This window comes from Anser brachyrhynchus (assembly GCF_964034855.1).
Source record: "Anser brachyrhynchus genome assembly, chromosome: 1".
Classification (NCBI taxonomy): domain Eukaryota; kingdom Metazoa; phylum Chordata; class Aves; order Anseriformes; family Anatidae; genus Anser; species Anser brachyrhynchus.
This window is the reverse complement of record NC_137694.1, coordinates 91584109-92156555: the sequence shown is the minus strand read 5'-3', so window position 1 is coordinate 92156555 and position 572447 is coordinate 91584109. Positions and strand designations below refer to the sequence as shown.

The 572447-nt window shown below is 41.6% G+C and overlaps 14 protein-coding genes and 4 long non-coding RNA genes across 55 annotated transcripts; 13 read left to right on the top strand and 5 right to left on the bottom strand.

Annotated features, from left to right (window-relative positions):
• The first annotated feature begins 8249 nt into the window (after positions 1-8249).
• Positions 8250-23204, top strand: LOC308187460. The gene is made up of 3 exons (XR_013944704.1): positions 8250-9815; positions 21820-21939; positions 23027-23204. It is a non-coding gene; the product is annotated as an uncharacterized lncRNA (long non-coding RNA).
• Positions 23205-36470: 13266 nt separating this feature from the next.
• NECTIN3 (nectin cell adhesion molecule 3) lies at positions 36471-102879 on the top strand. Of its 2 annotated transcripts, XM_080579544.1 has the most exons (9): positions 36547-36855; positions 62767-63105; positions 68791-69087; positions 71062-71179; positions 73941-74092; positions 88053-88191; positions 89491-89572; positions 99464-99526; positions 100065-102879. In XM_080579544.1, exons 1-9 carry the CDS (start codon positions 36693-36695, stop codon positions 100239-100241), a joined length of 1530 nt encoding a protein of 509 aa, XP_080435670.1. In that variant the 5' UTR covers positions 36547-36692; the 3' UTR covers positions 100242-102879. The 2 variants fall into 2 exon arrangements, with proteins under 2 accessions (XP_080435669.1, XP_080435670.1); XM_080579543.1 differs by lacking the exons at positions 88053-88191; positions 89491-89572; positions 99464-99526; positions 100065-102879 and adding an exon at positions 82905-85800 and having other exon boundaries at positions 36471-36855.
• A 70553-nt stretch (positions 102880-173432) lies between these two features.
• CD96 (CD96 molecule) lies at positions 173433-220635 on the top strand. 3 transcript variants are annotated; one of them, XM_080579516.1, is made up of 17 exons: positions 173433-182444; positions 190320-190437; positions 192296-194860; positions 197560-197985; positions 200426-200535; positions 201943-202165; positions 205505-205560; positions 208797-208887; positions 209161-209337; positions 210349-210402; positions 211611-211655; positions 212572-212646; positions 214555-214629; positions 216615-216695; positions 217372-217461; positions 217848-217971; positions 219044-220635. In XM_080579516.1, exons 3-17 carry the CDS (start codon positions 194806-194808, stop codon positions 219150-219152), a joined length of 1791 nt encoding a protein of 596 aa, XP_080435642.1. In that variant the 5' UTR covers positions 173433-182444; positions 190320-190437; positions 192296-194805; the 3' UTR covers positions 219153-220635. The 3 variants fall into 3 exon arrangements, with proteins under 3 accessions (XP_080435642.1, XP_080435643.1, XP_080435641.1); XM_080579517.1 differs by lacking the exon at positions 173433-182444 and adding an exon at positions 186126-187007; XM_080579515.1 differs by lacking the exon at positions 173433-182444 and adding an exon at positions 190055-190194.
• Positions 220636-228367: 7732 nt separating this feature from the next.
• PLCXD2 (phosphatidylinositol specific phospholipase C X domain containing 2) lies at positions 228368-295990 on the top strand. Its single transcript, XM_080575749.1, has 6 exons — positions 228368-229194; positions 242911-243371; positions 244507-244748; positions 247474-254761; positions 291869-292016; positions 293131-295990. The coding sequence occupies exons 1-4, from the start codon at positions 228624-228626 to the stop codon at positions 247634-247636; spliced, it is 1437 nt and encodes a 478-aa protein (XP_080431875.1). The 5' UTR covers positions 228368-228623; the 3' UTR covers positions 247637-254761; positions 291869-292016; positions 293131-295990.
• LOC308187614 lies at positions 283040-287616 on the bottom strand. The gene is made up of 3 exons (XR_013944823.1): positions 287471-287616; positions 286880-286944; positions 283040-285982 (listed from the first exon to the last, which is right to left on the bottom strand). It is a non-coding gene; the product is annotated as an uncharacterized lncRNA (long non-coding RNA).
• PHLDB2 (pleckstrin homology like domain family B member 2) lies at positions 291879-372170 on the top strand. Of its 7 annotated transcripts, none has more exons than XM_080575743.1 (19): positions 291879-292016; positions 315983-316092; positions 319372-320720; positions 328428-328811; positions 331087-331230; positions 332090-332227; positions 342402-342530; positions 346351-346506; positions 347262-347372; positions 348110-348199; positions 350666-350809; positions 352459-352599; positions 353224-353323; positions 359159-359366; positions 362627-362717; positions 363162-363308; positions 365851-366070; positions 369397-369482; positions 370201-372170. In XM_080575743.1, exons 2-19 carry the CDS (start codon positions 316044-316046, stop codon positions 370339-370341), a joined length of 3828 nt encoding a protein of 1275 aa, XP_080431869.1. In that variant the 5' UTR covers positions 291879-292016; positions 315983-316043; the 3' UTR covers positions 370342-372170. The 7 variants fall into 7 exon arrangements, with proteins under 7 accessions (XP_080431869.1, XP_080431872.1, XP_080431871.1 ...); XM_080575742.1 differs by lacking the exon at positions 291879-292016 and adding an exon at positions 307515-308288; XM_080575744.1 differs by lacking the exon at positions 291879-292016 and adding an exon at positions 308543-309110.
• LOC308187615 lies at positions 322847-328421 on the bottom strand. Its single transcript, XR_013944824.1, has 2 exons — positions 324767-328421; positions 322847-323881 (listed from the first exon to the last, which is right to left on the bottom strand). It is a non-coding gene; the product is annotated as an uncharacterized lncRNA (long non-coding RNA).
• Positions 372171-372565: 395 nt separating the features above from the next.
• ABHD10 (abhydrolase domain containing 10, depalmitoylase) lies at positions 372566-380143 on the top strand. Its single transcript, XM_080575751.1, has 5 exons — positions 372566-372878; positions 375796-375979; positions 376805-376916; positions 377851-377988; positions 378429-380143. The coding sequence occupies exons 1-5, from the start codon at positions 372797-372799 to the stop codon at positions 378768-378770; spliced, it is 858 nt and encodes a 285-aa protein (XP_080431877.1). The 5' UTR covers positions 372566-372796; the 3' UTR covers positions 378771-380143.
• A 137-nt stretch (positions 380144-380280) lies between these two features.
• Positions 380281-399466, top strand: TAGLN3 (transgelin 3). The gene is made up of 6 exons (XM_080575750.1): positions 380281-383024; positions 388137-388252; positions 388702-388883; positions 389762-389936; positions 394640-394742; positions 398901-399466. The coding sequence occupies exons 3-6, from the start codon at positions 388704-388706 to the stop codon at positions 399040-399042; spliced, it is 600 nt and encodes a 199-aa protein (XP_080431876.1). The 5' UTR covers positions 380281-383024; positions 388137-388252; positions 388702-388703; the 3' UTR covers positions 399043-399466.
• Positions 399467-405874: 6408 nt separating this feature from the next.
• TMPRSS7 (transmembrane serine protease 7) lies at positions 405875-451939 on the top strand. Of its 19 annotated transcripts, none has more exons than XM_080598940.1 (24): positions 405970-406036; positions 407716-407788; positions 408655-408885; positions 414082-414133; positions 416095-416215; positions 419024-419086; positions 420028-420100; positions 424103-424138; positions 424892-425022; positions 428862-428929; positions 429856-430049; positions 430968-431006; positions 433400-433628; positions 434613-434743; positions 436156-436268; positions 438290-438396; positions 442212-442348; positions 443324-443431; positions 444054-444164; positions 445282-445398; positions 446978-447155; positions 447334-447602; positions 449592-449728; positions 451698-451939. In XM_080598940.1, the coding sequence occupies exons 10-24, from the start codon at positions 428862-428864 to the stop codon at positions 451866-451868; spliced, it is 2109 nt and encodes a 702-aa protein (XP_080455066.1). In that variant the 5' UTR covers positions 405970-406036; positions 407716-407788; positions 408655-408885; positions 414082-414133; positions 416095-416215; positions 419024-419086; positions 420028-420100; positions 424103-424138; positions 424892-425022; the 3' UTR covers positions 451869-451939. The 19 variants fall into 19 exon arrangements, with proteins under 19 accessions (XP_080455071.1, XP_080455070.1, XP_080455066.1 ...); XM_080598939.1 differs by lacking the exon at positions 420028-420100 and adding an exon at positions 417378-417447; XM_080598953.1 differs by lacking the exon at positions 420028-420100 and adding an exon at positions 417378-417447 and having other exon boundaries at positions 423946-424138.
• Positions 420248-428703, bottom strand: LOC308199261. Its single transcript, XR_013954556.1, has 4 exons — positions 428457-428703; positions 426419-426525; positions 423936-424002; positions 420248-422908 (listed from the first exon to the last, which is right to left on the bottom strand). It is a non-coding gene; the product is annotated as an uncharacterized lncRNA (long non-coding RNA).
• A 153-nt stretch (positions 451940-452092) lies between the features above and the next one.
• LOC308198327 (suppressor of tumorigenicity 14 protein homolog) lies at positions 452093-480588 on the top strand. Its single transcript, XM_080600559.1, has 20 exons — positions 452093-452681; positions 453752-453809; positions 454147-454312; positions 455003-455139; positions 456044-456111; positions 457119-457300; positions 457397-457435; positions 458196-458415; positions 460331-460470; positions 462917-463014; positions 463717-463829; positions 464726-464859; positions 467615-467722; positions 469694-469813; positions 470452-470635; positions 472765-473036; positions 474620-474756; positions 477093-478286; positions 479730-480394; positions 480490-480588. Exons 1-18 carry the CDS (start codon positions 452602-452604, stop codon positions 477249-477251), a joined length of 2415 nt encoding a protein of 804 aa, XP_080456685.1. The 5' UTR covers positions 452093-452601; the 3' UTR covers positions 477252-478286; positions 479730-480394; positions 480490-480588.
• Positions 480589-480590: 2 nt separating this feature from the next.
• LOC308198789 (TPA-induced transmembrane protein) lies at positions 480591-490731 on the top strand. Of its 2 annotated transcripts, XM_080601816.1 has the most exons (7): positions 480591-480824; positions 481667-481894; positions 484979-485102; positions 485674-485807; positions 486718-486788; positions 488583-488782; positions 489876-490731. In XM_080601816.1, coding segments are annotated over exons 2-7 (708 nt in total). In that variant the 5' UTR covers positions 480591-480824; positions 481667-481717; the 3' UTR covers positions 489878-490731. The 2 variants fall into 2 exon arrangements, with proteins under 2 accessions (XP_080457942.1, XP_080457943.1); XM_080601817.1 differs by lacking the exon at positions 480591-480824 and having other exon boundaries at positions 480833-481894.
• Positions 490732-490876: 145 nt separating this feature from the next.
• On the bottom strand, positions 490877-503181 carry LOC308198948 (uncharacterized protein). Of its 2 annotated transcripts, XM_080602240.1 has the most exons (5): positions 503015-503151; positions 501408-501527; positions 498386-498435; positions 497181-497215; positions 490877-493304 (listed from the first exon to the last, which is right to left on the bottom strand). In XM_080602240.1, the coding sequence occupies exons 1-5, from the start codon at positions 503038-503040 to the stop codon at positions 493092-493094; spliced, it is 444 nt and encodes a 147-aa protein (XP_080458366.1). In that variant the 5' UTR covers positions 503041-503151; the 3' UTR covers positions 490877-493091. The 2 variants fall into 2 exon arrangements, with proteins under 2 accessions (XP_080458366.1, XP_080458367.1); XM_080602241.1 differs by lacking the exon at positions 501408-501527 and having other exon boundaries at positions 503015-503181.
• Positions 503182-503240: 59 nt separating this feature from the next.
• LOC308198451 (OX-2 membrane glycoprotein-like) lies at positions 503241-517676 on the top strand. Of its 4 annotated transcripts, none has more exons than XM_080600831.1 (7): positions 503241-503474; positions 504134-504171; positions 505988-506135; positions 506727-506785; positions 507117-507452; positions 511929-512240; positions 512589-517676. In XM_080600831.1, exons 4-7 carry the CDS (start codon positions 506776-506778, stop codon positions 512813-512815), a joined length of 885 nt encoding a protein of 294 aa, XP_080456957.1. In that variant the 5' UTR covers positions 503241-503474; positions 504134-504171; positions 505988-506135; positions 506727-506775; the 3' UTR covers positions 512816-517676. The 4 variants fall into 4 exon arrangements, with proteins under 4 accessions (XP_080456957.1, XP_080456954.1, XP_080456956.1 ...); XM_080600830.1 differs by lacking the exon at positions 506727-506785 and having other exon boundaries at positions 503244-503474; positions 512589-512734; positions 513354-517675; XM_080600828.1 differs by lacking the exon at positions 506727-506785 and having other exon boundaries at positions 503243-503474; positions 512589-517675.
• A 30-nt stretch (positions 517677-517706) lies between these two features.
• Positions 517707-524796, top strand: LOC308198379 (uncharacterized protein). Of its 2 annotated transcripts, XR_013953866.1 has the most exons (7): positions 517707-518428; positions 519347-519685; positions 519970-520245; positions 520980-521079; positions 521294-521414; positions 521982-523063; positions 523330-524796. XR_013953866.1 is itself a non-coding variant. In XM_080600680.1 (6 exons), the coding sequence occupies exons 1-6, from the start codon at positions 518347-518349 to the stop codon at positions 522276-522278; spliced, it is 1215 nt and encodes a 404-aa protein (XP_080456806.1). In that variant the 5' UTR covers positions 517707-518346; the 3' UTR covers positions 522279-524796. The 2 variants fall into 2 exon arrangements, 1 of the variants encoding a protein (XP_080456806.1); XM_080600680.1 differs by having other exon boundaries at positions 521982-524796.
• Positions 524797-528856: 4060 nt separating this feature from the next.
• On the top strand, positions 528857-562503 carry LOC308198688 (OX-2 membrane glycoprotein-like). Of its 3 annotated transcripts, none has more exons than XM_080601544.1 (6): positions 528857-529098; positions 531010-531091; positions 531852-532178; positions 532836-533102; positions 534991-535107; positions 543660-546121. In XM_080601544.1, exons 2-6 carry the CDS (start codon positions 531019-531021, stop codon positions 543665-543667), a joined length of 792 nt encoding a protein of 263 aa, XP_080457670.1. In that variant the 5' UTR covers positions 528857-529098; positions 531010-531018; the 3' UTR covers positions 543668-546121. The 3 variants fall into 3 exon arrangements, with proteins under 3 accessions (XP_080457670.1, XP_080457668.1, XP_080457669.1); XM_080601542.1 differs by lacking the exons at positions 528857-529098; positions 543660-546121 and adding exons at positions 529140-529426; positions 562417-562503; XM_080601543.1 differs by lacking the exon at positions 528857-529098 and adding an exon at positions 529150-529426.
• On the bottom strand, positions 552851-572014 carry LOC308199091 (uncharacterized protein). Of its 3 annotated transcripts, none has more exons than XM_080602641.1 (5): positions 568010-572014; positions 565321-565418; positions 564579-564687; positions 560505-560589; positions 552851-558882 (listed from the first exon to the last, which is right to left on the bottom strand). In XM_080602641.1, the coding sequence occupies exons 1-4, from the start codon at positions 568035-568037 to the stop codon at positions 560522-560524; spliced, it is 303 nt and encodes a 100-aa protein (XP_080458767.1). In that variant the 5' UTR covers positions 568038-572014; the 3' UTR covers positions 552851-558882; positions 560505-560521. The 3 variants fall into 3 exon arrangements, with proteins under 3 accessions (XP_080458767.1, XP_080458768.1, XP_080458766.1); XM_080602642.1 differs by having other exon boundaries at positions 552851-553985; XM_080602640.1 differs by having other exon boundaries at positions 552851-560589.
• Between the last annotated feature and the right edge of the window lie 433 nt (positions 572015-572447).

The following is a 572447-nucleotide window of genomic DNA, read 5'->3' as shown; positions in this document are numbered from 1 at the left end:
TTCTGGATGAAGTATACACATATGCTTTTGCTTTCTGATTCCAGTGGAGGATAATTCTTTTTCTTTTTCATTTTTTTTTTTTTTTAATTTCTGTATTTGGGCAAACAGCTATCTCACCAGAAGCCTTGTTGTTCTTATAGGCAAGTTTACACAGCATAAGAAAATGTTTTAAACATATTAGAAGGAAATCATTTATAATGTTTTATGACAGTTTTTGAAATATACACACACATCCCCCCAAACACATGGCTAACTTGGGGCAAAAAAATACATATGTTTCTGATTCTGGTTAAGTTATTGTCTGTTTGAAGGATATATTTCCCAACCTAGCACATACCTCCCAAACAAACACGAACATAGGTTCTCACCACAAAATTTCAAAATATTAACATCTTGGAAGCCAAACTATGGAGCCAGCAAATTCACCTCCAGTTTATGTTATACGACTGAGTAACTAATAAGTTAAGATGAAAAAATGAGCTCCATTCCTGATTAACAAAGCAGCTGAGAATAATTCTGCAAAAGTAGCATCACCAAATTTATCCATTGCTTGTTTAAGTTGGTTTTCCTAGGGAAAGAAGCAATTTCCAGTCTGCTGTTTCCATCAGCTACCTCAGATGTCACCCGCTTGGGCTGGCCCTGCCAGGTACCCTGCTGCAGTGCCCCGGGGAGCATCCCAGCCATGGCAGTGTGTGCTTGGCACCGCTGCTGGCACATCCAGCTACCCACTCTGGCCCCAGGCCCCAGGGGTCTCCCTGCTGCACAAGTACTTTGTGTTGCTGATATTCTGAAATTTCTGTTTACTTGCAAACCTGAAATGCTGACTTAGACCTTAACAGAAATATAAGGGTGTGGTGTTTTGTTTTGTTTTCTGAAGAAAACAGAAATTAATTGAAAATATCTTTATGTCAACACCATAATTATATTTTGTTAACATGTAGCATACTTTGCACAAATAACTGAAAGTGATTCCCAGGAGAAGAAAACTTTCTTTAGCCCCAGTTACTGCTGAGAAAATTGTACATCAAAAACAACACAGGATTCTACATTTCCTGTAGTAAGCCAGTAGCACTATGCCAGTGATCCTACATTGTGGAAGAAGGGGTCATATATAGTTACCGCTCAAAGGCTTCATATATCAAATATTGACTAGTAAAATGCTTTATCTGTCAAGTGTGCAGTCCTTTTAATATTGCTGGACTTACATTTGCAGCTTGAGGAGAAAGTCATCTGAGCACAAGTATAAGAGACAGCATGTCTTTAAACAGAGATGCAAAGAAAGAGAGAAAAACAGGTCCTTCCAAGTAGCACACAAACTACATTCTTTGACAGGAGAGTAGAAAGAAATAAAAAATTAAAATTGAAAGAGGAACATTTGATCACAAAATAAATTGGAATGGGAGGAGGATACCTCATTCAAACAAAAAGGATAATTTTCTTGGAGAGCAAGGTTCAGGGTCAGTTTAAATCAAAATCCAGAATAGTGGGCAAAACCTTGGTATCTAAACATTGGCCTGGTACGTGGGGCATTATTCTTAAGAGGAGTCTTTTGGCACTTGTTTGTTACACCTGGGAATAAAACAACGTTGTGTTTTGCTGGCAGAAAGGTCCTTGCCCTACCCTTATGCAAAGGACATGCAAGTGTGCTTGCCTGAGCAGTGGGACAGGGTGGGTCACACAGCCACACTGAACCCAGTCATATACTGCCTTTTAGTGGGGTTTAGCTCAGACCACTGGAAGGATTAAGAGAGGGTTCATGCCTGGCTGCCCAGATTATGAGGTTCAATCTGTGTGCATGGTTCTGCGTGGAAATATTCACAGATACTCTAGAGATCTACCCAAATCCCCTGTATTAAGTCTGTGGAATATCTTTGACTCTACAGTGAATTATTCAACAAATCTCAAAAGTTTCCTTTGCCAAAATATTCCCTTTACTTTTATGCTGTTTTTCACCCCTGCAATCCACAATTACTTTTGTCCCAAATGCTTACATCACCTAGTCTTTTCATTTAAATGCCCAGGAGAAACATTTTAAATGTTATTTACAAATTTCTACCGGCTGTTACCTGAACCTAAAAGTGTTTCCAGCATGTCCAGGTGAAAACCCCCCTTCTCTCTGGGCCCAGCAGCCAGCATCCCCCTGGGGCTGTTATTCATGGTGCTTATTTCCGCATGTTTGTGCACAGCAATGTTCCTGTGGTGCTACACGGCAATCCTTGGGAAGGAGAAGCTGAACTGTGCTGGGGCAGACGGGCAGAGTTGAATGAGGGGGAATATTGTTCATCTCCACCCTGAAAGAGGCAGCAATTTTTATCCATGCACAGATCACATTGTGTTCCTCATCCAAATACATGCTATGTAGAAATCTCCCAAGCAGATTAACAATTATGTTTTAACGTCTCGGATTAACAACCTGAAAAACAAGTGTTATACAAATACATTTCTGAAATTAGCAGATGTGTAACTCTGAAAATTTACAAGACTTATATAGACCAAGTAAACAACACAAATCAGAAAAATATTTTGATGTCATTCATGCTGTCAGTAATGTCCAATCCCATTTTGTAAAGATATCGGCATATAAAATGGATCTGTCAGAGTGTATCGACAAAAGAAAATCTCATGTAATTGAATATCTCTGTTTGGACTGGTGTTCTGTTTGCTCGTATCAGGACTAATTTATCAGTTCATATCAAAGATGTCTTCAGCACATTTGGAATAATGTCCTGTCTTTTGTTATCTGCATAAGAACGTATGTCGTCTTGCAAAACTCCAAGATGAGAGAAGTGTTTTACTACTGTACGTCACCAATAATCCATCTGTTTGCAGCAAGAGTGTGGCAAGTAAATTACTCATCCAAAACAACTCGTCTAAGTATACTTCATTGGAGATTTTGTATGGTGAAAAGCAAAATCAATAACTTACAGAACAGGAAAATGCTTAACAGTGGTCAGCACCATCTCTTGCCATTCAGTGATAAAGTGTACGCCAGGACATAATAGTTTCATAATAGTTTTCTCTAAAGGGGTAAAGTTAAGGACTGCTTCTGGGTGTACTCACAAGCTCCAAAAATAGGTTTTTGTTTTTATTTATTTATTTATTTTAGGGGGGAATGTGGAGAGGAAATCTCAGTGCTGGCATAACTTGCATTACTGTTTGCTTCCTTCTTTAGATCTCCTCAAGGTTATCCCTAGAGCCAGTGTGACTCTTTAGGACCTTTTGGACTTTCCCTGTCTTTACACTTATGAATCATAGAATCATAGAACCACAGAATAGTTTGGGTTGGAAGGGACTTTAAAGCCCACCCAGTTCCAACCCCCTACCATGGGCAGGGACACCTCCCACCAGACCAGGTTGCCCAGAGCCCCATCCAGCCTGGCCTTGAACACCTCCAGGGATGGGGCATCCACAGCTTCTCTGGGCAACCTGTGCCAGTGCCTCATCACCCTCATTGGAAAGAATTTCTTCCTTAGAACCGATTGAAACCTACCTTCTTTTAGTTTAAAGCCAGAACCCCTTGTCCTCTCCCTACATGCTGTGACAAAGAGTCCCTCCCCAGCTTTCCTGTAGACCCCATTTAGGTACTGGCAGGCCACTGTAAGGTCTCCCCAGAGACTTCTCTTCTCCAGGCTGAACAACCCCAGCTCCCTCAGCCTGTCTTCATAGGAGAGGTGCTCCAGCCCTCTGGTCGTCCCATTGCCCTCCTCTGGACTCTCTTCAATGGTCCATGTCCTTCTTGTGCTGGGGGCCCCAGAACTGAACACAATATTCTAGATGGGGTCTCACGAGACCAGAGTCAGGGAGGAGAATCAATTCCTTTGACCTGCTGGTCATTCTTCTTTTTATGCAGAATATTTCAAACCTATTTAACTTGAGAGACCTTCAAGTATTCACAGGCTGAAACCAAGGAGACCAAGGAACTGCTGAAGGATGGAAAGAAGAAGAAAAATTAAGCTAAGAAATCAGGAACAACTTCCTGCTCCTTCAATCAAGTAAAGCTGTGAGATAGATAGCTAAGGAAAACAGTGGAAACTCCACTGACTAGAAAAACATAAAAGCAAGACAAAGAATGTATAAGTAAATTAAATCCAATCTAGGCTTTGGTTAATCCTCTACATCCACATTCCCTACTGTACTTTAGGTTAGGCTAGGTCTACATGCAGAAAGTTCAGTTACACTCAAGACCTTGGAGAAAAAGGGCATCTTCTGCTTGATATCACGATGCCAGCAAAAAAAAAACATTATTTTGGACAGTTGTTCCAAAAGAAAAGATCTTCATATAATTTGGGGAGCTGCCAGAGAAATTAGGCCAACAGTTAGCATCTCCTAACTTCCTGATCTAGGTAGTGAGGCTTTGCCAGCATAGCTACATGAGTATCTAAAGAAAATGTTTTGAATATAAGTTTCACTTTCTAGTTCTCAGCCCTAAGGGATAGCTGACCCATGAATAAGACCCACAACACTATAAATGGACTTACCAGACATAGGTGTACAGTGGCATACGGTATGTTAGTTAACACAGTGAAAAATATGCTTTGTCTTATACAGTCCTGTAATCCTTCTTCAGCAGAGCTAAAGCTCAGTTTTTGCACCTGAATGAATGTCAAGTCCTGGCATTTTAACATAATCATTTCTATCCAGTGGTGATTCTAGCAAGCCTGGTAAATGTATGCATATTTTACACATAAGCAATGAAACACTAGCAGAAGTTTATGAACACAGTGATGAATTTATAATCTAAATCCAAGCTACGGTGTATTAGTGTAACAAGAGTTCATAATTCTTTCTGCAGGCTAAGGAATGTCAATAGGCTGCTTCATAAAATAATGAATGTTTGTAGTCATAATTTCATGGGTTGACTGCAATTTAATGGCCTTTATTTCCAATATAAGTTCATGAAGGATATCAGTAGTAAAGAGGTTCGTATGAAATATGGTCTGTCAAAATTACTATTGAGCTGTAGTTGGTGTGTTTGTTGCAGTTTTTTCCATACTATTACTGTTTATGTGATGATCCAGTTTCATAAAACTTTATGTGCCAATTAAAAGTCAGACATTTGCAATGGTTTTACTACATATTCTTATCAATCAATTAGAAGGTGGCATGACTCTGGGTTGCGCCAGTTTTATGCCTGTCCGATACAAATTGCTTCTGAGGGGCTTTTGATTTATTCAACGTGAATCTATACACATGCACTTTGTATTCTTTCCCTCCATCTGCCTCTGAGAATTTGTGGTGTTGGAAGGTGTCACATTCACTACCGAAGGGATTAATTTCCTAGTTATTCAGCAGGGACAAAGCGAGCAACAGCATCCTACACAGAGACCTGCTAATGTGCTCAGTCTTGACCCGCCTCCAGGGCAGAGCGGATAATGCATTCCTTGTGCTGCTGCCTCCTTAGTAAGTGCACAGAGGAGAGTGAAAATCAGTGCTATTAGCACTCTTCCACTAAGAAACGGACCTCAGATCTTGTGATTTGAACCGGTGACCTAAAGATAAAGACTTTGTATGCTTTTATCAAACCTTTGAGATAGCCAGGTTCAGCATTTAAAATGTATGCTTGTTTTATGTTCACTAAGTCTAGGACACGCCAAATTCGCTGATATATTCATGGATTTCTTTTTCAGCAACAAAGCTGGCCAGGGCAGTTCTTGTTGCCCACTGCTACACCCTCTCTCCATCCCACTCCCTCCATTGTGTGTCAACAACTGTGCAGTGAACCAGATTAAAAAATAGAGTGCCATGAAAGAATTAAAGGACGGAAGAAAAGTGAGAGTTACGTATACCAGTGCTGATGTTGAAAGAAAAATATGTGTAACCATGTTCTTGGTTCATCATGTGCCAGTTCTGATGAAGCTGGTCCTAAGTATTTATATATCAAATACATCGGATAGTACAGAAATTATTTTTACATTCTGAAGCTTGCAGGATAAATCCATACAATGAAATAACAATTTATTCTGAAACTGCTCTAAACTTATCCTCTATATGAAAACAATGAAAATGAACAATAAACTATTAAAGTGGTAGCGAGGAGGATAAAGCAACGTACTAGAAGGAGAGCAGGAGACTGACCTGAGTCCTGACTCAACTCTTTGTGCAAATCAATAACAAGTGCTTCAGTTTTTCCTTTAAAATATAAGTAAAGAAAAAAGTAATAATAACCTTTCATTGTTAAGAAGCTCTGAGCCTTGGAGGAGATGAAAAGTTACATAAGTGAAAATTACTGTGCTTACTCATTTATATTAAGAAAACGTCAGTTTTTCATTAAATAGTTTGCTTTGTTCAGAAGAATGAGATCCATATCTTCATGTAACAGAACTTTTTCAGCCCGCTCAGATGACCAAAGTGTGTGATTCATTTGCTGTGTGCAGCAGCATTAAGCTTTGCCATAGTTTTGTCTGTGCCTCGTGGTGAGATGGGCTATGATCTCAAAGACTGGCAGCCTAGGGCAGGATTCAAGCTTGGATGGGAGATCTATATGAATGCATGTTATAGAGTCTTTTTGCTTCAGCAGGTGTCACATTTCCCTGAGTCAGTATTGAACTGAGACCTTAATTTGGCAGTAGAAAGCAGTGTGCTTTTGGAGGTGTCCTTTACCCAATAATAAAGTAATACCAGGAACCCAGCCGCACAGGCATACTTCGTTTTCGGTGGTGGTGTTTTATCAGAGATACCTGTAGGGTTCATAACCCTTATTAGCTGCAAAGCAACATCTCATGGGTGTTTTCTTTCAGGAAAACTTCAAATATTACGAGGTCTTATCTTAACTATGTTATTTTACCTTAATCCCCTTGGAAAAATATACAGTTTCTACACATCCTGGCTGTAACACTGGCATGCCTGCTAATTCTTGCACAATGTGCCTGGCCAGCTTGTTGCTCAGTGTTTCAGAGCTTTGCATCCATTTTCTCTTGGTCTATTCCATCTTTATTGCTGTTGCTCAACTCCATTCCTAGCAGCAAACCTTAGATTTTCTCCTCTTTAATCCACTTTGATGTAGCAGCACCCACTAACTGACTAAGCGTTCAGCAACAACTATCAGATAAGGTCCTGCTTTCAGGGCAGCAGTTGCCAGCTGACGGAAGTAGAATTATCTGTCGGGCCAGTCCAGAAGCATGTATGGACTGTCCATTTCAGGCAGTCATGCATTGTTTATATATACATATTTTAGTTTACTATTCAGCATCCTCTAACATGATGAATAATAACAGAGCCAACAGTAAAAATGAGCTGTACTTATTATTTTGGGGACAAGAGGTAGGCAAATTGAGCAGATAACTCCTCCATACCAGTTACAAAGTACTGAAGATAGAATAACAGGAAGGGGAAAATGGTTTGAACCTACCAACTTTTTGACCTGCCCCATCCAGAAACTGGTCGGTCAAGACCAGTGCATTGGAATGGTCCCTGACCTGCGGATATCAGCCCCTCACACCTGAAAGGAGTGCATCTAGCCTTGCTGGTGACATCCCATTCAGAAGTGCCCAAAAATCTGGTGACAGAAAAACAGTCTTGCAAAAGGGTGGTAGCTCTGGGCCACCTGGAAATCCAGCAGTGGAGGGAGATGCTCTGAGTGGTTAAACGGGACATACAGGAGTCATGAGCAGAGGGTTGTAAAGCAGTGTATGTTTGACCTATAAATCTCTAATGCAATGTGTGTTCAGGGAAAAAAAAAATGTTATGTAAATGTAATGGATTATCAGGTTCCATCTAGTGTTACTTAATTTCTCATTTTTCTGTTGTTTGTGTTGTAAAAGGTATTAGATGTGCTCAGTATGCTAACAAGAGTAATTAATGCCGACTTGTCATTTCCAGTGACTTGCTTTTGGCATCCAAATGCACATCCCGTTCCATGAGCTCTAGTAAGCGTATATGTTACTATTTCCTTATATAAAGCTTGTTTATCAGAGGAAATAATGCTTAGCTATTTAACACTTGCTGTGCCTGTTGTTCATTTTGCTGGTTTTTTCATAGCAAGCCCAAAAGAGATCTAAAATCCAGCTTAGCAAAGGCTAAACAGCCACAAAATGTTTAGTTTCTATTAAACCAGTGGTACTGACAAAGTCTGTTTTGGTTGTGAGGCCAGAGAGGCTTTTGCAGAGACATCTGAAAAACAGCACTCCTCACTTTTCCTTCCATAAGCTCGGGAAGTATTTATATGCTTATAAATACAGACACTGACCAGGAGCCAAGGTTCTTGCTGGCTTCATTGAGATGCTTAGATGAATATTAACAAAACCAGCCATTACAGGGTTTTCTAAATTTTGTGAGACTTTACCTCTCACTTCTGAAGTTGGAGAGGGGATTTATACTTGAGCTTTGAACCCAGGGAAATTCCTTTTGGCTGTGTCAATATCACAGCGGATTTTGAACACAAATTACATCAGTGGGGAATGTAAACAAACCTTTCAAAAGAATAAATGAATATAAATATATACAAAGGGATATTACTGGGCACCTTAGTTTCATGGAGAGCCAAAGTTCTCTATCATTTGCCATCCGAAGTGGATTCTGAACTGAATCCAAATCTGAGAGGTTTCATCTTGTCCTTCCCCACATCTGCTTTCCCATCTGAAATTTTGTGAAGTCACTAAGTCTCAGCATCATCGAACCCAAGGCCATGTCCTGAACAGGCTTCAGACTCAGACTCCTTGCCCCAGAACAGCAGAGCTGTAAATGCTGAATCCGAGTGTCAAAATCACCACCAAAGCTGGGAGCAAAGCAGGATTTCTTTTATCAGCTGCAGGGTTCATGTATGGCAGCTTAAGCTGATCACAGAACTATGTTTTTTTTTTCTGAAATTTAGACTTCAGTAGCTTTAAGGTGAAAGAATTATATTTCACAACTCAAGTAAACAGTCTGGTAATGATCCACATAGCTGAGTTTTGGATCAAGATTACGAGTTTTGTTAAGAAATCGAGGTAACAAGTTTCGATTCAGCAAGGAAAAACAGGTATGAGTGAAAACCCCTAAATGAACCCTAGGAACCGGAACTGTAAGTCTTCACAGGCCAAGTGACCCATTGAGCAAGGAGGCCGAGGCCCTTCTGTCCATGACTGAAATTGCTGGATATGTTTAGCAGTTGTTAAGTGCAGTTGCAAGTAGTGAAGCTATTAAGTTGATCCCTTCTGCCAAAGCTTTTGGACTTGTTTTGGGCTAAAAACGTTGCTGTCCTTAGAACAGAAGCCTGAGGCAATCTAACGGGGTTTTAAAAAAATTGTTTGTAAGCACATACACATGCCACTTGGCGGACTTCTCTTTCATTCTTGCTGACAGCAGGAACTTGTCGAATCAATATGATTCCAACATATCAGCCCACAGACTTGTGGGGTTTATATTTTCATTAGAAGTACATATGTGTGCTCCTTTGTCCTCTCCTCAGCCCATTTTTTTTTTCACAGTAGGAATTCTCTCCGCATATTTGGCGTGGAGGCACATCAGCACTGTACCACCTCTGGCGAGCATCGAGAGGCTTTCCAACATAAAGCTAATGAATCTGCATGACTCGGAAAAATAACTGTGAGAGGGGAAGCGTGGTTCTGTTTCATTGTGTGGCTCGCTTTGGAGACCATTTCCCAGGCAGCTGTTTCCAAGAGGAAAGATCTTGCCCCATCTCTCCCGCTGCTGGAGGGCCTGTGCCAGGCTGCAGCCTCCTGCGGGGGCCTCCCCCACCAGGGCAAAGGGGTGGAAAGGGGTAATTACTCATTAGCACTTAGGGAAATGATGGAGGAATGCTTTGTAGCAGTTCTTTGCCTGGGGGATGTCCTGTAGCAGTCCCTGCACTGGACACCTAATTTATTGCTGCCCTCAGGGTAAGTATTTCTGCCACCAGAAAGATATTTGCTCCCTGCAGCTCTCAGGAGAAAATGGAGAAGACAGGCACCAGCTTGGTCTTTAGCCAGTTTCTTCATGTGTCACCGTACTCAACGTGTGTTTCTCTGCTGAAACAATCCTTGGGTACTTCTGAGAGTTTCACTCAGTCATTTCCCCATGCTTTGCTGGGTTTTTTTGTTTGCTCTGGTGTTGCTGCTTCATTCCTTGTATTGTTTTCTGTGGGGAGTGGAAAAGGCATGTTGTCTTGCAAGCTAAAGGTGGCACAGGCTGTTTCCATCATCACATTAATGTAAACACAGACAGATAGAGGTTTTGTTATTCTGTTTCGAGCTGCAGGGAACTTTCCTAGTTTTGCTGCTGCCACGAAGCGTGCAGCCCTCTGAAATGGCTGTCTGCCTGTTCCAAGCTTGCTTTCAGAAGGAAACTGGCATTTAGCATTCATGACAGGATGAGACTTTAAAGGAAAAGGTGCTTTTTATTCTCATTTTCACACACAGCTTTCTGTTTGTCTTCCCTACCTAAAGCAAATGTTAAAATCAGGCACCTGCAAGGCAAACATACCACTTCAACTGCATGAATGTTGCAATATGATTCCAACACTTAATACAGACATTTTTCTGTTGACCACTTCACATGATGACTTAATAGAAAATAAATGATGGTCTTATTTGATTGAAATTTTCTCTCTCTCTCTGTCTCTCTGTCTCTCTGTCTCACTGTTTCTTTTTCTTTTTCTTTTTCTCTTTTTTTTTCTTGCTTTTTTCTCTTAATGGGGAAAGAAGGATAAAAAAAGGGAAATAAAAATGGGTCAGAAAGTGATGAATGACATCTAATGAGTTGCATGGGAAAGTCAGGAAGTTCCAAAAATAAGGGTACTGAATTAGGATCACATGTGTTAAGAAGTAAGTGTAATAGAATTAAAGCAAGATGTAGTTTAGAGGTTCATGTTCCTGGGATATAACACAAAGGAAATGCTAAGTGAAGCAAAAAATTGAGGAAGTATCATCATAAGTTAATAGTGGTTAAAGAGAGAGAAAAGGAAAAGCTAGGGTGAGTTTTTCTGGACTGAGGTAAAGAAGGAAGGAAAGTGGTTTCTGATTGTAGTATGCTGTCCACAGGAATGCAGGCAAATGGGGGTATGAAAAAGCTGCTACACTGATGCCAAGGCAGGAGGATTGAAAAAATAAAATATAAAAATAAAAAAATGCAGTATTCTACTTGCCTGTCTTTGCCACTGAGTGCATAAGCCCTCACTCATCTCTTGACGGCACAGCTTCACCACCACTTTGAAAAGTGAAGGAGGAAAACAAGCCCAGGCTCTGAAAACACATGAACTGCTTAGGGGGCACATTCAAAACAAGGAATCGGATCTTTTGTAAGTGAGAAAAAGCCACATTAGTCAGGGAAGGGGATGACTTTGGTTTATTTTGTTGCTAGCTGATAGTTCTGTTTAATCTATGGTTAATGTAAAACCTTTAGACAATGTTTTCAATCCTAGGTGCTTAAACAAAGGCTCTTAAATCAATTTTCAGCACAGAAATAAAGGAGGACTGGTTTTCAAAGGCAATGGCTTCAGTGAGGTTTATTGGTGCTGTGTCAGCTCCCAGTCAGCTGCCAAAATATGGATTTGGGAGCCCAGATGCCAAGTCGTCAGCCAAGTATGAAAAGTTTGGCCACAAAATCTGCTGTTGTAGCCTTGGTGCCTGAAGAGTTTAGAAAAAATGTTCTGGAGAAAAACACAGTCCAACAACATTTCATTCGTTGTTTTCACCTGTTCAGAGTTTGTGGTGTTTGTGACCCTGGGAGGAAAATCCATGACAATTCCTAGGACTGCCCACTTTGCTTCTCTTCTGTATATTCCTTTAAATACTCTTTTGTTTGTCTATCTACAAGCAAGGTACAAACAGCTCAGAGAGTAAATGAAATGGTTATTTTGTTTCCTGAACTTCATTTTATTTTTGCTACTCTGGAAAACTAACAGTCTTGTAGGTTTCCCTTCGAATCAGAAGGCAAAAGTCTTTTATAATATTGAATCATTTACAAATTTAGTGAAAAGATTAAAAACACACCAAGCAGAGGATATATAATTTAATTCGCCTGAGACAACTGCTATTAATTTATTCTATCCATTAAACTTTCACTTGTTAAAAACCTAGGATGCATCTATTTGTGAGAAAAATTAGATTATAACTCCTTCTTGACTCATGCAATTTTTCACATCAATGGCAAAACCCCAAGTTGCAGAAGTTTATGAAGCTCTTTTTATAGGTGCTTCTAAGTTTCATCTGAGAGCAGTGTCCACTTCAACACATTTTAATAGTGACCAAAGAGCCTGAAAGTCACCCAGGAGTATTCAACCAGTTGAAGTCAACAGCAGGCATGCTGGGGACGTAAGCAACCTTACTTACAGGTTCCTAGAAACATCATAAAGGACCTCACGGGAGTTATGAAGCCAGCTGCAGAGCTGCCTTATTGCTCTTGACGGATTTAATCATTGCAAAGCTGGCAGCCTTCGGCTCACACTGGAGTCGCTGCATCTAGGCACATCTTCTGTGAGCCCTTAAAGGTCCAGATTAACATATTGCTTTTGCGTATCAGCATTTGAACATCTCTTGGAGAAAGGGCCTGACAAAAGTGCCGAGCACTCGGAGAACAAAGAGGTCTGGAGAGCAGAGAGGACTGTCATGTAAATAGCTGATAGAGGCTTTTGATAGAGACATTGTCCACAGTAGTGCATCCGCAGCCAAGCTGAGCATCCTTCAGCTTTAGGAGCTGCAGGAAGAGTTTAAGTAGCAGCTGAAGAGGCCGTGAGCCAGGACATGATACCCACGGACCAGCCCCTGGGTTAGTCCTACGATTTACACAAGGCAATCCCTGAGGTCCGCTCTGAAACTGTTTCTCATCATCCAAGGATTTCCGTTGGATTAATTAAAACATTAGTGCCTGGAAAACCTTTGAATTTCCTTTCAGCAGCGTAAGGCAGCACTGAAGTTCTTTGTCCAATTAAAAATCTCCATTTGACCTTCCACCCTTATTTTAAAAGTGGTGATTTGGCAAAACAAACGCATGAATACTAATGACAATTGTCATCCCTTCCCTGGTTTATCTGCGCTGCATCCTCAGTTGCTGCTGTTATGACGATTTGGGATTTTATTTGTATTTAAGCTCAAGTAAATGCAGGTGCAAATTGGACACAGAGTTGCAGTTCCTGTCATGAAGCCTAAAAACCCCTCATTCCAGAGATGATTCTTGTTAAATACACAAATGGGAACAACTTGCCTTTCACTAAGTCCTCCCTAGACAGTGAACTACTGCTCTCCTTCACAGATTTCTATCAGAGGATCTTTCAGACTGCTGACCGCTATAAAATCCTGCTATTGTCCCTACCTGCTACAAATAGCTTAGCCAACTCTGAACTAAAACCAGAGTCTTTTCACTGGATTATGCATTGCAAAAGGCTTTGGATTATTTTGTATGACTAGACCCCTTATATATAACAAAGAAGATTATGGTATTAAACAATAAAGAATTTTTGGACTCGTGGGGGTTCAAATCTTTAATTATTTTGCTAAAAACTTCAGGATAGAAGACTCTTGATAATCTTCTAGTGCAATTGATACCATAGCAATTGGTACATTTCTGAACACTTTAAAAAAATATATTATGCACAGCCCCTCTGATACTCTAGGTGGCAAAACAAGTCCCACTCACTCACACCACATCAGTACTGACTGCAGCACTGAGACATATTAACAGGAGTCTGCCCAGGCCTTGGCAACTGGTTTACTAAAACACTTGAGAACTGATACATTTCAGCAGTAGTTATTGTTCTGTTGTTATCAGCATTTACATAGGGCTGGCTGTCTCGCAGCCTTTACGTTTATTCACTGTTATTTACATCAGACGCAACTCACAGAGGTAGAAGAGAGCCCCCAGTGAGCAATTCCTCACATGGGATATCCCACAAGCACCAGCCTCATGAACCTTCGTTCTCTGTGAAGAGTTTACTTGTGGTTGATTGTCTCTGGCTTTTTCATTCTGAGCTCAAGGTGAAATTTCTGCCATGGGCATGCATTTATCACATTCTCTGATATGTGCATTCTCAGGTACATAAAAAGATGGGAGCTTTAATGGTAACATTTACCATAAAAAGACACAAAAAGGCTCTTGTTCACCTCTCTGACCACTTATTTTCTTTAAATTTGTAGGAACTGAACTATCTTTTAAACCTGTATCTCTCTATCAAAGGTTATTTTTATTGGCTGGCTAGTTCAAATCTACTCAATGGAGGGAAAAATGTGGTGAAATTACATTATCTGGTTTCCATAGGAAACAGATCTAAAAATTAAGTGGCCTACTTTACACCACTGGCACAGATGAAGTATGTTCCAGGAACATGACCCTGATGAGGTGAGAAACAGAAAGTGCTGGAGTCGGACCCGATGTGAACAGGGGGAGAGGAAATCTGCAGGCACTGATGGTGGCCTGTACAGACAGGCTGGTGTCCATCCACGTGGCTGGGAGGAAGCATACAGATCCCTGAGGCTCAGGAGATCTTTGCGAGCCAAAATTTCTCTCTGACTTTTGTGCAGCACAGATTGTCAGGAGAGATGTTAGAGGAAGAATTGACGGTGATCAGACAAATGAGGAGATGTTTGGGAGTCAATGCAGTCAAGGACTTCTTTTACAAAATATGATTACATCGGTACCCAAGAATAGATAAGTACTTGAGTAGTGGTAGGAAAGGATTTTTTCAACAGGGCTGAGATGGAATAAATGCAGATGTCCTCCAAGAAAACATGCTACTTTATTTATACCGCTACTGAATTCAGCTCATGACCCCTTGCCCATAGGAATTTTGGTCCAGCATTCGCTTTAATGAGTCTGTCCCACACAGGACAGCAACGTGGAGAAATTTCTATTTACTTGTAAAAACGTGCAGCCAAGCCATGTAATCTGCATTGCCTGACAATGTGTTCTCCTACTGTAATAACCAGCGACCTTGGAATGATTTAAACTGTAAATAACTTCTGGGGCTTATCAGAAGAGGAACAGTGAAGAGAATAATAAAACAGTTAACTGTACTTGATACTCTGAGAACTCACCATTATTCTCACCTATGGTGAGGCAACTACCTTCCCATGAAAAACAACAGCAGCTCCCTTCTCTGCGACAAGGATCCATGCTTTGAGAACAGATGGTGTTACTTTGCATGCCAAGAATTCTGTAGTTCACTATTTATTAAATTGGCCAGAGAAGACCATATGACCAACTCTCAGATATTTCACATGAGCTGTGATGCATGCATTGTTCACTCTGAACTCTTGTTTGCTCTGAGGACCTTTTACACTGTAAAGGAATGGAGTTTGCACGTGACTGGAAATCAGGTCCACAGGTCCTCTGATTTTTCCTCCAGCTTTTTATTTTTTTTTAACTCTGTTTCTATTTTATTCCTCAGTTCCTTTTTATTTAAATCACTGTTGGAAGATGATGTCAATTACTTTACTATGTCCCCAGTACAGATGGTGTCGGTGTCTAAAGCTGGTCAAGAGGAAGCACTACTGCTTTCACTTCATGTCTGTCCGGCGTCTCCTTTGAGTTCCTCCTGTGACCTAGGTCCACAGTTCATGATTGCTCTACTTCCTCTTACAATAAGTGCCAGAACTCCTATGTCTTCAAAAGCAGCATGCCCACAGATTCCAGCAGACCAAAGAGCAAGCCTTCTAGCTTTCTGTTGACTCCTCTCCCCATAGCGACACAATGCACTGAAGTCCAGGACAAACCACAGGGGCTACAGATATTTCTAGAGGGAGTAACTGAGATGTTTAGATGCATGGTATTTCTCAGGATTCAGCCTGGATGCTGACGTTTTAATCTTCTCAGTTTCAGTCACCTTTTCAGCACTGTAATATACTGCAGTATTACGATACCCAGAGGAAAAAAAAAAAAAGAAGAAAAAAAAGAGGCCAAACTGAGCTAATCTCTGCGAAGCTGCAGTTTCTGTAAAGAACAATTCCTGTTATTGATTTTGGCTATTTGATATTTCTGTGTTTTGGAGATTGCTCTGAAAGGAAAGTATGGCCCTCAAGTAGACGTTTACAGCACTTCATAAGGTCCCAAATTACTTGACAAATACAGCTTTGCATAACCTGTAATCACCATCTACAAGGGGGGCCTACTCTGCCCCTGGTTGTGAAAAAGCACACACAGTGCTTCTTTACAAATGCCTGCAATTGCAGTAGCAAGGCTCCTGAGAGAGGCAGCACGTGCCACAGGCATTACAACTCGGACTTGTGTGTGCTCAGCGCCAAAAGATCAGGCTTGTTTGAGAGCATCTATGCCCTAGGATCTCTTTTCTGTGTTCACTGCCTAAGCTTCTCAACTTTTTACTTTTTCTTTCCTTTAATGAAAAAACTCTGCTTTGTGTTGCATTAAACAGCACATTTGTGTCTTCATTCTGAAGACTGAGAACGGATTTCGTTACAGATATACATCTCTAGACAACTTAGCTCCTTAAGTAAAAGGATCCCAAGCCTTCAGAGATCAGAGTAGCTAAGGAAATGTTAAGATGGGGAAGTTGTTCAGTGACCAAAGTCTGAGATTTACAAGCCAGTGGATCCTGTGTAATCAAATCACGTTTTTTTATGGTTGGTTCCAAAGTCACCTCAGCAGGCAGGGCTGAGGGCCCACAGGATGGGTTTGTTGGAATTGCACTCTGGAAATGGGACATGGTGGTGGGAGGGGAGGGAGAAGGGAAGCAGCCAAGCAGGCAGAGAAGCAACAAAGAAGCTCTGATTTAAGATCGCTCATGCTGCTTTCTGTGCTGCTGCAAGCCATGCTTGTTTCAGATTTCTTAGCCTTCCCTGGCTAGAAGACTTCAGAAAATCATCTCTTTTCTTCTTTATTCAGACCTGGACTAATGTATAGACAGAGCATAAGACAGAGCATTGGATAAAGTGTTTAGTAAGAGGAAAAAAAGAAAAAAAAGTACTGGAATCTCGGCAGGGCCAGGCTTGCAGGAAGAACCAAATCTTCCAAGCAGGGCACTCAGTCACTGTCTAGTGGTAATGGAGGTGTCTGTTGCAAGAGTCTTTGGAACTGCATCTACAACAGGATAAGGGGAGACCCCTCAAACCACTGTTTTGCTCAGGTCTTGCAATCCAGCAGGCCATAGTCCTATTTGACCAGCCCAGTAGTGATGAATAATTCACCCCTACTCATACACCTTAAGTACATTAAAAAAAAATCTCTTAAATATCCTAGCCACAGACTTCAGGCTGTCCTACATGGCCATTTCTGGAGAAATGATTTCTATTGACTATTTACAAATGCCTTATCTATGTACAATCTGATTACTTCTCTAGCAGGGATGCTTTGGGACACTCCATCCAAAATGTTAATAAACACAACTGGGCATATAAATTAGACTAGACACAGCAGGAGTTGCTCTGGGGGCAATTTCTAGAAGAAATATTCCCATCCAATGGGCTCTTGTAACAATTAATCTGCCAGTCGATCACCTTGTTTCAAGTTGCTTCATTGTCTCGAGCCAATCCGTTATCTCACCTACAATGAGATGGTTGGGATACTCCTTAACACCCAAGGAATTCATGATGTGAGAGCACTCAGTATACATACAGGCACAGCCCTGCAACCCAACTATGCCACAATTATAACTAAAGAACAAACTTGATTTACCTATTTATAACTCACAACTTCAGTCTTATAGTTGCTACACCTAGCTGTCTCGGATGTGGGATGATGAAGACATGAAGAAGTTTTTCTGCTTCTGATGATAAATCCTTTTCTGAATTAGAATATCTTTTTTTGCAAATAATTTTTTCAGCAATAGCTGAGAGGGATCACTCAGATAGGTCTGCCTTCCTTCTAGATACAGGTGGGGACTGAGCTCTGAGCTGCAAGCTGGAATTTAATTTCTGACTTCTGCTGTACTTTAAAGGTAAAAATCCCGTTCTAGCATACCTGTTATCACAGTTCTATCATACCTGTTATCTCCTCCAATTTGAGGCAAGAGAGAATTGCAAGCATGATCTGGACTTCCATTTGTCTGCTTTTAATTGAAAATATATTGAATCTTTCAATTCTCAGCAAGATTGGAAGAAAAATCCAGTCTGATCATTATTCTGCTAGATATATGATTTATTAGGATGAAGTTAGCCTCTTCATATTTGAGAGTTACAGTATCCTATAAAGTCTGTTACTTTTGATGCTCGTTTTTCTTAATGAGTGCATTTCTAAAAAGAGCCACCCAGAAAATGGTCTGAACAGAGGAGAGTGGGGACTGAAGCAGAGGAAGAGGGAGAGAAGAAGGCATTTGCTGTATATTTCAATGTAGTATCACTTATTCCAGAAAAACTACACTGTTTCACACTGAAGAGGGATCTAAGTTGAAGTGACTATAACTGGGAATCTAAGCCTGTATCTACCACCTGAATCAATATGTAAAAGCTCAGATAGCTGAGCACCCGCTGATCCTGGCACTTTCTCTTTTTATATGCACATAAAACAATCTTTAAAGGTTTTCTTGGTAGTACATTTAATTCTTCCTCTTCAAATAATGACATTTACATGGTAATCTTTCTTATCTTCAAAGCTTTTATCCTAGCTTTACAGGATTTCTACTGTACAACAGCAGTGTTTACTGAAAGCGATCAGCAATCATATAACTCTTCTGTAGATATTCCAGTGAATGTTGTTTGGGACAGTTCCTGCTAACATAGCAGGAAACATGCAGCGAATGGGAAATGACGTGAATATCTTAATTTGGATCCGGATTCTGTCAGTTCCCTGGTGGAAAGGGCGTGCAATTCACAGAATCAGGTCCCTTGTTTTAATGTTGAAGTATTTTAATGATCTACTTTAATAATGCAGGTAAAGACAAGGAGCATTGCCTGTTTTCAAATTATATAATAGTTTTGCATCAAAGCAAAATGAAATGTTTGCTTACAAATTCTTAACCATAGGTATTCAGACAGCTTTGTCTTTTTACATGAAGATTCAAAATATGACAGAATGTCCTGTAGCTTTCCTGGAAGATCGGTGATATTTTCCTCTATGCATAGCTAATAAAGTATTAAATTGCTGGACTCAAAATAAAAGCAATAAGAATTATCTAGGGGAGGAGCATGTCTTTTGAAGGGGTGAAAAAATTTCTGAAACTGTTCTTAGGGAATAAGCCCGCTCTATTCCTTCTTCCTGCAGCAATCTGTACAGTACAACAGTCTGGGTATGCTATTCTGTGCAATTTCACAGATCATCGCATCAGCTTCTTGTTTTAACTTATTGCCAGCACCATATGATAAAATCCAAGAAATCACTGAAAATGCAAATCATATTAATTACTGGCAACATAGTGATTTATGGAGAAATCAGTTAGAGCTATACACCTCGTGTTCTAATCACATCTAGGTTTGTCCTGCTATGAAGAAAGTATATTCACTGATTTATTAAATCACTTCAGACACGATGAAGTTTACTGGAATGAAAAACTATGGTGTCAGTAAAACAGAGCAGACTGTGTATCTGAAAAAACTTTTTTTATTACTATTATTACTGTAATTTTTGTGTTCTATCTTTATTATTCTATGATTTACACTGAAGACTGGTAAACGTGAAGGAGATCTGTCTCCTAACTAGCTAGTTGTCTTAACTAACATTCCTTTACTAAGTTTTTAGCTTGTGCTTTTCTGTCCTTGTTATAACAAACATCTTCCCATTTGAAGTAAAAAAATGCCATGCATTCCCGTGGACAAAACCAGAGCTTAAAAAAAAAGCTCAGAAAAGATTTTGCACAGTTCACATGTCAGACAAACTTGTACAGGCTCAAACTGCAACAGAACACAAAGATCAGAAATTCCTAGATGTCTGTACATATGCATCCACAAAAGATGTCTGTAATACTTGAGTAATATTGGTACAATGTTGTGTGGGCACAGAGGATACAATGGGCATTTTATAGAAATCTACTTTACTAGGAGTTTGAGGACACAAAAGCAAGCAGAGAATGAGAAGTCTGCGTGCAGATTTCAAAGCAATTTCAGTCATGGGAATGAAAACATGGGTCAGTCTTGTTTTTCAGTAGGACGTAATGAAGTGACTCATAATACAGAGACCAAGTATGAATTAGCATGGTATTACAATGACATGGATACTAAAAAATGGGAGAATTATATACAAATGTTGCTAGGTGAAAGAGAAATCTCGAATTAAATCAACATTTTCTGTGTAAATAAATGTGCATATGGGTATACATGCATCAAGTGTAGCACCCTTCCCCTCAACCTCTAGGAGACAAAAATTTACACGTTATTTTTTTCTTATACCGTTTAGTTATATTTTTTCTTATTCTGTGTCACCCTGTGCCCCACCCCATGGGAAGATGGAAAAGAAAGTTTAATCATGAAAACCTATTCTCACTACACCTAATGGCAAAAACAGAACTGGTTTCCTTCTCTCAAATAATTTGCGTAAGAGGTTTGCTTTCGCAGGCACCAGTTCTGCAACATACATCATTGGAATGATAACTGGTGGCATGGGGTGAACCACTGTCTTCTCTGTGCCCATAGCAAGTTGTAGGAGTGCTTCAAATATATGGTCTGTTGTAGGGATGAGGTTATAGATCTCTCCACTTTGCTTGGTTCCAAAAATTGCAGCTTGTAAGGATTTCAACGCATGGAGTTTTGAGCTTTACCTTTCTTTGGGCCCTTGGGTGTTGGGCATCTGCACCTCCCCACCAGCACCACTGTGATGGGACCTGCCACCAACTCCCATGCTTCCATGTCACAGGAAATATTGCAAATACAATTGCAGCTGCGCACCGCACACTGTTTTGTACCCCTCCCGGGGCTCAGCGAACGGCAAGATAATAAATTATTTTTCTACAGAGTGCTAGAGTGTGCACTTATATTTCCTGCACTTATACTGAAGTCCTAGACAGAACTGTGATATAATTGATGGTGATGGCAATGTAAATTACATTTTGGATATAACTCAAAATATCTGAGATAGCTATTATGCTTATTACTGATGTAGGTTTGAAATTATATCAACATATCTCAGAAGTATGATAAATATCTGAGACTCTAATACCTGCAATTTCTTTTTAGGTCTGGCTTTTCAGCACAAGGATTCTGAAGGGAGCAAAAACTGAGTTCTCTCAAACATATGGCCGTTAAGCAGTACTAGACACTGAATTTCATTTTCAAATTCATAATTTTGCAATTTGGCCACATACTACTTCATCATGAGGAACATAAATCAGACTCAGAGTTCATACACAAGTATTCATCTTAGTATTTATGGTTAAATACTTTCTTATTTTTGCTTACCATCTTTGTGTGGAATTTTGTAATTCTATAGGTCAGTACTTTGAACAGTAAGAAATCATTAAAAAATTGTTTTGAAAAATAATGTCCTTAAAATAATAAAGATTTTAGCTGCTATACATGACATATAATGACCCAAACTGCAATAACAAAAATAAGCATCTTGGGTGGTACATGTAACAGAATGATTTTAACGTACCTCATCAAGATACTGATTTAGCCGAGGTGATTTATTCTGAGGGAAATATGGCATCTATTTAAATATATATATATATATATTTTGGCTAGGTCTACCTGTTAGTCTCATGAGTAAGCAGTGACCAGAATTAGTAATGGGATAAAAGATTTCAGAGCATACTTAAGCAGCTATAAAAGTCCAACCAAGACATTTTCTGAGCCAATATTTAATTAATTATTAATCATGGCAACAGGAGATCTTTTACATTCAAATAGCCACACTTTCCAAAGAAGCTTGCTCAGAGAACTCAAGCCTCTGGTCACCAATGACCACAACAGTACTTAATAAATTAATTGCAAGTATAGATCTCAATATTCAGGTCAAATACTATTTCAGAAATTGAAGTCCTTCCAAATTTTACCTTTGGGTTTTTACATTTTACTTCCTCTTTTAAAACAGCGCAGCCATGCCACCCCTTCTAAATGCCATGGTTTTAACACTGCAAAGTTGATCTCATCTCAGGAAGACTGATGAGGACTTGAACACCTGTGAAACCTCAACAGGCTTGATTTTAGTTTGGTGAGGCTTTTTATTATTACTGTTTTACTTTCTATTATTTTCTTTGGTAGTCAGCTTTTGTTCAATAGAACATGGTTGCACTCTATCAAAATGTCAAGACATTTCACTGTTCATCTCAACATAAATCTTAATTGTGGTACAATGGGTGAAATGTTCTCTTCTGGCAAATCTAGAAAAGATTTTAAAACAGTCAGTGAAGTCGGTTGATACTGAATCAGTACTGTTTGATATTGATATGAAGTTTTCATGATAACCAGACAAGTGTTACATGGCTCAGGTTCAGGAACTACAACCCAGTGTCATGCCAGCAGTCTTTATGTACAGCACTAAGCTGGAAAATAAATTAGTAGGAGATCAGTAAAAATGACTGTGATTGTATGTCAGTGTGTGTAGGTCTCCAAAATGTTAATCTTTCCCGAGCTTCACACTCCACTGGAACTAAAGGGTTTGTCACATGAATTAAAAATGTAGGGGTATGTTTTGTAAGTTACTTCCCTAGTGGGGTGCCAGAGAACAGGAAAAAAAATTAAAAGGCATGAGATTTCAAATTTGAGATGGATGCCTCAGAAGGGAGAATTATTAGAGTGGAGAATGGGTTTGTAGTGCCACTTTTGTAATCAGTTAAGGGCAAATGTCAGGAAGGAGTGATTTCAGACCTTAAGTCACCCATGTGTATGCTTATGTCTTTATAAATGTGGAGAGAATAGAACCAGCAGATAGCATCCCTTACATCAACATCCAAACAAACTCGTGTGTGCTTTAGAGCCCAACCCCCTGAAGGTGTGTCGTTTTAAAAGATGCATATACAAATGCTGCATAGACACAGTTATGTTTGGGATTCATGTCAGAGCATGGAAAGAAGACTGATTGCTATTAGAGCCTCCGAGGTTTCAACATCAGGCTGTTAGTCACTTCTTGTGTAGTCCGTGAAATTGTCGGTCTCAACAGCTTCCCTTGGCACTGATGATATGCTCTCAGGGGACAGAAAAGAAAGAAAAATCTGCCAGGAGTCTAACTGTAGTTAAGTGGAAATAAGTAAGCAAGATCAGAGCTTACAAAAGGTAGACTTACTGCATTTCTTTTACAGCTGAGAAAACAGAAATCGCTTTTGGCAATGTTAGCGGAGTTAGTGCTCCGGTGCGGAGTAGCGCTGGGAACAATACTGAACAAAATCATGCATTGTTCTTTCCAGAGCAGTCCTGAGCTCAGGTTGGGTAACACGCATGGTACCTGCAACTGGCCTTGTAATGCAGTCAACATCACAGGTATGTACTAGTGACCAAATAGAGTAGTAACAAAGTTCAGTCAGAGTGTTCAATGCCTCTTCCTTTTGTCTTGTAAGTCATTGTGCCAGCTTTTACTTGAAGTACGCTCAAACACTTTTCACTCTCCTTTTCACACTTGTACAGAAGGCACTTGTCTGCCTCCAGTTACATAATGTCTGCTCAGAGGCATATTTGTTCTTAAAAAAAAGGATACAAACTTCATATGTAAACAACTTGCATAAATTATGATGTCTTAGTCCAAAATATATTCACAAGGGCAAGCCTTCCCTTTCCCTAATTTGTATGCCTATAATGCAAATGCCTACAACTAAGATAGTTAGTTCAGGCTTTCTAATTTTCCAAGTAAGAAGCAGACACTATTAAGGGTGTGTTCATCCACCCTACTTCAGATGTCCACATCATGATGAGATGAACTCCACCACAGAAATGCTTTTTCCTGTCCAGCATCTATGGAGAAAATAGAGGATGGGGAAAATATATTTATTTTTCATTAGATGAATCCCTTTATTATTTTAAAGTCCACGAATACCTCATATATGATACAAGACACTTCCTCTAGGTGTCCATAGTTGTAATACCTTTGGGGTCTTTATGTAGAGTCCATGTGATAATATAGTGGCCTTAGTTTTTTTTGGTTTTGTTTTTGTTGTTTGTTGTTGTTGTTGTTGTTGTTTTTATTTTTTTTCCTGGAGAGATAGGGGGGAGGGAGGGGGAATGACACTGCTTTGTTAAATTACTGAATTTTTTTTTAGAAGTTACCACCTGGTACATGACATTGATAAAGCCGTATCCTCCTAAAGAAGGTTATCCATAAACTACGACGGCATTGACAAGCACCTTAGCAAGGCTTCCTAGTGGCAGCTGGATGTGCTGTAGGGAAATAGTCCCATAGGTGGGAGAACACAGTTTCTCTAGCTCAGTGCCCCGCTTCACCCCCAGAGGAAGTAGCTGTCCCAGCTATTCAAAGGCTGAAATGGGATCTGCTGTGTAGCTGGCGTTTGATCCATTAATTACCCCGAGGATTACATCTAAGGCCTGCAGCTGACTTTTGAAATAGTTTGGAGCCAAAGGAAGCAAAGAGGCACGAATCTCTTTTATTTGCAAAAGTCTGACACTGGTCAATGTAAGGTGCTACATTTTACAACACAGGAATTTTATTTGTCATCCTCACGTAAAGGTCCAGATTACAGTAATCCTGCATGGAGGTGAACAATAAAAAATCATTGTTCCCTGTACTTCAATAAGTTTGTGAATTTTGCTCATATGAGATATCAGAAAATTACACATTTATGTAGACTTAGATGTTTTAATACCATTAGGATCTACTCTGAATGGTTCTGGCTATCAGTTGAACCCTCTATGGAGAACACCAAAGTTGTTCTTTTTGCTAGCAGGAGAGCTGGTTTTGAATGTTCATATTCTTGTTTGGAGTGATCTGTGCTTAGTTTGGAGCTCTAGAACTGGAACAGTTTTGCAGAAAATAGCTGGCTGCCTGACACACTCAGAAAGTAGCTGCTGCAGCAATAAATTTCTACTGTATTTTTATATAAAGGCAATCTAAATGGCAAAACTGAGCGTTATATTTCAGAAACATATATGGGAAATGACAACATCACAAGTGACCAAAAAATGGCTATTTCACCTGGAAAGGGAGAAATACAAAATCAAAGTATGCCATGAAAGTGGATTCTATGGTACATTTGAAAATTAGCAGTTTTTACATTTTCATCAGTCCCGCAGTCACCTTGTACTTAGCGTTGGCCATGAAATGATGGCAGAATCAAACTTGGTAAATATTTATTTAGCTCTGAGGGATTAGGACTAGTCCCCTCGGTTTTCCTTTCACACAAATGTGAAAAAGTTGGCACATGCAAAGTTCAATTCACTACCAATAACCCAGGGGGATACAGAGGCATTTCAACTCATAAAGGAGCTTGCATAAGCAGTTACAAAACTGTTATATTTCAGTTGTAATATAGCAGAGAGAGTTTGAACTTTGCAGTGTGGTGTCCCTTGGCTGAAAGGGGGAACGCAGGCATTCTGCACCAGGGCTTGATGCAAGGTCCCTGAACACCACCACTTCATGGGGAGAATTCTGTAGAGAGGATTTCCGTGCTCCTCCAGAAGCCAACAGATGCTTGGTGGAGTTCCACTAGATCCGCTTTACATGACTTCAGAAAAAAAAAAAAAGAAAAAAAAAAGTGAAAGAACATGCTCCAACCCCTTTTTCTTTTTTTTTTCTTCTGCATCAGCACAGCTTCTTTAATACTTAACACTTGTATACCCTGGAATTGTGCCATGCATCTTAACTCTTCTTTGCCCAATTTATGAGATCTGCGTGTTATGCTTCCATGCCAAAGCTCTAAAGTGGGCTCTGGTGTGTTTCAAACACGTCTTTCAGAGATTCACTTCTGAGCACATCAGGCTTTCTGCTCCTGTATCTATTCCATTCTGCTTCTTCAGCAGATCTCCAAGACTTGAGGAAATAAATAAGCCCACGCCTTCCCTTATAACCATATATACCGTATGAGTTTAAGCCAGTTTTGCAACGAACCCTGTGGACTTTTGATGAGGTCTTTACTATGACAGTTGTTCCTGCAAAGCTGCCACATCCCCTGCACATCTTACAAAGGATGGAGTGAATTAAGGCAGGCCTCTTCAGAGCTCTTGTGCTAACATACTTGAGCTCTCAGGAACTCGTTAGGCTTGTCATGCATTTACACACAGTGTAGCACCTTTACTTCTTTGCGTTGCCTATGAGCACTGAAAAAAACGTACAGTGGCATTGACACACAGTTCTCTTTGTTTGTTTGTTTGTTTTCTTTCCAAAATGCAACTAGATCTAAATTGAGGTGCATACATTGAGTTACTGACACCTACAGTCATTAATAATGCAGAAGAGCAAATTACGTATTTTTATAACACTAAAAAATAAGGGAAAAAAACTCCCATTCCATTGAAATTAAAATGGAATTTTTGTGTGTTTTTCATGTAAATGTTGCATTTTGTTCTCAGAGTATGTACCTCTTATTCTTTCTTCTTTAAAAGATATATACAACTCACTAATGAGAAATGTTGTTTGCAATGGAAAAGAAAAGCCAAAATGATTCATTAAAAAATGTCAAAATAAGCAGTTGGTGTTTCTGAAATGACACATCTCAGGTCTTTTTATACTGCTTCCATATTTTTTCAGTCGTAAGTATTTGCCAAATTACACTCAATGGTGTGAGCAATTTCGGTCACTTTACAACTACTTTCAGTGACTTTTCCAGTAATTGGAAAAAAAAAAAAGTTATCTATCCCTGCTGTTATAACAATAAAGGATGTAAAAATATTCACTTTAAAATGGAGCAGGAACAATAGACATAGTCATAACAGATGAATAAGAAACAGTATTCCTCTTTCATGGAAGTAACCCAGTAGGTATTTTTCAAGCTCTCTACTACATGTCTACACTTAACAGCGGTGAGTGGTAGACAGCTGCCTCTAAAAGCCAGCCTTCCAGCCCCTTGTTTTCCACATTCCTTCACCACCCAGGCTCAAGTGCCTTTTTTGCCATAGCTAGAGTCTGCATGTGGGTCTCAAGTAGCAAACCCTCATGTGAATCCTCACATGAATACTCCAGTGACTTCAGTGGTTTTACATCTAGCTAACTTTTCTTACAGATCTCTCTCGTTGGAAATTTCAGCCTTTTTCAAGCTAGCACATATACTCACATTGGGAGATTTGATTTAAACTCACGTTTTCTGATTTAAAAAAAAATATAGATTTTATTTTTTTTTAATTTTCCAACTCACTCTAACTAACACAGATCAGTGCTTCTCCATTACTATGATTAACACATGGACCAAACTCTACATGTGTGAGTGACGCTGTCCTGGTCTCACTAACCTTATGAAATAAAGAGTATGCATAAGTCTTTGCAGAATCACAAGAAAACTTGCAACTTACAGACCTATTTAGATAAATGTGTCCGTACATAGGTAAATAAATGCCACATACTAGAATGATGACTGGGTTTCAGTCATAATTCTATTTTGCTTAGAACACAAAAAATGTTCCTCTAGTAATACATAACAAGAAAAGCATAAATTACCTAGTGTTCTAACTCTGTGCCCTTAACTCTCAAAAGATATACTTATGTATTACTGGACAGGGACATGGAAATAAATATTTATTATTATAAATTAAGGGCATATGTCTCTGCTTATAACACACCAACATTAAGTACTAGAGCATTTTTTCTTATGGGAAGGAGTTGCACAGTCTATAATTTATACTGCTTTCCACACATGAGAGAGAGCAATATCTTCTGCTTATCTACAGAACGGGCAGAGACAGCACCAAAGCCACCTTCACTTCTCATACAACCCACCCAAATGACAATATCCCAGTTCTTAGACAGGATGTATACCCTTACAAGTGAAACGGTTCCTCGGTTAAGTCACTTTTCATAGGCATTTCTAGGATTATTAAGGTGAGCGTTATCAATAAGAATATAAGTCATTCTGATTTTAGAGACTCTTTTTCTTCTGTCTGAGAGCTTACAGCCTTAATGAGGGGTAATCATGGGAAATTGAAGTGCTAGAACCAATAAATGATGCAGGCTAAAAATGGCTATCAGATTCGGGACTGAGTATTTTAGATTAGTCTCAGCCAAGGATCCATGGAAAATTTGATTACTATTGGTTAAACATTTTGTGCTATCAAAGTGTGAACATTTTCTGTCCAAGTAAAACTGTCTCTGCTTGCATAATGCAAACTGTTTTCTAATCTCATTGAAATTATATATGTTTATTTGGGCTAATTTTTAAGTTGGCATTTATTCTTGAACACCCCCATTCTCGCAGTATCTGTTAGAATCACGACATTACTCATGTAATCACAACTATTTATTTAAAACTTAGCTTATTTAAAACCCATGCTTGTAAAAACTTTCTAAAGCATTGTACCATTATTCACCTCATGGAAAACTGTCAATTTCTGAAATATTCAAAAGAGTCAGACTCAGAGGTGGGGGTTAAGTGTGATTGGAACAATCTAATACTTCTCTGTATCTATCTTATTTACCATGAGTTCCATTCTATGGATTTGCAAGCAGAGGAAAATCATAGCTATTAAATGAAAGTATCTCTAAAACTCGTATAAAATGGTCATTTCAGCTTGAAACAATGAAGTGAAAAACCCAGCCCACTCAAGGCTAAAGGCAAATGGCACAGTCTTTGGTGGGAACATGGAGACTTCACTGAAAACACAACTCATGGACTGGATGCTGTCCTTCCTCAACCACAGGCAGTCATTTACACAACCAAGACATAAATACTAGCACATTTGTGTCATTCATCTAACTATAAAGAGCTAACATATGAAGAGACTAACAGAAAATCATACAATTCCACACACTTGTTTCTAGCCTTGGAAAAGCACAAGATTATGAGACTTAAAGCTCTTGCTGAGGCCGTAGTGAACACAGCCTCTGTTGTGGTGCTGCACGACTGGGCAACTCTGGAAGAAAAATCTGAAAAACAGGATTTGTCAGTTACAAGTTGGCATCGTTCTTTGTGTTCATCAAAATGTTTAAAGAGCTAATCTGAAGCAAAAAGTGAAACAGGATAGCAGCTGGTGCAAAAAGATCCTCCAAGAACATTTGATAGACTACATACGTGAGAGAAAGCATGGCTCTTTAGCCAACGGAGGGAGAATTTCAATAAAGACCTAAATTTATTATCACTATCCTACCTGTTATATCTAGAATTACATTGAAAAACAAAGAAATATTGGTATTTTTCCTTTCAAGTGCAAAGCATAGCTGTGTTTCGTTACATTGTATTCCTTCCACAGATTAAAGCCCAAGAGTTAAGAGTGTTTTCACACCAAAATATAGATACATGAATAAATCAGTAAATAAAAGTGATCATCTGCTGCAGGGCAGATGTTAACAAAGCACTTGTGGTACAGAAGTGAAAATATCAAAAACATTTGCAAACAACTCTAGGATTGGCAGCCATCAAAAGCCAAGAGATTCACATTTAATGCTGATGCTTTTCTCTAATTCAGCTGCATAAAAAAGAGACACCATATGCTCAAGGGTGGGAACAGGGTGGATATACTAAACTAAGATTATATAGAAACTATAATAAAATCACTGTTGAAGAATTGATCCCAGCTGACATGCTGTTGAATGTAGTTGGATGTAAATGAGCTGACAGAAAATATATAATTAAACATATAATTAGATCTCAGAACTCACTGCTGAAGGTTATTATTGAAGATGCAGCTCATTTTAAGAGGTGTATTAGCAGGTGTGAGGTTGTGGGAAGGAGAAATATGTTTTATAGCCCTTGTTTAGCAAGATATTTACAGGCACATACAATGAAGAGCAAGTTTCCTTTCTTTTAATTAGATTCTTCTCCTACCTAAAGTTACACATCTGCAGTTTACCAGTTAAGCCTGTATTGTTCCTCAGTTGTGGCTCTTAAAGAATCAAATCCTAAGAAAGTCAGGTCTCTATATGTTGTACACCTCACATAAAATATTCCTGCAAACTGATTTTTTAGTGTAAGCTTAAAATAGCACTTCTTAATTTCCATTGCAGGGTGGCCTGTTTTGGGTTACTTAATCCTCTCTGAATGGATTACAATAAATTCAAGGAAAAAAAATCCAAGGCCTTGTGAACTCTTTAGTACAGTGTAGTGTAGAGGTACCCTTGCCCCCTCCCATCCCACTCCTGACAAAATAATATTACTCCAAACCTCATTTTTGCAGAATCTGAAAACATTTGTGAATTTGGGATAGTTTCCAGCAAATGGCAGAATGTCTAGTTCTGGAGAACTGAAACAATGAGACAGTAAATATTTCCAAAATGAAACATCGATACTTCACATTTAAAGGGTGCTTTTGTTTAGAAATGGGCCTACTTTGAAGGGGTCAGAAATGCTTATAAAAGCCAAAAAAATTGAGCAATTTTTTTTTGGCACAAATTAAATTTCTTTCTTTCTTTTTCTCTTTCTTTTTTTCTTTTTCTTTTTCTTTTTCTTTTTCTTTTTCTTTTTCTTTTTCTTTTTCTTTTTCTTTTTCTTTTTCTTTTTCTTTTTCTTTTTCTTTTTCTTTTTCTTTTTCTTTTTCTTTTTCTTTTTTCTTTTTCTTTTTCTTTTTCTTTTTCTTTTTCTTTTTTTTTTCTTTTTCTTTTTCTTTCTTTTCCTTTTCCTTTTCCTTTTCCTTTTCTTTCTCTTTCTCTTTCTCTTTCTCTTTCTCTTTCTCTTTCTCTTTCTCTTTCTCTTTCTCTTTCTCTTTCTCTTTCCTCTTTCTCTTTCTCTTTCTCTTTCTCTTTCTCTTTCTCTTTTTCTTTTTCTTTTTCTTTTCTTTTTCTTTTTTTTTCTTTTTCTTTTTCTTTTTTCCCTGATATTTTGGCTGGACCAACAAAGAAAAAATCCACTGCTTATGAGCCCTTAATCTACATAGATTTTTTGTTGTTATATAACAGTTTTGATCATGAGATTTCTAGGTAAAAGTGTTACATAAACACAATTTAGATGTTATCATCAATAAAGACACTCTTTCCTTACAGGAAAAAGGGTATTCATACCCCTATAAATGCATCTTTCTTTTCTACATGGCAATAATTTAAGTGGTGCAAGATATTTATGTAGACAAAGACTTCAGTAGCATTTTCTATATGGACCAGTGCACTTCTCTTGGTTCAAAGGCACACCTTGAGACAGACCAATGACTGCTCATGTTAAGCAGACCTTATACTATATTATTATATATTACATATGTTATGTTATGTTAATATTGTTATGTTTATATTATATTATATTATATTATATTATATTATATTATATTATATTATATTATATTATATTATATTATATTATATTGAGATTAGTATGCTTACAAGGGCATTTATTACAAAGCTGTATAGAAATGAAGCACTCAGTGCACAGGGGCTAGTTTTTAAAGTTTAATAAGGTTTCTTCAGTTTACAAATCTTTTTCAAAGGATTAAAAGCATGTAGGCACATTCTAGGCTACTCTTTTCAGGTTGAAGGCAGACGGGCAAATTCTGAATTCAATTATGCATGTACAAGTGCAAAAATAGCTGTCTAAAATTAATACACATTTCTCTTTCCCACTCAAAGTTTTAAAAGGCTTGATCTGCAAAGGATTTAAAATGTGCTTAAAAATCATTCAGAGACTGAAGCCTTCATTTAGTTTCAGGTCAACACTAATTTGGACAGACATTCAAAAGTATCACAGAAACCACAAGGTACACTGGCTTAAGACAGCAGAAACCTGCAGGTATGATACGGTGATTTTTTCTCATTGAACCATGGCATATTTCAGTCTTTCACAGGTCTTTGAATTCACAGAAGTTAATACGGTTTCAAGTACAAAATGTGGATGTAAACAGCAGGAATATGGTGTGTTACTGCAGTTGCCTTGTGACTTTACCTTGATTCGTCTTTCATATATTACATATCCAAGCTGTGTTCCTAGGACACATGCAGGCACAATCTTTGGGTTTGCATACTCCACTCCTCATCCTGAGGAATACCTGCAGCATTTAACAATCAATGCACAGAGGAAAAGACAATGGAAAAGAAGAAAAATAAAGTAATAAGACTACACCACTTATAGCAGTTAAAATCTCCCCCAAAATGTGCTTACTTCTAAGACTAAGTATAAGCACTCTCAAGCAAAATTAAAAGACTAAGGGAGGAGCAGCTGAGAAGACAAAGACTGTAAGTCTAAGAAGAAAAACCAGCAAGTTTCTCTGGGGAATTGTAAGCCTGCTTCTTCTCTCATAATTAAGTAAAGCTGGTGTAACAATAATGATACTAAAAATGAATAAAGGATCCCCTTAAAATGAATGTTAAAACCGCCTTTTCCTTGAATCGAGAAATAAGCTCTTGCCAGAGCTGGGATCACGTCAGTGAACAGAGACAATGAAAAGATTGCCGTGACAGGTAGGCAGGCACTATGAAGTTGTGACTTCACTTGGCTATCATTATTTTTTCAGGAGCTTATCTTTGTTCTTTTTGACTCTGTAGAAGAGGAGATTCCTTTAGCCATGAGTGAAACATCTAGAGGGATGGGAAGAACAGCACAGCATCAGGACTGCCTTGGGCCACAGCCCCGGGCTCTTCCTCCAACACCTCACACCAGGCAGGGCTGGAAGGAGCTCGGCCCCGTGGAGGCAGGCCAGCAGCTCTCTTCTGCATGGGGAAAGTGATCAGACCACAGAGCTGCGGCTGGGGCATCGCTGTGGCCACAACAGAGACCTTTTTGATCATCTTAAATATCTTTTGCCTGTGCCTAGAGAGAAATGCAGTTGTTTTCACAATAAAATGCAAAAACTGCATTTGTTCATGCAGATACATACAAACCAAGGGTGTTTTTGTATTTATTAGTGTAAAATACCACAACTCTCTGTAAGTATACCTAAATAGTTAAAGACGAAGCGAGGAAGCACAGAAAACAAGCATACAGAAAGAGGGCACAAGACTACTGTAAAGGGAAGCAGAGCAGAGAGAAAACAGAGGAAGCATTGTCTGGCTTGCAAATGTCCTTCCAAGAGGAATCCTTGAGTTTTCTGTCCTCTTTTTCAGAGAGGTAAGTAGTAATCACAGAGATCCTACTGCAAACCATGCCATTTCCTTGCCTACTATTTTTTGCCTGTCAGAAATGCATAAGGAATTTACTTGCTTGGCTGGGAGTCCTAAGACTCTTGGCTGAGACGATAGGGCTCTCCATTTAATTGAAGAGGGGATGATACATACTTCTGACCACAGGTATGAAACGTAAGGTTGGGGATGACTATTGTCGGTGACTGCACTACTGCTTTGTGAAAAAAAGCATGAGCTCTGGGACTTTGCTGAGACACATCAAGGATCTTGCACAAACACATGAGAGCGGGGCTGCTCTGTGTGCAAGAGAACCAAAGTTTTCTTAATCACGCTTTGCAATAAAGAGGCAGTGAGCCACTCAAATTTCTCATTAAAGGGACAGTCTTTGATTGAAACAAGATTTAAATGTCATCTTTAATAAATAAAATATTTGGCAAATGGATTTTAAAAAATATCATATACCATGCAACTGTATGCACGTTATTCTTGGCTAGGCTAGCTTATGATTTAAATCAAAATATTGTGATAAATTTTTCTAAGAGATGACAAGCCAGATCATTTTGCATCATATTGTATGCAAAAAGCTTGGAAAAAAATAAGAACAATCCAACTTAATGACATACTTCTAATCTTAGTCGTTTCTTAGTAAGAGTCATGGTGGTAAAGCATCCTTTACCCAAAGATTCCTAAGTGTATCCAACTCTGTTAAAAACATACTTTGCCAGCAATAAGGCAAACTTTGTGCATGGCGAGGAGTTGTCTGAACCCTTCCCATACAAGTTCACAGACGATCAGAGCACTGAGCCCACCGCAGGGACAGGAGGTGCATGCAGATAAATATGCAGCCCACGTTTCTTTGCATCCTTGGCCCTGCTGGAATCGGTGTCAATCACGCCTGCACAGCCCGCAGAGATGCTTTTCCATGGCTTCCTCAAGAAGGAATCGGACAGGCACCTTTCTCCATACAGCAATATTAACTCTGGTTGCAGTTTTGCTGGAGCGTGGACAGAGACATGACGACTCCGACTTCAGCTGAAGGAAAGATGCAGCGAGGATTTCACTCACTGCAGAAATGTAAGCACCTGTCAGCAAGTCACAGAAACTCTACCTAACAGCGGTATGATCGTCTAGTCTGGCTGAGAGGGTATGGAAAAAGGCAGCTTTTCTTTCGTGCTGTTTCACTGTATTTTTATTTTAAAAGGTCATAATGGGTGGTGGTGCAGAAACATTGCTAGGGAGGCCGGTCCCATCCATGCGAATGGAAGTGAGTTTTCAGAAAAGCACATTGTTCTGTTACAAATCTATTTACAAATTCCCACTGCAGTGAATGGCCCTTCATTCCAGTGGGAATTTGTGCCGTCACTTCAAATGTTATGCATATAAGTTAATTTCACACTGCTTCAGAACTTTGTTTTCAAATGACCAAAAGGGTTAAGAACTGCAAAGTGAAGGATTGCCAAAGACCCCAAGCTGAAATTAAGGGGAAGAGCTTTTTTTCACGGGGGGGGAAGGGCAGGTGGGCAGACAATGGCCAGAGAGGGAGGAAAATGCGGGCGGGAAGGAGAGCACAGGCTTTTGTAGCTCTGCAGCTCAAAGATGCGTTCAAACAGGACTGCTGCCAACTCTGGGAAAAAAAACATCTTTTTATGGAAAAATACGCCTGTAACAATGGAATTACAAAAACTGAGCCAGTGTGTCCTACATACGCTTCCTCAATATTATGTGGGATTCATTGTTTGGAGCATCATACCTTCAGGAGTGTTGTAAGCATCGGAGAGCCAAATTTAGCTTTGATACCATGAAGTCAAATTTCCTTTTCTATCACATAGTCTCCAGGATGCCTGCCTGCAACAGCGCTGAACTTGGCACTAGAAGTTGTTACCTACAGACTGGGCACAGCTTTAAATATGACAAACCGCATTTGCTTCCTTAGCCCGGGTGAATAGGTGCACATATTTTGGTGCCAGACCTTCAAAACATTTCATTTTAATGCAATTAATGCCTTTTGTTATTTGGGAATGAGAAGAACTGAAAATAATATAGCATATGACAATTTGATTATAGTTGTCACAAATAGGATTTTAAGGGTTGCACTCTCAATTACGCTATGGCCCCATTACATTTCCTGTCCAGCTAAAGACTGCCTTGAACTTGGTGTAAACGTAATTATGAGATTTAATTTGCTTCAACTCTTAAGTAGAAGGGGGACTTATCTATATAGGACTTGTCTATATGGGGAAATGGAATAATTACACACAATTAATACATCTGCCTGGAATGTTACAACAGCAAAGCCATATTAAAACATTCTCTTACCGCTACGCTCATCAATTTTCCCATTTTAAAGGCTCTAAGTATAAATAAATTTGGACTCTCATGATTAATTCAGTCTTACATTTACCCAGATTTATTGGCATGGTGGGATATATGGATTTCCATGGAATCAAAATGGCAAAAATTGCACCACAGAGTAAAGGGTCAGGCTTTGAGAGTATCAACAGAGTGGGAAGACCATGCCACTGCATAGCCCTTTTTCCTCTGAACAATCTGTCCCCAAAAGTTGTTTATGCAGTTTGGGACAAGATCCTATGCACCACCTGAGCAACACTGAATCCCCATCCCAGAGCAAACTGGGAAGGGAAGAGTTTTGTATCATCTGAGGGTTAGATTTATGGAATGGAAGAGATTTGACAAAACTTTGAGAGTCCTCTCAGTTATGTTTGATGGCCCTCCAAAATGGCGACAAATGTAAAACACCCATCATGGCTAAGTTTGCCCGTAGGAACTCTTTGCCTGAATTTGGTTTAGTTCCACAGCTAAAAACTAATGAAGGCAGCTAATTGGAAAACATTTGGAGTAGCTGAAGACTGGATGAACAGTGCGAGCCTCTGATAAGCTTAGCCGTGCACGGCTGGGAGAGAGCTGCTTTTGGTGCCCAGCATGGAGGGAAGTTAGTGAGCATTGCACTGCCGTGTGGAGAACGTGGGCTGATCGGGGAACCCCTAACCCGCGGGTATCCCAGCACGGTATCACAACCATGATACCAACATACCAATATACATGGTATATTCATGGTGGTATATGGTATATTGGTGGTATATTCATGGTATGTTCATGGCACATGGTACAATGGTGTTATACACATGGTATATACATGGTATATTGGTGGTATGTGGTATATTCGTGGTATATTCATGGTATATCCATGCTATATTGAGTATTTTTCAGTCACTCTTCTAAGCACAGAACACCCGAGATGGATACGCGTTCCCTGCGGCCCGCGGAGCCCCAGCCCCTGCTCTGGGCCCCTCAGGGGGTCCCGGCCTCCCCTGGGGCGGGAGGGGTCGGGGAGGGGGGGGGCGCGGCGCCCCCGGCCCGGGCCGGGCGGGCGGGGCTGGGGAGAGTGGGCGGGGCGGCGCGTACCAACAGCCCCACACTGGGGGGGGGGGGGCGAGGATGCCGCGGCGCCCCCCCCTCCCGCTCCCCCTCAGCTTCACTCTCCGCGTTGCCACGGGGAACCCCCCGTTGGGTTTGGATTTACCCGGAGCGGGGACGGGGGGCGAGACGATTTGCCCGAGGGGGGGGGAGGCGCGGGGAGGGAGGGGTACGGCGGGGGCGGGGACTGAGGGGCGCGGCGCACGCCTCCCTCCCTCTCCCCCCCCCCCCCCCCAGCGGGTGGTGCGGCCCGCTCGGCGGAGGGCGGGGAGTCGGGCGCGGCGCCTCCCTGCTCGCTGCTAAACGCGGCCGGAGCCGGGAGCGGGGCGGTGGCGGCGGGACGGAGCCGGAGCCGGGCAGCGAGCCGGGCACGGAGCGTAGTGCCTGGGAGCCGAGCCCGGAGCATGGCCGGGGCCGCGGCCGCCGCTGCTGCTCCCGCAGCCCGCGGGGAACTTTTCCCCGCGGCCGGTGCCTCCTGGCGGCGGCGGTGGCGGCGCTTGGGCTCCGCGGCGCCCGGCGGGCCGGGGCTGGGGCTGCTGGGGCTGCTGGTGTCCCGCCTGTGCTGCGGTAAGGCCGGGGGGAGCGGCGGGGAAACTTCGCGGGAAGGGGGGAGAGGAGAGAGGGGGCGCGGCGCTCGCAGCCGTTGGGCTGCGGTGCGGACCGTTAGCGCCGTTAGTACCGTTAGTGGGGGGGGCGGCCGCGGGCCGGGGAAGTTGGGCTGGGGCTGCGGGAATGTCCCGGGCCTGCCCGGGGCTTCCCTCGCCTCCTTCCGCCCCTTCTGGGGGCGTGCTGGCAGCCCCCGTCCCGCCGCCGCGTGCCGGGTGTGAGGGAGCGCCGAGCCCTTCCTGCTCCTCGCGGGGCCGCGGCTCGGGGGCTCCGGGGGTGGGCAGGCTGCGGGGGGCGGCGGTAGGGGAGCGGGGAAGCGCTCCCGCACGGAGCGAGCCGCTCGCTGCGAGGCTGCGCTCCCGCATGTGATAGTCTCCCCCCTCTGGCAACGATGCGGCTCTCAGGAAGATGGTTACTGCCCGCTGGAGCCGCGCGACGTGCGCCTGCCGAAACGGAGCCGCCTCGGGACGGCCGGCGTGCCCCCTGCCCCTGCGGGGGGGCGGCTGCGCTGGTGGCGTTCCGATGGCTTTTAACGGTTTGTCAGCCGCTAAGCTGAGCCGCTGGTAACGTAACTGAAACAAGGTCGGTTGCCTTACTGCGCGTTCTCTGCGGCTCCTTGGCTGAGCGCTGCAGGAAGTGTTGAAGACCTAGTTTCGTCCCCTCGTAAATTCATCCGGCAGTTAGTTTCCACGCATAAGGCTTTGGAGCTCTTAGGCAATAACAAACACTTATTAGGCAGGGTTTGGCTGTATTTGTTATGAATCCTTCACTATTAAGGAGGTGCTACAGTTGAAAACAAGGTCTGAAGACTTAGTTTACATAGGGTTGGCAGACTTACTGTGGTAGCACGCTTCTCACTCAGGATCAAACAAAGGGTTCAGATTGCTTCTCTTTTGAGGTGAATAAGTTGTAGTTCAAGACTTGACATAGCCTTGCTAAGCTATTTTTACATCTAAATATAAAGATAATAGTAACAACGAAGTTCAGAGCATCCGTGTGCTGTGTCATGTGGTGGCTTTCTATTTCGGTCTTGATGAGTGTAAATCAGTTGTCAGTCTTCCCAGATTGCTTTTGGCGTATGTGAACTTGACCGATAACACTTGAGAACATCTGCCAGAAGTTTTGAAGTGTGATCTAAGCACAAAATGGGGAAATCTTAAAGTACAAATGACTCCTGGACTGTGAGGTCAGGAGCAGGGGAAAAGAGTTCTTGGTCAGTATCTTAGTGCTCAGTTAACTCTCTTCCTGCTTTCCTGCTCCTGAAATTTCCCACAGTTGTTTTCCTTATCTCTGGAACTGTCAAAGATAAGTGGGGGGGGGGAACACATGTATATATACAACGGCTGTAGCTTTTAATAATGCTAGTGTCATCTCACATAAATAAGTTCTGAGCGTGATTAGATGTTGACAGTACCCAAGACTGCTGATTACTTTTCATCACCGTTTTTCCTGCTGGCTGGTCAGTGCTGATAATGCTAGCAAAAGGAAGAATTGAAAACAGCGCCACCAGAAAACCCTAGCAGAAAACCTTCAATATAAAATCAAACCTTTACTCAATCATTTTTGACTGACAGCTAGAAATGATGATTTATTTGATCTGTAATTCCTCAGAGAAATATTACCCCAAAAAAGCTGAAGTGGGAAGGAAGAGAAAACATGTGAAATCTGAAGTAACAGCAACCCCTGGATTTTTTTGAATCAAGACAGAGCTACGTTAATAAATACTGCTTTTTTCAGTAAAACGGGGCTATCAAGTTCAGATTATGTGTACAATTAATTCTACCAGTTACTTCTCCATCAAACACCATTCGATGCAATGAAGTATGTACTAAGCTTATACAATCAAAATTAGCGTAGTTTTGAAGTAAGGGAAACATATGACATGCGTAGCAAGCATTACCCTAACTCTTGATCCATGAAATAGTGTATGTATTGTCAAGTAATTTTCAGCTATGCTGAGTAGGTGGACTTGTCAGCTACGGAATAATGAATTGGTCATAATTTCAGTACACAATTAGTTTTCATAATGATGTTGTTTTTGGAGTGTAAGCATGAATTAAAGAGAAACCAGGCAGAATTTTAAGGTGACTAGAAAGGAACAATGTACACTGTGTTTTTCAGTGACTTTGTTGAGGGGAACTCATATTTTGCAATTTGAGTTGTTGGTTATGCTTAGCTTCTTTATAAAACAAGGAAAAAAAGAAGCATTTGTGGGACATACCCTTCTAAATTCAGAGGGGTAGAAACAGTCTACTAAAACAACCTGCAGTACAGAACACCACAGTGTAGTGGAGCTGGAAGGACAGCTACATGGGTTGGGTTATAAAGGTGTGAAAACTATACAAATACAGGTATGCAGTGTACCATATACAGAAGTGATACTGTGAATAAAGCTAAGGAAATTCCTGTGTAACTATTGATCAGAACAGTCTAGTTGACTGGGAATTTTATTATGACTTTCGGGCTAAGTCATGACAAAAATATGAGGTCAAACAAACAAGATTACTACGTGGGGGAAGAGGAAGTACAGCCGGGCGCTGAAAAGACAATACAAGCCTTTTGTGTACAGGGAGAAAAAAGGACAGTGATAATGGCTTAGGAATTCCTGTCTGAATATGCGTTTTCAGAAGATGGTAGGGAGAGAAATGCACTTAGAAAAGGCTTTAGGAGACCCAATAAGATGATAGTAAGAGGAGGAGTAGAAGGGATTTCGGTACTTGAGGAGAGTGAAATACTGGTACGTTATGTGGCTGGTACAGCAGTGTGTGCAGCATCTGTGTGGGGAAACAGAGCAACTGCACTGGAAGACGTAACAGTAACCTCTGACAGATGAAGAGTTAAACATGGATTGTTTGTTAATCAGCAAAAAATGAAACCAGAGGCTTGTCCAGCTCATACTTCAATTTAACTCAAAATAATAAATAGTCTACAGTTTTGGAACAGTTCTTCGTTCTGTTTCGTTGCGGTAGGTCTGTTGTGTTTAAGATCACTGTTAAACTGTGGTGCTCATGTAAAATAAATACAGGCTAACTACAATGTTAGCATCTACATTTAATAAAATATATTGTATAGGCTTGTTCTTGACTGCTATTTAAATATTAGACAAGACTTTTTTTAACATGCAATGTAACATGTAAATAAAAATAGTGGCTGAGTTGTTCTAGCTGATGGAAGTGGTTATAAAACTTTCATGGAGAGGGTGAAAGCAGGTGGTAGGTTTTATATTCATCAGTGTTAATTGGCATCCTTAGGTTTCATTCATACTAAACTTCATGATTGCTGTAACATTTTGGCTTCTGTTGTGCAAGAACACCTGTATACGTATGGAAATGAAATATAATGTTACCTTGAGGTGCTGAGATCTGAATACTTCAGGTATTATAAAAAATTGTGATGACTTGTTAGCCACTTACGCTATGTAAAGATGGAGCTGTTTCTTGATCTAAACAATGTGTTCCTCTCTTTATTGCTGTCTTAAATAACATAGCCTTATGTCATGGAATGTGAATGTTTTATCTTGAGCAAAAGAGGACTCAGGCAGGATTTATTTCTTGTAAGACTGCAGTGCCATGTGTCTCTTTCAGATATATGATCAGTGTAGATTTTTCTTTTTCCACCCCCTTTATGTAGTATGGCTCCCAGGATGATACTGGAAAGCAGGAGTGTTCTACAGCAGGAGAAGCAAAAGTGTGCTGTCTCTGCAGAGCATCTAAATCAGCTGATTACCTCTTAGATGCTGGTAGTCGAAGCTTTCAAGGTATGCAACATCACGGATGTAAATGCATCTGCTGGGAAAAGGAGCCGGGGATACGCTGTATCAGCCAGCCATGTGTGGGACTGGTGAGGAACATTTCTAGGGCCTGTTGAAAAGCTCAGTTAGGAGCCCTACAATCTCAAGTTTAAGTCTCAGTGCTTTGAAACAAAGTCAGTAGTGAATGAAAGGAGGGCAGTATACCTGCTGTACAAACTGGTGCGGATTAATCTCGCTGATTGCCAACAGCCTGCTGTCCCATTTTAGACTGTGTTGTTGCTGTGGAAGTAGCCCTCACCTCTGTCTTGGGACTGAGGGCAACCTTGGGTTTCTCCTGTGTGCAGACCTGGTTTGGACCACAATCCATGGCTACTGACCGACTAGGCAAGTTGGCAGTGAAGTGAGGGAGCTCATGTCAGTTGCATTGCGTGCAGGTGTTGTAGTCCTGGTACATTACTCCTCAAAGATGAGCTGTGTGGTAACCCATCGCTTTATCTTAACTCTGTATTTGTTATGTGACATCTTGTTTACAGCTTTGAATGGCCATATTGTGTGGAATCAGGGCTGCTTGTATGCTTTCTTCTGATGACCGTTAAACTTGGTAGCATACAGATACTAATTCAGAAGGTCTTGTGAGGAGTTTTGTTAGGAACTTTTCAAAGGATACTCACTGGCCAGATTTTCCTAAATACACTTGAAAAATAGCTGTAGATGCAATTACTTAACTACTGTTACTTATTTCATTATGTCATGTGTTTTGTTTTTCTTGCTTGAGGGGGAAGAGGGGTTGTTTTATTTTTAGGATTAGCTTATCTAAACATGTATTTTTTTTTTCAAGGTGCTAATTTGGAGGACAATGGCGTTCAGTGCTTCAGAGACCATAACCATTGGAAGTGAAATAATATATATTTTTATTGAGAGAATGATGAATTATTGGATTAGGCATGGAATGCATCGATCAAACTTTAACAATCCATTTACTGCTTAACAGTCATGCTCTTGACTCCTTCTTAGAAAGCAGAAAAGTTGTGTAGGAAAGAGTACCAGGAAGTCTGGGAAGAAATCCCAGAAATAGTTAAAAAGGAGAAGGTGGGAAAAGCTGAACATAAGTAAAATGGAAGGGAATAGTTAAAGTATTTAAAAAGCAAAATAAGCAGTAAAAGATAACGGGGAAAGTGATTGTTTCCAGTCTACAAATGAAGGAGAGATGAAAAAGCTCTTGGTTAAGAGCTCGTCTTGCTCCCGTGGATGTGTGTGGGGGGCAATACAAGTGTGAAAGAGCTGGTTAAAATGTGGTATAGATAAGTGCAAGTAAGACTCCAGAGGGGACTCATGGCCAGTATTTACCTTGACTTTGGGAAAGCAAGGCCAGGGGTTGCTATATGACTTAATACTCAGTCTTGTGTTAAAGAGCTTCAAGGCATGGCACAATAAATTCCAAGTCATAGTTTAAAAACAAAACTTTCTTGTGCTATCAAACAGATGAGTACTTCAAGTTGTTGATCTCCATCTAATTCCTTTCAGCTAATTAACTTTTAGACTTGGGACTACTTCAAATGTCAACTGATAAATAAGTCTCTGTCAATGAATTACTAGCAGAACAAAAATATCGGAAAGAATAAAGTACTTCTGAAGAGCCGAAACCTGGGTTTCTGTCTTCTGTCCTTCTACCTGTGTCTTCCTGAGTGTGGGAAACTGATCTGATCAAGTTGTACATCTGCAAGATAGCAAAAAGGTCACTATGAGTTCAGGTGACTTCAGGTATGAGTTCAGGTAATAAGCTTCCAGACTCACCTCTTCAATCACTTCTGTGTTCTTCTGTTCAATATTCTTGTGTTTTTTTCTTGAGTTTTCTCATTTACAGTATGGAAGTAAAAGCAATTTTAATATTGCAATACATAAAATTAAATAGCATGACTTCACCTTGGCCACATGAAACCCAGTCAAGTCTAGTTTGTCTAGAGCTGCGTGGAGTATTAGAATTACTTGCAGCAGTAGATGGTTCTTGCTGTTTATTGTTGTTCTTCCTATATCAGATTATCTTTTAAGATACAGGAGATCATCATTTCCCTCTTTTCAATGAGTCTGTTACTGAAAATGACAGTTTTTAAGCTTGTCCTCAGTATCTTCCTGTGGTTAGTTTGAACTGACAGGGTATTTTCCTTAAGTGACTGTTCTAAATGCTTAGCATGTTAGCAGTATCACTGTAATGTAGTAGCAAGTGCAGAATTTAAAGTTATCCCAGTTGCAATCTCTGACCAAGAAAGGTAAATAAAGGCTAGTCAAATAGGTTTCCATGTTGGATGTGCATAAAGATGAGTGGAGGCAATGAGCTGAACTAGCTTGATGAACTTCTTGCTTTCTGACCTGTTGTCTTCCTTACTCTTGAGTCAGAGGATTACAAACTAGAGTTTGGCTTAATTTCTTAATCTAGTTCTATGTGGGCTGTCTTTGTCTACTTCTGTTGCTGCTTTAATTGTAATACAATGTTGCATGTGATTAAGCTGGAAAATAATTATTGCTGAGACAAGCATGCTTCTGAACATCCTATTGGATGAATGGCTGCTGGAGGTAGAACTGGGAAAAACCGAGGTTATTTTTCAAAGTAACTGGCTTTGCTTGATTTCTCTTCAGTGTACTTGATTTGGTGGAACAGTACTTGCCTTAATCAAGTATAAGGTAAATAGCATCAAAAGCAAGAAACTTCTTCATGCTAACAGATGAACTGACTTTTGACTTACGTTAATCTGTTTCTTTTTTTTCAGTTACTTAAATGAGACTTCCTCATATGACCCTTTGATTTCTCCTACTTTCCTATTGGCCTTTGCAACAATAACAATATGATTTATCAGCTCTGCTAAAAATGATTACTAGAGGTCAGTGAAGCCAGGAAAGACCTGGGAAGCTTAATTCTGTGTCTGAATGTGCTTCTCATGGTTGATGTTTGTACTATAAAAACCGACCAAACAGCCCTTCTCCAGTGGTGCCACTTCTGTGCTTTAAACACTTCAGTGCACTTGTGACTTCCTAAGGTAGATTTTCTTAAAACAGGAGCAATATTGTTATGACTTCATTAAGGTGCTGTAGCATTTATCTCTATAGCTAAAGAAAACAAACATGGGAATTGGATAGCTGTAAACATACCATTAATCACTTCCTACAAGATTGGAGCACATACTGTTGCAATGTGTTGTTGATAGCTGAGGTAGCATAAAACAGCCTGCTTCTGGTAGCTAGGAAGTGCTATATACCAAATTGTTCAGGATATCCTGTACAGGAAGGAGCATACTAAGTTTAGGTGGCATTCTGCATAGCTGCATTTTGGCATTTGATGGTATTGGAGATAGCTCAAGCTTCTGGACATGGCTTATGTGTCTAAGACAACTTCAGTTCAATGGCTGTAAAACAGGCTTTTGACTATAGTGAAGTGTCTTGATTATTGAAGTTGACATGTCAGTGGTTTCGCATAAACATCTAATAGTGTACATTACCTCCTGACAAATGTGAGTGTACTCAGGTGTAGAAGAAATTTTATGTAAGTTTCATATAAGATCATATAAGAATACTACTGAGAGTATTCTCTTTTAAAGAGGTGAAAACTGTGGGACTCTATGGAAATATTAACAAAAGTTCTCTTGGTTGATAAATTTTGAGAGCTAGTCTGGTGCTGTGTTTCCTGAGACTCGGGAGGCACAGTTCAGGTGTGTTAAACTGATGTGGCTGCAAATATGTAAGTAATGTAGAGTGAGAAAAGTGAGTTGTGTTGTCTCCACAACTTGAGGCTGATCTGAAAAGAGATCCTGAATTGATTTCTGTGAATTCATAGGATGTGGCTATGGGCAAAGGAACAACAGTGTTACTTAGTATGACAGTAGTAAGGCTTCAACAATCTTTCAACAAGATTCCTGAAAATGTCCTTGTGGCCAAACTGATGAGATATGGTTTAAGTAAGTGGACTAAAGTGAGTGGGGGGGAAAAAGAAAGCTTTGTGCACAGCTGGCCTCAGGAGGTTTGGATCAGCTGTCCAAAGTCCAGCTGGAGGCTTGTTACTGGTAGGTTTCCGCAGGGATCTGTACTGGGACGGTCTGTATTCACACCAATCATTCATGCAAATCAGTAATGAACTGCCATTAAGCTTGTGGATGGTATTGTATTGGGAGGGGTAGTGGATATTCGGGAGGCTAGGGCTAATTGAGTCAGAGGTCTGCAGGCTTAAACATCATGAAATTCAACAAAGGCAAATGTCAGATCTTCCTTGGGCAGAATGACCCCATGCAGCAGCAGGGATGTGGTGTGAACTGGAGAAAACAAAAACTTTTACAGGAGAGAAGCTAAGGGTCCTTGTGGGTCAGCAGCGCACCTTTGTGGGGTAAAAGGTGAAGGCATGGCCACACAGTTCTGGGGAATCCAGGTTCCTGGCTACAGTGACTTAAAGGGTGAGAGAAAACGAAGACTGGATCTCCTTAGAGGTTCCCAGAGAAAGGGGAAGAGGAACAGACACAAGCTACATCAAGGGAAATTCCAGTAACATGTTAAGAATGCTTCTTCCTACAAGGCAAATGGAGCACTGAAACATGTTGTAGAGTTCCTGTCCTTGAAGATATTCAGAACTAGATGATGGTAGGACCCTGAGCAACATGATCTGACTCCAGAGTTGGTCCTGCTTTAGGTTGGGGATTGGATTGGATACCCTACGGAAGTTCCTTCCAGTCAAAATGAGCCTCATCTTTTGTGCATGGGTAGGCAAGAGCTAGCATAGCTAGTAGTTGCTAGCTGTGGAAGAAATGTAGAACTACTTGGATGTTTCAAGCTTAAACAGAAGTGAAGGTTGTCCTATAAAGTGGTTTGTCTTGTAGATTAAGAATGATTAAAAGCTTGCTTGAAAATTGGTTCTTGTTGTTAACCCCTACAATAAGTAATAACTTAAGAAGAATTTCTGTTAGTTCAGTATGTAGCCAGTGAGACCAGTCTTACAGCACACAGCTGAGAGTAGTGCTGGTAGTGTGACAAATATGGAAAGTGGATTTTGGCAGTAAAAATAGCAGCTATTATAAAGCTTTCTTGTGCATGGCTATCAGTAACAGACTTACTGTCCTGATGCAGACCCTTGACAAAAAAGGGTTAACTTGCTGAAATGATTTGCAATGCTGCCCTCCACTGCAGTGTCAGCAATGCAGGGAGCAGCACACATCCCTGTAACTCTGTAATGTAACTTAAAATTCATGAGATCTTGCAATGGACAGCCGAGATTTAGTCATCGTATTTCATGATTTGCTGCTGACAAAATGTGGTCACTCTGTATTGCGTGGTATGGCTGCAGTTGTTAATTATTGACAGATAGCATTCCAATTGTACAAGTAAATGGAAATGCGAAGCTAGTGCTTAGCCACCTTCCTGGACTTGTGACTTTGTTGCTATCCATAGTGCAGATTACAACATAACTGAGGTTTACAGCAGGAGAAGTCCCTGAAATAGGTGTTACATGCCTAATGTCTGAGAAAGGACAAGACCCTGTGTAGAAAGGGAAGGACTGGAGGAGTAGCCTCCTGCTTGAGGGAATCGGAGCTTTCCTGGGGATTGCGAGTTTCATCCCTTCATTTAGAAAAACATTGCACACTAGTGTTCCTCAGAAGTTTTTTAGCAGTTCTGTAATCTGTGTGGGAGGTATACTTGTGGGGACAGGGAATGCTGAATGCTTAAAGCTGTTGCTGTATGCTTACAAGGACACAGTTTCTTCCTTAAAATCAGTTTAACAGAAAAAAAAAAAGCTTGGGTGCTTATCTTAAACTCAGATTTCTTGTCTGTAGAAACTTTTCTGCTAGTTTATGCTTAAGCTTTCTGTAAGGACTGTGCACTCCATCAACACCAAATGCTGCCAACGGTCTCTGGGTGTCCCATGTTACCATCTCCATTAGTACTGGCTAGGCCTGTCAGTGTAGTGGGACCTTGACTGACCTTCACAGAAACGTCAACTGAAAGGTGTTGTGACAGCTTTTCTCATGTTTAAGGAAGCTTATTAACTTGCTAGCTGGGGTTTGTCCTGATGGAGTTGTCACTGAAACTGTGGTCTTAGCAGTTCTAATCATCAGATGGAAGACATGAAAATTGCTTAGTGGTTTCATTGTGTGCTTGCACTTTGTTCTGTGCATCTTAATAGTCTCCTGTTGTGTGCAAAAGACCTAGTGTCATTGGAAAGAAAAAGGAGGTAATAGTTACCAGAGAGTTTACTCTGGGTCTTTGAGGCACCCCATCTGCTGACCTGATGTAAAGTCTTCAGAGGTTTCCCCTTTGGATCCAGGTTGTAGTGGGGAGAGAAACTTATCTTTAAGTGGCTACTCTTTGCAGATATCATTGTAGCCACCAAGGATGGTAACCCTAAGCATTTTTAAGAGTGACTAAAGAACTCTGAGGGCAAGGGTGAAGGATGCAAGTGCAGAGACCACAAACTAGTTGCCTTTCTGAATGAAGGAAAAAGACTTGGGTTGAATGCATCTAGCAGGTCAGCACCTGGCTGCATGGCTGGTGTTGTAGATCGGGCTTTGACTTCTCCGACCACTGTTTTCCATGAGGAACGAGGACTGCTGAGGCAGAGATTAGGTCTATCTGGGAGACTAAGGTGGAAGTTTCTTTTCCAATGGATTTGTTAATTTCTGAGCAGGGCTTCAAGTATGTTAGAATACTCCCACACTTCTCTGTAAGCCGAAGTGAAAACATGAGGAATGATGAACAAGTGTCTAAAGGGGACATGATGGGAGATGCTTTTTGACTCCTGTTGTCAAGGCAGCACAAATGGGAATCCAATCTGTACTGCCTATGTGCAAGTGCATCCAGCATGGCAAACAAACAGGCTGAATTGCACATCTGTGCTGAAAGAGTATTGTGGTGTCACACAAACCATCCAGGAGGTGCTTGGGATATACTCAAGTCAGTTTGTTGTTGGAGGTGAACATGGACTGACTACGCAAGATTCTGTACTTAGATATATGAAGAACTGGCTGTAACAGTCAATGGCAGCCCTGACTTCCGTGATTTTGAGATTTAAGCTTGAAATCCTGGTAAGACTAAACAGCCTTGATAGTCATAATCCTGGACTGTGGGAGAGATGACTTCACTTTATTCAGAAATGTGCTTGTCATGCTCTTGTGGGGAAACTGCTCTAGTGAGCAAATGATCTGAGGACAGCTGACTGTCTTCAAGGGGAAAAAAGCTGCAAACTACAAGAAATGGCTGCTGTGATGTGATGGAAATCCATGCTGATAGTCTGTCAGACCTGTTGGAAGAAAGGAGAACTCACGGCTGAGGCTCAGCAAAACAAGCCAAGTCCATGGAAGGTTGAAGCAGAAGGAACATGGAGGCAGTACCTGAGAGCACAGGTGCAGAACAAGGAGAGCTCAAGCTTGGTGTAGCTGGAATGACTAAAGGGTGCTAAAGGCTGACAGGAAGGGCTGCTATGACTATACTGGTAACAAAAGAAAAATTAAAGGGTATGTGTTCCTGCTGGTCGGTGGGGTTGGGGACTTAGTGAGGAAGGATATGGGGGGAAAAAGCAAGATGTACAATATGTCTTGTTTCAGTTTTCACTGGTGAGTCCTGCCCTCTGGTCTCCTAGTTCCTTGAGTCTACTAGTGGAGTTGTTGACATGTAGCATTACCCACTGTAGAGAAAGATAATATTCAAGAGTACTTAAGTCATTGCATGTATTTGAGACCATGGACCAAAAAGTCTGCTTCTGAGTGTGCTGAGTGAGCTGGTTTACATCACTGTTTGCTGTTGCCTTTGAAAACTCTTCGTGAGTTGAGGAGGTTCCTGGCAAGTGGAAAAAACAATATCACATCCATCTTGAGGTAAGGAAGACTGAAAACTACAGTCTGATCAGTCTTGTCTCAGTCCCTGGAAAGACTGTAGACCAAATCCTCCTCCAGGCCTTTTTAGGCACATGATGGCCAAGAAGGTGGTTGGGAGTGGCTTGAAGGGTGGTATTCAGTTAAGCCGTGTCCAGCTGGTGGCTTAATTGGTATTGGGGCAAATGTAATTTCCTGTCTTTGAAGACAGGATAGTGTTTACTGCAGGTTTGCAGAAGATGCCAACCCAGGGTACCATTTACAGGAGCAGGCAGGAGTGCTACTTTGGACCTCAGTGTGCTGGAGAAATGGGCTGGCTGCAACCTCACAGAGCTCAGCAATGGCAAGTGCCAAGTCCCACATCTGGACTGGAAAAAATATGCAATAGCATGGGCTGTGGTCCAGTGCTCTCAAAGGTAGCCTGGCAGGCACAGATGTGGGGTCCCGGGGAACAATAAATACAGCATGCGTAAGCAGTCTGCCCCCACGGCAAAGCAAGACAACCACGTCCTGGGCTGTTGAGCGTGACTGCAAGTCAAGGAAAGTGATTCTTTGCCTCTGGCACTGGAGCACAGTGCTTAGTTCAGGACTTGTGAGTACAGTGAAGGTGCTGAGGTACCAGAGTGAGCCCTGTGGCAGGCTGCGGTGCTCGCTGGCTGGAGCAAGAGTGTAGGAGAGACTGACAGAGTTGGGCTTGTTCAGCCTGGAGGAGGGGAGGGAGCCCTTCTGCCTGCAGCTGCCTGAGGGGAATGTGTCAGGAAGACTGAGCCAGGAGCCTCAGAGGTGCAGCACAAGAAATATGAGATATATGTAAGCTGGAGTGTGGGAAATTCCAGGTCAATGTAAGGAGGGAAAAATGCCTCTCTGAGGGAAATGAGACACTGGAGAGGGTTCCCAAATTGGCTGAGGACTGCAATACGGTTATGAGGACTGCAATACGGTATGGCAATATGCAAAACTTGATTGGATGAGGCTCCATGCAGGAGGATATAACCAGACCTACTTTGAGCAGGACTAGGTGGCTTCCTGCAGTCCTTTGTACCTACATGATATCATTATTCTCTTATATCAATATTATGGCTTATTTGACTTTGCCAGTGAAATATGTATTACGAAGAAACCTGTACCTAGGAATTCTGTTGTGTCTGTGGTAACTGGTAGGTATCTTGTCTGGAAATGAAGACTACAACTCATCTCTGTCAGTGATGATTTGTTGGAGACCCTCGAGATGCCATGGACTTGGTGCATGCATTTCCTCTAGGAGATGATACCGATAAGTAGTGCTTCCTGGGACCTGGACATTCTGCATGCCTTGGTTCTGACAGATTAAGTCTGCAACAGGTGAAGAACATGTTGGTGCAATTTATACTCGGGAATAGACACTAGTTTCTCTATTTATCTAGCAAGATGGGCGTTGCAGTTACCATTGCAATTACTATGGCAGTGCGTTAGTTATAACTGTGTAGCAGGATAGTGTCATCTTAGCTTACAGTCAAAGGCAGCGAATAGCAATGATAAAACCTTAGTGATGACTGTGTATTTCATTTTGGGTTCTGATTGCAGTTGCCTTGTATTTCTGTGTAGGTAATGGCAAGTTTATTATATAGTAGCGCTGAGACAACAGCCATGTAACTTGGAAGGGAGGTTGTTTGTCAGATTTAAGTGTAAGCGTGTGTCCTGGAATAACATCCCCCATTTTAGCAAGTTCGTGGCTAGGTGGAGTAGGTTACACTGCAAAGTCATTGATAACTTCCTGATTTTGCAATGAAGGAGGAGTGATGGGCTATAACTCTTCAGACATGTGTGATACTTATTGCTACAGCCACTTTCCTCTTCCCATAAAAAAAAAAAGTTGGCAGGTATTGTAATAACATTAAATATCTTCTAAGGAGGAGAGAGGTTTGACCTCTCAAAGGAAGTGTGGGGAGGGTATTTACCTGACCAAACCTTCAGTTAGTAGTTACTGTGGTCTTGCTAAACCTTGTTCTGGGGAGAATTCATGTGGTGAAAGCTACAGTTCTGGGTGGTGCTGGTGGAGAGCAGAATCTTGTGTTTAGTGTTTTTTCTGGAGTAAGAAACCTTGTTCAACATGCTATCGGCAACAACAAGTTACATGTGAATAAAGGTAGCTTGCAGTTCCATATGAATAAAGGTAGCTTGCGGTTACATGTGAATAAAGGTAGATTACCTTACAAAACAGTGGTTGATTATTAAAACAATCTGACTAGTGTAGATAAATGTTTGTATATGAGGCCTTCTTTGTGGAGGAGAGGACTAACTTAGATATCTTATGTCTTCTGAACTATGTGTACTTAGAGACCAAATCTTGAGTACATAATGGTCCGTTCCTTTTTCAAGGAGCCGACCTATTAAAAGAGTACATGGGGCAAGTCAAGTTTCCCAGTTGGGGAGGGGGGAACTTAGCATGTTATGTGCTTATATATAAATAGGTTGTCTGTCCATACTTCAGATACCGTGTTCAGCTCTGCTCCCTTGATTTTAAAACCAAACTGAAGCAACAACAACAAAAAAAACTTGGGTTGAGTAAATCAGAGGAGGGCGACAAGGATCAATGGTATGGAAGTAGGCTTGTATATGTGGCCTGCAAAGAATTCTCAGTTGAGGAAAAGAGTTGATTTGTTAGGAGGAGGGAGAGGAGAGGAAGCGTATGGTGGCATCAATGTAATCATGAGCTATGTCTAAAATGTGTGCACACAATGTGTAGACTCTTAGAGTGCAAAAAGTAGGGGCTCCTCAAATGAAGCTAAAACGGGTGGAGGTGCAAGCACAGATGTTTTTAGAACTGATGGCAAGACTGTTGGTACTTGTTGCCAGAGGATGCTGTGGTTGCAGAAAGCTTGTGATGCCAATGGGAGATGGGCCAGTACTGAAAAAACAGTGGTGAGTTAAACTGACAGGTCAGGTTAGGGTTGGGCCACCTGAAAGTATTAGGAGTAAATGATTGTCCTGAGTCTTTTCTCTTGCTGTTTCCTATGCTTCCACAGTAAACTGCTCTTGTTAATCGTTTCCCTTGTGGGAGCACAAATGCAGTTTCCCTATTATGACAAATTAAGCTATTAGGTTGCCATGTCATGGGGAGTGGAGGGAAAATATCTCAGTATGGAACTGCCTTCTTCATCAAAGGTCCTTCGTGTTTGCAGCATCTTATTCAACAATTTTTGAAAGGTGAGGCTACAGAGATGGTCTTGGTGATTTACTGCTTAACATTTACAGGCATACTCAGTAGTAGAAGGGTTCTTGGTTGTACTTGGTAGTATATGTAAATCAGGACCTTTACTGGGGTGTCATATCTGAGAACAAAGATGACTTCTTCCAGTCTTTCCTTGTGGACCATATTTAAAGCCTTTGAGCATGCTTTTTCTTTCAAACCTAGATTCCCTAGGTGGCTAGTATGTGAAGTACAGTATTGCAGTTGGACAACTCCAGATGCAACCTTACTGATGTTGGCTTAGAACCAAGCTTCTCTCTTTGCTGGTGTATTCTAGACTGCGACCTTGAATTGTTGAAATATAATCAACATCTACTTAAACTTCTTGTGACTTTGAGAACCTTCTTTGTTCTCTAACCAGTTTGGTGGCATCCTATATCTGGTACTGGTTCATACTGACTACTGTTCTAATTTGGTCCCATTAGAACTTGAAGTTTTCTCTTGTTTTTCAGGCTGACTGGGAAAGACTTATGTATAACTTCTTTTTCTGTCTCTAATGCAGTTAGCAGCTCAACAAAGATGCAGAACAGAAGCACAGCGCTCCTTTTGACCTCCTGCTGTATCTGTTAGCTAGCTATTTTTGTTAAGTATTTAAACTGGATGCCACATAGGAGGACTAGCCTTTTCTTCCAGCTCGGTGTGTCAGGACTATTTACTCATGTTGTGTTTCAAAAGACTTTGAAGAACATTTGGAACTTTTAAACAAACCTTCCCTTCAGAAGGTTTGAGTGGTAACTTGAGCAACTGCCTGTTGATCTCTCTTGCTTTTCTTTAAGTATATCAATACCTATTCATTTGATATTTGGGGATAAATACATTTAAAGAGGAATAGGAAGCATTTTGTGCTTCTGGGTGGAAGTGGTATATGTATCTGTAGCTATCTTGTATGCTACTACTAGTGTTGGATGGAGTAGGACTGAAGATACGTTCTCCTCTAGTCCTGCTTCTAAGCCTGACCCAATTCCTGGAAAAAGAGCACCTTATTGTCTTGCTTGCTCTTCTTTAAAGGGGATGGGATTGAGAGGTTTGTTTAAACTGAGGATTGGAATGTTTGCAGAACAACTTCCAGCTGCCTTATAGATCACTTCACTCATTAGTTCAACATGTCTTGTAAACATATGAATGCTTAGTATTGGGGTAAACACAAGTATTTTAATTTGCAGTGTGTTAACATGTGTAGAAGATTATAATTCAAGAGCATGTAAAACACAGTGATGCTAACATGGTTTAAGTTGAAATTCCAGAGGAAGTTTTTAAGTTGCTAAGGCTTTGTCAACATTCTCTCTGAGTAGTTGGATTTAAAGCTTTAACCTTATAAAACTGGCTTTCTGAGACTGTCCTTGACAACTCAATTTGAATCATGAGCCTAACCTTTTTTAAAAAAATTTTTCCTCTTGTCTTAGATTGCATTTGATTTTCTACTGCCTGTTGCTAAAGGTCTTTGGAGCATGGTAAGAAGCAGAGTATGTCCTGTCTTTGCTGTATGTGGAGGTAGTGTTAGCTTGTGCTTCGGCTCTAGTTACATGTGGAGAAAACAGGATTGTGAAATAAGCATAAGGGCTCAGACATACGGACCTTGGAAGTTTTAGTGCAGGAGTTGGGATCAAGCTATGTTAATGCTGAACTGAGTTGAATATATATTTTTACTTAGTGTTGCACTGGAGTAAAAGAGCACTTGCTAATACTTTTTCTTGCTTCCCATGAGCAAAGTTTGCATTTAATGGACAGAAGGGTTACATTTGCTTTTGTAAATGTAATTGCTGTTTCTCTTTTGGAATTAAGACTGGAGCTTAGTTTTGGTCTGGTTACAGATGGAACAAGTGAACGTTCAGAAGTTAATAGCTATATTTCAAAGAGAGGAAAGTTTGTGAGCAGCCACAGTGGGGCTAATATATCAGTGCTGTGGGAGAAATCTAGGAACATGTCATTACAGAATTGTTTTTGTAACGTTCCTGGTTTTCTTCTGGAATCTGGTCGAGTTGACCTCTTGATTCAAAGGGTTGGGTCCTTGGAACACTAGTAAAATTTGAGGGGGGGAGGAGATTAAAAAAAAAAAAGACTGATAGCTAGCTAATATCATACAAGGAGAGGCTAAGAGGGCTGGCCCTGTTTAGCTTAGAGAACAGAAGACTGAAAAGACATCTAATGGATGTGTATAAATATCTGAAGGGACGGTACCAAGATGATGGGGCCAGACTTTTTCAGTGGTGCGCAGTGATAAAAGGCAAGGGGCACAAACAGCCACACAGGAAGTTCCAGATTAATATGAGAAAACACTTCTTTACTGTGAAGGTGATGGAGCACTGGAACAGGTGGCCTGGAGAGGCTGTGGAGTCTCCTTCTCTGGAGATGTTCCTCAGCTGCCTGGATGTGAGGCTGTACAATGTGTTACAGGTGACCCTGCTTGGTCAGGGAGATGGGCTAGATGATCTCCAGAGGTCTCTTCCCACCTCAACCACTCTGTGATTCTGTTACTCTGTAAAGCAGAATAAGGCCAACAGGATTTCTCTTGCTTTAGCCAAAGACTGTTCAATTGTTATTCCTAATTTTCAAGACTGTCTTCCGATAGACTTTTCCATGCCTGTGATACTGTTGCAATAAAAACTGAACAAGGTTTTAAGAATTGCTCTTCAAAGATAGAAGTGTTATACTTAGTTTCCTTGCCTTCTTTCCTTTATTTAAAAAAAAAAGGAAATACTTTACCTAAAAGGGAAAGTTGAGCTGAGTTAGTAAACCTAAAGGTTATAGAAGGTAACATCTGTTTCTGTTTCTCATTACCTACCTCCCCCCAAAAATTTGATTTACAAACTAGAATTCTGCTTGAGCTGGGGATTGTGACCAGGCAGGTGATCGTGAAGGAGGAATATGCTATAATACTTGCTCTCTGATTTAAGAGCAGTTTTCTCCCAAGGACTTGGCTAACAATTCCAATTGGAAGCTGATGTTGAAGCATTTTGAGCTACGTGAGTCTGTTCTGTTCCTTGGTTGTGATCTTTTCTTGACACAGTAATTTGATTGTGCTCTCTGCTGAAGACGCACACTGACTGCTTCCTAGTAATTTAAGAATATATTTTTATAAAGCCTCAAGTGGTGGTTTGAGGGCTGCTTTCTGTTGTGTCCTTAAGTGATTTTATTCTCTAGCTAAACAAATCTGAAAATGCTACCAGACTGGGTGGCTGTGCTATTGCTGTCTCTGTTGCATTACCACTTGTAACTGACTAACAGGGGAGAACCCAACTCAGAAGGATAATTCAGGAAGAAATCAAGTGATTATTTCGTAGGGTGAGCTCTCAAAGGCACCTGATAAGTACTGATGCAGGAGGAAGAAGGGCTAGAAGAATGATACTTATCTTTCTGATGCCAGCTGAAATTAAACTGAGGTAATGATGTTTAGCCTGACCTTAAAACTCTTCTGTGGGAAGTTGTGCTGACATAGCAACTTGCTGCTACCAAAATGGGATGTTCTTGTTCTGCCCCACTCTTGATTGGAACTCTTCTCCTTAGCTGCTCCATGTGTTAGCACTGAAGCAGGATACACCCAGAAGCTGAGTAACTTGCTGATGTGGGAGAAGACTTGGTTTTTTTCTGCTTTTGTGCTGTTTGGCTCTATTGTCTTGTGGAAACAGTTGACAGCTAGTGCAGAATAAGTGGGTAGGAAGTGACCATGTGGTCCCTCTTCCTTACTAGTTAGTGGTGGACTGTTAAGTAGGCACAGTTCTATAATGGATAACGAAAATGGATTGCTATTGTAATTAGACATGTATGACCATTCCCTATAGAAAGATTTCTAAATCTTCTGTTTATTGCAGTGAATAACCAAGTTGGTCATATGGAGACTAAACTCTTGTTTTCATAGCATGAGTGCTTTGCTGCAATAAGGTCACTGTTTTTGTCACCCTATCTCTTTTCACCTAATGAGAATTTTGATTAAGAATTACCAGTGAACCGCTTCTGTTATCATGGCAACATTTGATAGTCCCGTGTTTTCTTTTTTTAAAAAAAGATAGCAAGTTTTAGGGATTTTTCTCTTATTTCATCTTTAAAGTGCTTTTTGACGAGTGAAATGACAATGCTAAGTGCCTTGCTGTTTTAAATCAGATTCTTGGAACAGTCTAAAACTGGGGAGTTAGTGAACCCAATGTAAATGTTATTTTAAAAAGAAAATGTTGATTGTTTAAACCAAGGTGAAACTTTAGTCTTTACCTCAAAATAAACAAATGCAACTAGCTTGGACTGACAGGCATTTGCAATACTGGGCCTCGAAATCTGGTGTCAATTTAAACTGTGGTAATGCGAAAGATGATTGGAAGGATGAAGAGAGATACAGTTCATTCGAAGAAAGAGATGTGTAACTCACAGGGCCAAAAAACATGTTCCCCTGGAAGGTATTTCAATGGAGGTATTGGAACAAGCTGCTTATGCTTTCCATCTCTGCATCCACAAAGGAGTCGAGTCCGTAGCTCTAACTGTGATGCTATTTTATCTTGAGACATCTTGGATTAAGTGCAGAGCCAAGAGTACTAAATGACTGCATTTTATAAGTTCTCTATGCTGGTAAAATTGGAAATAGAGGGACTGTACCAATTTGAGAAACTGTTGGTGTCTACATGCAACTAACATAGTTGTCTATGAAACAGGCTCAGAAGTGTAGTAGCTGACTGCTATAGGCAAGGAGTTCTAAAACATCTGTCCAAACTGAATGATATAGTTAGGTTCAAAGCTTTAAAAAGAATAGGATTGGGTGCGACTTCGCAATGTGTTAACTCAGTAATTATTGTAGTTCACAAGTAGAAGATGCCTGGTAGCGTCAACTACCTTCAGACAACTTTTAAGTGAGCAAGCAGAAAAGATGGATCTGCAACAGCTTTGTTAAATATAAATGAAAATATATGAAAAGTTCTTGATGGTGTTTTGATCTGAGAGTTTACAAGTAAATTTACACACTTAATAAGTGAATACTGTTTATTTCACAGAAGTTGAAAGTGATGGTAAACAAGGATTCCAATATTGTGTGCAAAGAAGGTCTCCTATTTCAAGAGGAGGATAGTTGAGCTTTATTAAAACAATGTATCCAAAGTGGATATCTTCCATCAATTAAGGAGATGAATAACGTGGTCGTAAAGTGTCTTGTGCATTATAAACTTTTAAAAGCAGATTTTGAAGTAGATTTATGACTTAGTTATTATTCCACTATAGTCTTCAAGCAAAACAAGCTCTTGAATGGAAATATTTGTGTCCAAGGAAATAGTCTTCATGACTCCAGGTTCCTTTAATAGAGAGCTCTGAGTATCAGCTTAGTAATCAACTTCATAGTTTGAACAGTTAGTTCAGCAACCATAAGTAGTTAAATAATGGCAACTAGCTAAAGGTTAAAACCAGAGAGAGTTCTGCAAATGGGAGATGTGTTTTTCACTTGACTGTAGGAGGGACAGAGTAGTAGGCACATACCTGTGAAGGTTACAGGATGGAGCTAAGAGCTATCCAAGTGGTTTTCTAAAAAGTCTTCTCTGGGTGTAGAAGGAACTGAAACAGAGCAGATGAGTCAATTCTGATAAGCTTTGCTAAGTCGTGGCTTACATTACCTGTAACACTTTAAACATGAGGATCTTTCAGATGGCTTCAATAAACTGTTTTCATTATGTGTGCTTTGTTTTAATTCCTTCTGGAAACATTTAAGGGGAACAGTAAGAGCCCCTGAGAGCTTGAATTGTTCTCTTTGGCAATAATGTGTGTAAAACTGTCCTCCTTGAAATGAATTAGAATTGAGGAACAGGTGACTTCAATGGGAGTCAGAAGTGTGCAGAAATCCTTGAGGCAGCAACAAGCCTGAGCTCTTGTAGTTAACACAAGTTGCTTGTTAGTAGGCAATAGAACCTCATTAACTAAAAGCTCATGACTTTACTACCTTTGGTTAATCAAACTGTAAGTAGTAGTTTCATTTAGTATGTATGTCCAGATAAGTAGTGCTCAACATACAAAAAGCCTTGTATCAGAACAATAACTTTTAAGAGATCTTTCAGGGTACAGCTTAAATTTTATTTCAACAAAACATAAACATTTTTACAACAAATTTAATTTCTGGCAGTATTCAGGCTAATGCCCTGAATGGTACTAGGATAAAGGTGGCATTACAATCAGAACTTAATGCAAAAGCAAGAAATGTATTTGAAGGTGGTTTTGGTTTCTAACACCAAACTGAAATAGGACCAAACTGCAGGAGCTGCAGAACAAAGAGCTTCAGAAAAGGCTCCTATAGACTACTTCAGCTGTGTTGTGAAAATAATGTGAGCTTTTTTGTTTGGGGGTGGGGAGGAAGTAGTGGGAAGGAGAGTACTGTTGGCAGGAGAGTGTAGACCTGCCATCAGTCATAAAAACACTGGCAAGTGGAGGTGAGGTGGACCAGAACTTTTAAGTTACTGAATAACAAGGAGAGAATCTATGGTTTTTAATTTTTTTACCCATTACTACTTGTCTTTCAGTGCTAAGCATTAAATTTGTGTCCACAGTATCATAAATGGATCATAACTGCTTTATGGAACAAAGTAGGAAATGAAGAAAGGTGTTTGATGTATGGACTTGCAGTTAAGTCATCCACAGTCACTGCCTTTGGAAGAGTTCTGCATGATATAACTTAATGTTTCCAAACATCAGTGCCTTCTAAAAGCTACTGTAAGAATTTAAATCTTGGCAATTAAATGAATAGAAGTGTACCATTGTTTGATGAAACTATCAGTGGTTGAAGTACAGAATTGCCTGTATGTAACATCCTCCTCCCCATGAAGTAACTCAAGTCTTGCTTTCCCGTGTGAGTTATTTAGTTTGGAGCAACAAATTTCACACAGTCATAGCTTGTCTGTCTTGCTCTGCTCTGACCTAGCACTTGAAAAAGTATTTAATAATCTTGTTAGGCTTCATGTTGTAACAGTTCTCCAGTAAGAGAGGTTCAAGACATTCAGTGCAACTATATGGTTGGTTCGTGCAGTAGTAGTTACTAGATATGTTCCTAAAATCATGCAAAATTGAGTCTTAAGTTGCTGGTTTGTAATGAATGAAACCTTGTGTTATAAGAGAAGAAAGCCTGTTGGCCTACTCAGTATTCTCAGTTGTGAAAACATGGAGTGTGGCAAAAATGATTTTGTGTTGATATTTGATTGTAAGATGCGTGGTTGCAGTTGAAGTGAGAATGAGCATTTGCAGTGATAGTAGAATACTGTGGTGTTTGCTAGTATACATGGAAATAGGCAGAAAAGACTTGGTGTTAGATGACCCTTGAGCCTTGTGTTAAGGAGAATCTGGAAAAAGAAAATCTCAGGTGTCTCGTGAAATCTCTCTCAGTGGAAACACAGAAAATGACCAGACAGGTGCAAGCAAGCTGTTTGAAATTGCTCTTGCTTTTATTGACTAAATGACTTTCAGAGGTCCCATCAAGCCTAAATTATTCTTTATAGAATAACAATGCTCAGCAACAACTAAAAGAACTATCAACTTTGTTTTTATCCTAAATCCAAAATATAGCACCATATCAGCAACTCTGAAGAACATTATCCCAGCCCAAACCAGGACAACTTGTCTTCCATGATTGCCTGGTACTGGTATTTTGATCTTCTAAAGTTCTGTCTAGTATATTCTCTTTGTGTGCTTGTTTTGGGTTGCTTTGGGAGATGAATTATGGCTTAAGCCTCATGCTGATGCTGAAAAATTTGTAATGAATACAAAGAATGAGTGAGTAACCTTTCAATAAGGTTAATAGCCCCTGTATAATGGAAGCTGTATCTGCAGCAAGCGGTTTACATTTTTGGAAGAGCTACTAGTGTGAGAAAGCTGTTTTGTGGACTGACTGAATCCTGAAATTTTCTGGTTGCTACTCAAAGGTTGTTTCGAAGGATACTGAAGGATAGTAGTGCTTCTGAAGTGATATTGGTCATGTAGTTGACAGACTTCTATACACTTTGACAAAATGAAGCTTCACAAATTCCCCAAATTTTATAGCTGTGTAGATAGAACAACCATTTCTGAGTTTGAGATTGAAAGGTGAGGTGCACAGGAAACTCCTGAGTGGTGAGGAGAAAATACTGAACTGATGAGAGTCAGGAAAGAATAGTTGATATTTACAGGAGTTTGTAGCTTTTGTTTTTAATGTGCCTGGATAAGAATCTGTATACTTACGTGTAAGGTGTACAAGCATTTGGAACTGCAATTTTTTCTCATTTTGTGTGACAGTATAGAAAAGTAGGGCAGGTGTTTGCTCCTACTCTTGGTGTAAGTTAGTGGTTGCAGTTGACAAGTGATTTCTTAGACATTGCTGCTTTTACTTGTTCTAGGTGCTGGCAGCTTCTTCAGGAGCTTTTTTCCCCGTGTTTTTGCTTTTCTAAATACTAAAAGTGCAGCTACTAGTTTTACCTAACTTTTCACAAGCCTTGCTATATACTTGAGGGAGGCTCCTCAGTCTGTATTAAACACAGCCAATACCATCCATTTACTTTACCATCCCTGAAATTACTATGGATAATTCTGCTAATCCTTTGCTAACAGTAGATTAACTTCCTTTATGCATCTCCTGCCCCCCGTATTTACTTTTATGCAAACGATGTGTAACTGCAAGTTAAATGACACACACAGGTGAGTTGATCTTGTCTCCTGATACATTCAAATTCCAAAGAAAAGAGAAATTTGTAAAACTTGGTTTAATGTTCTGTTGGCTCAGTTTCCTGTAATGGAAAAGGTAAATTAAGAACAAAATGTTTCTGATGAATATTATATAGCTGCAGCAGGTCATTTGCAGCAGGTGTATTTGAGGCCTGTTCACTCCAGCCTGTAAATCTTTAAAAGTAGCAACAACAAAGTTGGACTGCTGAAAATATCCATGCAGTCCACGTAAGAAATAACACAATGGTCTCACGGCACAAATGAGCTGTTAAACGTATTCCATAGTGAAAAAGATTTGATTTTCACAACAGAAGAAAACAGGAATAATTGTTAGTTGAGTATTGAAATTTTTTAATGTGCTTTGGTTATCTTCATGTAGCTGATGCCTGTAACTATTGGAATTGGACTTGTCAAAAAGAAAAGCCCTAATTTAAAAGGAAACAAATTACTTGCTGTGCTACTAAGTAGACTGACTTTCCTATTCAGTTTGTTGCCTTCCCAGAAGTCAAAGCTGCTGTTGTGTGATGTTGTAAGGCTTTTCTGTACGTAGTAGTAGTTGGTTGCAGTTCATACAGCTGATCATTCTATCAATGTTTGGTACAGATGAAGACTTTGTATAGGCCTAACATTCTGAATTGGTGATTTCTGAACAAAAATCATTCTGTTGCATCTATGACATCATAGAATATGTACATTGTGAACATTGTGAAACACAGTACATGGTATAATTGAAGATGTGTCACAGAAATAAAACTTGTGAGTCTTGTTTATATGTGAAGCAGAAAGCAATAGTTAGCTTTTCTAAGGAACACTCCACCTTATGCTTAAATGTAGCAATGGCAAGTGGAGACTAAATTTGGGCTGAACTTTGCTTGTTCCAATCAAGTGTTTAGATAGCTGCCTGATTTTGAGTGTCTGTCTCAATGCATATTAGTTGCAGAAGTGTGAAGAGGCTAGCAAGTGTTCTTTGACTACACCTATTTTTGTTTTCTGGCCTTTTTCCCCGTACCAGCCCCTACTGGCCTATCAGCTGTATTGGTATGAAGTTCTCCTTAGTTGGATTTATTTGTGCTACTTCGTGTTTTCGTACTACTGGTATTAGTCAGGAGTTCTGTACAGACTAAATCTTTATCTAAATCTTTAAATTACTCGTTTAAGTGACTTAGTTATGGTTTGAGCACTGAAAAATCAATTGATGGGAAATGTAAAGCTTTCAACAAGGGACTCATGTAAAGGTGTATAGAGAATTTTTCCTGAAAACATTTTTTCTTTCTCTGGAGACTTTCTGACCAAAAATATGGTTCATGTCTCCAGTTGAATGACCTCTTCATGTATGTGAAAGCTGTGCTACTAAAATTTGGACCTAAATCTTGTTCCCAGGTGAAGTTTATAAGTAACAGCTCAAGTACCAATTGGACAACTGAAGAAAAAATCAGAGCAGTTGAAATAGTACCTTGAAAACTTAAGCACAGTAAAAATAAATGCAGTGTGGATTAAGACCTTGATTTTTTTATTGTTAGTTTAATTGGAGAATGAATGATTGAAGTTATTGGAACGTCTGTTTCACAGAAGAAGCTGTGAACTTGTGGTTTAATGAACAGGTATAAACTTCTTGGTCTAGTGGATTTCCTGTCTTGGAAGGAGGTAGTGCAAAATGCTGACCTCAGAATAAGACTTCTACTGTGGAAAATATTTTAGGTCTTGAATAGAAGTAAATTGAATCTTAAGTGAAGAGTAAACATCCCTACTCTTGCAGTTTTACTGTGTTAATACAGAGGAAAGATATAGTATGAAGAGACAGCACTATAGCAGGAAGCTTATCTGATGATATGTCTTCACTGGAAACAAGGGGGTGTTGAAGCTAAATCTGAGTTCTGAAGTTGATGGTCAGTGTTGGAGATGAAGTAGTTTAAGAGGCAGGTTTTGCTGTGACCTGTAGACACTTAAAAAAAAATAATAATAATTTATGACTGGTAGAAGGCTTAACTTATATATTTCTCATTAAATGGTCTCTATTAGGAGTCTTTTGAAGTTTAGAAATAACCAGTTCTTTATTTTTTTGCCTGTTGCGCTGGATCTAGATATCGTCTGATACCTAGTTCACGTGCCAAAAGGATGGATGCACCAGTTATATGATTATCAGGTTGTCATTATAGAATGTTGCATATTGATCCTAATGTTCTTTGAAGAATGATAGATCTACATCTAGTTTGGTTGCTACTTGAAGCATGCCTTTTGTAAGAGCAATATGTGTTTGTACATTGCTGTGAATCAGCTAGACTATGGTTCCTCAGAAGAAGTAGGACTTCTTCGTAAAAGGCAAGCTAACTGATGAAGAAGGCTTAATGTGATGACTTGGAGGCATAACCTTCTTGTGTACAAACTAATGATTGTTTTGTTTTTAGGTACCTTAGCTGGACCAGTTGTTGATCCACATGTGACAGCAGTTTGGGGGAAGAAGGTTGCACTGAAATGCATAATTGATGTAAATGAAACAATAACACAAGTTTCCTGGGAGAAGATGCACGGTAAAATTTCAGAGACGATTGCTGTTCATCACCCTGAATATGGAATTTCTATTCAAGGAAAATACCAAGGAAGAGTGTCATTTAAAAATTACTCGCTCACCGATGCAACAATCATCCTGAAAAATGTAAGCTTTTCTGATGCAGGAGAATATATTTGCAAGGCAGTTACATTCCCACTTGGAAATGCACAGTCATCAATAACTGTAACAGTACTAGGTAAGTAACATTCATGAAAGGAAGTGGAATTAATAGCACTAACTTGTTAGCAAAACTCTGCAGACTTCGATGTTGCATTTTACTCTTTAACCCCCTGGCAACACAAAAATATACTCGCTACTCTTTCAGAACAGGTATCTTGATATTAACAGCTTCATTGATAAGTCTTCTTTAGAGCCTTGCTTTTTTAGAACTTACACTTGGATTGTCCTGATCCTTCTCAGAAATCCTTTGAAGACATCTTGGACAGGTCTTCAGAATTTTAACCTGGCAGTGCTGATACTAGGGACTTGCATGTGTGCTGTGAAGCTGTTGAAGGCAGTGTTAGCCACCACTTGGCCTACATTCCCTTGCAAGTTTGCTGCTAATATGGGAAGCTAATGTAGTTGCTTGGGGTTGGTGATGTTACCTATGCAGTATAAAAGCAGAGCTGTCTAGACTACTATTGGGAACTGTGGGAAGAGAGGGATTTAAAACCCTTGTCTAGTTATGGGTAGCTATAATGTGAAGTGTAAATAAAATTCCTTATTTAATTTAAACTACTTTTTGTCCCTCTTGATGGTTTTGTATTGGAATGCTGTCAGAAGGACTAGTACTGAATTCTAGGCTGACTTGGGTAGTTGTACAGTATGAAATAAAATGATCACTTTATGATAAAACTTTAAAACCTAATTACTTAACTGTTCTTTATAATATTTGATTTTAAACTAAGTTGTTTCGGCATCTGCTGCAAGTTAGCTATTTTGTTCAGCAGAGCTGCCCTTCTATTTTTGTAAGTAAATGTGTGTTTTAGGATATTCTTGGTCTCTGATCTCTTCCACAGTAGTAGAATTCCATACAACATAAGTCAGATGGCTTTAGTGTGGTATGTGAACTGTATTTTTCACCACAAGGTGGGGCAAAATAAATGCATCAAAGCAAGTGACTTGATCCAATTTGAAACAGCTAAATTCAAAGAAGTTCTGTGTGATACAAAGCACGTGGCCTTGTGGTTCTCTCTTCCACCCCTATACAGTCTGTAATACAAGCAGTAATGACCATGACTACTTAAAAATCTCTGGGCTTCAGGGTTCAATTTCATTGGTATACAGTGGGAGGTTCTTACTGGTATCCATCATCTCTTCTGGTCAGTCCTTCTTTCTGGGATGTTTTCAGACCTTCCTAATAGTTGGCCATTTTGTCCTTCAAATCTTAGGTTTGTGAAAAATGTAAGGAGACCCTGGAACTTGGAAAGCAAATATATGTCCTGTGTGTTCATTGTTTAGCATTTGAAAAGATAGCACTGCAATGTGTTTGAGCTATCTATTACTGAAAATTAGTTAGAATAGATCAAGTAAGATGTCAGGTGTACAGTCATCTTGTTAATAGCTTTTTTCATGGTTGATGTAGATGGTTGCTGATAGCTGTAAGCCTGTCAGTGACATGGTACCTACCTCTGAATTTTAAAACTTGTCCAATTCTCGGCAAGGATGCATCTCATACTAAAAATAGTGACAAATATGCATGTTTGAGTAGTACATCTACCACAAAAGACTAAGTACAGCTCTCTAAGCAGATAGGAGTGGGGGAGGGGAGGGGGGAAGAGAGTGTGCTAGTGTCTCCTGTCACAAGACAGTCTTTCTAGGCATCTTTCTTTTCTTCAAATTGTCGTTCTTAAAACAACTTGCCTTTCCATCCTGGTTAGCAGGTGCTTGGCTTGCATGTAGAGCTGGATAACTGTTGGGCTTGCTCTGTCTCGGTGTTCTTCTGTCCTTCTGGGAACTCTTTCCTGCACTGACATCTAGAGTTAAGTAGTAAAAGTAATAGGGGAGTAATACTACTCAGCCTGGTCTTCAGAATATGCATGTAACAGAGTAATTCTTGAGCTGTAGTAGCCTGAGCTCAGCAACCACAGGCTTAGTCTTAAGGCATGGAATAGCTCCAATCAAAACCCAAAAACCTGGTGTGACTTACTCAGCTTCATCTGGACTGTGGTTTTCCCTTATTCTAAAAATCTCTCCCATAAGTGAGGGAAGTTCATGTCCTGGGGCTGAAACTGATTATTTCCCATCCAATCAGTGTCTCCTTTTTCTACGCTTGGATCTTATTTAGCAAGGAAGCATTTGCCCTAATATGCGTAGTGGGTACATTTAACTCTATGGTGTAGTAGGTGCTTGTATGCTGTATAGCAGAGACACTGAAAACAAATGGAGGGGAAAAAAAAACTACAGGATAAAGTATTGTGTGTTTTACCACAGTATATCGATGGCACTTCAGGACATATCTTACACTCTTTAAATTGAGTTACCACATGTGCTGACTTTCTTATTCCCAGTTAGCTTAGCTTAGTATTTTGTGCCTTCTTAAGAGGAAGTGCAGTGTAATAGCAGAGGCTATGATGATGAAGACATGCACATGCTTTTTGGGTCAAACAGGTAAATTAATCTTTTCTAAGATCTTGGTTCTTCAAAGTTACTTTTTTTGCCCTAGTTTAAAAAGTTATGTTGAACTGCCTGTTTCTTTACCAAGATACTGACTAAATGAGCCAAAATGGTCTTTGTATACCATATTTTCTTTCTTCAACAGGGTAGCTTATAGGGGATAACATACCTCTATGTTGTTATTCCATTGAATGCTGTATATGACTATTTAAGTACTTGGTTTGGTTTTACTCCTACTGTCTTGCTAAGCGAGATTTCTAAGCCTGGGTAATGGTAAAGTAGATCTTGTTCTTCAAGAGGCTAGCACTTAACGATGCAAGACAGGATTTAAAATTTGTGAAGCAAATGAGCTGGTGATAGTGAATTTAGGTCTGTTCCCCTGAACTATCCCAGACACTATTGTGCAGATTTTTACAGTGAGAATTTAAAGAAAGATGCGTGTTGGTACACAGAATGGATCCTTGTCAGACAGTTTTAACTGTGTTTTTTGAAACACAAGATACAGGTGTAAAGAAAAAAAATCGATAAAAAATGAGTAAACTAACTGATATAGAAAAATCAATGCCAAAGGGTTCATTAGTAGGCCAGATTCCTTATTATACAGAAGGATAAGGTTACTAGTTTCGAGAGGGAGAGGTAATGAAGAGTAGAAATACTGTTTTTGGAAAAAGTTGAAGTACATGTCACCTGTGATGAAAAAGGGACTAATAATTCCCAGTGTCACAGTAAATTTAATGTTAAAGGAAAATAATACTGTTGGCATTGTAATCTTGCCATTTCCATCCAGACCTCTGGTGCACAGTGGTAGAAGAAAAAATCACTTTAAAACTATCCTCATTTCTGGCACCTGATATTTGAAGACAAATTCTTGTAACAAGCATGGTAAGTGAAACAGCATACTGAGTAGTCTGTTTTGGATCTGGAGATCTCAATTATGCTTGTTAAGACTTGTAATTGAGCCTTGTATTCCTTCATAAATGGGTAGAGGGGAAAACTCTGGAGCTGTATATTTGTATCTTTGAGGAAAGTTCAAAGAAATAGATTATATGAAGGTTTTACTTCTAGCTCAAAATATGTTGAAGTTCTGATGTGAAAAGCTAATGCTAGCTGCTAAGCTGTTTGATTTTTTTGTAGTGATGGAGATCTTGGAGGTTGGGGGGAGGTTAGTGGGTGGTACATCAAAAGTAAGTATCCTTACGCTTGTGAGACATAAGTGTAACTTCAGGTGTTTACTTCTGTGTTTTAGTAATGCTACTGATAAAGCCTCTACAAAAGCTGTTGAAGAGGTTACTACTGGTGGTTTGGGGAGAGTGAGGGAGTAATGCTTATGTAAAATCAGGGAAACTAAATTGTTTGCCAAACGGTAAAACTTTAAAAATGTTGAAATATCTATGCTAGGTTTTGAAAGCTATTTCAGACAATGGAATGCTTCATATGTACATCAGTTTGAATATCCAAGCTTATTACAGAACACTTAAGTTGTTGGTAGTGTTGGAGTATGCAGTATCAAACTCTGAAAGATGCTCTGTGGTAGATGGTTCAAACTGAAAACAGTAAATGTAGTACTTGATGGAATAACCCTGCTGTTGGCTTATTTATGGTAGGGTCACTAACAAATCACAAAGGGGTAGGCATTCAGAAAAACAGTAGAAAGCAGTTCATTCTAAATGTTTCCTCCCCAAGACAAGTAACTTTCAATTTACGAGGTATATTCTTCAAGCACTAGATATATCCTAGGCATAGGAGAGAACAGATTTTTTTATAAGGTTTTCCATTCAGTAGTTGCCTTTCTTTTTAATGTAATTGAACAAATAAACCAACTTCAGTGACTGAAGAGTGGTATAGAGTGAGCAGAAGGCAGACAAACTGATTCTAAAACGGAACTCACTCAAGCTGAAATAGCATATTAGTTAGTTGTCTCTTGCAGGTATTGTTGCTTGGAGAAGTATATTGGCAGCTCTTGTGAACTCTGCTCTGTGTTTTAAAACATGCAGGCTAGCTTTTTTTGTAAGAAGCAGAGGTCTAATTCACAGCCTTTCTTAAAGGATATTGAAATATGCAAGTGGCAAGAGTTGCCAGTGGCCTGTAATTATTGAGGGCTGGTCCACTGAGGTAGATTGTGAAGCATTGTAGTACATACTCATGGCTTCACTTCAGAGGGCTCAGATTGCTTATTTGCATCACAAGACAAGGGTTTTGTAATAGGCTAGTATGCTACTGGGAAACCCATATGTGCCAGTATTGGATATTGAAACAGACCGTCTGAAACACCAAAATCTTAGTTTGCGTCAGAAACAGCAGATGGTCTGGCTGACTTAGGCAGTAACTGGTGGATGAGTCTTATGGGGCTGGAAGAGACTGCTGGAACAGAAAGGAGTCCTTTTTAAAGGCTTTTCAGAATGCAGTGGTCTGTGCATAAGGAACCTAACCTTGAGAACAAGCATGCTCTAAACTTGGGGGTAAGCAACAGGCTTACAAGGAAGTCAGGTTCTTTGAGTAGAGTTTTTTTTCTTGAGTGTTGCCCAACGTATTGGGGTCAAGTTTTTTACATCTATATCTAATGACAGTCTATATGTCTATTTTATGCCTCTATATATCTTATATAGATTTAAGTTTTGCATTAAACTTAAATGTGTAAGTAAGTTTCTGTACAGGTATATTTTTGCACATTTGTGCATATAATCAGCATCATGATTGTGTATGTACATATGTTAAAATGCATTTTTAAAGGTAATTCCTGGCTTCATTTCTTTTTAGCTTGGAATCCATTTGTTTTGTTGCAATGACCAACTGAATGAAGCTTAAACTCTTAAGTCAGTTTTCTAACCCCAGACCACTAACTTTAAAATGATAAAAAATGACTGTATAGATAAATAGTTTAAATATAAAACTTCAAAGTGCAGCAGAACCCAAGCGTCTTATAAATTAACAGCACATTTTCAATCTAATATGCTAATCTGTCAGACACTGGAAATGAAGCACTGTAGGTGGTGGTGTGAACCTAACCACTCTGGAATTCCCTGTCAGCACATTAAACATAATGAGTGAACAACCTTACCCTTCAGTGGGTGGGTGGAGGTGAGTTTGTATCAGTGGGCCAAACTATTGTACAGCTTTCACCCTTGATAACTGATGTTATTTGTTTCCAGGACACCTGATTAGCATGGGCTTTTCAAATGGTTTAGATGTCTGCTTAATTCTTGTACATACAGACACTTTTGGAAATTCTGTTGTTGCTTAAACTCACTTTTTATCCCTTCCCTAGTTGAACCTGTTGTGAGCTTAACAAAAGGACCAAACCCTCTAATAGATGGTGCAAATCAAACAACAGCAGCAATTTGTACAGCAGCCACTGGAAAACCTGCTGCAGAGATTGACTGGGAAGGAGGTCTTGGTGAAATGGAATCCAGCTCTACTTTGTTTCCAAATGAAACAGTGACAGTTGTAAGTCAGTATAATATTGTCCCTACACGATTTGCAAGAGGAAGACGTATAACTTGTATTGTGAAGCACCCAGCTTTGGAAAAGGAGATAAGATACTCTCATGTGTTGGATATACAGTGTAAGTATACTTCAGAATAGTTGCTACTTGATTTATGTATTATAACCACATTCTTTATCAGTGCGTACCTTCCACAGGGAGATGAGCACTTACAGCTTCAGGAAAAAGAAAACTGAAGAAAACGACGTGACAATAAGTAGATCAGCGAGGAGTAGGAATCTGGGGTCTCTGTTTTAATTTTAAATAAGTCTAGTCAGAAAACTAGAATACTGTTGTTTCCACTATTTGTTTTGGATACTGACTCATGGGTGAACTTACCATTCATGTTTGTATTTAATATAACAAAGATTACAGACAAAATAACTAAGTTGATATGTAAACTATTTAGTGTCCTATGATTTTAGTAGTATTAAAAAGAGTTCTAATGAGGATTTGTGGTTATGAAGACAAATGGAAAGTATGGCTTATGGGGATTAAGTTACTTTCAAATTAGATGTTAAGCTTTTTCCAGTCTAATTTGCATAAGGAAACATGAATGTAATATACAGTGTTAACAGTTAGTGCTCATATAATTCAAGCCTATACCAGGCTTGTTTAACAAATTTGCATCTTTAAAACACCTGAATATGAAGTAAGATGGCTTATAACTCTTCTTTGATAAAACATGTTAAGGCAAGTAAGCTTTAGGCATGTGATCAGTATTCTATTAAGCAATGAATGGGTGACCAAAATGAGTTATGTTCAGTTTCTTTGTTTGATAATCTTTTGTTTCAGCTTTGTGCTGCTTTAAAGCTCCTAAATCACATAAGTTTGTCAATTCAATTAGAAGAAATGGAATGTCTAGAAAAAAACAAACCTGGCTGTTTCAGTGTGATGAAAACCTATTGTGGGTTTGTTACTCTCTGTTTAGTGAAGCTTAGTTCATTTAAGCATACTGGTTTGAACTGAGATGGCCTTTGGAGCTGTACTTCATTTCTCTCCTTTTGGAAGTTACGATGCTGGTTAGGACTTGACAACTTTCCTGCATGTGAACATTAATACTTGAAAGATTAATACTTTTGAACTTCTAAAGGATCAACATTTGGTTATTGCCAAATACGTACAAACATATCTTCTCTTAGCACAATTGAGAAATCAGTCATGTGGGTACTAAGCAGTGATTAGTACTGGTTTTTATTTTCAGTATTGAATTGAAGTTCTAGATTGAAGTGATGTTGAGGAAACAGAAATGCAGGTAAAGATGTCTGGTTCCCTCTGCTTCTAACAGTGAATGAGACTGAAGTTATATATTTGAAAATGGGCCAGGTTGATACTAAAATGTGAAATGTAGTGCTAGGCCATGTTTCAGAACTTGTAATGCTACCATATACTAAGCAACACAGCAGCAAGTGAGCAGAGCAGATACTTTTTTTCCTCTAGTCTTGATTCTTCCCTTCTACTCACAGCTTTTGGGAATATTCCTGTGCTTTGGCTGTAGGAGCTTATACCAACTATATGTAGTCGTAGTGGTGGTTCTTCACGTGGTTTTCTAAATATTTCAGCTAGGTCTCTCAGGCTTATCTGAAGTGACCTTCTTGCTTTTTCGGAGCCATAACAATATCCTGCCACATTACAGTGCCAGTGGATGACTGCTAACCTTTTCAATTGGCATCTGTGACCTTTTTTATTTCTTAATTACTTTACTTTGCTTCTCAAAACACTGTTCTGATCTCTTACCTATATCTTGTTAGTGAGAAGTAGCTCTAAATTACCGAAGAACATTGAACTGATTCTTCTCTTCTGAAGTTCTTTCATTGCACTCAAATGCTGTTTATGGAAAATGCAGTGGGACAGTTGCACCAGTTCTAACAACTCTACTGTTCCCCACTTTATCTACTGCTGTATATCATGCTATAGCTTGGAACTGTTTGTTTCCTCTGTTTTTTATTTAGAAATTAACACCACTACCTTCTGTTCCACCAAACCGATTGTTACACAGAGCTTGTTTAAAGAAAATACTGTGGTTATTGATGGGTTATATCTCTTTTTTGGCAGATGCCCCAGAAGTTTCAGTAACTGGCTATGATGGTAACTGGTTCATCGGAAGAGAGAATGTTCAGCTCAGGTGTAATGCTGATGCAAATCCATTACCTATGGAATTGATGTGGACCAGGTAAATATTTATAAAAAGGGGCATGCCACATGATACTGGTGGTATAAACTCCTAGTTTAAAAAAAAAAAACTGAAGAAAATGATTGTGACTTGTATTGAGATGTAATTGTCTTACCAAGTCTCATTTAAAAATGGGGCACAAGAGGTTTATGTATGAATATGGGTGGGTGGATATCCTGTAAGTTTACCAGCCTGGAACAGTTCGTCATTAACTTTGAAGGATCTTATCTTAAGAGTGCTTTAGAATAAACTGTATGTTGCAGTATAATACACAAAGCATGATACATCTAGTAGGGATCCAATTACTTCATTAGTTCTGTTTTATTATTACTTGAAGATTATAGACACTTCTCAGAATCTGCATTTTAAAATCTGTAAACTGCAGTTGAGATGGCAACTCCTACTTACTGAATTATGGAACTTGTCATGTTTTTCAAGCAGTGTTCATCTTAATGTAAACTAGGCTTTGAATGTCTCTAGAATGAATAAATAAAATTGCGTAGAGATTTTTAAATAACAGCTTCATTACGTGAATGTAAGGATTGGATGGCTCTACTCTGAAACTTTCTGTGTAGCTTTTTGAAGTCACGTATGTATGTGGGGCAAGAGACACGAGACGACAAAAAAGCAAACAAATCAAAATCTGTACTATGAAAAAAATGAAATAAAGCCAGCTACTTTAAGTTGATTTGGTACCAGTGTTGGCACTAAAGGAATAATTCCATGAGGATGGTATGAATTTGTAAGTCACAATATTACAGTGCTCTTGTTGGTAAGATCACAGGAATATTTACTGGTCTAAAGTTGTAATCCATTTCCCTGCTTTCCCAATGGTAGTTATAATAGCCTACAGAAGCAGTCATAGCGTGATTGGAAAATGTGGTATTGATAAGATCTGATGGATGGCAGTCTGACAGGAAACCAAAACATTGCTATAACTGACTCTATCCTAGATGCAGGCATAGGAATTTTAAGTCAGTATTGCAGCTAACACTAGTTGTAATGTAATGGTATGGTTACACCTAAAATAGGTAGACTAAAATGTATGCTTTACCTATATGCTACAGTAGTCTGCCATCCCATTCCTTAATTTGGAACTTAGTGTGATGGAAATAATGACAAAGAAATTTGTGTTCAAAGAAGCATGCAAGGCTATCAAAAGCAATACAGCTTGTTTCTTCGGATGAACTATAGCCTCTCACTTCTTTTATTTGAACTTAGAGATGCATATAGGAACTAATCAATACAATTCTAATTTCAGTAAAAATACACTCAATGCTTAAACACTTGAAGCTTTGGAAGTCACTATTAAACTTCCTAAGGCTAATGTGAACCAAATTTTACAAGAGAAGCTTAACTTCCTGGAGTCAAGTGGGTGTACCTCTTTGCTTAAATAAAATCCACCCAAGCAGTTGTAATACTGATGAATGAGGAACTTTGGGGGGGAGGAAGGGAAATCCATGTAAAAGAAGGGAAGCTTGAATGTTTAAGGAAATGGAAACCAGATATATTGAAACTGTACTATCTTACTGACTTGCAAATGATAACAGTTCTTTCACTGTTCTAGTAGTTCCAGAAGCTTGGTCTGTTGGAAGCAAAGATGACTACTTGCTAGGATTGTAAAATGCTCATGGTAAACAAGATTTAAAAATGCTGTTTATATGGAAATTTAAACATTACGATATAACTTTCAAACAGACTATTTAATAATCTTCTTTGAAATACGTAAGTGATATTATGAAGTACAAGGTTAATCAAGCTTCAAGGTTAATCACAGCTTCATATGGCAGCTGTTGTCCAGCAGTTCTGAGCAGTAACCAAGAAAGTTACAGAAGGCTCTAAAGGCTGATGGAATATCTAATATAGTGTTGGAGTGGCTCTTGTGTTTTGATACAACTTAACATTTAGCAAATATCTGCTTCCATGGTATGGAGACCTGGTGATCACCTGTTTGAATATTGAGTTAGTCCTTGTTAGCTTTTAACAGATCACTAGATGAAAGCAAAATAAAATGCAGTGGTGGTATGGGCATTAAACTATACAGGTGTTTCAGTAGGTAGTTGGCAGCTGTGTTAAGAAAAGTTCCAGTCCTTCTGCCCTTTCCCCTTCTATTGTCATTACACAGTTGTTACTGTTACCGTGTGCAGAATGTTTCAGGTAAGTAGTAGGTTTACAAAAGGTTAGGAACAATTTTTTTCTAACCAGTTGTTTTCCTAAATGCATTGCTAAGCATCAAATCCAGTTGCAGTGCTGTAATTTAGAAGGGAAAGTGATGGGGTGGGGGTAAGAAAAGACAGGTTGAGAGGAAAAACTGCTTGAATTCCTGCTGACAAATGCTAGTGAAATTATCCTGTAACTTCGTCTTGCACTGCCAGAAATATTCTTTGTGACTGCTGAACTGTCTGGAAAATAGGTAATCCTGACAGTAATTTGAGTTCACCTTGGTGATCTAATGGTCTTTACAGCTTGATCTAGATAAAAAAAAAAATCTCAAAAAGAACTTGAAGGAACTTAATTCAAGTAATGTTAATAGGTAGATGATTTACTATTGCCAGCAGATTTGATGCTTAAAGGACTTGATACAGAACTTAAAATGCTAAATATTCAGTTGGAGACTGAGAACATCCAGTGAAGGCCTATTGAGAATATCAGTGTTCAGTGCAAGTTCACTTTAGCCTACTTCAAATAGCATTTAACCCAGTTAAATTAATAATTCAGTCGAAGATTTGCAGCTGAAGTATGGCCAACTGTTTCATTTTAGGTTGGATGGACAATGGCCTGAAGGACTGCTGTCTGTCAACAACACTCTGCAGTTCACCAGCCCATTGACTTACAACTACACTGGGACTTATATCTGTAAGGTGACTAACGCCCTTGGTCAGAGAAGTGATCAGAAGACTATCTACATATCAGGTAAGTCTTACATCTTGGCAACAACAGTATGTTAACTTTGACTTCTGTCAGTAGTTGAAATAGCAAACTGAAGAGCCAGTTGATGCGTAGAGTGAGCCTTTCCATTATATGAAAGTGAAGTAGAAATAGAGTTAAGACCTACAGCAAAACTTGGGAATAAACTGACTCTTCATAACGGCAGCATACAGCGCAAGTTATTGCGGTTGAGGTTGTCTCCATAGAGCTCTTGAGAGTGTTACCTACTTCTTGGTAGGTGAACTTTGTTTTTCCAATCTTAACCTGTTTTGGCAAGACATACTACAATAAACAGTACCTTGTCTATAATAATCAAAACAGCAGTTATTAGTGGGAGAGGAATGACCAGCTTTAGCGAAGTCAGATTTCCTTCAAGGAAACTTAAGTTATGTGTGCATTGCAGTCCCTTAACTGGTCGTTTGTTTTTCTCAGGATGCAGGTATCCAATAATCATAAAGCTAAGTATCTCATACAGAACATCTATTTGATGAGCTTTGTATAATATGGCAAACTTGTGCATTTGTTTAGCACCTGTGCTGTTGGAAAACATCTGTGCATCTATATAATGTTTTACTATGATAGTTTTGTTGAGAAAGAAAACTAACTTAGCAAGGTATATGTGAATAGTGTTGTACAAATGTCTAAAGAAAACAACACTCCAAATTTCCATGACAGACTGTCTAAATTAACTACTACCTAGCTAAATCATCAAGTGCTAATACACTACTACTTCTCAAGGAAATAAGACACAAATTACTGTTTCATTCTTTTGTGTGGTCTTGCAAGCTGTTCAGTAAGTTGATGTTACTTCTACAATATAAAATAGCATCAGAGTGCAAGTTGACCAGTTACATGATACATGAAAGCAATCACGTGATCTTACTCTGAAGACAACTAAAACTAAGTATGAAAACTCAGATGGATATGAGAATGAAAACTTAAGACTAAAACTGGAGATACGGAATGCTTGAAGCCATGTCAATCACAATTCTTATTTGGTAGATGCTTGCATGCATAGAAGAAGGGACAGTGTCAGTTACTCATACTGACATAACTATGCTGAGAGCCATTGCAGAAAACTAGTATGTTCCAATTAAGTAGCTAATGAGCTAGTTTACTGGAAATTTCTAAATACTATGAGGCAGTAGATTTAGTTGTAAACAGAACTTAAGTTACATAAATTTTAACTCATGGATGTGTAATGGTCTAAAAGCAATTAAAGACTGTTGTACTATAAGAAGTACTGAGTCAGACAAAAACTAGAAAAGCATCATTAAATATGGTGAAATATCCTTCTGGAGTGTAACATTCAAATACTTAGTGTATTTTTGAAGTTTAGCTATGTCCTCAGCCCTGTTCTAACCTTAAAGAAGGGCGAACTTATTTCAAATCCATCATTCTTCAAGTTGTCAGTTCCATGAATATGATCTGCTGTCAGTCTTTTCATGATGGTTATGCATGAAAATGTAAAGCTATCATTCAAATTACATTTGCAGCCTTTGCTAACAGACAAAAATGGGCTAAGTCTGAATTGTCAAGGTTTCATAAAATGATCAAGTTTTTGAAAAAGTAGAAATGCATTACAGTTGAAAGCTTATGTTCTAGCTTATGGTAAATACAATATAACTTAGACTAGTTTACAGCTAAGATAATTAAGCTGTGGTAATTTCTTTACTGATGTGGATTTATGGGTGCTCTTGATATGCATGCTCTTCAGCTTTGTTCAATAACTTTATTTTGTTGGAGTAACTTTATTGCAAATACTTAGCTGTTTTTAGGGAGATCCAAAACTGAACAGTTGCTAGATAGTTCATAAAGGGCTATGGCTCTACATGTTCTAGGAATTGGTAATAACAGGTAATCAGTTGAAATCAACTTTGTTTTGAAAGCTTCATCATGTTAATCTTTGTGTGTATATCATCATGAACATCTAAGAAAATATGGGTGACTTCCAGACAAAGACAATCTGGCACCACACCAGTGCAACTAGTGCTCACGCGAGTCATACGCATTTGTTTAATCCTGAGACAAGTATCTAGCACTTGGCAGTCTTCCCTAAGCTACGTAGAGTAACAAACTGATTAAAAGCATTGTTAAATGCCAGTATATGGGAGGTGTGATTAAAATGAGTTGAGGCATTCACAAAGTATAGCACCTGTATTGTTTTCAGAAATTAATGTTAATCCCATTTAACTGTGACTCTGAGACTAGCTGTTCAGTGTTGACTGTCTCATTAAATGAGATGCACTTAAAATGGTGTAGAACAGGTAAATGAATATAAAATATCCATTGTTACGTAATTATCACTTTAGCTACTCTGTGGAAGGAACAGACTGATGCAAAAAGTATAAGAAAGTAAGGCAAATAGTAAACTTAAACTGCTTACCAACTTTATACTCAACTTAACTGATCAGGTATTGTCTAGTAATGGTGAACATGGCACTCCTATGAGTGTTATCCGTGTCACTCAAACTGTGTAAGACTGCAACAATCATTTCATTAGCTTATTTTTGTATCTTAGCTGTCTCCCACTGTAGAAAACCGTATTAAAAATATTATGCAAAAATATTAAACGAAATTTGGAAACTAGCAGGCAAGTTATATGATCACACCATCTTTTAAATCTTAATTACAAACCTGTCTAAGAAAACTTACGAAGTTAGAGTTACTGAACAGTCATGGTGTTGGTAGCTGTAAAGCTATTTAAATGCTTTGGAAAATAAATAACTATTAATTAGAAATGTGTCAGGATTGGAATAAAACCTGAGCAAAAATATATTATAATGCTAATGCGCGTTGAGACCAAAAAGGTATTATAATTAAGATAAAGGAAAACAGTATTTTATCTTAATACTCTAAGTCAAATGGGTAGCTATAACAGTAGTTGACAGGGATTAAATGATTGACCAGGTTTTAGTTCAAGTTAGTAGTAAGTCTTTGGATAGGGGAAATAGTGAAATCTTACTTAAAGCTACAGGTGTTTTAATAACTGTTTAGAGGCACAGGTATCTTAATATCTTGTTTTGGTGATGTGAAGTTACTCTTTCTGAACAAGTACATGAAGTAATAATGCCTCTCGGGATTCAGAGGTGATCAAGTATTGAAGTTCCCGATTTATTCCAAAAGTTAAAGTTTTCCAAAACTAGCTGTCAGCTGGATTTGCCAAGCAGACAAACCTTGTAATACAGATTTGCTCAGTGGTTTACACAAGGAATCAAATTTTATATCTTCCTGGCTCTCTGCTGCCTCACTTTTGCTGCTGTGGCCTCGTTTTTCTCCACCTGGGAGAGAGAGAAGTGACCTGTGAGACTTGCATTGATATAGGAGCATATTTGCTTCCTTTGTCATCTTCTCTGCCTTCAGAAAAGATTGTTTTTGTTGAAAGTCAAGTCAGACTTTGTTAGCCAGCAATCCTAGCAGTTGTAAGATGATCTGACTTGTAAATTCAGAGCTGCCTTCTTGTAAGATGGATATATTGTAAGGATTAACATAAAAGAGCTTGTTCATTGTTTTTGCTTTTCTCTTCCTATATAGACCTCTTCTTTGAGGGAGTGTTGTGAATACAAATATTCTTGTATTCTGTAAAAATATATTTCAAATTAAAGTGGGAAGAATTTACCAACTCATTTAGAGCTATGTGCTCACAACAGCAGGCAGATGACCAACACCACCAGAGCAGGTAGAGACAAAGGCAGTCACTGGCCCTGCCTGAAGATGTGGGACTGATCCTGCCTGGTCCTACTAAAGTGGGATGAAGGCTAGTGAATTCGTTGCTCCTAATTCGTCAGGCAGAAATGAAGTGCATTGTTAACTGGAAATCATGAGCTTTTTCGTTCTCTTACATAGAATATCTCAAGAACCTCTCTTCTAACTGAGCTTTTATGCTGATATAACAGACTTTGGACTTAGAACATTGTTTCTGAATATCACAGATGCACAGAGATCATTGGGTACAACCCCTCTGCCAAAGGGCAGGTTGCACAGGTAGGCGTCCAGACAGGTCTTAACCTCCAACCTGAAAGGGGTATTCAGGTAACGTTCATGATGGCAGGCTTTTCCTGTGTACCATAAAAAAGGCAAAATGTTCCATTTTCTGTGGAAACCCGAGGTTGAAACTGCCAAAGTATGTTCAACCTTGAAGAATGAATGATCGAGTCTGATTAAAGAAATGGTCAGTTGTTTTGAGGCCTGTCTCACATCATCTTTGTATCTATCCTTTCCAAATTGGGAAGGGGAAACAAACTGAAGATAATCCAAGGGAAATCTTGTATCCTTAATCCGATGTAAAGCTGTGTATTACAGGACTAGGGAGAGGGTTACACATTGTCATTACCTACTACCTGATTTCTGGAGTCACAATGGTTGGAGAAACAGTACTAACTTTGAAAAACATTCTCAGACATTCAGAAAATAGTCATAGAAATATTTCATAGAAAGGCTACTTCCCCTGCTGTAGTAAGGCTGTTGAATGGTAAGCTTTTCGGCAGTTCAGAGAAGGGGCACTTTTCTATAATGCCCAGCTACACAGAGCTGTCAGGTACTCCAATGTTTAGGTACTTAGCATGTAAGGGAAATTTAGCAATAACAGTGGGTGAAGGAACAGCTAAGGATAATTCTCTTCAAACATGCATGTAATACATGTACAGGCGCAGTCTCACTTCTAGAATTAGAACTGCAAAGCAGTAGGTACGTGCAAGACAACTGACTTGCAATTATAGTTGAGACCAAGCCTTCCTCTTGTGCAAGGCTAAGGAAGGGATGTGTGAGTGGAAGTGTGGGGTCTTGAATTGTGTAGGGTCTCTTTCTAACGAGGAGAGCTAGACTTTATTGTGCTATTTGAAACCATGCAGCCTATGACTGTTACTGTTAATACACAATTAGGCCAAATTACATTCCACTTGAAAACATGTTTTCAGTGATGCCTAAGTGACAACTTCTAGCTGAAAGATATGTCTGCCAGTATTGAATTTAATTTTTACCTTATCCTTATTATACAGTTGGTCACTGTACTCCTGAAGGACTTCAGATAGGACAACACATGAAATGGTTTGCAGTTGAAAAATACTGTGTTCTGTAGCTGATTTTTACAGTGGTATGCTTGTTGATACTGAGATAGGGCTTAACTGAAATTGTTGAAGATGGTTTTCCGTCTCTTTCTAAAGACAGCCCATCCATTTACTTACTCATATGTCTTTGAGGCTTAACTTATACTGGCTTTGAACTTCTGGGGAAGAGAAGATAGGTCCTGAACATTTGAACAAGGAAATATTGCAGGGAGATTGAGAAGGGCAGATGTCAATGGGGATACGAGATGAATCATGCAGTTGGATATTTCTACTAAATTTAATTGTGGATTTAATCTGCCTAGGGTAAGTTGCTTGTACTTCAAGAGTTGGGAAAACTGTATCAGGAACCTTCACTGAAGGGAGGAGTGAAATTATGTGACTGAAGTAGAGTAAAACTACTGTTGAAAGCTAGTACTGATTGTCATAGGAAATATCTGGGGGAAAGAAGTAATAGAGTAGAAACTAAGTATACTGTACCAGTATATGTTTTTGCAAAGCTACCAGAGCTTCACTTGATGTAAAGAACAAATCTCAAAATCTCACTTTCCATAGTAGAAAATGAACAAAGGCTTTGAAATGAAAAGACAAACAGCTCTGGTTTATGTGCCAAGGGAATGGGTGGATTTATTCTACCATAGCAGAAAAGCTTTTGTGTTCTTCTAGTTTAATCAGTTATGACTCCTATTTTATTTTAATGAGGATAGTAGCTATATAATCATAGAAGAATATTTCTGTGCTTCTTCACTTATCCTTGTTAGTACAGCATGCTTATCTTAGGGATACGAACAGGGCCCCACAGTGAGAGACAATCAGAAATCAAGACATGCTTAACCTAAAGATAACTTATTTCAGAATTTCTGCTTTCAGCTGCCTGGCCTGCATGTTTAATTTGGTATGTTATGGTTTGCACAATAACAGAAGCTTACATCAGTGAAAGAGATAAGATAATATTAAACATTATGTCATAAGTTAAGAGGTTAAGGGGAAAAAACGGGTAGGGAATGATGCTTTTAAACAAATTGCTGTCTAAAACAATTAACTTCAAGTCAAAATGGTGCATTCTGATTTCTTGTAGAAAACATTAAGAAAGCTAAGAAACAAATACTGGTGATGACCTGAAATGTTACTATAATGAAAACAGCTGATTGGCTGCTTTCAGAGGACATTGTCTGTTTTGGCTATTTTTTAACACAGGGAAATTGTCTTCATTTGGAGATAGCATTTCAGACATGTTTTGCTAATGTTATGGAGTAGATTTAGGGAAAAGGAATAGCAAGGTTCATTGCATTTTCTATTTGGGAAACTTCCCTGGTGCAGGAAGTGAGGGGGGAGTCAGGGGGCGGGAGGGAAATCTAATTTTCCCTCAAAGCTCTGGTTGAAATAAGCAGGTAACTTCACCTGTTCTTACTTCTGATTAGCTTTATAAACAAGGAGAGCTGGTTTTAATATTGTCATTCTCCAACAATAAAAGATATCGACACAAGTGACAGAAGTATTTATATGCATTCCTAAAGTATATAATCATTAATAAATACTGAATTTATTGTATATATGTAGTGAGTTGAACATCAATATGCTAATTAGCGTTTGTAGATGATACAGTTGGCCAACCTGACAACTAGTAGATGAACTATATTTTAAAGGAAAGGCTTTCTTAAACTGATATTTGTAATAATAAATGTAATTGCTGCTGTTGTTTCACATGTGGCAATTGAACTTTGCAAGGTGATATTGCTACCTAATTGTGAATGTGTATCTTATGCTGAGAATGTGGAAGGTAAGACACAAAACCTTGTTGCCAAAGAGAGGTAGATGAAGAAATACAAAGCCAGTTAAAAGCAAGTGTGTATATATATCTGTGTGTACATCTATATCCTGGAAATAAATATCAGTGGTGCTGCCTGAAATTGTATGCTAAGCTAACAAATCTTGTATCTAAAGCAAGTACATTTTCAAGGAAGAGAGGCTTGAATAACTTCTTGACCTTTGGATTTATAGGACATGGGAACCCTGGTAAATTTGGATTTCTTAATCTCTACTTCTTTGTTTAAATTATGAAATACACTTTAAATCCATTTTTACTAAAATCATAATCTGAATTCCTCTTGTTCATTTTGGTAGTGCATCTTCCTTGTTCAGTTTCCTGTCTTCTGTCAAATTAATTTCATTTATGTATACCTCCCTAACAAATCACCACTTCTTTTACATAATCAGGTAATAAAATTTTGTGCTTTGAAAACCTGTATAAAACTTCTGTCAAGCTTAAAATGTTAAATTCAAATGAGTTTTGCAGTCTGAAGTATGATTTGCAGTGATGATGACAAATGTGGCAATTCTGTCTAGTTTGAGAGAAATGTACGACCATCTCTGAATAGTAAGATTACAAATAATATCTAAGGATTTTTTCAGCTTAAGATTTGTCACATAACTGGAAGCTTAACAAATCTCCAGTTTGACCTGTTTTGTTCTGTGGTGGTAAATTCAGGGTGCCTCTCTACTCTCTAATATGATAGTAGTACTTCAATGAATCTTGCTTATAGGCATTTAAATAATAACACAACTTAGTGATCTACCTGGCTGTCTGTAATATTCTCTCTAAAAGATTCAAACTATAATAACATGTTTAAAGTATGTTGATTCACTGATTTAATTTAACAACTACCTTGCATTGGGCGAAGCAAAGATCTTTGTAGTCAGTGCAGCACTGAGGTAGAAACTGGTGTTGCATATCACACTGAAGTTGATTGGGATAATCTCAGGAAGCATCTGTCATCAGCCCATCACTTGCAACCTTGTCTTCAATGCAGATGCATGCATCTTCTACAGTAGATCTAAAGAACAAAGGAGAAAGCTGAGTAGTGAAGAAGCTCGGTATCTGGCAATCTCTTGCTTACTTGCAAAATCTGACATGAAATCAATTGATATTCTGTTTTATGGAAGTAATATGTAATCTTCTTTGTGCATGAGGGATCAAATTGCCTTTAGGGGAATGCAAGATACCATTTTTACTCAAATGTTCCGTTTTTAATTTTAAACCCTGAAAGCTCCTTGCTTAGTGATAGTGTTATTTTGAAACTAATACATTGTATTTTTAATTATGCTTCATTCACTAAAACTAAGGCGAGGCTGAATAAGATGTATTAATGCAACATGGTTTTTGGAGAGAATAGCTTAAAATCAGTCGTTCATGTCCTGCTGACTGAGCACACAACATAGTTTTTCATTCTTATAATACTCAGTGTCCTAAACAATTTCTGAAGGGGGAGTTTGTGGAGTAATTTACTCTATGGCATAATCAATCAATTTGATCCGGTATTCCAAATTGCTGTCTGGAAAGGTAGGAGACTGCTTGGGTTTTATTTAATAGACAGCATTTCTCCATGATGGAGCTAAACATGAACTATGGACGGTGAACATACACGATCAGAAAAGTGGCATCTGCTTACTTTGAGGAGGGCCAGATGACTACTTATACATGACCTTTTTTGAAATTCATCAAGGAATTTTCCTATGCTGTTGCAACATAACTAAAAACAATATACTGAAGCTGGTCCAAAGCCTGTACGAAGTGTAAGACATTTTTTGTAGTAATGTGAACTTGAGAATGAAAAACTATTCTTGTAGGACGTACCCATCAACTTTGCTTTCTTATAAACCCTTAACTGATTTAGCTTGCATTGACATTCTGTGCCTTTTCTGTGTCTTGTCTACCTCTTTGCTCTTTTCATTAGATCCTCCTACTACTACCACTCGACTGCCCACGGTTCCCTGGCATCCTTCGACTGATGGCATCACAGGTTTAGCAACAGAACCTAGAATAATAGATTTTCCAACATCATCCTTGCCAGCAATGCAGGAAGACACTTGGGGTACCGTCATCGGTAGTGCGGTGGGTGGGGCCCTCTTCCTCATACTTGTCAGTGTTCTGGTTGGAATTATCTGCTATAGGAGAAGACGGACGTTCCGTGGTGACTACTTTGCTAAGAACTACATTCCACCATCAGATATGCAGAAAGAGTCTCAAATAGATGTTCTTCAGTCAGATGATGTGGATTCTTACCCTGACAGTATAAAAAAGGAAATAAAGCATCCAATGAACAGCTTAATATCTAAAGATTATTTAGAAGACCCTGAAAAACCAGAGTGGAACAATTTAGACAATATTAACAGGTACCAGGAACGTTATGAAAGACCAATGGATTACTATGAAGGTGGAACATTGGGGATGAAATATATGGGTGGTGAATGTTATGATGACAATGAAGAAGACTTTGTTTCTCACATAGATGGCTCGGTAATATCCCGGAGGGAGTGGTATGTGTAGTAACCACTGAAAACTAAACTTGTATCTACAATTCATTTCATTGGCTGATCACTTTCAGATTGTTTATACTTAAACATGAGGAGGAATAAACTTTTTGAAACTGATTTTTTTGAAGGTTTTTATATTGTGACTTGACATGCAAATATTCAATCTGGGGAAAATGTATTTGAGCTGCTTATTTTCCCAATGCTGTACTACTGTTTAAGATTGATTTTTAATGCAGAGTGCTTATATTGGTTTATGTCAGAGGTTAAAGAAAAAGCTAAATTAAACTTACCACTCAAAATTGTTTAAGAATAAAAATTGACTGCCTTGGGTCTCTGATTCAAAAAAAAAAGTTCACATAAGATAGTGATCGGGTATTTTGGGACATGTACTTTTCAGATCTAGTAAATCAAATAGCCACATCTAGATACTAGCTATGGTAAACTTAATGCTTCTATATAGCAAATCCTGTACCAGTTAAAATGAGTTACAGTGGAATCAAAGCTTTATTCTTAGTTTTTCTGCACAAAAATGAATACCTCTTAGCATTTTAATGAGCCTTCTTGTATCTATGTATTTAAGAAGTCATTGCACTGAAAGTAACTTATCTATGAGCAAGATTTTGAGGAGTAAGTATAAACCAGTAAAAGGCTTGTCTTTGAATAAGAAATTTATTTTTTTAGTCATTGATTTCTAAAAGCTTGTGTGTACATATACAGTATGGTATTTTGTTAGGCCTGTGCTTGTCAGGATGTCAAGTCATTAGTGAACTTGAGACTCCTTCTTGCAAGTACAGAGTAAAATTTAAGACTGCTTTCTGAGGTGTTATAGGGATCGCAACATTGAATTTGAAAGCTGGAGAACTGGACATAACTAGTAAGAAAACTCCAATGAATTTCTAAGCTGAAGGCAAAAGCCAACTTAAACATTTTCCAGGATGCCATTAAACATGAAGTGTGCTAAAAAGTGTCAAAACACTTGCTTGAGTTTTTACGACCAGAAGTCAAAACAGACGTTCTACCCTACTTCTGCATAAGTTACATGGCTTGCTTTGAAGAGGGTAACTAGAACTTGAGCTTATTAATAGGGAAGTGGATGTGTGCATTGCTACTTCATGTACTGAAAACCTACTATGCAATGATGCAACTACAGAATTTAAGAAACAGCAGTTTAGGTAAACTGTGCAGTCTCTGTACAGCAGTGGATTTGTTTTGCCTGCAAATAATTCAGTGTTTTAACAATGTGCTTGTTCTTTAAAATTACATTGTATGTAGGACATCTCATTTGACATCTGAAGTAGTTCTACTTTGTCTTGAGTGGTTGCACCAAACTAAGTCTGACTACAAAGAGAAATTGGGCTGAAATAGGATTAGATGAATTTTAGAAAAATGATAAACTCAGAATTAAAAAGAATGGTGTTCAAGTGTTATCTTCAAATGCTTAGCATGAAGAAAAGAAACTGATCTGGTGATAGAGATTTAGAACCTGAGAAGGGCAAAACCTTTACTACATTCAAAATGAAATGGGCTGCATATTTATGACTGCTTCATGAGTGGAATTTCTTGCTGGATCTTGCTGAAGTTTCTTCTATCCTTGTGATTTTCAGTAGCTTACAGCATTTAGAGCTTGACAAAAGTAGTTGTATTAAGTGTTGTAGACAATACACTGTGATTGCATATGACTGCATGTCTTCAAAAAAGATTAAAACAACAGCTTCATTTGAAATTCAAATGGAAAGTAACTTCCCTAAAGAACTTAAGTTCACATTTTGATTAATGGATTACTGATACATAATTAACCGAAGTCTCAAAAACAATAGTAAATGACAGTGTGTATCAGTAGCTTGAGAGCAAACTTGAGGAAAGGAGTGAAGTTTCTAGCTGAAGGTTCTGATCCAAATTCTTTCTGGAATAAAGAGATTATACCTCTCTTCAAATAAAAATACTTGATATATCATCTTTAAAAGATGGTGTTACTTGGAAACAAACAAAACCATAAACCTGTTATCCACATGGGATATCTTGCTTGTCTCTGTGGAGTTTGTTTTTGTTTTTTGTTTTTGTTTAAGAAATACATATATTTAATTCCAATGGGTTAAGAAGTTGAAATGTTTGAGTTGAAGCTGATAATAGATATAGGGCTTACAAGTGTTGCAATTTTTTGTACATTGTTATGTCTGCTGTAAAAAAAAAAAAAAGAATTGATTGTAAGTACAAATGGCTCTTGTGTGAATAAAAATTTTTGTTACATTCTCAAATGTAGGCAGTGTTAAAAACTGAAGTTTGACAGACATTAAAAGTGAAGGTAAACAAGTATAAGAATGGCTAGAAGGAGCTGCAGTAATGAAGCTGTTAAAAGGGTCTTCTGAACATCTCTTCCTGAAGATTCTTATCTTATAAAATGAGTGGCTTTGGAAATGATTTAAGTGTATGAACTTCAGGAATCGTGAACAGTGGTAGTTGCTATCCAAACAAATGCAGTTTAAGCATGAAGGATACACTATCTAGAATTCAAAATATTAAAAAAAAAAAAAATCCCTGTTCTCAGCTGCTGTAGTTCTGCTTGAACTTTATATATTTAATGAATCAATTTTCATCTACTTACGACCAATTGGTCATTAAATAGCTGTGTTGCTTGCACCATACAGCTTAGGTACTCTTTAGCTTGGTACAGTACTCTGGGTTTATGATTCTTCATCTGGTTAGAGTGAAAATCTTTGTGCCTACTTCTTTGCCAGAGCAATTCAAAAAGCAATTTAAGTGAGCACCCTGATAATTGCACTTCAGTTCCTGTAAACAGGCAGGTACCTCTGCTGGCAACTTCAATTGAAAGACGAAAGCGGCATATTTATGAATTCTGGACCTAGTGCTGTGTATTAGTTACCAGCAGCTTTCTTACCTAAGCAAGATGGAACCCAATGTAAACTAAACCTAAGCCAGTTAAAATACAGTAGTTAAGTGCCCTGTTAACTATTTGACATGCCCATTCCTCATGACTCATGAGAAGAGTGGAATTAGGGTTCTTCTGTGTATAGACTGGTAGCTGATGGGCAAGTTAACAAGTCAAGTTCATATCAGGAAAGATGTATGGTAAAAACAAAATAGTTGTCACCTAAAATGGTATGTGACACTGACCTTCTGGATCAAGTTGGTTAAAACTAAGGGGTCAAGTCATAAATTAATGAAGCTATTAAAAAAAACAAGCTGTTCAATACAGATTTTTCGTGCTATTTGAACATGTGAGTGATTTCAGGGGAGTATTGCTACAGGGTCTTTCATATACTAGAAGAGGACAGGAATCCCTTTTTCAGATTGGGGATGAGGTACTCTTTAAAAAGTGAGGGGTGGAAAAAAAATTAGTCCAGTTTACAGTCAGAACAGGTATTTGAAGTAAGAGTAATTAATAAAACAGCTTGGATAGTTGCTTTGTTTCTGGACACTAGAGTAGGATATATAGCTGAAAGGCTCCTAAAACTTCTTGTGGTAAGAGACTAAATGGGGGAGGGGTATGCAGTGTTCAGAGAAACAGTATTATTTCTGAGGGGACATAACTAAAGTATGCTGTGTTTAAAATATTACAAGCATAGAGCTGTGTTAACTTCAAACTCTAGTGCTGTTAGCTTTCTGACACAATAATGAATATACACCAGAACGCTTACTTTAGTTTGTTACCTGCATTTCACAGGTAACAGTCTTGGTGAAGCTGACGTGAATTACCCCTGTTGTGCAACTTCTTGATAAGCCTGTTGCAAGTTTGAAACAGAAACAAATACTGAATTCAAGTATGCTAGCAGGTTTCATGCTTAGCCTTATAAAAGATTTAAAACTTACTAGGTTCCTAGCATAATGAAATGGGTGATCTTTGAAGACTGACAAGTGTGTTAATCCAATATGGGAGTTGTTAAATGTAGGACTTGACACCAGTGAGCTCAAATGAAAAGTGCATCTTTCACAAAACAGTTTTTCTTCTTTGTTAAAGTTTACTTCAAAAGGAATGTTTCTCAATAGCTTTAAGTGCTAAGTGCTAGAGATGATAGGTAGTCTTAAGAGTTGCTTTAAGCGAGCCACATATTAGTAAGTTCTGTGTTCATTGCTCCTCATAGCATGTTTTTCCTTGATTCATTTTTTTCCTTTGTGCAGACTTAAGTGACTTTAAAGACAGATTGCAGGTAAAGCCATGGTTTTCCAGCTCTTTTGAAAAAGCCATGGTTTTCTAGCTTTTTTGAACTAACACTTTGTTCATTCACATAAGTGCAAAGTATGTGTTCTGTAACTTCATTTTGCCTTGAAAATGAAAATTAGTGCATGCAGTTAAAAAAAATCATTAAATGTAGCCAATGGAATCCAATGAAACGTTTGAATTGATGTTAATGATTTATGAACTCCATTAATTTAACCAATTTTTTAAATGGATGGCTGGAGCCAAGATTACGAATGCTAGTGCAAGAAGAGGCTTTGTTGTTCAGTGATGGAAGGAAGAGACACATCTCAGAGCGACAGTGAAATAGCTTACTTGAGTATAGAAAGAGCATGAACTTCATAAAGGTGTAATCTGTGCTATCACATTGCAGATGTGCCATATAAGCAGACATCTTCTGTTGCTGTAGCAGGGGCTGTGATTGGAGCAGTCCTTGCTCTTTTTATCATTACCATCTTTGTGACAGTGCTGCTGACCCCAAGGAAAAAAAGGCCATCTTATCTTGACAAAGTGTAAGTATGCATTGGATTTTTTTAAATTTGAAAACAATTTACAGAATATAGTTGTTTTATTGGAATTTACATGACTGAGTTGCCTTAAAAACTGTATAGCTGTCATAATTTCAGGGCTGCATTTTCAAGGTAGTCAAATGTGATATCACTTGCATTTCTGAAAAATAAATGAAGGAGCTAAGAGCGGGTTCATATATTCTTAATATGTTGATTTTAGCTTTATGCTTTTCGTTGTAATTGCTTGTAGTTGAAACAGGAGGATGGGGAGAGGCCCATCTTAACTTTGCTAGTACTAGTTTATCATAACCATAGGTTTAATATCAAAGTAAACTAGCCATGCTTTGCAGAAGTAAAGGTCCAGTAGGGTTTATCCTGCGATGTGTGTGAAATGAAGCAAGCACTCTGACTTGCATGGTTAGAGACAGGTGACTTAACGTGCTTTCTGGCATGTTGGTTGGCTGTTCAAGTTTCTGATGCTGACATGCACTTGAGTTTTAAGCTTCTGATATGGTCAAACACAAACAAGCAAACAGATTTTGTCAGTTAATGTAGCTGATGTCTAGACCCTGTTTGGAGTGTGCATAAAGCACGCATAAAAAGTGACAGTGGCTTAGAATATTTGTAAATACAAGTCCCTTCACATATGCTATATACAATTAACACTTAAACGGAATAAGAAATGAAAATGTCTGTCATCTCCCTGAATGCTTAATGAAGAGTTGAATAAAATAAAGCATTCAGCATAAAGTAACTTACAGCACTTGAATCTGTTGAGTTAGGAAAATAAGTCAGGTGTTTTTCTTAGAACTAAGTAATTTATAACATTATTAGAAGTAATACTGTTTTCATATTGGCTTCTCAAATTCTGTAGCTGAAGCATATTTATATGAAGAGATTTACACATTTGTATTCTATAGCCATTTGCTTTCATTGAGCTCATAATAAAAGTCTTGGATGTAATTGTTGGTAAGGCTTTTTGAAGAAAACTTGTATGGGTAAACGTTGCTCAAGCTCTATTTCATAACATAAAAATGATGATAGTTACCTATCGCTTACAGCAGTCCCTGTTCTACTTAGATGGAGGGTGGGAGGGCAGTTCTGTCCTCCAAAAAGTGCTTGGTTGAATTATTTCCGGTGGTGGATAGGTTATTACAATGTTCCACAGTTGGGTTACTGTTGATTGAAATGTGTGTTCTTGAAAGTAAGCATTGGATGACTTTGCAGCTGGAGAAACATATATGACCCGTCAACTGGACTTCACAAACATGGTATGTCATACTTTGTTCTATTTTAATATAGGATTGATCTTCCACCCACTCAAAAACCATCTTCCTGTGAGGAGAGAGCATTCTCTGTACCACAGAAAGAAGCTATGCTTCAGGTGAGTAAGGGGTTACATATAAGTAGAGGTAGGAGAAGTGATAAGTATTGAATTACTTCAGTCTCATTTTGCCTTCCTGGTAAAGTACCAAGGCTTTCGTTCGTTAACTCACAACCAAAAGGTTTCTCTACCTATGCAATATCTGGATCTTATGTTCTTGGTGTTAATGGGATCCTTAAAGGTTGGACAACTGGTGAATAGATCTCTTTTGTATCTTTAATAGTGTTTGACAGTCAGCTGTTCTTGATGTTGAAGTGGTATTTGAAATTGTGGTGATTAAGAGAATATACATAGCTTTATAAAAGGCTTTTCATTTGGGGAACAGATAGATTTGGTAGACTTAACAAGACACTTCAGCGTAGTGATCTTTGCTGGTAACAATTGCCATTCTTTTAAGTTATTGTTGTTGGACTGGTTGGAATACATTGGAATTCTGGCTCCATGGTTTACTTAATATGCTTTTTTGATTCTTAGTGAGGGTTGCTAAATAATTGTCTGCAATTATCTAGATTCTAACTTTTTAAATTTTTTTTATATAATATACCTTCATCAGCACCAAAAGATTCTATACTAGCTCTGTGACAATTACGTGACTTTTTAGTGCATTTGCATGGGTAGCTTAATGTGATCTAAAATAATGCTGTTCAGACAAGATTGGCATGTGTTTTCTGCTGGGCGTTTAGTGGTTGTTTGGTTGTAACCTGATGTGGAGATCTTAGTTACAGATTTTCTTAAAAGCACTGAAGATACTTCTGTAGATTTTCTTCAGGAGGTTGTTGGCTATTAAAGCTTACCAAATATAAGCTGACAATAAAACCTTTTATCTTCTTAAAGCAATTAGTGCATGAAAATATTATTGTGTTACAGGTATTATGTTGAGTAACAGTTGCTGATTTTGTTCCTGAGTGAAGTAGGAAACTAAGACCCACTGCTATTATTAGTAGAAGCTGGATGATTCTAATATTATGAATGTACAAAAAATGTAATTGACAAAAAGTGTAATAGATTGTTGTCTTCTGCTTCTGAAGGCAGTGTAACACCTAAGATGACACAAAGGAAACAATGCTTTTTGTTCTTCGGGTTTGACACTTGTGCTAACTATGGAATAACTCTTCTGGCATTACCATAGTTAGTGAATGCAATAGTGATGGAGCGTACTTCTGCTAATATAGTCCTATGCTTGAAATATTATGGTAAAATATTATCTTGCTTACTGAATCAGAAGGTATGTACTGTTGTAAGGTAGTTGTACATCTACAGTGCTGTCAAATGTTAAAAAGACAACAGATAGAAATGCAATTTGCTGTCCTTTACAGGGTACTCGGAAGCATCTCAGAGTCACAGAATATCCTAAGTTGGAAGGGACCTGCAAGGATCAAGTCCAACTCTTGGCTTCACACAGGACCACCCAAAAATCAGACCATATGTCTGAGAGCGTTGTCCAAACGCTTCTTGAACTCCCTTAGGCTCGGTGCTGTGACCACTGCCCTGAGGAGCCTGTCCAGTGCCCAGCCACCCTCTGGGTGCAGAACCTCTTCCAATCACCTGATCCTCCCCTGTCCCAGCCCCATGCCACTCAAGTTCCCTCGGGTCTTGTTGCTGTCCCCAGAGAGCAGAGCTCAGCGCCTGCCCCTCCGCTCCCCTCGTGAGGGAGCTGCAGGCCACCATGAGGCCTCCCCTCAGCCTGCTCTGCTCTGGGCTGAACAAACCAAGGGACCTCAGCCACTCCTCTAGACCCTTCCCATCTCTGTAGCCCTCTTTTGGACACTCTAATAGTTTTATGTTTTCTTTATACTGTGGTGTTCAAAACCACCCACAGTGCTCAAAGTAATGCCACACCAGTGCAGAGTTGAGTGTAACAATGACTCCCTTGAGCAGCTAGCAAAAATGCTGTGCTTGATGCACCCCAGGATAAGGTTGGTCCTCCTGGCTGCCAGGGCACACTGCTGGCTTGTGTTTACCTTGCTGTTGACCAAAATCCTCCGATTCCTTTCTATTGGGATTGTTCTCCAGCCTCTCATCCCTTAGTCTGTACATATACAGTCTGAACAGAGTTCCCCTTTTCCAGGTGCAGAATCTGGCACTTACTCTTGAACTTAATATTGTTGTAGATTGCCCATCCCACTAATTTGTCAAGATGTCTTTGCAAGGCATCTTGAATGTCAGCAGCTCCTCCCAATATAGTATCATCTGCAAACTTGGTTAAAGCACCTTCTAGTCCTACATCCAAGTCATTTGTGAAAACGTTAGAGAACTGATCCTAAAATGGAGCCCTGCGGAACAACACTAGTGACTGGCCATCAGCCGCATGCAACCCCACTTTCTATAACTTATTGATCCTGACCCCTCAGACAACTGTTCATCCTTCGTGTTACGTTTTTATCTAGCTGTATGCTGGACATTTTCTCCAGAAAGATACCATGATAAACAATATTGAAAGTTTCACCAAAATCCAAAGTTACATCAACTGGCTTCCCTTGGTCAGCTAGATGGGTGACCTTGTCTTAAAAGGAAAGTAAGTTTGTTAGGACCTTCCCTGTCATGAACTCATTTTGGTTAAGATCAGTGACTGCATTGTCCTTCAGGTGTTTTTTCAGTAGCTCCCAAAATAATCTTCTCTGTAATTTTACCAGGCACTGAAGTGAGACTGAGAGGCCTGTAATTACCAGGGTCGTCTTTCTTGTCCTTGAAAATTGAAACGATATTTGTCAGCTTCTAGTCAACTGGGACCTCTCCAGATTCCCAAGACCACGAAAGAAGAATTAAGAGGTCTCATGATGACATCAGACAGCTCTGAGTACCCTAGGCTGAATCCCAAGGGGCCCCCCAGACTTGTATGCATCCAGGTGGAACAGCAAATCCCACACAACATTGAGGTTGGCTGGGAATTTATTGTTCTGCAGTCAGTCCTCAAACTCAGGGCACCTGGAGTCCCAGAGCCCATGGCTAGTGTTGAAGACGGAGGAAAAGAAGGCATGAAATGTCTCTGCTTTGTTTATGTTCCTGTTTGTGAGGTGACTGTCCACATGAAGTAACGGGCCTGTGTTTTCTTCATCCTTTTGCTTTTCTTTTGCTCTTAAGATATTTTTAACAAGCCCTTTTTATTGTCCATCACGGAACTGTCCAGCTTCTACTCTAATTGAACTTTGGCCACACAAAATTTCTCCCTACAAAGGCAAACAGCATCCCTGCAGTTCTTCCCATGTCACCTGACCTCGCTTCCAGCAGCCATATGCGTTTTTCTGCCTAAGCTCTAGAAGAAGATCCCTGCTCAGCCAAGCCACCCTTCTGCCATGCCTGCTTGACTTCTCATGTTTTAGAATTGCCATTGCCTGTCCTCTTAGGAGGTGGTACTTAAAAAATGACCAGCACTGCTGTACACCATTATTTTCAAAAGCAGTTTTGCAGGGGCTCTTACTAACTATTCACTGAGCAGCCTGAAATCTGCTCTCCACATATCCAGTGTTGAAGTTCATGGTTTCTTTTTCTGAACTGTCTTTGAATTCTCTCTGGTTTTGCTTGCTGTGGCTTCTGTTAGTGACTACTTAAGAACTAAGAAAAGCTGAAGTTGGCTGTAATCTTTGTTGAACAAAGAAGAAAATGTTTTATCTAAATGCATTTTACAAACTGAATACCAAAACCAGATTCGATTGAATACTCATTTCCCTCAAGCTGGATAAATACTTCCTAAGTTGTTTTGGGAAAGGGAGAAGACATCAAATTCTCTTTCAAGCTACATGTTAACTATTCTTTATTTAGAACTAATGGATGTTGGCATAACATTGTTAGTATACCTGTTTTGTTTTTCTTCTGTGGAATTTTGTAAAACTGAAAAGAACTGGAGCTGGAGGCTGTCTTCCTATCTGCTAATGATACTATCCATACACATGTACTGTCTGTTATGCTTGAGGCAAGTGCTTCAGCTTAATCTAATAGACATAAGTGTCAAAATACTACCTTTAGTCAAGAAGTGATTGGTTGTATTTTTTTGTCATAATAAGCCAACACTTGAATAGCTATAAAGAGGGAGAAGAAGCGACTTAGTGTGTCTGCCTTGTCCTGTTTGGCTAAGTGTCTGTAGTGGCCATGTAAATTATGTTCTAAATGCCGTTTGAACTGCAGTGTCTAGACAGAAGTGAGAAGCATGTTGGTAGGCTTCTTTCCAAATAGTTCAGATACAAGCTTATAGCTATGCTGAAAAGAAAAGCAGGTGAAGCGTTGCTGTATTGACAACAGCAACAGATGATCACATTAAATCTGAGCAGAAATAAGCTGCACAAAAGCGCAAAGTAAAGCTAAAGGAGAATGAACTTAAATGGTACCTTCTACATGTTTACAGTAGCCGAGGAGCGATGCAATTTAAGCTGATTCTGTTGATACATGTAGTGTGCAATATTTTTAATCGTTGATACAGTTAGTGCTCAAGTAGAGCACAGTAGTTTTTATGGTCATGTGAATTATTTCAGATGTAACTGAATAAGCTGAAATGCTCCTGTTTGTGTGCAGTAGTCAATTTTTAAGTAGATCTTAATGCATATGTGAGCATATGAGTGCTGGTATTAAAAGGAAGGGGAGTGTTATACACATTTGATAATAGTGGAAAACAAGTGTTTTCATAGTAACTCTTTCAGACTTGGAAGCTTTAAGTGCAGTTGGTGTTTGTAGTAATGTTGAACATTCAACACATAAGTAGAAGTACGTTGTAACTGAACACTCCTAATTTTTTATACTGATATTTGTGGATACCAACTTATATTTTCCTGTGACTCATGTAAAAATTGAGAGGAAAAAAGGCCCTAAAAGAGTGAGGGTGTAGGCTAAATCAAAGAGCCAGTAAACGGAACAAATATAAAAATGACCATGTAAATAGACAGTTTTCACAGTAAAGGCTATCTGAGCTCTTGCTTTCGTGCTTTTTTTTCCTAATCATTGTCATGGAAATACTATTTGTTTACTCAGAACTGCTTTTTACATGCAATATGAAAGAGCAGTGAGCAGCCTGAGGGTTATATTCTTGGTGAGGGCACAATCTTTGCTTGGCAACTGAGTTTTGAGGCAAGTCAAGAAGTTGAGCAATGGAAGAATTCCAGTAGCTTGAAGAGGAATTTCTCTGTTGCATAATATTAATAAAAGGAGTGGGAGGGGGGGCACTAATCCAGGCAAACAATTTGATTATTCAAGTTACTTAACTATTTCATACAATATATTGCAAAGGAATATATTTCTAAGAAGCCAAGTTGACTTGTTTAGAAACATGACTGAGACAGGAGCTCTTCGATATTATGGGAAAAAATTGAATTATGTCATGCTTGACAAGCCTTTCCAAAGGAAATGGAAAAAATAATAATACTTCAACTGTGATTTTATATAATGTAATGCGTGAATATTCAGGATTCTTGAAACACTCAGAAATTATTTGGACTTTTTTTTGTAGCAGCAGAAAGAAAAGCAGAGAAAGGAAATACAGTCAAGTAGGTAATTCTAGCCCTGAAAAGACTGACTTGAGTCTTGAAACTTCAAACACCTAACATCTATAAGCAAACTATCCTGTCAAATGGTAAAGCTCTTCAATGGTAATACAAGTATTCCTTTCCAAAACAGGAAAAAAGTGAACTTGTAGTAGCTTAGTTAAAAACATAAGGCTATGCAACACCCCTTTATTGAATGATATTTCTGGACCATATGCAAAAAGTAGTCTTGAATAGAGGAAAATACTGATTCATTTATGGCACTTGATATTGATTCATTCATGGCGCTCCTGCACTCTTCTACTTGTTTTCATAATGATCTTAATACAGGTAGGAATTTCTCTTCCTTGATGGAAAAGGAAGCGTTATTATAAACTGCTTTAGACTGCAAAGTTGTTTAGGCAAACAGGATCGAGTAGAAGGAAGCATAAAATGTGTGCAGATTAACTCATCCATATTGATGAAGGATCTTAAAACAGGAAGGAAACATTAACCTGATAGGGACTAGAATGAGGCACGGCTTTTTATTAATGGACCTTGAATGTATGAAGACAATGATATACTCTGTGGGATGGATTCCTATAAATAAGATCTCTTAGACATGGGGAGTAGATAGGACATATTTATAATGGGATTTGTGAATTGGAAAGGATGAGAAAATATAAGATGAAGATGTTGTTGAGATAATTGGTTGAGCCTTTTAAAGGACTGTTTGAGAAGAAGCACGTTGAAAGTAAAATTCAGTGCTCTGGGGAAACACTGAAATGCATAAAGTAAAGCATTAGGAAGGAGATAGGAGAAGAAAAGCAACACTTAGAAATATCAAGTTTGCAGCAAAAAACAATGAAACGACATTAGATTCATGAAGATTTATGGCATTGGAATAAGCTGACATTCAAATTACAAAGTTTTAATTGGAAGAATAACACTCCTCACTTTTGTTTGTCAGTTTGAAGACGGTTGTTCTTTAGGAAACGTTGGTTTCCTGAGATCCTTCACTTGGCTCCAGTTCAAGATGTAAATGTCCAGTTAGTGTAGAGGTCATCTTGAATGATTACAAGCTGTTACTTTGCTATATGGTTCTGTGCTTGAACCGCATGTTCTTATATTCTTACTCATTCATAATGTGTTAGAGTAGAACAAGATTTTGACTTGTCTTTTTACAGGAGTGGAATGTTCTCATGCTTGACTCTGTCCTCTGTGTTGTTTAAAGCAAGTCTTTAAATGTAGAACTGGCAACTTTTACCTTAGCTTCCTTTTTAACATAGAGACGCAGTGATTATTAGTATTGTACTTTGAGACAGTAGTTTCTGAATTGGAAAACAAAATGAAAAAAAAAAGACCTGTTTAAAGATTTAACCAATACAATTTTTAGACATTGCACTTGGTATTGAGGAAAAATATTTATTTCTATTGAACATATTGAACAGGGCTTTAAACTATTACTTGATCAAACTTTTTTCACTACTGACAAAGAAAGGGGAGAAGAATTACTCTCTCATATGCTTGAAGGTCTGGAGTGGACAGATAGTTACTGTTCTGTATTCTTCCTACAGTGCTATCAGGAACTAGTACAACAAAACAACAACAAAACAAAAACCACTAAGTTTACATTATTTTTAGTGAATTGATTCTTTGTTTAGATAGAAAATGACAGAGTAGAATGGATCGGAGATCTTGAGCTTGGCTGAGTAAGGTTTAAATTTGGGGATGAAGGTTTGGTGAACTAACTACTTGAAATGCTGATATTAAATCATGATTTGAGTAGTACAAGTCCTAAGATCCTGCTTAGGTGAGACCCAAGCAAAACACAGATGCCTCTTTTCTCCTGTTGGATTGGTGTGTTAAATTGCTCAGATAAAATCTGTTCTTGTTTTTTAGCAGCTGCTGAATTTATCTGTAGTTTGTCTTCTGAGATTGGAGCAAACTTACACTTTAAACACTGAGAATATCAGAAGTTATGTAGGGTGCTTTAGCCATGTTTAAAATTGATACTTGGAGCAACATAAGTCATGACTGAAGGAAACAGTTGGCCATTCTGAAAGAAATATTGAAGAACAAGTGTTCACCTACCAAGTGAAGAACCGTTCTGAAGAATAGAAAAAATCTGTTCTCTCCCCTTGCATTAAGACAAAAATCTACAGAAATGAGATTTTTCTGTGAGGTATTAGAAAAGCTTGCTAATAGAAGAGAAGAGAAATAATTTTCCCAGGCAGCTTATCATCTTGCTTGTTGTCCAGCATATCTTTGCATAGCATTTACAACCACTGTTCAGGCTGGAAAGGTGATTATACTTAAACCAAACGTCTGGATGAACTCTGGAAGTGCCTTCCTGCCATACTTTTCTAGCTTACTTTCAAGATCACAGTATGTGTGCTGTTCTATATGTCAGTAATGCTGATTTTCTAACAACAGAATATAACAATAAATACTGGTTTCTCTCTATGTCTATGTTAACAATACATTAATCATAGATAAGTTGGCTGTAGTTAGCTCATTTTTCTTCAAGTGTTTGCAGTGAGGGGGATTTCCATTTGGTATTACTTCATTGAAGTTGGATTATTTCAGTGTAGTTGGTTATGGAGTATTTGTGTACTTCAGTATGGGTTCTGGTTGCCATCAATATGTAATGCATACCCTAAATAAGCCACAATGTCTTTCTTACAGTATCAGTAGTACTAATAGTCATAGATGTTCCAAAAGCAATAGAGTTGACAAGGTACAGAAACTTTCTAAAATACTGTTTTCTATCACTACGTTTTTTCTTCAGTCCTGAACTTAATCCATTGTTACTTCAATCCATTATTACTTGTTCCTTACTGAATATTCTGATGGACAGGGATAACATCTGTGTTTTAGCTTTTTATGTACTTGTAATTTTATTGATATGCTTTTGTTCTCTGAGGGTTAGCACAAGCACTTAGATCAGAGCAAGGCAGCATCAGTCACGCTCTTGGGAACGTCGGTGTTTTTTCTTTATGTTTGGGCTAAATCTATTGGCGCATAAAGCTGACACAGAGCCCAAGTACATAGTTTCAGTTCGGTTATGAAATGTAGATGCAAATAGTCTTTGTTCTCTGCTCTGTCTGCTATCAGAGAACCTCTGTGTTCATTACTGAGTTTCTTGAAGACATGAAATAGACTACAGATACACTGTTGGGGTAGGATAGTATCACTTAATCAGTATCTACTATTTGATTGGAGTGCTGCTTGATCAGTAGATTGGAGTCAGCTTTAAGACTTCTTTGTTACTATAATAGCCATGTAGTGCTAATAAGTTCAGAAAAGTAAGAGATCTGTAAAAACTACATTGATTCTGCTCATGGAACTGTTCTTTGGAATCCAGTCAAAGGCAAATAACCAAATAAGTGAATTGACTTACTTTTGTAAGTAGAAAGCATCAAATAACAAGACCCAGCCAGATGGATTAATTACAGCTTTTCTTCTGTTACAACATAGCCAATATTCCAAAGGATTGCTAGGCTTAATAAACAGAGCAGTGGACTCCTGTTTGGGTTATGCAAGTTTTACTGCTGTATATGGCTATATTTTTATTAGCAAGCCACACTGAACAATAGGAGCAGACATATTGTTACCACTGAGATTGTAAGCTGTTTGTGCTATCTGCATTTTGGGAAATTCTGATGGCTGTTAGTTATTGTCCTGTTCTGTGAATAGAACATCCATCAGCTCCTAATGTACATATAGCTATTGGGCCTTGCTAGGAGTCTGAAGTAATATTTTGGAGACATGCTTTGAGGAACAAGTTTTAGGCTCCACAGAAGAAGTTGACAGCAGAAGATCTAGGCAGCATGGAAAACCAATAGGAAAACTAGTCAGCAAAACAAACTTCAGTAGATGAGTTATGAATGTATCTGCTTTAATTAACAAGGAAAAAAAGCACTTTTGCTTTGGATATTGCCTTTAGAAATTAGTATTTTTTTCAGAAGGAACAGCTTTATTTAATTTTATCAAATTAAGAAATATTTAATTTCATCAAATGGAGAAACCAACATGTTATCCCCTTTTACTGTTTGTAGTATCCAATTAAATTCCTTCTCAGTTAAATACTTCTGTGCAATATCAAACTGTATTTATCCGTATGAAGACTTGTACTATATTTTGGATTTGACTTGGTTTTAAGTGTGACTTGTCTAAAGTCAATGTCATAAATTTAAAAAGCTTCTTAATCTCACTCAAATATGCTTATATTTAAAGTCAAAGTAAAATTCATGAAAATAACACTGGTATGTTGACAACAGCATTTTTCTTCACACCAGAGATTAGCTTGTAAGGGGTGTTCTAAAAGGCGGTCAGTTAAGACACTTGAAAATGCCCAATACGTTTTTGTGATGAGTAGTGTATTTGTGTAAAATAAACCTGTTCTGTAGTTTTGACTTGCTTCCACTAACTTTTCTTTCAGAAAGAACATTTTGCTTTGCAAAGCCAGTGTGGAGAGAGAGATACTGGGAACTTGCAGCACATGGTAAATAAGATGGCTTGAATTCCTAAAAAAAACTGATTTACTCCACTTTCTTAAAATAAGTGTGAGGTTGTTTTATAGTACGAAGAACAAAATACTTGTCTGTCCAAGTGAATAACTGTTGGATGTGTGGGTTTGCTGTCCATTAAGTTGAATGAGTCAATAGGACTTGAAAATACTGTATTTCCTAAATAGTTTTGCTGACTAATTTAATCATATAATCACTAGAACTTTAAAGTTCTTGTTGAATAAAATAACAAAGCACAGAAGTGCTGACAGACATTTTGATAGTTTGTTTTGCTTTTTAGATTTGAGTTAAATTCTAACTTTGAAACAGAAGTTACGAGGTCAACTTTGAGCAGTTATTAACATTTGCCATATAATAGTCTTAGGGATTGGAATTTTCAAGTTCATGTTTCTTTATACCTAGGATTATTTTGGAGATTATAGACCTTTCATTTTCATCAAAGGTTTAACAAGAATGGGAATTGTGGGTTCTATACATGAAATATGAAACTGTTTATTTCTTGTATGTGCTTAGAAAGTCATGAATGGAAAGCAACTTACCTGCGAAGCTGAAGAACTACAGGAACAACAGAGTCTTCAGCATATATATCCTGTTTATCAGCACACATATTACAAAAATTGGAGCAGCAGACACCCTCAAAGCTTGGGACCTGGGAGAGTCTACATCAATCCGAGGGAGCATTATGTATGATTCCACATGCAGATGCTAATTTTAAGATATGAGTTTTTTCATACTCGTTGACCATACAACCAATATGGTTTGTTGGCTTTGATCTCTAAAAGATTTTTTTTTTTTTCTCGTGGAAGGAAATTGCATAGCAATTTTGTGTAAGTAAACCCTATGGAATTTGTGACTTAACTTGATTCTAGCATTGGTATGTATTTCTTTTAGTAGTTACAGTACAACATCAGCCTGCCGAACGAGGAGTGCGACCTAGCTTTTTTAACCTTCATAGCCTTAAGATGTATATGCTACAGTTTGTTAGGTTGACCCATGACTGAGTGTGGTTAGGCTGTTGCCCCAGTTATCAGTGAGTATTCTCTCCCTAAACAGATGTTATAAAATTGCCTATGTAATAATGAGTAAAAGGCCAGCAAGAGAACTGAATTCCAGGTGATCTAAGTAGTCATAGGCTATCAGTCAGTTTTTTTGCATCTTGGAAAGCCTGGGATAATTACCATTTTGACTGGCCTTAGCAATTGATTTCTCCACTACCTCTACCTCTCCCAGTCAAATGAGCAACTAGACTACCTCTCAAGTTACTGATTTACTGTTTCATAACATGTTGGGTGTCTTCCCACCTTGCAAAAACAGACATAATTTTGTTATATCAGGAATTTTGTGTTCCATGTTATTTTCATCCTGGCTGTCAGTTGATGTACTTTCTGGTTATAGTTTCAGAGTAGGTCTACATGAAATTTAGTTGCAGGAAGTAGGTTTAGACTGATAAAACTCACGACTATTTAGCCATTTTCTCAGTTAAGTTTTTCAGAGTTTGCTCTTGCTTGTCAATAAACGTATTTCATGTTCTTTGGTTTCTTCTCAATTTGTGATAAAACTATTGCTGTGACACATTCTTATGTCTTGACAAGAAAAGGAAAGCTTCAGTAGTCTTCAAGTAGTTTTCAGTGCTGTACTTTCCTCTTAAACAGCACTGTGAAATAACTGGTGAATGTACTCATGTTATCAGTGCTAGGTGTTCCAGATCAAGTCTTATGAGTGTGAGTAATGGTTGAAAAACATGCTCAGGATCTTAAAGTAAATTTTCTTTCAGAGTAAAATACTCGGCAAGTAAAAAGAAAAATATATATATATATATATATATATTTACCAATGCCAAAATGAGCTCATGGGACAATCTTGAAGTTTAAGGCAGCAAGAAATAAGATGCTGACTGAAATTGTTTTGGAGAAACTTATACATACGTACAGAGTAAGGATTGGGCAGATCACTTTAAGACAAAACGTGAAGTATGGTTACTTCACACTGAACTAACTTGTTACAGATTGAACATAACGTCTGTAATATCGGTGTTTTTTCCTGCAGACTTGATTTGATTTTTGAGACAGAAGACTCCCCATTGCAGAAGCAATAGAATTGGAACCTTGTACAGTTAAATGTGCTGCAGGCAGAATGCTTTTAGAAAAATATGTATTCATCTCAATTGTAGTAATGTTAATGACATCACTATGATAGGGTTAGGTAAATGCTTGTAGTTTGGTACAGGCAGTAGCTAGAAGCTGATGGTTTAGATGCCCTTTTTCTGGGCACTAATGAGGCATTAACTGTTATCTTGCTAAGCAACTTGCTTTTATATGTGGATGAAGCTGACAGCTGAAGGTATGACAAAGCAAAATTTTGGGAAGAACCTGTTTCTTGGGAGCTTTCTTTGGCTGTTCTCTTGTGGACTGATGAGCATGTTCATTTAAATTCTGAGCAGCTCTTTTCAACTTTGAGGCCTGCTGCTGTATTTGAGACCTGAAGAAGGGCTTGTATACCCCAAAACTGTTTCCAATGTAAGCTTGCTTCTGGTAATTAGACCAATATTATTGAGCAAGACTTAATGCAAAAGATGTTGAAAGTGCATTACAGGGAGGTTCAAAACTGCTGTTGTAGTAATGCTTACGGTAAATTCATTAGTTGAATATGATACTGAAAAGCTAGTAACTTCCTATTATGATGACATAAAAAAAACTTGCGAGTTTAGACATCATTATTCTACTTCCTTTTTCTTAATTGCAGATGCGTTTTGTTTCGAAGAGTTGAGGTGGGGATGAAGGAGGAAGGGAGGGAGAATGTTGGCAAAAAAGTCCATTTTCTAGTTATTTCTAAAAATTATTTCTAAAAATGTAAGATTAGCTTAAAAAAAATGTAGTCTGCCTATGTTGCTCAAAACAACAAAATGTTTGTCAAAAAAAAAGTTTGAATTGTAAGCTCTCCATCAGCATGTACTTTGCCCTAAAGTAATTAAGGCAATGTATTACTGTAATCATTACCTGTGAGAGGATTTTTTTTGTAATATATTCAGGGACATTTAGAGTATTAAGTCTTCTGAAATGTTGCCTACAGTCTTAAGTGTGGCTAGATGTTGGGGGGAGGGTATTTTTGCATAGAATTCTCTGAAGATAACAGGAGAATGCTAATTAGGATTGCACAGAAGATTGCACACGTAGAAGTGAGTTTGATCCGCTTTTTTAAGGTGTAGAAAATGTCTTTTTATTTTTGTATATCTTTAAATGTATTTGGATTTTGATTTGAATAAACATATGAGGTGTAAGTTTATATGTTTAGATTTAAGATTAAATGTACCCATTTTCTTGGCATGATATATTTCTTCATGTTTCTTTCTCTGGTTCTATATGTGCAGCATGTGACTTTTTCCAGCAGTACTACTTTTGAATACCTGTGGTGTTGGATGCTGAAGCGAGATGTCCTGCCAACGGTTGTTTTTTTTAACAGGAGGGTTATGGTATTTGATGAGAACTAAACTTTGCGCCTGCAGTCCATTTACTGAGCTCTGAATTATCTATATATCTGTGCATTTTACAATTGCATTTGTTGTATGCATTTAAGTGGGATAATGTGTTAGCGTGTAAATCACTTGTTGATTCTTGATTGGGCCCATGGTAACCATTGACTTTGGGATGACAGTTGATTTGCACTTATTGGTGTACCTGATTTTTTTTTTTGGTGAAGATACTGCCATGTTTTGTGCCAAAGGACAAGAAAAGGGGTAGAGGAGAAAAGCAAAATTGACCAAATAGGAAGCTGATGCATATGTCCACACAACAGTCAAAAACCCAATTTGAGGCTCTCTTTGAAGTGCCACTACCCTTCACTGGAGTAGTGAAGTGATGCTAAAGAGGGTAGTGATTGTTGGGAATTACTGTACATCTGGATAGCACTTCTTCTCTCAGGATTGCTTCAGTTCTACTAGAGCTTGTATCTCAGTATCTCATCCTGATTAGTATCAGTAAATAATTAAAATATAATTGGACACACTTCATTAGAGGTATTCTTGAAACCTTTCAAATAACTTTAAAATAATTGTCTTAATTACTGAGTGTTCCTATCAATCCTGTAAATTAACAGACTAAGACAGCCTTGAGTTTTTTTCAAGCATGTTGACCTCTAATACTAACAAGTGTGTGCTTGTTTTCTAAGTGCAGATGAGGGGAAACTTCTGGATGTCTATACAGACCCACAAAACAAGGCCAGCTCTTCTGTAAGGCTGGAGATTGGGAAAGTCACTATTTGAAATAAACTGGTCAAAAGATAAGAGATGAAATTCAGCTTAAATGTAATATGAAATGTAATATGTTTAACTCTGAGTTCTTGGTGCATTAGTAATTAATAGTTGTTTGCCCTGTCTTCTGGATTTTCCCTACCAACAATTTTATCTTGTGCCTAGTCCCCAAACTGAAATCTGTGGTACAGACAAGAAGTTACCAAAGGTAGCTTTTTTCCCATCTGTGACTTGCTTCGCTGTTACTAAAATGCTTTTTGTTTGTAAAACATTAAGTGAACATATGGAGCTAGTTGCTCTACCTGTTTTTTCTCATCTTTAGTTGAAACAATAAATATCGGGACAAAATTGTGGTGTCTTTCCGGTAGGCCTGTGCAGTTGCAAAAAGCTGACAGTTACTGCCAGGTACGTGGTCAGTGCTACCTCATTAGGTTTGTTGATTGTCTGGCATAACTACGGAGGGGTTTTCTATTTGTGTGTTCAGTTACAAGATACACTGAGTAACAGAAAGTGTTAGGACTATTAAGTCTTGACAGCCGTTCACAACTTGAAGTTAATGACTTTGGTCTCTGAGAAGAGCTTTTCCCTGCTTTTTGCTTATGAGCTATTTAAGAGAACAGTGCATGTACTGTGAAGCTGCTTGGGACCAAAGAACCTAAAACACTTTATATCCCAGACTGTCAACCTTTAGAAGAAAAAACACAGGTGAAATTCTAATGTGCCTTGAAGTAATCTGTTGTTAAACTTGTACAAGAGAGCCTAAACTTTCTTCTAGCCTTTGTGAAATCTAAAGGTGTACAGTTTAATTGGCAAGTGAAGTATTGGTGCATCTCAGTCAGGATCTTGCTCAAATTCTGCATATCAGACTACAAGACAATGTCCTGGAACCAGCAACAAGTTTGTTTTATTTCTGTTCAGTCTCAGATTTGTTCTTCGTCAGGATTGTCACTCATTCATTTTTGCCTTTAATAGCTGTGTCTCAGAAATGTATTCAGCTGTGACATTTCGTAATAAGTCAGATATGTCTCTGAATTTCGTTTCAGTGGACTTTTGATGATAAATGAAAGTAATAGTCTAGACAGAGAATAGATGTCTCCGTAATTATATGTCTGTTCATGATGCCCCTTCTCGCCACTTGATTGTGTGATGTGCACCTTAGGATGCAAGGGCGAACTGAGGAAAGAGAACGAGTCTTGTTGCATCAGAATGGGGTGCCTTTGGTAGCTGAAGATGGTATTGCAACAGACTTTGTGCATTGAAATATGCTCAGCAGTTTCTGTCTGTCGCAGGTATAGTAGCTGTGAGTCAGTCTAGTTTCCACACAAAATTGATAGGGCAGCAGGTATTTTCGGTTATTATGTTACTAGAGTGTTTTCAGAGGGGTGGGTGGGACGGAAGTGTGCTACTTCAGCTTGAACAGTGTACTTGCTTCATCTCACAAGTCAGAAATGTCACAGAGATCCATGCATGATGTCTTCGTGGCCTGTGTTACTGATGACCCAGCTAAATGTGTTTATGATACTGAGTCCAGCCATTTCACCATGCACTGATTTCACCATGCACTGGATCCATATGAAGTGAAGTTGTGGACATGTTAGATATAAGGGTCACATCCAGCTTTACTTGCTTGGTTTCTGTTCTAGGCCCTGGTGTTGGAATAGCAGAGGGGGAACCTTGCAGCCACTGCAGTAGGGTGGCCTTCCCTCTGCAGTCTTTCTGAATGGAGTTATCTGATGTTACAGCTGCGATTTTTGATAAGGGACTGTGTGTGGGTTTGCCAGGGGCAACCTAATTTCTACTCAAAGAAGCTGTTTGAAGTTGACAGGCATGTTGTCATGCTAAGCAGAGAGAAGAAAAACATTTTCTCCAGAGGGCCTCCATTTCTCTGCAACTGCTTAATAGATTTCATGACCCTCTTCTCTCTGTCAAGTAACTAATTTTTATCTATATTTTCCAGATACAAGAAAACAAACAGGAGATGGTGGTAGTCTGCAGTTTTAGTCTCTTGGACCTCTGTAAGTGCAATGGAAGCTTCAGAGATTTTGTTACTTCAAAATGTTGCTAAAAAAAAAAAAATGATGGTTTAAAGCTGGAAGACCTAGGAAAAAAAAAGAACAGAGCAGTGGAATCTGTTTTCAAGTTGTACATTTTAATTCTTAATATTGTAATTAATATTGTAAAGGCATTTATAAAATCTGCAATGATTTAAATGGAGGGAGAAACCCTCCTGATTACCAGGTTCCCAGGTTTGAAAACTATGTGAATAATTTAAATTGGGAGGGATGTCTGGAGATTATCTAGTCCAATTCACCACTTGCCTCAGAGTTGTATCTGATTACCCAGAGCCTTGTCCAGATGAACTTTGAGCATCTTCAAGGATGGAGATTTTCCAAGCTCTGTACAACCTTTCCTGGTATGACTACCATCATAGGGAAAAACTTACTTGAACAACACTTGCTCTAACTTCTCTGTTGCCTCCTGCACAGTGAAGACACCTCTGAGAAGAGCTTGGCTCAGTCTTTGCTGTAACACCCACCCCTGTTAGGTAGCTGAAGACAGCAGGTAGCTTCCCACACCCCTCAGACTCCCATCTGAACAGTCCCAGGGCCCTCAGCTGTTCACTGTGCATGATGTGCTACAGCCCCTGATCTCTCCATGGCTCTCCCTGGGAATTGTTCCAGTTCAGCAACATCTGTCTTGTACCGGGAGGGTTAAGGCTGGACAGTACACCGTGAGGCCTCACAAACACTAAAAGTAGGGAAGCAATCATCTCCCTTGACCTGCTGGCTACAGCTACACTCGTAGTTACAAAGCCCCATAGGCAGTTAGCTTTCATTGCTGCAAGGGCATGCTGCTGACTCAAGCTGTTATTCACCAGGACTCCCAGATCCTCTTCTGCAGAGGCCAGCTCTTGCTCTCTGCTTTGTCTCTGTTCCTGCATTTTCTGAAGATAACAATTGAGTTAAGTTTCTGTAGCTGAGGAATTGAATCCTACTATATACTTGGTTTAACATGTGTACCATGCCAATAGTTAAAATATGTAGTTGTCATAAACTTTGACCTTGACTTTAAACAAAATAAGTTGGTTCTCATAAAGGGGAAAAGTTGCTTTGTGTGTTGGTTTACACTGGATTTGTAGTTTTCTTGCTGTCACATTGCAGGCGACACACTTTGCTGCCATGGTAATGAATCAAAGGTTACCTGCAAGCCAGACAACTGTGGTAGGTGCAGCTGGAGATGAGCTTATTTTCTTTGTGCCTTTAAAACTACCTAATTAACTCCAGAGACCTCTCTAGCTAAGACATTTAATTTTCAAAAAAATAAATAGGAGATAAAGGAGCAAAGATGCAGTCACACTATATTGTTCCTGTTTGTTCACAAATTCTTTGTAAAGACAAAATCACTTTAGTGCGTCATCATATAGTATGGGTCTTTGTCACATCTATAACAGGATAACTTCTTGTAATGATACTGATTTATGAATCCAACTATTCATTTCCCTTTATCATAGGTTTGTATTGGATAATTGATTTGTAGCTAGCACTTTTTACAGGACTGGTGTCTCCAGTTTTCAGGAAGGTGTCTGTAACTTGTTAGGTATGTACAGCTCCTTGTATGATAAAATCATTTTGCTCACGGAATCCTGGGATCTGCCCAACTGCTGTGTTCAGAGGTGGAAGGGGAAGGTATCTGAAAGACACGGCAGCCTGGCACAGTGAGTTCTGCTGTCCTGCAAGTGTCCTTGTCTGCTGGAAGAATTTCATGCAATCTGTACTGGATTAAACCACAGGTGGATTTTGCCCTCTGAATCAGTGGAGCACTCAGATTAAGGCCTTGTGGAAAAGGGAAGCCATGTGAAGGGCCAAGGGTTATGACTGGAAAGAAGACAGTTTGCTATTTGTCAGAATAAAGACTGATCTACCTCTTCATATCTGACAAGTGTAATTTATTTAAGAAGAAAAGAAACAATGTGTTAAACACACACCACCTCACCTTCTCCTCATCCACCCCTCAAAGAAAACAGCCCCAGGTAGCAGCATAGTGGGATTTGGTAACAAATTATGAATTATTAGCTTCAGAAACACTTCAGTGGGGAAAACATGATCTACTTCAGAACTATATCACTTTAAATTGTGCTTCTCGTATTTTTTCGTAGCTGTTGATTCACTCTGCAGTTTCTGGAAACAGAAGACTGTTTTGATTTGACATATGAGGAAAGTTCCTAAATGCTGTTTGCTGTTTAGGGTTAGCATCTCAGTACAATCTGCAGTAGAAACTTCCATCATATTTGCAATGCTCACACTTGGAAGACTGCAGCTGCCAAACTTCACTAAGGCTGCCTAAAACTGACAATGCAAAGAAGCTTGTAAATAATAATGGTAAGTGGTGGAAAATGACAATTAGTTCTATATTGGTGGTTAAATATCCTAATGTACAAACAGACCTATATTGGAAGATCAGGTAATTTTTATGAACCTGGGGAAAATCCTGTCTGAATGGACAGCAGAAAAATCAAGGATGTCTGCTGAATTACCCAAGGTATAAATGCAGAGAGGCTACTTTTTTGCTTTAGGATTGTTATACTATGTGCCTCTCAAGCTTTACAAAATGTTTATTACAACTTTGATATTTTTTTGTACTCATAGCTTTATCTGTAGAAAATATAAGTAGTGGCCACACTTACCAGAGAGTTCAAATGCTTTTGTCTTTCTATTTTAAGTTATATGTTGATTAAAAGCCACTTCCCTGTTTTAACAAATGCTTGAACTATGAGACATTTGACTGGGGGAGGTGGGCTTGTAAACAATGCCCCAGTGAAATCTTCTGGGACATATTACTCTAAGAGTAACAGGATATACCAGGCTGTGAAAATAACTTTCCCTGCTGTCACATCTAGTTGCTCTTAGATTCACAGACTGACATTGTTTCATCTGTAAAGCTGTTTTGTGCCCATAGCTTTAATTGAAAGACTAAGCACCTGATAACTATTGGCTAGGGACCTCCCGATTTCCAGGCTACAGGTGTATTTGGTAAAACTATACTAGTTACTCTTATGACGATGTTGCTGTCAGTTTGCAGTTTTCCTTTCTGGTGTCTGTTATCCTCTGAGTGCATCTATACGCAATGCCTGTAGTTCTCCCTTGTGCTTCAGTGTACTGGATTAAAAATTGTGCTCTTTGCTGGTAATGCTTATCTATTGGATGTAACCACTGTAAGAGAAAAATAGCTTCTGAGCCACCTTCTCTCCTACTTTGTCCTGAATGCTTAGGCTTTTAAATTACTTACCAAATAGCCCCCATCAAATCTCACACCCAATATCTATATCTAAGGTAGTAGTGTTAAACTGTAGAAGAGTTGCTTTTTTCCTACATTCAGACACATGGGAAACAGCATGTGGTTCCTTAGCTGCATGTTGTTCCTTGGTCACATGCGGTGGCATTGTACATGTTCCCAGGGGCTGGCAGGATAATTAACCTGGCTTCAACTACTTGAAATGCTATTTTTGTTGAAGGAGGATACATAATATGAACACTGAGGCATTAGGATGAAATTAATTCCATCAGAGTGGCCCGGAAGTCCTGAAGAAAGGACTGCTATTGCACTTGAAATCCTACCAATTAGTGCTCTAAACTCCTTGGGCATTGCTTGTGTTGCTGGTTGGTAAGCTGCTAGTTGAACAGAGCACCTCAAATTTAAGGCAGGTGTTGCTGGGAATGTAATTGCTTGTTTGCTCCCACCTGCTACTTGTCACTCTTTTGTGGTCTTCACGAGGGTGCTGCTGTGTGGTGAGTAGTGACCTGTGATTTAAAAAAATAATAATTATATGTGTCTGATATAAATACTTGGTGTTCGCTAACAACAGGGATGTGAAGCTAATGGTTTTAACAACAATGGTGTCTTTGGATGAGATGTTATTTAAGTAGCATATAACAAAAAATGAAACCCTATATTACTGTAACTCACTCACACAGCTCTGCTGTTAACAGTGCATGGAGGGGAATCAAATGAGCTTTCCTTCCCACTGTTGCTAGCATTTTCTGCAGTAGATGTAGGTATGTTGAAGAACAGGGATTATCCAGCATTGCACAGGTCTGCAGGTTTCTGTGACTCACACTGTCAGGGATGGGAGCTGGATATGGGTGCTGTCAGTGCTCTGCTGTGGTTTAAGTTGCTCTGATGTGATGGTGGGAAGAGTCAAAGGCTGCCAAATTCTGCTTGTGTCTGCTAAATGGTCACCTGTTCTTTCTCCCATCTACTGTGCGAGGCTCATGGGGTCTATGGTAGAAGGTGCAGTGTCAGAGAGGAGTCCCAAGGCCAAGGACTGCTCTGAAATCATTATTCTCCTGATGGAGATATGTTGCTTCATATAAAGATTAAGGTGTTTGCTAGATAAGAGAGAGAACTCAGTACCCTCATTAAACTGCGCTGGGGGGAGAAAGCAAGGTTTCTGTCCCTGCACCAGCTAACTTCACAGAGCAGAAAAACTTCATTAGGGGATGTTGACAGCTAGGCTGGAACAAGACTGAGTAAGCATTATTAGTTCCAGTGTTGAAGCATCCCTGTACAATGAGGGTGAAATAGGGTTTGAAATTGGTATTTGGGGTTGTTCTGGTATTTTGGATTTCCTTATTTTTCAGGTATTTGCTTTGGAATCCCCATTAAGTACTCTCGTCTTACTAGTTGACTGTGTTGAGGCCTTGCCAACTTATGCAATATGTTCCTGATCCACTGAAGAGTGAGAAGGTACTTACAACTTAAAACTTCTTGAACATCAAAAAATCTTTCCAGCCCAAGTGTAGTCATGGTAGTTCTTCTTTATTTTGTTGTTACTTGGTGGCTGTTTTGGCATCTGCTTATAACCACATATCGCTCTGCAGCTCTGAAGTGTCAGTGTTTCACTGCTGGGTGAGTTATTAGATATCTTGAATGTGCTTCACAAAATGTACAGAATGTCTTAGACTGTTTTCTATGCTGGAAGATCCTAAGGCTTAGGTGCTACTGTTTCTTATTACTACAAAGCAGGAGGTATCAGAAGCATGATTAAACCAGGCATAGGGGAAAACTTAAAAACAAACACGGCATGTTGTAGCATGATGAGGAATAACTGGCACCTCCACAGCAGCCCAGCTCTGTTTAAGTGAGGCCGGAACCTGGATTGTTATCAAGCCCATGCCATTCATTTCAGAGGCTTTTCTAGCAAGCTTGAAATGAGTCACCATGTGACTAATCAGCTACAAGCCCACTAGCAGAAGGCCAGCTAAGCACTGGTCAATACAAAATCTGCCAATTGCTCAAGCACAGCAGAAGTTAGGCAAACAGCTACTGTCTTCTAAAAATTGCAGCCTGAGCACTCTCACTGCTGTTGCTGACAGATAATTTGAAATCTGAGGGTTTGTGGGTTTCTTTTTATGAAACTAAGCTCCACAAATCAATGTTGCTATGGAGAAGTGCCATATAATCATCAAGGGCAGACGATGAACTAATTAATTGTAGAAATCCAACTGTAGCACTGATGATACCCCTGGGACACAGGACAGTTACCATTAAATTCAAACGGGCATTTTCAGGGAACCAGTATTTCCTTGAATATGCTATAGCACTGGCCGATCAACTGTGGCAAATGGAAGTTTAGGTCATGAAATGTGTGTAACCAATGATGCAGATGCCCAGCTAGTTATGCCTGAACTGACACATCTGACTTCTGCCTTTTTTACAGGTGTGGGGAAAGGTTCAGTTTTGCCCAGAAACATGCATGCATGGGTTTGGGTCACACACTGTTTAGCTGAAGGTGTGTAAAAACTGTTCTTTCATTGATACTTTATCATTGGTCTAGATGTAATATTTCAATGAAAGGAACTTTCTGATTGCAATGTTTTTCTTTGTTTTTGTTTTTTTATATGTCTCTCTCTCCTTTCTTGTTTACCATATTCAGTTTTGGCTAGGAAATCCATAGTCCTGTCTTCCTGTTCTGAGCTGCTTGAAAAAGAGTAATATTAAGCAGCAGCCTTTAAGATGTTTAAATAGAGGCTTTACTTCACAAGAAAGGAAGAAAAACAGTTCTGAAAATGCATAAAGAAATTCAACTAGTATGGGGAACTGCTTATGAAGTGTGACTTCTAAAGTTTTAAATCTTGTTAGCACGAAGTCACTGATCAGTCTCATATCAAGGGCATGGTGGAAATCTCAAAAGGCTGGAGAGAGGTAAGAGATCAAGTTGTTTTCAATTTGAAAAAGTTATAGTTGCTAAGGATAGCAATTCAGCATGGGAGGTGTCATTCCTGGCTCTGATGGCTGAGAGAAGAGGAAGGTGGGAGGTGCCATAAACTGCACATTAGTATTGTATCTATCAGAAAGGAATTGGATGCCCTTTCAGTGTACTGTGTGCATCTCAATGTGTAACCTCATCAGTCAGGGCCAAAAAGGGCAGAGAGCCTGTGTTACCTCGTGTTCAGAGACTCCTTTGAAAGGAAGACACGAGCTTTCTTAAAAGGATCCAGGAATGTTTTCTTTCTTGGATATAAATCTAAAAAGGCACTTGTCGTGCTTGGCTGGGCCTAGTCAAATCCCCTGCACCTCAGTAAAAAATGCTAATCAGTAGCTTTGCAATGTGGAAGAATTGGGAAATTAGCATTTCTGAATAATTGAGAGTTCCCACTAATCAGACCTGTGAGAAGTCTTTCACAGTGCCATGGCATGTCAAGAGGGACACAAGTAAGGCTCTTCCAGGTGCAGGATAAACTAAGAGTTTACCCACACTTGTCAAAGGTACATTTTAGCAGCTGCTCTAAGTGTTTGAAGCTTCATTTCCAATTCAGAAGGTGGATTTGTAAATGCCTGATGAGATCTGTCTGCTTTCCAGCTGCGTGTGCTGCTACAAGTACAGCTGACCTGTCTCAGCTCTCTGGCTCTGAGGAGGAAAGCAGGGCACTAATGAGGGGGCTTGGCTGTGTTCCCCCTCTCCTTGGGTGGGTGGGAGGCAACAGGGTGGGTGAGGAAGGGAAACTATGTGCAGTGGGATGCTGGAGGCTGCTGTGGACCTGCAGATAAGGCTGCTATGGACAGCCCTTGGACCTTAAGGAGGAGGACAGCCTTCTGAGGAGCATCTTGAGCAGGTGCCTTGGCTGGACTGTGGTAACTGGGAGGGGGAGGGGGCGGGGAGGGAAGTGTATTTAACAGGAGGGGTAGGCCTGCTATGTGTGGTACTGCTAGGCCACAGCTGGGAGCCCTGGATGCTGTGTGTGCAGAGTGACGGGCCTCAGGTGGCAAACCTGTTGTGCTCCTGCCCTTTTCTGCAAGGGGAAGGCCTGGCTGTCATTATAATAAGGTTGCTGGAGTGGATTAACCAGCAGTTTGAACCAGGGGTGGAAAATGCTGCTCTCGAGACTGTTCATCATATTAGTGCTTGAAAAATAGTGCATTTGTAGTGAAGCACAGCTACGGGGCGCATGAGGAGAGATGGCATCTGTGGAGCAGCAGATCCTCCAAATTGTAGGTCATCCTGCTTCTAATAAATTGCTTTGACATTGAAATAAGGAACAGCAAATGCCTATTTCTACTAGTTGTCTTTTTTTTACCCAGTTGAAATAGTGCTGAAGGGAGCCCTGCCAAGGAAAGCTCATTTGCTCAGGATTGCTGTCACTTATCATCTGTAGCAATGAGCTCAAATATTAGAGCAGCGATTTCTGGTACACCACAAGGAAGGATGGTGCTCGGGATTGAGGGAAAAACCAGTGGAGAGTGGAGTCATAGAAAGACTTTGGGGTAGTTCAGTCATAGCCACTACATGTGAATGCAGATAAGTAAATAACCAAAGAGGAAATCTGCAAAAGGCAGCTGCTTATGGATAAAGAAAGAACAGTAACAGAAGTCAAACCAGCATGTTATGAAAATGGATATAAGAAAATGGGGAAACTGCAGTGCACCTGTGCTGAACAGTGGGCTGGAAGGGTTGAATGTTTCTATTGACCATCAAATAAATCTGAGGGTTCCAACCAAGGTGGAAGTGCTGGGAAGCATATCCCCAGTTGCTGATACCACATTGGCGCTGTCAGAAGAGCTCTGAGTTGAAAATGAGAAATTAGCTGTTCTAGGTGAGGTAATGGAAACGTTGAACACAACCTCATCCAAAAGAAGTCCTACAGCCTCATGTGATAATGATAACGGGAAGATGCTGTCACTGCTGTTGTGTTGTCTGAGATGCTTGTACCACTGTGACTTCTTGAGGATAAAACAATTGCATTAACACACCAGAGAGATCCTGGAGTTCCTCCATCTCTTACCCTGATGCTACACCTTGTCTCAAAGCAGTTCAGGCAGCTAGAAGGCTCACAAAAATGTGAACTGAAAGTTCTCAGGAATCCCTTAGATTTGGCCTTGCATCTTAAGTTCCTAAAAGATTGTTCTCAAAACCAAGTAGAGTTGTACTAGCAAGCAGGAAAACCAGGACTGGGCTAGTCTGTATTAGCAGAAAGAAGTTGCTCACAGAAACAAGTGGAGTCATAAATACTGTCAGGTAAAGATGATTTTTCCCTCCTGTTAACGGATAATTACTTCTTGTTCTTGGCGTAATTATAGTCATTTTATATCTTAATTTGACTATAATCAGTGTTTCCTTACCCCTTTTTCTTGAAAAATAAAACTTCTTAGAAGAAAGCTACTCAGGTGGTCTGTTAATAAGCTTGAATCTGAAGCACTGAGGTCTTTGTCTCTATAATGAAGTGGATGTTTGAGTTCTGATGCTCACCCATTAGTATCCTGTTTACAGATGCTGCATTTTTGACAAAATATCTCCATTTATTTTGACTGAGGAGAAAAAAGGTGCTATTTTATCCATTTTTAAAAGATGCCATTTTTGTAATACAGAATTCATCACATGTATTTCTTGATTACAGTTGTGATCACCTCCATGGGACTACTAAGGATTTAAGTCTTTTCTCCAATGCTTCTACTTGATGTCAACTGCTTAGATGGAAATTAACTCTTACTTCTCCCTATAGCTAACCAGCTTGTTATAGATTCTTTCATCCTCCTGCTTTACTCAGCTTTTTTCATATCTCCTCCTGCTCTCACCACCATCCCTATCCCTGCAAAAAAAAAAAAAAAGGCAAACAAACTTAATCAGGTTATAGTCTTGCCAATCCAACTTCTTCGTTTATCACTGTCATGTTTTGTTGCTTTTTCATGCAAGGCATCGTTGGTTTTATTTCACTGACCAGACCTCAAGCCTTTGCTACAAGAAAACTTCCTCTCCATTTGGTGACTTGGCACCATAAGAAGTTAAAGTTTTAAGTTCTTGTATAAGATTAAGTTCTTGGTATAATTAAGTTCTTGGTATAGATGCTGGTTTTTGAAAGAGGCTGTACTAGTCTCCCAGTTGCTACTTCCACCACACAGCAAATCCAACTGTTCATCTTACTTGCCGTTAGGAGTCTGACCAATGAATCAACTCCGGTCTGATTATGCTTGCTTTGGGGGACTGTTATCTTTCAGCTGGGTTAAAGACTTGCACTGCAGCCACCTGACTGCTCAGTCCATTCACTGGGCATCAATGAGGGTGTTTAGGTAGGAATGGGCATAGTGGGCAAGATGGATCACCTGTCTGGCATCAGTCTCCTGTTTGGCTGTATTAGGTATGTTCAGTGTGAAATCTCTAGCCATTAAAACTTAGGCCTGATATTCATATTCACCCAAGAATTAAAAGATACACTTACTAAAATCATCTCAATAGGATAAATGCAGAGAGTTCACTGCTGCTGTCGTGACAAAGAGCAGACCCAACTGTCAGTGGAATGTCTGGTCCACAAAATCTTTCTTCCAGGGAGACCAGTAATTACTCAAAGGAGGAAATAGAACATGGGCATGAGCAATAAATATCTACAGAGTTAAATTCAGCTAGTTAAACTGGCAGGAATTAATCTGTTAGAATCAGAGAATATTCCATATGTCTGTAATTCTTTATAGCTAAAAACCGGTCTGCCTCTCAAAGTACAGAAACATCATTGATGTGGTAGTTTGTCAGGTTCTATGTTGCTGTACGCAAGACAGAATCTGGCCAAGAAATGCCAGGCCTTGTACTAAGTGCAATCAGAAGAGGGTTGGAAAAAAAAAAATGAAACGGAGAAATATCAAGTTTCTGTGGGCAGTTCTGAACCCTTTCAGAAGTTTTCATTCCTTTCCTCTCAGAGGGTGGGCGGCAGAAAAGCTAAGCATGTGTTGGTGGATCAGATTTATTCTCCATGAAGAAGCTGTTAAAAGCTCACTGGAAATTACAGAAAAGTGCTTTGGAGGACAATAGTGTCACCAGATAATGCATTGTCTGTGTAGATGTTGAGTTCGAACATGAGCCTGCTACCTCGAAGCTTGATTTAAAATCTCCTTCCCTACCAAAGAAACAAATCTATTATTTTGATTTGTGTAGGCTTGAATCTGTAACAGTCATTATCTCTCCTAAAGCTTAGCAGAAGTCTGCTAAATCAAGGGAACCCAGTATGTGATTGCTAGCGTGTAGGATATGATGGACCCCATGGGTGATACCCATGGCAACCGTGCAATATTTTAGAAGTGTGAATTAGCTGTCCTTCAAAAAGTTTCCCTATAATCTCCAGTGAGCCTTTTTATTTTTTTAATTTAAATAAATCTTAGGTGAACGGCACACTTGTCATCTCTCCCACTGAATTATTTATTCACTTCCAGCACCTACTTGCTCATTTGAAATCCTGTGCTGTCACGTATTCATCAAGGAAAGCTGTCTTTGTTCAGTCTGAGAAAATGCTCAGACTCTCCATAGCCAGCAGCATCCTCTTCCTGGGAAAGAGGATGTTATGGAAGAGAAAGTTCTCCTTCCTCTGACACCCCCCCCTCCCCCCTTTGGTCTCTTAATTAGATTTGGAAGCTGAGTAAAACAAGCAGAAAATTTGGCACAGAAGAGCGATGGACTTGGGGTCAGAATGGAAATAGCAGTTGGGCAAGCGTGGGAGGCCAAGGCACTGATAAATTCATGTGCATCAATATTCTTGTAGAGTGATTACAGTAATTACGTAGAAATGCCAGGAAAGGAATGGCCATGAAAGAACAAGCCTGACATATGAAAATACCCTGTGGCTGGTTCTGGGGATAACTGGGTAACAGGAAAGCCTTTGGGGATAAAATTGCTGATGTTGGGAATCCTGCTCTCTGGTGCTTTTGTACTAAGTGGTTTCCCCAGAGGTTTTTGGTCTAAACTCTGAAACTGCTTTCTAATTTTCTGCAAGTTTGTCTAGATATAGATGCATTTACTGTATTTCTGGCTTTATTGTTCTTTCTTTTTGTCATTTAAGCATTATTTAAACAGCCTAAATGTCTGTTCCAGATCCTGCTATTTTCTAATGTTAATGTGATGTGTTGTCCTTGTGAGCCAGCCATGTCCATTCTGTTTCCATTTCCAAGGAAGGAGAATTTTTTTTAAATGCGTTAAGTCCCTAAGGATAGTGATTCTCCCAAAACAGCCAAGTGTTCATCCTCTCACAGAAGTGACACCACTGCATGAAACCATCAGGAAGAGGTCCTGGTGGATGATTTAATGAGTAGTGTTTTGTGGCCTGTTCCTGAATTTTATAGTAAGGTAGGTCCAAGAATGAGCCGTGCCTTCTTTTCATTTCCCTCATGCTGAGCTCTGTAGTACCATCCAAGGCAAGAGGAAGATGAGAGCTTCAGTGGTGTAGTTTGGAGGGGATCAGGGGAGAGAAATCAAGAGGAGTAACACCAGGCTCAATGTTCTCATTGCTTTCATGTTGTCATTTGAGCGTGGCTGACCGTTGCATGTGTTTGAAACTCCAGTGATCTCAGGACATAGGTTTGAGGCAGGCCGGTCTGCAGGCTGACCGCCCACAGTGGTGGGCTGGGGATAGCCCAGGGTTGCTGTGCTGTCAGAGTGCCTGGCGCGCTTGTGGATGAAGCTACAGCGTGTAAGCAGGCTTGTGGCACGTTCTGTTACATGAGTAGGAGTTGAAATGAGGGCATTAATAGTCATCCTTGTCAAGTGGCAACTGTCAAAAGACAGGTTACTTCATATCTCCTGCAGTTTTTTCCAAAGGATTCCTGCCTTGTTGGGAAAGGTGATACCATCAGTTAAGTTCCATTGACACTCTGAAGGTACTGCTTATATGCTGGGCTGGCAAATAGAGGGTTCTTCATATGATTATGGTTTAAGTCCATTTGAATAATCTTGATCTAAAAAGATAAGTTGATATACTTTCCATTTGAGCTAAAAAATCATTCCCTGGTAGAACTGGAAATCAGAAAAAAAAATACAGTGGCATAACAGCATCCGAATACAGTTTCTACCTGTAGTTAGTGGCCTTTTTGGTGTGCCAGGTATCTTTGCCTTGCCAAATTACAAGTGAAGCATGCCTGTAGGCAGCACTGGAAATTGGAAAATCCTGTCTCAGAGGCAAAATGCCACTCAGCAGGTGACCAGCAGTGCCTTGCTTCTGAACGAAGCCAGGGCTCCTGGCTAACCTGTGCTCAGAGCATGCTCAAAGCTGGCGGCTGCTGCCTCTCCCAAAATGCCACAGCTTCCATTGGTGTCGTGTGTCGCTTCAATCTTGTCACAGTCTGTCAGGCACATGCGATATGGCAGCGAAGCCCAGAAGCTGCTTTGACAGATCCCTATCCTGAAGCTATATCAGGAACAAATGGCAGTGTAGGGAAACTTGCCAAAACTGTAGATCTGATTGCTCATACGTGTGGTTGCCTATGTCTTTGTGAAGTCAAACAGAACTGGACATGGAGAAACCATTCAGTGAACTGTTGCTCAGGCTGGGATGAGTTTTCCTGTAAAACCTTTGAATTAATTTCTGGGGAAGGAAGATAAGTTTCAGTTACTGTAAATAATGATAGAGAAATAATAACAAGTCATTCCAAAGTCCAGGCACATCTTGAAAGGGATGAGTCTTTGTGTCTGGCTTCTTCAAAATGATTGTATTAATACCCAGTGCGTATTGACATAATCTCCAGGAAGTTTTCCAGCGGTGCTTTATCTCTTGCATTTTCAGATCAATAACACAAAATTAGACACTGTAAAGCTTTTCTTTTTTTTCTAATGGCTATTGCTGACTGGCTCAAAAAGGATTCCAGTAAACTGGTCTTATTCAGAGGTTATTGTCTCTAATTGGGAGATGCTGATTAGTTATAATATGTTAATGACAATTGACGAGTCAGACCAGTAGTCAGATCAAGAGATGTAAACAAATCTAAATACAGGAGGTAAAAAGAAAGTGGACAATTTGAAGCCCGTTACCAAGGGCATTGCTAGCATAGCCATTGGAATACATGGGGAATGGTAATAGAAATCATGTGCAGTACAAAAATGTCAGTAAAATCCTATTGTTGCCCCTTACAGTGATGAATCTAACAAGTATGTTCTTACCAAGCACATTTTACCTGTGAAATATACATTAGTGCCAGGGTTTGTCCACTTGCTGTATGTGATTTTTTTTTTTATGCTGAAGGTCAGATTGGCTTCTTAAAAATCTTCACTTTCTCTTTGCTCTTTTCCTTCTGTTTCATTTTTACCATTAGTAGAAGGGGTCACAAAGGCTTATTTGAGATGTTGCAACCTCAGAGCATGTATCCAGTTATCTTGTTGTACAGCCATGAGCAAAGGCAATGTATAGGAGGCATCACTGGCTTTGGCATGGCTTAGAAGTTCAGAAGTAGTGCTACATCTGGATATCTCTCCGTAGTGTCACAGTGATAAGGTCCAGGTATAGACAGATGTCTTAGTTGTTGTAGGTCACAAATGACCGAGGCTGCTGATAGTTCTTTCACAAAACACACAATAGCCTCTTACTAAGAGGGAAGTAAGAAGTGCTAGCTACAAAAATTGAAGTCAAAAGCCCGGAAGAAACAAAAATCCAAATGTAAGTTGGTTTAGAGAGAAGGAACAGCTGAACTGCTGTGCCAGCTGGTAAAAATAGTGGTGGAAGGACTGTAACTACTATGTCCCTGTGCAAGCAATAAGGAGCCAGAGGCTATAACATGAGAAATGCACAGCTTTAACAAAACCACTATTTGTCAACCTGACCCAACATTAAAGAAATCAATACATGTAAAAAATGCTATATCTATTAACTGTGCTTTCACTTTTTATTTAAGTGAGGGGGTTGTCTGGATCCAGATGCTGCCTTTGGTTCTTTAATGTCTTGGAGAAAAGTGGAGGACCTGATATGGAAACCTTTTTCTTGAAACTGCATGAATAAATGGCTTTTAAAGTTAATTGCACAGTTCCTTTGGATATTGTTACTGTCTGTCAACCTCTGGCATCATTGGAATAGAGACAGCTTGCTAGGTGCTATATAAATAGCACAGAGAAACCTTGTTTTCAGGAATAATTTCAAGAGGAGTTCTGCTTCTAATTTGTTTGGTGATTTAACAACTCCCAGTGTATGTGTGTTTTCCTGAGGTTTGTGTGCCCCCACTTAAAAATGTGAGCTGTTGTGATTTTTTTAAGGTATTCTCTACTGCATGTTCTCTGCTGCATTCACCTGAGTATGCACTTATACAACTTCTTGTATCTTGTTGGCTTAATATATTAGGAATCCCCTCTACATCACTATACATAAAAGATATAAGATTGTTTCCAACTCTCTTCTGGAGTCATGCCTTGAGCTCTTAAGTTCTGTCCTTTATTCCTTGTGCAAGCTACTCTGCTGATAGTTCTGCGTTATAATGGAGGGAAAAAAAAAATGGAGTATGTCCTGAGTGCCTTGCAGTTGCAGTAGAGTTCACACAACATACAGCCAATACTTCTGTCAATACTTTGGCTTTAAGTTCTTAAAGGGGTGCATATATGCTACAACTTTGTAAAGGACAAGAAAGTAATGTGGAAGATGAGTTTCCATGTAAATTTAGGATTTACTTTAAAAAAAAAGTATGAGAAGTCCACATCAGAAAGTAATCAAAACTTTAATGCACTATAAAAGTGTACATCTGAAACGTTCTTGGCAAGTAAAAATGTTACCAGACAGTACCTTAACCGTTTTGCTTGTATGGCTCTGCAAGAGAAATGTGGCTGTTGAAAAACTTGACTGTGAGTGTGTGTTAGCTCAGGTTGCCTCGCATGGGCCCAAAGTTTGTGCAGCCTCACTCAGAGATAGCTCAAAGCAGTCACCCTGCTTCAAGAAAATACTCTAAGGTAAGCATTTGACAAAACAATGGTTCTTTGAGTGCTGGAAGAAAGATGCGTTCCTCTAAGCTTCACCTGGAGAATGGAGCTTTCCTGAACTTGTGCTTCCATTTCTACTGCTTGAGAGTGCTATTTCCAAGCTGTCTCCAAGCCTTTCCTCCCTCAGACATAGCATCTGAAAAAAAATAAAAAAAAAAAATGAGCAGGATCCTAGATGAATCAGTCTAAAGTAAACCTGTTTCCAGAAAGAGGGTGTTTCTCTGTAACAACTGGTGAATAGGAGCATGATCTAAGTACATCAGTGTGGGTGCTGTGGAGGATACCACAGAGTACAATTAGCTGGCTGGTGCTCAGAGGTTGCCACTTCTAAAAGGTAGAGCAGATTGTCTGAAAAACTTGTGGCACCAGTGTAGATGATGACTTGATTAAGAAAGTGCTGTGTGTGACTATAAACAGCAGATGAAGCGGGGCCCTGGACGCTAAAGCAATGGGAGGTTTCCTCACTCAGCCCACGGGTTGTATTCCAAGTGGGTTGATGTTTTATTGTAGCTATTTCACGGCATGTTATGCAAACCAGTGGGCTGTATGAGGGAGTTGAGGAATGGTGATAACTCTTGCCAAGCTGTTCTAGACCATGGAAAAAATGCTACGGGTATAATACGAAGTTAAAGGATCAAAGGACTTGTGGGTAGAAAGGGAGTAATTTTGACAACAGAGCTCCACTGAAGGGAGACAGAAGGTACTCATTGGATAGCCATGTGCCCCTGTAAGTCAGAAACATTTGTTCAATGTAGGTGATGTTTAGCATTGTAGATACAGAAGACTTAATACAAAATTTTCGAGTGTTACTTTCAGCACACGCAGTCTTGTAAAGGAAAAAGGAAGATGTTAAGGCAATAAGACAAACGTTAATCATAATTTTCTTTCTTGGATCACTGTTAAGCAGCTGTCTTATTCATTGCTTCATTTCCACCAGGGGCCGATGATGTGGAATTACAGTACTTTTATAGCAGCATCTGTCTGAGCCCACTTTGGAAATGTTGGCTCATTAGCAGGAAGCCACTCAAAAATGTTCCACCTTGCTTTTCTGTGGCTCAACATAACCAGGATGTAGAGAGTGCTTTTTTTTTTTCCTCTGGAACTGCTAAAATAAGGACTACTGTTGAGCTTTGTGCATGTTGGTCATGCACCATGGGATCGGGACCACAGCATGTGACGGATTGCAGCTTGATTGCAAGAGGTCTTGGGGAGTGCATAGTGTCTGTGTGTGGGAGGGCCCACACAGCTTGACTGGAAACTTAAGATCAAGCTGTCTCATACAGTTGCTGTAGTTAGCTTTTTCCAGCTGGGTTGTTCACACTAAGGTCTCTTTTTGTATTACAGCATGTGTGTTTCTCCCATTACTTGTTGCCTCCACCCTTGTGAATCAGCAAAGACTCCATAAAAATTGGAAAAAAAAGTTACTAAGGAAGTATTTGGAGGCTTTTAGGGTGAGGAAGGGATGGAAGTGCATGTTAAAATGAATAACTGTTCTTTTTTTTTGTTCTTTGTCAGCAATGGGTGTTGACAGCCTGCTGTTGTGTCTGAGCCTGAAGCACTAAGCATAGTGTAGACATAAGGCCATACCAGGCAGGGAGGTGTCTGGCTGAAATGTGGGCCCTCACAGGTTCCCAGGTTGAGGCTGAAGGTAGTGCAGCTGGAAATTTCAAGACATGCTCTCACTTTCTGAAGCAAGAAGTTATATTCTACGTTCTGCAGCAAGAGGGTTCCTGCTATATTTAGCACTGAATACTGTGTGCAGTTCTGGTTTCCACAGTATAAAAAGGATGTTAAGGTCCTTGAAAGTGGCCAGAGGGCAACAGAGCTGGTAAGAGAGCTGGAAGGCATGCCCTCTGAGGAGAGGCTGGGGGCACTTGGGTTGTCTGGTCTGGAGAGAAGGAAGCTGAGAGGTGACCCCACTGCTCTCTGCTACGTCCTGAGGAGGGGGAAGCGGGGAGGGAGGTGCTGCTCTCTGCTCCTGGTCACAGATGACAGGATGTGTAGGAAGGGCACAAAGCCATGCTGGGGTAGGGGGGGGTGTTGTGTTCAGAGTGGACATTAGAAAAAAAATTACTGCAAGGGTGGTCAAACTCTGGAGCGAGCTTCCTAGAGAGATAGTTGATGCCCCTTGCCTGTCAGTATTCAAGAGGCAGTTGGATAACATCCTCAATAATATGTTTTAACTTGTATTAACTCTGAAGAGGTCAGGCAATTGGACTACAGGATCTTTGAAGGTCCCTTCCAGCTGAACTATAATATTCTATTATTGTATGTAATCCAGACATGCAAACAGCTGAGTGTTCTTGGACTTGTTGAAAGGAGGATTTCAGCTGCTCCTTATGCCATCCTTTTTAGGAAAGGAAATCATACAGAATGTCTGAAGGACAATCAACATGTGTCAGTTATAGCACAGCATAACTGCTGATCCACTCATGGTAGACGTGACACTTGCACATCTTCTGGGCATGCGTGATCACTGAAAGTGCTTACAGTAATGACCATGTCTCTATGCTAATGCGTGTGCATAGGTTTAAATCACAGACTGCTGGAAGGCAGGTTGTAGACAAGGTTGAGGTAGGTGAGCCTTCTCTGCTTAGCACTACTGTGCCTGTGTCTGGAGTCATGTCTAGTGCTAGGGTGCCTAGGAGAAGAGGAACGTGAACGTATTGGAGCAAACTCAGGATAGGGTGACAAAGATGTCTAAAGGATTGGAGCATCTTTCAGATGAGAAGAGGCTGAGAGAGCTGGGACTGTTCAGCCAGAAGAGAAAGCTCTGGGAGGATCTCATCAATTTGTATAAATACCTGACGGGGAGTAAAAGAGAGCCAGACTCTTCTCAATGATGCCTGGTGGCAGGACAAAAGGCAGAAGACATGAAAATTCCACCCAGTTTCATAAGAAAACCCTTTTTTCTTTTACTGTGAATGCAGTTGAATACTGAAACAGGTTGACCAAAGAGGCTGTAGAGTCTCCATTCTTGGAGATGTTCAAAACCTGGCTGGACACAGTCCTGTGCAATCTGCTGTAACTGACCATGCTTGAGTAGAGGGGTTGACTAGATGATTTTTAGTGACTTTTTACCATCTCAACAGTTCTGTGAAAAGAGCTGGGTTGCCTCTAATAGAGAAAATTGAATGAGGAAAACTTCATTTGAGTAGAATTTGGATTGAGGGTAATAGGCTTAGCTCAAAAGAGTTCTGGCTTTGTAAATGTATACAACAGTAGAGGTTTTTGTTGGTTTTTTTTCCTTACAATCTTCATTATTCTACAAGTTGTGCTCAGTGGTGATTGACATGAGGTTATAGCAGTGCAGACCCTGATGGGCATAGGATTTGTTCTTCAATGGCTTTCTTCTTTCTTCGAAGATCTCAAAAGATAGCTGTAGGCAAGTATGTGCTTTCTCAAGTTAGACTTCTGTGGGTTGCACCAAGTGCTCTACTGTGCATATTCAATATGTATGAAGGGTTGGTTTTGCCTGAACATGCATATTTTTCTCTGCCAGGAGGTGGTAACATCAGATTCTCTAAACTACATGATAATAAAAAAAATCCACTATTTTATTTGGCTTGTGCTGTCGGGACTTGACTTTTTTTTCACAGCCTAGTAGATTAAGATTCACTATATTTAGTCTGTGACAGCCAGTTAGTTTAGGCAAAAGAGAAAAATCTGCAAGTATTTTCCAGACTTCAACTATTGCCCAGGAAGCACCTGGGTATTCAGGAGAGCAAACAAGACCATCTGCTTCCCCTCCCACTCATACTTGGAGATGGACATTGAGGAGATGCTTGAAAAGAGGCGCTAACTTTTGTTTTATAGTCTACTAAAGTTGCAATTCAATTTTTCCTGGTACATTTCAACACAAATGATGGCAATTTTGACTGAAATTTGGCTGAAAAGTTGTGCAAAGTGTGGCCTCAACAAGGTGATAAAATTTCAGTAGATAAAACCTTGTCGTAATGAACACACATGATAAATACTTAGACACTTCCAGCATTATGAATCCAGCCAACAGCAGAGAAAACGAGTAATTGGCTGACTAACAAGGCTAATAGGTGTACATTCAGGAATAACATATGTCTGACTGTCCTGTGTTTGGTGTTTCCAGAACACCTACTTCTAAGGGGGACTATTTCCCCATTTCCAGCTGCTAAATGCAAGATCTCCATCACTTTGAATCTGACCTATGTTTGTAGAAACAAACCCAGTGATTCTCTGGAGCAAGTGTTGCTAATTGAAGCACTCAGTGCATTCACATCCATTTATAGCTGAATCTGTATTTTTTTTTCCAAATCATCTTTTAATTAGCTCTCAAACATTTGCTTTGCCTGTGATGTGATGTAATTGGTCTTGTGGGACTGGAAGCAACACAGAAGCGCATGCTATTTTTCAGCAGCTGCAACTGCACAAAACTTGATGGCGCTGAGACTTGAGTTAGTCTTCTGCAAGACTGGGTTCTCTTGACCATTATAGCCCACTTGCTTTGCAAGGCTGCTCACTTCATAGGAGCTCAGTACTGATTTTTATTGGGCTTCACGTGAATTTCTTTGCCAGTGTAGAGCTTTAATTTAGTTTGAAAGAAGAATTTCTTTAACAGTGGGGAGGCTATTGCATAACTTGCTCTTGCTTAGTTTTGTATAAGCATGTGGGAATACCATTATTTTATATTGACACATATAACAAATAGTTATTAATGAAATTTTTATGGCTATGGCATAATGTAGCATGGAGGAATGTAGTAGTGGTGTAATAGGAGATGCCACCAAAGAGAATGCAGGATGTGGTCTAGGGAAGCAGAGGCACAGGGAGATGACAGGTCAGAGGATGGTTCTGGAGGCCTCAGAGCTATCAGCAACTCAGATGTACTTGGTTAAAGAACTGCAGAGCTTAACAAAGCCAGTTTTAGTGGTAACAAGGAAGAAGAACAGGTATCAAACATCTAAGAAGCTCCATATCCAAGTCGGGATATAATATTGAGTTCTACCTCAGCAAAGAAAGATTAAGGAGTAAAACTGTTAAAAAGCGTATAAGAATACTTGAGTATAGGTTCTGGAGATAGAAAGAAGAAACTAACAACAATATAAAAGGGAGGAAAATGAAAACAACACAACAGTCAGAAACATTGTGCTCCTCCTGGCAAAGGACTCAGGATGCTGGCAAGTTGTGTTCCCCACAGCTGACTCTTGAGGATGACTTACTGCCATACTTTGGAGCTGGAGGAGCAGGGGAAGGGAGAACATAACACCAGAAAATGCTTTTGTATAGCAGTCCTTAACTGTATTACTGAGATGTGCATTGAATTATTTAGGTAATTTGGACTCTGAAGGTTAGTGTCGTTGTAACTGAACTGTAATAACAGTTTATTGTATTTTAGTTAGGCTGTTAAGATTTTAATTAGTCTAACAATAAATTCTTGGCTTCCTAAATGAAGTATTTCCCCTTTTGCCCATAATAAGGTTTTGAGTGCAATAACTTGTCACATAGGTATTACAAGAATTGAAGAATGATTGTGTTCACAGAAAAACAAAGGACTGTGCTGATGCACTGAAAGAAAACACGGAGAAAAATAGACAAAGCCAGAATGATCTTAATCCTGATGACTAATGATAGAATGCTTGCACTGTATTACTTAGGTTATTTTAGCAATCTCCTGAGAAACCCAGTGGGAGGTGTTTCTGGTGATGTATGAAAGATGCCAAAAGAAATAACAGCTGTCTGAAAGAATTTTCCTTCATTAGGTAAAGCAGGGATATGATGAGGGGAAAAAATATTCAGTTGAGATAGCTTGTATAATCTATGCCAATTTCTGCTCCTAGTTTAGTTCACAGTTGATTTGCTTCATACCATTTGCAAGGAGGGGAAGTGCTAAAGACCTGATTCTTTAATGTTCCCAGTACTTTCTTGGTAAGTTTTTTCCAGCTGGGTAGTTTCAGCAATGTTATGGAATTGGGAAGGTGCTGCGAAGCTGGCATAAAATAGTGCTAACCACAAATTTAATCAAAGCCAACTGAGATTAGGTGCAACAGTGCAATAAGATTGTAAGGAATTGCGAAGGAGACTCAACCAATGCAGTCTCCACTGTTTCTGACCTTCTTGAGTACTGTAACTCCAGACCATGTCTTTCTCCTGAAAGCACTACAGTAAACAAATTAAAATAGCTGCAATGTTTTAGGATGATTTAGGCCCTGCATACCTGGTGCTGGCACCTGAGTAATCAGTCAACTGTATCAAAAAATTTTTAGCTACATATTGTGGTGATTCCTAAACAGCAATAAAAGCTTACCTGTTGTGTTAATTGGATGCAAAATAAAGCGTTAAGCTTTTTGGAGAAGCTTAGTTTTATGCTTTATAGCTTTTCTGGTTTTCACTGAGACACTTAACTGAAACTGATGATCCCTACTGAAGGCCGTAGGGGGTGAAAGGTGGTTGCTTGTTTACCTTGCAAGTATTTAGAAACTAATGGTCTTTATATTCTCAATATCTGATCTTGGATTTGGGGGTTTCTTTATCCATAGGGTGTAAACAAAACAATAACAACAATAAAACCTCAAACCAAAAAGGAACAAGTAGAAATGTATAACCTAAAGACATGATAATGTATTGGCTGACAAGCAAAAAACTAAATTTGGGACTGTATTTTTATACATATGGATATTTTCTTTGTGCTTGCAGTTAAATATATTTCATGTTGACTCCTAAAATCTTAATATAAAAGAATTTTTTTCTTCATAGTACATTGAAGAAGAAAGATTCTTGAAATTTTAGGAAAAGAAAAATTTGTTAAATGTTTATAAGTGCTCAGATTTGTGTTTTCTGTCCACTCCCCAGAAAAATATTGCTCATGTTATCAGTGAGTGGAACCACTCAGTGTGACAGGGCTCACAGCTTTGAGTTTCAGTAAAGACTAGCAGCACTGGAGGCATAACAGCAAGCTATCACCTAGCCACCAGACAGAAAGAGAAAAGAGGTTGGAAATAGTACAGAAAGCTCCCATGGCTCTTCAATGGCATACCAGTATGGGGGGGGGAGCAGGTTTAGATTGTGTTCTTCATGACCGTTGCTTCAGGCCTCACTTTGGAGTTGACCTGGGGAGCTCATACTTAAGATGTAGATGTTGTTACTTCTTGGCCTGCATGGCTGATGCCTGGTTCATGTCTTTGTTCCGCCTTAGCTCTGGTAGGCTTTGGGGTATCCAGGGGCCTGACTGCTACTCCTGGATAAGCAGCATATGAAGCTGGTGAGGATCTGGAGAGAAGCACTTGGCTGTCCTGTGGTGAGAAGCAGCTTTCTTTCAGAGATGTGTAGCAGGCTGAGGTGGGATAAATCCCATACCATGCTGTCCAGTGTCATTGGCTTTTTGGGGAGCCAATGGGAGCAGGACCAAGTGTCACTCCTCTCCATGGTGGCAGTCTCTAAGCTTGAGGTAGGCCCCAGGAGCATCACTCTTCAGTGTCACCAGCATCCCCCCAGGAGGGATGTGAGCATCTTAGTTGGCTTTTGAACGCTGATTCTGCAAAAGGCAACAGCTGTTGCCAAAATATAATAATTACACTGCTAGGGCAAATGGTGCTTCACACAGAAACCCAGCCAAGACCCTTGTTCTGTAGATCATGGATTAAATCTCCATGGGTAGAGTATGGAGCTTGAGGCTCCATAGTTGGAGGGGCCAACTAGGATATAAAACTCTCTTCTTGGTCTACAAAGCAGGTGTTTACCTAAGGCACAAAGGAATTGTCCTCCCACCAACTCCCCAATGCAGAGGTGGACTTGTGTGCCAAAGCTGTGAGGTAAGCGTGTGCTCCTCTGCTATGAAATGAGATGCTGACCTCAGTCTGGGGTGAGGTGATCTAGGGTGGCATTCTTGTTCATTTTCTTTAATCTATATAAGAATTCTACCTTCCAGTGATACATCTGTTTCACTTGACAAAGTTGACAGCCACATTGATCGAGCGTGTTATTTGGTGCTACAGGAATGCAGTATAAGAGAAAAGGGACTTTATAACTGATTATTAATCCCTTGGCATTCACAGGTGCAGGTAGGTGGTAATTTGGTCTCCTCCGTGGCATGAATTATTCACAGATTTGTTAGAATTTATAAGTAGACATTGAATAATTCTTCTGTAGCCAGATGAGATGAATGACTGAATCAAACATAAAAAACAAGAAACCAAAAAAAAAAAGCCTCTGTTCCAAAGTGAAAAGTCAGTACATATTCTCACAATGATTTTGGAGTTTTTCTTAAAGCTTTGGCTCACAGTAATCTGTCTAGTGAATTTGAGCAAGAGGAAGGGTCTTAACATGCTGGAGGAACCCTGATGAAAAATATACCTGAAAACATGACAGGAATAAATGAACTTGGTGTTCACCAGCACTTGGAGGATGGAGTGGCATAGGTATCTATTCCCCCTGCAGACAATTTCTTGGAGGAAGAAAGTCTACTTTACAGGGAGATTCTTAGTCCATAAAGTATAACTTTGTCTTCAGCTTGAGGGGTAGCACTGATGTATTTGGAAGTTAGGATTATGTTTTGATGATTTTGGAAGTTAAGAGATGAAGTGCAGTCCAATACATGGATGACCCTCGGCTTTAAATTCCAGCAGATGATAGTTACTGGGCGTATTTGTGAGGGAACAGTGGGAATCTGGCACGATCTACAGTCACTGCAAAACGGTGTCCTGTTTGAGTACAGTAGCAAATTCTAAAAGAAGCCGGAGGATGCTGTGCCTGAGAGGTAGGCATAGGTCAATGGAAATGCCTTCATTCTTTATAGTAATAACTTTGATATTTTTAAATTTCTTGGTCTTTTTCTAATTTTCTAAGAAGCTGGGACATATGAGGTCTGTTCTGCTCTTTGTCTTTGTTCTGTTCTTTTGGTTTTTGAGATTCATTCCTTCTGGATATACAGGTAGTTCAGTTATCCACAGTTTTATTGCTGCCCCTCGTATTATTACTACCATTTTTTAATAGAATCTGCTTTGCTTAGAAGTGCTGTGGCTGCTTGTCTTTGCCACTTCATCTTCTGGAGACAAAAATGCCAAATAAGCAATAGTCATGCTTCTTTGAGGCCTACAGGGATATGTTAAATCAGAGATGTTGTGGATTTCCTTTTAAAATAGGTGCAAGAAAAAGCATTCAAAAAATAGACATACGTATTATAACTCCTTCCCAATGGTGTGACAACTAATGGGAATAAAATTTGGGAAGTTTTCATTGCTGGATGTCATGTCTCCTATCAAGTAGACAGCATTAATAAATCAGCTTTTTGAAATACTGAGAGTACTTTTAAAGTGTGAGGATAAGTTTTTTTTTAATCTGGTTTTTCATAGCATGAGATCCAATCTCAGATTAGGTAGCTCTGCATCTTCACTTGTGTTAATTGCAGCAAAGATGGTGTACTCCACAGTGTAACTAGAAGTATTACCTGTAAAGATGCTTGATGTTAGTCTGCCTCTCTACTTAGTACTGTTTACTATTCAAGCAGCATAACATATTTGGATTTCAGCATCACACATCAGAAAGGGAAGGATCAATTGGAAGAAGCCTTGAGGGGGAAAATGAGAAGACAAGGTCTGGATAACTTGTGGCCATTCACAAGCTCCTTGAAGAATTCACTGAGAGGGAATGCAATAGCAACCTTCAAATATGTAAAAGGATACTGCCTTGTAAATGAATATACATACGTTTTTATTCCATGTCATTAGTGGGTAGGTGAGAACATGTACTGCAACAGAGAAGAATCTATGATTCTGTGATTCAGAATGGGCTCTAGTAAAGTTAGCTGATGATGAAGATAGAAAATCCGCAGTGGAAGTGGCATACAGAGGCACAGCTTTTGGAGTCTATGTTGATGAAAGTTAAAAACAAGCCAATCAAGAGTATGTCTGGACTATCTATAATTAATAGATGTCATTAACTCTGCCTTGCTGACTTCATTCCCTCCTTTAAAATTTGATATGGTATTTCTGCGTTATATAGAACGTATTTTTCTGTTAGAACATGGTTGGTAGATTGTGTGTTCAATTACAGTCATTTGTCAGTAAATTACCCTTCATGTTCTGTTAGTAATATTATGCAGCTCTAATACGTGAAGGCCATAATGCATAGTGGGAGTTTTAGCAGGTTATGAAAGCCTGTAGGAAGTCCTTATGCTAATGAGCCTACGGCCTGAATGTGCAGGTGAAAAGTGTGAGACAGAATCTAATAATTTTTGTAGGGGGCCACATTTTCATTAAAAAGATCTCATCTGAAAGGTATCTTATGAGTCCTGATATCAATTTGCTGTTTGAGTGGAATGAGATTCTAGTAAGGATGGAGATGACAGGCCTTTACAGGGTTTCTTTCTGGTTAGTGATAGATTATAGCTGAAAAGCTTACAAAAAATGGAACTCAAATTTCTGAGGGAGATGAGAGGAAGGTGGTTTTATTTGTATTGAGTGAGAAAGAGCTATGCAATTTGGCCATGTGGGCTCTGTGCTTACATGCGGTGTGGCTCTGTGGGGGACATAATTCTTCAACCTGCCAAAGCTCAGGATACAGCAAAAAGTGCTGAAGTAACTGTTATTCTTTTTATGGACAATCAATTTGTATGGAGCCGGAGCCTTTAAATCTGGCTAATTGTGGGTTGACTTGCTGACAAACACCACTGGAGCTTTAGGTATTTCTGATCTCCCTGAAGGATTTGGGTTTCCTATATAACATCCTAATTATTAAAAGCTATGCTTTTGAAGATTGCTTTTAATTAAATATACTTACTTAGTTGCTTCCTGGCATATGGATTTCCCAACTCCAGCCAGTAATGGCTAGCCAGAGGAGTCCATGCAGACTGAAGACAATCCTGAAAATCATTTAAAACGTTTCAAACTGATCATCTGATAAATGCATTGGTGTACGAAGTGTTAAGCACATAGGGTTTTTTCTATATTCCATATAGAAAAGTCAATAACAATGATGATACTTGAAAACTAGGCTGGCAGCCCCTCTTTTTATGTGATTTCACTGCTCATGATTCTAGCTCAGAAAGATGGTGCTCAAAATTAAGGTTATCTATCACATGAATTATTTGCCTAATTTGCAGGCCATTAGGATGCTACCAAAACTGCACTTTGTAGCAGGGTAAAGAAACACAGCCCATACTTGAGACAAACTGCAGGTAGAATCCAGTGTTCACAGTATCTTCATTTGGCACAACTTCCTCTGTGCTGGCACAAGCATCTGATGGACAAATGTTTCCAATCCCAGGGGGGATTTTCCATCCCCTTCACAGCCTTAATTGTGAAACAGGAGTAAAGACTGCCAGTGAAGCTTTCTTGTGATTCAATTTATTTGTCTGGCTGCACCTTAAGCAAAGACTAACCTCTGAGCCACACTTGTACCAAGTCCTCTATGCAGGAGAAAAAATGTGGTTTTGAATAAAGGTTTTGTCACTGGGGATTATGTGTTCATTGTAAGATGGAGAGTTCTCTCTGCTGCTACTTTGGATCCCACTTCCTGGACAGTTTAGAGGTTATATACAGTCATGAAAATGTCGCTTTAAGTTCATCTTAGTAGGGGAAATATTAAAAAAACAGTTTTATCTACTCATTGGTACATCTCTGAAAAGTATGTAATTCGTGGTTGGGCATGTATGTCAAAGCCTTGGCTAAAGGCCTTTTGCTCTTGCTTTAAATGTGGGGAAGGGAACAGAAGATTGGGGAAAAATAAATTGAGCTTGATTTTTGGCAGAATTGTATGTTATTGTTTTGAGTTTTTCTGCAAGGTGACTAAAATGGAAATAAAAACTGCCTGTTTTCTAATGCACTCAGTAAATCTGCAAGAAAATTTTTGAATCTTCAGATTTCAGGTAATGAGTGCACCCAGAAGCTTTGTCAGTCATTCTTGTGTGATGTTTCCTCTCCCCTATTCCCCAATAATAAAACTCTAGAATTCAGTGCTGCTTTTCAGGCTTTTCTTTTAGCACTGAATATGGTACTAATTACAGGGATTTGACAGCTCTTATGCATTCATCACTTGTACTTGCTCTTACTTTAGATATTTAACTTAGTTGAAAAATAATTCTTCTGGAATTTGTTGTTATAATGATTGCCATTGACAACGTGGCAAGGTAGTTCTCATGACATTACATTAGGGGAAAGTGATAGTAATATAGCTCTTGTCTGAAAATGTAGTCATCCAGAGAACATTGTAGGGGTGTTGATGAGGAAGACACATATCAGAAAGAAGGTCATAACAGATGCTTTGGGGTGTTGACTGTTGTCTTATGTAATGGGCTTATGCCATTTGGCTCTATTTCTTTAGAGAAGGAAAGGAATGAAAGGTGTCATGCAGAAGAAATTATAGGGAGGATGGATGAAAGCAGAGGAGTGTGAAATGATGTCTTTGGGAATATTTGGAAGCAGAACAAAACCACATGCTGAAGCATGACATCAATGGCTTTTATGTGACAGAAGAGCAAGAAAATTCTTTCCATGGGTAGGCTGCCCATTTCAGCTGGATGAATGTTTTCTTCATGAAAGTGTGATGCTTTAGACAGTGAAGCGGGATTCCTGAAAGATTGTGTAACTATAGCTATCTGCTTCTCCACTGATGATCTGATCCTGATTCAGTGACCTGATGAAAGGCCCAGAGAGCAGCAGTGACCCATCTCTGAAGTTGAAACAGGAGCAAGGCTGCTCTTGATGTGAGGACAACCCCAAGCTGTGGGAAAAATGGTAGAGTTCTTCAGTGGCCCTAAGGTGATGCCCAAGGAGCCTTGCGCCAGGCACAAGCACAGCCATTGCACCACTGGGGGCAGAACTAGGGTCCTGACCAAGGCAAAATGGTGTATTGACTGTTCACAGCCTTTGAATCAGCAGACTGTTTCTGTCTTGGGATATTTGTGTGGTGTTTTTCATTTTGTTTGCAGGGGAGATTTCTTTTTTTTAAAAACAAGGATCAAGATTGTCTCCCCACCTGCCCTTCCTGCTCATCTTGTGTGATGGTTAACAAAGCATAGAATCATAGAATATCCTGAGTTGGAAGGGACCTGCAAGGATCATTGAGTCCAACTCCTGTGTCCATAAAGGACCACCCAAAAATCAGACCACATGTCCAAACACTTCTTGAACTCCAGCAGGTTCGGTGCCATGACCACAAGCAGACAATATGGAAAAGTGGGATAGAATAATGCATTGCATGACTAATTTTGTTGCAAGAACCAGCAGAATAAGTGTTTGTATGTTGTGTACAGAGGATGAACAGAGGGTATTCTTGGCAGGTTAGTACTGCAGTGCAGAGGAATGCTCTCTCTGCAAGACTATTGTGTGTGGGGAGGGAGGGCAGTTGATGATGTTAATTTTAGGACTGTCCGACTCCTGGGCTTCCTTCTCTGTCTGCAGTTGAACCCTTTGTTGCCTGTGCCCACTGGTGCTGTATGGCTCCTGCGGCTGGGGAGCACTGGGCAGAACCTCGGACAGCGCCCGCCTTCCCCGTGCCCTTCCTCTGGCCTCTAAAAGTTATTTCTAAGCCCATAAAGGCAGTGATGCATCTCGACAGAGAGATCCCTGTCCTAGCTGCTGGACCATTGAAAGTAGTTTTTCCTCTCTTAATTAGAACTGAAAATCATTGTTTCTTACTCTTTGGTGGAATCAGATGTATTTCCAGGAATCACCCAACTGTTCTTCTGGAGACAAGCATTTTATATCTATTCTTTAAAATGAGAGTTTGCACCTCCTTCACAGCAATTAAAACCTTCCATATTTACTTGGTGGTGGTGGTGGAAATCATCTCTGCATATCCTAAGTTGTCAAAGCATGCAAGAGCACTATATAGAGATTTCCCTGGTGTCTAAGTGCTTTCATGTGGGCCACAAGGGAAGATGTAAGTGACTTATTCTTTGTGCTGCCACTGTTTCATCTGATGATAAGAAACTCATCCTTTGACCCTCATGCTGGCTGTGATGGTGTAGGAGTGATCAATAAATGGGTTATCCTTTGCAGACAGCTGCAGAAAGGTGGAGTATTAGAGTAGCAAATTCTTACTGGAGAATCTCAAATCTTTTCATACTGATGTAAGTGGAATAACCGTGTATTTCTATACTCCTCAGTAGCTGGGCTGCTGAAGCCTGTGTATGTATGTCCTCATTTGTAACACAATTTGAATGTGTGTCTTCCAAGATCTATAGAGAAGTTGTAGCTTAAAAGTAGCTAGTGATCCAATGAAATAGAAAGGTTACTGAAACATGTACATAGCAAGTTGGTGGAAATGGTTCACTGGCTTTTGAATTCAGACTGATGGCCATTAGTGCCTTCATCTAGTCATTGTTTGTGAGCAATGCCAAGAGACTGGTTTTGATATAAAAAGGATTCAATCTTTGAATAAAACATTGTAATGAAAATATTGGAATGAGTACTTCCTTAATGCATAGGAACGCATCCTATCTGCTAAACACTGTATTTAGCATGATTTTCTTCCACTTGAACAAACAGTGCCAGTTGCTGTTGGACATCTCTAGTTTGTTTCTTCTTCATTTCTATTTCTCCCCTTCTACTCCACTCTACTACAGGTCAAGCATCCTGCAATGAAAAGAGGTATTTGGGGGGGGGGGGGGAAGATAGGGAACATAACTCTTCAAAGAGTAAGACTTTATGGGATAAAGTTGCCAATCACACAGGCCATTGCTTTAATCTGCTGCAAAGTCAATCAAGCCATGAAACAGAAAGCAAAGGCTTTGGAGGGCTGTGTGTGTTTGTTTTTAGTTTCTACTGCTCTTGTTCATGAGTACACAGTGAGTTGGCATTACCTCTGAAGTTTCAGCTTCTTTCCCTAAAATCTCTTGGGGTGCCTTTCTCCTGGTGATTCAAGCCCTGAGATATAAACTTGCAGTAAGAGTGCTGATACGTATTTTGAAATCATGCTCGTAAAATCGTTGTTTAGATTCAAGGCTTCAAGGGAGTAAGACTTCTGTCCTGAACATTTGGCAAGAGATACCTAGTGTGTCTTTCCAGGCTTTGATATTTCATCTTTAATAATAATAATAATAAAGTACCTCCTAATTTTTACCCATTCAGACAGTCTTTTCAGTTGACTTCTGTAGGTTATCAGGGATGTTCAGACAGAAGGCCATTTCTGAATGAAATCTAGATGTAAAGTGTGCTGCTAGTGGCTGAGCTTTGTCATTCTGATAAATATAGCTTACAAGAACTATCTACACCCCCTAGTGTGATTCCTTTTACTCTGTTTTTCTTAAATTCTTGTGAAATGAAAACGTCAAGTTGATCAGTGATCCAAAACTGACTCAAGTCAGCAGAAAGAGACAGTATTTACTGCTTGACTTCTGGGATGTGCATTAGGCCCAGCTGTTTTTAAAGGGTGATGTAACAAGTGTTTAGTATTATGTTTTGTATTAATAAATCTGCTCATGAGCAATCTCACAGAGTAGCCAAAGATTTTTTTTGAGTGATTGGTGAAATAAAATGTCACATGGATGACTTGAAAACTTTACCCCTTTCCAAGTCTGGCACAATGAATTACAGATATATTTTATTCACTCTGAAAATAAATGGATGTTTTTGGCTGTGTGAGATTTTACTAAACTGAAAGGAAAAACTTACTTTTTTTTTTGCTCTTTTTCAAGGAACAAGGTGGGAGCCACAGTTCAAATAAGCTTTAAAAGATGTGGATTTCTATTGTTTGTACCAGAGTCAGTGGACTAAGGCAAGCAGACTAAAATGGTACTGCCCTGTGCATATGATTTTGCCTATTATGCAGAATCATACAGAGAAAAATTGAGGTTGGAAAGAGCATCTGGAGATCATAGAATCATAGATCATTTAGTTAACTAGAGCAGGTTGTCCAGGATGGTGTTCAATCAGGTTTTTAATATCTCCCAAGGTGGACACTCCACAGTTTTTTCAGGCCACCCTCACAGTAAGACAAGTTTTTCTTCTGTTTAAGTGTAACTTTCTGTATTTCAGTTTGCCTTCATTGCATCTTGTTGACAGATCTTGAGAAAGTTCTTAAAAGTTCTGATATGTCGGAGATTAGCTTGAAGGATCCTAATTTTTGGAAAAAATAAAAAATAAAAATGTTTATTGCTACTTGTAAACTTTTCCATGTTTGCTGGGATTCCTGATTCCACTCGTTCTTTGAGGCTATAAATTTGCAGCTATAAATTTCCTTTGCTTTACCATGAATTTCTTGCCCTGTGTGGTCAAGGCCATTAGGGCAACAGAACTTGTAAAACACTTTTTTTCCATGTATGAACAGCAGACATTGAAGGCCTTGAGGCTGCAAATTATATGGTAGAATGTAAGAAAATCATATGCACAGGGCAGTGCTGTTTCAGGCTGCCTGCCCTAGTCCAGTCCACAGTACGAAAAGGATGTGAAGGTATTTGAAGGTATCCGGAGGAGGGCAACAAAGCTGGTAATAGGGCTTGAGGCCATGTTGTGTGAGGAGAGGTTGAGGGCACTTGGGTTGTCCAGCTGGGAGAGAAGGAGGCTGAGAGGTGAAACCGCTGCTCTCTGCTATGTCCTGAGGTGGGGAAGTGCAGAGGAAGGTGCTGGGCTCTGCTCCCTGGTCACCACTGGCAGGATTCCTGGGAAGGGCACAAAGCTGTGCCAGGGCAGGTTCACACTGGGCATTAGGAAATATTTCTTTACTGTGAGGGTGGTCAAACACTGGAACAGGCTTCCTAGGGAGATGGTTGATGCCCCATGCCTGTCAGTGTTCAAGAGACATTTGGACAGTGCCCTCAATAATGTGTTAACTTTTGGTTAGCCCTGAAAAGGTGAGTCAGTTGGACTCAATGATCTTCATTGGTTCTTTCCAACTGAATTAATTTGTAATACATACTTTGAGAAGATTTTTAGCAGTGCATATATAAATTCAAAGACTGAGCATACCAGGGAATTTAAATCTCTTATTAAAAAAAAAAACAAGAAAAAAATAAAATTTTTAAGTATGTTGAAAATCCTCCTTTTAGTCTTGAAAACATTTGGAACATGGTTCATTCCTCTCTTGGAACAGAGTAAAAATAATAGTTGCTGCTTAGATGTCATCAGAGTGATTCTGCAGAGTGCTAGATATGTCCAGAAAAGTGGGAATAGGTTCAGTTTTCATTCTAGGAATCAACTCATATTTAATAATGTAAAAGTATATTTTGATTAGAAAAAAAAAAGGCATTACAGAAGCCACATGGTCTACATGGCCTTCTTGACTTTACATCCTTGAAAATCTTAATTACAAATTTCCTCTATTTGAATTATTAAAAATACTTATCAGTTAATTTTGAGCCACATTTGTGTTTTTCCAAAATGCTTTTTTTTTGGGGGGGGGGGGGGGGTGGGGGGAGGGAATGCAGTGACTTTTTTGGTAGCTCAACTAATATTTTCCCATCTGTGCTTTGCTTATGCATTCCCTTTGTGGGAAAACTGAAGTCACAATCCAAATGCCTGGCAACAGAAGCAATGGGCTTGATATTTATATTAGAACTGTAACACAAGGACATCTGTTGCCTCTACCCTTTAGAAGATATTACTTCCAAAGACTAATATTTGGCTTCTTTGGCTGTGGGCTGCTGCTGTTAGATGAGATTGGTGGCAGCCTGGGAAAAGACTCTGTTGATAACCAAGAAAGCAACGTCTTTATCCCTCAGGATGGCCTCTACCTTACAGATGCCCCGGTGTGGGTGGGCAGAGGGGTCTCTGGCACTGGGGCCAAGGTGTCTCTGGGTTGACCTCGTGGTTGGTGCTGGGGTAGAACTGAGAGATCTAGTGCCCTCTTTCAAAACCCCCATATATAGATCACTTGATAAGATTTAAAAAAAACCAGGCTGTGCCCAAACACATCCCTCTGTTTCTGCCCTGCAACAAGTTGCAGATTGTTGTTTGATTTTTTTTTTTGGCTTTTGAAGTTTCTTTATAGTACTTCTGTTTAGGTGAGGGCATTTTTCGAGTAGACTGAGAGACAAGAAGCAGCATGGGGCAGGTGGAAAGTACACTTCACTCTGTTTTCAACCCCAATTATTTTCTGTTGTTTTCAAATGCCATCCAAGACAACATTAAGGATTATGATGCCAGAATTTTTGTGGCAGGGTTTAGCTCATACTGCCTCTATTCCTTTCCACATAACTACAGCACTGTACATCTCTCACTTCTGCATTACTCCCTACCTAGAAAGGGGAAGCTGTCAATCCTGAACAAGGCTTATGTTAATGCACAAAATGTGGGTGAGGGGAGAGAATTATTTCTGTGCACTGAGGGGTGGCAAAGTTAAACTGTTCCTGTATTGTAAGGCTTACTTGCAATGCTGTGCAGCATTTTTCTTTGCTACTGCTGTATATATTGTTGCCTAACAAGTTAAGGCATTTTGCAGTGGTTATGATTCAGTGATAATCTGTAATGTCTGGGCATTTGGGGAACTTCTGCATGGATCTAAGACACTTAAGTCACTGAACAAACAAAGTTAGAGGTCCAGGCTGTGCTGTCACTTGTGTGTGCTGCTTTTCACCTCTGCCCCTCTGCATGTCTATGCTAGCTGGTAGTAATTGCCTGAGCTGGAGATGTGCTATAGCCTGTCACCTTGCAGTCCGTCACCCAGTTCAGAGGTTAATAATTCCTAACAGACTGTCTTAGAAATTAGAGCAGACAAGGCAATGAAGCTCTGGGGGGGTGAAACAGTCCCTTCCCAGCTCAGAGACGTGGGGAAAAAGGAGGCAGTGCTGATGAAGAAGAGTGTTGTAATCATCTGTGGGCATTGAGTGACAGCTCTAGCCACTGCTTTCTTGTCAAGGGGAGACTTCAGTTTGTATCCTCTTGAGCATGCAGCAAAAGGGCTCCCACATTTCTCAGTAAGTCCTCTAAAATCTGACTAGAGCAGGGAGAGGGCATCAGCCCATTTGCTTTCCTTTCTTTGGTGAATAATGCTCCACATCATTTTTATTGCATTGTTTTAGGTTAAAATTGCCATTATGGAGACATAATATCTTATTTCAGTGCAAACAAAACCCACTTGTCTTTTCTTTTTTAAAGAAAGACAAAAAACCATTCTAATTAGGACAAAAATTGTTTTTCTTAGGTTAACAACCAAGCTGAGAATCATTGGTTTGTATATCCTTACTTCATATCATCACTATAGCTGGTGCCAAGCTGTTTTAGTTCAATTTCATTAGCACAAAGTGTAATCTTTAGCCATGTTAGTCTCGAATTTGATTGCTGATTTTAAGCCTCTTCTGTAATTGGCAAAAGCCTGAGGAAAGACTGTGAGAGAAGCTTGCAATGAATTTAATTGTCTGTTTGCAAACAGCTACATAAATCTCTGCCTGTAACAGGTAAAGCTTGTAATAGTAAATGAATGAAGTAAATAAAATGGTTATTGGAAACTGTAATTGGCTAGTTTGGCAGCTGAGCAGTTTAATGAAACAGTGAATTTGGTACAGAAACTTGGACTAAAACTATCATAGAAAATCATACTTTGATGGCCTCAGTGAAATTCATTTTGTCTCTTTGTAGGAATGCATATCTGATGAACAAAGGAAATTGAATTGGTAAGGTTTGCTTGGGTTTCTCCAAGATACCTGGAGATATACAGACATATACATATGACATCTGATTTTTCTCTCAACAACAATTCCAAAGCAAAAATAACATATCTAGATCAGACAAGGTGTTACCAGAAAACGAATTCAGAACTGGTATACCTCCATGTACCTCCCTCAACCTGCAGGTCATTCAGATCAGTGTTTCAGTTGTAGTGGCCAGCCCAACAGTGCTATGGATAATTTAGGGTGGCATTACAAGCTTGCCAACTTGGTAAGTCATTCATTGTCACGGTTGGAAAAGAAGAGAGAGGTTTCATGTTAGAGTGCAGCAAAACCCAATGGTTGAAGATCATTCAATTGTTTCATGTTTCAAAGTGGAGCAAGCTTGTATGTATTGCACTTCAGTATGATTTACTTATTGAAGAACTTCATTAAGGTAATGGTCGTGTTCCCCAGGCTTAGAGCTTCAAATGCTTGCCTTCAGGAGCAAATTAGCTACTGCATATACAGCTAGGCTGTGCAGATCTTCCTCACAAGGACTAGGCAATGGCTGTGGCTGGAAATGGGATGCTGTAGAGAGATACGGTAGCTTCAAGTAGCAGGTTATCCCTTCCCTCCAGTTCTGCAGTGGTATGTCTGCTCAGAGACCCTGCATCGGGCTGAGAGCCAAGGGCTGTGAAGGGGTTTTCTGCTAGCAAACCCTGGCAGTGAGCTTTAGAGCTACTTTTTTTTCTGCAGCGTGGTGTGGATCCTGCATTATGATCAGGCAGATGTATTAGATCTACTCGGCTTATGGCCTTTGCTAGCCCCATGTCCTGCCTTTGCCTCTGACCTCCACCAAGTCAGTCTTAGGACTGACTGAAGATTTTGTTCCTCTCTTCCCCTTCTTACAGGGAAAAATGCTGTGGAAAGCTTACAGATGTTTGTTCATCTAAATATCACTTCTGTGCAGATGTCTGTTAGGGGATATAGAGGACAGGTAAGTTAGAGATTTCAGTACAAGGCAACTTTACTACTGGGAAAGGGTGTTTTGGCATTGTTATTCTGCACTTGCTTGGTTTATGATGAATGTATGCGCTTTGTGGGATAAATTGTATCTTGCTTTTGACATCCAAAATCAGTTCTCTCTTCATCTCCAAAGCCGCTGTACATGTCTAAGCTGAAGGATTTTTTTTTCATTTTCTGCAAGTAGCAGACTTTGTCGGTAGTTTAGAGACACAAGTAAAGATGATGCAGTTTTGTTTTAAAAAAGTGTGATAAGTTTGAGGACTTCTCATTACTCTTGTCTCCTTCCCTTAGAGCAATCAGAAACAGATGTTTGAAGAAATAGGTTGATGACTGATGGTTGAAAGGAAACCAGGCAAATCTAAAGCGATTTCCTCCAAGCAGCAGATTTCCAGTCACTAGAATATTTAAGTTTGACCTGCACACCTTTCTCCCTCTTTCCTTCAGCAGCTGGTGTAGTTATTTTAGTGAATCACTTGCTCATTTTCTACAGTAAAATTGTGATTTGTTTGGTAGAACATGTTGTTTAGGAGGGATACGACCTCTCTGAACTTAATGATGGTAGCTTAGGACCAGTCTGTTGCTGTGAGGCATGAAATGCATCCTAGTCTATTAAGATCAAATGAATTGGGTACTTGCTTGCAGGGGATATGTCTGCAGTCAAAATTATTTATACTGATTAACTGCTTTTTTAGAACCCTTTGCTTGAATTGCTAACCTTCAAATAAGCCACTTCTTGGCAAATCATTGACACAGCCACTTGTGTCAAAACTCAGCCGCTTGATATTTATTGAACTTGATGAGCAAACATTTAAATGATAATTGAGACACTAATTAAATGCTGTGCCTGGGCTCCTGGTTCAGAATTGCAAGGGAAGACTAAATTAGTTAATGACAATTTAGAGAATTACAAGTCCAGATCTTTAGCAGACTTGTAAGAAAAGAGGGTTTGGTTCAGACTTTTGAACTCTAGATGCTGCTCTTATTTCTCTGGTTGTCTTGGTCCATCCCCTGGTTTTACCAGGACATAACTAGGGTCTTAGTCACCAGAGTTTTAGTCAGTGTCAGGACATTGTGTGTACACCCATAAGCAAAAAGGAAGTGGCACCTTAGTTTTTGTTCTGCATTTTCTCATCATTCTCACCATGCTGTCTTGACCCTACTAATCTGCATATGCATTTGTAAGTTCTCTTAACTTTGAAAAACGTGATCCGGCTCCTGACTGCGATCACATTGTTTAATTTTGTTTAAAATTCTCTTCCATTTCCTTCATTTCCATTCCTAATAAATTAGTTGCTTCTTCCTACATATTCCAGCCTGTCTTTATCACTGTTCATGTACATCCATGAATTTCCGTTCTTTTTCCCTACAGACTTACTTAAGACATCTGCTAAGGAAGTCAGGGCATTAAACCTTATCAAACTGTCTCAAGATCCTTAGTAAGACACATATAACTCTATTTTCAAATGACAGTAAATGACTTCCTCCCAACTTAGTCATGTATCATTGCAACTCTACCCAGGAACCAGAGAAGTGAGACTCATGCTTGGCGCTTCCATGGAGATCTTGGAGGCAGGCAAAAATTTCATCATTACCAGTGATTTGTGCCCTGTGCAAAACGGATTTGTTCAACGGGGCCTGAGGAATGCGTATGCGTTTGGTATAGTGCCAACTTTGCCTCTTCCTTTCCCATCCCTTGAGCAACAATAGCATGCAGCAGACCAATTTCCTTCACTGGGGGGAGTCAGGAAATGCTCCGGGAACAGATGCTAGGGAAGCAGATGGGGCAAGAGTTGTTTTGGAGCAGTGACAACTCCATAACCTTTCAGCATGAGCCTGAGATTGCAACTTCCATGAGTATTCCTTAGTGGAAGGCAAGTCCAGGCACCCACAAAAGTACATGTACATTGCTGTGTTCGGGCAGCGGTAGCTGGGAGCTGGGTTTCTACAAAACAATTTGTTGGCCCTGAAAAGGCACTTGATGATGGAAGGGGGCTTCTTCTGTTTTAACGTTATGTTGTAGCAGCAGTTAGTACAATAAGTATCTCAGAACCTTTAAGGAGTTAAGTCTGACAGGACTCACCAGCCCGGCAGGGACATGAGCTCTATCTCACATGGACTCTTTTGAGGACTGAAAAAATGTCAGTTCTGAGGTAAGGGACATGAACTTCTACACTGCTTTGAAAAACCAGAATGTGAGGGGTAGGCCTGAGGTCAGCCAGAAAGCTGGGGGCAGAGCCGGCAGTGGAGTGGAGGTGGAAGGCCTCCATCTTGTTGTGGAACCCCACTGGACCGGCCTCCATGTCCAAAGGGGCAAAAGCAGTTGGGTTTTTGGTTCCTCTATACATGGTTTAGAGGAATCATGAAACAGCCGAAACAAGTAAGTCTTCAGTAGTCAATTTAAATTTACTCATTCAACTGAGTAAAATCACACTGAAATTTAGTCAATTGAAAATGGATTTTTAAAACATTTAATAAGGTTAAAGGAAGTTTCTTTTTTCAAAGCATGTATTACACAGTTCCTGCATAGACTCTTCAGGATGTTGTGCAAAATCTTAATTATGGTAAACTACAGGGTTAAGGCTGTATAAATGCTTTTTGGATTGCATAATTATTCTTTTAGTGATTTATTCATATATATTTATATATATATAAAATAAAAGATTGTGAAGACTGAGAGGTCCCTTGTCTTTTATTTAAACATGTACTACAGACCAAGGCCAAAATAATTTATTTTTTTCAACCTGAGCTTTACCTTGAAATATGTTTTAGATAATAGAATTTCCTGTTTTGAACTTGAAGGATTCGTAACATGGAATATGACTCAAAAGCTGTTTCCTATTCAAGATTTATTTAAGAGAGAGCCAATGTTAACATATTAACACATGTCTGAAGATGTTTGATTCCATTGTAAGAAGCCTTGAGAACAATGCCACAGGTGTGATGGGACTGGAAATAAAATGAAGCATAATTGTACATCTAGTGTACTTGCTGACAGATCCCAGAGATTTTCTTAATTGAGTGTCACTTAAGCAGCAGCAGGCAAATGAAAATAGATGACTTTGTACATCAGATCTTGGTTTGCTGTATTACTTTTCAGTGTAAGATTTTAGCTTACCCTGATCTTGGAACTGTATAAATGGTAGTGAAAGGAAGCTGATAGCTGTTCCTCTCACATAAGTTTTCTAATGCTCTCTTTACATCACTCCATTCATCAAAAAACAACCATAGCTAAACTAAACAAGAATTAAATCAGATATTTGGCATAAATGTTTTCCTCTATAAAGGTATAAATCAAAGACTTATTATAGGGTGCTGTGTGTTGGCATAAAAAAGCTGTCAAGCTATTGCTTGTGCTGGTGCTATCTGTAGTCTACATTGAACTTCAGTGTTGTTTCCTTTTTAATGGTGCTAAATGGAAGACCAAGGCAAAATATGCCAGCATGTGTTACCAGCTGTCAAGCTGAACTGGAAAAGGGTGATTTAGGTAGTTCACCAAAGGAACCTGTCCTGCCAGGTGGACCACAGGGTGAGAATGCTATATTCTCTAGTGGGGGGCAGAGACCAGAGTCCTCTCAGGTGACAAGGCCAGAGCAGAGCACTCACTGAGAGCTTGGCAGTCTGCTGCAGTGGCAAGGTCCCTAACATGGCATTTGTCACCAGCCCACTCAAAAACAGCCTCCAAGGTGGGAAAGCTGTTTGGAGAAGCACAGGGGAGAAGTATTACAATATTAGAATATGTGGTACGATCATGTGTCATGCGTTGTTGATTTACAGCTTAATATAAAAATGTTAATCTATTGCACAAGAGGAAGGCTGGTGTCAGCTGACAGAGCTGATCTGTGTTGTTCTGAGAAGCCCATTCTTATCTAAAAAGGCTGCAGAAGGGTAGGGACGGGTGGAAAAGAACCATCCCAACCTGAGAGTATGTTTACTTTTATCAGAAGTGCTAAGAGATGAAGATGATAGGTTAGAGGCAACCTTTACAGAGGAAATGGGGGTCATCAGAACAGGAGAGGGAAGCAAAGCAGAAAGGTCTTGAATGCTTTTGAGTGAAGTCCCTGCCACACCTGAAACCATTGCCCTTTGCTCATGTTCTTTTCAACAAGTGACTAAAATTAAAGCACTTTATAATTGCTTTTGATTTCAAAGAAATGAATCACTGTCTGCAAGGTTGCTGGGAATTTACTCTTCCCTGATTGCTTCACTCCTTCTCAAAGATTCGGGATGAGCAGTTTAACACGACGGGTAGGCTGGATCAGCTCCAAGTGCCCCCTGCTCTGCTATGGTCCTTGCCTCACTGAACCTACCAGCATCTTGATTTGTAGGATGGTTTCCTCGTGTTAAACTTGGCTCTTCTCTTAAAAGAGTAACAGTTTGCTGAGCCACTTGGCTAAGTAGCACTTGGCAGTGTTAGGGAAACCAAGGCCCGCAGTTGGAGAGTGGACAGACATACGTTCAAGTGGCACCTATCGTGCAGCATTATTCTGTACCTTGCGTGTGCCTCTGGGGCCTGTGCTGTGCAGCTGACACAGCCCTCAGGTATTTAGTAGTGGGAGCAATTGCTGCAGAAGGTTTAGCAGGGAAACAGGTACTAGCCCAAGTCCTAGGCTGAATTGAGATATTGTGGGGGGAGCTGACTGTTATGGTCCAGCTCTTTAAAAACCATTCTGCCACCTGCAAGGTATTGTGTCGTGCTTCTTCAATTTAAGACTGCTGACTGCCAGGCAGCAGTGAAGGTCACTTTGTGCCTTTCTCTTTAAAGCAAATTGCTGCTGTTTCTATTAACAAGGGAGCAACAGTGCTGGCTAACTCCTGGCATGCTAACCCGCCTCTCATGGGGACCGGGTCTCCAATGGATTCCCCTAGGACATGTCTGCAAGTTGGAGTGCTGTATATCATGTAGATGTCAAGTACAATCGGAGCTTCCTTGTCAGGATGTGTTAGGGCAGCTGTCTCCTATTTGTGTGACAGTGCACATCTTTGCCAATAAACTACTTTTGCTCTCGGTTGTGCTGTGTCTGCTGTCTGCAGTGCCACTGGGAAAGCTGCCAGGGAGAGAGAGCATGTGCTTGCGTGAAGGTGGCTGGGCGGCACCTCTTGTGATGTGCGCTGTGCACCGGGTATTGATTGGCTCTGTAGCTGGATCCCAGGGGATGAGCGAGAACACCAAGTACCAGAACATGACATTTTAATCAGTGACAGGTTTAAAGGCTGGGAGCAGCTGGGGTAATGTCTACTTAGGAAAAAAACAATAGCACCAAACAAAACAACAAAAATACATTGGGTGGTTATTGCTTAGGAGCTGTGTGTAATTCGACACAGGATACAAATAAGGAGCCTAGGGCAGGACTGAGAGTGCTTTGAAGTAAATCTGTAGTAAGTGCGAACCATTGATACAAGGTAGGCACCGAGTATTTTCTCACTCACCATTGCTAAACAGAGGAGCCCGCCTGGTACAGCAGTATTCCCATGTGGAGCATCCCTCCTGCCAGCTGTAAAGTCACTCTATTCACAGGGTAGAAGGGAACCTGTGCTGCAGGAGATATGGCTGGCAAGGACCAAGAGAGATTTAGGAGAAAGTGGCTGGAGTTTTCTCTGAGTTTCCAATGATCAGGAGTTGTGAGAGAGATGGAGCGTTTATGGGGTGAAGGAAGAGCAAGGGTTGAATAAACAGCTACCCTAGAAACACCAGACAAGGTTATCCTCCTTCCTGGCCTTTAACGAGCCACACAAGTTAGCTTTCCTGTGGTAAAATCGCAGTGTCCCAGTACAGCTCTGTTAACCTTGAAAGTCATTGTGGTAGGTTACTTTCTACCTGCAAAGTAGAAAGCACCACTTACAGGCATGAATGATGCTGAGGCTGATCCAGAGGCAGACTTGAAAAGATATTCATCTGCTGTTTGTGGGAATTTAACTGAGAAGCAGCGAAGCTAAAACAGAAAATTGCAAAAGTTATTCCCAAAGTGCTGTCTGCTTTCTAATTGCTGGCCAACTCCTTTTGTGAAAAGAGGAAAGAGAATCAGTTTGCGCAAATGCGAGTGCTTGCAGAGTTCTCTTCTGGGGAAAATGGTCTTTCTTCTATTGCTTTCAGATGCTTAAAATGACAAAAGCAACACATCAGAGTTGAGAGAGGAAAATCAGTCAATGTCACCTTGGTATTTGCTGATCAAAGGCATGCTCCCTTTTTCCTGTGCCCTGAGAAGGCAGCAAGTGTTTCTCCAGTGAGCAGCACTGAGCTCAGAGCTGGAAAGACCCCTTGCTCCCCGTGTTGCCACACAGACCAGGACCTGGTCCTGGGCAGCCTGCCCTAGGTGGCTCTGCTTGAACAGAGGGTTGGACCAGATGACCACAAAGATCCCTTTCAACCTCAGCCATGCTGTGATTTTGTGACTGCCTGCTTTTGAAGAGCTGGTGAGTTAGCTTTTCTCAGCAGAAAGAAGGCAGCTTAGGCAGTTACCCTCTGCCCACAAAAGGAAGTAAGAAGATGTGTCTCTGATTATTCCCTGGGTAGTGACATGACTGACATGCATTTTCTTGTCGAGAACCACAGTGGGCTGCAGCTATTAAGTAGCAATCATTTACAAAACTCATGGCCAACTTCACCATTCAGTTTCTTTCCTTAATTTAAAGTCTATGATTTTGTTCTGACTACTATACTTTAAATGCAGAAAATAATAGAATCTAAGAGAAAAGCTCTTTGTTCTTTATGTTCATTTACCATTTTACTGTTTCCATTTTAACACTCAAAATGTACTGGCTGCTGACAGGCTTTTGCATCACGTTGGAGTGCCTGTATTCCTCTCATGTTTCTAATGAGGCACAAAGTATAGAGAACATAAATGACAGAAAAAGGCTACAGTTTTTTTTAATGACCAAAATCATATATATTTTAAAGCTGTTGCCTAAGGTTATAGCAAAACAAAGCAGACAAAGTCTCTTTCATCTGCAGTTTACTTGGAAACTAGGACCAAATTACCTCTTCTCCCTGGGTGACAGAAAACAACAGACCCTTTCCAGTACAAAAGCAAAGACCCAGCCATGCACTGTCCTGCACTGCAGAGTCCATGTGAGTTATTTTTCAAGAATCCAGAAATACCTTGCCCCACTCTGAAGGAGTAAAACACGTAAGGGCATGACCATCAGAGAGCCAATGAGACAAAAGAAAATGAAGAAATGAAATTGAAATGAGGCAATACTGCAAAGCTATCAGAAATAGGTGTTAGAATAGTCAATATGAGGGAACCAAGTCAGGACATACGTAGCATTTTTCCCCACCTTGCTAGACAAATGCTTGCACTGGTGTTATGATTAGAAATCATGAACAACATCTGTTCTTATAAGTTCATTAAAAAAAAATATAGTGGGATGCATATTAAGATTTCTTGTCACAATACTAGGGTGATTTTCTGATATGAGAATTATTTTTCCCCACCTGCAAATTGTACTTTTGTGAGGTATCGTGCTTAGCAGAAGATAGGCAAAATGTTAATGGGGTTAGCTGGCTCACCAAGGCTGTATGTCTGATAAAAGTGATTTTTGTCAAGGAGAGGTGTAGAAGAAAAATAAAAAGAACAAAGTTCAATTCCTGGTGATTTGAACAGACTAGTGAAACTGCACCTATTGTCAGGAAAATGCTGTTTTTCAGATACAAATCTACAGGGAACAAAGAACACTGGCATGAAAATGCCAACTAGAGTCAGTCTCCAAATGATGTTGTTAGGTGTAAAATGGCTTTGCTTGAGTCATGGCAAAGTGTTGGGAAGGGGGTTTTTAGCAAGCTTGCAGTTACCGCTTGTATTACATCAGCATCGAGAGCCAAGTCATGTCCATGACCCAATTTTACCAAGTGCAGGTTACTCAAGTAGTGTACATCACGTATTTTGTGTGTATATATGTATGTTTGTGGCAAGACCCTCTCTGAGAACCATCAAGTCAGTTTAGAGGCATGAATGGTTGGAAAGAAAATCAAAATAAATGTCTCATTTTCTATCTGGGGAGCTGAGATGGAGAAAAATGAAACACTTCTTTAAAACTCCAGAGAAAACATGAAAAAAATTAGTAAATGTGTCTCATCCATTGCCTCCTTGTCAACTGTTTTAACAGAAGATGTTGGAAAACTTCAGTGGCAAAAGGTTTCTGCCGTTTTCAGGGTTTCTTTCAGGCTTTCCCGTGTGCAGCAGAGTTTTGGTATGATGATGGAACTGAGGCAGCCTGAAGGGTTTTCGTATTATCTGGGCACACAGAGTCAGTGCATTTGTTCCTCGGGCTCAGACTTCCAGTAAGTCGAGTCACGCTGAAATACTAAGAACATAGTAAAAGTGAACTGGGAGGAGATTAAACTGGTAAGATGTCTTCTGCCACTCGGAGTGTGCATCAGGCCTTTTCTTAAGCGAAGTTGCCAATGTTATCCTAACCCTATGTGTACCAAAGGCATTAATTGCAGAGATAATGAGCTCCTTGGTTTTGTTGCAGCTCTGATATTGGGGAATCCCTCTTTGTTTCAGTACTTCAGCAACTGTCTGCGAACAATAAAGTGAACTAGATAAGAGGCTTTTGATAACTTTCAGGCAGGGCAGTGTAATGAGCATAGCAGCTATAGATGTATGTTCTGATATCAAGCAGGGCCATTTGAGACAGTCTGGTGGGTTTAGATTATATTTAAAAGTAATGTCTTGGACTATCATTTATTAGATATTTTGATGTCTACCTTTGATCTGAAATGTGTTAATCTAATGAGTGGGTAGAGGAATATGGGTTACTATGGGAACAACATCTTTCTCTGACTTACTGCCCCAATTGGCTGCTCCAGCAATCGAAGCACAACACAGAATGGAGTGAGGCCACCAGAGACCAAATTGCATTTCAGTCTGAGAGGGAGCTATTGAGGTCGGGTGTGGGGTATAGATCTGTGGGAGCTGCACTGTGTTTGAAGCAAAACTGGAGGAGGAGGGAGCTGCAATCCAACCAGGACTAGGAAAAGCTCCGACAAAGCAAGAGTTGTCTTGTGCAAATGGGACAAAGGTTCTGCTTGTTGTGCTTCTTGGGCTGTAGCTGATAAATGATTAAGGACAATAGATAAAACTTTTAAATCTGTTCTGGTGATTACTAATAAGCTACTTCAGTATTAAATACCAATCTGACCTTCATTTGCTTCCTTTTTTCTGCTGGAAACTCCCAGAAGAAGTTGTCAGTGTCAACATGAGTCTTCCTCTGAACTGAAGAGCAGAAATGCCTGCAGTGATAGCTTGTGATCTCTGGGATTGTGCTGTTGGCTGGGAAGCAGCATCCCTGCTTTACCAATAGTATTATGTGTTATCTGTCTGCGTCTCCTTGAAAACCACTGCACTAAATAGCACATGTGGAGAAGTAAAAGCTAAATTCTTGACTATTGCTTGTCTAATTAAGGGGATCACTTTTATCTGCACAGAAACATTTTAAACATCTTTTATTTGAATCCTTTCTGGCCTATTGCTTGGGCAAGCAAAAGGAAAAACACATGGTCATCCTCTCTGCCTTCAGCTCAGTAGCTCTCAGCAACACATGAACATCATGTGGGTGCTCACCCCAACTTTAACCCCCCCTCCAGGTGAGCAGGAAAGCAGTCTGCTGGGCAGTTTGTTTTTGTGACACCTTCATTCCTTGCTATGTACTGTGTGCCATCTGGTTTGCCTACAGTGTCAGGAAAAAAGCTACATGATTTATGCAGTTATATCAAATCAAGATCAAAGTCTTTTTTTTTTTTTTAATGAAAAGAAGTAAAGAACAATCAGTGAAATATATATTCAAGATCAATACCAACAATATAAACCACAATATTAGACATTAACAAAACCTTAAGGAATGTGTATGAATTCCTGAGTTTCAAATTGGATTTCGATTGGCACCACTTTCCCCCTTCAAAATCTCCCTCCACAGTCATAAATTTTTCACCTTATTATTTTTTTTCAGACTGACTTCTGCTCTCAAATTTCTCTTGGTAGTCTCTCGCTCCCTGTGTAGTCCAGCTGATGGTCAACTTAAGGAAGGTTCATCATTGGTAACTTCCTCCCAGAGCTGTTGTTTTTGGGCAGATGTCCTCCTGAAGAGCTGCAGGTCTTCCCCTGACCCCGCTCTCTTCCCAGCTGCTGTTTACCAGGCAGCATCACTGGGGGGCTGTGTGGATCCCCCACCCCTGCACTCAGTGTCTGCCCCAGCTTTTGCCATCAAGGCCATGCTACTTGGGCTGCTGCCTGCAGCCATGGTGCACTGATTTATTGGACTTCTGGGTCTTTGTTCAGTGCAGCTACAACTTGACCTACATCTCTCTGATGCCGTCTGAAATGTAATGTTCTGCTTACCACTTGACTCCTCTGTTTTCTACCCTTGCGTGAATGTTTCTCTTTCCATTGGAAACCCCAGGAACTTGCTTAACTCTCAGCTCACCTGCCCATGAGCCCCTGTTTGAGGTGGGCTAAATGGCTTTTTGACATGTGCATACAAGGTGGCGATGTTCTCTGTATGACTGTCTCATGCACCATAGTTGCATCCAAAAGCTGGGTAGGGTCACACTGTGCCTAAATGTTTGGAAGCAAGGATTTGAAACAACCAAGGCTCTCTTTTTCCCATTTTTGAGACCTACGAATGAAACAAACAACAATGACTAAATCCCCCTGCTTTCCCAGTCTGCACACGTGTAACAACAGTATCTCCCTACCTGCCTTCAGCAACTGTTCCTCTCCACCTTTGGCATATTCCCAAGCTCTTCTCCAGAGAGCTTTCCATGGTGCAAAGATGTCAATACTACAAATAATTAATGTCAAGTGGCTGTCAATAACTTCTAGGTCTAAAACCATAACAAATATAAACCTTTGTTAATTAATCGCATCTCGCTCTGAAATTTGAACAGTGAGCAAACGGGGATGGATGGTATGGTAGTAATTTTTTTCAGGGAAACACTGAGAAGCATAACAGCCTTGGCACAAGTAGGTCCCTATTAGAGTTTCTTTATCTCCCACCATCTTCTGAAAATTAACCTTTTAGTTGTTGTTTTTTGTTTGTTTGTTTGTTTGTTTTTTGATAGTTATGGTTATAACATTTAGTCTACAGAAAAGGGGTAGATAATCATGATATATATATAATCTTTTGAAGTATTTATTTTAAATGTAAAAAGAGGAACTGCATAGAAAAACATCAAATAAGAAATTATATTTTGTCTCAACACACAGGTTTTTCCGTGACCAGATCCATATTCTTCTTCATTCATACTAGTCCTTGCATCCGGCATGCTTTCTCCAGCCCAACCCTTTGTCCTCAGAAACATTTCTGCACCTTCTGCATGAGGTGGAAAGGCAAGCACTGCATCCTGGCACACACAGATCTTGAAGTGTGTTATAGCAAACAAAATACATCAGACAAAGTTTCTAACGCCACCATGCCAAAAAGAGCCTGTATCATTTTTCATTATAGATATACCAATATTTGTGGGAGCTAGTGTTTTTTTGTTGTTGTTTTGTTTTGTTTTCCCTGACATTTGTAAGGTAGATATCTGATAGCATCAAGGTTTCTGTGTTTCAAAATATTTTTTTGCAAATGTGAGGGTAGAGAAGAGAGATACAAGAATAAATATAAAAGCCTTAGAAAGGGTTTGGGTTCTGATATCTAAAATAATCTCACTAGAATGGGCAAGGAAAAGACAAAGAGGAGTTCTGACTAATTTATTATTACCTTTGGAATTACACGAGCCTGTCTAATTTGGTGTAACAATCCTTGTCTGTACGTCAAGAATTGGGTAAGAGTGCAGTGAAAACAAGCTCCTTTTTGAGGGCTGTTTTTCAGAGCATAGGTGACAATGAAGGTCAATATTATGTTGTTACAAATAGGGCCCCGTGCAAGAAGAGTCTGGGAATCACCTCAGGTTTTCCCATACACCACCCTAGTGTTCTTCCATTGAAGTTTCTGGCTTCTGCAGGCAAAGGGGGATGCGGCAGACCTCCAAGAATGACCTTGTCTGGGCTAGTGCCACTGTGGGAAATTGATATCTGCAATTCTTTTATCTGGGAGGGGAAAACATATACAAAGAATGGGAAGAGGAAACAAAATATCTGAGTGGTTAAGAGTTAACGAGACTGTTAAGTACCTCTGAACTGAACTGAAATTAGCTCTGTTGCTATAAAAATAAGAAAAGGTCTCCAAAGGAAGCTTCTTAGTTTTGGTAGTGCTGGATATTCTTCCAGCCAGACAGCACGATTTGTCCTGCACAACAATTTCTCAGATTACTCTGTGGAGTCTCTTTGGATGCTGAGAAACTGAACAGGATTTCAGTCCCTGGTGGAGTAGCCAGTGTTATCAAAACATGGTGAGCTGCAGTGATTTCTACAATTACTCATGACTGATTTATCACTTGATTGTAGGAACGCAGTTTAAATAGATTTTTTTTCCATCTCCCTTGCTCCCTAATTGATTTTTTTTTTGAATGTTGAAGATGTGACTTCCTCTCATAAAATAGATTAGAGTCATTAAGGCTGTGAGCTGTTTAATCATTTTGCTGCATAATTACTGTTGCTACTGTTGTCTTCTGGTTTACACTGTTTCTTTATTAGCAGCTCTTATTGCCAGAAGGTTTAAACACTTTGTAATCTGTCAAGGTGGTAATTTTTTTTTTAACTTGAAGACATTTTCAGCAATATCTTTGAGCACCTGGCCAGGTCAGGTGCTTTAATATTCACTTATCTCTGTCTGGTTAGCTTCATATTTTGTTTTTAATTACCCTTCTTCTGGATAACCACAGTTACCCATTCATCATATAGAAAATGCAAGCAGGTCACACATAACTATGTGAAGCAGTAGGAAATTCGACCCTCCAGACATAGTAATGAGGATGATGGCCAAAAAGGACACATCAGGCAAGCCTTCGTTAGCTGGCATGAGCAAAAGAACCTGACCCAGCATGCACAGTAAATGCAAGCTGTAGGGGTTTCCATGACACTAAGGAATTATACCACCCGTTCTTCTTTTTAATGCCTTTTGGTGTTCTCAATTTAGGATCCCTGCAGAAATACAGCCACCCTTCTCCCTCATCTTTTGTAGGCATTTCCAGTGCAGCATGCCAGCTCCAGAGCAGCTTGCCTTTCCCAAATGCCAGATAAAGCCATCCATCCCGTAGGTGGTATTTTAGCACTGTAAAAGGCTTTTGGATCTCAGTTCTCGCTGACTTGAGCTGCCACTTGCTGAGGAGTCGTGAGGCTGTGCCACAGCAGCTCATGTGTCCCTCAGCCTCTGGCCACCACAGATGGGTAGGACTGCTGTCTGATGGTGTTTTGCTGCGCTGATGGACATCAGTCTCGTCTGGGGTCAGAGCTGTGAGCTGCAGCACTGCCCAGCCTGAGAGGAGCACTGAGCCGGGAAGCCCTGTCTCCCACCAGGACAAGGCTCTGATCGTCACCTAAAATGCCTGCTGAAGCCAGCAGGTTGTCTTCTGCGCATCCCAGAGGTGAAATTAACTTTTCTGGTGTCCTCAAGATGACCAGAGTCTGGAGAGCATTAGCAAGGTTTATAGTTCAGCACAGATTACTGAAACTGGGGATGTGGCAGCTGGTCAGTAGGTAAAGAGTTGTGGTGGTGAGCAAACGATCAATTCTCCCTGTCCTTGGGGGAGAAAACAAAATGTAATGGGATTCCCTAGACTGCAAGTAAGAAGAAATTTCTCAGTGCTAAAAGACAGGGAGAGCTGGGAACAGACCAGCTGGGGAACTGGTGGCATTTCAGCGGCTGGCAGGCACTGCAGAGCGAGAGAGACAAGTCTGTCAGAAATGACATAGATATAACGGAGCCTCCCTGCTGGCAAGGCAGCGGGTCAGGCTGCCTCTTAATTCTCTTCCCTGGCTGGATTTCTGTATGGGGAAGTGCAAGCCAGAGAGAAGAAATGCTGTGATTTGCACGCACTGGTCTCCCCTGAAGCTGAAAACAAAAACGCAGAGTAAAAGTTGACTTGTGGTTTTGAGATACACAGAAAGAATGAAATCGTAATGAGGGTAGCAAAGAATTATGACTGGAAAGAATGAGGAGTCAATGACAATATGTGGAAAAGAATATACTTAATTTTAAATAAAATCTTACAGACTTGTATCATATTTATAATTTTGTGTTGGAGAAGTGCTTGCAATTATTTCAGAATTCCTTCAGCCTTTTGGGGGTAAGCCTTTACATTGCTGGGAGTGACTGTCTGAGTTTCTTCGAGTACCTTGTCAGTGCCTTATTTTATCTTGCCCAAGGTAACTTGCAGAAATTAATTCTAAGGGTTTTTTCTTGTCTACGTGATTATCCAGGAACGATTCTGACAATTTCAGTACAATAGCCTCCTCTCAAGAAAGCTTTGATTGCACTAAAACATACTCCAAAGTGCTAATCTCTTAACCTTCTAGAGTTCATTATTTGGACAGATGAAAATTGAGTTTAAAGTGACCCATAAGGTGTTCTTGACAAAATATAATCTAGTTAAATTTTTCTCAAATTGAATTACGTGGGCTGCATACCATGTATTGATTAAAAAAATCATCTTAATAGAGTCATTTAATAAGACTCTTGACACGATTTTTTTCTCTTTTGATGGACTCGGTTTTTAACAGACACTTTTGTTTTTTAATGCTGTCACCAGCTTGACAGCTTCTCAGTCATATAAAGCTTTGACCTCTGTGCTACTTCCTTGATCGAAGGAAAAACAACTACAAAGTTAACCAGTCCTATGCCATTTCTGAATACATTACACTGACAAGAAGAAATTAAAGGCTACTTGGAATTATATCCTGAAGGACTGGTGCTGTGGCCTTTCAAGATGCATCATTTGTGTTTCTGAAGTAGGATTCTTGGTAAACGTTGCTTTCAAATTTCCTTTTTGTCATAATTTATAATCCTTAATTTGGTCTTTTTTTTTTTTTTTTCAGACAGAAACAAAGCCAAAAAAAGAAGTAGATAAGTACATGAAGGAGACACCTTCAGCTATGACCCATGGTTTCTGGAAGGTGGGCAGGGAGGTAGGCAAGTTAAAGTCAAGAACCATTCTGTGGTGTTGGATAAGGAGGAGGGTCCCAAGTTTATCATTTCTTTCTCTGGTCCTATCTATGGCTTTACTCTGATAAATCTTTGTTTCGTGGATTTGGGACCTCTACAGCCATAGCCTCCTGTAGGCCTTTTCATCCCTGTGCTGTTCAGTCACCTCTACTGGAAGCATCAGGAAAAAGTCTGATGCTTCATCAGTTAACTGCTAAAATACATGGAAAAAGAGGAACAAAGAGGGAGTCTGGAGGCCTCTTCAGGGACAGTGTTTTAAGTCTTACTCTGGACCTTAAAGGGAAATTTGAACCTGTCCAAGAATGATGAGTCTTTGAACTCTTGGCTTTTAAAGAAGGTTGTTTCAATAGTGATATAGTTTTTTGAATGCTCTGTAGCACATCTACAAAAACCACTCATCTGAGTTGATTGACAAGTTCAAATACATTGCAAATACTTTGTGTTTAAAAAAAAAAAAATCAGCTTGGAATTATTTTTTTCAAGGTTGAAATTCTCACACAAAAACTTTCCTGGTAGGCAGATCCTAGTCATTTAAGTGAAAAAATAACTTGGTTTCAGTTATATATACATATATAATTAGTTGTCCTTTTTTGAAGATAGTCTTGTAGTGAGCCTGAGGTTGACAGTATTTGTTCGATTCATCATAATTACTAGAAATGCTTCATCCATTCAGAAGCCTTCACAATAACCCCAGGGACTGCTAAGCTTTAATATTAGCTCTTTTATCTTTGAGTTTTCTCTCACATGATTTCCCCTTTTCTTTGCTGTAGGTGTCTAGTTTTTGTTGCTGTAATGTTGATTTTTTTTTCACTTGAAAAGGTAACAGCAGAGCAATGATATTTCACATCTTTTATCTGAATTTCCAGGGTCCAGTTCTTACATAGGACTAAGCTACTTCTTGATAAAATTATGTTGCAAGTTTGCTACTGAACAAGCTCAATCAATCAATAGTTCCTGTTTGATAGAGTAAATAAATGATGTTGTGGTATGTGGCAATCTTTGGGTTTTCCCACCACCTAACAGAATGCTGGTACCAAGGTGGGAATGTGGAAATAGAAAAACTGACAGGCCCAAACAAATGAACAATTAAGTTGGTGTACTGAGGTCTGTGGCAAGGCAGTAGAATAAGGTAGAACACGTGCCTGGAATATCAACATTTTAAATGCTAGTTTAAAGTGTCCCAGGAGAGCTGCTGGCTAGATAGCACACAGAAAATGAGCAATATGCTCATTACAGCAGATTAGGTTACTTATCAGTGGCCTAAATCTTGGGAATATGGGAAAATGAGCCCGGAACTGTTTGAAAATAGAAAAATATGCATATATTTATAAACCAAAGTCCTGTTTATTTTCAGGATGTGTATTTTGAAGCAACTGCTGGTCAAAGAGGAAGAGTATTGATGTGTTGCAAGGAGCAAAGTGTGGGAGTTTTTGGGAGGAGGAAGCTTGATGCCAGGTCACAGCCTGGCTGGTGATGCCAATAAGTCATATACCTCGTACAAGTCACAGGTTCAAAATGTCACCATTATCCAGCCATGTCTGTAGGGTTACAAATGGTGAAATGCAATGAGAAGTGGATATATTTGCTTCCATTGGTTATTTAAGTAATTTCCCACTTGAGAAAACACAGACAGATGTAGTTCACATAGTACATGGTCCTGCACCTCTGCTTTGGACAGATGAATTTTGTTAGCACATGCTCAACCAGAGGTAAAAGCATTGCTAAAGAAATGGACTCCAATGAGGATCCAATTTTCACTTTTGTGGTAAGTTAATTTGTTTGCTTCAGGATTTTTTTTCTGCTTCAGGATGTTCTTTCCTCCCTTTCAAGCCAATCAACTACAAACCGGATGATAGAAAGGAAACTGGATTTCCAGTCGTAAATAGGATTATTGACTAAATACCAGTTGCAGGATCTATACCGCTGATGTGTGAGCCAGAAAGAACATCTTGGCTGTGCAACTTTATTTCTATTTTCATAGAAGCAGCAGTTAAAAAAAAAATCATTATCACTTGCGTCTGAGCTGATCGTGTTTGATTTGGAAGTCACTGGGATGCAATAAACAGGAAACCCCAGGGTGCCATTTTACTAAGACAGTTTTCAGAGAGGAACCACTGTTTCTGCTGCAAAGCACTGCTGATTTACATGGATTTTCTTGACACGTTTTGGCAAAATGTATCAGCTTGTGCTTCTTAGCATCAACAAATAATACTTGACTTGCAAACGAGCTCCTTGGCGAGTACCCAGCCACAGGAGGCTTGGAGATTTTACTGAATAAAAAAAGACTTTCATTTCATCGATTTGTGAGCTGGCACTGTCCCTGCCGTAATCGTCTGCAGCCATTCTCATTCTTGCTTCTCAGGCTCTTGATTCTTGGGTATTGAAGCTATTCAGCCTGTTAGCTGTTACCAAATTCCACGCAATGAAAATTAAACATTTATTTTTTCAGTTTCCATATAAATGTCTTAAAGGGCTCTCAAGCTCTTTTGTGCCCTCATGTTTGAGTCACCTTTTCTACAGTGTGATGTTGGCATCTTTTCCCTCACTTTATAAGCCCTACATAATGTTCACCTTAAAAGAAAAAAAAAAGGGGGAAAAGAAAAAAAACAACCTTGCTTTGTATTTTCCCAGTGCAGCTTTCTTGTTCATAATGAGCTTAAATATAAGGAACATAAACCCATCTGGAAATAAAGTTATTCACTAGGTTCACTAAAAAAAGGTAATTACATTATAATCAAACTGTCACTTTATGAGATAGTGGGAGATGAAATACACCATAAGCTGACAAAAGAAGAGGACGGCTTTCTCTTCTAAATATCAGCCATGGCACAAAGCAGTGCAGAAACTCTGAATGACATACAGCGTAACAAGGGAAGCTGTTGGAGTTTGGGAGGGGCCCACGGCACTAGGACCAAAAAGACAGATTCATGTAGTGGAAGGAACCCATAAGATATATACAGAGCAATGTATATGCAGGCTACTATTGCCATTTGAGAGATAGCCCACCAGTACTGGGACAAAGGATGAGAAGCACTCATCCTGATTAGGAAATAAATTGAATGTGTGCATCATGTTTTGCACAGATGCCCCATCTCTACAGCTGTGGTGATTCGTAAGGTAGAGTTATCTCCTTGTTTGTGTCACCTGAAGCTCTTGTCCTTTACCAAACTGTCAGCCTGTATTCAGCAGCTAAATAGGCAAGCAAATCAAGAAAATCTGAATGTGTGAGGGTAGTTTTGTTCTTTGTTCCTGTCCTGCCTGTTCTTGTTGCCCCTGCAGCACTCTTTGCCCTAGTATGAATGGAAATGCCTTGGTGTGAGGGGAATTCCTAGTCCTGAATAGTGAGAAGTAAGGGTAGCCACTGGTTAGGTGGCAGCATTCAGGTGGGAGAGATTTTCTTTATTGCTCCTGGTTCTTGACCTGTGAGATTCTTTCTTGTTGTGAAGTCTTTTGGCTCCCCTGAGGCAGTTCCTTTGAGATGGGAGTCTGTTCCCTGCTTTCCTTGCTCTGCCAGCAGTACATCCCTTATACAGGCAGCCCTGTTGGTGATCCTCGATCCAAAGTTTAAGAGCAAGCTGGTGGCAAACAAAGGGCATGCGTGTGTGGGGAGAGGGAGAGAAGCTGGTGACGTGGTTTTGGATCCCTGCCTTGCCTCCCCGGCAGGGGCCAGGGATGGGTGGTCATAAGTCTGTTTTTCATGGGTGGACCAAAGATGGTGGCAGAGTGGCCCTCAGGACAGCCTCTCTTCTGCTGGCAGCACACATAGTGAAGGAGAATTTGTTTGCATATAGGGTCTTTCATCACATAACTGACAAAAGCTTCAGGAATATGAATGAGGTTGAGCTTCTTGTTCTTGTAGTCTGACTTTGTTTCTGTTCTAGAGAAAAATGGTGACACATACTGGGAGGTCTGTGCTGTGGAAGTGGCATAGCCGATACCTTTATTCAGTGTCTTGCTTTCTCTTTTCATGCTATGAATACAGTGACAGAACAACACAGCGTGCTGTGCCGACTGTGCACAGCGTTATTCACTCCGTGCAGTGGGTAAGGTACACTTTGTGTATTCCTGCCACATATCTGTCAGGGTACTGCCAGCTTCAGAAAAACAGGAGCTGAAGGAGCTCACTGGAGACTCCCCAGTACTACAGCTTGCTTTTTCATATTTGACTCTGTAATTAGTTTAAGTATAATTAATTTTATTTTTCTGAGAAAAGTGGAAAGATTTCAGTTCCAAGAACACAAACATGAAACGAAGCTCCATAAACAGATAAATAAATAAACAGATCCTCGTCCAAATGCCTGCGTAACCATATAGTCTCTGCTTTGACAGAAATAACAGCTTTTGTCAGAAACAGCCTTTGACAGTACATTTCTCCCCAGATAAAAGTAACTGTTTTAAAGCTACTGTTTTTTGTTTTCTGCCCCCAGACCTCAGTACAAGCAACCCTGCTCGTTAACTGCCAACAGTGGACTTCTGATGTGCTGTACATGGTAAAATGAAGATCTTAAGAGGCTTAAAGCATCATCATCATTTCATATTGTGCAACTGTTGCTGGCAAGATTTCATTAAAATGCCACCGTTTTCTCTTTATGAAATTCATGCTCACATGGACACCTTGGACAGTCTCAAATAACATCTTTTACACTTTTCGTGCAAGATGTGTTGGATTTAAAACAAAACAGAACAAAATTCAAAAACAAAACAAGCAAAAAAAACCAACCAAACAAACCAAACAACAATCAAAAATAAATGCCCAAGCTTCCATTCTGATGACATAAGATGCAAGGAGACTTTTCTTGGCTTTGATTGTGGCCAGGTGGACATAACAAGGCTTTCTGAAACAGAAGATGCACCTGTCCCAGTATCGCAGGCAGTCCACATCCCACATTGTTTTTCTGCAAGGATGACGGTGGGGATGCTGGGTCACCTCCCTGCCCATCTCCCTGGGCACAGAAGGAATCACCATCAGAGACCTGACATCACAGCAGAGCCTTGGGTGGTTGGCGGTGCCTGGAATCGGTGCTCCCTGGTGGTGGATTTCAGTCCTTTAAGAAAGTGGAGGATTAGTGTGTGCTGCTTGAATTCACTCCCTTTGGGACACACTGCCTTTCTGGCTTTTTCTGGCCATCCTCAAACTGACCTCGAGTTGTAACAGATGCTGCAAAAAAGGCTTCTAAATGTATCAGATGGTGCTCTCTCTTTTAAAAATCTGTTTAAACAGCTGGGATGAGTTAAGTTGTAAAGGTCTGTTTGTGATGTAGGTTCCACAGGGAGAGCTGAATTGAAGAAGGTATATAGTAACCTTTTAGAAAATAAACAAAACCCTTGAATGTAGTATTGCTTAACCCTAGCACAGAAAGATGCAGGGCTTTTGCTTCTCCTTTTGTTAACCAAAATGTATTTACAGATTATGTGTATTTTTAAAGATAGCAAACATCTTTGGAGATGGTGTCAAAAAAATGGTAATAAAGAATACTCTCTGGCTTTTGGCTTAGCCTGAACTAATCACTGTTAGAGTCACACAAACAACTACATCCTTCTGCTATCGAATGCTCTTTGCCCTCTGAAGATCATAGCAATGAAATAATTTAACTCAGATATGTGACATTGTGAGACTAAAAACTACCTTTTACCTGCCTGCAGCAGCTGCTGCTTAGAGACATAAATAGCTGTACATGATATAGCTGTACATGATAAAGAGGAAAACATTGTCCTTCCTTTGAAGTGTTTTTTTGCAAGTGGAGTCATGGAGGTGCACAAAGACTCAATGCCCCAGCTGGACCCACAGCACTGTTCTGCCACGGTTATGGACAGTAGTAGGTGATGGAGCAGATTCATCTTAGACAGAAAATCAGGCTGCAAGAGGACACTAGTACCTTCATGACATTGTGTGTATGTAGGGAATCTACACATGAGTTATAAATTCTGGCCTGACTCAATGAACCTGGCTTGAGTTCTTGAGAATGTTTTAAGTTTCTTTTCTCTCCCTCTCTTCTCTCTCTCTCTTTTTTTTTTTTCCTTCCCTCCCTCTCTTGTAATGTTTCCTTCAGTTTCTGTGCTGAGTAGAAGACAAACATTTTTTTGTGAGATGGTCTTTTGAGGTCTATCCAGGGCCGGATGATTTTGCCTGGTCCTGAAAGAGGCTTATTACAGGTAAAAATTGCTTTTTATTGTTTCTCTGCAGGAGCCAGGGCACAAAGTCTCTGGCACAGTATGAGACTAAAAGTATAAGAGCTAGACTTGCCCAAAATGTACTAACAGAGCAAGTTTATTTTCTGGTCAGTGGATTCTTCTGCTCAGTACTTTTGCTGAGGTTGCCATTGGTCCCTAAACTGTTAAAGAAGGTCTAAGCTTTCATAGTAACCAGGCCTGAATACACTTGTTTTGTTTTGTTTTGTTTTGTTTGTTTGAAAGCTGAAACTTGCATTCTAATTTCTGAAATGTCTGACCATCTCTGTCTGATTCTTTGGATCATGTTGCTCTCAACCACAATGTCAAGATGCATTGTATGGTTAGTATGACCCTAAAACTGTTTCACCTTACAGGAACCTATATGAAGAGTGGTGATGCTAATAACTCACTCCTTTTTCTGCCTTTTCTTTTTTGGTTCTTCAAGTATGCTGAGACTGAGGAAAATTAATATCACACTTCTTATAAAGCTGTCCTTGCAGCTGATGCAAAACCTCCTAAAAGCATGTCAAAATAACTTGTTTAAGCATGGCAATTTGTTAAAAAGTAATGGTGTTGGAAAACAGGACACACTCATATAAGGACTTACAGGAAAAGAGCACTGGTTATTTGTAATCACGGTTTTTTAAATAGAGTATCAGCTCAGAGATGTGTGGTGAATTTTGATTGCAATGAAAGAAAAGATAGAGGTTAAGGAATCAACCTCTGATGTATTTAAAAAAAAAAGTGAAATGTTTTTTCTCTTCTTAGAAGAAAGAAGCCTTCCATGTGATCCCTGGTCTTCAAGTGAAGGCAGCAAGTCTTGTTGACCTGGTGAAATAAATCACTTCTCTTAATAAAATATTAAAATGAAATAAGATCTAAAATCTAACTTCTGTAGGCCTGAGACAGTCAGTACCTTTCAGAGGTACAGCTGAGAAGGTGCTGATCTGCTTGCTTATTTTTCTGCCATAACTATCCTCATCTTTGTAAAACATGTTATTCCATTCTGTATTCCGTAGATTAAAGCCACAATTGCTAATAAACAAGATTTTTGCTGCCTCATTGTAAAATGCTTGTGGCATCATTAGAAGCAATCTGAGCTCTTTACACTCCTGACCTATGACACAAAATGGATGTGTAATTCAAAGCAAGCACAATAGGAAGGATTCTCCTATTCTCACTTAGTGTCTTTGATGAAAAAGGCAAACCTCTCCATTACTATACTTAATAATAAGTTCTGCTAAAAAAAATATTTTGTTTTGTTTTGGTTTGGTTTCTTTTTGTATGGTTCCAAGCTTTGTTGGTCTCGTTGGCCGAGACTGGTAATAGTTGATTTCTCTATAACATAAATCCCATTTCACAGCACTAGAGTTCTGGCCTTAGAAATCAGTAGAAAGCTGACCACAACATTTAATCTAATTCTTTGGTGGTTGTTTTTTTTTTTAGGACTAAATATACTTTTCCAGCAGTCATTGCACCATATGCAGGCACATCCGTGCTAGATACAAATTCCCTAGTAGAAAGTGGCACTTCCTTGAAGTTCAGCATGTGCCTTTGGTCCCGGAGAGAAGCCTATGCTTACCCTGTCCTTTCTGTTACTCGAAGCAGAGTTCTGTCCTTAAAATGTTTTTGCACATCAGCAACATAACCTTGAAATTAATCTTTTTTCCTTTAACATTCTCATGTCTATAGCACATAAAGTTTCTACGATACCAGTAGATACCAAACTATCTTTCATGCTAATGCTCTTTCGCAGCCATGAAGAGGCTGGTGGAAGAAGAAGGATCATTTTATATGGAGCTGTTTTGTACGAGTGTTGCTCTGATCACGTCCAAAGGAAGAGTAGGTGGCTTGATTTTATGGAAGCTGCTAACGGACCCAGTAAAATAAATAAATAAATAAATAAAAATACAGTATACTGAAAGATAGCTTCATCTTTCCCATGGTCTGCCTAATTAAAAAGCTAATTGAAAAAAAGCTAATTGAAGCTCAGAATGAGCATTCTCCCTGAAGACATGATCTTTGCCCAAGCTTCAAGTAGTTCTTTTGAAGTATCCAAATATGTAGACAGTGTGGTCATGGACTGAGGCTGAGAGTAGACAACACCCAATTTAAACCTTTCTATGACACATATGATAACAAAAGCCTGAGCTGTTTCAGGATTTATTTGTTCTACAGGCAACTGTGAAACTTAGAGGAGCTTATGGGCTTTCCATCACTGAGGCAAATCTGAGAGTCATTGGCATGGAAATGAAATTTCAGGTTGCAGTAATGAGGAATGTATCACAAGGACGTTAAGAAGCACCCAGCATAATGCATGAGCTTTCTAATGGGCCTCCATAGGAAAGATGCTGTCTTAGGTGAGCCATAATGTCCTTAAGGCTCTGTACCAGCGGCCAGAGAAGTGTAAGTGATGTTGAATGGTAGAGCCTTCGAGTATTTTTATGAAAAGACATTCGCAGAAGACAACCACTAACATAAAAAGTGTTACTGCACTTGAGTGCATTCCCAAATGAATAACTGTGGTGAAAAGCAAGCCCGAGTCATGTCAGATCACCTCCTGTAAGTCCCTCCAAGTTAGCAGCCTGAAGTCCTCCAGTGGTTCCTGTTAGTAGTACACCTCGTCACTCCCATCTGCACCTATTTGCAGATGAATGCCCATTTCACAGCTGAAAAGGAGTTTGGGTGGATGGTAGGGGTGGCCAAAATATCCTTCTCTCCTAAAATTTCTTTTTATCGCCTGAGTTGTTGGGTTCACATGTTCTTTATTCCCCGCCTGTCAGTCTCACAGATTGTTCTGTTCATACCAGCCCAGAAATTATGCTCACATTATTATTAATACCCAGTTCCACTAAAGCCAGTCAATAGTTTTTCAGAATAGTGTTTTATTGTGTTCTTTTCAAATGTAAAAAGTATCTGTGTTTTTAATCTATATAGAAAACCAAAATTTTTCAAGAAGACCAAACTCTTTTCTGAAGCATTGAGTATAAGATAGTGATTTGCAGCTGGACTTAAGCTTGCTATTTGTTAGTTACCTTATTTAACATTTTTAGGTGTACTTCTGTAATGTCTGCAGAGAGGTCGGATGCATAACCATCGATCTGTTTTATTCAAATCACAAGTGGAAACATGGGCTTAGGTAAAGGGGATGTCATAAAATATCTCTGCGTTCTCAAGTGGCACGTTATCAGAAAGGTCAGGAGCAGGACACAGAGACTGCTCGCGACCTCACATTCATCATGACTCTCTTCCCTAATCCCTTTGCATTGGTTCTGTTCTACCTTTGAAAAATGGACTGATAAGCAGATAGCTGGAAATGGAGTCTGAAAAGGATCACACCATGAGTTAAATTAATGGTACCGGTGGTGGGTAACACCAGTGTTAATTCTTCCCTGTGCATTGGTGCTACATTTTCACATGTGGTGTGCATTCAGATACATTTCTCAGAGGAGAAATGAGGCCAATGAGTGATTGTCGTGTCAAATAATCAAATAATTGTTTTTAAGCCTGCTGTAGATTAGTATTGATGGCAAGAATTGCTTCGAGGCACTCGTACACTGAAAGGATCAGAGCAGTGCACAAGGACAGCCACAGCAAGGCTGGTGTCTGACCCCAGAACAGGGTATAATGCAGCTACGGGGAAGGGGGGGAGCTGTGTGAGATGCCCAGTAATAACTCCAAGCTGTTGTAGTATTGGGGCTTCTTTGCCTGATATTTGGGTTAGTTTTCCATGGGCTGACACTTAGAGATCATGATCTGCCCCTCAAGAAAGCCTGTGCTGATTGCTGTGTTTCCTCAGCTGACAGGCTGCGTGTTCAGGTGTTTTGGAAGGAACGTGGTAAAGGTGATGGCCATAGAGCCCTTTTTTAAAGGAGTACCTCTCTCCTAAGAAAACCATGGAAGAAAGAAGAGAGAGTTCTAAGAGAAAGGACAGAGATCCTGGCAACAATTCAGGGAAGAAAAAAAAAAAAAAAAAAGAAAAGGAGATGGAATCAAAAGAGCACATTGTTTCATATGCTTACACACATTCGTATCTGGGGAATGCATCCAGCATGCAAGTGCATTAGATTTGGATGCCCATAATGCCCACCACAGGTATTCAGTGCTGTAGGGTTATCAGACAAGTATCCTAGGGACTGAATTAAAAATACAATGATTACACACAGAAATAGAAATGGTAGATGGTAGTTAATGGGCAAGTGTGTTGCATCATTGCATCTTTTGCTGTAGTGAGCTAGTTTGTTGAATCTTTGAAAGCCTTTGGAAATCCTTAGAAGTAAGAATAACTATTCATTTCCACTGAATTTTACTTCACTGTCTTTCTGCCAAGTATTTAATAGTGGGGAGTACTCAGAAAGCATCAAGTAAATTAAAAAAAATAAAAGAGTATATGGAGGGGCACGTATACAAATAATTCTGTATTTGAGAAATCCTTTTTCAGATCATAGAATCATAGAATATCCCGAGTTGGAAGGGACCCATAAGGATCATCAAGTCCAACTCCTGGCACCGCACAGGTCTACCCAAAATTTTAGACCATGTGACTAAGTGCACAGTCCACTCGCTTCTTAAATTCAGACAGGCTTGGTGCAGTGACTACTTCACTGGGGAGCCTGTTCCAGTGTGCAACCACCCTCTCGGTGAAGAACCTCTTCCTGATGTCCAGCCTAAACTTCCCCTGCCTCAGCTTAACACCGCTCCCGCGGGTCCTGTCACTGGTGATAACGGAGAATAGGTCACCTGCCTCTCCACTTCCCCTTGTGAGGAAGTTGTAGACTGCGATGAGGTCCCCCTCAGCCTCCTCTTCTCCAGGTTGAACAGGACTGGAGAAAAAAAAAAAGAGATGATTTTTTTCAATTCGATTAACAGTAATCACCAAATAACTGTTTCATTTTTGTTTTCCATTTTATCTTGCTCAGTTAAACTTCACCATAATCAATAAGCCAGCTCTCATAGCTCTCACCAAGAGATGTAACATCGGTAATTATTAGCTTCATCTCCATGGAAACAAAATCATTTTAGGAATCTTGAAGTTCATTTTAGGGTTAAAAAAGGTAACAGTATTCTGCTATCTGGTATCGTTTTGTTCCATGTCAGTTATTAAAGAATTAGGAAAGCATGGACTGTCTTTGAAAGGAGTTATTGTGTGGGTGTATAGACAAGAAGTTGATTATGAAGATCTGATGCCTAATATTTAGCAGCTGGTTCAATGTCAGAGATGGATGTTAGGTGATAGAGATATTATTTATAAGTTTATAATAATAGGAAAGAGTGACATTCCAGGAAAGTTTCCATTTGTGATTTTGTCATTACCTTGTTGATGGTGACTTGCTGTTGAATATGATTTATCACATGTAGATATCGAAGATAGGCTATGAAATAGAGTACCCTTTTGTGAAATTCTGGTTCAACAAACCTGTTACTTCACATTTCTCAATTCTGTTTTATTATAAAGCTGTGGTGCTGCTTTCACAATTAGCTCAACTTGTATGACTCATAAAATACTCTGTTCAGCATAAGTCTCATAACCATATGTAGTCTTTATCTGAGCCAGCAAAGAATCCAACCAGATGAGCACAGTATGTACGATCCTGTTGTATGCAGTTATAGATATTGAGAGATTGTTTGCTTTAAAAAAGGAAAGGAAAGGAAAGGGAAGGGAAGGGAAGGGAAGGGAAGGGAAGGGAAGGGAAGGGAAGGGAAGGGAAGGGAAGGGAAGAAGGGAAGGGAAGGGAAGGGAAGGGAAGGGAAGGGAAGGGAAGGGAAGGGAAGGGAAGGGAAGGGAAGGGAAGGGAAGGGAAGGGAAGGGAAGGGAAGGGAAGGGAAGGGAAGGGAAGGGAAGGGAAGGGAAGGGAAGGGAAGGGAAGGGAAGGGAAGGGAAGGGAAGGGAAGGGAAGGGAAGGGAAGGGAAGGGAAGGGAAGGGAAGGGAAGGGAAGGGAAGGGAAGGGAAGGGAAGGGAAGGGAAGGGAAGGGAAGGGAAGGGAAGGGAAGGGAAGGGAAGGGAAGGGAAGGGAAGGGAAGGGAAGGGAAGGGAAGGGAAGGGAAGGGAAGGGAAGGGAAGGGAAGGGAAGGGAAGGGAAGGGAAGGGAAGGGAAGGGAAGGGAAGGGAAGGGAAGGGAAGGGAAGGGAAGGGAAGGGAAGGGAAGGGAAGGGAAGGGAAGGGAAGGGAAGGGAAGGGAAGGGAAGGGAAGGGAAGGGAAGGGAAGGGAAGGGAAGGGAAGGGAAGGGAAGGGAAGGGAAAGGAAAGGAAAGGAAAGGAAAGGAAAGGAAAGGAAAGGAAAGGAAAGGAAAGGAAAGGAAAGGAAAGGAAAGGAAAGGAAAGGAAAGGAAAGGAAAGGAAAGGAAAGGACACCACCAACACCCCATCTTATTGGAACCCTTGTGTACAGGTAGTGGGTGTGTGGGGACTCAGATCTCTTGAACAAGATGGTTGTATACAGCCTGGGTGGCAATGGATCTCTTCATTGCAAGGGCCTTTGTATCAGCATTGTTTCAGGTGAGACTCCCCAGACTGCTGTTCTGCTGAATTATTCCTTCACTTCTTCCTGAATTCTTCCTTCAATTCTTCAGCATATGCCTGATCCATTGTCATCGATTATTTTAAACTGCATACAAAGACAGCAGCCATTTCTGCATCTGCAGAAATGATTTCTACTATTTCTAGTTGTGCCACCTGTGCAGAATTTGGGAATTCTGCATAGGAACCACCTGGGAAGTCACTGACACTGAGACAACCAGATCCCACACCTAGGATGCTCTTCCACATACGAAAGCATACAGATTGCCCCATCCGCAGACTCGACATATCTGGAGGAATCTCTAACATTGTCCAAAATTCCCTCCTGAGTAGCTCCTGCAAAATATAGTCACGTGTGTTGTGATGGTAACTAGGTATTCAGTCAACACCATGCCTTCAATCCAATCTTTTTGATATCAGTCCGTTGCTTCTTCTATAGAAACTAAACAGGGTGTCCTGGTTCCAGTTAGGACAGAGTTAAGTAGCTCATAGTAGCTGGTAGGGTGCTATGTTTTGGATTAGGATGAGAAGAGTGCTGATAACATGCTGATGTTTTAATTGTTGCAGAGCAGTGTTTACACCAGGCCAAGGACTTTTCGGCTTCTCGCTCTGTCCTGCCAGCTAGCAGGCTGCGGGTGCAGGAGGAGCTGGGAGGGGACAGACCCAGGACAGCTGACCCAAACTGGCCAAAGGGGTATTCCATACCATCTGACGTCATGCTAAACAATATATAGGGGTGGCTGGCCGGGGTGGGGGGCTGGCTGCTCGGGGATAGGCTGGGCATCGGTCAGCGGGTGGTGAGCAATTGCATTGTGCATCACTTGTTTTCTTACACATTATTATTGTTAATACTATTATCATTATCACTATTATTATTATTATTGTTATTATTATATTCCTTATATTCCTTATATTATTATATTCCTGTCTTAATAAACTGTCTTTATCTCAACTCACCGGCTTCACTTTCCCGTTTCTCTCCCCCATCCCAGAGAGGGAGGGGGGAGGGTGAGCGAACGGCTGTGTGGTGTTTAGCTGCCAGCCGGGTTAAACCACAACACAGGGATATGCTAAAATGTTGGCAGCCAAGGAATTAAGGGCATGAGTGCACTGGATACGCATGCAGGCACAGCCCTGATAACCAACTGCACCACAATTATAATTATAGAACAAACTTGATCTTCCTCATCATATCTCACAAAGGAATAAAATGCAATAGCTCTTGCCACATGTAACAGTAATTTACAAGGTGTATTTCTATACTTGCTGCTGCCTCAGGAAGTGATAGTCTTGCCTCTGAGCTTACACATCAGAAATTCCCTAATTTCTGTCATCACTAGCTAAAATTAGCCATTTACATCATCAAACTGAAGCTCAGCATATCCACACACAAAGCGTTGTTGCCTGCTCAAAGTACTGCCTCTGTAAATTGTGCAGACAGTTCCTTCTTAAACTGGGGGTTGAATTTCAATAGGTACTAAATAAAAGCAGCAATATTTTCCAGGATATTGGCTTGTAAACTTAACACGAGCTACTTCGCCTTTCATTTTTTTTTGTTACTTATGACACTTATAACATACTTCTGTATCATTAGTACTTGTTTACAATGTTTGAGTTAGTGAATAAAAAGAAATTTAATAGAGTTTTTTCTGGTACAAAGACAGCAGAAGAAATTATTGGAACTGTCTTGACAGCTAAAGCATCCAAACTTAAGATGCTTCTTAAAATGTTAGTAATCATCCAGTATTTTTGATCTGCAGCTTCATGTGGCAGAGGAATAAAAAGCCAAACTAAGGTTAAAGCAGCCTTTGGCAAACATAAATGAATGTGTAGAAGCCACACAATTCAAATTGACATTTTCTGCAAACAAAGGCAACTCTACGCTGTTCAATAATTGAAAAATCCCTGTGGCATGAACATACATAATGATGGGCAGCAAAAATACTTCATCTTCCTTGCAGTGCTTGTTGTGGGTTTCATGACTGGAGCTTGCTGAATTATTCATTGCAAACAGTTCTTATTGTGGATGTGTCTCATTTTTGCATTCAGAATTCAAGAGATGTTGTGGCTCAGTCAAAAGAGGCTGCGATAGGATACTCACTGGGTCATCTTCAGCGCCCAGATACGTAGCGCTGAGATGAGAGAATCAGAATGTCCCTTTGTAGAATCACAAATGAAGCTTTTAAAAATTCTGTTCTTCCTCGTATTTTCCTTGTATTTAGTCAGTAGTTAATCAAGCACATGGGTGTCATATGAATATATTTTTTAATTCTATGTGCTACTCAGCTTGCTATTCATTGCTCCCTAGTCTCATACCACATCTGGATATGCATCTCTGTTCATGCATCTTTACACATGTTTAGTGACGCAAACCCAGAAAGAGGGACTGAATGCAACCTGTGAAGCTTCACAGTCACAGTGTTTTCCCAGCTCACCTGTTAACCAATTCAAGACTTTCTTTGATAATCTGAAAGACAGACAAGTATTTCTAGCAAGCGTACTTGAAATTTCGTTTCAGATAACCATTTACTGCTATGGCTGCTCAATCCAGTCACTGAGTTTTGTTTAAGCAGACCACAAACCATTTTACTCAGGTCACCAGCCTTGGAGCTGTTTCTTGTGGCAAAGGAAAAGCCATAGGAACATAACTGTAAAAGTACAGTGTTTCACTGAGCATCAATCAAGTTTAATGGTGATCCCAGTCACCTGCTGCACAGTTAGCCTCTAAAGTGATGAATCATCCAAAAATCTAGTTTCTCATGACTTCCCTCATCTTTAATCAGATACAACTAGACTGTGACCATTTCATCTGTGGATAGTACATGCAGTTAGTGAGCCTTATTAGATGGATTTCAGGGGGGTGTTTCTTACTTTTGGTCGTGGTACCAGTAAAGGGCTCAAATTTATTCAATTCTTTCATCTTATTTTTTAAAGAAATGGGCTACAAAGGCTAGATTCTTGTTTTACATAGTGCTGTAATTTGTAAGCCAAGCACTTGGACTGGTCATGACTAGAGAGAAAAGTCTCCCCACTGGTTTTTAATTCTTAATAGTTCTTGTGTGTAACTAGTATTTTGCTTTGTTTTCTTATTAAAACCTTTTTGAAAAGGTGTGAGAGCATTCACTATTAAGCTTTACCAGTCTTTTTCTGCAGCACGTTTCTTTTAAATTAAAAATGCATATTTTCTTTGGCACATTATTGAAAGCAGAATTTTTTAAATACATGATAGAGTGTCTTGAGAACTACATGATAAATTACAACAATCTACAATACACTTGAATTTCCAGAAGACTTTTTATGTTATTCTCATACAGATTCAAGGAAGGAAAGTTTCTTGAAATTCTATGGAGGTGAGGAAGGAGAATTTTGCATTTCTCGCAGTACTTTTTTAGAATTTAGTAAGTCTTTTGAGAATTGTTTTGTATCATAAGCAACAAAATTTGGTAGTTAAGAAGGTGAAAGAAAGGTAAGCACTAATAAATTTACCTGCTATAAATTTGAATTACAACTATAAAAAATGACTTATTTTCTCTAGGGATAGAGAAGAACATGCACCAGAAAGAAGTCCCCAATCTCAGGTATCTGTTTTTAAGATCTAAATGTTAAAATATGTCCCTTCCAGGTTGTATATTCCCTGATGCTTCACATATAATTTTCTGTGCTCAGTATTATCGTGCGCTAAGTATGCTGTGTCATGTTATTTTCCTTGAGCCAAAAATCACAGAGAGCTGCTCACGAACACATTTATCAATGAAGCTGACAAGTACAAAATGTAAGGATTCAAAAGAGAAAATCAAATCAAGGATAAGAAGGGGAAATAGATTTCAAAACTTGGGAAGCAAAAGAAAAGCTATTTTTTGTCATCAAAAGTTAGAAAAAGATTCATAAGAAGATCCAAATGAATGTTTGAACAGTCCAAGTAATTTAAAGATGACCAAAGTACTTGAGAAATTCAGCTTTTAGTATAATCTGGAAAAGGAAAATAGTGGTACTACTGAAATGTTAAAGTTCAGTACGTGAAAAAGGACATTACCATTCACCACTTTAAGCTCTAGCTTCTTTTATTTTTAAAAATGTTCTAAATGGATAGTTTTCTTTATGAGAATCAAAACTTATTTTTTCTTCCCCAGTCCCACTCCCCCACCCCCCACCCCCACTCCCCCCCTTGTTAGTGAGCTGGGTGAACTGGGGAATTTTTGTTTTCCAGACTTTGTTAGCTAGGAAATAGATGGGCTTACCCAGCCTTGGCTCGGACATCTCATAGACCAAATTGAAATGGTAGAGCAAACCTGTATCTCTTGCTTGTGGTGGGTACACCCTGCCACTGCGAGGAGAACCACCAGGCCACAGCTATCTCCCCCAGATTCTTCTCCCCAACATATTTTTGGTTTCCTCACCTCACCATCCCTGCAGCTCCCTGAGTCATAAATGTACACCATGACTGAGGGATTTGCGGTGGCTGCTTGCCAGTGCTGGAGCAGCACTGCTCTCAGAGCAGCTTATTCCTGAGGTTTTCTTGTCTTGGGAATTTCTCCTCTTGGCATCCAGCTCTCAGATGTTTGGGGGCTTTCATTGCCCTTGGAGCATCACTGCAGCCAAAGGCCAGTGTGGAGGGGAGGCCCTGGCACCACTTCCTGCAGTCAAACAACATGAAAAATCAGCAGGACACAACGCACACAAACACCAGGAGCCGAGAGAGGGACCTGGTACCTGAAAACAGTAATGTGGTGCCCTGCTGCATCAATCAGTCCCCCACATACCTCCTAAATCTTTTGCTCAATGACAAGAAATCAAAGGCAAATAAGCAAGGAGTGTAGTCTGTGTACACTTGTGAGCGTAACAGCTGAAGTCACCTCATAGGAGACCGTAAATCCAATTGCCTGCTATGTTTAAAAGAGCAAAAATAGTAAGGTCCATTTGAAATAGCACTGTGTGCCAATACCAATGACTCTATATCTGTCAGGAATGGCTTTTGAACACCATAAATCAATCCAATCCTTCTTGCTAGAAGGAGAGGAGGTTTGGACAGAGGATGTGAAGAGAGCCCAAGCTGCAATAACTCATTCGGGCACCTGTCTTGCATGGGTGGAACATTTCCAGCAAGAAATATTAGGATAGTAGAGTCACTATCTAGGTTTCTTGGTGAAAAAGGGATCTTAAAGATTTTTTTGTATTATTATTATTATTTTTTTGTCCCCAGGAAGCAGTATAAGAGAGAACCTGCATCTAGCACTGCAAATGGTCCAGTTTAAAGGCATGTGTTCATTTTCAATCCTTCACTTGATGCTTTTGAGAGATAAGGTTAATCGCTATGGAGAGGGAATACTCCTCTCCTCTCACCACCAGCTCTGCTCCAAACAAGAAACACGAATAAGGAGCGAAGGACACAGTTTTCTTCACCTTCACCTTGCATTGTGTGTCAGTACTGTTTCTAGGCACCAAAGGTACTAATTTCCATCTAATCTATCCTTGCCTTTTGCTGAGAAGCAGAATGCATTGGAAGCTGTGATTGCAGAGCCCAAGGTGAGGGCAACCATGCAGGAGGCTGCCAGGTCCAGATGCTGGGCTGAGGAATCTGAATCTCTTAAAAGAGTGCCAGTTGAAGCCATGGAATAAAAGCCAATAAATCAGTTGGCTTTTCGACCATGTAGTAAAACCTTCACGCAGTAAATCCAGGTTTTGGTGCGGTAGAATGCTACATTTTGGAAAATGGGAGTTGTAATATACAAGGCCAATTGGGAAGTAAATTAAAGCGATAACCTTTCAGTGACTTATATTTGGCCGGTGTGAAATAAGTTTTTTTGGAGACAAATGCATCCTTTATAGAAAGGGACACATTATTGAATTCTCATTGTACAGGAAATGCTATTGATCCTTGTGAGCACTCCGAGAGAGATGTCATGAACTGAGAAGGGCCCCGAGATGATATTTACTCTCTGACCAATTTGCAGGAGTGGTTCATTCAGGGATAGCATACAGGCACGTTATTGCTTTTCTGCTTTTTACACTGTGCTTTCTTGTGGGGTAAATGAAAAATTCTTTACCTCAAAGCTGTCAGTCTAATGACCCTCACCAGAACTGATGCAGCTTTTATGGAAAATAAGATTTTGTTAAATTGTGCCACAAGGAAAAGGGAAAAATAAAGGCGAAAATATGTTTTTTAAATGATGCCTTCAGAGGCATAAATATAGCATGTAGCATTTCTAAAGAAGGGGAGAAATAAATAAAAGTATGTGATTTTTTTCTGACAGTAGGATTAAGACACCTGATTAAGTTTGTGCAAGAGACAGTTACAAATTTTTTGAGTGAAAACTTGATTGTTTTGTTTAAACAAATGCTATTAAAAAATCCTTACTGGCAATGTCTCCAAAATGGACATTTTGATTGGTTTTTCCCTGATTAGGGGAACATTGAACTTCAGGAAAGTGGCTGGAGCTGCAGCTTTCTTACTGTAGGAGAACCTAAGCTATATGGGACATGTTCGGGTCAGCTGTTGAATTTTAACCATTGCTCAGATTTTTTTACTTATCAATGAGTGCTATTTCAAGATTTAAAATTCTGACTTTTTGCCACAGCCTGCTTTTATTAACCACTTGTGCTTTGTAAGGAACTATGAGTCTACTTTAAGGCTATGAAGCAGAAGCTGATAGTAATAAGCAGGTTTTACACAGCTCTACAATTTAAGTTTCATAAATATAAAGCATATACAGAATAAGAAAATGAAGGTGACACCTTTATTTTTCCAGTACTATTGCAAATAAAATGATTGTTTATCAATAAATACACAAAGTACTTTAAAAGTGCATTATAAACAGCAGGAGCTGAATGAATTTCAATTATGAAGACCAGCAATATTGTGCCATCCATTATATAAATCAAACCTAGGTACAGGCCTGTAAGCTTTTGCTGCTTCACTGATTTTTATTGCCATACAAAATGATAACTCAAAACCATATAGAACAAGGCAAATTAAGAATCTATTGGGGGGAAAATGCAATTGGAAATGAACATTCTGCTGGAAGCTGCATTCACAAGCCAAATGCCTTCTGTGATTTTATCTTCCATGCACAATGTGATGGTTTTCCTGTGCATATATGGTTAAATTAATTTTCCCTTATCAGCATAAAAATGTAGCTGGCCAAAATAGATTAGAACTGCATAATATGTTGGATCACATTTTATTTAGGTGGAGAAGAAGAAAATATTTAATTTCAGACTAGGCTGGTATTGAGCAGAATAAATGATTGAGCTCAAACAAAGAGATCGTGCTTCTCGGGTTTTTTCTTTTGTTGCATGAACAAAATGATCTGTAAATTCATGACAAGATGATGATTTTCTCAGCTGCAGAACAGTGAAAAGAAAATAAAGAGGTTTGTCTGTGGTCAGACAGAAACTTCTGATCCTGTGGGAGTCCAGTCTTTGAAAAATTATTAGCTCTTTGCAGATTCAGTTTCTTGGGTTTCAGTCATTTTCTGTGCAGTTTGAGGCTAAGGTGGGTAGAGGTGGTCCATGTCTTGCAGGACTGTCCAGTAAAAGAACTCATCTTCTAAATGGTTCCAAAATGCCCATGTCTGCTAATAAAACCCGCCTTGCCCCGCAGAAGACAAAGAGTTGACTTCAAACCAGACAGGTTAAGTTTTACCATTATCCTACCATTTCCTGGTAAGAATATATTTCCTTTTTTAGCAGAAGCTTCAGTTCACCCCATCACTGTTCAGAGCAAGTGGTGGCAGGGCCGAGCACGTCCCTCTGCTAGGCATGCACAGCAGCCCCCTGGAATGCATGAAATGCGAGGCCATTTTGTTGTGAGTTAGAAAAAGCAGTAAAATGAGATATTTTTGGCTTGTTGTGTTTGTTGTTGTTGTTGTTTCCCTTTTATTCTGTTATTTTAGTTCTCCTTGTGATATGTGTTTCTTGGAGTTGGTTAGTTTTTTCTTTTCTTTTTTCTTTTCCTTTTTTTTAACCACAATGCTGGGGACAATTATTCAGCCTCCAGCTGTTTTTTATGAAAACTTTTGAAGAAGATATCTAGTGTGTGCCTTAACTGTGTATTTCAATGACACGAAAAAATAATAATAATAAAAAAATCCTCAAACAAGACATGCAAATATATGCAGCAAAAAGAGATTTATTTTGATGGTTACTTCTAGTTTCAGTCATGTGGATGTTTTTTTAATCCAAAATTCAAACTTTATTGGATCAAACCGGTGATCAGTTAAGATGATTTAATTGCCTACTTTCGCTTTAATTGTTTATTTTTGATGTCCAGTATTTCACTGTACCTCTTCAATATACCAGATTTAATTCATACTTGTTTCTACTTGGGGTTTAAGGAGACAATTCTTTGTGAGTTGTGCTGTACATTTTGGGCAATGTGCCCTTCTAATGGGCAGGACTTGCTCTCTCTAAACCCTGTGTGGTGGAAACCTACCAACATCTGGCTGCACTGCACAAGTCCCTTGGAGGCTGATGGCACCATCCAACTGTGCCTGAGGTTCCCGTGGACCTGAAGGGAAATCTCATCTGTCCGGCATGCCTGGGAGCTAACCGGGGTGGAAGTTCATGGTACCTCACTGGGTTGGAAAAGAACTTCTTTAAGCTGCATTTAGTAAGGCAGGTTTATCCTGAAAATGCCTTGAATAATTCCTCTGTTACTTTACAGAAGTTCCTTATGCTGAAAGTTTTGGAGTACTGTGCATGGACAGAGCCTCCTGATGAAGTACACATCATGTATATATGTGAATGGAGCACAGATGCATTTTGTCTGAATGTTCCAAAGCCATCTCTGTGCAAGACCAGCAAAACAGTATTAAGATGTCTGTGCTGTCATGAAAAGATCGATGTTGGTATTAATGGAGATGAATGTTAAATTGATTCATTAAGTAAAACTATACCTTCAGAGTGTGGGGTTTTGTTGAAAGCACAGAAGGAGCAGATAACCACTTCTCCAGAAATTATTAGACTATTTATTAAACAACAGGAGAAGTTGACTTAATAAAATACATAAGCTGAGAATAAGGAAACTGAGGTTTGCCTGCTGTAATTATATTTCTAGAAGTTTAAAGTACTGTAATGAAAAGTGTTCATAGCTTTACACTGTGTACCAGAGGTCTTCTGCTCTCAAGAGCGTGCCTGATTCTTGCTAGCTTTTTCCAACTATATCAGCTATCCTTGTGAAAGATATTCCCTTTTCTCTGAGATCTGTAGACCACCTTGTTTCTAAGGAACAGGTGTACATCTCATTTGGGCAACCAGATGACATGAGAGATGTTGAAATTAAACATAAATATTAATAATTCTCCAAGTTTCACACAATTTTACCACTAATTACAATATCTTTGGCTAAATTTAGTAAACTAAAGCAGGCTGAAATAATTGTCAATATAAATTATTCAGTTTGTTAAACAAAACATATGTTTAAACAGGCAACACCTACAGTTTAATGCAATAAGAATTTTAAAGGTCTGTTTCAATGCATAGTACCAATATATTTGGGAGGAAAAATAAGGAATATTCTTTCAGAATAAGACTCTTCAAGGCACCAAATATTTTGTATATACAAGCAGAGTTCATCTCACAAATGAATTCATGAAAAGAAAAATGTCCCCCCTCCCTCCATACCCCTCAGATGGAGAGGAGAAACGGCACCCATTGTGGTAAAAACATTCCTTGGGAAAAACTGTGGCTGTCTATGTTGAAGGAAATGAAAAACCATTAAAAGGATAATAGAATAAAAGTGCAATGAGATGTTCAGAGAATCCATCAATAAAAGGATGGCAAGCAATTGCTAAAGACAGCCCTTTCTAAATGTAGTTTTATTGCCAGAGGATGGAAAATTGAGAGAGAATTTGCAAACAATTGAATTTATGGTAATGGCATATAAGCATATTGTACCACCAAAGCAAAGCACAGCACAAATATAAAAGACAAAATACACCCATGTCCCATGGAAACCCTTGTGTTTTGCCTATTATCTCTTGGTACTGGAAAATGTAATATTCTGATATTAAAATCAAATACATTGCAAAATGCATTAGCAGTCATTGATGCGGATGACATTCTGCTCTTCGCCTGCTTTAAGGTGAATTGCTGGACTAAAAGCGATTGCAGAGGTGAGTGCCAAGGAACTTGGTCCTGTGTGCTCAGGGCGGCTTTGTTTCTTGCCTTTGGTGACTTCTGGGCAGCCTAATGCTCTTTCCTTGGTGGTTTATGGGTAAAGTACCTAGGGATAATTCAAGTCAATTTGAATTTTAAGCCTGTTTAAAATGCATTGTTGCTAGGTCTGCAGAGCTAGCAGAGGTGACTGCTAAATGACAGGTGGGAAGAAAATAACCGATGGGCTCAGAGATGGGACCTGCCAGAAACCTGATAAAACAGAAAGGGGAAGGGCAACTTCTGCTGCAGGACAGGCAGACATACCTGCTTTGGACAAAGGTCCACACAAAGGATGATGGTGCAAAAAGCCTGTGGCTGAAAAGCCACAAGGATCAGGGAACCTTAAGCTTAGAGACAGTCTGTGCTCAGCCGGCAGGTCGGTCTTGAGGGAGGGATGGGGAAGGCTTTTCTGCAAGATGTGTTTTGATTTTTTGTGTCTGTGAAGAAACTGCTGGCCTGATTTCCAAGAGGTTATTTATGGGTGCTTTTGCTTTATTTTTTACCCCATCTCCCCAGCTCACAGTGTCAGCAGCCTGCTGCAGCAGCCATGCCTCCCCTGAGGCCTGTGGGATGTGGGGTGTCCCTGCTCCTGCCCCATTGCTGCTGCTGCCCCTAACACTGATCCTATCGCAGTGCTGCTGCCTGAGGCAGGGAGCCAGCCCACCTGCGAAAGCAGTGTAGGATTATTTTTTCATGTTTCATTTTCTAACACACAGTCCCTGCTACTGCCAGGCTGAGCCTGTGAGGGTATGCTGCTGGGATTGGAAAGGGCATTTGGTTCAAGCCTTTTTTCCCTTTCTTTGACAGACCTTACTGAGCATATATCCACCAGTGCGAGTTGTTTCAAGACAGACATGAGGCTTGCAGTGGCACATGGCTGCCAGCCTGTGTCACCATGAGTTCTTGTTGTGCTTTGCTTTCAGATGGGTGCTCCTCCTCTGGTGACATGACACCATCCCAGAGGGCTTGAAATTTTGGGGAGTCTCTATGGATAGGGCAGTGGGCACTCATGGGGTTACCTATCTATCTTGCTGCTGCTTCCTGGCATGAGAGTCTGGTGATAATTAGAATCATAGAATCACTGAATATCCTGAGCTGGAAGGGACCCACAAGGGTCACTGAGTCCAACTTCTGGCTCCACACAGGACTACCCAAATATCAGACCGTATGTCTGAGAGCATTGTTCAAAAGCTTCTTGAACTCCCTCAGGCTCGGTGCCGTGACCACTGCCCTGGGGAGCCTGTCCCAGTGCCCGACCACCCTCTGGGTGCAGAACCTTTCCCTGACACCCAGCCTGACCCTCCCCTGTCCCAGCTCCATGCCGTTCCCTCGGGTCCTGTCGCTGTCCCCAGAGAGCAGAGCTCAGCGCCTGCCCCTCCGCTCCCCTCGTGAGGGAGCTGCAGGCCGCCATGAGGCCTCCCCTCAGCCTGCTCTGCTCTGGGCTGAACAAACCAAGGGGCCTCAGCCACTCCTCAGACATCTTCCCCTCTAGATATCTGACCATTTTGTAGCCCTCCTTTGGACACTAATAGTTTATTGTCTTTTTTATATTGTGGCAGCCCAAACTGCACTTGGTGCTTGAAGTGAGACCACACCAGTGCAGAGTACAGCAAGCCATCACTTCCCTGACAGGCCATCATTTCTCTGCAAAGCACCGAGGGCATGGAGGTTTTGCCAGATTTATGTTCTGTAGATTTTGGTTTGAGAACAGTGCTTGATAATAGGATGAATGGTAATAAAATAACTCAGCTTGGTTTGTGTCATTCAGGAGCATCTGGACTTCCTCAGGTGGGCTTAGAGAAAGCTGAGCTGAAGTCCAGCTAGGCTGATTTTGCTGTAAGCTGTATGCAAAGAAGGAACTTTTAAACAAGCTTCCCATGCTAAAATATCCTAGCTTGGAGGAACTGGAAAGCAAAACCATCTTTGTAAGGAACCAAGAATAATAATTAAAAATCCAGTTTCTATGAATTACTCCTCAGGCCTCCTCAGTGAATGCCAAGGATGGAAGATGGAGAGTTTTGAAAATGGTAGGAGGTTGCTATACAGTAATGAGCAGCGAGGCACTGACTGGCTCTTAAAACAATATAGGACAAGGTGAGCACGAAAGAATTAATTGGAGAAACAAACATAAAGCCAGGCAACCCGTCTCAGCCTATCCCCAGCTCAGAGAGTGTCACCAGCATGAACAGAACTGCTGGAGCAGCCAGCTGATGGCCCTGCTGGGGTGCTGGGACAAGCTACAGCCAGACAAAATACCTCTTAGCCAAGCCTCTATTTTAAATATAAAAACTTCAGTGTTAATGACTTGGGCTGCAGCAGAGTGTTGTGTCCCTTTTGCTGAAAATGTTTGCTAAAAATCTAATTAACATACATTTCAGTGTTGCTATTATTAATGACTCTACCTGTCCTGAAGTAAAATATTTCTCATTTATGTGTGTTTTGTTTGTTTGTTTATTTAACATTATTTCACTTGAAGAATAGCAATCGCTAAACCTCTGGAGAACCTGCAAATGAAAGAGAAACAGCAATATGAGCTTTGTTGAAAGATTTTACCCTATCATTCCAAGAAGCGCAGTTGTCTTAGAAGCAAACAAGGATTTAAGCACCTTTGAGACATTTGCTTTTAATTGTGGAGAAATGGCATCAGGAGCTGCAAAAAAGTTTAACCCCCAGAAACACTCACCTTGCCCATTAGCACCTTGTTTAGGTGCTGATTAGAAACAGGAGGGCTGGAGGGGTGCCAAGGGGCATGCTGAGCCACGCAGGTTCAGTTTATGCTGGCCTTAAGATATCTATGGGGCCTTCAAAGAGTTTATTTCTTTGAGAAAATGTTTACAGTGTGGTAACATGTTACAGGCAGTATATGTTTTAACCTTAGCTGAGAGGGTAAAAGTTCAAACATGACTTTGAAGATAAAGCTGGGGAGCAATTTGTGGGGACATTGAGGGCTAGGATGGAAGCTGGACATGATGCTTGGGGTCATGTTGTTTCCCCCATCGTCATATTAGACATCCCAGGAGTTTGATGCAGCCCTGTAAGTATAACAGAGATTATGGGAAGCCAGGGGGAGGAATTTTGGTTTTAGTTCAAGATCTTTTCTGTACCACTAGAGGTCTTGTGATAAAATACATACATGTAGAGAAATAGCAAAAACAAAACAAAACAAAAAAAACAAAACACATTTTTCTAGGTTACTTCTTATCTTAGGAAAAAAAAAATGGGTGGCCCTGACTACATTTTCTGGAAAGAGCTACAGTGGAAGCTATCATAGATAAAGTGTTAGATCTGTGCCGCCTGTCTACTTGTGAATTCTTCAAACTTTGTTTGTCAGAAAGCTGGACTTTCCCAGCACCAATATGCAGCCACGCCTGCTGCTTTCTCGCCAGCAGCCTCCTCTCCCACTGGTCACCACCAGCACAGCGGTGCTTTGATGAGCCCTGCCAAGGCTGTCCAGTGTAAATCACCAGCTAGCGATAATGAGTGTTCAGCAGGCTGTCCTTGCCCCTTCAGCCTCCTCCTGTTCCCCAGCCAGGAATCCTAATTTACTAAGCTGTCTTTAAGCACAAACATGTTTCAGTACTGTATTTGTCACCCCCAACTCACTTCATTCAAGTAGAATGGCTGAAAAATATCAAATGTAGCATTGCACTTGGTGTAGAAATTCCTCTCTGAAGACTGGACTTAACTTGTCCTTTTATATAAATTAAAAATGTTCTTTACAGAGGGAGCTATGCATTTCCTTGTCAATCACTGCCTTCTGCCAAGTGCTCAGCTTTCATTCTCTTCACCATCAGCTGTCTTCAATTTATTCTGTTTAAATTGAGATGCTGTAATTGGGCTTCTACAAGTCTGCACAGCCTTGTGTTAAAGCACCCCAAGTGTCTTATCCAGTCTTCGATTACTCCTCTGATGGACTACAGGCATCCTGCCTTTTAATTTATTAGGCAGCTTCTTATCTCAGTTGTAGTCTTAAGAAACTCCATCATTTCAGTTGCACAGCTCCAATAATTAGGCTTCCTGCTTTTCTGGTGGTCTGGGTAGTGCTACCTTAGCCTATATAAAGAAAGCGGAAGAAAGAGTTGTGTGAAAGAAGAAAATGTTATTACTGGTAGCAGACATCAGTGTAAGATGGGCATTCTAGTCATGTGCATCAGATGCCAAATCCTGCAAAGCTGGGGGTGCTGAGCAGACAAAAAAAAAAAAAAAAAAAAAAAAAAAAAAGGTGCTAAATCAGGGCCAGAGACTGAAAAGATGAATGAAGTGAGATAGATTACCTTTTCCCAAAAAAATGCTTACTGTATTTTTCCATTGTCAAGTTGTACCAATTACTTTTTCACTGGGAAAAGGAGCTTGATTTGGCATTAGAGATGCACATATAAATCTTCATCATATGACAACATGTGCAGAACAGGTTGCCAAAGTACAAATAATCTGATTTTCACCTGCAATAATACCTAAAGTTAGAATAAGATTCAGCATTTATAAATGCTATTTATGCCCTAGATAAGAGAGTCTGACTTGAATGCATTTGGAGGCGCTGCAAACTAGAGATGCTTTAATCGTGTATTTGCACTGGTGGTCACACAGAGCAGCAACAACTATTTTTCTAGAATGAATGCAAGTATCGCTTTCGGTCCTCAGCAGTCATCACTCCTGGCCAGTCACGTACTGCACTGGTTGCTGACAAGACTTCTTCCTTTGCTAGAGAGCATCAGGGCATCTCCAGCCACTTCCCAGCTGTTTGTCAGGCTGCACCAAGTGCACTGGCCACCAGAGCGTGGGGAGGGAGCCAGTCCCACCTGCTAGCCATTCACAGGGAAGCAATTTGGAGCTCTTTTCATGGAGTAGTGCTGTATCTGGTGTGAAGTGACACTATAGGTCCTATGGGAGCCTGACAAAAGGTTAAGTCAGACCCTTGCCTGGCATCATTTTAATTATTCACCAGAACAGTGCAGGGCGGTGCCTGCCAAGGTTACTGCTTGTTTGGCCCCACGTCGACGTTGTTCAGACAGGAAGAAGTTGTAATAAATTACCGCTGAGCAGAGAACGTGGCTATAATGCTGTGTCACAGAGTGGAGAGGGTTACAGCTCATTTCAGCCTTTCTGGGTCACAGCTCAGCTTCCTTCCTTTGAACTACTGTAGGGGAATTCTACCTACAGGCGATGTTAAGGGCTTTTTTCTCCTGCCTTTCACAGAGCCCTGAATGCCTCCGTTTTTCAAGTAGAGAGGTTGATCCCATAGCTCAGGTGAGGAAGTTGCCTCACGGCCGTGGCACATAACAGTAGGAGAAACTGGCCTTTACGTGCTGGGCCTGAGACCCACAAAGACTGATTTGCATACTTAGTTTCCATCCTCTTGACAAGTAACTGGTTTCCGCAGTAAGATGTGATGCATTTCTCCGATTATAGCCACCACCATTTTAAGACTAAGTCCTGAAAAGGTCCGGAAGGAGATGGGGAGTTGAGTTGTTAAAAATGCAACGAGGTTTTATGGAAGGGCTTTCTGAGGATGATGAGCATGTTGACAGAAAAAAACTATATCAGGGCTAAGTTGTCAGAGCAATTTCAGACCAAGTTTTTGGTGCCTGCTTTCCAGCAGCAAAAAAAAATAATTGTGTAACTATAAGCTTTTCAGGCCCAGAAAACAATTCACTTAAAATGAATAAAAAGGGCCCAAAGGGTTATGGTAAATGGGGCTGCGTCAGGCTGGCGGGCGGTCACCAGTGGGGTCCCTCAAGGCTCCATTTTAGGGCCGGTACTTTTCAATATTTTTATAAACGATCTGGATGTAGGAATAGAAGGTATTTTGAGCAAGTTTGCTGATGACACCAAACTTGGAGGAGTTGTGGACTCGAATGAGGGTGGAAAGGCCTTGCAGAGGGATCTGGACAGATTGGAGAGCTGGGCGATCACCAACCGCATGAAGTTTAACAAAAGCAAGTGCCGGGTCCTGCACCTGGGACGGGGAAACCCTGGCTGCACGTACAGACTGGGCGATGAGACGCTGGAGAGCAGCCTAGAAGAGAGGGATCTGGGGGTCGTGGTAGACAGCAAGTTGAATATGAGCCAGCAGTGTGCCCTGGCGGCCAGGAGGGCGAGCCGTGTCCTGGGGTGCATCAAGCACGGCATCGCTAGTAGGTCAAGGGAGGTGATTGTCCCGCTCTACTCTGCGCTGGTGCGGCCTCACCTCGAGTACTGTGTGCAGTTCTGGGCACCACAGTATAAAAAGGACATGAAACTGTTGGAGAGTGTACAGAGGAGGGCTACGAAGATGGTGAAAGGCCTGGAGGGGAAGACGTACGAGGAACGGCTGAGGTCACTGGGCCTGTTCAGCCTGGAGAAGAAGAGGCTGAGGGGAGACCTCATCACAGTCTACAACTTCCTCGTAAGGGGGTGTCGAGAGGCAGGAGACCTTTTCTCCATTAACACCAGTGACAGGACCCGCGGGAACAGGGTTAAGCTGAGGCAGGGGAAATTTAGGCTCAACATCAGGAGGGGGTTCTTCACAGAGAGGGTGGTTGCACACTGGAACAGGCTCCCCAGGGAAGTGGTCACTGCACCGAGCCTGTCTGAATTTAAGAAGAGATTGGACTGTGCACTTAGTCACATGGTCTGAACTTTTGGGTAGACCTGTGCGGTATCAAGAGTTGGACTTGATGATCCTTAAGGGTCCCTTCCAACTCAGGATATTCTATGATTCTATGATTCTATGAACTGAGAGTTATGGGGTTGAGGCTTAGAGCAAGTAGGCACAAAATGCTTCCTTAGACTGGCTCTTTGTGCAAAAGGCGGGGGCTGTGACTGCTTGTTGAATATCCTTGCTTGAGAGACCATTTGTCTGTGAAATGTGGTATTAGAGGTGCCACACTTCTCCCTGCTCCAAACTGAGAGCATTAGTGGTGATGTGCGAAGTAGGACCTGTGACAAACCTTCTCCTGTGGTTGCAGCTTGTCCCTGGCACCCCAGTGGGCAGGACAGCAGCCCCCTACCTTCACCTGTCTCTGGGTTTATAGCTTTACACATGAGATTAATGAGATCTGACATTAAAAAAAAAAAAGGCAAAAAAAAAAAAAGCATATTGACCATCTTTGTTATTAATTGACTTAGTGAGGATCTAACCACCTCTAGCCCATCCCGGAGAAGTTAATTGAAGGGGTTGTGTTTATAATCTGCTCTGAGAGCCCTAATCTTCTGTTCCAGTGCTGCCAAGCCACGGATTGATTGATTGATTTTGGTCTCTTGGAGCACAATAACAACCTCCTGAGGCAGACTTGGCAGTTTCCCAAACACAAAGTACATGGCATGAGGAACAAGGAAAAAAATATATAGTCTTCTTCATGGTGCTTGAATATGGGTTGCTAGACCCTTCTTCCTGGAAAATGCAAAACAAAAAGATCTTGAGCTCTTAGGCACGCTCCAGAACCTAAGAAAGAGTTGTTTGTGGTACTGTTGCTGTCAGCAGGGAACTCGTCTGTCCGTACAGATGATGGCTGGTGAAAGTTTTTCTGAGAATTGGCGTGGGGGTGTTAAACCACCAAACAAAACAGGAGGTCATCTCTGTCTTCAAAGAGCTGGTGGGAGACATGGTCTTACAGAGGTAACTCTACACCTGGGGAGCTCCTTGCTAGGAGAACCACCTGTCTACGTGAGCTACTGCTGTTCTAATTGTTATCTTCTACATAACAATTTTAAGTATAAGATAGCTAATGTACTTGCTTTGTTCAGTATTGCCCATGGTTCATTTTGAAATGGCAGATTGCTTCCCTAAAATGAAAATAAATAAATAGATAAATAAACACTACTTATTTCCTGGGGTCAATGAGTATACAATGTAGGCGGTGATCCCATAAATCTAGGCATGTACTTTTTGTGATCAGGAACAGTGGGCAGCTCTCCCTGGGATGTAATTTAATACATTTATTGTACTAAGTGTTTTCAAACACAGGCTGCATCCACGTTGGTATAACTAAGCATTTATTCTGGGCAAACGGACCACATCCATAAACGTTTTTTTTCCCTTTTTATTTCATACGCAGGTTAATAAGTCTCTTTGCTGTTCAAACCACTGAACTATATACGAATTTTCTTTGAACTTAGATTTCTTTTATCATCCACCTTAACCTCTTCTGCTTCCTGGGAATTAGATCCAGTGCAAAGCAGGAAGGCTGCGAGGGAAGTCCAATATCTGAGGGTGATATGAGATTACAGCCCAAATCTAATAAGGGCAGATTAGTTTTATTTCCCATTTAGCCAGGAGCGTCACTAGTAGAGCAAGATATTAAATCAGACTTCTAAAATTGTACCTGTGCTCTGAGCAGCTGGCCAGCTGCTCCGCTCCTCAGCCCCAATACTTTCTCTTGCATCCTGAAAGACCAGAGCCAAGACTTTGCAGAAACACTGCAAGCCAAACAGGTCTCTGGAGTATTCAGTTAAATCACTGAAATGAGCCTGAAATGATTCTGAGCCAGCACTCATACACACAAATCACTTCTGAACTTGGTAGGTTCTTTTTCGGTGCCTTGTTTTTGTTCAGTTTTGTGCAACTCTGTGGCGGGCTTTTTTTTTCCTCCTTGATGAGCTCTTTGCCATGCAGCCACATCTGTTAGAGAAACACACCATGTGAGACAGTGCAATTTGGAAGGGAGAAGGGATGACTGGTGATGGCTGCGGCTGCCTTCGTTTGCATGATGCTTGCTGCTCCGGCTGCTATGCCGCCAAGCAGGGCGCAGGGCGGGGAAGTGTCCTCTGGAGAGTCTGATTCACAACGAGCCAACTTGCTCTGCTTCTGTAATGAGGGAGTTTTTCCTGATTTGCAATTAAAATGTCAAATACCGTTAGAGGTATTTGATTTGTGCTCAGTCACAGCGCAACTCTCCAGCTTACTGACTTTCCTTAAGTCTTGCAAGACGCTGCTTTTTATAATCCAATTACAGTAGCAGGCTGAAATTAATTTACTGAACCATTGATTTTCCGAGAGGCAGAAGGTGTCTTCAGCCTTTTGGGAGACAAGGCTTGCGGAACAAAAGCAGCTTCCCCTGTTGCACAGTGGTACTCTTTTTGGGAGATGTGCTCTGGAAGCGTCCAGGTGCCACCCATCATCTCGGTCACTGCCCTTAAACATTCTGAGCTGCTGCGTGTTCAGCGTCAAAAATGGAGGCAATCATGCAAAATAGAATTTAACTGCTCTGGTAGAGGTCTCGGATGATTTCATTGCCATCAGCAATGCTGTTAAACCCAGCCAGTCGTGCAGCAGTCAGTGCACAGCCTCGTGTCGGAGGAGGAAGAGCAGCATCCAGCCACAGGGTGCAAGCACGGCGGGAGGCCAGGAGCACGCTCCTGGGAGAGGGAGAGGGGTGCAGGAGGTGACTGCCAACCTGCTCCTGCTTCACCATCACACCTCCAGGCCTGGTGGCAGTTGGGAATGATTTTCATGGCATGATTCTCCCTTCCTCCTTTGCTTTGGACAGCAAACCTTTGATTCATGACTCCTTTAAACCACCACAAGTTGGACATGGTGTTTTATTGGAAACAGGTGAAGCAGTACAGATCCTTTCTGGTATTGTTTCAGGAGGTGACAGACTCAGCCAGAAGCTGAGCATTTATATCATGTGGGTAATGAAATACAAATACCCATACAAACTAACCAAACAAGCAAACAGGAGTTAGAAATCTCTGATCATTTTAGTGGTGGTAGAGACTTTAGGAACTTATACTGAGACGAGTGTTATCTGTTGAAAACTATCTTATTTCCTCTTCCTTTGCTTCAGCTACTTGGCCAAGGAGTGCCCTGGGAGGAGATTGGTGTGCAGCGCACGTTGCTGCACTAACAAGTCCTCGCGGGCTCCTTAGGGCAGGCTCACATTATGCCTCTGAGCACGGAGTGAACCAAGAGGATCCACATCTGAAGTAGCTAAATGTTGCTGCGATGATGGCCTGGAAAATATCATTATGAAAAAATACCCCAGAAGTTTCCCATTCTCATTTTCAGCTTCTAGCTATTCGCGTGCTAGATTCAACCCATTTAACTGCAGGCTGTTAACCCCGTTGACATGCTTAAATTGAGGAATGCACCTGCCCCATGCTGCCTTTGTATAAGGTGCACTCACCTCCGAATTGCCTTCTTTCCCTCTTTCCAGGGCTCGGGTGAGGCCTCCTGCCCCACAGTGCTCTGAGCTAAAGCACCCCAGGAGTCCAAGCTCGGGCTCCACTGTGGTGCAGCCCCTTCTCTGCAGCCCTGACATGAAAAACAATCTCTGCTTCTTTCATTTGTGCCATTTCCAAAGAGATATAGAGTTGGGCTGTGGTGGACAATTTAATTGATGACGGATGTGACAGGAGAGATGTCACTTCTCTGTGTTTGTTTCTGACAACGTGATAGCCTGAAAGGTATTTATAGGGCTACAAAGCTACTTGTGTGCAAACAAATGCATTAACGTCTCAGGCTTTCGTAGTATTCTATCAAAAAAATCCAGGTTATGGTTCTCAATGTCGCTGTAATCTGGCCTTTTATTGCTGTAAATTATTATTTATTTTTTTGTGTGTAATGAAAAGGCAGCTCCTTCCCTCAGATTGTCACCTCTACTGTATCTGAACTTAACTTTCGCACCTTTAATCTTTTCTGTTTGATGTATTTCTTCAGTGGTGAATTCTAACCAGGCTGCTGTGTTTAGCTTTGGCGAGGCGGCTGTGGGTCTGCGAGATGGTATTTGCATACAATAGCATGGAGGAATTTAAATTAATCTGGGAACAAAATCCAGCAGAAGCAGTCTGCACAATATAATGAGGTGTGTACCCCCTCCAGGTCCACAGCACTTCTTGTTTCTGCGTGAGTGGTCTGTTCTTTGTCTAAATAACTCCCTCTTTCACGAAGACCCGAAGGTAAAGTTTACAGAAGCCCTTTCTCATGCAGGGTCCTATTGTCTCTTGCTGGCAAGAGACAAACTGCTGCTCCAAACACCATCTCTGAAGGTCCTGCCAGAGCGACCAGGAGACGACAGCCCTTCTGGGAGGCATCGCGGAAAGCTCAGGCTTGTATTCTGACATGAGCAGATATTTTCCAGCACTGGTAGTAGGTTACCCTTGCCTAACAAACGCCTTTCTAAAGCTATGGGTGCTGTTACATTTTGTTACACAGCTATCCACCTATTTAGGTTAATTTTCTTACAGAATTGTGAGGATGAGATATACAAGTGAAAAACCTTAGCAGATGCTGTGCAAAATGGGGGGAAAACACGGTTTGTCCTGTAGCTGGAAAAGAGAAAGCAACTAAAGAAAGCAGGGCTGGTCTCACATGTGCCTTGCATGTCATTTTAAAAATAATGACTCCATACAGTCTTTAATTTTTTGGGCATCTGGCTGGCTACCACACAGTGGTTTTTCATTGGTGAATAGCTGTTGAGTCAACGTGCTTTGTATTTGTTTTGTTTTGCTGGTTGGCTCTGTTGTTATTTTTTCTTATATACTCTTTTTCCAGTAAGTTGTGCTTTGCACAATGCAATTTTCAGCAGTTTAGAGTGGCTGACCATCATTGATCAGTAAAAGGGCATTAAATGGTAGAGGACCACAGGGATCTGTGGCTGGAATGACAGAGAAGGTGAGGGAGCTTGTTGTCTTCAATTTATTCCCAAACTTACCCTCGTTTTCTCTGAAATGTGAACTAGGCCTACTAGTTAGAAACGTTGGTGCCCATTTTTGCAGTCCCTTTCTTATATCCAGGTATTGGTCACAGAAATAGAGAGCCGGAGGAGCGCACCCAGAGGAGCTCAGCCCAAGAAAAGAGTTCCCTATGATTTCCCCCAAAAGGCACCTTATGGCTTTATCTGAAAGGCTCTGTAAACACCAGTCATAAAGAGATTTTTTTTCCCGTGGACAGCAAGCAGTGAGGATTTAAGGGCTGTATTCTTTGCCTATCCATTCATTTTGACTCACAGCCTTGAGTGAGGCCATACAAAAGCAAGTTCCCAGCTGATGCAGGGAAGAAAGCAACAGTTACTGGCAGGATGAGCAAGAGGCGTAATTAAAGAGCCATTGCCTGGTTGGATCTGGCCCTGAAATGTCTACAGGATGCCGTGGCAAATGACACGTTCATAGAGAGGCGTGCCTGCAATCCTGCTGCACCCGGCGCCTGGAGAGGCAGAGGATGCACCCCCCGCCGCCAGCACGGACCACAGTGGTGCAGGCATGCAGACAGGGCTGGGCTGGGCTGGTTTGCTTTCCCCTCTCTGAGCTGTCAGGCAGAAGGGATGAACAGTCTGACCAAGTCTTGAAACTTTAGGCTGGAAAAATCCCTACTGAGGAGGTGTTTGTGTTTGCCATGCCGCTTAAACACCCCGGCTGGAAGTAGGGCTGCGTTATGTCAGATACAGCATGCAGACGGCAGGGAGGAGGAGGAGGAGAGGAAGAAGGAAACAGCAAGAACCCCCCTCTCCTCTTCTCCCCTCCATGTAGAGGGGACAGTGCATCATGCAGGCAAGAGGCACAAGAGTCTGGGGTGGGAAGGGGGCACCGAAGAAGTCCTCGGTGCCACGTGGAAACCGCCTGCCAGCTGCAGTCACCGTCATGGTGTTCAAAGAGGCCCCAAAACCAAAACGCAATGACAAAGAGGGAGCTTTTGTGCGAAGCGTCAGGTGAAGCTGGGAGGTTAGCTGGCTCTTTAATGAAATTCCAGCTTCAAAGCCTCTGCTTCTTTTTCACTGGGGAGCAGCACTTTCTTTAAGCAATGTTTAGAGGACACTAGTCTGCAAGGGTAATCATCCTCGCCTCTGGCAGGAATAGCTCGCACACTAGCATTTCTGAGAAGGCTCTCTTTGTGAATAATTGAATTTGTCTCTGGAGTTCAAGATTTCTCTTTCCGTGGGACTAACTGCAGCTCTACTTCTTCCTTAGGTGCAGCTTACCGCAATTGAGGCAGAAGAAAGGTATTGCAGTTGAGGTTTTTGTGAACTTGATGCATAATAGAGGTGATTGCCGTGGAAAGAGACATATGTAGCATTTAAATGCCTCCGCCAGCGGTGAACAGATCTGCAGAAAATAATTAGAGGACCCCCCACTGTCACCCCCCGCCACCCAAAGGAAAAAAACTTGATGCTGTATGAGGCAGCAGAGGCGTCCTTGAGCAGCGGGCAGAGCTGCCAGGCACTGCACCCAGGGGTCCCCCGCTGCTGCCTCCCCCTGGGGAGCTGGCACCGACGTGGACCAGCCAGGTCCAGCCCAACAGAAAATGCTGTAGAACACAGATCACCTACCAAGGTGTGCCTCCTACCCAGGCAGAGCTTCACTCACAATAATTTGCTTTGCTGTGAGTGGGACCTCGTGGCCTGCCGACGAAAAAATCCATGGGGATGGGAGGCGTCCTTCGTTTCTTTCTTTCCTTGCTAAGCTCGGCAACTATGCTGGGTGGCTGCCTTCAGCCAGCCCCGTGTGACATGGCAGCAGTGTATTTTCAGGATATCATTTAAGGGAAGGGGGAACAAATTCAAAGGGCAAGACATAGTGAGCTAGTAACACAAAGAAGCTGCTCAGGGATTTCTGTGGCTATTGAATATACCACGTGGCACTTGAGCTGCCTTGTAGAACTGTGGTGCATGTTTCAGATCAACAAAAGGGCCATCTGAAATTTGTTTTCCCTGAAAGTTACACAAAATGGCACAAATCTTGCATGAACTGATGAGCAGGAGAAGGTAAGGTAACTCCACTCATGGCTGCAAGTCCAAATTCTAGATTCAAGTCCAATTTGCTTGGAGTCCAGCCTCTGAAAATAATATCTGGGTTCTTTGTGGTCTCTTATCTGAACTGGAAACCAGAACATATACCTTTAACATTTTTATTCCTTTTTGTGGCTGCAAATACGATGGCTTTGAATATTCTGCTCATCCTCAACTTCGGGACTTCACGGGCATGCATTTCTCTGTCATGCTTCTGCATAACAAGCTGAGATTTCATCCCCAGATAGTATTCCCCTAGCAGTAAGCCAGGCATCCAGCACGTTTTCCACAACCACTTTTAATGCATGTTCTCAGATAGGGGAATAAAACAAATGCAAACAGAAGAGTGCAGCAGCATCTGTCCCCTTAGACACGTGCCTGGAAGCCTCTCGGTGTCCTGGCCAGCTCTAGCAGCTCTTCCAGCTGGAGGACCTCAGCTTGCTTAAACGTGCTACCAAAGGATCGCACGTGCAAAAATTAGGGAAGTGGTATAAATGTTGTTAACATCCAGTAGTGTGTAAAATGGGGAAATGACCAGCAAGCACTCTCTGTCTTTTTTTCCCTGAGCTTTTTGCCCTGCATGCTGGAACCACAGAGAGATCCATGGCCGGCAAAAGTTGATAGTTGGGAAGGAAACAGAAAAGTATTTGGAATAAAATTGGAGGTGGTGGCTGACAATTTTGGAGGCATTGCCCAAGCACCAGGGAGGGCTGACATAAAACAAGGGGCTGACAAAGGCCCCAATACCCACAGAAACGCTGTCAGGAAAGAAACACCAGGACTTGAGCCACGCAAGGATGGGCCAGCCTCCTGGGGTGGGCAGAGGCACCCGTCTACGGGGTGGTGCCATCCAGGCCAGTCGCCTTCCCTGCTGAACTGCCCCTGCCCTGGCAGGAGGGCTGCCTTCAGTGGATGAAGTGTGATAAGGAAGCCCTTCAATCTGTTTTCTTCCTAAAAAGCTACCAGCTGAACTGGGTGAGTGGCGGAGGATCAGCCACACCAGGTGATGCTATCACCTGCAGTGCTGGGATCCTCTGCCCCACGGAAACCCATCAGCGCTCTCCTCTGCCCAAAAAAGTGAACCCGGAAAACTCTTGGCTTGCTCTGGTTTATTTTAGGGGGACTGGTTTTTTTTATTTTGCTGGCGGTGATGGTGGTTTTTGTTTGTGGTATTTTTTGTTGTTGTTGTTGTTTCGTGTGTTTGTGTTTTTTTTTAAGGCAGTGAGAATAGAGACTATGAAAATTGTGTATCTGAGTTATTTGGGAAGAACATGAAGGAAATGAAGTGAGGGAAAGAAAAAGCAACATTTTCATATGTTATAAACCATATATCCAGCCTTAGATACCTGCCAGGTTTTCAAGGGAGAGCGTAAACCAGTAAAATATTTACTTTGACTTCATCTGAAAAGACAGAGGGAAAAAATACAGTCTTCATCAGGGGCTTACGGTGTAAGCGGTGTTTTCAGCATAAAGGTTTCACAACGTGTACTAATTTTATTGCTCAGACAGGAAACTGAGGCTTTCACGTTTAATGAAGCATTTCTTTGAAGTCGTGCTAGAGCGATGAGCGCGACCGTGCTGCACATCTGCCTGTCTGCGCGGGGCAGGCCGTTTTGACTTCCTTTTCTGAGAAAGTGCCAGGAAAAGGCCAAGAGAGCTCCGAAGTATTTAACCGAGCTTTGTCAAGACAAGATGGGAAGATGGTTCCTCCTCGTCCTTTGCTTGCTGTCTGCACGCAGCGCTGCAGGTAAGCGTGGCAGCGGGATGCCCGCGCTTGGCTCGCAGAGCAGGGTGCTGGGGAGGGTGGCATTTTCAGACAGAGGGTGAAAACCTTGTTAATAGGTCTCTCTAGAGCAAGCTGTAACTACCGGCAATGATGTTCTGTTTTGTGACAACTTTCTAATAACCTTGGTAATATTGTGCAGCTAATAGGGAGTAGTAAGTGGTCTGTGCTGATGAACAGAGTCATTTATTCAGAATGTCTAACCCATTTTCACCAAAATAGTCACTGAGACCATCTCACTTGTGTTTAGCACAATGTGTGCTCATCCCCAGTCAGCAAAAAGTCAAAGTGTGCTTTCAAAGAGCAAATAAAAGTCTCCTTGTCACACACTTACCTGCGTGTGCAGGGAGAGAGAAAGAACCAAAACACTTAAAGGCAAGGATGTTGTACAGCTGCAACCCTTTAAGTAGACTCTTCCTTTTCCCCCGTCCAGCCCTATGTGCCACTTAAAAGGCTTGAAAAGCCTGATAATGCTCACAAGCCCCTCTGCCCCCAACAGGCTGACGAACCTGAATGCAGGAGCACTTATTGCCAGCTAGGAAGCAGAATTTTGTGTGTTGAGCCTTTGTTCTGATTAAGAACAGAAAAATGATGGTTCATGCATTTGACTGGCACGAAAAAATGCGTCTCGATATCCAGTATAGGCTGTTCGTATTTTCCATGTCAGTGAGACAGATTGGTTTTAAAAGACAGGAAAATAGTTCATAGGAGTTTTTGTAGAAAATAAAAGTCCCCAAATGCAAACAACAAAATAGAAGCCTCAAGACATGCAAGCAAGTTCAATGCAAAGCTGTTTAGAGAAAAGTAGGACTGCTGCTTTTTTCCCCGAGAATGAAACCTTCACTGAAAGGTGAAGGCCACTTAAAGGTGAAAGTGGCCACCACCAGCCCCTTTGTGGAGGTCAGACACGTAAATGTCTGGGAATGCAAGTATGGGACAATGGATAGCATTTAGTTGGAAAAATGAAGTTAGAATAAAACTAGATTAATTATATTGAGATGCTAATATGAAGTTAGAAACTTTCGTGTGAAATGGTTTTACTTAAAATAACCTAACGTGTTAGACTACTAATAAACAATAATAATAATAAAAGATTCTTTATATATAACTTTTTCACCTTTTATAAAATATTCAAATAATTTGGTGGGCCTTCTTTACACGGTCCTTTGACCTAATACAGCATCAGTCCAAAGTACGACAGATAACTTGCTGGGTGTCTCTTGCCTGCTAGTCTGATTGCATTTTAGTTAACTTTACTGATGCAAAACTTCCAGTGAAATTAATGAGCATTTGCTATAATAAGCTCCTCGGTCTTACAAAGACAGTTTTCTGTAATTTGTTCTCACAGCTCATATCCATATCAGGCTTATTCTTCTCTACCTTCCTATCTGTTCCCATCTCGTGAAAGTGAATTAGAAGTTGAATGGCACATGCACAGGGACAAAAAAGGAATGGAAAATTTGCCCTGAGCAGGGGGTAGCTTTGCTTTCCATGCACATATTCCCTGTGTGCTCATGTCACTCTTCAGTAGTTGTGTCACAAACCTCAGCTGGCTCTGCAGGGAGGTGGGAACCTGCTCCTATTTTCTTCCCTGCTAAAGACCAAGCCAGTGGTGAAGGCAAGAAGTTGGCACCTGCTTTCCACAGGCACGCACGGGGAGCAGCAGGTGCTGGCCGTGCTGGGGACTCATGGTGGGATGCGGCACAGGTCCTCTGAGGAAATGTACAGTGGTGTTTTGAAACACAGGGAGGGTAAAATTCAGCGACAAGTCTGTACTTGAGGACATCTGTACAAATTTATTTTTGCACTTTTTTTGGAGAAAGGGCTGGTTGTGTCTGGCTCTGTGGGTGAGACAGCACCTGGCTCACCACGACTGCCCCCATCCCTGAATTCCCGATCTCCTCAAGCTTGTCAGTGCCCTGCACACGGGGTTTAGGAACTGCAAGCCTCTTGTGCACAGGAGGGAGGAAGGGAGAGAAATCAATCTTACAGCAGCACAGCAGCAAACAAGCAGCGGAGGCTCGTGTTGAAAGCCCCTTCATTTCACCGATCCATTACTCCTTTCTATGGCACACTGAGGACTGCCAACGTGCTTTATGAAATTAGTTCGGGAAGAAGCCACTCATAGCGGGGCTGCTCCCTCTGACACTGAAGCGGGCAGCAGTTCAGGCCATGCAGGAGCCATTTAACAGCACAGAGGTGAAAGAATGGCTTCCTGCTGAAGCGCCACAGGAGTGGGAATGGGCAGGGGCGGCCGCACAAGGCAGTACCAGCCAGCAGGGATGCCTCATTTGTTCTTGCAAAACAGAGCTGGGGAATGAATGGTCCCAGCTTCTGCTTCATTTATGTCACTTGAAAGGTTTCCATTTTCACGGGGCCTCTCAGAGCTCTGTTGCACTTCACTGTGAGAGCGATGGGAGCTCCCCACCCTCGTTCGGGCAAGTGCTGGTTTGCCCTCCAGGCCCCCCTCTGCAGCCAGCAGAGATCTGTAGCATCTCTCAGCTGTAAATCAGGAGATTTACTTGAAAGAGGGTTGTTGCAGCTGTAGGCGTGAGCCTTCAGAGTTATCTGGGGCTAAGGCACCAAATCATTTCTAAGGCAGCTTAGAAGAAAGCTTTGCTTAAATATTTCTTGTGCTGAAAACTGTCCTGTTTGCTTTTAAGGCCAAGCTGGAGATGTCATTGCACACACAGAGGTGGTCCACGCTTTGCCAGGTACCGACGTGACCCTGCTGTGCACCTTCCCCAAACCACAGTCCACCTACATAGTACAGGCACAGTGGTCCAAGACCGATGACAACCGTCTGTCCAGAATAGCTGTTCATCACCCCACTTTGGGCACCCATTACTTCGAATTTCTTGAGACCTGTTCCAACTTTTCCGTGTCATTCAGCACCAGGAAGTGCTGCAACTGGGACATTAATGAGACCATGTGTTTTCCTGACTTAAACTCCTCATCTGAATGCCAGCAGTGGGCTCTGCACTTGAGAAATGTTACCATCTCCCTCAGCGGGCAGTATGAGTGCAGTTTTGCTACTTACCCATATGGGACAAAGGCTGCAAAAATTCAACTTATCGTCAAGGCAGAAGGTAAGTAATTACAAATGATGTTGTTTTTTTATGGCAGGGAAAAGGGGAGGGGATATCAGGGTAGACAATCATTCCTTGGTCAATGTGAGTGTCTTGTTCGATGTTTGTAACAGTGCCACTAAATGCTGCTGCTTAGAGTTTGTTATGTCCCAGGCACTCGTTGGCCATTATTCAGCTCGTGATTAGGAAACCTTCATTGTTTGGAGGAACATGAAGTTAGAGGGGAATGCACAAAAGATGGTCAGATGGACAGTGTGCATACTTTCATTTTGGAAAATGAAATGAGGGCTGGGATTTTCAGGGCTGGGTTTTAGCACAGTAGGTGGATGTGTGTCCCCACCTTCAAAACTGAAGTGGAGCAAAGCAGAGGGTTGTTTAGGATGGTCACGGCGCTGGACACTTGACTTGTTTTGTCAGCCAAAAGGAAGCTGGGAAGCAGCGTGATGGTAAGTAAGCCTTGGGGGAGAGCGTGAACTCCTGGGAGGATATTTAAATATCCTGGCGAAGGAATAAATGGTTTCCAATAGGATGTGAATGGATTTGGCTACAAATTAAACAACAGTGCTGACCACTGGTGCAGCAACTTCGGGAACAGCTGCTTAATGCCAGCAGTGAGACCAAAGAGTCCAAATTGCCATGAAGATGGAGCTGGGCAGGGATGTTGGGTGAGCTGGGCAAGCTTGTAGCTGTGCTGGAGAGGGACTGGATTTGATGACCCCAGAAACCTCTTTTGGACCCATTTGTTTTCCGCTAGCAAGCTGAAGAGGATTAAAGTAAACGCAACAAACTGAGCCAAGTTTCATTTCAGAGCTTCAAGGCCTGCATGCTCAGCCTGGTGGTGTCCAGGGCTGTATCTGCAGCACATTTTCAAGGGCTGAGAGCAGGGTTAGGTGCAGGGGATGTTAGGGTTAGCAGAGAACAGCAGTGTCCGTGGGTACAGTTCTGTTCTTTGTACAATTTTTCTTTCTCTTCCCTAATAAAGTAATAGTGACAATTGGGCATTGCTCCTCTTCCCGTGCTGGTGCCTTGGTTGATACTGGCATGTTCAAAGCTCTAGCTGCTGTCTACTTACGTTATAATGTTAAATGTGGGCAGCTGCCGTTCATATCAGCACTGTTGTGGATTTTTCAGCCACCGCATGATGTAGAAATTGGTGCTACTGATACCACTTCCTAGAGAGAACTCAAAAATTCAATTTACAACATACCTCTTGCCAATTTGCATTTTACATTAATTAGATCTTTTGCAATGATCTTCGTCCGTTCAAAAGAAGGCAAAAGGCTCTAATGCAGCCTATGAGTGGGATGGAGAAGGGCAGCAGTCATCAATGAAGTACAGCTCCCAGCTGCATCGAAGTGCAGTGAATCCAGATGGATTTGGCTAGTAGATACTGAAAAAAAACAACACGCAGAGCAGCAGGCACATGTAGGATTTTCAAACACATAGTACCATCACCACCAGCCTGTTAATGGAGATGAAAATCAAAGAGAGAAGGGAAACTAGGCGGCTGTGACGTGATGGTGAGAGCAGGCAGAGGCTGTCCACAGGCTGATCTCCTGGGGCAAATGTTCATCTTGGTACTTCTGAGGGCTGTATGCTGCACAGTACCGTATCTGTTTTGTCTCAGCACATAAACCAAATCTACCAGGGGAGCAAAGTTCAAGAGGGTCCAGGCAGGCTGTGGCCAAGAGGCTAGCCAGAGAGCTCAGCACTTGCCAAGGCACTGGCAGCATCACCTAGCTGCACCACTGCTCTTCCTGCTTAGACACGGGGATGCAGGCAGATCTGACATTTGGATCAGAGCTGTGCGCTGCTTGATGCACCACTTCTGTCTTTCCACAGGTGCATTCGAGCCCTGTATCAGGAATGGATAGGGTAGGAGATGCTGAGATACATTTTTAAATAGAGGACAAAGGAAAGAGTGAGAGGCTCTCTGCTCCTGGCAGAAGGCAGGTTTGAGAATAATAAAAGGACCACTTACACTGAAAAGCAGGGTTAATCTTAACCCTCCTGACAGCTGAACACCTTGCTTAGTGCAAAGAAATTCTGCAGAGAAAAGGAAATACAGGTGCACAAAATTGATGTGAAGGTTTATTGTAGTGGAAAAAATCATAAGAGAAAATTTGAAGCTCAGCTCCAAAAGACAATGTCTCAATCCAGCAGTTAAGCAAAGGTTTTTATGAATTGCACAAAAATTTGGGTAAAGTCATGAATTAAAGTCTTGAAACTACATCTGGAATTGGATTCAGGGCTTTCACTTAACAAATGTGTCTGTGGATAATGGTTGAAAATTACGGTTCCCTTCTAATCAAAAAAGTGCCAGTTCCTCAAACAACAGTCAGCATCGGTTCTTAAAGCATGATGAACACCATGTTTCTGATTTTCCTTCTTGGGCTTTTTGTTGTTGCTGTCGTTGTTGCGGTTGTTGCGATGCTAAAAGAGGAGCAGCATTACGTGAAGGAAGTGCAGTTAAGCCAGACTTTAGAAATTCCATGCCTTGAGAACACAACCTCAGCAAACTTGTCCAATTACCCTCTGAAGTGGGTAGTGGTAAGTATAAATATTATTTCTTCTCAAGTACAAATTATGGAAGAAACTACAGGGTATTTTTGCAGATAGAAAGAGAAATGTTGGATTTTACTGCACCCTGCAGAATCTGTTAAACAATAGCTATTCATTGCGATGGACAGTAATAATATAGGGAAAAGTATAATTGTTCATTTGCAACATAGACAGCACAAACAATAGCTGCTAAACAAACAAAGAGGGAAAATCCCATCTTAATTGCTTTTAATTTTTCATGAGGACATGTAGAGCAGTCTTACCAAAGAACTTAGCAAATGTAACAAGTAAAATATTCTTTGCAACAGATTTCTCAGGGATTTTTGCAGTAGTGAAGCTTTAATATCTCTGAAAAATACAGTTACTGCGTAGGTTAGTGAGATATCAGGCTGCTTTGAAATAGGAAAAAAAGGGTTGACTGTAATGTTTTTGTGCTCTGCTGACCTCCATGTCACAGGCACACACTGAAGACATGCAAACCCAGTTATCTAGCTAACCACATACATAAAACAGCAATTTGCTGTGAGATTTAAAGCTAGTTATGTTTTTGTTCTGCATCTCACTTTCTGGATAAATATTTGTATGCATGTGTTACAGTAACCTTTTCATTAACTCATATAAATATCAGCAAGCAGAGTGCTTGAGGTTTGCCCATTAGTTTCTATCTAGTGTCACTGTGTTGTAATTGTTGAGGATTATCTTAAAGGTGACTTTCAAATATTTACATTTTTTAGTCTTCTGTCACATGTTATTGCCTATTCAGATCTCTTTGCAGTGAATTCTTAATTTTAAAATTATAATTTTTTCTGTAGGGAGCATGTGTACCCTTAACACTTTTCAGTGCAACTTGTTCACTCTACAAAATCAAGCAGCAGAGGAAAGGGAAAAAAAACCAAAAAAAAACAAAAACCACAAAAGGTCATCACAATGACACATGGGTCACCATGCATCATTTAGAGGACAGCTTGCAAATATATACCAAGGCACAGATGTCCAGGATGTGCTGGTTGCATCTATATGTCAAGGTGACTGGCACACGGGCAGTCTGAGGAGATGACTTTGAGCTATTATTAGTAGGTTTTCACTATTTAAAAACTTCAAGACCAGCAGCTCTGTTGCCCTCTGTGCAGGCTGCAGGAGCCAGGACTCACAAGACACAGCTATTTACCCTGTAGTTTGTTGGTAAGATGATGACCGCTATCAGTTTTGAAGTTCTGGGGGATCTCCTCATAAAAAGACAATGTATTGGGCAAAAATAAGTGTTGCAAATGTCTGCTTACACCTAGTAAGTGCTAGGGGTGTAAGGAAAATTTTCATAGCAGGAATAGTGTTGGCCTACAAAAACAGCAGGGGATATCCAGTCTTTACAAGTTACACAGGATGATATTTTCACAGGAGGAAAATGGAAAGAAAGAGGAACTTATAACCAAGGAGCCCTCCCGTCCTGAGGTGTATGGGAATGGCAGCGTGCTGTACGGACGGAGAGTCCACCTGGGTCTGAATAATGCTCTAAAGATTTTTCCCACCAAAATCACTGATGATGGCAAGGTGTTTTCTTGCCATGTGGTCTACCACCCAGAGAGGATCCGGAAGAGCAGCACCACCGTGAGAGTGTTCGGTAAGGGCCTTCTGCCAGCTGTCCTCTTACTTTTCTAAAAGTAAAGCTTCTGCCTGTTTCTGAAGGCAGTAGCTTTTGAAATACAACTTTATATATTCATATATACATGTGTGTATATACATACACATTGATGTTATTGGTTTTTTTTTTCTGCTGCAGTAAGTTAAAATATTTGTAAATAACCTTGTAGTTCTTAAAAAGAATTTGAGGCCATTCTTCACGTGTCTGGCATCAAAAATATTTGCTCTACTCCAGTGAGCACATAACAATACTGACATGCAAATTACCACGATCTCACCCATGTGTGTAAGGTTACATTGACACCCTTCAACTTACAGGTAAGTGTGTTGGTCATCGAGATCTCTGTGCCCCAGTTACAAAATGACCATGCTGCCCATGGTTAGGAACTCATGGCCAGCATTTGCTAGGCAGGGAATGTGATTTGGAGCTGTCATTGCTGCAAAGTCATGTCCTTTGGAGATGTGATTTATAACTGCTGCCAAAGGCTCTGGCTCTGAAAATGAGGTCCTGTCTAGGGGGTCTCAAACTGGTCAGGAGGGGCAGGGCCCATGTATTGCAAACGTGGGCTGGTATTTTATGTTGGAAGCCTCCCCCATCTTCAGTTTCTTGCTCTGTTCCCTTTTCAGATGTTTAGGAACCACTCCACAACTGGGTAAGAGCAATGTTGCCCAGGGAAAACCAAGCTGTATTTTCTACTTGTAGAGCAGTGGGTCTGAAAAACATATTTCCAACTCTCCTAAAATGAATGGGTTTTAGCCAATGGGTCTGTCGACAGTCCCTTGACTTAGCTGTTTGCCTGAGGAAGCTCACAGCTCAGAGGTGGCACAGAAATGCAAGGCTGATGCTCAGGATGCAAAGAAAGATTCAACAGGGAACAGTGGGGGAAAAAAAAAAAAAAAAGCCTTCTGTCGGAGGGCTGTCAGTCACTGACGCAAGAGAAATGAAAATAGAAGTTAATGATCTTAGATTTCCTCTCGCATTTGCATGATTCAGCCATGGATTTTACTCTTAAAAAAGTCAACATTTGTCAAGCAGCTACAGAGTTACCTCAGTAATCATTCAAGTATATTAAGATACTTGAGGTCTCTCTGCCCAGGCTGATGCTCTTGCCTTGTTCTGTGTGTCAGTTAACCAAACATTTAATTGTTTTTTTTTTTTCTGAATTTCTGTGTCACATGTGACCCACACCAGCTCAATAAGCTGGTACAAGAGGGGAGAGATACAAACAAGAAAAAGAAACCACAGCCTTTGGCTGTGGGTTTTTCTGAACATCTTATGATGCTCCCAGAAACTACTAGCTTGCTTATGATAGTAGCGCCACACCATCAGGAGCTGGGGGAGAACAAGTGCAAGGGATCCCATGGGCTGGGCAGTGTGAATACAACAGAGACAACCCAAGTCTGAGGGATGGCAGTGGTGTTTCCCCAGAGATGCTTGAGGTGGCCTGGGTATGACTGAGAGCTGGGTAGAAGAAGCATGGGAAGTGCAGGAGTGAGTCTCTCAGTGAAGCTGAGGGTCTTGATAAGTTGAATAAAAGAATATGTTCAATCAAGAGCTTTTTTTGAGGGGATACTTTTAGACTGCAATGCTTAAAAATATGTCTTTTCCAGAATGGAGTTCGTTTAGGTACAAGTTTCTGAGAAAATGTATGGCCTTTTCACATGTAACTTTGCCAAATATTGATTTCTCCTTTTTGTAAGAGTAAAAGCTCAGCAGCAGAAACTACTATACTAAATATTGAATTTCTGCTAGACCCAAACCATTGGTAAATATCCTAGCAAGACAAATGAGTGTCGAAGTGTTAACAGGGGCTGAGATGTTAAATGGAAAAGATCTATTAGGTCATTCCAAGCTGTGCTTGAAAGTTGCCTTACAGAATAGTTACCAAGCAAACATGTCTTCTCAAAAAGCAGAGGCCACATCCAATACAGAAGTGGAGATGCATTCCCATTCTCATCAAAACCCTAAAGGAAAAACAGGCACTAGACTTAATGTTATTTAGTCTACCAGCCAACTTTTAGCTCCTGTTAGAAGATCCGGTTTACCATACATTTTCTTACACCTGAAAGATTTTTCTGTCTATCTGCCAGCCCCACTACCACCAGTACTGTTTTGGTGAGGCAGAAATCTTAACATATTCATTTTCTGATAGGAAGGATGAACCAAACAAAAAGAAGAAAGTAGAAAAAAAAAATCCACCCAGAAGTCTAGAGAACCACAAGGCCGTAATCATTAAATATAGGTCAGTCCTGGAATAACCAGTCAGTAACGATTGGCAGAAAAATGGAAATTAGAAAAAGAGGGGGAGAGAGTCCTGGGTGGATTGGCTTTAAAAAATGACGGGGAAACTTGAACACATCACCTCAATCGGGAAAGTAATGAACTGAGGTGGACCTACACTGGTTTAACAGAATTAGGTGAAGAAAAAAAAAAAAAAAAGAAAATTATACTAATGGTGGGGGTTAAGGTGAGATTTAGCTTGGAAAGAGAAAGAATGTGGATCCAGGTTCTGTGCTTGTTTCCAGTCCAGTTTTAAGGCCCAGAAAGGGCCAAAGCATGATTTATTCAAGGCTTTTGGGACTTGTTGTTAACCCCGGTTTCAGCAGTTTTTACCTAACAGTCAGCATTACTGGAATCCAATGGCTGATTCAGAAATGCCAGCTAAAAGAGGCTTATGGTTCCTCAAAGTTGCATCTATAGTCAGCTGTGCCCAGAACTGAAATGCTGTGCAAAGGGAAAAAAAAAAGAAAAAAATATAACCTTTTTCCATTTCTTGTGGATGTGGTCATCAGAAAACCGCTGCTTTGATGTAAAAGAGAGCTCTGGGCTTCCTGGCCAGGGCAGGAAGAGCCTGTGGCATAAGACTGTCACATATCTACCAGAACAACAGCGTGGGGAAAGGTGGTACTCGAGATCAATGGATAGTTTGGGGGAAGGCAGGGGATGGCTAAAACTTTTGCAGATAGCTTTGACGGCAAACACCTGGAGGAATCAACAGCTGGAACAGTGATGCCCTGCTATGAGAGCTGTGACTGCAGGATGGCTTTAGCTAGCTTCAACAAAGCCGCCCAGAAGTATCTTTGAAAGGCAGAAAAATACACTACAGATCTTGTGGTAGTAGCTGCTGGTGTGTGCTTCTAAACCACTTCCTTGACCTCAAATTGGAGCGGTGCAAGCTTTTATCTTGCCAGGTATGTGGGTGGATGTAGGATTTAATTTGCACTCTCTTTACAAAACAAGGCCATTAAGTCTCATTAGAAGCTGTTACCGTGACCTTTGGTAGACATTTCGTTAATACGTTTTATGTTTTCTTTCCAGCCTACCCTGAAATCTCTGCTAGCCTGCAGGAGGGCCCAGCTGGCACCTCACAGAAGGTGAGCAGTGCTGGAGCACGGAGGGATGGCCATGACCGTGACCGTGGCTGCTTGCTCAGGGTGCTCCAGGCAGGCTGTGCTGAGCCAGGCAGCAGGGGGGACCTCCAAGTCAATGAGCTAATGTCAGTGACTCATATGCCTTCTTCTGAGTGACTGCCGTCCCCACAGCAGTATGCTGATTCAGTGAGAGCATTTTGGAGCTAGCTGAGGGTTTCTCTGTGGGTTGGGTAACCTCTGATGTTGTGTTAGCCCTAGGGAGGGCTCTGCAACAGGGGGGAGAGGCTGTGAGGGGTCAGTGGTGATGCAGGGGACTGCGGGTCCTACAGGGGATGTATTGGAAATTTTAGAACGTCTGTTATATCCAAGTTCAATCATTTTTAGATAAGCAAGTGGCTATTTACTGAAGGTAAATGTGACTTTTTGAAATAAAAACACAGCTATGGAAAACATGATATTTACCCAAGGGAATAATATTGCATAGGATAGGAAATGAAAATAACCAGGGACACTGTAACTAGTCAGCTTCTGAGGAATAGGCAAGAAAGCAAATATAAATCATTTGTGGGTGGTCCACTCCCTGTGCTTGAGTTAAACATGGTTTACAACCAGCTAGTCAGAAAATGCCACTGGTTTTATCTACAAAGCCATTAGTCTTTCACGATAATATTCTTCACACCAGGACATGGAAACTACTATGAAATAGTCATGAAACTTAGGTTTTCCTTTAAGTTTCAAGTAAAAAACTTATGACATTTTAATGGCTATGTTCCAATTACAGAAAGTACCCAAGGAAATGTTCTCATTCCCCAGTCTCATCCATTTTGGATTGCAGATAGTGTGAAGAAATGAGCAAGTTCAGATTAGTTCTTAGGAAACCTGTTGGACCACATTAGCCATTCTTGCTGATGATGAGAAATTAGGGGTCGAAGCAAAATCTTCTGGGGAAAGAATTTAAGGCTGTTCTCTTCTGGGCTTCTCATACTTTTCTTCTTTAGACTATAATTCTTCACATATGTGAAAGGCTGCAGGAAAGGTGAAAGGAATAGCCTCTTTAATGCACTTGTACAGAACCAGAAGTGGCAGGCTTAGATTCTGCAAAGAAGATTCAGATTAGACATTGGGAAAGCCTTCTTCATAGTAAGGGCTGGTAAGGACCCCAGGAGAGGCTGAGCAGATCATTTGCCACCATCACTGGGGCTGCGAGGAATAACATGAATATCACTGATTCTAGCACTAGGCAGGGAGATGAGTTTTGGTGGTCACTAGTACAGTATTTTCTAGTACAATTTGTCAACATTTCCTCTGTAACTCTGAGATGAGCTTCAGCATCACCGAAATGAGAACTGATCCCTCTGTGATATCTATCTTGGGCAGAAATCCTTCTGAGTCATTACCTTGCAGTTCAAGCAGATGTGGTACTGCTCTGACTTAGGGTTGGGCTGGTGACAGCTCCAGGCTACTACCAAGTTTCCTACTGAGTCAAGGGGAGAGCAATGGTCTCGCCAGGCATAATATATCATAATGTGCTCCAAGCACAACTCAGCTGGAGTAACCAAATATCAGTGGAGTGACTGGATCTAAGTTAGAGGGTCCTTGTTTAGAGCTGAGCACTTACACGTGTTTTGGGGATCTCTTTTATCACCTGCTTCCTTAGAGTAAAACCTAAAAAGAAAGTCTGCTGTACAGCTCTGGCTGTACTTAGCATAAAACACATTTGTGGCCCCTATGACTGAACGCTCTTGCTACTTGTTATGATGTTCTGCTTCCTGTTGCATCCATCCAGGTTGAAACTTTGAATCTGTAAGCATTCCAGATTAAGGAAGTTTTCATCAGAAAGAGTGCTTGTGGGCAGGCAGAGGCTTGTGTTCACCATACCCACCTGTTTTCAGACAAGGCCTGAGCTAGGCCGTTTTGTAAAACCACTACATTCTCCCTGATGACTTATTTTCACTTGTGGTGTTGGATTCTGCAGGTATTTGTCTGTACTGTCCTGCTGAGCAGAGGAGGGGGTGCTGCTTTCATAGGGCTGGGCAGTAGAAACTCTTCAAAGAAGAGTTTCTCCATTCTTCATCTCCAAACACCGACTGCTTCTCTTCTCTTTTCTACCCTTTCTCATTGGGCCTAAATCTACTTTGGATGCCAGATTTGTATTTCTTCACAGGAAGCATCTATAAGAATATTATGAACTAAAAATGGCTGAATAATAAGGGAACGATGAAGAGAAAAGAGGGGAAAGCAATTATGCTGAGTTCGTGACTATTTACAATGGCAAGGAAAGAGTTTCATTTGGATAGTTTCAGTCTTCATACCAAATGTTTGACTTCTGCTGCCTGCAATATATCAAACTTCCTTTCAACTAAATGTGTTGTGTGCAACCCACTTCAGAAGTGGGTGCAAGAGGGCGGTGTGCTGCATTAAGTCACATATGAAAGTCTTTTGATTAAATGGACAAGGTAATTTCTCTTAGTGACATAAGCTACTAAGTAAATCTAATTGGGAACATCCAGGCAGTATGCAGATGAGACCTCGTACCTTGCTAGTACCCGCCCCTTCATCCAGCGTTGATTTTGAGGTCCCTCCATGTTGTGGTTTAACCAGGACACTCCAGTTCTTCCCTTCTATTGCTTGAGGAGAAAGTAAAGTGAGCACACAGATTTTTGGAACAACTGGCGTACAGCCAGGACTACTGCATCTAAAACGTGATTTCTTGTGACTTCTGGAAACCTCTTAAGTACAATGCCCTCTACAAAGGTATTTAATTTTGTGTATTCAACATATCAATGTGCTAGGCAGTTTTTTTCATGGGATTTGTGTCCTTATCTGCCCAACAAATGAAAGATTTGCATGACAATCAGGAGGCGTCTCATTCTTGCCCCCTTATCCTACACATTACTAGTGCCAGTGTTCCTCCATATGGGTGTTTGTCCCCAAAGTGCTGGGCTGGGTCTTGGGGGGTCACCCCATGTCTCTCCAGCCACTGAACTGAACTGAAGGGCATTGAAGCCCGATCACCCCCAGGGTAGCAATGGGGGTGTCCCTTAACTTTCCTTCCATGGTGCCTCCAACTAGAAAAATGGTAGGGGAAGAATTGCAATGAGGAGGGAGTGCTTCCTGGCCAAGGAGGGTGATGTGTAAATAAGATTGTCAGAGCAACTCTGTCCATCATGGATTTTGTATGCCAGCAGTGGCGGACAGGTGAGAATGGTGGAGGCTAACTGTTCTTCACTGTCCCACAGCCTAATGTGAGCTGCATTGTGAGGAACGCATTTCCCAAGCCAAGCATCGTGTGGTATGTGGACCGAGCAACACTGATGGAGCAGTCTGAAGGTAATAAGTCCCATTAACAGGTCAATTACATAACTGTAGAAATGATTCAGAGGAAAAGCAATGGTTGCTAAACTGCTGCTGATGGGAGCATGTAGGTGTCCATCTGGGTGGACTGCTTTGGATAGCATCTCAGCCAAGAAACCTTCAGCTACATAAGCTTGCTTTTCAGTACTGGCATTTTGCATGACTCTGATTTATAATTTGAAGTGTTATGAAAAGGGTTTGCAGCTTTTCTTTTTCTTTTTGTGTGTGTGTTTGTTTTTTCTTCTCCAGAAATTTCTGTTGAACAAGAAGACTCACAAGACAGTGATGGTTTCTATCAGCTGAGATCTATGCTAATGTTACAAGGGACCCACCAGGCACATACAACATTCTCGTGTGTATGTCTGTTTCCCTTCCTCAGGAATGAAACATGGAATATTTCATCAGAAGAAATATCTATTTCTTTTGGTAGGTTTTTCATAGATAGGACATATCTGAAATGTTAAGAATACCAAACACATGTATTCTCTGCTATTTAAATTACAGAAGAAATGGGAAGTGTATGGAAGTTTTGTTAAACACATTCATCACACAGCTTGAGCTTTCTGGCAGGTTTCTTAGCTCAAGTCTCTAAATGAGCCAAGAAACCTGACAAAAATGCCTGAGTAAACTCATCAAGTTGAGAAGAAAAGAAACTCCTACACAAACATAAGATGTTTGGTATTTGTTAGGCAGTATCTTGCTGCAATTCACATACCCAAAAGTACACTAACTTAGCTACACAGCACCAGTGAGCTGTTACAACCACGTATTTCTCACTGAGCAGTCCTGCAGAGTGTCTGGCAAGAAGAACAGATAGACTTCCTTTAGCACCCTCTTGTGCACACCTTGTCTTCAGGTGCAAATGCACAGTTACACCTTTTTTTTTTTTTTCTTTTTTTTTTTTCTACTATGTATGTTCCTTGCTGCACAGATAATATAACAGAACTGCTGGCCCTGGATCAGCTTTCATGTGTACCGTGGTAACTACTTGCACCTGTATTAGCTTTTGGCTCTGGATACATTATTGGTATGTTTTTCAACAAAGACTACATCAAAACCCAAAGCTTAGTCCCTTAAAATATAGCTTTGGAAGGCGGGGAGATGAATGATCATTTTTCTTCAAAATGACTCATTTCACCCAATTTGCAGTGTTGTAGAAATGTATTCAAATCAGAGAGACGTCAATTAAAGAAGTCTACATTTTTGCCTGTGGGCTATACTAACACTAAGATAGATCCACTCTGTATAAAAATGTTAGTGTATTTAGATGTGACAAAAAGGAGGAAAATTAAGTTAATTCTTGGCAATGTTCTGTGAAGGTGCCATACTAACGGCACAAACTCCAGACTAAATTTTCAACCTATATAACAAAAGCCTAACTTCTTTTAGGAACTGCTTTCATCTCTGTTTTTTTTTTTTTTTCTTCCCCCCTCACAGACAATACATCTAATGAAGCCTCATCCCAAGCATTTACCAACATGGCTTCAGAAGGTAGGATAAATTAGAAGACAAAATAACCTGGGTTATGTTAGGGGTGCATCTATAAATTCTTAAAGCTATTGGAGAGATGGTTTTGCAGACTTGCTTCTGGGTGAATAGTAAGGTATCCTTTTCTGCAGCTATGACTTCAGAACAAATACAACGCGCAGATATTTTGGTGATGTAATCCATCATAGTTAAACTCAAACGTAATTAAACTCTGGCCTTGAAGGGCACTTAATGTTCTTTCTGATGCTTCAGCTAGCATTTGAATATAGTTCTTTCAGCACTGAGCTGGTAATTAAAAATAACTTCCCTACTAATGGTTCGACATTCTGCTTAAGTACACAGCCAAGATCCTCAACACTTTTGCCTAATTAAGGGACTGATGGAATGTTTCTTAATTTGTGTAAATTTGGAAAATTTGTGCTCTTCCCCTGCAAGTTTGTCTTATTGTCAGCTTATCGCAGACAGACAAATTGTTCTCCCCTCACATCAGCTGAAGTGCTTTGGAGATGCCTCTCCTTGGATAGCTTGCTTTGCTCTGTACAGGAGCCAGTTGTGTTTCAGCAGTAGATTATGTGCTTGTGTCAGAGAAATACTGTAGATAAATGGCAAGGAAAGAGGTGTGTTTTTCTACATAAGCTTCCTCTTACTTGGGATGTAAATGCTGCTTGGGCAGGACGATGTCTCTGTTGTGCTTGGCCAGATGGTTAACAGCCCTTCAATTGCAAGGAATAAATCCCTCTCTCTCCACTTCTTTGAGGATTTGGTGAGCACTTTTCAGGGCAGTATTCCTGATATTTCCTGCCAGAGTTGCAGCCTCTGAAATGCCTCATGGGTGGAGCCATGCAGGTGCCCTCACCAGGTCACATACGTTATTTCAACCTGCATGCTAATAAGACACATCTGTCTGCATGGGTTAAAACTACGCAACCCACTTCTGATTTTTGAGTGAGGTGGAGATTGGAGGTAGTAGGGGTTCCAGACCCTTTGGCCCCCAAACCTTTGCTTTCCCTAGGGGTTACACATCATAGTTCCCTCAGGTGCTTCTTGGTTCTTGCTGGACCACTTGGCTAGGTTGTGCATTGAAGGATTATTTGGAAATTAAGTGTGATGCACTTTCTCTCACTCTTGAGCCCTTGAGTGACCCTCTTTTCCAAAGCAGAATAAATACCCTTTTCATCTTTAGTAAAGGTGTTTGCTTTGATTTGTTATAGACCTTGGAAATTCAGCACTTACATCGGCTGTCATGACTACCTCAGGTAAGGAAAAATTAAAAAAGCTTTCCTTATTACTCAGTCAATACATGTATGATCTTTGCTTGACCTTTTCTTAAATGCCATGTACACAGAGCCAGAAGAATGTCAGCGAGAGGTCAGCGTGCCCTGACACTGGCAGTACCTGTAAATGCTCTTGGATGGGAATTTGTGAGCTGCAAAGTCAACCAGGAAGAGAGCTAACGCAAATCCTACTAAAGCCCTGTCACATTAGAACAGCATGTAAAATGGCATGATGAATACCAAATATTATTCTTACGCCTTTTATAAAATGGAATAGAAATCCCATAAAACCATAAATAAATTTATCCTGTTATGATGGAGAGGTGCTTGTGACAGAAAAGAAGTTTAAATCCCCATTTTTATCTTGACCTGACAGTAGCATATCATCCTTATTCTTTAATGATATGGGATAAGTGTCACTGCTTTACAAGAGGAAGCATATGGATAACCACGTTAAACTATCTTCTGTAACTGATAGGAAAACCCAAAAAAGTGTGTGATCACCCAGGCCTATACAGTTGTGACATGTTGCGAGGCCCACACCTGGGCAGGCCCCAGCTAGGCCAAGGAGCACCACTGGCATGTGCATAATCTACCCCATGGCCATTAAACTGAGCCCTGTGTATAAAAGCACAATTAAATAACAGCTAGCCCATATGAAAGGCTTTGCTTTAATCACTTTGACTTTTACTGACTGCCTGCTGAATAGATGGGACGTGTCCTGAGCATTTAACCTACAACCCCAACAGTAGGCCCCTGTCACATAGTCTGTGTTTACCCAATGCTTGCTGCAAGTTCTTTGTTCTATACTCATCTGTGTTGTTCTATAATTTCTTAATTTTAATTTTTAAACATTCTACCAACTAAATGGGATACTGTTTAATCTGTGTTTCTTTAGAGCATCAGTTTACATCTTCGGCCTCCCCAGATTTCACAACTCGAGCAAGTTTGGCTCATGCTTCCACAACACAAGGTAATGAATTTGGCCAAAATGATTTCCGTATTGCTTCAGCATGAATCACAGCATGTGAAATTCCCATTTTGGATTCAAATGGCACGTACAAAATGGCAGCACAGGCAGCATGAGGAAGAGGCGATGCAGCTCAGCAGTGCTGAACCACTGCCTTCCCCTCCATAGCAGCACAGTAGCCATAGCAAGAATGAATACAGTCCATGGAGTCTGCAGCAGTCTTATTCTCCAGACAAAACAAAATGCCTTACAACAGCCTGACTTTCGTGAGCCTGTCAGGTGTTAAGTGTCCTCCTTCATCTGTGTGATTCAACCCTGCAAACTTCACTTAAAGCAACCACCATTATACTACAGCAATATTTACCCAGGTGTGAGCGAGCAATGCAATTGGTGACATGTGAAGCAGTACTGGAGGAAAAGGCTGAGCAAAAGGATTTATTCTGACCCAGCAGTGCACTGTTTGGGAGGTGAATACCTTCATATGAAGCCTGGGGCAAAGAGGAGGTTATATATATACGTATGCCAGGGCAGGAACAGAGATTGCAGCAGCAGTGAAATTAAATCTGGCCTCTTCCTGGGCTGCCCTCCCCACCCTCTGAAGCAGAGACCTGGATGGCAGCAGGGCACTAAGGGGGAATAATTTTGACTGAAAGGCTATAAATATACAATGCGAATAGAGAGGCTTCCCCTCACTGGGTTGTATATCATAACTGCTTGGGGAGGTACGATGTCAAAGTCGTAGTGCAAGCCAAAGCTGAGCCATTTCTCTCCTGTAAATAGCCCAGGGAACAACTGCCTTTTAACCAGTGTCCCCGATGTGTGGCAGGAGCACTGTCCTGAGCATGGGTTTGTGCTGCGCATCTCTGGCTTGCTTCTGGTTCCCACACCAGTCCCACCATGGCGCTTTTGGTCAGACCTTTAGGGCTGCAGCTGAGTCAGGATGCTAAATCCAAGCCTGACACTTTAAAAAAAAAAAAAAAAAAAGTGGCAGGGATGGGGGTGGTGTTTCAGTTCCCCTTATTTTGCAAGTTGTTAAAATGAAAACCCAAGAGACAGATGGGAATTAATACAAAAGTATAGTAGTATAGTACACAGAAATAGATGGGAGAAGGAGGAGGGGAGGCAAAACTAAGGCTCTTAAATCCACAGCCTGGTCTTTCCTTAACCTCCATCTCTGATCCCAGAAATCCCCAGGCTTTGACTGCTAAGTTATAGCTGCATTTCTGTTTCTCAGGTTTGTTCAGATGGCAAAATGGCACTTTTCCAAAAATGAGACAGGTGTAAGGAAAGATGGTCTCTTTTTAGTAAATGTGAAATATTCCTCATGGACAGATAGAGGTCTACTTGCTAACCGCCATCTGTCTGTCTGAATATCAGATAAATAGCTAGTTCATCTCCAGAACACTTACTGCTTCAAAAGAAGATTCAAGAAAAATGTTAAAGAAGTGGGTATTTGGCACCAGCCGTTGTAGGTGTGAATCTCCTGTACTAACTTCCTTAAAACGTCTCTTTGCTTGTTGGAAACACAGTTTCATCCCATTGGACCTGGTAAAACCCTGTCTAAATTCAAGTTTACGTACATTTTTTCAACACTCTCCATTGATTTCAGGTTGAAACAAGCCAGTACACTCACAGTTTCTGATTTTCAGCTGAAAACCAAAAATTCAGGCCTAAATGCCCCATGTTTTCTCAGTTTATTCATACAGCTCACTAAGCTCCTCTTAAGTTTCTAGCTTGTGACAGACCTTTAAAACCAGACACAGGATTTTCTGGTGGTGTCTGGGGGAAGCCAAAATTTCAGATGATAGTTTACAACTATGTGACATTTAGGGAAGAAAGAGGAAAAAATGAAGAACAAACGATGGGGTCCTCAACAGTAATTTTTGCAAGTATGTGTGTGTTTTTCAACAGGAGAGATGATTTCTGCCCCAGAGACAAAAAGCTATACCAGCATCACAGCATTCAGAGAGAATGTGACAACAGCATGTGAGTAGATGATACGTCTCCTTTGCTTGATAGGACTGTAGCAGGGATGTTACGAAGCTAACAAGAGGTGCTGCAAAGGGCAAATGTGGTACAGACTTAGGCTGCACATCTGTGGTGGTCTGGAGTCTCTGGCAAAAAGTGCAGCAGCAGGTACTCTATGTGGCCCTCAGTTCGCAACGCCTTTGCTAAGCCCATGACATCTGTGGTGCTTATGTTCAGTTGTCACTTGATATTCATCATGCTGCCATCCAAAAATCATTACTAAACATGGAAAAGTAGTGTCCAAACAGAGAACAAACATCAAGTGGTGTCATCTGTACTAGCTTTTTAATGCTCCACAGAAGCATTCCTCTGCTGAATTGCACTGAGTTAGAAGACAAAGGCTCAAGTCTTCCAAGCCTTAAGGATTTGCAGCAGTGAAAGAGGAATGAAAAATGTTTCCGTATATTGTTTTTATTAGATCTATTTAATTTAATAATATTAAAATTAGGAGGGTTACTAGGCAAATGCAGTGAGTATTGAGGGCAGTTTATAGACAAAATAAATTACTGGAGAAGCTAAATAAAATCACAGAGCAGCAATGAAATTGTGAGCTAATGTGGGGGTATAAAGGCTGGCTAATAGAACATTGGAAGGCAGCTTCATTAAAGACCAATGAATGAAAAAAAGGTGGGGGTGGACATTTTTTCTCAAATCTTTCCCTTCAGAAAACCTTTGTTTGGCAGCAGAATGCGAGAAATTACTTGATTTTTTTACATCTTGCTTTGTGCTTTCAGGACAGGCAGGACCTGTCAGTGCGCTATTGTATTTGTATGGCAGTCATCTTCTGGCTGAAGCACAAATACAACAGCCACCTTCTTTATTCTGAATATATTTTTGCAGCACACTGGTGGTTATATACCGGCATATAACCCACAACCACACATTTAGACTGAAACCTTGTGACAGCTCCGCTTGCCTTGCGACCCTGCTCTTGCACAGCTTGCCCGTTGCAGTTTTGTTAAAAAGCACACTGAACCGTGTTTTATTTAAGGGAGGTACAGCACCACTCACTGTCTTCCCTACAGCCACGTCTGCCTGACAGCTAGCTGAGGCATGAGCTTGAAGGGTCTTCCATGAGGCAGCTATAACTGAGAACAATTTCAGAGCACACAAGCACCGGTGTGCTTGCTGAGGCATACCAATGTGTTCCAGTACGTCCTCCCAGAGCCACAGGGCTCCTGCAGTGGGGATTATCACTATTAGCTAAATTCTCTGAGGCTGTAACACAAGCCATTATGTAAATAATAATACATAGCTTTCATTGGCATGCTGTATAGAGCACAGTGCTATGAGATTTCTAAGTGTATGTCCTTTTTTTTTTTCTTTTGTCCTCTTCTAAATGGCATGTCTACTATGCTTGCCCCTGTAGAATTTAATATCTGATAAACAAGGAAAAAAAAACTAAATTGAATTAACATCAAAAACTCTTAGTGAATTTTTAGAGTGCCCTAAAAGTGGACTGATTTTTTTCTGATTGTAATTGAGTATTCATATATGCTTGAGTGCTTATATATATAAACATATATATATATATATGGTAGGGGTTTTTATTAAATGTATTTATATATTAGTTGTGTTTTTAAAATATATATCTTTATATGTATATATGCACACATATGTATTTTTAAAAAACTTCTCTCTGTATATATATATATATATATGTATGTTTGACTGCTTAATCTCAGTCAGAACCAGCATCTCATGAGAAAGCTAGATTTTCCTGGCTCAGTCTGGTTACTCATCTACATCATTTAAACAGTGGGATTTTTTTCCTTGGATCTATAAACCAGCAATTACATGAAAGACTCTCAGGTATCTCTGTTATTCCATTTGTTGTTTGCATCAGGGAAAACTGATGATATAAAATAGCCACAGTTAAGCCTAATGAAGCAGTCACGTACAGGCTGTTACAATCATTTAAGGTTATTACTGCTTTTATACAGATTTGAATGATTCCACCACTGAATCCCCAAAGAGCCTCAAGAATGCAACGCGCTCATCTGAGGATACAACCCCTGTGCATAGTAAGTGCTGTGACGGTTCTGCAAATACCGTATAGTTGTCTAGCTGCATATTTTAGCTATTGTTTTGGAGCACATGAACACAAAGACAGCTCGAGAAAACAGGCATGTGTCCTTAGGCAGCACTGATCTTAAAGGCTGGTAGCTTAACTGTATTAGGAAAGGGAAAATGTCTGTCTACAAACAAATGAAATATTATTTTTGTGGTTCAGACACAGCTCTTGATACAGGACACTGAGGTTTCACGCAGTCATGGCAGAAGCAGACTCTGTGTTGCTGCTAAGCCACTTAGTATCTTTAGCTTTTTCATTACCATCAAAGAAGCAAAAATCTTATCATTCTCCCAGACTGCTGTGCAGCTCAGTGCTGGCTTGCTGGAATATTTTAATAGGTATTTACCAGTGTTCCCTGTTTCTTCTAATGTTCTTTTATTTGATAAAAGCAAATTTCTTTGCCTAGCAGTAGCTTGTATGCCAAAAACACAATTGTCCCACAAAGTGAACTTTGACATACAGACTCTGGAATTTGATTTCCAGTCCTCAGCAGGGTAAATGATGGTGGCTTCTAAACACAGAATCATAGAATGGTTTGGACGTAGTATTTGTTAAAATAAATAATGATAAAACAAAACAAAGAACAAGTAAGCTACTAAAAATGTTCTGTACCCATATCTTTGCAGGTAACGTGTCCTTCAGCATAACAGACCAGCCCGTTTCAGCTACCAGATGGAAAGGTTTCTTTACCACCATCCCACTGGTCAATAGTACTGGTGAGACATGATCCTACAAATCCTAAGCAGTGGGAATGAGTGCTGGGGGTGTGCTGAGACATGCTGTCTCTCTGTGGAGAAGCTCATGGGGGAACAGAGAACACCAGTGGTTTTCTGATGAAGTGCTTGTCCAGCTGTGCCTAAATAACCTCATTCAGCCACTGGTGAGTGGCTGAAATCAGCCTGCAAACCCAGCCAGAACACAAGTCCATGAACTGGAGCAGTGATGTTCAGGTTTTACAGGGCTCAGCCTGGAAACCTGGCCATCCTGTATTGGGCTGGAGCCGCTTTGTCTGCAGGGCTGGGGAGGATCAGGAAGCCAAAGGCAGCAGGCACAAACATCTCTCCTTCTGACCAGGTTTGGCTCATTACTGTGTCCCTTGCAGGCAATGTGAAGAATAAAGAAGCCAGTCGCTTCCCCTGGCCAACGGTGGTAGCGATCATGCTCCTCTTCTGCAGCTTTCTGATAGTGTTAGGCATCAGGAAATGGTGTCAGTACCAAAAAGAGATGTAAGTATCAGCAAGGGGAACAGAATGTGTGGGAGGTATAGTACAGCACAAACTCCAGTCTCTGGTGTTTGGACTTAAGTGTTTCCACCTGAAACTCTCCACAGTGTACAAGGCCTTTAAGTATGTGGATCACTAATGCCACCTTTTTATACAGGGGTATGCAGTGTAGAGTGGTCTCAGTCCTCCCATCCATTCTGCAGATCTCTGTAAAATAAACCTTAAAAAGAACTGTGGTGCAGCTTTGGTGCATGCTGTAGGGTATGAGGGAAGAGTGCAAGTAATTTTTTTTCCCCAGAGCATCCCACTTCTATTAGCCTCCCTGCCAGCTGCCTTTGCTCTCTCATTTTGCATGGTTACTTGAGGACATACTTTAATGTAACTGTACTTCTAGGGTACTACAGGAGTTGTGGATAATATATGTGAAAGCAGGCTACCTGATACACAATCCCAGTCAGAGAAGCACTGAGTTTGTAATTATGGCCAAAGTTTAATTCCTTAGTAAAGCATTCAGAGACCCTCTGATGAAAGTGGTATCTAAAAGCCAATTATTTTTAATCTTCCTACCATTACTAAAATGTTTGAAAAATCATGGAGATCATGAATCATTTGCTGTCCTAGAAAATCCTTTCAAAACATAACAGCAAACCCTATATATTGAAGGTAAAAATGGAGTGGATTTTTATCACTGATTTGGGACAGGACCTTACTTTATCTTGGCCTATAAATTGGCAAAAGAAAGAAGTTATGAGTCTTTAAATATATCTTCAAAGAGCAGCAGGAGCAGGAGATCCCTGTGATGGCTTTGAGTGGTTCACCAGGGCCATGATCTTTTTTTTAAAAACATGAATAAAATAAAACTGTGAGGTGGGAGCTCAGAAAGCCACATGGGCACCAGGAGGTGCATTGGGGCTGTAAAAGAGGAACAGGGAAATCACGATGTGTAAGAGCCAATGCCAGGTGCTGTTACAACATACTCTCTGCTTAGTGTCCGTCTACTTCCTCTTGTGAACATTTTACAACGGTCTTTCATGTGGCTTTTGTGTTATACCATATTTTGTCTCTTCCATTGCAGTATGAACAGACCTCCATCTTTCAAGCCACCGCCACCTCCCATAAAGTACACATCTATGGTAGAGTCTGATGGGACTCCCCCATCCTACCACGAACTGGAAAACCTGTAACATCGCCTGCGCTGCTTCTGTAGTGCACAGCGGAAGACTGACACAGTTAAGAAGCTCTGTCTTTAAAGCAGTGATTACAGGAGTTTGGTGTTAATGACCCATATTAAAATTCAGAGTGCCTAAATGACATTAATGTTGGCAGCTGAGCACTCCTGAGCACACTGACTTCATCCCTTCTCTCTCTGTATGCATTACACTAACACCATTGTGAGTGTCACAGAGAGATTACATGTGCTTAATTTGAATTGGGTAATCAACTGGGAATTTGCTGTCTTGTTAATGGGAGTAGATTAACACATCATTCCATAAGCCTGCCTAAAGAGTGCTGAAGCTTTCTGTTTTACTAAGTGTATAGAGATGACAGCTCTGCTGTATGGACACCATGATTACATGGGAAAACCTTGGCTTAATACCAGCTTTTTGAGACCTACATGAGCAGTTATTACAATTACTTTTTTTTTTTTACTCTGCAAGTATCAGCTAATATGACCTAACACATCCTATCACTGTAAAGCCAAACCAAGAAGACAGAGAGAGAGAAAACACCAAAGCAGAAATCAGTAGCTTGCATTGAAAGAAAATAGTCTGCATTTGTCACCAGGGGGTTTCAGCACAAGAGCACTGGGAGAGGCTGATACGACATAAACGGTACCATGCAGGCCCAGTGGACCTGCTGGCAAAGAAGATGCAGATGCCTTTGGTGAAGTCACAAGGAAGAGTCAGTTGAGGGCTCATTTACAAGTAATCAATCGACCAGAGACTTAAGGACTGAAGTGAATACGACCCCGAGGATAATGGAATGTGACAGTCCTTTTGGAAGAGTCGTGCCTTTGAAACGATAATTGCCCTTGGGTCTGCTTTTCTGAGTATTATATTTATGGTATATGTGAGAAGAGAAAGGAATATAATCCTTTTATTTTTACTTGTTCTTCATTGGTTTTTGTCATTTGCTATCTTCAGATTTTTCAGGACCTTGGAGGAAGTGTCCCAGGTGTCTTAAGTCTGTGGAAGGGGCAGTCCAGATTTACCCTATCCTGCCCAGACTGCGTATTTCCTTGCATTGACACTAATGATTAAATGATCGTGCTGTGGGTTGGGTCACATCAGCACACTGAATGGATGTCATTCAGGTCAGCAGTTGTGTGATTACCAACACAAAGTGCAAGAGATGCAGCAGGAGCACTGCTTTTGGCAGCATTGTGCTCTTACATCGACTTAAGCAAGCCAAGAAACCGTCCCTGCAAGCTTGTTGGAAAATTTATTGTTACCACAATGGTCTTTTTGTAATTAAGGCAAATCAACTAAAATTAAATCATGTCAAACAAAATTGGTGTTCTGATTTAGGAATGGGATTTGCATTATTTACTGCTAAACACTGGCCAATGAGTATCAGGGCTTGGAGCACTGTATTTCTTGTGACTTTACATGAATTACTGTGACTTCACATGAATTACTTTCCATGACTTACTGGAAAGAACAATCTGACAGACATTTTAAAGTGTTTTATAGTGTTATTTACCTTCTAGCACAAGGAGTTCTGAGTTCATCGTTAAGGTAATATCCGTGCTCAATAGAAAACACTTTCCTTCCTCCAAATTATACAGACTTTGAACGTGCAGATGACTTTGCTAATCTGACCATTTCTTGTGTGTATGGGTTTGTGGAAACAAAGCAGTTTAACTTTTGTCATACCATCAGTCGCTGCAAAAGCAGGCTGCTTTTTATTCCTGTATATATTTATATATTTCCTATATATACGGGAAAAAGCTAGACAGCCATATTCCGAGGGCTGTGGAGAGCCTCAACTTTCTTCCTTGTCAACAGCTGAGGATGACCGTCTACAGTATACCAGCCAACGAGGGGTTATTTTCTCGTTATAGATATTTTAATCATCCTAATTGCTTGACGGCAGAGATGCTCCCTCTGTCACTAAGGTTTTGCAGGGTGCCTTGGGCTGCATTCCCAAGGTTAGCGTGACCCTAAGGTTTGGGGTTAGTGGTTTTTCGGCGTGTCCCGTAGCAGGGCCAGATCCCAAAGAGCGGAGCTGATGCATCCACCGCCAAGGGACGCTGCCGCCCGCTGCCAGGCGCTGCTCACGGCATCTCCAGGGGGTCTTTCCCCAGAGGCAGCCCCATCCCACCCCCCGGACCCCGAAGCACCCGGAGGGGTGCAAACGGCCCTGAGCCGGCCCCAGCAGGTGGCGCCCGCGGCCGCCGCCTTCGCCGCCGGGACCGAAAGCGGGGGCTCGGCGCCGCGCCCCGGGAAGGGGGGTACGGGGCGGTGTGGAGGAGGGGAACTGCACCTCGGGTGGGTGGTCGTCGGGGGTCCCTTCCTACAGAACTGTTATTGCTTAAGGGAAAGGGAGAAAGGGAAAGGAAAAGAAAAAAAATAAAAAAGGAAATGGAAAGAGGGGAGAGGAGAGGAGAGGGGAGGGGAGGGGAGGGGAGGGGAGGGGAGGGGAGGGAGAGGAGAGGAGAGGAGAGGAGAGGAGAGGAGAGGAGAGGAGAGGAGAGGAGAGGAGAGGAGAGGAGAGGAGAGGAGAGGAGAGGAGAGGAGAGGAGAGGAGAGGAGAGGAGAGGAGAGGAGAGGAGAGGAGAGGAGAGGGAGAGGAGAGGGAGAGGAGAGGGAGAGGAGAGGGAGAGGAGAGGAGAGGAGAGGAGAGGAGAGGAGAGGAGAGGAGAGGAGAGGAGAGGAGAGGAGAGGAGAGGAGAGGAGAGGAGAGGAGAGGAGAGGAGAGGAGAGGAGAGGAGAGGAGAGGAGAGGAGAGGAGAGGAGAGGAGAGGAGAGGAGAGGAGAGGAGAGGAGAGGAGAGGAGAGGAGAGGAGAGGGAGAGGAGAGGGAGAGGAGAGGAGAGGAGAGGAGAGGAGAGGAGAGGAGAGGAGAGGAGAGGAGAGGAGAGGAGAGGAGAGGAGAGGAGAGGAGAGGAGAGGAGAGGAGAGGAGAGGAGAGGAGAGGAGAGGAGAGGAGAGGAGAGGAGAGGAGAGGAGAGGAGAGGAGAGGAGAGGAGAGGAGAGGAAAAAGAAAAGAGAAAAAGGAGAGAAGAGGGAAGGAGAAAAAAGAGGAGGACAGGACAGAGGAGAGGAGATAGGAGAGGAAAGAGGGAAAGAAAAAAGAGGAGAGGAGAAAAGGAGAGAAAAGAGGAGAAAAAGGGAGAGCAGATAAAAGAAAGGAAAAGTAGAAAAAAGAGAAGAAAAGAGGAGAAAAGAACCTGCCTGACAGCTTCACTTTTTTTCGATTTTTTCCACCCCTAAAATGAGCTCAGAATAGTTGTTAGTCCTGTTTGACTCCATCTCATCTTTACCAGGATAAGCATGTACACTTGCAGTTACTCAAGGATAATGATTACATTCCAAATGTATCCCTTCTTTAAAAGAGAAAAAACAGTTTTTGTTTTTTGGTTTTTTTGTTTGTTTGTTTGGTTTGTTTGTTTGTTTGTTTGTTTTTTCACCAGCTGCCCCAGTATGTGGGTTTAAATCATTCCGATTGGACATGGCTTCTGTTAACTCCGGAGGACCATAAACAGCCCACCGCCAAAGTTTAAGTTATCAGATGCCTGAAGGTTGCTACATGAGTGCCAGATAAAAGCTTTTCCAGAAGAGCAAGGTGTTAAAAGCGCACTGTTGGGCCCTCAATAAGTGGGGAATGGGGAAGGCTGTGCATGGGGCAGGGGGCCTGTCCTAAGCCTTTGCCCACCTGCCACCCCCTGATGGCAGCGGGGACAGAGCGGATGGCCTGCCATCAGCATGCCCGAGGGCCACCCCACCAAGCACCGATCCTCCTGCAGACCTTCTGCTTCCCTCAGCATCACGCATCCTTTTTAAACTTCATACAAGACACCTTTTTGTCCTGTAAATTAATTAAGCTTGGCTTGGTTATTTAACAAGCCCCCCCCCCCCGCTGCATGCGCAGTGTGCTTGAGTCAGGCCAGGGCTGGTGAGGATGCGGGGTGCCTGGGAGCAGGCTGGGGACAGTCCCAGGGCTGGGCTCGTTAGTTTCTAATTGCTGATCATAGGTTTGGGATATCCCGGGGATATAGCCCGTCTTGATACGGACCCACAGGGTTTTCTCTTTTAGGTAGATCTTTCCCTTGCTCCAGCTGTGTAGAAAGCCTTGTCAAGTGCTCCAGCTTCATTTTAATTTATGTGTTTGTTTTAAAAAGCTGTGTACAGAAATTACGCTCGCTAACTAGAACAGGGTATTAATTACCTTATGTCATCTTTGTTGGATTTTAAGTCATCACTTACAGAGCAGGCAAACGTTAGAAAAATGTGTGTACACTAAAACTCCAGAAGAAGCAGAGTATGAAGGAGCAATTTAGTTTTATTTATTGTTTATGTTAGCAGGTAATTCTTCCTGACTTTGCAATTAACTTTCAGCAATAAGCCAAGGAAATCTTCTAAAAAGCTCTGCAGAGGAATAATGATTAGTTAATCCCATCTAAGGAGATTTTAATGGAAATAATACAAAATCATATTATATTTAAAATGATTCCTCAAGGACAAGACAAAGCACAGGGAAGCCCCCCCCAAAGATTACTTGATTTCAAGGAACATCGGATTATGTATTTAAAATGCCTCTTCCATCTGTTTTCTAGTGTATGATGTTTCATCTCTTGCTTTGAAAAGTGCCAGGTTGCCCCAGTAAGATTTTAATCAGTGGAAAAAATGTAGCTGTTTGCCTGTTGGTTCCTTTCCAAACAGGAGGACTTCCAAATTAACTCTGGCATCCTTCACAGTTTGAAACACCCTCATGTGGTGTACATGAAGTAGTGAATAGCTTGCTATTGTCAAACAGATGACTCACAGATGCCAGGGCTTGGCGAAGAGAAACATGCAAACAAAGGCGAGAGAGAGGCAGATATTATATTGATATGAGCTGACACCGAGAGTAAAAATGGTAGGCAGAAAAAGTGGGGGAAGTCAATATTAAAAAATATGTATTATTTGACAGCTATCTAAGTCTTTCCAGAGATCTGAGGAAATATAAAAAGTGCAGCTGTAGTCACAGCGTTTTCCTGACTTGATATAAAATGGAAAATGAACACCGTTATTTGGTCTACCGCACTTGAAGAAGTGATATTTTCAGTGCAGTAATGTCTGCAGAGCTTTGAGATTGAGTGTGTCTGATGGTTTTAAATGTTAAATAATTCCATTAGAGTTAGGGTAAAAATGGTAATGAACAGCTTGGAAGAGTCTGAGTATACTGACATGAAATGTTGAGCAATTAGCTTCTCTCTGTGCGAGTGAATCCTGCAGTTCTCTTCTCATCAGTAGCAAAGTGACCTTTAAAATATGCGGATGACATAGAAGCTGTTTCAATAACTATTTTGATCTATTGTCTGCTGATAAATTGCGTGTAAGGATTTGGAATTTACATGGCACAGTAGATTTGGGACTAAAATGGAAGATTTTGAAAAGCCCTAACTGAGAGCTTTTTAATAGCAGCAGTGCATCCTGTTGAATTATGAGATGTGTTATATTCCATGGAGGAAAGAGAATGAGGCTAAGGTCACTGCAGCAGCACTTGATATCATCAACTTGTTATCTGTTGCTTTAAAGCACTTTGAAAAGTTCATTGTTCTGCCTTTGTATTCTGTGTACAGCAACCCAAGAGCCACATGTTAAAATTGCAATAAAAGACATTTGTGTGTTTGGAATTAGCTAACAGCAAAAAACATGCTTCTTACTGCTTAAGGAGCATCAGCCTGATCCGCACAGCTAATCTTTTTACTAGGTATTTGAAAATGGGAGGGTTAGGGGTGTGGGAATGGGATTTGAGCTGCTAGATTGCCTGGGCTGTCCGTGACATTGGATTGTGCTCTGCGCTGAAGCACAAGGGAATAGACGAGCCCGTTCAGTAAATCTATATAATGCATAAGTATGCTTGTACAATCAGTGGGAAAATGGAGAGTAAAGCTTTAGCCAGATCATCCTCACTGATCACTGAATGCGATTCATATGTGAATACACCAGGAACATGGAAAAATACAACTTCATACTGACCTTGATATAGAATTAAAAAAACGTAGATAATAAGATGTTTTTCCTGTCTGCTTAGGCATTCATTTCTGCAGCCACTTAAACACATGCTTGAAGTGGAGTTTTTGAAGAGTCTCAGGTGATGAGACCCTAGATAATCTGGGGGCTTAGTCTGTGGGAAAAAAAAAAAAGAAAAAAAAAAGTATTATCAATTTACATTTCTTCCATCTCTTTATTATTAATGTACATCATTGTAGGGTGTTGAACTGATTACAGAAACAAATTATGGAGTTTTGTGGAGACAGAAAGAAGCTGAGGTTTCAGGGAAGGGACCATGCAATTTAATGCACTTCATCTCTAGAAGAGCATGAGAAGGACTTTTGGACCATAAGAAAATTCTTCTAGCGGTTACTGCCAGCAAGTATCTGTGCATCGCATCTGATGCTCACAGCTGAAGTTTCACCCTGCAGAGCTGAATGAATGCATCCCCTTCCTGCACCACTCTGGTTGCGAGCTGCTGGTGTCCCGCACAGTCTAAATGTCTTTTTGCAGCTTGGAGGTCTAGAAACAATCCTAACCACAAGAGCCAGGGAGTTCTCATGGTGCATGTCACAGTGTGGAGATGCTGAAACAGGCTGAGAACAAATGAGGTCACTGGGCGGTGGCAGCACCAAAGTACTGATGCTATCATAAGCTCCTGCACTATTAAAGCTCGGTGGCAAAGGGCCAGAACCTCTTGGGAGGCTGTCAAGGGGGCAGATTAGAGACTGTCTCTCCACCACCCCCTTTTCTAGCTGATCTTATGGCCAAAGACCCCCAAGAGCTGCTCTTGCAGTAGAGATTAAAGCACAAGGCAATGCCAATGAGAATCCTTTTCCCTACCTGCTCCTCTCCAGACTCCGCTGTCTGTCATACACACCCCATCCTCGTCACATCATCTGCAGGGTGGGAAATGCAGGGTGGGGCCTGGAAGAACACCAAGGGTGCCGTACCAGCAGTCGGCCCTAATCATTTTGGCTCTAGATGACAACTTCTGTTTTTACGGCTTTACTAACCACAGTGAAGTACTGCCCCAGGGTGGGGAAAGGTGTCCTGTAGAGCATACCAGCCATGGTAAAAGTGGCTGCCCCTGTGCCGCAGAACTTCCCCATCCTGAAAGACAAAGCTGTAAAACAGACGTGGTTGCCAAATGTGTTTAAGGAATTCACACACGCTGGTTTGCCGGGAGGTCCCAAGCTGTGATGGTGGGAATGTGAGAAACAGAGTGCATTACAGCAAAGCAGGGATTCAGAGAGAACAGACTTGCAGGGATACGGACCATAAGTGTAACTAATGGAAAATGCAGAAGCTCCCAAACAGCAATCCCTTCAGTTCAAAATACGAACTTCATTACGAGACAAAATGTCTCTGACCCTATCTATGGGTTTGAATAGTGTGGCCTACTCTTTCCCACATCAGAGGCAAGTACACTAGATGGTCTTAACTGGAAGTGAAAGCTGGCCTGCAAGACAGCTGCATGCATGGCAAACCCACTGTTGATGTTCCTTCAGATAACTAGTGATAGGACTAGAGAGAATGGCCTCAAGCTGTGCCAGAGGAGGTTCAGGTTGGAAATTAGGAGACATTTCTTCTCAGAAAGAGCAGTCAGGCATTGGGACGGGTTGCCCAGGGAGGTGGTGGCGTCACCGTCCCTGGGGGTGTTCAAGGAGAGATTGGACCTGGTGCCTGGGGACATGGTTTAGTGGGTGACATTGGTGGCAGGGGGATGGTTGGACCAGATGATCTTGGAGGTCTTTTCCAACCTTAATGATTCTGTGATTCTATGATTCTTGTGTCCAAGGAGTCCCAGGACAGGAATGCTTTGAGAAAACCCATTACTGAAATTGCCCTATTTTAAAGATTGTCAAATGTCAAAGCTCTAAAAGCAAAACACCTTTGTTAGTTTCCTCAAAAAGAAAAATGCGGATTTATGATAATATGTAGATTCTGGTTGTGTTATGTGAAAATACATACTTATCATATAAGTATTTACAGATACATTAATTTGATATATACAAAACATACATGGTTTAATTAGCAGTTGTACCACCTGTTAATGAAAGCATTCTGTGAATAACTGGTGAACTTTTTCAGCCAAATAAGAAATTCCTATTCTTTATAAAAAGTACAGACAAAAGACTTCTGAAATGCATACCCTTGGTGTTCAGCCTTTAGTCATTTGACAGTGAACAAGTATCTTTTAGAGCAAGAATTGTTTTTCACTGGCATATGATGGAGTAGACCTCAGTGCTGTATATACCTAGTCATCTCTACATCCTGAGTGAAGAGTATGGAAATAATATGTTTGCACGTATTTATAAGAAGTAGTTACAAAGAGAATTTGCTCACAAAATGTTGTCCTTCAAAGACATGTAATAATGCTATGGAGAAAAAAAATATATATTTCCGAGGATCCATCTCATGTAGCAAAGCAAACACAGAAATTGTTGTGGACAAAATGCTTCACCTGACAGCTGAAAGAAATGTCAGGCAGAGTGTGCGCACTTGAGGACGCCAGGGGAGCAGAACAGCTGAGGGGCAGCTGAAGGGAAGGAGGCTGCTGCATCCTACTGCCTAGATTTGCTGCTGCAGCCTTGACTCCTGCCAGGCGCAGTAGGTGAATTGCTCCTGCTAATACTTTTATTAACCAGCAGACATTGTAAAAACAGCACTGGACCTCTGTGTTGGGGGTAGCTTTTCTGGTGCGATAGCAGAGTGGCTATATTCAGGCAAATTCAGGCTCATGGCCTTTTCCTTGTATAGGTAGGGTAGCCACGTGTGAACACACACTGAGCAGGTGAGCAGGCGCACAGCAGTGTATCACCGCGCAGTGTGGTTACAGAAAGCCTTGGGTATCTGCAAAAACGCACAGCTGGTGCAGTCAACAAGGAAAGGCGAGCCAGCTGGCTCAGAGGAGTTGAAATTTCGTGCGGCTGCCAAAGTGGAACCCCCCTGTGGTGCCGCCTGCGGCAAGATGACATTCAGACCTCAGCTGACACGACACGATCTCCAGTCCCAGGTTGCACCATTAATCTCCCCCGTCCTCTGACATGGGCAAGCACTGCGCTGGTTTCACTGGCTTGGTGGTGCAGAAAGAGAAGAAGAGCAATGGTGACAGTTACTTCACTGGGTTTGTTCAGCCCAGAGCAGAGCAGGCTGAGGGGAGGCCTCATGGCAGCCTGCAGCTCCCTCACGAGGGGAGCGGAGGGGCAGGCGCTGAGCTCTGCTCTCTGGGGACAGCGACAGGACCCGAGGGGACGGCATGGAGCTGGGACAGGGGAGGGTCAGGCTGGGTGTTAGGGAAAGGTTCTGCACCCAGAGGGTGGTCGGGCACTGGCACAGGCTCCCCAGGGCAGTGGTCACAGCACCGAGCCTGAGGGAGTTCAAGACGTTTTTGGACAACGCTCTCAGACGCAGGGGCTGATTTTTGGGTGCTCCTGTGTGGAGCCAGGAGATGGGGTCGGTGACCCTTGCGAGTCCCTGCCAGCTCAGGACATTCAGAGCGGCAGGCGTGCTGCGGGAAGCATTCCCGGGGCCGCGTCCCTGGCAGACACGGGTTAACTTTCACTCCCAACTTCCCGGGACAGCCCCGCTCCGTGCCGAGGCAGTCGCCCTTCCCCGCAGCGCGCTGCCAGCGGAGCAGGGCCGTGCCGCTCCGTGCCGTGCTGGGGCGGGGCGGGCTGCGGGCGGCCAATGGCCGGCTCGGGGCGGCTGTGACGGCGTGTGCCGGGCCGTGCCGGGCCGCGCCGGGCCGCACCTGTTACATAAGGGGCCCGGCGGCCGCTCCGCGCCCTCTCGCCGGCCGCCCCTCGCCGCTGCGGCCCGGCCGGGCCGGGGGCTGCCGGGCGGCGCTTGGGGGCGGCAGCGGCCGGGGATGAGCCCGGCGGCCGGCAAGGAGGGCGCCCGGCGGCGGCGGAGGCGCCGGGCGGCCGCGCCGGGAGCCATGGCGGAGAGCAACGCGGACTGGATGGGCTCGCTGCCGGCGGCGCTGCGCACCTGCCCTCTCTCCAACCTGGCCATCCCAGGTCGGGCGGCGGGACGGGGACGGGGACCGGTTGTGGTTTCGCGGGTCCCCCGCGGTGCGGCTGCCGGACGGGCCGTGGGGTGCCGGCTGCTCGGTGCCGCCGGGGTGACCTGGCGTCCCGCGGCGGGGTTGACCTGGCCTCCGAGGCGGCTGTGGGTGCTGGGTCTCCCGACCTTCTGCCGGGTTTTCTTTCTCCCCTGAGGCTCGGGTTTGAGCATTTCGGCCTTGTGTAGGAGGGCAGTGTGTGGAAATGCTGGTTTTATTTCTTGTCTATTTAATACTTGCTCCATCTGGGAAGGGGGTTGCCTAATCTGGTATCTGGAGTTGTTTGTCTGCCTGAAGTTAATTAACTGTTGTTCCCAAGTAGCTCGCAGCTGGTGCTTGCAGGTGTAGCAGGTAAAAAACAGAGCAGAAATCCACTAGATCTACCTACTAGGAACTACCTAGAAACTCGCTGGTTCCTTCATGTGTTGACCCATGTTGCAGAGATTGAGCAGAAGACACGGCAAAGTCACCTATATGTTCCCACTGCACCCTAGTGAAGGTTTTGCAGGTATTTGGGCCAAATCTTTTTGGTGTTGTGCTCTGTGCTCTCGCTTCAGGCATGGCTGAGGTGTTTGCTTGTGCTTGGGTTTCCTGTGCCTGTTAGCATGAACTGTAATAAACACACAAAAGGCCTGTTTTGAGGAGTTAGCGCCTTGTTTCCTCTGTAGTGCAATTCCCAAGTGGAATGGGGCAGTTGGCTTTGGGATTAAGTGTGTTAATGCTGGGCATATCCCTGAATAGCCCTTCCTTCAATTAATCCTTAAACTATGACTTGATGCTTTTGCTCCTCTGAAGATAATTAAGAATTGTGCCTTGCCAGGGAAGCTTTTCTTGGAAAAATGCAATACCCATTTATTCAAGAATTATGGAAGACATTTGCCAAGATGCTGTTCAGGTTTGGTTTGATTTTCGAGCATTTATTTGTGAGTTAGGACTAGTGTGAACTCAATCTGTTGCAAGAAAGGAGGAAGAACTTAATCTTCTGTAAGAACAGCTGTGGATCTCTAACACTTTGACCTCCTTCTCTTTATTGGCCTTAAAAAAAAAAAAAATAAAAATGAAGTTGGCTGTGACCTTAAGAGGTTCTTTTTAAGGTTTCTCTTAAGGTTTCTCAGGTTGTCAAGCAAAGCTTAAATGCAAGTGAGGGGGCAATGTTGTTTATATATTGAACCTAATAGCTGGAGGTTCTAATGACTAGCATGAAAATGATTCAGGTTATAGTTCATCATATGAAAATGTCTCTTAGAACAGAGCCCGTGTATGGCTTGTACAAGGAAAAGAATACAGCATGGCCATCAAGTATGCCTATGTATGATGTTACACTGAAGACACTAAAGTATTGTAATTACTTACATCTGAATTACTTATCTATCCCCTTTGCCAGCTGAACTTAAAATAACTCCTAGTTACTCCACAGGGCTTCTAGTTTAAGAAATTGGCAAGTGTCATCACTTTCAGTTTAGGCAGATCAACTGACAATTGAGCACAACAGATGCTTCTGAAGTTACCTAGGAGTATGGCTGAACTCTGGTTGAAGTGGCAAAAAGGAAGTGAGTGTTGCTTGTAGATGTCAGCAGGGAAAATCCTAGGTGTGACTACTGTAGGCAGTTCGTTCTGGTGCTGGATGTTAGATTCTGGTCACTAGTGAAAGAGGATTGATTTTGATATTAGTGCTTTAACTTGTCAAAAGCCTTTAGGTACATTTGTAGAGGACATGGGGAGATGTATTCTCAGAAACAGTGACTTTCTCTGCTCCGGTGGAGATAGGCAAATGGTATTGAAGCATTTAGAGAAAGGGATATGTTTCTGTTGTTACATGCTGCAGCATCTACTGTATTTCCTGGACTAGAACAGTTCAAAAGGCCTTGTTTTAATAAAATGCAACACCTTTTTCCCACCTGACAGTAGCAAACATGCTTCTTGTAGCCCTGTACATTTGAACAGTGAGGGGGACAGAAAGGAAGTTCAGTGTTCACATCAATTTCAGGCTGACTGCGGATTTTGAAGCTTTTGGCAGTGGAGTCACCCTCAGTTTTAGTGAATGGTTGAACTTTTTTGTTGCTAGAGCAGCTTAAGGGCTGTGTAACTTTGGTTGCAGAAGGTTAAGTGATGGACAGTAGCAGTGCTTGTACAGTACTGGTTGCATGAAGCTTGTAGCAGAGGAACCAAGAAAATGAGTTATTGCTTCAGGAATGCCATGCTGATTTTAAAATCAGTAGTGTTCTTTGGAAAACCTTTCAGTGTGGCTTCGTTGTTAGTCAAAGTTGGTGCATTTCTATCCCTTTTCTGCATAGCCTCCTGTAAGCTGTGAGCAGGATGGAGAACGTGTAATGAGTAGACCTTCAGGATTTTTTTTATTTATTAATTATAGTTCAGTGATTCTTTTGCTGAAATGTGTTTTTGATGTGTTTGAGAAAGTAGCCTTTATGGGATCCAAGGTGATGTTACTAGCAGCATGCAAGGGAAGGGTTGTACAGAACAGGTTGCAGTTCAGCCATCTGTTTATAGATGCTGAATAGCAATGAAGGCCAATAGTATCTTCAAGCGATGTGAAAGGTAGGCTTCAGTGCAAATGAGAAGCATGTTCATATGTGCTTAGTACCTGTGTGTGCGTCTGACAGACATGGCCTGCTTTTGTCCATGTCTGGATGCATTTGTTTTTACCACAGGAGTGATGGGCTCAAGTGTTCCTGGATTTTCATTTCCTTCCCTCCTTGCAATCCCTTCTTGTATATAGGAGTAGAAATGCAATTCTTCTGAAGGCACTGGAGCTGTTGAAGCCCTAAACATTGCTTTAACTTTAAATAAAGTCAGTTGTGAAAACCCTAAAACAGTTGTTTGGTATTTTTACCTAATTACACTCTGGATAAATGCCGTATTTGGAGATAACGAAATCTTTTTTTTTTAAGGGATAAAGTACAGGATGAGACTCTTTGAAATGAAAGAATTGGTCATATACACAGAAAAGAAATTGCATAGATTTAAATCAGTCTATGGCATCACAAACAATACAGTCTAAGTAACTCTCTTGTAGGAAGTTAAGGGTGTCTTGTATGGAGTTCTACTTTTTTATTTGTTGCCAACTGTTATGTCCTTGGAGCTGTTGGTTTTTTGTTGGTTTTAAGGGTAGCTGCAACCTCTGGGAGTCCTTTTCAACCTAAATTAATCTGTTTCCCACAGTTGTTGAGTATGTTGTAAAACATCCTATCTGAGGACAGAGAAAGCCATTATGTGTTATTTGCCCAATCCTTAGATCCAGCTGCTAACAAGGTGTGTTTAAGATGTGTATTTTATTATGTCCACCAGTTTGGTGCTTACATGCTGATTTAATTCTGTGCTCACAACAGAGAAATACTGAAAAATTTGGAGTCTTCCTCCAGTGCTTGTGTGTGTGGACTTCTCTATTGTTTCCTCTGGAAAAAAAATATAGGCTAAATTCTAAACCAGCACAGTATGATCCAGGGAAAAAAAGGTGAGGTTTCATGTGCAGTGTGAGAAGGGAAGAAATCTTTTGCAATGAAAAATTGGCAAATATCAAATAACTGAAATGTCATCAAATTGTATGTATACAGTATATTCAACAAAATTACCTGCCTTTAACAAGTTGTGACCATATGTGAAATTCAAGGGTTTTTTTCTTAATTATATCCAGATTAATCTTCTTTGAATGTAGATTTAAAAACAAACTCTTCAACATCTTGATGGTGAATGTGACCCTTGGCAGGATGTGTACTATTGTATATGTATAGCATTTGTTTAATTTCAAGCTAGTTTGCTTTAAACAAACTTATAAAATAGTGCAAAACTCTGACATTTATTGTTTTGCTTGGTCATCCCTTAATCTGTTCATTTTCCTATTCTCCGTCTAAGAAATGGGATAAGAGATGTGATGCAGCACAGCCTTCCAGTTTCATCATGCTTTTATGTGGACACCCGTATTAGAAGAGGTAAAACACATTTTGTATATCAAGATCTGCCTTCTGAGACCATGATATGCTGTTTTCTTTAGACAGTGAAGCAATCTACCTGATGTTAGCAGCGTTCATTGAGTCTTCTGTTAGTCCAGCCTTGGACATTCTGGATGAAGGTGATGAGCAGAGTAGTAGCCATTCTATTTTCCGTTAGGCATTGGTGGTAATGTATTTACTTAATCCTGTCTGGTTTATTCAGTGTTCAAATAATCAAGAGCCATGTCATACCAAGTAGGCATACTTGGAATTTTTGTTCAAAGTATATTAATGGGGATTAATTGCTCATTCTGGTCAAGGTGATTAGCTGTGAGTTTTTTGTTTTTTGGTTTTTTTTTCCCACCCAGTTCTGATCTTCTTTCCCTTATCTTCTAGAGGAAATTTATGGTAGGGATCTACTTGTGTATGTAAGAGTAGGCAAGCCCTTTCTTGCAGGAGCACCAAGAATAATTATGGGGACTGTTTCATAATCTAGCCAAGGCAGCCAAATGCTTCTCTTCTCCCCTGCCTTCATTGTTATGCTCCTTCCATGTCCTGTCCACCCCCTTAAAAAAAAAAAAAGAAAATAAGACGAGGACTGATTTTGGCTTACTTTTTTCCATTGGTATGTGTTTAGTCAGTGTGAATGAGTGCCTTCAGAAAGCCACCCTGATGGAAAACTTGTCTGTATTGATGGTGATGATGGTTTGTGGGGATTTTTTTGGAGACCTGGTTCCTGCCAGAAAAGCTTTCCAGGACAGCTGCTCCTGTGGTTAGACAAACCCTGGGGCAAGTGCTGGAGCGTGCAGCTGTCATGAGGTAATGAGGAGAACCTGATATGTCACGGTGCTGTAGACATAAGCAGGAAAAGAACAGGTTCAGTGGCTGTATCTAGAAAGCATAGGTAACAGTCTTCTTTCATGTAACTTTGGTGAGACACCTGCTATTGAGGAAAAATTAAGCCTAGGAACCTACTTGAATCTGAAGTAATTTCAATTTGAACCTCTGGAGAATAGAGATAGTCAGTTCACACCAATGTTCTTGTCCTACACTGTAAGATTTTGTCATTCTTGAAATAGAAATGCTTCAGTGTTGTAGGTAAAACTTCAGTGTTTCAAATCGACCTTAAATATATAAAAGCTTTTGCCACCAAAAGTCAGTTTTTGAGATACAAATTTGTACAGAGCTGTATGTAGTGGTAGACAGGGTGTGCTGCAGGATTGGGGCGTGCAGGTAGTCTGCCTCTCAGGGGAGATATAGAGCAGCTCTCCAGTAATTGCTTTCGGCAGTGCGCAGAGCCTTTTTTGTCATCTCCCAGGGATCCCAGCTGGTATATTAGCCCTTCCTGTGAATGCCTGTGAGAGGATAGCCAGGATGTCATTTCAGAGCAATGCAGAACAATTACAGCGTGGCTCAGTTCCTGCCTGCACCAGGCTGGCTGATGGGTGGAGAATTGCCCGAAGGATGCTGGGCTGTGGGTAGGTAGAGCTGACTGAAGAGCTGAGTTTTAAATTTCCAGAAGTGTTTTTTTAACACAAAATAACCTTGGCTCAAATGTGGCTAAAACAACTTCAGTTGGGGAGTTGAAACAATTGTTGAAATGTCTTTGTTCTTCGCTGATATCTGGGGAGAGATGTGTCCTTGGCCTCCTTACTCCTTACCTGGAACGGTAAAGCTCAGTATGTTACTCCAAGTTGTAGCACTAGTGAAGCTGCTTGATCCTCCCTACAACATGCGCTTCTTTAATTAAATACCTTTCTAGCACCTTCTAATTGAATAAACTTCCATAGTTATTTCTTGGGTGTGTCAGTACAAGTGTGGCTAAAGCTTTTGGTACAACAACATGCCTGTTTCCACCTTCTGCCGAAAGGTCACCCCCAGAATCCTGAGGCAGAAACCTGATGTTTTTGATGGGAATGATCAAAGTCCTACAAAATGATCAGCCCTGGAGAAGGGAGCTTCATGGGCACAGCCAGCTGGCAGTCTTGATGGTGAGTGGCCTGACAGGCCGAGCCTGCAGCTCAGTCCCAACGAGTCACAGGCTGCATGGTGGGTTGTGCTGATGAGATCCATCCTGGCCTGCTCCCCGTGGTGACAAGCTGCTGGGGGTGACCCTGTTGTGCCACAGCACAGCCACCGGGGTGCTGGGGCCTTGCTGGGCTCATGTGCTGGGCATGTAAGGAGTGCCTGAGATGGTGGGGCCCTGTGTGGTTGCTGCCATCACCTCACCCACTGGTGCAGGCCAGCTCCGCTGTCCCAAGTAGTTACCGAAAGTCCTGTGGGCAGCCTGCCTTTAGCTGGCCAAGCTGAATTAGTGATTCATAGAAGAAAATGAAGCAGCAGCCCTTTCTAATTTAAAACTGGCCATATTAAGAGACATGATCTCTTTTTCTCTTTGCCTGCGTGACCCTGAGGCAAGCTGCTGAACTTGCTAATGCTTTGGTCATGTTGTGTCTTTGTTCCTCTACTGGTGTGTGATGTGGACATGCCTCCCGAGGGGAGAAGCAGTGGTGAGCTTGAGACTGCATCCCCTTTCCAAACAGTACTCCTTTGGAGCCCTAATTAAAGGGATCATTGAATCAGCTGAACTGGCCATCTGTTGGGTTAAAGCTCAAAGAGGAAATGGGAGGTTAATGTTCTGATTCACCAAGCTTTATTTTCATTTTCAGTTTTAATTGGCACTTACCCATCAATGAGGACATAACCATTCGAAGAAAACATCTGCATGGGTATGATTTGTAAATACAGGATTTTCAGAATGAACCTGTCCTGAAATGACAAGTGACTTCCTTACGTTGGTCTTTTAAATCATTGTAGAAGCTAGTTCCAACTGTTAGTAGAGAGGCTATTCATCTCTCTGGACCACTGTACTAATGAGAACATCTGTTAAAGTTATTCTGTTATTCTCAAGTAACCAAGTCTTCCCTTGCACATCCCTAGTTAAAGAATTGGTGTGGCATATGGTGAAATAACTGTCCTGAACCTATACATAAGTTCTGCTAAAAAGCAAGTCTGGGGTCTTACAGTTTCTCCTCTTAGTGGACCATGGTTGTCTGCTTAGCCCAAACCAAATTGTTCTGTGTGCTTTTTTTTTCCCGGACAGTATATAAAGCTTGTGGTTGTTTCTTTCGTAAGCCAACTTTTTTTTATTGACATCTATTCCCTAGAGAGTGACTTCGCTGCTTGGCAAATGAATGCAGAGATGCTCAAGTTTTATTTCAAACAGAAGATCAATTTCAAAGTCAATATAAATGTTTGTTGCTCTCCTTCAATATTGTGTGGAAGTTCCAGTTTGCCTGGTGTTCCAGAAAAGATTTAAAAAGAGAAAGAAATTACTGTGTGATGAAAACAAGAAAAAATTTCCAAAGAGCCTTCTCTGGGGAGAGTGGCAGCCCTTGATCTACACATTACTGTGTAGTCACAAAAGAGGAATATAGGAATCTAATTGAGCTCTTTCTGTTCAGAGCAGGAGTGTCTGTTGAGGCTTTGAGATGGTAGAAAGGTACTGTCCCTTTCTACTTTCCCAATACAGACAGTTGAGGTTACCAGTGATAAATGGGAAGTCATTGCTAAATTGCACAAAACATAAGGAAGATAAGTCAAATCAGTGCCAAATGGATTTCTTTTCTGGCTTGCCAGAAAAGCAAACAAACATGCAATAGTGCTTTTGGGATGGCCTTAAGCAGTTTCTCTTACACCTTCTGCTCCCTGCCCAGCTCTGCCTCCCAGCCTGAAAGGGCTGGGGTTGGAGGAAGTCACAGTAATCCTTTGACAGGGAGAGGAAGTTTTCCTAAGAGGATTTGGTCTGTACTGTGCTTTGTCCTCTCTGAGGCCACATTAATAATACCTAAAGGATTCTAGGATTCTATTCAAATATAAATATACTTATCTAAGTAGTGTTAGATTACTAATTATCAATAGGATGCTTGTTATTCCTGTCTCTTCTCCTTTTGCTGGGCAAGTTAAAATGAACTGTTCAATTTGTTTTTCATTAGCAAAGAGCTGTTAAGATGTTAATCTTCTGATTAGAAAATCTGGATTGTTAATGACCTGAATCCCGAGGACTTCTGGGCTCTGAGAGGCACTTCTCTTCATCCCATTTTCCCTCAATTCTGGCACACGTAGGACATCTGGTTTATAAGAACATTTGTGGGCCTTAGCTTGCTAGTGTTTTCATCCTGTGTTTTTTGGAACTTGATTACCGTACTTCTAAGTGTCTTGGCTATGTAATGTTTGCTATTCTATGTCATCTGTGGTGTTTTGTAATATATGGGGAATGTACTTTGTAGAGGGAGTGAGCAAAGCTTGCTTTAAGAAGTCTGGCGTCAGCTACAGCTAGGGTGATTCTTTGCCCATAAATGACCCTGTAATGCTTCTAATGGGTTGGTACAGTACGTTGACCTTGCTTCTTAGGAATGTTTAACATTACACGGGAGGTTTTCTGGCGTTTTTCGTCATGTTAATATTTCATTGATGCGGAGATCAAAACAAATTACCCCAGTCCAGTTAAACTCTGACAATGCATTCTCCTGCTCTTTTGCTTTCATTATTGTTTCTTCGCTAGCCAGATTTTTGCAGTAAGTGTCTTCAACTGCAGCATCATTACTAGTCCACAGGCTTGCAACCAGGGAAACTAGTGTTAAAACTGTCAATATGGTTTAAAATAGTGTTTTTTGTCTTGTTTTCAAGTAACTGGCAGCGTGCAAGTAGTATATCCTTTTCTGGAAGGTCTCTGCATTTTGTGTGTCATGTATTCGTACTTTTAACATGCCTTGAAGGTAAATTTACAAGCTTGTAAAAGGATGCCATGGGTTGGTGATGTGCTGCTGAATCCTATCCCTGCACTGCAAGTGTATGTGGAGAAAGTACTGATGTGGAAACGGAAGAAGATAATGTAGAAATACAGCTAGTAACTGTTGAAATTCAAGGCTTAATGACATCTTGTTGATTAATGTCACTTGTTTGAGCTACACCATGGGTTAATTAGACTATCTGTGGCCAAGTAGCATGACAAATAGACACTGGGAAGTTAGACTTGGCTACAGATGTGATGATGAAAGGCTGCTTTCTAACAGTTAGCACAAACACTTCAGCAGAAAAGTCATCCTGAACACTGAAATACAATCTATTTAACATACAAATTGAATTGAGTAGCTATCTATTTAACATACAATTAACTTGGGAAATTAGTGTAAGGAGAATAAAAAGGGATTTAAAGATACGCATAGAAGTTAATCCACGGTTGCACTTGCTAGGATAAAACTAAGAGGGCTATCCATCATTTTAACAATCTGGTGTCTGGAAGATACCTCTTTAATACTATTCTAACCATGTCATAGCCTTTGATAGTTAAATAGACGGGCATCTGATGTGACTGCTTTTCTTGAAGCTTCCAATCTTTGTCAGATAGAATAAATTAAACCCAAACAGAGCAGCCACTCTCTTACCCTGTTGTAGGAGCTGCCAGCAGATTTGCAGTTCTTTTTTTTTGTTCCTGTTTTGAATGTACAGACACTTTAATGCTTAAATTTAATGTATTGGTTGGTAAGCTCACTTCTGTGTGCTGCACATCTTTGGCCTGTTAGAAGCAAAATGGGAAATCATCCCTTATTTACTACCTGTGCCTAGCTTGGTTGCTGGAAGGTGAGCACAAGATTGGTGCTGTATCACTGCAAACCTTCCTGAGCTGCTTCAGTCCGAACGCTAATCCATCGTCACATACAGTGACTCCCCTTGAGTGACTTCAGCATGCTGCATGTGCAAGAAGTTGGCCTTTGAAGCAATTTGGAGTGGGGGATTTGGTGTCTGTCCACCTAAACGACAGCTGTAGACAAGTTTCTTGACTCTTCTTTGTTTTCTGATTTATTGGTCTAAGACGGAAGTAGGGAGCACCTGGGTTTGTTTGTTGCTTTGTTCACAATCTCACAATCAGCAGTTTTAAGGAATGGATTTATTGAATCAATAACAGGGTGTAATGTATATTTGATATCTTGGCTATCATCTGAAATGCTTTGCTGATGTGACTTCTCAAGCTTTCTTGAAGTGGTCAGTATAATTTGGAGAGATGCACACCGTGTGGGCAGAATGTAGACTACAAAAGACTTCTTGTGTGTAGAGAAGAGTAGTCTGCATGCCACAGTAAGAGCTCGATTCTTGCTCTGTTCAGCATCTGACATCCCCTTTGATGTTGTACAAATTACAGCATTGGGGCATCTTATTATATCCTTGGAGTATACCTTAGTTGAGAATGTGGTTAGCAGCTCTAACGAAACTGAGCTCCTTACAAAATGGAGGTGTTGTGCTCTGTGTTTCTGGTGTAGGCTTTGCCTTTTAAATTGTTTAGGATTGGTGTTTTTACACTATGCTTTTTCAAGGAGAAATGATGCTGGAACAGCAAGCAGCCTGGCTCATGGCATGGCTACAGGTCCCCCCTGGAGCTCAGGTGTAGAGAGAAGGAGAGCAGGGATTAGTTTGACATCATGATATGATTAGCTTAGCATGTAGTTTAACATCACAGCTAAGCTATATTAAAAGCCAGTGGCTCAGCTGGTAACATAACCCAATGATCTTAAATTAAAGAAGGGCCTGCTGGATGACGTGAATCCCTGCTTGCTTCTCATCCCAACCAGTATCCAGTACTGTCGCTTCAGGTTTTCAGTTCACGTTTTTCTGTAACTGAACTAAAAATGCTTCGTGCTTGGCCTAGATACTTCTCACAGCCGGTGGCTAGCCTTCTCTAAATGGCGACTGAAGGACCTGAACTCCTGCCGTGTCTTCCCAGCCTCAAGATAGATGGTGCTGCCCTGTGCTGCTCAGGAGGTGGTCCTCTATCCAGAAGGACAGCTTGTTTGTTAGATGTTCCACCTCAGGTTCTAACTTGGTTATTTGTGTATGTGACTTGACTTCACTGTAAATAAGTTCTATTTACTGGATTTTTTTTTGAAGAGCTGCAGTGCAGGAGATTTAAGGATCTTCTCAAATGAGAAGCATGTCACATAGTTCAATTCCTCAAATAGCTGCAGTACTGAGGAGCCCAGTTCTTAAAGTGTGTGTTGAAAAAGCTGCACTGTACAATTGGCTCTTTTTTGTTGCTTTTGACAGTTATAAGTAGAATATAAATAGAATGGTATGTGATAGCGCAAGGAGGAATTTGGGTTTTGTATCTTTAAATGTGACTTAAGTGTGGCAATCTGCAATGGAAAGAAGCTTTTGTAGCTATAAGGATACCTGATCAGACTTCAGAAAACAAACTGTTTCTTTGCTGAGATTTGCCTAGACAACTGTGTAAGAGTTGACGACAACAACATATTTGATGTCAGATAAAATTGTCATTCCTTTCCTTCATAAGGCATATCTATCAGGCAGTGACAGTGGCTGAGGGGGCAGAGCAGTGAGTGACTTCTCCAGCCAGAATCCTCTGGAGGCTGTTGTACAGTCTCACTTAGAGAAGAGCTGTAAGAAATTTTCTTTTTGTTGTAACATAATAACCAAATTTCTACAGGGACTTAAGTAAAGGAAGAAATTAAAATGAATTAAGAACTCGAAATAAGAAAAGTGCCAAGTGATTTAGTCAGAGGCATAATGCAATTATGCCTTGTGCAAATGAAGTCTATTTTTCAAATACTGGAGAAGATTGAAAGGCTCACTCTGCTGTGCAGGGGGGTATATGAAACACAAAAGTCTGTGAATTGCAGCTTCCACTATAAGCAAGCCTTTATATGGCATCTTCTGAAATGTCTTCATTAGATGCCTAATCCTGTATTAGTAGCGTAGTTTTTGTTCTGTTACGCATTTGGGGGTGGAAAAAACTGGCACTTGAAAACTGACAGCTACCTTTTGATGTGGTTTATTGTGACAGGTACCTAAATAGTTTAAGCTGACACCTTTTTAAAACAGCTTTTTTGTTACTTGTCACTTGTTTCTCTGACTGAATGGAAAGCCACGTAAGAAGTATGCTTTTACAGACTGGGAATAATACATGAGGAGTCAATTAGGAATTATTTAAGTATTCATTTGTAAAGCCTGAGAACTAAACTTCATAGTTCCTTTTGAAAACTTTCAAACCAGTTGAAATTCATGCAGAAAGAGCGCATTTCAGTGTGTAGTGAACTGATTGATGTTTGGTTTGCCCCTAGTCTCTTCCACCATCTGGATTAAAAAATCCTGTCAAGGTAATCCAACTGAGATCATAATCTTATTTACAGCTCTGACCTTGCACGGCAGAAAATGCATCAGTCTTCAGGTGGACACTTGTGCCACAAGCAAACAGTTTAGGTGAAGGAGTCTATGAAGGCACCAACTGTTGTCTTAATATAAAACTGTCATTAGGATTTTTTCCAGAGTTGCAGACTGAGGTAGAGGAGGAAATTCTGGAAAAATACATTCACAGGAGCAGGGACAAGAGCCCTGGTCCATGCAGGACAGGAGGTTGCAGGCAGCATGGTGTAGTGCTACTGTAGCCCTGAGGCAGCTGGAAGAGGAGCTGACTGTGGCAGCAGGGGGTGAAGATGCGTTCCCTGCACTGCAGCCAAGTGGGCATGCAGGGAGCAGGTGGGGTTTGGCTCCGTGGGAAAGCTGTTAGCTGCTGTCCTGAAGATAAAAGGGGAAGCAAGGGTGTTAGAGATCCTGTATTTTTTTTTCTGCCTGAGGCTTCACAGTAAACTCACACCTGGACCAGTTGCAGCTTCTTGGCCAGAATGGTGACTGGAGTAAACGGTTAGAAATCCCTGGTCAGCACCAGTCTGGGGTAGCTCAGCCTCTGCCCATCATTTGCTTTTGGCTGCCCTGATGCAAAGCAAATGGTAACTGGGCAGTCTTTACTCTGTCACTGACTTGACTCAGCTAGGGATATTTCTTTGTCTCTGAAGTTCTTATTTTGGAGGGGTTTGATACTTGTCAGCTTTGTTTTTTAATCACTATTGATTTTTGAGTTGGAGGGGTTTTCCTAGTAAGCACAAATTTTATACTGCAGGTGCAGTTTCTTTGCCAGGCTGCAGGTTGTGTTCCAGGCACTGACAAATTGAATTGTTGGTTTCCTTTTCGATAAATTTTCTATTCATCATATCTGTAGTCACTGCAAGGCGCTGCCAGGTTGAACAGAAATTCATGAGCTTGATCAACCTGTGTGGTGTCTAACAACACAGTAACTGGTGTCACCTTGTACTCAGTTGCTTGACCTCTAAGTTAAACCAGTCTTTGGGCACTCAAACTACTGTTCATTTACTGTCTTGGTGCTAAACTGAGGCATGGTGAAGCACATGTGTATGTAACCCTCTGTACTTTGTATTAGGTCATGATTGGATTTACCAGGCAGAATGAAAATTAAGTCTGAGCGTCTATTTCAGCTTTCTTTCAGTGAAGTTGGAGACCCATCTTAAACCAAAGCTTTCCCAGAGCCTGGTAGATCCCTGGAGGCGGCTTGACAGCTTATAAATGGAGAAGGGAGTTTGGAAGCAAATGTGCCTTTATCACTGATATTTATGGTTATGATTTTCAGAGTGCTTTCATGTTTGCTATTCACACAAGAACACAGTTCAAACTCTTGAGAACCTTAAGCATTTGTTTTTGTTCAGTTGGGGAAAACTGAAGCGCAAAAGGATAGTCTGAAGACCCACAGTTCTTCTGTGGCCTTGTCATGCAGTTATGACCTCTTTCACTTTACAAGGGGTGTGTCTGTTGGAGAGTCCAAGTTTTTCCTAAAACTCACTATTTTTCACTTCTTCCAGGGTCACATGATTCTTTCAGCTACTGGGTAGATGAGAAATCTCCTGTGGGACCAGACCAAGCCACAGCCATCAAACGCTTGGCCAAAATTTCTTTGGTTAAAAAGATTATGAAGAAATGGTCAGTGACTCAAAATCTGACTTTCAAAGAGCAGCTGGAAGGTGGGATCCGCTACTTCGATCTTCGCGTATCTTCCAAACCTGGGGAAATAGGCCATGAGATCTACTTCATACATGGTTTGTTTGGCATCAAAGTGTGGGATGGACTGATGGAGATTAACACCTTTCTTGACCAGCACCCCAAGGAAGTCATCTTCTTGGATTTCAACCACTTCTATGCCATGGATGACGGCCATCACTTCTTCTTGATCAACAGGATCCGCTCAGCGTTTGGATCCAAACTTTGTTCTGTTGAGTGTGTAGAATATGTGACGTTACAGTACATGTGGGAGAAGAAGCATCAGGTGGGCGAAGGATGATCTATCATGTTTTTCAAACCCAAAAGGTTGAGTGAAATAGGCTGAGTGGGGTTCCCTCTCAGTGGTATTGGCCCAAGGACACTGCTGGTGGCTAATTTAAAGGCTTCTAGAGACTCCTTGATGTAGCGTCTATGTCCATGGTATAGTTAGATTGTGTCCTGCTTCTAAGCACGTTCCTTAAATAATTCAATGACAGTGCTCTTGGGGCCTTGTGCTCCTTATCAATGGTTTTCTTTTCTGAAGGAACTTGTGCTGACTTTAGTTAAGGATATGATAAACTGTTGTCTTTGTGAATTTAAAGCATGTAAGCTCTATCATGACTAGGAGAGGCTATAGAACTTCCTACCTCCTTTATGGTCATCCAAATCTATAGTGGCAGGACTCTTATCACAGATTATTCTCTATGGTGTACATGAAGACTAAGAAAACAGGATTTCAGTGACTGCACAATTCTTATAAAATAGGTGGCAGTTTGAGGAATTCCTCTGAATTGGTGCTGTCTGTTTAGTGATTTGCCTCACAAGTCTGCTAGGGTCCAAAAAAGAATCATTTGTAAGGTTGGTTGGTAAGTGTTGCACCTTTGTGCTGACCTATAGAGAACCACCTTAGAAGGTATAAAATACTGACCTCTGATTTAGAGGAGGCTTTGCTGAAAGAAAGGCTGACTTCAATAACATTCAGTAAGTGAGAGTAAAATGCTGGATGGCCTGGTGTGCTTTAGCCATTTAGGAGTGATGTAGGAGATAGCAAGATAGCTTATCCTTAACTTCGATGGTTATGGTCTCTGACAGTGCTTAGAAATGCTTTCAAGTGAGATGATTGGAATGACATGACACTGTGCTCCTGGCCACTGTTTCATTTTAAACTGATGACCTGTAAAGCCCGAAGCAATTCTGTCCTCATAGCTAATCCAAATGATCTCCATCCCTTGTTGGTAAATTTCTTGGCAGTCATGACTCAGGAGGAATTACTTTTTTTTTGCTTAATCCTCGTTTTACTGCTATGCTAGTTCTAGTAGTAATGCATAAGCATTAACCAATGCACCATGCTGTTTATAAATAAAGTAGTTAAGAACTGTCTTTAGATAACCATCTTTTCTACTTTTTCTTGTTTCTGTTAGGTTCTTATTTTCTACCACTACCCTTTGTGTCGAGAATTTCCCTTTCTATGGCCAGGGAATAAAATGCCAGCACCATGGGCTAATACAACCAACGTGCACAAACTCCTACAGTTCCTGGAGACCACTCTCGAAGAACGAAGTCGTTATGGGACTTTCCACGTTTCTCAAGCAATTCTTACTCCTCGAGTGAAAACTATTGCACGACATCTAATCCGTGGTCTGAAGAACACACTTGTTCATAGGTAAGGGCTTGCCTTGATTGTTTGTTCTTTAGTTAAAACATTTCATGTTGAAGTGGCACTGAGGAAACAAGGAACTGTAATGTTTGCCTAAAAGTAAGATTTGCTGACCTTCTAGAGAGCATGCAGTTGTGCTTCATTACCATTGCTGGGGTCAGATATCTGCAGTCATTAAAAATCATGACATTAAAAAAATAGAAATTTAAATGTGCATATATATATATTGTAAGCAGAAGTTTGCTTTTTGGTAACTGGAGCTTTTTGAGTGTTGTTCCATAAAATGTGGACTGCACCTGGTGTTTCCAACTTAAAAACTTGAATTTGGGGCTTGGGGGAGGAAATTGTGCTACAGGAGAAAATGCATGTCTCTTGCAGGCTCAGTTTTGCATTTGTCTGTACAAGTCCGATTCCTATCATGACCCAAGTTGTTTGACATGGGGCAGTAATTTCTCAGGGGTTTTACCAAAAATTAAATGAACGGTTTGACTTTGCTTTTACCATTGACCATTGTATAACTTCCTTATTAGTAAGATAATTAGAAAAGGGTTTGGCTGTATGTAGTGCAGCGTGCCAGTAACTTTTGATAGCGTTAACAGCATAAACAGGACAGGGTCTATGTGGTTTCTCTTTACCGTATTACCTTGTAGCCTGTTGGCCAAAACTTGCCAAAACTTAGCAAAACTCTAACAGTCCTGGTAGGATCCAGTCTCCTGTCTTGGTGTTTAATAGCGCCTGTTTTGATGTCACTAGCAAATTATCTTCCAACAATGATACTAAGTTCTAAATTACACTTGTGTAGGTGGGCACAACTGCCTTAATGGGCTCTGTTGTGACTGTCATTGTAATTATCTTGGCAACTGAGCTTCACAGGAAGCACTGAGATAAACACCCACCCATGTCTATAGCAGCCAGTTCATGTTCCCTTTTTGGGTGAATTATTGTTCATTTTAGCAGTAATTACAGTATGGTTATTTTGAGACAAAAGTCAGTGTCACTGCTTTTCTTAAAAATTCTTTCTAAAAAGAGCAAGTGTTGTGGATTTACAATCACACAAGCTGCTGACAAAAATAAGGCAATTCCACGCAAAGCATAAGTCATGGAGGTTTCAGTCTCCTTCCTGTTTAGAGACATGAGTCTAGAGAGAGATAATTAAATGTGCAAGGTATTTGCCACAATATATTCAGGTATCCTCTTCGGCTTGTTCTTGGCTCGTACCAGTGTGTTCAGCATTAAACACTAGATGGTGCTCAGGTGCTTTCAGACTGGTGCTTGCTGCCACAAGTTGCACAAATGTAAATACATGTGGTTCGTGGGAATACTTAGCAGAGACCATAGATATCTTATTACCTGGGAGCTGTGTGCTTAATGTACTGCTGTCTCATGACTAAAAGTCAGCAAGATCACACTGAATTTCTATTTTTAAACTGGTAAAGAATCTAATTTAATGGAATGAGTGAGCAGTATTGTTTCAAGTGGTTTTCTTTTGGCACCAACCTAGACTTTTAGCCACTGAGAAGCTGGAAGCCTTGCTTAGCTCGATCCCTTCCTTTCCCACCCCATCCCCTCGTTACCACTTGTAAACTGAAAACTTAAAATGGAGGCCATGGTCTGCTAAGGCATGATTTCTCCTGTGCATTTATCCATGGAGGCTAATCTGCCTTGGCAGTTATGTAGATGTCTGCTTTCTCATACAGAAACTTTGCCCAAGTATGAATATTGAAGTGTTCCTGAGCTCTTTCTAAAGGAGAAATGTGCAACATTGGCATTTGGCTGACAAAAGTCTGTATTGCCACTTAGTACAAGCAGCAGCTCTTCCTTTACTTTTCCTTCTTCGTTTGGTTCTTGAGAAGTTGTTGTTTGTTTTTTTTCTGGAGCAAGAGCAGTGAAGTGTTTCAGTTTTATCCCTGTGCTGTTAGCTAATCCTTGTGCCTGCTGTTTTCCTGTTTAATGTATGCATATTACAGCACTAATTTAAATAATTCTGATATATTTAGTCATTTGTCTTTGTGCTGAAAACCCTGGGGTTTGAATATTAGAGTACAAAAGAACTTGTGCAGACTCCTGACTTGCAATCTGTCCAAGAAATAACTGAAATTTCTCTCCACTGCAGAGCTGAAACAATTCCTGGCACGTTTTGCCCTTCCACAGTTGCAATAACGTGTGGTGGGATGCTCAGCTGGAGCTGAGCTCCAGAGGGCTGGACTCAGCTTTGCTTTCCCTCATCCTGTTGTTCTGGGTGGGTCTGGAGGCTGAAAGGTGTTCAGTAGACATGCCCTGTGTGCTGCCCCCAACAGCTTCTTTCCTGCCTGCCCTAAGGCAAAGGTGGGCATGGGGACACCTTGGGCCACAGAGAGCTTTGTCTTGTGCTGTGCTGAAGTCCAGGATAATAAGCTTCTGGTGCAAATTGCAAGGACGGACTAGGATTGAAACCATTGTAGTGCAGCATTAACTCCTGAAGCACTGTCTGCTAGGTGAAAATGAAGTTGACAAACTTTGTCTACCTGATAGTTTGGATTGATGACTGACCAATATTCCTATTACACAGCTAATGACAGTGCACTATGTTAAACACTTTTCTCATCATCCTGATTATGTTTTTGGGTGGCAGTGAAGACCCAATCACAAATGTGAGATAACGTAACTTGCAAACAGCATGCTGTTTGCAAAAATAAGTGTTTATAGAAGAGTGTCTCTTAAAATGTTTAATCTTCTCTTTTATTTTCTTCAGGAACCTGCCCATGATTTTGAATTGGGTGAAAGCACAGAAACCAGGTGTTATGGGTGTGAACATAATTACATCAGACTTTGTGGAGCTGGTTGACTTTGCTGCTACAGTTATTGCATTAAATGACCTTCTTCTAGAAGAGGATGAATCTACATCTAAATCCTGATGTGTCCCACTTGTACTCCTCAGTGAACATCTTTGAGCTATGCTAAACATTTTAAGTGAAACCTACTGTAATATTGATTTCAAACAAAGTTTTGTAGAGGAGTTGTGGTTAAAAAACCTACACAGAAGGTTTTCTTCTCTTGGGGGGTGTGTGGATCTGAGTGGAACACACAGTACTGTCTGAGTGCTGCTGCATGGCTTTTTGTGGCTACATGTTTGACTAAGTTATGCACACATCTGCTGCAGTACAGAGTGTTGTTTGCCTGCCAACAAGAGGCTGGCCTCTGAAGCAGATGTACCCAATTATTGTACGTGTCTCCCTGGTGACTAGACTCACCGTGTCTTCCTGTATGCATCCTGCTTATTTCTCAACTCAGGGACTCAAACTGAGGATCCTTGCTGATCCTTTTGTAGCGGTTTTACCAGGGCAGCCAAGACCTTTTCCTTCTTTGGCCACCTCAGGCATAGCTGGTCTCAGCTGGATGCTGCTGTTGTATTCATTACACTGTTTTAGACACTACCTCTGATTGACTTGGAGGAAAAAAGACATGATATTGTTGTTCGGGGGAAGTTGTTTTACACTGTGAATATCCTAACTGTCCTTTGGGCCTGAGATACAAAGGCTTGGCATATACTTTCTCTTTGGGCTCCAAACTCTCCTTCTGGACCTCTTTATTTTTAAACATGGTTGCGTTGAAGTATTAATGTGTATCTCTTCTGGTATTAATTTGGAAATCTGGACAATATTCAGTCCTCAGATTATGAGGATCATAACTCAGTCTGAATTCATGTTGTGAGACATACCTTAAACTTTTCTTTCATTTGCTGGTCACTTATTTCATCCATCAAGATCTGTGGGGAAAGCTTCTCACCCAGATGCTCCATATGTGGACAGATGTGGCCATGTGGGAGTTTCCTTGGTACTCAAAAAATCAGAACTGATAGGGGACTGCTCAAAACCTAAATAATGAATCTGATTTTGGCCACGTACAGTGAATTCCTAAATCGGACCCAAATGTTATGTTTGCAGTCAGAACCCACACAGCTACAGGGGAGGAATTTCCCCAGCCTTTGACCACTTGAAAGAAAGTAAGCAGTACTCACGTGGGCGAGCAGGCATCAGCTAACTCTTTGTGTAGTCATACTCAGTTTTGTGTTGATTCACAACAAAACATAACCACATGCTTGAGCCGATGCAGTCACATGTTGGTACTTCTGAGCACTTAATTGACCAGCTGATAGCAGCCCTACAGTCTGCTTATATTGGATTTAAAAGAAAAAAGTGATCAGCTAACAGATGCTTCTTGATCATCTTCATAAAGCAACTGTTGGTGTGATAATTGTTCAGTGGTTATTAACTTGTATTAATCTTTGAGCTATTTGTAAGAGAATGGATCATCATTAGGGATGGTTTATTCAAAAGAAACAACTCTCTGGATTTATTACTTGTTATCCTATCCTGTGTCTGCCATCATGGTACGACAGCACAAAAATCCAAAACCACTTTGCTTGTTTGTCACAACTCTGAGCTCGGGACAAGTTTACCTAAAGGTTTGCAAACCTCTAGATAAACCTTGGCCAAGTTCTGAGCAGACTGAGCTGATTTATCTGTTTGGTGCGGGGTTTTCATCAGTTCTTCATATTTCTTGTAAACAGCATCCTTTTTTTTTTTCTGGGGAGGGTGGAAAGGGGTCTGTCTCTGTCTTTCTCCTTTCCTCTTGTGTTTCAGCAAGAGGGGACAAGTCATGCAAAGCAGTTTTTGGGAAGTCAAGATCTACTTTCTAATGTAGAACTTGGAAAACACTAGCAGAGGATTTGGATTGTACCATGTTGATTAAGCTGTTGGAACTTGGTTTGACCAGTGCTATTTTGTTTGCAAAATTAACACATCTGTTTTTTCCGTAGCTGGATCTTCTTCATGTACTTCTTGCATGGCCAGAAGTGGAACTCCATAATAGTATTAAATGTACAGGTAGAGTTTCAGTGGTCTTTTAGCTACAGATTGTCCTAGAGCTCAGACCTCAGAGCAACTTGCATTGAATGCCTCTGAGGCAGAAATAATATATTTGCAAAGTTTCCTGCAGGACAAGATGAGAAGATGAAATATGTATGATGTTTGCATCTGATCCTGAATATATTTTGTACTGTATATATCTACCTCAAAAGAGATCTATTCAGGCTTAACAAATATTTATATTATGTGTGCAGAATGACTGTGTTGTTAGTCCTTCTGTTCTATTTATTTGAGTAGAGATGTGGTGATTGTAACTCAGGGCTTTGGTTAGGTATTTTTGAGTGTGAACTCAAGTTTCTTGAACTCAAATTTCCTTTAGATATTTGCTGCTTGCTCTTGCCTCTTGAAATAGGATAAAGAAGTGCTAGGTGCTGAGAGTATTAGCAGAGGGACAAGAAATGGAACTTAGCTTTAGGATTAATGGAGTAAGAGGAAGAACAGGTCTGCAAGTTTGGCCCATCCAAAGAGATTCCTAGTGTTGATGGAGAGCAGTGCTTGGTGTTCTGCCTCTCTGAGGAACCTGACAGTCTCAGCAGCGAAGAGGGCAATTGGCAGGTATGGTTGCTTGCTACAGGATATCTCCTGCAGGTACTCTGGGTGATGTTAATGCAGATGTTTAGATTTGATTTTAGGGTAGTCTAAAACTGTCTGAAGTAACATGAACTGCCTTTCTCCTGCTACACAGCATGGCCCACAACAAAGCTGCTCGTATAATGGGCTTGTATTTCTCTGGCACAGCCCCACGACACATCCAGATTCCCTCCCATTTTGTGAAACTGAGCTCATCTTGGATCTAGGCTTGGAGCTATGACCTCTTATTAGTTGTATAATGCTGGAAAATAAGAAGGTGAGCTGGGCAGGAAGTGAGGATCAGGAAAGGGCAGTGGGTTGGCATCCAGTACCCACGTTCAAGGTGTGGGACAGCGGTGTGGAGCAGGGATGGCAGTGGGCACGGCTCATTCTGAGCGACTTGGCTGGGAGTGTGGCCTCTGAGTGAGCTGCAGCTGGCTCGCACGGAACAGCTAGCAGCCCACATGGTCGTGTGCGTGCAAGTTTGAGGAAGATGAAGATAGGCACTAAGGCACTAATGCAGGAGAAGGCTAAGGGTTCCGTGTGGCTGATGCAGACCTTTGTCTGTTGCATATCATCTTAGTCTTGCTTGTATCTTCCTAAAGCAGTAGAAGTCACTTGTAAATAGTTTTGGTGAAAAACCCTCCCAGGAGAATTGTTCTGAGGTCTTTCTGTAGATAGCGGGAGAGGAAAAGCGGGTAAACTAATAGCTACTTGAAGCAAAATACTTGAAATGTGTGTTCTTGAATAATTATTTGTATTCATATGGATTGTTATTACAGATTCAGTTTACTTACATGCTGTTTGACTGTGACTTCTCTTCCTAATGTGCAGTTGCTGAATGCTGAGCTCACTGGTGCTGTTGCTGTTTTCCTGCCGTGCCTGAGGCACAGCAGACCTCAGTACATATCCTGATGGGGAGCAGCAGGGAGGAGAGTGTTAGGAAGCGTATGTGACCTGATGTCTTACAGTGTGCTTGTAGGTGAAAACTAAGAGGAGTTGTAAATAGGTTTTGCAGGCTATCAATCTCTTAGCTCCCCTTTTTGGGAAGCTACAGTCCTATTATATTTAACAGTTGTGGAGCTGGGAATTGTAACCTCTCTCTTTTAGTGAACAAAACACAAATTCCTGCTGTCCCAAGTTTCACAAGAGCTGAAGGGCTACCAGCTTGCAGGTGCTCTGCTGTGGTGGTGAGAATCCCACTGGACACAGTGCTGGCAAGGCACCTTTCGAGGTGCTGTGGTCAGTGACATATGTCAGACTGGGAGTGTTTGGAACAGAAATGCTGGTTATGAAAGGGCAAAGAAAATGGTATCTTTGCTTCTGACATCTGTTTTCTGCTGTGCTAATACTGAAATAACTTGATGGAGTTGAGGAGGTACCTGTGTTGTAAAGATGATGAAGCTTTTAGAGCAGGGATTTTGGTGCAGAGTAGGGCATCGTCCAAGATACTTATCTATTCTGATCTCTTAAGTGTTTAGAAATATTTTTGTTGTGTACCTGTCTCAGGTGTCAGAGTTCATTCTTGTATAATAGGTCTGCCTTTAGAGCTTTACAGGACTTGGCTGTTTTGGTTTAAAATAGATTACGCATGCAAGTCAGTTGACAGAGCGTGTGTGACTTGAGGATTACTTGAATATTTAATATTTATTACAGAGTTCATATGCACTTTTGGTAAGACTTTTAGCATATCCCCAATAGGCTCTTCTATCAGAACTACTTCTTAGAACAAAACTTCAGGCAAATTTTTCAGTGGTTGCTTTGAGCACAGAGGAATTGTCTAATGTGGAGACCAGAACTAACCCAAAACTTGATTCAAAATTCAACCCATGTCAAGGTGTAGTCCTTTTAACAGTGAAAAAGATTTTTGCTTTCCTGGGTGTCTGAAAGAAATTAAGGTCTACCACTTCTTCAGGTTATGTCCAGTAGCCAGAGCGTATACTGAAGAAACAGTGGAGATCTGCAGGGTGCTGATGCTTGTAAGAGTCCCAGTTCAGTTTGCTTTGTGGTAGAAGTCCACAGTATTTGAACAGGCCTCTGTTTACTAGTTAATTTACAAATAGCTGCTTTTAAAAAGAAGGTTATGATTAGACCCAGAGAAATGTGCACTCAGGCATTTTGTCAAAGCACACAAATCTTGCTCAATTGAAATGTTTGCAAACTCAGGTCGGTGTTGCTTGAATAAAGACTTGAAAAGCTCTACTGAAGTAGTGGAACACTGCTCGTGCCATCACTGGGAGGCTTATGTGCTGTGCAGGGCTTGCACCTTTCCCAAGGCAAAGGAAGAGGTGGTGGTCAGAGACCGTGCCTACGACCCCTGTGCAGCAGAGTACGCTGATGAGCTTTGTTTTGGCTCAGGCTCGTAGAAGAGCCTGAGCACGTGCTGAAGAGTGAGTAAATTTTATGCTAACAGTGTGTATGTTGGGCTAACGGGGGTAAGAGCATAGTGATCTACTTGTCATGAGTAAATGTGTGATAATCCTATTAGTCCTTTGGTTTAGATTGTTTTTAAATGTAAGGAACCGATTTAACGCAGTCAGTCCCACTGAATATGTCAGTCTCATTGAAGAATTGTGTGCATGTGTATGCATATTTATTTCTCTTCAAGGCTTTAATCCTGTAAAGAAGCTTTGTCTTTTTTGTAGGGCCTGGAATAGGAATGTTAACTTAATTGCTGAATCTAATGATATTTTGTGTTTCTGAACGCTTGTGTATTTTGTGTTGTTCATTGATACAGTGCTGCTCATATCCTTTGTAAACCTGTGATAATTTCCTGCCTGTCTCTTAAATTGAACTGCAATGTATTCTTTAAAAAAAAAAAGTAAACTCTATATCAAAATAATTTTGATGGTTCTTTAATTTTGCTCAATGTCAAATGTATCTTGCAAATGGATTTTTAGTTGTGTTTATACCTTTGAAGGGGGGCGGAGGGAGCCAGGTGAAGAAGAGTTACTTGTTAATTTATATTTTGTGCGGTCTCTTCTTTTTTTGGCCATCCATGCTTTGCCAATCTGTACAATTCAGTGTTGTGATACCAGGATGCCTCATTTGAACTGCAGACAAACGTGGATTTGACATCTGTTTCCTTCTACTTTACTCTGCATCTGTATCATTGGGGTTTTTAATCCTGAAAATAAAAAACTAATGTGAGAAAAATCATTCTGTTTTGTGTTCTGTACTGTTGACTGTTTTGATAAATGAAAACTACATTGCTAGCTAGTTGTTTTGACTGAGCTTACTTTCTGCAGAATGGTACCATTGAGCTCACCAATCTGTAAGCTCTAGGGTTTTTGAGAGGTGCCGTACCTTCCTGCAGTCATGCCCCCAAGAAGTCAGACCTAGGCAACACGCTCATTGGGAACTCACTGTGCTGGGAACTTCTCAAAGTAGTAGTGCAAAGTGACTGGGAAATGATAATGCTTGTACATGCCTGAATGAACAGGGGTAAAAGCGTGCTGTTGCATGGATCAAGTTTTATCTTGAAGGGCAGATATTTTCATGTAGCATTTATTGCCCATAATGAAGGTGATGAAGATCCATGGTAACACTCCATCAGGAATTGAAATATTGATAACTATCCCCAAAGACTGGATGAATATTAAATGCTGGTCAGCCAGGGAGATCAGTAAGACCTTAATTTTGGGTTACTTTCAGCTCATCCATTTCAAGAATGTGAAGGGGGGGAATGGGTGAGCCCGATATCCTTGTCTTTGGGCAGTTGAATAGTAACCGATAGGTGCTGTGTTTGTAGATCTTAAAATCCTAAAGGTAGAGATAGGAGCTCAGGGCCTAATCATCACTGTTCATACTGTGGGGTCTGAGACTACAGGTGAGTGGCTGCAAACCAGACTGGATTAACAGTGACTCGAGTCCATAGCTAGCCCAGCATTTTGTAATAATCTGTCTGAGGCATCCTATAGGAAGGGGGTGTGCCACTTGTTTTTAATGAATATCTACATATCCAGTGCAAGTCTAATGTGAATAGTATTAAGTTGCCATTTTGTGTATTTTAAAAAATAAAAACTGCTGATGGTAACTAGCTTGCTATGTGACTCTTTAACTTCAGATTTTGTCTTTCCAGGTCAGGAATCACATACTTTCCAGGAGACTTTGGGTGCAAGAGTTAGTATGATTTCATAGCATTGCTTCCCTAGTAGGTTAAATAGCTCTTGGTGTCGGTGCTTCAATCTGCTGCCTTTCAGCAATGTTGTACCAAGGCACACGTGCGTATACACACACGTGCACATGGAAGACACCCTTTACAAAGCATATAATGAGACTGCAGAAACTAGACCTGTGCTCTGTGACAAATTTATGCATACCCTTTATGCAGTTCCACTGTTGGCATAAACCTGTGATTAGCTCTAAATAGAATCATTCCTGAGTTGCACGTGGCTTAGCATTTGCATCTTAGGAGGTGCCAGTGAACTTGCAGGCAGATTTTTAGCCAGGGAGAGTGTGAACTCTTCCACACTGTCTGAAGGTGCCAGGTGAAACCTGGTGCGTGCTGCCAGCTGCTCTAATTGCAGGTGTAGCTGGAAGGTAAGCAGAATGCAGGTAGGCTCTGGAGCTGAGTAGTGGTTATAATTGGGTATGTTTCCCACCGGTTAAGTGACAAAATAACCGTTTGTGTTTGAGGTGAAATTTTGCATTTGACCAAAAATCCCATCTCCAGCTTAAATGTGGAAATTGGTCAAGTTTTTAGGTGGGCAAATAGTGGAAGAACAGATTTTTTTGATCTGCTGTTTAGTAAGCTGAGCTGCTGCTCTTGGGGGATCAACTGCAACTTGGGCTTGTTCAGCTCCATGCAGTTGATAGCAGTGCTTCCTTCTGAAGCTGAGACGGGGGTCTTCTGGGAAAGGCGGTGACTGGCCTGGGTAATAACAGGTAACTTGCTGTGTGGTAAAATGTTAGGAGAATTATGCTGGAAATCAACTTTGTATCAATTTAGAGACTTTCTTTAAATTACAAACAGTATTATAGGCTGTTTAGAGTAGAGAATAGTATTTTTGCACTTTTTTGTACTTCTGTATCTGCAGTAGAAACATGCAGGTCTGCAGAGGGAGACCTGCAGGATGATGTAGGGTCTGCTTGACAGAAGATACTGCCAGGTGCGTAGGTGCACAGCTTCTGTCTACAGGTGCCACAAGAGCAGGCACCCTTCCTTCCAGCAGCGAGGGAGAAAATCCTCCTGGGGCAGAACTGTTCATGTTGCTGATCAGGGCAATTCAAAAGTTTTCAGCATAATTAGGTATTGGCTGAAATTATGGATGAAATTATGGATTGCTGAGAGTTACTAGTTGACAGAGGTGAATACTCTTTAAATTGTCTCTTTTGTTTTTTTAATTTTTCTGTTCATTTTGGGTATGAGTACTACAAAACAAAACAAAGCTGTTTATTGCAAGATAAAACTGCTCAAGAAGGGATTCTAACTGAGAAGCAGAAGAAGCAGAGGAACATTCTTGTGCTGTTGTACATGCCTGTGATAAGCAGTCCCCCCAGGGGAGAGGGGAAGCTCATGGCAGTACCCTCATCACTGGTGCGTTGAGGTAGCTAGGCGGTAGTTGCGTTGAGTGGAAGCTGTATGGCACTGTCATTGCAGGCGGTCACTCTGCAGGAGAAGCCGGCACCTTAGCTGCTGGATGAACCTTTGGAAGAGTCCTGGTGAATTAGGAGATGCTGAACAGAGACTGGATCTTCATGTGAAGGCTTGCAAGTTTGCTGAAATGGCTTAAAATCTTGAACAGTGCATGCAAAGCGCAGATTGTATCTTTTGCTTAGCTTTGAAAGGGTAATTTCTGTGTTTGCTCAGACGCTGAGGGTTGTCGAGATCTCTGGTATTTCATCTGTTATGATCACGAGGATGTTTTGATAATGTTTGTGGAAATGTGCTCGGGGCTGCTGAGCAGAGAGGCAGGCAAACGGCAGGACAAGCCATGCCCTCAGCCCCCTGCTGTGTACTGCAAACAATCCCTTGGCCTTTCCTGTCTTTTTGTACCCCTAAGACCAGTTCCTCTTGGGTCAAAAATTTGGTTATCTACAGTACAGAAGAGAGAGAGAACTGTTTTTTTTTAACATGTTGCTTCTTGCAAATCTGCTTTAAGAAAATGGAAATAAAAGACTGCCTGAGGGAGTGTTCTTCCCTGCATCAAAGTCATCATCTGGCAGCCTGGGTGGAGAAAAACATACGTTGTTTGTTTGGTGAGGTCTGTAAATAAGAATTGAAGATGATAAAAAATATTTTCCTTGAACTTTCTGCTACTGAGCATTCACTTCTGTCTTTGCTCATAGCAACTCAGCCAAGGGTTGGGTTTGGGTATTCCTGCGTTGTCCTCCAGCTTGACATTAGCAAGCCTAAAATCACAAGTGAAAAGGAAACACTTGTGGAAACTCTCTTAGAGAGACTGGAGCAGTGGAAAGAAAGGAGGAAACAAATGCTGAAAGGTACGTAGCAGAGATCGTGCTGCAGTTTTCCCTTTGAAACAGATAATTAAGCCTTTTTCAGTTTGGGGGTTTCTTGAGAACAAATTATTACATGAAATTCACCCTTTGAATCACATCCAGTACAAAGTTCATCTGATAAGTTAAATGCAGTTCCATGTTTATAAAAGTGCTGAATTGGATTTGATCATATCCTTTGAAAGACTACCCTGGCAGCAAATAAAATACAATTTGCCAGACATTTCTTCAGAGGAAAAATAACAATCACTAGTATTTCAGTCTAAATATTGCTTGCCAGAGTTTTTTTCCTATAATTTTGCATTTCTTAGAGGAGTCATAACACTAAACACTGAAGCATTAGAGACAGACATCTCATCAGTGAGATGGTGCCTATTGCTGGAAAAAAAAAAAAGTGCTTTGGTCATTGCCAAAACAAAAGTGTGCATTGCAAAGATAATCCTTTTCTGGTCCTCCATAAATCTTTCTTGAAAACTACCTTTGATAACAAGATTGTCTGATGATGAATGCTGCAAGCTGTCTCACCATGTTGCTGCCTTTGTTGCACATGACAGATGTGTTCAGAGTGGTGAGCTGGTATTTCTCAAGAATTTTCACCCCCCTGCATGCTGGATATGTTCAGTGTGTAGCCATGCACAGCACTGACAATGCTTGAAACCAGACAGATTTTTTGAGGCTGTAAGTTTCGAGACAAATCCAAAACTCAGTGTAGACTTGCTAAAAATGATAGCTTCACAAAGGGAAAAGAAGGCTGCTGCAAGAGTGGTTTACACTAGCAAAAGCTTAATGTATTTAGAAGCTTCTAGTAACTCCTAACAGGTAATAGTTTCTTTTCATTGTACTATGTCTGGAAAGGTTTGGCGGTGCCACTTGGATTTTATACACAAGGGGGACTGCTTTCTCAAGTGTTTATTAGACTATCTCTTGGAAAGAAATACTGAAAATTAGACCACTAAGAAAGTGCTTGCTTATGGCAATAAATGAGATAATTCAAGTCTTTCCCCCTTGTGCTTATTGCCAAGAACAAGGACTTCTGAGTAGTTTAATTTCCCTTCTGCAGTTAGTTCCTTCCTCCTGTCTTGGGGCTAGGCTGTTTCCTTTCCAGGGCTGAAGGATAATGCAGGCAGTGTTAATAACACCCACCAAAGAATGAGCTTCTCAAGATCATGATTATAGTGAAATTCTGTTTACCCAAAAATGAAATGAGCTTGGCCAGTGAATTTAGTCTATGCTGTTACTACATTCCAGCTCTCTCAGCGCAGAAAAGGCTGTAGAAGCTGTTGCAGCTATGATGTTCTCAGAGAATGAGAAATAAGCTTGAAATTGAGCCTCCAGAGGACACTGGAGCTTCCACTAAAACTATATGCGTAGAAGGCTAACAAGCAGTCAACTTGAAATCCTTATTTTCCTGCTATGCTGGATATGAGGCTTAGTTAGGGCACTTTGGGAAAACTAACAATGAAAATCCTTTCTACTGTTTTATACTCCCTGAAATGTACATATATGTCCACTGAACGTGGCTGCTGTCCCCCACCTCCCAAGGGGCACAGGTCAGTAGATGCAGAGACTCTCCAGCACGGCGTACCAGGTCTCTACCTACCACATCTCTTCTCATTGTTAGGGAGGGGCAGCTGCCCTGCCCTGTTCCCAGGATCTTGCTTTGGGTCTCTATGGTTTTAGTAGTATTCACAGACCTAAGATAATACTGGAAGTGACAGCTGAGATTCTCTTTGTGGGTGTCTCAAGCCTTGCCAGAAAATCATGAAAAGGTATGAAAGTGGCGAACTGAAATCACATTGTCATTTTTAGGAGAAAAAAATGATTTCCTTCTAATATTCTGAAAATTATGATGGTGATAATTATACCTGCCCAGATCAAAGGTGTTGCACTGTTTTCATTAATGCTTGACAAATGTTCCTGCCATGGTACCAAGGACTGCAAAGATGTAGATCTACATAGACTCTAGGGTAAGCAGACTGAAACCGAACCCATGTATGAATATGAAAATGACTTCTGCTAAGTGCGGTGGGTGCATGTGCTACCTGGTTTTTCCTGCAGATGCAAGTGAGACACACCTCCCTGGGGAATGCTGACCCTGAGGTCAAAGCTAGGCTCAAGCATATGCTCCAAGATACCATCTTTAAGACTTCAGTGTGCCACACCTTACTCTTTTCTTGAAGAATCCTACATGTGGTAGGACAGGAGAGAGAGCAAATGGGTAGTGTCTCATGCTAGGAACCTCAAGTCCATACCCAGACTTCTTTTATTCCTGTCTTGCTGGATTCTCATCAGTGAGGACATGTCTGCTCTGCCCAGTGATTCTCATTATTAATGCTGGTGCTATTGTTTTCCTAGCTCAGAGGTAGCTGGCGCATGTAGTTGTATTCCTCAAGAGAACTAAATTAGATTAGGTATGGCTTTCTGGCTCCAGGTTGAGACAGTGTTCAGACTGACTTTTTTTTTTTTTCCAGAGCTGATGGGTCTAGGACTAGTGCAGAAAGCTGCCTTTTAGTTTCAAAAGCACTTAACCACCCTACTAAATTGTTAGCATTGGCAAAATGCCACCAAATAGAACATAGTCCAGGTCCAGCGGGGTGATAGAGGTGTTCTTGCTTTGTTTTTCTGTCCTTTTGAATAACAACCAAGGTGACCATCTGAGACTCAAAGCTTTTGCCATCCTGATCACGTGACAGCAGGAAATATTAGAACTGAATTTGAGGGAAATATGTACTTTGTTTTTTGTGATCTTCTCTTTTGTTGGCACTGCATTCAGTGTACGAAGGTGTTTGTGAAGTAAAGGAGAATGCAGAAAATGCCAAGAATTCTCGCATCGTGTTTTCTTTCTGTTAAGTGCCTGAGAGTGAGAAGCTCATAGCAGCATTTCCAGACATGTATTCAGAATATAATTACTCCAAGATGCATTTCGTGCTTGTTTTGCTATTTGGCGAGGGAGTATCCTTCCCTGGAGACATTTTTGGAGTCCTGTTATCATCCTGCCCGATGAGTGGACTTGCTGGTGTTTGTAAAACTCCATTTGTTGTCTTATCTGTTGGCTGTTCTGTTTCAACACACCTTTAGCTGACCTGTGCCTGGAGTGTCCTTAAACATTGCAGGCATACTAAGTGTAACAGTCTTCCTGTGAAACGGGACTGCAGCACTTAAACTTAGCAGCGTGGCAAAAGGAGTAGTAGATGCACGTGGTGCTGTTCAGAACACCTAAACCAGTCCGGAGAGACCTGGCAATGACACAGTGTGGAACCGTGGCAGCTTGATGCTCCAGTGGGGCAGGTAAGTTAGGATCTACCTGCTGAATGGGCTTTTTATGGGGGGTGGGAGGGTGGTATTAGAGATTTAGGGGTATTGCAGGTTACAGAAAGAGCACTTAGAAAGGATTTGAAATCAAGCCACTGCATTGCATTTGCTTTGCTGGAGGAGAAGGTCGCTAGAGACAGTTAATAAAGCTCTAGCTGCTGAGCTCACCAAACATTCTTCCAGTTCAATGGCCTATGCAGAATGATATGTTTAGTCAATGTTTAATTCCTAAGCAACAAACGGTGATTGTCATACTGGAAGGCACTTGCGATGTTGACTGAAGCAGTGGAGGCCAAGGATTAAAAAGGTCATGTGGGGAGATCACTTCTGCAGCCTCAAAGCTTTCTCCTCCAGGTCAGGTCCCTTCACAGCAGGAGGAACACATGCTGCTTTCCAGTAAGAAAACAAGCCAATACATCTAGTACTGAAAATTGATTGGGGCTGTTTATGGTAATAAACTAGGTAGTTAAAATCTTTCCCTCTTTTGCTGTTGCTTTGGCCTGCAGGAGAGGCAGACTGTGGGCCCTCAGTGTGCGGGGAAAGGTGCGGCAGCAGTCAAGGAGCCTGAGGACCCACCTGTACAGCCAGGGTTTGGCAAGGAGATCCATAGAGAGCTGCCTACAGAGCCAGGGAGACCTGGGTCACTGTTGGGATACCAGGTAGAAAACGTAAGAAGCTTTCCTGTTGCATGAGTCGGGAATGAGAAGAGCCTTTTCCTCCCACCTGAGAGCCTCTAAGCCTGCCTCGCTGTTTTCCAAACTCTGCCTGCACTGAAGCTGGTACCTACCTGTCATCTTAGCAAACAACTTGCTCTTAAAAAGCCATAACCCTTGTGTCCAGCACAGATCTTAAGGCAGGTGAGGTGCTTCTTACTGCGGATAATTCTAGGTTACTGCCATGCCTGCTGGAGTTTTTCTTACATGTGGCAACTGGCTACAGAAGGAGGGCAGGCATGGCCAGGTCTGCAGGCTCTGAGCAGTGGCTAACTAAGGCTGTTTATCCTAAGTCTGGCCTGTGTTTGTCTGCAGCAGGTTGTTCCAAGGACTGTTAGCTCAGGCTCTGTGTGGGGGTGACGCTCCTTCCTCCTGTGAAACCAGCTCAAAGCATGGTCCAGGCCTATAGGACTGGCTTGGCTGTTCTTACATGTGTCAAAGGGAATCTGTGTGGGGATTCTCTGTGCATAGATGCTAGGAGGATCAGGCTGATTTGTCCTTTATTTTCCACACTTCATACATTGACATGTACAATAGCAAAGGCTGTGCCTTCTAGTACTGTCTGGGAAAGTACAACTGGGACATTGAAATAAAAAGAGCGAGTGCCTTTAAAACCGCTGCATTTCCCAGCTTGTTATTCAGTATTTGGGTCTGCTACATCTTGAAGGCAGATAAAGCTATTTCCAGGTTTTTTGGTAGAATGTTAGTGAGCCTGGGCATGTGTAACACAGGCCAGAGCTCTTCTTCAGTTTTAGGAGATTAAGGCGAGACTGAGCAGATCATCTTTGATCTACCAATATCTCAGCTGTTTCTCTCTGAAGAGAGGGCAAGGCAGCATGCTAATGGCAGGGCTGACTTGTGGGCAGGGCGCATGACTGCTTGCATCCCAAATGCTGATTCAAATGCTGATTTAGTGGGGAGCCAGGAATACATTTTAATCTATGCAATTTCTACCTGCAGAATAGGTTGAGTAATAAATTAGTGATCTGCGAGGGTTTCAGTCATGGTGTTTGCTTTTTTCTTTTTTGCTTGTTTGTTTTTGCTGATGTTTGCTCTTGTGAGCATCTAGGGCAGCTTTGTGAAAGTCATCATATGTGCAGTCTTTGCTTTATTTTTTTTTTAAATTTCATGCTGTTTACCTTCAGAATGAGGAATATAAAGTGGCGTGTCCTATGAGCCAGCATTACTTTGTTTAGTGTATCAGCAGGACTGAGCTGTTCCAGCAGCCAGGGTGCACATTCCAAAGCAATTAGAACAGCTTCATGAGTAAATACTGCTCAGCGGTTGATAAAAATGCCTTTCAGATGTCTTCGTAAAACAGATTCAGGTGACCAGCAAAGAACTACCCTTTAATCTTTGCAGTTGAATGTGAAAGTAGTTATTTTGATTTTTAACACTTTTTTTTTTTACTTCAAAATTGCTGTGAATTGTAAGTAGCTGCTAATTTGACATGATAAAATAGCCTGCAACAGAGTCTTTTGGGGAAAGAAAAGGTGATGATCAGATTCCCCACCCCATCTGCTTCCCCAGAGTTCCTGCCCTCTCAGAGCATAACTACACATGCAACTCATTTGATGCTTGGCACAACTGGGAGGATGAAAATTTCTAGGGAGGAGGAACAAGTTGGGGGGATGGAAACCATAAAAGGAGGATTTCCTCTGCCTATAAACTGGCATGTACATTACTGCAACTCATCTAGTAAGCTCAGCACACTAAAGCGTGCTAGTCTCCTGCTCAGGAGCAAGCTCCAGCCCTGCTTCCTAAACTTCTTGGGCAAGCAAACATCTTCAGTCCTCAGCTTTTCCTAGGGTTATCCCTTTTCATAGAGCTTTGAATTCCCAACCTCACAACTGTGGTGTAGTCTCTAGGCACCCCCACAGTTCCACCAGTTCTTGTATTCCCCTGACTATGAGAACCCCAACCCAAAGAACCCTTTTTGTGCAAACTTAGAGTTGCCAATTATGTGCTCCAAGCTCAAAGGTAAAGATTTTCTTCCAGAAACATGCTTTCAGAAATTACACAACTGTTGGGTGCTATTTTTTTTCCCTTTTTGTCTCCCTTGTTTCCCTTTTTTTCTTACCTATCCTCAATACTTTTTGGCTAGTGTTACTACTTTCTTCGGATTGATTTGTTTCTCCTTGCAGCTGCTTTGTGGTGGATGGGTAGAAGACTATCTATGCTTTTCTTTTTTTTTTTAAAGCAGTTCTGTTTCTGGAGAATTGTACTGTAATTATCTGTACAAAATGGAAGTCTACACAGGGCACCCACTGGGCATTCCAAATGTGAAGATGGAGGAAGTAAGTGAAGAGCAGAGCACTGGTTCTGTAAGTGAGGCTGAGGGCTGAATTTAGAGAGCAATAGAAAGCAGAGATGGGCCTAGAGCAAAGCCAGCTGAAATTCAGCCTGGACTCTGCATTCAGCCAAAGCCCAAATCTGCTTGCTTTGACTGGGTAACTTAAGACGTGCACTTGGACAGTGTTCTTCAGGCCCTTGCCAAGCACAAAGAGCATTAACCTGCCTGAATATGAGGAAGAAGTCAGGCTCATCAGTCTACAACCCAAGCCTGTCATATAAGCACACCCTTAACTTTAAGCATGTGTGTAGCCCTAGACTCATACAGTATTTGAAAATGTGTCCTCGGTCTTGTGCTTCATCCCAATGAAGAGAACAGTTTATAGCAAATGTTTTAGGCATAAAGTTTCCTTTTGTTCTGCACTGAGGTATCCAAGCAGACAGACATGAAATATACACAGACCTATTTAATTTCATTCACTTCAGCTAGCAGAAATAGGACTAGCACTGGTGTTTTGTTTTTCTTGTTCTGTTCTGATGTGGTTTTCCTTGGGGGGATTGTATGTGATGTGGTAGTGTGAGCAATGTGAGCCAAAGAATTGGACTCTTAAGTTTTCTGTGGATATCCAGTAGGACTGCTGGTGCCACATACCTGGTGAGGTTCCTGATGTGACTGACTATAGGAAGGTATTTCTACTGCCTCTTGCCCAAATGCTTTCCATGCCCCACTTCCTCTTTAAGCCTGCTTCCAGTGCATCAGCTCATGATTGTACCTGCTGGAGCCTAGTTCTGCTGGAGACCTTGGCCACCTCTGTCCTGGACCCTCAAACTTGACATGATATCAGGATTAGTGTGTTTGTTTCAGGAATACTGTAGCCAGCAGGAGCAGGGAGGTGATCGTTCCCCTGCACTCTGCTGTGGTGAGGCCGCACCTCAAGTACTGTGTTCAGCTTTGGGACCCTCGCTACAACTCACTACAAGACTCACTACAAGAAAGACATTGAGGCCCTGGAGTGTGTCCAGAGAGGGGCTATGAAGCTGGTGAAGGACCTGGACCACAAGTCCTATTGGGAGTGGCTGAGGGAACTAGGGTTGTTTAGTCTGGAGAAGAGGAGGCTCAGGGGAGACCTTATTGCTCTCTACAGCTACCTGAAAGGAAGGAGCAGAGAGCTGGGGGTTGGCCTTTTCTCACAGGTAACTAGTGATAGGACTAGAGGGAATGGCCTCAAGTTGCACCAGGGGAGGTTCAGGTTGGAAATTAGGAGATGTTTCCTCCCAGAAAGAGTGGTCAGGCACTGGAATGGGTTGCCCAGGAAAGTAATACGGTCACTGTCCCTGGGGGTATTTAAGGAAAGGTTGGATGTGGTGCTTAGGGACATGGTTTAATGGGTGAAATTGGTAGTAGGGTGATGGTTGGACCAGATGATCTTGGAGGTCTTTTCATCTTTAATCAATTAATCAGTCTATGATTTGCTGATATCCAGATGTGTACAATCTACTTTTTCTGTCCTGGCTCCTGAGCTAGAGGTCTGTATATATAAACAAAATGTAGATAGATAATCTATAGATATTTATAGAATTCCATGTGACCTTTTTAAATCTTGAATTATACTGAAGAGGGAGACAACTGTTGGTTATGTTAAGATGCCTTGTTTATGGTATGACTGTCTTCCTCAGGTTGACTCAGAAAACAAATGCTTCCAGAATGAGTTGGCTGTGGCTGAAGCTTTGACACCTTTGGGGGCTTCAGTTCTCAAGAAATGTCTTGGTGCAGGGGAGTCTAAACCTAAATGAAGGAAATAATTAGCTAAACTTTATTTCATTCTGAGCTGTGCTACATGAGAGGCAAAGGTAAAAACTTCACCCAGCTGATTTGAGGAGTTTTAGGGGTCTTACAGGAACTTGCTGAGGTTTAAAACTGTGTGGTGAAAAAAACAGTAGGAAGCATCTATGGCTTTAAACTTAATTTCAGGCTCTGGCTAGAGGGTCCGTAGTATCTCCTTGCTTTGGTTGAAGGAGGGAGCTGCTCGGCCATGAGCCAGGTGGCAGGGGTGCAGCTGTCAGGCCTCCTCATGTAGCCCTGCTCTCTGCAGGTCACCAGGTTGGCCATGGGCCGGAAATCCACAGCCACTGTGGTTTGTGATCCACTGTGTGGTCCACAGCCAACTGGATTGGTTGGATGGGGGGGGATTTCTATGTCTCTGCCTCCTAATCCTATGGTGAGAAGAGAGCCAAAATCTGCTGCCAGGTTAGCTCCAAGCCCTCCAGCTCCCAGAATGGGCATTCAGGCTCATAGCAGTGTTAAAATTATTACAGTAGTCTGCAAATTGAGGGCTGTGTTCTGGCAAAGTAAGACACCAAAATTCAGGGAGTATTCAGACAGAGGCCTTTCTTTGTTTTCACAGTTGTGACTACTAAAAAAAATCTCTCAGGCTTCTTCAATCTATTAGTTTTTTAGCCTCATCCAAAGCTCTTGCATTAGTACAGCCAACAGGAGTCAAGCAAGTGGGACCATGTGACATGCACAATAATTTGCCTGTGGAGGAAGATACTTCCGAATTCCTCTTGCATTGACATATGCAAAATTCATGAGTTTGGACAAGAGTTCCCTCTTCAGCCTTATAATCATTTGAAGTCTGGATGGTCCTGCTGTCTCAATGTAGCCGACTAGTGCCTTGCTGTGGGCCACAAACTTGGCTTCAGCGACAACACTGTATGTTGAAGTCCCCAGTTTTGGGTGTTTGAACCCTGTGACCCAGGATAAATCTGACCTATGCCCTGTTGTCTTGTGTGCTGTGTGGCAAAAAGGTATGTCCTTCTCACTTCTAAGCTTGTTGGTTTTCCTCTAAGCTAAATTTTCTTAATTATTTCCTGGGAAAGGTAAAGAGAATCTTTTAAAGCTGTTGTTTCTTTCACCTTCCACCAGTCCAGGCAAGTGGACTGAGTACTGCTAATATGACAATGCTGGAATGGATTAGCTAGCACATTAACAGCTTCAGTTGCTAATCTCCTGTAGAACATTTTTTTTTTTTTTGGATGTGAAAAACTCCTTTTCCCTAATGACCTTCAGCTGCTTGTTCTGCATGGATACAAGGTATTTCCTCAATATCTGTGTGAGACCAGCAAGCGGTGTGCTAAGATAACTGAAATGGTATGGTGCTTCCACAGAAATTAGCAACCAGCTGAGAAACAGTTGTGTTAAGGTGATCTTATGGGAGACTACCAGAGATGGTCATGCTATGAAACATTTTTTTGACCATATTTTCACTTCTCAGGGAAACCAAGAAAAGCTTCTCAGTCACAGGATGCCCACGATGCCTAATGACTTCTCCAAATTCCTTACTAAATTAGAAAAAAAAATAATAATATTTTTGAGTTTCTGCTTTCCCTTCCACCTTGTTGAGAAACTTGTGCCTTCTCCACCCCCTTGAATGATGATTTGATCATCATAGTCTCCTTGGTGGTTTTCTTGCACTTGCTGTATGTGATGCTAAGTAACTCTGGTGTATGCATACTTCTACTAGAACAGTAGGCAGCTGCTTGCTTTTCCCATGTCCCAGATGCCTGTGGTTTTAATGCACATTTATAATGGGGATTTTGATCTCTGTGTTCCCATGAAACAGCTGCATGCTTTTCAGACATAGCAAGTCATGAGGTATAGACAATGCTAGAGGACAAGAGGTAATGTATTTGTGGTTAAAAGGCCTAGAGGAAGATCAAGTCAGAGTTCCTTCGTCGGAAATCTTTGCAAAAGAAGTGTCTCACATGCAATCACAGAATATTCATTGGATCTTTTATCCCGCATGTGGCTAATAGTTGAGTTTTTGGAGAGACAGACTTCTCTGGCTACCTGTTCACAAGGAAAGTTGTGGAGTTCAACAGTGATAGGCTAGAACTAAAAGCCTCAAGCAAACTTAGTGTCTTATACAGCCTGGTGGCTTCCCTCTTATGCACACTTCATAACAGTGCTATGTGGCTTGCTTCTAATCCGGAGAATTTCTTTTCAGTATCTATGGGCAAATCGCACCATTTTGATCAGGTGGAGCTTTAACACTGTTTTTAATATTGCTTTTCATTGTTGCTCTCAGCCCTGGTCTCCAACCACCTCACCGCTTCATCTCCTTTAAGCTCACTTGTGTTCTAAAATATTTTTTTGGAAGTTAAGTATTCAGGGAGAAGTAACAAAAAGAAGGCCTTGCAGCATCCTCTGATGTTTAACAAAAGGTTAACAAATCCTAAAAATAGCTCCTCAAAGCTGTGGGCAACTTTAGGATTTCAGGCCAGGTTTGCATTTTTCAAATTCTTGCTTTACCTTATTTGGCCATGCAAAATGGGATCCAGAGGTCCCTGGGGACCCAACTGTACAGCAATGGGGCTTTGTTAAGATGAAAGTATGTGCCTTTTTACTTCAGGAACACATTGCTAAATATGGGTTTTGTTCATAACGAATGAGGCTGCTTTCTGGCAGAGTTACAGCTCCCCGATGTCCCTCAAGTTAAAAAGGCAAACTCACAGCAGCACTTCAGCATCAAGCTCGGTACCTTTGACAGAGACTGAATTAAAAGCTGTGGGGTACTGGAGGGCTATGCTAATGCTGACAGTGATGAAATGTGCTTTGATTTCAGTGAGAAAAAGTTTGGGTACATAATATCTAGGCTTACATATAATAAAGACTTAAAATTAAACTAAGCAGGCCAGAGGATTAGAGATGGGTATTTCTGTGAGCTGAGACCGTATGTTGTTGTCTTCCTTTTTTGTTATATTTTCCTTTTTTAGTCCTCTTCTGTGAACAACTATCCTCGGTCTGAAAAATACAAGTAGGCAATACGAGGTAGCCAAATAATATGCATAGCTTTAGGGAATAAATATTGACTTAGGATCTGATATTGGTTGAGTGTTACAATTGACGTGTGCCTTATAAAATGTAACTGACAAACAGAGAAGTATCAGGCTACAAATTCTCTGCAAGCTCACCTTTTACTTCCATATTTACAAGAGTTGTGACTAAAATACTGCCCCTCAGTGCTGTAAGCTTGAAAACTGCTGGCACTTACTAGGGCTGAGGTGGAGAGCTTGACAGGGACAGTAATGAAAAAGCAGAGACTTATAAAAGGATGTTGTATAAAACATTAACTGTATAACCACAAAATTAGGGTTTCTTTGTTTAAAATGCTGTATTTGCTCTGCTGTGACAATAAAAGCTAGATCCCCATGCTAGTTAACAGAGATTGAGCTCGTCAGAAATTATTACAGGCCCAACTCCTAATAGATGTGTTACTCAGGCTCTCTGCTCACGAAGGAAATTCTGTTGTTTTCTCTAAATTCTCCTATTGAACGTGACTTCAGGTGAAACATCAAGGAAAGGCTGAGACAGCCGGTCCCAGTGAGATGTTGATTAGGAACACATCACATCTCGAGCTCAGTTGCCTCACAAGCTTTTGCACTTGATGAATAGTCAAATGCTTTTCAGATATGTTGAAAAGTTAAGTCGGCCCCAAGAGCTTGCAGGCATGCTGATGACATGGTGCGAGTAGATGCAGCTGCATCATGAGTAGAAGCAGATGGGGATCAATTACACACTGGCTGTAGCTTTGTCTCAATATCTGTTCTTCAGAAAGTCACGTGGAAATTACCAGTCCTCACGTGTTTAAATATTACCACCTAGATTGTACGAATGTTTCAAGTAGAGGTGGCTGAAATTTTCTTGTGAGAAGAGTCTCACCAGAAAAGGATTTTACTGAAAAATAAGCTTCACATGAAAATGGAAAACTCATCCTAGACAGTTATCATCCTGGAAAGTTATTTTGGGGTTTTCTGTCTCTGTACAAAATATTTTCCATGAAATGAGGAGATTTTGAAAGTTAAGGAGTTTTGCCTTCAGACTTCCTGTGAATATTTGTACATTGTGGTGGGATGGAGGATGAGGATGTTGGTTCCCAGAAGCATTGTGTGGATTCAAGTCTTGACAGCGCTTTGAACATGTGCAGTGTTACAAAACCTCTGTTATTTTTGATGCGAATGACGTTCTCAGTCATTTTTGAAATGTTTTGGAAGCCAGAGCAAAGATCTCCACAAAAAGCCATATGCTGGCATTCCTGCTGGAATGCACTTGTGTGTCCAAGGGCAACAACTTTACTGCCCACTGATCTTTTTGGTTTTCAGTGCCCAGCTTTGTACCTGAGCGGTGTTGGTAGGAGTGAATGGTTTCAGCTGGAGCTGCAGATGTTTCAGGGCCGTGTCAAGTTATGCCCAGGGCTCTACAACAGGATTAGAGACTTTTTTTTGTTCTGGAAGTTGTGCTGTAACTTGTCATCACAGCTGGTGCTGCTTTTACACTGCCTTTGCATGAGGATGAGCCGATATTAGCAGAAGGTGACCGCTGAGGACTGATTTCCCTTGGCCCTGTGACAGTTTTAACTTGGGATGTGTGATCTGCTCAGGAGCCTGCCCTAGACTGAGGCCCAGGGGTGTCTCAGAATGCTTGAGTGGAGGACTGAGAGCTGAATGTGATCCAAGTTCCCTCAAAACGGTGGCTTGTTTTGCTCTCTGTAGCCAGTACCCAAGACCAGTGTCTGTGACTATCTTCTGCATCATACCTAAAGACAAGCTAAAGGGTTTTGGTCAGCTGCATCTTCTCATGCAGTCTGAAACTGTCGACAGACTTTGTATCTATACAGAGGTGGTGATGCTACAGGGTTATGGTGTTTTACAGGGCAAAGACCTGGGCAAAGCGTGCCACAGAAACGGAGCTGCTTCTGCACCCCTCCATGTGCTTTTTAGCGAGCTTCATTAGCAGAGCTACCAGATTGCTGCGGTACTCATGCTATCGCTGTGCATGCTGCTTCTGTTTTGTCTCCGAGCACCGCCCACGTCCTCAGCGCGTGGAGACCATTGGCAAGGCTTCCTTCCTCCGTGCCGGCGGCGGTGCCCACGTACCGAGGTAGGCTGGGACGAGGCTGGGATGCATGCCTGGCATGCCTGGCGCATAGCCACAAACCCACTCCCACCTCCCGTCCGCCTGGAGGAGGCACAGGCGGACCTGAGGGCCCTCGTGGCCTCTGATAAGTGAATTAGGGGCGATCTGAACGTCTGCGGGGTGGAATGTGCCTCTCGACGAGCGTCTGACCTGCGCTGAGAAGCTGCACTTGGCATGTTGCTTCATGGATGGGTGGCTTTAAGTGCAGAGCCCGAAGTTGCTGAACGATGTGTTGTCAGTGCTCCCTATAACACTGAGGCTGCTCTACTGCCTGTTGTACGACATCAATAAGCACAGCGCATCAAAGCTAGGTACACAAGTTCATCAGGAGCTGTGTAGCACCCTCAAAGACAGTGTTTTGTGTGGGAAATTGCACTGCTGCTAATTACAAGGCAGTCATTGTTAATAACCTCTCTTACCCTTCCGGCTTCCTCTTTGGGAAGCTGGGCACGGCTCCATCTCCCCGAGGTGAGCGGAGACAACGTGCCTTGACTGGTGATGGCCTCATCAGCCCAAGCGTGGCATTCGAGGAGAATATCTGAGCTTGGACCAGAGGTTTGCTCTTCAGACAGTCCTAACTGCAAGCGGGACCGAGAGGAGCAGAGGGTCACGTGGAACTGCTGCCATCACAGGGGAGTCCTGCAGGATGAGAAGCAGACTGAGGGAACACAGGGGCTTGCCCACCATTAAAAAATAATAATTATAAAAATATCATGCAGTGGTGAGGTAGAACATGAGTTCCAAGCAGAATAGTTGTTGTGAAACAGCTCCGTGGATAAACGTTGACTCTTGAATTAGGGATTTATTTTCCAGGAAACAAGAAGAAAGAAGGGAAGCATGCTTTTCCTTTGGAAACAATGGGGGATTTGGGCTATCAGATGGTGGCTGTACTGATGCAAGCACAATAGCCATCTGCCCTGAGTGTGCAGACAGCTGAAGATCAAAACCACAGCACTCCCTGCGAGCACCCGTACCCACTGTGTGAGGTGTAAGTAGCGGCTGTGGATAGGATAAGGCCCAGCAGCAGCCCCCTTTTCAAGTGGAAGGCTTTTCTGGTGCTGCTGCTAGAGATGCTTGGGAAAGTTTTGATGAAAATTTACCAAAATTCAAGTACTTGCTGTGAAACTGTGAGCCTTGGGAAAAAGAATTATTTGGCAAAAATCGTAGACATTAATTTCCTCTACTTGACTTTAGCTGAAAAAAAAATCAGAATAGATGATTTTGAAATAAAACATTCCACCAAATCCATCATGTTTTGGGAGGGTATTGTTTCATCTGACTTGTTGAAGAGTATGTTTAAACCAAACTGAATTTGATATTTTAAGATGCATTTGAAAGAAAGTGTTTGAGACTATGTTTCCCTTTATTGAAATCAGCAGTTTGCTTCTAAGGGAGATGTTTTAATGCTCTTAACTTAAAATTGGGAGCTTTTCAGCCTTTCTTGTGAAGACTGAATTATTTTTAAACGTAATGTTTTCCAAGAACAGAAACTGATTCTTGGCTGACTTACCTACAATAAAGTTTTTAATCCAATATTGACCTAACTGCTAAAGAGCCTTCAGCACACTAGTCTTTTAGTTTTCGTTTAGGCTAACTTCTAAACCTCAGTTAGCATTCCCCTTTCTAGTCGCAGTGTTAAGTCAAGAGTTTACCACTGAATGTGGCAAGGAGGAGACATGAACAGCCTGGCGTCACCCAGTGCACCACAGCTTTGCTTCCCAGGAAGGAAAAATGCGAAGTGCGGGCAAGGTGTGCAGGCTCAAACCCCCCTGTCCACATTGGTAATCCAAAAGAGGTGGACACAGGTGGCTCTCTGTCAATACAGCATGACTGTAATGATGTTTTCATGTCCTGGGCATCTCATCCTGTGCAGATAGCTGGTGTACCTGTCAGCTTACGTCTCTTAAGCCTGACTGATGTGAGCACAAAAGAGAGCAAGAAGGAAGGAGGTGGCTGTTGGTGCTGCCTCACTGAAATGCCACGCACAGGAGACCCTGCGGGACTGTGACTGCCTTTTCTCCTCTTCTGTGTAAAAAGGACATTCAGACCAGGTTGATAGCTAAATTATTACTATCACTACAAGGCACCTGTGTACGTACCTAATGGCATGGCTTATGCTGGGTACAGCTGTTGTTTCAGGCTTCGTGCACATCATGCTCCTGGAAGTGGAGGGAGCAGCATCCCTGATGGAGAGTCTTTTCCAGAGCTGAACCTCAGGGGAACAATGCAAGCATCTGCTAAGGGTGTTGCTGGGGAGGAGGGACAACTGTGAACAGGGCTTTCCTGAGTAGCTTCCTGCACCATCAGGGAACATACTTACAAGGCATCACCTTAAGACACCTCTTTGCCTACTGGATACACCCATTCTCCTCTGAAGCAGAGGCAGGATAACAAGGATGCTGCTCTCTTATGCCGTAGCGGTCTGTGAGGATACCAGGACTGGGTGGAAAGCCACATGAGATGAAAAGATTCAAAAGTATGTTTCTGATGGGAAATGAAGAGCGAGTGAGCAAGTAGGGAGTGGGAAGGAGAAATTCCTGCCCCATGCATCCTGCTTCAGAAGAAGTTGTCAGAGGCCCCCTCCCCAACAGCTGGGCCACTGGCCTCCAGCAGCTGGAAAGTGATTATGGGCTGAGTGGTAAGCAAAACACAGGGCCTGGGAAAGGCCATATTCCTCACTGGGGCTGGAGAGCTATTTCCCTCTGTCTATTCTTGTCCTGCATAAAAATTCTGAACTGGCACCAGTCTGTAGCCAGTTGCAGCCAATGTTGCATATTTTATGTGTACCAGCCTTCTGTAAACATGGCTTAGAGCTGCTTACATCTGAAATTTAGGTTTAACTTCAAAATGGGAAGGAGGGATTATAAGCTCAATGTAAAAGGAAATGTTTTAGCACTTATTTTCAAACACGTTTTGGCATTATAAACTGATGTAGATCAGGCAGATTCCTACATTGTACCTAGAAATAGGAAAGGCTGTATGGAGAAGAGACCAATGACAGTGAAAGTTAAAAGGTAAACTAGCAGCATAAAGAGGGTTAATCCAAGTGAAAAATAACATGATGTCCTAAGGAAGCAGGCTGTTTGATCAGGCCTGCTACAGGGTCTTTTCTGCCTGAAAAAAATTCCATCTGTTGTCCAACTTCAGTTAAGCATGATAGAGGGAGAAAGGTACTCAACAAAATGAAGTTCTGCTGAGGCTTGGGAAAGCAGACAGCCAACAGCGGGGTAGAGACAGCATTGCTGTCCCCCAGGGAGAGCTCACAGGTGATTGCAGTCCTCATAGGCACCAGGGAATCCAGGCAGGGAGAACCCTTGTGAACACTGCTGCTGCTGCAGGAAAAGCTGCCCTGGGAGCGAGCTGTCCCTCCAGCAGGCTTTGTGAGCCCCTGCTGCCTCGGGAGCCACTTGTAGCATAACTAAGAAGTCTCTGTGTGGTAAGAGAGGAGCACAGGAGGTATTTGGTATGTTAGAGAGATGCTGTAGGGCTTTGTAAAAGCAAGCAGAAAGAAGCTATATGACTGGGGGGGGGGGGGGAATATCTTAAAAGAAGCAATAAAAAGCAAATAAAAAGAAACAATTCTAAAGCAAGTAGCTGCGTTAGCTGCATCTGTGTAGTCAGAGGCCATCACGATCCCTCCCTACCACCCGTGTGCCCAGGGCTGGTGGCTCCATGCAATTGCCACCATCTTGTCACCCTACTGAGGGGGGGGAGAGAGGAAGCCAGTTATTTCTGCCTTGGGGCAGGGCCCATGCCCTTCTCTTCCAGCATACGTACAGAAAATACTCAGAGTGGGAAGTTGTAGCTGGTGTCATGGTCACACAGGGATGTGCAGTGCAGAACCCTCTTGGGTTTGAGAATGGAGATGCAAGGCTATGGTAGGCTGTGGCCATCGTGGTGGCAATTGCCATCATGTCCCCTCTGTGCAAGCCCAGAAGTATTACATACCTCAAATACCATGAGCTAAGGTGGCCCAGTTGTCTGAGCTGTGATCAGTGATGTGGGAGGGGAGGAAAATTGTGCCTCTAGCAACAAATGTGAAGTCAAGAAGTGTAAATCCCCACTCTGAGGATTGTTCCATCTGGGCATGCAGTGGTTATTAAATTGCAGAGAGCCTGCTGGACTGTCCACTGCTGGCTGTCTACAATTAGACACACCGGTCTGTGTCTTCAGAAAGAGTTTTTGTATAAACATTGAGTTAATGAATCTCATTGCTAGTTATGTGTCCCATGTTCTAGCGAAGAGGCTAGGCATAAAGCTACCTGTGTCTTGAAAAATCCTGTGAATGAATGGAAATGGAAAGGAAGAAGATGGGGAAAAAAAGACAATACGCCTTTGACCATGTTGCATTTCACAGGTGTGAGTGTTAACACACTTCTGCAGGCTCTCCCTAGCACAGCTTTCCCAGGGCTAGCTGGTGGAGGAGTTTGCTGCACCAGTGCAGGAGAGGTGCAGTTCAGAGGTCCTTCCTATCTCCAAAAGCTCTCAAGGAGCTCCCTGCAGTGCTCGGTCCCAGAGCACACGTTTCAATTTGCCATGGGGATCGGAGGTGTTTGCTTTCAGGTGCTATGCGTGGCTGGAGATTTTCAGTAGGAGGGCAAATGTTCATAAGGAGTGGAAAATAATTCATGTGGTGGTTTGTGCGGTGCAGGCTCAGTGTTGGCTGATGAGGCTGGCGTTGGTACTTCCCCGCTTGGGAAAGGTCAGCCATGAGGAAGAGGAAGAAACCTGCTTCAAAGCATCCCAGAGCCTCGAAAGTGTCCTACCCTGTGTGAGGCTGGGATGTGGCAGTGCTGGGACAGTGCTCAACAAGAGGGAAATGAGCATCCCACGCCACGGTGGCTGAGCTATGAAATAGCTTGAAGCCTGTTCTTTGGCAAGCTGAGCTTGCATATGCATGATGATGGCCAAAAAATAATAATAAAGGAATATTCTGCTGTGGCAGGAAATCCTGCTACAGCAGCACTACGATGGAAATGGCAGTTTTGCTGCTGACAGTTTTCATTGTGGAAAAGCTGTGCTCTCTTAAAAGATCCTCATAAAGACCAAGTTACAGCTTTACGGATCATTTCCTATACTGGGGAAGTGGTGTGCTGGCCATATTATTTTATGGAGTAATATGTAGCAGTGTTAAATTTTAGCTTGAGCAAAATAGCAAGATTTATGAAATACTATGGTTTATAAAGGAAAAAATGACAGGGAATTGCACGAGGCAGGCTTTAAATCTATTTGAAGGCAATTGTAGTGTTCTAGAAGTTCTTGCTATGACGAGGGGCCTCTCTTGACTGCCAGCTCTAAGTGCATTTTGAAGATAGAGCCCCATGTTTTACATGTGAACCATGGCCATGCCTGCTTTGGTCTTCCAAGTGAAAGATGCCCTGACCAGTGTTAATGAGGAGCAGTGCTACCAGGCTCAACAAGGAACTGTTTCCCCAATACAGCGTTTGAGTGCAGAAGAAAACAATGCAACTGTGAGCCGTAAAACAGAATTGTGCTGTGAAAGGATTTAATTTAGCAGTTGTAGAAACCCAGACTTCAAAATTCTCTGAGATGGAGGAGGTGGGTTTTTCGTGTGTGTGTAATACTCATTTTAGATCCAGGCTTCTCAGGTCTCTGGCTTCATCATGCTGTTGGATCCCCTTGGAAATGAATGGGGAATGAAACTGAACGTGTGCAGACCATGTTGATCGTCAGCACTACCAGCTGATGTTTTCCAAATTAAGCTGTACTGTGTTTCTGTATTCACCTAACAGCCCTCGGGCAGGGGAAAAGAGCTTTTGTTACATGTCGCAGCAAGTCAAACCTCTCTTGTCCTCTTGGAGAACATCTCTGGGCCTGTTCTTTGAGGCAAGGGGGAAGGCTGAGCAATGGCTAACCTGATTTGCCTTGGGGACGGCTTGGGTCATGTTAGGGGATCGGGTTTTGGAAGGGAGGCCAAAATGTGGCCGCATCTTCAAAGAGATGACAGGAGGCACTTGTCACTGCCACCTCCCCTTGGTAAGCAAGCCCATGCCAGCTGAAGGTGTTTTGACACACGTTTTCTGTCCCTGCTCTATTAAGGGAAGTCTTTTGACTCTTCCTTTACAACAGCAGGGTAGGATAGTGTGGTGTCCATTCCTGAGGTCCTGTCTGGTCCCTAGTCAAACGAGGAGGGGGGCACCTTAATCTGTGGTGATGCATTGTCTTGACCAGCGTTTTCTTCAGCCTTTCTTCAACCCCGTGCTTCCAATTCCTGGACCTGGACACCTTTTCTCTGCTCTAGCTGCTAGTTGGCATAAATTAGAGAGCAAGTTCTTTCAGGCAGGGGCTGTGCTTACCTGCCTGTTTATCTGGCATCAGTGGGCCTCCAGTCTTGACTGGAGCTTCAAGCATAAGCAATGCCCATTGTCAGAACAGATTATTCAGAGCAGAGCGATCTGAAGTCATTTGGTTATGAAAGGCTCCTCGGAGCAGGAGGGCTTGCCGTGGCCCAGAAATGTTGGCATGGAAATTGATTACATGGAAGGAGTTACGTGGCAGACGGAGAGCTCTTCCCGGTGCAGGCAGCATGCGGCGTCCTGGAGATGGAGCCTGTTATGCGAAATACACATGCAGCCCTCCTGAAGGGAGCAAAAACTCGGGGGCCAAAGGAGCCAGTGTGCAAGGAAAAGGGGAGATGGCACTGGAGGGTGTGATGTGAGAGGAAAGGAACAGTAACTGCAGCAGGGAGGGTGAGATAAGGGGCTCAGGATACAGGGCATGAGGAGTGATTCCCTTCCAAGCACTGAAGAATACGCAGCTGCTTGAAATGGGCCACAAGCCCTTTTCCTCTTCCATTTCTCTGCTCTGCTGCGTGCCTCTGAGGAATGTGCCTGCCAAATCCGCTCTCAGGGCTGGCGGGGAGAAGCCCTGCCTAATTATTCATATCTGCCGTGTTTCCAAGCGCTTTGCTGCTGTTTCTGCTGCAGCCTGGCAGCAGCTGAGGATATGCCATCTCCTGAAGGGTGACCCAGGCCTTGAAATCAGTAGTTACACTCCCCATCAAAACTGTGGGACTTGCTGAGGTCCCCAGGTGTTCCACCCTGTGCTGCTCCCAGAGCTGCTGAGGATGGCCACCTGGGCAGGCACGCTGCCGGGGGCACTCAGTGGAAGTTTTCGTAAAATAGAATTTGGGATTTCCCTAAATATTTCTTTTAGTGCAAAAGTTGTGCTTAGAAAAAAAAAAAAAAAAAAAAAACAAACATGGGGCTGAAGGTCTTAATGGGGACTTTGTTAAAACTTAATCTGAAATAGTAAAGCTGCCTCAAAGGCTGCGTGCAGGAGAATAGCTCTGTGGACGATCAAAGCCACTCCTCTGGTGCACTCTAACCAGTACAGCAAGGGAATTTCCTAGCAATATGCAATTATGAGTGTGCAATGTGTTAAATACCTACAAAATGATGCTCAGCTCAGAGCAACAAAACCGTCTTCATGTGATGTGACCAGTTTTAAAAATAAGGAACAAGTGAACCAAGCAGCAAGGGGTAGATGGGTGCATCCAGTGTCCACATCTCCAGCAGTGGCAGCTATCCAGTTCTTGAGACTGCAGCAAAGAAATCCCCCAAACTGATCTGTGAGATGGTGTGATAGCTGTATATGCAGTGAAGAGACCAAGTTTCTTTCCTAATCCACATGGTGATCATTTTAAACCATGAAGCATGAAATGCGATTACCCTTGTCCAGTGTTTGAATTAGGGGACTGTGAGGAAAGGCTCAGTGATCTGACTTGTGTGAGGGAGGGGACAACAGGCACCAAGCCTGGGAGCTGCTTCTGCATGTCTCTGTGAAGCAGGGGAGAAGTAGCTCTGTCACTTATGAGCTGGAATTTTAGTATGATGAAATAAATGTGTGAAAATTCTGCCAGGAAGAGTGTCATGTGGGTCTTAGGTATGGACGAGAGCTGCTATGGGGGACAAATGAGTGACATCCTGGTCTTTCCCCACAAACTGGTAACCAGTTCTTGGGGGGGACAGGAAAAAAGCTGCTTGGAAATGAACATTTAGGCAGCACCAGGCTCTGTACGGATCTTCGTTTAAGCTGTAGGTATGGTGACAAACCAGCCTTAGCTGTACCTGAGCACCTGCTAGTTGGCACCAAAGCCGGAGTGCAGGTGCCGATGAATGAACCCGCATTTACAGATGGGTTTCCCCACTCTGCCAGCTCCTGTAACCACGGACAGCCATCCATCCACATGGAGCGGGCCTGCCGTGGCATTGTGAGGGGAGCTGACGGGGGACCCCTTTATCTCGCTTTTCAGCAGCTGACAAGACTTCTGTGCTGCAGCCTGAGCGCTGTGTCTGCGACGACGTGGAGACTGCCCCCATCCCGCCTGTCCTACAGCAGAGATGGGGAAGCCTTATGGCATTGCTTTGAACTGACAGAGAGGTGTCAACTTTGCCCCAAAGAAGAAATAGTTTACAAGGTCCTAGTGCCTCTGTATTTTACTACATGTCCACCTGAAACTGCTACAGGCGTGTCTACAGAGGCACAGAAAATAGTATTGGCGGGGGCTTCGGTTTGCAAAGCCCTCTCTGGGAGCACCATCCCCTGCCCTGCCCCAAAAGGTTTCTAGTGGCAATCAGTGGAAAATCCGGCGTGCTTTGCTGTTGCTCTGACGCTGGTATTTTTCATGGTAGGAGGCAGGCAAATTCACTTTGCAGTCAGATAACCTTTCTTTTGAGCCTGTGCTGCCATTTGCGCTGTTAGCTTCACACAGAAGCCATGGTATTCACCAAACTGTGTGCCTTTCAAGTTAAAGCGTGTACATAGGAACGGCTTAAAGCTAGTGGTTCTTGTCATTGAAATACAAAGTGGAAATTTACTGTCGCTTCTTCACTTGCATTTGCTTTCTAGACCGTTTCCATGGTTATCTAACCAGTTATGGTGGTTCTCTACACTGAGAAGAATTGCTGTCTGGCTCTGGAAGCAGCTGAGTTAAATGTTTTGGTTTTAACGGTGTGTTTTCATCTTAGTGTACTGGCATCCTACCATCGCCTTTAGAGAGACAAATCGCATAAACACAGACATTCACAGCTCTGTTTGCTGTAACTGACTGCTTGCAAGTACTTGACTCTGCTTGCAATTGCTTGGGCTTGAACATGTAATTATATTCAGGAGATATCGGAGGTCAGTATCAAGGAAGTATGCCCATTTGGCGAGCTAAGCCTGGAAGCCAGATTTAAAGAAATCGACACAGAAAAAAGAAGTACATCTCAGCTTTAGTCTGGTGGACTGCTGTTATGCCATGGGTTTATCTGAGGATGGAATGGTGTTCTCTGCCCATCTATAAAATGCTGTATAATACGTTAAAATAGATGCTTCTCATTAGTATTATTCTTTCCCAAAGACTTGCTCCTGGCCTTTAAAAACAAATGTATTTTCCCTCTTTTCACTGTTCACCTTGCACAAGCTATCGTGTAGGTTATTGGCAAGCTACCTACAAAGAGGTTCCATTCTGGTTGTCTATCTTCCTTTCCTATCACGTTCCTAGGGCGTTATTATATTTACAAGGGTTGTATGACGAGTCTGTGCACGGAGACGTTCTAGAGCTTCTTTCCCAGTCTGCTGCCTCCTTGAGGAACATCTGGAGGGGTGCTGGAGAGCTGTCATCACATTGGGTGAGTCTCGCTGCTGAGCGCAGGGGTTTCCATGCATGAGCTGGAGCGGGCTTTGAGCCTCCAGCCTGCCTCCTCGGCCCAATCCGGCCGTGTTGCTGCCCAAAAAGAAAAGGCCGTGGAGGAAAATGGGGGTGGCTTCAGGCTGGAAGCCAGGAGAGATGCCCCTGTTGCTGAGCACAGACTTGTGTGTTTGTCCTGCTGTGAATTTGGCTGGGGCTCTGTGGTGTGCTTAATGACCCCTCCTCATTCAGCACTGACAGCTTTTTTTGTCCATGCCTTGTCCTAGGTTGTGCTGTCCACTGACAGCACGTAACCAAAAGGCTGTGAATCCCATTCTGGTTAGGCATTATTTAAGGGGTCCATTATTTATTATCAAGTAAGCAAGTACAGACAGAAATGACATAGTTTGAGCTATGAATCACGCCTGACTCAAGTTAAAGGTTAAAACTCCAATTCAACTTTCATCTGTATCAAATGCTGTTCTGCTATTGTCACTAACACATGCGAACAACAACAAAAAAAGCTGTTAGTACAAGAAATCTTCTAATGTAAAGTATTCATCTTATCTTGTTTCAGACTAGGTATTTCAAGTGTGTCTTTGCTTGCATTTAACAGTTGTCAAAACAGTTGAATGTGGCAGAGGGCTTGTTTCTCATCAGCAAACTTCGCAGCCTGTCTGACTTCAGATAATAAATCCCTTTGTGGCACAAAATGTTTTCCCGTGGAGAAACTAGTTATTAACTTTTGCCTTCATAGAAGTTTTAATAATACGCTGCATGAAGGAGATATCTGTGGTTTGGATGGGGAAGAGACGAGAAGAAATGCAGCAATTTGTATTTACATATTAGGCAATGCGTCTGGAGGAGTGGGGATGTGATAGGATTAATTATGCCGGGCTGCAGCGACAGCCGAAAAATCAAGCACACAAATATGGACATATCTTCTGACTGCTCTGAGTGCTGGCCACCGCAAATACTGGCTGTGAAGTTGGCCCTGCTTGGTTATCTCATTATTTCAAATTAACTCTCATTTCCTCCAGATGCACGTGGCATTACTCATTTCTATCTGGTATGCATAGTTTGCTTAATATTTTGGGGGGATTATTTGCTATTCTTTCTCTGGACTTGGCTTAGTAATCCTGATGCTGCTACTTCTATCCCCCCACTCCATGACTGAAACACTCCGCAGAGAACATTAGGGGATGAAAATAAATGAACTTAACTGGGCATTCCAGATTTAATAATCCTGTTGATATTAGTGTTTTAGGAGCCACAAATGCTCCTACAAATACTTGGAAGTCTCCAAATATTTGAAAATAATTAATATTCTGATCTGGTAAATGAACACTAACTAAGTTACAGGTTGAAATTCCTCTTTTCTTTTTTTTTTAATGTTGTACTTTATTTTTAGCTTTCTTCTTTGTTCCCATGCTACTCTGTTGGACGAAATTGCAGCTAGCCAAAGGTGTTGGCCTTTGTCACAGGCTGTCATTATTTTGCATGGGAAGTGAAAAGCCTTTGGGTTCACAGGCAGGGAGTGCTCTTACTGTATTGCTGCACAATGCATAGCTCCCGTGTTCTCTGCCATAATCAAGGCTTTGCTCACAATTGCTTGGCTGGTATTTACTTTCTCGTTGTTGTTATTATGTTGATTCGGTGCAAGGAATGAACTTTCTGTCACCTGCAGTTGCTCTTATGGTGCTGGTGCATGAAGTGCAGGAAACCCCTGGCTTGGTGCTTCCAGGTAGCTCTTACACCAGTTATCAGCCAGCACCACCATCCCACGTACATCCTGTGCCTTCCCGCTGGAGCCCCACCTGCACTCCCCCACCTCAGCACTCTTCATCGCTGATGCTAGATCCTCACTGGGAAGCAGGGTCCCCCAAACCAACGTACTTCAGTATTGCCACTGGTAACGGCAGCAGCTCTGGGCTCTGTGCTTCATGCACAAGCAGAAAGAGATGGTCGTTGGCACAGTCTGTGTACTGGTAATATTTGAAGCATGCAACTTGTCTGGGAAACCCTAATTAAGACCAGTCAAGTCCTGCAGCGTTGCTCTTCTGTGGCTGGTTGTGAAGACTTGGAGATGTCAAATCTAGCCCTAGAGTCTCAGCTGTGGGCTCTCGCTCTTCATGCCAGAACTCAAAATATTCTCTGCTTTTCCTGAGCCCTTGAAAAAATGTTAAGAAACAAGTGACATCTGTCTCGCACATCTCTTCCTGGCATGCAAGCAGTGGATCTAATGACCATCAAAGGGTATTTTAAGAGTGGAGTAGACAGCAAAGAGGTGCAGGCTCAAAAATTTGCAAGAGTTTTAACTGTGTAGGTTCTCGGGCTATTCGTTTTGTAGCTTGGTGTGGCTTTTAAAGATCGGGGTTAATTATTTGAAATACAGGCTAAACAGAATATATAACTGTAAGTCCTTTAGTAACCTTTGGAAATCAAAACTTGCGTTGCTGTTAGTCCGCTAACTCAAGGAGGAATATGCAGCTTTATAACATCAGGCAAAAAAAAATGACGCTACCCTAGTTGAGACCTCTTGGATGTATGTACAACTTCACACAACGTTGTGGAAATGTCTGATGTACAAGAGCATAATAAATCTCCTGCTGTGTCTCAGCTGTAGGGAAATGGCTCCATCTCTGAATTGTCCTTGCAAATGGTTTGCTATACTTGAGGGGCAAATTGCATAATTAGGCAATTAGTAGTAAAAACTTCACTCCTCGCCACTGGAGTGCAACAATGTGCAGCTGAATGTATTGCTCATTTGCTCCTGGAAGTTCTTTTTTGCTTCTTAAACAGTCAGCACTGGTTGAGTAATCTTTTTTTCATATAAGAAAAACAGCTCTGATTACACAGCCGCTGCTCTCTGTATTTCCATCCTGAATACATCTCAGACTCGTTTCTCCTTTCAGACCTACGTGTTGAGTAGTCATCAATACAAGATACTTCGCAATTACCTCGGCTTGTTTCAGAGAAGGCAATTAAGCATGTGATGCGATTCTTGTAAAGCAATGCTTTGTTTTAATAGGTCGTGTTGAAAACAAATTATGATGATCCATTGAACGCATGGCTTGAAGTGCTGCTGCTTCATGCCGGAATACTGCTGCAGCCACAGGTGGTAAATCGGCCAAGGGAATATATAGGCTGTAGCAGTTTTTCCAAGAGGGTGTGTGATGTGGTTGAGGAGAAAGTAATGGCATGGGGAAAAAAAGTAATCTTCCATCCCTCGCAGAGTAACTCGTATCCAGAAGTAATTACATCACCGTCTCAATCTTTCCAATGTCATCAGTTTTGATAATTATGTATGTGCCTGTCTGTAATAAGCAGTAAAGTTTACCTAAAACAGAGCATGTCTTTTTGGCAAGCCACTACATCTGCTTGGAAAGGATTATGTGTATGTGCTGACTCATCTGGCATAGGTATGTGATTATTTTACTTCATTAGGTAAAATTTGAGGAGGGTTTCTGAGACCATTTGGTTTGTGAATTTAAACAGTCCTGTGACCAGCACAGGGAGTTAGTAGACTGAAGGAGAGTGTTTAATCTGTTATCTTTCTTCAGTAATAAAGCAAGATTAAGAAAAGATTGAGGATGGACTCTGGGATGCCTGAATTTGGTTCAGTACTGCAAGGAATTGTCTGCTCGTGGAGTTTAGCTTAGGCTTCTCTGGTGCCAAACAAAAATCGAGATCCCCAGTGTTTGCAAGCAGAACCTTTGCCTGAAACCTCTCAACCTCTAGGAATGTCAGCTTCTGTGTTGATTTAAACATATATATGTATGACCATTAAAGAGTTTTTTCAATTTTATAAGAATTAAACCTGCATAAGGCCTGCAGCCAATTTAGGATGTTAATCAATAGAAACATTTCTGAGGCTATTTCTGCTGACAGATGATTTTTGCGTAGGAACAGTTCTTAGCTTACGCAAGACCTGGTTTTCATTTTAAAATTAATTCTTCTTTTTAGGTATCTTAAAACACTGATATTTCTAACATAGCTTCTCACTCCATCTCCTTACCTTCTCTGCGTCTCCATGCCAGCTGGCCAGAAAACCCAAGGCTTCCACAGGACGTCTGCAGGGGATTTTTATGGTCTGTCCGAGTGCCTGGGGCACCCTGCCCACCTAAGTGGCCGGGAAGGCAGGGAAAGGCTTTCCCCGGGCAAGCAGCTTGGAGCAGGAGCACTGCTTTGGTGAAGGACTCGGCCGTTCCCTTTGCAGAAGTGCTGGCTAATGCCACAGCAGCGCAGTCACTGCAGCAGGTGGCTGGGGTCTCTCAGCACCCACTAATCCCATACGTAGGATTTGGGCCTCCTCCACAGCCCATTCATGGCATAGGTTGCCGGGGTCAGCAGCAGCCTGGAGCCACCTCATGTTGCCACTTCCCCTCAGGGAATTAAAAGCCCTCCTGGGCCAGGTTTGCCCTGTGGCATGGGCTGGGGGGATGTGTATCTAACAGCTCGGGAAGGAAACAAAAAGGTTTGTAGTGACATAGCTCCCAAATACTCTGTTCTCCCTTCTCCAAAGGCTTATTAGTGTCACAGTGGGCTTATAGGTACATGATGTGAAGGGCTAAGGGGGCACATGAGGAAACTGATCCCCCAAGGAAGGTAACCTCCTGCGGTAGGTCCCCAGGTTGGTGCAGCTACCCCATCCTTCCCTTGGCAATGGAAACAGCTGTTTAAAATTTAGAGTACCGTGGCCTAAACCTGCATGTGGATCATGAGTGACCCTCAACACAGCCCTTGCAGCAGGCTCAGGCTGACGTTGCACGGCACAGTTTTGTGAAGTGATTGACTCGTGTTGTCTTCCCACTTTTCAGACACCACGCAGGATCTGGGTTTTCAGAGGGAAGTACTCAAGGCAGTCTAAAAACCAAAGCCTTCTGAGCAGTTCTGTGTGTTGAATACGCAGATTCAGAGGTCCAAACCCACAGTTAGTTTAGAACATATTGACTGGAATATTTCAAATCCAATTCTTCATCTTTTAATTTCTGGGAATAATTCTGTTGACATCACTGCTGACATAGAAATTGTCAGTCTTTGAATTTCATTACTGTCACTGTGGGTGCCGTAGTAATGGGAGCATTATAATGCTTTCAACTCTTACAACACAAAGAAAATCTCAGCCTTTTTTGAATGACTTGTTTATTCTGGCTGAATTGAGAGAAAATTCTAGCCTTTGCTTTTGTTTTGGGTATCAAAATTAGAAGTTCGGTTAAATGGTGATTTTATGCAATTTTTTTCTGCAAATCTAGATTGTTTCTTACTTACCACAAATGAAAAACAAAGTGAAGTGTAGCAAGACTTTAAAATGCTAGCTTTTCCAGATGCGACACTTGAGGGCCAGATGTTCACAGAAAAGACTTTTGGCTTCCTACCAAGGTATCAAAAATGTTCAGGACAAATTAAAATACATTTTGTTAATTGCCAAAATCCAAACAGAATAAGAAAATATTTTGTGAAGAGAAAGACCATTATTCTGACTCTATTCTATTACACTGATGATAAGGGTTGAGTTCCATACTCAGACTGGTACAGATCCATAATAATTCTTACATCAATATCTAGTTCATATTTACACTGCTGTTCAGGCAAGGGAGCTGAATATTGCCTAGGTTGTTACCACAACTTTGAAAGCTTGCAGTTCTCTCAGACAAATTACCTGAGATTAAGCTTTTAAAAGGTTTACATTAGTTTTAACATGTACATTTACTCATTCATTATTTCAAATTGAAAAAAGTCTGAGCAGTCTGTGGAAAAATCAAGTCATGTTTTGATACTGGTTACATCCTGCTAAAATATTTTCTGAAATATAACAGTAAGTAGAAAATTACATTTAAAAGATATGTGGATATATCATAATCCATGAACTAAATTTGTTTTAACAACCTAACTGCAGGCATGGAGCATTAGAAATGCTAACCAATGAAAAGAAAGACTTTACATGAAAATTGTAATGGTGAAGTCTAATTTTTTGATTAACCTCTAAAAGGACAACAATGAGAAGTAGAAAACTTGCTACTCTTTTAGAAAAGAAAAAGAAAAAAAAAGAAAAAGCTGGATGTTTCTCCATGTACAATCCTTGCAGCCATGTCTAGAAAATGGGAGTTGTCTGTATCAGATAAATCCCTGATTGCATGTATTATCGCTTTACCAAGTTTTCCAGACCCGGCAGGATACACTTTGAGCTCATGTTTGGAGATAAAAGATAACATTTGACATTCAGCTAAACCACATGCAATGTCAGATCCTGCAAACTGAACACAACCCGTCCATGTTGACTTTTCTCTGGGGCCAAAACTCCGCTGCACAGTCCCTGCATGGTCATCGCCCTTCCCTGAGTGTCCGATCCAGCTGGTTGTCCGAGGGGTTCCTGCCTACAGACAGTAAAAATCGGAGAAGTTTGCTGCAGGTGAGACTGACATGGGACTGCATCCTCCTCAAATGTGACTCTAATGGACTCTGAATGACCCAGGCACTGTTAACGTCATTAATTTGCCTTCTGGAAAGTGAATCTAAAAACTTGCACAGTTCGCTTTTGTTTCAATACTCCGCTAACATTCCTTCAAAGTCCATCAAGATGAACGAGCAAAATACTGTGTTAATGGTGAAGAAAATATGTTTTCGTTTAAATTTTTCAAACCACCTATATAAGTTTATTCTTTAATGGGCGGAAAAAAAGGAAAAAACTGATTGAGTAGTTGGTTTGAGTTTTGTGCTCTTTTGTATTGGGCCTAAAATGGTTTGTTGAATTTAATCTGAATTTGTGCTTTTAGTTCCCACATACCTGTTAATTTCTGTAAATAAATTTGTTGCTCTTTTACACTAATGTTCAATATTAGCAATAGAAATGAGTAAGAAAAGATTTTTTTGTGCATCAGATTTCACGACATAGGAGTGCAGACTGTGCTTCAGGGTTAAATTATTAACTATGGTGTATAATACTAATGACAGAAATAGCAAGGTAAAGAAATCTATACATACGATATTTATTGTTTAATACATAAAATAGTTCACTTATGACTAAATACAGGAGCAAATAAAATCTGGAATTGAAAGGAAAAAGGACACAAGATTATATTTTCAATTTTAGTGTAAGCTAATGTTAAAGGAATATTGAGTTCTTGAGATGCAAATCTTATCTCTTAGATCATTCCCAAAAATCGAAGATACAAATTCAACATTAAAATGTTATCTTGCAAAGCAGAAGGTTTAGAGCTCTTGCTCAGCAGTCCCCCAGCTGAATTCCTCAAACAGTAAAACTACATGCTTACCTTTGCATGGGCACTTCAAAAGTAGAAAATGCACTGTAGACTAACGGCTTCTGAAGAAAAGGAATCTAAATGTGCAAAAGAAATGACAATACTGAGTAATGGATAAGATAGGGGGAAAGCCTTAATTGGCCAGTGAAGCTCTTTATACCTTCATTGCAAAAACACAACCTCTGTGATTGTGTTTTGGCCTCTTGTTGTGGTGCCGAGTCGGGGAACTCACTGAGTGGAGAACTTCTGTGAGCCAGAGTTCCCCTGAGCATCCCTGCCTCTGGCAGAGAGGCTGTCCTGCCTGCTGTTTGGGATCTGGGAGCAAAAACCCTACAGGACTTGTATCGGTCACTGGCTGTCATAAAGCCAAAACGTGCCACTTAAACTTGAACATCTGCACACTGCAAATTAAATTCTATAATTACCATGCAAAGCTCTACGGTATGAGGAAGAAATACGTCTTGGTGTTCCTCATTAAGGTCCAAGGTGAAGTATAAGACATGCTGATAGTTTTAATTGTGGTATAATTTTGCCTGGGGACGACGTATATGTTTATAATATGGTGATTCACAACACCTTTCAGAAGGGGGAATACATACTTACTGGTATCTGCATCCTCCGTTGTGGATAGATGGTTGGCTTTTTTGTCTGGCTGAGGTGACAGCATCTTTTCAGGATATGTTGAGCAAAGGATACTCTATTTTTTCATTATTACTGCCTCACTACTATCGTGTTACTGTTGAATCTGACTGAAAATATTAGAAAAAGTAGATGAGTATGGAATGGGTGGGAGAGGAAATGAGGTAACTGACAAAGTCAATGGTTGACATAGTCTAAAACTTTAAATCTATGGCTCCTGGAGCCCCAAATGCCATCTCTGTATGGAGTGAATAAGGTCTTTCAGTGGAACTGTGCTAGTTACCCTGGATCCTACAGGCTTGAGGGCTTCTGGAAATGTTTCCTGTTTTGGTGTTGTGAGGGCGCCTGTAACTCATGATTAGGTTTCCAGACCGCTTTGTCGATGTTCGTGTTTGGGAGAAATCTGAGAACAAAAAACAAGTGCTCCATCATCTTTTGGTTTTCACTTGAAATGTTTTTATAGAAACCAAAAGAGTCTGCTGGACTTCTTTGAGGAATGAAATAGGATAGCGTGAAGAAATAACATGTTTTTAGTATTTGTTTGTTTTACAGCAGATAAAGATGACAGATATCACTTGTTTTCGTTTGGAAGTCGCTTTCCGTTAGAGCCACTCTTGTTTCAGTGTCTACTTTACCCGTACACAGCAGCTTCAGTTGTGAAATTCAGTCATGTAAAGTATGCAGTTTGTATTCAGGCTGCACAAATATTACAGCTTTTTGTAGATTTTTCTTTCTTAACAGCTTTTAATATGAATCTTCTCAGTCTTCCACCAGGGCAGTCTGTTTTTTTCTCTTCTTTATATTCCATTTTTCACTCCGTTTGCCTCACTGCCTCATACAGACCTTAAAACACATGCTATTCTTATTTACCTTGGGTTGTAGTTTGTCTTTTTCCCCCCACCCCCAGCCAGGAAGATAAAAACAGGGTGTGCTTTTAAAAAGCAGGAAAGTAACTTTAAGTATCTTGATGGCTGTAAGATCTTTTATTAAAAAAAAAAAAAAAAGGCATGATCTCCTTGGACACTGTCCAAACTTGTGGCTTTGCAAAATGTTAATTTTAGAGTCCCTGTCCCAGTCTAGAAGCGCAGCTTCTTCTAACAACACAAGCAAGGACTTCCTTTCCTCCTCTCCTCCCCTCCCCACTGTGACTTACAAATAGCATTTTTCCTGTAGGATAAATAACTTCACCAAAATAGATATATAAACCCTCTGTAAACCTCAGGCTGTTTATAGCTGAAATCCAACTGTTATTTTGCAGCTGGTCTCTGCATTGTATGCTGAACCTCGTGGAAGGTTGTTAGCTTAGCTGAGATCTTAGGTTTTGTGCATTTATTCCTTCTGAAGGAGAAATCAGCCTTATTCCTGATCTCTCTCCAAACTCATTTCTGTAAGTGTTAGGTACGGGGAGGCTCATTAAAAACACCACAGCAGAGGTTCCCGGGAAGGTGGCGTGAATCCTGCTAGCATGCCTCTGCTGCTTCCCTGCCCTTGCGGAGGGAGCAGAGCAAGCAATTACAAGTGGGGTGAGCCAGAGGCTGGAAATCACGTCAGACGAGAGAGGCTTGGTGGCACTCGGCCACGGCGTAACAACAGTGAGGCGTGCGCGTCCCCAGGCTACGTCTACAGCGGTCAAGGTCATCGGCCACGTGCTCCGTAATGGAGCCCATGAGGAGTACCCGGCTCCCTGCTGGCCTTCCTTTGTGGCTTGTTACTTGCATCATTCGAGGCAGGTAGGTTAAGCCTGTAAAATGATGCTTGTGCTGCTCGGTCCCGTTCTGCTGCAGACACAGAGAAGGGTTTGGCTGAACAGAGCCAGTCCCTGGAGCACTCCTGACCTGTGAAGGGAGCTGGGGCCTCCGAGTGCTGAGATGACACAAATCAAAGCAAAGCTCCATGGATTGCCATTATTCCTACTCTATTAACCTCTGTTGCTTTGCTTTTTAGATTTTTGAGTTCAAGGGGGGAGAGGAAAAAAAAAAGGGAGAGACAAGATTTGTGCAGGATGTTTTGTGAGTTCAGGACAAAGCTGGTATCTTCAGTTCATAATAAGCTGTAATTTCCAAACTATGGGTCATGGTCATAACAAGTTCATGATTTTTGAAGGTGATGTTTTATGCCTAGAAGCACTGGCAAGAAATACATTTACAAAGCAAAAATTTGGGGAAGCAGTCCTCAATTTTGCCAGAGCCACTCTTAGGTGCTGACCACAAGAAAGCAAAGTGTGGAGACAACTGGAAAATTATGTTGCCCTTCCAGTTCAGGTCTTGTTGTCAGAATATGCAAGACCCAACAAGATTAGAGCAGTTTTGCCCTTTAATTTAAACAGATGCAAGTTGGAGTCACTAGCAGATTTGCATCATAACTCTGGTTCAACCCTGAGTCATGGGATTATTTCATTCTGCTATATTCATTTTTGATGAACCACTTTGCTCCTTGTTTGTTAGGGAGGGTTAAACACTAATTCCTCAATGAAATACTTCTCCCCTGTTGAAACTTGAATGGGATATTTTCCAGGATGCAATCTCAGAAACCACCCTTCGCACAATAGCTGTGCCAGAAATGCCTCACCAGGAAAGCAGATTGCCTGGGGGTGGGGAACATTAACAAAATGGGCAAGGGGGGGCTTTTTGAAGACTGTATTTCGATCTTCCTTCTCTTGTGACAGCAGTCAAAATTTTTCCCACTGAATGAAGTCGGATGTCGCATATTTCTTTGAACCAAGTCATTAAAATTCCCAGCTCTTGCTCAAGCAGTAGACAAGACTCATTCCTGCTTTTTGCTGAAGCTGTTTGACTATTTCACGTGGTAGAAAGAGTTATTCAGCTCATGGCTCTCCTATCTGCGAACAGCAGACAGGACCTTATCTGGCTGATTGTTGAAGCAACTCCGGGACAAGGTGCTGACTGCGGATTTTTACAGGAACCTGTGTGTTCAGATGCCTAAAAGGCAAATTGGGCACGAGCGCAGGAGTGAAGTACCTCACCCACACGTGCTGAGGAGCCAGCCCAGAGCATCTGCAGAGAACAAGCCACCTGCACAGTGCCAGGCTGCAGCTGCTACAGCATCGTAGCAAAAAACTAAATTGGAGCTTAAGAATGAGGGGTAGAGACTAACTCAGTGCATAAAGGAGCCACAGGCTAGCTGAGGGACGTAAAGAGTTTCTTCATTCAAAAACCTCCTTGAGATCTGTAAGATGTTTCTGTAACTCCAAGCTTTTAATGAAGAGAAACCTTCATCCCAGGATGGAAAACAGAAGATACAGCTACATGTAGGCTTGACTGTGGCTGCTAATGCAAATGGAGAAATTGATTTATTTTTTCAAGTCAGTGTACTTAAACCAGAGTAGATTTAAAATGTCGAAAGAAAGAAAAACAAGACCATCTTAGCCTGGTACTGATTTCCTTTTACATTTTACCTATGTTTAAATCTGTTTTGCTTTCTCTCCTAGAAATGTGATCCTCCCCAAAGTAGATTATGTAGCTATAGAAGCAAGACTGCACTGCTCTTGGAAAAATCTGCATGCCTTTGTGCTTACATTTCCTTGCTTTTGCGTCTGAGCCGAGCCCCTGACAATTGAAAATATTTAAAGAAGGAAAACTAAACTCTAGTGAATGTGAAAGGCATTTGCACAAAAATACAAGCCGCCTTCCCTCGGTCTTAATAGAAAAACCTTAAAAGGATTGCATATGCTATACTGATAAATACAACTACTCATTCCCTCTATGCTCGTGCGCTAGTTTTGAAAGTCTTTGTTTCTATTTTTGTCTCCTCACTCTTTATCCAAATAAAGATCTGTAAGTAAGTAAGTTTTCTGTCTGTCTAAGCTCAGCAGCTACGTGGTCACATCTCCTCCATATCATTTTCCTGTGAACTTTCAGTTCCTTCTCCTTCACTTGGAATAAAATCAAGCACTCTGTTAATGGCCAGGACTCTGCAGCAGGAAGTCCGTACCACATCTCCTCGGGGCCTGTGCATGCAAGAGGTGAAATGCTATCGGTCTCGTGGAACTGTGATGAGTAACTTCAAAGTCACTCTCCTATAATAGAAACTTAGTTTAAGAGCAGAAAAAAAAAAAAAAGTGCTGGTGTGCCTCAGTGCTTTCCAAAACTTGTTTTTGCCATGTAAAGTCAATTGGCTGTAAGCTGTGGGCCCAGCTTGGCTTCAAAGAGTGCCTGGCTCTTCATTCACAAACTAAATGCTCTAGAGAGCTGCCAAATTGGGGAGATTATTCTGTCTCATTTTCTGGCAAGCCGCGGCTGCGTGTATCACTTCATTTATATGCTAATTGAGGCCAAGCCTCCAAATAGACTCCATACAATATCTGTGACTTGGCTCCCTCTCTATGATTATTCTGCCTTCCAGCAGCTTCAGTGTGTGCTCTGAGCCGGAGGAGATTTAGTAATGTCTTCATCTACCAAGTCCCGAATCCTGGCCCCAGCTTTCGGAAACTGACGGCTGAACTGGAGCAGCGCAGGTCACTTGCCTGAAGGATTACCGTGGCGCTGTGAAGGTGAGCTCACACCGTTTGTTGATGGGGACTCTCTCTGTGTTCCAGCTTTAAGGAGATGCTGATGTTTCTCGGGCCAGCTGGTGTAGTAAGAGGTTGCAGAGGGCATGGATAATTACGGGGATGATGTGTTGATGAGGTAAAGCAGCCAGTTCTTTTACCTCCTCTCTTCTGCTGGCTCGTGTGTGATTGAATGGCAAAAGCTCCCTCTGCTCAATTTTCTGTCCTCTTTTTAAAGCTTAGTGAACATCCCTGCACTGTCAGTTATTCCTTGAGGAGCACTATGTTGTTACAGAAAGAGCAGGTACAAATACTGGGGTGGTTTCACACTGTTAGGTAGCTCACCTCCACCACGCTGCTCTCACTCCCCCTGGCCTTTGAAGCTGCTTTAGTTCTCCATTTGTTTAGTATTTGATAAACTTCAGAAGTTGAGGATCATTTTTTTCAGCAAATGGGACGCTTGCTGCGGGCTGAATTCACCAAACGTTTCACCAAAGGCTATTGAACATAGGGTCGGAAACATACATGCTTGTGGTACGAAATCTTTGAGCCTTTTCAGAAGGAAGCACTAGTACCTCCTGCTTAAAGCAGAGATGTGACAATGGCTCGTGAGCATTTCTTATCATTAACCCCAGGGATCAGAGCTCTCTGCTAAATTCTGAAACTTCCTTGTGATACCATTTCCATACTTCTTTGAACTTTGTTAGAAATATATCAAGGTGTATTTAAAAAAAAATCTTGTTAAAAGCGAACTGAGCACTTGAAATTTAGAAAGTTCCCAGCTGGCAGTCACCTGTGCAAATCCTTTGCAGACCTGCACTGCAGCGCAAGCTGTTACGGCAGCTTGCACGTGGGAGCACAGAGTTACGATATGCCTAACTTTTGATTACCCAGTGCAAATACTGGATGTCACAGTCCTGGTCCAGGTGCCCAAATAGGTGCTTCATAGTCTACCAGAGAGCGCAAATGGCCAAGGAAAAGCAGGTGACATGAACATGACAAAAATTTCTGTGCTCTCCTATGCCTAGTGCATGCTCACGGCTTTGAAATAAGGAATGATTTGCAATCAGGATTCGTGACTTGGGCTCAGGCACCTACGTTGTCTTTTTGTACACAGGGGATTTGCTGTTCTCGTCTGAGTTGTGGCAATGCCCACCTCTCATCCAGGAAGTGAGGGGTATCAGTGCAGCGTGAGTTTCCTCCCCTGCCTGAGGCAGTTCAAATTTACTCTGCGTGTGCTGGGTAATTGGTTTATCCAGGGCACAAGCTGGCACGGAGACACCCTCTGCCTCACCTGTTGACGTGGAGTCATGATCTGGCCAGGAAAGGAAGGCAGACTCATCAAGCCAAGGGCAGATAAAGCAAGAGGGAGCAAAACTGTTTTGCCCAACGATGAGGCAATTTCCTGGGATGGACCAGTTGTGGGATCTGCTACTTCCCAAAAGTACTTGAACACTTTGTAATCGGCTCATCACTCATCAGAGGAACCTTCCATGGGATTTCCGAAGCCTGCCTCTGCATTCACTGTACTTTGTTACTGGGAACAGCTGCCTCGAGTCTCCTCTGAGCTGCCTCAGGGTTACGACCTGTTGGCTGACAAAAATAGGTGCCAGGTGAGGTTCCTGCCAGGGCATGACTGCCGGGCTGAAGGAATACCTCTGCCCTTGCGCAAGGAAGCGGCTCATTTATTTCCATGACACTCTGTTCCTTTGTGTGCTCCATGGAGCAGGTTTTGGCAGGCAGCGTTCATGCAAGTCTCTCTGTTTTAAGTGGAAAAGCTCCAAAGCTGATAAATTTCCTGTGTCAGAGAAAGGACATCTCTGTTCTAGGTCAGGATGCTATCGTGAGCATCCTGTTGCTGTTAGTGCTGCAATTCTGTTACTACTGGAGTATGATGCTCGCTCCTTGGAAGATCTGGAGGTTTTAAAATTTGTTTACTTCTTTCTGGAGTGAAAGGAGAACTGTTTGAAATGCTACTGATTTTTACATACATATTTTTCTTGTCAACCCTATTGTTTCCATTTGGACTCTAATGGGATGTTTTAATTTGAGAACGTTTGTTTTGTGGTATCAGACACTGCCTGACACAGGATGCAGCCCATCTTACAGTGCTAATTGTGTTTAACTTAGAGCACAGTGTTTTAACCTCAGACCCTCTCAGATGGATAGGGCAGGAACCTGAACACAGGTGTCCCATGGCCCAGACCTCTCCAGTATGAAAACAGCTTCCACTCAGTGACAAAAATGATGGTTTTGACTGAAAGATAAAACAAACAAACAAGAAAAATCCCACCTAAATACACTGGGTACATTTTCTTATTGCATTAAGGCTAGCCAGCAATACCAGTTAAATTTGAAATGTGTAGAGCTGTGTTTCGCAAAGTTTTGCACCTACAGTTATAGAAAATTCAGCTCTTCCAGCAAAAAGAACAGCACATGGGTGGATTTAACTGGAGGAGAGAATTAGCTGGGGAGAGGAATGTGATTTAAAGGGCAAGAGGAAGAGTGGAAGAGATTGTACTACCTTTGCCAAGGAAAAAGGAGCTGGTGCGTTTAAATATGGGCTTCCTTACTATAGGAAGATAGAAGAAGGTCAGCAGCTCCAGAAGTCTTACGGGAACACACACAAAAGTTGTTGTCAGTGGTTAGTGTCCTCTTGAGCACTTTTGCTTCTGGGACATACTTGCAATGGTTTGTCTGGGCACTAAAAACACACACGTTGTGATGCTGGCAGTTGCATGAAGTCTTGCTGAAGGTAGTGGGTGTAACAACCACCCTTCATTTGAGTCAAGTGCAAAGTGCAATTAGGCTTTAAGGAATAGATAGCTGAAACAATGGGAGCCACCACCCCAACAATAAGGGTACATGCAGAGCTGTTTAAGAATGCGTGTGGCATGGGCGGAGGGTTTGAAAACAGGCTGCGTTAAGGTGCAGGTGGCTGAATGTTGTTCACGTGGGAGAGAAACCAGAAAAAACATCGGAGCAGCACACATCAAGAAAGTCCCAACAAAAGAAATGCTTGCTGCCTGATTGAATAAAAGCTGAGAGACTTTACAAGATCAGGCACCTGGAGCTCAAAGCAAGCAAGCAAGCAAAGAGCTACCTGCTCCGGGTACAAGGAAATGGGTGTTATGGAGTTGCTCTGAAATGAAAAGGTTTTGTTTTAGAAAAATAACAATGCCAGGTTCCATCACCTGTCCGTCTGCCAGAGAGCAGTGATGCAGAGCTACTGGGCAATGCTCAGCTCAGAACGCGGCAACGCTCAGATGGATCTCCCCGTTACTGCAGTGGCAAAGAAACAGGGATCTCTGCTTCTAGCTGTAGCTAGGCAAGTGAATCTGTTCTAAGGAATGCCACTGCAGATTTCAGTGCAGAAAATATAAACAAACAAACAGCAAGTTGAAGGGAAAGGCTAGGTCAGAATAAAATGAGAACCAGGCCCAGCTAGCCTACTCTCACTTTCCATGTAGGAGTATTTACTTGTTCCAGAGCTGAATTTGGCAAAGTGAGACTTGCAGCTAGGTGTGGAGGTTTGCGTTTTCACTTGATCACACAGTCAGTTTGACCACTGTTCACCTTTACACATCTTTCTGAGTACTACAGCGTCTCACATGCTCTCTCTTGAACTAGAGACCTATCTTGTCACCTAAAAGAGTCCAGATTTTATGCACTGTGTATGCTTTGTTGACTAGATTGACCATGTGAATAGGTTGCCTGTCTGTGACAGAAAGGTTGTCCCTTACAGCTTTGTTCAAAAAAGACTTCTGGCAGCCTATTTATAAACATAATATTAAGAAATTTCTAATGTTTGGGTTTGGGTTCTAACTGAGACAAAGCTAAAGAACACTTAAAACAGCACCTGCCATAGATAGTTCCTCTGGCTTTAAAGTGTCTGCAGGCTCCACATAATTTCCTGTACAACCAAGTCTGACTTGTATTAAAGCGCTGTCTGAGGCTGACTTGCATTAGTCCCATGAGTGATCGCTAAGTGTTGATTTAGATTCTTCTTACGCTTAGGCTGCAGAAAATGAAAAGCAAATGGGCTTAAGGCAAAACTTGAAGTTATGCTGTACATCGTTTTATTGCATTCCTCTGAACCTCAGCTAGCTCTCTGGTGATGCACCAGCCAGGGTACTGGCTTTTCAGAGCTTTCTAGTATGCATTACCCAGAGTTAAACGTCTAGACTTTTGTAAGACAAAATTTTCTTATATGTAAGAAAGAAGTTTTTAGCTTTCAAAGTGAGAATACAATGAAGGCAATTATTATTTTTCCACAAAAAAATAGTGAACGGCATAAGATACCACAGATCGTATATGAAACAAGCCTCCTGGCTCATCCATCTGGTGCCTCACAAGCACTGAGGTAATAGCTGGTTAGACCCAAAAGGTCTACAAATCACCCATTCTGCATATACCACAAGCCACAAAATAGTCCCCAATGCTCCATAACGGCTTGCAGACATATAGTACAACCCATTCAAAGCCACAAACTGGTGTGTGCCACAGTCGTGCTGCTGCAATCATGGCAGCCAGTATCTACCATCTCCTATAATGTACCACAAGAGGCTAGCAAAGACATCTGACGCATTTTCAATGTCCTAAGTACTAAACACACTGAAAAGCTCTCAAATAAAATGCAAGCAATATATCTCATCACACAAGCAGTAAGCAATACATCCTATCACATCCTTCAGTTAGACTTTTGCACTCTGCTGCTCTTACGTAGATTCAAAGAAAAGGTTTCAACATTACGTGCACACCTTGCATTTGAGCATACATACACATGAACACCTTTCCCTGTGACATTTTGGAAATGACTTTTAATCTTTATGGCACAATGGTGGTGTGTCTTCTGGACTCTGGAGAGCCAGAGACGGCACCTCTATCCTTCATCAGCACTTCAAAACCCTGCCAACAAGCAGCCTGAGGGCTTGGCTGCCTCCACAAAGGTCCAGCTTGGAAGCTAAGAGTTTACTGGTCTCTTTAGTTGCTGGTGAAAGACAAAACTTCTCATCTGTGCTTGAGATGAAGCAAGTTTGGGATTCCAACCATGAGAGCAGGCGCATATCCTGGGGCTTTCACTGCTCAGATGCAAGGCTTAAATCCTGACATCTATGAGCTGGTTTTCCTCCCGTGTTCCACTGACAGCCTTCATTGTCATTAATAATTACATGTGAATTGCCAAGAAGATTGCCCCTTGTGAAAAACCACCTTCTGAAATTTCAGAAGCAGCTGCGTATGTTCGGTATCACCATATCTGGGTGCTTCTGGCTGAGTGGCCATGCCCTGTTCCCTGTACACATGCACAGATATGGAGGATTCAGGCTTGTTTTTCTTCCCCTATCAGAGCAAAACATCAAATAGGGTAACCTAAAAGACACGTGCTACGGAGGACCCTACAGAAAGTAGGTATGCTTTCAAAATGTTTGATGTTTGGCTTTAATTTTTAGTTCAGCTTAAGTCTTCAATTACCTGAAACAGCTGCATCCTTCTCAGTTTAATACATAGAAATAGCAGCTCTGCTAGAGACCAGAAAGTTAATTCTCTAAAGCTATTACCAAATAAAATGGCTAAGGATAAAAAATCTTAGTACTCTTCTGGTAACAGGTAGATGAGAAATTGCTTCACATGAAGGATAGATGTTGTCTGTTGACGTCCAAATAAATCAGCAGTGTGACATTTGTTTCTCACAGGAAAATCCTTTCCCTGGAGTGCAGACAGGAAATCCAAAATAAGAGGAGGTAAATACCAAAGGACCGCTGAGGGAAGGGGAGGATCAGAAAGAACAGTGTTCGCTTGTTGTGTAGGCTAGGGAAAGAAAAAAGCGTGAGAGAAATCAGTGTTTATTCCTACATTTTGTGAAGTGCTCTGACTGCAGAATGAATCGCCTCTCTGCAGCGAAGCTATAGTGCAATCACCGTGCCACCTGGTGAATCCCTGATTTTCTCAAAAAGAAAATGAATTACTGCATTACTTTCAGGGGGAAACATTACACAATTCATCTTATCCAACCAATAAATAAGAGGGACGCTTAAGTCTGTTCACAGCACCTGTTTTTTCTGACTAAGGGACCACTGGGAACCAGCTTCTGTGAAGTACTTGACTGCTCTGTCAGAAATTTTGGTACAAACTCAGTGATCCAGTAGTGGGCTAGCATTAATAGCAGCACCCAAGTATTCAAAACAGGGACCTTTTGCTGGACATACACTGTCCAGGCTAACGCAGCCTTGTGAAGCTGCTGTGCTCTGAATGTGTGATGGCACATTAAAGGCCTAACGTGGGTGGGAAAGACAGGAGCCGGATGAGCTTTGTTGTCACCCCTCAAATCCACTGATAGCAGCTTCATTTCGGGCCATTGCCATCCCCTCAGCTTCCCCCAGAGCTCAGGACTCAAACTCTGGGCAGCTGCGCCTGCGGTGGGTGAGGAGAGCGAATTGCTTCAGCACGAGGAGCGGAGGAAGAGCGATTCACCTTGTAACAAAGGGCCCGGCGAGGCTCTGCTGTGTGGAGCTACTGAGATGCTCGGTGACAGCGAGGCTGTGAAACGGGGGCTCTGAAAGGGACGTTCCCCCCTTTGCATTTGCTGACTTGAAGTTTTTGTCAGCTGGGTCTTTGGGCTCCGTGCCAGCCCAGAAAAACTAACAAAGGCCATTTCTTCACTTGCATATGGCCAGGAAAAGAAGGAAGAGGGGAGGAAAAATGAGGGACTGTAATACTTTTAAAAGAGGAACATTTTTTTTTCAGAGAAGTAAAAATGTCTCATTTATATAGCTTCTGGCTCTTGTAAACCCCGGCGTAATTCTTAAATCTATGTGAAATGGCACAGATCACATGGCTTTAACATAGTACAAAGGCCATGGGAAGTGAGGGTAGTTTTTAAACTGAACCTAAAATCCTACTGTGGTCAAAAAGGGAAAGAAAAAAAAAAAGGAAAAAGAAAAAAAGAAAAGGAAAGATGCAACATTAAGCCCAAGAGAGAATTGCTTGGACTGGATTTGTCCAGCAAAGGTTATTGCCACTCATTTAACAATTTTTCCCTCAGTTTCCTAGGTTCTTCAGAGAGTTTGTGCTCTTAAGAAAATGTTATCGGGGCTGGGTGATTTCTGTGCCTTCTGATACAGAAATAAATAAGATGTTCATATAACCATAGTTTTCAAAACTCATATTTCAGTTTCTCAGTTGTTTCAAAGCTGTCTAACTGAGCTGCTCAGGGATTTCATGGTGCTGCTATCCCCTGGCCACGGCACATTTGACGAAAGTTGAGCTGTTAGATACCCTTCCCTGACCAAATTCCAATACAGCTGCATCTTTGCGTTCTCTTTCTGAGCTGCTGCTGGGTTCGAGTGGCACCAGTTTATGCATGGCCAAATTCTATCCAACTTCTCTTTTTTTAAAAAAAAAAAGAGGTGAGAACAACATTTTAATAGTGAAGTATAACTGGCTATTGTTGTCCTTTCTTTGTATAAGCTGTTATCAAGGTTTTGAAGTTCTGCCAGCTTGTTTCCATTACAAGGAAAACCTGATACCAGCTGGAATTTTTGGAGTACAGAGGGAGCGATGGCAATGGTCCTGTTGACTTACACAAATGTGCACAAAATGCTGTTTTTTTATGAACACGGAATAAGAAACTGGAAACAATTTTCTGCTGAGACATCTCTGCCTTTTCAGTAGCACTAACCCCTAGGAAGCTCAGTCTTTTTAAACTTCTTTCTAATGTCATATCCACTGCAACTTTTCTCATTCTCTCACTTCTCTTCAAGGCTTTTTTTTTTTTGCTCTCTCCTGCCCATCAGTACTTCAAGCTATAGCTATCAAGTGTTCCAGCCCTGTGCTTATCTGCCCCGAGAGAAGCCTCTCTGCTCATATTGTGTAGCTTCTACTCAGTATTTTGGGTGTTAGCTTCTGTTTTTTTTCTGCCATCACTACCCCTGAGAGTCTTTTGAGTCTTGCAGTTTGCTTAATCCAAGCCTGGGAGCGATGAAAATGGTTATTAACACTTTCAGTATAACGGCTGGCTGCAGCTAGTGACATAAAAACCAGCTGTCATGTTCACTCTGTTGATCTCACGCACCAGTGGGCAGATAAAGCATTAGAATCAAGATAATTTGCTAAAATGGAGAAATCAGACCCTGCAGTATGGATCCTACCTAGCAGATGTAGCACGCATGAACATGCTACAGCCCTGTTTTATCTACAAAATAGGGTTCCTTTTCAGCATGTGTACCATATTAAGCTTTCTTTGCATTAGCATCAAAAAATCTTGACTTCTGCAATATGCCATGATTCGAACCATATGGTGCGTGAGAAACAGGTGGAGCAAAGCATGAGCAAAAAGAATGGAAGGAGGAAAAAAAACATTTTAAATATAATCAGGATAAAGAACTACACTTGTGACCATCACCCTCCCAGCAATTATTGTCAGAATAAATAGGTGAGCCCTTCTCAATAAAGAAATTAACAGCAAATGTGGGCTAACTCATTGTATAATGAGTTATCAACTGGTATGCTGTGTCCTTTAGGAAGGTGCTACTAACAGTTATTTGGGGTATATTATATATAGCCTTGAGTTGCTACAGGATGGTTCTCTCTGACTTCCATGGCAATTATTTGTGATATGCTATTTTTGCTATGATTTTTCATCTCTGTTGCAGAGTTTTATTTCAATGTCCTGATGGCGTGATTCTTAAAACCCACTTTTTAAAGGGGTTGCTGGAGCACTTCCCGTGCAAATGTTTTTTGAGGTATTTATCAGTAAGATGACTTCCTCCTATAGTTTCTGTGAACACTCTTTTTAGCAATGTTAATGAAAATATAAGGTGATTTGCAAAAGGTGTTGATGCTTTTAGCCTATTTGAAGAGGCCGGTTTATTTGGGGTATTTACAACTGCAAATCATCTTTTTATTTTTCCTTTTGCTTGATGCCTGTTTCATTTTTATAACAAAAAAGTACGTAGTTACATGTTCCTATGGCAGGGAAAAGCCAACATAGCCATCCAGCTGTTAAAATCAGTGTTAGATGTGAATTTTCTATGGATTTCCCACTGCATGGCAGGAAACCAGTTTTCATTGCTCCTTCCCCCTCCTCCCCATCTAGCCTTCTATTAGATTAATACCAGAAGCATGAAGTAACGTTGCACACAAAGTTGTTGCTTTTAGCTCTCGGAAAACTTGGCAGCCTCTCGAGAAACGAAGGGGGGAGGGGGAACCTAAAACTTCACTCGCCAAAGAAGAGATCTGAGGCATTCAGCATAAAGAAACATTTTTCTCTCATTAAATCTCTGAGGTTTTACAAGCCAGCTAATGACAAACTATTTAGAAGCCTAATGAGGATCCAGCATCAACCCTTTCCTCTCTGTTTGTTGGCTGGCTGCTTTAGCGTCCCTTTTTCATGTTGTTACCTAATTTATGTCCTGTTAGTGAAGTGTATAGTTAAGATAGCGTGTTTCTCTTCTTGGTTGTAAAAGGTTTCTCAGATAAGTTTACAGGATAGACCTGGGAGCTTGCAACCCAAATGGCTGTTGTTCGCAAACGTTGGGATGCTGTTGCAAATGCTTTAAGGTTTCGGTAGTATAAAGAAGAAGGGGAAAAACATGCAACGTGCAAACAAGGCGTTACGAAACGGAGGAGAGACCACCCCCAGCGTCCTATCTCAGATATCACAGTGGTCTTGAAGCTACAGCACAAAATTATAATTTATTAAAACAACGTGTTAAAGATTGTCATATGTTAATTTCCTGTGATACTCTGGGATCAGCAAGCTTATTTTATTGCTTCCTGTGGGCCTAATCCTACATCGGGCGGTGTGAACTTCATTGGGAGTGTGTGGGGTCGTGGTCGCAGCAGCAGCACAGACCCAGGCAGAGGAGTGGGCACGAGACGGCTCTGCACACAGGCAGCACAGGCTGCTGGTGCGTGGTGCTGCGGGACAGGGACCCACGCTTGGAGGTGAGGTGAGCAGCGGTAGGCAAGGAAACACGCCTGAAGCAGCAGTCTTTGCACAGTGTAACTCCTGTAAAATGGCCTTTCCAAGCTCCTCATAGTTTCCGAGTAACCGAGTGTCTTTATTTATTTTTTGGTTTACCATCATGCCACTGGCTGTGGTGTTGCCTCATAAAGCCTCTGGTTAAAACAAGATGCTTGGTTATAGCTGTCCTGGCTATAGGAGCTGGTTTTCTACAGCAGAGATGAGTTTTAAAAATAAGTGCAGCATCAGACCCCCCCAAAAATCATTGGTCCATCTTCACCTTTCTGCCACATGAATGCATTTTCCGAATGCATTTGGCTCTGCAACCCTCTCCCCTGCTATATTTTTAGCATTTTGTTGAAGAGGGACACATACAGTCAGGAGGTTAGATGCCTGGTTGTTGCTGGACTACTATTCTGGTTTAGGCTGAGTTTGCATTGGGCATTAGTGATTTTCCAGGATGTTTAGCTTTGGGTTTTGCATATTTTGTTTGTCTAAGCACATAAGCTGCTTTGAGTAACAAATACATGGGGAGAAAATAGTTATAATTATTATTATTTTTCACATTGCTTTTAATCCTGTCCCTATTTGGAGAAAAATCATGGAAAACTAAGGCTGAAATGTGTCTGCGTCTTATTCTGCCCCTATTAGTGCAAGAAAGCAGTAGTGATATTGTGTCATCCTTTGTGTTGCTAATGGGAGTTAATTTCACATTTGGAGGCCATCTGCCAAGAAAAACCCTCTCTACAACCCTTCTCAATGCACATATAAAACTTCTTAGCAAAGGCAGCCCCATGAGTCAGTTGTAAGGATGTATTTTATCTAAACTTTATTAGGTGTAGCTTTTTCCTTAATGAAAGCCACTACATCAATTCTGGCCCCAATTACTCGGAAGAGAATGAAGTAAGTTTTGGCAACAGTCTTCCCTTCTAGTAGCAATGCATTCTTCTACCTCTTCTGTCTCTGTACTAATTAACTCAATTTCACCTGAGGGGGAAGAATGCTTTTGCAGAAGGAAGGACCCAAATGAGTATTTATTTGAACATGGAGTTCTGTCTCTACATAGATTAACTATAAAATTAAAGGAGTATCTTGGGTTTTCCACTCATTGTTTTGTTCTAGCTGAGGTTTTGTGTGCAGCCTTGGTCAACTGGCTTAAATGCTTTTAGATTTCTAGTTTCCTGCTAAAGAAAGTACTACCTTACTCACATGACCCACTGTGTTAGATAAATAGATAAAAGCTTTGTGCATCCAGATTTGATAATGACAGATAAGGACCAAGCAGGAACAGAGAATTTCACTGGCTTGGCATCAGAGACAAGTCACACAGCCCTGACTAAGGTGTGTATAGGAGTATATTCATCAGCTTATTGCTTGCTCAAAGGGCAACCACAGGGCATAGATAGCCTTGTATCCAACCATGGAGTACAAAATGAATTGTTGCTTAATCTGTGATTGTAATCACAAAACACTAACTATTGTATTTGTACTACATCGTCTTGTGTCCACCATTTGCCTACTGATTTAATATCCCTAAGGAGCACTGAGAAGGTGCTGCCTGTAGACCCTGTGTGTGAAGTGCAGTGTGTTTGCTCGCAGAACTAACTGCCTGTTGTGCATCAAAAATGTATTTGTGTACAGAAAAACTTTTAAAACTTAGCTGCAGTATCAGAGTTGAATAATTAAGTTATAAGCTACCCTCATTCACAGATGTGTGCTGATTCTAGCAAAGGGAAGCAATTAATCAGCTCCAAAGACAGACAGCCATGCGCAAGCTTAGGGTTGCACTCTTGCGATTTAGAGAGTCATGTCTGGCCTGTGTTAGCAAAAATCCGTTGGATTATTAAAACGTGCTACTTAAATAAGAAATAGCATGATCTTTTATTACACCAAATGGTATAGTTGCTTTAATAAAAGTGCTTACTTTTCCAACAAATCTTTTGCTTATATCTTCAGGTCATTACGGCTGCAACACGGCTACTACTTGCATGAGTCATTACGAGTTGTGCCATTTACAGGTAGAGACACTTCTTGGTGACAACTCATTAACAGAAAACTAACTGCCTGAATTATCCAGGTCCCCACTTCAATGGTAGTTCTGAAACAGCCCTACTCGTCAAAGGTAGCATGACAAGAAGAGCAGACGCCACAACTGCACTGCAAATCCCAGCAATGCCTCACCAAAGTGTGGTGAAGAACGAGTCTTGCCAGGCTGGTCCTTTAAGCTCAGAATTCGGCTGCAAAAGCAGCCAGCACTTGATGATTCAGAGGAATGCAAAGCCTAACCACTTTCTTGCCTTGCAATTACAACCTAGTTAATTGTGTACAACTGTGCAAAGGAAGAGAGTGAGGAAATTCCTTTCCTGACCCTTCCAGCAATTGACTTGTGCCCTGGAGCATGAAATTTGATTACTCATGTAACTTATTTTCCTGAGGCAGTTTTTGTTGATAGCTCTTGTGTGACAATTGAAGAAAGTTTCAGGCCAAGTCACAAGAATACCACTGGCTGAACATCAGCTTGCTTTATTTTTCTTGTTGTTTGATATACCTCTGCATTGTGTGGTGGATTAACAGATTTTTAGATTTTGATCTTGGATGGCAAGTGTAACTATTGGGTGTGTTCTTTTTTTTTTTTTTTTTTTCCCCCACTGGAATGGTACTGATGAATGTGGTCATGCTCCAGGTTGCCTTTTAATTTAGCAGAGATTCCCCATGAGACTTAAAAATTAAGTTTCCTTCAGGACCTAAGATCCAGCCTGTTACACCACCTGAAAATGTCTTTGATAGAGTTAGAGCAGAAGAATCACTGCTTGCTTTGAAGTTTCACCAGAAGTTCTGGTTGTGACAATCTTTATTATTTTTTGAGCTACAAGCAACTGTGTTAGTATTATTCTGCAATGGCAAACAACAGCTGGGTTTCTTTACTGAGGCAGTGGTACAAAATGCTCGTTACATGCTGCAAAGCACTGAGTCATTACAACCTCATTTGTTGCCACATGCTTGCTCAGAAAGGTTGCAATTCAATAATCCATTGGTGTATTGGTCATGTGGGTTCAAGAAATGTAGGCTTGGTCTCCAGCAGAGCAGCTCAGATTTGTGTTGGGCTGTGGTTCCTCCGCTTTTTAGGCACTCTAGTGCAACTAAGTGCTGGATCTTTTTGAGAAGGAGGGGCAGGGAAGGAAGTTGTCACCTGGATCATTTTCTTGATCGCGTTTTCGCCAGTAGTTGCATCAGCCCAACCAAGAAGGCCACAGACTATAGATTGGGAACCTAAATGAATACTTAAGGCAGGAAAGGGAAGAAACCAGACCAGTTTTGCCACCAAAGGGGAGAAAAAAAAAAAGTGTAATTATGCCAAAAGTCATCAATGGACAGCTTTATCTCGACTGACTTCGTCAGGCTGGGTATTGTCTCCTCCTGCAGGTAACATAAAGCCTGAACCAACTCCCAGCTGTGGGCTCTGGCTCATTTGACAGAAATGCAGTCATGGCCACACCTGATGCAGATAAAATAGGTGATGCTGAGGGACCAGGTAATGGAGAGATGGTGATTGTGGATGCCTGCTCACAGGTGACTTCAGTTCTGACCCAGCTGAATAGATTTATCCTTCCCTGTTACAGAAGCATGCCAGTGAGGTATTTTTATTACCGTTTTCAACACTCCTGATTAAAATATACTTTGTGCAAGCTTTCCAACATTTGATTTTTTACTTATATGAATTACCATGGAAACTACTAAACCTTTATTGGGCATGCTTGCATACTCAGGGGTGTGGAGGAATTTTGAATGCCTCTATGATATGCAATACAGGTGTTGTAGCAGCGCAACTGCCACAAGGATGGTTCAAGCTAGCTAGGTGGACTGTTGAACCAGTCTGAGACTCCCAGTTCACATGCAAGTTTCCATATCGTTTTTTCTTCCTGACTTTCCTTAAAAGGTCTGTTGTTGCCTTTGTTCCAAGGACAGCAGACAATATTCAGATCTTTACTTTCTGGAGTTTTACTTGTTTGATCATTTTTAACTATTTCCTAAACATAAAAGGTCCAAATGAATATTTTTTTAGAAGTTGACAAAGTCTTGCTTGTTAGACATTCTAACTTATGGCCACACCTATGGCTGTTTTTTTAGTTCCTCTTCTTACTTTGGAAACAAGCTTTATTCCTCCTCTTTCTCTCTTTTGATGCCAAGAAACAGATGACTGACTCAGGTAATGTTTTCCCATAGAAATATGAGGGGAAATGCATGCTTGGCCTCATCCAGCTTTGCTGACACCTCACCTAATGGATAGGAGCTAAGCACAGGAACAATTCAACTGGCATTTCTAAATTTTTTCAGAGGAATGGTTTGTCTGCAAGTGCCAAGTTACTCCTTTCCATACCGTTAAGCTTCATTTTCCCTAGGGAGAGATTTTTGCAGACTTTTACTTACGGTTTTCCCACTCATAATAACAAAAGAAAGATCCTGTGAGATGAAGGGGAGGCAGGCTGCTTTTGGCTCTGACTGCAGGCAGGGTTAAAAGTCATTCTCACTTCTTCCAGCTGTGAGCACATCCTAAACTTTGCATTCCTTACGTGTACATGGCTTTATTTGTTTAAGTGTATGGACCTCTTGTTTGGTGAGCAAAGCACATGAGCCAACTTTAACACTAGCAATAAATGAAGCTCTCGGACATCCCAGAAGAGCTCAGCCAGGTTCTGGCCTATCAGAATAACTCAGCTCAAAAGCTTGTCGTTTTGTATGTAAACTACAGTAGATACCAGGACAGCCAAGGCCATTTCTTCTTTCATGTCCTCTGGGCCTGTGGGTGTTACTACATACATTCCAGATTTTAAGGAGTGATTATGAAGTATATACTGTGGTAAACTAATGGTTTTAGCCAAGTAAAATATCCCCTGGAAAATGTGAGGCACGAACTAGATCCAAACTGCCCCTGAACACGAACAGTTAGTGGTTTCTGCAGAGTTTCAGGTCTATGGGGTGCTGTATGAGCTATGCTAGCTGCCCAGGCCCCCTGTACAGTAGGTGCGTGCTGCAGTCCCCTCTTGCTTGCTGGGAAGAAGGGATAAAGGCAGGGTGACAAGGCCACACCACACTGAACAAAATGGTTATCTGGGGTGCTCCAGCTTGCTGCCCCTGCACTGTCCAGCAGACAGGCTCACATCTCCCATTGCTGGGGCTTTCCTCACGAAGCTGAGGGTGCTACGTGTGCTCAGGGAGCAATGCTTGGTTGTATACTTGACTCCCACTGGTCTCCTGAAGGATGGGACCCCTCTCCAGGGCCTCTTTGTCTTTTTGTTTGCCCTGCTGACAGCCGCAACCCAGCGGTCGGCCTCGCAGCTTCTGTCACTTAGCAGCCTCCAGCACCTCTGCAGCCACCTGGGCCGGTGTCCCCAGCCTGTGTGACAAACACAGCGCAGGCCAGGCACGCCGCTTTGGCAAACACACCCTGCTGGGTCTGTAAGGCCACCGGCTCCTGGCAGTGGCCCTGGGCTCAGCCTGCTGGGCCTGGCTGTGTTCCCCAGCCATGTCTCCCTGCTCGGGGACAGTCAGTGGGGCCAAGCACCCGTGGGGACGGCCACCACCAGCCTATGTCCTTCGCTGGGGCCTCGATGGGCCTGTTTTGGGGGCTGTATGTATATTCATGCACACGTGTTTTTGGTGTGTTGCGTTCTTTTTTGGTGTATTGTGTTTATTTTTTCAGGTAGGGGCTGGCTGCACGAGGGCAGGCTGCGCTGAGCAGCCCTGGGGGGCAGCCTGACTCCGCTGCTGGGGCTCAGGGAGCCGCCTCGCCTCACAGGTGAGCGCAGCCCCAGCCCCAGGCGAAGAAAAGCGGGCCCTCGCCCTGCCAGCAGCCGCCCTGTTTACTCAGCTAATCTGCGGGGCAGGAAATTGCCTCACGATTCACAGCTATGGCTCGCGGGGCCGGCCGCTGCCCCTCGCACCATGCTGCCTCTCCCAGAGGGACGGGCGTGGAGCGGGGCGAGGGGACCAAGCGGACCAAGCAGCAGGGTCCTGCCCCGCTGTCTGCCCGTCCGTCCGTCCCCCCGTCCGTCCCTCGCCCTATGTCCCCCCTCGCTGTTTCCCCCTTTCCCTCCCCCGCCGCCTTTCCCCCCCATCCAGGGTCCTCTCGGCCCGCCCCGCTCCCGCGCCCCCAGCCTGCGGGGAGCGAACCATTCCTCCCGCGGGGGTGCCCCGCGGCCGAGCCCCGCCGGGGGGCGGCGCTGGCTCCGGCGCAGGGGGGGCGGCTCCGGGAGGCGGCGGCGGGGCCGGGCCGGGGCTCGCAGCGGCGGGGATGCTGGGGGGCAGCGGCGGTGAGTGCGGGACGGGGATGGGGAGAGGGTTTTGCCCCCCCTTGCCGGGCTGCTCTCGGAGGGAGGGGAGCCCCGCGGCCGCTGTGGGGTGCGGGGGGCTCGGCGCTTTGTCCCGCTGTCCTCCGGCGGCGAACAAAGCGGCTGCGGGGCACCGGGGGAGGGTGGCTCCGTTTGATCCCGTTTCCCTTTGCCCCTGGGGGTGAGGTACCTGGCGGAGGGGAGGGAGGGAGGGAGGGAGGGAGGAGGAGGACGGGGTCTTTGTCCGTGCCGCTTTGTTGGCAGCAGCGGCAGCCGCCGTGCCCGGCCCTGCCCGCGGTCCCTCGGCTTCTCCCCACGCCTCGGGGCTGCCCGGGGCTTTATTTTTCCTCCCCGTGGGCAGACGGGCGGTGCTCGCACAAAGCCCTAAGGGATGGTCCCGCGGCACCGAGTGCTCCTCTGGTCCCCGTGTCACCGGCACCACGCCTGCCCGGACGCCCCTCGGCATCCCCGGGCACCCGGGAGCGCCCCTTGTTTTTGGGGTGAACCCTTCATCTTCGGGGTGCACGGTCCCTCTCTCCCGCTTTTGCCGGGTCTCCTCTCTGCCGAGCTCCTCGGCTTGTTTCCTTCCCTAAATCCCGGTGGGTCCCCAGAGGTGAGGCGTTGGCGGGGGAAAGGCGTGGTGGAGCCGAGCGGGATGGCAAGCAGGAGGACAGGACAGCCTTGCTCTCCCACGGCAAGAGGAAGCGATGCGGGAGGAAAAGAAGTTATCGGCAGAACGTGTAGGAGTGCTTACCTGTGCTGGCAAAGGGAGGGAGAGGCCGAGCTAGGAGAGTGACAGAGGAGGTATTAACTTTCGGAGTATTCAAACGGCAACACCTTACCCTTTGCAGAGCCGCTAATACCTTTTTATGGTTGCTTTAAGTGGTTTCTTTTCCGCACCGGGAATTTCTTCCCCTTCCCTTCTGTCGAATGCTAAATGAACCCTTTTGTGTGCCCACGTTCGCACTGAGGGAATGGAAATCTCCGACAGTAACCAGGACGGAAAGGGCAGTCATTTTTTCCAAATCAGTTTTTATCTGTGCTTATCAGATACCATTAGTGACTGGTTTCGTGAAAGTATGCAGAGATACCAGTTGGGCATTACTGGGAAGGAATAAAGGAAAGATGTGGAGTGCTTTTTTAGGCACGAAGCAGGGGAAGGGTCAGATGGAGATTGCAGATCCCCTGTGGGGTTGGAGTTGAATGCAAAGGACAGAAGGATTTTGGACGGGAAGGTCTGGTCTGTCTTTACCACTTGAAGATCCCAGGAAAAGTTGTAATAATGAAAGTGGGGGGGGGGGGGGGGGAGTGCTGATTGCTTATGAAGGAGTTAATGCTGCGTTCACCGTGCTTGTGGCGTGTTCTCTCCGTCTTCATTTATTAAAGCAAACAGCTAATTGTGATGTGTAGCAACTGCCAGTGTAGCACACGGTGCTTCCCCTGGCACTAACTGAACAGCTGTGAGAGGATGCCCTGTTCAGGGTGCTCAGAGCAGGTGCTGGCCACGCAGGTTTTGTTTGGGACCACTGGGGCACATCCGAGGGAGTCTGGAAGTTTTCCCGTGTAGAAGGTCCTCCGCAGACCTCTGTACAGGAGTGAAATCTGTAAATGTGACCAGGCCTGTTATTTTTCCAAGTCTCATGCATGCAGGATGGGATTGTCAATGAACTATTTTCTTTAACTGCCTTGGTTATATTAAATGCTCTGCCTGCTTGTCTAGCACCTTGTATTTCTCACTCAAGGGAACAAAATCCTGGGGCTCGCTGATAAATGCTGTGGTGCACTTGTGTAGGCAAGCTGGCCCGTGGTTTGGTAGCACAAGAGCCGCACTGGGCACTGTCCTGCTGATTTGGAGCCACTTAGGCTGCCGCTGCCGTGATGTGGTTTGCCAAGGACTTGTGATGTGAAGCATTTAGTTTGGGGGCTTCTCTGCTTGTAGTCCCTACGGATAACATGCTGCCCTGAGAGTTGGAAGGAGAAGACGTGCTAAAGAGCTAGGGGGGACATTTGGAGCTATGGGGCAAATGTCTAAGGAAGGAGACAAATTGAGGAGAAATGGACGGACGAAATAAGAGACAGAAACTGTCAGAGTGAGAGGGCACTGAAGGCAGCTGATTAACAAAGGAACTGACAGGCACAAAGTGGCAGTGAAAGAAGTCAGCACAGAGGGAAGCAGATCGTGGGCAAAGGTTGCCTGGGAGAGTGGGAAAATGTAATAGGCGGATAGGGGGAAATGGTAAGGATGTCCAAGAATCTCCTTCGCATTTCTTTCTTCCCCCTTAACCTCCCCCCCCCCCCCCCCAAAAAAAAATAATTAATAATCATCTTATGATCTGTTCTGAGTAGTTTTTCTAGCTTCTTAGATTTTCTGGGACTTACTTACCGGTTGTGTATGGCAAAGCTCTTGTTGAATGGGCTAGGGGCATCCTAAAGGCAAGTTTATTGTGTCAGGTGGGATGGGAAAGAAGGAACTCTTCTTTAAGGTCTTTCTGCTCCTGTACGGTGCACAAGCTGGAATTCATAATTGTTTTTTCACTCAACTTTAGATCAAGAAAGTCTGCATTTCCTGGGATTAAGAAATGAAAACTGAGCATATTTATGCACTTTTGCCAATACACAAACTGTTGTTTGCTTTGTTTGTTGTTAGTCTGCACAATTAGATAGATAAAAGCAGTCACAGGCCACCAACAGAGCTTTCTCTTTGTCACGTCTGTGTGAATTTTCACATGTTGGTTTGCAAATCGTGAGCATGCTCATTTTTTTAGTAAGAAAAGAGTTAATGAAAAAGTGTTAGAATAATTTCTGGGAGCTCCTTGCTGCTGGTGTGAGATGATAACTGGTGAGGGCTGGATAACGGAGTAGCTACCAGAGAGGTACCAAGAGAGAAAAGAAGACGGTGGCCTGAGGCTGGCTTGTCCTCTGCCAGCCCTGTTTTTCTGCACAAAGAAAGGAGTTCATTGTTTTAACAGAAATCTCTTCTAAAGCATTTCTACCTCTTGGTGGATTTTGTTTGGCAGAAAACAATGAACTCGCCTTTTAGAAAAGCAATCCTAACCTCAGCTTAGCTCAGTGAAGTAGTCCAGATGAAACGTGGTTTGTGTGACTGCGAAATAAGGAGGTGGTAAGGATGTCTGCTAAAATAATGCCATTTGAGTAAGTGGTTTAATATCTTGTCCTACCAGCTGCCTAGGTCTGAGATGAGATTGACTGAAATGTGTACTTTAATAGTTTCAATTTCAGGTAAGAGGAGCTGTTACGGCGCAGAAGCTGTAAAGCTTCACCATTTGCACTGAAATTTTCGTTTGGACACGCTTAGCAGTCTATCTCCTATGTAAATGTTTTAAAATCTCTACTTGTAATCACCAAACCAGTATTTACATGGTAATGAATGTTTTCCTTCTTGATGGGTATTTAAAATTGTCAGTTTTCATGACCTGATTAAAGTAATACGTGGTTTCAGTCTACTGGAAAGAGCAATTGATTTGACATTTACAACATTTGTCCTTATGAAGTAGGAGAGAATCGTGCTTCTGCAGTAGGACAGGAAAAGTACAAATCTTGTATTTAGGTGCAATTTTTGGAATTTTTGGGGTAGTTATTCCAAAAAAATACTTTACTATGGGAATAAAGCTGTGCAGGCTGTTTTCTGTTGTTGCTGCATTGTCCTTTTTCTGCTCCTTCTCCAATTTCCAGCATGATAATTTCTCAGAGGAAGAGATAAGTTGTAAGAGTGACTTCCTCTGCCACTCCTTTTTCCACATCGGAAACCTGCAGGCTTACAAGGAAGGGACTTTGTCAAATCTGATTCACAGATATTTGACTTTAAGCGCTGGTGAACGTGCCAAAGCGTGAGGTTTGGGAACTAAAGCTCCCTCCCTGTGCCTGTAGTCAGACCTTGTGGTCGCTTGCACCACGGAGACCGGTGTACTGCAGGACATGTACCATGAAAAGTGAGGAACCAAAAGCTTTTCAGGGCTGTGGTGGCAGGAAATTAGCTGTAGCTTAAGGTCTGGTATCTTGTATTGTGGGGGAGGAGGAGGAGGAAATGGAGAGGATGTTTAAGTGGACTCTTTGATAACAGCTTTGCTGAGTTCCCCGGTTTTTGGCACAGATGTCTGGGGTCTCTCTTAAGGATGTGCCCATTCCCTAGGCCATGGGTATAGCATCTTGATCAAACTATGCAGGTGTCTTGTGTGAATGTATTTCTTTGGTTTGGCAGTAGGCTTTCAGGGCTTGGGGAAAGGCTGATTTACACTTCAGTATTTTTTGGAGGTAGACTACAGAGCCTTGTGAGGTTTACTTTCCTATCCGTGCGAGCCTATCAGGACTCTTTCATCAACAAACACGGTCTGGGAAAAAAAGAAACAGCCTTGCTTTACTCAGGAGCAAGTTCACTGTCCTAAGATTATTGGGGAAAAAGGAAATCTTGGCAATGGAGCAGCCCATTTTTGGTTACAGGTGTCCTGTACCGTGGGAAACTTGCGCCTCCAGGCACTGAAGCCATCAGCCCTCTCTCATTTGCCAGATTTTGTTTGGGTTGGAAAAGTCTAGGTTTTCCTGTCTCCAGAACACAATGGAATTTCATCTATTTTCCATGGGTGGCTGTACACTGCTGTAGGAATTTCTGAAGAGAAATGTCAGACACATGAGAGGGGACAGGAGCTGCCGGGAACTGCTTGTAATGTTGCTTGAGAAACCAAAAATGAAGAAACAATGAAGTGCAGAGAAGCCTTAAAGGGCAGATGGTCATTTTTAAGAACTTTGTTTAAAAATTACTGTTTGTTTTTGGTCAGAGGAATTCAGTATCTATTTCTGAGGCGTTTCAAGGGTCTTGGTTGGTAATACAAGAGCAACAGGCATACCATGGCAGCCTCTCCCAAAGGGAGGTGTCAGTCAAGGCTGAAGCGATGGAAGGGGAGAGAGCCCACCTGGTGAGAAGATCATAGAATCATTAGGGTTGGAAGAGACAGCCAAGATCATCTGGTCCAACCATCCCCCTACCACCAATCTCACCCACTAAACCATGTCCCTAAGCACCACGTCCAACCTTTCCTTGAACACCCACAGGGACGGTGACTCCACCACCTCCCTGGGCAACCCGTCCCAATGCCTGACTGCTCTTTCTGAGAAGAAATGTCTCCTATTTCCAACCTAAATCTCTGGAACAAAAACGGGGCAGAGCTGTACCTGTGTTTTGTAGAGGTGCAGCTCTGTCCCACTCAGCTGAGTGGATGGGTGTTTTGGAATAAAGCAACCCTGCGTTATAATATCTTAAAACTGGATCCTTTGTTTGACTCGCAGCCTGTTTGAGTCATGAATCACCGTTTCTTCTGGTCGTTAGTAAAACAAAACTTAATTTGGCCTGGGCACCGCACAGATGAAACATGATTGGTAATGCTGTATACATTCACTTCAGATGACTTTATAAATCCCAGATGAAGTCACTTTGCTTCATTCCAGACAAGGCTGAGTGCAGCATGTGCTCTGTAACGAGACCCAGCCTCGCTGGTTTCTGCATGAGGCCATGCATAGTCCTGACCTGAAAAAATACGATTGCATGTGAGCAGATAAACTGTTGGGTTTGAGCTGTTCACTTGTTTAACTCCCTAATTCATTAATTGTCTGCAGCTTATCTTCATAGTAGAAAATTTTAGGTAGTTTTTCTCCCCAAAAATCCAATTACGGTTAGGTAATGACCTCTCTGATCTCTCATTCTCTAAGGAGAGAGACATGTAATGAGTTCTCAAACTTGAGCTGGAACCGTATAAATATTTAACCTTAAAAAAGACATTATTCCTTCTGGCTATTAGCAAAATCAGGTATTCACCAAACTGAACTGAAGATTGAATCTTGAAATACATAGAAATCCTTCCCTCTCAGCTCTTCGCTCTTTAATATTAGTCATGTTGATTAAGTGGTAGCCATCATTGTACAAGATAGAAGGGAAGGGTTTTTTTTTTTTATATTTTAGTGATCTTACCAATCATCCTAATCAAAAAGCAGCAATGTTAGAAATGCAAAAAATGTAATTACTTCTCATTCTTCCTTTTGAAGCGACCCTTTCTTCCGTCTTGTCATTCCAAGTTGTCCACATTTTAATTTTTTGGTCAATGATGTAACAGAAAGCACAACTACAGAATAGTGTGAAACACTACATGCCACTAGTTTTCTGTGCGAAGTTAACCGTGTCCCGAGAAGCTGGGTGTTCATCTCTTTTTTTGGGGAGCACAGGGCTGGGCGCTTGTTATCTTTAGTAGTGCCTTGCACGCAAACACTATGCCAAGATGGTACCCTGGCAGCCATTTTAATGGCATTTCTGTCCTGTTGCTAGATGTTTTGTTGGCAGATGAGAGGCAGGCTGGTCCTGGCTGGGAAGCAGGCCCAAAGGCTTGAGAGGACAGCGGTGCTGCTTTCAGGGAACCAAAATTTGGAGAGCACTGTCAGGGCGAGGCCTACCTCTCGCCGTGAGGAGAGATGCCCCATGGAGTGGAAACCTCTCCTCAGGAGTGAGGAGTGACCTCTGTAGAGAGAAAAAGTGTTATAAAGTGAGATCAGCGTAGACGTGCTTTGAGGAGTAAGAGACAGGAGGGAACGGGCCTGGCTGGCACGGCAGGGGAAGGAAGCAGCAGGGTGAGAGAAAAGCCATAGGGCACTGCAAGGAAGCCTCTCTCCATAGGGAGTTAGCAGTCAGCTCTTGTTTTAGGGCTGTCCTCCTGGGAGGATGATGTGAAAAGGCCTGGCAAGGAGATTGCGTGCAGTGGAGACCCGGAGTGTCGAGGCTGTGACCACTGAGGTTAAATAGGTGGCTCAGCTGTAGGCAGCTCGAGGCATCTGTCTCCATTCTTTATGTTTCTATTTGCTCATCTAGAATTAAAGCACAGAGGACCTACAGATGGTCACCATTAATTTTGTCACTTGAAGCAATTTTTTTTAAAGCATTTTTGTCAACCTTTTAAAACAGATGTGCATGTTTAAAATACATCTTTTTTAGAGCAACCCACTAGAGATCTTCTATTTGGTTTTAGGTTTAATTTTAGTCTTCAGTGGCTGGGATACAATTTTGGCATTTTAATAAAGCCAAGTCTCTCTTGTAGCCGTATCAATTTATTTGTTTATTTTTAAATTAAACTCTAAAGGATCTCTGCATTCCTAGCCTGTCTCCCGTGGAGCCTCAGAAATCACATCACGCCAAAATATTTTCTGCGTTTTGAATTGCATACCTGTTTTTACATAGGTTTCATCGTGATTGCAGGATGCTGGCATTGTGTGGGCTGAATTTGGGCTACAGGGCTTTCAAAAATAAAATCTTCTGCCGAAAAGTCCAACCTTCTTAAAGATTTCTTAAGGAAACCACAGGAATGCAAACAGAACTCAGGAGCTGTGACTAGTAACTGCCTGCACGGAGTCAGAATCATAGATAACAGCAGATTATCAAATCAAATTATATGGACTTTTAAACTGATAAAACAACTCCAGTCGGGTTTTTTTTTCCACAGCCTCCACATTAAACATGAGTTGCACTTTCCAAATGTCTTTTAACATGTTTCTTTTTCAGTTGTGTCTGGAAATTTTACCTTAAGAAAAGTCAATTTTGGTCTGTACAGTGCACTTGAAATGTGTTCTCAGAGTGCATTTCTTAAAGCAATATTTTTATTCTTTTGTTACTTTATTTGCAGGTCAAAATTTATCTGGTTCGCTTAAATTAGCTTTGATTTAACCATCGTGTAGAAGACAAATATGATGCCAAACAGAAGTAACATCTCCTCCTTTCAGAATGTTGGATCAGGTAATCAATTAGTACAATTTGAGTTTGTTTGTAAATTTACATTTGTTTGTTTGTAAATTTAAATCTTTCAGGATTTATTACTGATTTTGGTCCTTTAATTCTGTAGATAAATCAGTGCTCTGTTCTTCTTCTGTATCTAACTCATTTCACCAGCCAAAACAGGGCCACAGCTGGACAGACACACTGCAGACAGCCAACCCTTCACCATCAGTTTAATGTCTGGCTAGACTAGATATCAGTGACCCCCAGCTAAAGAACTTGGGAAGCACAGAAACGGAAAGGAATGAGGAAAAAAAAGAAAAGAGAAAAAAAAAAAAAAAAAAGAGAAGAATTTCCTCCTGTGTAGCTCCAGGCAGTAAATACTTTGCTAAGCAGAGGAGCCTTGCACTGTGCGCTGAAGGTTACCAAGTGAAAGCTCAGGCTGACCTTGGGGCAGGATGGATCCTGTACGTGCAACATGCTGGAACTCTCTGCCCCAGTTGCTGTGACTGCATGTGAAGGCAGCATCAGCCAGTATATGTAACGAATCAGGGCTTATTCATAAAGCCTCATCGCAAGCATTGCCCTAAAAATAAATAAACCAAACAAGATCTGGCTTGTGGGAAGAAGTTAAGGTTCAGTTAAACATGTGCTCTAGTCCAGTTGGGGTTTAACCTTATGATTGCGGGCACTGTGGTGTTGGAACTGAGAGCTCAGAGGAACTGGCGTGAGGTATCGTCAAGAAAAGTTGAATCCAAGTGGCTACATGAAGGTATTGTGACCTTTTTTACTGTACTTATTTGGATTTAAAGTACAATGAATCCTTCATTGCTGTGGTGAACAGGCCTGAAAGTTTCCATGAGCTAACTTGTTTTTTGGCAAAAGCAGTTAGTCTTCGCAGGATTAAATGTGCCCTACTGGTGTTGCAAGGGAGTAATAAACAATTATTAATGTCCCATTAATGTGTCTGCTAAGCTATTTATATAGGAGTCAGTGGAATTTATGCAAAACCAGTTGAACTTCAGCTGTGTTGAACTAATGTTTTGGACAGTACATTTTTAATATAAGAGTCAAGGCGCATACATCATGCGCTGTGTCTGTGCTCTCAAATAGCTCTTACATCTTGTTTTTCCTTAAAACACCACTAACATGATGAGAGCTTGATCTTTTTCTGATGAATTTGTCTCAACAGAGTTTTGTTGAACATGGGTCACATTCCTCCTTTTTTGCATCTGAACTTCATCATTGCTGATCATCAAAACTTGTGAAAGTAGTTAAAAATGTCAAGTAAAAATGTCACATTATAAGAAAGTGACTCCCAGCAGTGATGGTCTGATAGGGAGTCCTGTGAACTTACTGGTTCAAAGGCAACTTAGTTGGATCGTCAATAATGAATGCGTTAAAATTACAGCAAATTAAATGACGGACAGCATAAAAAAGTACTAAATTCTGCTTAGTGGTAAACCTGAGACTTGGGTCTGAAGCTGGAAGATGATGTTTTCTGCCACTAGTAGAGCTTGTAATTGACATATTCTTAGCCAGATATGCTCAAGAAGACTTTTTTTTTGTTCCATAATGCCAACTCATTTTATCTTTTGCATATTCACTTATGCTATTAACGATGGTTACCTTTGTTCTTAAACTTATGGGTTTGTTCCCTACCGATTGAGGAGAACATTTTGTTAGGCATTTAGACTCACCATAGTTTATGTGGGGTGAGAGCTCGTTTCCAGAAGCTTTTGGAACAGATGGATATTGAATGATGCCCTGGACAGTAATCTGTTTTTTCTTTTTTGCCTTGGCAGCAATGAAGGGCCAAGAAACAGGGACCCACTCAAAGTATGCATTGCCACCTCCCACCAGATGTTTGAACCCCAGTGAAACTGGATCATCTCAGTTCTGCTCTGCAGCTGCAGTGTGGGGCGTGAATCCAGATTGTGTCTGGGTTCATATAATTGTTTGAAGTGGTACTCAGAAGAGGATTGAAGTGTCACCTCAGAGGATTTTAAAAGCACTTTGCATGCTAGGATGTTAGGTTTTCGTGCAGAGTGGCAAACTGGGATTAGGTTTCTCATGAGGTGGCTTGAAATCACAAGTGGAAAGCGACTGAGCCAAGAGTCAATCCCAGGTTTGACCCGTGTTCCCAGAGGCAGCGCTCAGTGGCACTGCAGGAACCGACACTGAAGAGTGGTTGCCTTATTAGTTCAAAGCACAGTCTAGCACATCCAGAGAGCTGCTGGAAATGTTTATGGTGCCGTTTCTACATCAAGGGAAAGCCTGCTCGGGGTGTGTTTGTCTCCTGCAGTGACTGATGCTGTCAGGAGCTGAATTCTTTCCTCCGCTTTCTGCAAAGTGGGACTCAGAGCTGTAGGCTGGAGCTTGGCATGTCAGTGAACAGTAACGTCCAGCACAACAAAGGGTCTCTGTCCTTCCTCAGAATATAAGTTACCATTCTGAACTTATGATAGGGACCTGGAAACTGAAACCCCTGTTAGTGTTTTTAATGGCCATGTGATTGCTGCTGTTGTTTTGAATGAAGTCGTAGAGCCTAGCGTTATACTTCCTTGGGGCTATCTTTTAACTAAAATGCTCTTTGCAGATGTAGTTACATGACTTTCTATTTTAAGAACGTTAAGCACTGAGCTGAAACACCTTGAGAAACGGGCCTCAGTTTTGTACTTTTCCATGAAGCTCTGCATGACAATCCACAGAGTAAGCAGAACGGTAACAAACTGTTAGTGAACTTGCTAGTATTTTGGGGCTCAAATGAATTAGTTGCATGGGTTAAAAGAAAAGGTGACCCAGAACAGTACCTGTATCCTGAGCCCTGAAAGAGTTGCATTCAATTCTTTTCTCTGCTGTTGGCTTTGTATCTTCTCTCTCTACCTTAATTCCTTGGCTGTAATAAATAAATAAATATAACACACGACAGTAATGCTTTCTTACCACATGGACATCTTAGGAGGCTCAGGCTTATAAAGACTGCAAGCCACAGAGTCCAGCAGTGGATTGGACAACAAAAAGTCAAGTCTCTTCCTAACTGTGTTGCTGGTTTGTAATGTGAATTTGGTGATGTCTGTCAACCCTTTTTTTTTTTCCTGTCACTCTACAATTTTAGCAAAACCAGAGATTGGAAGATTGCTTATACCCCACTTCGTCTAATGATCTGAGACACATTTATAACAAGCGTGCTAATGATTTGAATGTGTTCTTTTGAAGACAGTATGCAGGCATGTGTATGCAAGAAGCTACTAACTTGTTTGCTAAGGACTTTTTCTTCTTGTTTTCTCTTCCCTACAGATTCCAGTAAGATTATGGCAGAGTATAGCCACACACAAAACCAGATGGAATTACAAAATACTAGTTTGGGAAAGGGTTCTGTGGCGAATTCCCTTGAAAATGGTCTCCAGGATATTATGGAAAACCTCAACACGAAGAAATATTCATCAAGTCTCAAATTTAAAACAAACGGGGACTATGCTGGTTCTTATTTAACCCTTTCACAACCTGTGGCAGTTAAACCCAATCCTTCCACCAGTGTTAAAAACACACACTCTGTTACCAAAATTCAGGGAGGCAAGCTGTTCCCTTGCGAAAGCCCGTATCTTCCAGATAAAAGCTTCTCTGTAAAGCATTTGAGCTCTGTATCGGGCACATCTCCATCCCTCAGTGGGTACAGTTTAGGAAGGACAGACTTTGATATTCATGCCAACAGAGAAAATGAAAAATCTCTTGGGCACGTGGATAAGTTTTACTACTCCAAGTATAGCCAGAAAAACAAATCATATGACAATGTCTACTTCCCGGGAATGCTGGACACGAAGAAGATCTCGGGCTCTCTTCTCACAATGTGGAATGGCAGCTCAGGGAGCGAGCTGATGCTTTCCCCTGTTAGCAATTCAGGGGCAGCCAGCATGCCTTCAAGCCCAAAGCAAGGCAGGAGGATGAATATTGAAGACAGCCTAGCGCTTCATGCAAAGCCAGTTAAACACAAGGATGTGATGATGGAGACTCTGGGTTCACGACCTAGGAAATACTCTGGTGGATCTCTAAGTCATATGGGAATGTACAGCCGTTCCCTACCCAGGCTTCATAAATCAACAGAAAGCCAGCTGGTGCCATTAAGTTTGCCCCCAAGAAACTCTCTGGGTAACACTAAAAGGAAAAAACTTGGAGAAAAGGATCTACCTCAGAATGCTTTAGATGCTGACAATTACCTGAATTTTTCTTCGTGCAGCTCAGGGGTTTCACCACATGCAAGTTCTGTTTCTGGGAATAATCCCTATGTTAGTTCGACTCTTAGTGTTCCTGCAAGCCCTCGAATCGCTAAAAAAATGCTTTTAGCATCTTCTTCCTCATTTATTCCAGATGATTTTGATAGACTTGGACTCTCAGGAACAAGTCCCAGTAGTTCGTTCTCCCCTGTGGATTTTGACAGATCGTTCTCTGTCAGAAGAAACCTCTCCACCAGTTCCATGGAATTTGATGACACTGATTTGGAAAGTTACAGACAGACGCCCAACTCGCTGCAAACTTCTGTGAGAGAGCGGAAGAACAGCATCAGCTCCATTTCGGGGAGAGAAGACCTCATGGACTACCACAGGAGGCAGAGGGAGGAGCGGCTTCGGGAGCAGGAGATGGAACGCCTGGTAATTTTTTCTTTTCCTTTGAGCTTCTCATGGCAGCTGGTGTTTGCAAAATGTCTTTTCCAGATCTAGCCATCGGGAGGGTATAGCAAAACATAAGCTGTTGTCTTTTGAAATTCAGATTTCACTGACGTCAGATGCAGTGTTTATTACTGCAGTCCATGAAGCTAATGATTAAGTGGCATGCTGCTGTAACAGCTCAGATGGACAGTGCTGTTCAACCATCCTAAAAAATACGTTGTAACCCACACGAATTGTGTTCCTTCATCCTGTGGGCTTTGCTAAAACGTCTGCGTGCAGAAACCCCACAATTTGCACTGCAGGGTTCCAACACTTCTGTTTCAGTTGATGACAGTGTTTGATGGTGAGTGGGTAAAATGAATTTGTCTCCGCTGCAAGCTGCTCGGAGTCCTGTCTGCTGTGCTGTGGAGTCAGGTAGGCGTTGGGGTCGGTTTGATGGACATCATCGGAGTTCTCTCCGCTTGGTTGTGGTTTTACCTCCTGAGAATTTGCATTAAAATACAGGCATTTTTGTTTCTCCCTTGGAGAAGTAGCAGAAGGGGACAGAGCTTCTGTCTTTGTGCAGTAGCTGCAAAACTAGTCAACATAAAACCGCATAAAGCCTCAGCCCTGAATTACTCTTGATAGTAAGGCACAACTTCAACGTGTTATTGAAACAACTATTAGGTAAAAGAAAAAAAAATCTTCAGAATAGTCAGAGGGAGTTCTTGAAAGGTTTTGCAGTGACCGCCTTGGCCCTACTAACATGCATTCATGCTGTACTGATTTTATTGTCCACTTAGGCACCGACCTATGTCATTACAGGGCCAACGTGTATTATCGGGTCTTTGCCCTTAACTTTGGATGTGTGCTTTCACTCCATCTTTGATAGGTTTGGGCTCTTGCGAAGACAGGCTGTGCCCCCAGGACGGAGGGTGAGGAGGCCTGCTGCAGGGGGCAGGGGTTACAGACCCCCCAGAGGGTTACGCTTTTGCACGCCCAAGGAGAAATCATCAGCAGAAGTGCTCATGGGTTATGTCCTCCTCTCTCCCTGCTGCTTTCCTGCTCCGTGTTGAAATCTCCTCGCTGTTGCCAGTCGTGATGTTTTGTGTGTGCCAAGTGGCATTGTCGTGTTATCAGAGGGCTTTCCAGACAGCAGCAATGTAAAACTTGAGCGGTGATCAGTCGTGAAAGACAACACAGGGAGTGTATTTATATTTCAAAGAGAACAGCATTTTTTGCGGTGAGGCACTGGAGATACGGGGTTGTTTCTCTATTCAGTAATGCTAAAAATTGTTCTCGTTTTAAATCTGGATGTAATGGCAACGTATTTCTCAGTACTGTTCAGTGTTTCTCAGTACTGTTTTTTCCCCCTTTTTGAGAACCTGGTTGAAGGGTTGCATAGCAGGAGAGTGCCTCCTTCCAGTGCTTTGAGGGTCTGAGTAACCCCACAAATAGGTTTTCAGATCTCTAAGAGGAGGAATATATTTGGTTGAAAAGAAAAAAGAAAGCCAAGTCTCTTAATGTTCCTCCACAAACTGCCCATCAGCCTGTTGTACATTAGGCCCTGTCCTGTTTTGGTTTATTTTTGTCTTTTTAAGTGGTTGGAGGCATGAGTGTATCCAAACAGGGTCCTCATGTATCCAGCCTGAGTTTCCAAAACACAGCTTTGTCTGATTTTATGGCAGGTGGCATGGATGAAGGTTGGAGATCCAGGTCTGCTCAGGCCTGTTTTGGCGAGCAGGGTGTGTGTGGGATAAATGAAAACCCACAACCACCAAATAAGTGCCTTTGGATAGCAAAAACTGCATGCCTTGCATTCTCAGAGATGGGTAAAAGTCCAGACTGAGTGTCTGGTGGGTGAACGGCGGGGGAAGCCCAGTCCTTTTAAGCATAAATATTAGACTCTAATGCTCTGTGTCTTTGAAGCAAGGCAGGCAGAAGGAAAATGTAGGACTGCTTGGAGGCTCCTCGGAAGGATGAGGCCACTCCGCAAGCCAGATGCCGAGCGGAGAGCAGCGCAGCTGGCACCAGCGCTGCCCCTGCGGCCACCCTGCTGGCACAGGGCTGGCTTGGGCCTCGTGTTTGCCAGCTGCTGTTCACCTCTGAATTTTTTGCCAAAGCCCATGTGCATGTTAGAGTTTGCCCTGGTGTCTGCCCTCTGTCTCTTCCCTTTATTTTTACTCCTTTTGTTGTTGCTTTTTTTCCCCATATAAATTATTCTGTGAATTTTACTTGTGCTTAGTTTGCTTTTTAAGTGACAGAGGCCCCTCAGGAGGTTTGCATTTTGAGTTGCTGCTACTGTCTGCATACAAAATGAAGTGATCTGCTGTCATCACCCAGACAAATATACATAGAATTGTAAAAAATTGTGCAAATAGTGAAAATGCTCCTTGCGGTTTTTTGGAGTGATTAAAACATCTGAGTTGCAATGTGTCCCTGTGCACCAAAGAGAGAAGACATGTACATCGTCGCATAGCATTTGCTGTTGCCCCCTCAAGTTTCCTTTCCATGTGCCTTCTGCCGAAACCAGCTGAACACTGGGGCCGCCTTTGCTCCTGCTGGCTCTGTGTCCGGGCTGGCCGGGTGCCACATCTCTCCGGGCGGATGTTGATCCAAGTTTTACACAAGTAGATGCAACAGCAAGCTATTGCTGAGGATGGCCCGCGAGCCTCGTAAACAAGGAAGAGAGTTAACACTGGGATCTAAGAATAGGCAGTGAGATTCAGTCAGCTATTGAATTCGTGTTTTTTATTTCTTGTTCAAAGAGGAAATCTTTATTCTTTTTTTTTCCCCTGTCTGAGATAAAAGGCAAATTGTTGTAGCTGCTGGAACTGAAAGGCGGTTGTTCTCCCCAGCCCGTGAGGAGGTCGGCGGTGGACTGGCACGGCCAGCAGAGCCAGAGAGATATTAATGCCATCTGTTTTGTTTGACGCCCTCCCGTATGAATAGCACCAGCCTTGGTTTTCTGCTGCTGGCTTTCAGGCAGTACGCTGCCTTTCCCCTAGATGGAGGTAGCTACCCAGAAACGACCCGCTCAGCGTGTGCAGGATACCTTTCGTAGCCCAGCTGCCGGTGTGGATCCAAAGCATATGCTCGTAAATGGAGTTTTATGGGATGCAGGAATCGTGCTGGGAGGGATTTCGGCTTATGTGACCAATGACCTAACAAGCAATAATAGAATTAGGAGAGCTTATCCCCCAGTCTGCACATTCGGAAGAGCACTGAATTTCATTAAGTTTATTCAATAAGTAGGAAGTAATACAGAATTACCCCGAGTCAGGAAAGCACTTTGCATTCATTCATTGCAATTTAGTAAGATGTGCTCGTGTGAGGGGAAAATTGAATGGAAATATTTGGGAACGTTCAAGGTGGTACTGCTTTAAAACTATGGTTAGTAGAGCTCATATAAATCTCCATATAGCTTGGAAAAATTTCATATACATATTTAATAAATTTATTTTGGCACTGTCTTTTTATAGATCCTTTAAATGTAAAGCACCTAAGCTGTATTTAAAAGTGTAAGTGACTTGACTTGCCTCTTAGAGGAACCCCAGCCAAGCAGATAAAGGCTGGGTTGAGATAATTTTTCCTACAGCTAGTGTTGGACAGTCTCTGCAGTGTTATAGAATAGCTACTTAACAACAGTTTAGTTTAATAAATGAACAAGTGCTGTATAATAGGATAAAACAAACAAACAAATCCCCTGCAGGATATAATTAACACTGATAACTCGGTAAATTTTTACTTTAATTATTCCAGAACTTTTCTGTGGAATCTTTAATAATCCAGAGTGTGGATTTAGTGTACTTAATTTGTGCAGCTCTGTGTTTTATTAAAAGGAGCTATATATAGGAAGAAGGGAAGAAATGAATTTCAGTAGACCTGCTTTTAATTACAGAAGTTGAGCAGTGCTCTACAGCTCCTGTCCTCAGCGTAACTGGGGAACTGGGTTCTGCAAAAGCTCCTCCGTAAAGTTCCTGCCCAGAGGCTGGCTCTGGTCTGTGCCCCTGAGCTGTTTGACTTTTGTCCCTCCATTTCTCTTGTACCTGTAACGGGGAGGCAAGGATCAGGCGTGTTGCTCCTCGGGGCCGCGGCTTTCCTTCTGCAGCTCTCCTCCTTGTGGGTCCCTGCTGGGGAAGGCTCCCTGGGCATCTGCCGGGAGAAACGAATGTGAAACACAGGTGCTTTCTCCGAATTCGGTGCTGCTGCTGATAGCCTCGTAGCCAGAAGACTAAATATAGTAGAACAAGGACTTAATGGTAGAATAAATGAGGCTGAAGTGAGGAAGTGGCACAGGTTAGAGAGGGAAGGGACACAACAGCGGGAGAGCTGCTCTCAGCCCCGGGTAGCAGTCTGGCTTGGAAACAAGCTTCTGTCTCCAAATCTGAGACAGGTGTGCAATCAACACTTCCTCAAAAACCCAGGCAGGAAAGAGAAGCCTTCCTCCTGCCCCTTGCCCACAGGGTGCCGAACATGGTGGTAAGTAAGAAAGTCTGTGGACTTTGCTGCTCTGCTCCTGCTGCCTTATTTCCCCCGTCCTTTTTGACTTGCTGCTGCTCAGACGTTTTGTGTTGGAGCCAGGTGTTTGCCTGCCCCTGAGGCTTTTAAAGAGCAGTGGGAGCTGGGAAGGGCAGCAGCCTCCTCTTCAGACAAAGGGAGCCGCTGAGTAGCCACAAACCTCGTTAGCTCCAGTCACAAAGGACAGGCTGTACATGTATTTTTAATGAGATCTCGGGTTATACAGTTGCTAATGGCACTTAGCTGAAAAGCTTCCTGCTTGCCACAGCTGACTAACCCCATCCTGCCTTGATACCTAGATATGACCGACCTCCACGCATTTGTAAAATCCATACAACGTGTGACATGCAGTGGATGAACAAATCCTGGAGCCGCTGGCGTAGTTGTCTTTGAAAGAGTGGGAGTTACTTATCTCCGCTATTTCAGAATATTTTTCTTCACAGGGTGCCAGGGATGTGTCTTAATGTCATTGTTAAGCAGTAGCAGAGGAGGGTTGTTATCCCTTTGTCCCATCCTCCTTCAGCACCTAAATTTCCAGCCATTCAGATGTGGTACGTAGCTTTGTTGAAGCCCATAGCGGCGAAACTGCTAAGGTAGCAAGAGCACAAAACCTGTCTGCCCCTTTTCACAGCAGGTAAAAGATCCAGTGAAAGTACACAAAGATGTTTTAGTCTGTTAGAAAGGGCGTTTTACGGGGAAACATACCAAAAGGGGACTCAACAGGCTTAATTCAACAGCCCTTCCTCCCAGCAGAACCAATTTTAAACCAAGCTGTTTCACTTGGAATGCCTTTTCTTTCTCTACCGTGTTTGGCACCACAATTAAAATCCCAAAAATTATCACCCAAACTTTTCGTGTTCTCCCGCTCTCACATTTCTCTTGCGTTACAGGGGTGGTTTCCTAGCTAGCCGCTTGACTCGGAAATGTGTGCTGGAACAGTTAAATGCAGGTGTGCTGGAGCTGGAGCGAGCTGGCCGAGACGAACCGATGAGAATAGGGTGTATAAAATAGCCACCCAGCTTCCTGTCCGTAAGCCTCTCGGTACATGTCAAAATAGAAGTGAGAGGTAGCGGCATTTCGGTCATGCGTCTGGAAGTTCAGCAGGACTTTTTTGAAGCCTGGCAGAGGTTTTCCTGCGATTTTAGAGTTTTGCTGACCACGTGGGACTTGGGGAAGGAAGGATCCCTCCGCGGGGCTGCTCCCAAAAGGAGAGGTTTGCAGGGAGAGCTCCTTACCTGGTTCCCCGGGCTGGGATGAGCAGCAGCTGTGCCTGAAAACCTAAACCTGCCGTTTGCCGTCATTGTTGGAGGGATGGGGGGCTGGCCTGGGGTAACGCGATGTATCCTGTTGTGGCAGGGAGGGACGGCACTTCATATCCTAATGCTGTGCTTCCCGTCCATAACCGTCAGGATCGTAGCGAGGGGCCAGGCCTGGTGCTGTCACACCATCGCTGGCCAGCGCTTGCACAGCGCTTTAGGAATTGGGTCTCGTGGCCAAAAGGCTTACCACGAGGGAGGGCCACGGCTTCGGCGGGCTGAGGGAGCAGGCTGAGGGTCTGGCAGGAGTCGCAGAGAGGGAGCAGGGCTCGGCGGGGTTATAATTATGTCGGTCGTTTGGGGTTGGGGGCCGGCTGCGGAATCTGCTGGGCCCGCTCGGTGGAAAGTCTGAGCTTGCAGGGCTCCGCGCCTTGGGCAGCTCGGCTCTGCCGTTGCCACCGCCGGGGGCTGCAGGGGAAGGGGCACGAGACCCACCCGAAGGCAGAAGCTCTGGGTTGGGTGGGGATTGGAGACGTGTGGGCCCGGGCTCTTCCCGAAGGACGGAGACGTAGCTCGGCAGCTAACTGCAAGTGATTCCGGGGAGCGCGTGGTGCGTACAGCCACCTAACCTTCTTGTGCCTCTCCGAGAAGCCGTGTGCCTGTGAAGTGGTGTTACGTTCTCGTGAAATTCCAGTGGCTTGCCGCAGGGAGAGCAAAAGCAACGCAGTGCCCTCGCTGCTCCGCTCGTCTTGTATCACTTGCTGTGCGCGGGGAGCGTTAGGACCACCAGAAGTGGCTGCTTTGCGAAGCCCGCTCGTAGAGCGCGGACACTGCGTACATCTGCAGTGCTTCTTGGGGAGGGAGGCTGAGGATTTCGGTGTTGTGGCTTTCTTTCTGAATATGGGTAAAAGAAGGGTTTCCTAGAAATAAGAAATGGGGTCAGTAGTGCAGGGATTAATGCCAAGCATGAAACTTTCACGGTGGTGTTTTTTCCCCGGCAGAATTTGCAATAGACTTATGGTAAGCAATTTTTTTGTTTACGCTACTTTACTTCTTTAGCAAAAGGAACGTGAAATAGCATAAAAGCAGCACCTCTTAAAAATGAAAAGGTCAAACACTTTCATCTGAAATAGAAGTTATGTGAGTCTATGCATACAGTAAAATAAAGCAAATGCAGCTTTCTGATACTTTTTATAAAGTATCGTAGAGATCTAGAAGTCATCCAGGAATTTATGTTTATAGCAGCTTGAAGCGTGTCAGGTCAAACTGGCACAGCTATGCAGAGTGTCAAGCTTGAAATGTTAATGTGAATCTGTTTGGAGTTTGGGGGACCTGGTAAATAAAGATTCCCCCCATTTCTGTGCATTGGACATCGGTTGTATTTTGGATGTGATGCCTCATGATTTTGTTCATGCTTCTAAAATGGTGTGTTTCAAAAGGTGGACTAATTCTCTCACAAAAAGGGGAATCAATGTTAACAGAAAATCCAAAAAAGTCGGAATTAATGAATGTGTGGAAAATCTGCAATATTTTGCAGCATGACAGGCATATAGCATAAGTGCAAAACAGAGTAGTAGGTGAAGCTTGCTGGACACATATACACAGAAATTGGGTATGATTACAGCAACCAGAATGTACAATATTAATATTATTTTTCTACATCGGAAAGAGAAGCAGGTGTCTTAATTTAAGTAGATATTCATTTCTGTGAAATGCACTTTTTTTTTTAATTTTTTTTCCATGTTGTTTCTTTGTCCTAAACTGCAATTTATATGTGTAGATCTGTTTACTATCTCTGAATGTTAAAGGTGTAAGTGGAATTGGATGACTTTAATCCATCACTCTAAAAATAAGCAGCATATATTTTTTTTTAACTTCATCTTTACTTTAGCTCACATGTGAAGCTTAGTGCTGTTATCTTTCCTTAAACTAGGAACGACAGCGGCTGGAGACGATCCTCAATTTGTGTGCAGAATACTCCAAATCTGACAGTGACCCCGCTGCAACTACGACAGTAGCCGATGTTCAAAAAATTAACAAAGAACTTGAAAAGCTTCAGCTATCAGACGAGGACTCAGTGTTCGAAGACTCGCAGATGAATCTGGAAACGAGGTTTAGAAACCACTTGAAATCATCTGCAAGTGATTCAGATTTCTCGGAACCAAGTAACCACAGTCGCAGCAGCACTGCTTTCCTTTCCTCCCGAGGGCTGAGAGCTGACGAGCACTTCAACGAAAACATGAAGCCTCCTCCTTTAGCTGCTCCTGGCTTCCTGAAGGATTCCACTGAATCTTCGTACCTAAGTATCACACCAAAGGTAACGCTGGGTAGGAAAAAATAGTACAGCCTCAGGTAGATGGCTTGAAATCCTCCTCCTCTGGAAGCTGGTTTTCACAGCAGGCATCACAGTTGGGATGGTTTAGGTAGAAGAATTCATCTCAGAGCTCATATAGCTTAGCACCCAGTGACTGATTGTTTCATTTCCTGTGAAAGCTGACGGTACTGGAAGTATTTTTCTGAGGGATGTAGGATTCGGGGGGACTTTAGCAGTTTCTAAGGAAGAATGACTTGTCTGAACAATTTAAGGCTACTTAAATAAGCAAGGTTTCAGGAGTCCTGCTTAGAGCTGTGCTGAGACAGAGGAAATAAGGTAAGTGCTACCATTCTCTCCTAGACTGAGGCTCCTGTTTCCTCTAAGAGGAAGGTATTTTCTCATTGGGAAACCAGAACAGCTGCAGAGGAGGTGAAGAGGATTTGCCTGAGCTGAGTTTGCTGTCCTGTTGACTCTCCCTGGGCTGGACCCGAGCCGCTTGTCAAATCAGCTGCTGCCTCTCATGTGGCGTGCAGTGGCAGCTTGCCTCCTGGCACACGAAGGAACGAACGCAGCTCCTAGGCTTGCTATGATGCAGCTTCTTCCCCCTCTCCTTCATCTTGCTGTTTCGTTCATGAGTGGGAGTTGTCCTTTAAAAAATGAGCTAATGGCATTCCTAGCAATCTCCTTCAGCCAGGAGAGCAGCAGCAGCGTGCAGGGTGGGGAAACAGCCTCTTGTCCCTTTTGGGTCAGTGCCCGGGCTCTTGTGCCAGATGAGCAGTGCAGCCATTTCTGGGGAAAGACAGTGTGCTGATATGCTTGATAAGTATTTCCAATAATTAGAGTGAAGAGCTTAGTAAGACCAACAGGAGCCATAAAAGCAGGTTTCTGTTTAACATAGTCATGCTATGTTAAGTATGACAAATATTTTTTGTCTCTCCCCTTTTACGTGTCTAACATGAATTATATTTCACTTGTTTAACTTCTATACATTGCTATAGTCAATAGAAGTGTGATAGGAAAACATTTCATCTTATACAGGGGTATCTCTTTGGAAATCTGTCGTCCAAATTTGAAATTATGTTGAATAGAAACATAGCATTAAGGTTTTACTTGGTCTTACCAGGTCTTTCCATGTTCGAAAGGTAGTGAATCATTTCATTTACAAGTTCCTGTGGTCTTGCATTTCTTTCCCATTTGTTTCTTTCTTCCTACAAGTCAGAGGCTATTTTAAATCCTTATTAGGAGGTTGAAATTGAAGATGTTATGTCAGCATTATCCGAGCAGGATACCGGACAAAAAGAGGCTTTCCTGCTAGGATTACTGCCTCTGATCAAGGAATGCCATTCGTTCATTGTAAAGGGTGCCCTGCTAAGTCCTGAGCAAAGCAGTAAATGAGCAACTGTGTTAATGGTACACAGCTCATTGTTTTAAAATGTTGAGATCAGATTTGTCCACGATAATTTGGCTGTGCCTGCTCTCAGAATAGCCATTCAGTAGCTGGCCTGAGCCTCTTTAGAGCAAAGCTGTGTGGTCCAGTGGTTAATGCAAAGCCCTGTGCGCAGCCCGCTTCTAATTCAGGCTGGAGACAATGAGCGAGCAGCCTTACAAAAGTAATTTGATCGCGAGCCCCTGGGGTCAGGTGAACATGAAGAATACTTTGGAAACTCAATACTCTTTGATCTAGCCTCTGCTGCTCTAATGAGATCACTGGTATTTTTCTTAATAATGTTTTTTAATTCTTGGCACAGTTATCTGGTAAGTTAATGGCAATGAGAAGAGCCATGTTAAAGGGTACTGACTCCTGATGGCTACGCAGGGGCACAGGACTGAGTTTTATCCTTGTTTCACAGAAACTGCCCTTCTTGATGGCTGGCAACAGAAATGTTCTATTTTACATCCTGGTTTTTATTATATGAACAGCTGCCATCTCCATAAAAAGTATCATCATCTATCTCTTTTAAGAGGTAAATCAGATTTTTACAAGCTAAATAGCACAGCATGTGAAGAGTTCTCAAAGGTTAGATATTAATAATTCATATAGTATGAATAGTATTTTCTGCTCAGTATAGTATTTACTTCCAGAGCTTGGATGTAAAGTGTCATGTTTGTTTCTCTTCTACGCCTTCTAAATATAGAGGTAGCAATATAGTAGATAGGAAATACCTAACAGGTTCAAAACTAGCAACACAGTACTTGTCTAAAATGACTACAATATGAAAGAGGGAAGGAAACACAGTGTTCATCTTTCTGATAAACCTCTTGTAATGTGCAACTGCAGATACCGGAATGCACAAGTGATGAGCAAAGAGGGCAGGAGCTCACTCGAATGGAGGAGGAGCGCATAGTAATACTAAACAACTTGGAAGAACTTGAACAAAAGATCAAAGATTTAAATGACCAGATGGATGAATCCTCGAGAGAGGTATGAGATACGTTTCGGTTTTAAATACGTTGCTTCTTAGGTATGCCTACATGCCGTAGATAGGATGGTGAGTACACCAGGAACTCATACACCTATATAGCCTTTGTATTCAGTGCTTCTTCACCAGAGTAAGGCACAATGACGACATGGTAGTCTCCTACTGTGAAGGTTATTTTTCTCTAGCAGAGGGATGATTGTCATGCTCAGATTAGCCTTTCCCAGCTGTAACCATTATACTCCTAAGTGGAATTAGAACAATCTTGCTTGCTGAATGGTCACTCAATTGATCTAAATACCTTGTGTCACTTGGGTGTTTTATAGTGGTATCTCATGTGACCCTTTAAAGAGAAAGGAAGTGAGATAACTTCCTATTAAGCCTCCTTGTCTTTATGGTGGCAAGGTTATGTGGCAGTCTCTTGACTTCTGGAATCTCACAGTTACAGACTAAGCTGGTCAGGCATTTGGATTGTGCTTATTCCAATTATCAGCAACAGGAAAGAAACAGCTGTTCGAAAAGGGTTTCCTACAGAGCCTGGGCACAGATACTTGGTATAGTATCATAACAGGAGGAAGCACAGAGGAGAAGAGTTAGAAAACAAAAAAAAACCCTGCAAAACAGAATCTTCAAGCTAAAGTTGGTTTGGACTTTATTTTGCAATATTTTATGTTGCAGTTTTACTTTTTCTCAGTTTTGTGATCTCTTTTTAATGTTGTGGGAGTAAAATTGTTTTTTTTTCCTTTTAAAAATATTTCTCTGTTGTAAATGATCAACAACTCACTTCCCTTCCCCCAGAAAATAATGTATATCAAGATTTCTTCTTAGTTTGGACAGCTTCTCAAAAATGTTTTGTATTCCTAGTTGGATATGGAATGTGCCCTTTTGGATGGGGAACAGAAATCTGAAACAACAGAGCTGCTGAAAGAGAAGGAAATATTGGATCATCTAAACAGAAAGATAGCTGAGCTGGAGAGAAATGTTATTGGTGAAAAGACAAAGGTAATCAATTTATCTTAGCTGGCTGTGTGCTCTGTTCCTCTTAATCTTCAGAACGCATTTATGTTATTAACATATTGATGGAGGTTGTTTTATAAAGTAGTGTCTCTAAGTAAATGTTTTTGATAATTACGGAAGAAAGAAATACTCTTGTTTCCCAAGATATACTTAACAAGCAAAGTAAAGTACGCTTAAGTGAAAAGACCTGACCTACTCTGAATGTATTTTTGATTGATAAAGAATCCATATCGGGCTTGGACTTGGGTTATCTGTTATTTGAAAGAACAGTATTAACTGACCTGTTCTTCAGCTTTTCATTATAGGTTATATATTTTGATTTTATTTTATTATTTAATTAATCCTTTCTCATCAAAGGAGCGGTAAGAAAAAAGGCCACCATTTCAGAAGATGGCTTTAGCTAATATTATACAGATTGATGCATAAGACATCTGTAAAATACAGTGTTTAAAAGAAACTGTATTGGTTTATATGGTTTGTCGACTAACAGTTTTAGTACTGTAGAATATTCTCTCTGGGATTAAGTGAAAGGAATTATGTAGTTCTTCTATACTTAATTGCTCTCAAATATGCAGCTATATTTGCAAAATAGCACCGCAGTACGAGTTAAGCACAGAAAGGGAAGAGGCCTGTGAGATGAACCTGTCCCTCTCAAACCAGAGAGGGCTCGTCTCCTCCAGCACGCTCTCTGCTGGCGATCCAGGCCAGCAGTTCGTTTCTTCACAGGGGATGTGCCACAGCCAGTAATATCTCAAGGTCAGGATTTATTTTTTTTTGCAGGACTATAAGCCAGTAATGTTTCATTTTTAAATTTCATCCTCTACCTCATAATTTAAGCCTGTCACTTATGGAAGTACTCGAGCTAGTCTCTCCCCCTTTTTTTAAGCTTTCCAGAAATATCTGAAAGACTCTGCATTATTTGCTCTTGTTTAGACAAGCTGCACGTTTTTAGCTCTCTCAGTCTTCCTGTTTAATTCAAGCCTTACAGCTTGCATTGTTCTATCCTGAGTTTGTTGTCTTCAATTTATGTCTACCCTGTCATGAACCTGAACGCTGTTTTGCAGCTGCACTCATGAAACCTCTGCGTGAGGAGGAGAAGGGTGCTCCCACCTCTTTGCTCTGCAAATTGACAGTACACATCCAATTTAAGCTTAAACTTTCACGGACTTTCCTGCTTGCTCTTCTCCTTGTTTGCATGTAGTCTGCAGTTCTTCAGCTTTCAGTGATGCCTGTGGTCACGCTTTAAACTGTCTGTATGTTTCATACTTGCTTTTTAGTGTGAAGAGGAATCTAAAGTTGGTAGCAGCAGGTAGGGTGTTGCAAGCAGATACAGCAGCATCCTTTTGCAGAGTGAGTTTTGTTCGGTCTGGTTGGTAACAAATAACATATCCAGAAATTCAGGAGATCTTTTGTAGTTGTTCTCTAATAGACTCAAAGTTCAACAAAAGTCATGGAAATTATTCTGAATGATTGTTTACATTTCCATGCAATCATGTGATGGAGCAGATAACATCTTTGCACTACTGTGTCACAATCTGAAGATTAAATTGCTGTCTAGTTTAAATTTTCAGTTAAACTAAAGCATGGGAAGCAACCTAGAAAAAGCACTTGGGTTATTTAAAAGAAAAAAATATATGTATTTTGAGTGAATTTACCACGTATGATGCATACCACTGGTCAGATCAGTTAATATGTTTTAGTAGCCTTTTCTCCTGTGTTCTTCAAAAAAACCAGATGGGAGTGTTTGCATTAGACTTAGAGCCATGGCTCAGTTAATGCTCTAAGTATCTTTGTAGGAATAAACTAGTCCTATGAGAGCACAGGCTTTGTTCTGGAAGACATCTGAAAGTGTTACATAAAAATGAAAACTTAAAAACAACTAAAAAAACTTAAGCAAAATACCTTAAAGTGACAGCTGAAATGTTCTGGAGAAACTAGTGTCAGCCAGCAAAGCAGATGGCACTCATCATATCAATAAACACAAGTTCTGGCTGACTTTAGACAACAATGTTTTTTTAAAGCTTGATTTGTGTGTCTGTATGTTTAAGGTTGCAGCCCCTGCAGATCTGATCCAAGATAGGAAAAATCTTGGCTTTTTAGTAGTGAAGAACTAAACTCCTTCAGGAAAGTAGTGCTCAGGCAGAAGTGCTAGGCGGAACTTTTTGCTGAAATAATTTGAAACTTATGAGCTCCTTAACAGAGTTAAGGCTCAGTTTCAGGCTGGTAGTTGCCATTCTTCTGGTATTACTTCTGCATTGTTTTTTGGAAGATCAAGTGCTCCAGTGTGTCCGGTGGTCACAGTTTCTTCTAGTTGCCTGAATATTTCACCCCACATAATACTGGTGGTCTCAGTGTGGATGGTGTATTCTGGAAAGAAGTTGCTGTGTCCATCCGCTTGGATGGACTTTTTTGTTAGGGTAAGGGAATGGTATCTGAATATGTTGTATGGTTCGTTCTTGAGGTGAAATAAATAGTTGATTTCATTCATGAAGCGGTGCTGTGGCATTAGCACTGTGCATGATGGCACTTGTCTCTGGAGTGACTTGAGTATCTCCTGGAATTTGCCACGGATCTCAGCACCTGTTTGACAGGAAACCTCTGCCTGCTTGTATTTCATCCTTACTGAAGCACCTGTTTGAAAAACTTGTGAAATTCTTAAAAAGAGAGATCATAAAGTACAAAGTAGATGCTGGGCCGTGTTAGGTACTTGAAGTAGACTGTGGGTGGAATCTTTTGTGTTAACTTTCTACACAAGTCTGTGCCTATTTTTATGCTTTGTGCACAATTCATTTAGATGAGAACACAAAATTTTGCCAACATTTGCACTTAAAGTTGTAGTTCAAAAAGAAGTGTGAAAGCAGGTGCAGTGCTTTCAAGGCAAGAGCATCAGTTGGAAAACGTACTTGAAGTCAGAAGACAAAGAGACTTCGGATTTTAGTTCCTGGCTGTGCCAGTAAGCTCTTTGCTGCAGTACAATGTCTTTGTGTCCCAACATCTTTGCAAATGTGTTTGTATATTATATGCTACGTTGCATTTTCATCTTATTCAAGGCCTGTGTTCGGCCCTGCCTGAACGCATGGCAGGACTAATGGTGATGAAGAATGGATGAGTCGGTGAGGAAGATGATGTAGTGCACTCCCTGTGGTGAGTTCAGAGCATTGCCCTTGCTTCTGTGAGTATGCCACCATACGTGTAAGGAACAAAGCAGTTAGCATCTATTTACTTAGGTTTTGGAAAAGAAGAGCTATGAGCAGTTGCCATTTTGCAAAGAAGACAACAGAACCTTTCATTACCACTACAGGATTTAGTGTAATTCTGGCTATGGTGTGTTTGTGCGGGATGCAAGTGCTGATGGGACTCGCTTGTCCTGGCTGGGATAGCTGCTTCCAGTGCTGGGGAACGGGATCGCTGTTAGGCATGGCCTGTGCTCTCTGCTGTCTGTGCTCTCAGCTGTGCTGGAAATTGTGTTAGTGTATGGAGGGAGATGTGGCTTTGCCTTATTCTTTCTTTTTTTTTTTCTTCTTTTTGTTTTTCTTTTTAAACTACTATGTACTACGTAATTGGTTTTATCCACAGAAGATCACCAATGATGTGTCTGAATAGAAGCATTTACACTATTAATTGCAGGCTCCAGTTACACAGGAACAATCCTGATAAGTCAGTAGTAATGCGATTTCACGAATGTACCTAGAAGCTCTCCAGGAAGGAGATCTGCTACAGATATTGACAAAATTTCTTTGAGTTCTGCCTGCTTTGGAGAGAGATTGCTGAACAATCTTCAAAAGCAAATAAACAGACGAGCCTGTCGGCCTTCCATCCCGACCCAGCATCTTGTGATGTCATGCCGCTGTACTGTAGGTGTTCCATAACAGTGCTGTGGTTCCTGAATAAAGAGCTGTGGGGCTGAGGTGCTGTTCCCAGTCACAACTTCCTCATGTTGATTCTTTGCTCATGAGACTTTGTTCAGAATTGACATTTGTCTATAAGGAAGTCGGAGAAAATTGTATTTACCCAACTTGACGTTACTTAGGTTTGCAAACTACCTTTTTTTTTTTCCCCATACAACTCCTCCTTAGTCTGAATAGTTTTAAAATGTGCAGTCTAGCTTGTGTGGGGAAGGTTACTTAATGATCTGTTGTGCCCGATGTCTCAAAGCTGGAAAGTAACAACATAGCAGTCAGAAGGAATGGATTAATGAATAAAGAGAGATAGCTGAAAATGATTAATGAATACAGTAGAAGTGCTGTGGGAGGTAATCATAGTTAAACGGCAGTTTTGGCAGAGAGTTGCAAACAATTATCTAGGTTTAGACTGTGTTTTAGGAGAGGGAGGTTATTCCTCTTCTTCCAGAGGACCTTTGCCTTATGTCATGGTGGAGATGCGTACTCTGGAACGCTTCTATCACACTGGGTTTTCCTTTCCCTTTTCAAGGGCAAAAATCAGGAGCAGTCAGCATTGGATAACTCATCTTTGTTTGGAATACATTAAATTTTGTCTGCATGCTTTTGTGGAAATATTTTTCAGTCATTAGCAGAATGTCCCAGAGATGCCGGAAGTGTTAGAAGCTCAGCCTCTTTGCTGAACTAGTACTGTGAAGACATGCATGAATGAAACCAGGGGAAAAAGCAGCTGTCTGGTAATTCATATGAGGGGATATACCAGCAATGAAAGTTAAATATTCTGGTGATCTGTCATGAATCCTTTCTCTTCTGGATTTGAAATTCTTGCTGTTTTTTTTTAATCCTGATCAATCTGACAAATTTATGAACCATGACATAGCATCTTAAATCCTTCCTGTTCAGATTCCAGTTCAGCTGGATGTAAGCAAGCTTCTTAAATGGATGAGTTACCTTGCCTATAACGTTATTGATTATTAATCATGTTATGCCTATAACATTGTGTTTATTAACGTCCTTAAATTGAGATCTATAAGATTAAGTATTCTGAAGAATATTCAGGCATCCTCTGGCTATTCACATGAAAATATCCTGTAGAGAAGACACTAATGAGGAAGATGATGATTACAAAGAGTCTAGGAGAGAAATCTGATTTGTCAAGCTCCTTTTAAAAACAGTCATGAGGAAATTCTCTTGTTATTACTTATGTGTATATACAGGATTTTAATTTTCTCAATTCAATTTATTTTTTTCTTCTGGTTTGGATGATTATTTCCTCCTCATCTATGGTTATAAAGGAGCAGTGCTCTAAAATCAGAGGTTTTATTTTACGTCCTCATCTCTTCAATAAGACAGCACATTGCAACAGTCAGAGGATGAGCTTAGAAATTCAGAAAAAGCCTTGAATTGTCTTAGGATCAAGTTCATATGTGCTGCTGTTGTGACTGTTTACTTCAAGCACAGTCATGTCTTACTCTGATGTAAAATTCTTTTAAACGCTAGGTTTATACTTTCTGTGGAACAAAACCGTTGAGATCTCTCATACAGACTCCATCACTGTTACGATGTATGTAATAAAGTAGTTACTCCTTGTACAGTAAAAAGAACTATTGCAAAATACCTTCTTCCGTCATATTATGCTTCTTTTTATATGCCTGGCATACATTCTTTTTATTCTTTAAAAGGCTTCTTTCATGATGCCCATGGGGATTTATTGGCAAATAGCCAACTCATGACAAGTTTTATACATCTTTTCTGAAAGAGACCAAAGAATGCAGGAAAGAATAGTCTAAAAATAGAGGAGCATGTGCAGGTTGTGTACAGGAGGATCTGTTTCATTTCAACAGATTTTTTTCTTTTAATCAGAGATGTATGTGGTCTGATTTTTATCAGCCATAGCATTGTAAATGATTTCAATTTACAGTACATAAAGAGTTGGTAGACCTCAAATTTAACACTTTACCCAAACACACTGTTTGCCCCTTTCAGTGAGTAACCACTGAAGAGCAGATAAGGTTTCCAAGCCTGCTTTCTGTTAGGGTGTAGACTGTTTTCTTACAGATTCATGGCAATAGTTAGACCAGTTTTATCAGTGAGTTGATAAGGTCAAATTTTTTGGTTGTCTGCTGCTTCTTCTCCAAAGTGTTTTATTGAATTTACAAACTTTGTAGCATGATACTGCTTCAATTGGAAAGGAATTATTTCTGTATTCCTTCCTCCTCCACTTCTAGCATTTGCGGTCCTTCTCTTTGCTGTAGGTTTTGGGAAAGTAGGGAGGAATGTTCTTTGGGAGTGTAAAAGAAGAAAGTTTGGCTAGAGGTGAAAACATGAGGATTATATGGAGAAGCTTTTCAGAACGAAGAGCTGCATATGTTTCTCCTTACTTCCAAGAAACCTGTGAGACTAGCTTATTCCAGACTGAGAGACAGCATGCATGAATCTGGGTGTGGGTCATGAGGCCTTGCTACCTTAAAACGTGATGAGTTGCAGGTGAGTTGGACTGAGGGAGATCCTGGACTATTTCAGGCTGGAACATTTAAAGTAGAAGAGCCTGCTGGGTGGAAACGCGTTTCTTTGCAGTTCCTTTTCCTCTCAGAAAATAATACACACCATGTTTTTTTGGTTTTAGTTTTTGATGAGAGGGTTTTTTATTTTGAACAAGCCTTATTCACGCAGCCATACAATCCATTTCAAGTGAGTTGGTATAAATGTTGGGTTTCTTGCTTTGTTTTTACACTTCTGTCTGGATTTTTGAGAAGTTTTCTCAGCTCCATCCGCGTTTGCTCCGACTCATTTCTGCAGAGCCTACCAGCTTAGGAAGGAAGGTTGGTTCAGGAGGCACATGGGCACGCAGACACATGCTGCTCTACAATTTTAGCCTGCCTGCCTGCAGTAGCAGAATGGGATGTGTGACAGATTGAAAAGTGAGACTTCTCTGCAGAAGGAGCATGGGGACCTGCTGGGATTTTAAGTAGTGGTGTTGATCAGACATAGGGCATCCTTAACCACAGGCGATACCACTGAAGCAATTTGTCTCTCTTCCTTCTTTTGCTTCCATTCTTGTAGGGGCTATGATCATCTTTAATGCTTTCATCCCATCTCCCCTGTGTCTTCATTATCTATGAGATGTTTTATGTGTGCTGGATATATGTTATTTGCACTGTCTTTTTTTTCCCCTCTAAAATGAGTTCTACTAGATCTAGAGGTTGAAATCCTGTTGTGGCCCATGTTAATCACTTAGGTTCTGTGTTCATATCGGGGGAGCTCTGTTGTCATCCTGTCTCTACTTTTGGGGGATGACAGCATTATACCTTGCTTCTTTCTGCTGCTGTCCTTCACGGTATCCAGATACCCCCCCCCAAAACTGATCCAAGCTGTGCCCCAGCATCACAAAAACACTGTACAGTCCTGCTGTCTGTCCTGGCTGACCCCAAGTTCATGTAACCTGCATCTAGAGGCAACACATAGCACAGGCTAAGGCCAGGTGTTGTGCTTTACTGAGCTCTACTTCCCTTCTGTGGAAGCAGGGCCTCAAGAATTCAGACTACAGATAGCGTGGCTCTAGAGTGGACACTGGGAGGCAGCTGTCTGCAGAAACACCTTTAAAAGCATGAGCCTAGGTGGTTAAGGTGAGGATGTGCAGCTGGAGCATGTGGGCTCTCTTCACACTGTGCCCCTGCCTGTTGTTGAGCAAACAGCATGCAGTGCCAGCCCTGGGCCTGCAGCTGGGTCCTGCACCTACCTTACAGTCCTTAAATGCTGCTTCCCTTCTGAAAGAGCTCACCTGGATACCTTCATAGAAGAGATTCTTTAAAAAAAATTAATCTGATTATTCATTTATTTATCAAATTACTTTTGTGAATTAAATGAACTTTACCAAGGCAAAATGAGAGATGTTGGTGCACTGAACTCCACAGCTGCAAAACGTATAATGCCTCTTGCTGCTGAAAGTGATATTTCCTGTAAGACTGCACGTTTTGAGGGAGCCAGTTTGTTACGATGTACTTCCTACGCTATAAATAGGACAGATGGGTATCGCTTTCAGTCTCAAAGGAATACATTCCTAGTTTCTTGAGGGAAGTAATAGTATCTCTGGCATGGTTCTCAGCGAGTTTTATTCTGGCTGATGATGTCTCTTCACACTCGAGGGTTGACTTGCTTGTTAATGAGTGAGTGTGCTTGTTGCAGCACATAGGCATTTAGGGAGTTATTAATAGCTTCAGAGGAACGATACCGTAGCTAAGGTCACAGTGGTCCTTGCAGCTTTTGGTTTGTTTCTGTCCTCCCCTTTACGTCTGCCTAGCAATGTGGCAGACTGTAGGCTGAACATTAAATGAACAGGAAAGTGTGTGAGGAGGGGAACTACTGATTTATTCATAATTCCCTTCTGTGCTGGCAGTAAGGATGATTCAGCAAATGGGGTTCCTTGGGGACAGAGGTCTAGAGGTGGCATCTCTAGAGTTGAATGCTTCTCCCTCGCTGTGCAGCTTGCATGTGTTTCATCCTCTGAATTTCTGAGCCCTGCTTCTGCTGCTGCAAGAAGCTAGCACAGGAAGGGCAGGTAATCGAATATGCTGGCTTAGTTGCTCATTTTTACAGGCTTAAGAACAAAACCCAGCCAACTGTTGCATTCAGCATTCTGTTTATCTAATTATATGGGCTGAGAAGCTGCACATGTAAATGAAACCAGCAGAGCTGGGAATTTAGTTCACATTGGGACTGAATGTGAATGTTTCCTGTTGTTGTTGTTTTTTAAATACTGGGAAAAGGAAATCCCATCTACAGACCCCACTCAGATTTAGAGATATAACTATAAAGCAGAAAGCTCATATAAGTTTGTTATTGTGTCTCCACCGTGCATGAGAGTTTGAGAACCTTATGAGGAACAGCAAAGAGAAGATTTTGGGAAAAGACCATCCCACAGTTTGAAATAGCAAGTTCTGCAGGCTAAAATAATAATTTTTTCTATGGCAGACACCGTAAGGGTGTGGCTAAGCTGATTATATAGCACCTGCTGAGCCATGCATTTGACTTTAATGGTCGGGACTGGAAAGAGAACTAATGAGTGGGTGCCATGGCAGAATTCAGCTGTTCTTGGAGCATCCAGAAGACAAAGCTGGAATATTTGGGTTGGCACTGAAATTTAGATTATTGAGGAGAGTTAGAGACCATCTGAAAAGAGATACCAAAGTACAGAACAAGAAGCAGGTAAAAGGAGCTGTACATTTTGACTCCAGGGGGTAGTAGAGAGTTGGGGCTCCAGAGACTTACTTGATCCCTTCAGTTTTTACGGCATATTAGGCATGCTGTTTTTTCAGGTTATTAATTGCTCAGTTGACGGAAATGCATTTACTGTGCTGGCCAGTGTAGATGCAGGTAGAAGGTACTGAAAAAATTGTCTGTGCTCGGATGTATTGGTTGCCAAATTTGGGTCCATCAACAAATAGTAGGTTACAAGGTAGCTTTAAGCGATCTGCAGCCAGTCTTCAGAATAATGCTGCACACAAAACAAGTAGTGTTTTGTTAAAGCTTTAAAAGGTAAAGGCTTTTGATGGTGATAAGCAGTGTTTTGAGTGCTGCTGCTCTAGTGGAATGAGAAGAAAGCTGAGCTAGTTTCAAGAGAATTGGGAGTCTCTTGTAGAGCATCCCCGTTGACCCCAGAGAGCAGTTTACAGTTCCTGTATCCTGAAGCCAATGAATCTATTTGTTAAATCATTTCATGTTTCTGCTGCAACAGGATTTCCTGGACCAGTTATTTCTTCATAAAGCTCTGTCTCATTCTGTGTTTTCACCACTTGCTAAGGGTACTTATCTGTCTAGAAGCGCATAAGCATGTATTTCATTCTCTTGGGAAAATCCACTTTCCCCTCACTGCCAGACTACAGTCATTTTCCATCCATTTTGCTTTCTAAAAACCACTGTTTTCTCTCTCCTTCATCAGTTACCTGACTAACATGGATACCATTTCCACGTTTTTTCTCATTAGGTGAGATAAGCATTTGAGCAGTGGGCATTAAAGGCACATCCAGAAGTGGGAACAAAACACAGTGATGAGGGAGAGAGTTAATTACCCTACTAAAATGATTAATGTTTTATTTTGTTTATTTTGCAATCCCATCATTGCATTTCAACTAACAAGTTGTTTCTGTCTATGACCTATGTGCTTCAACTGTTTCATTAAGTTTTTGCCTCACACTGTCATAGTCACTAACACCTGCTTGAGTTTGAAGGTAATTCTGTTTATTTTCTGGTTCATGCTTCAGGAAAAATTAAAACTTGATGCTGAGAGGGAAAAACTAGAGAGGCTTCAGGAGCTTTACTCCGAGCAGAAGACGCAGCTTGATAATTGCCCTGAGTCCATGAGGGAACAATTACAGCAGCAGCTGAAGAGGGTCAGTAGCAAGTTTCAAGATTGCATTAACTTTTTTTTGTGTTGATTTTAGAGTTAAGTGTAACATATTCTGCTTGAAGTATCCAACAGAGTGCTTGAACATATTTGACACAATTGTCATGAGGGTTACCTTCTGGTGAAATGCTTGTAATAAATATTTTGCATAGTGGCAAAGAAGTAGAGCCCAAATGGGTGGATTAGAAATCATTTTGTGTTGAATGTTTTTAAAGCTACTTAACCATAATTAGCACCTTAAGCCTGCTGGATTGCATGGAGGCTGTTGGAATTGTGATGTTTAGATGGACAGTAGTGCATTACTCTTCTAATCTTTGCTCACGCAGATAATATTGAGCTTTGGTTAGTGGGATCAGCCGTTTTAGCACTTGACTCCCATTATTTTTTAATCCTGGTTGACGTATTCATCCTTTGCAATGCTCTAAATTGCTGTCTCAGTGAGGTCATGGATAACGTCTTTTCTTCAGTACATAACATAACTGTTAGCCTGAACTGTGTTGTGAATATTTCATTTTGAACATTATATCACTTACTTTAACTACTTTATTTTTCCTACATTTTCAGCGGTTGGACATTAGTGTTTTTTTTCAATCTTTGCATAAAGTCTAATTGCAATTCAATTTTATTATGTATTATTTGTAACCAAAAAGCTACTTTATTGTCAGTTAAAGTATATCTGTTTTCTGTGGAAGATTTTAGTATCAATTAATGTTATGTCATCTATACAGCATATAGAGCTAACTTTAATGGGGGTAAAATCATTTTCAAAGCTTCAGTATTGCAAGCTCCAGATGACAGGTGAAAGAGAAACTTAAATTTTTTTTCATGGCTTGAGACTTTTTATATCAGTACTAATATTTTTAATCTTTCATTTTACAGGAAGTAGTCTTAATACTTTTTTCTTAATATATAATAATCAGATTACGTTTTATTTGCAGAATTCTGTTTTGTTTTTCAAGAAGCAAAAAGAGAAGAAGTCCAACTTTGGAAATAACAATGTTAAATTATTCTGTAGTAACTAACTGAGTTGTTTGGTGTTTTTGAGACATTTAAGGGTTTTTGTAAGTTACCAAAAAAACAAACCACAAACAAACAAAAAGCAATAATATCCCAAAAGTATTAGAAGGAAAGGAAGCCTTTCCTGTGCAGTCATGTACTTGAAGGTATTAATTCATGAGAAATTACGAACTTGTTGCTGTGGGGTGGTAGTAAATCCTTTTTCACTATTGACTACCAAGAGGCTTCTAGAATTCTATTTGGTTAAATATTTACATGTATATTTTTTCCTTTCAAGATGGCTTAATAACAGTTTTGGATTTGAAAATGGGACAAATGTGGGTGTGCCATTAAATGTAACGTTTGCTTCTATTGCATATTATTCCAGGCCAGTTGGAGTGAGAGTTCACTGTGGCTACTGTGGTTGTAGTAGAAGTTGCCACTAAAATAGTGCACAGTACCTCTTAAATGGATATAAAGTGTGAGAAAAGTTATGGCTTTATCATAAACATGCTATTCAAAATAGAAAAATATTATTCTTCCCTGAAACTAAGCCCCGTGTAGGATTAAATACCTTTGCTTGAAGCAGGTTATGTCATGCTACTTTACTGCTGATGTGGTAGGTGTGAAGGTGGTGAATTCCCTTATTGCTTCAGCTCTGAGACTTGAGTCACTTAGTGCTTTGTGCCCAGGGTGCAAGCACTGAATTTTGCTGTAGCATCTGACTGCAGTGTGGGTTTGGAGTCTGGGTTGGGATAGAAGTGGGCAGGTGGCATTGTTTGCGTGGATTGTTGACCGATGGCTGCTCTCCAGTGCCTGTAGCGAGCACACGTTTCCTGTTGGGCAGGAAGACCACTTCATTTAAAGTCCAATGACATCTGAGAGCTTTTGTAGAAGGTATTCAGGGAAAGCATTAATTTTTCTGATGGCGTATTTGAAGCTTATTAACACCAAAGTTCGTTTGTTCTCATGTGTGGGTTTATAGAGATACACATAAACAGAATGTGAGGGTAGATGCCTGGACTCTGGCAGAAATCTGAAAAGATACTGCCCATTGCTAGGAAATACCTAACTATTCAGATAAAAATGTGATTTTTTACAGATGTTTTTACGTTTTTTACGAATGGGACTTTGGAGCTCCCACCACATCCCGATGGAAGGGCTAGGTTCTCTCCCATGCAGTTTTGTCCAGTGCCATTACAGAACTAATGGAGATGTTGGAGAAATCAATGATTTGAGAGTCGAATATGGAAACATCATGCCTGTTGTTTAAGAGTTTTTAAGTTAGTGTTTTGATGTCAATTGCTTTAGTTAAAGGGGGAGGTACTTTCTACTTGGTTCAGGAAGTGATTACCTACAACAAGAATGATTATTCTACAAATCCTTTGGTGCTGTACTGGTTTTGTACTGGAGGTAACCTCTTTCTTGTCATTTTAGCCCATGTCTTTGCGTTGGATCTCCTTACTATCTACTGCAGGTGAAAGTCATGTCTTTGGAGAACAATGGGAAGATGTTGATATTTTGTATAGTAACTTGGATTCTTCAGCTTTTACATCCCATGTCTTTCCCTAGTTTGTTGGAAGCTAGTTTTGAGTGTCTTTACGAAGACCTGTGTGGATATCATCAGCCACAAATCTTTGCCTTAGGTCAAAATAAGAGAAGGACTGAACTTTTGTTTCACCAAAGTAATACATTGCTTACAGGATATAGGGTTTTCTTACATAGCAAGCTATGTAAAACATAACAAATTATATAATAAGCCTATTTTAGAAACCTTTAATATTTAATAATACAATGATTACTAAAAATCCATTTTTCTTCAGAAAACTGGAAGTTTTAAGTAGGGATTTATGTTATGAATATACAAATATTTCAGGAGAAAGATTAGTTTTCAGTTGTTATGCTGAAAAGTACTGTAAGTTTTATCTCACTATCTGTAAGTGGAAGGCAGATGCATTCTTATTTCTTGGGTCCCAACTGCAGCATTCAACTTTTTCTCCTGAAGAAATCTGGAACACACAAAATGGTTTTGATGCCATTTGTGAAGCAATACACCTACTGACTAACGTCTCTGTGTGGATGAGTCGTGTCCTTCATTGTGTATTTGCATAGGGAGCAATTCTCTGTCCTAATCTGACGGTCCCTGTGCAGCCCCTGGCTGCACATCTGGCATGGCTGGGCAGCACTGCGCAGAGGATGGCGTTGTGCAGAGGACACACAGCTCCACGCATCCTTCCTCTTATTTGGCTGCACGGCTGCTGCTATAAACAGCACTACATCTCGGGATAGACTTGAAGAAATCAAGTGCTCCTTCATTTGGGTGTGTGTTCCCATAAGCAGTTTGTTCAGCGTGTGGTTCTCTAGAGTTACTGCAATGATACTTTCTATACTTTTTTAGTCGGTGAGCAGGTGCCATGCCAGTTTGGCATGCGGCAGCCTCACCAAATCGATTTGCGCTCAGGTTGAGTTGTAGCCAGGCCACAGCATGGTACCGATCTGTCTAGCCAGGAAGTGCTCGCTGCTTCAGAGGCTCCAGCCTGCTCTGAACACTGAAAAGCAACTCCCTTACGATGCAGAGGATGTCTTTATCAGCAGGGGGGATGCTAGGAGTGATGGAGAAAGCAACATCAAAGTAACCATTAGCCTTATTTGCTCTCTTATGACACTACATAATTAAAAGCATTGAGCTTCTGAACATGTTGCATGAGGTACATAAGTACCATTTTAGACTGATTATTTTTTGTGTGTTTGCAAGTATCTCTACTCTGGTTCAGTAAATGCAAGATCCTTTTATTCTTTTTTTGCTTAAGGATGCTGATCTATTGGACATAGAAAGCAAACACTTTGAAGATTTGGAATTTCAGCAGCTTGAACATGAAAGCAGATTAGATGAAGAGAAAGAAAATCTGACACAACAGCTCCTGCGTGAAGTAGCTGAATATCAGCGTAGCATTGTCAGTAGAAAGGTAAAAGCAGTAACACACAATCTGTTTGTTCTTTGTTGCTGAGCATAAAGGAGGTGAAATAGATCTACAACCTGCCTGCCCATCTGCAAGAAATTATGCAAAAGTTTTCCTTTTGAAAAAGCTTTTGCAGCAGAGTGAAGATGATGGCCTAATAACATTGCAAACATATCGAGTTGTGTGTTTCTGTGAAAGCAAACAAATGAATAAAATTAATGTATGCATATTTGCATAAGAGAATTAAACCATTAAATTTGCTACAGAAAGTACTAAAGCATTTTTCCTTCATTAAGCAAGGAGATTCACATGCCATGGTCAAAACTACAGTTATTATATGCTGATGATTGATGTTAAATGATTTTGTTAAAATAATAATAGAATGTCAAATTAAGAAAATTATCTTAATTTTTAAAATCAGTTGTAATGGTTCTATTTGAAACAAATACAATTTTTTTCAGAGATCAGAAATTGCATCTCTGAACTACCATTTTCAGTGTATGGGTGTTAGTCACCATATTATCCAAGAATACATGCAACTGGTGTTTTGTCTGTTGAAGAAATTCTTTTTACTGTCTAAATCTTGTTTAATTATTTCCTTCAGAGCAGTGAGGTGTCATGTAAAAACTTATTTTCCTACTGTTTAACTCTTATGAATGAGTGAGGTCTCATGAATAGGATCCTTGCTACTCATTGTCTTGTGCTTTGAAAATAAAACATGTAAAAGGTGATTTATTGTTGGTTTTTTTTTTTCCTATTAGGAAAAGATTTCTGCTCTCAAAAAACAAGCTAATCATATTGTCCAACAAGCACAAAGAGAACAAGATCATTTTGTAAAAGAGAAAAATAACCTAATAATGATGCTGCAAAGGGTAAGTTTTTAACATTAGTGGCATTTTTGGTAGAGAGGTTTTGAGGCATTACCATTTCAGAGGATTTAAACAGTCATCTACTTGGGTGCTGAAGCTAGAAGAAGCCTGTGCTTCTGAGTGCTTACTGAACTTCCTGAGGACCACTGAGGACATGAAAGCTAAAAGTCTCCTTGGTCCTTGTGCTAAAGTCTACTTGGACCTTGTGTCCTAAAATTAAGTGGAAGACCCAGTAAACAAAACCTGGCATGTACTCTTAAGATTCTGAGATGTAATCCTTGCAGAGAACACAGCAAAGGATTTCTGAAACTCAGCACAAAGAGCTCTGATTTTTGACTTGTAATAGCTTGTACTGGACTAGAAGATGAACTACTTATATCAGTTGATATCTGGTTAATAAGAAGCTGGCATGAACCTTTCATGTCTAGTTTGTTTTCTTGTTAACCATGAGGAAAATCAACTTCAGTCCATTAAGACGAATCAGCGTTTTCAGAGTGCTGGAGGAGGACCTTTTTCTTTGGTTGTGATTATTCAATATTCAACAAAATCTTTCACTAGCTTTTTGTTCTGTACCTCCATTTTTTGTTTGGTTCTGCTGTAATGAATGAAGTTGGAGCTCAGCTTTGCAGCTTCTAGCCTTCAATCCAGCATGTTTCTTTATGATTTTGAGAAAATCGCTAGCATTTATTTTCACTACATTGCTGTTGGTATTTAATGTAAACTCTGTTTGTTATTAACAGGAAAAAGAGAATCTCTGTAATCTGGAAAAGAAATATTCCATGCTTTCTGGAGGAAAGGGATTTCCTGTAAGTCCCAATAGTCTAAAAGAGGTAAATAGTTTTGTTGCTTTTTACTTTACTGTAAGTATCTTTTAATAACTCTTCATGCAAAAGCACTTTAGTTTTTAGTCAAGTCCTATTCATATAGCTTTTTTTGGAGATGATGAAATGACTTAGTAAAGCTATTCATAAAAGTCTAAATGCATGGCAGAACAAAAATAGCTGCTCTGACATTTTCCCAGATGTGACTGGTATCGCTTTAAACTCTTGCCCTGGAAAAACAATCGTTTTTATGTGTGGGTGTGTGGAGTATCTAATTTTCTCAAATAGACAATTAAACCTCATTGAAATGAAGAAGAATGAGGTCCAGGAATAACTCTGTTCAAGTACTAACATGTTTTAGTCGTCTTTTAGAACTGTAGATTTTACAAAGAGGCCTTTCCACCTTTTTATTTTTCCCCTTTTTATTTTAAGGCTCTTCAGAAATGCCTAAGTGTATGTTTTGATCTTTTAAAAAAGCATTGAATTAAAGACCTGAAGCTATTGTGGTTGTAAGAAACCTATTGAGCTATTTACATAATTATTGTGAATAGTTAGAATAAAGGTGCCAAATATTTTTGCTGAAAATTTGAGTTAGTTTGGGTAATACCTGTTGAGGCTTAGAGTTTACCTGCCCCTGTCAAGACTTCATAGCTTGGAGGATACTTCGTTAAGCCTCTCACTCGAGATCTGTGAACAAGGTCAGTGTAAGGTAAGCCATAGCCTATTACAAAGATTCAGTCAGCACATAAAATATTGGCATTAAGTTCTCATGTTTATCCTCTTGGTTTGACTTGTTTATCTGCAATTTGGAGATTCATTGTTGTCACAGTAGGAGAAGCAGAAAAACTAGTGTTTCAAATAGGCAGACAGGTAGGTGTCCATGGATGCTTCATTAGCTTCTGCTTAAGAGGTCTGACTGGACTCAGTCAATCTGTTTGTATTGAAGCCCAGAACACGGTCTGCCCCATCTAATGATGTAGGTGTCACAGTGGGAAGTTGGGCTCTTGAAGTCTAAAGCAACCATGCATCCTCCTAGCACCTAGGAAATGTGATCTTGCTTATTTGGCCTCGAAGCTCCTGGTGAACCAGGATGGTCTGCAAAACATGCCAGTGGGGTTGAGCATCCTTCCTCACCGCGAGCCGTGTTGCAGATGCTTGCACTTGCAGTGTCCTAGGTTGCACTCTGATCTGGACATCTCATCTCCCACCAGGACATTTGGCAAGTCCAAGCCTCATTTTTGTTCTTCTATGATGGATCTGATTGTTTTCTCACTAGAAAGTGGGCACTATCTCTGATTTTATCTTCATATCCACGTAATGGTTTGTTTAATTACAGATTTTTCAAAATGCAACTACATTAAGTGAACCTGACACTCTTTTTTATTGAAGTGGATTATCAAGCAGTGTCATTCTGTTCACTTCAGTGAAATCAATTAGGACTTACTGTAACGTAAATGAAAGAAGGAACAGCAGGACGCTTATCCCAATACTTAAATAAGAAAGGAAAAAAATCAATGCTATTTAAAAGTTCAGTGTTGACAAAATGAATTGGATTTCTAGTCTGACTTTAAACAGTTTCTGTAATTTAATAATAAGGCCTGAGCTAACCACTATGAAGTCATTTGCTATTATATTGTTGTTGTTTTTTGTTTTTTAACCACAGTGGGAATCCTCATTGGAATTGTGAGTTTGAGTTGACTATTTTTTCATATAGTGGTGAAAGTGCTTTTATCATCTATAAAAAATAACGCAATATTGCATTCACAGATTTGCCAAGTTCTGGTGACCAATATACTGGTGCTACAGTATGGCTAAGCAGGGTTTACATTTATTCATACTGGATTCAGTTTTACTGTAATATGGCCACATGTTTTTAGGGGGGAATATGAGTAGTTTACTCATCTTCCTTCTCATTTAGTAGTTCATAAAATGGTGCCTGAATTGAGATTTATCTCCTATTTCTAGAGTGCAGTATTCACTGTATGATAGTTAATTTTCCAGAATGATTAAATAAATTTAAAATTTTACTGATAGATAAAAAGACTTGTATTTTTTTTCAACCTGCCTTCCATAATCATTGCTGAACTTATGCATTTTTGAAAAGAAGAAATATGTGAATTGTCATACATACTGACATGTCAACATGCTGGTACATTTGCTTTCCCAAGAAAGGGCTGCATAACAATTTCTGAGGGGTATTTACATTTTATTGAAACCTCCTGGTCATTTAATGTACATTTGCCTTTTGATCACATAAATGTATTCGGAATTAAATGAAGAACAGTTTCCAGAATCCAAATATTCAACATTTGAAAAGCCTGATGATAATTTTGCTTTATTTATGATGAAGTATTTCAATGGTAACAAATATCTGGCTGTATCGCTCGAAACTAACTTTCATCGTACTAGATACATTAATACTCTTGCACGTCTTTTGGCTTTTGCTTCTTTTAACTTCTGAATTCCTCCTTTTAGGGCTATATCAGTGTAAGTGAAATTAGTGAGCTGTATGGCAATTCCACGAATATATCCCCTTCCACTCAGCCCCCCACAGATGCTGACGCAGTTTCCACTGAGCCTTCCACGGCTGTGCTGACGAGCCAGCCACAAAATAAAGAGGTTTGTTTGGGAGACATTTCCCTTTGTTTGCATTGTTCTTTCATGGCTGATTTTTATTTACTCATTTATTTATTTTGTCATTCAACGTGTAACAAATTGTCCCAAAGGCAAACTCTCATCTGCCAGTTACCAAGTCAGATAATGGTTTAATAATAAAGCTGAAGAAACGGTCCAGTTGAAATTGTGTAGATGGGACTTCAGAGGCCAAAAAACCTGAATCATTATGACCCAAGCAGCAATAAGTGACAATCTTTGCCTGTCAAATGCTGTAATGTAATGCACCTGTGGAGAAACGGTCTGTGGACACATTTAATTACTCATTCAGAGGTGCTTAGGTGTTCATTTTGTATGTTTTATAACTTTTTCTTCCTGTGAGGTGATAGAAGTAATATATCTTGAATATCTGGGGGAGATGGGTAGCTTCTACTTATGTTAGCTATTCCACAGAGTCTGTCCAGTCTGTCTCTAGTTTACTCTTCCTTTTTCTCATTCTTTGTGATGTTTTTGAATTTGTAATGACCATAGCAAATTTGTAATAAATCCACTTTTAAAAGAATGGAATAATCTTATGAATGTAAACACACCTACCTTTGTGTGGCAAGGAGGCAGCAACTAGTTTAAAATTTGGCATTTCTGTGCTGCTTCTTGTAGTTAGATATGCCTTAAGAGCTCCAATACAACAAATTTCCTTTCCTGCTAAATGCTCCAACAAACACAGTGCTAAAACTGCAGCTTGTATGTGCCGTATCTTTTGAGCAATTCCAAAAAGAAAACTCTGTGTGTAATTTCTCTTTTTTCTATAAAGCTAAGATCACCTCTCTGTTCTGGATTTGTATTTCCTCACTCTCTTTCTCCTCGCTCTATTGCTCAACTTCCATCAGTCCATTGGCCTGCGGTCATGGCTACTCATGTAGATCCTATTCCTTTATCTGATACACCTCCTCCTCTGCCAGCTAAGAAACACCGCAGGCAACAACAGGTAACAGACTCAAAGCTGATAACTTGGGATTTATTTGTTGTTATGGTGGCCATGAAGTTGATTTACATGCAGAGTTTTTAGAGTGACATGGTAGATCTTATTGCTGAGTGTAATAGTTAAGAACACTGCTCATTTAAAAATAAACACAATGCATTATAGAACGATAATACGCAAAAATTCTCCTTAAATGAATAATCCAGAGGCAAATGTTAATATTTAGAAGCCATTGTAATTGTCAGAAGACTTGCAACAATAAAGTTCAAGTGGCTTCATTTGAAATCTTAAATTATTTTTTCCTACGTGTTTGAACAATGCCTCTCAAAAGCTATATTGTTTTGTCACCAGTTCATTAGATTAACTTGTAAATGCATGTTTTTCCTCTTTTAATTGAATTCTACTTGTACACTAGACTTGAGTTTTAAGAAAAATAATTTAGGTACAGGGACACATACACAAAGTATACATGAATTTGATGCATTTTCTTAACATGCTTTTTATTATGGTATTTATAGAAATCCTATGTAATACTGTGAAGCAGGAGGTACTGTAAGATTTCATTCTGTCCCATGAAGTACCGAGATTATTGCCTTCACTGTATTCTGTATAGATCATAGCTGAGCAAGTAGGTCAATTCTTTTTGTCAAAACCGTTTAAAAAATTCCGTTTGAAGCATTTCAGAAATCTGGAAGAGCGAAAGAAGCAGCACAGGGAATGCATGTACATGAGTGATACTTTGCCTCGCAAGAAAACAGCTCCGACTGTATCACCACACTTCAACAGCGCTACTCTTGGACGAAGCGTTACATCTAAAGTGCGTAGTGGCATGCTATTAATAGCCTTCCAATTTTTATATAAAACTATGTTTAAGTTTATATAAAACTATGTTTAATGGTAAGGTTACCTGCTACTCTATTGTAGTGTTATGTAATCCTTCACTCAAATTCACACCTGATGTTGGCTTTGAAAGAAATCCATGTTTATTAGCGTGTAGGAAAATATGTGAAACCTTCCATGCTTCCAGCCTTTATGTTGCCCTCTGAAAATGTGGTGCTGTAATAGTAATCACACATTTATGATTAGTATATCTCAATAATTTTGTTTACAGGTTAGTTTAACTTGATTCTAGAGGCTCAACAGATTGTTTTCCTTTCTACCTAAGGCCTCTAGATGGTAAGGATAAGGTTATATATAAAGTGACGATACTCCTTATTTGTGACATGGTATATCAACAAACAGCAGCAAGGTGGAGATAGTCCTTTGCAAATATTTTCATTTAATAGAGACTCCGCACAACCAAAATACCTGTGGTTGATTGACGTCACAATGATATTGATGACAAATCAAGTTATTTTATCATTAGTTGCTAATACAAAAAAAAAAATACAAAAAGTATTAAAAGTATAGTTTTAAGCAAATATTTACAAATTTCCTACAGGGACATTTACCATTAGGACAGAGCAACAGCTGTGGCAGTGTGCTTCCTCACTGCTTGGCAACCATGACCAAAGAGTCAGAATCAAGAAGAATGCACAAAGGTAAGACCTTTTTTTATTTGATTAATTTCTATTAAAAGTCAACATTTGTTCTTTCAGAAAATAACTCTGAAACTGGTGTTGCTATAGTCTACAGGGCTGTCAAATAAAAATTTCCTCCTTGGTGAAGAAAAATAAGCTCTAAATGCCATTTGCAGGTATAGGTAAAATAAGATACTAAGATTATGGCATAGGCATGCATGTAGCGTTGAAGTACATGGTTATCAAATATACCTCATTAAACACTAAAAGTACATTGAAAAATACACATTGGGTTAAATGCATAACCTGAGTGATTTTGAAGCAAGATATTAAAGATATTACATGTTGCACCCTCCCCACCCTTTACCCCCCCCCAAATCTTTTCATGGTGCAATCTCAAAATATTTTTTTCAGAGGCATATATTTTTGATTGGACTAAGTAATTCCCGAGACATGCATTTAATATCATGACTTAGAACTGCAGTGTTGTAACCCGTCTCAAATATTTTAAATATTTGGGCTACAACATAGGAAAGATGTTTCATGTTGAGTATATAGTGTTTCATAGTGTTTCAACATGAGTTTCACGTTGAGTAAATAGGTGGACTCTTGGAATAGGAATACAAGGGTTCTGGATGCAAAAGTTACTTGATCTTTGAAACATGATCTCATAAACTATGAGATTCTGTGGCTGCTGTTTGTCTGCTTGAAGTGATACACTTAATTTCTGCTTTAACAAAATCATTTATTCGTTACTGTCCTATCTTCAAAAAGAATTGCTCCTTAGTGCCATCTGTCAGTTTCTTTTCTTTCTGGTATCTGCATCGTCACAAAAGTCAGTGCAAGAGGACCTTATATATTACTGACTAAGCTTGAGCTGAGACAGGATCCATCCTGTTTGTATAGGACTTGTCAGAGACAGCAGGTATTAAAAGTCAAAAAGCACGGCTGAAGTCATCCATATGCACCAGGATGACTAAATGCATTGATGGAACGAACTTGTTTAGAAGTGTTCATGACTTACTATATTTGCTTCGTAGAACTGCTCCGGTTGTGATGTGTTCTTTTTGTTCTTTATTTGTGCAGCAGGCTCTCCACAAACCTACTGTATTGTGGCTAACTTAGCTTGACATATTTCAGATGCACTACAAAAGGAGCTTCTTACTCAGCGTGGAAAGCTTCTTTGATGTAATGCATTTACATGGGTGGAATAGCCAGCAAGTACATTGAGACTCATCATTATGCTATTGTGCAGGAAGCACTTCCAGTTTGAAAATCAATAAGGGCAGCCGGGCTAAATTGTGATGGCAAGAAATGTGTGTTAAAATGGAACTGTTTCTATAATATGATTGTAGAAGAGTATGTGTGACCTAAAACATAATTATGAAGTGTTAACAAATTTAATACAGGCAAAGACGTTTTTAAAAAGGGTCAATTGATTTTTATGTTCTGTTTGTCACCAACTCAGAAAATTATATGAATATAGGCAGGTTTTTTTTGCCTGGCATACTAGAAGATGATTATTCTTTATATGATCCAACAGTTTGAATGGAAATAGTGAATTATGAAGAGAGCCTTAGGGGAGTAATTTGTACTAGAAAAGTGACTGGTTCTAGACAGCCTGTTCTGACACATCAGCTTTGTGTAAGGGAAATAACGTTGCTGACAGGAGCTTTATTTGAACTCTCACAGAGTTTACACAGAGAAAGTCAAAACACGAAGGATACTGGAATACAAGGACCGTTTGTGGTTTGACTGCCTCTAAGTAATTAACAAAGGGCTTATCCCCTTTGTGCTCAACAGTAGAGGGTCCTGAATTTACTTGTGTCGGAGGAACTTGAAGAGTGTAACTGCTTTCTCTTGTTAAAGCACTGTGGTTCTGGGCTGGGGAAAGCTCCTTAGTCTCAGTAACATGTCACAGAAGTCTCTGCACCACTCTTTCTGTGGGCATCCCGTTATAGTGCAGAACCCAGAATAAGATGGATGTCACGGTCAGGCGGCTAGTCACATCCTAGTCCCTTCAGAGCACAGGCCGCAACGCGGTCACGGGGACTGCTGGACAAAGAGGATGATGCGCTCCTGAAGCAGTGGTAGGGGCTCAGCACATTCCTCAGGGCTTAAAAGTGTTGAGTCGACTTCTAGGCCGGACATTTTTGCTGTGTTTGTATAAATCTGAAGAAAGAGTCTTCAGCAGTTCTTGGAGGAAGTGGTTGCCCAACTAGTTTAGAAGTGTTATGTGAGAATTACTAAATTAATAACAGTTCGAGTTTTCCTCCATTTGCTTTCTCCGCCTTTTTCTCATTTTTGTCCAAGAAGGTAAATATAAAAGTCTGAGACAAAAAAATCAGAGTTAAAAATGAAGTCAGGAAACGAAGAACAGCCACTTGAGTTCAAACATGGATTTCTTTGTGCAGGAGCTAGAAATGTCTATGAATAAATTTTAGACCAAATCCAGTAGAGACCCAGCAGGAAACACTTTCATAAACCTTCCTTGAAAGACATGAATAGTGGCTGTCAGTAATCATTGCCTGAGTTAAGCATTTCATAAGTTGCTCTTAAGAGGAGACATCTTTGATATAAATATTAATGGAAAAAGTATTTCTCAGCAACCATTCAAGAGGTGTTTTTGAAGAACTGTATTTATAGATTCAGCTCCTGTGGAGAAGCCTTTCTAAGCAAACTAAGGGCAAAAAAAAAAAAAACAACAGAATTTAAAAAACGTTTGATACAATCTAGAGACCAGTCTGCGCAGATGAAAACTGGCCCAAGAGGTTCCCATGGGGTGCTGGGTACGAGGAGCCTGTGCAAGGAGAGGTAGGAGGGGGGCCCCTTGGACTGTGGGCTAGCCCCCACAAGGGAGGGGATGGCTAGCTGAGAGCTACAGTGTAAGACAAGCCACAATTCAGGGAACAGTACTGTTGAGACAGAGATGTTAGGTACCAACAAGATGATTAATCGTATGCTTCTTAAGCTGTACAGAAAAACAGCGTGCTGAGGGCAACATATATATCTGAAGACCAACTATAAGCTTTTCAAAGTGGTTTGCTTTTCTTTTTCTTTTTACTCTCTTATAAAACTCAGGAAAAGCTAGAAAAGGTATGAAAACATCTCTTTACCTGGCTGCATCTGTCATTGTTTTTTGGCAAAAGTACTGATTTCATCAGCACTGTCAAGTAGTTTCTGAAATCTCGGACTTTTAAAAAAAAATTGTAAAATAATGATAGTACTTCAAAAATTCTTGTTCCTGCTGTCAAACTGTCACAACAAAATTTCTGGTTAGTGCTAATAACTGCAGAGCTGCAGCTTTGTGCGGGCCTATTTTTTTGCTTCTTTGCTCATAGCCAAACAAGTAGAGCAGTAAATTTGGAAGTCTTTGCAGATCTGTGGGTGACAATGACAAAGTAGACATGGGCTTTCTAGTTTGGCATGTTTTCATACAAAAAAATGTATTTTGACATGTTAATTTCTACGTTCAAGAAAAAAAAAGTAAGAATGGAAATTAAAGAAAATGTTATACCAAGACTTTTTTTTTTTTATGAAGTACTGGTTCTTGACGTACTTGACAGTGCTGCTTTTAATAACAACTTTTCACCTATAACTCTGACCTCTCTATAATTTCGTGGTGATATATTTGTGTTTTTGGGGATTCTGTGACAACTCCTTTGGATTTTTTGGATGCTGTGGCTTTATGGATATTGTAATATTTTGCTGAACAGTCTGTCTGTTAACAGTTAAGTTTATTTTACAAAAGAGAATACAAACCAATGCAGTGGGAAACATTTTAGCTCCTGTATTAGCTTAGACTTGTGTTGTTGGCTTGTGGGAAACTTTTAGTGGATCTTACAAGGAGTTTAATTTTTTATAATTGCATGTGCTGTGAATAGGTACCTGAGCAATTAATAATACTTTAACAAATTGATTTTCCCTGTGTGATGTGTGAATTGGGAATGGAAATGTGTTGCTTGAGAGGCATCTTGGTGTCGGTATACAGCCGATCCTGAGCTGTGAACTGCCTGTTGCCTAAGGCACGAGGAGCAAATGAGAGCATCGCATTATGCTTTGCTTCTGCAAATGCACGTAATTTTGCAGCCAAACTGCTGTAATATACATAGAGAGAGACATGCCTTGCAGTGTTTAGTTACATTTGCATGATTGCATAAATTTAACTGACAAATGTTTTACTTAAAAATGCGTTCTTTATCTTCATAAAAAGTTGACTTTCCTTTTGGAAAGTATTCGTAAAACTTCCTTTCCTTTCGTAAAAATTCCTCTGTACCTTTTAGATGGGTTTATTTTTCAGTCAAGTACAAGATATGAAACTAACATTTCTGAGTAGCCCAGCTTTTGCAAAGGGCTCCATAGAAAAACATTCATTTAAATGCAGTTTCTTTCAGTAATTTATTTTTTCTCTTTTTCCATAATGAATAATTGAAAACCATTTCGCAGGAGCAATTAGTCATTCCAAAGGTTCGAGTATGAAAGGTAATTTTTTATCTACAATAACAGCAGCATTTGCCATAATAAAGGGAAGAAAACAGACTGCACATGTAAATCAGTAACATCTGTGTTGTGTGATGCTATTATCTGTAAATGCTGAAGTGCATCTGTATCCTTTTTGTCTCCTTTACTAATCAGAGCAATTGAACTTTTATTGAAATGTAGTGTTCTCTCAAATGGCAAGTATGATTTTATTAGTTCCTTGGAAACCAGCATTAATTGTCTACAAAGAAGTCTTTGTATTGTGCAGAGGGAAGTGAAATGGAGGGGAGAGGAAACAATTTATCTGCCTTGGAGATGCTTGGAGGGCTTGATCCTTAATAATATGCTCTAATTATGCAGCCTTAGTCATGCTTTTCATACACCTTTTGGAGAATAGTATAGCCTTTCTAAGGTAGAGCTGCAGTAGTTGACTCCCTGAAATGAAATTCTCCTGACTCTGACATATCCAAGAAAATATCAGACAGTAGCCATATAAATGCAGGTAGAGAATAAGGCAGGAGTGTATTCCCACTTCTAGTGAGTCTTCCTAACAACAGTGTCTTGATGGTGTCTAGTCAAAATTTTGTGTGAACTTGGTATGTTTGTCAATACTTTTCCCATGTTTGTGTATTATCTTAAATGTCTGGTTTCCCGTCTGAAAGGGAGATTTTCATTTAGTATAACAGTTGCTGTAGTCTCCAACTTTGCCACCAGTTCACATTTTGGGTCAGGATTGTGGAGAGAGTATTATAAATGTGACTGAGCATCAAAGCTGTGAGGAAGTGTCACTTCTTGCATGGATTCAAGGAAAAGACAAGCAGTGAAGCTGCATTCATAATCACATAGATTAAACAAACCTTAAAATGTGTTGTACAATAACTTCAGCAATTAAAACGCCAACTGTCTTTTATACTCTCCTCTTCATCAGGCAAGCTCAGCCTGCACTTTACTGAAAGCCAGTGTTCCTCAAACAGACAAGAAATAATCCGTGTTCAGTAAAAACAACCAAACAAGTACTTGAGACCTCTGATAATCAGCACTGTTGTGTTTTGTTTAATTATTCTCTTAGATTCCTGAATTCAGCTATGGTACTTTTGGCAATAGGTCTAATTTGTGTGTGTTAAATTTTCATAATACATGTACAATAATATATGTGAAAAGGCAGTCATACTAATATGCATATATTTGTGTCCATCATAGATAAAACAGGTATTTAAAGGTGTTCAGTTATGATTCATTTATTAAATTAATTTTCTAGTACCATGGTCACAGAGCAGTTAAGTCTGAGCTGGTAATCAAAATGCTCATGCTGTTAACACATTATGCTCAAGTCACAGAATTTCTGTGTAAAATAGATGTTTCCTCTGTACTCCGTAGGGTATAATCATCAACGTATATGTGAAAACCAAAGGCAGAAATCTCCTGAATTCTACAGCAGAACAGCATCCGAATCTAACGTGTATTTGAATAGCTTCCATTACCCAGATCGTAGCTACAAGGACCATGCCTTTGATACATTAAGCTTGGACAGTTCTGACAGTATGGAGACAAGCATATCAGCATGTTCACCAGATAACATTTCCAGGTAAATAACCTTCATTTCTGATGTTGTAATGGTTGTAGGGTTATAACAACAAAGGGAACATGTGAATGTTGACGCTATGGTAATGTAAATGCTGCTAAATGGTTAAGAAAATGTAAGATCATTAGACAGGTATAATATATAGTATTTTGTGTAGCACTTCATCATCATGTTTGACTATCATCTCATCTGTTTAAATAAAGATGGAAAATAAAAATATGGAGAGGCTAAATGGTATGCTGAAGGCCACATAGAAATCCTCAGTCCTGAACTGAAATTATGATGCTCTTTTCAGAGTGGGATAATTCCTGAGCTTCCTTCCCTAGTTGTTACAGGTTTCCTGTGATACAAAATGTCTCTTAAGATACCTGCTGGTGATTAAGTGCATTCATTCTGTATGTCCAGCATGTTAACTTGCTAGGTACCTAATGCTTATGCTTAATGCTGAAATAATGCTGATACTTAATGCTGAAATGCTTAGGAGTCCTCTGGCAGTCCTTTTTGCCCTTTCCCCTCCCTTTTCTGGGTCAGTAGAAATGAAGAGATGATTCTAAAAGGCTTAGAGCCCTCAGCTGCTCTTCTTCTCTTCAGAGACTGTCAGCTCAAACTACAATTAAAACAAACATCAGTGACCTGTTTAAAAAAAAAAAAAAAAAAATCCAGCAAAGTCTTAAAATTGTGTGCAAACAATTTTCAACTGACAATCTGGTTTTAATAATGGTGATTTCACTTCTCTGCATAGTCCTGCCCCAGTAGGTTCACAAGCATTAGCAGAGGCTGATAATTAAATACAGCATGATTAAGGGATTAAGAACCTCTTGTTGAATGCAAGGACAGCTTTTTTGGGTAGCATGTTGTGTTTTATTCAACATCTGTTTCCTGTAACAGGTTACCAGTCCTCTAATTTCCTCTTGTAGTGTTTATCGCTGCAATGTCAAGGATTTTAGAAAATACCAGTGGCGTTGGTATGGGACTGTCAGTTTTTATTTGTTTGTTAGTTAAAGTATAAAACATTAGGACTCAGGTTCTGAGTAGTTTCGTTTTAGATACATAGCTAGTTTCTGATAGCTGGACACAGGCTATCTCATCAGTTAACTCATCTCTGCAGTGCTAAGCAAATCAAGGATGAAAGAATTTAACTAAGCTGAAGTATTAACTGGTTTTATATGGGAAAACCTACTGCAATTAACCAACTTCCAGGTTGCTCAAATGACTTAAGTATGGCCCTATTGCATTTATGGAAGTTTTTTGACCCCAGTTTTCTAGGCACATCAGGTAAACATACTTTAGCCAAACTTAGGCTTAGGTATCCAAGTCAGTGGCCTCATTTATTTTCAGAGACAACAAGCTTTTTTACAGCTTAGGTTTCAGAAGGATTATACTTCCTCTGCCGCTTGGGTTAAGGGAGGTATTTTGTATTTTACTGTATTGTCTAACAATACACATCCTCATTATCAGACAGAGAAATGTCTTCTGAGAACTTCATACTTCTGACAAAACTCCCAGTCTTGTAGACCATCAGAGGCATATTCAGAAAGCTAGCGTTGTTGGTCTTGCTTGTTTTTTTTTCCCTTGCCCAGGACACACGCTTGAACTACTTCCATTCTGCCACCCTCCCTTCACAGTTGGTCTGTGTGCTATTGAGTAGCAGGAATAAACCTGTCACCTAACACCAACTTCCACTTGAGTGATCAGTTAGTATTTTCAGAATAATCCTAGGCCAAGTTTCTCTCTGCCCTGAACATTTGAACCCATTCAATTTCCTCGTGTTGTCCAGTGGCATCAGTAATGGTAGTACAGCGTAACTTCTCTTCCTCAACAGTGTGAGATGAAAAATAAAATAGCATGAAAATACCTCAGTTGAAATGACTGTTAAATTGAGATGAAACAAAGAAACTGTATTGGAAGCAAGAAATGTGGTATTGCTTGTTGGCTGCCTATCAGGCACCAGACAGCAAATGCCCTTTGCAAGAGGAAGAATGCAATTTGGCAGAGCTTTTCAATAATAACTGGAGTGTTAGCAGAGTATCTTAAGAGAATACTTCCTCTCCCAGTTAGGTATCTTGTTATGGAAACTAGGGGTGAGGTGGTAGCACCTTCTCAGAACGTACGAAGAGTGACCTCCGTATTATGTAATGAGTATCTGCCAAGGCATGTGGGAGTGTACTCAACAGATTAAAATTCTGACAGATCGTATGAGGCAGAAAATCACCCCTTCGTTATGGGCTTGTCTGGATTAGTAATTACAAGAGTGTTGTCAAATCCTTAAAGATTAAGATGCCTATACTAGAAGCAAAACATCGCTGCGAAGGGCAAAGGGCATAAAAGATGTTATCCACACCAGGTGTCTATCACACTTTGAGGCACGTGTAAGTTTGCTTAAAGGAACAAATTGATTATTACGTTAAGTTGGAGCATTGTACAGCAGTGGGTACAGTAAATCTCTAAAAAAAGATTTTTTTGAGAAATCTCCCATCAAATGCAGCCAGAAACACAGTAGGTCTGTATAGTGCACTGTAAACCTGTTTATCAACTACATGTTAGGATCCCTCTGCTCTGCCCCCCACCATGAGAATGAGATACTTGTCACTGCAGAGTGTTTGGGTCCAAGATGCAGAAATGACACCACCTCTGATAGCTAGCTGAAAGTGAAGAAGTGTCATCCGAGTACCCTTCTGTTGCAAAATAGAGCCAAAAAGGCAGTGGTGTGACAGCTGCGTTGTGGGGGGCCAGGATCTATCACTCTATGTCATTACTGGTTTCCTTGGCTTGCCAGTTATTTTAACTAGTAGGCATTATTTGACGCTGCTCTGTGACTGAATGAATGTTTTTTACAGATGCTTCTTAATCCTCCTTAAATCCTCCATCTAAACAGAGATGGTCTATGGCCAGAAAGGCCTAAATGGTGTATTTAGATGACTACTTATGCCACCTCTCAGAATCAGTGGTGTGTTCTGCTAGGACATGGTAACTGCCTCCATACTCTGTTATCTGAGAGATGATGATGGATCATAGGGGATTGATAAGATGCATTTTTAGGTACCCGAGTCTGAATTTTTCACAACTCTGCATGGCAAGTATATATGTTAAGTGTATCATGTATTTTGCCTCATTTTTATGACATGAGGCTACTGCACTGAATTGGATCGGAACAATATCAACTCCACTCTTAAACTGTCTAATGCGGGACTATAAAATGTGGCTTTAAATATCAAGTATTCTTTTAAATAACTGTTTCATTGTTTTTTGTTTGTTTTGTACAGTGCTAGCACTTCAAATGTTGCAAGAATAGAAGAGATGGAGAGACTTCTGAAACAAGCACATGCTGAAAAGACTAGGCTGCTTGAATCCAGGGTAAAACATAATTTTATGAGTAAAAATAAGAGTGGGCATGTAAGTTAGGTAATAACCTCCTAAATGCTGTATTGGACCCTAAATAGTTTACATCTAATTGAGACTTAAGAATTTGCCTCTCCCTCCAGAGTTTGGTCTGGTTTCACTCTCATGGTACATCTTGGAGCCCATATGTGGTGACTGCTATTTCAGTGGGTGAGTTGAGGGCAAAATCCCATCAGAAGCTAATCAGCATTGCTCCTACAACTACTATGAGAGTTACTTATGAAGAACCTTCGTTTGTAGAGTGGTAGTATTTGCAGTTCTGATTACAATTCTCAGTCCTCTGTGCTGCATACATATTTCTGCCTGCCAAAGAGGCAAAAAGAGATTTAGTCCTAGCTAGAAATTACGTATCAACTATAGTTTCACACACAATTGCCCTTCGTGTGCTGTGGTGTTTAGGAGCGGGAGATGGAAGCTAAAAAACGTGCTCTGGAAGAAGAGAAACGCCGCAGAGAGCAACTGGAAAAAAGATTGGAAGAAGAAACTAGCCAGAGGCAAAAACTAATTGAAAAAGAAGTCAAGATACGTGAGAAACAAAGAGCACAGGTGAGATGCATTGACATGAAATTATTTTTGGTGCTAGACTCCTTATTGATAGAGGAAGCAAGTCTACTTCTGCAAATGATAAACAGAGCTACTTCCAGTTAAATGGACGGATTTAGTATTTCTGAGGTGTAACTGTGTCACCAAAAGCATGTTTGGGCTCTAGGAAACTTTGATGTCTGGGTGTTTATTTAGATCTAAATGATAGCCTAGGTCTATTCAGCATTTTATACCTAAAGTATAAATGTTAATCCTTTAAGGTTTGTTACTGAGTAGGGGCAGAGCAGGTGTTTTTTTTTTTTGATAGCCTGAACAACAGAAATTTGTGAGAGTGTTAATTTTATAAACAGTGTTGTTTCTTCTTTCTTTTAATATATACAGTATTTTGGAATGTGAATATTCACCTCCCAAATATTTGACTGAACAAAAAAAATGACCAAAAGATAAAGAAACTTTTTCATCTCCATATCTACTCTGGAGAGGAAACAATATTTTCTCTGTTGTTACTGGGACTATACAACATGGGAAGCATTATTTAGTTAAACCGTATTACCTCTGACATCATCTTTGTTTCCTGTTAGGATGTATCTTGAGCTTTCTTTGGGTTTAGAGGTCTTACCTACTTTTTATTCCACCACAGCTAATGAGATCTACATGGTACAGCAGATAGACTAGGCAGTCATTTTATTGTTAGTATAGTAAGACAGTAAGTTGGTATAGTAAGACCTCCATCTTAGTTACATGTATATGAATGCAGAAGATTCCATATCTCATTTGAATATATATCTGCTTTTATCTGTGCTACTTTTGCTAAATCTTTGTTTCATGAATTACTGTTATGTTTATATATATATATATATTTTTTTTAAATATAAAAACTCCTACATTATTAGCCTTTTTAATTGATAACACTAGGGCAACCTCAGTGGAACTTCAGGCTCTTTCTCCCTAAGCATATTTATTCCTTTGTTTTCATAATAAAGTGAAATAACCAAATGTTAAATGGTATGTATACTTCAGTTGAATACGGTCTTTGTGTCTGTGAAATTTTAATGACAACTCAAATATGGCATAAACAACAATGCCATGCTTATATCCTTATGTGAAATTGGAGCGTGGATGTGTTGTAACAAAATGCCCTATCGGTTACTGCTAGTTGGCAGACTTAGCAGAGGCTGAAGACTGAATTGGCAGGAAGACAAAACATACCTTTCAGAAAGAACAACAATTTTTTATTAACTTTTTTCTTTCCTTTGTATTGTTAGACCCAATTTCAAGACTTTTTTTTTCCCCAGCACTTCCTGACACTAAGAAATGTCAACTAGAGGAAGTAACTCCATCTTTGCACTTGCCAAAGCTAGTTCCAGCTTGTATCATACAGGACTGCATAATTTTAGAAGGGTGTTAAGAGCTCTTGCAGGCAACATAGCTCCCGTTGCACGAAGAGATTCTTGAGAATGCAATGAGAGAAAGTCCCTTAGATTTGTGACTCACAGTGGTATTTAAAAGGCTAACTTTAGGCATGGTGCAGGGGCAGATTAGATTCTCCAGGTTCTCTGAAGTCAGTGTAGAGAGAGACAGGAAAAAAAGAAACGGAGGAAGGAGATAGTCCTTTCACAAGTCATTCAGAGCCACCTAAATTAGGCTTCTGTTCTGAATAGCCCTGTGTTGTAGCCTCTGTCTGCCCTGGCTGCAGCAGGAGCCTTGGGAGACCTGTTTTCTACATTTAAAATGAGGTTTTGTGCCTAGATCCCCTCAGGCACAGAAAACAGGCATGCTCCCTTTAGCTGGCAGAGGTCCTAAATCACTCCTACTTGTTCTCCCAACTTATCCTATTTGGCTTGATGCAGACTTAGTCCTGAACTGGTATCAAGAATGAGGCACCGTTTCCTGTGCTGCTTAGCTGTCTCTTGCAGAGGGATGTGCTTCAGCTCTCTGTGCTGCATTGCTGATTGTGAACCAGATACCATGTTTCATTTAGTTCATAAGTAATTCTATTTCGTTTACAACAACCTTTGTAAAACAAAATAAGGGTTACAGTTCACTCTTTCTTCCTAATTTTCAGTTAATAGCATGTTTTTATTATTTATATTTGTCATTAAGATACATGTAACAATAAAATATTAGTGTTAGATATGCATAGTTAGTATCTAGCCCAGAAAAGTAAAGGGTTTGCTTAACATCACACCATACGAGTCCTTATGCTTCACCTGAAGCAGCAACACACCTTTCATGTTCAATTCATGTTTTAGTTCTAAAACAACCTTTCTGTGCTGTGGCCCCTGTTTTGCCAGCTCATCAACTGATGATTTCAAGAAATTCTCATGCTCTAATTTCATTTTTACTAAGGTGCATACACTTTGTAAAAGTAATTTTTCAGAATCTTTAATTTAAAGAAAACAATGGCTGCAGCAAAACTTGTTTATTTTTTGTTACCATCGTTTTAGAATATGTGGGCTGTTTGCAATTATGACCTTGTAGCAGAAGGAGTGAAAGAGAAGTTAAGATTTATGTTAAAATAATGATTTTATTTTCTTTATTGCAGGCTCGTCCTTTGACTCGCTATTTGCCCATTAGAAAGGAAGACTTTGATCTGCGAAGTCACATTGAAACAGCCGGTCACAACATAGAGACCTGTTACCACGTCTCCCTCACAGAGAAGACCTGCCGAGGCTTTCTGATTAAGATGGGAGGGAAAATTAAGACATGGAAAAAACGATGGTTTGTTTTTGACAGAAACAAGAGAACTTTTACATACTATGCAGGTAGGTTGTAGGATCGCTGTTAGGCTATATCTGCCCCTCTTATTTTCCTGTCAACTTGATTGAGAGATGAAGATGTAGCGAGTCCCAAATAAAGCTTACAGTTCCATTTTATTTTGTATTTTACATATGCCTTCAGGATTGATGCAGTCTCTTCCCTACTGTTTAATCCTAATGTCAGAAAGGATACAACAGTGCATAACAGATGAAGGGAGATGTGAACAAGGAAAAGCAAAGGAAAAGAAAAAATCACAATATTTCTAGTACATAGAATAATGGCTCCACCTAGTTTATTTTTAAATATGATATACTTCCGTCAGTGACGGAACGTTTTCTTGTACCCATCATAAAAGAGTAAAATTTATGATACTTATCATAAACATTAAATCAAATGCTTCTGTAGTCCCATCACTTGATATACTGAAAAGTATTTCAGAATATTTAATACAGAGAAGTAGATTTTTTGCATTTGCCATATTTTGAGAGTCTAAGAAATTTCAAAATGGACAACAAGTAATACTCAAGAGTTTTCTGTAGACTGAAGTGTGTTATAATGTGATATATGGAGCCATTAGAAGCAATATGTTGTTAACTCAGGTCAAAACCAGAAATTAGAAATTTAAAAATTTGTATGTCTTACAGATAGCTGTGCAAGTCTATACATAGTTTGATTTTCAAGTTTCAGAGGAAGCCAGAAAAATGATTTTGCATTGTGAATTTTTATTGTTAGGCGAGGCCAGACAGGGGCATAAGTGAAATGGTAATTGCTAAGAAGCAGAAGAAAACAACTGGTACCAAAAAGCCCAAACTGTTCCCTTTCTTTTTATGACATTACTGCTTTCCAGAAAGTTATGAGGAACTTAAAATTGATGGGGGGCATTGCTAGCTCCATCTTTATAAAATACATTATTTGAGTTCATTACGTATAAAATGACTGTTTCTTACTAGTTTGCAACAACATTGTGAAGAATGTGAGAAGCAAACGTTCTTTTTTACTTTGTTCTTAACATCTGGTATATTGGTTAGCAAGGCCTGTAACATACAGTAGTGTCCTCATATGGTACTGATTTTTTTTTAAGTAGTTGTGTTACTAGTTAACAGTTTTGGTTTTGAGTGCAGTACAGCTTCCATAATGCATTTTAATTACCAAAGAAAACTTTTCATAATGTCTCAAGGACTCCAGCCAAAAAACAGTTTCATGAGAATTCTGTAAGAGCTGAGCAAAAATGCAGCTGCCTGAATGAGTGAGGATTTGTCCAGATCTTTAAATATATAGTAACTTCCAAAATAAATTTTGGTACTGTACGTTCAGAAAAATTAAACTCTAAGTTGAATGTACCGGTATATTGCTTTAGTTCTGCAAGTCTACTAAACCGAAGACCTTAGGCTAAAATCTGAAAATCTAGTACACAGACAGTATACTTTGCTGTATAGTATTGTATTCAGCTCTGTATAGCATATGCTGTAATGTAGTAATCTTATACCTCTACTGGTCCCCTATGGGCTGGCAGGGAGATTCCCAACACGACATCATTTGGTCTATGGAATTTCTTTTTGCCATCATCTGATGCTTTGGAAACTGACGACATCTACTGATGGGATGTAAGCTGAGGTCATGAGAATTGAAAACGACAGCAGAATCTGTCATCAGACTAAGATGTTCTGTTTGTCTAAGATGTCTGTTTAGATGACTATCCACTGTTGAGGCGATACTAACTTGGGGTCAAAGGCATTATATTCCCCAGATACAAGAGTACTGGAGGAAGTTTGCCCTTCAGTATCACATGCAGTTCTGATTTTCCTTAACAACCGCTGGGATTATTTAACACTGCAGGAAAGCGGAGGATATTTGAGATGCTTATCTGTCTTTGTTCCTTTTTCTTGTGAAATGTTATAGTTGAGTGCTAAGTTTATGGTCCGTATTCTCCTTGCCCCAGTGAATCACTAGCTGATGCTGGGTCAGAAGACAAGCATGGTGTGCTCTGGTGGCCCATACGCCATGGACTGTTCTCTGTCATGGATTAAGGCACCACTTTATATGTAAAGCCAGACTTCAAATTCTTTTTTAACTCATCCTCCTTTCTAGATACAACACGCAGTAATATTTTGTCTTTCCTGATTGGGTCTACGTATGAAAAATAAATGCCAAATGAGAGGCCGTGTGCGGGCCATATGGAAAACCAACCTTCTTAAACTTTTTCTTTTTAAAATGTCCTAATAAGAGCTACAGATGACTTGAAACTTTTTTTGGACTCTTAGGCTGGAACTTCACATGTGAGATCTCTTGCAAGTAGATACCTAAAATAGTTTAGAATCGACACCCTGCATGTGTCCACTTCTTTCCATTTCCTTTCAAGGGAGATTGTCAGCTGCGTCTCCAGTGTAGATATCAGAACTTAAGTGCGAAGATTCAGCTTTGCTGCAGTGGGACATCGGTGCCACAAACACTGTTCCATTGGGTACAAGCTACTGCTTATGAACAGCCTCCCTCAGCTAACTGTCCATTCAGTCATTATTACCTCTGGCGCTTCTTTTCTTCAGAGGGTCTATGCTTTGGAAGGGTCTCTTTGGCAAAAGGGGCAAACTATGGCTAATTAATTCGGCTTTTACCTTGGGTGTCGCAGAGTAGGAAAATGGTCACAGACAATTACAATGCTGAGGCTGGTGCACAGGAACTCTGACCTTGTAAACTTTTTCGTGTCTCAGAGCTCACAGAAACTTGCCCATGACCTGGTAACCTTATATTTGAATACTAAGTATTAGCTTGAGACTATGGGAGATTATTAAGAACAGGAGGAAACATTTGTAAATAAGTATAAGCACAAATGATATTCTAATGTAAAGCTTTTGCTATCAAACTGTATTTCAAAATTGTTTTTCATAATTTTCTTTGAAGAAAAACTGTGGGTCTTAATCTGTTAGCTATGATGTAGTACTTTAGCAATATCTGAAGTCTGGCTGGTTTTCATGTAATTGGAAGATTGGATTTATCTCAGAGACATCTCTTCCCCCTGTTGGCTAATACTGGACAAAAGGTTTAAATGCTTCAGTGAGGGACTGACTTAAAAACAGATGAGAAAATTGCAAAAGCCTTATTTCCTTGGAAGCAAGGCCGTGAAGAAGGCAAATTAAAGTAGGAAATACATCTCTTTTAACTCAACCATCCAGCTGGTGAGATGCTGAAAATTTCTGGGGGGGATTTCACAAGCAGAAGTGTTAATCTAGTAACTTAATCTGCTGAACATATGTAGAAATGCAAATTAGCCTTTTGCTTCTTCAAGTGTTGTTCATTTCAGTTTTAAAATGTAACTTTCTCTTTTCCATTTCAGACAAACATGAAACTAAATTAAAAGGTGTAATTTATTTTCAAGCTATTGAAGAAGTCTATTATGATCATCTAAAGAATGCATATAAGGTAAACTTTCTTTTTACCTGAGTATTATATGGCAGTACCCAAAGTATGCTAGCTGCTGTAACATTAACGGGAGAGCTAACATTATTTTAAAACAAACAAACAAAACAAAAACAGGGTGGAAGAAAAGGAAGATGAAGCCAGAGTAGCTGTTAACACTGTTCTTTTATACTGATGAAAGCAGAGACGGTCCCCCATGGCATTTGCTGTGAGGAGTTCTTTAGTCCATGGGCAAGATCACTGAAATCAGTGGCTTTGGTAAATCAAGAGATGGCTGTATGCATCTGTCACAGGGAGGGAGTTAGCTGCTACTTGCAGCTGATGGCAGCCCCTGCCGCACATATAATGGAGATGACCTGAATATATCCTTGGCACATGGATTTGTGAAAGCTTAAGTGGTTTTGACTGCTGGACATAATACCTGCTCAAGGGGAGTTAATTGTTTGGGCATGAAGCAACAATTTGGAGGCAGTGGTTGTGTAATAGTCTACTGAAAATATGTCATTAAAAGTGTTGATTCTAGATGCAAATACTTTAAATGCATCTCTGTCCCCAGTGCTGCAATGTTGGATGCAGTCCTTCCAAATTTTGCATTCTTATCTTTCTCCCTAACCCTGTTCTGAATCTCCCTGTAAGCAATGATATCCCTGGTTCTAATAAATGGCTTTGATTTTTCATTCTTTTGATAACCTTCTTTCTGCTTCTTTTTGCTTTATTTTAGAGTCCCAACCCACTACTCACTTTCAGTGTTAAGACACACGACCGGATATACTATATGGTTGCTCCTACGCCAGAAGCCATGAGGATATGGATGGATGTTATTGTTACAGGCGCAGAAGGCTACACCCACTTCATGTTATAACAAAATGGGGCAATAGGGCATACTGCAATAACAGAACATATGAAGTTAGCCATATGTAGTAAAATCTGAAAAGCTGCGTAAAATACCAGTGAATAGTCTGAAATAGCCTCCTTATGATATGCACACAAAACCTGAAAATGAAAGTTTTATAAATGCATTGAAAAGGGGGACTTGTTACTTATTTTAATTGATCTTTATCGAAGCAAAAGAGCTAAGGCTGTTGAGAAAATCATAGTGCTCCAAAATGAATAATCAGGCAACTTAAATTACATCTTGATTCAATGATAATTTTGTACAAATTCTGTTATGTAGAGCATGTCTACATAAAGTTTACAAATGTGTGTGTTCTCATCAGTATGCAAAAATCCTAGTAATGGAACAAAAAAGTGTAATAGCATATATTTTAATATGCAGCATTTGACATTTATAGATGATTAGGTAACTTTTTAAAACTTTTAGTCAAGTATTTTATAAAAATATAAATAAAAAGCAGCCCTAAGGTACACACAATTCTTGCCTTAGTAGCTAAGTATTACAACAGAGCCAAAGAGTTACATGACTCCCTTACTGTAATGTTTCAAAGTGTTAGTTGTACTTAACTTTCTGTAAGGAGACAGTGCCAAAACTCTTCACGATTTTTAAAGTAATTAAATTTTACAATATTCTGTGTGTTTAATCACACAGTGACACCAACTGTGTGTTTCAAGTCTGTATTTATGGAGCTCAAGAAAAAAGAGAAGGACAGCTTTATAAAGATGGGATTTATCCACAAGGCTATGAAATGGAAACACATGTATTAATTTTGTCATCAGGAGGACTTTTTTTTTAATCCTCCACATCGAATAGAATGAGCTGATTCTGGATCCTGCAGCAATTTTATTTTATGTGGTCAGGTCCCATCTAATGTGGTTCTAATCTTACTCTGTGCCAAGTGAATGCTCTATTGAAACCTCGCAAACTTTGGTCCCCATGAAGCCAGCATCAAAGTATCTAAAATCTATCTAAATTCTTTGAAGTCAAGTTTCCAGCCCAGGAGATTTTTTAAAAGCATATCTGCACAGAATAATGCTGTCAGATAGAATCTGACAAATTCTTAAGAGTTTACACTAAGCAGTGTATGAATAAAAACCCTGAAACTATTAAGTAGCAGGGGTTTAGGGACTCCTAAAACGATGAAAATATGGAGGGTATGGTGGTCTCCCATTTTAGAATCAAGAATCACGTCCAAGTCCTTGAGTAATATTGCAAAACCTCAATTATGTAATTGAACTGTACGTCAAGGAAGTCTCTTATGCTCTGACTTTAAAGAGGTTTTATTTCAGTAATCAAAACTTGTGCCATGTGGTTTGTGTAATAAAAAAAAAAAAAGCACATTAGACTTTTTTTCTTGATGGAAAGTTAATGGCTTTTGATGGAGCAAATTAAAAACTGTAAGCAGAATAGAAGTATGCTGGCAAAATATTTTTGTTATCCTATTTAAACCCTGTATCTGTAACGAATGGGATGAATTCTTCTTTGTGGCATACGCAGGTGATACGGTTGCTCTAGCATGACATGGCAGTTTTGACTTGAATCATGAAAGAAGGAAGGGTTACTGCGAGGTAATTGGTATCATCTGTGCAGATCACAGTTTGTAATCTAATGATTTAAAACACTATCAGAAATGAACTGCTTTGTTTTATATAATTATTATTTTTTTCCCGATGTATCTTGATTTTAATTCTAAGTATGGTTATAAAGGTTTTCTAATCATGATTTTTGTATCCTGCATGATGCGATGAAGGCATTTCAATAAACATTTTTAAAAATAAACTTGTTTTAAACATTCACTCGATTCTTTATCCTGCTGTGTTTGTGCTCGTCTTTCAAATAATGTTGTATACACTTGAACAAGCATGTCTGTGTTTCTCAGTAAAAATGCTACCCTTCCCTGTGTTTCCCCGTAGAAGAGCTACTGAAAACAATTTTTAGATGGCAGTGAAATTATGAGTGGGGACTGTGGTGTACATAGGTGTATTATATAACACGCTCCTCATTTTTATGACCCTCCCCGTTTGAGAAACATATCACCAGCCTTGGCTGCGGCATTTATTTGGATATTATAAAGCAAGAACTGCTCAGGGGCCTCCCCCTTTCCCTAATACCCGGCTAGGAGGTGACTCAAGGGCAAGCGGCCACCACCCCACCGTGGAAGCCCGGCGCTTTTTGACTCCTCCCCTGCCTCGGGCCCGATCGTTCCCCAGAGAGGGCACCTGCTCCCCGAGCCCAGCCCCTGTCGGCGCAGGAGAGCCGAAGCGAGGAGGCGCGGGGGCCTCGCACCGCCCTGCCCTGCCGTCCCTCCGGGCCGGGCGGGCACGTTCCGCCCCGCAGCGGCTGCCAGGAGCCGCGGGGCCGGCGGCAGGCCCGTCACGCAGCCGCCATTTGCCGGCCGCCGCCGCATGCGCGCTCCTGCGCCATGGCGGCCATGGGCGCGGCGCGGGGGCTGCGGGGGGCCGGCGGCTTGTGGCAGCCGCTGCGGGCGGCGCCGGGGCTCGCTGGTAAGGCACAAGCCCCCGGGCAGCCCCGCTGGCCGCGGCCCTGGGCGGGCACGGAGGCGGGAGGGCCGGGGGTTGCGTCGTCGTGGCGGCTCGGGGCGTGCGCTGAGGGGCGGGCGGGCGCTGCCTCCCCCGAGATGGCGGGGAGTGCCGGGGGGATCGTGAGGGGCAAAGCGGGCTGGGGTCAGCCGGCAGCCCCCTGCCCGGCGGAGCTGCCTTCACCCGCTGCTGCTCCAGGCCCTGCCTATGTGGTAGTGCTGGGGCGTTCCCCAGGGTGTTTGGGGATTTCTTCGGCTTTGATGGGCGGCTGAGCTGTCAGTCGTGGTTGCTGCGAGTCGTAACTCAAATTGCAGAGTTTTTGGAAGGAATAGAGTTTCATAGCATCGGGCAAGCATCCTGTGCCTTCCTCTAGTTAACGTCTGCTGTCCATACATGGCTTCTGGTACTAGATACCACCATGCACCCTCCACAAGTGCTCCCCTGCTCTTCCCGAGGTCTGTCACTGAAATCAGGAGGAGAAATTACTGGATAGCTCTTCAGTTATTGATGGCTTCGACTCTAGAGTGCAACCCCAGTGAAGTGGGCTCTCTGATGGGCTGGCTGAGGAGGTTGCTTTAGGTTTTTGGGTTATTCGGGTTAGCGTTACTGCCGATGCACTTAGAGTAACTTGTCAAGTGCACGAGACTAGTTCACAAGATAGTTTGGACAGCAGCTGTTTGTAGCTCAGTTTAAACCCTGCCCAGTGTCAATTTGAGGACACCTCCAGAGTGCTGCAGGATGTTGGCCTGTTGTACCTAATCACTTCCAAGATGGTTATCAAGGCGTAAGGGAGGGACCAATACTCCTAACCCATTTTTCTATGAGGTGTAGCAATTCTTGGTGTACCTCTTACTGACAGGTGAAGAAGTGACTGGCGTACTTACAGAAACACACACGAACCAGAGGTTGTAGGGTGAATGCATCTAAATAAATATACTTCTCTTGTGGTGTTTATTCCCCTTCATAATAATCAGTGCATTGGTAGAATAAAGAACTGTCCCATCTTTTCATGAGAGATTTAGTGGTTTTAATCTCTAGTTCAAATGGGATAATTTCTATTAGAGTAGAACACCAAACGCTCACTGTATGCTGTCTTTTCTGCACGTACCTTTGCATGTGCAAATGCAAAGTGCATGTGCAATGGAGGAAAAAAAAAAAAAAAGCTTGAATACAATCTCTCTGATAGTGAGAGAAAGCAGCAGAACAGTGAAGTGATGTGATGCTGTCAAGGCCTGTTTTTGCAGTGTTTTACCCAATGTTTATACCACCAGGAAGGCCTGTTATACCATCTGGGGCTGTGCAGGCTCTGTACCCTACTGTTGATTAGCAGCATTCAAGAACCAGGCCTCTTCTAACCCAAGAATTAAGAGTGTCAAAGTCTTATCAGAAGTCTAGACCAAGCTTTCAGTTTAACAAATTAATCTTGCTGAGTGGGATAATGGAGTGGATTAATTCCTCTTAACACCTCTCTATAAACCACTTACCTTCACCCGTAGTAAAGATAAAACTTACTGCTAAGACTAGATTAAATACTATAGCAGCCACTGAGATTCAGTATTGTGTTCGTTTGGTAGTGTTTCCTTTGTTAATCTCTTTTCCTTGGTGGAAACTATATTTTTGGATGGTTATTAATGTGAATAACAGCCCAACCTAGTGTTTTCTTTTCAAATATGTCTGGTTTGTTATCTTGAACCAAAACAAAGCAATTTTAAGTTCCCAGTACACCGATGGGAAAAATGCTTATTATTATGGGTCTAATAATATGTTACAGGTCACTTTGACAGAAGTTGAACTAAATGATCTTGCATTTTATTAAATATTTCCAAAATATTAGGTTCTCAGAGTGATATTTCATTCTGGATAACTGTAGAACAATCTGAATACTGGTATAATTTATCCCCTCCAGCAGGAATGAACAAATCCACGTGACGGGATATCTGTGCCTCTTTAGGAGATGTATAAGAAAATCATAGATCTATAATGGTCCACTCTTTCTCCTTATGGTGTGTGTTTAATGTATTATGTTGTATTTACATACGTTTAAATACACACATTAAAAAATACTTTTTTTTTTTAACTTTCTATGTTTCATGTCTGAGGAAAAAACTGCTGTTTAGATGGCAGTGTTAAGTAACTTGACTTGGAGCTTATCACCCTGTTAATTTTCAGTGTTACTAGCAACAATCTTTTAACTTAGGCAGAAATGGCTGTGGATAGTATAATGAGAAAGGCTGCATGTTATTTACTTTATTTGTTTCTGAACAAAGCTAATGTTCACCTTGGAAAAGGTAAAATCAGAAGCTTCTTTCCAAATTCCCACTTTGGGATTTCCCCGCTGTATGGCTCCCGCATAGATCTGGTGGGTCTGGGGTTTTGATGCAGTTGAAGTTTTGACCTGCTGTTGCAATTTTAATGAAAATTTGACATCTCGTGTACTTGTAAACTTACCATCGCACACAGTACTTTGGGTGCAAAATTAATCTTTTTGAAATTCACTCTTGAAATACAAAAAAAGGAAAAATAAAAAGTTTGAGTGGATGAGAAAGCTGTTACTTCATGTGAGATGAGGAAATATTCGAGATGGTATGGAACATGGGGACAAATGAAGTATAGCAAATCTTAGCATTTGTCTTCTGTTGGCCACTTTGCTAATTCCTGAGTGGACTCCTTGCATGGTTGGCTTTAGTACTGAGCAACCTCAAGTCATTAAGTTATAGTCATTGAAAAGTGTAGGAGGCGCTTTTATTTTTCTTTCCTCTTGAGCCTAAGCATCTTAATTTCACATGATATGTACACAGTTCCTGAATTCTAATTTTATAAAACGTTAGCATTTCTGTCAGCGTTATCTTGATGATTATACTAAAACAAATGTTTTTATTAGTTTGCAGGCAGAAGTCATCAGTCAGCTTTTTGACTCGACCAGATCGACCAAATCTAGCTTACCATAGACTAAAAGGCAGGAATCCAGGGGTTATTTTCCTTCCAGGCTTTAATTCCAATATGAATGGTCAGAAAGCAACTGCCCTTGAGGATTTCTGCAGCTCTCTAGGTCATGCCTTCGTCAGGTACATTAAAGTGTTGTTCTTGAGGAAATGAAACAACTGTCATAGGTTGGGAGAGGGGGGTTTAACAAAAACATGTAGACTTCGGTGTTTGGGTTGAATGCGTGCTGTGCTGTACACAAGCTAATGAGTGTCTTTTTTGCATTTCAGACATAGGCTTTCTGTCAGTTGAGGAACTGAGATAAATCATGAGAATGTATTTTGAGAGAAATTCAGAAGATTCTGTGATAAATTTCTGTATTCTAGCCAGCACTGTGTATTACATTAAAGCTACAGACACAACACTGAAGAAGAAAGAAAACCTTTAGAAATGTTAGTTGTAGCGCCCAGAATTCTGTTTTTCCTTCTAAACTATCATTATAAAGCATGCTTTTTAATTACCAAATATTACTAAGCTGTTCAGTGCCTTCTGTGCCTACAGAAGAACACGGATGTGCTTGCTGATATTCTGCTTTGATAGGCTAGCTTGCATGCTAAGCTTCATAAGTCTTCCCAATTTGATACAGCATTTGGAAGAGATTTTATACTTCTAAATTGAAGTATGATGCTTTTTGGCTTACAGAGAGCTTATCAAATTCGTAGTATGGGAAATACCCTGGTAAATTTGGATATTGTTACATGAAACGTTCTCCTTGTTGCATAGGTGTATCTAAACCTCTTTTCATGTGGTTTCTGGTGATATTTAGTGATACGCAGGACCAAGTAAGAAAATACTCAGTGCAGTATGTTGTCCTGTGTTTAATTTTTATTAAACAACACCGTTCAGTTTTAGCCTCTGTGCTGCTGTAGACAGTACTACGACTTTCATTTTGATGCTTACTTTTTCAGATTTGATTATACAGGATGTGGAAGTTCAAGTGGTAACTTTGAGGAGTGTACAATTGGGAAGTGGAGAAAAGATGTTCTGTGTATACTGGATGAACTTACAGATGGACCACAGGTTATGTTTTGTTTTTAAATATAAAATATTTTAGTTCCTCGAGATGGAATGACATATAATCAAAAAGAGGCTATAGTAGGTCTAGGGAAGAGTAGCACTTCTTTAACAGCTTCCACCTGGTCACTTCCAAGCTGATTCATTTGAAACGTCATGTTCATGGGGCCTCTTTTGCAGACAGGTCGATGACAGCATCATGGGAAGGTGGGTTGCCAGGACCTCACGGAGGCTGGCTGTTGGAGCAGGGCTGTCACTGACAATGGGTTACGTCAGCCCTGGCTTTCTACCAGGAGGTTTGGGAAGGGTTTGTGGTGAAGATTCCAACTAACAGGCAGCAAGGAACCATTCCCGTGCTGCGCAGCCCTCCTCATGGAGAAGCGTGGCTTTGTCCCAGTGCTGATGCATTAACTGAAAGGTTTACAGGACTGTTAAAAGCTTAGGTACTCTGTATGATAAAATAGCTTAAAAAATCAGCAAAAGCAGCATTTGGCTTCTTCAGTTACTTCAGAAATGATTGTAAGAAACCTAATCTTCTGCAACCTGGGAAAACCTAGTATTGTGTTTAAAAGCATTTTGTTTATGAATTGCTTTTGTTGACCTCTGTCACTGCACTGAACCTTTATGATGTGCCTTTATTTTAAGAAGGAAACTAAGCATGCTTGTGATACTGAATTGTTTCAACTCTCATTTTGTTTACAGTGTTTCAGTCTCAGAGAGCAATAACCAGCCATGTCAAACAAAAATAGTAAAATTCCAGATTCTGTGGTGCTTACTCAGGCAAAATTTCCACTGGAGGTGACAGCAGTTCTGCCTGGGTAAGGACAGCAGGATTATACCCAAGGTTTAAGTAGTTAAACAAGATGAAAGCTGATGTTTTGTTAAAGGGGAAAAAAAGGCTTTTTCCTATAAAATAACATCTTATTTTTTCTCTCTTAAGATTCTGGTGGGCTCCAGCTTAGGTGGATGGCTGATGCTTCATGCCGCGATAGCACGCCCAGATAAAGTGGCTGCTCTAGTTGGAGTAGCTGTAGCAGCAGACCATGTTGTAACAACCTTTAAGAGGCTTCCCATTGAGGTAAAGCTGCTGGTTGTCTTTTGTGCAATCTAAAAATCGGTCAAGCATATAAGAAATTCTGTTGTTTGAGCTGTCCAGTTATTGCAGTATCCCAGTATTTTGTGTTTGTAGGGGAGGCAAGTTGAAAATGTACATTAATTGAAGTGTCTGCAAAATACAGTGCTTCTAGGATGGAGCTGGTGTGAATACTAGAATGTGATTGTGGCATATAAAGCATGAAGTCAGATCCGTGTTGTTCTGCAGTCTGTTAGATTTCAGTGTTAGAATATCTTTATTTGTTTTAAAATGGGTTTGAATCCTCTTCAGCTTACATTCAGTAAGCTGAATAGGCTTGTGCTTTCAAGGAGGAAGGTTTAAGTGAATTTAGAACAGAAATAAATTGAGGAACTCTAAAAGCTCATAACATCAGTCGTGTATACTTTGCTCTCTTTTTTTTGTAGACACAAAAAGAAATAGAAGAAAAAGGTGAATGGAAGTTTCCAACAAAGTATAATGAGGAAGGATATTACTCCGTGACATACGACTTCATTAAGGAAGCAGAAAATCACTGTTTGTTGAATGGTCCCATTCCTATAATATGTCCTGTCCGGCTCATTCACGGCATGAAGGATAGTGATGTCCCCTGGCAGATCTCTATGCAAGTCGCTGATCGCATCCTGAGCAAAGATGTGGATGTCATCCTCCGCAAAACTGGCCAGCATCGAATGAGTGAGAAGGAAGATACCAAACTTCTTGTGAATACCGTTGATGATTTAATTGACAAGTTGTCAACACTAGTATAAGCTGCAGAGTAGCGTAAAGACACAAACTCTACGCCTGACTCTTTTCCATGAGTAGCAGAAAACCCTGTCCGTAGCGAGATGATGCTAGGGCTGTGACAATCACAGTAGGAACTGAGCTTTACCTGCTGTTTCCTTACCTCTGTTGTGTAAATACAGGTGTTTTATTAATGCTGCTTTTGCACAGATAGTCCAAAGTGTGAGGAAGTGCTGCTGTTGGGTTCAGAACCTCTACTTTACCACTGAAACCTTTTTTCACAGATTTCCTACCCTTTTGTACTGAAATGTTCGTTCGTTTTTTGTTACCATTGGTCTGTACAGTACAGCTTCGGTTTCCCATGTCTGATGCCTTCTCACTAATGTCCTTTTGCTGTAATTTCCTTGTGTTTTGTCTGAAACCAGCTGTGCGAGGCAAAACACAAGTGTCTGCTAAAGTTATTGTTAGTAGAAATAGCAAACAACATGAAGCATAGCAAACAGATTTCCAATAAATGATTATACTGTTCTTAAATAGTGTTAAAATTGTAAAAGGCACACCCTGATTGTGTTTTGGGGGTACTACATAAGGAATAAATTAATTTTGGATTACTTTAGAGTTAGATTAAGACTAAATTTTACGAAGATGAATGTCCACGCTCCTCTTACGGGGTTACCTGCGTAGACAGAAATCCCATTGTTAGTGTTTTAAGAGCCTGAGAACACAGGGCCTCAAAGTACAGGTAGAACTCTCTTAAATACGCTCATCAGGAGTGTTTATGTCCTCTTCTGCAGGATTTTTGTAATACTTAATTTGTGGGACTAATACTGAAGGAATAATACGTTCTCTTGGTGTAAAGTCAAGTGAAATTGGATCACTATAATGAGTCATTTACTCCTTCAATAACTTCTCGAAAGTGGGTTGTACAGGATGGTAGATCATCACTGCCTCTTTTCTATGACCTGAGGACTGAAAGTTGTTAGGAAGAGTGTCTTCCTGCGTTGAAAGTTTGAGGAGCACAATTGCAAGCCTGAGCATCTTGCAGCTGAAACTTGGTAGCTGGATAACTCTTTTACCATAAATCACTTTGGATTACGTATAGTATACAAATTGAATTGCAAATGTGATGATTAGCTGTTTTTGTCCAAAAATATGGTGTCATTCATACCTTAGGAAGAGCGAGTGAGGAGCTTACATAGATGAGAGACTGGAATTAGTTCAGGCTGGCCTTTAGTCTGGCTTTGCTATTTCAAGTAGGAAATGATGGCACTGTTGCCACTTTATAAGACTATGGCTCCCACGGGCAAGGTATTTCTACAGGGTTTGTATTTTTCAGTGTTATTATTGGCAGCAGAAGTACACTGTATAGAGCATTTGATGGGGTACTGTTTTTTTTTTTCTTTTTTTTTTAAAAAAAAAGATAAAAAAAAACCACCTGAATTTCAGATGACTCCTATGACAGTTTTATTTAGGCTTCAAAACTGAAAAAAAAAAACCAAGAAGCTGTGATGTTAATAATGATAATAGTAATTCCAGTGTAACAATTCCCTAACTTAGGTTATCTAGCTCAGGTTACTTGACTGAGGAATTATAACATTCCATGAAATTTTGTTTCCAAGTATTTCTGTTTCTGAGGGGACTAGACCTTTTTTCTGCCTGTATGAATATGCAGTTCACTACTTTCTTAAACTTTGAAGCTTTAAAACCTCTTGAAGAAATTATTTAGAAAAAAAATTATGATAACTTAAGCAAATTTAAATTTTGCAAAAAATTGCTCATCCGCTTCCATTCCTGAAGATTGAGCTGTATTTATATGTAGTCATTCAACTGTTGCTTACAATGAAATCTGAGAAGTAGATTTTTGTAAGTTTTAAAAGACACAGGTAAATCAGAATTAGTTTATTTCAAAATTTTCTGCTCATAGCTTACCTATGACATTTTTTTAAACTAATTTCTGTCACATCTCTCAGATGTTTCTTTAGGGAAGAAAAAGTTGAAAAAAGTGGGATGCGGTAATTCAGGAATAATTGCTATCAATTAAGGCCTAAAGTTACCAGTTCTGATAGATGTATTTTTGTTCATATTTATTTTTAAAAAACTTAGTAACTGAAAAGTTTTGAGCCTTTTTTTTTTTTCCTGAATTGGGTCTTATACCTATAAATGTTCAATTTAACTATAGTAGTTCAGGCAGGGAAAAGTCTTTATATGTCTGCATAATTTGGCACTATGTAACTTGCTTGAAATAATTGCATTGTAATCTTTCAAAGCTTCACTTTAGCATTTATTAAATAATTCATATTTCATGGGTGAGGCCTTTCTGTTGGCAGTGCCTTAGAGCAAGATAGCTGAAAACGAAGTGGAGCAGTTGTGTGAGGGGTTTGGAGTTGTATTTTTTTTTTCTTCTTGTTGTTGTTGTTCTGCTGTAACAGCATTTAGGTTGCATTTAGCAGCCTAACTGGGTTGACACAATTGTTGAGGATACAAAACTAAAGCATCGGTTGCTTAAACCTCAGCGTTACCAAAGCTTAATCATAGGCTGTTTGGTTTGGTTTTGTTGTGCTAGTTGTATTGTAGATCTCTGTTTTCCTTTTCTGCTTGCTAAATGGAGATGAGTGATAACATTTACATTACAGTTACAGCCAAAATTTGTTACGTACAGCATAAATGTGAAGGCTGATTATACTTTCTTAATTACAACAGTATTTGAGGTGGTATATTGAGATTCAGTGAGTGCTAGTGCCCTTCTTTGTGCTCACCACTTAATAAATTCAGTATCTGATCCAAATGCTGGCAGTTTCCAATGTGAACATGAGGAAAATGGCTGTGCCTGCAACCAGAAGTACCACTAGAACTACTAGGCAAATTGACAGGAAGAAGTACATCTACATAAGGTCTACCTCGAAGCCACCTCTTCATATTTACAAAATATTGGTACTTGAGTTGCAGGCACAGCATTTTCCTCGTGTTCATGCTGGAAACTGCCAGCATTTTGGTCACTGCCAACTTATTGTGCTCAAATGCCTGTAAGAAGGGATAGATGATAACCGGTGTGCTCCCACACGTTCTCTGTTTCTGTGCTGATGTTGCCAAAGCTGTTCTGCTAATTGCAATAACAAAGTCTGAAGAAAACTGATGTTATGGCACAGCTTTCTTGCTGTAGCACTCCTGAAACCACAGGGTTTCACATCCTACTTGTGACCAGCTCTTGACCTATCAGGAAGTCTTAACAGTCTTGGGTAAAGTAATATTCACAGGTTAGGGTGTTGTTCTGATCCTGTTTGGTACTATGTTTGTCACCTGAGTTACTGCCTGTGGCAACTCCTTCATTTTTGCCATTAGATGCCTGCGTAGAGAATTCATTTCAATGTTAGTCATGTTTAAAAATAAGTATGTCTCTCTTTTGTGGAAATACTGTATTAAACTTGGGTGTTAAATATTTGGAAAGTTTTGCATAGTGCAAATTATTAGAAGCCTTTGAAATGAATTATGTTCTGGGTTTATTGGTTTTATTTTTAATGGACATCTGATTTGCTGCCACATACAAAGTATATTTTATGAATATGTAACATGCATTTCCTCAGCAATAATCTGTGTTTGCATAGAATGATCGGAGTCCTTCATGCTTTCAAATTTCTCAATATAAGTAATTCTACCTTGTGGTGCTTGGGGGACTGGTTTTCTCTGCGTACCTTAATCTATAGTTCTTAATCATTTTCATTAATACACTTAGCTTAAGTTGTTAGCACTTTCATTGTCTTGCACTTTTGGTAGGTCTGAAAATGACTTCTGGGCTCACCTGTCACTGAGTGTCGTACAGACATGTTGGGACTGACACTGCTCTCACAGCACGTGGAAGCTCTAGACACCAACTGAGCAGCACAGCTGCTTCTGTTGTTGATTTTGATCAAACAATACTAGTTGAATAAGCACCTGGAGGTGTTTTTCTTACACGTAAAGCTCAAACTCCTGCTGAGGAGTTAATTATAGTCATTCAAGTTTCATGAGTAAATGACCAATCCTTTACAGTTAGGCACAGAAGCTTGGTTACCCTGTAATACCAAAGATGCAAGTGATATATTTAATTAAAAAAAAAAAAAAAGCAGTATCAGCTGACTTCAACTGTCCCTGGACTTCAGCCCTTAGCACCATTTTTTTTTCAGATCTGTTGCAAAATCTGTGAAACTACTTTAAAGTTGTCAAAGTTTTATTTTGCCTTCTAACAGGAAGAAAATGGCGAGGCGTTCTTTTGCATGTATTTGGGATTAAACTGCAATAGACCGGTATGTATTGAAAGAGTCTATAAAGCTTATTAAACTAATTTCCTAATAAGCAAGTGCTTTTGGTCTCTGTATATATCGAGCTGTGCTAATGCAACTTCGTATGCATGTATTTTTATCTTGTCATGTATTTGGCTTGTTCTGTGTCTTACTTCATTTCGCTTTGTAGTGCAATGCAGCAGCTTTTTGTTTTTTGTTTTTTTTTTGTGTGTGTGTGTATGTGTGAATTAAATGGTAACATGTTCCATGTAGTTTCAGTTTAGGCAGTTTATCTTCTCTTGCATCAACCCTGAATATCAACAAAGCAATGCTCACAAATAATCCTGGCTGGGTAGGCCTCGGAGGAACTGCCTCCTGCTGTTTCATTTTTATGTTAATTTTGATTGCATGCTTTCTTCTGGACACAATTACTCAACGGAGCGAAGAGATTTATGGTACCCTGCTTTTCTTAGCAAATAAAAATGTGCTAGAGAGAAACTTTCAACTAGCCATGTCTGCAGCTGCTCAAACATTTTCAGTGCTCTAGTCAGACTGCAATATGCTGTTAAAAGGTTTTCTGAACCAATGCAAGAGTGGAAGAAAAAAAAAGCCGTAAGGAATAGTAGGATTTGAACTTGATTTTTAAGTGTTACTCAGTTGTGCTGTTAGAAAGAGGCACCCTTCAGAATTATCAACAAATATATATATATATATATATATATATATATATATACATATATGTTAAAGCTATGTGTTTAAAGATGATGGTTTCCCTGGAATGAAAAGAGGATTGTGTGTTTGAACTGTCTCTAAGATAAGCAGTCTCTGGTTTGGGCTGATGTAGAAATTTGGTCAGATGTGTAAGAATGTAGAATTTCACTAAAGCTCTGTGCAAATTCAACAGCTGTAATGGACACGTACACAAATGCTAAAAATCAGAGCGCCATCTCCTCATTCTGCCTTTGTTCTCGAGCCCAGCTCCGACAGCTAAGGTGGAGGGAACTCGCTATTCTGTCTGACAGCAGGCAGGTTGCCACCTGCATTGCTTTAATGCCACCGTGTTTGCTGGGGGAAGAGATTGATGGCTGGGAAGAGACGGAGATGAAGGACAAAAATATACTGCTCACAGATTTACTGCTCCTAGGTCAGTTCCTGTAGCACAGATTTACTTTGCTGCTGTAGGACCTCATCTCTCCGCAGTATGTTTGCCTAGAACAAGAACGTTAATTATAGCCTTGGATGTGTTAGGCATAAATCTAAATTACAGGACCTATTACAGTGTAGTGGCAAACTCGACCTTGTATTTCTCTTCAAAGCCCTGCATATGTATGTTATATGCTCCAGTGCTTCTACCTCATTAAAGAGAAACGGGAGAAATGCAGCAGTCGTAGCTTGTGATCTCCTCACAGGGTTGTGAGGAATAGGCACATTCGCAGCCTGCTGCAGTGTCTTGTGTTTGGCAAGGGGATCTGCCTAGCTCTGCATTTATATTTGGAATGAAAAGCAAATGACAGCTGCTGAAACTTCCAGTCACTTGGTTCTGAAACTAAACTACAGATTTAAAATGTTTTTCGGCTGGCACTTAAAAGGTTGTGCTTTTTTGGGCCTTCTGACCTGCCCGAAGTTGTCCACTTGCCTCCCACGGGGCAACGTGAGAAGGTCACTGCTGCCCGTCGGGGTGGAAGCAGGTGCCGGTGTCTGTGGCAAAGGTATGCTGAGCAGCAGCACGCCTGGAGGTCGGAGCGATGTGAGTGGCCTGGCCGGACTGAGGTCCTGGGAGAGCAGTCCCTGAAGGACATGGGCTGTCCAGGATCACCTGGGCCTCAGGAGAGTCCTCTCCTTTGCTTCTGGTCGGAGCAGGGCTTGCCTGGCAGAAGGCGTGCCAGAACGTGCTAGTCTTTGGATACCAATTCTAGAAGTCCCTGAAATCTCTAATGATAAGAGCAGAGCATGTTTTCAGGGGATTTCTTCTGTGTGTGTATGGCAATGTGTAATTTTCAAACTAAGGTAATTGTCAGAAGGTACTGGTTTTGCTGGGGGCAGATAAAAAGAAAATACGATGAACTGCGTTGATCTTCTTTCAAGGATTATGTCGATCCACTGCAAGACTTAAAAGATCCTGAGAATTAAAATCAACAATTTGCCTCTAAGATCACCTAAATCGAAAATGCTAGCAATTGCATCCACAGGAGCTGGTTGCCAGTGGTAAGTGGTAACCACTTCTGGTCATGGCAGCCTGGGAAGATGCCTTGTTCTGCAAATCGAAGCGTCAATGCATTCTGTTCTGTCTCACAAATAGGGAGGTCCTTCCTGAATTATTTTGCATTTCATCCCAAATTTGAGCTGTTCAAACTATGCTTCAGAGACTTGCCTTCGGAGCTGTCGAAGTTCTTTTGCAGATGAAAGCAAAGATACTTGCTGAAGTTAGCCAGCATGTTGAGTCTTTGATGCTCTCTATATTTTGGATTTCTAATGAATGGTAAAGTTCTATTTGTTTTATTTATTTATTTTTATTATTTTTTTTTTTTATTTTAAATTCATGGTGTCCCCCAATTTTGATATCTCTGCCACCCAGTTTGCACAGTTAAAAAGATGGTGATATTCTAATAGCTTCTTTTTTTCCTCCAGTCTCATTCTTCTGTATGACATATCCAGGTATCCTATGCCAGATCAAGGCCATGAATAACACCAGGAGTCTCCAGAAAACTTCTCTGTCCTTGCAGCTCTCTGAAAAGGCCCTGCTTTTGCACTGAATTCATATTGATCCTTATCGTCATCTGTGGAGGAGTTTTCCTTGTTTTCATTGTTTACTCATCAAAGCCTGCATGAGCTGGGACATTACTTAGAATTTGGGCTTTTTTGTGACTGCTAATTAAGATTAAATAGTTCAGGCGTGGGAACACATCCTGTACAAACTGAATGAAAATATACAAGATCATTGATTTCTAATTTGCAGTTGTATTATAGGACCTATTGTTAGCCAGCTTTTAATCTCTTTACTGTGTCACGTTGCTTCAGAATCAGTTTAGTTCCCAAATCGACATGTCAGGCAGTAACCAAGTGCGAAGCACTGCAGAGCTTTTAGTAAATTGTGTCAGCACCGTCTCTTTTAAAACCAAACTCGTTCCATTGTTTTTCCCAGGGTTGATGACACAATAACAGGCTTATGATTTGATTACTTATACTTTGAAAATATTGGTACGGGACTGGCGTTTCTCCAACCCTCTGCAGCTTTCCTGGTTTTCAAAGCCTTATTAAAAATTGATATTGATGGCCAAGATGGCTTTTCAGCTGCCACGGTATGGAACAATCCCTCGAGAACAGGTTGCGTAGCCAACATCTGTGAAAGGGGAGACCTTTGCTCTGCAGCTTAGGAGAGTTAAGTTACCCACCCCTGCCCCCAAATCGGAAAGGGGGGCAGAGGCTCATGCAAAGGGGCATGACTTTCGTGAAATCTCATTGCTGGTGAGCACCAAGCACCCCGATGTGACCAGAAACAGACGAGCCGTCTTGGTAGCTCCCTTTTAAACAGAAGAATGCAAAAAGACTTGAAATTACAAAATGTAGTTTCTCGTTCTTTGTGGGATGGCCAAAGAGCACTGGGCCCTTAACCATTGCTTGAAGGGGAAGGCCAGCAAATTCACACGTTTTTGTTTACTGTTGCAGCTGTGGTTTATTCCTTCTCCCATCTTCAGGCCTGGTTTGCCCTCTTGGTCCCTGTGCATTTGCTGAGCTTCCAGCAGCGCGTGCTCTGGGACAGAAAGCGCTCAAGTAATGGCCTCGTCACGTAACGCGCTCCGAGTTATGTAATCAAGTGCTTCACAGGGGCTTGAAACTGCCGGTGCACAGAGGAGAAAGCACTAAATGAAATGCCTGTGGAAGACAACAATGAATTAGGACATCTATTAAATATTTCATCTCTTGAGTGTTCTCAAGCCCAGGAGCACCCCAAGCAGTATAAATCTGAGAATTCATGGTCTTAAAATGAGGAAGCAACGGATGAGGAGACCATTATGAGGTAGATATACAAGGAGCTGTACCTCTTTCCTCCTTTTTTTTTTTTTTTTTTTTTTTTTTTTTTTTTTTTTTTTTTTTTAAGGCAGCAGCAGGCATTTTGTTGGCAAAGCTGACTGTGAATCCACCTTGGGTTTATCGATCTCCTTTCATACCCAGCTGAACATGATTCATTTGCCAAATGGGAGCTGTTTCGTAGCTGGGCTGATGTGGATGAAAGACATTTGACAGACTGGTGCAACTCAGAGACGAGCAAAATGATTTTGTTTAATAAAGAATAAATCTGCATAAATGGGACCTGAAAAGAAGTCTCTTGTCTTAACCCTTTCCTTCCCTCCCCTCCCGGCACTGCAGTGGTATAACCAAAATTCAAACATCCCTACATGGGCAGAGCTCCCTCGCTACCACTGTAGGTATGCTGACTCATATCAGCAGAAAATATGAACCTTGTGCTTTGCAGAATGTTTGCTGTTTTTTAGTGATTCTCCTTTGGTTTTAATGTTTTAACTTTTTTTCTTGGGATGCTATTTAATAGCCTAAAAAGTGATAGAGTGATGGTAATATTCTACTGCAAGCTTTCTCTTCCTTGACTTTCAATCCTATTATCCTCTTGTTGAAGCTTTTTATGAGCACTTGAGCAGGGAAGAGGAGAAATTTTTTTTCATCTGCTAAGCTTGTTAGCATCTTGATGCAGAACAGGGAGAAAAAGGGTTTGCTTCTGCTTTGTGAATAAAAATCCATGAGATGTGTACAAGTTTCTGTTGCCTTTGTTTAACAGAGCATCTGGTGAAGTCCCTCTGTTTGTACTGCTAACTATCAGGCACTGGGATGCTCGATGTAGTTTGGGTTGATACAGACTAGGTGGAGTAAAACTGAGTCTGAACAGCACAAGGCTGAGAAAACACGCCTGAGAGCAGGCTGCAGATGGGCAAGATAAACAGGCTCCCCTGGCTGAGACTGAGTAGGCAGGCCTCTTTAATGGCTCTTAGCAACGCCCCTGCTCTGACCCTCCTCATATGTGAGGGAAATCAAATCAATACACCCGGCTTCAAACCACGATGCTGCAGCAGCAGCAGGGCATTGTGGCAGCCTTCGTCTCTTAAATCCGTCATCGCCTTTCAGCTCGCCGATCTCTGAATATCCATCCCTGCATCACTGCTGAAGACGAACCTGACTGCATCTCTGAAAGGATTCCTCGGGCTCCCATGTATAACCTCCTCCTTATTGGCAAGCATTAGGTAGGCGATTTTCAAGTGCTTCTGGATTTGCAGGCAGCTTTTAACGTTGATCCGAGAACCCTATTGTATTCTCTGTAATCAGAGTGCAAGCCTCTCTCTAAAACCTTCTCTGCTTTAAATCTTCCTTTTCATCTTCTGTGTTTGTGGTTGGGCTAGGGGAGTGTATTTCTGTTTTTATTTTCCTTTTTTTTTTTTTTCCTCTCTCTTTTTTTTAATGTTGTGGCTGATGTGTGCTTTTGGAAAAGGATATTCCCCCCTGGTCCCTCCCCTGTTCTGCAGAACAGCTATAAGAGGTGCCATACAATTACCTTCAGTGTTGATGAACAACTGTTCGACTGCCTAACCTATAGGGCAGGCTGTTCACTCTTTCATTCTTTAATTTTCCGGTGCCTTCTTCAAAGCTGCAGACCAGGATCTTGCCCGCTAACTAAGTTCTGCTTTGGTTCCAGAGATGGCTAACAGAGGACCAAGCTATGGCTTAAGCCGAGAAGTTCAGGAAAAGATTGAACAGAAATATGACCCGGAATTAGAGTCCAGGCTGGTGAACTGGATTATTGTACAGTGCGGGGAACAGATAGAGCACCCTCCTCCTGGAAGGCAGCATTTTCAGACCTGGTTGATGGATGGAACGGTAAGCGTTCTGTCCAATTCTGCATCTCCATGACTTTATGTGCACAGTGAATTTGTATTTATTATCATGTGTCCTTATTTTCAGTGTTCATCTTGGCTAAACTGGTCTGTGCTCATGGCCAGTGCAGAAATGTGTATCTTAGCATCTGAGTGATGCCCTTTTGACTGGGAATCTTAATCTGGGAAAATAATTATTCTACCAGTGTACTGGGATTAGTACAGTGCTTATGATTCCTGTGAGTCATGCACATTATATATGAGTATGACTCATTCCTTCAGAGCCTTTTCTCATGCAGTTAAATGAGGTCTGTTTTTAAAATTAGATATACAGTTTTGTCTTCAAGAAATAATCATTGTCGACATAAAAAAGCGAATAGATGTAGAAAATTTGATGGACTGGTTTATGTCATAACTGTTTTCTTGTTTGGGAATCATTCTGTAGCTAAAACGTCGTATTCTGTTGGTTTACTGAACAACAGGCAGATGCTGCTGTTTGCAGTGGGCTGTAGGAATACGCTAATCATTGAATCTCTGCCAAAGTGACTGTAACAGTATTTCAATTGACATGGCTTATTTTTTTGGCTCAGGCATGTGGTTTCTTCTCAGTCATTATATAACCTTTACCAGTGATTGCTTTGTTGTCTCTAGCAGATTAGGATTTATTTGGTCAGGCTATTGCCATCAGTTAATGAAATCTTTAATGCATTTCTAATATACTTTGATTATTATCAATTCTCTTCTTTGTTTTTAATCAAAGAAATTATGTCCCTGACAGAAACCGACCAGGTCAAAAACATTTTGCAGCATCATTTCATGTGCAGAAATTGCCTTCTACTTTGGTGACTTCTTCCTACTTCTGTTTCTGTGTTTCTCTCTCAGCTGTTATGCAAGTTAATAAACAGTTTACATCCAAAGGGAAATGAGCCCATTGCAAAGATCTCTGAATCAAAAATGGCTTTCAAGCAGATGGAACAAATTTCCCAGTTCTTAAAAGCTGCTGAAATCTACGGAGTAAGAACAACAGATATTTTCCAGACGGTGGATTTGTGGGAAGGTAAAAATAATAAACTGGAAGTCAGTTTGCAATCTTCATTTTACTTTGCTTTGATGTGTTGTAATGGTGCATTTTGTCTAAGGCATATTCTCTAATATAATTATCTTTTGTTTCTGTTTGCCTTATCTCATTACCGTGTTCTTCCGGTGGTGCATTATCTCCTCTGAGAGACTTATATTACCCTGAGGGCATAATGGAGCTTTTCCAAGCTCATGTGTTATCCAAAGGCCCATCATTCTGACAGAAATCTGCAGACCTAATAAAACAAATGCTCTCTGTGCTAATTATTTCCAAGTAAATAACTTCTAATAGCAAGTATGGAAAACCGTTATTTTGTGACGACAAGCTTTTATTGCAGTTTTCAAATTATAAGCAAAGCTCAAACTAGAGCTATAAAATGCATTGCCAGGAGCAGATATGTCTCTGTAGAGCTAATGAGGGCTCATCTATGACTAGCGAGAAGCAGAAACCACTGCTATCATCATGTTAGCTGAGCATCTCTCTGCAACAGTACAATCTTTCTGGAAAGGTCACTATGGCAACAGCAAAAAATCCTGAGTGCCCCTGTAGCTTTGTAGAAAGCCAGGTGAAGGCTCTCTCCACCCCATGCGCGAAGTGGACACCCCGTGTTCCAGCTGCAGGAGAGCTGAGTCACTTCTGTTGCGATGCACCCCTTCCTGGTGCTCTAGCAAAATGCACGCTGTATCCTGCATCTCTCTGGATGAGGTGGTGCAAAATGCTTCGTGTAAGGGCTCAGAGCAAAGACAGCACCAGGGCAGAGAAAAGGAGGCGTGCAGAGAAGTGAAAGGGGGAGAAATCTGCCAAGAAAATGAAATGGTGAAAGGAGGAGAACAATCCATGGAGAAAGCTGGTCAGTATAGTTAGTGCGGGAATGTATGTGGAGCGAAAAGAGTGGGTTGTTTCCACAGGCTGTTGGGATATGTGGAAAGATCAGTCCTCTGAAGGACAGCTCGAGGCACAAAGGACAAGGGAGCTCTGTGCAGATGAGTTAGAGGGGAAGGATATGCTGACAGCTGGCATTGCTGGGATCTGTGATGTTCTCAGGGTACCGGATTTACTTGACAGGTCTCACCTTGGGCACAAGGGCTGGATTGTTTCTTCCAGGTCAGAGTTTTGTGTTTCATCCAATCCACCTTTAAATGAAGGGATTTTTACTTCCCTGGAGTAACGCTCTCCTCCCCAGCCTGGCAGGCTGTTGAAAGGGAAACTCCATCTATCTCGTGAAGGATGATAACAGCTCATTTCAGAGGTTTTCCTTTGCTGTCATCTGCATCTTGTAATGGCTTTGCACAATGAAAATGAAAGAACAATATGCTGATCTTTATGATGAAAAGCACTTGCTTTTAAGAGAAAAAACTCCTCAAGGTGGTAACTCTAATCTCATTTTCTTGCTTTCCCTCATCACCTTTCTTCAGCAGATGTAAGGGAAAAAACTGGTAACTTCCAGATGCCAGAAAGTCAAAACACAACTCAAAACCCAGGAATGAGACATACAGGACTTTTCTCCAATGTTGTTTTAGGACTTCCCAAAACTAATGTGCATCTCCTCGCTTCCCCATTCTCTTTGTATCCTCCCACTGCTCATTTCAGTGCTGAGACAAAACAGCATGTCTCTCCAGGAGTGAGTCTGTGCGAGCTTCTTGCGTCCAACCATAGCTCTGACCTCTAGCATCTGTGCTGCCTCGGGGCTGGAGCAGCTGAACCTGGCTGCATTAGCTAGACAGAGAGGACGGTATCTTTTTCACTGTTTCATAATTACAGTATTTCTACGCTTCATAAAATATTTCCAGGCCACAACCTGTTTAAAAAGAGAGGGGACATCAGTGTATGTGTATAGGGAAAGGAAACTACGTGTGTCTGACAAAACAGTTTCTCTCTGGCACTGATTGTTTTCCAAGATCTTTTGCTTTGAGATTCTTAGTAATGATTAATGAAAATGTTTTAGTATGCAGTCTGCTGTTGGCTGTTTCAAACTCACTCGGTCCGTCTGTTGTATTTTCCTTCATCTCTGTGACTTCTCAGTCCAAGAGAGCTGTCACCTCTTTTGATCCTTTCTAAATGTACTGGGCTGAGCAGCTTTCCCTAGTCCATGCCCAAGAGAGGGATGTTCGCTGTTTTTTACAGACACCTCCCAGGTATGTTTCCAGATGGGTAAGAGGCAGATGTAACTCTGGATGCTTGCCCAGCCTGCACAAAGCAGCGTTTTGGGGACACGGAGCAGAACAGTTCTGCCTCTGTGGGTCCAGGCCTTCCCCTTTGTGTGCCTGGAGAGGAAGGCCTTCGGGCCAGGTTTCCCCCAGAGAGAGAGGGCACCCCAAGAAAGAAGTGACCGGAGGCCCCCTCCTCCTCTACAGGACCCTGTATGAGGCTGTGCCATTCAGAGCACACCACGAAGGACGGGATGGTGAATGTCACAAGGCGACAGAGACTCGGGGTCGTTCCTCGCCCGCAGCATCTGTCGCACGCATCGCGGGGGCCCTGCGAAGCGGGGCCTCGGCCGCTGCTTTGTTTCGTCAGGTGGCACCAGGCTCCTGCTCGGGCCCTTCTTCCCCTGCTGCGTCTCCCCCTCGCTGCTGACAGATAGAGCGGAGCGTGGAGCGTGGGGGAGGCTGCCAGATGGCTCCGCCGGGCTGATCGTGATGTTTTGCTACCCGTCTTTTGTTTCTCTTTTTTTTTTTTTTTTGTCTGTGTGTGTTCGCCATCATTATTCAGCTCATTCACTTTCAAATCCTTTTTCTACATCCTTTTTCATCCCAGTCGGTTACCATGCTCCTCATTACACGGGAGGCATCCCGAGGACGTTATATGTGGCATCTGTTACAGCATATGGTACATCCCCTGCTTCGGGCAGCTCCGAGTCCCCGCCTCACGCTGCTCCGCGTGTGCCTGCATACGTGCGAGATATCGGGCTCTCCGGCGGCCCTCTCTGAAGCAGGGACCCCATCCAACGCAGTCTGCTTTGACAAACACAGCAAAGCAAGGACTCTGGATGGCTGACAATTTGTTTTCTGCACACATGGTCCCCCGCGGAGAGGATTCCTGTAAACTTTAATAGGCTGTATGACTGCCGCGGTTGGAAGCTGCTAGACGTTTTCAGCTTTAGGGTGCCTCTGTCACCACTGGAGGTATTTCTGAAGCCTGTTGTCATAGTCATGTCTTGAGTATCACGTGGTTTGTGTGGTTTTGGGAGTAACTCATTTCCTTATGTGAAGAACTTGCATTCAACATTAGATCCATTAACTAGAAATGTGATTTCAGGAAAGAGGAAGAACTGAAAAAGAAAGGAAGGGAGGGGAGTCATGGAAGCAGTAAAGGAGGCATTTCAGAAGAAGGGAGATGCAAAAGATGTATGAGACAAGTTCTGATAACTTATCACCTGTCACCATTGGATAGACATGTCAACTCCTAGTGAAGCTGAGTTGTTCATTTTTGCTAGAAAGTTTTCCAAAAGTTACCCGGTTTGGACTGAGTAATGAGTTAGAGTCTGCCTGGTTTTATTTGCTGTTTTATGTTCTCTGCCCTTTTTTCACCAAGTGGCAAAATGCAGGAGAAGAACCAAGAAAATAGGAAAAATCTTCATTTTTAAAAAAATCATCTTTTTAATTAATTGGAGGAATCAACAGAAGATATTGATGCAAAAGGAAAATTTATTTTTTATCTTTGTTTTGGAAGGAGGGACAGGAGGAGTGGATACAATTTTTTAAATGAAAAAAAAAATGTTGGCAGTGGGAATAGCAACCTCTTTTGAAAATACATTTCAAGGAGCCATCTTGGAAACCTGGTGAATTTTAGGGTATTTGGAAAGCATGCATCTAACCAAATGATAGGCAAGTTCACCCCTCCCACTATAGATGGGAAATTATCCCCTGAGAAGCTTTTCTCTCTCCACTTTTTTTTGGGGGAACCCGAACAACTAGTGGAGACCACATATGGAACTTTTACTTGGCTAAAGGTGGGATGAGCCCTGACTTTTCAAAATGAGGAATGAAGTGGGATTAGGTAAGGTGGGAGAGTATGGAAGGATAGTGAAAGTCAGGACTGGATGTCAGGAACTGAAGGTACGAAAGTGCAGAGCATCGACTTTTGGCAGCCTGTGAAAGGAAGCCAGTAGGGAGGATTTGGGGAGTGATTTGATGAGTAATTTGGGAAGGGCTGATTCACGTTATCTGCACAGGACCTTTCCAGGAATGCCAGGAATTCTGTCAGCACAGGGACAGTCTGGAGTTGCTGGTGGCTAGATAGTGGGACTGGTTTACAGGTGGAGAAGCTGAGGCACAGAACAGTTATTTGCCACATAGCTCTCCTTCAGCCACGTTTTACTGAGTGTATTACCGTTCCCTGTATGCCAAAGTGACCTCTTCTAAAGACAAAATTTCTGCCAATGCAATTATCTAGAAGGACTTAAAACAGCATGGGGGAAGGCATTAAAATAGCCTGGAAGCCTGGCAATGCCTGAATAGTAAAGTTTTGCTCTAGCATGATCCCTCCGACTTTTAATAAGCTTTTGCACATCAGCACCTTCATTTGAGCAACTCTAAAATAGCATTTATAATGCTGTTAATGTAGTTGTTCAGGGGAGCCGAGGGAAATAGTTAATACATTGGATGATATTGTTTGTCAGTGTGCCAAGCTATTTGTTGTGCAAGGATTTCTTATATTGCTTTCACTGTTTGGCTTTCCAGGGAAGGATATGGCAGCAGTGCAGAGAACCTTAATGGCCCTAGGCAGTTTGGCGGTCACCAAGGATGATGGATGCTACAAAGGGGATCCATCCTGGTTTCACAGGTAACACCCAAAGCACAGCTTCCCAGAGCTGTCTTCCATGGGAAGATGGTAACGCTCTCTATCTTTAGACTTTGAAGAAATTTACTGGGGAAGGAAAGGAAGAATCTTTCCACCATTTCCTTGTAATGCAGAGATTTTCTCTCTGGACTCTAGATGAGGAAAACAAATACCCAACCAGGCAGCAGCATTTTCTGCCTTTCACTGGTTCCCAGCTTATCAACATCACTGTCAGGACCATGCCTAACCATACCTCGTCGGTCTGAAGTTACGCTAGGGCTGCTGGGGAGGAGCCTTGTGGGAGCAGTGCAGTGCATCCATGCTGCTGCCTTTTCTCAGGTAGCTGTCTTCATCCCACCTTATGTGTCCCTCCTGCTCTGGGGCTGGGAAAGCACTTTTGGTACCGGGACTATGGAGCTCCTCGCCTATGGCTCCAGCTCTGGGTTCCTCCTGGAGGCAGCGTTTTATATTGAGGCTGCTAGGAGGCTGTGTTGGCATGGATGTCTGTGTGCACACATGGGGACCCTACTGGGACTGCACACAGGGAGGAGTGCAGCATCCCACCTTGGGGATATTTGCAGCACATCCATCTTGCTGTGCGAGGTGCCAACACTGATTGCTGAAGAGGCAAAATTTTCTTATCCCCTGACATCATCCCTGCCTCTTAGTCCTTGGAAGGAGAGCAATAAAACTTAGGAAATTCAGCCACCAGTTTCGATGACATTCATCTGTTTAGCAGCTTCAGCTAATCCTCTATATCCATTTACGAAGAAAAGGGAATTAAAGTGGCAGCAGCTGTGCAGATGTGTGTGTCCTAAGAGTAGCTGGCAGGAAAGGTGACATTTTGCCCCACATCAGATAACATAAAGCCTCATGAAGAGAAGTCTGTCTTATATGTCAGCAAACCCCCACATGGAGAGACATGCTGAGAACATGACCCTTTACCTAGCAAAGAGAAGACAAGGAGCCTCTTTCCATTTTTTCTTCAAACCTAAACTGATTTCCTTCCCTGGTCACTTCTAATCTTGTGGAGTAGCACTTATCTGGGAAGAATTCTCTGTCTTGGCTAAGATGTTTATTTGCTCTAAAGCGCCGTTTATTTTGGCTCGGAAGGCTGAGAAGAAGGACAGGAAGAAAAGGAAATCCTCCCACAGTTAGCCCTCCTGCCCCACAGGCATGGTATTGAAATGAGATTCCTCCATCCAAGAGTATTTCTAATACTGAAATGACTGAAACATATTAGCAAAAGAAGTGCTGCCTCCTGGGCATCGTTTTCTTTGAATTTTCTAATGTCTAGGTGAGGATCAGCAAAAACAAAGCAAACTTCGCTTTGTTTGTCTTGAAGCTTGAGCTGGTTCAACTGAGGCTAAAGGAAACTTGAATTTTAGGTGAACAAGTGAAAACTCCTATACATTCTTCATATGAAATTAGTTTAAATTTACATAATACAGTCCACAAAGATTTGTATTTACTGAATATAATTGGTTTTAAAATTCAAATCCAGTTACAAGCTTTAATATAAACCAGACGTGAAATCACTATGACCCAGACAGGCTTATTTGTTTTATGTAACTACAACAAATTCCTACATGGAAAAATTAATTTTAATCTGGGCTCTTAATTGTGGGTGGGAACAGTTTTCTTTGGCGTAATTGGAGACACGATCACCTCCCTCCTCCCCCAGCTGTCTGCCCTGCCTGTGCTGTATGGATAACCAATGCATATGTACTGCAGTCCCTGAAAGACTGTTTTGTAGCCGCTGCCTTCAGCAAAACTGGTGTTATTTCTGTAAGGAAATAATATATGGCAGGTCAGGAGCTGTTTTCTGAGTAGCTTAACCACCCCTTCAGGCAGACCAAGACCCTCACTACCACCCAGTGTTAGTCGTGAGTCAGGGCTGTCAGGCTGATCCTTAATCACCTTAAACTGAATTGAAAGATGTCAAGATGAAGTGGAATAAGAATATCCACACATGAATCTGCAGTGATCAAGATACCCCCACACTTGGGCTAAGCTTTTAACTTTCCATTGCCAGTGTCTCTCATGCCCACTTCCATTGGGCCTGGTTGTCCTTTCCTCGTGTGTCCTGGTGAGCTTTGTGGATCCACAGCTGTTTATCTTGGGGGTTGGCAGCCTCGAGCGCTGATGCGAAGCTGGCATAAAAAGTTAACAAGTCTGTGTGGTGGTATCGTGTGCTCACGTGGTGGTAAGGGTGACGGCAGAGAGGCCAAACACAGCTTGTAGTAGTGTGAGGCTTTGAGGGGAGTAGGCTTGCCCTCACCTGCTTTTCTACAGTGTCATTTAAGGCCATTTCTACTAACCTAAAAGCAAATATTAAGTACGTGTTGTTATCTGTAAGGTCATAGTAGACTAAGGGCGGTGCTTATGATCATAAAAATAACACTAGATGACACAAACTGTACAAATAATCATCTTTTATTAGGCTATCCAGACTTCCTTTTGGTTCCCTCTCTCTCTCTGATATCTTATTTGCAATTCTCATTTCCTGATCATAGATAGTTACATATCAACTTTCTGTGGAATTACTCCTTGGCACAGCTGAAAAGTCTGTGAGGGGAAAAAAAAAATAGAAAGTGTTCCTGGGATTTTAATTAAATAAAGGCAGACGCAGCAAACCTGAGATTGAGTTAAGTCATAGGAGTAGTTCCAAAAACATCCTCTCTCAGAGATCCTGGCAGTGGTTCACTGCCTGTGTAAGGATTCTGGAAAAGACATTTAGCAGCAGGGAGACAGGGTGGCTTTCTGAGGCGCATCAAGTCCTGCATACCTCCCTTCAGAGTGGCATGCTTTCTGGGAAGAGCTCTGAGCCTGAGATCCCGTGGTGGGCCTCTATAAACCCTCGTATTAGTATTAGTCTGTGCATTAACATCAGAGATGCAATGAAGAACAACCACCAGTTGGCTGGTTGTCTGTGGCTGTTTCTTAACTTTCTGCTTTGCTTTCATGAACGTGGGTTCCTCTCCTGCGATGTCCTGAATGCCCTGAGCCCAGCAGAGAGCTTAAGGACACGAGCCATGGCGCTCAGCACAGTACTGGACAGACCCTCACGGAGGATGGCGTTGATGGCTTGCAATCACAGCAGGCACCTAATCTAGCATTCCCATCTAGCGGTGGGGTGGGGAGAGGAGGGGAATTGCAATGCGATGCCGTATTGTGGGGTAAGGTGATCCCAAGATAAACAGACACAGCAGGCAGACAGATTGTACCTGGGTGGGAGCCGACTGAAAGCCTCCCTCCCTTTGGGCCTCGGCCGCAGCAACAGACTGATCCTCCTCTTGTCTAAGTGGCTTGTTTTCCCCACCTTGCTTAAAAGAAAGATTAATCAAGTACAAACTTTTGTGCTTAACAGAGGCTTGACAGCCACTTCTGTCCCCAGAACTATTTTGAGGGAAAAGAGACTCCTTTTAAGGTCCAACAAATGTTCATTGATCTAAAAGGCTTTTGAGACCACTAGGACCAAACAAACGTGGTCAGTGCGTTTTGACAGAAGATAAAGGACTGGCATACAGTTAAGACACAGGTGCAAAGGCCAAAGTCTTTAGAGGAGAGAGATCTGGAAATGGCAACAGGGCAATTGTTCTGTCCTGCAGGCAACCATCATCCACTCTTGTGAAAATGAGCAAGTCACTTGTCTGCCCCATTGTTTCTTTGTGTACATCCAGCTCACATTTACTGCACTGAAGTGAATTATGCCAATGTATACTGTTGCTCTGGATGGATATCAAGCTGTATTACTGCACAGATAAGTATCTCAGTGATCAGATCCCACAGACCACAGCTTTTAAGAGCAACAGGGCATAACACAAACTTAAGCCTATTATGAGTGTTTTATACAGCTTTACATAAATATTTTACCTGTCACAGCTGCTGGGGAAGCTATAACCCTGGGGGTCTTGAGTAAGAGGTAGAGTGAAATTCTGAAGTAGTGTGGGTTTGGCTAGAGTATTGCTTCTAACTGCAGGAAAGCAATTAGCGCAGCCAGTATTGTCTGCCCTGTGGGATGGTGCAAATGAAGTATTGCATTACAAGGGGAACATCTGTTAACGTGAGCCAATTTCAGATTGCTTTTCACGATCATCTGGGCATCTGCAGAATGACCGCATGTGTGTGTGTGTTGCTTTTTTGTGTGCATCTGGACAGGAAAGCACAGCAGAATCGACGAGGATTTTCAGAAGAGCAGCTTCGTCAGGGACAGAACGTAATAGGCCTTCAGATGGGCAGCAACAAAGGAGCTTCACAGTCGGGTATGACAGGCTATGGCATGCCAAGGCAGATTATCTAAAAGCACCTCTGTCTGTAGAGAAAACACTCCTTCTGCAGCATGGTCTGTTTAACATAAAAACAAAAAAGAAAAAAAAAAGAGAAAAAAAAAAAGCTCATTAGTTCTCTTTCTGCCTGGTTTTTCATATTTAACGCTCTCTAAGATTTGAGGTATTTTTGGTTTGGTTTGTTTTATTTGCAGCCGCAAGAGTTCATCTAGGAACTTGAGTTTTCGTGGTGTTGTGTGTCAGTTCACAGCACGTGCTCACTGCTGCCTCCTACTTTTCACTTCTAAACTATGCAAAGACAATTATTCTGTATTAATTTATTTGCAAAGTGTTATCTTCCACGTTCGTCTCACACCACTCTTGTATCTCAACCAGTAACCTCATTCTTCAATTCAGTGATGATATTGTTTGACCTAAGAATAAAGACATTAAAACACATCTCAGACTCGTTCTTTAAAGGAAGTAAAAGCAATGCAAACCAACCACCACGTGGTACAGTGCTGAGAAGTTAAATGTTTTGATTGTTCAGTGTGTCTTGCCTCTAACCAAATGCCTTCTCTGTGTGACTCCTTGCTATGTGTTTACAATCTGTTATATGTTCAATTTGGTGTTTATCTAAAGGCACATCCACTATGTTTTCCTAGAAACGCTCAGAAAAAAGATATATTACCTGTTGAGTCTGAAACATGTAGTCCCTCCCAATTTAGCTTGGATTTACCTTCACCTAGAGTGATGGGTTGACTCCAGCCAGCAGCCAAGCACACCTAGACCCCTTTCCTGCAGGATGGGGAGAAAATAAAAGGCAAGAAAACGGGTGAATCAAGCTAGCTTTTTCTTCCCCTATTAAACTGATTCTGAGTATGAAAGCAAAGCAAAATAAGAATTTTATTCACTACTTCCCATCAGCAGGCAGCTATTTACTCACTTCCTGGAAAGTTGGCCCTCAGAACATGTGATGGTTATTTGGAAAGACAGATGCTATAACCACAGACATCCCCCCTTCCTCCTCCTTTTCCCTGAGCTTTTGTTGCTGAGCACAGAACCTTTTGATACAGAAAATCCCCTCGGCCAAGTTGGGTCTGCTGTCCTACCTCTGTCCCATCCCAACTACTTGTCCATCCCCAGCTGTGGGAGTAGAATAAGAAAAAGAGAAAGAGGCACTTGTACTTGACATTGTACAAGCACTGTTCAACAACAGCCAAAGCACAGGTGTGTTATCAACACTGTTTTAGTCACCAATCCCAAACACACCACCGTAAGGGCTGCTGCGAAGAATGTCAACTCCATCCCAGACAGAGCTGGTTCAGCCAGCAACAGATGAGTCTTCATGAATGCAATGCAATCCCCAGTGAGTTCTTCACTCTGAAAGGAAACTCTGTTGGAGGTGAGAACAGATTTTACTTTGTGGTAATTGATGTTGTATCAAACAAAATGCTGCAAACTAAGGAGTGTTTTAAACACAAAGGAAGAAACAGAAGAGATGTGCCAGAAGGCTTCAGATTTAAAGTCATTTGTAGTTCAAATTCAAAGAGTTTGTTATGCTCACCTGTTGTAAATTTGTCTGGTCATTCATTTTGGGACAGTTTGCTGGAGAACCAGTAGGGACTGCTTTCTGGCATGGTCATCTGGCCACAGGAGCTCACCAGAGCAGTTCACCTGCTCATTAGTGCAGGTTGCCTTGCAGATACATGACACATATACTCAGGGGACACAATATTTTCTCTGTAGTTTTTTTTTCCTATTGATAACTATCTCTGTCAGCTTCACTTGCAAAGTCCTATCACTTCTTCCCTCCAGGCAAGTAGGAAAGGAAATGTGATAATCAAACTTTGTGGGATTTTTTACTCATAACAGAATTCCAAGAAGGCCTGAAGGCACAATCTCTGGAAAGATAACAAATGAATGGGCATTTGTTCTGACCGCTATCTGAGTGCCTAAGTGCATACATAGGGATGACTTCTGTCCATTTGTTGCTGCCTTAGGTCTGAACCTCGTGGCACACAGTGATATCTAGTTGTCCACTAAGCAGTCCTGGAGCTGATGACACACAGATTGACATGACTTCAAAAGTTTCTACCAGCACATAAACTGAAGACGTCATTCTCCTATCTAAGATTAAGCTCTAGTCTCCCTGTCAGGAGTGTGGGATTAATACCTACCCACTTAATGCAAGCTTTGATGCACTATGGAGCATAGCAAGTGAGAAGTGATGTAAAGGTCACATCATGTGCTTGGGGCCGAGCTAATCTATAGCAGCTGCTTATGAAAAGGCCCTGCCCACACTTGTACCTCCTCTTAAACCTGCTAGGGCATCTTGACTTTTCCACTGTGCTCTTGTCAAGCACGTTTTTGGATGTTTGCTACTGGCTTAGGGCTACTTTTCTGTTACTGAGGTGAATTAGCTCAGTACAGGAGCAGATGACCACCTGAGATGATGTATCTGGGGCTAGGAGCTCACCCTGCAGCTGTGGTGGGAGGTTAGCTCAGCGCAAAGTATAACATGTATGTTCTCCCTATATACTACTTTAGTTGTAATGTGAATAGGATAAAAATTTTCTTACTGAAAGCAAATAAAGTGATTAAGAAAAAACAAAATTCACTGAACTTCTCTAGGCTGACAAGACAACCTCACCTTGGAGAGCGCAAACATGAAAAGCAGCCATCTTCCCCTCACAGAGACTAGAAAGTCACAGCTGTGACAGACAAAACGGCTGTATTGTCACCAGATGGATGAGAGGAGCTGGAAGACCTGTTGTGTGGGTAAGAGAGGCTCACAGCCTGACCCCTCTGCCCCACACCATCCCCACAGGGAACACAACCTGCAGAAGCCATCTTTGAGTTTGCCAGCCTGGGCCCCTCCCCTCCATTTGGCTAAAGAATTGTCATCCTGTATGTCCTTCTCTCTGGAAGCACCATTTTATGTGTCACGTGCCAATTGCATTCACGAGGGCACACCACTGGCTTTCTGCCTTCCTGACACCGCACTATGGCATCCCTGGTCGGCCCTTCTTTGTCAGATTTTCTTCCTGAGCTCACAGCCAGCAGAGGGGATGGGGCCAAATGCAGCTCCCACCTCAACACAGCAGGCAGACCTCCTGGCAGAGCAGCAGACCACTTATCCCAGTGCTCTGCCTCTGGTAGTGGCAAAAACAGAGGCTACTTAGAGAGATCGCTGGAGCCCGGCTGCTTTCTCTGGCCCCTGTCCTTTGCTCTCCATCTGCATCTGCAGTTGTTGCAATAAGGCATGGCCCAGCAAAAGAAAGACTGTGCACCAATGAAATGTCCTGTCATCAAAGCTATGTTCCCTGATTAAATGTGCTTTCATTAGGTTTGGCAGTCTGATGGCCTCACCGGGGTTATAGAAAACATTGTATGCTTGCACAGTGAAAAGACAGCAAGTTTAACACCCCATATAAGCAACAAGAGCTAGGGCTCCAGGAAAGAAAATCTGCAAGCTGTGGCTGCACACACAGGACCTGTTTAGTATGGGAACAATGCTATCGAGTGATACCTGGAATCTGGCCTTTACCCCAGCTCACAACAACCACTTTCATCACCTAAAACCGTCAAACTAATCTGGCTATCTATCTGTTAATATCTGGCAGGAGGTGCTCCGAAGGTTAACCTTATCTTTCCATGTTCCCATATGATGATACAGAAATACTAACATTATTATTAATTAAATATTATCATGGTCTGGTTTTTATGTCTCCCTAGTAAAACATCCTTGCCACCAAGTTTACGAACATCTTAAGATAAGAAGTAAATTAATATAGCACAAGGCTAGTTTAGTAACAAAGATGACAGGAAACATTATGGCTTTTCTTATATTAACAATAAATCACTGCAAGCTTGCTTCTATTGCATCAAAAACACTTAGGCGGGTCTCCCACAAGCCTAATTAGTCTCTATGACAACCTTCTGCATTATTCCTACTAAAAGCCTGCATATGCATTAGCAGTGCATTCATGTTGTCAGTGGTAGAGATGCACTCAAGAAATGTCAAATGCTGCACACGCACTGGTTATAATTACGCTCATGTTCAGCAATTCATAAATCACAGAGAACTGAAAGCTCTGCGACGGCATGGTATGGGGCGGGGGGCTGAAATGTGAACGAAATGTGAACGTGGTTTCACAAAGGGAGGAAAAGAAGAGCAAGAGCTTTGAGCATGTACTGAAGGGAGCGGTGTGACGGTGTGCCTGGGGGTGTGTGTTTAGCTCTGTTATATATCGGCTGAGCAACATCTCACCTCAGGCTGTGTACTCAATTTAACAGCAAGTATATGAGCAAAGGTAGACCCTCTCACACGCTGCCTATAACCCTTTGTGAAGCCTGGCTGTATCTTGAACAGCTACCCTGGTTAAAAGAAACACAAAATATTTTTGTGAGCAAGTGCTTTAAATGTCATCCCCCCCCAGCAGCAGGCAGGACCAGTAACACCTGAAGCATTGCTGCCTCTGTGTTTTAGGCATTTATCTGCCTTCATGAAGGTTTCATGACTGTGACCTCATTAAGGACAATCGCTCGGTAATTTCTTTTTAATGTTACAGTGGCATCTAATGGCCTCCTGTAAGAATGCTCCACAGGCATGTGAGTGAGGAAAGCCACACACCTGAGTGTGGAATCCAAGTTTATCCCCATTTGGAATGAGAGCAGAAAGAAAATGCAACAAATAAAGTCAATATTAAGGTCAGTTGGCTCAATTAAGCTGGAGCTTGAGGACTATTAGGCTAACACAATGTGGCATGTTTTAAATAGAAACCAGTGAGGGTGAATGGCACGAAGAGACTTTTCTTTTCAGTATACCTGCCCGTGGCATTGCTTTGTGCGTGCCTGTGCTGAGCAGCACCCCTGTGCTCCGTGAGGAGAACTGGCTGCCAGCAGGCAGCTGCCCTCGCCGGGGGTTCACAGTCTGTCCACCGCCAGTCCAGGTGAAGGCCACTTGCCTTCCTGGCTGCTGAGGCTAAAACAGAGCCACCAGGAAGGAAGGACAAGGGCTCAGTGCATCAGTTTCATTTCCATGGCTGTAATCGATTGTGTTTGGCTCCAGCTGCACTGTCTGAACTCGCTGCCTGGGCCTCTCTTGTATGAAAGCACTTAATGCTGACGCTCTGAGCAGCTCAGGCACGAACAGGATTGGTGGTACGCAAGTATATCCTAACCGAAACGAGCTTTATATGTGCTGAGAAGGGCAGTGAGCACCTTGAGTGACGAAAGAAATTCAGCCACTTGCACCGAGCCCGCCCTGTGGCTGCCGTGGTGTTTCCTGAGGCAGGCAGTGAGGGTCTCCGGGTGGGCAAAGCAAATCCCCAACCCCCCATCCACAAACACTCAGGGAGAGGAACTGGCAATCCTGTTGGCACTTATCTCTGGAAATCTGTATGTTTTTGACAGGAAACCTGTGCTTTGCCTCTCAGTGGGTCTTGCTGCTCTGCAGAAAAGGCCTGTTATATGGCCACAAGGACAGCACAGGCGATTACTAAGGAAAGAAGCACAGTGACCAGCTCTCCCCACTCGAACAAGTACATTTAACTACTTAAACTTCACTGAGATCGTTCCTCCCACCCAAATCTCTCAAATAAAAACACCACAGCTCTGTGACTAAGCCCGAGCAATAGAAATTCATGAGGTAAAATGGGAGGAAAGTATTAACTATTACAGTGGGGGAAAATCACAGCCTTGGATGGGAGGTAATTCTTCTGCTCTCATCCTGCAGTGCTCATGTGACAACAGAGCGCATGATGCTGTGACATTCAAGTGAAGATATAATGCTGTTTCTCAGATACAGAAATAAATTTATCTGCAGTCCTGTTGGATTTATAAAGGACATTAGAGCGGTGACCTTTCTCCCTAATGAAATTTCTGTGAAATGGCTCACTTTGCTAGAAACGTTACTCGGTTATTTGGCATGACTAAATCCCGTGCCCCAGTGGGTCGGTGCCCTGCAGCCTGCGTGGCGGGGCTGAAGCACGTGCCCAGGCTCAGGAGCGATGCTCAGCATCACAAGTGAGGGCCCCGATCTGCCCTGGCCCGAGGAGGCGGCACTGGAGAGCGAGGAGGCATGGCCAGGTACCTGGCAGCAGCCTGTCAGAGACAGAAAACTGGACATCTCCAAACCCAGTTTTAATAAAGGGTACGTATTTTTGTCTTGTCAATAAAGATGCCAGGTGCATGAGAGCTTTTGTGTTTGCACAATCATCTAAATATTTTGTTTCTCTCATTTTTTTTATGAAGGCATAGAAAGAGAAGGAAAAACATGTGCAGTGATTGTTGATAGGAGCAGGTTTTGCATTAGTGTTATTATGAGTCAACGTTTCGTGCCGAGTACCTTTGTATTAGCTCCCACACATAACAGATAAAAGGTAGCTCTGCCGCTTCCAGTTCCTTCCGACACACATCCCTGTAGATGTGATCAGTTCTTAAAGACGCTCACGCGCCTCGCCCCAGGGATGTGCCTTCACGGCAAAGGGTTGCTGAGCATCTGACCAGTCTTTGTGGGTTCAGCCCTTGGTTTAAGGGGACAAGAACACTTCTCCATCTTTTGGGGAAGTGTCACATCCGTACAGGTCTGGCATTAAAGTGCTTGGGTGCTAGTGCAGCCTCTGTTTTGAGACAAATAGAAAATCAGTACTTCAGGTAGAGCCTTGGAAGGCATAAGAGGGATGTCAAAGGACATCCGTGTGCCGGGAGTGATTGTCATTTCCTGATGCCCTCTGGAGAGACCTTTTCCCCTCAACTGCCACAACAGAACAGATAAATCAAAGAGTACGCTACCATTGTGGCAGTAGTATTAAATCAAAGCAGCATTTCTTGTATTCCCACCTGCCTCAGATGTGTATTTGGGAAAACTGTGTACAGCTGGGCCCCCACATTAGTAGCAGCTGGAGAAGGTTTAGCTGGTGAAAAGTCAGAGTTTAAAAAAATCTGTAGTTGGGTGGAGTTGCTTGCTAGATCATATGAAGAAAATGCAGTGAAAGATTTAGGCCTCATCTTAAGAAAGATAAGGTAAGGTAAATAACATTCAGGGTCTTGTGTATCTCCTGAAGTATATTTTTTTCTCCTGTAGTGTAAAGACAGTTTTCCTTGGGTGGTACAGCACGGGCAGGAGCTGCTGGGAATGCAGCAAAGCAGCTGCTAATCCTTCTTGGCTGTTTGTTATTAAGTGCATTTTATTGCTGGATGTTGATGGAATAGCTATTAACCAGGAGCAGCATGGCTGCTGCTGAAAATGAAGCAAGTAGGAGTGAGGCTGTATGCAGGTATCTGTCTCCTGAGTTCCCCTGGCCCTTGTGGGAACTGCTGGTGGCAGAGGACAGCTGGTCCCTGGGGCAAGGCTCGCACCAGGGTGTGCTGACTGCCACCACCGAGGTCAGCAGAGTGAGTTTTAAGGAACAGATCTGTGGTTCCTAAGTCACAGGAATTATTTTTCAGGCTCTTATGTGTTCAGTCTAGGTCCCTATCATTTGTATCAAAGGGATCTATTTTTTAAGATATTTTTAATGCAACTAAGAAATGTTTTTGCTTGAAACTGAAATCCTAGTGCATGTTTTGGAAGTGATTTGTGTAGCTCTGGAGGTCTTACTTGAAAATAAAAGTTATTTTTTGGATAAAACTAAAGTTACTTTCCTGCTGTGACATGTTTAGTTATTTTCATTGTTCCCCCAGACCTGTTACCATAGTCTGAGCTGTTTTGTGAGGTGCCAAGTACAATGAAAATAGAGATTTTTTTTTTTTTATTAATAAGTCAACTTATTGCTATAACCTTTCTGCAAACAAAGAGAAGTATTATATGAAGGTAAATGTTGGGGTAGGTTTCTATGTTTTCTGGATACCCCCACATGTTACCAGTTGACTAGAAGTTAGTAGAGGGGGAAAAAAAAAAGTAATGCATTTGTAGTAAGTGGCTATTTTTCTTTTTATACTACTCCTTTTTCCTTTATATACTTGGTGAAGGATGAGGACAAAAAAAAAAAAATATTTACAATAAAATTCAGCAGCATCTGTGTTCTGTAAAATGAAGCCATGAATGATTAAACTGTTTCTGTGTTGTTCGCTTTTTTTTGAAGCGGGAGTTATGAAATAAAAGCAAGCCATAGGACTGCAGTGTCACTGGAGCAGGCTGCATATGTGAACTTCACGTTAGCAGAATATGTTCTGTATTTAAAATGTCTGCCTCTGTGTAACATGATGAGTCCCTTAAGAACTACCTTCTGCAGTTGCTCTGTGAATTGCACTCCCACCAGAGTCAAGTACATCTAGCCAAATTGGATTATTACAAGGAGATAAATGGGCCCAGGGAGCACTTCATTGGAGGAATGATGATGTTTGTGTCCTTCAACTGAGTGCAAACACTGTCCTCTATAAAAGTGGGAGGTATGGAGGAAGGAGGTTTCAGTTTTGAATGTTTTCTGCTTTCTTTAAGTGGCTGTGTACTAGCTGTAATGGGATGAATCATAAACCTTAGGGTTCATCTAGAATCAATCTTTAGTTTCGAAGACAGTTTTGGCAAATGTTAACTACTTCATAGTAATTTTAAAATAAAAGCAGTGATTTGTTCTTGTATTTTAGGACAATTTTCTTAAAATGATATTGCTAGTTTCATCTGTACTCTAGGTATAAGATTCACAGTTGAAGCCATCTGAGAGCCATTAGCATGCTTTAAGCTTAAAAACCTTTCCTTGCAGTGCTATTTTTGGAGTCTCAGAGTCTGAAAATGGAGGATGGGAACAGCTGGATTTCTTTGCTTGCAGTGACAAGGTGAGCTGTGAACCCCAAGCAAAACACTGTGGATGGCAGAGCATGGACAGAATTGAACTGCAGTGGTTGTGATTCCCATATATGAGGGGTGACGCATGCAACACCCCATAATGGGCAAATAAAACCAAGGCTTTATTTTGATTCCTAGACTCCTTGTTTTAGATTTGAAAAAGGCAAGGGGGAGAATGGTCTGACAGGAAAGAAAAACCTGAAAGCAAACACTTCATACCTGCTACTGAAATGCCTGTTTTATAAGCGTTGGGGCTTTTTTGAGAAGGAGGAGAAAAAAAAAAGAAAAAAAAAGTCAAATTAGAAAGTAAATTAATTGGTAGAACAGATGGATTTAAACCTACCTTTCCAGTGAGGAGGCTTGAAAGAGACTTTGAAACACAGGGAAAGATGGGCAGAGGAAAATACGTTTCAAGGGAAATAAGACTAGAGTGGAGGGGATTGCTAGGAGGGGGAACCAGATGCCCTTTATGAAAAAAGGAGGATCCCCACCTTTGCGAGGTGGAGATGAATGACCTCTGCAGATGGAAACATAAAACAGGCTTAATGTCATCAATACCACTCCTTCTGTCATTGCAGATCATCAAGGGTCTTGAATTTGATTTGTCCCTTTGGCCAACGCTTGCATACTTCCAGTTAATATTGCTGATTTAAGCCTATGTTTAGCAAGTGAGGGTGAAGGCTCTGTCATCTTGGCTGGCAATGAGGGAGGGCGGATCTTGGTGTGCATTAGTGGGAAGTTGCTCATAGCAGAGACCGCTAATGTACCTTGCTTGAAGAGAACTGGCACTTGTTTGTTTACTTGGCTATCTAAAAATAAGACTGAAAGCACAGCAAAATGAATGTGTCCTTTCCAGAGCCTCACCTCTGTGCAGGCGAAGCTGCTCTGCTGTGTGATCTGTCCCCATGTTTGGTGGGAGCTACTGATCTGAAGAAACAGAGGACAGCAAGAGCCCATCAGAGCGTCTTCATTCTGAGATTTACTCATTCATGAGTGTCTATCAATCAAAAGGAAACCAGAACCTCCAAAAGAACAGTGTGGGGTTGTGGTTTTTTTTTTCTTCCCTGAAACCATTTTGCTCCTTGAGGTGAGGAAAATTAACTCCAAAAATAGCTCTTTATAGAACACTACTTATGAGCTGGGTGCTTGTAACTACACTTTGTCCTTTGAGATAAAGGTTGTGGCTATTGATGAAGTTTTACAGAATGAATCATGTTTTCTCCTTTGGGATTCTTTAAAAATGCAAGTCACTTCTGAGATGCACTGTGGTGTCTGGGAGTCCTTTAAAATCCTTAGGAGGAGAAAATGAAATGTATTATTAAGATTTTTTGAAGAAAAAAACCCTTCATTTTTCTAACCAACTTAAAATGTAGGAATTGTTATACATAGCTTCCCCAATCTCCCCTAAGAAACACAGAGAAATTGGAGTCTAAATCTTTTCTTCTTAAAACACATAGATATGGAGCTTTTGTGGGTATGAAAGAAAGCCTGAGACATGATCAGTCTGGGACAAATTCAGAAATATGGTCTCTTGAACATGAAACCAACAAAACAATCACTTCAGCATAAGCATGTGAGAGTGTAGTGGGGCCCTTACAGCTGCCTTCTGGTAATGGTTCTGCAGGAGGAACTTTGGACAGCCCTACATGTTACTTCTTACTGACAAGACTGAGAGACAAGGCGCCATTAGGATGTGCAAGCTATGTAAGGATGGGTCCAGGCTGTCCATGTAAAAGCATGTGCACTTCTTGCCTTACTTGGGTTGTTATGTGGCCATGGCAGTAAAAGCTGTTAGGAGGATGGCTCTCTCAGCATCTCAGATGATCCTAAATTGTTTCTCCCTTTCTTTTGACTTCATAAAACACCACGAGGAATCTATCTTGCCTGTTAAAATAAATCCCCTACAAATTTGGACAGACAAAAAGTAGGAAGATGACGCATCAACCTGGAAGTGTGTATAGGATGCTCCCTGTATTTGGAGGCCAAAGCACAGAAGCTCAAATCTGTTCCCTAGCAAGGTAGGAACACCAGAGTCTCGTTGCGTTTGTGTATTATAGTACACAAAGGATTCAGCATGGGGACCTTTGCTTTTCAGACAGCAAAAAACACTGAAATTTTGCTACAGCAGGCAAATGTAGTTTGTGACCAACTAGGCACTGTGCTCATAGACACATGATTTATGTCTGTTTTGTGTTTAACCTTTTGATCCTCAAGTACTGATCCTTAAAGAAATCTCAGGTGGCTCCCCCAGTTTGGCAAACTGCTGATCAGACTTGTTTCCCTAATGGTCTTCTATAGTTCCACTTTACCTTTTGTGATGTATCAGCTCTAATACTGAGAGGGCTGAACCCCAGGCTCTTTATCTGAAAGAAGATGGAATACGGAGTAGGGATTGCTTCTGAAAAGGAAATATGAAGTGTTTTAACTTCAGGTAGACCTTTTGTCCACAGAGCTGTCTCAAGCAGCGTTGTTGAGAGATGTTATGTTACACAGCTCCATCAATCAACAGTGCTAGAGGAAGGCACACAGCTACCTTGAGTTTAGGCTGTATGGAGGCCCAAGGCCTTCTCTCTCCTGAACTTCCACACAGCAGGCACTAAAGGTAAAAACAAAACAAAAAAGCCCAGAGCTGTAGTTCAAAACATGGTATCAGTTTTTAGTCAGGAATGTGATGGCATCTCAAATGGAGCCAACAGGGCTGTAGCTCTCCCTTGTGCAAACAACTCTTCAATTCTTGCAACTTTGTCATTCAACCATGAGTGCATAAGGACACTGTCATAGGTAGGTCATGACCAAATCTGATGTTTTGAATCCTTTCTGCTGTAAGCAACATACCAATGGTCTTCTCTATAATGTAGAACCTAGAAGCAGACAGAGGAGAAACAAATACAGCTTATAGGGATCATAGTAACAAGTTTGGTATTTAGACTTGCATTTTTGTTTGTATTAGTCCAGATCCTCTTAACTTCTGCCTGTTATCACACTGCAGTCAGCCAAGCTGGTGAGTTTAAGAGCCCTTAATGAAGATTACTGCTCCTGCAGCTCAGAGCTGTTGCCTGCAATTACTCAAAGTTGTCAAGGTCAGGGGGGATTGCACTGATCTAGCTAGAACATCAGGAGCATCTCTGGGGAAAAAACAAGTTTGAACCTAGAATGCGTGATTTAGTGAATTGGAGTTAGTGCAATTCTTGGTTAGCTACAAATCAAACACTAAAACCACCTTTGCCTAAACTTTTCCTAGCCAAATTGATGATGCCAACTCCCTGGTGTCCCTCCCTATTAATTAAAGGACTGAAAAACATACTTAACCTCAGTAGCTCTCTTTGATAAGTAATGATAGCTATCAAACCTCTGGTGGATGAGGGATGACACCAGCAGTGTTGGTGACCCCCGTGTCACTTCTAGGGGGCTGTAAGTTGAGCTGCCCCATAATCCCTGAATGAAGAGGTTGAAACTGAGTGAAATAGCTTGTTTAAAACTTGGAAGAGAAAATCTGTTTAATAGCAGATAAATTTGCATTAGTTGCTTTAAAACTAAACCAGCTTAAAATAGCAAGTGCTTGCTGTAGGCTGTTACTGTCTGGATGATAAGTATCACAAGACACTGAGACCAGATAGAGTGGGGAGAAAAGGTGGTGTAGGTAACCCAAATGCCATGCTGAATTCTTTTAGGTGGAAAAAATAGAGGCAGAAAAATTCCTGTCCCCCCCCCCGCCCCCAGTTTTGTTCCATCCTCCTATTTGTAATATAATCAGAGAAATAGAAACGAGGTGAAAGGCCAAGGCTGAAAGCAAGGGGCTTGGACATATTTCTGAAAGACAGAGGAAGATGAGGAGTTAAATTTCCCATGCTGTGTTTTTCTTATGGGTCATGGAATATATTCCCTGCTTAATTGCAAGGAAAACACAACTGCGGAAAGGCACACCAGCAGGTTACATTGCTATTTAATGGCGAACTTGATTTGTGGCTAATGGGTAACTAGGCTGGCAGGAGGATTGTGGAGGCTTTGGGCCTAGTGCTCACTGGGGGAGGTGCTGCAGTCCTAGTAAGTGATGCTTCTTTCATCCTCTTACAGTAAACGGTTACCTCTTTTCAGCTGGGCGTGCATTAAGGCAACTGACTGCTAGCTATAGAAGTCTGGGAAGAGTGATACTCAACTTCCATGTGGCACATAGGTTTTGATGATGGTACTTTGACTTCACCAGTCAAATTCTCCTCAGTCCTGGCCTATACAAGAACATGAGACTGAGCACTCGGATAGATGGGAGCTTCCACATCAGCACATACCATCACCTCAAATCTACATATGTTGTTTGTGGTTGGCTGAAGTGCTGCCACAGCTTGACTTCTGTAGAAGGTGCTATCACTGGCTTCGGCTCTCGGCGTACCAGGTTAACCTTAATATTGGAGAAATCCCATGGTTTTATTTTTTAGAGGGACAACATATTCTAGCACTAGGATAATCTAGTAGAATGATATATTCTGCATCAATGTTCCTTGTCTTGCTCCCTGCCACACTTAGCTGTCCAGTCTCATGCAAGCAAAAGAGAAATTGAGAGTAAAATTAGCTGGTGGCCCCAGGAAGAGGCGAGTGGTGCAAGACCATTAACTGATGGAATAGCATGTCTTGTCAGTCCCTAAAATGCCACAGACTGATAAATGGATGCTGCGGCTGAAAGATATGCTCACTTAGCCTTTTTGCTTTAATTGAAATTGATGGAGATATGAATAACTAAGCTGTTCTCAGACTGCACAGGCGAGGCAAAATAGCTCTATTAGTGCTCAGGGAAGCTGATATGCAAGGCAGTCAGCTGCTTCCTTTCAGATTATATGCTCTGTCAATGGCGATTATGTATTGTGTCTGGATCTTTGAAGAGAGAGTTCAATTGCCTCTGATTTCCAAGATGATTTTGTCTGTTGGAAACTATTTTTGTTACATCAGAGGCATCTAGTGCATAGTTGAGCATTGGTAAGAATGAGAAATCAAGGAAAAGTTCAAGGAGAAGAAAAATAAGTATGAGCATTATGATTTGAATGTGCATGTCTGGATGGCCGAGATGTCACAAGTAAGCAGCATGGTTTTTATTCAGTGAAGGAGGTGCAAAGCCGATGCTAAAACATAAGTTAGCAGATGACTATTAATCACTTACTATTTAGTAAGCAATTGTCATCCACTTCCGTACTTTTGTAAAAGCTTAATTTCAACTTGCTCACAATTTAAACTTCCCAGAACATTCAAGAGACATCTGTGCATGTTTCCTCTCCTGTGAGGGAAGAGATCTATCCAAAATGTTAATGATTCACCTGCGTGTATGCAGATCTTTGTAGAGTACAAATACCATACTAGTTATTATCAGTACACGTTTATCGAAAGCATAGGTATTAGACATTCTCTAGGTTCAAGCCTAGCTGAATTTCTGATTCAACTTTAGTTATTTAAAAGGACAGTCAAAATGTTTTCTTCTCTTGAAGGTAATCGTGGCTGTAATTTGAAGAAATTATTCAAAGGACAAAATGTGCAATTTTATGGTGTTAGTCTGTGTCAGCTCTGATGAAAATTGATTCAAGAAGCTTTATGACTGCCTTCTCAAGTGTTATCATAAATCATTTAAACCATTCTTTAATCTTTGCAGACATATTAAGACTTTGTTTTGCATGGGTTTTGATTTAAAGAAAAGTGGTTAAAAGCAACATGCAAGAGAATTCTTGTAGGTACCAAAAACAGGTTTTAGTAGAACTCACCTTGCTTTGTGTGTGGATTCTTATTTCTTCTGTGTTTTTGTGCAGTTCGTTAGGTGTTTGTTAGTAAAGGGAGATCCTGAAATAAGGGCAAACTGTGTCAGTTTTTATGTTCAGTGGGGGGGGGGGGGGGGGGAGGGACATGCTGAGGTTTGTAGCTCTCTAGAACAACCTAATAAGTCAGTGGGCTGATAATTGCAAGTTGCATCTAGGAGCCTAACAGTTAAAGAAGGAAGAGAGATTGGTTCTGAACTGATCATGGTCAGAAAGGAAAGATTTCTGTTATAAAGAGGATTTTGTAGAAGATTGTTCAAATCTAAAATAATTGCCTCTCTTCTACCTGTAGTCAAAGGTGAAATTATGATTCATCTTCTGTGTTGAATGCTTTTCTTTCATTGTTGATTATAGTCTAAGTCTGGAAAATAAGGTTGGTTTTATACGCCTAACTTTTAGGCAGACTGAAGTAAGCAAGCTATTCCCTACCTCTCATCTAGTTTAGCATTAGGTTTGTGTGGTACAACATGATTTTTTTATTTTTTTTCCAGGAAGCTGAATTGCTGGTATCTTGTCTTTCTCCATGCAATCTCTGTAATAGAGGTAAGCAGCTCAGCTGCGACTTGAGGCTGTTGTGTACATCTTGTGCAGTCTTTCCATTAATCTGAGACCCAGTGGGCTGGGGTGGGGGGATAGGAAGGAGGTGTCACAGATAAGGTTTAGCTGCCCCTGGTTTTGTGGGGTTCTTGGAGAGAGGGGAAGCAAAGTTAGGCTGTCAAACAAATGTGCAAGAGGAAGCCACAGCCCTGAGAGACAATGATGTGAGTAAAACCAAGTGTCACAGACAGTTTGTCGATAAATGGAGAAGGCTGTGATTTGTGACAGTGGTTTTCGTAGTAGTGGGAAAAATGAGAAGGTGGAACTGGTCTGAAAGCCAGGGCAAGGGCAAGAAATAGAATGTCCTGAAACTAATCAATGTAGGTATTATGTTGACTTGGGTCAGAAAGAAGTAACATGCATGTTTTAACACGTTACTTGAAGGAGATGAAATGAAGGTGCTTAAAAGCAGTTAATACATGCAAAGTGATGGCTCAGAACCAATGGTCACTTCTGGTGGACGTATGTGAAAGTACATTTCTCCACAGAGTTCAAAAGTGGAGTAATTGTCTCATTAACCTTTGATGCTGACCTGGAATCTGGGGTGCCCCTCAAGGAAACCTGAAAGTAAAGCTATCATTTTTGTTGTGTTAAGATATTTTTTTGTTAAACCTTCAGACTTTCTTATATAGGGAACATGCATTTAATGGCTAATGAATTTGAAAAAGCAGTGATACTCCGTTTCATAAAACAATTTTATTTCTCATGTGTTTTATGTCCTGTATTTGCTAACCTCTGTTAACTGGGAACAGAATGCACTTATCCTGGGGAGGGAGCCCTCAAACCCTGCTTTTGCTTTTTAAAGAGAGAGGAGGGGAAAGAAAATACCATGCAACACAGCAATGATTTGGCTAACAGGTGGATTACTGCTCAGCCACTCACTCACTGCCTTCCTCAACTGGAAGTGGAGAGAAAACAGGAAGAATAGGAAAGAGGAAAAAGTTTGTGGGTTGAGATGAAGACAATTAGATAATTTTCAGGCAAAACAGATTCTACTTGGGGAAAATTGATTTAATTTGTTGACAATTAAAAACACAGCTACTAATTTGGGTAGTGGGAAACAAAAAGACAAACTTGGAAACAACACCTTCTCCTCAACCCCCTTCCCAGGTTCATCTTCACTCCTGACTTATCTACTTGTTACTTCCCCCACAGTCCTGAGCAGTTCAGTGGGGATGGAAGGTTATAGTTTTCCTCTGCCACTCCTTCTTTTTCCAATGTAGGCTCTGCACAGGCTGCAGTCCTTCAGGAAAATCCATCCGCTTTGGCATAGTCATCTCCATGGGCTTTGTCATTGAATATATACTCCAGCACCTGGAGTACCTCTTTATCCTCTTCTGACCTTGGTTTTCCCTCGATTGTTTCTTGTTCCTTTTGTTTCCTCATCTTCTCTTCATTAGTTTTTTTTTTGCCCTTTTGCCTTTTTTTGCCCTTAAATATGTTTTCCAACATATTTACACACCAAGCCACTGGCTTGGCTGATGGGCTCAGCTGTGTCCTGTGTGGTTACACTGGAGCCAGCTGGCACTGGCTTTATTCAGCATGGTGCAGTGCTTGTGTTTTTTTTTTAGAGACCATCCCCGCAGCTCCCTACAGCCAACATTCTGCCTCCTACACCCAATACAAACATTCAATTAGATGTGGTTAGGGATAAATTCTATTTTATGCTTCATTTATTTTATAGAGTTGGCTCAGATACAGCTTAGGTATGTGGAAGGTGCATTACAATGTTATTTACCTCTGTGAAGGAAGGGGAATAATTTTTACCTGAGCTTGTCTTTGTCATCTGGAGAAAATAGCATCTAATTTTGTTACCAGATTTAAAGCATACATTTAGCACTATAGCTTTTGATTGATTTTTATTGCTAACTTAATAACAAACATCACGGTTATTTTTACCTTCTCAGGGAAAAAATATTTGAAGTTAAATCACATAAGGCACAGTGAAATCTGGGGATCATATTTGTGCTTCTCCAGAGCATATAAACTTACAGAATAATCATGCAGAAGACACTGATGCTGACAAAGGTAAAGGGTTTATCTGTACAACACTCTATTAATCTGTGGATCAGCTTCTGAAATATTGTTTGTATGGTAGTAACTCCCTGTGCTCAGTTTAGCGGAAGGTTTTCAGCATTAGGTGAACACTCAGACATCACAGTAGCCACCTGTAATAGTGGCTGTGGTGGCAGCGGCAGTTGCTGTGTGCTGAGAGGAGTGTGAGGCTTGTGAGTTGTCTGAGGGGTGCTTCTGAGTCCTGATGCCTTGTGTTGGTCTCGTGACAGATTTCAGGGCCCTGGGGAGAAATCTAAAAGACTCAGGAGCCCATATAATGTTTTCCTCAATCCGCATCCCCCCCTCCCCCCCCATAATGGGGAGAGACAATGGCATAGATGAGCTATTCTATGGGCAATGGGGGAAAATCTCGGCATTGGTTGCCCTCTTGATTATGGGAGACTTCAACTTCCCAGACATAAACTGGGATTATCATAGTGCTGTGGTAAGTAAGGCTGGGAAATTCCCAAAGCATGTTGAAGTTGGCTCACTCCTGTACTTGTGACAGGAAGTCATCAAGGGAAGGAGACCTCCGGGATCTGTTGTTTGAGAAGGGGAAGGCCTTGTGAGAGAGGTGACAGTAAGTGTCTTGGCTACAGTGATCATGAATAAGCTGAGTTCAAGATTTTTGGTGTAAGGAGAAAAAGGGTCAGCAGAGTTGCCACCCTGGACTTTCAGACAGCAGATTTTAAGCTTCTCAGGGAGCTAGTTAGCAGCATCCCCTGGGATCTGCTGTAGGGGTTTAGGGGTCCACAAGAGCTGGTTGCTTCTCTAGACCCACCTGTCAAAAGCCTAGGAGCAGGCAATCTGCTGTGCTGCAAGTCAGGCAAGCAGGGTGGAAGACCAGCCTGATTGAATAGTAACTCCGCCTGGAACTAGGGCAGAACAAGAATATATGTGACCTCTGGAAGCAAGGCCTTGCTTCACAGGGAGAATACAGAGCTGCAGTCTGCATCTGCAGGGAGAAAAGCCAAAGCCCAACTTGTGTTGATGCTGACCAGTGTGGTGTCAGACAACAAAAAGGCTTTTTCAAGTACGCTGACAGCAAGAAGAGGTCAAAGGAGAACATTGGGCTGATACGGGGAGAAGGAAAAGGCAGAGGCATTTAATGCTGCTTTGCTTTGGTATTTAACAGTAATGACAGATCACAGGTTACCTGGACCTCAGAATTGGAGGACCATGACTGGGGAGCAGTGTCTCTCTCTGTGAGTAACCAGTTGTATCAGCTCAACATTCACAAGTCCATGGGGCCTGATGGAGTTCACCACAGAGTGCTGAAGGAATTAGCAGATGTTATAGCTGAACCCCTATAAGCAATTTACTGAAGATCATGTTAGTCTGGGAGGTCCTTGCTGATGGAAAGCTAGCCAATATTATATCTGCCCACAAACAAGGCATGAGAGAAGACCAAGGAAACTACACGCCTGTTAGTATAACCTCAGTCCTGGAAAAGTTGTGGAGAAGATTGTCCTGGAAGATATTGAAAGATATTTAAAGAACAAAGCTATTATCAGGCATAGTCAATGCAGGCTCATGAAGGGTGACTCCTGCCTTAGTAATTTGATCTCCTTCTGTGATAAGGTGGATGAAGAGAAGGCGGTGGATGAAGCGAAGGCAGTGGATGTAATTTTTCTGGATTTCAGTGGGGCTGTTAATACTATCCCTCATGGCATCCTTCTGGGTAAATTGTCCAGCTACGAGATAAGCAGGTTCACACTATGCTGGGTGATGAACTGGCTTGATGGCGGAGCTCGAAGGGTTGTAGTAAATGGGGCTACGTGCAGCTGGTCACTAGCAGTGTTTCCCAGGGCTCAGTTTTAGGGATGGTTCTGTTCAATGTTTTTTATCAATGGTCTGGATGCATGAGTGGAGTGCATCCCCATCAAGTTTGCTGCTGATACTAAACTGGGAGGTGCTGTTCGATCTCTTGGGGGTACAATAGAACTTGCAGAGGGAATCTGTCTAAATAGATTGGAGCATAGGGCAATAATCAACAGGGTGAAATTCAATAAAGGAAAATGCCTCGTTCTGCATTTGGGACAAAGTAATGCTGGACACATGTACGCACTGGGAGGTGAGCGACTGGAGAGCAGCTCAGCAGAAAGGGATTTGAGGGTGCTGGTCAGCAGCAGGCTTAACATGAGCCAGCAGTGTTCCCTGGCAGCCAAGAGGGCAAACCACATTTTAGGATTCATGAAACATAGTCAGCTGGCCAAAAGAGATTATTCTCCCACTGTATGTAGTGTTGGTGTAGTCTCACTTTGAATACTGTGTGCTCTTCTGGTCTCCAATATATAAAAAGGATGTTAAGGTCCTCAAAGGCCTCCAGAGGGCAACAGAGCTGGCAAGAGGAAGGCATGTCCTGCAAAGAGAGGCTGAGGGCACTTGGGTTGTCCAGTCCGGAGAACAGAGTGCTCAGAGGTGATCTCGCTGCTTTCTGCAGCTACATTCTGTTCTTCTATTTTAGTTCTGGCAAAATAAAGCGGTGTGCTTTTGTTGTTGTTGTTTTGTTTTTAACTGGGAGATGAAAGACTTATAGTAATGTAGGATAAGTCAGTAGTAGTATTTTTTTTCCCCTCTTACAGTACTAAAGAGTCAAAAAAAAAAAAGGGCCAGAGCTTATGGTATCATGCTATATGGATAAAATACTTTGTAGTTCTAGCAGAAACAATAAAAAATGACTGAGGTGCTTCAGGGCATAAGCCAAAGACAAACATGCAGACAAGAAGTATCTTAGTTTATAAGTACATTATGTAACTCTAGGATTTCTTTGCCCCATAGCCAAAAAATTCTATTGCTGGTTATGCCTATGGAGCACAGGTCTTGCAGCCAGACCTATAACAGGTGAGTTCCAAGCATCTTTTCTGTTCTATACCTCTGCATTATTATGTTGCTAAATTTGTTAAGGTTTTTAGTCTAGGTTTAGGTTTGGTATCTGCGAAGATAAACTCAGAATGCGCACATTTTTAATAATAAAAACTTGGCCTTTTTCCAGTGCCACTTCTGAACTTGTCCCAAGAAAGTAATTGAAATTGTTAATCACTTCAAAGTAAAGACAGCTCTAAAGTTAGCATCCGTTGAGGAAAGTACTGTTTTACATCCTCTATAAATATTTCATTACCAAAGAAAGTAGGATGGGACTGTTATGGTACAAGTGACTTCCTGCATTTGGTTGCAAAAAGGAGTCTCAGTTGCAAGCCTGTTCTATTTTAACAACTCAAAATATGTTGTCTGGAGCAGCTTATTTCTAGGTTGTGATAACCAAATTTGAGTTTTCGAAAGGTACCTCACAAAATCCTATAAGAGTCAAAATGCTATTTTTGTTTGAAATGGTCATTTGCTACTTGCAGCACTCTTGCTCAAGATGCTTACATTTATTTTCCTACTTTATAGTTGCGTAATTTTGCTCTCATATTTCTTTTACTTGCTACTTTTTTCTTGTTCATGGCAACTAATTTGATTAGGTTTTAATGATACATAGATTTTAGCACTGTGATTTGATGTGTTAACAAGCTGGAGTCCATTTCAGCTTAAAAGAAAAGACTATGAAAAGCCTATTTTATTCAGACTGACTTTGATGTCTAAAGTTACTTGATAGCATCTTCTAATATTCACAAATGAGCAACAGGGCAGATGAGATTACAATTGGAAACTCATCAAAGTAAATTGATGCTTCTTTTGGTCCTGGTCTTTGCTGTTAGCTGTTTTCAGCTTCAGAAGCAGGAGCAGTGCCTGGGGAAAAAGTGTAAGACTTTTTTTATTTTTATTTTTTTTGCTGGGAAAAGCAATAAAATTAATTCTGCTAGAATGGATGAAAAAAATGATCACCCAGCAGCTAAACCTGAAGATGAACTAAGTGTAAGTAGGCTTAAACGTTCTTGATTTCATACACTTCTTCACCCTATTAGATCTGCTATGATCTAATTACCAAGTATTAACTTTGACATTCCAGTTGGATTTGTTATACCTTTCTATTTTACAGCTCAATCTGAAAATGTCAATGCTTGTTAGTGCATCTTCAGATTTCTAATAACATGTATTTTCAGGCTGAAATAATGGGATTGCCAGAGTGACAATATGAAAGGGTAATGTTGGTATCGTGGCAGCACGTTTTTTTCCAAAAAGAAATCAATTTCTAGGCAAGAAAGTCAACATCAGAGTAGGTGAAATGTTTTGTTTATCCCTGAAAAGACACAGAAGAGGATTACTGCATGACTGTTAACTCACGACAACAAAGTTGTTAAATAATTTAGTATTTAGTGATAGTCAAATTGCAATTTTAGCTGGAAACCACTTCTAGTATACAGGAAATAAATTGCAGCAAAGAGAAAACTGAATTAAGAATTGTGATCTTTATTCAGGGAAGGGAACAGCATAACTTTGCTATTGTTTTCCTTAATACAAAGTGTTTATGTTAAACTATTTAACTTGGGGAAATATTTATAATGTGGAGTACAACATTCAGTATTGCTCTGAATCCCATGTAGCAGAGAAGTCTGCCTTGCAAGCTTTGATACATGAAGTGCATTTTTTTTAAAAGATTACAGTTGCAGTAGATGAAACGAAGACATTAACTGTTCCCAGCATACATTTATATTCCAGTGGTGTCAATCCTGAGCAGTCTTTATTGATCCTTGACAGAGATCTCTGTACCTAATTTTTAAGAATAAATCTGTCTGGTTAGCTCTACAGACATCAATGAGAATGACATATAACGACTTTAATATGTTATTCTTGGGTGAATCTTGATAAAAGCAGCAAGTGTCCCCACTGATCCATAAAGCAGCCCTAAGCTCAGATGTCAGAGCTGAGAGCTCATCAAGCTGTCTCAAGTTGCTCTAGTGAACACCTGAGAGTATAGAGGAACTTAACAGGACACATTATAGCTTTAAACAAACAGGCAATTTGGTTTTGATCCTTACACAGAATTGTACTTAAGGTTAAAAAATAAAAAATGAAAAATTTGGAAGACATGCAAACTTAGTCCTTTTTGAGAGCACTTATGGAAAATAAGTGCTGGTAGTTACCTAGACAGAAGATATGAGTCTGGAATCTTTCAGTTGTGTATTTTCCCATTTAGTTTGAGGAAATTGTGAAGTGTCCTACTGGGTCTTATTATTCTAGTATTCAACTTACTCATTCTTCAACTCACCTTTGTACACTCTCAACACTGAAGCAAAAGGTTGCTATCTGTTGTTTTTGACTATGGGCCTTGCAGGAGGATCTTTGTGATGATGGAGCTTATGTTCTCTCTGGGAGGATATACAGAGCTCTCTTACCAAAAGCATTACTAGGGCATAATATTAGAGAATCACAGAAAAACTTAGGCTAGTGGAAGCTTCTGAAGTGGATCTACCACTTTTGTTCCAAACAGAGCTAACATCAAGGTCAGACAAGATCTCCTGGGGCCTTGTCCCACTGAGTTTTTTGTATCTGTAGGGATGCAGATTCCCTGACCTCTCTGGGTATAGCCCAGGTGCATGGTCCTCGTGGTGAAATACTTTATTTTCTATGTGCCCAGATGGAATTTCCCTTGCTCCCACACGTGAGTGTTGTGGATTTCTCTTCGCTGTGTATCATAGAGAAAAGCATGGCTCTGTGTTCTCCATAACCCACAGTAAGCAGGGAAATCTATGACTAGCTTTACTACATTGATTTTGCCTTCTCAACTCCAGCTAAACATCCCTGGAGTGCTCAGCTTCTCACTGTGCAATACATGCCCTACCCCCTCACTTCTCAGTGGCTGTTCCTTGGAATCACTCCAGTTTATCAATGTCTCTGTTGTACTGATCGGCTCAAAACTGGACGCAGTACTTCAGAAGTGGCTCCAATAATGCTGGGCAGAAGAAAACAACAGCTTATTTCAGATGATTTCACAGCACTGCTTTGGCAAATGGCTAGTACTTATGCCTGGCATTTCCTGGGTGTCAAGCTCCAGGCATTTTTTTTATAGTCAGTGAATCAACGTACCATCCCACACTGGTAATTCAGAGCATATTTCTTAGCTAGGTGCTTCCTGAGTTTCATAGTGTTCTCCCTCCTCCAGTGAAAAACAGGGATGAAGAATGAGTCTTGTGCTCACACCTTATATCCTACAGCAGGCCACATGTTCTTGCAGTGTACCTTCTGAGAGGCTTTGAAGACAAGATGCTGGCAAATAGCCTGGCAGCTTGTTCTAGCCTGTCTCCTCGCTGTCTACCCCTTGTAGCTCTGTAGATGCTAAAGAGGCCTGTTAATCACAGGGAACAGCCAGATCTGCCCTAGATGAGGCCTGTGCTGTTGTATGTGCATCTGTTCTCTTCTGGTTGTGAGCTCTTCCATGTGTTTCTGTCTGAGCACTGAAGTGGTGGGATGATGGGGCAGGAGTCTGTCCCTCAGCAGAGTGAGCCCACCTGCACCTTGAACAAACGATGCGCTGGTTATCACCAGGCTGTGTCAAAGACTTCTGTTTTGTGTTCCTGGGAGATGATGTAGCTCTGAGTAGGTCCCAGCCCACAGGCGAGATCCACGTTGAAAATGTCATTAAAATGAATTAAGCTGTCCCTAAGACCAAAACCAAAAAGAAGTGGTTGTGGTACAAGAAGGAAACGTAACTTTTTCTTGTAGTTATAATTCTGGTATAGCTGGGTATTTGTTTGTATCAGAGACTCTCCCAGGCATTTTCATCTGCAAAACAGACAAAACTGAACAGGTAAGATGCTTGCAGGAAGTAAAAGCTTCTCCTACAAATGCAGAAATGGTCACTTAGTAGTCTTTTGTACCTAGTTAAGACAGTCAGGTAATATTTTTGAGTGTTTTTAGACAATCTGGGACTGTAGTTCAAAGTAGACCTTGTCCAGATCTAATCCCAGCAAGAGTTGTGATGTCTTCCTGTTCAACGGAGGGAGTTTCTTAAAGGAAGCTGGACACGCAGGAGGAGGCTGTTCATACCCACTGCTCCCCTTCCTGGAAGGAAGCTGAGTACGCTACTATTGGGACAGCCATGGCCTGAGGAGAAAGTGGTGTTATTTTTGGAACAGCAGTCATGTTTTGACCATGGGCTGGGAAGAAGTATGAATAGTGTGCGTCCACGTGTTTCCTAGTTACTTAGCAGGGAAAGGACAAGCCATTATATATGGAAAAGGATTGACTATTTGAATATCATATTATCACCTTCCTCCAGCTTCACACAAACAGAGGAATGACTGACTGGACATGTGTCTGCCTGTGCACCAAACTTGCATCAGAACAGCAAATGTTTGGGTAGTGAGATGGCTTGCTAAGTCACGTCAGCAAGCCACCAGTGAAAAGCTGCTGTTCTGCAGCACTTGTGTGTGTACATACATCTCAGCTGCAGCCAGTGCAAGGTAATTCAAGGCTACCTGCCCTTTGTACAAAATAGGGATAATTTATGCTAATGAATGATGCCCAAGGATATAAGTATTTGTTATGATAGTTAATGTTATATTGCTGTTGCATGGTGAGCACTTCTCCTTGGGTACGCTGTGTTTTTACATCCCTGTGCCATGGGGTTTGTCTCTGTTTTGTACCTGCAAGTGTCTGGACCTTACTTCATGTCTGCAGTTTTAAACTGCTACTGCATTAACAATAGTTTTGTATGTCAATAACAGAAAAACATGTGTGGCATTCTGTTCTAGCTGTTGGTCAGTCAGCTGCTGTTTGCTAAGTTCCACATCTGCTTATTGTCTTTTACCTTGTTTTAGGTAGCCAACATCTCAGTCCAAATGGTATCTGCAGAAGATAAGTTGGCAAAGAGGATTCTGGCAAGGAAAAAACATGACAAATTGAAGAAAAAAGAGAAGTTGCTGTGGAATTTTCAAAACAAAATAATTATTTTTACCTTCGTTCTATTTATTTTAGGAGTTGTAACCTGGACTTTACTCTGGCTCTTCATTGGTGAGTTGTTGAAAGCTCATACCAATTTAAGATATCACTATTCCTAGTAGCACTTTCTTTTATGTAGGTAGCAGTTGTTTGTAGGATCTCAGTTGTCCTGAAGGCTCTTTCTAAGATAAGCATAAAACCTGTAATACCTTTGTTACACTTCACAGGGTTCAATGAACAAGGAATTATAACAGCAGGCACTGCTGTTTTAGGAAGTGTGATTTTTTTTTTCCCTTAAGACTTATGCAAAGCATTTTTTTGTGCGCTAGTTAATTTTGTAGACAATTCCTGTAACTTGATTCCACACAAATTCTGACCTCCACTGCATGTCTTGGCCTGCTAGAGGCACAAAAATCTTACCCAGCCTTAGGCAGAATAGATTAAAAAAGGCTAAATGGGAGTAAAATATAGAAGGCAAATACTTTATCTGTAGTCTCTTTATTTAAAAAAAAAAAAAAGGGGGGGGGGAGAAAAAAAAAGTACTGGCTAAGATTCTTTAGGGATATTCTTGAATTTGGATGCTGATGTTACTTTTGCTACAGTTTGTTTGTACTGTGGTATCTTAGGTTGTGTGTAGGAAGCAGGTGCTTGATGAACCTTCATATTCTGGTACTCATCCAGAAAAAAGTCTGTGAATATATAAGGTTGATTTGGTAGTCTTTGCCACTTCAAGGTTGAATAGATTAACTTAGTTTAAAATTTGATTAGAAAAAAATGTTTCATTGTTACTTAAAAATAATTGGGGTCTGTCTTTGATTCTTTTAGTTCAGGCAGAAAACAAAGATGTGTTGTACTTCGTTGGGCTGTTTCGTGTTGCCAACATAGAATTTCTCCCAGAATATAGGCAGAAGGAATCGAAAGAATTTCTCTCTGTGGCGCAGAACGTGCAGCATGTGGTAAGATGAGTGGGCTGCTTGGTTAACAAAAAAAAAGTAAAAAGTAGCAAAAAGACCAGAGCTGTGATCAATAAGTGTGAATTTCAGGTGCCATCGAGTCTCCTGTGTCATTCTGCTGTTTTTATTTTCCTCATTCCCTTTCAGAAGGCTGTGCAAAGGGTGGCTAGCCGAAGGCAGGAAAGAACTGGTGCTTTTATCTTGTTAACCACAAACTAAATTTTGGAAAGGTCTGTTTGACATATACATTGACTAAAATTTTACATGTTTTCCCCCACAAACCAGTCTATGAATAGAGCTCTACAAAAACCCTTCAAAATATAATTGCCACTTTTGAGACATTGATGAAATCTTTTGCATTCAAAGTGGTATCTGCTGCCAGTCTTATGCCTTAGAGCATCTATAATTACACTAGAGCTCTCATATGCTTTTACACTTATGTTTCCTTCTGATGCCAGATATTCTGAAGACCATTATTCCTCCCAAACACCTTGCAACAGTCACAGCAGAAACAGCATTCAGTCATAGGCAGATACGGCTGCTCTACAGCAGGCAGAGGTGGCTGTCTCAATGCAACCAGAGATTCTTGAACAATTACTAAGTTTTGGTCATCTTATAGCATGAATTCATGCTCCTGTTTACCAGCTCTTTGATCAGAGGGAAGATTTCCTGATGACCTGAAGTGCTTTCAGGCAAGGGGTGGGAACAGTGCAGGTATTGTCCCTCCCAATTTACCAGGGAGCAGCTTCAACCTGCTGTGGGCCATTTGTCTTGTTCTTGTCCCAGAGTATCCTGCCATCTTCTCGCACAGCAGGGAGAGGTGACAGACAAGAACATGTGAAGTGCCAGTGCCACCGTCTTCCTCTTGGACATAACTTGGAAATGATTTTTTTCTCTAAACTCAGCCAATTCTCACCAATAGATTTCACACTGCTGATAATGTGCATCTTGATTACATGACTATTGGCTAAAAAGGCTAGCAGGAATGTTGGGGATCTGGGTTTGTGAGGTTTTTCTTTTCTTTTTTTCTCATTGAAACCCTTTTGTTCATGACTTCTGTCTCAGAACAGTAGCTGAAGAACCTCTCAAGATAGACTCATTCCCCCTTTGACAGTAAAAGCAATATGTAGATAGAATCCCTCATATCCTCATCTGGAGACAGATTGAGCTCTGCTCATTTTATTTAGGCCCTTAAACTGATTGTTCCAACTTTGTGTCAAATGATGAAAGTTACGGACTAACATCCATATGACTTTCACAGCCTTGGCTTCAAAAGAATCCCAGTTACAACCCCTTGGGCATTAATTAAGCAGCAGGAGAGGGGTCTGAACAGCTTGAGGTACGTGCCACCTGGTGGTGCTAGTGGTGTGCCTCCTTCAACAAGAATAAGGAAGGTTACCATCGCGTGCTTATCTAAAGAACTGGTGAAATTGGGAGCATGCTTTCCCCAAAGGCTGTCCCACGTCAAGAAAGGGGCAGAGTTTTCCCCTCTCCACATATTTCACACTGTGTATTGGAAAGAAATATATTAATGCTAAGCTGCTAATGGGGAAAAAAAATAGACACAAATGGAATGAAAAGGCAGGAAATTCCTCGTAAACAGTGGAGGAAAACAAAAACCTAAAACAAGAGTAAGCCCCCCCAAAACAGCTCCCCCCCCCCCAAAACAAGCAAAAAACCACGCCCCTTAAAGCAACCCAAAACTGCCCCCTTAAAAAAAAAAAAGCATGCAAAAACATCCTCCAAAATCAAGCAAAAAAACAAAACAAAACAAAAAAACACACGAGAACATCAAAAAAAATCAAAAACAAACTCAACCCCCCAACAAAACAGAAGCAAGAAATAGACAACCCCCAAAACAAAAACATGCAAAAAACAGAAGAGAACAAAGCAAACCTCCCCAAAACAACTCCCAAAAGCAAAAAAAAAAAAAAAAAACCCACCCCAAAACAAAGAAAAGCAAAAGCCACACAAGAAAAAAAAACAAACAAAAAACAGAAAGAAAAAAACATCAAAAAACAAACAGAAAATGAAAAAAAAAAACAAAAAATACAGGAAAAAAAGAACATATGAAAAATAAAAAACAAAGTGAAGAAAAGATATCAAAAAAAAAATTCCCCCAAAAACAATAAAATAACCTGAAAACAAGGAAGAAAAAAAATATACAAAAAATAAAAAATCAAAATTACAAAAAAAGAAAAACACAACAAAAAGAACAAAGAATTTCCCCCAAAAACAGAAGCAATAAAAACAACTGCCTCAAAAGCAAAAAAAAAAAAGGCAAATTAAATCATAAAAACAACAAATAAAATCAAAAAATCAAAAAGACAGTAAAGAAAAAATAAAAAAACAAAAGAAATCAAAAACAAAACAAAAACAGAAAAGGGGGGAAAAGAACAAAAGAAAAATCCATAGAACACAAAGAAAAAGTCAAAACACCTGTCAAAAGAAAAGAAAATGAAAACAAATCCCAAACTATAGTGACAAAAAAAAAACAAACAAAAATACCCATAAAACAATACAAAACAACAAGACATAGAACAAAAAAAAAAAGGACAAAAAGCAAACAAAATCTCTGTCTCCTCCAAAACCAAGAGAAGGCAAAAAAACAAAACAAAAAGAAAAAAAGAATCTTAAAAACCTTTAAAACTCCCTCAGAAAAACAGGACAACCCCCTAAAAATCTCCATCCTATAAAAAGAAAATAACTAAAGTAAATAAAGCTAAACAGCAACAAAAAATAGCCTAACAATGCTCCAGCGTATAATAAAATAAAAATACAGAAAATAATAATTAAAAAGAAGACAAAATACAAAACCCCATAACAATAGAACAAGAAAACATGATCAACTCCCCAAGCTAACAAATAATAATAAAAATAAACTAATAAACCTCCAAAAAAACCCTCACAACCTTCCCAAGAAACAAGAACATGCTAAAACAAACAAAAAAGAGCCCCTCCTAAGGGGGGAAAAAAAAAAAGAAAAAAAAAAACACACTGTCAATAAATGAAAGAAACAAATGAAAGACAATATAAGAAAGAAACAGAGAAAAGAAAAACAAAGAAAAGCAAAAAAAAAAAGCAGAGCATAAAAAAAACCACCAATAAATAAAAAAGCATCCCCAAAAAATAACACCCTCAAAAAGTTAAAAGAAAATAATAAAGAACACACACGCACAAAAGAAAAAAAACTACAAAAATACACACAAAACAAATAAAACAAAACCAAAACAACAACAAAATTAGCAAAAATAGTTAAAAAAAAAAAAAAGCAAAGCAAGCCTGACCCCATGTGACCTCCTGGCTGCGGCCCCCTCTGGGAGCTGTAGCTGTCCCTTGTCGCTCTGAGAGGAGGGGTCAGCGTTTCGGATTTCCAGAGGCCCCCTCCAGCCCCAGTCATAACACGGCTTTGCAGAAGAGCTGGGACGTGCCCTTACCTGCACCTTAGTGGCAGTCACTGCACGGCATATCGGGCTCGTCTTCGTTTCCCGGAGACTGGCTCAGGTTTGGCACTGGAAGAGGGCAGGCCCCTGCATTTGAGATTTTCTGGAAGAAGAACGCGCACCCTTTCCAAAACTCACTTATTTGGGAGCAGCGTTCGCTGTACGCATCAGCTGGCCCCATGCAGAAGGCTTGGTGTTTGCTGGGGGTGCTGGAGCCGGTAGGGGTGCGTGGCAGAGCTGGCCCAATCGTGCCTGCTGTCCATCTGGACAGGTGGGTTCGTGGCTTCCTCCTGGTGCAAGAGAGCGTGTTCCTGGGACATCCCAGGCACGGGATATCTCAAGGTATGCCTGATTTTCAACAGTGCTTAATCTTCACCGGCTTTATACTTTCTCTTTCAGATGAACTTGGTTTACAGAACCTCCTCTTTCTCCAAGTTTTATAAGCAGGCCACTGTTTCAGAAGTCAGGTAAAAGCCTGTGGTTAATATGCCTGTGTTTTTGCTGGATAGTGTAACAAGCCCACAGGAGAAGCACGTTTTTGTGGTTAGGATTTGATCTCTTTGGTATGTACTGATAGCAAAGTACACCTGTAACCTGTCCCAATTCCTTTCGTGTAAGTAAGGGCAAACTAAAGTCATATAAGCAGTTCTTTGTCAGATAAACAGAAATTAAGGTAAATTTAAGGTAAACAGAAGTAATAAATTTAGCTACTTCAGCATGCTGCTAGAGTACAGCTCTATACTATTGTCAGCGATGGATGTATTTAAAGATAATGTTACTGATATAACTGTTTTATACTAATAGGGGTCTTTACATAGGGGAAGGGAGATCTCTGTGCTGCAATAAAGTATGTTTGTTTTTGTATTAAGCATGCAATTGATGTTAGAGGATCAAATATCCCAATTTTCATGAAAAAAATAAAGTTTTGGAACAGAAGTTTGTGGATTATGTCTGACAAAAAGGTCTTTCTCCCCACCAGGAAGACAAAGATTGGGTGACCATATTCAGTTTCTGATATGTTACCTAAACAGTCTAGAAATTGGTTCTTGCATATTGCAGTGCATTGTGCAGGGTGAGATGCAACGACATGCTTTTTTTTTTTTTTTTTTTTTTTCCATTTCTGGAGATAGTAATTCTAACAGAAATGGTAGAATTACTATCTCATCTTTAGGAGGTAATCCAGCTCTAATTCAAGTAGATAGGATGATTTTCACAGACAGTGAAGATCCCAAACTGGGTGCTAGGCATGAGTATTGAGTATGTCAAAGCAACGGGGCAAGATGTAAATGAGCCATGTTATTCTAAATTTGTGTTTCAGATGCTTGTGTTAAGAGTCTAGGCTTCAGAAAGCTTTCCGAGTGATGGTAATCTGTGGGATCTTTTTTTATTTCAGTAACAACAATAATGGAGGCCTTCTTATTCACTTCTGGATCGTATTTGTGGTACCGCAGCCAAAAGGCCAAGTGCTGTGTGAGGACTGTGTGGCTGCCATTTTAAAGGACTCCATTCAGACAAGCATCATTAACCGCACCTCAGTGGGAAGTCTTCAGGGCCTCGCGGTTGACATGGACTCGATTGTACTAAGCGGTTAGTAAAAGCGTGTGCCCTTACCATTGAAGAAACACTTATTAAGAACAAGTCTTTATCTTGGAGTAGCAGACTTCATAGATATACCAAAATCTTTATCCCATGCCTCTCATGGTGGGACTGGTGGAAGAAAAGAACAGACTGGAGGTCACATTAAGGTACAAAACCGCTTTGTCACCGATGCAAAGCTTATGTTCTAACTCAGGAGCTAAGCCTGACAACTCGTAGCCAGCTCAGATCTGGGTTAGGCTGCATTATAAAATTTATCAAAAGATGAAGTGTTTTATTCTATACAAGGATCAAACTTCAGCATCTCCATGGAAAATGGGATTGTTGTTACATTTGTTAGATTAAAAAACAAAAATAACAACAAAAAAAACCAACATAAAGCTGCCTATTCATTAAACAATTTCTATATCCTGTGCTGTCTGTGGAAGAAATTAGCAAGACAGGTTCAAGAACCTGTTTAATCTAACTAGTTACAAAGTAGTGTATGATTTTCAGCTCTAAGAACAAAGGATGGAACAAGTTTCATTTGAACAGCTCTGCCCAACTGAAAGCCGGAAAAGAGTTTGTGGCCAAGGGTGGGGAAATCACTCCCTGGGTCCTTCTGCCTCAGGCCTTTCGTTGAATTGGACTGCTTAATTGACCAGCAGTCCCCTCATCCCTCGGGCACTGAGGTTCTGCCTGGGGACATGACTCCTGCTTCCAAGGACGGTAGCAGAATTTGTGGAGATGGTGTGGGCTTGGGCAGTCTCCCGCATCGAGAGATGTTTTATTCTGTGTGCTTAGTGATAAGATTAAGGAAGGAATAAGATTAAGGAAGGAAGATTAAGGTTTGATTCATGATTGAATCAAACACTGAATTCTTGATGTTGTGCATATTAAAAGACTCTCAAAACCTATTTTTCTATGCAGCAGGTCTTCGGTCAGATTATTGGTCAACAACGGGAACAGGTAATTCACCACTTGGCAGCTTTGTGGCAGAAGAATGGTGGAGAACGAAGCTTCTCATTCATGTCTTCAGACTCAAAGATATTGCTTAGTGTTAATTTAAAAGGGTTAAATTCAGCCTTGGTATTTATGTCCTGACTTGCTGTAAGAGGGACCAAGAGTCCTGCTTTTGGCAAATACATAAAATATCTGCCTTTATTTTGACTGGTAAACTTTTGCTGTACCTGGTGGCAGGGTAGGAAATAAATTCAGTCACTCACTTTTTTGCTATTCACTCTAACTTTTTCTAACCCGGGCAGCACTGAATTTGAATTTATTTTTTGGCTTTCACCCTAAACAACAGTAATACTTTTATCCATCCTTTATCCTTCTTTACTCCCTTTTCTCCAAGATTAATGTTGTGTTTTTCTTTTGAATGGGTTCCCTAGCAGAAGTTAGTCTAAGTAGTTCAATTTTTCCAGGGTAATGGGAGACACTATTCATATACCTCCTTGGTTTTATGTTCTACATCTCCCAGTGGGGTTCTTCGGTAGTGTGCAGAGACTTTACAAGAAGACATGCACAGTCTAAAAGTACATCCCAGTTGTGTTCACTACTATGTGGAATAGATCACTGTGTTGTATTTTGAGGGCAACAGAGTAACTTTTTAATGAAGATGTACCTAGTAATTGGTTTAGACTCAGCACTGGGATGGAGGATTTTTAAAGGATGGGTTGGATAAAGGACTTGTACAGATTCAACTGGTGCAACTGACTTGCATTGCCACACTGTATGGCTGAGCAGGGTCTCTTTGGATAATGATTGTACCTGGCTTCGGTTTCAAACTGGTATGCTTACATTGCTTCTAGATTTAGGGTTAGCTCTGACTTACATGCACCATGCTTCACCAGCAGCAAGCTAGTCACATTGCTAATTGCGTAGTAGCAATAAAGGCAGTCACATAATTCTACAGAGTTTCATATGATCAAAACTGGCTTCGTTAAGGCCTAGTAAACAAGCAGCAAAAAACTATTATTAAAAGAAAAAAAAACGTTACTGGGAAGATACAAAAGAAGAAGGAAGAACAATGGGTCAACCAAAGCTTTAAATAGTTACAACCGTAACTGAACTCGGAGAGCATGTGACTCTTACAAATTGTTCATAAGCATTTATAACGTTTGTTTCAAGGCTATAAATTAGAAGTGGAAGTCAGACAAAGCCTGCTATTTCCTGTCTTGGTTGACTCAAAGTAAACGTTGGCCTTTTAACTGCTAGTTAACAATTGATGGCAAAATTCCACAGTGCTCTAACTGATGTTCCACTGCGGTAACTATTTCAGAGACTTGTTTCTGTAATAGGCAGAGATTCATGCAAATATTCACTTTGGGTCTTATTGTCCCTAATTTGCTCTTTTGTTTCTTCTCACCTTTCAAAGAGCTATGTTAAGAGCTCTAAGTATGACCAAACAAAAAAAATCCCTAAGCTTTTTGTTGAATGGGAATTGGAACATCAAATTGAAACAAAGATGTTAATATATTTGACTTGAAAGCCACAATTGTATTAGCTTAATTAGAAAATTGGATGGAAGTAGGGTAATTTTCTGGTGACTCTTGTCTAAGTTATGACACAAATGGGATTTTGATTTTATTTTACTACTTATTTTTTTAGTAAAACTAGGTTGTGTAGGCTAGTCTGTACTGTGTATATTTCACAGTACTTCCATTCCTATCAGTGACTTCTAATGCTGCAAAAGTTTTCAGGATCTGACATGAGAAAATCCTGGTTCAACTTCCTTTTGACCTTGCTTTGAGTAGGAAGTTGAACAGCGAAGGTCCTAGCATCCCTTACAACCTGAATTAATAGGTGAATCTGTTGTAGTATGTCCAGCTCATTTCACATAAAACATTGAGTAGCTTGATTTTTGAGCACTAATCTATAAAACCTAGAGTAGTATGAAAACGTGTATGTGTGTCTATATATATATATATATTTTTTTTTTAAATAAATATCCAAATACTTGTAGGGGAGAGCACCTGACTTCTATCCTGACAGTAGATGAATGTTTCCCAGGGAATAACTGTTTAAGTCATTTATCCTCTGGAGGTTCCACAGAGATTTGTTAACAGCAAATATATGTTGTACAGAATGGCAGTGCTTTGGTACCAGTACCCCTACAAGTTTTTATTTACAGTGCTGTTTGCCAAGCTCTGCAGCTTTATGAATAGACATTTCCTTGACCAGAGACCTGTAACTGAGATGAAAACAGTGAGCAGCATAGGCTACTTTGTTTTTTCTGTTTGGATATGCTTTTGTATGTTGCTTTACTTCATAATTATATATAGGATTTTTTTGTACTCCCATAAATGGATTTAGCAGTTTCAGAGCATGTGTTCAGTGTTGGTAATATGTTTCCACAGGAACAAATTGTATGTACGATCTGCATGCTGATCGTCTACATGAGCACTTTCCTTTGGATATACATGCTACCTCAGGGGGAACGATCTGCTATCTTAAACTGATTGCATTAGTGGGTCATCTTATTCGTCTTTCAATAGTAACCCTTCAGATTGGAGCAGATAACTGCATCACTGACTCGCTAACCATTTATGACTCTCTGATGCCAATCAAACATAAGATACTGTACCGGTGAGTAAAATTTTAATTGAGAAGACATTGACGTTCTTTTTTTCCTGAAGATTTGTCATCTGTTGTTTTTTTTGCTTTGTTTAAAGTACTCTGATCTTCATGTTATATACAGAACATCAAAATTACTTCCCCCCCAAAAGTGGAAAAGTAATTAAAGAGATAGCTAAATATTCTTCAGATGCTTTGTTATTCTTCAGATAGACTGTATCCTCACCTACATATCAAAATATGAAAAGTTCATACATTGCTGGGTGGAATTTTTCTTGTCAGGAAACATGTTAACTAAAACAAATAGTCAAAATTCCATCCTATAAGTGAACTTTACTTCCCTATGAAGACTAATGTTCTTAGGAAGACTGAAGTTGTAAAACTAAGTATCCTGATTCTTTGTATACTTTATCTTTTTCTTTAGTGCCTTTTTAAGCTGCTTTATTTGAGTTGTTCAGACCGTTATTAAAATCTAGAGTTGAAACTGATGTATCAAGGCATGTGAACTACTACTTATTTTTATCTTTTATGATCTAGAATTTTTGTTTGGGAATTTTTGAATGAAATTCCTGGTAACTAATTCCACAGGACTCTGTCAGACTGAAAGGTGAGGGGAGCATCTCCATCAAGTGGATGAAGAGCTCAGTGTTTTGACCATTGAAAGCCTTTTCTCTGGCCTGTTGGTGTGTATATAAGTCTCAAAAGAGAGCCTTCCAGTCATCTTAGAGATCTGTTCTCCAGTGACCTGAAACATTCACTGACTTGTCTGTAAAGTAGCAGATGATGTTCACTTACTAGTACCTGTAGAGGTTCCAGGTGTTTCTAACTGGCCTTTTAAGAAGTATACTTCCATGCATAAGAGCATGGCTTTTTGTTTTTTTTCCCCCACTAGGCTTTGAAGTACATGAGTACTGTAGCAGTGGAAAGCAAAGAATGAGAGCAATGTACTGTTGATACAAATGGCTTAGATATGTACTCTCCATTATTCCTCCTCAGAGCGTGCGAGCCAGCCGATTCACTGGTGTCACTTGTGTCCACAAATAACCTCATGCTGGTAATGTTTAAGGCAGCACAGATAAATGAACGGAAGGAATTCCATGGCTATTTTGAGGTCATTACACAAGAAAGTAGGTTTGTAATGTGTTTGGGAACACATTTGTTGTATTGTTTCATCTCAAAGCCCCACGTGGCTAGCATGTTCCTATGGACAAATGACTCCTTGCAAATCTGTATCTCTGTTTTTTGTTTGTTTGTTTTTCCTCCCACATCCCTGTCTCTCTTCTTCAACTCCTCTGCATTACTAAGTGGCTGCCTTCCTCTTGAGTAATTTCAGCTGTTTGGATTATCTGTCTATATGAAATACAAACATATAGAAGGCTGAAACCAACCCTGGCTGAATTCAATTGGTCAGGACTGCAATGTGCCAGTAGATGGAGTTGTTATTCCAGGTGTGGCTGTGGTCTTTCTCCTACTTTGGGACTTGGCGATGATGTTAGAGGTGGAAATTGCTTAGCACTGAAAACTACTTTCAGAGTACAAAGCTTCAGTAGCTCTGTCTGCCTTTTGCTGTTGGTCTCTGCCTCATTAACACAAAGGATTCAGTGATGTTTGGTCATCAAGTCTCTTTTCTGCTTCTTATTGCTCAAAGCTTTAAGAAATGGTTTGGTCATAATCACAAATAGTACAAGGATTGTCACCCTAGCAGCACAAAGACACAAGTATAACACAATCCAATACAAGGAAATTAGGCTGTAATTAAGCTGCTCAGAAAGGTGCTACATAAGGTAAGCAGAAGGTGAGAATAACTAAGCACTGAAATGCCCTTATAAAAGCATGTGATGAATTCTGCATCATAAGTAACTTTAAATTCAGGGCTATATTTTTACTGTTTGTTTTGTTTGCTTTAATGAGTTGTCTTAATCCTTAATAAAAAGACATTTTGGCTTCTGGGAGGCTGATTAGATAATCACATCCATTCTTGTTCTAACTGGTTGCATTTTAAGACTAGAGATCCTCATGTACTACTGTGATGTGGATGCCTTGATGTCCAACACTGCTCACTAAGACTTGTTCACAGAACAGCCTGTAGTGAAATAGCTGACAGAAAGCTTGACAATGTTTTCTCCTGGTCCTGTATAGACAAAATAAAAATCAACAGCCCTGTAAAGGGCTTTATTTGAAGAACAAAAAATCATTTTGTCATTCCCAAACCTTTGAGCTGAAACAAGAGGTTAGAGTAATTTCTGACAGTCTTAAAGCATCTAACAGACAATATGAACTTTCTGTTTTGTGAGAGGCACACTAAGCAGAGTATTTCAGCAAGCATTCCTAGACTTTTATGAGCCTTATCTGTCTGCAGCATTGGATTTACAGTGAATTTATTACAATCCTAACCTAGATAAACATAACTCCGTAGCTGTTCTGTTTTACAGTGAAACACTTGTGATAAAATTGAATGCCTAGCCCACTGAATCGCTTTGTTGGAAATAGATTAAGATTTAGCAACTCTTGCCTCCTCTGTTTTTTTTTTTTTCCCTAGGGTGTGGAAAAGCAATAGCAACAAAAGAGAAGATTGGGTATGAAGGGAGAATCACAAGTCCCTATTACCCAAGCTATTACCCTCCAAAATGCCTTTGTGCATGGAACTTCCAGGTAATACAGATTTCTCTCTCTCTAAGCACTGTTACTTTTTTTTTTTTTTTTTCTCTAAGCATACAGTGCCTGTCCATATAGAAGGAACAATTGAGTAGGGAGTAATCTGCATTCTCATAGATGTGGTACTTTATGGAAATAGCACAGCTGAATAGCCGTTGTGCACAGTTATTTTGTTTTCTTTGCCCTTATTCTTAACAAAGAGAACATAATTCCTAAGCTGTCCTATTTGTTACAAAGGTAAAGAGCTGAGATGAAATACATTTTGATGTTCAGCTTACAGAATTGCTTCACTAAAGAGAATGCAAGACTTATATGTTTTTTCTTCCCCTCTTTCCAACCCCCAAAATTTGGGGGGGAGACCAAAAATAAACTTTTGTCCTCTAGCCTAGTTAGTACTGCTGCTTCTCTAATAACTCCTATGTTATGCAAAATAAATCGAATTTTTGTCTTCAAAGATGGTCTGTCCAATCAGCACAACTCCACAGACCTTTTTCTTCGTCTTTTTTTTTTTTTTTTTTTTTCCCTAGTATCCTTTCTCTGTGTCTTTTCAGGTACTTTCCTGAAAACAAATATCTTAAACAAATTTAAATTTCTGGTTAATTTTGTCACACCTTGTTGTCTCTACCAGTTATCCCAGAAAATCTGATAGTAGGTTTTCTGCTATCAGAAATGTAGCACCTGATGATCTTTGATTTATGGTTTCCCCATCACAGTCAAGTTATGTTAGTGCATTACAGTCATACTGTGATTGACTATGCAAAATCTCTATCCTTCTTTACTGGTTCAAATTCTCAAGCTCACAATTTATTGTAGTGCTTCTTATTAGTCAGCCTTCAAATGCATAACCTTATGCACTGCCTTAGCTCTCTTTTGTTTTCTGGATGGCCTCGAGCTTGTTCTTTCTGTTAAGTGTTGCCCTTCTTCCCTGTGTGGTGTGGTGTCTGAACAAAATTGATTAGTACATCCTCTTTTACAGCATGATCAGTCTCCAGAACCGCAAATAAAACAAACTGCAAGATTGATATTTCTGGGAGCTTTTCTGGTACCTGGTTGGTATCCACGGGTTTTTATCTCTAAAGAACAAGGCAGTGGATACAATACAGTCTACTCTTTGCCCATCTTCCTTCTTAAGCTACTGGTTGCCCAAGTAGAATTATAACAATTTGAATGAAGTCTAGTTAACTAGGACCTACATCCTTTTCTCCCTCTAGAAAACTAAGTCAATGACTTTTTTGCTTAACTTCATGTCCTCAATTCAGCCTGGACTTCTCAGGGAAAGGTTGCCCAGTTTAGTCTTGGGAGTTGCCCATACTATTTCCTAAAACTGTTTAATTTCCCCGTAGTTCAATGTTGAAATTTCCCTCATTTCCCATATTATATATTTCCTGTGAGAAAGAAGGAGAAGAATCTTCATTTCTGGATTCTTGCCCTGAATCAGCCCTTGCTTTTGCAAAACATGGCCATGTTCTTTTTTAAAGGTTCTGTTCCTTTTAATAAAGGAAGCTATAATTAATCAAGAATCTTCATGATACTGCCAGTGAAAACATTCTGTAAAATACTAGCAAGTCCTTGGCTGAACAGGTGCTAGCAAAGACTACAATATTGTGGTAGAAATAACTCCCCGCATTCCCAAGGCAGTACAGGTATTCGGTACAGCTAACAATCTGCTGGGGCTGTCTGTCCCTGCACAAGTAAATTTGGATATGTCTGAATGCTTTGATCTTGACACACAAGCTGCCTTCTGTCTACAGCCAGTGGCTTTTTGAAGATGAAAGGGCTATTGGCCAGAGGGGAAGAGAGCCTGCAGCTGTGGTGGCCCTTTGCCAACCTTTCCTTTTGCTGAGGACTGAATAGCTGGCGGGTGTCTCAGGTGCTGGCTGTTGAGCTGGGGAAGTCAGCACAGCTCCCAGAGCTTGGCACTGCCAAGCACTATAATTGCTGGGACTAAAGACTTTCATGTGCTATATCCACAAAAGGAAAAGTAAGCCTGCATGCACTGTCCTTTTTACTCACAACAGACTCCACAGAAGAACCTTGGTATAGCTCTGAAGTTTCATAACTATACCATCAGTGAGAAGAATATTAAAGGCTGTGAACGAGGATGGTGGAAAATTAACGAACACATGTAAGTACTTCTGCATGAGTTACTAAACTAACATTACCAAAACAGGCTTTCCCATCACTACTGCAGTTCACTTGGAAAGTTTACACAAAGGCAGAGATACTTCGCTGGTGCCTCTTATAATTCTTGTTTCACTTTGGCTGATAATGTAACTGAATCTTCATAAATAGAATAAAAAAAAATTCTAATGAAAAGTACCGAAAAGCTGAAAATAAGGGCCCTTGGTGCTCTCTTAAGGGAAAGAAATGGGAAGAGTGGGTGAAAATTGATGTCCAGTAAACCCTAACGCAGTTTCAGGTTTTCTGTGATCACTGAATAAGGTCTGTTTAAAAAAAAAAACAAAAACTTTTAGGTGTAACTTAATTCTATGATTGCTAACGAGGACACTGAACCTAATTAACTTTTCAGTGAAAAGGTATTACAATGAGATTATTGGGAGTAGAAGAGTAACTGCTTCTGTTTTCCAGTCATGGGCTCTTGAAAGAGACACCGCACAGATTGATTGCCAAGACACACCATATTTAAGTGGTTTGTATTTAAATACTGCTGCTACTGCTGCTTTTTCATATACTTTTTCTACCCATTTTTTTCTGCAATTTTAAAAATCATCTTTCAGTCACTGGATGATGAGGCGAGGCTAGATTTGGGAAGTGGGACTCTATTTTTAAAAATTTTGTTCAAATGGAAACATCAATAAGATCAGACTTGAAACTGAATTTCTGAACTCACCACTGAAACTAAGCTATATTGTACTTATATAGAGAGAAAAGTCAGTTTTCATGATGTTATCAACATTGTCTTGATAGCAATTGGTGGCTGGACAACATGGGCATGAAAAAAGCCAGTCAAAACAGACAATATGGAGCGTTTGTGTGTTTCTTTTGGTCTTCTTTTTATGGCATAATTGGAAGGATTTGAGATGTTAGAGATTGCTGAGAGAGGCATCAAATAGAGGCAAAATCTGAAGAAAAAACTGATGATGGGTTCGTATTACAAAGATTCTCTCTATGAAAGACCAGCTTTTAAATAAGCTTACCGATTAAACATTTCACAGAATCAAATGTCTTCCGAAATGCATTTGGGGCTAGTTTTAAAGTACTGCAGAAGAATGCATGCTTCTAATTTCAGTTGCTAGTTGCTGCTGATGTAAGTAGGCCAATATGAATTTTCTTTAGAAAATGTCTTTTTCACAGAACTGAACTCAGTGATCTTCATTTCTGTGCTTACTTTCCATGGAAATAATGACAAAGTATGAAATGTTTTGATATTTGCATTTTTCCCTCCAAACTTTAATGGTTAATGAAATTGGGATGTGGAGGGAAGCAAACGGCAAAACACACCAGTTTTTCAGCTCCCTGCAATTGCAGCTTAGAGCATGCACATTCTGCTACCTTGTGTCAAAAAGGTTAGGAAGATTCAGAAAGTTGATTTTTGTACACTAAGACTGTGACCATGAATATGGTGCAGACAAGGTTTTTTTCAACCTTCTAGGGTCAGCTTTATCTAACCAGAGGCAGTGAACATGACCATTCAGTTTGTTCCTGTTGTTATTCCAGAGGATGTGTGTGTGTTGATCTGCCCAGTTGGAAGAATTTCAGCTGAGTAACCGCTTTAGCTAAAATTCTCATTGGCAGAGAGATCAGCTAGTCCCTTGTGAGCAGAACATTAGAGATGTATGGGAGCTAAGAAATAGCCAGTGTTTTGTTTTGTTTTTAAATGCCTTGGTGCAATGTCCCACTCACCCTGCAACAGGGTGCACACATCTATTCATCCCCTGAAAAGGCAACCCACTCCCTGCTTCAGTGTATGGGACAGGACCACCATTTTATTCTTTCTTTAGCACAGCTGCAGAGTTACAGATGGTGCTTTGCAACTTCTGTTGGCCTGGAAAAAGGGCTAGTAAAGCACTACTAGAAGGCTCACAAGGATATGCAGCTCTCCTACAAACCCCCAAAGCATATGACATTTCTCACTGTGTACAGGACACAGCTTCCTTCGTCTAGCTGTCTCAGCTCTTCCACAGATGGTCAGGAGCTTCCTCGATTGCTGGTGAGATGAGATTGAATTGACCGCTTCTCACCCACATAAAGCAGTCTGTGACTTTTTTATATATATATTTTTTTGAGATGGTGTCAAGGTTTGTTGGAGGGAAGTTGTGTCCAAGTAACTGACAGAAGGAGAAACAGAAAACATCTGTGGGTTAGTTAAGGAGAATCAGATGGCTTGCAAACCTTATGCTATGCGCTTAGGCGGGCTGTTTTAGGCTGGGGACAGTGGTGACATGACAGACATTAAAATAAGCGAGAAGAAGACTTTCTGTAGCAGGAAGGTCTTCACTCTTAGCTTTGACAGATTTTGTTTTTGTTCCCTCAACAGTTAACTTTACTATAGTAGAAAGCTGTAAAACATTCCTTGATGCTGTCTTCAGGATGTGTGAGAGCGGTCTATTGTTATGTTCATTTATTTTTGACATTGTTGGAGTTACCTCCTAGACCTGTTAAAAGGATGTTTCATTTTCACAGTGTGAAACAAAGCACTTAGGGAAAATGTATGAGCAAGGGTGGCCGCTTCCTATGGCATGCTTCAGTAGGATGCACAGGACATCAGACAGCATCCATCCCCACGGAAATCACTGCCCAATTTCCATGCATTCATTGATTGAAGAGCAGCACTGAAGCAATGCAATGGCTCCCCTTCATTCTCAGCTATCCTTTTGGTGTTGCCAAATAAATGAGAAAAATATTTATCTCAGGACAATACTGCAGTAATACATTTATCAATAAAATAACTCATTTTCTTGTTCAAGATCACTTGAACTGCACTGTGTTCCTTTGCGCTGCTGTCAAGGAAATGTATATGCTAAATGTGCCAAGAATCAATACAGCTGCTTCTGCTCTTATATCTATTTAGCCTAGTAAGTACTTCTCTCGACAGGAGTCTTGAAGCCACATGTCTTCCTTATAAGTGTTGAGTTTTTGGGTTGGTTTGGTGGGACAGAGGAGACGGGTTTTTATTTCTACTTCTTGTGCAACCTGAACTGTCAATCTTCAAAGTTTTCCTACACTTAAAATGGTCTCTACTTTTCAAACCATCATACAGCAACCTTATCCTTTTAAAGAGGTTGGAGTTTGTTTGTTGTTTTTTCTTAGCTAGAGTAGCATATAAATGCCAGTTGCAATGTCTTTGGTATCTCTGAAGGTTCTTTTAGGTTTCTCCAAGTTAAGTGGCACCCAGGCAGAAGTTCAAGGAAGCTCTTTGCCAAAATGGCTGCTTAACATAGATGCACATCCAAGGAATCTTTTCATCTAGACTAGTTATTTGAAGACGTCTTTCAAAGGTTAAACTTTGTGATCTTAATGGTATTAAGCTGGGTGTCTACCTAGAAATATTTCTAGTTTCCCCAAATCCTTTTCCCTCTGCCTCCAATGTAGTCAGACCAATGCCCTGTGCGCTCTTTGTTAGGAGTACTCCTCAAAATGAGAGCAGCTAAACTATGCTGATGTTTCCCTTCCCACCAAATTGCTTCTGCCTTTGCCAAAATTCAAATCTTTTGAAGGTAATTATCAGCAGTGTTGACAAAAGTACCGTGTTTGACAGTCTTCTCAACTTTCTGGTGAAACATTCTGCTTGAACGTGTGCAGGATATTGCACTGAGGAATGGTGGATCATGAGTAATGTTTTTCAGAACTTGGGTACTATTTTAGATGTTGGTTCTTAATTAAAGTGTGCTAGCTGACTGTATTCTAATGTTGATGTTAAAATTGTATGTAAGGCAATCCTGATGTGAAGGCTGCTCTAGAACTTTTGATTTCTTTTAGGTACTGTGGTTACTACGTCGATCACCAAACAGTCTTTCACATTGCAAGTTCTGCTGTTAATGTTGAGCTTCAGTGCAGTTCAAAGGTGTCAGAGAAGCCACTTCTGGTGGAGTATGGCAGCTATAATATCAGCCAGCGTAAGATGGATTTTTATTTTTTTCAACCCATCTTTGTATTTCAGCCCTGTAAAACTGAACATTTCAGGTTCAGTGGGACTTAACTATCTTTATGCATGAAATTGTGATGTTGCGTTGTTTATTTGCTGATTTTACTTTTTTAGGTGACTAGAAAAGAGCCTTTTATTGCACATCAAGGCTATGTGGCAAAGGTTTGTGGGCATGTGCAGCATGCTCTGGTTTCCTGTGCACACACAGTCTTTTCTCTTCCGCACAGCTCTTAAAGCTTCCTGTGTGGCCAGAGCATGCATGGGCCTGGTGAACTCCTCAAGCCCCACACTAGCTTCTACCTGTGCCAATAGCTCTGCTAGCTATTTGCTTCCTATTTAGTAAAACCTGAAAAAATTTCATGTCATACACTGGAATCTGTCAGATGATGTGTGTCAGTCAGCTGAAGCCTGTTATTCCTATTTGCAAACAAAACTTTGGCAATGAAAACAATCTTCCTATTACCATAAAAAGCTCCAGGTAATGAACACAATAATGAACTGTACTGAATAACCAACTGCTTATTCCAGCGTTTCCATTGGTTTAAATGCTTTGTGTGTAAGCAGAAATCTGAGCTAAAAAACATCTCAAAGAGTTTCTAAAACAGTTTTCCAACCATCAGATTTTTCAAGTCCCGAAACAGACAACTATTTACTGAAACTTTTTACTATGTTAGTCTTATAAACATTGATGTGAAAGTAGTAGAGAAACAATGTTTTTTAGTCATAGCTATTTACCACACCAGAGCTCTTTTATGCATTGGATATCTGTGGAGTATGTAAAAAGACGCTAACTTCATGACATTGTGTTAAAAGGCTAACATTTCTGTAATTCATAAGTCACCTTAATACAGTATACTAACTTACTGGCTATTGATAGTGAGAGTGTCCTTTAGAAGAAGGCATTCTAAGCTGCTTTTTTGTTTTACTTTTTTTGTTAAACCTCCAGCATGTCCACCTGGATATTTCAAGTGCTCCACAGGCTTATGCATCCAGCAGATGCAGCGCTGTGATGGGATAAACAATTGCTTTGACGAAAGTGATGAACTCTTTTGTGGTTTGTATTTATTTACTAGAGATCTGGACGCAAAACCCCCTAAATGTATTCTTTAGTCTGAAGTCTTAAAAGGCAGCAAAAAAAAGGTGAAACTTTTAGAGGGGAGGAAAAAAGAGATGTTTCTAGCTTTCTTTGAGTTTCCAGGTTCAGACTATCAGTTGGTGTCTTGCATGTTTAATTCATAATTAATCAGCACAGGAAAGAACTAAGGATTTAGAAGGTATGACATAGAAAAGCAAGAGGAAGAGAATTAATGTGCAAGAATAATTGTTAGAGGTTGGAATTCAGGTTTTCTTTCTGGGATAAATGCTTATAAAGTTACATCCTATTTTTGAGATGAAACATTTTCATGAGGAAATGAGAAATTGTGGATAGAATAGATGAGAGTGATGATAAATGTCAATGGTTGAAAGAGCATGAGCCACTCCACTTGGGGCAATGTGTGAACTGGGATGGGTTACTGAAGTTTTTTTGCACTTTATTTTCCCTATGCATAATGCAGCACTCATACTCATCCTTGTAGAGTGCAATGAGCTATGAAAGTGATACCTGGACATGGTCAGAAGAGTAGTGTTAGCATTATAAGTATGCTTCTGAAACTGATTTGACTCATGTTTTAAAGTTGTCCCTGAGTGGAACTGTAACTCCAGCTTTGCGATACAGGATAACTTGCTTGCCTGCAATGGAGTAAGTGATTGTGAGAATGGAAACGATGAGCAGAACTGTACCAACAGTAAGGCTACTCTTTTTTTTGTTGGTGGTGGTGGTTTTTTTCTTCCTCCCCCTTCTATCATTTATTCAGTCTTGATTTAAATAGTTGATGCAGTATTCAAAGAGCTAAGAGGCACTATCAAATCTAACACAGGATATATAATTCTGTTCAGTTTTCTGATATGCCTGTAAACAGTTATTGATTTAATTTTTTTAAGGAGATCGTGAACATCTATTTCTGTTGAAATACTACCACAAATGGGGATCTAGAAACCTAAAGTTTGATTCCCAAATTTTATCTCCCTAAAGCAAAATCTTTGCAAATGATTTCCTGGATCTTTTACCATTTAGTAAAATAACTATAAAGAGGACTGTTTCTTTGGAACAGTTTTCAGGCTTATAAGGCTAATGTCTTTTAAAATGCAATGTAAGTCTAAGTCTGGCAGTAGGCACAGGAAAGTTTTCAATCTGCCATTTCTTTAACTTAGAACCAATGGACACCATAGCATGTGAGAGGGAGCCCAACCAAGAAGTGCTGCAAGTTTTTAAATAAACGTTTTAAAAGAAATGTTAATATGTATGACCTTTTTAACTTTGACAGTCTGTGTAAATGGTTACAGGATATTTCTTTATGTGAAGAAGAAAAACAGATTGCTTTTCAGTGGAATCCTTTATTGCAAGCCACAGAGAAATAGGAAAACACCAGGGTTGGGAATGCAGTTTAACTGGCTACAATTAGTAAGATGGCTTTCACTGCCACCTTTTGTTTCACAGGTAATGCTGAGATATAAAGAGGGTTTATTTCCAGAGTACTGGATGTTCTTTTCTTTCTTGCCTAGCACTTACTCTACTGGCAAGTTTTTGATAGTATACCTATGCTCACTAGTGCTTTGAGAACAGATGAGAGGAAATCCATGTTCAAAAACACTGCCAGCTTGATACAGGCACTAGTTTAGATGCAGCTCTACTTGAATAGCTTGTTCAACTTAAAGGCTGGCTTAAGCCGTCTCAGACTAAGTGCTTTCTTGCTACGTTCCCTACTGCCTGTTGATACATGTATGAATTTAATGTATGCAGATGTGTAGACACGTAAACCTGGTCCAATATTCTTCCTTTTTTTTTCCACACAACTATTTCAGGTATTCCTTGCACCAATCACACATTTAAGTGCAGGAATAACATATGCATTAAGAAAAAAAATGCAAAATGCGATGGGACCCTGGACTGTACTGATGGAAGTGATGAAAGCAGCTGCAGTAAGTCCCTCCCACTTGTTTGAACTTCAGACATTTCACACTTGAAAGCCTTTTTATTTCTTCCTCTTTCGGAGCTTGTATAACTCATACAGCAGCACATAGTGAGGTTTTTATTGTATCTGCTCAGTGATAGTAGGATAACAGTCTGCTACCAGCTTATGTCAGGTCTGGTTGCAGTGTTTGTGGGAAATTGGGCTTACCGCTATGAGGAGTCTTAGTTATAATGTTTATTGCAGCTAGATTAGGGAACAGAGAACCTGGGGTAATTGCAGAATTAACTTGGCCAGCTGGAAAGGCAGTGTTCTTACAGCTTCCAGCAGAGTTGAGTAATTTAGTTGGAGTCAGACAGTATTTATACTGCTGGAGTGCAATATCTGCAGTGAGAAACACAATGTTTCATTTCTGTCTCTTGATGGTGAAGATCTCAATATCTCATAATATCAGTCTAGGTTATAATCTTAAACCTTCCTAAAGTAAACTCTGCACAACTTTTTTTGGCTCTTTTATATTGTTATATATATATGGCATTAATAATATAAAACATTCAGATATTATATAATATATTACATATATAATATGTAAAATAATATATATTATACAGTGTAAATATATATATATATAAACATGATTGTTACTGCAGTAGGAATTTAAAAAATGGGTTAGAATTCATTTGCTTAAACTGAATGTCCTAGGGTATTTTGTCTGGCCTTCAGCTGTTCCTGCAATGCTACCTATATGTTAAGCCTGCCAGCACCTGCCTTGGATTAAGTACGGAATCTTAAAAGATGAATTATATGCCTACTTGAGTTCGGAAATGCTAATGCTGCTTTTGACTCTTTGGTTGGGTGCTGGGAAGTGTTAGCACCTGTCCATGGGAGCGTGGGACTAAAACTCCTGAGCCGAGGCTTTATATGCCTGTAAGAGAAGGATACAAGGTCCTATAGCACAATCCTTCTTCAAAATAGTGTGAAGCTTTTTGTGATGAGGCATGATTTACTCACTTCTGAGTTAGCAATATACAATGCTTTCAGACTTTCAGTTGCTTCCATTGCAAATTAGTGATTGGATTACCTGGTTTCTGAAGTAATAAATGACCAAACTCTGCATACATAGCTGATACTATAAGTATCTTTCTCATACTCATTTTTGGCAATAATTTGGAAATAAGTATGCAGATGCTCCTGAACTTCCTTCCCTCCAGAAGCACTCCTTTCAGTTCAGGACTAACTGAAATGAGTAGTAAAAAGAGATGAAGGATTGTCTGTTTTTACATATTAATTGTGATGCTTGTTAAATCAATGGATCCTCTGACATTTCTGACACAAGAAAGACTTAGAGGCCAATTTCTGTGGCAGAGCTACAATAGAAAGTTTTATCTCCCAGGCCAGTGACTTTTTTTATGGTGTCGTCTCTTGTTTCAGGAACACACTAGATGGACAGACAGGTTTTCTGATCGGGGCAAGGAAATTAACTTAAAAACATTTTAAAGTGCAAGATTCTTTCAAGCACTATGTGGGAAGCACCCTCATTAAAGGAAAGCACACAGGTCAGAGATAGTAACTTGAAATATCCCTTTCAGGTTGTGGCAGCAGCAAGAGCAGCAATCTCATCTCTCGGATTGTAGGTGGTACAAATACAAAGGAAGGTGAATGGCCATGGCAGGTCAGCCTCCATTTTATGGGAGCTGCTTACTGTGGGGCATCAGTGATATCAAAAGAATGGCTTGTATCTGCAGCTCACTGCTTTCAAGGGAGCAAGTAAGCAGTCTTCCCCCCCCCATCCCAAATATCACTAGTGTTCTGGAACACTTAACTTCCAGAGTTTGAACTGTACTAAGGTGTGATGTGCCCTTATTTCCTTGGCCCACTGTTGGGGGGGGTGGTGCATTATGGGGTACTTTTTGAAGAGATGGCATGTGGTTTTGCTCCCAACCAGGCTGGCTGACCCCAGAGCGTGGCGTGCTCACTTGGGGATGCAAACACAAGGCCATGCAAAGTTTGTGTCTTCAGTGAGACGGATCATTGTCCATGAATACTACAACAGCAGGAACTATGACTATGACATTGCATTGCTACAGCTGAGCAAACCATGGCCAGAAACAATGAGCCACGTCATTCAGCCAATCTGCGTACCTCCATTGTCACACAAAGTCCACAGTGGTGACAAATGTTGGATAACAGGTTGGGGCCAAAAGCAGGAAGTGGGTGAGTTTAATACCATCAGTTGAGTTAACTTTTTCTTCCCCAGGTGATCAGCTGCAGGTTTGTGTGCAGGACACCTGCTGTTCTTGCATGCCTGAAGCATGGAGAAAATTGTAATGTATTGAATCTAGTTTCCTCTGGAAGTAGGTTCTTATATGTATGTACTTTATACACTTAGGAAAATTAGCTGCCAGTCCTGCGGATCTGGAAGTACTCTGTGCTTCTGTTGGGTAAGATTGGCAGGGAGCTGCACTCTTTCTTAAGTCATAGAGTGTTGTTTCTCCTCTTTGTTAGAGTTTCATTAACCTGCCTAAATAGGCTCTTCCTTGCCTGCTGCAGGGGAATGAACCTGATTTTCCCTACTCCTGCCTTCAACCTCTTCAGGATGAGCCCTGAGGCATGGAGCTGCCTGCAAGGCACCACCAGCTGTACCCTCACAGTGTGGCATGACAAAATGGACACCCTATTGACAAAATGGCTGCCCCTGTAACGGTGGGCTGACTCCCTCCCACACCTTGTCCCAGGCTGCCTTTTCTTTTGCACAAGTGCTAGTACCTTTTGTCCCTTGTTGTAGTCATCCAGTAACAGAAAGCAGGGCTTAGGAAAGGACTGGGTGATGGTATGGTGGCTGCCAGCACCTGTGTGCTGTTGGGTAGGCTCTGTGATAGCGGCAGCCCAGGCAGTCTATGCCTGAAAGACAAAATCTGCCTTTGAAATGCCCCCAGATGAGGAAACACAGGTGTGAACACTTCTTCCAGCATCAGTCGTGTAACCACCACCACTCCAAACCTCCAGTCTGCTGGGATGGACCTGACTTAGGCAGTTTGCCTGCACCTCCAGGGCTGCCCTGGCCTGGCTCTGCCTGCCATCTCAGGGTGGCTGTCTCCATGCTGTCCCTCCACTCTCAGATGACAGTGGGAGAAGCAAACACGTGGTGAAGTGTAGCAGCAAGGAGGCAGCCTCCAGTATTTTGACTTGATGCTCTCAGCCAGAATCACCATCTTCCAAATTACGTTTGGGCTCTGCAAGTAGCTGTGAGAATGTATGGTTGTGAACCAAGTACAACCATCCTACCATATCATGATTTTGATACAAATGTGTAGTATGATGTCTCCTTGACCTATTGATTAGTCATCTATGAAATTTTAAAACATGATGATTTGAAAAATGAACCCAATACCTCAAAAAGGAGAGGAAGAAGTGTTCTTTTCCCTTTGCTCCTCTTTCATTTCCCTCTTCGTTTTCCTCTTTCCCTTTTTCTTCATCAGTTTACATAATTTGTCAAATCAGTCTTTTAAATAAGTGTATATTTTAGTATACACTACCTTTAGCTAAACATGAAACAAACCTGAAATTTGCATGTTTGACTATGTTGGTGAAATTTCTTTGGCTATACCCTTTTTTGAGAGGACCTCATGATATTATTACAGCTTTTGTGCTGAAAGGACGGAACAGTTCAGTTTAATTCTGCTTTACCAAAAATGCATATTTTGCAGAAAAGATGGCTTTTAACAAACCATTTGGATAGAGGGCAGAATTTGAGATATGTCTAAAGTTTTAAGCTGCCAAAAGAGATTTCTGATGTGTAACACTGATCTGTGATTTTAGTTTTGGATCTAGCCTCTTCAAACACCACCCTAACTGCAGATCTGTCTTGTTAAAATCCAAATACCTTTATAAGATTCTATTTTTTTCCCAAAGTAGAATCTTCCCAAATTAGTAAATCTTGAGACATTTTGCAAAAGACTTTTTGGACAACCCTCATGATTAGGCCATTGTCTTTGGTGTGGCCAAGGGACCATGATCACGTTACACAAATGCCTGATAGAAGAAGAATTCTGTGCTTTTGGGAGTTAGTTGTTTGCAATACGAAACAGCTTGGAGTTCAAAAGTATGTGGGGATATTTTCTGAAGACTTCTTGGTTTTGCCTTCACTAGACAAGTAATATGTTAAGCTCTGTTGAATCATCCTTCTTTCATTTTGTTTTCCAGGGGAGGAAGGTGCTGCGATTCTTCAGAAAGCAGAAGTAGAAATTATTGACCAATCACTATGTCATTCCACATACGGGATTATCACAGCTAGGATGTTTTGTGCAGGACTAATGTCTGGAAAAAGAGATGGGTGCAAAGTATGTATCTTATCACTCCTCACATAGAGTTTTTGTCTTTCATTGTTTAATGATGAGATGTTAGAACTTAGTGGCAAACCACCATGTGGTATGTACGGTTTGGTTCTGAAACACAGCTATGTAAAAGAGCTGTTCAACAGCCAGTCTGTCATTTGGGTATTCTCAGAGATTTGCTGTTTTGTGTGAATGAATAGCTTGGTGAAGTTTCAGTTGCAGGCCTAGGTCCAATGGATTTGCAAGTCCTAAAAGCATGATGAAGGTAGGCTGTTTCTGGCAAGAGGGTCTCTAAACTGAAAAAAGAAATTGAGAAGCTAGCTTGTCTCTTTTCAGGATCCACCCCCCTAGTGTGGAAATACAGGGCTGTCTGATGAGTTGCAGACAACTAGACATAAAATTTCAAATGTATAATATGTCTTCTGATCTGGCAATTCTTTGAGATAGTAAATGTGAAATTCTGAATTTACTTCTCGTTTGTTTTGCTGGTAAAATTGGCTTTTTTTATAATGGAGATCTGGTATATTCAAGGTGTTCTAGCTTTCACTGCTCTATATAAAAGTGAGACGGATCACAATGGTTCTCATGGCAAGTAATATCTTAGTGTTTTCTAAGAGTGTAATGCACTGGCTGTTTATTAGCAGCTCATGAGACTGTTGACAGCAAGCATCATTTTCATTAACTGGAGAATCTGTTTCTTCAGTTGTCTTTTTGGGCACTCAAGACAGCCAATGAAAGGCATAATTCAGAGGTTGTTTGTCTGTATTTCTGTAAGGAAAAATGATGTCTGAATATGTCGGGCAGTTATTAGAGCTGATAGATTTGTGAGATTTCTGTTTTGTGAAAAATGCTGCTGTTCCAGTTTCTTTTTGTCCCAGTAACTAAAGAATAAATTGAATGCTTGACTCTCTAAATGCAAAATTGTCAGTTGTCAAACATGAAAAAAAAGATCTTCTATGTTTAATCTTTAATAATTTTATGAGAATTCAGGATGATCATGGAATGTCCTACAATCCTATAAAAGTTAAAGCAAAATAGTTCACTGGCTGTAACAGAAAATGTGTAGAAGGAAAGCATTTCCTTTGCAAACACCTAAATCTTACGAACTCAGTTTTTGCTTTTGTAAATATTTCTTTTTACATTCAATGCTTCGGTAAAGCTCCGTTTACTAACTGCTGTTTCAGGGGAGTTGTGTATACAACAGAGTCTTACAAGGAAGTAAAAGAGTGATCCAAATCTTTTGCTTGAACTTCTGCCAATATTATTCCAGAAGAATTACCCTGTAAAGGAAGAGTACTGTTTGCATTGTCCTGTAGCATTATTATTCTATATAAAACTTTGAAGTCTATTACAAACTTTGTTTCAACTGCCTTGATTTTAAAAGCATTGTGGTACCCCTAAGCATTATCTGCTAGCTAGTATCTACTATAGGACAACAGTGGTTTTGTTTTGTTTTGTTTTTTAAGAAAAAATATTGATGGATCACAGTCCATTTCCATTTGCTCTTAATTTAAAGAAAGTTGTATTGACTATTAAATATTCTAATATTAAAAAATATTAAAACAATTTTGAATTTTTTAGAAAAGCTTGCTGTTGGGAGTCCTCAGGTGTGTAGCCTCTAAATGAACATACATATTAAGTAGCAGATGTGGGGTTTAACTGTTAGTTTGGGGCTAGGAAGTTATTTGTCGTTTTGAAATACAACTCACAAAAAGTAGTATATTAATTCATTTGAAGAATGACAGCTAGTCCTCTCTCATGTGAAAGAGTAAACTTTGGTACAACTGTGTGATCCCATCTGTTTCAATTAAACAAACAGAAAACCCATAGAACTATTGACTCTGGTTTGAAGTATGTGAGTGAGGAAAATATAAGCACTGCTTCAATTATTTCTGCAAAATGTCTCCCATTGAATTTTGTCCCAGTTTCTATTTTCTAGATTATAAATGCATACAACTTAATATTTTCTTTTTAGGGTGATTCTGGTGGACCATTGTCATGTCAAAGCAATGGAGATGGAAAATGGTTTTTGACTGGCATTGTTAGCTGGGGTTATGGATGTGGAAGACCAAATTTCCCTGGTGTCTACACAAGAGTGTCAAATTTTGCACCATGGATTCACAAATATGTGCCTTCAGTCATGTAACTTGAAAACTGTTTTGCTGAAATAAAATATGTACTGAATATCTTCATTAAAACATGTTTGGTTAAAAACTATTCAGCGTTGGAATTTCTTTCCATGTCACAAGACACAATACTGCTGACACAATATTTAATTTTGGAGTACACATATGGGAGTAACAAGCACCCTTAGTTCAAACCTTGGTGAAACAAGTATCAGAGGAAGACTGATCTTGTGGTGGTTGTTCTGTACAGGTGTCTGTTGAGACAGGAGAAGTGATAATGAATGTATGGCAATTTTCACTCTTTTTGTTAGCACAAATTATACACGTGCAATTGTCTGTCAGGAAATGGAAGAGTCAACTTAGCAGCTGGAGACAGATATCTCCTCTGAGCTGTGCATGGCTCAACACAGCAGTAACAGTGAAATAGCAATTGACCATTAGTACTCCTGCTAATCCTACATTTCCTGCCTCCTAGAGTGAGAACAGCTGGCAGAGGAAGAGAAGGAATTGCAGCAAGTGAGCGCAATCCTCTCAAATGTGCAGGGCACCTGTTTTTGGAGATCAGAAGTTCTGCAGATAAGCATGGAACACAAAGCATTAGCAGTATATCTTCTTCACTTTCTGTTTTTAATTGACTGCATGGTTTGGAGCTGCTAACTCATTATTCCCTACCTTAATTTCTCCCTATTCAAGATCGTTCATACTTCATCCACCTCAGAATTTGAATTCTTTACCTGAGGCAACCTTGACAAGATGAGTAAATATGGTGATGTGTGTTATTGCAATGATCTTGCCCTTACCGAAATAAAACCAATGCTTCTACCCTCTGAGAGGTATCTTAAACCTCTATAAAATTGGGTTCTCTGAATGTATGTCCTTTTAAAAAAGAATAAATCCTGATTTCATTTTTGGAGATGATGTGAGAGAGGTTTTATTTGCTCTAGGCTTTTCCTGTAGGTTTCTTTTCCCTGAAGGAGAAGGCAAAGTGTCAGTCAATCAGCAGGTTGTGTGTGTAGTGGAGACAGGCTATTGAAGAAAGAGGAGGACTTGAACAAAGCAGTCTGTCTACAGCTGTATTTTGCATTCCTGAGCTGTGAGGATTGCCTTCCAGTAAATCCCTTCTGTAGTCTCTGTGTGACCTGTGTTTCCTTTGTTTCCATTTGTTTTCTGGAGGACAGGTTTCTTGGGCCAGTTCTGTGGTACCCCCCCCGACATGCCCCCAGTTTCGTTCTTTGCTCTATACACAGGTGTGTGTGTGTGTATATATATATATACACACACACACACATATATAAATTCCCTGAAGTTGTTGGCTTGCTGACGTGATACTATTATTAACTCCAAACAGGTAATATGATAATTAATCGCTCTGCAGTTAATGTTTGTTCTGTGGTATAGACTTGAGGCTATCACATTTACAACTGAAAAATTGAGGTGGTCTTTAAAATTTTTTTTTTTCTTATAAATATTCCTGTGGATTATATCATATGCTGTTTAGAAATCACATCATTTGCTTTGATCCGTGACTTTTTACATGTAAATTGCTTCTATGTGTTTTGCATTGTGACATAAATTACCTTACTCCGTTGCATTTCTAAAAGAAGGAGGGTAAAACCAGTATGTTTTCAAATTATGGGATCCATATCTTACCCTAGCCAGTTAGGAAAACAAAGAGTTACAGTGATGGTGACTTTTCCTCCCCACCTTCTTTGATTGCAGATCGGCTGGCTCCAGCTTTGAGCAGTATGGCAAAGGTGAAATGAGAGAAGCCTGGTCTGTGTTGAGGGGAGAGCAGTACACTCTTCTGGGTTATATTTAAGAAATGAGGTTCATCTAGGATTTTGTTATTAGGTTTGTTGGAAGGTATTTGTCAAGGCATCATGATACGGGCTTTTTCCTCCAGACAGGTTTCTGTGTACAGCATACCAGCTCCATACCACTCTGAGCAGACTGCTGGGCAGGTAAGAGATATCAGTTATGCTTTACAGCAGGAACATAGTAAATGATCTCTCTGCCAGCTTCTGGTGTGTATTGACCTCCGTTCTTCATATGCAATTGCTTATAACTGAAGTGATAGCAATTTCCTTCCCCTTCTATAATTTGAAATGATGATTGCAAGGTGACCCATAAATATGTGGTTTTCACATGTTACATAACTGATAACGTGAAAGGCATTATCTTAATTTAAACCTCTGTTAAAATCTAAAAGAGCAAATACATTAAAAAAAAAAAAAAAGTGATATAGTGGCTCTTCTTGTAGAGCTCTACTAACTGATGCTTTCCTGTGTCTATCTTTAGGATCCGTATATTCCTCACTACCTGTCCTACCAAGAGGGCTTGTGTCAGAAATACTGTTTTTTCAAATGGATCAGGCTGTGTTTCTGGAGAAGATGGTTTCTGGGAATATTGTCTTCGGTTTCTTTAATGGTTACAGTAATTGTGTTATTCCTGCACTACTCATTCCGTAAGTGTTACTGCCTAGCATGGTGTGAATGGGATGGGTGTTTTGCACTGTGTGAAGAGTTAGTATGAAAAGCTCTGCACTAAGTACCTAGACACGTAATGTGTGTGTAATTACTGACTTTCCCTTGTCTTTACCTTCTCCTTAACATCTTTGCTAAGGCAACAAAATGCATGATAATTAGTGGTTGATAGTTGCACAAGAATAATGAAGGTATATATTTTATTCCTAATTGTTGGTCTCTGCTTTTGAATACTATCATTATTATAACTATCATCTCTTCTAAGAACCTATAGGAATTAACTGTCTAACTTCTGTTCACTTTTTCAAGACAGAATGGATACCTGATTTTTGTACAGTTCTTCCCAAATCTCAACTTACAGACATTAAAATAGTCTCTCTCAAGGAGGATTGCAATGCCAAAAAATGGAAGTTTAACAATTAAAGCTTTAGTAGTAATGCTCGTCTGAAAGCTTTGCTGGAAATGCTTTTATCTGAACCTATACCTCAGTCCTCTTCTTTCTGTTATTCTAGCGGTGGAACTGACTCAGCACTCTGGCTGTTAGTATTTGTTTCTCTTAAGAACTAATGCATGTTGATGCTAAGACAAATACATGTTTCTGCAAGCCTCTTGTTCTGGAGTCTTTTCCATAATGTTATTAGATGTGGTAATTTTTGATGCTTTTTTCTCAGCTCCAGCTTCCTCTTTTATATATATTGGTGGAAGTGTAGAAATTCCTAATCTGACTTACACAAATGATCTCAATGATCCAAAATCACAGAAATTCCTCCTGCAAGCAGAAGCAATCCAAAATTATGTAAGTTCCCATGTAAGTATAGTAATTATTTAAAAATATTTGTTACAGAATCAAATTGAGATTGAGGAGAAGATTCCAGTTTGAGACACTTTTTTTTTCTTTCAAAGTATATAAATTTAAAATAAACAAGTGGCTTGGAGGTCTACCACTTTAGGAATGCAGCTAGACAGATGTATCTCTCTCATAGTAAAAAAAAAAATAAATAAAAATAAAAAATTCTGAGGATTTTAAGGTTATGGATGAATTATTCTTAAAGAAGTCTAGGAGTCTGTTTTGTTTTGGTATAGTTGAATGCTTTTCCTTGCTACTTATTATCTCTTTGATCTGTTATTTATTTATTTATTATAGCTTGAATTTGATTCATAACCTTTTGTTTTGTTTTCCTTTATTCCCACAACAATGCTGGCTTTCTAACACTTCTCATGCAGGTTCCTATTTTTTAGATCAATGCTGTTTCTTTGGTACTTGCAAACAGAAGGCTTAAACACAAAGCAGTTCTCTGTTAGCCTGTATTTTCCAAAAGGGCTAATTGAGTGTCTCAAAGCTGCTTTGTGCATAGCCAATACAAGTTTTCATGTCCAGATTGCATGACAGAAATTTGCCACAAATTTTAGATAACTATATAAACTCTGAAAAAACAGCATAGCTGTATTTATAAATGCTTCTTTTTCATGGGTAACTATCAAGAGTTTTCTCAATGTTCTTGTAAATGTGATGGCTTATTTTTTTAATGGAAAATGAATGCACATTTATGATCCTTATTTGACACGTTTTGTGAAAATTATGAATAGTGTCTGTCATATGTAGGGTGTTTGGTAAGGAAAAAAATTAGATAAATATTTTGTAACGTAACAGATTATATCAACAGTAAAATGTAACACTTCATTTTCTTTTACAATTTTTTTTTAATTGTCAGTTTGCAGAATCCTATGAGTATTCCACCTTGGGAAAGTACTACTTGAAATCTGTAGTGGCTGCATTCAGGTAGGTAATTTCCAGCTTGTGGTTTACATGTGATTATATTTAATTATGTTACTCTTGTCTTTTTGGTTGATTTTAAAAGTTATTTTGGGATAATATGCAGATCTTTATAACAGGGAATGAAAGACACGTAATAAAGGTGTGAACTAAACTAACAGTGTGATTTATGATCTCTGTAGAACTGGTGAGTGAAATGAAGCCTTGGTTTATGGATGGTTTTGTAACCTATTCCCCTACTTCTGATTTTTGAAATCATAGTCCGGCGTGTTGTTTGTTTGTTTGTTTGTTTTTTTCTCTACTACTTATTTTGGTTTTGTCTATTTAAATGAAGTTCCTTTTTAACCCATCCAAACAAAATTTAAATGTGCAATTGTGGGCAGGGCACTCTATTTAAGCTCCTGCTGAGAAATGCAAATACATTGAGCAGATGTATTGCTGTCCCAAGTCTCTGAAAAAGTCTCTGAAAATTTCTGAAAGGTCAGTCTGTAAGCCATTTTGGAAGGAGGTTTGTGATGAACAGTCTCTTTGAATCACTGGAACATTACTTTGCGTTTGTACCTATGCAGATTATTTATTTTAACAAGAATTGTGTGCAGTGTTGTACCAAAATATGGGCATAAAATTATATTGTTGCATAGTGTGTAGCCTCAGTTAAAATATATCAAGTAAAACGTACCTAGAACTATAATATGACCTTTAAAGTGTATAAGTATACAGCAGGGATGGAAACATCCAATTCCATATAACTATTTCAAGGATTTTCTGTTAGGTGTCGTTTTCAGTCTGTGTGTTACTATTTAAGCAGTATATTTTCCAAGTATTTCTAATGTATTAAAAAATAAAAAATGTTGAACAAGAGAGCTTTTTGCCACCATGTTAAGCTGCAACCCTTTGCATGGCAGTTACAACTGAGTATAAAACTATGCAAGCCAAAAATGCAGACCAGTGGAAAGCATGTCCAAAATACTAATTACAGTGTATTTATGATTTTTTTTTTTCCCTCCACACAGTGAAGGAGAGTATGGACTTCGAGCTTACTACTGGAATACATTCTGGGCACCACAAGACATTGTTGATTCTCTTAAAAAGTTAACCTCATTGGAACAAAAAGAAATCAGTAGTAAACAATTCCCTCACATGTTCAGTACTTCTGGGGAGGAAGATTTTGATCTTGTTACAATGGAGCTTTTTGGTAACAATGTACTTGTCATTTAATATCTATTCTGCCTATTTTGCTTTCTTCAGTTTGTGTCTTTGGCTTGTGTAGCTGACAGTTATTAAATTTCAGTTTCAGATTCCACAGAATATGATGCGATGCTAAAATCAGGTAATTATTTTTCAGTTCAGAGCAGTATCGCTTTGGGGGAAAATATATATCCTGTAAAAGGAAAAAGACATTTTCCCAATTATTCTTATATGGGCATAGGGCCTATGAAACAAACCAGAGTGCGGATCTCCCTGGCCTATTTTTGCTCTAAATAAAGGCTGGTTTGAAAATGCCTTACAGCTTTTAATCTGATGTTCTAACTAGAGTGGTTGAAGTTGAGTAGTCCTCACTGAATTGCAGTGAGCTGTGGCTCCTTGGCATCTTCAAGGAAGCTACTGCATAAAATTATACAGAATTTATTTGCCTTATGACTAGATAATTTTGTTTATTCGTATTTAGCATTCAGTCAAATACTGTAGAACTTCAGTTAGCTTTGCCTGATTTTTCCATACCAAGCAAGCCTCAAGATTAGCTTCCTATACTTAGTGTTTGCATTGCATGAAGATGGATGAAGAAATGTCAAAGGAAGCAGTAGATTTCCATCAGAGATGACAGCAGTTGCAGCCAGGTCCCCTCCTCCTTGCTGAGTGTGTGATGAACCAGTGGTGGTTGTGAAGCATTGTGCTTCCTTGTTCAGAGCAGGAGGAGCAGGGGAGCAGCCTGGAAGGGAAAGGGGTAGATTTGTGGAAGTAAGTGACAAAGAGATTAGAATAGTCAGGAACTACAGGTAGATGATTGCCACCTCTTCTGAAATTTTGGCCAATAACTTATATTTCAACTTAACAGTTTTTCAGACACTAACCTAGATTCTTTTGTGTAGCGGTATCCTTTGACCTGTATGCCAAGCCAGGTAACAACAGATCTCTAACTCTGATGAATCCCAAGAAGTCTTTTTATCAATGGAGGTTGCGAGTTCCTTCTAACTATGTGGTGAGACTGGTAGTTACCACTTTGCATGGTGTCGCTCCAGAGAACTGTGCATCACACCGCTTATCTGCATATGATTTCCTTCTTCCTCTACAGAACAAGATCATCGCAAGGTATGGTAGTACAGGACAAAGATGTTTTTTGAGCTGTACAGAAATTCTCTGAAACTGCAGAGTTTAAAATTGATGTTAAGCAGGCTTCCAAAACGTAAAAGCCTCCAAGTACAGCTTAATTAAAAATCTGTAATAAGGTAATCAAAAGATCTTCCATATTATCCACCCCCTAATGACTTATAACTCCAGCATTTTTTTTTACATTCTGACTGTTTTTTTTACAGTGTTTGATTTCATACAATTATTGATACAAAGGTACTTTTTTTGTTATTTTTTCTGTTACTTTCAGAAAATACGTCCAGTCACAGGCAAACCTCTGTTGAAAACAGGCTTTTATCTACAGAAGACTTCATCCCCAAAGTCCCTTTGTAGTTCACTCACATAAATGATATCAGATGATCTTGTAATCTTCAGCTACCACTGTTACTATTCTTCCAGAGACTAATTTTATGATTTTAAGTATGGACGTTATCCGCCATGAATCTGCCTTCATTAATAAAATAAACTAACAAGTTTTAGAATCTGAAAATGGATGGTTTTAAGGAATAAAAAAAAATTTTTTTGAAGAACCTTTATGTAGAAATTAGCTGTGCATGCAGATTCATTTAGCAGTGTCTGAAAGGTACCTACTTAGTAGTGGTTTAGCTTATTTGAAATGAGTAGGTAGTCCTCTTAGCTCTGTTAACAGACTTTCATCTCTATCCTTGTGCAGCAAGTCCTATAGCTCACCCATGTTGGTAGACTGTTAGGTTTGTAGTGAGGACAGAGCTTTTGTAAGGAATTCATCTCAGAGTGTCTTGAAATGAACAGCACTGCATGCAGGTAGCGCGTAGCACAGAGGATTCCATGTCTGATACTGGGCTTCATCTGCCCTGCTTCTGACTATGGGTTATTACCTGATTGCTTCTTCATTGTGCAGTGGCTCAGCTTTTTAGGAAATAGAAATGCAAAGTCAATTGCATCTGTGAAAGCTCCAGGAAGCTAACAAAACCAATGCAGGTATATGATGCAATGTGTTCAGAAAACATCAATGCAATAAGTTGTAAGACAAAGTTCAAGAATGAATGTGTGTATTGATACCTGCCTATCAAAGAATTGGATTTAAGCAATGGAGAAAAGAATATAGTGACTGAAATGATGAATGTCCTATGGCATTTCTATTGCCAGCCTAACAATTTTGCATTTTTGCATATGCCTGTTAGTTTTGTACTTGACATCTTTCACACACAGGTTTGTAAATTAATGAAAAAAAATGAAAATATGCTGTAGATTTCAAAATGGAATAAATATAATATTTAATTTTGAGATGCAAGAAATAGTATATCACTTTAAAAGGGATAGTAAGTATTCAAGCTTCAGGATATAAATTAACTCTTATTCATTTAAACGAAAGAAGAAGAACAAAAAGAAATAGTTGCTGTGCATGGAGCTCCACATCTCTTGAAACAGCTCTTGGGACATGAAACCAAGCTAAATGCTAATAGGTTCAAAAGTTTTGGGGCTTGTTATCTGTTGCATAGGTGCTGCACAACACTTCTACACTGAGCACTTGTGGCCTTTTCAGCACTACCCACTTTTCAGTACTATTGCTGCTACTGAAGTAATTAATCCAGCATTAGTAACCTAATCCAGAACATAATTTCTGATTCTTCTTTAGGTCTGAAAAATCCAGGGCATCTGTTAGGCAAGAATATCCATGATGTTTACTCTGAGTGACTCAGCCTTGATGCAAGGAAACTCTAGCATTTCACATAGTATCAATGGAGTGGAAGAATAAAAGCAAAGTGGTAGCCAGGGGAACACTTCTGAAACACAGTTGACCAGATCAGTGTTTTTTGCCCAGTTTCTCAGCAAAGATGACAGGAATGTGAGAATTTTTTTGTTTGTTTTTAATGCAATCTTTGTAATATTCCAGGTGGTGTGGATCTGGACCCTGGACTCCTCCTGTTATACGTTTAACTTCGTCAAGTAATGTAATGTTGCTTACTTTCTCACTGGACAAAAGAGAAGAAAGGAACATACTAAAAGCTCACTTTCAAGCAATCCCTAAAATCAGTAAGTGACTAATACAAACAAATGTCTTACATAAGCACACTTATTCCTCGTTAGCTCCAAAAAAAAAAAAAAAAAAGAAAAAAAAAAAAGCTGACATTGCCTGAATGCCTGAATGTATCTTGTAACTGGGGGAGTGAATGTTGGTATATAAGTCAGGCAATTGTCATTCTGATCCACTTAAAAGAAATATCTGAAAACTGAACAAGGAATAGAGAATATCATAGAATCGCTGAGTATCTGAAGCTGGAAGGGACCCCCAAGGTTAATCGAGCCCAAGGCCACACAGGACCACCCAAAAATCAGACCCGTTACCTGAGAGCACTGTCCAAACACTTCTTGAACTCCCTCAGGCTCGTTGCTGTGACCACTGCCCTGGGGACCCTGTCCCAGTGCCCGACCACCCTCTGGGTGCAGAACCTTTCCCTAACACCCAGCCTGACCCTCCCCTGTCCCAGCTCCATGCCGTTCCCTCGGGTCCTGTCGCTGTCCCCAGAGAGCAGAGCTCAGCGCCTGCCCCTCCGCTCCCCTCGTGAGGGAGCTGCAGGCCGCCATGAGGCCTCCCCTCAGCCTGCTCTGCTCTGGGCTGAGCAAACCAAGTGGCTTCAGCTGCTCCTCATATGTCTTGTCCTCTAGACCTTTGACCATATTTGTAGCCCTCCTTTGGACACTCTCTATTAGTTTTATGTTTGTCTTATACTGTGGTACCCCAAACTGCACATGGTACTCGAGATGAGTACCTAAACCGGTACAGAGCAGAGTGTGGCAATCACTTTTCTTGATCAGCTACTGATGCTGTGCCTGGTGAACCCCAGGATATGGTTAGCCCTTTTGGCTGCAGAGGCATACTGTTGACTTATATTCAACTTGCTGACAACCAGAACGCCCAGATCTCTTTCCACAGGACTGCTCTCCGGGGCAGTCTCCTTGTCCCCCAGTCTGTATGTATAGCCAGGGTTGTCTCATCCCAGGTACAGAATCTGGCACTTGCTCTTGTTACACTTCATAATGTTGATGATTGTCTGTCCCTCTAATCTGTCAAGAACTCTCTGCAAGGCCTCTCTACCCTTGAGGGAGTTGACAACTCCTCCTAATTTAGTGTCATTTGCAAACTTACTTAGTATGTGTATCCTTTGGTATGGAAGACTTTCTCTTCCTGATTATTACCCAAGCCATATTTCCCAGAAATTACTCACACTATATAAATGCTGTTGTCCACAAGTAACAGTAGCAGAGTAGGCAATCAGATAACACTACAGGCACTTTATGTCTAGATGAAGGCCCCAGTGGCAGAGTAGCACTTTTATGAGTTTTTTTAACTGCTCCCCAGCTCAGGAGAAGTATGTTGATGAAAAATGGAAAACGAGAGCAAACATTTCTAAAGTTAGTCTTTGATCCTTTTCTGAAAGCACTTTTCAATGTAGTTGATGGTATAAGAAAAGTCCATCCAAGTCCCAAGAAATACGTTCCAAACCTATGGAGTACTATGAATTTTGCAGATGTTTTGGGTGATTAGTGAAATATTTTGGGTAAGCCCTAATGCTTTATGGGAGATAGAAAAGATTCACAAGTGAAAGTTAACCCACAGTTATTTGGTACAGTCCAAAGGAAAGTTTTTGACAATTGAGAAGTTGTTTAATGTTTTTAACATGTGGAACAAATCATAGGGAATAGTACATCTGTAAGCTTCTGAGAAGGTTATCCATTTTAACTTATGCTTCTGTGGGTGTTTAATCAAATACTCTTCCTATGGGCATTGCAAATTAGAAATACTTTGTTCTGAAGATGTGTGCTCAGAATTATGTAACACCCAGTCTGTGCATCAAAATTATGCTACTTTAAAAATTTCTTTAGTTTCACTAATATACATGTTTGCATTCCTTTTGTTAGCTAAAGGAAAAGCAAAAGCAGTAGGGGATGGATATCTAGGAGAATTTTTGATAGAAACTAAAACCTTAGAGATGATGCTCAGAACTGGTATGCATTTTCAGACTGAGAACTGACACATTGAAACTTCCTGGTTTACATGAAGTTAATCAGAGGTTTCACTCATTGGATTGAATGCTTTTTAATTTCTGAAAATGTCCACAGAAAGGTCAGAAGGAAACTGGAAGCAGGGGGAGGGATGTTCTATTGTGTACACATTTGATTCATTCTTCCATTTAATGTCAAAGGATAGGTTCTTAAAACTCCAGTCAGAGGTGTTCTGTACGTATTCTCAGTTGTAATTTGATTAAAAAAAAAAAAAAGAAAAAGAGAGAGAAATTCAGAGCGATGAGGAAGTGGATATTACATGATTCTCAGTTAATACAGGCAAGAACTGAGTTTAATCATGTTACAAGCCATTATTCCAACTCTGCATAGAGAAGGATCCTAGCAAGTGAAGTGGACTCTCAAGTTCAGCCCATTTGAGCTAACTGTGTTCAGTGTTGATGTATTTCTCCCCCAGTGTGTGGTGGTCATTATATATCCTGGAATGGAACTCTGAGCTCTCCTTATTACCCGAGTTACTACCCTCCAAATATTGACTGCAGCTGGATCATCCGAGTAAGTGCTGGGAACTATTCTGAGTTGTGGTGACTTTGCTTTATGCGATATAAGCATAAAACTGCCCGAAATGTCTTTTAATGCGGGCGAAATGAAGGGAGAACATGAAGACCACTGAACCTGACTTATCGTAGTGTACCCTGTTTTTTCTTTCTTATGTACAAGTGCCATCTATGGGAGAGAGAGATTTCCAGCTTCCAAAAGGTTGTGTTACTAGTGACAGAAGCAAAATGGTGGATGACAATTCGTAACAGCCAGAGTAAATGGCTAATAGTCCGTGCTTTGCTTCTATATTAGAAAAAGAAAATAAGGTCATGTAAATCATGTCTCATATAATACACAAAACACTATTTCCCCGAATTGTGTAGAAGCAGGACCTTCTTAATTATTTTATTTGACCTACTGGAACACATGATAATGCAAACATAGCATGAACCTCAAGATATAGTACTTTGTGCTGGCTGCAGGAAGGCTTACGCTTCTTTATCTGGTACATTCTGGCCAAAGGTTGGCCTAAAAATGTTTCTCTATATATGTTTAAATTAGAAAGTTTTTGGTTCTTCAAAGGTGCTGCAGTGCATCATAAAGAAGAAAAAAAGGCAATATTTTCTACTTCATAATTAGTAAACAAGATTTACTGTCTCAGAAGTTTAGGCCTTTTATGGTTTGTGTATGTTGGGGTACTTCTCCTTTGATTTTTAGGCACCATTGCCAGCCTACAAGCTCTCCTTAAAAATCCTTGTAATACAAATTCAAGAGAAATCGCCAGGGTCCAGTAAATGTGATAAAGATTGGCTAGAAATCGAAGGAGTTAGGTGAGTAAATACACTATTTACTGACATACTAATGTGTACTTTGATGTTCTATGCAACATGAGACACCTTAAGGAAAAACATCAGTGTAGAAAGATACATTTCAAAAAATAAAGGCATACTTTCATTGAATTACAGCAGAATAATATTCTTAAACCTGCCCTAGCACTAAGCATTTGTATTTATGTTAATTTAAGCTTCCTGCTTTTCCTGCAGTGGTAAATATTTACTTTGTTGTTCTGCTTGAGAGCAACAACATAGAAAACTGCAGGATTTTATACAGCTGCAGTGGGACTGTGAATTCCTGGCTGTGATATTGACATGGGTGAAGAGCTTTTGTCATCTGAAATTTCTTTTTCTTTGGCAGTTACTCTTTACTGATTGTAACTGTTTTCAGTAAATAAAGCAAATTAGAAGGTGGCGGGGGGAGGGTTGAAGAGGGAGAAGGGGGAATATTCAGAGTGATTTGTCTCTTGGAAGGAATGTACTGAAATGGCAACAGCTTTTGGGTTTGGTTGTATGATATCATTGCTGGATTTGTAACCTCTGGAGTTTGCTAGCCTAAATGGGAAATCAGAAGTCAGGCATGCTGAGAAGTGGTTGGTATTTATAAGGTCGATTCTGAAGCTGATTATCTTGCTGTCCCAGGAAAGCTGTGGGTATGGTGGGGTGGAATGGAGTGGACAGCATCTGTAAATAGGCTTTCTAATATTTCTGTTGGGCTGAAAAGCTTTTAACACTTAACCCCCCCCCCTCCCCCCGGGGAAAAAAAAAAAAGTTACAACAAAACCTTACCTTTACTACTTTTTGGCATTTGTACCCTTCAGTAGCAGCAGAAGTAACTGGGTGGTAATAGTCATTTTGATTAGAAATTCATTGTTCTCACTTTTGCCTGTCAGATACTGTAAAGATAATTCAGAAGACATCAGAAACAGAGAATATGGCTATTCTGTTGCAATCAACTTCCATTCTGATGAACTGGTCACCCATAAAGGGTTTTATATTGAATACAAAGCTTTCAGTCACACAGACCGTAAGTGAATAAGCATGCATTTGGGTTTTTAAGGAGCTTTAAGAAACCGTGTTTGACAGACAAACAACACACAAGAAGACCACGTGCCTTTTTTTCCTTAATTTATTTTCCAAGAGGAATGCTTAAAATGTTATTGTGCATTTTACTGAACAACTAGATGTAGAAAGTTGGGTAAATTATGCTTTCAGTTTCTAACTATTCACAAAATTTCTGTAAAATGGAAAGTGAAAATACGATTTTTTACTTTCTGTAGAACTAATTATTCGGTATTTTTCCAACACCTTAAAATAGCCAAGCTGCAAATAGTATGGCAGAGATACTCTAAGCACAACTATTTTGCCAACATGAGTTTTTTTCTTTTTTGAGACATCCAGAGGTTGAAACAGGGATTTTTAAGAAGATGGAAACATTTACTTGTGTTTTTAATTAGACAAGACGTATATGCAGTATATTCTTTGTAAATGCTTACTTTTTACTAATTTCTAGATACATTCTCTCTCTTTGTATCTAAGCAGACCAACTTCCTTTTCCCAGTTAACCTCTAGGGAGCTAAGTTCACCGTGACTTCAAAAGATCTGATTGTGAAACCTCAGATCCTCGGTTTGCTTTTACCAAGTGTACTTCTGTTTGTCGTTGTCGTAGAAGTATTTATGTCTGATATACATTTTTTTCTTGCATCTCATCAGAAATAAGGGCAGTGACTCCTGCTTTGAGCTAGTGCTGGCCGAATAGCATGCATTTTCCTCCTGCCAGCATCATGTGCTAGGCAGTGAACAGGACTAAATGACTCCAGATCGGAATTGATTAGATAAATGTGGGACAAATGTGTTTGGCCCTTCAAACTGATTTAGCTGCTAATTTGCCTTTAGTGCTAGAGGGGAAAAAAATTAAGTCCCCTTGACCTGGGGAGAAACAGGAACTTTTTGTCTACTTATTCTTCTACAGATATTTGTGTGTCTGTGTGTAGAAGCCAAATCCCAAGACTTGTTGTTTTTTTGGGTTTTTTTTTGGTGGCAAGTCTGAAGAAGTGGAAGAGAACAAACATTTTTGATATATTGCCAAGACATACCTTTGCCTAGATATTACTAGTTAGTTAAAGTGAAAGTGAAAGAATTTCTAGCTGAAAGGCTGTGTCATAATGAAATTTCTAGATCTGAAAAGTGTTTCATAAAGCATTTACATCAGAAAATTTGGAGTGTAGTGGGACAGAGATGAATTGCTAAAACCTTTTAATATTAGGAAATTTGTGATGCTAAGCCTACTTGTGACTGTTTTCCTTGGATCCTTGTGTGTCAAATATATTACCTTAAAAAAAAAAGGCATGTGAAAAAACACATATGTTTACTATCAATTGTAGTATGTATCTCTGCTGCATCACTTTCAACCCTCAAAGTTGATCTTAATTTAAGGAAGTTAATATAAATTTAATTTTCTACATCCATTTAATAAATATTGATCCATTTAATTCAGACTGCTTAATAAAAGTCTTTGGCAGGTTATGCCAAGTGACATAGTATTTAGTCTTTTAACTTTCAGTTGAGTTTGTAAATGAATTAGCCTCGTTTTTTAATAGCCATTTTAACATTACTTCATGACACAGTCCTGTCTTAATGAATTTAGTCTGTGACAACATGTTAGTGCCATTCATTTCTTGTTTTTCTAGCTTGTCTTTGACAATTTAGATGTACAGATGGAATATGCATTTCTTCAAGCAATCAGTCTGATGGCTGGAAAGGCTGTTCAGATGGTAGTGATTAATTACTGGTAGGGCAATTATTTCTTGTTTGTGTCCTGTAATCAGTTTGTTGTACGAAGTTTGGAAATACTGAAATGTGTAAAATACTGGTGGCTATCTGTAAGGTGACATGAAGGATAATGGTGAAAATTGAAAGGTCTGGAGGAGAGGACATGTAATGTATCCCTATAAAGAGTGGGAGAACAGGAAAAAATGAGAATTTTATAACAGTCTTTACAAGTTAAGCTTCCAGAAAAAAAGAAAAAGTAAGTAAAGCAACAAGCAGTTGAACTAAACTATTTGTAAATACTGAAAAAATGTATCAAATTGTTAAGAGCAAGCATGGAGTTTTTGATTCAGTTTTAGCTCTCTGCTGTGAGAAGGTAAATACAGAAGAAATTGTACTTTGACAATGTCTTATGTCAGAAACTTAGTAAGGGAACCAAGGTGAAAGCAAACTAGAAAATAGAAAAAGTGCCACACAATGGGAAGAGGGACGGCTTTTTAAATGTATCTCATGAGCTGGAGAACATGTGTAGAGAAAATATTACATTCAAAAAAGTATAGGTTTGAAAATAGGTAATTAAATACTTAGGTGGCTCAAAATCTGACTTGAGAGTCACAAAGTCATACAGTTGTTTGTTTTCTTTTTTTTCTTTAAAACAAACAAAAAACAAAAGCATAACACTAGGATGTAAGACGGAAGTTTGAAGGGATCTTCCCAGCTGCCTGTGGGAAGGCTTCAGCTAGAGTACTGTATCCAAATTGCACATCAAAGAAGATGGGAAGCAATGAAGAGGTTCCAGAAAGAGTGACTAGAAAGTAATCCAGTGTTAGAGAGCAGAACACAAGTTAAATAATGCGGTTAATCTTCTCATCCCTTGAAGCTATCAAGAAGGTAGATTTATGTCTGACAGAGATGGCACAGTAACATCAATCTGACCTGTAGCAGGGAAGGCAGCACACGGCCACTAGCCAGATATGAGGAATATAAAGAATTTACAGACCTTTCTTCTTCAGGTTGTGATCCAGAACAGTTGAACTGTGGTGATGGGAAATGTAAGCATCAGTATAAGATCTGTGAAGGTGATGATAGCTGTGGGGAGGACAGTGATGACAACAACTGCTGTAAGTACATATTTTTAGTTATTGTTTGAGAGGTGGTGCAAGGCAGAACCAGGAATATGCTCATTTTCATTTTTTTTCCACAGATAAACTGTATCTTTAAGTCTGTGAATATTCCAGTAGACATGCCGATTAGAAGTAGAGTTGAATTCTGTGTGTAAGAAACAAAGCCAAGCCTTTTTTTTCCCTTTCAAGAAGTACTTTTGTAGTAAATGTCCATTAACGTGTTGAAAAAGACTTCAGGCAGCTATTGCTAGTTTTGATGGCCAGCCTATACCATCTTCTTCCTCCTACAAAAGAAAATATATATATTTTTAAAGGGCTCCCCCTTCCTTTTTGTGGGTTCTACTTGTCTAAGTATACAGTACAAGCTTACATTAATTCTTCAGGTTTTTCTGTCCATACTTAAGAAAAGTTTGGAGAAGTGCAAGGAAAGCAAATGGCATCTCCAAATGCCTATCAATAATAAAATTAAGTACACAAAATCTAGAAGCTTGTTTCCTAACTTAATGAAAGAATGCACCTTTAGCTACACTCTGCTGTGGTTTAACTGCTAAGTATTCCCTGCTCTGTTTTTGCAGCAGGAATGATTCATGCTGCTGTCACAACTGGTTGTCGCTGTTTAATACAAACGATATGCTCAGCTTCCTGATAAGGACCTATGACTGCAGTAAAAACCTGTTCTATTTTAATCTTTCTTCTACTACTGATCCCTGTGCAAATGAAACATAAGGTGTAACCACAGAGATCCACTGAGGTTACAAATGAATCCTTAGAGATGTCCTCTGACCTACGAACTCAATGACTAAATGTATTTTAACAGTATTGTTATGTAAGAATCCTGCTCAATACTATCTAATTTGCAAAAGAACTTCAAATTCAATTCTCTTCTGATGTGGACCTATTGTTAGAGTCATCCTACTTCACATTGCCTATTCATAGAATGTGAATGGAAATGATTCTGCATTATTACTGAATTTAGTATTTCTGTGTATTTTGTCATAGCACAAAGTGCAAGTTTCATAATAACAGAAACATAACATGCAGAGTATAACTAGTTATTGGGATAGCCCAGACAAATTAATAAAGCTAAATCCAGGATAACAAAGATTTTCTTTGGATGACCTAACCACAGCTTGATGGTGATCCTGTTAAAATAGCAATTTTTCCCCAACTACTGCCAGATCAGTACCAAATAATGTAAGGGAGAGAGACATAAATTTGGGGAATTCTGCTCTTTTTTGCCATGTGCGTGTTCTTTACGCCAACATTACTGATATTGCTGGTACTACTAATGCCTCCCTAAGGACTTGCTGCATTTTGCCTCTAATATTTGCCTTGCTTTGAATCTAAGGTCCTTGAAGTAGCCAGCAGTATGTCCTTGTTTGCTGGAAAAATCCCTGCCGCTGTTCAGAGGTCACTGTAAACAACTGATAATAAGAATGATAGCAATGGATGCCCACTGCTGAGATCTGTCAGGATTCCTACGTAGTAAACTATGATAACTTTTAACCTAAATTTTCTTGGAGGAAGGTGTAAAGCTCTTCCATGATATATGCTGAACTTTCTCTTAAAAACAAAGAGCTGACTTCTAGATGATATCTGCTACACAGATGTATAATTTGCAATGTCAGTACTGTTGGTGAAGATAAAACAACAGATCTGACAAGCCCAGTTCACTCAGTTTAGAGTTAAATAAAATGGGAGTGAGGGGAGTTCAAGGCTCTGCTGTCTTTCCTCAGAGATGGTGGAGACTTAAATTAGTGCGATCATTAATCTGAGTAGAAGGTTCCCACTGTCCTACTCCATACAGGGACCAGTTTACACCCACACAGACTATGACTTCAGGCACGTTGGAATGTGTGGCTTTGAACAACTTTCACGATAGATGAGTAGGTTGAATGTGCATGTTTTTTTAATCATTTGAAACCATGACTTCAAACATGTGACACTGTGTCTTCTCTCTCATTTCAGCCTACAAAAGTTGCTTCCCTTATACATACAAATGCCTTAATGGTAAATGCTTGTTGAAACCAAATCCTGAGTGTGATGGGAAAAGAGACTGTGCAGATGGATCTGATGAAATGAACTGTGGTGTGGTAACATTTGTTCGAAGATTAGTTAATGATGTGGGAAACTAAGTAAGGAATTGATGCTATGGTCAAGTAGAAGTTGATAACATCAGACCTGAATTAAAAAAAATTGCTGGTAACATCTGTATGAAAATGTCTGTCTTGAATTTTGTACTTCCTTTTTTTAAACTCACTGATCTGTCTGTGATGACTTAATACAAGCAATGCACATTTACAGGTTATTAAATTAGTAGGTCTTAGCGTTCATTTGAGCTGAATGAAATAATTAAGGATCTGTGTAAGGAGAGAGAGAATAGAAGATCTTATTCAAGTAATGTTTTGGAAATAACCCAGTTTAGGATTGAGTCTTTCTGAGTTACTAACCTCCTAAGGGATCTGTAAGGGAGGATAGGCAATGTTTGGTTTATTCCTAACCTACCCATTGAGTGCAAATGGGCAAATACCCTTACCTTTGTTCCAATTGCACACTAAGAAGATATGGTTTTTTGTTTGTTTTTGATTGGTTGGTTGTTTTTTATTTATTTTCTTTTTCAGTGGCTTTGTGGTATATAGGTAAATGTTAGTTTATGTATTAATCATGACAAAGTAAAATAACCTCGCATTTTACTTTACTAATTTATTCTCTTATTTTTCTATTAGCTTGTGGAAGACACCTGCTTAAGAAAAATAGGATTGTTGGAGGTGAAGATGCAAGATCTGGAAAGTGGCCCTGGCAAGCAAGTTTACAAATGGGAGCACATGGCCATGTTTGTGGTGCATCTGTTATTACCAAGAGGTGGCTCGTGTCTGCTGCCCATTGCTTCTTGGATTCTGATTCTGTAAGGTATGGAGTGGTTATGCTGTCATAGTGTTTTGCAGTTTGATGTTTATAACCTCAAAATGTTGCATTCAAAAGTTTGCAGTAGGTATTCCAGGTGTAGATAAATTGAATCAGCATATAACTCTGACATATCAGTACATGAACCCTTGACATATTATGCAGGCTTTGAAAGTCTCAAATATCGGAAGCAATTATTCTGCCTCCATTGATAGCGAATCCTGCATGACAAAACACACTATTTTGTTTTTGATTTAGGGTAAAGGTTGTTGGTGTTTCTTTTGTTTTGTTTGTTTTTTCCTCCCCTTTAGAGTCTATGGCCTTTTTCTCACAAGAAAAGAATTACTTATTGATAAGGAGCAAGTAAAGCTCACCAGTGTTCAGTTCACGTAGTATAAACAGAGAAGGCTTCTAAATCATGGTGTTTAACTTTCAAAATGCATAGAAAACCATGCATTTCAATTTCAGTGATTGACTATTCTGGACATAAAAGGCAATTGCTGAGACGAAGATTGGATTCATGGCAATACACTGGACATCATTTACCATAAAGATTTTGTAGCCTTTGTCTAAGACAATCTATTACTCTAAATTATATAATATGTTTGCACATGCTCAAACAAGATTGAGATCACGTTTTTGCTTGTCAAGCACATCACAGTTCTCTTGTTGCAATGTGTACATGTAATTTGATTGCACATAAATTTTTGAGTTGATGAAGAAAGTGTCATATGCCTGTGCTTTACATTCAAGGCAAAACAAATGCCCTCGTGGTAATACTTGTTACTAATCCACTAGCACTAGTGTTGCATACAGTGGGAGAATGTGCATTAACAGGAGAGTGATTACACTGAATAAAGGTCGTTGATACATTTGAGACATAGCAATGCAGAGCTTGTGTCTGAGATATAATCTAGCTTTTATTCAGCATAGAGGGATTTGTACACATAATTTTCCTGAGCTGTAAATATATCCTAGTTATCCTTAAATGAGTAGATGTCCTCTCTTTTCTCCAGAGGACAGAAACGTGTATGTCCTAGTAGGATAAAAAAAGCTATTTATTTCCAGTTCTGTGTGCCCTGGTGCAACATGATTTAACTTGAATCCTGGTATCAGAGGCCTAACAGTTTTGCTCCATTACCAAGTGGCAGCATGGCTGTTAAAGAATTCTCAGAATAACTGGCCATTTGTACTTTGAGTACAGTTTTGATTCTTGTGCTCCGAACCATAAATATTTGAAGACTGCAGTGACGTGCAGAAATAGAACATCGCTATATCTGAACAGCCACTTTCAAGTTTAATTATCCAATCTGCACAAAGTAATATTATGATTGAAACAGGCATGTTACTTAGCACAAGTATGACCAAGACCCTGAAGAACCATTGCTAATGTGAGATGGACATCAGCTTTTGAGGCTCATATGTCAGGACTGTTTACTTTGGCCTACTAAGACAAAGGTTTGACTTAAGACCACTACTGGTTCTTACTTCAGACAAGTGGTACATCAACTCTAGTTGAAAGTTTAAATGCAGTAATGACAGAGCACCAAGAAACCCGTTGCTAATTGCTTGGTGTGGTTCTGCTTTGGCTAGCACATGTGGGCCAATGTCAAGACAGATGATCTACCTGTGCATCTGTACCTCTCTTTTTCTTTTTTTTTAAAACCTGATTAAGATTTGACCTTTGTACTCAACGGACTTCTGGTAGATCAGCTGCAGTTGGTTTCTGTGCCAACAGAAAACCATACAGCCATCTTTGTTACAGAGTGAAACTGCATGGTTGATAACAACATAATATGTACCATTCCATTTTCATTATACCTGAATGAAAGCCAGCTTTGTAAGTATTGCAGAGTATACAGAGTGCTTTGCTTACTGTAAAGACGGGTGAAAAATCTGCATTGCAAGGAACTGATTTTATAGCTCCAGGAGGCTGTTATTTTCAAAACAGAATTTTGTACCATTGGTTAATGTTTTAGGAGACACAGACTATAGTACATCTATCCTCCTAAGTGGTATTCTACTCCATTCAGTGTTTTGATGAATCTCATCAAATACCAAACTGTATATAAAGCAGAGTGAACTGACGCTGCATTACTTTGCAATGGGCTGCTCTAAAAACACTCTCTTTACAGATACTCAGCTCCGTCAGTGTGGAGAGCATATATGGGCTTACGCACTATTAATGAAAAAAGCAATCATGTAGCTATGAGACCAATCAAAAGGATTATTGTTCACCCACAGTATGACCAATCTATCTCAGACTATGATATAGCCCTGTTGGAAATGGAGACGCCTGTATTCTTCAGCGAGCTGGTACAGCCCATTTGTTTACCAAGCACCTCTAGAGTATTTCTTTATGGAGCTGTCTGCTATGTAACTGGCTGGGGAGCCATAAAAGAAAATAGTATGTTCATTTCCTGGATATACTCCTTGCAAGTTTAGCTTAATTTTATACTCTAACAATGAAATATTTATTGTCCTAAGAGAAAAATACCTGTGGTTAACTCAGTAGGTTAATAAAAAGCTTTAAAATGTTCCTGTAGCTAGTCTGTAAATTCTGAATGTTTGTGTATCAGGTAAAAAGTGCAAATACCCATACTCTGTATGGGGGGTCAGAGATGGTGTCACAGATTGTTGAAAAGCACATGATCATAGATTGACAAGCAGAAGCCCCCTTTCATCCTCATGGTTCAATTTATCTGGTGAATAGGTTATAAGCAACCTTCAGGTCAAGAAAACAGGAACTTGGAATTGCAGAGGAGCGAGACTTTGTTTCTAAGACTGTGGTTGACAATATGGGGCCATGAGCAGAAATAATTGCAAAAATAGTGTTTTTTTTTCTTTCTGTCTTAACTAAAGGTAATTTCACGTATGCCCCATGAAGAGTTCTGCCTGCGCAGCTCAGAGCAGCATGCTGAAGTGGGGAGGCAGAAAAAAAGCAAGCAGCGCTGGAGGGGGGCGGTGGGGTAGTATGCAGGATCTTGGCCCTATCTCAGCATCAAACTGGAGCCAGCTCTGAGACCTGGGCAGCTCCTCCTAGACAGCTCCCAGCATTGCAGTAGTCCTCAGTGTTGCATGGAGACCTAATCCTTCATTAATCCTTCATGTTTGATTAGAAGCCATCTGTATGGTAATACTGGCTTTCTTAATATGCATTTAAAAAAAATAAATCTAAGATAACCACATAATAGCCTAATAAAGTGCAAAGATTTTTTCAAATGGTGCCTTCTTGTAATTTAACAAAATAATGCAGGTAATATTTAAAATCAACCTAAAAGTATGTGGAGGGGGGGGAACAACATATTTTTCTGATTTGCTTATTTCATTTCTATCCCACCCACAAATGAACAAACAAACCAAAACCCAGTACTTCTGATCATCCAGGTATTGAAAAGGTTATTTTCACTGTTGGGCCAAAACACGACTGAGCATATGTAGTTAACAATGACACCCTACGACAATGCTACAGTACAGAATCAAACTTTTAGTATCAATTGTGGCTTACAGGCTTAATTTCCCCACCCCAACCCCTCAGCTTCATTCTCAGCTCCTTACCTAGAAGTGAAACGATGTAAAAGAAAATGTAAATTTCATTTACTAGGACTTAGAACATGTTTGGAGCACACCCATAATGCAAATAACAAAGCTTTGGACACGATTTGAGATGGCATTCAAAAGTTACATTGTGTGTAATCTTGTATTATAATGTACATGGCTTTTTCTTTTTTACTACTTTCTGGCAGAAAAAGCTCATAATAAAGGCTGAGGAAATGGAAAAGGTACAGTGGTGGTGCATAGGGTTGTCTATGTCTAGAGTTGTCAATGTAGACAGCAGTGTTCTAAGCTGAATGCAGACCACATTTGAAGGTAGGGGAATTAGTTTCCTGCTTCCAGCTGGGTAGATTTTGAATTTAGATCACCTTTGTTTAGACAAGTGATCTCTGTGGTAGAGCTGCCATAACCTCTGCAACATTTGTATTTTTCTAGGTCATCTTGCCAGAACACTGCAGGAAGCTAGAGTGAGAATAATTAATCAAAGTATTTGCACCAAGCTCTATGATGATCTCATTACGTCACGTATGCTCTGTGCTGGGAATCTTAATGGTGGCATTGATGCATGCCAGGTAATGTGGGACTTGGCAAGCAACTGCAAAGAAAGGTTTGCTTTCATTGGAAAACTGTTCACAGTTTAGGGATAGTGTTTTTGTTGCTTTTTTTTTTTCTTCCCCTTACTAGTAGAGTGAAATGTCTTGAATGTACGAATAATTTAATACGGTAATTAAAGGCTCTCAAAAATAAGAAAGGAAATTTGGTACAGATAATATCTGAATTTCTTGAGAAAAGTTACTTTGCAAAGAAATACAAGATGCAAAGGTAAGATAAATTTGGTAAATGCAATTGCAGTGCTGCCTCTTAGTTTCATATGTTCATTCATGTTTATAATGACGAGTTGTGATTACATCATGCTGTCACGAGTTACATGACCTAGTTTATTTGCACACGCAATCAGAAACTGCTCTTTGGACACACTTGAACTGTGTTGGTTCTGCCTTCTTTTTTCTTCCCAGTTGTTAAACTAGTTGTGCACTTTTTCATGATTTAAATGTTCTAAGATGAATATCCCTTTTCCAAGTTACAAACACGGTCATTTTACCAGATACTGTGTAAAGGGAGAAAAAAATGTTACTGATTTTAGACTGTGGTAATTTGATAGAACTTTTGTGTAATATGTAAAGTTTAATGCTTTACCGTAATGGGAAAATTTTTGCAAGATCATAGCTCTTAATGGGTCAAACTTCCTTATACACAATGGGCTATTTGTAGGATCCTCCTGTAGTCTGTAAGTTCTAATTCAATGGAGTATTATTTTTGCTAGTTTTATATGTGGTTTGTTTATAACCTTAAGCCTTGGAATTGTTTTGCTTAAAACATGTTGTAATATACCTAATGCTTGTTATTCCTCCAAAATACGTGTTGCTTAAAAAGTACTGTTAAGTTTTTTTAAATGGACATTTTAACCAGTTTTGCTATATGTCATACTGGTCAATCCAGTTTTCATCAGAATATGCTGTGTTTGTGCACAAGTATGCTGGCCCTCTGGACCTTTAACTTCTTGGTCTGGGTAGCATCTTTGCTTTTTTTTTTTTTTTTTTCCTGCCTCCAGTATATTTCCTGTGCAATGCTGGAGAATAATGATGTTGGCAGTTTAGGAAACCCTTTTACTACAGATCAAGCCTTGTAGGCATCCTTATTTGTTTCATTTTTTATGGACATATAACTTGTGCAGTACATTCCCAGTTTATGTGAATTTTCCAAACAACTTTCATCTTTAGATGGTGATACTTAGTTCAGTGAGAAATAGTGTGTTCTTTCAGACTTAGTTATCATGTTAGGCTGGGTTTTCATGGTTCCTCTTTTCAGAATCCTTCCTCTTTCCACTGCATACAGCCCCCTTAGTCTTTCGGAACAGTCTGTGTAATTGGACAGAATATTGGCCAGCCTCCTTTCTCAAATCACCTCAGGATCAGCCTCTTGGGATGATCAAAAATGCCAGTAAGACAGCAGCCTGAGAGAGAGAATAACTGTTCTGGCTTCTCTTTTATCGCCAGATAACTTGGGTTGGTTGGATACTGAAGGCTTTCTGTTGTTGCTCTTCCGAACACATGGCTTACTTCTGACCGCTTCCATGTTTTAGCTCCAACTGGGAACCCTCTGACAAACCCCAGGCTGCTGATTGCCTTGTATGCATAAAGAGAATCTGCAGAGATGAGCTGCATTTATAAACCTTTCAGAGTGAACTGATCTGTTCACTGAAAGCATGGACAGTTAAAACAGAAAAGGTCACAAATCATTTTTGAGCCCAAATATGTTTTGATTCTGTGAACTGATCTAAATTGGATTTTTTACTTTTCTACATTGCTGTACAGACCTGCGTGTTCCCTTTGAGAAGCCAGTTCTTATTTGCATATCCCTTCAAGTCTTTTTTCTTCCCCTTCTTCTATAAATGTAGCTGCAGTCTTGAGTATGAAGTTGCTAATACCTAAATGTGCCTTTCCTTGGTATCTTTCTGTTCCTGTTTAACCTCATAGAAAATTCTGCCTTTCAGTCTGAACAGTTTATGGTCAAATGTTAGCAGCATTCCCCTTTTCCATCCCTGTCTTTACCTCTCCCTGTTCAGTCTGTGATCACTTGCTTTAAATTCTGTAATGGGACATTAGCAATGAGCAATTTTTCACCTTCTTGCCTTTCTGTTGTATTAATTGGTGTGTTACTTCTGTAAGTTAAAACAAAATGAGTAAATCTGATATTTTAGCCGGGTACACTCTATCCAGAAAGTAGATGCCAATATTAAACTGTAATTTGAGAAAGAAGAGGGACAGGTATTTACTGTCCCTAAATAACTAACTTTTGCTACAGTGCTCTGTGTTTGGTGCTAATGGCTGAACTCCCTTCATTTTAGGGAGACTCTGGAGGTCCCTTGGCCTGCACAGGAAAGGGAAATAGATGGTACCTTGCTGGCATTGTGAGCTGGGGTGAAGGATGTGCTCGGCGCAATCGTCCTGGTGTATACACTAAGGTGACAGCACTTTATGACTGGATTCGTCAGAATACAAACTGATGTGCCAAGGAGAAAATGCAGATCATCTCCATTATGAAAGCTGATTCCTACAGTAGTCTGTCATGGATGTGAAAATGCTGTTGGCTGTTTCATTGTGAAAGAATGCACTTTCATAACGCAGAAACTATCATTTGTTATTCATCTAGCAGGAACTGTTTGGATTCAGAGCAACTTCAGATAACTTTAGGTTCCTTATGGATTCATCTTCCTTATCCCCAGCAGCATGGCCTTAAAAAGTACAAATAAAATGGGTTAGAATCTGGAGAGAAAAAAAAAAGCCAAATCATTTTTGCAGATTTTCTCCCCTCCTTCCATCTCTGAGTTGCACGTGTATCTCTCCTGCTGTCTGCATGTGTCTCTGCATAGACGTATGTGGATATATTTGGGATGTGGCCACGAATACTCACATACATTCTCTTAGTGATGTTACAGGATTCTAAACATGAATAATTACTTCATGTTTCTTCAAAATACAATTACTATAATAAGCATTGTAGACAAATCTGAGATTAATTCATTCTGTAGTTATACTGCATGACTGTTGTTTTCTGGGCTGTAACTTTTAGGCTGTCTCCTGTGCTTTTACTAAAACCACCAAATGTATAGCTCACAAACATTAGGATGAAAAAAAAAAGTTAAGCAGTAAGAGCATCATTTATTTTCTTGGCATAATATTTAAAGAGGAAAGAAATACTGAATTCTAATGAAACAACAGGAAACTGCATGTCAAAATGCATTGAGAATTATGTTTTAATTAAGTTCCCAAGAAAAAAATCCTACAAGACCTCGCAAACTACCAGTTCCTTAGAAAAATGTCAGGGATTTAGAATACTGTCCGTTCTCATCACTTTTACAGGCTTTATTAGACATATTTGTGCATGTAGCTGATCAAGATAATATTGTATATTTGAGTTAATCGCCTTCTTTGATATCAGATTGTGATGAAATCACCAAAACCAGAATGATTTCCTTTATAAAAGGAAGTGGGAGTCAGATCTCAACAGGACTCAGATCTGTACCCTAGAACGTGAGTATGTATGTATCCAGACTTCAAGATGACTATTTTTTTCTTCTTTTTCTTCTCCCCCTCCAAAGAGCTGAGGACTCAGCTGGTTCTCATGTTGTAAGCAGTGCGTAGCAATTGTAGTGGCATTGTGTTATGATGGTATATCAGTCTTCAAACCAGCATGAGCATGGTGCCTGGGTGATAGAAAGCCAATGCGTCAGTGGCTTCACCGGCTGCCAGAAACTGCACGTACACCTGGCTAAAATAAGGGAGTACATTGCTGCTGCTGTCTGAGGAGAGAAGGTACCACGTATGCAGGACTGGGTGAAACACAGCACAGTGGCGTTTCTCCTGGGGCACCTGCAAGCAGTCTGTATCAGGATTATTGGTCTGTCAGGAAGGCCTTCATGTTGAACCCAGTCTTTTCATAAACACAAGCAAAATTTTGCAGCTCTGAGACTTTCTTGATGTACCTGGACATCTTGCCCAGCATTTAGCGCTTTTTTACAGTCTCTTTACACTTAGTTTTACATAGCTGTAGAGCCTAATGTTTGCCATGTGTTACAAGGGAATTCCTCATGTCTGGCTGCAGAGTGCTCTGTGAACTTTGGCATGCTTCTTGTGGGTTCATGCTGCTTTCTTTGATGTCCTTAGTCTGCAGTGAGCAGAGTTTCGAGGTCAGGTTCTCTGTTTTGTCTCTCTTCCTGGCCAGAAGAAAGAGTTGTGCCTATATGGCCACACTGCACTGGAAGAGACTTAAAAGGAAAAGGGACTTATGTGATTGGATGCATTTTTGGTCTCAAAGAAAGCAGAGGAGAAAATGATAGCCACACTCCTGTCATAAGGTCAGTCTTTTAACCCTAGAAGTAAACCTAGCTTAGAACTTATAACCTGTTGATGAGCCCAAGTATAGCTGATTTAAGTTTCCAAAGCTCTTTATGAGACTTAAAAATTCTGGTATTCAGTTGAATAAAAGGTTTACCTGTACCTTCTAGATGGTCTTAAAATTGTGCCGATTATTTGAAAGTGCATTATTATTATTATTATTATTATTATTATTATTATTATTATTTGAAGCTTTCATCTTTAAGGTAAAAAAATAAAAAAATAAAAAGATGAAGCAGGCAACTTGAGTACCGGTCCTTGCTGTTCACAGCATGCTTTTTTCTACTGCACATAAGTATGGGATTCTTGTTTAGCTTTAGAACTGTGGGGAAAACACGGCAATGAGTTAGTACTGTAATTTTTACACAGTAGGTTTCTGGTGTCTGATAGGCTTCCCTCTCCTTTCTTGCGCTAGTGTTGGGCATTCCCGCCTGCTACTTGCCTGGCACTGCTTCCTACCTAAACTATGCTCAAATGATATTCTATAGGGGTTTTAGTATCTTTAAAGGCTACTCAGCCATTCACTTCTTCCCTTCCAATAAACACATGATAAAAATGTAAGTGGCTATGTTTCATTTCATTTTCAGTGCCTCTGAAACTGCAAGCCCCAGATGTGATCAGAACTGCAATTGTACCGTGGAGTTTACACTTCTTATAAAACTGAGCCAGACCTGCCTGCTGTACTAAAGCACATGTTTAAGGTCACGTTTCTTTTCCTGATATTGAAACCAAAGATGTCTTCACAACAGAACAAAGCAGTTTTCCTGCTGTTCTCTTTTAGATAAGAGCCTAGGCCACGAAGTTCAGATCACTTCTCAATTTCCCTTTTTAAGAGTTCTGCAGCTCCATGAATCAGAAGGGTCAGTTGCATCACAGGCAGGAAAAGTACCAAGTATGGAAGTTAGATCACCCAGATGACAGAAATTCAAGTGTTTGTACAGAGCTCATTAAGAAAGGTGAGCAAATGGACTTTGGCTTTTATGGAGTGAGATCCATAATCATTAACTTGTTAGACTTATTAAAAAAAAAGTTTTGGTTTCAGACGGTTCACTAGGAAGGTGAGGTCTTTGATATGAGTGGAAATGAAGTAAAAGAACTTAATCTCCAGCAGGAGTAGTGAGAACAAGCAGGTAAAGACTACTCTAGTCAAGAAGTCCCCAGCGAATCCTTGTGGATCTGGACACCTGTTTTGATCTTGATGACTGCTCAGCTTTGTCCTCAGTCCTCCAACCTTTTAAGGATTCACCAAAAGGTGGGGCGTGGAATTCGTTTCTTTTTTATTTGCTGAATGAAAACAAGCTCTGTGCTCAGCCTGATGGATTGCCTTTGCCTGGATGACTACCACAGGACATCAGCAATCGACCCCGCTGGGAATGCTCTAGGCATCCGTAGCCAGAAGAATTGCACAATGAGGAAATCTGGGGGAAAGCATCCGTAGCATTTGGCAGGGAAAAGAAGGAGCAGTGCTGTGAGTGGGTGTTCATACAGCAGAGGAGAGAGTTGGAGAAGGAGGCTTTGTTCCCTTCTTAATGCTTCTTTTTCCCTGTCCTCTCTTCTGAGGCAAGAGAATGAACAGGAGTGCAGTTACTGGCCCAACCCTTTTGATCCAGAGGATTAAAAGAAGTGCTCTGTGGGGAGGAAGGAGAAACCCAAGGATGGAGTTAGAACAAGAGAAATGAGAGGTAGGATAAAGGATACTGGGAGGGAGGGGATAAGTCAGCCCCCGGCAGCAGTAAGCTGTTGTGTGACTCATGTAGCATGGGAGAGTTCATGTGGCAATCTAGTGCAGATCAGATCTCAATTCACAGGATGGTTTGCTTTATGAAAGTGTACCCTGGAGAACATGGGATAAAATTGAAGGTCACCCACCTCTCTCTTCAGATTTGTTCCTTTTTACATGGAAGTGACTATTCAGATTTCCGCTTCATAGTATGTGAATAGACATATAAATGCTTCTTTAGCACCAGGCATGATTTCAGACTACAGAATAGCTAGAGAGAGCAAATTGCCAGCACAAAAGTCAGCAGCATTCAGTTCTTAATAGACTATAGTGGGAGACTAAAATTAGAAGCACTGATGGAAATTATAAGTTCCCTTCAGATCCCAACTGAACCACAAGCAATGTGATCCTTTACTTGGTTTATACTGTCGCGAAACACATCTGTTTGTTTATCTGTGCCGATAGCAGCAGAAGCATTTTACTGTTTCAGCTGAAAGCAGCAGGAATAGCAATCCAGTTACTTTCAAAACCACCTCAGCAAGTGGCAGCATTGCTGAAGGTTTAGTCACCTGCTTGTACTTGTCAAAGGCTGGCACGGTAAAGCAGACAAACTGGAAAGCCTGGTGTTGCACAGCTGAGGGCTGAAGTTTGAGAGACAGGCGAATTGATGCTTCCTCGCCCTCCCTTTCCTATGTGGCTTGTTCAGATGATATTTGCCTTTCCAAGGATTTCCCCTTACTTATCAATGTTTTGACATCACTCCTGTGAAAACTGTCCCAGCTCTCTCACTGTTACCATCTCCAGCTTCATACCAGAACTGCCGCTGGCCGTAACTGCAGCTGAAACCAGAAGGAAATGAGTTGGCTCCGTGCTTGCTTCATAGACAGAGGTTCTCGTACTGAGACTGAAGCTATGAAAAGGCAAAGCTCTGATCAGGAGCACGAAGTTATTGAATTACAACAAGTTAATGGGGAAGAAAGCGAAGTCGATCACAAGAAGCCTCTAAATTCTCCAGCAGCTGCGATGAGCAAGGTAGGAATTTCAGTTGCTCATTTGATGCTTGTGGAGCTCTTGGGGAAATACCAAACAGTAAGAGAAGTGACACTTTGCAGGAACATCTTGTAGGGATTGATTTGTTTGAGGGAGGGGGAAAGAGCGCTCACGTGAAAGTAAAGGCTAAAAGCATGTTAAGTGTATTTATTTTATTTTGTTTAATGAAGATTTCTAATGTTGGAGTCAGATTTTGAACACTGTTATTTTTTGGTGCTGGCTGTTTGTGAACTTTAGTTTAACAAATAAAAATTGTACTTGGTATACTAAGTTTTGCTTTCTCTTTTCATGTGCTGCCAGCAGGATTAGGCTCAAAACTAGAAAGAAGAAATAGTGAAATGCATATTAAAACCAGTCTTTCTTTAAGAACAAATTGATCAGAAAATGGCACTGCCAAAACAAGAATAGGATGTCTTGCAGCAAACTTTGTAAAGCGTGCTGGATTGTCCATCTGTTTATCTTTGAGCAATTTGTAGTTGCTAACAGTCAGGAACGTGTATGACTAAAGTGCCCCAAAGCCTCAGTTAAGACCAGCATGTAAATCCTGAGGCAGTCAGCACCTAGCATTTAGCTTAAAGCTATGGGATAGTGTAGAGCTGACGGAAGAGTAGTATTTACTCATGGGTGGCTGTGGTACAAAGATTTTTCATTACTCACCCAAGAGCAGAGGGAAAATCTGTGGCAGAAAAAGGAATATTCCCGCTTTTATGTGGGGGCAGATCTTCCGGGATGGCCAAGCCCACCTGGGAGCCCAGCAGCATTAGTCATGCCATCTCTGCCTTCCTCCTCCTGGGCAAGCAACAGTGCCTGCTTCCTCGTGTAAGCCCCACTCATCATCTCAGTGAGCTGATCTATCCCATTAAACAGGCAAAAGCCCTATTTCCTATGCTATACGGGGGGCCAGTTACTTCTCTTCTGTTGTGAGTTGTATCAGCTTGCTGCAGGGTCAGACAAATTCTAGGGTGGTTCAAAGAGGAACAGGAGAAAGGGTGGAGGAGAGATAGGGGGGAGCTAGATCAGCTGAGCTGCCTTGAGAAACTTTACCCTTGAGTTTCAGTTCAGCCTTCCCCTTCCCAGAACTGTGAATTATCGTTTGGGCTCTGTTTCTGCTGATTCTGGTGTTTGGCTTCCTATCCTATAGGGACTGCTGAAAAATTATTATACTCTTCTTCCTGCTCGGCCAGCAAATTAATCACTACTGCTCTGCCCATTGGGGAGAGATTTTCTCTGTCGCCCCTTCCTGGTGCTCTTGTGATGTTATATGGGCAATGTCCAGAGGGTGTTGGCCCAACCGGTGAGGAATAGTTGCAGAGCTGAATGTTTGCTCAAGATCATCCCAGTTTACTATGCTTGATTAGCAATTACACTTCTGTGATAGTCTGAAAACGTGGAATATGTGTAACTGTCTATAATATTTATAACTGAGAGAACAAAGCAAATTTCATAATTATACTCTAGACAGTAGTTACTGTTTCTTTGTTGTTGTTTTGTTTTTTTTCAAAAAGTGATATGCCAGTGTCAGGTATTAAACTGAAGGTTCATTCTTCTAATGCATTATATATATATGTGTGTATATATATATATATATAAAATAACCCACCTGTTAAATATAAATGATCACTTGAATGCATGGTGTGAGGGAAAATGTTTTAACCTTGCTGCCCTTCATTCTTCACAAAAGGAAGTTCCCCATTGCAGGGATGTCAGTAGAGGACACTTTCTATTAGTTTGCCCTCTGCTCCTGGAGAAATGACTCGTGTAAACTCTTTCTGTGGGTGTTTCTTCGCTTTCCCTGTGCAACTGCTACTCCCCAAGAAGCTTTAAGCCAGCTGGTGGATGTCAGTTAAACGCAGTGAAAAGTTTTCTATTATGCTAGGTTCTTGAAAAGTTCAAAAGGTAAAGGAAAGTAACCTGGATTATTGCCTCCAGCTAGCAGCTGGTTCCTGCCTACCTGCACGTGCATGTCCCAGACTACCCACAGCATGTGATTTTCCTCACCTGGTACTGAAGTCAAAAAGGACATGGAGTTTACAGCTGGGTTTACAGTGGGTGGGGAGGATGATGAATTAAAAAAGCAACGTGGTCTACTTCCTTATGCATTCTTGTACTTCATTCAATCTTCTGTCTGTGGAAGAAATTAGTTGTTTTTATCTTATTTTTGTTATCTTATTAGTTGTTTTAAAGAAATCATTTGTTTTACTATGTCACCTAAGGCTTTTTTTTTAAATATTAGTAATGCTGGGCTAACTAATAACCTCAAATCTTAAATCATATTTAAATCATATTAAAAGTTAAATGAAAGGTGGTATTGTCTTTTCTCTCCTACATGAACATGCATGCATACACATATTTTTTGAAGATTACTTCCTTGTCATATAGAACAGGTGAGATTCCTTGTATTTCCTTGTCATATAGAACAGGTGAGATTTGTAGTAAACTTTGTAGTAAACTATGTTAAATTTACTCAATAGCCTTCCAGTATTCAGTCTTCTGAAGAAAAATGCAGTTAGCTGAAAAAGTCCTAATTACTCTCGTGGTCTTTAATGCAACAATATCTAATAAATAGTGGTCCATTTGCTTTGGTTGCTGGCATCCAGGATCTACGCAGGCTGATATCATTGACATCATAGAGGTGAATGATTCTGGAAGTTGTTCCAGACACATTTCTGTCTGGGAGAGATGGCAGACTTTAAACAGACAGCTTGTGGTACAAGCAAATCAAATTGATGCAGTTAAAGGAAAAAAAAAAAAGGCAATGAAAGCACCTTTGTAGCACCTCAGCTTTCTAGGCAATTCAAGAGTTGAAGACTGTGCAAATGGGAAATGCTACATCTCTTCAGTAATAGACTGCCTTTGAATGTCCTTTGCCTTCTGCGTGTTTACTTTCCCACTGTGGCAGTACTCAAGGGTGGGAACCCTTGAAATAGAGCATTGCTTGTCAATGAGAAATTCTCTCATTTATGTGTTGTTTTTTGTGTTTCTAAATGTGACAGTAGAGGCATTCTTAAATATTTTTTCCCACCTTATTTTATAAATCACCATTCTCTTTCTTTTTTTTGTATCTAGGAGAGAGATCACTGGAAATCATGTGGGAAAGTCATTTTTTGGAAGTGTAAACTATGGATGGTTTTAACTACAGTTTTTGTAGTATTGTTCCTGGTCATTCTCATCAGCCTAGTTCTATATTCTAGTAAGTATCTTACTCTTGGTTCATCTTCTAATAAGAGTGTACAATATGTACAATCTAACAAAAACACGTATTGAACAGTAGCATCCTTTAAACTCTTTCTGTAAACTGCTGAGGAGACTGGGATGCCGGCTGCAGAAGGTGGTGTGTTGAGTAGTGGATGTGAAGGCTTTTAGTTTTGCAGGCAACCGGTAACCTGTATCCTGATCAGATGGCAATTCTTGTAGCTGAGTGAGAAAATGTTCCTAAAAAAGAATGAGGGTGCAAATAAATGATGCTTGTAACACCTCAGCAAGTGCAATGGATTGCTCATCTCTCCCTGCGCGGTATCACTGTCTGCCAGGCTCCCAGAGCAGCAGACCCTCACTGAGGGGGTGGGATATTGACCTCTGTGCGCTGTTGCTTTTCTTCAGATGACTCCCACTTTTCTGTTACTCCCAGACAATCCTTACCTAGGAAGTCTGTGAGAAAGCCACCCTGGAGAAAGCCAAAGGGTTGTTGTTTCATTTTGTTTTCCCAATACTTCTGCTAACTGGAACTTTTCCTACTCTTCCCATTTTCTTTTGAATATTAGATGTTTACACAGATGAGGATGACTATTGGGATGCTGATGCACTACTACATAGTGGAAATTATTACAATTTTTCTGGAAAGTTCAAGTTAATGTGTGGTCTTCCACACCTTTTTGCTGATGACATTACTAAGAAGGTACGTGTTGACGCTGTTCTTGGCCGACTTGATTCATCTTGTTACATAGATTCAGTGTTTTCCTTTAAAGAAATTCCTGTTGTTCTGTGTAGCAACTCAGTCATTTGCAAGTCCATGTAATTTACTAAATTCTGAGTTGTATTTTTTGTCGTACAATTTTAAGTCCTGATCCAAGCAAAGCAATTGATGATTTTAAGCACACGAGCAGTTGCATTGATCCAGGGAAGGAGAAAAAACAACAACACTTTTATGAAAATATATGTATATATATATATATACCCCCTACATTTGAGTAATAACTGGGACATAGCTTTCACCTTTATCATTGAGCCATTGAATGATTTAATTTAGGAGGGATCTGTGGAGGACTTCTAGCCCAATGCCAATTAAAAGGCTTTTGTTTTGTGTTCCCCTCTAAGTACATGATGTCAGTCTTGGTTTATAGCTGCCATTTCCATTGAGCCATCACCGCTCCTTGTTGCGGATGAAGTAAGCTCAGCAGGCATGGCAGTACTGATTTAGACTTACTGTGTGAAGGGAGTCTCAGTAGAGACATCTTTCCCTCTACCAAGTAAGAATAGAATGGCTTCTTGCCACTAATAAAAACCCAAGCCAAACAACATAAATTGCACAGGGCAACCTGAGCACATACTTTTAGTTCACCCTGAATGCCTTCCAGTATGTTAAGGTAATATAGTAATCATTCAAACACACAGATTAACTTGTCTGTCAAGCTTAAAGAGAATGTGTATTTTTTTCCTGTGCTGATAAGTGACTTTCAGCACCTGTGTTTATGCCCCTTAAAATGCCTTTTTAAGAATGATTTGTTGTCCTTTCTTTTATGGGGAAGAGAGAGAGTGAATGGAAGAAATATATTTTTTTCTTCTTTACTTTTTTTTTTCTCTACAAGTTAACAGATGTCTACAGTTCCTCTCCAGCTCTAGGACGCTACTTTAGGTCAGCTCAAGTGGTTCATTACAGGTAAGCAATTTCTATCGCCAAAATTATCACAAATTTACAAACTTTTGATGAGACATACGTGTGCCTATATAAATATGCACAATGAAAAATATGCACTATGAAAAATAAGATGCTTGGGGGAGAGTAACAAATATAGGTAGTGGAAACTGGTTGAAGGATTCTCTGATGTAAAGGGCAAGTGCTGCTAATATACAATGACAACAGCATTTTGTTGCTGTTTAGTATCTCCTTTGTTGTCTTTGGTCCCAAGTGAAGGCCTTAGTAAGCTTATTCAAGAAAATGTTTTAAGAAGAAAATGAGCTACTGGGACCACCTGAGAACAATGTGGGTTAAATAACCTTAAATAAATACAACAGGGCCTATGGAAAGGAAGAACTTCTTTGTTCCCCCTAAAAGCTAAAGGCAACAAGAGCATCAGTGAGAGCCAAAACAATAGTATCACATTCCTGCTTTGTTTGGACCATTTTCCCCCCACATTTTATTTTGGGCAATGGGAGCAAATCTCAAAGCAGCAGCATGTTAGAGAGCCTGGTGGAGCAGGAGCAAGAGGCAGAGCAGGCAGCATAACGGAGGGTAGGCTGGTCCCTGCAATGGCTGGGTACACACAAAGGAGAAACTCAGCCACCAAAGGCTGATGGGCCCTGGGGAGTAGTGTGGGGGAAAGGAGAAAAGCATCCAGACCTGCCTTGCAGAGGCAGAAGAAAATTTCAAGCTGGAATACAGGGGAGATGTTACTGTCAGCAGAAACTGGCACTGAAGGAGGGCTAAGGAGTTCACTGTGTTTGGGACATAAATGTTTCAAGCTATGAAGATAACATAGTCCTGAAATAGGAGTGAGACTGAGAATCAGCAGGAGAAGTGGGCTGGAAAGATCAGCTGTAGTGTGGTCCTGTCATGGAGATGTAGCAGATTGGCAAGGGCAGTCGGAAAGGACTCATGAAGGATTTCTGAAAAAGCAACGTTACAAGTGGATTAAGACAACATGAGAAAAACTTGGGAAGTAGATTAGCAAAAGCCTAAGATCCTTGAGAGAGAAAGGGTGGAGGAAGAGCCTCCTGGAGCAAGAGGCAGACCTGAGGGCACTCTGGGGAATGTGCGCCATCAGCCTTGGGCACACCGGCTGTGCTCAAGGAGCGAGTTGCAGCTCTTTAGCCTTTCAGGTATAAATCATGATTTAGACCAAGTACAAATCTGTTGCATTTTGTATGTACTGACTAGCTGATCTGTCTCTCCGCCTTTTTCTCTCCACCACCCAACTTATTTTTTGATGCTTTGAATTCTGTTTGTATAAAATGTAGCTGTCTCATTGTACATTGTGGGTTTGGTAGATCACAAATATTGAAATCTCCAGAGACGGACTCCGGTTCAGTGGTTTGGTTAATCCACTCCACAGCTTGGGTTAGGAACACAGCTGGGTTGTGCCAGGTACTGCTATCAGGAGAGCAAATCTTTCTGCAGGTTCTCAGCTAAGCTATGTGCAAGATGTTGCAGCACCTCTACCCTTATGTACTTGTTAGGCATGAGTGCTGAAAACCTCACCCTCACATGCCTAATTGCCCTTTGTGCATTTGAAAACATGTCTCGGGTAATGTGCCTAGTTTCTGTTAACATCAAGAGTTGCTCTGAGAAGAGAGAGGAAAAATGAAACTAGAATATTTGATGGCAGGTTTTTCTTTTCTTTCCTTTCTTGATGCTTTTCTTTAGAGCAAATTAAAAAATAAATAATCCATGCCAACTTTGTGAAAAGTCAGTCTCAAAAAAAAGGAAAGATTCAGTGGTGACTTTGTTTTTCAGCAATGAAAGCTCCACTGTATTTTACCAGCTGGAGTTCTCTGTACCGCCATCAGCAGCGGGGTTTATGGAACATTTAATGGACCCAGATTTTATAAGAAACATTCTACGTCAGAATGTTTATGATGAAGAAGATACTTTTTATCCTGGGACATCTGAATGTAACACGTTAAAGCTTGACCCAGCTTCTCTCACATCAACATGTAAGTGGTGTGTGTTACAGGAACTATTTCTCTAGGAAAAGGAGGGAGGAAAAAAGGAAAATTTTTCTGGGAAGAGGTTGAGATTTACTAGTTCATGTTTTGCACAACTCTATTAAAAAAAATGTTAAATATTTAGGTTTCAAGAAAGTCTGGTTATACTTAACTTATAACCTGGAATTCTTTATTTGGTCCTGTGATGAGTGATTGAGTAGTGATGATAATGCTGAGCTACAGAGTCCAACCAGACTTTTCAGATCCCCAGATTTAATGCATACAGTTAAAAAGAAAATCTCCTCGTGTATGTGTACCATAATAGGGAGCAAAATAATTAAAATTATTTTTCCTCACCAATTTAAATCCAAGTGAAAAGGCTGTGTAATTAGGGAGTGAGTTTCTGATGTTTTCACAGTCAAGGATGAAAAAGCCTCCTAATTTTTATCTTTTCAGAGTTTTTTGAGAAAATTTATTATGCACCAAGATACCTTTTAAACGAACCAAATGTTCACATCTCCAGGTTTTCTTGTGACTAGGTAGTGATTCCAGTACATTTAAGCTTGTCTTGATGGAAATGTCAGTATAAAAGCTATATGAGCTTTGAAGTTTCGCTGAAAACAATGCATGGAGCTGCTTCCCCCCTTTTCCCCCTCCTCCAGTTTACTGAGCTCCACAGCTAAGTGCCTTCAGAATAATCCTTGAAGTGATCACAGAACCAAGCCTGCTGGAGTTCAAAAAACGTTCAGACAATGCTCTCAGACATAGGGTCTAATTTGTAAGCACTCCTGTGTGGAGTCAAAAGTTGGATTCAGTGATCCTTGTGGGTCCCTCCCAACTCAGGATATCCTATGATCCTAGGCTAACACTTCACAGTACAATATATATAAGTAAGATTTGTGCTTAACTTGTATTTTACGTCCTTGGTACTCTTAACAAGGGACAAGAGATTAACGAGTCAAAAGTTCTAAATATCAATATTGTTTTTTTTCCTTATATATTGGCAGCATTCATAGAAAAAAATCCAAAAAGATCAGGAAAGAATATTCTGAAATATTAAGGTTTCATTTTATTGTTAATAATGTACTGTTTTTACTTTCAGAGAAATAATGGACCCCTCATCTTTCTCACCTTCTAGAAGAGATGGGCTTCTACTGTCTGTTAGTAATCCCAGGTTAGGGGGCTATTCGTTAGGTTGAAACACTTCTAAAGATGGTTTTCTTCAAATGAAAATGTGGTGTATTGCTAACAGTATTGTACTCCTAGAACGTTGCTACCTCCTTCTTCATTTTTGTCCTGACTTATGAGTAACCCATTTCAGTCTTGTGAAAATCATATACCTTGCTTGATAAAGTGCTCTACTGACTTGGAAAACTCTAATTTGTCTTATGATGAAATCTAGATTCCCTGCTCGAGCTTTAAAAACAGTCCTGTGTGTCTCCTCTTTTGCTCTTGGCTTATGCAAAATTATCTGTACAACTTCATCCTTAATTTTCACGTTCACCCATGCTCATGTCTTTTACTTTTTTTCCCCCATCAACTTCATCTGCAATATCCTCCCCAGTGTTCTTCCCTCTCAAAACAACCTTATAACTTAAATATCCTTTCTGTTTTCTTTAATTATATGCAAAACCTTTGCACTTCCTTCTTAAGTAAGCTGGAACTCTCGTCATTCTCTTGTTCATCCTATACTCTTCCTAGAGAAGGTCTCATCAGCACTGTTTTTCCTCTTCTGTAATGTGAAATAAAAATGAAGAAGGAAGAAACATCGGGAAGAAACATGACTTGTTCACTAATGCATCTGAATGCTGCAGGAATCTTTCAAGGGTCAAATTAGCTGTGTACTTCAGTAATTGGCTATTGGTGCTTGTGAAAAGACACCTATTAGACCCACATCTCTAAATTCAAAGGAAAACGGGTCTACACCCTTCTAATACCCCCTGCCCTGGCAGTGGTGGTGGGGGAAAAAAAGGAATGAACAAATGCAAAATTCTTGCCTTAATAAGGCAGCAAACAGTTGTTGACAATAAAGCATATGGGACAGACCAATGCCAAGAAAAAGGTGCTGAAGCAGATCATGTAGGCCAGTGTGGCATGAAAGTTACAGCCAGTAACTGGTTATAAGATTAAAACTAAAAATTAAGCATTAATTTTTTGGGGAACGTGAAAGCTTCACTACCATGTTAGTGAAGTGTAACTTCTTCTCACTTAGAAACGTTTGTAGCCTGTATAAATGTTAATGTTGTATAGGAAAAATTATTTTTAGAAACTTTTTGTACTGTGAGAAATACGATGAATTGTTTTTTTCTAATGTTTATTTAAGGAATCTGATGACTATATTGTACATTAAATTATTTATTTTTACTCTTAAAGTGATTGTTTTTATTCTTCAGCAGCTCCTGTCTTTCAGCAGTTTGAGTTGAAAAATAACAATGGGAATTCTAAATGCTGAGAGTAGTATGAATCGCCTCTCTGACAAAGACATACACTCAAAACCACGTTTGTTGTTGCCTGAATTTTAAGAGAGCTTTTGAAACAGTCTAGACCAAATTACAGTATCACGTGGCTGTCTTTTGTGACTAATTCTGACCACATCTTAATTTGTAAGAAGTAGCAGTGACTATAAAAACCATAATTTCTTTTCATGCCTCAGTTCTCATCTGATGAAACACTATGATTATATAGTTAATACTATAGTTTCTATACATTTGTTTTAAACAGAAAACATTTGACTTTACAGTCCATCTCCACCCATGCTTTGAAATCTAATTGAAGGAAATGTCCAAAAAAGGCAGTCATATCTGTTTTTATATCTTTGAGGTAAATTGATAATGTAAAAGAAGATAGCCAGATAAAATAATTATGACTTCATCCATTAGGGTCAGTGCAGTGTGAGAACATATTTTATCTGTTTAGGTAATTTGAGAATGCATAATGTTCATTTTAATAGGAGCGTGGATGACATGGAGATCACTGAGGAAACTGAGCTATGGTTCAAAAAATAAAATAAAGATTTTTCCGGTAATTCAGCTTGTGGACTGTACAGCCAGCCCTTTAAAATCCCATGGTAGGCAGCCTGTGTAGCAAAGCACGAATTCTGGGCAGATTCAGCTGCCTGTCACTGCAGCAGTGCCTACACCATGCTTGCAACATCCGTCCTCTGCTGTGTGCAACCACTTGCTTTGTGGGACCCTCTGGCACAGAAACTGCAGGTGGGATGTGCAAAGGAGCCATGCTATAAAGCTAGGGCTGCAGCCAGAGATCAGATATAAGGGGATATTTAAAATCAGGAAAACCGCTCAATGTTTTCTTTCAAATTGTTTTAATATAAAAATACAGAAAAAAAATATTTAAGGAAGAACACGGGCACATAATCATTTCATGAGCTCTGGTGAACAGTTGAATAACCAGCTTCAGACCTACGTGCACGTCCAAAAATTCTGTTTGCAGCAGGTTGATGGGCTATGGGGAGGTTATGTTCTGGCATTGTGGAGAGCCAAACTCGAGACTCCAGCAGAAATGAGCTGAAAGCGTTGAGTGGAGAAGGTTTCTCCACTGAGAGCTGTGCAGTTACCACCTGTGCATCGCAGGGGTCATTGTAGGTTTCATGGTCTTCTAGGTGGCAGTCGTTTGCAGTGAGTGGACTTTGTTGTTGTTTTGTATGCAGTTTCTTGCCTTTTTTTTTTTTATTGCATCCAACTTTGTTACGACTTCACTCTGAGACAAGGAGTATTATGTTAAGGCGTGGCAGGGGGGAAAATTTGAGAAATGAGTTCTTCGTCCAGATCGTACGCTGCATCATGGTATATATACTGGTCTATATCAAGCTGGCCAGAGAAACTTTGGAAAAAAAAAGTAAGTACACCTAACACAAAGTCTATGCTTTTTATTTATTAAAAAAAAAAAAAAAATAGGGGATAATTATTATTGCATTTTTGAGATTTCCATTGTTAGTTCTGCTATAACCCCTTAAAAATACTGTAATTATCCAGAAAAATTGTGCAGCCTCAGTTTCTTCTAGTATAGAAGCACCTAGTTTTCTATAGAGGAACCCTGCTTTACAACGGTAGTTACTGCTGATTCCTCTTGTTTTACTTGTTGAGCCCTGTACCCTGTCCATGCCTCTTCCTGTGATCACCTTTTCATGGACAGATTTGTCTCATTGAACTGACTGGCAGACATGTCCTAAAGCTTTGTAGTTTGAGAGATGCTCTCCGGTTTGTTTGAAGAGTTGACAGGTGAAATGGCTAGGAAGGCTGGCTTAAATATTTAAGTGAATATTTGAGTAGGCCTTCTTTGGAGCAGAAAGAGTCACTCTCTAGTTCATCAGGACGTAATCATATGCACTGTGCTCTTCAGAGTAGGTGGTATTTCGCTTATTCGTAGGCACGTTGACAATTGCATATTCTGTCTGATCATAGTCTGTCTGATTCTTGGTGTCAGTCGCAAAGGACTCATGTTTGACGTTGTGGGTGACAGTGGAATACCAAAGCCCACTGGCATTCATAGAGTCTCTTCTGGCACAATGTTCCTAGTGGGGGGAGAGAGAGAGAAAAAGACGGATCAGCTCCAACACCGTTATACTCTCTTGCTGAAGAAGCTTGCAACGTGAACAGACCTGGCAGTCCACATAGCCTGTGTGCTCAGGCAGTGGTGTTAACCCACATAGTATTGTGAAGGGTTGGTAAATCCTGCTATTTCCCTGGTTCTGTAGGCTGTAGCTGCATGCCAGGAGCACCTGTGCTGTGTGGCTGGCGGGCCAAGGCCTGGCTCTTGTCCCGAGGCTGTTACTGCTGCCAGTAGGTTATGTGACAAAAAGTTCATCACCCCACACAGGTGGGGGGATCCCCAATCATCCCCGTCCCTGGCTGCTCCCAGGGCTGTCCCGGGAAAGCCACCAGCCCCGTGGGCCGGGGGTGGCACCCACACAGTGTCAAAGGGAGCAGCTCCAGCTCTCCTGGCTGGTCGGGTTGCAGGGGGGAGCTGCTGCCTGGGGGAATCGGTGTGTGAGGGGAAGAGCTTCTGGTGACCTGTGCTAGGCTTGTCATGGGGTGTTCACGGGAGGAACCAGAAGGGGAGAGCAGGGGGATTTGTGGAGGAAAAAGCGTGGTGGATATAGGTGGATAAGGGGATAAATGGGGCTGCTTACATGTAAACAGGTCAGTACCCTTGTCTGGCCATACCTGGCATCTGAATAACATGTTCTGCCCAGCCTTCTCCTTAAACTCAATCTCTAAGTCTTTTTCTTGGGTGAGGGGCTCACTATTCCGTGTACACACAACGATGTCACCTCCATTTAGCTGCTGGATTTGGCAGCTCCCTAGCACTTAAAGGAGATTTTTAACTCCCTTGGCCTGGATGGTTTCTAGCTCCAGCATTTCTGTTTTTGACTCTTGATTTGAAATAGAAATCAAAGCATCTGTTTTACCTCCCCTTGAGCCACCATGCTCTGTCACCATGCGCAGAAGAAGAGGCAAGCTGTGCTTCAGAGCTGGCTGCATTTGAAGGCTATAGAAGTAGCGCTGTGGGCTGAGAGGGACATGCTCAGAGACAGTGAGCTTCCCCTTGGGAACTTGCCCTCTCCATCATCTCATGCTTGTAGACACCTTGCCATACATACGCAGACTGACTTACTGAAACCTAACACACGTGAGGCCTTCATCCATCCCCTGCCAGCCTGCCCCGGAGGGGATGGAGACCATGGCTCATACAGCCAGGCACCTGCCGAGCAGAAGGCAGCAACGTCAGTGTGGGCTGCCCAACCCCTGGTGGCCCTCATCTGACAAGCTCCTTGAAAACAGGAGGAGGAGAAGGAAGAACCATTCACTAACAAAGAAGAAGGTAAGATTGCATGAGTAAATGCCTTCCTAGCTCTGTTTAGACTTATCCCTCCTTTTGCCTCCTCGTTTTGTTCACTAATGTGCTTTGGGTGACTGTGCATCTAAACAGGGTGTAGGATGGCTCATGGAATCTAAAGGGGTGACGTGAACTGATAAAGTATTTGGGGCCGGAAGTTAAAATGTTTCTTGCTCTGATGCTCTCGATTTGAATTGGTTAATAAAGACAGTGAGTAAATACTGCCTTTATAGTGGCACCTGCTATTGTCTGGAGTAATAACAGTACTTTTAAGTGGGGGTTGCTGAGTTCATGTTGACATTTGCAGCTACCTTTCATGTTTTCTAAGCAGAACAGAGGTCTCTGCTTCATGGGCTAATAAACCCAAGGGGTTATCTTTTGTTTTTCAAACCTAGAAGTGAGAAATTGTCATTAGGACATCATTTCTGTGGAATCTGTCTCAGATTTTCCCAGCTTGTATGAAGCATGTTGCCTATTTGGATTCAGCTTGGTGTGAAAGATTTCCTGACCTTCAGGAAACAGCATTTTAAAAATAATTTCTGAGTTTATTGTTGAGGCTTTATAGAATTTTTGAAATTCAGAAATTACAGAAGTTTTCAAGAGTGAAGGAATCATGAAAGACTTGCTTAAGAAAAGGCCCTATCTTCCCTATCTACCTGCAGAGGACAGGCTCTCCCTTTCCCTAGTCAGTATTACAAAGAACTGGGAGGGCAGCAGGCATTTCTCCTCATGTGCCTGCAAAATGAGAACAGGTAGACTCTTTATTTTCATGACTAACTGGTTCCAAACCCAGCAAGTGAAGGCTGGGGTGCCTCTTGTCCTTTCCAACGCACTGGGCTACCCAAGCCTTACTTGTGTCTACACTTTCTAGAGTGCTTCCAGCCTACGTGTTTTGACAGGCTGTTGTCACCCACCTCTTCTCAGTGGGGACCGAAGTACAGAGGTGGGGTGATTTGTCCCACGCGCTGATGGTGCAGGAGGAGCAAGCGTGAAGACTCCTGGGATTTTGTTTGAGTCTTTCACTATCTGCACACTGAGTTTAAACAGGGAAGAAATTACTTTCGTATTGTTCTGAAGACCCTACCAAGACTGTCTCTAAACCTTGCTCTGTGGCTTTCACTTGGGGCCGGAGTCTCAAAACGAGACAGCTCCTTGGCTGGTTCCCCATTAGAGTTCCACCCCTCCTCATCTCTGCCCCCACAGCTCGCCCCACGTTCGCACAAATGATGAGCTCATTTAATCACACTCTTTTCTGTCATCTTTCCCAACCACCTTCTTAAAATTTTCTGTTAAACACCCACGTATCTGCAGGGCAACAACTTTTGCTTTACTGTTGTCATTTTTTTTTTTTTTAATGTATGAAAATAGGGTGGGCTGCTAAATGGCAGCGCTTTGCTCTGCAGTACACCGGGCTTTTGGTGATTGATTGGTCATGATTGGTGGTTTAAGGCACAACATCAGTTACCCTCTGCCAAGATTGTTTTCTTAGCAGAGGTAGCAGACCACAGGTACACAGGTGCTGTGCTCGGAGCCTGGTGTGTGACCCCCAAAACATGAGTGCATGAGACAGTCAAGTGCCTCAGCTGACAGGAGGCTGCTCCTCTGCCTTTTGCCTCCAGAGCGCTGAATTTGGGCAGATGAGTAGGCCTGCACCAAGGGACGGTTGCCTCTCAAACTACCTCAGGGTGCCTTACCACAGCTCCTGAATCTGACCCCAGAATGGTGAAGCACGATGGACCGAGCCATGTGGCATCACGCCAGTCCTTCCTGTGTGCCCTCTCCTACAGTGCAGCCATTTGATCCCTTCTGGTTTATAAGAAACTGAAACTGAACGGTCAGCTTGACAGTGCGTGCTTTGAGGCTTTTTTCCTAGAGGCAGGGAGACATTGGCGAGAGGAACCTTATTCTGTTCCAGCAGTGATTTAGCCATTCATCACTATTTTTTTTACAGTGGAAAGATTAACTAAAGCCTTTTAACTTTCCAAGTATTAAATCTCCCTTAGTCTTTCAACCTAAGACTTCTTTTGTTACTAAATTGCGTTGGCAATAGTCCAGATAAACAGCTTTTTATTAAAAGATGTCATGCTGAAACTGAAACTATTATTTTTTTTTCTTTTGGAGAACATGCCAATTTTGGTTCAGCTGCAGGCAAGAGAGGTCGCTCTGGCTAGCAGGCAACCGAGGGGAGAAGGGAATGAGGGGGAGGAGAGAGGAATATCCCCATGGCCATGCATTGCCTGGTGGCTGGGGCCACTCACCAAGGGCAGGATGAGGAGGCACAAGCCCCTGAGCTGTGGGACTGGGCCCAGGCAGCATTATGCTCTCCAACGGGGGCCCTAGATAGGGCTGCATCCTGCCCTTTCAGCATACGTGCATCGGTTTACTTGGACCAGAGGCTTGAGCTGTTTTTCTGGCTCCCGGGGGAATGCCCCGATGGTGGCGTTACGTCTCTAACAAGGGAAGGTGGTGGGTACCTCGTTTTTCAGACAGGGGCTTGTCTCAGGCCCAGCCCCTGGGCACAGCAACGAAAGCATCCACTTTGAGTCATTACCTGGGCAGCGCTCGGCGGGCAGCTGTCGGTCTGAGCTGGGGAGAGAGGAAGCAAAAAGGTGACTGCGGGTCCTCGGCACGGCTGCAGGACGCCAGGCAAGGCGAGCAGTGAGGTGTGGGTGGGCAGTGTGCCCTGCGGGGGGGACGGAGCGGGGCTTTCTGCAGCGCGGGGCTTGCTCAGGCTTGGCTGCAGGCTGTGCGAAGTTGTGAGCTTGTGGGGCACAGGTTGTGGAAAGGGATTGACCTCCGAGGGCTAGAGACATCTGATGGCTGGTAAAGATTTATCTTTCCTCTGGTTTCACACATGCTTACGGTGCTGTACTGCTCATCGACCACAATGAAACCTAGGTGAATAACCTCGTTGGTTCAGCAGCCCGGGGTTTGTCGGGAAATTGGTCTCTGTCCCGTGGGCATCTAAGTGGCAAGGGGTTGTTTGCATCACCCTTTTTCACAGTTTTATTTTTAGGTGCTTATCAGGTTCTTGCAAGGAAATTGGCTGAGCTATTGTTTGCTCCTACAAAGTTTCAGAGCTGAGCTTTCAACTCTGCCTAAGGTAGTAGGACTTGAAGAGTTCTTGCTTTGCAACCTGGCTGGAGGGAAGGCATCAGCCTCTCAGTGTCACGTTACACCTGCCAAGTACGGATCTGGCAGTGGTGCCAAATAGCACTGTACTACCACAAGATCATTAATGTGCATGATTAACGAGTGAGCAAGCACTCAGCTCCTGAAAGCAGTACTGCAAGTTAAACCATCGCTGCGTGGTCGCATTACCCCTGACAGAAAGGGTAACAGTCCAAACCAAAATCAAGATCCTGTGGTTCATGTGAATGCGTGTGATTCCAGCTACTACACCAGTCTTCCCTGTTCACATATATAATATGCTAAAGTTATTTTATTAGCAGAACACCTGATTTCCCCAGTCCCCAGCTCTCCTGTTTGTCTGTAATCTTTCAGCCATGAAATACCAAAGCGCAAGGAGGTGCGATTCTAGGCAGATGTTTAGATGTAAAGCCTGGAGAACTTATTGCCCGAACTGAAGTACATCTCTCTGCCCTGTGTTTTTAGGTGCAGTCCCAAGAGGGGCAGCACGGTCGTGTGGGAGCACCCCGTGGTTGGGGCTGCAGTGCTGCTGGGTGGCTGAGGGCACCCCACGCCCCCTCCCTCGCCCTGCCGCCTCCGGGGTGCTGGAGGAACATCTTTACTTACTTTCCTTGTTGGAGTACCTCTTTCTCCTCCCAGGGATGCTCATCTTCCACCTGGAATGGGGACACAAGTGCAGGGGGTTAGGCCTGGTCCTGGTTGGACCTCGCTCTCCACTGCGAACCCCCAGGTGCCCTTTGTACGGCATTTTGGAGGCACAGGGACCTGCTGGGGGAGCAGGGGTGGCCCATGGGAGGAGAGGCACAAGTCACAGGCCTGTGGCTGGGCTGCAGCAGTGACAGTGATGCTGTTTGTGCTAAGCACTGCAAAGTTTGTGGTTTTGGGGAGCAATCAGCCTTTCTGGACTTGCCTGTATTAAACGGCTCCAGATAGATGGGAGAGCAAGAAACAGGGGGAAGAGAGATGAGAGAACTGGCCCCTTCCTCCCTCAGGTTATTCACATCAATCTGCCTGCTGGCGTGTCCCAGTACAAACCGAAAGGAACAAGAAGAAGGCGATTGTGCAACACAGGCTGCAGGCACAGGGGTGACAGCAAGGGCAGCACCAGGCCGGTCCCTGAGAGACCTGATCTGTGGCAGCTGAAGTAAGCTTTGCTGTTTCAATCAGAACGTTGAACTTGTATAAGTTTAAGTACTAAAATCTGGCATGTTTCAAGTCCTTCAAATTATGCCTGTATTTCTCTGTTACCTTTTTTTTTTTTTTGGTTGTAACAGCTGGGTTCATGGGAGCATGCACCATTGCTGATGTTTTGCAATCCTTTGCTTGTAAAATGTCTGTAAAGTAATTCACAAACATTTTACAATACGGCATCGATATCAAAGTGTTAAGTTTACATGCGTACTAAAAATGTACTAAGGGAATACGAAGCTGCCAAGTCACATTAAGACAGGAAATGCTCTCAAGCACCCAGTGTAGTCATTCATTTGAATTATAAGTCACTCTCTAATTGAATATTTGCAGTGTATTTTTCTTTCCCAGGACTGGAAGTAAATAGGCAATGCCACCATTCTCTGCTGCTGTTGATACTTTCCTTCATAAACATGAGTCCTAGGTCTTACTTATTTCCTATGCTTCCTAAGCTCAGCAGCTAGCGTGACATAATTTCTTCTTGCACATAAAAGTGGTGTTCTTATCAGGGCAGCAGGAAGTTTCACAAATATTAGTAAGCATAACCTCCCAACTTCCCGTTCAGGGGGAAAATTTAGTTCTCATAATGCAGCTGGGAATAAAGATAAAGCTGATCTTATTTCATTTCAGATGGCCTACCTGTTTGTCTTCAGATTTCATACAGCTTGCACTGAGCATGAACTTCTCTAGCTTAGTAGGAGACACCAGCATGAAGGCTTCATGCAGTTTGGTCCTAGAAGCCCTATGAGGCACATTTTTAAATAAAAGTGTGCATGTATGTGTTACGTATGTTTACAGTACACACAATTCATAGCAAGAATATATTGTAACTCTGAGCTATCATGAATTTGATACAAGTGTTTTTGTTTTCTCATCAATTTATTCATCTGTTTCTTGTTTATATTCAATTTGCTTCTGATTTTTCAGTTTCTTGCTCAGAAGGAGAAGTGATACTGGCCACCAGGCTTGGATAGATCTTCTCCTGGATGGTCAGAGGATAAATACCACGTTTCTGTAGAGAATTAGACCTGTGAACTGCTGCACAACCCTTACGTAAAAAGTTCTTATTTAGTCAATAATGTGAAATACTGTGGGAAAGTAAGTAACGTGGTTTAAGAATTTAAAATGTTTCTCATCATCCATGCTCATAATACAGACATGCTGCCTCCTTAGAGGCAGGTGCTGAGTTAGAGAATGAGACCCTGACTTGTCTGTGGTTGGAAGGGCTTGGGGCATTGCTTTTTTTTTTTTTTTTTAATTTGTTTGGTTTTGTAAGCAATTATAAATACTGCTTTATCAATGAAAATGCTGGGAAATAGTTCTGGCCAGCGGTCTCAAAACAGAAGAAATGTGATTCAGTTATTAAAATAAAAACAGAATTCATTTTGGTTTTGTAGTTTTGCTTTGTGCTGTGCAGAGAAGCTGTCTGAGCTCTTGTACAGGCTCCAGGGTCTGTCACACAGGGGAAGTGGTCAAGACAAATATAGAAGTGCCACTAAAAAGTAAGCTCTCTGAAGAGATGGGATGAAGCAGCAGGCTTCGGTATACATATGGTGCTGATAAGGTTGCACACACATTTGAACGGGGTGATGCCAGCCTCCTGTGCTTTCAGGAATATGATGTTCCTCTGGTCCTATGATGTGGTGGGGCATTACAGCATGAGCCTTCAGGAGAGAGGACTTCAGTGGGCAGCCACTGCAGCCCTTCTCTCCATCCAGCTTGCTCTCCCTCAACAGGAGGTTGTGGTCCAGAAATAGTTTTCCTCCTACCTGGTTCCTTAAGCCAAACACATCTGACATAAAACTGCCAGACCCCAAAAACTAAACACCATCTGCTGGTACCCCTCCGCTTTATTTTTTTTCCCAGACCTGGCTGAAGCTACTCAGCAGAGGTGCGGACAGCTGGGTGGCATGACTGCATGCTCCTGGCTCCTAAGGAATTTGGGTTCGTAACAATATAAGCTGTGAATGCGGAACTAAAGGCTAAGGGGAGGATTTTTGGAGGCCTAGCTCCTACCACAGGAGAGACCTCGGGGAGACCTTAGTGCTGTGCTGCAGGTTCAGCCCTTCAGCAGTGCCACATGCTGCCAGGGAGGCAGGATCGGGGTGGCGTGGATGGGCAGACTTCCAGGAGATGTGCACCAGCTCTGATGGGGTTGGGGACGGGGTGCAGCCAGGGCTGGACGTGCGCAGCGCAGCAGAGCTGTACCAGGATGCTGAGTCACTGCACGGGAAGGAGAGTTTTCTGACCAACACAAAAAAATAACCACCCCTCTGAACTTCTGTGATTTTTCAGAAAGAGACGGATTTATCAGCAAACAGGCGGCTGTGACTGAGGAGTGACCCGCTAGGAGAAGCTGAGGGCAAGCGGGTGCTGCTAACCAACCCCACCTGATGGCCCCTGTCCCAGGAGGGCAGCCCGTTAACACTTTGCCACCTACCTCTTCTGGCAGCAGTTTGCTGCAGAGGACTTTCTGAAGGTGAGGTGCCACCTTTTGCGGAGGGGACTGTCCTCTTCTCCCCTTCGGTGGGGGAAATGGACTTCGGGGACCCACCACCACCTAGCAGGAAAGATCTGCCTTAGGAACACCTTGTTCAATGTGTCCTGGTTCCTGCTTCTGAAAAGGAGTCGGGAATGTTTTCAAAAGCAGCAGGAGTCCTATCCACCTAAGTGATACAGGCACTTAAAACATGGGGAGTCAGCAAGTTTGGGAGCCAGGACCGCGGGGCTGAGACCCTGCAGGCACAGGTTAGGACCCACCAACTTCACGTGAGCTTTGTCATTCTCGACTCAAAGTGCTGCTGAGGGCAGGACTTCAAGGTTTGGGGACTTTGTTTCCCCTCGAAGCCAGTTAAAGGATTCATTCCTTGGCCTCTGGCCGCAGGGAAGTGAGGGATGCCCTCGCTTTGGAAATGAGCAGAAAGTTTAATTGTGGCAACCTGAGTGCCTCATCTGAGCCCCTTAAGAATCACAGAATGGCCTGGGTTGAGAAGGACCTTAAAGATCATCTAGTTTCAACCCCCTGAAGACTGAGTAAGCTGTCAGGGTACAGTCCTTAGAGGCTGCATGATTTCTTCTTTCATCCACTGAGACCACAGCGGGACCGAGAGGGGATTTTGCTCTCCATGAGCCTTCAAGGAAATCATCTGTCCACGCAGTGGTTTTTCGGTTGTGCTTCCTGGGAGACATGTTACCAGAGAGCCCTGGTGACTGTTCCTTGGAAGTGCAAAGGCACAGGCTGAGAACTGAGGGAGTTTTTAGCAGCAGCAAGTCTGACACACGAATACCCGGCAAGGCAATGGCGAGAGGGGCTGGACATCTGGGTTGAAGAGTCCTCCAAGCAGGGTTGCCTTTTCAGGCATCTTTGCCTATGCATGTGGGGATGGGCATTCTTGGAAATCCCACCTTGCTCTAAGACAGCACATGAGCCACTGCTTTCCCAGACCAAATCTGCTGCTTGTGTTAGCCTGACAAAGGCTATCAGCTGCTTCCTGGGGGGTTTGAGGCAGCTGGTTTTATGGGGGTGGGTCCTCCTCTGTCTTCACAGCTCATTAGGAGACAATCTAGTCATACCCACTGCTGCACATAAATACCGTGTATTTATGTACATTATAAAAATAATTTATTTATATGCAGTGTATGTAAAAGGCTGTCTTTACGAGATGCAGTGCAATGGATGAAACTAAGGGGAATTTCTAAATAGGATTTTCCAGCCAGGAAGGCCAGAGCAGTTGACAAGGACTGCTCCTTGTGCTCCCCGCCTGTGAAGTCCTTCCCTGCCTCATTGCACTCAGTGCTGAGACCTATGGAGGAGGTCAGCTCCGTAAAGAAGAGCCCAGGGCAATGCTCTTTGACATACTAAGAACTACGTCATTCATCTTAACTTGCTTGCTAAATTATTTTTGCTTAATCAAGAGACTCCTTGTGGTACTTTACCTGGTCCCTTAAGGTTGTTTCATCACAGGTATCTCCTACTTTCTCCCATTTTGAAATCACTCTCTTAGCCCTATTCTTTAGCAATTAAACACAAAATGGCATCGAACCTACCTTGTTTTTGGCTGGCAGTTTCCCATCCTCCCACTGGATCTCTGCACCCTTGGTAACCAGCTTTTGGTGTGGTTTCCCTGCTGTCTGAATTTTCTGTACTGGATATGTTACCAAAGGAGGCTCAATGGCTGTACAGGCTCCTTATCTCTCCCACCCAGATACTGTACACCAAAAAAAAAAGAAAAAAAAAAAAAAGCCTCCACCGCAGACAACCACTTGACACTTGACGCGTGGAGGTGGGGAAAGGAGAAGGGGAGGATGAATGATTGACGTGGTTTCCTGAGAAGCCAGGGCAAGCTAGAGCATGCTGCTGCTGGTGGCCCCCATGGGGAGGTTGATGGGCTGCAGTGTGGACTCCCTCTAGGATCCCTGGACTGAAATAGCAATGTGGGGATGTGGAGTGCTCTCAGGAAGAAATCAGAGTGCCTGGCCACTGAGAAAAGTCACAATGAAACAAAAGGTAAAAACCAAGCCTTTCGGACCCCCCCAAAGCATAATATTTGCTGCTAGATTTTTCCAACATAAGCTAGCTTTTCTTTCTCCTCTCTCTCTCTTTTTTTTTTTTTAACATCCATTTTTCTTCCTCCAGAGCTATAAGGAGAAGAAAAATTACAGAACCAAAAATACAGTTTGGAGGGCTGATGGTTCAGTAATCTTGTAATTCGCAACACTTGACTGCCCCTCCCCCCCCCCCCAAAAAAAAAAAAAAGAAAAAAAAAGGTATCTCTAAAAAGGCATCAGGTGTCTGCAGCAATGCTGCCCAAAGCATGGAGGTACATAGCGGCGGGTGGTTAACCAGACATTTTCATGTGTGCTGTCCTCTGGTAACGTGCCGTTTTGCAGAGAGGTATGCTCTGCCACGGGTCAGGTCTCAGCTAAGCAGCCCCTCTCTGGTGTTTCTGTGCTGCATGGTCCCACACTATGTCTCACATCTGCATTACTTATGGTGGTGGTAAGAAGCACCAGGCACATTCGATTGCCTTTGGCAGGCTGTTTCCCATTAGTAGTAGCAGGTGCTGCTGCTCATACAGTTGTGCTACCTGTGGTGTACTGACCTCCAAAATCACTAAAATTCAGTGTTGGGTGAAGCTATCTCCCTCTGTTTTGCTCCATTTACAGGCAGCATCTTGAGAAGTGGCACTGAACCTGCTGACAAGGTAGGTGACCTGTTTTTTCCTGGTTTATAACTAAAACATCCATGTTTTGGTCTGATTGTGAGAGCTGAATCTACAGTTATGTGTGAGTGGCTCCAGTCAGCAGCGTTTTCCAGAAGTTCAGACTTGTGATTTATCAATGCCATTAGTCACTGGGGATGTGTGGAAATGCTGTCACTTAGTGACTGTGCAATTAATTCCTGTATACCCTTTTTTGATTTACTTGGAACTGGAGAAACCATCCCAGTGCAGCAGGAAGGAAGAACATGAATCAGTGTTTTTCAAGATGTGATTGCAGAACCATCTTCTGCCTGATCATTTCCAAATTCTCACTGCGTTTTGGAGAACAGTTTAAGCCCAGGCATTGGGTGCTGTCCTGAGAAATGAAGCTGCTGTGCAGCTGAAGCAGGAGAGCATGGGATTTTACTGGCAAACAGCTAAATTTGGGAAATGTCTAAATAAGTGCACTTAAAAATATACACTGATATCGGTGGTGGGGTTAATGAGCGGGACCTGACGTTCCTGTTGCTGTGTGTTTAAAGTTGTGAGGCAGGTTCTATTCCTATGAATAGAAAGATGTGTAAACTGGGCTCGTACTTCTTTTATGCAAAGTGCAGTTCCTTTTGTGATCGCTAAGTGGTGAGCTTCAGCTGGGAAGGCACCAAAAGAACCAAAAGTTCTGTCCATGCTTTGTTTCAAAATCGTAATAGAGCTAACTTGAGTGTGCCACCAAAGCCTGGAGGGGATCTTCACAGCACTGCTCAGATCACTCTTGCCCTGACAGGAGGCTTTGGATATAGTTCCAGCAGATCCTCAGAGCTTTTCAGTTCTGAGGGTGAGGACCAGAAGTTAAATGTTTGCTTGTGAATCTGAGGTCTCCATTTCAAGGCTGGCCGTTTTCTCCTCTGCCTTACCTGGTAGAGCTCTTGATCATATAATAGCTGCAGAATGGTCTGGAAAAGCTCACTGGAAGTATTTTGTGTAGGTTTTGCATCCTTGCTTTTGGCCTGTTTCTCTATTTATTTATTTATTTATTTTCCAGGTAATTAATTACCACTTGAAAGCTGATAGTAGGAACTGTGCGTGAGCATGCCTGATGATTTTTTGTCACGTTATGGCTTGAGCCCATTGGCTTCCCCCAAGCACTTACATGATCCAAGGCTAGCCCATGCAGCGATTCAAATAAATGAGAACATTTTTAATGCACTCTCAGTTGTTCGGTGTCATCATCATTTACAAAAACACGAGCCACCCAGCTAGAAAACAGAAGCAGGAGGCTCAGCGTGCCAGTAAAAGTTTGATTAGCAAATGAGGTCCCGCTGGCTGCTTGACCCACTGAAGGGTACGTGAGCAACCCAGGGACCGAGATTTGTGTTGGTTTCGGCAGCTGGCAGAAAAAGAGAAATGCAGAGGCAGAGATGATGAAGCAAAAAAAGGCACAAACACGGTGACTCAGGGGATCTGGGCCCGGCTGCCTCCGTGCTCCCTGCCTGGCAGAGGCGCTGAGCTGGTGGCAGCGGCATCTCCTGGCCCTCAGCAGCGCCTGCAGCCCCGATCCTCCTGCCCTGCGCTCAGCCCTGGCACCACCCAGCCCTCACCCAGGCGCTTTTATTTCAGATGTTTTACTGCAAACGCCTCACAAGAAAAGTGCTTCAGAAAAACCCAGCCTTGTAAAGCCCACCCACCCAGTGGCGCAACTGGGAAATGTTCAGTTTCTGTCTCTGATACTTGTCATTTTGTCCCCCCAAATTTTTGTTGTTCAGCTGGGGGCACGTGAGGCGGGAGTTTATGAGGCACCTCTTACCGTATGTGCATGTAGGGAATGTCCGTAAAGCAAGCGTGAGGCATATAAAAAAGAGGAAGCCTCATCGTGATGGATCAGTTGGTCGCTCGCTGGTCTCGGGGACACGCAGTTGAAACGATGGCCATCTGCCTGCTTCTCTGCAGCCTCTGGAGCCTTGCCTCAGGTAATCTCCTGGTCTCTATTTCCTTCTCCTTCGGCGCTGTGATGGGTTGGCATACCTCAGGGGACAAAGCATCTGCTCCATAATTTAATGTTGGTGAATTTGTAAGCTGCAGACAAATGTGTGGCTATATTTACATTCTCCACGTCGTAAACCGTCGTGACTCACAGGACTGAAATTGGATTTCATCTCCCGATTTGGCTGAGATTTGTGCCAGAACATGGCACTGATTTTCTGTAGCTTTGATGGAGTTATTTGTAATGTTGGGCAGGGTGCTTCTAGGTTCAGACCACTGGAAGCGTGAGCATGTTACATTTGTTTTCATAATTAATAATCATGTAGAAAAGCCTGAGTTTGTTCCAAAATAGTTTCCATGGCAATAGCTTGAATTCTGCCTGTGGTGCTCCTGAGGTCTGAATAGCAAAATGCCTGGCTGGCTTCTGGGTGTCCTGCACAGCTCTGCCTGGGCAAGCCATGCCAGGCAGTTTAGACATGCCCTGGGTGGACAAGTGCACCTCTGGGCACTGCAGACAACCTCACTTCTCTTTAAAAGCAATGATTTGCTTTCTCATGAACTGAATGATATGTTTTCAGTGCTGTAACTGTCTTTGCTGCTATCTCCAATCACGTGCAGCACACACGGATGTATCCAGGTAAACTCTAAAAGCTGTTATCCTAAGAGCCAGAGCACTGTGGGGTTGAGCTATCAAACCTGGGAGCATCCGCTTCACTTGTCGGTCCCTTAATAGTTTTCCCACCTGTGTTGGTGAACTGGAAGAGGCGAGTGATTAGTTTTTCCTTCTCCCTGGAGATCTCTAACCACAGGCTGTAGGAAGTGGTGTGAGAGGTGTCACCTCCAGCCAGACTCCCAGGGCAACTCTGAATCATGTTCCTGGCTTTCTCTTGGCAGCGGGGTGAGGGCTGGGGCACGGGGCACCTGCTGGGGCGGTGAGAGGTGCTGAGCGCAGTCCTGCTTCTCCCCAGGCTCCGTGCAGGTGACGCACATGAAGGTGCAGTCAGTCCAGGCAGGTGGGAACGTTACTTTCTCGTGCCAGCTGGCCACAAACGAGGACGTGATACAAGTGACCTGGCAGAAGGAGATGGACGGGGACGAAGGCAACATAGCGACTTACAGTACCATCAATGGCCAAAAGATAGCAAAGGACTACGACAGCCACGTGAGCTTCGCAGACAGCGGGCTGCAGACTTCGGCCATCTCCCTTCACAAGGTCACCCTGCAAGATGAAGGGTGCTACAAGTGCATCTTCAACACCTTTCCCTCGGGGGCCATCACAGGCAGGACGTGCCTCAAGGTTTACGGTAAGGCACCATAATCGCGGGTGGGCTGTCGTCTCTTTGAGGACCAGGCTGTTCCCCCCGGGTAAAAGCCTTCCCTGGTCACTGTTGGTTGCTAAAACTATGATGGAAAGGTGGCTTGGTTTCCTCCCTGGCTCTGCATCCCTTGATGGTTTTACTTCTGATGGGAAGACGCCGTCGAACACTTCTTCTATTTTCTTCCCCTTTAAGCCAACAAAGCAGCTGGTGTGTGCCCTACGGCTTCCTCAGAGTTCCCCGGGCTCAGTGCCAGGCTGGCAGCTGGCCCCACCACAGCCACCAGCTCCAGGTGACCACCAGCCCCTGGCCCCACTGCTCTGTCAGGGCCACTCGGGGGCTCTTCCCCCTCTGTTTCTTGTGCAGATCGGCATCAGCTAGCTTCAAGGAGAGAGTTAAATCTCATGCCAGGAGTCCTGGGAAAAAAGACAGGCGACCCTGGCTTATAGGGAAATAATGACTTAAGCAAAAGGGGAAAGAGAGGAGGAAACGGGGGAAAACCAGGCCTGACGTAGAAGTCCTTTTTCCTCTCTCCTGGGAAAGATCCTAGAGCTGAAAGGAGAAATTAATGTGAGGAATCCTCTTGATGTTTTAGATATGAGGGGGAAGGTGCAGTCGCCCGACCGTGAGTCATTTGGACAGTAAATGCTGAGTTAGGCATTACAGGAAAATATACAAGTGACTAGCAGAGAAATCCCTTTCTGTTTACCATGTGAATCTAAACACGGGGTTAGATTGGCTTCGGTTTATCTTCTCTGGTTTTGATCCAAGCGTGGGAAATTTTCCCCAAATCACCAGCCCTGTGGCTGTGATTCACCCCTTCAGAGAGCTCTGAGTATGTAAGCAAAAGCTCTCATTAAAGCTAATTTAGACCATGCTGTTTAAAAGCTGCAGGTATATTCCCCTGTTCCCCAGCTGATAGGAAGGGGATTAACTTCCCTGAGCACGCAGGCTGGGAGGGAGAAGCTGGCAGGGATGTGCTGGGGCGCAGGGATGCTGGGCAAGGTGAGCAAGCCAGCTGACAGTGCCGTCAGCCACAGATGAGCCACTGGCGTGCGTCTGCCATCCATCGGGGATGGCCAGGGAGTTTACAGGCTGGTTATTGCCTGATTACAACAGCCTTCACCAGAGGGTTCTTCCAGGACCCGCGTGGCGTAGCGCAGGGAAGTGAAACCACAGTCAGAACCAGAAACGGTGCTGGGAAAAGCAACACAGGTACAGGCAGCAGGAATCCCAGACCTGCCTGGGTGAAAGTGGCAAGGTGAAGAACCAGCAGCAGTTTTCTATCCCGTACCAAAAGCCATTTTGGCACAGAGTATTTTCAAGTGTGCTTGGTGGGTTTCTTTTGAACTGCTGGCTTCTCTTCCCTCCGTGTTTTGCGTTAGAAACACTTTGCTGATCTTTGTTGCCATAAAGGATCTAAACCCAGAAAGGGACTAGAGTTACCAGGTATGGAGAGAGGTGATGTGTCACTTGAGGCTGGGCAAGGCTGGCTGGGTCAGACACCTTCTGCCTGCCAGTAGATAGCCCCATCCACCCGGAGGGCTCCAGCACAGTGGAGAGGTGCCATCGCCATTTCTTAGACAGGGAAACTGAGGCGCAGAGTTGCTGATGAGCACCAATAAAGTCTTAATGTACTCACGAGGCATACTCTAATTCCTAAAAATGTCCATCATGTTGTACCTGAACACAACGTGTCCTGTGGGTAGTTTTTCACTGGAAACAAATATTTTGTTGAAAGAGAAAAGCAGAAGTTAATCTAAGCATGTTCATCAAACCTCAACAGTGTGCACACGCTAACAAACAGCATAGCAGGACTTTACTGCAAAAGCAGGTCATGATAGGCTTTGGTTGTGCATCTGTTACAGACACCATAAGGGGAAGAGCAACTGTGCAAGATTTTCCCACGTAATAAACATTCCCTAGGGTCCAACGTGGGAAAGGCAGAGGACTGCCTAGTGAGAAGAATGGATTTGGGATACATGTGTGCCTGCCAAGATATGATGCTGAGCAATTTTTCTCACCCTCTCTGTGTGCCTTTATAAGCCAAGGTTCACCTTAATCTTTTGGACTCAGTTAAGATTTAATGTTGCCAGATGGCAGCAATGGTGCCAGTCTGCCTTCCCTGATTTTTAACACCCGTGCTCCAGTAAAACCCTCTCAAGGGAAATATCTGTGACAATTTTCCTTTACTGCTTTTGGATGTCGCAACCTAATATTTAAAGTTAACTCTGTGGGTGGATATGTTATTTTTATGGATCCCGTGAGTGAAAGAAGAAGTTCAGAGATCATTTATTAATCAAAACATAAACTGTTTGTGACTATTTGTGTCGTTTCAAACACAGGAGATTTTGAGAAGTTCCAGCTGAAATCCCCCTAAAATGCTCTGCTTGTTTGCTCAGAGCACTGCAAGTGGGGTTTCATCAGCTCAGTAGTAGGGTTTGAGTTTCTGTCTGTGGGTGATACAAAAAAAAAAAAAAAAAGAGAAATATCCACCTCATTATTCTAAGCAGTCACAGACATAGTAAATAATGAGGCATAGCCACAAAAAAAAAAAAAAAGGCAAAGCTGAGGGTATAAAATGTCTTGCTGGCAGTTATGACTTGGACGATCCAGACAGCCTCATGAGGTGCATATGAGATTTTACCAGGGGGCTATGGGTGCCATTATGTAGCTACCATGTGCCTTTTCCCCCTTTAACAGGATCATTTGATCTAATTCATATGCAAACCTTCATTTAGTGCTGAAATGGGGAAAAAAAAAAAAAACACTTTTCATTGTAAGAGTAAACATAATCTTTTGTTTAAAGTCAGAATTGCTGAATAATAGTGATATGTTTTCTAGTGTTGTGACAAAAGTCAATTTCAGCATAAATATTTTGCTGACTTATTTTTGCTATGTAAATAATATATGCATACGGTACTACTAAATATACTAATAGACAATTGTTAAATCACAGGGCATCCATATTAACTCAAACTTGAATGAAACTAAAGATACCACTGCACTTAAATGATTTTAAAAAGTAGTGTTGTCAGAAACAGGCAGGCAGAAGTAGACTATGATTTGGACCTCTATGCCATCAGCTTGTGCACTGAAGTAGAGGGCAGGCTGGTGAACTGCCACCTGGAACCCTTGTATTTGGGAGACGGCATTCCCAAATGGAGTTACGTGCCTTTATGAGTCTTGGCGTGAGCAGCCTGAGCTAACTAGACTGGCTTTGAGCAGGAGCTTGGACTAGGTGGCCTCCAGATGTCCTTTCCAACCTCAGTTATTCTATGACTTTATGGCTAAGGAATAAACAGTTGATTTTGCTTAAAGTTCAACACACAAATTTTACTTCGATATTTCAAATAAATAAAAAAAAGTAAGGTTTGGGCACCTTTTCCGTTGTCCTGTTGCCTACTAAGGAGTTTGTACTGTCAGACTCCCAAAGATTTCACTCCAACACCAAACACCTTGTTTTCACTACTTTCCACGGTGGAAGAGCTCAGCATCCCTGCATTTCTTTCTGCTTTCTTGGGAACAGATTGCCCTGATCTGGGGACAGATGTGTCCTCAGGTGTTCAGAACTTCCCTGGCGTTCTACCCAGGCTGAAGACAGCTGTCTGTGCTCTTCCCCCTTCTTTATTCCCTGCAAAAACAGTTCACACAAATAGGAACCCACAAGCTGGCTTCAAGCAAGTAAGTAGGTATGAATGTTGCCCATGGTACATCCCATCTGCTGACTAAATATGACAGCATCTGCAAATCTTCTAGGTGAGAAGGAGCTTGGAAAAGTTATCTTTAACAAAAGTTTTGAGGGATACCATGACAACCCAGACAGAAGAAAAGATGTATAAGTGTAAAACCTCCACAGCTGAAATCCTGCGGTGTCACCACACACAAATTCACTGTTACTGTCTTGCATTAGAAGATGCATTTAGTCCTTTGGTGCTCAAGCCTGCACATCTTAAAGAGCAGTAAATCTAATCTTGCAGATGAGTTCAAGGGATAGGAACAAGCACCTTGACTCACTGAAGCTGTTCAAACCTTTCAAAGAGAGGAGGATGTGTGGTTTCACTACCTGTTGTTTTCATCACTGCTCCTTGGCTGGGATGCTGCTGTGCTGCTCTTAATAGGGGATTTGAAACTTGTATGGTTCTACCCTCTAGCCCTCTGTTTTTGCCAAGTTCTTCATTTTCAGGATTGTTTTCTGATCACTGTCATGTTCATTTGTCTCTGCCAGGGCTTTGGTGAGTGGGACAAAAGGTCAAGTATCAAGGTTGCCCTCCAAGACAACGCTGTCAGATACAGGTTCTGATTTTTGGGTGGTGTGTGTGGAGCCGGGAGTTGGGCTCGGTGATCTTTGTGGGTTCTTTGCAGCTCAGGATTTTCTGTGATTCTAAAATAACAGTAAATACAAGTGCTCTTGGCTTAAATGTAAGCAGAAATTAACAGATTTTGCTGCTTTGTGTTTTACAGCCATTTCAGATCCCAAAGTGGAAGCCAAGTTTATACCCAGTCCAGACATATCTGAAGACTCCGAGAAAGTGGTGGGGATGAGCTGCTCAGCAACAGGGAAGCCAGCTCCAAAAATCTCCTGGAGCCTTCCCAGCATCCTGCTGCAGAAACCAAGGGAATACCATGTCAGGCTCGGCAACCAGACCGTCACTGTCATCAGCAACTTCACCCACACCCTCTCCAAAATCCTCCAGGAGTACCCCATCGCCTGCGTGATCCAGCACCCATCTCTGAACGTGACCCTGGCCCTGCCCATGGACAGCCTGGCACAGGGTCAGTACACAGCCCTGCTCCTGCTCTGGAGCAGGAAACACGGAAACATCTCCTGGGGTAGATCAGAAGCTCCTCCGAGGGCTGGGGTCAGGTGGGGAAGGCCCCTGAAGAGCAGCTGGGAATGGGGGGGGGACAGGCAGATGATGCAGCACTTGGTGCCCATTAGGGGTGCTGTGGTGTGTGCCAAACACAGGTGGTACTGCTTGTATGTGTCCTTGCACGTGCTCATGGTGCCTCATCAGTTCCTTCTGAGCCTGGGGATCAGCTAAGGGATGTCCAAAATGAGTTAGTTTGGTTTGGTTTTCTTCATGGACGAGCCTGCCTGAGCATCCGCTGCTTTCTCCACAGGTCAGGACAGTGCCATGGCGCTGTCTGTGGCCACCGTCGTGGGGGTGATGGTCCCTCTGATTTCCCTCCTTCTCCTCGCCTACTTCCTTCGCTGCTGCCTGAGGCACCTACGTGACCCAGAGAGAAACCTGGCCCGGCCTGGCTGGGTAGGTCTTTGTTCTTTTGCCAAGGAACAGCAAAGTTCAGATGGCAACCATACCCTTACACCGCTCTTCTGCATCTCTTAAAACGACCCATCTGTTATGTATGGCACGGCCAAGCCATGCCTTCAAGGAAGCGTCTTGAACAGAACAGGGGCTCTTGAGGAAGAGCGTGCCACTGTGTGGTGCTCAGGATGGGAAACATGGCCACGCATGAGCCCGTGGGGTGCTGTGAAGGATGCAAGTTCAAGGCAGGAGTGAACCCAGCGGGACGCTGCAGCTTGACCAAGTCCCAGTCCTGTTTTGTGCTGAAGGCATCTCAGCCTCCTTGCAGGATGCACATGAGGTGTGCACCCTTGCTTTTAATGCATGTTTTGGGGAGAGAAAAAAAAAAGAAAAAAGGCAGTGACAAGAACTACAGTGCATTTCTTCCACACATGCTATCCCTAAATCCAAGCTGAAGTCTGCTGAGGGGATTGTGAGAAGCAAAACTTAACCTACCGTGCTCTAGCACCGACAGGTGCAAAACCCCATTTGCTAATGCAGGCAGACCAAATCTGCTTCCCTGAACTTAAGACATCCATTTATTTTTCAAAAAGTAAAATAAAAAAATCTTTTCTGCTAGGTCCTTCCTGTATGTGTCAAGGACAAGGCATGTGGACAATCCGTGCTTGTTGGCAAGTAGGGTGCTGCCGCGCCGCCCAACAGCTGAAATCCTGCACACCCAACACATGGACACCTTGGACTGTCAAGTTAACCTGCTGTGAGATCACAACAAAGGAAGTACAGAAAAAAAAAAGAAAAAAAAAAAGACTTTTTATAATATATATTTATTTATTTTGTTATACAACCATATTCCGTTTTTTAGAAAAAAAAAGCTGTGAAGTATTTATTTGAGAAGCTAAGACTCTTGGCTAAGTGGAACTGCATAATGAAACCTTGTGGTTTGCATTTTCTATGCTGCGTTTACTCCTTTCTCATACGTTAATACCAGAGGTTCAAAGCTGGGTGGGGGCTGCCTGAGGCGGCGTGGTGTTTTGTGGGGCCACTGACTTAGGGGGTGCTGCCTGTGGGTGGAGGGAGGCAGCAGGCACGTGGGGCGAGGCTGCTGCTGTTGTGATTTCTTGGGATCTGAACCCTCTCCCAAAGGGCTCAGGAGAGCACATCTGCAGCCGGTCCAAATTTGTAACCCTAGTGCCAGGAGCTGTAAGTTCTGAGCCATCAGGCACCAGGAAATTGCCAGCTCTCACCTCCACCAGCCTTTCCTAGAAAGGGATGTAAAAGCAAAGGGCTTCATGTCTTCCCTTCCTTCATCTCTCCTCCTCATGGCCAACAAGCCGAGTCATCTGAAATGAAAGAGAGTGGGTGAGCTGAGAATGAATAAACCCAATTCTTGTCATAGAAAAAAAGCTTTTTTAAACCTCATAATGCTTAGTAATAGCTGATCTGGTGAGTGCGGGGAAAGGGGAACTGCTGCAGCCCAGAAGCCCTCACAATTGGGGAATTTTTCTCCTTTATTGTCAAAGGAAGAAACCTCTTTTTCTTTTTTTTTTTCCCCAGACTTCCCCAGAACTGCAATTTAGGTTTCCTCTTTGCCTGCATGGGAAAGGGCCATGGAGGGAGGCAGACCTTCCCCAGGGGTATTTTGTGCCCTGTGGAATGCAGGCAAAGTGACCACTGATCCAGGCAGTGGTACACCAGACTTTGCTCAGCGGGGTTCACACTTGCTCTTCAGGTTTTTTTGGTTTGAGGTTTTGTTTGTTTGTTTTGTTTGTTTTTGGAGAGTTTTTAAAAATGTTTGCTTCTAATGTTTAGATTAATGCTTTTTTGTTGTTGTTGTTGGTTGTTTTTTTTTTAAAGATAAATGAGTCTGTTTCTGCTATAGACTTGACATGGGAATGAAAAGGATTTTCAGAGGGGAGATAAAAAGGCACAAAGCTGGCAAGAAACCCTTATTAAGCATAGGAAGATTGTAGAGATGATGTGTTTTTATTTTTTTACAAGTTGTTCATCTGGAGTGGAAGCTGGGTTTGGAGTCAATAAAATACCTACTTACGTGTGTTTTTGTAACTCCTTTTACTTTTTAGTTGAATGTTGAATTGTGAAAGGCTTTGATAGGTTTCTGCTTACCAGCAAAACAGAACTAGAGAGCAAATGAAAGGGGGGATGTGGCAGCATGCAAGCAAAATGTTGTACAGTAAGGAGCATATTATTGATCTATTTGTCTTTCTCAGTATAGTATGAGAACAGCAAACGACATCCAAAAGCAGAACATGTAAAACTGATATGTGTATTTGTCTTCATAATGCACAAAACCAACCAGTGAAATACAGTGCCATAAAATGCTACATGCTACTGTTGTTGAGTTTGGCTTCACGTAGCAAAGGTCTGTTAGCTGGGGGAGAAGAGTACAAAACAGGTACAGACCACGTTTCAAAGAACAAACAAGCACGTGACCAAGGGGATCAGAAGTTTTTACTGTGGGTGAATAACAACCTAACTGTTGTTCTGAGGTTTCTTTATTATTATCTTGTGCTTGTCTGTCAGCTTATCTCTGTTAACAGTTTGACAGTAACTCTTTAGGGATTATATTTCACATGGGCTTACTCATATGTTTAGCATTTAACAAATAGTATCAAAGGTTATAAAACATTGCCAGTTTTGAATAGGTCTGGAAAAACAAAACGAAACAACAAAAAAGAAGAACTTGAAGCACAATGGACGGCTGTATTCTCCTGCTGTCAATCCAAGTGGTGCAAAGCAGGTTAACTTTGTAAGTAAGTGGAAGAGGAGCGTATCTTCAAAGTTTACACTACAGGAATGTTCTGAGCTAGTGTTGCCATCACCAAAAAAAAACCACCAAAAGCCTAGGTAATAGTAGGCAATGGAGGCGATGTGCTACAACCCGAGGCTCCCAGCAGCCTTGTGTGAAGCCTGGGTACAGAGGAAATGACTGAGTGGGGAAAGAAAGCTAAGGACAACTCTAACAGGGAGTTTTGCTGGCAGTGTAGGCTGGTAACTGAGCCTGAAGTGGGTGCTCCCTGTTGCACTTTGTCTTGCATTTCTCCCCCTGCTAAGTGTTTTTTGTTTGTTTGTTTTCTTTTTCTTGCTTGCTTTATCAAGCCATGGGAATGGGGTTGACTTTTTTCTCCAGGACTATGATTTTCCAGGAGGTGTGTGATGGGTTGTCTTTATTCACCTGGAAATCTAAGTCAGGTCTAACTGAGGAAAAGGAAAACTCTGTGGCATAGTGGCAGTTCATTGGAATGCAAAAAATTGGGAATAAAAAAAAAAAAAAGAATAAAGAAAAATAGTTTAAAAGTTGAGCAACAGCTACAAGAGCCCTGACAAGAGGTTGATGATCTTGTATGTGGCCAGACCTCTGGCCAGGGATATGCTCAAGGCTGTTCATGGTGTGTGCTGGCACCTTTGCAGCGAGGTGGCTGAGGCCACGTCTCCTGAGGAGGAGGCTTCATGTAGTCTGCACCTCTTGGCTTTGATTCTTTGATCTTGTCAGTAGCCGTCTGGTTATAGGATAATATTGAGAAAGTGTCCTTTTAAACTCAGTCAGGGTTCTCTTTTGTTTTCGGGATTTTCTTACACCTGGCTAGAGCAATAGGAGCAAGAGCTGTGAGAGGAAACAGCCCTGCCCTGTGTTAAGGGTGAACACAGGAGACAACTTTCTTGAATTGTATCATCTTTCATTTTAAAAAGCTCTAAATCAAGGCAAATGGACCATATAGTGCAAAGCATTAGGAGAAAGAGCATGGAATATTCCACTCTGCATATCTCCATAGTATAATATTTGTTTATATTTAGATACGGTAAGTGAATCAGAGGCCAGACAGTGTTTTTTGAATTTATCCATATCAGAATACATTGAAGCAATATTCTAAGGCTGTGCAACATGTCTAGACTCGTGTTTTGGCATGCCAGGCTGCTTCAGGGACTCCCCGTGCTGTTACTTCTCTCTCTCTGGGTGCCAGGTTCCTGGTTCACCAGAGCAGTAACGTGTGAAGGATTTGCCCCAGCAGCTCTGGCTGAGGATGTGGCTTCCTGTCGCTGAAATGCTGCCCTTAGACATTTGGCAAGACACAGCTGAAATCGGAAGAATATACTTTTTTCAAAAACCACTACTGGCAGATGCACGGGACTAAATCCATGCAGTGAAAAGGAACTTTGTTATGGCAACAGAAGATTGAAAGCATCATTCATCATTTCTCTATTGCATGGTGCTGAGGAGTGATTCATCTACTAAATGCCATATCAGTGAGTTCTGTGATGAACTCATACTTGGGAGAAAATATAGCCTATTGTTGTTTGCTCAGTTTTCGGCACTGACCATTGCAAATTAGCTGAAATTAGAGAGTTGCAGTAATTGAGTACGTTTTCTCTTTCATAATGAGACTATCAAACCAGACAGATAAGTCAGGCATATTTTTGTTTCCACTCTTAGTATACCAGAAATCACGCATACTTTGGAAGCCATACAAAATGTTTTCTCATGTCTTCACAGCTTTCTTCTTTGCTTATATAAAGCTGTGTGCGAAAGAAGCACTGAACTCTTGTCCAAGCTGTTTGCAGACAGATGCTGTTGTAATCTGCTCAGTTTTGAGGGAGGAAACACCTGAAATTTCTGTGAAGCTTGAGGGAAACCTCAGTCTAAGACCTGTACGAAATATAAACATCCTTTCTTGTGAGATAGCCTTCTCCTTTTTACACAGAACCCCCCCGGAAGAGTTGTATAGAGTGCAGAGGCTTTCCTTCTGTAGATACAACCAGAAACATCACACAGTACTTAATCTCACCACTGGATTACCACATAGCTAAGAGCTGTGCTGTGTGGTTTCGCAGTGTAACCCCTGGGCACCAGATCCCTCAGTGCAGGATCCCCGTCACACTGCTGGCCTTTGGTTTCTGGAGCTGCTTTAGATACAGACACGCTTGGGGAGGGGGGGGCCTTCAGACATACCTGCCCTCTGCAGACTCCTTTCATGATCCAGCTTGTGGTCTTGGCTTGTTGCAGGCTGGAGTGAAGCAATGGGGCCTGTGGGTGCCTCCGTGCTCCTCTCAGTGGAGGAGCATCTCTTGTGCTTGCTGGTGAGTCCCTGGCACTGGGTGAGCGGGAGCAGGGTGATGTGCCCTGGTTTGCCTGGGATTGGCACCCAGAGCTACTCTTCCCGCTGGCCATCAGCCACCTGCACGTATTGGGAACAGCTTGCAGTTACACCTGGCAAGCTGCAAGTCCTATGGTGGCACCCATAACTGAGCTCACCAGGGTGGCTCTAACAGGTCTGTGAGGAAGACTGCTCTCTTTTTTTTTAGGGGGTGTTGATTATTTCCATATGCCTGATAACCCTTGCAGTCTGGGGAACGAAGCTGGGCAGCTGTGTCACGATGCCAAGGCGTTGTGAACATTGCTCACAGGCATTAATGATTGACCAGCAACAGCAGGAGGAAATGAGGGAACATGTTTGCTGCAGTGTTTGTGGATTGGTTCCCCCAGCAGAGCTTTGAAAAAAAGCGCGAAATCTTCCACTTTCCCCTGTGTGTGTGCCAGCCTCTTGCTGACGGAGGTGGGAGAAGTGGCGAGTTTTTGGTCCACGCGCAGCCCCACCATGCTTTTGCCCTGGGTCTACTGGGCTGGGATCTGCCTGCTGCTGCTCTGCAGGGGCTGCTGGCTGAAGGAGGCTGCCAGTGGTGAGTAGGAATGCTCTTTCCCCATGGAGGTTTTCTGGAGCTTGACCAGCCTCTCTGGGCACATGGAGAGGCTCAGAGGCTGTTTAGGCTGAGCCCCTTAGCAGGAGGAGGCTTGCATTTCCCATTGTGTCTCTGTGTCTCTCTCATGTTTCTGTTGGGACAGGAAGAACAACTCTTCTGTTGTAGAGGCAGATCTTCTGGTGGTGGGGAGCCCTGGGCTGCCCCCCATGTCTCCGTAGATGCCAGTGTGAGGGGCAGGGGGATGCTCGCCAGAGCAGGAGCCATTTTGCTGGGACTTTACAGGACAGCCCAGTGCTATCCAGGTCAAAGAGGGATCGTTTTTGCAGAGGTGGGGTGTGGGCAGGCAGGTGGCTAAGGGAGGAGTCACTTTGCCCATCAGTGGGGCAGAAAGGCACCCATGGGGCTGCTGGAGAGCCTCTCTGCCCCTGTCCCAGCTCCCAACCTCAGTGAGGGTGGTAGCACTGCATTTCCAGGGCCACATGTGGGGACCACGTGTGGGGAGCAGGCAAATGACCCACGTCTTGATTTGCTGTGCTAAGACACCTTGCCTCTGCATGAATGAGGAAATCCAAATGCACGGCAGGACCTATGCTGCAGGTCTTCCCTGGTGTATCGCACCATCAGTATGATCCTTTGCCTCCTTTCTTCGCACCACAGCACTGCCTCGTGGCTGGGAAATGCATCATGCAGGCTAACAAAGTGATGGCCACATGCAAAATCAGGGAGTCCACGGGTAGCCAAACATCCCCCGTGGATTCATGGTGTAGTTTCCTGTTCCAGTGCTCTGTGAGATGGGAAGGCTGTGACTGGATGGGGACTTCAGGGGACTACAGGTTTTCCCAGGTGAATTGTTTTTTTCCTCTCTTCCTCTGATCTTGAGGTCTGCTTTGTTCCTAGGCGTGAAGGAAGCAGTGAAGTCTGAAAGCTTTATTGCAGCAGCCCTTGGTGGAGAGGCTAACATCTATTGCAACTTCTCGCTCTCCTTGGATGTCTTGCAAGTCACCTGGCAGAAGAGAAATGGGTCTTCCTTCCAGAACATAGCCACCTACAGTAAAACCTATGGGCTGCGGCTGATAGGGTCATTTCAGAAGAAGGCGCGTTTCACTAGAGCAGCCCTGAAAGCCTCAGCCATCACAATCCAAAATCTCACTTTTGAGGATGAGTCCTGCTACAGATGCATCTTCAATGCGTTCCCTGATGGCTCTTACAGTAAAGATATATGCCTCAACATTCAGAGTAAGTTTTCCAATTATTTTCACTTTCAGGCCTGCAGCACAGGTCTGATGGAGTCAGGAGGCAGGTGAAGTGTTATCCCTTCCATCATATGGAGACTTTCCATGCAGCAGCATCTGCTCAGTGGATATTCTCCAGAATCACCATGCCTTTCCTTAGAGGTAGTGAAGGTAAATAAGCCAAGGGATGCATTTGGATGAGAACCCAAGTTCAGAGAGCTGACCTACCCAGCTTTGACCACTAACTCACCACAGAGTGTAGTAAGTATCTCCTCTCTTTGCTCTCAGCAATTTCTGAGCTAACAGTGGAATTTGAGTCCCACCTGGCCACCAAGGATCTACTCACTGCAGTCTGCTCAGCAACAGGAAAGCCTGCTCCCAATATCACCTGGCTGATAGATGAAGACCTGTATGAACCCCCCAAGATACACTACATCCAAAATCCAAATGGAACAGTAACAGTGGCAAACAGATGCACCTTCTCTGCTAGCCACCTCCACAATTTGGCTTGCCTCCTTGACCACCCACAGGGAAGGAAAGTGAAGACATTTCCAGGAAAAAGAGGTAAAAGCAGCCTGTGTTTGCATGGAGAAGTGCAGCTTGTAGTAGGGGGTACTTTGGAAAGCAGTATCAGTAGCCAGCCTCATGGCAAAGAAAGCACAATCATGGTCTGTGCAATTGCAAATTGTCTGGCTGGCATCCAGACAGTCATTGGTATGTGCAATTGTGGGAGTGCAGCTTGTCTTAAGTAGGTCTCAGTAGAGATCTTTCCTGGGAGTGCAGACTTATGTGGGATGAAGATTTCTTGATTTGAAAACATCCAGAAGACTTCCTACAATACTTAAGTGGCTGTGTGGTGTGTGTGTGTACATGTGTATATACATAACGTTTATGTAGGTATGTTGCATGTATATACATATATCTCTGAATGTTTCTATTTGTACGTAAACACCAATTCAGAGCTGATGCTCTGCAGCAGCATCCATAGCTGGAGAGTACTAGCAGAGCTGGCCTCTGGCTGTCGAATGCTGGGGAGCAATATCTTAGATAAAAGGTCTTACATCTCTCAGGAAAGGTGAGAGACTTCCCCCATGATAAGACTTCTTTGCATGGAAGCAGAAACACAAACAAGTCAGGAGTAGGAACGCTGGGGTATGGTTCCCCTGCTACCAGGGACATGAGATATTTATGGTATTTATTTAAAAATAAAATGGTTAATGTTTCAGTTCAGTCCCAACCTCTGGAAAAGGACCTGAGGAACATATTGATAGCCTTCCATGCTCTGTCTCTCTTTGTAGGTAAACGGAAGAGCACAGCCATTGTGGTGACCTTCGTAGGTGTGATCTCCACAGTATTGATATTTTTCATCATCAGGCTAATCTACAGAAACAGGAAAAAGTAAGAGTGATTTTTGCTTTCTTATAAATGACATGGCTTGCCTGTGTTCACATTGCAATTTGCTTTTCTGTTTCCTATTGGTGTTTTCATATGCCTGCTATGGAAACTTATCAAGACAGTAGCATTAGTTTTAAAATAGCAAGATTCACTCTAAATACTAGGAGGTTTCTGAGCATTATATGATGCGTTAATGTTGTTTGTTTGTTTTTTCCAGTCTGCAGAGACCCAGAGCACTCAGCACACCTGCAAGGGAGAAAGGTTTAGAGCAGGATGTAAGTGAGCAAGCCGCAAACCTGTGCACACCAAAGGACCAGCGCACTGCTTACCAAAATGAGGTAATGCCAAAGCCCAAGACTTCCAGTAATCCCTCAAATCCTCCTGAAATCTTGGACAATGCTTACCAGGAATGTGCCAAAACACTTGCACTGGGTCGGTGACAGCACATGTGCCTCCAGCTAAGCCCTAGCAATGCTGGGGAATGCCTGGAGCTTGAAGGAGGAAAGTTAAGCTACAGTTAAGTGGAAAGGCAGAGGAGAAGTACTGGAAATGCCCAGGAGGGTGGGTGGCTGGGATGTCCCTTCTGGAGAAAGGTGACACAGCACTCCAGAGTTTGGGCTCTGTAGCTGACAGCCTCACGTAGACTTTTTCCCAGAAATGTTTGTCCTGCCCTGCTGGTTGCACAGGCATGAAGGTGTGCTGGAGGGCTGGTGGCACACACAGACACAAACCAGCAGCTTACCATGGCTGCTAGTCACCCCCACCAGTCACTCTCCTTTGACCTCCTACAGGTGTCCTCCGTCCAAGCTCTTGCTAGTCCTGTACTGTGAACAGGAGCCCTCCTGTTTTCTGGTCTGCTAGATTATGGCCATGGTTACCACAACCATGCGGTGGCTGTTTTACAGGAAGAGACACCAGGATCTTGGCTTCGCAAAAGGCTACCAGGTAAAAAGAGAAACCTGGAAGAGACCCCGAGGTACAGCCTCTCATTTCCAGGGGAAGCAGAGAGCCCAGACGTGCTTCAGAGGGAACTTGCTGAGGTGTGCGATAAGGAGTTGGGCTGCATGCCCATGGTGGAGCACAGAGAGGCAACGGCAGGTGGGGAGCCTGAATCAGGCCCTGACACCGCTGCTCCCCAGCCCAGCACCGGAGAGCCACCAGCCCACCAAAGCCCTGTCTCCACAAGCCCAGAGGAGCAATGAGGCCTACGAGCAGGTGTGGAACCCAAGCTGAGGATGCAGGGGAAAGGACAATCTGCGTGGGCCCTCCCATGTCTGTCCCCCAGGGGACCCTCAGCCCCAGAGTCCAGGCGTGAAAACCATCAAGATGAGCCACCACCGGAGCACCTTTGGGACCGAGGGGTCACTGCCTTGCGGGGGTATGGGACATGCAATGGGGTGCAGGGGAAAAGCATTTCAGGTCTGTACAGGTTGTATATGGGATATTTAGGTGGGAGGAACTGAGGGTCGGAAAGGGAGGGATTGGGGGATTTGGGGAGAAAAAAGCATGGGAAAATGGAAGTAAAATGTGTAAACAGGCAGCTGATCAGGACACTTGTCTGGCCACATTCTGTGCCTGATCAGCACTCTCTGTCCTGTTTTCTTATTAAATGCTTTTCTAGTTCTTGTCCTGGGTAAAGAGCTCTTTATTTGGTGTGCTTGTGTGCATGGGGGTCTGGTGCCAGCAGCTAGGCTGGGACCATGGTGCCAGCGACTGGAGAGCTGCAAGAGTGGCAACACCAGCCACCAGCAGGGAGCAGGGTCAGCACCCGTGTGTCCATGGTGAAGCACCTGGAGCGAGTACAGGTGTACAAGTAGGTGAGTGCCAGCAAGCATATGGAGCTGGAAGAGCTGGTGAGTAGAGGCATGGTCTGCAAGCCAGGGGTGTGCTGGCTGAACCCAGGGGCTGTGGAGAAGATGGCACTGACCTCCTCTCAGAAGTGCTTGGTGGCAGGCTGGAAGCAGCAGGCACAAGAAGTTCCAACTCGGTATAATAAATGTCTTTTTCCTTACCAAGCAGAAGGACAGATGCTGGAGTGGGTGCCCAGAGAGTCTGAGGAGGCCCCACCCCTGGAGACAGCCCAAACTCACCCAGACAAGGCCTGGAGCAGGCTGATCTACCTGGCTCTGTTTTGTGCAGGGTCTTGCAGGAGGTGACCTCTCGGGTCCCCTCCAGTCTGAGCTACCTTGTGATGCCCCTCCTGACACTGTTTTTTTTCTCTGTATCTGAACTCTTTGCTTTGTTCTTTTTAAGTGAAAGGAGAAGTTACAGGTGTAGAAGGTACGGGTGTGGAAGCCTGTGAAGTTAACATCCTGAGCAACACGTTGCTGCATCTTCGCCTCTGCTGTTCCACAAGTGATCAGGCAGGCGGATCTGTGCTGCGGGTACAGCAAGACCTGTGGGAGCATACCAAGATAGTAGGTATTTGGGAAAAAGTAGTGTGGTTAAGGACTCGAGCAGGAAAGCTTCCCCCATAGCTCTCTGTATCGTCATGCGGGGTGTTACAAGCCACTCCCCCACGGATTTGCAAAGACTCTTCCAACAGCTTGCACAGCCTCAAAGCAGAGCGGGTTCTTCTGTAATGACAGAGTACCCTCTAGTGGGAGAGACCTGGAAGGGACCTGAAAAGGCCTCCTGTGGCCCTGCCACTCAAACTGTAAGTCGCGAGTGCTGATTTTCTTTTCTGTTTGGAATGTCAAATAGCCTTCTTGTTACCCATCAAAATCGCGGATATTAAGGAAGTGTGCTATTAAACAAGTGCAGCCACTGTTTCCAAAGAGATGCAGGAATCGCACCACAAAATGGCTTTATGGGGGTTGTCCTGCAGAGGACCCTCTGACCGTGGTCACTGGAAGGCGAAGTATGGAAGGCGACAGAGCGGGAACTTGTTTTCAGTCCTGCCTTGTGCTCCTGGAGATCTTGCAAAGGACCAGGCAAGACGAGTGTTTACCCAGGGAAGGAATGGGGAAATGTTCCCACCACCATCAGGTTGGGCTGTGACAGCTAAAAGAATGTTAGCTAGGGCAAGCATGGAACCACAAGAAGTGGTAACATCAGGCATTTTGGTAGCTGTAAAGGCATCTAGGGTGCCAAAATCCCTCTGCCAAATTCTGCCAAGAGGTTGTCAGGCATCAACTGTCTCATGAGGGAGCTGGATTTTCTGCAGCCTTCTCGGTCAGGGGAGCTTTAGCAGAATCTTGAGTGACGTTTTAGCCAAGTGTAGCTCGGTGTTTAAAGGGCAGAAAATTCCCTGTGTGGTGAAAGACACGTGCTGCTTCAGCTTGCCTTGGAATCTGTTGTGCCACACGCACATAGGTTACGATGGGAGGCTTCAGCTTGGCTTTTCCTGAAGGAGAGTACTCTGACATTAAATCCTCTTTAAAAATTTTAAGAAGTCACTTGTCCTCCCCTAGGAAGCGCGAGCAACCCGGAGGGGCAAACACAGCACAGTGCGTCAGTCAGGGCGAGCAGGGAGGGCTCCTCACTGCTCCTTTCCAGTGGTCTTTCCCAACGGTGCTTGTAACCTGCTCGTGAAGAGCCCAGCCGTGGTATCCACCCAGCAGAAAGCCATGGCCTCTGCGTCTCTTGCGGCCTCTCCAGCCACAGCTAGTGATGTGGCTACCCAGACAGAGGTCTCGGGGAAACATGCGGCTGTCCAGGCCTTGGGCTGCAGGGTGTGCCCGAGTCTTCTGTCCGTATCCAACAGCAGCAGCGGTGGGTATGCCTGTGGGAGGTGTGCACAGGTTGTGCTCAGCCTGGTGGCGGAGCTTCAGGAGGAGGTGAGTAGGCTGAGGAGCATCAGGGAGTCAGAGAGGGAAATTGACTGGTGGAAGCATACTCTGCCCGCCCTGAGACAGGCTCACGAGCCAGCCACCACACAAGAAACAAAGGTTCCCCTATCCCATCAGACAGCCACTGCACAAAAGACAAAGGTTCCTCCATCCCGCCAGGCAGTAGGAGGGGACCTAGGCCAAGGGGGGAATGGAAACAGGTTTCTGCTCGGGGTGGTAGGCGAGCCCTCTCCCTGCCCCCCTCACCTTCCCATCTACCCTTATATAACAGGTATGAGGCTCTAGAACATGACAGTCAGAACAACGATGTAGATGAAAGCCCATCCTGGCTGGAAGGGGGGCCTAAGGCAAGGCAACTTACCCCCCACATCACTACATCTTCTACCAAGAAAGAAAGAAGGATTATTGTCATGGGAGACTCCCTTCTGAAAGTGACAGAGGGCCAGATATGCTGTCCTTGGACTTGGGTAAGAGACATTGCCAGGAAAGTCAGTCTCCTAGTACAGCCTCTGACTACTACCCACTACTGTTTTTTCAGGCTGGTAATGACAAAGTAGCAAGGAGAAGTCCGAGAGCAATCAAAAGGGACTTTAGGGCTTTGGGGTGACTGGTTAAAGGATCAGGGGCACAGGTCGTGTTTGCCTCTGTCCTTCCGATAGGAGGGATCAATGTTGACAGGCAGACTTGGCTCATCAATGTCGCTTCAAGACTGGTGCCACCAGCAGAACTTTGGGTTTCTTGATCATGGGAAGGTCTAGGCAACATCAGGCCTGCTGGCACCAGATGGGACACACCTCTCTCAGAGGGGCAAAAGGATTTTTGCCCAGGAGTTAGTAGGGCTGATAGATAGGGCTTTAAACTAGAGTCAAAGGAGGAAAGGGATAAAACCAGGCCTGCCAGTGATAAGCTAGGGGATGGCATGCTAGAATCAGAGGGACTGTGTGCTAGTGAGGTCCTTCAGTCTGCTCCACAAGGTGCTGCATACAATGAGGTGCATTTGAAGTACCTCTACACAAGCGCACGCAGTATGAGGAATAAAAGGGATGAGCTAGAAGTCTTGGCCCAGTCCCACAGCTATGACATCATTAGCATAAGCTAAACCTGGTGGGATGAGTCCTGTTACTGGTGTGTCAATAGATGTAGATGTAACCAATAGATGGTTACAGGCCCCTCAGGAGGGACAGGCAGGGCAGGCGAGGTGGTGGGGTGGCGCTGTACATAAAGGAGGGGCTGGACTGTGTGGAGCTTGCAGTTGGTGATGGCAAAGTTGAGAGCCTCTGGGTAAGGATTAAGGGACAAACAAATAAAGGGGATGTTGTCATGGGAGTCTATTACAGACCACCTGGCCAGGATGACGACACCGATGACACACTTATTCTTTGAGGAACTAAGAAATAACTCAAGATCAACTGCCCTTGTCCTTATGGGAGACTTCAATTTGCTAGACATCAACTGGGATTACCACACGGCTGACACAAGCAGGTCCATGAGGTTCCTAAAGCACCTCGATAATAACTTCTTGGTGCAGGTGCTAAGGGAGCCACCTAGGAAAGGTGCCCTCCTAGATCTGTTGCTGGAGAACAGAGAGGGTCTTATGGGGGACATGGCAACTGGGGACATGATGGTAGGCAGCAGGTGCTTCAAACCAGGCAGGACCTCCATGTGTAAGTGTCTGAGCATTTGTGACTTTTAATAGTGTTATTTGGATCTGATGATGAAGGGGGTTATATTAACTGATGTGAGCAGACCAAGAGGGGCATTCAGTCAGCAGGGTCTCACGGTCTTGATGCAGGTCCCCAGCAGCTGATATGTCCTGCAATATTTAGTGCTCTTGTCATTACTGACGTCTTTGGCACTGCCTCTACTCTTACTCTAACTCGCTATTTTCTCCTCCTGTTAAATACCAGCAATGTGCATCAGCTGTACGCCGTCCTTTTCTTCTAGCCTGTAAAAGTTTCACTGGTTACTGGCTCAAATGGTTCTGCTTAGAAGAGATCATTAGTCCAGAAATCACAAGAAGAACTATGAAATGCATCCACAGCAGAGAGCGTCTGCCCAGAAGGCAAGGGAAAACTAAAGAAGAGAACTCATTTGTGACAAAAGGGATTTCAGATTTCCTTTTTCACTAGCACACACGTAGCATTGCAGGTGAAAAAAATAAAAGGAGGGGCACAAAGAACTCTCCAGAACGTAGGACAAGAGCTTTCTACTCACTTTTGTTCTCACTGACTTCAAAGGCTTTGTCATACTAGAGAGTCAGTGTCACCCCAACCACCACCAGCTCGAGGGCAGGTCATGTACAAAGAACTTTGTGGAACTGGGCAGAAATTGCTGAGCTGAGCTGGGAGCTTGCTAAAAGAAGCAATTGAAATGAGAGTGGAGAATGGGGCTGAAAGGGACTTTTGTGTCTTTTTCTTCTATAATGAATATAAAAAGTTTTTATTATCTGAAATTGCTGGTCTGCCTGGTGTACTTTCTGTTTGCCTCTGTCCTGAGGTTACCTCCAGTCTTCACTTATTGCTTCAGAACTATCCTCTCTTTGCTCAGCTCTGGCTTCCTCCCTCTTTTCCAAAGAAGAAGACCCTTTCATCATTTTCTTCCTTCTTCTCTCAGTTCCCCCAGCCTTTTGAGGGAACAGAAAAAATTAGATAAATATAGAACCTTTCCACCTCAGAAGACATGGGTTACTGGGAAAGCTAATAAAATAAATAAATAAATAAATCATTCAAGTCCCTTGAATGTCCCCTTTATTATCAAGAACTAAGTGCAGGAAGACGTCCCTGGGACTTCCCTGCTTTTGTTGCTTTGATGGCACAGAGCACTTCTGGATAAACTTATTTTAAGCTGTATAGTCTGCAGGTCTCTAAAGTTCCCTCAGAAATCCCCTCAACATTTATGAAGGCAGGTAATTACAGGAGATTTTTTTTTCTCTCATAAAAAGAAAAAAAATGTCTGAGGAGTATGGGTACATCAGTCTCAAGCAACAAGCAGTAGGACAGTAGAATAGCTGCTGGAGACCAGACCTGCTTTGGAGGGCACCCATTCTCCACCCAAAACAAAAAAGGGAAGACTGGTGGAGGGAAATCTGAGGAACTCAAGACCTACTCCTTGGCCTTAGGAGATGGAAGAAAATATTCAAAAAAGGCAGTGGCAGAGTTTGGGCTTCGGTTTGTTAGTTGTCAGAGGAAGGGCTCCTCTAGATCAAGCGTGGTGGTGGAGCTATTGTCTCTAAGAAGGGTTGTATCCAGCTGGAAGAGCCACTGCCTGACCACACATATCTGTCTTAAAGAAGTGGTTTCCATTTTATGTGGGCTCTTGACCACTACATGGGCATCTCTGTCAAGCTATTTGGGGGGGGGGGGGGGGGGGTCGTGTGTGTGTGTGTAAACTGTGTCAAGTCTGGTGTTTTTCCCCAGGAGCCATGATGTTTTAAAACAGGGAGCATTCTATCTATGTAACAGAAGTGTTGAAATTGGTATGAATGACCTGTGAACACAAGTGTGAGAGTAGGTGTGAAAGCAGCAAGAAACAGCAAACAGCAGACACAGGCTGGCTGTCCTGTAGAGGTGATAAAGAATGTCGTTTGTAGTTACTGACAAGTGGGCTGTTTCTGTCAAGCCTGGGACAGAGCTCTGGTGGCAGCAGAAGCAGCGTTGGCAGTGGAAGATGCTGTAGAAGATCCTGGGTATAAAATCAACTTGCCTAGATATTTTATATCATAAAATAACTCTTCCATAAGATTTTTTTCACTTTTTTTTTTTTTTTTTAATGCTTATTTCCTAATGTCTGGATGGAGAACGTCACTGCTCTTGGCCATTCTTATAAATTATTATTGATCCGTGTGCCCCTGCTGTTGGATTCTACTTTTAGCATTTTGTTGCAAAATGAAAGCCTTTAATGCAAACATAATAACAATAAATATTAAATTAATAAATAATGCTGTTAATGCTAACGGATGTTACTACCTAATGCTCGTTGTTCGGCGCTGTTCCGCTGCTCATCCACCTTGCTCCCGTCGCAGCCAGCAGCGGCCCCAGAGGAGGAGGAGGCAGGGGGCGAGCCCCCGGGGGTCCGGTGGGTCCGGAGGGCTCTGCCCGCCCCCGTTACGGGACTTTTTTTGGGGGGGGCGCCCCGCCCCGCTCCGCCCCGTTCTGCAGCGGGGCTCTGCCAGTGGCGCGGCCGCTGTCACTGCCTTTGTCGCGGACGCTGTCGGCGCCCGAGGGCGCGGAGCGTGAGTACCTGGGGCTTTCGTTTGGGGGGGTCGGGTGCTGCCCGGGTCCTGCTGGCTGAGGGCAGGGGGCTCAGCCTCCGCCGAGGCCGGGGCTGGAGGCAGGAGGGCGGGGGGCAGCGCGGCGCTGGGGTTCGGGTGACCTCTGGGGTGCGGCGGTGGAAAGCGGGATGCGGCAAAGGGCTGCCCTGTTGTCTTACACCCTTCCCACCAGGAGACTAGGGTGGGCCTGGGATCCCACAGGACTTTTTTTGGGTGACCAGAGTGGCTCCACGACCCGCTGTTTGCTCGTGGAAAGGAGATCTTGTAGCTACGCCGGATGGGAGCAATGGTGTGTTACTGTCCTACCAGGTTATGGTCTTACCAAGGGAAAAAAAAGCAACGAGCCGTAATCGCTCAGAAAGGTGTGCTTTCCAGCATGCGTAGCGCTTCTTTCTGTGGTCTATATGCACTTTTGTAACGTCAAACTTCCCTCTGACTTGCTGTGCTTGCTCCTGATTTTTGTGTGTTTTTAGGAATGCTGTCTGACCATGGCAGAGCCATGCTCAACTACCTGTGCTTTATTACTTGATCAATTTGTTAGTCATTGAGCTTATTGCTGATGCATTAAGCTTGTTGCTGAGGTCTTGATTTTACACACAAGATTTTGTTCTGTATTCACACTTGGCATCTGTGGAGTTGTCCCGGGAGTTGTTTTAGCACAGCGAGCCTGAAATGTAAAGGCAGGCTAGTGGCAGAGTGTGTACGTGTTGTATGTGTGAGTTTGTTGGGAAGTCGTTTTTTAAACAGAATTTTCTCTCTTCATTTACTTATTTATTCATTAGCTATCCTTTTTTTTTTTTTTTTTTTTTTTTTTTTTAAGGCAGATGATAACATAGAAAATGCTTCACAGTTTCTGTTTTCTGGCTTTTTCCATGTTGTGAAAATCTTACAGAAGTAGGGGTCTGCTTGTGTTCTTGGTAGAAGACGCTCCCAGAAAGCATCAGCTAGTTTATAATCATAGACAAGAAGGTGTACATGATATGTGTTACAAATATTGTTATTATTATTATTATTAGGCAAAATAATGTTTCCACTTAAATATGACAGCAGGTACAATTCCAGGCAGGTCAACAATTTGGTAGCATTGTGGTAATATTAAGTGATGAAGTAAGTTGAAAGCAGCAATGCAATCTCAGTTTTGCCGCCTTTGCCTCCCTGGAAATGTTTGTATGTAGCAGGTGCGATGTGCCCCAAAGGTTCCCCAATTCATGCTGTTTTGTGTCGAGATGTTTTCAATTTATCCCTCGATCTCGTGAGCTGTGCTGTACACCAATGTTACGCTCCTGGTGGAAGCCACTGGACACACAATGCAGGCTGTGTGTGCGAATGTGGAGGAAAATCATTGCCAGGAACGTCTGAAGGCTGACGCTGGCTCTTTTTTTCTGTTCACCTTCTTCCACTAGTGTTTGTGTAGATATTTCTGCTATCACAGTGCAACTGAGTAAAAGCTCATATCTGCTCATGTCCATGGGTCTCTGAGCTGAAAGCACCAGGCTTTCAAAAGCATGTCTAACAAAGAGTGTAATAACCCTTTGTTTCATGTGCACCAGTTCATCCATTCAGCAAACCCATATTCATGAGCTCTATGAAAGAATAAACTGCAGTTTGCAATTCTGTACGTAAATGTTTGAAGAACATTGTTCTGTGAAGAACAATCCAGAAAGTTAATGCCTTTCTAGCTTTCATCATGCAACGTTCACACCTTGACCTCAGTGGTATCTCTATTGTCTAATTGTAGTACTTGTCATCTACCCAGATAAGTTTGTTTTACTTAAATGACAAAGCAATCATTAGCATTCACATCTTGTAGTCATGATATAACCAGAAGATGATCTGTTATTAAACCATGCATCTCTTCTGATCTTTCTTCAGGTGAAGCAGATGCTCCCTTCCAAAATGACTTTCCAAGCCCTGTTTTTGAGTTTGTTTTGTCTTGTGCTCGGAAAGGCAAATGGTAAGTTCAATTTCCCTAAATCTGCTTAGAAATGGCTGGTGAGCTGATTTCCAATTCCCAAGCCTTCACCAGTCAGACTAAGGGGCAAAAATAGGTAAAATCCAGATTGCTGGTGCCATTTGACATACATTAGATAGCTGGGGCTGGCAGATGTGACACCAGATCTCCTGGAGCAGGATTTGGAGATGGGGAGGACATGCAACATCCCATATCTATGACTGGACACTTGTGTTTGCTGGAGTTCACAACTTCCTTGATCATCTTCTCTGGAACAAATCTCTCTTTTTCTCTCCATCCCTCTCAAATGCACCACAAACTCTGAAGCTATAAAGTCCAGACATTTTCTTTAGCCTATTTTGCCCTTCAGTACTCTAAGAATGGATTTGCATGCACTTCCCCTGTGTTCAATCTTCCTCTAGCTTTTAGGAAGCAAAATTGTCCACATGTTTGCTGAGAATGGGAAACCATGAGCTGATATAATAAAACTGAGGTGGAAGTCTGCAGGGCTGGGTACAGAAATAGGATGTCTTTTTCTTGTAAATAGTTTAGAAGAAGCCAGATTCTCAGCCAATATGAATCAGTATAACGTCATTGATTTCTAGGACGATTCAGGAGACTCCTTGGCGGGGGAAGAACATAGAAATAGTGATTAGTTGGTTGAATTGTTAAGTCTGTGGGTATGCCAGGGCTCAGAATAGTGTCAGGCTTCTGAATAAGTGTGATATTTGCCCATTTTGCTAACTGTTTCATGTTGCTGCAGTGATTACTCAGACTGAACACATGAAGGTGAATGAGGGCGACATTGCGACTCTCAGTTGTACCCTGACAGAGCCCGAGGATGTTCTGCAAGTGACCTGGCAGAAGGACTCTGAAAAAACGCATAATAATATAGCTACGTACAGCACCCTGAAAGGATTAAAGATCCATGAGCCCTACCAAGACCGGATGAATTTCACAAGTCTGGTACTCAATGACACAAGCATCACTTTCTGGGCTGCGAAACTGGATGATACAGGGTGTTACACGTGCCTCTTCAATGTCTTCCCTCGTGGCTCCTTGTCGGGACGGACCTGCCTGAGCGTCTTTGGTGAGGTTCTCTGCAGGGATATGTCTCTAGTGGAAAGGGAGGGGTTTCCTCAAGTGGACTCAAACTGCAGTGGTAGGAGCAACCCTCAGCAGGACATGCTGTAGAAATAGAGGTTTATTGCAGTGAACAAGACTTTCTGGGGTCATATTCAAGCCTGTTGTGGTGCCTTTGTCTCTGGGATATCCATGTTTGTTAGTAGCAGCTAAAAAGTGAGGAGCGAGATCTTTGTAAGCCAAACTGGAAGCCAAGTCCCAGCTGGAACATGGGGGGGGCGATGTTGCCTACTGCAGTTTCGTTTTGGTGCCAGGTACAACCCCAGCACTGTGAGCTGCCCTGCTGATCCCTAGCATTGACCAGGGATTAGCAGACAGGAGAAAAAAATGGACAAAATAATGGTTTTAATTTAGCAAACCACTGTAAAACCTGGGATTCTGGATAAAGGGAAACCTTTGGGGTATATCACTTCAGTATAAGGGAAGGAACATTAAATCTCAGGGAGGACTTGGCCCAATGAGCTTTCTCTGCATTCCTGTGCCATGGGTGTGTGTGAGAATCTAGTGAGCTTCTCTCTGACTGATAACGTTTAACCTGCTGTTACTTACTGCTTCTGACCAATGCTCTTTGTGGTGATGGATTGTCTCTTTTGTGTCTTGGAAGGTCTCAGTGCGTCTGTCCACTATAACATTTCCGAAGGTCATTTGATAGCCATCTGTAATGCTGTTGGCCTCCCAGAGCCCACCGTCAGCTGGAACAACCTGTTCAATTACACCCCTACACAGGAGAGGGTCAGGCACAGCAACGGGGTAGTGTCCATCACCAGTAAACTGGAGATCTCTGACTCTCAGAGCATCAGTAAGCAGGACTTGACCTGCAGAGTAAGCAACAAGAATGAAGAAATGGAATTGCCCGTAAAAATCAAAAACGGTAGGTGAATGATATTAAGTCCTTGTTAGCGTTCCCTTGGCCTCTGTGTTTTGCAATAGCATGTTTGGATAGGAATCTGCTGGGAAAGAGAGGGAGTGAAATGTGTCTGTGCCAAGTAAGGAGGAAAGAAACCCTACTCTGCATTTATTGTTGTCTTTGAGATGAGGATATACTGTTGCCTCCAACAGGGGAAAAAAAAAAAACACCAAAAAACACTAGTCAGCCAGGGAGGTACAGGCACCATGCACTCTGTAGCAAGCTGAATGTCACTTTTCGGGCAAGCCTTCCTGGTTTCTTTGACACTCCAAAGATATCTAGATAGGTATAGATGTATGTATCAGGTGAAAAACATTTTTATGAAGTAAAAATGCTGTGAGTGGCTTAATAATTACTGAAGTGGAAGTTTTGAAATTAATAACAAGCTCTCTATTAAACAACAGTTAAGCAAATGTTTCAGATAAACTTACTTCATGCTTTGGTATTGTATTCAGTTAACCTGTGCAATATGCTTTAGTTTCTCTGACGTTTTAGCCAAGAGACACGTGTATTGCACTAATGGCCAGGGAGGAATGGTATTTTAGGGCAGATAGGAAGGTGATCAGCTGAAGATACTTAAATCGGTGTTATGGGGAAATCTTAAATACAGGGTATTTAACTTCTGAATATCTGGTAGCGCTACTTTATTTCTTATTCCAATGTTCTGTTCTGCTGGAAAGCTTTCGGCCCCAGTCCTATGGATGAGAAATAGAAACATGAAAAGCTGAAGTACCAACCTCAGTTCACACAGGAGTGTTGGCATAGGTGGTTTAAAATCCACTTACCCAAATCCAGAACCTTAAAAGGAAGATCACTTTGCTACTTCAGAAATTAGGAAAACAAGAAAAGCAGATTGGGTTTAAGGGTTATTTCCCATATTACATGCTTGAGAAATTATTGTTATATGAAAAAGAATAAAATCTGACTTTTAAAATCTCTCTCGAACTTCAACAGCAAATTAGTCCTTACTTCTGAGAGACACTAATTGCAGAATCGTAATAAATCTTTCCATCCTGTCTCAAATGCAATATTGTTTTGTTTTGGCCTTTTAAAAAGGTAAGTGTGTATCTCTAAAAGCAGGAAATTGAGATTCCTGTTATTCTTTACTAGGAGAATGAAGAGTCCAGGAATAGCTTGTTCTTTTAGTAATCTTTTTGTATTTTAGAGAAGGAGAAATTCAAATTAATTGCATTTCTAGTTCAACCTAGCTGTGTTAAAAGACATAATAGCTTTGGCTCAATTCAATTAAATTTCCGTTCGGTAAGCTTTCTCACTAATATCAGTGAGCAATGAACTGAGCGTTCATGTTATTATTTTGATTAATGGCAGTCATATCAAGCGGCTAATGCCCAACTAGAGAGGGACATTTACACTCAAATGTTGTTTATAGCTACTTGCACGAATCAAAACACGCTATCTTCTTTTCTGAAAGTTCATTTAGTCTTTGCAACAGTTTTATGTGCTTAACAATAATAGGAATAGCTTTTATTTTACAAACTAAAATGCAGATTCAGGGTAAACAAAAAGCTTTTCAGAAAGTGTTAGGGCACATAAAATTCTGCTTGTGTATGTGTCACAATTATTGTATAAGGGTGGGAATGACAATTTTATGTGCTGGGGACGAACATCTTTTCTTTACAAAGCATTTTCTGGAAAGCAGTGGGCAAGTATGTTTGTCTTGGAAGATACACACACTCTGTCCTAAGCAATTGCTGCTTTTATGAAGCTTAGCAATAACTTTCACAAACTCTTGATTAGGAACAGTTATCATTAAACGGATACTTCTCTTGGCTCTCTTTCTATTTTTCATAGATAAATTTATCTCTGTTTGCTTTTTTTTTGTTCTTCATAGAAGAGGGATTCTCATTCCTGGGTCTGATGATTGCTCTGGGTATTTTACTTGTCATCTTGGTCCTGATTCTGATCACTCTGAGGTGGAGGAAGAGGATATGCAAGAGGACCTATGGCGGTGAGTCGTGGTGTGGAAACCAATGTTTTGAGCCATAGAACCATAATAAGGTCTTGTTGTCAGCAGAGAAGATTGAGACTGCTGAGATATCATTAAGGTGTGTGGACTGTCATATTGCAAAATTCATAATGTGTTCGTGGTTATTAGAGGTTGCCTCAGTTGCATGCAATTTCAAGAGCTGTTTTCCCACTGCTACTGCTAAAGGACAATGCAAGACTACAAGTCAGGAGAGCAGGATACAAGCAGAACAGGATACACTACCTTGTTTTGCTGTCTCGTGGAAGTCTCAGCAGAATTAAGTAATTTGCTGGTCTTCCTTATTTTCATGGAAGGACAACAAAGAATTAAGTGTAGGTCTGCTCATAGAGTTTTTCGTATGAGAACTGGTACATTGGTGAGAAAATTCGAGGAAGGGCTTTCTTCTGGTCACAGCATGCTTACGCATTTTAAGACACAGTGTGATGTGATGGAGAAGTTAGCTCAAGCTTGTCATGTGAGCCTGGTTCCTAATGCTGAATGAAGGAGAAACTGTAGTCAGTGCAATGTGCTTGTACGTGTGGTGACCCAATAATCACAGAATCACAGAATCGTCTAGGTTGGAAGAGACCTCCAAGATCACCCAGTCCAACCTCTGACCTAACACTAACAAGTCCTACACTAAACCATATCACTAAGGGCTACATCTAAACGTCTTTTAAAGACCTCCAGGGATGGTGACTCAACCACTTCCCTGGGCAGCCCATTCCAATGCCTAACAACCCTTTCGGTACAGAAGTTTTTCCTAATATCCAACCTAAACCTCCCCTGATGCAACTTTAGCCCATTCCCCCTCGTCCTGTCACCAGGCACGTGGGAGAACAGACCAACCCCCACCTCGCTACAGCCTCCTATAAGGTACCTATAGAGAGCGATAAGGTCACCCCTGAGCCTCCTCCAGGCTGAACAATCCCAGCTCCCTCAGCTGCTCCTCCTAAGACTTGTTCTCCAGACCCCTCACCAGCTTTGTTGCCCTTCTCTGTACTCTCTCGAGCACCTCCATGTCCTTCTTGTAGTGAGGGGCCCAGCTCAGCTCTCTAGTCTTTGCTGCTATGAACAGAAAGGAAAGGGAAAAGTAATAGAGAGGAGGAGAAGGCTTAAGTTTCAGAAATCTCGAGACTTGATGGTCATTGCTAATTTTGTTTTTGCATGACAGGATAAGAATGATATGCCTGGCTTTAAATTCTATCACTGTGTTTAGAAACGCTGTCAGAAGCCAGGCCACATTGACTCAGTTCATTTCTGAATCTTCAGACACTTCATGATGATGTGATAATTTAAAGAGGTATTTCCAGAACATCAGATGTGTCTAGAACTATGGCACTTAACTGTTAAGACGGGGTAACCCAGTACAGCTGCTGCTGCCAGGGACACGAAACTCTTCATTGAGAAGAAGGAGAAATTAATGCTTTTTAGACCCCAAATATAACCAAATATTACTACTTAATAACAGAATGTGTTTGAGCTCTGCATCAGTCCTATAAAGCATTTAGAAGAGGAAATTCCTTTTGAATTTTCAGACCAAACTGGAAGTTAAAGGACAAGGAGTTGGTTCTGTATTTTGGTTCTGTTCTTAGGAAACCCCCTTCCAAACACCACTGAGCTTATACAAAGCAGGAGAGACCCTGAGGCAGGGGTGGCCTAGCAGAGGTCCATGATCACCCTCTGGAGTGGATCAGAGAGTGTCCAGACATGGAGATCGCTATGCAGTGCGGGTGCTGCCTTGCAGAATATGTTATCCCCTTTGTTGCACGCCAGATGAGGAGAAGCACGCTCAGGTTCTGTGGCCGCACTGGTGGCCCAAGCAGGAGCAAGGTCTGTCAGTGAAACATGGCTAGGCTAGACAGGCTGTTTGTGTTCAGACCAGGCTGAGGGTGTTAATATTCCTCCTCGCATGGTTTTGGTCCTTGGCTATTAAGTTCTCCAGGCAGTGCCTGCCTATGTTTCCAGTGATGACATGTCACAAGACCATCCCAGCAGTCAGGATGGTTAGCTTCATGGCAGGTTTCCTGTCCTCTGCACCATCCACTGTCTGTCAGACTTTGAACCCTCATGCCACTTCGTGCATCCTTGTACCACATCGCCGCTTGTGCAGGACACAACTTCTGGCTGTAGAGACACCAGTTGTGATGTGCAACAACTAAGCCTACACGTTATTTTGGAAACTTTGAACAGAACCCTCTCCACCCCTTTTAAGTAAAGCATAAGGCATAGAAAAGCACAGTATGTGTAAAATGAAACCTCCTTCATTAACTGCTGGCTCCAAGCTCTGAGCCGTTAGAGAAGTGGATTCTCTCAGCCTACAGCCCCTATAGCCAACAAGTCATCATTAATGAGATTGTTAATACCTGGGGCAGAGGGGGAAAATTAGGTGAACAGAACTTAGCAATGGATGTAAGTTTGTTGTACTGGTGTTTATGAACAACAGCAAGATTTTAGGAACTTCAGTTGTTAGTGTTCCTTCCCATTTACCACGGGTTCTAGTAGTGCTGGAATGTGACTTCTACAGTAGGCTTGGTAGTCTTTGGGTGTCTGTTCTTTTAAAGTACTACACTGTATTTAGGGTGTTACCACTCCCAGCTGCCACACAGTAATGAGGAAGTCTCTTCCATATCCTTAATTCCCCTGTCAACAGTAAACTTTTGATCGTAGTCTGTTTTTGCAGTGACTTGTTTTTTTCCCTGATCATCCGTGAAATCTGTTATGTTCTTTAAAGTGTAAAGATTCCCCCAAAAGAGAGTAACATCTTGCAGAAAGCTCTTCTGGTTTTACCCTCTGCTGTGCTCAGATTCTGTTAAAACAAGAAGCAGTGCCTACATACACATACTTCTGCACGCACTTTTAAAGACAACCTAGCGGAGAGCTGATAGCACTGACTGGAGGATGCCAATGTCTGTCTGAGGCTATTGCCTGGGGTTTCAATAGTTCTTTTGATTCTGCACTAGACAGAAAGCAAAGCCTTTCCAGTTTCGTCAAGATGCCTTTTTTTTTTAATTAAAATACTGTTTTTTTTTATCTGTATGGCTGGGGAGCCTTCTCTGTCAAATTTTCTCCTCTTTTGCTGCTGAGAATAGGGTTGTTGTTTTCTGCTTTGCTTTTGTTTTTGTTTTCTCCCTTCTCCCTGTGGCAGACACTTGAGAATAGGATGAAGAGCTGAGGCTCAAAGCTGATGTTCCTTCCCTTGGGCGTTTGCCATAAGTACCAGTTACAGAACACATACGTGTTTTGGTTCTCTGCAAAAACAATCCAAGTGAAGCCTTCACAACTCTTCACAAAGCCTTTAAAGTTTGGCAAAAAGTCATGTATTTGGGAGCAAGAGGGGATGCAAAATCATTGGAAAGCTTGCATCTTCACCCTCTGCCAAGCACAGAGGCAAACCTGGCTGTGTTGTCACTTGATTAAGAGCGATGAGCAGGCTACAGTGAACCACCTTTCTGCAGATGTAACCTCACCCATGCTAGGAGTTTGTCGGTGATACTTTCTGGTAAAACGTTGCACCTTTTCCTGACTGCTTCAGCTAATAGTGCTTCACTGTAGAGCATGCCAATGTCAAGCAGTCCAGTTAACGAGCCAGCTGCTTGTACCAAAGCAAAATAAAGGTTCTTAGTCTTGACAGATTCCTGTGGCTCACCTACCACATACATGTCTCAACCTATATGCTTTCCGCAGCATCCGCTCTTTTTTCTAAGACCTGAAAGATGCTCATGTTTCAGTCTGGCCATTTGAAGATCTTTACAGTAAGTTCTCAGGAGCTAGCAGCCTACAGCAGGATTAAATTCCAAGCAAAGTGTTCTTTGGAGGCTTGTGGTTTTCTGGAAGGAAAGTCTATTTCACAAACAGATTTTTTTTTTCCCATTGGTATCCAAGTAAGAAAAAAAATGATCTACCTTGGGTGGCTTATGCATGTTTTGCTATGTGCAAAGCTTTAGAAATTGTCGAATAGTATATTTGTGTTTCAAAGTTACAATAACATGACAAAAAAATGGGACTGTTTCATCTTGGTTGAACTTGATGATCTTAGAGGTCTTTTCCAACCTAAATGATCCTATGATTCCCATGACAATTTCTTGGAGCGTGTTATTGAATAGGTATGATGTGACCTAAGGAGGATGATCAGATTAGGTGAATCTGAAAGACGAAATCTTGAGGAGTCAGAGGAGAAAAGACTGATCAAAAAATCTGTTCTCTAGAAAACTCCAACATGACAATGTGTTTGTCCAGTTTGGAAATTGAAACATTCAAGTTTTCCTTCATGTGGAAATTTTCCATGAAATTACTTATTTTAATAAGCATTAAAATCCTTGTTTCAAAATGCTTGTTAGAATACAGACAATGAGCTTTGAAGAGATGCTGAACCTCGGTATACCTGGAATGTTACAAGAGTGCTATAAAACAACAAAAATCTCTGCATTACCAGCTAGACATCACTTACTACTCTGAATAGGAATTTAAGGCTCCTTGATTATTATTTTTTTGAATTCCTGAAGTTGCTGCAAATAATACAGATCCAGCTCTGTTAAGCTGCAGATAACACTTTTGCTGATCAGCTGGAATATATAGGAAATAAAAAATTAAATTTTGGGGACCTAAGATGTCCTGAAAGGCTAGATAATATGGAAGTCATGTGTGGTAGATTCCAGTTACTCAGGAAACTTTACAGGAACAAACACCTGAACAAGCTTTCCATTGCCTTATTCTTGTTTACAGGGAAGGTAAGGACTATTTTGGGAGGATCCTCCAGTGGTTATTCATTTTGAGGAAGGCTGTGTTTATCAGGTTTGACTTATAAATTACACAAGTTCTTATTTGGTCTGTATAAGTGCTTGTTTCTTCAGTGGGCGTGCTTTGACACACAGCAGGATCTGTTTTTCTTAATAGTAGGAGAATAGTAGAGAACAACACCGTAATGGGTCGGTATTATGAGACTTTTCAAAATAGATTTCCTGAAGTGACAGCTAAATGTCAGCCTTTCAGAGGCCTCCTGTGTCCGGAGCCAGCGGGGCACATCGTGCTGCTCCCAGGGGAATGGGTCTCTGGCAGGCACAGTGTTCCTGTGGGGGAGGCTCCTCCTAGAACCGCCTTGGTTCCCTCTGCAATGTGGCTTTACTGTGAGCGAGAGATTCTAGTTGTCCTATTTTGAAATCACCCAAAATAGCAAAAACATGCCATGGTGTAATTGAAAGTTGTTTTGCTTACGATAACCTCACTCCTTTACCCTACTTAACACTTGTTTGTTTTAAAACAAACAAACAACTCCTCCCCCCCCCCCCAAAAAAAATATAAAAATATTGTAGCCCAGAAGACCTAAACAGTGTAAAGAGAAAAACAAAAAGGACCCATACGAACACTTTAGCAGTGGAGTAATTTTGATGCCATCAGGGTTTGACTGCCCATCTGGCATACCACAGACACAAATATTTCACAACACGAGGGAAGCAAAAGATGCGTTCTGGGTTTCATGACACACTTGCAGACTGCTTCTGCTTGCAGACAACTTCTGTTCCTTAGTAAGTCGCTTAAATTTGCTCTGTTTACAAAGCCATGCCTGGCAGCAGTACCTTCCAGTCTGCATCACACACAGAGTAGGGTATGGGCACTCTTTGAGAGCTTTCCATGTATTAATATTACCTGTTTTCGTGGCTAAGGGTGGGCAGAGCTTGTGCTCTGTGCGCTTCCCCATCACCCTTTCCCACGGCGTGTCCCCTTTGCTGGAGAGGCACACTCACCATCCTGCTTTCCGTTTTGGAGATAAACCGGCAGGGAGAAGGCAGCGCTGGCTGGGGCCGGCACCGGGGTAGCTCTCTGTGTCAGGAAGGTGCAAACACCCTTGCGAAGCATTGGCATGACGGGCAGAGCAGCCCCTGATGCAGTTGCAGATGTGCCAGCTGGGCCTTCCGAGGCTCCTGCGTGAGCAGCTGGGGTTGCATTGCTTTGCTCGGAGGCGCTGCCAACCCTCCTGGCAGCACTTCGGGTTTGAGGTCCTGCACCGCCATGCGAGGTGGCCCTGCCTCTTTAGGGATGTTTGCACCGCAGTGTGGCTTTTTTTTGTCCAGAAGGATGAAACTAATCCTGCTCACCACCGACAAGATGAAGGTGCTGGCATAGGAAACCTCTCAGGTGTTGTTCTGTTTAGCAGCTTAAGTATGTGCTGCTAAAAACAAAGCCCTTCCTCAGCAGACAGGGAGGCCTTTACTATGTGTGACTAACACAGTTTCCGTCCCATGCATCATAGTGGCTTTTATTTCTGCACTAAATAAAATACTTTCCCAGCCTGCCCTCTTTTATTTGAACAATAGTACTTTGTATATAAGCAGAAAAAAGACCAGTAGCTGAAAAGGATGATAAATTGCATTCCTATGGTGTATATGAAGTTGTCTGGCTGCTTCAATTTCTTGTTCATTCCTTGGTAGGCATTATTTATCTGCTCAGTTATGAAATGTTTTTCCTTTTAAAAAAAATACCTTAGTTGTAGACAGTGTTCTTTAGACCAGGAGATGGAAGCTTTTCTTACTCTCCTACACAAAGAGCAAGGATGCCAGGGGTTTTATTTTTCATACTTGCACTAAACTTGTTAGCTGTCAAATTTTAAGCAGGTTGCTATGTTGTCCTGTATATGGACCCCTTCTGGATAAATTACTTGTCACTGAAATGAGTGCAAATGGTGGGTAGGGCAGACATAAATCCAGTACAAGATACGCTAAGTAATTTTGGAAGTCTCTTCCATTGTGATTTTTTTCCAAGCATTTGTCATATTGCATATATTTAATAGTTGTCTCCTAATTCCTGGTCATGCTATGCAAGAAGGATTTTTTTCAAAGACACACAAAATAGCATTATAAATTGGATCTCAAACATTACCATTAAATTCTGAAATACCAAACTATATATTCAACAAACATCCCTATTTGTGTATTACCAAAACTAGGAAAGTTGGCTTGCTTTTCACCGTTTATAAACAAAGCTAGGGTTTGATATGTTCCCAATCACACTGCAATATTCTGAAATTTGCATTGTGTATTTGCCATAATTAAAATTCCGTGGTTAAGTAGACATGTTGTTGTTTAAAATTCACATAATCTTGTCTTCAGATCAACAGTTTGCAAAATTTGAAATATCATTTGAATGGGTGTCGGTAGTCATGGTTAAATGAAAACAAAGAACAGTGTAATAACTTTGCCTATTTCTTTGGAATTTTATTTGTAGGAAATGGAGGAAGTTTTGCTTTTTTTTTTTTTTCTTATCTTCAGTAAATTATTCCTATTATATGCAAATAGATTAACACCAATCCTGGAAATTTTTCATTCTGTATTCCCCATGACTTGTTTGAAAATACCTTCTTATTTTTGTTCTTCTGTTTAAACATGCAATAAGGCTTTGCACTCAGCTGCCAATTTTGTCCATTTAAAAAGGGACATGACGGTTGTCCTCTTAGTTTCAAGGTATGTTATTAAATTTCCAGATGATGCAAGCAGATGAACGTCAAGGAATACTTGTTCTGAAGCCTTCTGTTTATTCTGCTTCAGAATAAGAACAATAGAGTACTCTAAGCTAGGCTGATGATTTTGAGATGATCCTTAAGGTCCCTCTTGACCCAGATTGTTCTATGGTTCTGTGACTGATTTTAAAACTTTGGTGATCAAAATCACCAGGCTTTGATGCAAATTTCCCACTGGCATTATGTTTTCTGCTCCTCCCTTTTTCATTACTTTTTTAAAAAAGAAAAGATTCCTGTCATCGTTGGACCATAGTAACTGCCTGTTTTCCTCCATCAGTCATTAACTTAAATGGAACTGCACATTGATACCTTGTGTAATGTAAATAATGTAGACTGGTCTATAAACCCCTTTTCCACTGCCGAGCTTCACTCTGTACCAGTAAAGTCTCTTGGCAGCTGCTGCTGAGGTGGGGTCACTGACTGCTCCCCAGGTGAAGCTGGTTGTGAATTTTTAGAGTATTCCCCCTGGAGCATAACAAAATAAGGAGGGGGCCTAAGGTGCCTGAGAGCACCCATCTGGGGAGGACAGGGGCACAGATGCTGTTAGTGCAGGGCAAGCTGGCAAGGAGCTGTGCCAGTGATGGCTCTGGCTGCACTTGGGGTCGCACCAGCATCCACATGGATGGGGCATCTATAGCTTCTCTGGGCAGTCTGCGTCAGGGCCTCACCACCCTCTGAGTGAAGAATTTCTTCCTTAAGAAATTTGGTCATGGATTGCTTGATGTAACAACCCTGTGTGTGTTAGGCATGTGACCCTCCTCTTTGAGGTAAAGTATCACCTGTAGAAAACAGAAGAAGCGAGGGGAGCAGAGATTGAAGCCTTTCTCATGGTGTTTTAAGAAGATAGGTAACTCACGATGCAGCAGGGAAGGTCCTATGGCAGTTCTCTGGAGGGCAGTTCTGTGACTGTTCCTCCCTGCCTTTTCCCCCAAAGTGTGCTCCATCAGCAGCCACACTGCTCAGCAAGACCTGGGGCAGCAACATGATGGCCACAATTCATCTTTTTTCCTTTGTTTTCTAGGATACTAGAGGATTTCCATTCATCTTACCTGATCATTGTGGCCTGGCAGCCTGAAGTCAACATTAAAAGCAGTGACTTCCATGGCTAGAAAGTAGCAGTGATAAAAGGAAAATGCATCAGGACCAGAGCACTGCACTGTCTAGATGGCTTGTTCATCACTGAAAGACTAGCACAATGCTTGTTATCCGTTAATCACAAGAAGCAGGACTAGAGGGAACGCGTAGTCCACCCTTCTGCAGCCAGGCAACGTCTGCTATGCTTGTACCAATCTTGGTACCTCCAGTCTCCAAATGTATTTGCCTTCTTCCCATGGAAGTTTGAAGATGTCCAGGGATGGAGGCTCTGTGAGCTCTCTGGGGATCCTCTTCCAGTACTTAATTGATTTCAGTGGAGAGATGGGGGTGGGTTGGGGGGTGTTTTTGCTAATTGCTGCCTGCAGTTTCACTTGGTGCAACTCCTCGTTCATCTCCTTCCTGATATCACCTTTTCTTCTTTCTTATCCAGCTGATGCAACTCCCTTTCCTCAGTGAGTGTGCAACAACTGTATTTCTGAGTTGTCTCTAGAGACCAAATCTGCCAAAAATTGTTGGTAAAAGGTCAATAGGGTCCATGGCAGGTGACAGATCAGAAGCAGTAGCAACCACAGTTGAGAAAGAAGTGTTTTAAGTAATTTATTTTATTTGACTTTTCTTTTAAATCCCACTTCTTTGCTGTGTTTTTCATTTGTTATTTTTTTTAATATATTATTTAATATATAAGTGATCTGAAGCAAAATCCAGTAGTGGAAATATTAGATACTCTTTACCTTTTCTATTTTGCTGTCATTCTCTCTCTGTCTTTCTGCTACAGTGCTGTTAACCCAGCCTGTTCCTTGCTTAGCTTTCAAATTGCATGGACTAGCCTCCTCCGTTGTCGTCATGGTCAGCTTATACACTGCTTAGAATAGTCTCCCCATCTTCATCTTTTCTTGTTGTATTTAAGCACAAACAAATTATTCTGCTGGCCTAAATAATTTTTCCCATACTTGGACTTTGTCATGTGGGATGTTATGCCCTGAGATAACTACCCTGCATCACTACTGAGGATTTAATGGTATCAGTGGGAAGTTTTACAGAAGCTGAATTTACTACTTTGCCATGTTTTTAGTAGCAGATAAAGACTCCGTGTTACTCATACAAGCTGCCCCAGGTAAGACTGGAACCCTTCTCTCCCTTTTTTTAATTATTTATTTTTTGGACTTTTTTTCCCCCGAAATGCTTACCCATGTCTGCTGGTATGATCATTTCCAGGCTTACTTCTCTGGTTGCCTGTCCCACCTGTTCACTCTGCTGCAGCGCATGGTTGTGAGAGCAGGCTCCCGGACATTGTATTTCAGTTCATGTAGGAGGCCAATGCCTAAGCGTGCCCACTGCCTCCTGAGTCCTCACTGGACCCCTGTGCCTATTTCACAACATGAACCTTGCTAAAAACAAACCTACCTCTGGGTGTGCCAACTTTGTGGCCCATTTTACCGACAGCCGGTAGGACTGCAGGGTTCCTCCAGTAAGTTCTGTTCTACTTCAAATGCTGATGTTTAAGGTGTTGCTCAGTCTTTGTTCCGTCTTAATATTTGCCGATGTATTGGGATCACTGCCAGTCTTTTGGGTTTGATAACCCTTCGCTTGTGCACCTGAAGTACTCTGTCTCATGAAGCATGTGGTGTTTTGGTTTCTGCCGTCTCCCAGATGCATGAAATAGCTGAGACTGGAAGGAAGCTCTGGAAGCACCTGGCGCTAGTCTTAGCCAACTGTATAAACCGCCTATTTAAAAAATCAACAGAGAAGGTTTGACAGCTGTGAGACTTGTGGCCAATTTGTTCAGAACAGAATTTTTGTTCTGAACTAGCCTGGTCAGAGTACTGCCATCCAGAGTGGCTGCCTCTCGAGGGTCTGGCAAAACTTTGTGCGTGCTCATGTCCACATGTGTTATTGAGAGCATGAGGGGTGATATTTTCTGTGCAGGTGCAACATGTGTTATTTATTTATTTCATTTTTTTCCTAGCAAAAAATATCTGATCCACTCCAAACACCAACTGGTCTGTGTTTTTCTGCTTGTAGATTTGAGATAGCAGAAACCCTTCCTTCTAAGTTGGGCTTTTTTGTAGTCTCGATTTGCACTTTCCTTCTTTTCTGTACAGAAAGCAGGGGAGTTTTAAGGTGTTTTTTCTTCAAAAAAAATTTTTTTTTCAAGTGAAATAAGTTTTGAGATGAATTTACATAAGTATTTTTAACCACAGCACCTGCAGTTTGCTTCAGATTTGAAAACTTCTTTGGTTAATCAAATGTATATTTTTAGCGGAGTCTCATGTTTGTTGCTTATTTATTCTTTATGTGAAGTTGTATCCTTTACTTATGTATTGACTGTCCTGCTTTGTGTATTTGCCTTTGCTGAAAAGAAGCCAAATAAAGTGACTTTGAAAGTAAGGCCACATGATTCCTTTTATTTGTAAGTAGCATTCACAGCATGTGTGGGCTTTTGTAAATCAAGCAGAGTAGAATGAGAAAAGCATCATGCACGAGCTCTAAGTACGTGAATAATTTCTCTGGAAAAGGCAGAGGTGGCCTGTTGTGTTCTTAAAGACATATGACCTTTTGGGAGTGAATTGTGAAGCAACAGTTTTTGTTTGTCATGGCATTAGCTTAAAAAAAATGTAGTCAGAAACTTGGTTATAGTTAAAAGCGTGTGGCAACACTCCCATCTCCCTAAAGGAGTTCAGAGTCATGGGACTACGTCCTGGGTCTTGCAGTACCAGTGAAAGGCAGCAACTTACAGTCTGCCTGAGCTCCATCAGATGGTGGAATGGGTGATTTCCAGAGATTTTGAGATCATAACATAAACTGCCACTTAGATTTTTCTTTTGCTACAGACGAGTTCTGAAGAACTCCCTAGCAGAGGCTGGCCAGAAGTACAAGTCTCACTGCTGACATATCTCATCTGGAGAGACGGGAGTTGGTAGTTTCTCCTCCTGGCTCTCCAAGGCTGGACAGCAAAGAGAAGGGAGACAGCTGGCAGCACCACTTCCCAGAGCACAGTGCAGGGCAAGCTGTGTGTTTCCCAGGGAGAAGAGCTGTTTTTCCCATGCAGAACAGCAGAAGGGCTGCTCGTTATGGCCTGGGAGCTGCTGGCGGAGCTGGCCGGGTGTTGCTTGGCCCCACCACTTGAGGTGCGTTGTGCTAGCAGAGTGGGGTGGGAAGCAAGAAGCCAGGGCTGGGGGAGTTCAGGAGGGGGCTGACATTCATTAGCAGGGTTAAATCACCTTAGGGAAACTAGACTGGTCACCTGTAACTTTATAGAAGGTTAACAAATGCAGAGTAACAGCTTTCCTTGGGAAATGCCAAGGTCGTCTGACAAGTTGCTTTTTTTGTCTGGCTGCCTGCTCCTCAGAACCTATCAAGATGTTTGCTTTTCTTCTGAGGTCATAATGAATTTAGTTCCTACAGCTGTGTCCTCTCTTTGTGTTCTTTTGTCCCTGGCATGCTCAAGGATGCCATTATTCTAAGTCTTGGATTGTGCTGACAGACAGGGCAGGAAGGTGAGCTCTCTGCTAGAGATAACAATTTCCGTGCATGGCTGTAACGATGGAAAGAGCAAAAACCTAGCAGGCAGGGCTAGGCTTCTAGCAGAGATGGAGTTTGCAAAATGGAATTACCACTTTTGATGGCAATATCAGGATGTCTTTCATTCTTGCCTCAGCTGTTTTCTCCTTGTCTCACTGCACTGACCATTCAGCGTGACATCAGGCCAGCTGCTCCAGCTGCTTCTGAACTGGTGAATGCATGCTTGGGCTTTTGCTTGTATACTTATGTCATCTTTCACTGATACAGGAATTTTGCTTCTGCACAACATTGCTCCAGTTTCCCAGTCTGAAAAATAGACTTTCTGGATGCTTCCAGGTAACTTTTTCCCTGTTCTGTCATCCCATGTGGTAACTAAAATGCCCTTTCCTTTGTGAGTGAGGCAGAAACTGTTCTTAGGCTGCTGCCATCAGATGATTTCAGGGAAGGAAGTGTGGGATAATTATAGAAGCTACAAGGATGTATTGTTTTTGTGGTTTTTTTTTGTCTGGATTTTTTTCTTAAGATGGGCTGAAGTTAGCAGCAGAAGTGACGCTGGACGTGAATGTGCACGTTGATGTTTATCACTCAGAAGGGCTTAAAGAGCTTTTAAGCTGAAAGAACTTAAATGTGTTTTTCTGAGACCATGTGTAGTGAGCAGCATTCACTTTCTGCACATGGGTGTCACATGCTGTCCTCTCTCAGGGACCTTGTGCTGTTTTTCATTCTGAATAGGGTATTTCTATTTCCCGAGCCCTGATCTCATGACATCCAGATGAAAACCAACAGTCTTACAGAATGCCTTTCTGTATAGGCAACCAGCTAATGGCACACAGATTGTCTGGTGTGCCAGAGGAAACTCACTTCACTGGTCTTCTAGCACGTTGGGAAGCTCACCAGCGCTAGTGCTTCAGTGGTGGTCGTCCCTCCTGACATCCAGCAACTTTGTCTTCACAAAATCAGACTGGACGGAGCCGTAGGCTGTCTGTTGTGCCTCAGTAGGAAAACAAGCAGGTGGTGAGGTTTTCATTTAGCCCCCCAACCACTGAGTTCCTTGTGCTGAAGCAAGAGAGACAATCTGCAGCTTCCACGTGCATAATCAATCAATATCTTCTCCACAAATGAGGCTCCTTGTGCCATGTGAATGTAGGGGTGGCTGGAAAGAGAGGGGAACAACAGGCTCCCAGTGCTCCGGTTGGAGACCTGTAACGTGCCCTGCCTGTGGGAGGAAACATGGCCCCCTGGAGGGGCAGAATGGGGCAATAAAGAATAGGGTTACAGCTGTGGCTTTGCTAATCAGGGTTTCCTTAAAGAAACCAAGGAGTTGGATTTCCTTACTAATTTCAGCTTGGTAATTAATTTCTAGAAAACAACATAGCTGGGTGTCATAGGCTGACAAAAGAAGGAAGTGAGATGTTTCCCACAGCTGACTTAGAAGGGAGTGTTAAGCAGGTCACTTCTTGGTAGGTGAGGCATTTCTCAGACAGGTTGCCTGTTCTGGCAGTGATAGGTTAACAAACCGCTAGTGAAGTAGTTAGTGTAGTATTTCAGTAGCTAAACACGCCATGAGAGAGTGAAGGATTACTGTTTGATTTCACCCACTCCTAAAGCGTTTCTGATTTCACTTCCTTTCCTTCTGATTGCGTGCTTCCCTTTTTTCGGGCTTCCTTGCTCCCAGTCCTGGTCCCATCTGTTCCTTACTCATCTCTCTTTTGTTCTTTGTAAGTGATTTTTCCCCGTGAATGCTATCTTCTGTTTGTCTGGAAGTGCTCTCCATTCAACTCATCCCATTCTCTCTCTGATAGCCGACTTTGCAGTAGTCCTGTGTGAAGCTGTTGCCCTCTCCTGGGGTCTCAGTAGCCATGTGGTGAAAACTCTGCCGATTCTTGTCCTTCTTTCCAAACGAGAAGTCAGCCTCCCTAGGAGAGGAAAACAGCCTGGACACCGTCACACAGACCTGGGGAAAATGGAGGTGACCGTCTGTCAGCCAGCAGCCGGAGCTCCACAGAGACCAGATCCTTCCTGGCACGCTGGGTGTGCATTGTCCAGCACTTAGGTCACCCATTCACATATCCTCTCCTCCTTAGCTGCCTGAATTTGGGCTTTTGGACACATAGCGAAAATGTGCAACTCTGGGCCCTACAGAGCAGCGTGCTCTGCGTTTCACAGTGGAGAAAAAGGGAAGCATGCGCTCTCTGCTCTTGTGCTAGTGTTAAGCTTGATTTATATTAAGCAGCTGGGGATTTCTGCTGATTGTTTACACAGAGGTGGCAGACATTGGCACAGTTCTGCCTTCCTTGTTGGCAGAACAACCTGGGATAAGAAGATGAAAGGTAAGTACAAAATCATTTTCGTACGCCTTGTTTCCTTGATGGACCCACCAGCCAGCACTACTTGTGACCCCGAGAGCAGCACTAGGAAAATGTGCAAGGCTTTGATGGATACGTGGAGAATATCTCAGACATCTCAGAGGGCATAGCCATGGGAATTGCCTGGAGGTGAGAGAAATGTGACGTGTTTCCTTGGCAGCCATGAGCATCCCAGAAGGAATGTGAGTGAGAGTGGTTGCACTAGGAGAGATCAGAGGGAGCTCACATGTCCTGCTTAGCCTCCAAATTGCCTGCCTGGAGTCAAGGAGGTGCTTGCATGCGCTCGGCTGTGCTTTCCCATTGTCCCACTGACTTCTCTGGGTGCAAACGCACAGGTGTGTCTGCTGCAGCAGATGCTGCCCTTTCACCTCCAGGCAAGCACAATACTCTCCCGTGGTGATTTGCTCCATATCAGTGGGAAACACACGTCAGTCTTGCCTAGCAACATTGTTCCTACTTGCTCTTTGCCCATGGCTCTAGCTCACTATAGTTAAGTAGGAGGTGAAGTGATTTCTGTTTATATTTACACAAAAACTCAGTTTAGCACAGGGCTAAGGTAGCAAAAGCTGACTCCTCCCACACCAAACTTTAAAATAAAGGAAGTGAGTGTTAAGGGAAACTTACTTTTCTGAAAGTTTTCCGTATGAACATTTTTTTAAGTCTCCAAATTTAACAGAAAAAACCCCTTTGCTCTCCAAAGAGTATATGAGCATTAATCTTGGAGTCTCTGATGTGCCCCTGAACATGTGTTCCTAGTGCTTCCTTGAACCATTGTTTCTCTATGTACAGGGAGATGTGAGGAGTGATACATGAAGCATTTTCTGGCAGAACTGAATTCAAAGCTAAATGAAGGTAAATTCATCATCTTTGATCTGGAGTGATGGTAGGATTTCAGATGAACTATTCAGAAATATTTTCTCCCTGAGCTGTGTAGTATTTATTGGGATCTGAGACTGAATTTGCTGGAATGTTATCACAGATTGGGCACGCATGCTGTTGGCCAGAGCTCTTCCACAGTGAGCTTCTCCTTCCCTCCCTGCTTCCATCACTCCCATCCTGGTGAAGCACTTTCCTAATTTGTGGCTGACAAAACTGACCTTCCAAACTGATTCAGGCACTGGCAGGGTTAAATCTTATTGCAACTTGCAGGAATAACCATGCCCTGAGATCCTTTCCTGTCTGCTTCCCTGCAGGGAGGAATTGCTATTCTACCCATGCTGACCAGCCATGTTGTAGCTGTGCTGCCTAGCAGTTTTTAGGAGGAGAAATTGAAAATCGCTCGCGAGAAGCTGGGAAGTGTTCTTGTGTGGGCTGGCTTCCTCCTGAACAACAGCGTTTTCACTGGACAGGCAGAAATCCCAGCGCTGGGAGGAGTAGTGACCCGGGTTCGTTGAATGCTTGTGGGAGCTGGTTGGCGGTCTACCAAAAGAGAGGGACGCTGAGGGGCAGCCCCTCTCCTCTCTTCCTGTCCCCTCAAACCAGACAGGGAGCAAAGGCATTACGAAACCCTGGGAGTTACTCAGCACAGCCTTGTTGAAAACTTCAGGGCAAGCTTTTTGCTGTAGCCTCCCAGTGTTGTTTACTATGAAGCATTTTTCGAACTGTGAAGAGTTTATTTTCCTGAGTGCACCACTGGCCCTAGCTGTTCTGCTTCACGTGAGGTCTAGGCTCTCAGAGTTTTCAGACACGTTTCTGCTAGTGCTGTGCAGGCCAAATTTGGGTAAAAAATTTGAATCTAATATTGAATTTGGGCAAGATAAAACTCTTTGCTAAGCATGGTGCCTAAAAGTCAGTATAAAAGCATTGTTAAGCATTTATTTTTGGCATGTAAACAACACTGCGCAGAAAGTCTTCCCATCTATGGAAAAATCCCACTGTTCCCACAGGAATGGGAGCTGTGCCTTCGCTAGCCAAAATAGATATTTTCTTTCTCCTTCTGATACGGTGTTCCATGTTAATCTATTCAATGTAAAGAGTCGAGGGGTGCAAGTAACCATAGAAAGCAACATGGGCACCCCAGCATCCAGAAAAATTGTCATGCTGAATGCAGGGTCACTGCAGCAGATCAGACAAGGAAATCTCAAATGGTACAGGCAGCTGACCTCACTGATTAGAGCAGACTTCTGGCGTCCTGGAAGCACTCTCCTTGGGATATTTTCCTGTTGTGTTCAAAAAGTGAAGTTTCTGCTGTAAGGTCTCTCTTCCTCGGTCTTTTCTATATTAGCTGAAAGCTTGGTATTTTAGTATAAGAAAGGAGATATTCCTAGAAAGTGCACCATTTTTAAAAAAATTTTTTCTTTTGTCTCTCTTTTTTTTTTTTTTTTTTTAAGGTAAGTGGTAAACAGTAAGCATGAAATTATTTGCTATTGTCCTAACTTGTATTATGCGGATGTTATGAAAAATTATTCAACAAACTATAAATCCTCTGCTGAATGGATTTACACCACTCTTGGGACAGTGAAAGTAGGCTTAGTTTAATGCCCTTGCTTCATTTGTTTGTATTATGTATGGTGAGGCTGTTTTAATGGTATGTAAAATCTACTCCAGTACAGAATGGATTTTGGCAGATACAGCTTTCGTGTAGTTATTATTCATATGTGCTCCTGGTGGTACCAATATGCAGTTGTTAGTCATTCCCGGTGAAACCTTTGGGAGAGAGTTTTGGGCTGTATTTAGGATTTAGCTGAATTTATGCCCTTCTGAGAAAACATTTAGTGTGGGGTTGTTTCCCACGGAGGAAATGTCCCCAAACAGGCCTTCAGGAGAAGTGGGTTTGTTGATACAGCCGTGTCCCAAAACACAGCTCTATCTTTGTCTGTCTGTCTAAAGTTGATGTATGATTTAGATGGTTACAAATCATTTTGGCCTGCTGGCATGCACATATATGGTATGTATTGAAGTATTTATTTTCAAAACAAAGAATTTATATTCATCTTGTCATAGTATAAATAATAAGTCAAAAAAAAAAATAGTGTTTCACCATCTTTGCTGCCAAAAGTTTGCTTCCAAAAATAGGAAAAAAGACTATTGTTTATATTTACACTTTCCCACTGAAATGATGGAGGGAGCCTCCAGTGATATTAATGAGTATTTTGTGGGAGGTATTTCAAGGTTTGGTAGGTGTTCCGTAATGTTTTATTCCACTTACATAAATTATTATGAAAATGTTTCATGTTAAGGAACAGACAGCTTGCAAACAACACTAAATAATGTAAAATTCTCCATCTGCAGGTTCTAATTTGCTGCTCTGGCTGGAGGTAAATGATGACAGTGATTAGGACATACAACAAACCAAATAAACTGTGCTGAGACTTCAGGTAGGGGGTGGATTTTTTTAATGAATCTTCCTTTTCAGTGGCATTTCCGGACCTGTAACTATGTGGAAATGGAGTTGCCACAGTTTGTCTTTGTTTATAGGAAGTTGTACGGTCTCAAAGGACGAGCTGAGAACCTCTTCAAGGCGCTGAGAGACAGGCAATGGTGGAGCCAGTCGCCTCAGGCAGAGAAGAGGTATTGAGCCTGACTTGCATGACTGGGGTGCTGAAAGCACTGGGCAAAGAGAAACCACGGGGAGTAGCAGGCATGATTATGGGATTTATGAGGATTACGGGGAAGAGTTTAGCTTTGTGAAGAGAAGCCTACAGGGCTGCTTCTTTGTGTGATTTGAGGGGATTTGAGGAGAGTGCAGGTCTGAGGCCTGCTGTGCTTCCAGGTGCTGTAGGAGAGCCTTTCTCCGCGGAGGCACAGGGCCTCTTCAGATTTTGTTGCTTGTATGAACTCACCTATTTGCAGGAGAGCTGAAACAGTCTCAAGTTGTGCCAGGGGTGGCTCTAGATTGGACATTAGGGGGAATTTCTTCATGGAGGGGTTTGTGAAGGACTGGAACAGGCTGCCCAGGGAAGCAGTGGAGTCCCCATCCCTGGAGGTGTTTAAGAGACGTGTGGATGTGGCAAGGGATATGGTTTAGTGATGGGACTCAGTAGATCAGGCTGATAGTTGGACTTGGTGATCTTGAAGGTGTTTTCCAACCTAAATGATTTAATTCTACTGATTCTGATTCTTCTTAATGCTGATGTTTTGTTGATAGACTTTCAGAGAAAACTGACATGACAGGACAGAGTTATCTGCTGCCACCTTGCAGAGTCCTTTTAGGTAGGTCGTTGCTTCCAGGATTGATTTCAGACAACTTGGTGTTTTTCTGCATTTCAGCAAAGATGGCACAGTACCCTCTAGCACATGAGAGTTTGTCCTTTTGCTCCTCGTCTGCTCTCAGTTCCTCTTGGTGCTTTCTTCTGGGGTAGCAGGTCTCAGCTCTTGGCTGGGACTCTTTCTGCATAATAGCTTCCAGGCTGGAGCTTTCATTTCTAGAACAGATTTAGTTACTTTCAAGAAAAAGAATATTTCTCTCCTCTTTCCCAACTGCTAACTCGAACCAACCACCCCCTTTCTAAAGACACAAGCTGCTCAAACTGTAAAAATGGAAAACCCAAACCACCAAAAGTCACATCAGGAGAAATTTCACTTCTCCTCTAAGAAGCCAAATATTTACACCTAGTGGAAGACGTCTATCTAGCAAGGGACCATATTAAAGGACCCCCAATAAGCAGCTACTGGGATGCAACTACTGCTGTGCTGTACAGCAGGTCTGTGTGCAGCATATCCAGATTGTCCAGGCTACCTTGTCTTCTGGGAGGAACATGTGATTTTTCTAATTACCAGGGATTTTCATTTTTCCCCACCACCACTAGGGAAATCCTCAGTCCTCTGATTCCCCTGGTAGGAGAGGATTTGAATGTAAAAGATGTAATACCAAAAGTACTGTTAGTCTCCCTATAAAGGAACAGGAGGTGGCATGACCCAGGTGTGTAAACGTGGTGGGTTTAGGTTGGGAAAAATCTTTAGGTGTTAGTGTGGAGAGCTGTCTCTTCTTTTTTATCTTGTGTTATATGTGACTGAAGAAGTGTAGTGCAGGAGGGAAAAAGCACTAAGAATTATGTCTTCCGGCCCTAACTGGAAAAAAAAATCTGGTTTGTCCTATGGGAGTAGGAATTCAAACTTCTCACTGACTCCTAATTTTGAGTACGTGTTTTCTTTATGTTCCATAATATCCAGACAGCAAGCTGCCAGCAACCTTTGAGCTTTTAGCTCCACATCCTGAGAAAGTTCAGATTACTTTCTTCACAGCATGTCTTTTTTCCTTCCCAAGCAGGAAGAGGTGAGACCCATCAGACCACAGTTTGCCTTGCTCCCTGTGAGCAACGCTGTTGATATAATGACCAGGCTTAGAAAGGAAGGATTAGGGATGAGCTGTTTTATTCTTGTACCAAAACTGTTTCTAAACTGTCTGGTTGACTCCCATCCGTTGTTTTCCCTAAGTGGTTCTGGTGGCTACCACTTAATTCTTACAAGCAGGGCATTGCGGAAGGGAGGGTGAGAGGTGGTATATGTGGGGGCAAGTTGGTCACTGAATTTTTTTTTTAATATTGTAATCTTCACTGCCTGAGGGTCTGAAAATTGCCATGGAAGAACAAAATGTGCAGCTGTGAGTTTTAGCTCACAAGAAAAAGTTAGGAAAGAAGAGGAAGGAGAGCCACAGCTGTTGGGAATACGTAGTAACTTTAATGGTGCAGGTTCAAAGATTGTCGAAGGTTTTCTCTGTCTTCCCCTGCATATCTTGTACCTCCTCTGTTCTTGTGTCATAACTTTTCTCACTACCCACAGGCTAATTCTTTTTAATTTTGTATGTGTGTCTTTTTCTTTTCCATCTCATATTTTGTTTGCCCTTTTGGCTGTGAACTTGCCATCGCCCCTGTACCCTGCCATGCTCAAAGATTAGACATAGTGCAGTTGAAACACCAGCACTTTCTGGCTCCCAGTGAAATGCATTTTGGCAGTATTTTGCCAGTACTGCTGGGAGGCTCAGGGATCTTTATGGGCAGATTTCATACATCTGTGATTGTGAATGGAAAGGTATGTTTTGAAGTGCTTTGAAAGGTGTAGAGATGTGGGTCAGAGGAAGGCCTCACGCTGTCTGTTTTCGTCAATGGACAAACGCTGTGAGGGTGTGGGATTAGTCCAATAAACGTCATCAATTTTGTTAAGTTATCAGCTGACCCAGATGAGGACTGGGAGGGAGGCAGGGGAGAGGGAGGGCAGGGGATTGGGTCAAAAATAGTTTTACAATTAAAAGGTTCAAAAGTCTGAGAGTCCCATTTTTCTAGAACCTACTACTGTAAACTTGATGAAAAGATAATTATAAAGGAAACTACTGCAGTCTGTACATCCTGATATTTCACAGGCGAGTTTTATCTGAGTGACTCACTCCCATGACAGAAAAAAAACATGCCACCATTTATTCTTTCCACTGTCAATATCTTAAAGTATTCCACCTTCAGATCTGAGAAGCTATGATTAATTTGATAAGCTGTAACTTTCAATGTTATTTTTTCCAGTGTTTTTCTGTGTGTCTGATATACATGTATGTTCTGTTATTTTATTTTTGAACTGAGCGTAACTCAAAGGCTGTGAAGATAAGGAAACGTTTTGTGCCAGTACTCACTGAGGTTAATTCCGGAAAATAAGTAATTATAGAAAAACAAATGATTATTGGAAAGACTGAAATGATTTCAGAGATCAAGTATAGTGTGACGTTCTTATTTTGATTGCATAAGTGCAGCTATGCCAAAGCCCTGGAGCAGCGGGGATGCAGTGCGTGCACTGCAACTTCTGCCACTGTAAATGCACCCTGGGTTGCTGGGGAGCCCTGATGATCATTACTCCATTTACCTGTCCTCACACAAAGCTCCTGCACAGAGGCAGGCTGATATACTAGACTTTCCAGAAGTCTTTTGACATCATTACGGCCCACGAGGAGGGAGAGAGATGAAAAAGGGAGGGTTGGGTACGTGGTGGCAACCTTCTGCTGGCAAAGGAGGCTAGGTGGTCATCCACCTCAGTGGATGCCATCCTGGAATGTTTTTGATGAGAGCTAGCATGGAACGAAGCATGCTGTTCTTCTTTACGTGTTGGTATAGAATATGGGGTAAAAATAATAGTTAATAATAGTAAAATTGACAATAATATTAACTGTTAACATAAAACTAATATGGGGTGTTATTAACTATTTAAATGAAACACTATTACTGGCTTCTTCAAGGTCACATTGTGAGCTTCAAGTCCTTCCTTGCCAGTCTGTAGGAAGTCCTTATTTCATAATAGTTGATGAAATAGTTCCCGGGTTTTATGCTCCTACGAACCAAACCACATTTTAAAATTATTATTATTATTTTGTCCAGGAAGTTATTCAACATCCATATTCTCAAAGGAGCTCAGCATCTAATTTGGGCAGTGGCATTCAGTTCTCCTCCAGTAAAAATAACAGCCTATCAAACTGATATTCCAGGAAAGTCTGTCAAACGGATGGATTACAGGAAACCCCAGAGAGAGCCTGCATTTAACTAGATCCTAAGGATTCATGTATCTGTCATCTCCTACTCTTTTGCCAAAGTTAGAGACAGGTACCACCCAGTAGCTATAGGTGGTAGCTCTTTTACTGTTACTGTGCCTTGTCATCAGATATTTATTTAGACAAGAAGTAGCCTTACTTCTTTTTACTGAGCTGGCAAACCAGCAGCTTCCAGGAGTAGAGACCACTGAACAGTGGGACTGGCCCATGTTTGGAGTACCTGGTACCCTCCATAGGGTCTGCCTGAGAGCAGGTAAAGCAGAATATTTGTTGGAGGGAGATCTACCTGTGGCAAAGAAAACCCCAGTATCTTTGGCCTGGGAAGAGAGTTCCAGGGTCCTCCGTTTAGCTCCATATTTGCTATATTCCCTTTCTAATCAGCCACAACACAGAGAAAGAAGCACAGACTGTTTCTTCTCTTGCTGAAAGATGCTGTCTTACTCTGTAATCCAAGCTGCAGAGGCATCTCTAGCTCCTGTACAAGTGACAACATGTACATCACACACATCATCTTAGTTGAGGGGATAAAAGCCTGCAGTGAGGATGTGAGGATTCATTCTTTAGCCTTTCTGATGGTTCATATTGCGTAGAGCTTGTGGTTGTAAGGTATTAAACTGATTTTTTTTCTTTCATTTCAATGAGATTTCTGTTGCTTTAGTTTTGTTTCTTTTTTCTTTTTTTTTTCTTTTTTTTTTTAAGGTGAGGCAAGATTAAAATTTTTCTCTGTAAAGCACACAGTAAATTGCTGGCATAAAACAGTCACATATTTTCCATGTTGTGATCTTCAGTTACCTGGTTCTGTTGTTCAGCTCATACAAAGAGGGGTGGCAGGCATTGATTGATATTATATTGTAGTATTGCTGAATAAGTGTGCAGTATGTTTTAGGCTGGGCTTCAGAGGTACTGAACTGGTCCTATGAGACTGGATTCTTGAATTTGTCTGAGATAAATGGATGACTTTTGCTATAACCCCTTGGAGGAACACATAGATAATAAACATCCTGGATCTGCTTGCAGCAAACACTGTAGTAGAAAGTCTTCCATCCAGAGGCTGAAGTTCAAATGTAGGAAGCTCAAACAGGATGAGTGTCAATTCTTGGTTATGTCTTCAGTCCAGTTTTTAGTTATGCAAAAATACTTGGTGTTAAAGTATTATGGTGTTAAAATACTATTCACGGTATGCTCAGATAAAACTGTTAATATGCTCGGCCTTCAAGGACCACAAAGAATGCCTTTTTTTGGGAAGGGAATGCATACTTGGGCTGCCCTGCACAGAACACCATGTTGACAGGATAAGAGGCAATCTGTCCCATAGAGGTCACGTCCGTGGTAACAATGACCAACTGTGTGTGAGAACTGAGCTGCAATTCTCCTCATTGAGATAGAAAAGCTTCATTAAAGCCAAATTAAACCAACGCATGAGCATTTTCTGAACTGTCCTGCAAGCCTCTATGAACTTTTCTTTGATGAATTGTTAGTCCAGGAAAAACTGCTCGTTTCGATTTACTTTGACATATTAAATGGAAGGGGGACTTCCTGAAAGGTGTGCTCAAAAAGTCCAAACCCAGGTGTTGGGTACCGAGTAACTGCATTTGCATTTGGCTGCTATTTGTTGAGTTTCCTGGGATTTGCTTAGACCAGAATTTGTCTGGTGGCACTACAAAATACTGAGTGAGACTGAAAATACATTTTGGGGAGCTGAAGGGAAGGCGCGCTGCCCTCAGAGTGCTGATGGGAAGTTTTTCTCAGTGGGCAGCATGACAGAGGGTGTTTGTCCTGTGAAGACGGTGTCTCTCCTGAACAGATTAGAGAGAACTGTGGTTACCTCCTTGGAAACTAACAGGAATGGGCACTGAGGACCACCCTGGTGGAAGGGCAGTGAGCAGTGCATAGGAAAAGGGTGTGCGAATTCCCACTGCGCACTGAGGGTTTGAAGATAATTGCATGGAGGAAGGAAAGAGCTGAGAGATCGCCAGTGAAAGCACTATTTGCCCTTGAAATTAAAAAGCGGAAAGGAGATCCCAAACGAAGGAGGCTGGCCAGATAACAGGATGAATAATAGGAAAAACAGCGTTATGCAATTATGTGAATGGAAGTTAAGAAATGTTAGAACCAGACGGTACCGCATCATCCGTCTCTGGCCTCCTTGGGTGTGTGAGAGAGCAGTCTTAGTCTACATTTTAACCCATGGGACTCTCCCTCGTTCAGTGACAAAAATAGATATCACTCATACTTTTTGGTTGTTTGAGATGTCATTTTCAGTGATCTTCAGTGCTTTGAGTGCTTCAAAGGCCTGTGTCTTCCTATCCCCTGCTGCTGCTCCTGAGCATCCTCCCTCCTCTGGGCTGCTGCAGAGCACACAGCCTTTGGGACGATGCTGTGGTGCTTTTTGTGTTTGTTTAGACAAAACTGCAGTTTTCATACTCCTAGAGGTTTTCCAAACTCTTCCCCCGCCCCGAGAGGCTGGGTTGGCTTTGTCAGACTGTTATCAGACCGAGCCCCGGCATTCAGTCACAGGCACGGGGTGACACCTCGCTGTGGCCCAGCCGTGGAGATATCGGTGGCACTCAGGAGTTGTCCCATGCAGGTGACAGTGCCAGCTGCCCTTCTGCACCCCTCTCCTCTGCCTATGGCTGTTGACAGAGTCCAAGCCTGTCATTTCAAAGTAGTAAAGCAATTACTTTGAGGTGACACATTGCGTCTGTAAGATTTGTAGGGCATTGCTCTGTGCGCGCGATGCCCTGAATATAGCTCTTTATCAGCCACATGGGAGTAAATACACATCTGTGGCAAATTTAAGGAAAACAAAGATGGGCTGACAAGAGAAAAATATTTTGTTTTTGAGAGGAGGTACATTAAAGCCTCTATTTTTGAACCTGAATGTCTGCATAGTGTCTGCTTGTTATCCCAAAGACCTTTACGAGTTCTGGACAGTCCCAGAAAAAAAAATAATGATGTTTATTTCTCCTTATCCTAACTTTTCCTCTCTGAGAAGGGCCACAGTGCAGTGACCACTCCTAGAAGGAAAACCAGGACTTCATTATTCAGATCTGTTTGTCTTGGAAGACCTACAGAGAGTGTAGTGCTCCTATGACCCATGATATGGGTCTGACTCCCTGCCCACTCTACGTTGTTAATTTAGGCAGCTGTAGCTGTTGCCATAGGTTTTGTGGCTCCTGAGTAAGCCTGGAGGAAATCTAAAGTTGCACCAGAGGTGTGTGCTGGATCAGATAACCTAATGAGAGGTCTTGAGTCTTCCTGTGAGTCCTGCCCACTGTTGGCCACATTGGCTGGGGGAGGCCACACAGAGCCCTGCTGCCTTGGCCTGGTGGGCAGCCGGCCTCAGCCTCTGGAGTCCTCATCTTGTATGGGTAGATGGGGGCTGAGTATGCTTATCATGGCTCATTGCAAAACTCGCCTCTAAATGAAGTTTTCTCACTGGCCACAGTCATTTTCCTTCGGGAATGCAGACGTCTCGGTTGCCCTCACCAGTGGCTGAAGCTCTGTAGGAAAGAAAAATGGTTAAGGGGCACGGTGTCCTCTCTGCATGTGCAGTTTGCTCTAAGGCATCAATGGTTCCTGTAATGGGAGTGTTGTTGTAGTAGCAGTGTGCAAGTAGTGGTGGGATTACCAGTAGGAATTTGTGTCCTACGTCAAAAATAGGAGCTTTGTCAAAACATTGCCTGCCATAACATACAATTTTTCAACAGAGTTTGACTGCATTGAAGTTACAGACTAACCTGCTAGAGAGTATGTCTAGCATTTCAGAATGACAAAGCAGAGAAAGAAAGATCACAAATTTAAAGATAATCTAATCCTGTGCAACTATTAATAAAAGATATATAAGCTGGTAATACAGCTCTCATTCTGGAAGAATAGCCAGCTATCTAAAGGATGTTTATTTATGGAAAAAGAACTATGAGAATGCTAGGGAGATTAATTTTAGACATCATATTAAAATTTTCAGGCTTAAATTTATAATCTTAGTCCTTTGTATACGGGCAAATTACAGTTGGCTGGGGCCCTTTCATAGGGTATGTTTATTTTTCTATTCTTTGGGAGATAAGTGATAGTTAAATGCAATAAGTGAGTTTTCTGATTATAGAAAGATGTACTTTGCGTGCCTTGCTGGGACAGTCCTTTGGGTAAGGCATTTTACAGGATCAGACTAGTAATTGCAGGGAGGCACCTCTCACTTTGCAGTCCTCCTGCTAATCCCAAGGGCCCACTACAAACCATAGGTTCTGCTCCTCTTACATGTGCTCGTGCTGATCTACTTGGTGGACCTTGAGTAAATCTTTTACTTTTTGCCTCCTTTTTTGCATCTTTCACCTCCGCTTCTGTAATTTGTAAAAGAGGGTTAAGTGACTGGCCTACTGATCCCCCGACTTCATGGACATCGCTCTGATGGCTTTTCCAGGAGCTCTGTTTATGGGTAAGGAAGATGGGGAGAAGTCATAGGTCAGGATTTAGTCCATGGTTTTCTTTTACTCTCTACATTGATACTTGCTGTGTGTTTTTAATGGTTATCTTTCAGTGATTTTAATAGAGCTGCTCTAGCAGTAAATCATGCCAGGGAATTTTCCCTGCCTCCACATATTACATAGGAATTGTCCTTTTCCGTGATGGGAAGGGGTTAACTGCGTTTGTAACAGCTAATATGGTATGTCTGCTCCGCTAGCTCTGCCTACCCTGGATTGTTCTGTGTTTAAGCTAAAACAAAACTATAAAAAAAAATTATTATTTTCTTTTATTATTAATTTTCTTCCTTCCTATTCATCTTCATGAATTCTTCAATTCCTGAGAAAAACTCATAGAAGTTTATCCCAGAATATCCTGGGGAACAGCTGTAATCAAACTATTTTTCTGTGTGACAGAAAGCTGGGATCCAGTCTCTCACCACCACTACCCTTTGTAGTCGTTATTACTTGGTATGAAAACTATTATGTCAGACACATCCTACTTTTCCCTGTTTACCTAAAAGCCTGTGATCTTGAGGTAGATGCTACAAGGATTAGAGAAACAGAAGCCTAAGGGCTGGACTGAAGCTTTTGTCTCATACAAATCTTTGACTTCTCTTTGCTGCCACCTTCATGTTCAGGGTGAAGAAGGTGATTGTTCTACATTACCGAGGGATGTGCTCCAGCTCTCACATTGGCACCTTCCTCGTGTTGTCTGTCACACTCACTGCTGCCTCTGAGCTCTTTGGAACAATGCTATAGAGCGGTTTCTTTCACTCCTTTGTTTCTGACAGGCTGAGACAAGTACTTCATGCAGCAGCTCATGGTACCTTTGCTTCCTGCTCAGTTTTTTATCTATTGTTGTAACAGGATGTCCACAAATTAATGTTAATTGAGGATCTTCAGTTCTGGATCTAGACTCAATGCATCGAACTCAGACCCAACATATAGATCAGGTGAGCAGATATCCTTCCTAAACCTGCCTGAGTTTATCCAGGTGGAGCACTTCACTACAGTTGGAAAGGAGGCTTGTGGGTGATGGAAAATAAGCATAGAACAGCAGGATGAAGGAGGTTGTGTTCTCCTTGATGAAGCTCATAGCCAAGTCGCTGGGTCCCACTGTGGGTGAGAAGGCTTTCTTCACAGCTGGGGGGTGAATCAGACTTTTTATGGTATGATTCAGTGCCCACCTAACGGTAACATGCATGAATTGTTATATGATTCATTTTCCTTCCATGAGTCTTAAGGGGGCCTGTTGATAGTTAACACAGATGCAATTTTCTACTTAAAGTGTCTGCAACAGGTGGGATGAATCACACACAGAGTCTGGGTCCAGTGGGGAGATGACAAGGTCTGTTTGGGGTTGTTTGATTATGTCCTGTGTGGCAGATAAGATTTTATTTTGTTTTAGTTAGTTACTTTCTTAAGGAAAAAGAAAGGGAGGAAAAATGAACATGTTTTGAAACCTTGTATTTGTCAGATATGAAGCTAGAAGGGAGCAGAGAATGCCCTGGACAGAAGTGTAGTCAGTATTCTTGATATATTCTTGTAAGAAAATCCACAGAAAGTCCATTATTTTAGCAGTTAATTTGGGACAGCCAAGTAGAAGCAAGCCCTGCAGTTAAGGCAGCCTATTAACAGGGTAGGGACTGGGAGCTCTGGCATTCAGAGAGTCACCAAAATGAAAGATGTGCAACTCCTTGCCTTGGCTTCATGTAGCCAGGCGCAGGCAGGGCTCAGGGCAGAGATAGGACAACTTTCATCTTTGCAGGGGGCTCCTCTGGGTCAAGAGAGGTAGGAGATGGTGGGGGTATTGATAAGAAGAGTCTTGCTCTTTTTCTGTTTGGAATATATAAATTTTTAGATGTCAAGGTCTTTCACTAACACCAGGGTATTTAAAAAGCATAGACTTTGAGAAAAGACTTGAAAGTGAATCCATATTGTAAAACGGATTTGTCATCACTCACTGCAGTTGTTCTTTGGTTGAGAAAATTAGTGTTCTCCTCAGCCAAAATTCAAATACTATTAAAAATTGTGTGGAGTAAACGTGCCTAACTCTGAAATTTTAACATTTTTGTGGGATTTTCTCTTTGGACATATAGCATTTTAGGAGAATGAGGCACAAAAGCATGAGCAATTGAGGATATAATTTAAGGAACATAAGTTTTGTCTTGTTCTTAGTCAATGAAAGCCACTTTTGTCTGGTGGCACACTGTCCTGTCTTCCAAAGAACCGCAGAAAAGCACCTCCTCTCCTCTAAAAAGATCAGACTGCTCACACACAGCCACCATGCCACACTTCAGTGCCATCTCAAAATAGGTGGCACATCTTTGAGCACTGTGAGAATACAAAGCAAAATCAAAGAACCCCCAAAATATCTCTCTCCCCTCCCCACCCCACCCCACCCCCCAAAAAAAAAAAATATTATTTCCTCTCTTGAGGTTTGCTGGGCGTAGCGCAGCACCTGTTGAATTTAGGAGCACAGAGGAGAACTGCTGTGCAGCTTTGGCTGGCAGCGGGGGCACAGCGGCCTGGGGTAGCTGGGGGTCCTGCTGGACACAGCTGTGCCCGTGCTCAATCCCTGCTGCTTTCTGCCATCTAGTGGTTAGCAAAACTTGTCTTCTGCCCAACAGCTAACATTAAAAAATAATAAATAAATAAAAAGATCAGAAGAGAGGCAGGATGCGGCATGCTCTGGGGGAAAGACAAGCGAGGCACGACAAGCACTCTGCCCTCTCGTAGCCAAGTGGACACAACGCTCCTGCATCCTCGGGTCTGACCTCTCTTTTCCAGAACATGGCCGGGTAGCACAGGTTTTTCTTGCTGATTCCAGCCTCATCTAGACTGGAAAGTACTTCAACATCTCACCTTTGGCACTTGATAAACAACTAAGCTTCCAATTTTTTATTTTTATTTATTTATTTATTTGGTGAGTCTTTACCTTCACTTAACTGTTTGGAAATAACTATTAGGTTAGGATGGGGAACTTTACCCAGGCAGCGGCACTATGCCACTGAGTGCTGCCTACTCACCAGATACTTTATATACAGAAAGCGATCCTGACCAGCTCCAGTCTTCAGGGGAGATTGCAAGCCTTGCCAGATTATCAGGATTTTTAGTACTGCACTGTAAGAACAGTTCCTAGAGGAAGTAGAGTGCTTTGACTCATTCATCCAAAATTTCCATCCATATAGAAAATGAAAGACAATAGTGTGTTTTAAAAGTCTGGGACTTTCCACCTTACCCTTTGTGGTAATGAGATAAAGTAAAAACAGGAGATTGATGTGTCTTTATTATTTATATCCTCTTCCACCTGCCCTCTACCCCAGGAAAATCACTACATGCCTAGCAGCAGAGGTGTGGAAAGGCAGGTGATTTCCCCTGCCTGCCTCAGGGGCAGTGGGCGGGGGGCTCCCTGGGTGGTAGGGCAGGTCCTGGCTGCCCCAGGCATCAGGTGCCTTCCTGGGGACAGGGTGTCAGCCCCTGAGTGAGGTCAGCACCTAGGTGTTCAAGCCAGAGGTGGTTAGTGCACCCTCCAGGGAGGTGGAGAGGATGTGGATTACACAACCTGTTCCAGTGCCTCACCACACTCGGAGTAAAGAATTTCTTCCGAATGTCTAATCTAAATCTACCCCTTTTTAGTTTAAAACTGTTACTCGTTTTCCTATCACTACTATATTTGCACGCAGACTCACCACTGAAAGAGCTCAGTTAAATATTTGGCCTTATCAGTATGTGTTTATCTGATTTCAAGGTAAAAAGTTATTATGTCACCTCTTCAGGGGAAGGAAGAAGGTATGGTGCTGGCTCCTTTTTCCAGTCTCTGCAGTAGGTATTAGCAGGTGTGTCAAGGCTCAGGATTGTCACAACTCCTGCCAAAATCAATGTGTATAATTTGAAAATTAATTTTTATATGTGCAAAGAGCCCATACTTCCCTTAATATTATGACCTTATAACTGATTTTATAATGCTATGGTCAAAGCTTGCTAACCCGCCTGTTTTCTGGAGCAAGAATGCTGTTTCCAAATCAATGAATTCACAATCTTTTATTTAGCACAGGGCACAACTTTATTGTTGTTGTTATTATTATTGTTGTTATTATTATTATTTTCTCAAATAAGGAATAACTTGAGAACTGTGTTGCTGATTCAGAAAAAAATAGGATCTTACAAGGTAGTGACTCTGCTTTTTCAGGCATTGTGCCTCAAGAAAGATGTCAACCAATTCGAGAGAGTAGAGAGAACGAAAGCAAGACTGTTGGTGGGTCTGTTGAAAGATCTGAGGTCATTCAGTCTAGTATGAGGCGTGATGTCTTCAAATACACAAATGCACACCTGTAAAGAGGATAGGAGAAAATGTTCTCCATTTCCACTCGAAATAGAATAGAAAGTAATGGTTCTATGTTCATGGAAGGATATTTAGGCTAAATGATAGGAAAAGCTTCTATTTGTAGTCATTATAAAATGCTGGAATAGACATCGAGGCGCTGGAGATCAAGGCCCTTCCAGAGAAGGGCTATGAAGCTGGTGAAGGGCCTGTCACACAAGTCCTGTGAGGAGCAGCTGACGGAACTGGGGTTGTGTAGTCTGGAGAAGAGGAGGCTCAGGGGAGACCTCATTGCTCTCTACAGCTACCTGAAAGGAAGGTGTGGGGAGCTGGGGGTCGGCCTCTTCTCACAGATAATGGCTTAGAACAGCTTTCAGTATTGTGATCTTGTCTCGGGTCATGTTGTCCTTCCCAGCCATCTTTCTCTTCGCTTTTACTCTGCAAAAGTCATTTCTTTAATTTTATAGACAGGAAAGGCAGAGGGCTGAAAAGCACCCAGCGTGTACTTGTAAAGTTCACTCCAGATGAAGTGCAGGCTGGACCCATAGGGTGGCCAGAGGGCCCTATCCAAGTGAGATCTGTGATCTTAAGTATAGCTCTGCGTGGCTTTGTCAAGAGTCCATGCACCATATTTAGTGTTAGAGCCAAACATGGGAGCATATGGCTCTCAGGAAGGCAGTTCTGTTTCATTATTGGAACTGAGCCAGAAATTGTCTGATTTCCAAGCAGTTAACACATTTTCTTTATAAGAAATGGGTGCATTTTTGTACAGCATGTTGAGAAATGTGTTCTAAAGGCTACTTCAGGGTTGACCTATGTTTCTTCTCTTTCTTACTAGGAAAAAAGTTCCCAGGGCCTTCTCTGCCAGTGAAAGATGCTGCAGTGCTAATTCTGATACCAGGTGTCCTCTTGCCAACAGACCAATGCTGCAAAACTCTTCAGAAGAGGAAAAAATGAAGCCACCTGAAATGGTTAAAATCTTTCCCTGTGAGTTTATCCACTTGTACAGCTCAGTGGAAATCTGCACTTCAGCAAGCGCTGCACCACTGGGAGATTTTTGCAAGGAAATGTGATGTCCTCAGGATTTCAGGGGTGAGTTTTTGCTCTGCTTTTGTTCGCTTCTATTCTGAGTTTGCTTGTTGGCACCCTCTCCCTTAATTTGAGATCAGCCAGAGTACTTTCACAGTTTTGTCTTGTCTTTGTCTTGTCTTTTGTTTCTCCTTCATAGGCTTAGAGCTCTGAAGCCCCTCCAAGAAAGAAGATACACTACCCTGGAAGATGAGAACCTTGCGTGGGCACTGAAAGCTGTTTCTACTCAACCTTTGTTTCATCGAGGAAAATAGGTGTCTAAAATCAAAGCACATGTTGCTTCCCATTGCGTGCTTACATGTGAGACCACTTAAAGTCTGTTGCCAAACAGGCAGAGAAGAAGAAGCCTGTAGATCACTGGGTTTTTCAGCCCCTGAGCGAGATAACCAACCACTGTGTGCAACTGTGAGGTCCCCGGCTGGGGAGCTGATAGTGATACTGTAACCACAAATTACGTAAGGTTAGCTTTTGCGTCTTACTCTCCTACCCTGTCAGAGGCTGCCGCTGTAGTTAGCTTTTAAATGCAAATTTCTTGAGAAAATAGGGGTCTACTGAAGTTACTGCTTCCAGAAAACCACAGCTGTCAATGCCTAGGGCATGGACAAAGGGAGTAGTTATTTATTTTTTATTTTTATTTTATTAAATCTAAATGAGACGACATTTCCAAAAGATTCTGGGTCTCTCTGCAGAATTTGTGAAAATACAGCAAAATGAGACTAAATCCCTAATATGAACTTTAGGTACTGTATTTCTGAGTATTAACAGCTTGAAAAAGGGGAAAAAATAGCAGAAGCCACCTCTGCTTCACCATCCTTACCATAATCCAGAAACAGTAGAAAGTAGGTGAATTTCTCAGTACACACAAAGTCAACAAACACATCTCTCCTACCGAGGTAGAAATTGTTTTAGAATAGGTTACTTGAGAAAAAGCAGACGTAATAGATTAAACCTCTGAGACTGCACCCAGAAATCTGAGTAGTGACTTTATGAATTATCTTGGGCCCTGTTTGAAGAATAGTTGTCTGTAAAACTTGTACATCTACTCACCATCTAGTGCCAGGTGAAGTAGCTCCATAGCTTCTGTTCATGCTGAGTCCCTTTGTGTTAGGTAGAGGTCTGGTTCTTTGTGAACAGAAAGTGAACAGTGCTGAGACCTGATGAAATGTGGTCACGGTTGCAGGTCTCAGTCACCAGATACACGTTGGTGCATCTGGCTATGTGTAGAAATGCTATGTACACAGTAGGTGTGTCTTCCTACCGATACTGCCCCAGTGGGTGTGTGTGTGGGGGGGTTAATAGTCTACAGAAAATATCATCCACAATTTCAGATGGAAAGACATAGATGGCTGTTTAAGAGGGCTTTATTAGGCAAGGCAGCTTGATTTTTAGGAAGTGTTGGGTGTCAGTGCACTCAACCACAATTTCTTGCTGGGATATATGGGAGAGTTTATTTCTTAGTTACTGTCAGTTTCTAACCACGGTATCATAAAGTTCCTTTTTGTAATGTATTTGTTGAATGTGCCTGCCTCTGACTACTCTTCCCCCTTCCAAAGGTGCAGAGTGAAAGCTGAGCATGTGATTCACTATCAGAGGGAAGGTTTTTGTCTCAGCGGTTGTGGTGGCTGAGCTGCAGCAAATGGCACAGCACTCGTGTTGAGTGGAGTCCCAGAAACACTGCACGCAGAGACATGTAGTAAATAATGCATATGAACTAGCTCATCTAGAAAATCTCATCTTAAAAGAGAGTTTGTTTACCTGTGAATAAAGGCCACTTGCATGAAAACCTAGCTGCCAAGCTCTAGCTTAAGGCAGCAAAGTGTTATCCTTGAGTTGATGCAAAATGATTACTCTCAGGTTCTCAGCTGGCTGACATCTCATGCCAAGCATATTCTATACTCCAAACTTCAGTTGACCAAGCAAGTCGTCTCTCAACACAAAGACTAAAATCAATGACACAAAACATGTATACCTATACAAGTTCGTTATAACATGAAGTCTTCTGTCTCACAGGGCCAAGATTCATAATAGTTAAAAGGTCAGTCTCTTAATGATGTTTCCAATATTGATTTTCCATTTCTTTATCTGTGTTACAGTAACTATGGCAGCAGTATTCTATTTGTGGATCCCTGGAGATGTGTGTGTACATTGGGAAGGGAGAAAGCGGAATATGACTTTGAAACTGGGGTTCAGGCTAGGTAGTAAACTACAGTGGTTAGGAGTGTAAAGGACATAGTAAGATCACTTGTGTGAAACTGAAAGGGTATGAGTGCAGTTGATTCACACGGATGACATACCACTGGCCTGTGTGGATGGAAACCATCCAGCCTCTGGGCTTACTTGGTTCCTAGGCGTTTCCTTTTCATTAGGTGAGCAGGAACTGCACATGAGCAGGCCTGCCTCTGGTGTAGTTTGTTGTTGTTGTTTTGTGTGTTGTTTTTTTTTTTTAAATACTGGTCACCACTTAAAACTCACTCAAAAATGAGGGTTCTTCACCTCACAAATCCTTGCCTGTACTTAGGGACGTGCAGTTTCTTACATCTCAAGCTCTGCAGAAAGCTCTACTGTCCGCTAGGTGCTGGTGGTCCTCCTTAGTGATCCTTTTCTGCGCACCCCTTCAGATACGCTTTTCCTGCTCTGTTTTCCCCTGAGATCTGCTCCTGTCTCTCATCCCTGGCCACTGTCTGTGGTTCCCATTTGACTGGGCTGGTGTTTGTTGATCTGAAACAGGGTAGGGAAACAGATCTGTGGAGGCCACAGGATGGGGAACGCACTGTAGGGAGCAGGCTGGGGAACAGGCCAGGCGTGGAAATGAATGCTTGCCTCTCCCCTCAGCCTGCTTGTGCACCCAGCCTGGTGGTGTGGCCTGGTGCCAGGACTCAGCCCTGCGCTTGTGTGCCCTGTTTCCCCTGAAGATATGGTTTACAGGGAGACCTAGGGAATGTAGAGGTGGATTTTGGGAAGATCCCAGATGCAAGATTATGTCTTTTACACAGAGATGCAAACTTCATTTTTCAAGTAGTTTTAGCTGTAGCACTTCCTTCTGCACACTCCTCACTGATTGTGCACCTTATTATACAAAATGGGGGGCAGAATATTGTGGAGGTGTGGGGGAGAAATGTTGCAAAACAGGTAATTGGAGAAGCAAGGCTTGGCAAGCTGTCGCTTGGTCTAGCAGAATGGCAAAGCTTGTTGTTTGCCAGAAGCAGTCCCATCTCATAGATCTTTGGAGCCCAAGAGTAGGCAAATGAATAAACTTCACACTGTTTTATATATATATATATTTTTTTTTCTTAGAAGCAAGATTCTTTGAGGGAATAACTGGAGAAAGTGAAACTAGAAGGGTTGGTGTGTTTTACGGTCTAAGAACCCATTTGTTCCATCTAAGCTTGTAAGAGACTTACGTGCTGTGTGGCCTTGCTCGGGAGGGAGTAACCAGGCAGTGCAGCTGCATGTTCCTCCCCTGCAGGAAAAGGTCACTGGATCATGATGAAGAGCACTAACATGCACTTACAGTCCTTCAGCTCCACAGACATCGCTATCTTCCTTCCATGCCTGTGTGTGGGTGTAACAGAGCAGCACAGCTTTGTGTTCTTTGGGCTTCCTGTGTGACTATACCTGCACCGTGTATTTGGTGCAAAAATAGAAAAGGGAAGTCAAGAAGTAGAAAATTATGCAGTATAGGCTGGAGGCCCTTGGACTACATCCTAGGGAGGCTGCACAGGTGCTGTACATCCCCCACAGAATGTATCCCATTCCTGTTTGCTTTCTTCAACAGGTTATGGTGATCATGTGGATGATTTAACACTGGTACTGGCTCCTTTCAGTCACACACCGAGCACATGCAACAAGTTGTGAGACTGCACCACTTCCACTGGTGTCCTGCCCCTTCAGTACGATGCTACTCCGGAAAATTTGAAGGCCATCCACTGAGCCTTAACACAACTGATACTAGGTGTGATGTCTCAAATGTAACCATTGTGTTACTGAGAGGTGCATTAAGATGAACATGAAAATTCTTGACTGAAATGGTACACAGTCCTCCTGTCTACTGGCCAGTTTAATTGCAAGGGTGGAAATAACAATTTTTAAATTTCGTTTGAAAGACTGAAAACTGAATGATTCTGTATTTGACCTGAATGAATTATTTGCACCTTAAATGGTAGATGGTTTAAGTCAGCACCTCTTGCTTCCCTCCATCAAAAGACAGACTCTCGATGTATTTGCTAAAAAAAAAAAAAAAAAAAAAAGAACCTACCACAGACTCCTGTGCTTTGCTTTTCTATGCTAGCACATTTGATGGTAAGGTGGTAAGGTGCTTCCTGTTTATCTACAAAAATCTCATCTCCCAAATCAAACCTGGCTCTCTGGGGACCTCTTCTTAAGCCAAGCCTTGCTCTAAGGGTAAAATGTGTCACATTCAGATCTCACTAGCATTGCAGCTGGGGGTTGTGCAGTAATTCTCATGCATGTGCTCAGTCTCATTGTAGCTCTTGGTCAACAGGGCGTCATCCTGGGGCTGCTCTGAGCAGAGCTGCTGATGCTTTCGGCTGGCTGGGGTGACAGAGGGAAAGCTGTGTGTGCCCAGATGAATGCACCTCAGAGCTGGCTGGGAAGTCACACAGATAACCTGCCTGTAACCCAGCACCCCCTCACCTCTCAGAGGGACTTTGGACTCTTCTGTCTATGTACTGTGGTATGGGCAGAGTACTTATATTGCAGAACATCCGTGAGAAACATATGGTTTCACTTGTACTTTTTTCTGGAAGGATGGCCTTTTCCCCTTCTGTCTGCAAGGCCAGCGTCCAGGTCACAGAAAGAAATTAGAGAAGTTTGATGCCTTTTGCTGAGGCTTTCTCTTCACTGAATGGCTGTTCTTGTTTTCCAGTTTAAGACCACTGAGGTAGAAGCTCTTTCAGAGAAACAGTTTCTTTGTATTCTGAAATCTATAAAAATATTTTTACCTCTATCAGCTGAGCAATAGATGCAATTAATTGTCTATTTCATACCTAACCTGCTTCAAGTTTCCCAGTCCCTCACTTCAAATAATTAGTCTCTAGCCATATTAGGACTGGCCCACTAAAACAAACATAGCAAAATGAATTTTTCTATGAGATAATTTTCCACTTTTTTTCTTTTTTCAAATGAGGATTATCCGTGATTTATTGGATTGATAAATTATATATTTAAAAAAAAAAAAAAAGTCAACGTACCTCATGGCCTGAACTAATTACCAGTGCAGAAATCCATAGATTTTTCTCCATATTGATACCATGACTGGGTTTGAAGGAGATGGAGAAGGGTGGAGTACAAGTGCACCATAAGCATAATAAACCATCTAAATTATCCATATACCAGGGTTAATGTGTATCTGATAACAGCTTTGGTGTTAGCTGGAACTGTACCAAGGTAAAATATGAAGACAGAGGAGCCTGACTTTCTTCTGCTAAGTTGAGCACAAATCATCTGGTGTGTTATGTGCACCCTG

Bases quoted from the DNA above. Each gene is read 5' to 3' on its own strand.
- TMPRSS7 (XM_080598938.1), top strand. From the start codon at position 406,244: ATGGCTGCTGCTGAAAATGAAGCAAGTAGGAGTGAGGCTGTATGCAG. The intron at 431,007-433,399 runs GTAATTCACCAC...ATGTTTCCACAG, and splicing joins TTGGTCAACAACGGGAACAG to GAACAAATTGTATGTACGAT. The intron at 436,269-438,289 runs GTAATACAGATT...TACTCACAACAG, and splicing joins TTTGTGCATGGAACTTCCAG to ACTCCACAGAAGAACCTTGG.
- LOC308198948 (XM_080602240.1), bottom strand. From the start codon at position 503,040: ATGGGAAACTGCCAGCCAAAAACAAG. The intron at 501,528-503,014 runs GTAGGTTCGATG...CTTTCCTGCTAG, and splicing joins AACTGCCAGCCAAAAACAAG to GTGGTGGTGGGTCCCCGAAG. The intron at 493,305-497,180 runs GTAATGACTCAA...TCCCCCCACTAG, and splicing joins GCCCGCCGAGCGCTGCCCAG to GAACATTGTGCCAGAAGAGA.
- LOC308198327 (XM_080600559.1), top strand. From the start codon at position 452,602: ATGAGTAAATATGGTGATGTGTGTTATTGCAATGATCTTGCCCTTACC. The intron at 463,015-463,716 runs GTAAGTGCTGGG...TTTGATTTTTAG, and splicing joins ACTGCAGCTGGATCATCCGA to GCACCATTGCCAGCCTACAA. The intron at 464,860-467,614 runs GTAAGTGAATAA...TTTCTTCTTCAG, and splicing joins AGCTTTCAGTCACACAGACC to GTTGTGATCCAGAACAGTTG.
- PHLDB2 (XM_080575743.1), top strand. From the start codon at position 316,044: ATGATGCCAAACAGAAGTAACATCTCCTCCTTTCAGAATGTTGGATCA. The intron at 331,231-332,089 runs GTATGAGATACG...TTGTATTCCTAG, and splicing joins TGGATGAATCCTCGAGAGAG to TTGGATATGGAATGTGCCCT. The intron at 363,309-365,850 runs GTGAGATGCATT...TCTTTATTGCAG, and splicing joins GTGAGAAACAAAGAGCACAG to GCTCGTCCTTTGACTCGCTA.
- LOC308198789 (XM_080601816.1), top strand. From the start codon at position 481,718: ATGAGTTGGCTCCGTGCTTGCTTCATAGACAGAGGTTCTCGTACTGAG. The intron at 481,895-484,978 runs GTAGGAATTTCA...TTTTGTATCTAG, and splicing joins CAGCAGCTGCGATGAGCAAG to GAGAGAGATCACTGGAAATC. The intron at 485,808-486,717 runs GTACGTGTTGAC...TTTCTCTACAAG, and splicing joins CTGATGACATTACTAAGAAG to TTAACAGATGTCTACAGTTC.
- LOC308198379 (XM_080600680.1), top strand. From the start codon at position 518,347: ATGCTTTTGCCCTGGGTCTACTGGGCTGGGATCTGCCTGCTGCTGCTC. The intron at 518,429-519,346 runs GTGAGTAGGAAT...CTTTGTTCCTAG, and splicing joins GCTGAAGGAGGCTGCCAGTG to GCGTGAAGGAAGCAGTGAAG. The intron at 519,686-519,969 runs GTAAGTTTTCCA...CTTTGCTCTCAG, and splicing joins TATATGCCTCAACATTCAGA to CAATTTCTGAGCTAACAGTG.
- PLCXD2 (XM_080575749.1), top strand. From the start codon at position 228,624: ATGGGGTCGGTGACCCTTGCGAGTCCCTGCCAGCTCAGGACATTCAGA. The intron at 229,195-242,910 runs GTCGGGCGGCGG...CACTTCTTCCAG, and splicing joins CTCCAACCTGGCCATCCCAG to GGTCACATGATTCTTTCAGC. The intron at 244,749-247,473 runs GTAAGGGCTTGC...TATTTTCTTCAG, and splicing joins AAGAACACACTTGTTCATAG to GAACCTGCCCATGATTTTGA.
- LOC308198451 (XM_080600828.1), top strand. From the start codon at position 506,042: ATGGATCAGTTGGTCGCTCGCTGGTCTCGGGGACACGCAGTTGAAACG. The intron at 506,136-507,116 runs GTAATCTCCTGG...GCTTCTCCCCAG, and splicing joins CCTCTGGAGCCTTGCCTCAG to GCTCCGTGCAGGTGACGCAC. The intron at 507,453-511,928 runs GTAAGGCACCAT...TGTGTTTTACAG, and splicing joins GACGTGCCTCAAGGTTTACG to CCATTTCAGATCCCAAAGTG.
- LOC308199091 (XM_080602640.1), bottom strand. From the start codon at position 568,037: ATGGAGCTACTTCACCTGGCACTAGATG. The intron at 565,419-568,009 runs GTGAGTAGATGT...TGATTTTGGCAG, and splicing joins ACTTCACCTGGCACTAGATG to GAGTTGTGACAATCCTGAGC. The intron at 560,590-564,578 runs GTGAGTAGGCAG...TCTTTCCTACAG, and splicing joins TTCTGTATATAAAGTATCTG to AGCTTCAGCCACTGGTGAGG.
- CD96 (XM_080579516.1), top strand. From the start codon at position 194,806: ATGGGAAGATGGTTCCTCCTCGTCCTTTGCTTGCTGTCTGCACGCAGC. The intron at 194,861-197,559 runs GTAAGCGTGGCA...TTTGCTTTTAAG, and splicing joins GTCTGCACGCAGCGCTGCAG to GCCAAGCTGGAGATGTCATT. The intron at 214,630-216,614 runs GTGAGTAGATGA...GCTTTTATACAG, and splicing joins AGAGAATGTGACAACAGCAT to ATTTGAATGATTCCACCACT.
- LOC308198688 (XM_080601542.1), top strand. The intron at 532,179-532,835 runs GTGAGGTTCTCT...GTGTCTTGGAAG, and splicing joins GACCTGCCTGAGCGTCTTTG to GTCTCAGTGCGTCTGTCCAC. The intron at 535,108-562,416 runs GTGAGTCGTGGT...TTGTTGTAACAG, and splicing joins ATGCAAGAGGACCTATGGCG to GATGTCCACAAATTAATGTT.
- NECTIN3 (XM_080579543.1), top strand. From the start codon at position 36,693: ATGGCCGGGGCCGCGGCCGCCGCTGCTGCTCCCGCAGCCCGCGGGGAA. The intron at 36,856-62,766 runs GTAAGGCCGGGG...TTTTGTTTTTAG, and splicing joins GGTGTCCCGCCTGTGCTGCG to GTACCTTAGCTGGACCAGTT. The intron at 69,088-71,061 runs GTAAGTATACTT...CTTTTTTGGCAG, and splicing joins TCATGTGTTGGATATACAGT to ATGCCCCAGAAGTTTCAGTA.
- TAGLN3 (XM_080575750.1), top strand. From the start codon at position 388,704: ATGGCTAACAGAGGACCAAGCTATGGCTTAAGCCGAGAAGTTCAGGAA. The intron at 388,884-389,761 runs GTAAGCGTTCTG...TTTCTCTCTCAG, and splicing joins CCTGGTTGATGGATGGAACG to CTGTTATGCAAGTTAATAAA. The intron at 394,743-398,900 runs GTAACACCCAAA...GCATCTGGACAG, and splicing joins GATCCATCCTGGTTTCACAG to GAAAGCACAGCAGAATCGAC.
- ABHD10 (XM_080575751.1), top strand. From the start codon at position 372,797: ATGGCGGCCATGGGCGCGGCGCGGGGGCTGCGGGGGGCCGGCGGCTTG. The intron at 376,917-377,850 runs GTTATGTTTTGT...TTCTCTCTTAAG, and splicing joins AACTTACAGATGGACCACAG to ATTCTGGTGGGCTCCAGCTT. The intron at 377,989-378,428 runs GTAAAGCTGCTG...TTTTTTTTGTAG, and splicing joins TTAAGAGGCTTCCCATTGAG to ACACAAAAAGAAATAGAAGA.